The following is a 426,915-nucleotide window of genomic DNA, read 5'->3' on the forward strand; positions in this document are numbered from 1 at the left end:
TGAAAAATGAGTCAGGCGGGATTTTCCTTGGTGGTTATCAACCCCCCGCAGAACACAAAGCCCCATGCCTGATGCTGAGGGGAGGCCAGAGAGGAAGAAAACTCACAGTCCCTGCCCTAGTGGTTTATACTTGATGGGAGGATAGGGCTGTGGAAAAGATGGACCACTTCTTGGTCTCACTAGGACACTCTGTCAATGTTTTCCAGGGTTTATGTAATCACACGTTTGGAGCCTGGATTCATAACTTTGCAAAGCTGCCCTCCCCTGCAGGTAGGTGCTCCCCTGATAAGGGATGGGCACCTTGAGCCACAAGTAGACCTGTAAGTACCAGGCCATGCCGCCCAGATGGCACAACAAAAGACCAGACTGAGGCTCAGGTACATAGGCACTGAAGACTCTGGCGAAGTCCTTCCCCTCCTCAGCCACCCCGTGTACCCCAAGGGCCAGATGCTTAGCCTCCTTTAACAGCTTCAATAGGGACCCTCCCTGAGACATGTAATACCTCCTTGCAGGTTTTCAGTGGTTCCCTGTAGCCTACGAAGTCAAAGTCAAGGGCAGGGTATAACATGCAAAGCCCTCCCAACTCTGGCTTTTGCTGCCTCCCAGCCGAGTCCACTCCCACTCCCTGTCACCAGCCTTGCCAACATAACACCTGCCTAGAACTAGGAACTTGTTCCTATGCCCCTGCTCTCTCTCCCTCCTGTGCCTTGCACATGGTATGTCTTTCCTTCCTCTTCCCTGGGCAATTTCTGCAGCCCAGCTGCTCAGATGAGGTCTTCCCTGGGAAGCTGCATGGACCAGCTCCTCCCCTCCCCTGCTGGGGCAGGCGCCCCCTCTGTGCTGACCTCTGCCCTGATGCAGATCATACTCAGCTTTTCCAGCCGCTCATCTGTCTGTGCGCTTTACCAGTCTGCAAAGTCCTTGAGGATGGGGATTGTGTCTTATTTGCCTCTCATCTCCTGAGCACATGCACAGCCCCCGGAAAGCCCTCATTGTCATTATTTATTTTAAAAACTAATAAGCCATCTCCTTCAAGGATCAGTTTACATGCCACCCCTCCACGAAGCCAAACTTGAATCCCTGAGGGGCAATTAATTGCTTCTCCCTTGGGCTTCCATGACCCATGTTTAAATGGACAGAGGCCACTTCTGGCACTGTGCTGAACAGTCTTCCCACCTTGCCCGGCTCACTGGAGGGACGCACCGTGGCCCTCTTCACTTTGCATCCTTGAAGAGCTACTCACTGCTCTTGGAACTGAAAGTGTTGGCTGAGTTGAACCACTTTTATTCTACTAGCCTAATGACGGTAGAAGACAGTAAGACCCTGGAAATCAGAGCAGTTGTGCAGCAAACACAGAAAGACTCCGGAGTTTCATTTTTTGTTTCCAGTCCTTGAGGGAGGTGTCAGTGCTACTCCCAAGGCAGCCAGTCAGCAGCACACTTGGGGCTTCTGAATGCAAGGCCAGTACTAAGTGCTGGGAGCAACACAAATGGGATAAGACTCAGCCACTGCCCTTGCATTTGTGCTGAATGCTGATTCCAGGTCATGCAATTGTTACGCGTTTTGCCAAAAGTGCCTTTGAGATGAGATAATTCCTTGACCCTTGGACACATTTATAGATGGAAAATAGTCTTCAGTACCCAGAAAATGCCTCTTCTTCTATCTCTCGACTGTGGGTGGAAAGAACAGTTGCCACCTGTGTATGTCATTCTTCTAGCGAAGGGGGACTTTGGCTGAGAGGTGACTCCCAGCCATTAGGTGCTTCTTTTGTGCAGGGCCCTGTGCTAAGGGCTTTGCTGACAGTCATTCATGTAATTCTCACGTCAGCCCAGTGAGGGAGTGATAGTATCATCATCCCCGTCTCATAGCCAAAGAAACTGAGGCATGAAGACAAAGGGGTTTTCTGTCCAAGGCGTTACAAATAGTAAGAGGCAGGACCCAGCAGTGGGTTCCAGGGCTAAGCTGCCTCACTATGGCCTGAGGCGCTTGGCAGTTGAGGCCATAGGGCAGAGTTATGATTGTTTAGTTGGTGCCTAAACCAACCAAATGAGATCAAGACATCTTTGACTATCATATTAGGTTTGGAGAAAAAAAAATGACTGCTACTTCTCCTGACACCTGGTTTTGGACAAGATCTAAAATAGGACTGTCAAGGTATCTGTAGGTAACACTTGAAGGAGAGGGGCTGGGGGCCTGTGTCATAGCTCAGAGAAGGGAAGAGGAGTGAGGACACTTTGGCACATGTGTTCCATTTCCTGGGGTAGGGAGCAGACGGCACGTGAGCCAGGGGCTTTTTCCACTTCCCATTGTTCCGATTTTTTGAACTGCACACCGAGCCTCCCCCCCGGCACTTGCTGAGATGGGACGGTGAACAGGAGCACCAGTAGAGCTGCCGGGGCCGCACTGACTGGGACCCACGTGGGGTCACTTTGCCCAGAGTGCAGGGAGCTGACTCCAAGCCCCATGGTCACTTTTGGGCTATGCCTCGGATCCCCAGTTGACCAGCTGAAAGACTGGATGAAAGGACATACATGCTGAGAACCTCCACGTGCCAGGCACCACAACATTCACCTGGACTATCTCAGGCAGTTCTCACAAAACCATGTGATACAGGCAGTGTGATCCTCATTTCTGGATGAGGAAAATACAGTCCAGGAAGGTTAAGTGATCTGCTCAGCCACTCAGCTAGGATGTAATAGAGCCCAGATTTGAACCCACTGCCCCCAAGGGCAGTCGGTGCTCTTGATGGATGCAGAAATACCAGCATCAACTCAGCTCATAACTCAGTTTGGATCTCAATCAGCCAATGTGATGCATGTCTGATAATGCCATTCCATCTTGCTTCAGACCTCAGGCAACAGATGATGCTCTCCTTCCTCATCTGTTCCTCACATGCAGATTCGGGCCAAATCAACAGACAGTGAACTCCTACAAGAAGGAATAGACACCACTGTTAATTGTAATGTACATTTCTCCAAGGATTGCTAAACATCATTTAGTTGCATTACTTCATTTATACCTCACAACAACCCTATGAAGTCGGTATTAGTATTGCCATTTTACTGATGAGGAAACTGAGCACACAGTTGTGGCACAGCCTGGAACTATACTTGGGGAGTGTGAGCTCGGAGCCCACACTTCACTGCACACTCCCATTTGGGCCTTTCTCTTGTGGATGGATGGATGTCTACGTGCTGTGTACATGAGAACAGAGCCAGTTTATTGAATACCTCATTTCACTTTCACACGTGTCAGTTCATCTTGGAGAGCATCAACCTTGGAGGTGACACAGAGGAGCGTAACAGTGATTCTCATCTCTTGAGTTACAGAAAAAGTCAATTGCCCATCTCTTTTTAACCTAACAAACTTCCCATAAATTCCCATCCTCTATGAGAGAACTCTGTGCAAACATTGCCGCTTCAGAATCTAATAAGTAAGAATGCCTAAGGAGATCCACTCTGTGGCCCTTTACTGTTCTTATTTCCCCTCCTCTGCTTTCCTCTAACCAGCCTTGGAGCTCCTGAATGCAAGGGTCAGGGTAAGGCATCTTTGCCTTCTGCATGGACAGGCGGAGTTGTTTGGCGTCTAGCTCCCTGGCTGCTGTGCCTCTCATCCACCGTTGGAGCAGTATCAGTTGAGTTCCTTGAATCTTCTCCATGTCCTCTGTGTCCTTCAAAACCCCCTTTCCTATTTCCTGCTCTGGGCTTCCCTCCAGACCTTCTGCAGTTAAAACTGTTGGGGTGTCCTGGAGTCCTGAGCAGCAGGCGAGGGGCCACCGCCTCTCCAGCTGTGTGGACATGGCTGGCTCACAGGACGGCATGTAAGGGTCTCAGCTGGAAGTCACTAGGTCTCAGGGATAACAGGAAAAACCTCTCATTATTTCCAGTCTCCTACGTCTCATGCAAACAATCACATTCCATTTTAATGTTTCATGTAAAATGATTTCTGGTGTTGGAAATACTTGAGAAAAACACTTTTTAGGAAAGGCTAGGTTGTGAGTGAGTGAGCTCTGGAAGGCATGCCTTTGACATTGGTAAAGAAAAGGAAGGTAGAAACTGAAACTTATTTAGCTAGAACCTTTAGACTATGTGTTTGTTTTTATTCTTCTTTCTAGGTTTACTTAAACAAAAGAGAAGGCTTGGTACAAAGTAAAAACAATGAAAACAATGGTAGAGAGGGAAAAAGAAGAGTTTTATAAAACAGCAGGACCGTACCTAAGCCCTTTAATTTCACACTCCCCAGCATGACTGAACCTCACCCCACACCAAGACCTCCCTTCCCAATCTCCATCACAGGCCTCACAGTATCTCCTTCGCACACAGTGGCTGGATTAGGGCTCGGACCGAAGGCCAGGAATGAAATAAGATACTTTTATACTTATTGATCCTTTAAAAAAGAGTTCATTTTCATGAAACTTTAATTCACTTTTTTTTTCTTTTTTAGCTTTTTAGCCTAACTGCTACACATTTTCTCCCTGTTCTTTGTGAAATGCTAATCCAGCCCAGGGTTTTCGTTTTCCGGGTGTAACTTTTCAGAAATTGTATATCTGCATAGCAACCCCGCAAGGGCTGCCTATGTCACGGTATCACATGTCAGAAAGATGAAAAGGACTCCAAATCTAAGCTCTCCACAAACTTGGCCCTCCGATTCTGGGCCAGAGAGCTTCTTGGCCTTAATATAAATGGCAGGAGAGACATTTCAGGGCCAGAAAGGTGCAAACTTTTATCTTGTTGATGACAGAAAACGACGCATGACCTCAGCTTAGCTCGGTGGGGACGATCAAACCAGAAACAAAGGCCGTATTTTTCTCTGCTCTTGTCCCTGCTGTCAGCTTCCAAGTGCAACCTGAGCCTGGATTCCGAACCCAGTGTCCAGATTAGAGATTGTTGACTCAGATTTAGTGGTGAAACGTGAGCCGGACTCTGTTGATGGCAAGCCTTGAAGAAGCAAGTTTACTTAAGCCAAGAGAGAGATTGTATGTCAGACCAGAGCCTGGCTTTTCTTTATCACAAACTTCCTGATCTGCCTCTGTTTTAATAGTTTCCACCACCACCACTGAGAGCAAGAAAGAGAGTGAGACAGAGAGACATAGAGAAAGAGAGAGGAAGCACCCCTCTCAGTTCCGTCTCTTCAGTGTTATAAATCAGGAAATTAACAAGTGTGTAACTGGCCTTTGCCACAGTCAAAGACAATGAGCCTTTTGTGTTTCTAACTGGGGGCCGGCACTTAACATAATCAATGAAGAACTCTACTCAGAAAGGATGAAAAATGGAGGCTTGATCCGGCCATTTAAAGGATCTTTCCTAATACTCAGGCACATGGCTTTTATGAGACGCAAACACGGCTTAGAACCTTGCCTTTGGTCTGAAGGCGGGTCATTAAGAGAAATCATTACATCGCTTTCCCTGTCTCTGTCTCTCTCTCCGTTTTTCTTTGGCTCCCTCCTGGCTTTTCCTTGGCTTCTGATTCCATCCCTCTTTTAGATTCTCTGTGCCTTCAGTAATTTATGTGCAAGATATTTTCCCAACCTCCAAATGTTTTTCCATTTGGCAAACCATGTCCCGAAGCCTCCACACAATGTGACTGTAGAGTTCATTTATGCTAGAGAACATAAGCTTGGTTAATGGACAAGCCTAAGTGGCCAATGGCAGTGACCCTGTGGGCCTGGGCCGTCAAGGACTGATCCTCGGGGCTGCCCCAGGGGATGCAGTGGAGGTGGGTGTCGGGGAGGAGTGTCTTTTCCAGGTTGCCACAGATGCTTGGCTTCGACCCTCCTTGTCTCCAAAAGGGAAAGAATTCCTTCCAAGCCCCTTTCTCGTATAGTTTTTGGAAGCTTCAGGGCACCATATGGAGAATCATTTCATGATCCTCCTGATGGCTTTTACGTGAGCAGCTATAAATTGGATGGTTTCCTTCAGGTCTGATATCCTGCAGTACCTGCCATGGATTGTCAGGAAAGTCACTGAATATGTTAGTCCTGTGCCGTTCTTTGGGGGAAAGAAGGCCCAGACCCCCTCCTGGGAGGGACCACTATTACTTTGAGAAATGAAAACTAGAGAAGGGGGTAGGGTGGCACGTGGTGCAAAAGCCTGGAAGCTCAGGAGGGTCATGTGCCCCAGTGAATTTTTCATTCCAAAATCTTAGATTAGGACTAAGGCAGGAGTTGAGGCTGGTGCCTCTTCTCAAATGCCATGCTCATTGGCTTCTCCCTTGAGGCTCTTAATAAGCCTGGCTGGGCGGGGCCACTCTGTGAGATAAAGATGAGGTTAATGGGCTGGGTTTATGTCCAGGCGCTCACAGGGTATAACTAGACAGCATTTGGCTTCTGAAATATGAGCTCTATTCATTGAGTAACTGGCACTTTTTCTTTCTAAACAGTTGCAATGATATAATACAACTCTCTCCGTTTTACTTCTTTAAAAGGTGCCACATGAAGGGCTTTCTCAACTCTTGACCCAGGCATCTGTGGATTTAATAAGCAAATCAAAAGCAAAGAGCCATCCTCATAAGAAAAAGGCTTTAGGCGAGTTTTTTAAGGGGCCTTCTTTCGCTTAGATAACCATTTCCTTAACTGAATTCCTTTGACCCTATACATCTGAGCCAGGAGGGCAGAGGTTGGTTAGTGTATTCTACTGGGCCACACATTAATAAGGAATGGAGCCCTTCAACTGTTTCCCAAGCATCTCTGAAAAAAAAGTCACAAAAATCAGAGTACTGAAGACTGGTTGGCTCTGGGAACGCATTCACTCAGATGTATTTTTAGGCTTTTGTTTATCTGTCTTGATTGATAAAGTAATGATCAAAATGCGTTAGAAAATAATAGCCAACTGGTGAGAAATGGAACAGTTGGAGGCAGCGCGGCAATGGAGGAAAGCATCGCAGACTCCCCCAGACTTTCCAGAGAAACCCCGGGAAAATCCTCTTCTCTTCTCCTTTCTCTTCTTTGGGGAGCTGATCAGGGCTCTGGCTTGATAAAGCCCATCCCCCACCCCCCCACGTCGCAGAGTAACTCATTAACCCCCCCAGAAAGGCTGCCCGAGTCCTCGTTTCCCTCTCCTCACCTCTCCTCCATCCCTCTTCGCTCCGAAGGCTGCCGCAGGCCAACCAGAACCCCAGCAGATGTTTGTGTTTTATGAGCCAAACGGGAGCCTGAAGGATCAACCAAATACCAGCCCCTCTGAGAGGGGAACCAGGCCATCTAACACGAGGAACACAGAAGGCCGCCCGTCCAGCAGGGCTGGGGCTTCCAGGGAGCAGAAGGAGGGCTGAATAATTAGCTGGCACAGCCTCGTGTTGGCCCATCGCTCTGTCCTTCTGAAGAGCTCACAGAGGCCTTTAATGGGGGCTCAGAGAGGTTGGAGAGGCCCTCTGTGAGTCCACCTCCCTGGCTGGCAGTCCTGGCCAGGATGGCCTCCTCTCATGCCAGAGCACCATGTGGCACCCCGACCGTGGTTCCTGGCACAGGAACGAGCAGGAGGGTAAGGACGGCTACCGTGGAACCAACTTGGAAGTGCCGTGCTGCTCAACAGCCACCCCCACCTCCACACCGCTGTAGGGCCACGGAAGAATGAACAGTGTGGGTGTGCAGATGGAAGACCAAAGTTTCTCTCTCAGCCCCGCCACTTCCTGCCGTGCGCTGCTGGCCGCATTGGTCTTTAATGTCTCCAAGGCTTGATTTCTGTCTCAGTGACATGGAGATGATGAGACCTACTCTTGGGGTTGCTTCCAGGGTTAGATGATAGCAAGTGTGCTGGCTCTGGGCCTGTTTGCTCTGAGATCCATTTCTCAACTTTCCCTGCTCTGCTCCACATGGCAGGGCCCTCACCCTGGCTGTATTCAGCTAATGGGAGATGGGATTTCTCTCCCTCTCTCTCTCCCTCAGCCACCTTCCTCAGTTCCCTCTGGAAAGCCCTTAGGAGCTGCAGCTCCCATGAAGTCTTCCTATGTTTGTTCCTTCAGCCTCAGGGTTTTCTCACTGTCCCCTGCCCAGCTTCTCAGCTCTCCATCACTGTGGACCCCCTTCCCTTCCTTGCGCTCCCCTGGCTGCAAGGGCCTAAGGTGCTCTCTGTTTTCCTGGCTGGGCCTTGGCCGATAGAGTATGTGAACATGTAAACGTGTCGCACACCAAGACAGAGACAGAACCCCCGAAGACCCCAGTCCATAAAGCAGAAGGAAGGACGGTGCAGCTCACCTCGTGTTTCCCACCCTGAGCATCACAACCTGGAGCTTAACCGTAGGTCAGGTGATCTATCTGAAACCATTCCCCAAGGGGTTCTTCAGCTTGGGCCTTTAGACAAACAGAAAAATGGAATAGCAACTATGTATGTTTTTTTTTAATCATATATTAGTTTCATTAAAAATATGGATAAAAAATATGCAGTGGGCTTCTGGTATGCCTTCCATTTATTCTTTGCTTTAAAAAAAAAAGAGAGATGGGGGTTCTCACTTTGTCACCTAGGTTGGAGTGCAGTGGCATGATAATAGCTCACTGCAATCTCAAACTCCCGGGCTCAAGCGATTCTCCTGCTTCAGCCTCCTGAGTAGCTGGGACTACAGGCCTGTGCCACCATACCTGACTAATTTAGAAAAACCTTTTTTGGTTGGGCGCGGTGGCTCATGTCTGTAATCCCAGCACTTTGGGGAGGCTGAGGCAGGTAGATCAACCTGAGGCCAGGAGTTCGAGACCAGCTTGGCTAACATGGTGAAACCCCGTCTCTACTAAAAATACAAAAAATTAGCTGGGTGTGGTGGTATATGCCTGTAATCCCAGCTATTCAGGAGGCTGAAGCATGAGAATTGCTTGAGCCTGGGAGGCAGAGGTTGCAGTGAGCCAAGAGTGTGCCACTGCACTGCAGCCTGGGTGACAGAGCAAAACTCTGTCTCGAAAAAACAAAAAACACCATTTTTTTTTTTTAAGGAAAGGGTCTCAGGCTGCCCAGGCTGCACTCCTTGCTATGGAACTATAGGCAATGTCTCGTGTGTCTGGACTCTCCTTCTAGGTTCTGCTGACCTTGTCTGTGTCTCCTGTTATTCCTGTTCCATACCAAGTAGCATTTTCTTGGGTTTTTGTTTTTTTTTTTTGTACCTATTCCCTGTTTCAGTGCATGTACAGGAAGAGTTGTCTCATCAGGTGCCACTAAGGAAAACTTTCTCCATCAAGCTGCCTGCTGTGCACGTTGCCTGGGCTTTGCCTACCCCTGGTGCTGCATCTGCCTGTGTTCTGTCTTCTGGTTCTGCTGTGCTGTGGGGGAGGGGACGCTTGTACTCCTCTCCTTTTGGCAGGAAGAGTCACTTCCACATTGAGGTCAGAATTGAAAATGGATTTCCCCGTTGGGCAGAGGGATGGAGGCCTGCACTTCCTGTGTAGTGTAATTAATCGCTGCCCCTTCCCTGCCTGCAGCCGTCCAGGCTCAGGGCCGGCCCTGATTAACCATTTCCTGCCCAACGTTGTGAAGGCTACGAAAGACCTGTGTGAGCTTTCGCATCCTTCCTTCCTACAAGTTCGCTATTAATCTCTTGTAGGCCATCCCTCAGGTTAGGGAGCTCTCTGTGCTGGGCTCGTTTCTGCTGTGTGGGGAGAACTCAGTGCCCAAGAGGCTCCATGGAGCAGAAAAGCCTGAGTCCAGAGGAAGAGGGGCAGGAGCTGAGGAAGCGAGGACGGCAGGGCCCTGCTTACGGAGCAAATTTAGTCCATCTTTCTCACTCCCTTCCCATGCCCATGGCTATGTCATCTCAAATGGACAGGGCTCAAAAGAAGGCTTCTCTTCGCCCTTCTAGCTGCCTGATTTTCATGTCATCTGAAGGTACAGTGAGTAAAGAACATGACCTCAGAGATGACATTTGGAAGCCTTTAGGTTGGTTTGAATTCCTGCAACTTCGGAGCCGTCCCTTTCTCACATGTGCATAAGCCATGACATTTGAGAGCTGGAAAGGACAGGATTGTTCGTATTGTTCAATGCCCTCATTTTTGCACATGTGGGAAGTGAGGTATAGAGAAAGGCGGAGTGACTTGTCTAGTGGCAGTTAGCTCGTGAGTAGCAGGATCAAGATGGGAACCCGGGTCTTCATGAACTCTCCGAATGCTTCTTTCAGCAGTTACTTTGGAATTAGAACCGATTAAAGTGTTTGCTGCCTTGATGTGGGGTGTGAGTTGTGTTCCACAGACACAGAGCTCGGTGGATTAATGGTGTGCTGGAACGTGTTTAACTGTGGGCTCTCTGAGGGGAAAAAGCGTGATTATCCATAAGTACGTAAGTTTATTATACATTTTGCTGTTATGAAAGATGTGGAACATGCAATTTATAATAACGATAAAATATATAACACTCTTTGTTATAAATTCCATAGAACCAATAGATTCTCACAGCATGGTCTTGTTGATTTTTGTTGAATTCTTGTAACTACCTGGTTGCAATTGCTGAATGAGTGTAGTTCTGATATAAATGTTGAATGATATTTTCTTGTATGTTAATGTATTAGACAAAAGTGAAACCACGAAGACATAGGTTGAAACCTCACTCATTCATCAACGACATGAGTGACTTCTTTTCTAAATCAAATACTGGGAGAATATTTCCTCAAATTTTCATGTTATTCACAATGTAACAGCCACAGACACAGACGTGGCACTCTTTTGAGTTTAATCTTCATTATGAACATTCCCCATCACTTTAAGTCTAGACAAGCAACAAAACAATAAATCAAGACCTGATTCCCAGCACTTGCCAATTTACATCCATGGTGTAAATATTCTCACCATGACAGATTTCAAGCTAACACTGTGATGTCACAGAACTCAATTAGAAAGACATGTGTAGCCACACATTCTTATATAATTTTCTACTATGCAGATATAATAGATGTAAATAACCTCAAGAGAATAGATGATAATATAATGTAGTAAAATAATGGAAACGATATGTTCTTAGCATTTATTACCTTTTCTTTTAATATAACTTATTTAAGTGTGTATAATTTAACTTTTAATAATGTCTATACTTAACAGCTTCTCAGAAAATTTCTGAAAATTTAGAATCAGCTCTTGTGAGCTGATAGAAGCAACCTCCAGCGTGTCACTAGCAGAAGATCAATGGGATGGTGCTTAGCCTGGCTTTACTCTTCTCAGTGTATACCCAAGGCCACTAGACTGAGGAGGCCAGGACGATGGCTATTTGGGTAAGAAGGCATGGGCCGAACTCATGCTGAGGGATGGGGTAAATTTAAGAACAAGAATTAGATCCCATGTACTAGGTAACTAAAGATATTTCGGGGTGCAGTTTCCAAATACTATAGAAAATAGTTTTAAATATCAGACTGTCAAGAAAATGGAAAGGAAACAAGGGGAGAAGAAGAAAGAGAAATAAGAAGGAGAAAACCTGATTAAATAGTAAACGCTTTTTACTAAAAACATAATTTGCTGACACAGAACTTAGGCCTGCTTTTGCGGAAGCTGCCTGACCCATCGCTCCTGCAGCCTCCCACAGGCGCGCACTGTGGTGGACATGGGGCGGGGCCCCTTGGGTATTCCCTGTTTGAGGACCTGACCTCTTACTTCTTTGGAAGGAGAGGATGAGATTACCAGAGCTTTGGATCCATTTTTGGATCAAATGAAAACCGCAGGCTAATCCTTAATGCGTCCCTCTCCTCTTACAGATGCTGGCCTCACCCCAGGGGCGGGGCATCAGATGCCTCACAGTCCCAGCCCGAGGGGGAGGCCGAAAGTCACATGCTGCCCCTGAGGTCTGGGACGGCCTCTCCTTCCCCCTCAGCCGAACTCAGTGCCCTGGGGAACCCATTTTTCCTGACTCAGCTCCAGTACCACCTCCTTTGTGAAGCTGCCTAGTCTTTTTCTGTTGCTGTAACTGCATACCTGAGACTAGGTAATTTATAAAGCTAAAAAAAAAAATTATTTCTGACAGTTCTGGAGGCTGGGAAGTCCAAGGTCTAGGAGCACATTTGGTGAGGGCCTTCTTGCTGATGGGGCCTCTCTGCAGAGTCCTGAGGCGACCCAGGGCATCACATGGAGAGGGGCCTCATCAGAGAGAGCCAATTTGGCCTTTTGTAACAGACTGGCTCTTGCGATAACTGACCTACTCCTGTGATGACCATTAGTCCATTCATGAGGGCAGAGCGCTCACCACCCAATCAGCTCTCAAAGGCCACACCTCACAGTGCTGTTATATTGGGGCATGAATTTCAACATGAGTTTTGAGGAGACAAACATTGGAATGGTAGCAGAAGAGATGATGCCCCCAGGCAGTCACCCACTCTCTCCTCCTTTCCCTCACAGCATTTGTAAGTTACTGGACCTTTTTATTCACTTGTCTATCTTCTCAACAAGACTGTGGGCTCTTCAAGAGAAAAGACCTCTTGTCAGTGCCTGGTGCATAATAGGTCTCAATAGATCTTAGGCCCTGCATCACTTTAATGATTCTCAAATACGTGTGCATAAGAATTACTTGAAGAATGGGTTAAATTGCAGATCCCCAGACCTCAGATTAGTGATCTTATAATCTGCATCTTTTAATAAGACTGTGTGATTCTGAGGCATTCATGTTCACAAACCACACTTCGAGAAATACAAATTTGTTCAAACATTTTATAGGTGGGGAAACAGAGGGCTGGAGATTAATTAACAGAGGGCTGCTTTCAGACTCTTGACTACTCAATGTAATGGGAGATCCTGGTGCTTTCAGATAGAACTATCTTAAATTTTTATTAATCTAATTAAGCTCATCACAGTCACAGTGATGATCATTGTTTGGAATATTAACAATGCCTTGAACGAAAATCATTGAATACCACATTTTAAAATAATAACAAGGCTTAACATGGTGGCTCACACCTGTAATCCTAGCACTTTGGGAGGCTGAGGTGGGCAGATCCCTTGAGGTCAAGAGTTTAAGACCAAGCTGGACAACATGGTGAAACCCCATCTCTACAAAAAATACAAAAATTAGCTGGGCACGGTGTCTCACATCTGTAATCCTAGCTGTCGGGAGGCTAAGGTGGGAGGATCACTTGAGCCTGGGAGGCGGAGGTTGCAGTGAGCCGAGATTGTGCCACTGCACTCCAGCCTGGATGATAGAGCTGGGTCTTGTCTCAAAAATTTTTTTTAATTAAAAAAAAAAATAGTAACAAGACTCTCTACTATTTAGTTAGATCCCTTTTCTCAAAGCGTAGGCATGCAGACACGGGGCACCCTCTCCCTCTGCTGCCATTAGTGTCTCCTTAGAATTTGAATTGTTTTTCCACTGACAACAGAACAAGTCCCTAGGGTGATTTATGCCTCCAAGGTGTCATTTGCCTCAATGGCTGTCCCCAGAGGCTGTTTGCCACAAGCTCTATTTCCAGCAGGGTGTCCTCTGACCCCTCTGACACCCACACTTTATGGTGGCAGATATAGGGCCCCAAAGTAGAACAATGTTCAGGCATCTGGCTCATGCCCGCTTTTATGAGCAAAACCTTATTTCACCTGCCAGTCTTTTGGTGAGCATTGTGTGTGCTGGTTCCTGCCTTGGGCAGCAGGTGCCACCTAGAGGGCCCTGTGACTGCCACCGTGGCTTGGCAGGGGCTGGGCAGCCTGGGTCCTGAGGAAACTCAGCGGACATCCACTGAGGGTCACACAGGCCCCTAAGCAGCCCTGACACTAAGCCACCCTGAAGCCCTGGGCGTCCGAGGAGGGGGCTGTCGGGGAACCCGGGAAGAACAATAGGAGGTGGGCCTGGTTCCTAGCACTCAGCCACCTTGCTTGACGTAATTCTGAGAGGAAATGGGCAAGAACTCTGTTTGTCGGCCACAAGGTGTCAGCAGCGGGCTGGCCAGGGGATGGCTCTGCGAGCAGGCCCAGGAGGAGCCGCAGCACGCTGAGAGGGTGTTGCTGGTTGCTCTTTGAAGTTCCTAGTTTGCAGAGACTGCTTTTCTTATTAGTGGGGGCCTGATGATTACGATACCAAAAGACCCCTCTCTGCCTTGCCTGCGGACCAGCCACATGCCTCTCTCTGCTTTCAGTTGGGTAAAATTGCCGCCGCCGGACACCTCAACCAAGCCTGAACTGCAGCTTGAAGAGCTGGATGCAGGTGGAGATTTGGGGATAACACCACACAAAGCAATGATGTAGGAGGTGTATGAAGACGGAGTAGTTCAGGACACTCCTTTTTAAAAAATTGGATATGAGTTCTGGCTTGCCTGCGCGCTAGGTGTGAATTTGAAGTCTGGGTTTGCATCCCCATCTGTAAAATAGCATGTTTCCCATCTTTCAAACGACGATATCCACAGGCTTCTTATGTGGGTCAAATGAGATCAGGTAATTTGCAAACTATGAGGTACTATACACACGTGGGTGCGATTGTTGGGGCTTATCTTTTGGCCCAAGCTGTGTCCTAGAGCTTCCTTCTGACTAGAGGAACAGACACTGAAGCACAAACGGATGGCTGACTCTTCCGAGCGGGTCATGTGCAGTCTCCGTGTGAGCTGCCAGCCATCAAGTTCCGATCCAGCCTGATAGAGTCATCTTCCAACTAGATTCTTCCTGGATGCCTTTGCATGGCTCGTGTCCAACTGGAAAGCTGGCAGTGGATGCTCGCTCTTCCCTCTTCACTGAGCCCGCTTTTCCATACTGGAAGAAGATGAAACACACATTTCAGAATGTAAGTTTTTCCTGCCGGACACTATCCCCCCTGGAGTGATGGAGAAAAATATTAGATGAAGTCAGGGGATAACTGAGTAACATACTGATTTATAAACTCATGGAATCAAATGAAAGTGTTTTTTCCACTGGTGGGGTTATTTATTATGTCCTGGCTGGACAGATCCCAGAGAGGAAGAGGCTTTGGTCCCTGAGCAATAGAAGTAGCAGGAACCAATTTTCTCCATTGCTCTGCTTTAAAAAAAAAAAAAAATAGAACTCACCTGGCTTTGAAATTCATCCCACTCATCACCTTTGGAGTGAGTGGGGACTAAGGCACAGGCCCCATCATGCTGGGATGTTGGCAAAGAAGAGATGAGGCTGCTGCTACTGGTCATTGCTCTGTGGAGCTTTTCATGTGGCCTGTTTCTTGGTGGAAATAAACTACCTGGAAAGTATATTATGAAAAACTCTGATGGGATTTTGATTGTAATTTTACTGTTTATATTAATTTGTGGAAAAGTGTCATCTTTGTGATATAAAGTTTTTCCATCCATGAACATGGTGTATCTTTCCGTTTATTCGATTTCTTTTTTGTGTGTTTCAAAGAAACCTTTTAAGTTTCTGTGTAAAGGCTTTGGGCATCTTATGTTCAATTAATTTCTAGATAAATTATAAGCTTTTTCATGCTATTGTAATGGAATCTTTAAAAATACATTTTGTTATTGTTGCTGTTATGTAGGTAAATATTTGTGTGTGTGTGTGTGTGTGTGTGTGTGTGTGTGTTGATAGAAATTGACTGAAGCCTTATCAGTTCTAATGGTTTGTTTATTGTTTTGGATTTTCTGTGTAAACAATGATATTGAATAATGCACATTTCAGCTTTTCCTTTTTAATCCTGATATATTTTGTTTCTTTTTGTTTTGTTACACTGTCAGTTAGCATCTTGAGGTCATCCTACTTGTCCTGACTTCAAGGGAAATTTTTTGGCATAAATGTTTTATTTTTAAATAATTTTAAATTTATTTTAAGAACTTGCAAAGATAGTACATAGAGTTGCCATAGACCCCTCACCCAGTGTCCTCCATTGTTAACAATTATAGAACATGGTACCCATGTCAAAACTAAGAAACCAAAACTGATGTATCAATATTCACTAAACTCTAGAGTTTATTCAGATTTCACTAGTTCTTCCGCTAATGTTCCTTTTCTGCCCCAGGATCCCATCTAGGATATCCCATTCTGTTTAGTCATCATATCTTCTTAGTCTCCCCTGGTCTATGACAGTTTTTCCTTCTTTCTTTTTCATGACCTTGACACTTTTGAGGCATATTGGTTAGGTATTTTATGGAATGTTTCTCAATTTTGAGTTTGCCTGATGTTTTTCTCATGAATAGAATGTGTTTATGGTTTTTTGGGAATAATATCAGAGCAGTGTCCTTCTTATCATGTTGTATCCAAGAGTACATGCTGTCAACATGAAGCATCACTGGTGAAGTTAGCCTTAGTCACCCGACTAAGGCAATGTTTGCCAGAGTTTTCCATAGGAAAGTTACCTCCCCTATGCCCTTTCCATTCACAATTGCAACCCATCCTTAAGTGGGAGAAGGGGGAAAGGGGAGAGGGATTGTATTAGTCTGTTCTCACGCTGCTACGAAGAAATACCCAAGACTGGGTAATTTATAAAGAAAAGAGGTTTAATGGACTTGCAGTTCTGCATGACTGGGGAGGCCTCAGGAAACTTACAATCACATGGCAGAAGGCACCTTTTCACAGGGTGGCAGGATGGAGTGAGTGCTGAGCAAAGGGGGAAAAGCCCCTTATAAAACCATCAGATCTCGTGAGAACTCACTTACTCTCACAAGAACAGCATGGGGGTAATCACTCCCATGATTCAATTACCTCCACTGCATCCCTCCCGCTACACTTGGGGATTATGGAAACTTCAATTCAAAATGAGATTTGGGTGGGGACACGGCCAAACCATATCGGTGAGGATTAAGTTTCACCTCCTAGAGGATGGAGTATGTTCATATGCTGTATTATCTGGAATCCTTCTGTAAGAAAGACTTGTCTTTCCTATTTATCTGTCCATTTGCTTATTCAATCAGTTATTTATATCAGTATGGACTCATGTATTTTCTTATACTCTGGCTTATAGTATGTTATTTATTTTCTTGCTCAAATTCTTCCAGTTTGGGCATTGGAGCTCTTTCAGGTTGGCTCTGGTGTCCCTTTGACATGCCCCTATACTTTTATTTTTTGGCATCTTCTTACTTTCTGGCTATATAACAAGATCCGCACTCATTTTATATTTTCCCTGCCCTAGACCTAGAATCAGCCATTTCTCCAAGGAGCTCTGGTTCCTTTTATTGGAGAATGGAATTTGGAAACCAAGATCTCGGTGATTTGTGTGCTCCTTACAACTGGGATATCACTGTTTCTAGTCTTCTCAGCAGACAGAACTAAGAATATATGTATATATACTAGCTCATGTATGCACATACCTATAATTATGTCTGAATCTAGCCATTTGCATCTTTATTAATCTCAACATGAGCTCAACTGGATTACAATGTCTCCGATTGTAATCCAGTACAACATGGTTCATTCTAGACTTCCTCCTTTATTAACTGTAATTTTCCTCTCTAACAGGAAGAAACCTAGCTTCCACCATCTACCATCTGCTTACTTATAAAGACAGTAGTTTTAAGGTTCTGTCATTAAGTTTGATGAAGATTTTTGTTAGCTATCCTTACCAGGTTAAGGAGGTTTCCTTCTATTGCTATTTTGTTTTAAAAAATTAACCTTGAATTATTAAATCATATATTTTAGTCAGTCGTCTATTGAGATGATAATATAACATGTCAAAATGACAATATGAAATGTTAAATTATTTGTATCCCTGGGTCAAATCCAACTCGGTCATAGAACTCTTTTTTATTAGATTGAAGTACATGAATTTGCTGTCTTTTTGTACATCAAAAATTGGCAATCAAATACATTGCTGAATTCTGTTTGCTAGTGATTTGTTTAGGATTTTTGTGTATATGTTCATAAGAGATTAGCTTATTATTTTCCTGTCACTCACTGTTTTTCTGCCCCTGAAATTCAAGGGCTTGCTCTTCAGAAGCCAGGATATCTTTTAATTATCACTACGCAAGGTTATAAGCATGAAGGTCATTGCCTTTAGAAAGAAAGGAGATGAGTAAAAGAACAGAGAAACAAGGAGAGGGAGGGGTGACAGAGCTGGAGAGGAGGAGGAGTTTTGGCTAGTTCCAGATGAACTCCCACCCCCGCTCCGCCTACCATACAGCTGGAAGTAGCTCTGTCATCTTACTCTAGAGGCCCTCCCCTCACCTCACATGCAATCCACACACATCCTTAGAATGGGGCAGGAGGAGAAGACAAACTTCACTGGAGCTGCTTCTATACTGTTTTCCTAACAGACTTGTGGCAGAATAGAGCTCCTGTCGTATGTGCACTGGGTGGACTTTTGTTTTTGTTTGCCCAGCCTTCCTTTCTTCTCTCCTTAGATGACAGCACACTTTATTCCTTTAGAGAATTGCTCCTCCATGCCTGTGTCCTAGATTCTGATGAGGCCTCCTTCCCTGTACCCTGCCCCATCCCTCAGCTACAAAAATGGGCACATGGCCCAGGCTTGGCCAATTATTCCTTGGCTTTAATGACTGGTCCTCATGGTGGACAGGAGGCTCAAGTTGGTCCAATCAGAGTTCTTTCAAGACGGTGAATGCGCTCCCTTTCTTTCCTTGCAGATCCTGAGCTGGAGCAAGGTAAGTCTGGAACTGCCTACTGCCAGTTTTCCTTTCTTTGGTCCTACCCTCTGGAGGGAGTTATTTGAGGAAAGGCAGAATGAGATCAACACAAAGAGAGAAGCGGAGATGCAAACTGCAGGTATACTTTGAGTCTCCAGATCCACGCTATTCATTCCAATTAGATAAGCTATAAATAACTCCCCTTTTTTGCTTAAGCTACTTCGAGTTGGGCCACCTGACAGATTTGTATCTGCTGAATCAGGTCAGGACTGAGGGAGTTTGTGCTGCCTCTGTGTTCTCAGTTTACTAATCTCACCTACAGCGTGACACAGCTGTGGCTGTTGGTAGTGATGGCTCAAACCAGCTATCCTCATTCACTGGTGGGCAGGAAGCAGGTGGGACCCCTTAAAAGAGACCCCAGCCCAGTTAGTATAAAGAAACCTCAAGGTTCTGTACTATGATAGTGATGAACACCTCAACTGATGGAAAGTGACACTGTAAAATCAGCACACATGGGAGGGGGTATGTAGACGTTGGTGTCCTTTTATTTATTGCCTGGTGAGCTTAGAAAAGGATAATATCTTAAAGGGGGTTCTCCGTCAAAATAAGCCATTGTAGCTGAGAGTTATTTAATAAGGGAATAGGGAAGGGAGGTCTACTTTTCAGTAAGAGAGAGCCTTGTTTGCACATGATGTCCCTGTCCTTCTTCCCACCAGAAGGGCAGTCACGCTGGAGGACAGCTGGATTTAACGTCCAAGCGTACATGCTCTGTGCAGGAGAATGATGTGATCTAACAAAGGCTGGGGCATATGTCCAGTGAACAAAATGATGATTTCAATTTATTTTTTCTTGTGATGCGTAATAGCTTTAAAGACCATTTCTGCACAAGGTTAGCAGAAAAGTTGCGTGATTTCTCTAAGGCCAAAGAACAAAGGTTTTCTTTGTTTTTGTTTTTGTTGAGAGGGAGTCTGTCTCCATCGCCCAGGCTGGAGTGCAATGGCGTGATCTCGGCTCACTGCAACCTCTGCCTCCTGGGTTCAAGCGACTCTCCTGCTTCAGCCTCCCAAGTAGCTGGGATTATAGGTGTGCACCACCACTCTTAGCTAATTTTCCTATTTTTAGTAGAGACAGGGTTTCACCGTATTGGCCAGGCTGGTCTTGAACTCCTGACCTCAGGTGATCTACCCACCTTGGCCTCCCAAAGGCTGGGATTAAAGGCGTGAGCCACTGCACTCAGCCTTAAAGAACAAAGTTTTAAAGAAATATCTTAATTTTTCTGATAAAAAAAGTACAAGCAATTCTTTTAAAATTCAATAAAAATTAAGAAAGCAAAGATCATTTAAAATTCTATCACTCAGAGATAAGCACTATTTATATTTTGGTGTATTTCTCCCATATATATTTCTATCAAACGGCAAGATTAGAAGCTGACTCCAGACCAGAATTAGGGTCTTTTGATGCCTTTAAGGATATTTGTTTTTTATTTATTATGACATTTTAAAATATAATTATAGAAAATAATGTGATAAAAAGCCGTGGACCCAAAGCCCACATATAACAAAATTTAGCATTTACTCTGTTTACTTTGGATGACTTTTTGTTTTAAAAAACACAATACTGCAGATTGTTTGATCCCTCACGCCCACCCCATACTCTTCCCTGATCCCATTTTTCTTTCCTGGCGTTAACCATAATCCTGAAGTTGGGAGTATCTTTCTGTATTATGGTTCTCCAGAGAAAAAGAACTGATAGGACATATATATATTTGCAGAGGTGCAGAAAAAAAGGAGTAAAGCCCTTCTTCCTCTACTCTTTGTTCTATTCAGGCCCTTAATGGATTGGGTGGTGCCCACTCACACTGGGGAGGACCATCTGATTCAAGTGCTGATCTCATCTGGAAACACTGGCACAGACATACCCAGAAATCATGATTAATCTGGGCACCCCATGGCCCAGTCAGGTTGACATATAAAATTAACCATCACACTTTTTTACATGTGGTTTTGTTGTTGTTGTTTTTAGAGACAGGGTCTTACTCCGTTTTCCAGGTTGGAGCGCAGTCGTGCAATCATGGCTCACTGCAGCCTTGAACTCCTAGGCTCAAGCGATCCTCTTGCCTCATCCTCTCGAGGAGCTAGGACCACAGGTATGCGCCACCACATCCAGCTAATTTTTTAAAAGTTTTTTGTAGAGACAGGGTCTTGCTCTGTCACCCCAGCTGGTGTCAAGCTCCTAGTCTCTCTCATACATGTTTTTATATTTTTCTATGTATGTATGCATACTTAAACAATACAACGTATCATTTTTTGCCTTTAAAAAATTTTTAAACAAATTATATTAATATGTGTGTCTTCTTCTAAAACTTTCTTTTTTGTACTCACCTTTATATCTCTGACATTTATGCATGCGATACATCTATTATCATTTAGTTACTGTATACTACCATTGAATGAATATATCAGAGTTCATTTATCCATTCCTTTGTGAATAGACTTTTAGGTTGTTCTATGTTTTGCTATTTCGAACAATGTTACCATGGACATATTTGTCCTCACCTTGTGAACACCTGTGAGAATTTCTGGAGGCGGAATTTTGAGGTGGGAGTACAGGCGCATCTTCGACTTTTTATTAAATATTGCCACATTGTTTTCTAAAACATTTGTTATACTCTGCAATGAATTCAGGTTATGGCCACAAGATCTACACATTCTCCTTGGTTTTTGGCTGGAGCAGCTCTCACCACCACTTGTGCTATTGTTTTGGGGCCAGTTGGCCACTGCTGCCTCCACTGTTGCCATGAAACAGCAGCCTGCTTGTAAGCATAAAGTCACAGTGCTCATGGTAGAATATTTGTAAAGGTGGCTGCAATGACCCCTTTCATTGCCATGTGCATGCCGCATTACAGTATGCCTACTCTACTCCCATCAAGATGTGTATTTCCCTTCTCCTTGAATCTGGGCTGGCCTTGTAACTTCTTTGACCAACAGAATGTGTGGAAATGACCTTGTGTGACTTCTGAGTCTCAGCTTCAAGACATCTTGCAGCCTCTTGTCTCCTCATCTTGGAATGCAATGCTGCCATGTTAGAAAGCCTCCAAGAGGGTGAATCATCATATGAAGAGAAGCAACCATGAAGGATGACCCTATGATGAGATGGTGCCATCAGGAAGCACCAAGTGCCCAACATGTCACTGTGGCCATCTTGGACCATTCAACCCCAAGTAAGCCACTAGATGACTGCAGCCATGTAGGTAACCCCTGGAAAGATCAACAGAAGAACCACTAAGCTGAGCCCAGTCCATATTGCTCGCCTGTAGTATTATAAGCAAATAAAATGGTTGTTGTTTTCAGCCGTTGAGTTTTGGGAGTGGTTTGTTCCACAGCAATAGACAACTGATGCAATGCCTCTCCTCAATTCCTGTGCCATAGATCTCTTGCCTCTCATTTGCTGGCATGGGACTTTCCTTTTACTATGGAGATTCAAGATACTATGGGATCCATCTGGTATTCATACACACACAAATCCAGGAATGGCAACTAGCAAACTATGACCAGTTGGAGATGGGAATTAGAGGAAAATCCTTCTGTCTGCCTCTCCTGAGAGGTACTATTTGAGAGTGGGTAGTCCCATATGGTCTCTCTGAAGACATCCTGCAGGACTGAATCAGTTTCTCATTAAGCTGTGGCCAGCTTGGTAATGCACTTTATTTATTTTTTTTGAGACAGGGTCTCGCTCTGTCTCCTAGGCTGGAGTGCAGTGGTACAATCTTGACTCACTGCAACCTCTGCCTCCTGGGTTCAAGTGATTCTCATGCCTCAGCCTCCCAAGTAGCTGGGATTACAGGCGTGTGCCACCACACCCAGCTAATTTTTGTATTTTTAGTAGAAACGGGGTTTCTCCATGTTGGCCGGGCTGGTCTCAAACTCCTGGCCTCAAGTGATCTGCCCGCCTCAGCCTCCCAAAGTGCTGGGATTGCAGATGTGAGCCACCACACCCAACCAGTAATGCACTTTATATTTGCTAACTCTCTTTCTCTGTTTATCTTTTTTCTTCACTTCTGCTTTCCTAGAATTTCATTCCCCCCAAAAGCCTTAGCATATAGGATTTGCTCAGTCTCTGTTTTCTAGGGAACCTGGAAAAAGATAGTTTTAAGAGTGGCCTTAGAAAGCAGACCTTCAAGATGGGATTTGGAGTTGAATTGCCCACTAGTCTAAAGGTGGAGGGCCCCCATTGCTGGTGGCAAGTGGACTGGTAACAACCCCTGATGTGCGTTGGCATCACTATCACCAGGCTTTTGCCTGTAGTTAATTGTGATGAAGTACAAGTAGAAGATGAGGCATTCGGAGATGCCAATAGTTTCTAAATTGCTGTACATTAAAATCATGGGGAGAGCTTTAAAAAAAATCCCCTTGCCTAGGTTTCATCCCAAACTAATTAAATCAAAGTGTCTATGGGTGAAGGCCAGGTGACAGTAAGTACTTTTTAAAAAATCTCCAGGTGATTCTTATATGCAGCAAATTTGGGGACCACTGGACTATGTATTGACTATGGCTCTTGACTGGTGGAATGTGGTGATCCTAATTATAAGGATTGTAGTAGGTACAAGCTGCTTTTGATGACATTGGAATACTTGACAAAAAAATTCAAAACAGCTTATTGCTAACTTACAGCATTCTGGGAAAGCCAGAGAGCCTCTATGGGAGCCCCTAACTTCTGCATCTGTAGAACAAACTGCTGAAAATCAGGCCCAGGATCTGATAATAATAGTAGCAGAGCTGCAAAGCATACTGAATTTGCATGGTTGGGTCTCCTATGTCAAATTCACAGTTCTAAAGGTGAAAGAGTGGTACCCTGAGACTAGGGATAGGGACAGTATGTTGGAAATGCCTAAGAATCTCTAGCCACCAATCCTCCATAATTCTCCAAGCCAGCAGAAGCAGGCCTCTCTTATTTAATACAGGAAAACAGCTTCCCTTTGCTTGGAGATGATGTAAAGACTTCCTCTGAAGCCTCACAAGATGGTGTATGTACTCTTCAAGATCTGCCTCACCCACACTCCCAATCGCCGTTGCCTCTAGGCCATTAGCTAGGGTCAGTTCTCAGCATAGCCAAATGAGGAACTATAGTCCCTGCCTCAGGATGGAAGTGCTGCATGCCAAGGCATTGCAAGACCTGGTTAGTCTGTTGGCAGAAACAACAGAAGCACATGTGAAAGTGGATTTTGGGAGGATGGACAGAGGAAGGTGGACCATAAGGTTGGCTATAAAAGACTTCATTGACATGGGTCCCACATCTGTGCCTTAGGATTCGATATTCTAACAAGGATGTTGAGCCTAATAGTTTGCTTGAAATTTAGATACAATGGTAGTCTGCAGTAAAAGGTGGGCAAGTCCACTGCTACTGCACATGGCATATACAGGTATATCTGCCTGCTGAGAAGGTGTTTTATCCATGGCTTTCTTCAGGTGGCCAAAATAAAATCTCTGTCCATTTTTGTTCTTGGGGTCTCAGTAGCTTTTCAGAGGCTTATATCCTGAGTCTCTCAAAGAAGTAAAAGAGGTCCACCTAGACAGAGGAGTGGGCCTGTGAGAGTCCATTCTTGACTAAAGCAGAGGCCTGATCACATTTTTGTCTTCTGGATAGGTTTTCTGCAGATACCTAAGGCATGCATACATGCTGGAGGTGTTTTGGGAAACCAGCATTGGCATCAAGTTGGAAAAAGAATGGCAAAGGGACTTCTAACCATCTGACTGTCATCAGGATCCATGTAACTCCCTAGGTTTGACCCCCTTCCCCATCTGTGATCACCAGTTGCAGAGCTGAACATTATGCAGGTCATCAGTGAAGCTAATGGTCACTGATTTGGGAAGTGATCGACTCGTTTAAATAATCTAGTCTCCAGGTTTCTCTCTGGTCACTCTGCCAACTGCCTTTTAGATTGCTTGATAGCCAGGAGCTCCTCTGCCAGAAGGTAAGTAGGAGTGTCCAGCGGAGGTGAGGTTCAAAGCAGTCGGCCCACCTGCTCCCAAGAGGGCTGGTCAGGCAAAAGGTGAAGGAAGTGAAGATGGAGAATGTATCCTTTGCTTAACCTTGAGTTTCCTCCTCTGAAGTTTAGGTTTGCCTGTGCATTAATTTACCCCACCCTCCATGCTCATTCCTATAGATAATAACCATAACAGCACTATTATCAGCTAAACTTCATATGTACAGTGGTAGAGATGACTAGATGCTCACCAATCCCGTTTTTTTTTCTGCCTGCATACCCAGGAAGACAATTATATTTTTCAGCTTCCCTTGTAATTAGATTGGGTTCAGGTCAATGCAGGTAGAGTGATGTATGCAGTTTGCAGGCTTGGTATAGTTCCCTCTGAGCAATCCTTCTTTTCTCTCTTTTCCTCCCATGGCAACTGCCATGGTATCTTCTTCAAGGAGAACACTTGGACCCACATTGGGCTTTGGTATAAATGAAACACAAGTATTATGTTAAGCTGCTGATATTTTGGGTTGTTTGTTATGGTAGCTTGCTTTACTTATCATGACTAATACAAGTGATTATGCTATGACAGATATTAGACATGCATGAACTCATTAAATGCTTAGAACAATCCTATGAGATAGGCCTACTACTAGCACCCCTGTTCTACAAATGAGGATGCAAAGATGTGGAATAACTTGTCCAAAGACTCGCAGCTAGGAAATGACAGGGTCAGGCATCAAATTCTTGTAGTCTGGCTCCCAAATCCCCATGTTTGGCCTTCCTGCTGCATTCATTACTGGGAACTGACTACTGCAGGATCCTGTGGATGAGGCAGATCATAGCAAGAGGATTATAAAAGAAAAGTTATAAGAGCTACTAAAATATTATCTTTGTCCCAGTGACTCCAATTTCTTAAGACTGGGCTCAACTCTAAGCTGTGCACCCCATACACCTCACTACAGGAGTAAGGTAGTCTCAATGAAAGACATCTTGTCTTTCTTTCCTCTCCTTGTCCTATCCAGTCCCATGTGCAGTAGGCTGGAGGGTGGCCTAGCCTACTCTACTTCCTCTTAGATGTGTGAATCTGGGCAGCAGGTTAACTGAGTAACCAAGTGAGGACCAGTTCAGAAGGGAAAGCTGGCCTGAATCTTGATCCAGAAAGGGAAGCCTTGTGTGTGAATTTGTTTTCACACTGCTGATAAAGACATACCCGAGACAGGAAAATTTATAAAGGAAAGAGGTTTAATGGACTCACAGTTCCACATGGCTGGGGAGGCCTCACAATCATGATGGAAGGCAAGGAGGAGCAAGTCATGTCTTACATGGATGGTGGCAGGCAAAAAGACAGAGCTTGTGCAGGGGAACTCTTCTTTATAAAGCCATCAGATCTCGTGAGACTTATTCACTATCATGAGAACACCATGGGAAAGACCCACCCCCATGATTCAATTACCTACAACTGGGTCCCTCCCACAACACATGGGAATTGTGGGAGCTACAATTCAAGATGAGATTTGGGTAGGGACACAGCCAAACCATATCACCCTGCCTAGCCCTTTCCTGGTGACTTCTTTCACCTTTCCTGGGAACTTATCTAGTCTCTAATCACAGGATAGAGAGCATTCTGTTTGTCTCACTGGCCCAGACTCCTGGAACTGGTGAGTCCTCTGTGACACTGGGAGTTGGAGAAAGGAAGAAACGGTTGGGGGCTTATGTCTATTATCTTCTTCCATTCTCACTTATAAAAGCTACTACTGATTATTATGTTCATGTTTCAGATGAACAAGCTAAGGCTTAGAGAGGATGTCGCTTGCCCAAAGTCATGGGGCTTGGAAGAGAAAATAGAGTCTGAACACTGGTCTCCCTGGCTACAAAGTTCCTTCTCTCAGGATTCTCTTGGTAGGGCTTGTTTCTTAATGAAAGTGATCAGCTTTTTAGTGACCATTTGGAACCTCCTCACTCTTATAAATATATTCAATTTTCTGGAATACGAATGCCATCATTCACCATTATTTTCCTTCTACTTTGGCTGCCCTCCATACTTTTTTTTTGAGACGGAGGCTCGCTCTATCACCCAGGCTGGAGTGCAGTGGCGCAATCTCAGCTCACTGCAAGCTCCGCCTCCTGGGTTCACGCCATTCTCCTGCCTCAGCCTCCCTAGTAGCTGGGACTACAGGTGCCTGCCACCACGCCTGGCTAATTTTTTGTATTTTTAGTAGAGACAGGGTTTCACCGTGTTAGCCAGGATGGTCTCGATCTCCTGACCTCGTGATCCGCCCGCCTTGGCCTCCCAAAGTGCTGGGATTACAGCCGTGAGCCACTGAGCCCTGCCCATACTTTTTAATTGTTCAGGGACAAGTCAGTTCTTTGTGGGCTCTGAGGGCTGCCCTGTAAAATCAATTTACTTTCTATGGATAACAGTGAAAGTGAAAGGTAAAATTGGCCAAGTCTGGGCTACTAATAGCCCACCCATCTCAGGGAGTCTTAAGACCTTTTGTGGAGGTGATCAATAAGAAACAGATTTTTTGGGGTTTTGCACAGAGCTTGAAAGTTCTTCCTCTTGCTGGGGAATAAGAGGAAATGATAATATATTTATTCTGTGCCCTGCCAGTTTGAAACAAGGGCAGGAGTGTCCAGATAATTCTTTTTTTGTTTTTTTTTTTGAGATGGAGTCTCACTTTGTCACCCAGGCTGGAGTGCAGTGGTGCGGTCTCGGCTCACTGCAACCTCCACCTCACGGATTCAAGCGATTCTCCTGCCACAGCCTCCCAAGTAGCTGGGACTACAGGCACCTGCCATCACGCCCAGCTAATTTTTTAATTTTTAGTAGAGATGGGGTTTCACTATGTTGGCCAGGCTGGTCTCGAACTCTTGACCTCATGATCCGCCCACCTCAGCCTCCCAAAGTGCTGGGATTACAGGAGTGAGCCACTGCACCTGGCTGTGTCTAGGTAATTCTACACTCATCTTGCCTGTACTCTCTGGATAATAAAACAAGTTTAGCCGGTGATGATCATGATGACGATGACCATGATGATAATGATTCATCACCTGCAGGTGATATGAGATTATTGGGAGGACAGAACAACAGATCTGAAAGGGCCCCCAGAAACCACTGGCTTCCAAGACAATTTTTACAACAGTGGATTCCTTTCTTCAAACACAATCATACACTCCAACATATGAAGTAGATCAAAGTGGAGCAGTTCTAGATGAGAGGGAGCAGGAGGCTGAGGGCTGGTCTGTCCCCGCAACCCTCAGGGCCCCTCAGAACACAGTTTCAAAAGCCAGGCCTCATTCAATGCCTTTGTTTTACAGATGAGGAAACAGAGGCCCAGTTTGTGAAGTTACTCAGCAGAAACCTCCAAAAATGGGTGAGGGTGGGAGGCTGAGGTCTCACGTGGTTTCAGAACAGTCTTTCCCTCTGTTGGGTGCAATTCTTGAAGGCCATCGGGCCAGGTGTGCTTTCTCATTCAGTGGCTCTCAGCTGTGACAGCGCAGAAACACCTGAGAGCGTCTGGTAGGACTGTCACCTGCGAGTCAGGAGGAGCAGAGCCTGGAATTGCTCAGTCTGAGGTTGGAGGGGCCATGGTGGCCTCTTCTTTGAGGACCCAAACCCAGTGGAAATGGGGTTGGTCTTCCCACGATTCTCATCAACCACACTAAGGAGAATCGGGTCCTCTCAACGCCCAGCCTCTGTCCTCATGGAGGCACCCAGGCCTCCACACAGGAGCTCCTGCCAGCCCCTCGGGGATGTCTGAGCCATCCTCATGCACTCACCTTCCCCGTCAGGTGCCCACAGTGCAGGGTAATCGAGAAATCAGTCAGATGTTGTGCCTGAAGCACCCAGTGCCTGGCCTGGCTCCCAGGAGGATGCGGCCTTGGTCTTCCTTCTCTCATACTTTCAGCCAGAGTTGGAAAACCACTTTCCCAGGCCCTGAGTTTCCTAAGGCCCTGCCCAGGATTTTCCTGCAAGCTCTGATTGCACTCTGCTGGTCCAGTTAAAACCCCTAGCGGGGAGCTAGCTAATGTCACAAAAGCTGCTTTTTAGAGAGGACACCGCCCAGCTGCATAATCAAACATTAGAAGCCCAAATGAGAAATCACAGCTTGGAATGAGGTCCAGAGCCTTGACCAGCTTTTCAAGTCGTAAATCATATTCTTTCTCCAAAAAGGGCAGGTCATGAGGACCTCCAGGCACCTCAACATGAGCTGTTGCAAACAGCAATGGTAGTGTGAGCTACGGGGTAGAAAGCCAGTGCACAACCCATCGGGCTCAAAGCTCCCCACCCGCGGGAGAGATTCTTTGTCATCAAATGGGTTAATGGAACCCCGGAGCCCTTTGTCCCGGCCCTTCCCCGAAGCCCTGGCCTCCCCGCTAGCTTCTACACCAGCACGATGCAGACAAAGGCCCACTTGGGATTTTCAGAGCTTTTACTGGATGCCTCTTTAAAGTGTCTAATTTTAATGAAGAAATCTTTCATCTGCCATCCTGTTTCCAGGAGACAGGTTTGGAAGGAATTTTCACAAGTCACTAAGGCCCCTTGGAAATGTGTTTTTTGGTGGAAAACGTAAGGCTGTAAGACATGCACAGAGATGTTCTCACTGGGGGCGGGAGTGGAGGAGGCAAGAGGAGGAAATAAAACACCAAGAAAAAAACGCTTCAAGAGCCAAGTGGAGGAAGGATGCAGAGGTGCAACCGAAAGGGGAAAAGTGTTTGACTGGGAATATATAAAGAATAAGTCAGCCAGAAAACACAGAGTCTCTCCCTGGGGAAATTATATGCAGCTCTAAAAAATGCTACGGACTGGAGAATGCATGGGAGGGGTGGGGTGAGGGGAGAGAAAGGGCGGGAAGGAAAATGTCATCAACAACTGGAATGAGGTAGAGACAGTACATGCACACAGAAAACATGCCAGAAAAAAAAAAAGACAAAACCCTCAAGTTCCTCCCCTCTGCAGCTTTCTGAGCCAAAAAGAAAAAATAAAGGCAACAACTGCTGAACTGGAGAGACGATGGAGATGGAAGAGCAGGTCTGCAGGGTCACGCAGCTGCGAGTGCAGGGGATGTGCTCACACACAGCCCCGCCCCTCTGGAGGTGATGCCGTCTAGAAAGCCTCCCTTGCATACCCTCCTGGTTCCCAGAGGCCTTTGTCCAAGAACCTCCTCTCCTGTATTTTTCACCAAGGGAGCAGCTTCCCTTGCCCCTCCCCCCTCCCCGCCTCCACCGACAGCAAGGAGCTCCCACAGCACTTCCTGTCAGCTGCAAGACACTCTCACCATTATGCCACATGGGACAATGGTGCCATCTTGGTTGGGAGGTCAAGGCTGACGCCAATGAGTTCAGCACAACCTGAGACTTCTCGGAGGTTCCTGGGCCCCACGGGGAAAGGGATATGTGGATATGCATAAACTCACACAGAAGAAATTTGGCCACTGATGCTATGGAATTCAAACTCAAGCATGAGTCAAGGGGTGGAAAAGGGAGGGGTGAGAGAGTGGGGAGACAGAATTCATAGACTATTCCGTGCTGAAGTGGCAAGTGAGAGTCACAGGGGTTAATGGAGATGGTTTTGTTAACAGAGAAGGGCCCTCCCCCCATCACTAAATCACTGGACAAGGCTGATGAGCAGAGCCACCTGCGGTTGGCAGTACTTGAGTTAGGCTTTTACAAGCCTGTGAATTTACTCTTGGTGGCCATGACAGGGTGTCTTCTGCAGCTGATGATGAAAAAAGGTGTGTTTTCCTACCTCTTTAGGATACACAGTCCAAACCAGCACCAAATAATGGAGGAGTTTGGCAGGGGGGCAGGTTTACATGACTTTGAAATTTCTGAATAAAAATATCATCCTGAATTACACACAAAAGACATATTCCATGTGCTTCTGTTTACCCTGTTTCTGCTAACGAGATATTACTTATAAATGTAAAATGTTAAGGATGTTGTCTTCAGCCTGGAGAGAAAGAACGTGTAATTTGCAGCTTTTGCTCAGAGTGATAACCTTATTAAGTAACGGGATTCGCTGATTAACTGCTGCTAACAAAACATTGTTGCCAAACCTGATAGTCTGAAACCGGCAACAGAGCTACTGTCAGAACCACTTCTCCATCCCACCAACCCTGTGGGGATTTTACAGAGATATTTCTCATTTAAATAACCTTCACCTTTCAGTATTTTTTATTGCTTCCACTAATAGGCTAACAATAAGTTAGGAGCCACTCCTAGATGGATGTCGAATCAACCTTGGTGAAGAGTTCAAGGAGAAAAGCAATTCTACTTAAAAAATGATTTTTTAATGAAAGGGGTAATGGGAAACTGTGTGAGTTCATTGAGCACTAGAATGAATGGAAGTTCTTAGTCAGAGATCAGAAGGCAGGATCCGGCCATGCTCAACATATGTGATGGCACTTTAAATTTCTAGAATGGAGCAATATCTCTTTCACAGTGATTCACATAGTATGTGGGAAATTTTCTTTTCCCGTAACTTGCCTAAGAAAATCAACTCCATTCCGGTCTTAAGAAATACTTTACTACTTAGATAATCAGGAGAGAGACCCCTGAGGTAGATCATCTTGGTCTTAGCTATATATCTCCTGTAATTCCTCTCTTCCCCACAGAGCCCCAGTGAGTCCCACCAGCTCAGGACTCTCAAGGTCATGAGTCTAGTCATAAACGGCCTGTTCTGCAGCTAAGTCATAGACCCAGGGGCTATCAGAGCAGGCCAGGGTGGGGCTGCGGAACATGGACCTTGTCTAGTCCAACTCCCTGGGGTCTGGAAAGGTGAACTGACTTGCCCAAAGCCCTCATCTTGTCAGTGGGAAAGCCAGGATTAAATCTGGGCTTGTGGCTTCCGGTCCAGTCTGTCTTCTGGCTTGTGAGAAACAGGGAGTGAGGGGGGCAGTGCGCGTGCATAGGCACATTCCCATGTGCACACACCTGTACATCAGCTTTGAGCCTCATGCTGATCCCGTCTCTTCATGATGTCTAACCATCCACACGGCACGACTGTTTTCCCAAGGCAAGATGCTTCCCTCCTTCTTTTCTTTTTTTCTTTTTTTTTTTTTTTTTGAGATGGAGTCTTACTCTGTCCCACAGGCTGGAGTGCAGTGGCACGATCTCAGCTCACTGCAACCTATGCCTCCTGGGTTCAAGCAATTCTCCTGCCTCAGCCTCCCGAGTAGCTGGGACTACAGGTGTCTGCCACCGCACCCAGGTAATTTTTGTATCCTTAGTAGAAGACAGGGTTTCACCATGCTGGCCAGGATGGTCTCGATCTCTTGACCTCATGATCCACCCGCCTTGGCCTCCCAAAGTGCTGGGATCACAGGCGTGAACCACCGTGCCCAGCCGCTTCTCTCCTTCTTTTCTAGGCCTGAAAGTGTTCAGGTGTTCAGGTGGCCAAATCGGTGTTCAGATTTGACAGAAAAAATAACATTTATGTCAGGATTTCTTCCTTGCCTGGATCATTTATAGGTAGGATACTATTGTTTGTACAACTATAATGAGAAAAAACTAGTAAAAGAAGCTGGGTTTTGAGAGCTTGTGTCTAAATATTGGAGGAGAGCAGTCTCAGAGAAGGCACCCTTAAATCTGGGTGAGAGAGGGCACTTGTAGGTGTATTTTCTTGTGTTGGCTCAGAGACTTAGACTTCTTGGATGTATGAGAGAGGTCATTCAGTGTGGACCCGTGCTGGGGGAGAGAGGATGGATATGAGCTTGGAAATCGTTTTGTTCAAGGCGGGGCAAGTAGCAAGATTAAAATTTTTAGTCTGTTAAGTTGTAAGCAAACCAAGGGCAGATGATGAGAGAAGGCTTTGGAGGCCTGCACCCCAACACTCCCTAAGTCTGGCCTTCCTTGCTGGCCTCACCCAGCCATAGAGGACACTGATATGGGAGGATTACCTCCTTTAACCCCCTGAATTGCTTTCATTGAGAACCACGTTGCCTTTGCCAATGATCATTGCTAAGCATTAGGACAGGGTAGAGGCCTCTGGGTAGGAAATTGGCAGGTCAGGGTTGGGGTTGGATCAAAATCCAGAAGGAATCATGATCCTCAAACTAGAGCCACAACCAACCGACAGGAGTAGACTCCCCTGCAGTAGGACTCCAGATTCTGCAGACACTGTCTGAGGGCCTTTGACAAGCACTGTAATTTATTTTAATCCTCTCACTAACAGAGAAGGGAGGCCCTTTTGTCTCTGATTACTGACCAAGAAGGAGACTGTGTTAACCATTCTTGCATTGGTATAAAGAAATACCCAAGACTGGGTCATTTATGAAGAAAACAGGTCTAATTTGCTCACTGTTCTGCAGGCTGTACAAGAAGCATGGCGCTGACATCTGCTCAGCTTCTGGGGAGGCCTCAGGGAGCTTCTACTCTTGGCAGAAGATAAAGAGGGAGCTTGCACATCACACGGCAGGAGCAGGAGCAAGAGAGGGTGGGAGGTGCCACACACTTTTAAGCAATCAGATCTTGTGTGAACTCACTCATAGCTAAGGGGATGGTGCTAATCCATTCATGAAGGATCCACCCCCATGACCCAAACACTTCCCACCAGAGCCTACCTCCTACACTGGGGATTACATTTCAACATAAGATTTAGTGGGGACACAGTTCTAAACCATATCAGAGACCCTAGAGGAGAGACTGGCCCAAGATGACCCTGGGTGGACACTCCTCTGGGGACTCTGATCAAATCTCACATTTCTTCCCTGCACCAGACCGCCCCTTTGTGGTCATAGGAAGGTCAGGGGGACAGAGTAAGCTTCTTAGAGAACCCTGGCCTCCTGTAATAAGTCTCTCCAGGCCGAGTGCAGTGTCTCGCACCTGTAATCCCAGCACTCTGGGAAGCTGAGGAGGGCAGATTGCTGGAAACCAGGAGTTCAAGACCAGCTTGGGCAACATGGCGAAACCTTGTCTCTACAAAAAATACACAGCTTAGCCAGGCGTGGTGGTGTGCACCTATAGTCCTAGCTACTTGGGAGGCTGAGGCACAAGGATTCCTTGAGCCCAGGAGGTTGAAGCCACAGGGAGCTGTGTTTGCACCACTGCACTCCAGCCGGGGCGACAGAGTGAGTCCCTGTCTCAAAAAAAAAAAAAAAAAAAAAAAAAGTCTCTCCTGAGCCAGTGTGGGAGCTGAGCTGGCTGCCCTGAAGTGCAGCAGGTCTCCAGGTGACAGGGGCCTTCCAGGCAGCAGTGAATCAGCCCTTGTGGCTTCAGTAGTCTAAGGACCACCTTGAAAAGGCTTATCCTTGCTCTCTACCTGTGGGAACCAGTCCTAATGAAATAGTAATCAACATAGAAAAGTTGATCAGATAAAATATATACAGGCTCACATAAATTTTATTCTTTATTTAAAATACAGAAATACTTTTTACAGCATGAACAGAAAGTACTACATTGTGTTGAAATCTTAAGATTTAGAAATCTCACTGAATCATACACAGGCCCATGATGCACTGTACTAGAAAAAAAAGCTGTATCAAAAATGAAAACAAACAAACAAAAACCACCTCAAACTATTAAAATCATTAAGGCCAGTAGTGGTTGTTTAATTAAATTGTACATACCTGACTGTGGTGTACATACCAATCACTGTTTAAGAGAATACATTAAAAACAGAAAAATTGACCTCTAAATAATGAACTAATAGCCCTCCTGCAAAAGTTACAAACAATAACAGGCTTTGAAAGATTCAAAGCACATTTTGATGTAGTGTCTTATATATAATGGTCAATTTATGAAAACACTGTATATGATAAAAATAAGTACATCCAACTCACTCCTAAGTAACACGCTACACTTACAGCCTGCTTATGACAAATGAGAGATCTGTAAATATATGCAGTAAGAATACACGTGGGTTCATACTCAGATAATGTATCTGTATGCACAGTATGTGATGAAATTAAACTAGAGGATAAATAACTTTAATAAACTCTACATTTTGAGGCGCATGGGGAATAAAATTCATGTTGTTTCTAAGTTATAGACACAGCATATTTTTTTTCCTATCTCGGTACCTTAGTGTAATGCCAATTTGCATTTAACCTAGTTATCTTATGTTTGCATGCTTTGCAAACTAAATTACAGAACCAAATTGCCTATTACAATTTCCCATTATGTAACACAATTACATAGGAACACTTTGAGGTGAAAGGATTGTCCCAGTATTAGGAAACACTGATTTCAGCATGCTTGCAAAGAGCAAAGATTAAGGAGAGGCTGTTTCCTCAGGTAACAGGTTTTACCGCTGTCTCTCTCCAATGTAAATGCCACTCACCATTACAATGAGCTATATTCACTAATGTCTAGTCTGCAAAATTAGATCCACTGGTTTTGTTTTGTTTTGTAAAGAAGCTAGGACCTAAAATTACACCACTTCCTAAGCTGAAAGTTTCTGTCTCCCCGAGCACTTCCAAGTAAAAGATGGAGTTGAACTAATGTTCCAAGATTCCATTACGTTCATAAGAAATGAAAGCACAATGAATTTTCATACAATTAGAATATCTGCAGTACATACGCCGAGTCCTTCTTGCACACGTGCCTCAGCACAAGCAAATGATGTGCAAACTTTCACTAATGACCTTTCTCTTAAGTTTGCAAACCCAATCGAAATACACATGAACATGCACGCACACCCCCTCTAAAAATCCTTAATTAGAAGGGAGGAAATACTGTCTCAGTAGAGAAGAGGGAAGGTAGTCAACCCTGTTTTTATCTTCCCAGGATAAGGAGATGACCTATTTGCACCCTTGGTTTCTGGCTGTTTCATGCAGTGTGCGAGTAAAGTAAGACGTTTTACCAGGGAAAAGGTGCAGCTGCCGCTCTCCCAGATGCGGCGAGATCGGGAAGCCTCCCGAGTGGGTATATGGGGTACGGAAGTAGCATAAACAGGTGGAAACATGAGATTAACTAAGGCTGAGTTGAAAGAAAGATTCTGAAAATAAGCCCATCAACTTACAAAACCAAAGACATAACATTTCGGTCATCGTCATTCTACCTCACAAGCTTAGGGAACATGGATTTCACTAACTCATGGGCCCTCATTTGTTAGCAGGAGTCTTGTTGGATAATGACAGCCTAGCGTAGCTAGTAAAACACACCTTTTGGCCCCATGAAGGGAGAAGATTCATGGTGTTACAGTCATACTTCATTAACACAAAGTTTTCACTGTTAGTGAAAAAAAAATAGCAGCAAGACAATTATGATAAAATGATTTTATTCAATCAGTTTAGTTTTCTTGCATGTGAATAGAATGAAAAGCAAATTTATCCACAAATGTATTTAAAGTATAAAATTTTTATGTTAATGAAATTACTTCTAGGTATATACAGTAGAGAAATAATCTAATCAACAGATATCTGTAACATGGAAATATTTGCTCTATAAAGCAAATGATATTTCATATTTTCTTGAGGATAAAATGAGAGGAGTTCTTCTATTTAAATCCCCAAGTGATCAAAGATATAGCTAGAAGATGACAGAAAATTAAATATTATGGCTTAGAACACAATGAATAATAAAAGAAATCAAACTCCCTCAAAGTCTCTCACACTTGGACAGAAATACTTTCAGTTCCTGAGGAGGAAACATGTTTGACTTCTAGAAAGACCTCGAGGTGTGCAATTGTGCTGTAGAAAGGCCAGGAATGGAAACATTTTTTTTCCAGAGCTGTGCTGCCTTTCTCCTCCCTCTAAACCACATTTTCTTTTGGGAAATATGTCATCATCTTTCCCTACTCAGACACAAGCCACTTAATATTGCATACGTCTCAGTAGTCTTATAAATGTCCAAAAACAATACCTCACCCCAGAAATACTTCCGATGTAGTTCATTGTCCTTCATTTTTCATGCTGGCTGGACCCTCCTCACTTACACACAAGGCTCTGGCCCGGCTTTGGTCATGAGGCTGTACAGTCAGTGCTAACTGGGTCTGGACAACGTTCTGTGTTCTATAAAGAACTTTGGCATTATCTGAATTGCTGCTGGATTGCAGAGTGACTCCGTGCATGTTGCAGGACGGTGGGAGAAGCAGCTTGTGATTCTCAAGAGGTACATCGAATTGGCACCAGGTCACTTAACCTTCAGGGCTGAATGAAGAGGGACAGCTAGTGAGAAGGGCATTGTGCTTGATGAAGATTCAAGAGGCCTCTCGGTGGTACATCAGGGTGAGTCACAGGATGAAACATTCAGAAGGGCAGAGACTCTCATTCCCAACCTCAGGCATCGAGCTGAGAGGGCTAGACCTTGAGAAATAGAACAAGTGGAGATTGGACAGGAAGTGGGGCAGAGTCAAGGAATGCTGTGGGTGGGTGACAGCTGGGCAGAGGTCAGAACTGCTGGGCCTGGGAGGACAGAGTTGGCTTATTCTTATTTCTTTCTCTACCCCGTCTCCATCCCCAAGGCATTTGAGCTAGTGGAATGAAGAAAGACAGAAAAGAAAACAAACCAGCAAAAAAACATGGAGGCAGGAAGAAAGAATAGAATGAGAAGTAAAAAACGAGTGGGAAAGAATGGTCAAGTGGTGCTTACATGGCCTTGAGAAGTTCTGGGCTCATGAGGGAAGAGGATCAAAAAATATCTAGATGAGGTTGCAAAGGAGGAGAGGCAGGAGCCAGCAGCCATGAAACAAAAGAGATGAGCCAACAGCCCATAACCATTACGGCAGCACAGCCCCACTGGCCTTGGCCAAAGTAACTGAGCTGGAAATGCTTTCAAAGGTCATGTGGATGACTCCCCTCCTTTTCCAGATAAGGAGATGGAGGTATGGGGGGAGGTGACTTGGAGAGCTTGTTTCTTGCACACCGTACCATGCTCTGCCCCCCACAGAGCAATGTGGAACCCACGGGGGAGAAGGTTCTACTCTGGAGGGGAGCCGTCCAGATGTCCCCCAAGACCTCTTTTCCCCAACTCTAGGATTCTACGGTTCTACATGTGAGGGTGGTCTCTGTATATTTGCGAACACTCACAATATCCTCAGCTTACCGTGCCTAAGGATATAGCAGTAACATTACTTTAAAATGAATATGTTGAACGTTATACATCCAAATACTGTTGTCCTTCAAAGTAGTCCGTACATTGCAGCTCCTTATTCTAACACCTGCCTAATATATTTAAGTTAACCAGTGAATTGTGGCTGTTATTGTTCAAACTATTTGTACCAAGTAAGGAAACACGCAAGGAAAAGACAAACGAATGTGTGTGAAAACACATGATTTGAAACCTGAAACTGATTACCCATGTCATGCACCAGGCATGAGCCCAGTGGCTTTGGCTTTCTCCAAAAAGAAAAAAAATCCACCCTCAAGGGATGATGATGGGTTTCCAAGAACACTTTGAAAAGAATGTAGTTGAGGATGCTACATTTATGATAGAGGTAGCCTTCAGTCATACATCATTGCTGTAAAGCGACACCTAGTGAGGCGCTGTTATTTCACAATGAGCTGTTTGGAGAAGCAAGGCTTCGGGTGTATTCTAAAGTTGGAGCCAATGGAAGAGGTTGCTGTTGGCCTGTGCAAGCGCCTAGTGCATGGAACTGACTCTAAGGCTCAGACCACGTGGTCAAGCCCCAGAGCAGGGTAGGGTGGGAAGACAGCTGAGGTATAGGTGGTCTGTGTGGTATATGTAGACCCTTCAAATGGAAAGATGCTGCTGTCCCCACACTGTCTGGCATCACTGTTTAATCACCCGTGTCTCTACTATTCTCGTCCTGCCACTATCAATTCATGGCACAGCACTCTCGGCCGACCTGGGGGAGAACGTCATTCTTAAGCTCTACCTGCCATCGTTTCCTCTGCAGGAAAGCGAGCCCAGTGCTGAGCATGGGGAGAACCTCTGGGCTCTTTATGTAGGATTTGAAGAGCGCAGATCTGAGGCCTCACTTGCGAAAGCACCGTGAAGAAAGCAAATCCTCCTCTAACAGTGTGTTTTTGCCCAGAACTGCTTCTAAGTCGGGGGAATTTCATGAAGCCTGGGAGAGTCACAGTGAGCGTTCTCTCCAGCCCAGCATCTTGGTGAGGCCCATGTGTGATAAGACCACCGAAACCACAAAGGAATTTACCACGGGAAGTGTCCCAGCAGTTGCTTATTAGCATTAGAACAATTACACAAAGTCCATTGTTAGCAGACATGTTTTCATGATCCTTAACTGGTGGCAGTAAATAACAGCCATTCTCTTTCAAGCAAATGCTAGATTTCCAAAAATCCAGCTTCTAATTTTCTGTGCAGGGATCATCTTGGATTAGGACAACCATTGGAGTGGATGATACCCCAGAAGCTGAGGTGCCCAGCGCTCTACCTGCAGGAGCAGGGCGGAACACACAGAAGCTGCCTGCGGGTGGATGGGGGTGATGCAGCTGGGTTTGACATCACAGAATGGAAACAGGGAGGTTTGTTCCCCTGGATGTCTGACCGTCTGCTGGACCATCCCCAGGGTTCTTAGTGTGGTCCTCTCTTGCCACAGGGGAGGGATAGGGGCACATGGCAAGGCAACAGGAGAGCCTGGCAGGTGCTCAGTTCTTGGAGTGTTTATGACCAAAAAAAACCAAAAACAAAACTAAAAAAAATCAGCCCCATGGACAGGTTTGCAGCCCTCTCCTTAAAAAAAAAATTGCAGTTTTTAAAAAAATCACCTACTCCTTCACAATCCCATGTCTTGTTATCCGAGGTTTTAAAAAAAAGTGAGTCCAATCCCCTTCCCCTCTCTCCCCAGTGGAGAAGAGCTGAGAAGTGGCCCCTTCAGAGCAGAGGTCAGACAGTGCCTGCCAACCACTTACATATATGTAAACCTGGTTGTTTCTTTAGAATGAGAGCAGAATATTTCCATCTTTTGAGACCTTCTGACAATGACTACATTTGAGTCCCTGGTCACCTATGGGCATCTCCAATTATCTTCAGAGATTTGAGAAAATTCTCCTAAAACCATCTCAAAAATAATTTAAAAAGAATTTTAATTAAAAAAATAAGAAATATTCCATACGGCACATAGATACAAAAATAGGTTATTGCAGCGTGAAGGGTTGGGGCTGTTAGAATTGCTGCTTTCATTGTTTTCCTAAGAAACTTATGGTGTAGGCCTCCCTTTCTCACTGGTTTCTTCTGCAGTAAACCGGCCCTAGTCCCATATTCCTTCCCAATGTATTTAATATAGTTGGTAGCAGCCCTGCTGCAGGGAAATGGTGGGAGTCTGGTGTACTCTCTGGTAGGTGCTAAACGCCCGCAAGACAATTGTTCCCTTCCGTGGGCTCCCCGGCAATGTGTCTCCCGAGAGTCACCTGGAGCCCAGGCTTGGCACATACAATCATCCTCCTGAGGGGGCAGGCCTAGAGCCCCAGAACAGCCCTGGTCACCCAGCTGCCTCCAGGGCACACCCTAGTAGCCTAAGAGGGGACACTTAGTAGTAGCAACCAGACCACAGTGGGTTCTGCCTCCATATTGCAAACCAAGCAAAGGCAATGGCTCATATACTCCCAAGCACTCACTTCCTAAGGCTCTTCCAGCTACAGTGTCAGGAAACACACACACACACACACACACACACACACACACACACAGACAAGACCCACAGCTTTCACCTAAAGTCTTCGCACAGGGAATAATGTGATTCATGAAATATTTAAAAGGCCTTAGGCAATAGAATTGTCTCTTGATTTTTTCTTTCAAGTGTTTAACAGACAAGTGTAATTGGAAATGTTTGGAACATGAACACAGGCACACACACACACACTCTAATTTGGAATTATGCAAAACGATATCATTATTCACTACAACCTGAAGCAAAGCTACTGCAATGGAATAATAAGTACCACATCTGTACAAGTGAGAGGCCCCCAGGTCGGCTCTCATTTGGACAAGGGTGACCCACGTGGCCTAACCCTTTAAGGTCTGTTTAGAGGAAATGGCCTGGTGTGTTTTACATTTGTGAAGCTATTTAGCCTCCTGGTTTGACAAGATTTTTGAGAGGGGTGAAAATTAATTATAATTGCAGTATTGCTACAATAATTTAGTTGGCTAATTGCATTTCAGTGCAGAAACAGTCAAGGAAGATTTTCCTCCCCAGGTTATTCTCTGATGTGGCAGCATTTATTTTAAGAGTAATGAGATTTTTAAAAAGTCAAACCTTAAATATCATGGCTTCAGCAATCTGTCCTGCTTAAAGTTTAATGCAAAATGAGATAGCACCTCCGCGAGAGAAGTTCCACGTGAACATGGATCCAGTTTTCTCCAAGACTTGAAATGAGAACATATCTCTCGCCTGAAAACTACTCAAGGGATCTCTTTGACATTGTTTGGGGCTGATTTTTATTTGAGAGCACCAATGTTTGTGACTCTGTAGTGAAGGAGGCACTGATGAGGGTGGGTAGGAAGTTTTGAAAACTTGATACTGGAAGTCACTACATGAGGTATCTGTTGATGGAAGAGGTACCACAAGTATCGGAAGATTGAGAAAAAAAAGAGGAGTGAAAAACCTGGATTGTTGTGGGATTTTTCTGGATCTCATTGTTTTCACCCTGGCAGTTCTGAGTACATAACCTGCCCATGGCTGTTTTGAGGGAAATGTATCTAACTCTAAACCAGCAGTGAGCACTTACGATTAATAAATTCTTAAGAGACAGGCCCTATCACCTTAAAATCTTGAAGACTCTGCCCCAAGGCCTGATTCAAGGTACTTTTCTCAGGTGCTGAACCTGTCAGAGGCATTTGAACCAGAGCAACTCCATCTTGAATGGGAGCTGGGTAAAATGAGGCTGAGACCTACTGGGCTGCATTCCCAGATGGCTAAAGCATTCTGAGTCACAGGATGAGACAGGAGGTCAGCACAAGATATAGGTCATAAAGACCTTCTGATAAAACAGGTTGCAGTAAAGAAGTTGGCTAAAACCCACCAAAACCAAGATGGCAACGAGAGTGACCTCTGGTTGTCCTCGCTGCTATACTACCACCAGTGCCATGACGGTTTACAAATGCCATGGCAACATCAGGAAGTTACCCTATATGATCTAAAAGGGGGAGGCATGAATAATCCACCCCTTGTTTAGCATATCAAGAAATAAACATAAAAATGGGCAACCAGCAGCCCTCAGAGCTGCTTTGACTATGGGGTAGCCATTCTTTCCTTCCTTTACTTTCTTAATAAACTTGCTTTCACTTTACTTTATGGACTCACCCTGAATTCTTTCTTGCATGAGATCCAAGAGCCCTCTCTTGGGGTCTGGATCGGGACCCCCTTCCTGTAACAAAATCACCAGACATCAAGCTCTTCTACAATCTAATAACTCAAGCTCAATTCAGTGAGCAAGTTTAGTACATTCTCCTCCTCCCCTTCTCTGCCATGCTCTCAGTCCAGCCGCCATTTGTGTGTCTGAAAAGGAGGCTACGATGTGCTTTCTCAAGTACTGCACATGAAAGTGGGCCTAACGGCATGGCATGGACTATTTCTTATGGCCTTCATCTGGATTCTAACTATATAGAGGGTCACTCTGCAGATCTACCCAGGGCTGCCCTCAAGGTTATACAGGTCATGCTCTGTACAACGGCAGCTGATCAAGCGGTGAGGAGGTTGAGCCCCCACCCTGCTCCACTTGCCAGCTGAGACCCCTGCTCAGGTTGTATCCCAGAGAAAGGGGTGCCTTTTCTGATTCACCTTTGGGCGAAGGGAGGCCCTGAGTCATCCCTAACCCTCTCCCTCCCAGAAATTCCAAAATCTAATGTTCATCTCCTCATCTCCAACACTGTTGATGTCCTTTTAAGGAAGAGAATATGCACATGGCAAAGGCGAATTCATTTTGAAGATATGTTTTCTGCTCAGTGTGAAAGAAGAAGAAGAGAGGTGGAGGGAAACAGAGAAAAGAGAAGGATAAAACGAATGGTGGAGAAGTTGTGCCTCTGCCTAATAAATTGTGGATTCATTGTCCGTCTCTGGACACAGCTGCAAAGGAGCAGAAAATCAATTTTTTCTATTACTCCACTGTGAGGAAGGAAAACCTATTTGTAAATTGAATTAAACCCCATAATAGCATGTCTGTGTATTTGTTGAGGACTAGAAAAATTAGCCACAGATACAACTACATAACCCAGCAATGTAACTAGAAATCAACACTCTCCCATTTCAAAGCTTCGTTGAGACATTTTCTTTTCCTTTTTTAAAGAAACACCCATGGCTAAATGTCACTAAGATTCTTCGGCATGCCAACACTTCAACACCTCAATAAGGACTCTGGAAGGGAAGGAACTCCAAAGTCCCATCTGGGTAGAGCGTGCTTCCAAATTCTTGCCTTTGCTAGTTGAGTATCAGTCAGTCAGTCAATAATGATTGGATACGAACTAGACCCCTCTAGCTGATGGTTTCTTCCCAAGTCGCAATCTGTGGTGCTAACTGTGGAATAAATCCCCTGTTTCTGTGTGGGCTAGATCTTGTTCACAGACACCCTAACCCATCCACTCAGTACTGAACAATCCTGCTACTGCAGTCAGTGAGGGTCCTGAAATTTCATTAGCAGTCTGCCCTCTAGCGGAGAAACACAGTACTTCAGATTTTCTAGGAACAGAAAAGATTTTTTTTTTTTTCCTTTTTCTTTCACGGCGTAAAATAATTCAAGTTTTCCAGACAGTGCAAGGTGAGGCAGTCATCTTCAGAAGTCAGCTTCCAGAGCTGAGGCAAACAAGGCTCACATGGATAGGTCCCCAGGTCAGAGTTAGAGGCAGATGGTGCTGAGGGGGTTGTCCCTGCAGAGACCGCAGGGACAAAGGTCCTTCTTTCATCCTTTGAACCCTCCAGAACTCTCCTTGGGCATAAGCATTCAGTTCCCCACTCTCTCGTTATGCAAATAGGACCCACTTTAAGAGAAACCAGCATAACAGGGATGTTAAAAATCACAGGCTTTTGTAATTTTTTGGCAAATTATGAACACAGAGGAGCCTCTCGAAAAGGTCCATGTTAAATTCTTCAAAAGGCAAAGATTCACAAGTTTTATAAAAAGACCACGTCTCTGTGGCTGTTAATTTTAAGAGGAGAGTCTAGTTTGTGATGTTGGCGGGATATTGGTAAGGCAGAAGATAATCTTGGGATCTGTTGTTTTGGGTTTCGCTTCTGTCTTTTTAAAAAAGTCAGAACTTGGCTTGCTTCAGTTTGTCAATGTGGTAGCAGAGTTTCAGTGCAGGTCCCAGCTTCAGGCCCAGGTACTTCATGACCATGTCACTCTTCAGCAACAGCAGAGCGTTGCCATCAATCTCCTGGTGGGATAGGATCAGAAGAAAGATAAACCCAGAAGATGGTCAGAGTCATCGAACAGTGGCTAAGGTTAAGGTGTGGTCAAGGGGTGTGCTCAGGGCATATGGATTGATTTAGGCAGCATATTCTCTTGGTCCTGGGGCAAGGTCTTTTAAAATATTAAAGCAAACAAATACTGTGTTCTCCTCTCCCCATCATCTCCCTGGAGTCATTTGATACACGGGGTGTTTCATATTCCTGCCCTCCCCTCATAGAAGGAATCAAACACAACCTCATGTGTGTTCCCAATATCCCACTTAGGAAGTTTATCTCCTCATCCAAACTTGGCTAAAGGGGCAAAAACCGTCATCCATTAGAACCTGGAACTAGAGGGTCTTTCCATTCCAAACCTCCACCTATTGCCCTAATTTCTCATTTCTTAGTAGGCCCACCTACCTTTAGCTGATAACAAAGCAACTCATTCCACCTATGGAAGATTTCAGGTGTGTTTAGCCCTGTCTATTCCACTAGATGGAATACACTAAAGAATGCCCCTGCTTCATCTCAGGGTTCAGCACAAAGAACTACTAAGAGGATGAGCCAGTCCTTTGAGGTTTGGTCCCGGTGTTGCTGCCATTGGTCATTGAAAATGGTCACCCTCCAGAATGCATGTGGAGTTCATGAACCTAGCAAGGCTGGGCTTCCATGGTCACCTTTAGTGCCATTTTCAGGTCACTGGAGACAAAGGGTAGAAATTTCAGGTGCTCAAGCAGGGAGAAAAGACATAGTTACAGGATTCATATAATGGTGCCAGGGTCACCAGCTCTCTCATTCATCTGCCCAGCCAGCCAGTATTGATGGAGCACCCACTCTGTGTCACTCTCCATGTCTTTGGCAAAATGGCAGTGGGCAAGGCTTACTTGTGGGCCACTCCCAGGAGCCTCATTTTCTACTGTCTTTTATTTCCCTCACCTCCTGGACTCCCACTGTCTCCTCCCACCCTGGAAGACAGCCAGACTCCCCCTGCCCAAATCTGTCCAAGCATAACCCACTCTGTGGTTCTTGGTCTTAAGTCCCCATTGTTAGGTGAGGTCAACATATGCCTAATAAAAGGCAAGTGCTGAGTTAGATGAGAATCCTCCTAAGATTGGAGAGCATGATTTCTATGACAGAATCACCAAATAAAATAAGAAACAGGAAACAAAAATAATGGTCACTGTGGAAGGCGGAATAATGCTCCTTCCCCTCCATGCACGACGTCTGGATTCTAGTCCCCAAACCTGTGAATGTCAAGTTACACGGTGAAGGGGAATTAAGGTTGCAGATGGGATTAAGCTTGCTAATCAGCTGACTTTAAAGTAGGGAGATTATCCCGGATTATGGGGCCAGGTGGGTGGGGGGAGTGGCGGCTGTGTAATCACAAAGCTCCTTAAACGTGGAAGAGGACATCAGCAGTGAGAACCAGGGATGGCAGCCCGAGCAGCCGAACAGGCCTCAGCTTGATGTTACAGGCTTTAAAGATGATGGCAGGGGGACAGGAGCCAAGGACTGATGGTGGATCTAGAAGCCAGAAAAGACAACCAAGCGGATTCTCCCTAGAACCTCCAGAAGGAAAGGCAGCCTTGCTGGCTGAGCCCACTGAGACCCATGCCAGGCTCCTGATCCCCAGAGTGGTAAGACAGAGAATGTATATTGTGTGAGGCAACTACGTTGGTGGTAATCTGTTACAGCACAATATAAAATGAGTACAGTGCCATGCGCGGTGGCTCACACCTGTCATCCCAGCACTTTGGGATGAGACCAGCCTGGCCAACATGGTGAAACCCAGTCTCTACTAAAAATATAAAAATTAGCTGGGCGTGGTGGTGGGTGCCTGTAATCCCAGCTGCTCGGGTGGGCTGAGGCACAAGAATTGCTTGAACTGGGAAGGCAGAGGCTGCAGTGAGCCGAGATTGAGATCGCACTACTGCATTCCAGCCTGGGCGACAGAATGAGACTCCGTCTCAAACAAAAACAAACAAAAACAAAATGCATATAGTAAGCCTGGCAGGTAAATTATTGATTCTTATCTTTAAAAAAATTACCATCTCTATATTTTAGCATATCTCAAAATCATTATAATGCTATCTGCTCAGTGAAGGCTATCCGAGTCAGGAACCGTGCTGAACACCTTTTGTGCATTTTCTTATTTAATCCTCGAAGTGGTTTAGGAACAGGTGCTACTGCGGTTTGCCTGGCATGTCGTTGGTGTGCTGTGAATGTTTGTTGCATTCACAGACGGCTGGATGGGCAGGAAACAGGCACTCCTGACGAAGGCCAACATGAGAGAAGAGATAGGGCAAATATTCCTTTAAAAACAAATTAAGTGGTCACTCTGCTCTGAGGAGCCTGTGGTTGTACCTGTCCCTCTCATCTCTGGCTCCCTTGAGGGTGCCCCTAGGGCTTAGTTTAGAGCACCCCTCCACCACCTCCCCTGGCAGCATCCCGCAGCTCCCTGGACCTCACTCTCCTTCTGTGCCTGCTCCCTCAATCCCCCCCAAGGTCAAACCCACCACTCGCATACGTGCTTTCTGAAGAGCTCCACGTGAGGCCCCAGAGCCTGTGGGTCGGCGTCCTTCACAAACCACACCACGTCCTCCACAGTCCAGGCGGAGGGGTTCCTGCTCCGTGGCCGCCTGGCATCCTGCGCATCCTGAGAAGGGCTTGAGGCTGGATGGGGCACAGAGAGGGAGACCATGAGCCAGTGGGACAGGGCCTTGCACCTACCTGGTGCTGCCTGCCCCCACCTAGCCTGGAAGGGGGATCCTCAGTGCCCATGAGTCCAAGGACCTGGCCCAAGTGACCTCCTGTCATAGGGAAAGGCTGTGAGTGGCAGCTCTATCAGCAGCCCAGAGTGCAGAAGGCCACTCCTAGATATATTACCCTCCCCATGTATGCCAAAGCTCTCTGCTCTCCCAGGAGAGGAAGCACTAGACAGTGGATTCCCTTCAACAGGCTGGAATTCCCACCCTCGTTGGAGTTTTCAAGACTCTCCTGCTCAGTTCTTTCTCGGCAGGCCCAGGGCCTCCTGAGCCTGGGTACTTGGTGACCAGGGCAAGTGTGCTAAGATGAGTGCCCAAATGAGCCTCATCGCGTCAGTGAGGCCAGTGACTTGGGGTCCTTTCTGCCTCCATGGCCTTCACATTGAGAGGATAGAGGCATGGTAGAATTGAGGTGGCTTTTCGTTCTTCTCCACGGTATCTGCAGAATGCAAGTGTGCCTCAGCATCTTCAGAGCCATCCCTGGTCACACATGCAGAAAGAAGATGTCCCCTCACTCACTGCCCCAGGTACACATTGAGTCCTTGCACGGCCCTCTGGGGCTGTCAGAGCATTTGCCCGGGTCTCCCCCACTGCACTGTGAACTCCCTGACCGCAAAGGGCCTAACCTATATCTGGTCCATAGCTGCTTCCTGGGAAATGGTTGCATAGGGCATTTCCCATGCAGCAGGTGAAAAGGCTCAGGACAGTGAAGGAGGAAGACAGCAATGAGTTCAATGGCCGGCAATATTTAGGGTTGATTTTTTGTGTGTGTATGTCCCAAACTAATTCATCCTCTTTCCCTAGAGCCAGCTCCTCTTCCTATCTCCCCCATTTTAGGAACCTACCTCTTTGTCCTCCCCTTTTTGTGTTTCCCACATTTAATTATTCTGAAGCTCTTGGGAGAATGCCTCTGATGCTGATGCCCTTCCACCCCTGCTGCCCCAGCCCCAGAGCCTGCCACCTAACCCCCTGCCATGGGTTCCTAATGGGTATTTTTGGGCCATGTCCTTTTCTTCCTACTGCCTACAACTGCCACTGCCTCACATTCTCCCTAAGACCCATCTCCCAATGGGTCTCCCTTACCAACACACTGAGTCCTCATTCTACCTCAAGGTCAAGGGCTCTCTTGGTCTTAATAATATTTTTCCTTCTTAATGGAGGGGGAGAAGAGCTCTGGTGCCAGAGAGACCTAGGGACAGATCCTGGAGCTGCCCCTTGCTGGTGATTGGACCAGGATGTAGCTCATCATGTGTGAAATGGCAGTGCTTTCTACCTGGAGGGGCAGGTGTAAGGATGGAAATGGGATAGTGCCCTGCCCCGAGGCTGACCTATGTCAGGTGCTCCGCCAAGGGCGGGAGCCTCCCTACCTTCCCCACATCCCTGCTCTCCTGTGCACCACCTGTCTGTCTGGGTACACTTGTTGTGACCGACCGAATGTCTCCCCAGCTTCCTTCCTCTGCCTGTGGCTGGTGCTTTGACTTCAACCTAGAAGGCATTCACCCTCTCTCCTTCCCACTCATGTTCCACCTGATGCCTTCGTGAACAGAAATGTTCTGTGCTTCCTGCAGCCTGCATGTCACCTTCCTACCCCTTTATTTTATTGTATTTTATTTATTTATTTTTCGAGACAGAGTTTCACTCTTGTTGCGCAGGCTGGAGTGCAGTGGCCTGATTTCTGCTCACTACAACCTCCACCTTCCGGGTTCAAGTGATTCTCCTGCCTCAGCCTTCCAAGTATCTGAGATTACAGGCGCCCACCATCACGCCCAGCTAATTCCTGTATTTTAGTAGAGATGGGGTTTCACCATGTTGGTCAGGCTGGTTGGGAACTCCTGACCTCAGGTGATCCACCCATCTTGGCCTCCCAAAGTGCTGGGTTTACAGGTATGAGCCACAGCACCCGGCTTCCTACCCCTTTATTCCTACATCTTTATTTGTTCATCTATCTCTTAAGGTGCTTTCACATTCCACTTTGTAGTACAATTATTTATGAACTTCTCTATAACCTCTAGTTAGATTTTTATTTCCTAAGGATGAGAGCTAAGTTTGAGAGCTCTTCCTTGTCTCTCATCCAAGATATAATCACCAAGAGCTATAAAGAGGTTTTGGATAACAAAAGCTTCCTGACTTGGGCATTTAACAAGACACACTGTAGAATTCCCAGCCACAACTAGGTCCAAGATTCAGAATCAAGAAACGAAGTCAATCTGATATTGCTATTACAACCCAAATGCCTCCTGTGGTTGGATTTTTATTTGATAGGGCCTGGCATTGGGTGAGGGATGGAGACAATTTAGCTAGAAAAAGAAGAATGAGAACAGCATTGTATGTGAGGAGGTGAAGCGGACAAAAGCATGGCAAGAGCTGATTAATTAAAGAGTTTGTGTAGGGGCCAGACGCAGTGGCTCACACCTGTAATCCCAGCACTTTGGGAGGCAGAGGTGGGCGGATCATCTGAGGTCAGGAGTTCAAGACCAGCCCAGTCAATATGGTGAAACCCCGTCCCTACTAAAAATACAAAAATTAGCTGGGTGTGGCGGCACATGCCTGTAATCCCAGCTACTCGGGAGGCTGAGGCTCGAGAATCGCTTGAACCTGGGAGGTGGAGGTTGCATTGAGCCGAGATCATGCCTCCCACTCACTCTATAAAACACCTCGTTGAGCTGTTGCAAGAATTAAATGGCATAATGTTGTAAAGCATTAAACAGGATTACTCATTAGGTAGTTGCTGTTCTTCTTATTATGATGATGTCATTCCATAAATGGCCAGTAGATTTGTTTTCCTAAATCCCAGGGCCACCAGCTCACTCCCCTGTTCAGAAATGTCTGGTTTACAGTTACTACAGAGCAAAGTCCCATCTGCTTGAAATGGATCCCAAACCTCCCAGCATGGTTTCCCTGGTGTCCCTGCACAAACTCTTTTTTTTTTTTTGAGATGAAGTCCCGCTTTGTCACCCAGGCTGCAGTGCAGTGGCATGATCTTGTTCACAGCTCTGTCCTCAGATGTGAGAAGAGCCCCTGGCACACTGTGCCCAGGAAGTCTCTGCTGGCTAGGACCAACCAAAACCTGAGTCTTAACTGCCTGCTCTATAAAAACAAACATTGATTGAGCACCTTTTCTGTACCAGGTGCTAGGTGAAGCGTTTGGTGAAAAATACAAATGTGATCCTCTCATGACAGGGGTTATAATCATTGACTCCTCCATGGCTCAGAGTACATATACAGTCATGCACCGCCTAAGGACGGTGGTCCCATAAGATGATAATGATTCTAGTTCCTATCGCCTAGTGATTTGTGTTGCAATTTTCTCCAGTATTCAGTACAGTAACATGCTGTACAGGTTTGTAGCCTAAAAGCAATAGGCTGTACCACACCGCCTAGGTGTGTAGTAGACTATACCATCTAGGTTTGTGCAAGTACAACCTATGATTTTCACACAACATTGAAATGACCTAAGGATGCATTTCCCAGAATGTATCCCATTGAGTGATGCATGACTGTGTTTATAAATAGGACTTGATAAATGTGAGATGAATCAATATACTCTGCAGACACAGTCTCGGTAACTTATACAAAAGCCTGTGTGTGTAATCTTTACTTCTATTTTAAGGCTAGAAAAAAGACAAGGCTCTGAACAATGAAGCGGCTTTCCTACAGAAGAATTCTAGTTAGAAGTTGAGAAGCCTTCACTTTATTTCCCTTCTTTAGATCTCGGGGCACAGTGGCTTTCTGCTGTCTCTGTCTCCTTCCTCCTTTTAATGTGCCTGAGACGTGCATGCTGCTCCATTAGCACTGAGGAGAATACAGCATCACATTTCTGCGTCTGTCCTAAACACATAATGGTTTGGCTGAGAATTGGATTGACTTTGAGATCTTCCCTGCCTCTTCCTTGTGGGACCTGGAAGGGTCCCATAAGGTGGTTTGGCACGGGGCATTTTTCTGGGAATCTGTTAATGCACCCTGGAGCCATCTGAATGCCGATCCACACTTATTAAAGATGATTTCACTCCATTTAAAGACATCTGCACTCAACATGGGGACGAGGAATCACGGAAATCACATTGCCTTTGGATCCTGCCCCATCAGAACATTGGCGTTAATCAGGGTGAAAATAGATGCTCTGATTACAAAGGCTGGAAGTCTTTAGTGCCAAGAATAATTTTAGAGTGATCAGAGCAGAGGTCAAATCTAATTTCCTGCATTTGACAGGAAGGGGGGAAAACCCAGACCAATTAACAGCATCATTCACAGGAACCTAGAGTCCTTTGAGCTAGGTCAGGGAAACACTTTCCCTTCAACTACAGTGTTGAAGGGCTGAGCCAGGTGGCTGGTTTGTCTTTAAGGAGGAGGCTCTCAGGACGATTGCTGTGGAGGGAAAGAGATAACTGAGATGGCAAAGTGGGCTCTGTTCCTGGTACCTAGGGCTTGCTGTGGGCACTTTTCACTTTTCCAGGATGGAGCAGAGGCAGCAGGGGCCTGGCTCGGGCGTGTTTCTTAGGGGGCCTTTTAGTCATACAAGACAGAGGGCAGCAGGCAGCCTAAGTCACACCTCGGGAGCTGCTCCTGATCCAAAGCACATAGATTCGCTTTAGAAAGGAAGAAAAATGGAGCTTTCCAGTGGCAGGTTTGCAGAGCCTCACAGTGGTCTGTGCTCACAAAAATAATAAATACACTAGCCACTCCCTCTCCAGCTGCAGCGAAGGTGTCAGGAAGACAGATGGGTGGAGCCTGGTGCAGCTGCAGCAGGCAGATGTGATAGATCAACAGTAAGACATGATGGATGTGGAAAAGTCTTGCTCCTAAGCAGACAGAGCATGCCAAGAAGCACTGGCCAGACACCTTTGTGAGCAGGCAGAGTTCTCCAATGAGGACATCGTGCTTGGTCTTGTCATTCCCTGCCAGAGGCATGTGAAAAGTGAAACCTAGTTATGAATGGATTAAATATGCTTGTTTCTAAAGCTGAACTCACATTTACCAGAGCTAGGATGACTATGAGTCAGTGTTTCAAAGCAATCCTGATTCTCACAGCACAGGTACTTGCACACTCTCTGTGAATCTCCCTCTGCCTTACACATGCCCATGAGCACATCCATACGTACATAATTTCCTTTCACTCATTCATAATTCAGGAGAAACTCTTTAGCTAACAACAGAGTCATGTGGAGGAGCGGAATTAGCAGTGAGCTGGGAGTCAGAAACCCCTGCCACCCACCAGCCATGTGATCGACTCTCTGCTTCTCTGTTGTAAAATAAAAGGGCTTGATCTCTAAGCCCCTGCCAGCCCCTTATGACACTGTGTAACCCCTCCCACCTCAGGCTGTTCCCACTAAGGGAGTCACTTCCTCCCACAGCTGAAGGCTGCATCAGTGTGTCCACATGCAAAACACACCGAGTGCAGCCACAGCCAGGCTTCCCGTCCCTCCTGGGCTCTGATCATTCTCTACGGACCTCATTGTCTTCATCTATAAATTGTGAATATTATTTGCTGCTTCTTAAGAATATTTTAAGAATCAAGAGAATGTGTCTCAGGGCTGGAGCCTGACCATAAGAATCTTAAAGACAGGAAGGTCATTGTCTCCGACAGGGACCCCTGTGTCCTCAGGCTGCCTGTGAGCTGCCCAGGCCCTCTTGGTTTCTGGCACCTGGAACTGGGTTGGGAGGACCGGGGCTGGCAAGGGGAAGGGGAGGGAGATCTGTTCTCAGCATCTCCAAGTGACCTGCTCCCACTAGATGCATCCTTTCTAGATACAATGCCATATCAAATGTGTGACATGCCCAGATTAGCCCACGATTATGGCAAAATCACATGGCTTGAAACAGTGCTGTTTTTCATTATTTCTATCTGTTGCCCAGGCTGGAGTGCAGTGGGGTGATCTCGGCTCACTGCAACCTCCGCCTCCCAGGTTCAAGTGATTCTCCTGCCTCAGCCTCCCGAGTAGCTGGGATTATAGGCAAGCATCACTCACTCTATCCAGAGTTTTCAAGATGCCATGTGGTGAGAGAGATGAGAGGGAAGAGAGCCCACTCAATCCTTAGAGTTTAATCAGATTTTTCTTTTCAATTATTTGAGACCAGCTGGCCTGCCTGTGTGAGGAGAGAGCATGTCTCTAGAAACAAGGAGAGACCATGGGCTTGAAGTCAAGCTGAGCTGAGCGAGATTCCTTCTTGGCCACCAGAAGACACTGTGACCTCCTAGCAAGCACTGTTACCTCTGCTGGGAAGCCTCCAGCCATCCCTCCTCCCTACTGACCCTCCCTGGTTGTCTTTCCTCCTGCTTATTCCAGCCAGCTCCACTGCCCCTTCTCTGGGAAGCCTTTCCAGACTCCGAAGGGTAGGCTCAGCCACTCCCTCCCCATCTGATTCTCCCACAGCATCCACACTTCTCCCTGACAGCAATCATCACAATTGTAATGAAATTAGTGTAATAATTTGTTGACATTTGTCTCCCTGGAGTTGCAAACCCTCAGAGAACAGGGCCGGTGTCCATCTTGTTCACAGCTCTGTCCTCAGATGTGAGAAGAGCCCCTGGCACACTGTGCCCAGGAAGTCTCTGCTGGCTAGGACCAACCAAAACCTGAGTCTTAACTGCCTGCTCTATAAAACACCTCGTTGAGCTGTTGCAAGGATTAAATGGCATAATGTTGTAAAGCATTAAACAGGATTACTCATTAGGTAGTTGCTGTTCTTCTTATTATGATGATGTCATTCCATAAATGGCCAGTAGATTTGTTTTCCTAAATCCCAGGGCCACCAGCTCACTCCCCTGTTCAGAAATGTCTGGTTTACAGTTACTACAGAGCAAAGCCCCATCTGCTTGAAATGGATCCCAAACCTCCCAGCATGGTTTCCCTGGTGTCCCTGCACAAACCCTTTATTTTTTTTTTTTTTTGAGATGAAGTCCCGCTTTGTCATCCAGGCTGCAGTGCAGTGGCATGATCTCGGCTCAGTGCAACCTCCACCTCCCAGGTTCAAGCGATTCTCGAGCCTCAGCCTCCCGAGTAGCTGGGATTACAGGCATGTGCCGCCACACCCAGCTAATTTTTGTATTTTTAGTAGGGACGGGGTTTCACCATATTGACTGGGCTGGTCTTGAACTCCTGACCTCAGATGATCCGCCCACCTCTGCCTCTCAAAGTGCTGGGATTACAGGTGTGAGCCACTGCGTCTGGCCCCTACACAAACTCTTTAATTAATCAGCTCTTGCCATGCTTTTGTCCGCTTCACCTCCTCACATACAATGCTGTTCTCATTCTTCTTTTTCTAGCTAAATTGTCTCCATCCCTCACCCAATGCCAGGCCCTATCAAATAAAAATCCAACCACAGGAGGCATTTGGGTTGTAATAGCAATATCAGATTGACTTCGTTTCTTGATTCTGAATCTTGGACCTAGTTGTGGTTGGGAATTCTACAGTGTGTCTTGTTAAATGCCCAAGTCAGGAAGCTTTTGTTATCCAAAACCTCTTTATAGCTCTTGGTGATTATATCTTGGATGAGAGACAAGGAAGAGCTCTCAAACTTTCACCAGAGCATCAGCAGACACCAGGAAAATGTGCCCTGTGAACACATCCCCTTGGAGCCCACTGGCAGCGGAGACAGACGTGATATATCACAACTGCAGGAAGCTAAAGGTAAGTACCGCCAGAGAGAGAAGGCTGAGGAGTTTGTCAAGTCATCAATACCCACCCTTCTGCCTGCAGCCTCATGCAGTTTTCTGGCTTTTGTGGTTTTAAACCATTTTGATTAGTACCATGGGGAAAATGCCATTTCTAAGTCTCTTCCATGGTTTATGACTTGGGTCAAACTCCCTTAAAGAGGTATGGTTTTTTTGATGATAACTGCTTTTTACTTGGGATGGAACTTCAGAGCAATATTGAACAGTCATTTGGGTGGGAGGGTGGGGTGTGGGGGGACCCACAGCAGGCACTAGGCTGACAGCTAGGTGAGAAATGGGTGAGGACGCTGGCGGTTTCTCTCCCACTTTAACATCCTGCCACTCAAGTCAGCATGGTTTTTATCTCCATGGTTTCCAAACATTTTTAGTTGTGCAAATTTTGTTTAAGCAAAGCACATATAGAACCCCACTCTGCAAATGTGAAAAGGCCCTGCTTAAAGAGAGGGAGGGCACCTGGAGTCCTGTCTGCTCTTGTTCCATCTTCTCCATCTCTTAGAACCTTGAAAGCCATCAGGCATGATTTGAAAACCCCTGGGGTTGTTTTGAAAGACAGGCTTTGGAGCCCACTGAAGTCAGATCCTGGCTTAACACTTGATTTACCTTCTCTTGAACCTCTTTTTCTTTATCTTTAAATCAAATATACCAATACCTTTTTATAAATATTAAATCCTAAACATATAACTTATAATAAGTCGGAAACTGTCTGGCCCCCTTGAGTGTAGGTGTTCAATAAATAACAGTCTGATACAGGCCTCAAGCCCCCCTTTGCCAGGGCTGTGGGGGGTTCAAATATGAATAAGAGGCTTCACAAAGCTGAGGGTCTGTTCCTTTCTCTAGGATAGAGTAAGAACTATAGATGAGGAAACAAAGTGCCATGGGAGGAAAAAGGAGGGAGTGAGCATTTCTGATCAGACTTCCCATTGCCTACTCAGCGTTACTTTGCACTTCTTCCTCTGTAATAGCAGCCCTAACTTCCATCTGGAATCATGGTTGCTAGGAATGAAAACCACATTTCCCAGCATCCCTTGCAGCAAGTGGCCATGTGACTACATTTTGGTCAATGAAATGTAAGCAGAAACGGAAACCTCTTTCAGAGACACTGGTGCTATCCTTCCTTCCGTCTTCTCCCCACCCACTTCCTCTGTCTCACTGCTGAGAATGTGCATGGCTGACTGGCTGTTTCTGGTACCTGCGGTTTTATTTAGCACCCTGAGGAAGGCACTGGTTAAAAGGAATCTTTCGGCTGGGCGGGGTGGCTCACGCCTGTGGTCCCAGCACTTTGGGAGGCCGAGGCAGGCAGATCACGAGGTCAGGAGATCGAGACCATCCTGGCTAACACTGTGAAACCCCGTCTCTACTAAAAATACAAAAAAAAAAAAAAAAAAAAAAAAAAAAAAGCCAGGTGTGGTGGCAGGCACCTGTAGTCCCAGCTACTCAGGAGGCTGAGGCAGGAGAATGGCATGAACCCAAGAGGCAGAGCTTGCAGCCTGGGTGACAGAGCGAGACTCTGTCTCAAAAAAAAAAAAAAAAAGGAATCTTCGGAGAATTAAAGTGTTAACAGACCTACAAAGGATGAATAATTTCATTTTTCTTCAGTGTATCACAAAGGCTCAACAGTGAACTTCAACTGATACATCACATAGCAGCTTTTCTCCAAAGAGGTTAGGTGGCTTTGCGATTTTAAACATCCCACAGTCCCGTGGTGGGGGTCCTGCTGATTATGGACAACTGGATTTCAGGGTCTCAGGCAAAGTTCTCTCTAATATTTATTTTTATTTATTTATTTTTTGAGACAGAGTCTAGCTTTGTTGCCCAGGCTGGAGTGCAGTGGCGCAATCTCTGCTCACTGCAACCTCCACCTCCCGGGTTCAAGCGATTCTCTTGCCTCAGCCTCTCAAGTAGCTGGTATTACAGGCGTGCATCACGACACCCAGCTAATCTTTGTATTTTTAGTAGAGACGGGGTTTCACCATGTTGGTCAGGCTGGTCTCAAACTCCTGACCTCAAGTGATCCACCCGCCTTGGCCTCCCAAAGTGGTGGGATTGCAGGCATGAACCATCGTGCCTGGCTGGTTCTAATACTTCTAAGTTATTAAAAAGACAGCCAGGATTCAGGGTTCAGGTATTGATGTTCTTGGGATGAAAGGCAGCAGGCACAGGTGGACTCCGTGTCTCTGATCTCATCCCAGATCCTGACAGGCAGAAGGGCCTGAGCTAGGGGGCCTCTCCTGGGGTGCAACCAGGCTCCAGCAGAGAGGCTTTCTCAGAGCTGGAGGCTGAGGAAGGGTCTGGGCTGCCCCTCGGCCAGTCGTCTGGCAAGATTACTCAGACTGTCAGGGCCTGATTCCAGGATGATATGAGTTAGCTCTGTGTCCCCACCCAAATCTCACCTTGAATTGTAATAATCCCCATGTGTCAAGGATGGAGCCAGTTGGAGATAATTGAATCATGGGTTTGGTTCCCCCATTCTGTTCCTGTGGTAGCCAGTAAGTCTCACGACATCTGATGGTCTTATAAAGGGGAGTTCCCTTGCACAAGCCCTCTTACCTGTCACCATGTAAGACGTGCCTTTGCTTTCCCTTTGCCTTCTGCCATGATTGTGAGGCCTCCCCAGCCATGTGGAACTGTGAGTCCATTAAGCGTCTTTCCTTTACAAATTACCCAGTTTCGGGTATGTCTTTATTAGCAGAACAGACTCATACACAGGAGAACAAAGGGCCGGTATGGGGATGAAAGTGAAGGACAGGAGGACATCCTAGGGCTCAACTGGAAGGAGGTGTGAGGGGCTGGGGGACAGGAGCTATGCTGAAGCCCTCTGAAGAGCCCTGGATTCCCTGGCCCTGGGTCACCAGTTGGACTGAACAGGGCAGACTGTTGTTGAGTGAGTGATAGAAGTTCTCTCCAACCAAATCATGCCTCCCTCTTACTGCTGGAAATCCTGCATTTAAGACATAGGGCTGAGATTGCACCAACGTGAGTGGGAGAGAGAGTAAATATCTCCTTTTTAAAAAGTGGGACTCTGGGATTATGAGTCAATTCAATCAGCATGGTGTCCTGTGATCACCACCCTGAGAAAAGGGGAATGGGGCTGAGGAGAAGAGGATGAGAGAAAGACATTTAAACTCAAGAGGGACATAAGGATGAGTGTTTTGACAAGAAGACAAAGGGACACCGTGAGGGCACAGACATGATGCATGTTTATTGAACACCTACCACATGCCAGATATTAAGCTAACACTGGGGACAAACCTATGAAATCAAGGCTGCCCCTGGTTTACTTTACAGTGTTGGTTCGTGAAAGATCTTGTCCCTTTCTCTTGTTCTTAGGAATCAAATGGAACAATGTTGCTCTCCTTTGGAAAATAGGGCTCTGCTCACTTAATCTGCCTGGCTCATGGCCCTGTGTGACAGTGTTGGAAAGTGGCCTGCAGGGCATCTCTACATTTGGTAAGAGCTGCTGTGGAGGGAGAATCTGCGCTCTACCCCTCAGAACGCCTCTCCGGCAAGGGGCCCCTTCTCACCTCTCCATCCTTGGCCAGGGGAAGCTGGTCAGGGCCACGCTCATCTGGGTTGGATGAGGCTCTTGGAAGAGAATGTGTGGAGGGTCTTGAATCATACAAAATAGCTCACGTGTGCGGCTTGCTGGGGTCACTGGTGGAAGGATCCTAGGCTCAGGGGAGAAATGTGACTTGCCACAGAAGACAGAGCCTGCCCACTGAGGGGCTACAGGGTGGCAAGATGAAGACTCCCAGACTCCTTGGCCTGGGGCCTTCTTTCTTCAGCAGTTCTCAGCTGTGGAGCTGATGGGCTGTGATCTGTTAAGGGATGTGTTAAAAAGATCTATGCTGTAACTACTAACATTTATTGAGCTCTTGTTACCTCCTAGGTCTTGTACTAAATGCATGTATGAACTCATTTAATCCTCCCAACAATCCTATGAGGCAGGTGCTGCCATTATTATTATCACAATTTTATAGGTGAGGAAACTGAAGCACAGGTAAGTTAAGACTTGCAAAAGGTAGGCAGGAAGCAGCAGATCCAGCATCTCAGCCCAGGCTGTCTGGCTCTAGTCCCAGTGATTATCCACTATACTCTATGGCCTTTAGGCACTATCAAAATACTGAAGCTTGAAAATGATTTTTTAAAACATCAATCAGAAGGGCCTTCAAGCTATTACTATAATCCTTTAGCCCTTATAGCGCTTTTGTAGACTGCATTCCAACAAGCTTTCTTTAGTGGATGAGACAGAAGTGGCATTACAACCAGCATTGGGGGAATTTTGCCTAACTCTGCCTCTGCTCATGTATTTGTATCCTGAAGGTGACACTTCCTATGCAAGAGACAATTCTTTACCAAGGTCTGGTTCTCCTTTCTCCTGGGCAGAGCTAACCTACAGCTTCCAGAGTCCCTTATGGTTAAGTGTGGCAAAATGACCAGCTTTTGCCAATGAGATGTGAGTGGAAGTGATGAGCATCACTTTCAGATTGCAGGGAAGCACCTGTGTCTTCTCCACACCTTCTTTCCCTTTCTATTCCCTAATGCATGGGGCATGAAGGCTGTAGAGGGTGGCAGAGCCACAAAATAGATGGAGCCTATGTCCCTATATTGAGATGCATCCATGAATCAGGAACATTCACCTTTGGCTCTCGAACAAAAATTTCTATGGTATTTGAGCCTGTGTACATTTTGGAGTCTACGTATCCTGTGGCCTAGCCTGCCCTAATACACGATTTTCTTTGCTTATCAAAGGTTGAGTTTGGCTGTTTTTGAGAACCTCAAGATCCATGAAAGGACTTGTGGAAATTTCTGATCTCCCAGCAGTCCCACGTTTAAACAGCCACACTCCCCCTTCCCCAGATGCTGTGCTCCCCGCGCAAGGGCAAGGGATGTTAAGTCAGTGGGAAGCTGATGCATGCATTACATTACCACATCTGTTTCCTTCAAGAGAGGTCGTGTTTCTCTTGGGGCTGGAGGCTGGAGGCCTCAGCCCAGGTGCCGAGGGGCCACCAGAAGACATGGGGCTAGTGCGGGGACCACCAGCGGTGGCAGCAGGACCACCCCCAAGGTGGCTGTCTCCAGAGTTCTGCCTCTTGCAGTACAGCGAGGAGGAGGGGTGCAAGGAGCCCCTGTGGTTAAAGGTGGAGGCGGAGGTGTCCACGCTGTAGCGGTTCATGCCCACAGGGTTCACCAGGTACTCTTCGGTGGTGACTGTCTTGACTAAGCAATAAGGCAGTACAGAGAAGCAGATATCAGAGAGCAGTTCAGGAAGCTATCAGACCCTCCGTCTTGGCAAACCCTGCCCTGCCAACACAGTAGCCAGTATTTGTGAGCATGCAGAGAGGAGAAATGAACCTCACAACATAATTCCAAATAGCATACCTGTCAGCAGGCTGAGAGCTGCTTTGCCCACAGGAGCATATTGTAATAGGAATTAGGAGGTGTGCTCCTCGGTGCTTAGAGGAAAATTGATATTTTGGCCATTGATGACTTAATAAGCCCAAATCAGGCCAGGTGCAGTGGCTCCCGTCTGTAATCCCTGAACTTTGGGAGGCCAAGGCAGGTGGATCACCTGAGGTCTGGAGTTCAAGACCAGCCTGGCCAACATGATGAAACTCCATCTCTACTAAAAATACAAAAAATTAGCCGGATGTGGTGGCAGGCACCTGTAATCCCAGCTACTCAGGAGGCTGAGGCAGGAGAATCGCTTGAACCCGGGAGGCAGAGGTTGCAGAGCAAAACTCCATCTCAAAAAAAGAAAAAAAAAAAGAGTAAGATCAAAGACTTTCTTCTGCAGTGGCTCTGCCCTCACAGTCTCTGCTGGCTTCTCAGAATCTCCCTGTACTCCCTGCTCTTGCTCACCCACCAGCACAGCCCCCCTCACCTGGCTCAGGACTCCTGGGAGAGATCAAGCAAGAGTCACAATGTCCCAGAGTCAGGAGAGACAACTGTGGCCTGGGTGGTGGCCCAGGTGCCACAGTGCTTTCTCCCCACACCTTTAGTCCTGATACAAACACATGAGGGCAGCCATCCTCCGCCACGGCTAACAAGCAGGGATGCAAGTGCTGATCTGGATAGCCCCACAATCCTCCCCAAACCCTTCACAGGAGAGCTAAAGAGCCAAGCTAAAGTGCAGAGGGAGGAGAGGACTTAGAAAGTCTGCCAACCTCATCATCAGCGCCTCTTAAGTAAACCAGGACTTATCATACTTTTTTTTTTTTTTTTTGAGATGGAGTTTTAATCAATAAGTCTGTCACCCAGGCTGGAGTGCAGTGGTGCGATCTCGGCTCACTGCAACCTCCACCTCTCTGGTTGAAGCGATTCTCTTGCCTCAGACTCCCGAGTAGCTGGAAGCACCATACCCGGCTAATTTTTGTATTTTTAGTAGAGATGGGGTTTCACCATGTTGGCCAGGCTGGTCTCAAACTCCTGACCTCAAGTGATCCATCTGCCTCGGCCTCCCAAAGTGCTGGGATTACAGTCCTATACTTTTAAAGCTCAACATTGAGCCTGTTGAACTCCCTGTGAGCTACACCTGTGGCCGAATGGTGGGTTTTTTGTTTGTTTTATTATTTTTATGTGGAGTTTTTCTTTTGGGGGGTGGGGGAAGTCCAGAGAAATTACGGTGATAGAAAGAAGGAAACTATTCTAGTCCCTCCCACCAGGACAAGATCATGTCTACCTGTCCCCAGCAATAATTATCTGTATATTAGACACCATCAAAACAGATCTTGGTATGCCCAAAGAAAATGCAATCAGCAAAAATATGAAAAATAAAAACAAAACAAAACAACAACAACAACAAAAACCAATGGATCCTCCATGATTGGCAATGAAAAACAAATTTGAGGCCACAAGATCCAAATGTCTTCTCCATACATGGATTCTTCCACAATGTAGGAAGATTATTGAAGATTAAGACTTGATTTTATTAGGGAAGCTAGCAGATCTTCTCATAGTTGGGGATGGATGTGGAGCTTGACTAAAAATAAAAGTCTTTGAAGATGTGATACAGATAAGTAGTGGCTAGAGGTAAATTTACAGCTGTAAATACTTCTGTTAAAGGAAGAAAGATCTCAAATGAATAACCTAATCTTCTATCATAAGACACTGGAAAAAAAAGCAAAGAAGGAAATAATAAAGATTTGAGCAAAAATTAATTCAATAGAGAATTTTAAAAAACAATAGAAGAAATCAATAAAACCAAAAGCTTGTTCTTTGGAAAAAGAACCAACAAAATTGCAAGCCTTTAGCTACATTGACAAAAAAATAAACAAATAAAACGTAAAGAAGGAAAGAGAGATGATTCAAATTACTAGAATCAGAAATGAAAACCTGAAAGAGAGGAAATTACTACCAACCTTACAGAAATTGAAAAAGATTGAGAAATACAGATGCTTTTTGCTTACAATAGGGTTATATCCCAATAAATTTATCATAAGTTAAAAATATCATAAGTTGAAAATGCATTTAGCATACATACTCTACCACACATTATAGTTTAGCCTAGCTGACCTCAAACATGCTCAGAACACTTACATTAGCCTACAGTTGGACAAAATCATCTAACACAAAGCCAATTTTATGATAAAGTATTGAATATCTCATGTAATTTACTGAATACTTACTGAAAGTGAAAAACAGAATTGTTGTATAGATACTTGAAGCATGGTTTTCAGTGAATGTGTATCACTTTCACACCACCATAAAGTGAAAAAAATCATTGTCAAACCATCTTAAGTAGGGAACCATCTGTTCTATAAACAGTTGTATGCCAGTAAATTAGATAACTTAGATAAAATGAACAAACTACTAAAACTGACTTAAGAAGAAAAAGACAATCTGAGTAGACCTGTAAGAAGTAAAAAGATTGAATTAGTAATCAGAAAACTACCCACAAAGAAAGCCCAAGCCTGAATAACTTCACGGTTGAATTCTACCAAACATTTAAAGAAAAAATAATACTAATTCTTTACAAATTCTTCCAAAGAATAGAAGGGGGTGGAATACTTCCCAGCTTCTATGGCAAATACTTCTACGAAGCCAGGATTACCCTCATACCAAAACCAGACAGACACATCATAAGAAAACTATAGACCAATATCTGGTATTCATATGAATGCAGAAATCCTCAACAAAAAACCTGGCAAAACTGAACCCGGCAACATATAAAAAGATATATACACCATGACCAAGTAGGATTTATCCCAGGAATGCAAGCCTGATTTAACATTCCAAAATCAATTAATGTAATACACCATATGGATAGAATAATAAAACAGAGATCACACAATCACCTCAACAGATGCAGAAAAACATTTGACAAAATCCAATACCCTTTTATGATAAAATCACTCAACAAACTAGGGACAGAAGGGAATTTCCTCAATCTGACAAAGGGTATCTGCAAAGAACCAATAGGTAATATCATGGCTAATGGTCAAAGACTGGATGCTGTCCCCCAAGATCAGGAACAAAAAGAGACGGTCCATTCCAGCTACTTCTATTAACATTGTACTAGAGGTTCCAGCCAGTGCAATTAGGTTAAGGAAAAGAAAAGCCATCTGGATTAGGAAGGAAGAAGTACAACTATCTCTTATGTGTACGAAATCCTAAGGAATCTACTTAAAAGACTGTTGGAACTAGTAAGTAGTTCAGCAAGGTTGTAGGATACAAGATCAATGTGCAAAAATCAATTGTATTTCTACACATTTGCAATTAACAATTAGAAAATAAAATTGAGAATAATTCCATTTATAATAGTATGAAAAAGAATAAATAAAATAGGAATAACTTTAACAAAAGTTCAAACATACTCTGAAAACTACAAAACATTGTTGAAAGAAATTAAAGAAGATATAAATAAATGGAAAAAAAAATCTCATGTTCATAGATCAGAAGGCTTATTTTTAGGGTGGCAATTCCCCTCAAATTGATCTACAGATTCAGCACAATCCCTGTCAGAATCTTCACTGATTTATTTGTAGAAAATAACGAGCTAATTCCAGAACTCATATGGAATTGCAAGGGACACAGAATAGCCAAAGCCATCATGAAAACCAAAAACAAAGTAGAAGGCTCACACTTCCTGATTCCAAATTTAGTACAAAGCAACAATAATCAAGACAATGTGGGAGGTCATCATGTTAAATGAAATAAGCCAGGCACAGAAAGACAAATATCACATGTTCTCACCCATATGTGGGAGCTAAAAAAGTGGATCTCATGAAGATAGGGAGTAGATTGGTGGTTACCAGAGGCCAGGAAGGGCAGAGGTCAGTGAGGATGAGGAGAAGTTGATTAAAGTTACAAATATATGGTTTTATAGAAGAAATAAGACTTAGAGTTTGAGAAATCACTTGAGTGACTATAGTTTACAACAATCTATTAAACATTTGAAAATAGCTAGAAAAGAATAATTCAAATGGTTCTACAGTAAAGACAAATATTTAAGGCGATGGATATCCCAAGTACACTGATTTGATCTTTACAAATTATATGAATGTAACAAATTATCACATGTACCCTAAAACTACATACATCTCTTATGCGTTGATTTAAAAATTTTTTAAAAAAATAAATAAATAAAGCCAATGTCATTGGAGAGGGAAAAAAAGACAGTGTGGTTCTGGCATTTGAATAGGTATACAGATCAATGAAATATAATTCAGAATCCAGAAGTAAATCCATGTGTATATGTTCAGCTGATTTCCACAAGGGTGCCAAGACCATTCAATGGAAGAAAGGATAGTCTTTTCAACAAATGGTGCTGGGACAACTGGATATCCACATGTAAAAGACTAAAGGAAAGCCCTTACTCACACCATATACAAAAATTAACTCAAAATGAATAAAAAATGTAAATGTAAGAGCAAAAATTATAAAACTCTTAGAAAGAAACATATGGGGTAAATGTTTGTGACCTTGGATTTGGCAAAATATTCTTAGATTTGACACCAAAAGCACAAGCAATAAAATAATAAAATAAATTAGACTTCATCAAAATTAAAAACTTTTGCACGTTTGCACTGGGCACGGTGGCTCATGCCTGTAATCCCAGCACTCTGGGAGGCAGAGGTGGGTGGATCACATGAGGAGTTCGAGACCAGCTTGGCCAACACAGTGAAACCCCGTCTCTACTAAAAATACAAAAATAAACTGGGCATGGTGATGCGAGTCTGTAATCCCAGCTGCTTGGGAGGCTGAGGCATGAGAATTGCTTGAACCTGGGAGGCAGAGGTTGCAGTGAGCCGAGATGGCGCCACTGCACTCCAGCCTGAGCAACGGAGCAAGACCCAGTCTCAAAAAAAAAAAAAAAAAAGACACCATCAAGAAAGTGAAAGGACAACTCACAAATTGGGGGAAAATACCTGCAAATTATATATTTGATCAGGGACTTGTATATCTTGTAAAAGGGGCTAGACTTATACAACCAACCTGTGTAAGGGACTAGACTGTATTAAGAGTTATTCTAGCTGGGCTGGGCGCGGTGGCTCACGCCTGTAATCCCAGCACCTTGGGAGGCTGAGGCGGGTGGATCATGAGGTCAGGAGATCAAGACCATCCTGGCTAACACGGTGAAACCCCATCTCTACTAAAAATACAAAAAATTAGCCGGGCATGGTGGCAGGTGCCTGTAGTCCCAGCTACTCGGGAGGCTGAGGCAGGAGAATGGCGTGAACCCGGGAGGTGGAGCTTGCAGTGAGCTGAGATCGTGCCACTGCACTCCAGCCCGGGCAACAGACCGAGACTCCATCTCAAAAAAAAAAAAAAAAAAAAAAAGAATTATTCTAGCTCAATAAAAAGACAACCCGATTTTAAAATGGATAAAGGACTTGAATAAACATTTCTTTAAAAAGATATACAAATGGCCAGTAGGCACATCAAAGCTGATCCACATCATGAGTCGAATCAAATCAAAACCACAATGAGTCACCACTTCACACCCACTAGGAAGGTGATAATCAAAGAGTCAGATAACAAGTGTTGGTGATACCATAGAGAAATTAGAACCCCCACACCCTGCTGGTAGGAATAGAAAATGGTGCAGCCACTTTGGGAAACAGCCTGGTACTTCCTCAAATGCTTAAAGTAGAATTACCATAAGAACCAGCAATTATACTCCTAGGTATGTACTAAAAAGAAATGAAAACAAATGTCTACATAAAAATCTGTACATGAATGTTTACAGCAGCCCTATTCATAATAGCTAAAAAGTGGAAGAAACTCAAGTGGCTATCAACGAATGAATAAAATTTAAGAATCTGTTATATCCATACAACAAAATATTATTTGTCCATAAAAAGGAATGAAGTACTGATATCTGTTACAGTGTGAATGATCCTTGAAACATTATGCAAAGTAAAAGAATCCAGCCACAAGAGACCACATGTCAAATGATTCTTTTTATATAAAATGTCCAGGAAAGGCAAATCTATACAGACAAAAAGTAGATTCGTGGTTGCTTAGGGATTGGGGTTGGGGTGTGGGGTGGGTAATAGCTAAAGGGTATGTGGGAGGTTTCTTTGAGGTGATGAAAGTATTCTACAATTGACTGTGCTGATAGCTGCGCATATCTATATACTAAAAGTCACTGAATGGTACCTTAAATGGTGAATTGTATGATATATGAATTATATCTCAATAAAGTTTTTTTTTAAAAGGCGTTTGCAGAAGTTCAGTGCTTTTCAGATGAGGCTATGAACATATTCTCAAGAATTACGTGCAGTCAAGTGTAACAAACACGGCGTTGGCCACCAGGACACACATAACCTAAGCAGCCAAAGGGTCTGCATGCTCTGTGCCGAATGCTATGCAGCCAATGAAGTGCTGCGAGATGTCTTCAGGACCCTGGAACGCTACATCTTTGCCTTGATGGCCTCGCTGCATCTCTTCCCTCTGGGTCAGAAGCCTTCGGAAGGGAGATTCTAAAAAGGACCTGGCTATGGAGCTATATACTAGGCTGCTTTCTGAATGGAGTGAGGGAAAGGAAAACTCACGTGTATTGAACATCTACTATCTACTATCTACGATCTAAAGCCAGTAAGCAGTAAGGCTGCCATTACATTCCTTTTGTTGGAAAGTTCTCATAGTCTGGGATACCAATCCTTTTTGTGTCCCACATGTCAGGTGCTTTGGTATATGTGAGGAAGCTACATGCAGTATCTGGCATGATGCCTGGAATAGAGGAAGTGCTTGATAAATATTTATTGAGTAAACATTTGAGCCAATGTTAGCTGTAAGGCTGCCGTTACACAGAAGACTCATTAAAATTGATATTATAAAGAGCTTATATATAAATTCTTTAGGTAGATTTGTGATAAACAATGAAAAAAGATTTAACAAAAACAGTACACTGCTTATTGAACACTTTAAGTCTAAATTAAATATGCCTACATAGTTCTGATAGTCTAAGGTAGAGAATGCAGATAATTCACTGACTGGCACTATAGTTGGAAAATACAGACGCAGATGGCAGATCATTCCCTTATCGCAAAGTGTGGGAATGGGGAACAAGGGAACATGCACTGAATGGATTTCAAAACTGTTGACAGCGGCCAGGCACCGTGGCTCATGCCTGTAATCCCAGCACTTTGGGAGGCGAAGGTGGGCGGATCACCTGAGGTTGGGAGTTCAAGACCAGCCTGGCCAACATGGTGAAACCCGTCTCTACTAAAAATACAAAATTAGCCAAGCGTGGAGGCAGTCGCCTGTAATCCCAGCTACTCAGGAGGCTGAGGCAGGAGAATTGCTTGAACCCAGGAGGTGGAGGTTGCAGTGAGCTGAGGTTGCATCACTGCACTTCAGCCTGGGCAACAAGAGCAAAACTCTGTCTCAAAAATAAATAAATAATTATAAAGAAAGAAACTACTGATGCCCGTGGGTGAGATCAAAGGTAATAAAAGCTAACCTCTGGGCTGTGATCCAAATGAATTATCAGAAGGGAAAATAGGCTTCGGAGGGCATCAAGCAATACCTTCTACCCAGGCAAAGGATGTGCTGGTGGTTCCAAAGTCTGCCCAGGTGGACAACTGTCAAGACAAATCAACCAAGCCCCAGATGTGGCTCTGTAAAGTGGCTCCTGGGTGGCCGCGAGTGAACAGCACGTTCAGATGCACACACTGTGGTGGCTTCCAGAATTGATGAAATGGATCTGTTCAAACCCGATTGAAACTGCATTTTCCGCACTTTTCTATAGAGGGGTTCTGATACATCATAGCTAAGCGTAAAAGTGACAGATGCATGGATGGCCCTCATCATTCGGTGGCAGGAAGGAAAAGGACCTTCACAAGCACCCAGCCCAGCATTTCCCCAAATGTTAAATGCTTTCCACTGGCGGGACAGGGAACCACATGGGTATATTCATTTCCTAGGATTGCAGAAACTAACAAACCGGGTGGTTTAAAACGACAGAAATTTATTCTGCCATAGTTCTGGAGCCTACCAGTCTGAAATCAAGGTGTCCACAGGGCCAGGCTCCCTCTCAGGACTCTAGGGGAGAATCCCTCCTGGCCTCTTTCTAGCATCCCCTGGTGGCCAACAATCTTTGGAGTTCCTTGGCTGGAGACAGCGCTCCAATCTCTGCCTCCACTGTGGTGTTTTCTCTGTGTGTCACGATCTGTGTCCAAATTTCCTTCTTCTTCTAAGGACACCAGTCATGGGATTAGAGCCCTAATTCAGTATGACTTCCCTTTCACTTGATTACATCTGCAAAGATCCTATTTCCAAATAAGATCCCATTTCCAAAAAGGGTTCCAGATACCCGAGAATTTGAACATACACGATTCAGCCTACGACAACCAGTAAATGTTTTTTTATTGTCATGTATTTCAATGTACATCCACGACATATAATTAGCACATCAAACAAAATGATTTCACTGATACAGTATGATTGCTTAAGCTGACTAATGGCTAAGATTAAAAGACATGAGTTAATGTAAAGGAATATCTTGAGTAGACAGTTCTATAAGTGTTACTCAGACACAGTAGAAATTGTGAAGGTGGTAAATTAATATTTGGAATGCATTGAGCTAGCCCCAACCTATCTCTTCAGGCAGGGTGTTGTCTAGAAAAGAAACTATGGTAGATAACTGAGTCTTTTATTTGAAAGCTTCCCCAAAGAGATTTTACAATCTCCTTTAGAGTGAGGCCATTGTGCTATGAATCTCATTGCCTAAAAGTTCCTCCTTACATCTAGCCTCAATTCTTCTTGCTTCAGTTAAAACACATGACTGCTGGACATGTACCCTTTACACTATCCAACATGTTAGGTCACCTCAACATCCAACATGAGGCAGATGAATTCTAGGTATGCAGAACTACTAGGAGCTTAAGAATTTAATTGAACTGTGACATATGTTTCTTACCTAAATCCAATATTTAAAGTCAGTAAAAAGAAAGGACCAAGTCTGTATCTGGAGAGGGAACCCCCACTTTTCAAGCGCTTTTGTGGCTGACTGGTGAGCAAACACCAGATGGGGCCAGCCGACCTGTTGGAGGATCTAACTCCTGCACACAGAGTCCCGGCAGACCGTAGGGCTCACAGGCGAAGGCACTCATGGTCGAAATTTCCTCCTGTGTCCATACAAAATCGTTTTCCATCTGAAAGAAGCTGTCTTGTCACCCTGGCACTGCTCATCAACAAGAGGCTCCAACCCAGCCTGTGTGAGGCCATTTAATTGCAGTGGAGAATGCCAGCTTAACAAAGCAAGGTAAATGAGTGGCTTTTTACTCACTTCTGTAACCCTCTGCATCCAGCCAAGAGACTAATGTTGCCATTTAAGAATCATTAAATCTTTTCCTCCAGAAAAAAAGAATGATCTGCCTTTTGCACAGTCACGAGAGCATGCTTAAATAGAAAGGAAAACACACACGTGGCCCCATCAAAGAAATCTGCCACATTTTCAAGGTTTGGCGTCCTGGGAGCTTTCAGGACAGACTGATGGTCCTTTTTCACCATCGCTAAACCTGCTTGTGGACTATGGTTCCCTCCAGCCACTGTGTATAAAGCCTGCCTATTAGTGAGGCCAAAGAACACTCTAGAAGCATGTAAACCCACTCAAGCCTCAAGGCATACCTGTTTGCATATGAACCTGAACTGTGCCTAAGCCTTCCGGTTTAGGGATCAAAGCTTCAGGGTTCTGAGTCCAGAGTGTGTGGATTCCTCCCTTGCTCCCTGATCCTTGCTGAAGCCTGGGGTGGAGATAGGGTTAGGTAATGCCCCTGCATCCATGGCTTCCAGGACACCCAGGTGCAGCCCATTTCTGCTACAGTCCTGGAGGGTCAGGTGTGAGCCCCTGAAATGTAGAGAACCTCCAAAGAGAGAAGCAGAAAGAGGAAGAGGTGCAGGAGAAAGCCACGAGCCAGAGAGAGAAAGAGAAAGTCCCAAAACAGAGCGGCAGGGAGGGGAAAACGGACCTTATGTATAAAACTATAGATGCTCCTGACCAAGTGTCAGCTCTCCTCACTTAGGACACAAGGCTTAACTGCTTACAGCCCAGTGGGCTCGGACTATTGATTTTATTTTTAAAAACTAAACTGGCATTTTACCTGGATTCACTAACCAAATGAAGTCCTGAAACACAACAATTCCACTATGCAAAATTATTCTCACATAATACCTATTAAGGCAATAAGAACCACAACATCTAGTCTTAGACACTATTTGTCATCTCTAAACAGTTCTGCCTGTTTGTCTTTCTCTCTCTCTCTCACCCCCCACTTCCCGCATCAGTCTTCCCAGTTGAGGGAGCAGCTGCAGAGTGAGCCCTTTCCACAATCAGCACGACCACCTTCCTCCAGACTGGGAGCCCTGGCCTTGCTCAGGATTGATTGCCTGACCCCTTTGCCGGTCTGCCCAGCCCTGCCGACCCCCACACCCTGCCCAGGCAATGGTCAGTGTCCTGTGGCCTCCGTGTGTGAACAGTTTGGTTCGGCTTGCTGACAGAGATGGCAACATCAGAGATTCCTAGCCCTGAAACCCAGATTAGAAAAGGCAGGAGTGCAGTTCGCAGATTTGTAGAGCTGTGGAGCAGCTACCCCTCTTTGCTTAGCCAGGTGCCATCACCTAGATAGTACAGGAAAAGGAGACCTGCGAGGAGAGGGGCAGGAGGGAGAAGGCGCAGGAAGCAGTAGCAGGTGCTCGTGCCAGCTGCACCTCTTTTACTCAGAGCCCAGACACAGGTGCTTCGGTGCCTACCTTGGTGGTTGTGTCTCTGCCACCCGGCAGCCTCTCCCACTGTCCTCTGGGGGACCGCCGGTTTCCAGCACGTGCTTGGTGCTGTGGGATGCAGAGGGGCCTTCTGCTGTGAATCTCTAACGGACTTCCTGGTGACCAAAACCTGAAGGTTTCCTCCCCTGCATGCAGCCTTTCACTGAGGCTCCTGTGGAGGTTTGCAGATTTTCTTTTCTCAAACTCAGTCCCGCCCCTTGTTCTTGCAGATAAGGGAGTTTTCCCTTAGGGCCCTCTGTGGCCTCCTGGCCCAGCCTTTCTGGTTCAAAGGGCACAGGGCCATACTACCTATGAGGCTGAGCATTTCATTTGCTTCAATTAAATTTTCCATTAACTTGGTCTCTGGCCAGTATGGATTTTCTCTCTAAGGTTGTCTCTGCAGTTCAGATCACTCAGCCCTGAGAATCAACCTTATGACTCCCCTCTGGTCCATTTAAGTACATTTCTATTTTTTCTCCCCTAATGAGATGCACAGCAACCGACCATAATTTTAATGCCTGACACCTGAACTTCTTACATCCTCTCAGATGTTTCTGGTTTGCCTAAGACTTTGTTCTAAGCCTAGGGGTTGATTTCCTCCTTTGGAAATTTTGACCAAAGGCATTTTTGACCAAAGTCATCTGTTTGGGATAATGAATGGCCTTTCTGTGCTCTCGGGAGGAGAGCAGGTTCCATACCACCCTCCATATGATCTCGCAGCTTTGCCAAACCTCCACGCCAAGCTTATGAGAATTCCCGAGAGCTGGGGGAGGCGAAGTGGGTGGGACATCCTGTGGTCACGCTGTTTCCTCCACAGCCCCCACAATTTTTTGGTCTTTCATAGAACCTTGGGGAAATTAAAAGTGGTCCTTAATCAGGAAAATGCTGAAGTTCCTGGAATAGAGGACGCCTTGTAAGTTTCCTTTCTAAATGGACATCTCGACTTTGAGAGAGGTTCACAGCACTCCTAGCATTGCTCACTCTGGTGGAGCAAGTTGCTGTGCTGTGAGATGCTCTGCAAAGGGACCCATCTGGCAACAAACCAACAGCTCATTGGAAACTCAGTCCTGCTGACAACCATGTGAAAAAGCTGGAAAAGTGGGTCCTGCCCTAGTTGAGGTTTGAGATGCAGCCTTGTGAGAGATTCAGAACCAGAAGGCCTGTGGCTGCACCTGGTCCCCTGACCCACAGAAGCTGTGAGACCCTAAATGTTATTTTAAGCCCCTAAGTGTTGGGGGTAATTTATGACACAGCAAAAGATAACTATTGTGGACAGAAGAAAGGAAGCCGTTTCATTCCTCTTGATTCTGCATGTCCAGATTGGAAGTTGTCATTATTAACTCAGCAGTAGCTAGGATAGATCTGGTACAGAGTATCTGCCCACTTCTCTGCCAGGGAGTTTATGTTTGTTTGTTGTAGTTTTTTTCAGCAAAGGGTTTGTTGCTTATGAATGAAACACAGAAAGCACCACTATTAGGAGAGAGTTCATGAAGTTCATCTTAGAAGCCTACTGGTTTCCTAAGCTGCTTCAGCTCCTCTTGGCATGGTTTGCCATTCTAACCCTAGTTCTCAAGCATGGACAACAGATAATGGTGTGAGTAGCCTGCAGATAGCAGTACCTTAGGGTCCGCCACAGGGGCTCAGGGTTGTGGTCCAGGGGAATAACCAGAAGGGGTCTCTAATACAACCTGTGCAGGTCCTGGAGGCCTCGAATGGCTGCATCTCACATACCCTGTCCCTTTGTTTCCACCAGTCCTTGTGCTTCCACTGTTCTGAGGTATAATCAGAGAACTTGGTTTCCAACCCCTTGGATCTACTTAGATGCCTGGCCCATCTCCCGGACCTACTCTTCTGTCAGAGGCAGGAGCCTCTTTGGACAGGCTCATCAGAAACAGAACATCTTCTGCAGTGGACACAGACACAACTATTTGATAGAGAGGCTGGGAGACCCCCGGCCATCTGGCCAGCTCTAATGGCTCACGGAGAATCGAGGAGTGGGGGCGCCACATGAGGGACTGTTCGCCTCATGGAACACAGGAGATTTCCAGTAGATTTTGTTATTTGAGGAGTGGGCATAGGGTAGAGGTAGGGGTGTCTTTCAGAGGATTCCTGGGGTCAGCCTTCTAGGAAGAAGGAGTCCATTTGGCCTCTTTTTTTCAGGCTTTTTATCTCCTCCACACCCCCAAACAGTAGAAAGCCTGCAAGGGGTTTACCACCAGCATCATTCTACTCCTCAAGTCTCAGGTGCTGGCATCTTTAATCCACAAAATAAATTGTGATTTAGACAAGAAGAGTGTTCACTTCTTTTGTTTGTTTGTTTGAATACAGTTACTTTCTACCAAAATTTTATCAAAGGGGTCAACGTGACTCAATATTACTCTAGTTCATATTGAAGATACCTTGGGCGATTAAAACAACTTAATTGGAACATTCATTCATTGGTTAATAGTTATGGAGTAAATAACTTCCTCGGTATCTACAGGACATGAGAGAGAACCTGAGCCTTACAATGCAAAGGGATCCAATCAACTGCTGGACATAATAGAGAATCCATTTTAAATTCTACGAAATGCAGGCTTTTCTCTGGAGGCACCTTCTTTAAAAAAGAGATTACATTTTTCCCTTTTAGTTCAATATTTTAAAATATGTACAGATATCATAATTTAATGAAAGATATCACTGAAAATATAAAGCTTTTCCTAAATGAATTTACATAGGCACATGGGGAGAATTAGGATGAGGACTCCTACCCTGGAGAACACTCCCTATTCCATGGTGTAAGGGTTCTAGCTTGGCCTCTATGGCCCTAAGTGTCAGGAAAAATATGAAGGCTTTTGTATTTTCTACAAAACTGATGGACACTTTTTAGTTTCTTTTTGTTGTTGTTGTTGTTATTGTTGTGGTTTTTGAGAAGGAATCATGCTCTGTCACCTAGGCTGGAATGCAGTGGCACAATCTCAGCTCACAGCAACCTCCACCTCCTGGGTTCAAGAAATTCTCCTCCCTCAGCCTCCCGAGTAACTGTGATTACAGGCATCCACCACCACACCTGGCTAAGTTTTGTATTTTTAGTAGAGACACGGTTTCACCATGTTGGCCAGGCTGGTTTCAAACTCCTGGCCTCAAGCAGTCCACCCACCTCGGCCTCCCAAAGTGCTGGGATTACAGGCGTGAGCCACCGAGCTCAGCCTCTTTTTCAACCTTTTCATCAAAACCTTCTGCAAGGATTCTTAAGACCAGAGCTTGTCAATAGTTTATTCTCCTTCCAAATGACCTCCTTTCCAATGCTCAGCTTGAGAATGAGACAGCTCATTTGTCCATGTGGCCCTTGGCTGTGACAAACACAGCTCCACAATGTTCCAGTCATGTGGCCTGCACTGGGACACAAGCAGGTGCAAAGGCATCTGCAGGAACGCACCTCTCTTCATTCCTTTCCTTTCTTTCTGTTTTTGAGGGCGGGGGGATTCCAGTTCTGTTTTTTTTTCTTCAAGTTTTTTTTATTGTGGTAAAACACATATCACATAAAGTCATGGCCCGACACAGTGGCTCACTCCTGTAATCCCAGCACTTTGGGAGGCTGAGGCAGGTGAATTACTTGAGCTGAGGAGTTCGAGACCACCCTGACCAACATGGCAAAACTCCATCTCTATTAAAAATACAAAAATTAGCCAGGCATGGTGGCAGGCTCCTGTAATCCCAGCTACTTGGGAGGCTAAGGCAGGAGAATCACTTGAACCCTGGAGGTGGAGGTTGCTGTGAGCCGAGATCACGCCACTGCACTCCAGCCTAGATGATGGAGCAAGACCTTGTCTCAAAAAAAAAAAAAAAAATTATCATCTTTACCATTTCTAAGCATACAGCTCAGTGATATTAAATACATTCAAAATGTTGCATAACCATCATCAGCATCTATCTCCATAACTCGTCTTGTAAAACTGAAACTCTATACCCATTAATCAAGAACTCCCCCTTTATTTCTTTTCTTTTTCTACCCATCATTCCACATATTAATTCAAACACTAGATCAAACTCTGCCACTGTCTGGTGGAGTAGGCTACTTGTGTGGGTTTTGTAGAAATGAGGAAGTTCCCTGGCAGCTGGAATGATGGGCTGTGCCTGCCCCGTGGTTGTCATCCAGCCCCGATGTAGCCAGAACACAAGGACACGGGGAAAACATCCCGTGTGGGAAAGGCAGGAAACCCAGGAGGAGAAGAGAATTGATCTTCCTAGAGTGTAGTTTCCTCCTTGATTTTGCTAAATGAGGGCTGGGGTTTGTTCTGTTCTTTCACATCTTTGCTAGAAGCAACACAGGTGTACCACAAGCCCCTTGTGGACATCTATTGTGTGCAGTCAGCCCTCTGAGCTGAGAAACAGGGATGCACACCCCACGCAGCCAGTGCTGGATAACGGGCCTTACAGACAGCAGAAAAACTTGGAATAAGGAAAAACTTGGAGAGGAAAAGCAAAGGGCCGGGGATGAGAAGACCTGCTCTCGGTTTCCTCCCTGCTGCTATCTTGCTGTGTGTGTGGCTCTAAACAAGTGACCTGGGCCCTGTGCGCCTCGCTGCATTACCAACAGGGGAGCTCAGCACTATCTGCCAACTGACTAAATGGATGGGTCCATGTAATGAAACTCATGCCTCTTGATGAACTCTGTTCCCTTTTAAAAATAAATGATCTTTTGTAAAGATAGACATTCTCCATATATTCTCTGTAATGTTATTCTACTAGATAAATGTGTTGTTGGATAGGAAGCAGGTTTCATTTCTCAATGCTGAGTGTATAGGTTCAACCGTAATGGAACACTGTGAGTGACTATTACTGGGAGGGTGTTCTGGTGCCTGCTCAAAGACCACCAGCCAAGGAAGGAAACAGTAAGCCTCAAGAATAAATGTCCGTTCTCATCTTCCACCCCCTGCCATCTGTATATCAAAGAAGCTACTCAGCAAAAGTAAACAATCTGTCCCCATTATGCTAAACCTTCAAAAGGCAGGAAACCAGCAACTAAATTAGATCTTGCAGAATAGTTCAACTCTCACATTTGTGGTTTCCAAAGATCTCCTACTCTTGGTGAGCAGACAATTTGTTCTGTCGTGTTGCATAGAATTCAAGTCAGTAGGTATTTACTGCGTGTTTGCTGTGTTTCAGGCTCTGCTGGGGACCCCCAGGTCTATCTAGCAGGAAGAAGAGATCTGGATGCAGAGTCCTGCAATATAAAGCAGAATCAAATGCCATTGTGGACGTGGAAATAAGGATCTGGGGAGAACAGAGGGATACCTTCTTCGGATTGGGGAAGGTTTACAGGGCACCAGAGACCATGCTTCAGGTGCTTGCTGGCCATGGGGAGAAATTTGTTTGTTTGTCATCATTCTTTCCTATCTTTCACCCTCTTCCCCAGATATGCAAGCCTTGTCTTTCTCCCCTGGATTTATACAAGTGCCACCTCGATCCAACCACTCTGCCCTTCATGCCCTTCTCTTCCCTTCCAGCCCACAAAACACCTCCACTCAACACTGGATCATCTTCAGGGGCCACACTTATAGCAGAGAAGAACCATCTTAGCACAGACAGACTTCCTGTACTGAAAACTTGGAATAAGTTTCTCTGTGTGAGCAGGACTCTGCCAGCCCACCCACACTCTATCACTCAGGGTGTGGCCCCCGCCCTATCAGCTGCACCAATATCAGCAGCACCAGTATTACTTGGGCACCTGTTAAAAGGCAGACTGTCTTGTGGAATGATAGACAATGCAGGCTTGTAATGGTGAGCCGGGTGGGAGGGAAGAGGAGAATTACATAATGGGTACAATGTACATTATTTGGGTGATGGGTGTCCTAAAAGCCCTACCTTCAGCGCTGTGCAATCTATGCATGTAACAAAATTACATTTGTACCCCAAAAACTTGTACAAATAAAAAATTGAATTTAGCTTAATTAATTTTTTTTAAAAAAAGAAATGCAGGCTTTCAGGCCCCACCCCAGCTTTACTGAACCAAAATCTGAATTTTAGCAACATACTCAGGTGGTTTCTGCACATTAAAGTTTGAGAAGCACTGGCTAAAGCATATTTATACTTGGGTCTTTTTAAATTTTAACACTCAAAGGCAACAACAATTTTCCCCGTGGTCATCTCATGACTTCTGACAGAGCCACCAGTGTTATCAAATCCATCTTTCTGCCTCCATTCTCCTAAAACACCCAGGGAGCTGTGTTACTTCCCCAAACACAAACCACCTTCAGATGTCAGCTAATAGAATTGGAGGGAAATAACTAAGTTCCTGGTCTCAGGCCAAGAACTCTAACTTCCAGGCTGAATTCAGGCAGCAGGGAAGCCTGAAGGCTGATTTTCCCTAAGCACAGGAAAAATATCATTTGAATAGGGAGTTTATAACTTTGGGAGGCCGAAGCGGGCAGATCACCTGAGGTCAGGAGTTCAAGACCAGCCTGGGCAACATGTCAAAATCCCGTCTCTATAAAAATACAAAAATTAGCCAGGTGTGGTGGTGCACACCTGTAATCCCAGCTACTTGGGAGGCTGAGGCTGGAGAATTGCTCGAATCCAGGAGGTGGAGGTCGCAGTGAGCCGAGTTCGTACCACTGCACTCCAGCCTGGGCAACAGAGAGAGAGTCCATCTTGAAAAAAAAAGGATCGAGAGTTTATATTTCAAAAGTCTGAGGAAGAGATGTGGAAGAAGCCCTCCCTCTTCTTCAAGGGAAGAGGTCTTGCTTCTAATACAGCCACTTTGTCTTGGTGCCCATACCTTCACCTCTGGGAGGCCCTTGCTAATGCTTTGAAGGTAACCTGCCCTCCCGCTGTACAGGGCTGTTCTCTGCCACCTCCAGCCCGGAGCTGTCAGCCTGTAAGGGACCAGCGAGAACATCTTGCTCCTACTCCTCCAGGTGGCCAACATTCCCACTAATGACCCTAACAAGTCACACATATTTGTCACCAACAATGGGGAGATCATTATCACCTACCTTCCAAGCAGCCCCTTCAAATTCTGAGTGGCTTTGACATTTCAAAGCTCTTTACAATGTCAACTCCACCTGACTCCCAAGGGAACTATCTTCTGAGAGTTCCATCTGGTTATTTAACTGCTAAGTTCTCTACCTGGGAGAGTGTTCCTTAAATCTATGCTTCTCTAATGTGTCTTCAAAGCACCTGGGGATCTGTTGTTTGAAAGTTTGGCAGGGCCACTGAGATTTTTGGCTTTGGTGGGTGATAACAATGCCCCTGACCAGAGTTTGAGGGACAAGACCTTAGATTTAATTCAATCTACCTTTTACTTATTTAGTCTCAGTTCTGTTCTACAGGACCACAGAGAACAAAGCCACCTGACCTGCTGTCATATACTGGAACATAAAATCACATCTTTCCCAAATCTTCTCTTTTTTTCTACCAAAAACATCCCAGTTCTTTCCATAGTTCCTTAGCTGTCATGGCTTTGCATCTTCTTATCATGTGATTAACTGTCTTCTGGAAATGTTCCAGTGAGTGTTGACAAGCCCTTTAGGTGCATGGCACCAATCCTGGAACTCTTCAACTTGAACAGAACAACCCTGGGGCCAAGCAGAACCAGGCATTGTCCTGATGCAGATAAGCCCATGACCTTACAATCCTGTTCGGGAACAATGTGGTCCTATGGATGTATGGAGCCTCAAACAAAAAAAAACCTCCACCCTTCCCTCATACAAATGCATATGCCTTTCTTGTCACAATGGTGAGAAAATGGATGATAAACTAATTCATCCTCTAACATACTGGTAACTTGACATGTTATTTAAAGAAACTTTGACAAGGCGATCTTAAAGAGACAATGTCTTACTCTAAAGGCAAACTCCCTAATGGCGTCATTGTAGGGCTCATGACAGACTGGTGGGAAAGACATGTGGGGTGAGGGTACTGCTCAGAGCTTACCATGCCATCGCTGCTTCCTCCACTTTCCCCAAGGCTCCCTGACAAGCAAAATTCACAGCACTCAGCTCTGCTGAGAAATCAGTGCCACAAGGTTGGATAATTTAGAGCAATTTATTTTTTCAAAGTAGTTATGAGCTAGGAAAGGGCTCAAGAGAACAACTGGGGTCATTACTTCCAAACCTCCCAGCTGACTGGGAGGAAAACCAGCTTTCAGATGGGGACATCAGCTTTTAGGAAGGAAGGCTGTCATCCTCCTGGAATAAGATGTTAAAAGGAAACCATTTTAGGCTCAGTTTTAGCTGAGCTGCAAGACAACAGACACCATATACCACAATAAAGTGTGAGACCACCATGCGGGTCTTGTAAAAAGAGATGGTGGAAAGCCAGTTTTACACCAACAGATGACCACCCACATCCATCCTGCAAACGAGGTTGTAGAGGCGGAGAAACAGTTTAACTAGAAGAGAAATTTTGGAGAAAATGATCCAGTGCATGGCTTCAGTGTGAACACATGAATAGCTTGAGATCTGTCCTCTGGAGCTTGAGAGACAAGCTCTAAAAGATGGCCCTTGGCTGGCAGAACAAAGGAGAGGTGCCTGCAGGGATCAGCCAATACATCCAGAGTTTGTTTGGTCAGAGGATGTGCGAGTGTTTCTCAAGGACCAGATGTGGGCCATCAGAAGACATAGATCTGCAGCAGGATCATCTTAGATCCTTTCCACAGGGCAGTCTGGAGGTGCGAGAGGGCTTCAGCTGAATCTAGAGATTTACCCCCAGAGGCCTTGGACTGTGGAAAGAATTGTAAATGACCAGCTAGAGAAGAGTTGCATTTGTCCATGCCCATGCAAGTGCAGGTGAGAGATGGTAGGGTCACCAAAGAACACATGTAAAAGCCCACAGGATGAAGAATCAGCTTTAAACATCGGCTAGAAGCAGAGAGCATGATGCCAACTCACAGCAAGATTCATCACGTACAAATTCCCCTGCCTCTTGCGTCTCCTCCTTCCCCCATCCACTGTGAAGGGGATCAAGGTTAGCGAGCTATGGGAGGAGGCAATAACAAAAGGGGGAAGGTTGGGGGAGAAGCCAACCATGCCCTTCTTTATTGCTGCAGGCAACTGGCCTGAAGCAAGCCTGAGCTGGGTGTGGGGCAGTCATTATGTCTTTGAGTGAAACTGAAAGTTTCGAGGCCGACTTCAAGTTCCAAACTGGTGGCATAGAAGCAAGCTGGCTTCAGTCCCCACCACAGAAAATCAAAAACAAATGTACAGCACCGAGATTATAACCAGAAATATCCCAGAACTCAAATATGAAGAGGAGACAGTGCCTGGGGCCACAGAGAAATGAAAAAACTCTGAGCAGAGGGTAAGAGAATCTGACTTCCACGTTCAAGTCCCTCCCTCCATCTGCTTAGCACCAAGCATGCAGAAAAATGTCTCCCAATTCACTGTTTCTACACTAGAAAAAGTGAGATCAAGGTGTACAACCAGCTTTCACACCATCTTGGTTTCCATGGCAGGAGGCCTGTCCTTGCCTTAATCCATAGGAAGCATTGAGAGTGCCCGAAGGGAGAAATATCCCTGAGGACAGCCAGAGACAAAGCAGGGAGGTAGAACTACCATCCCCAGCCCTGGGAACTCTGCTTAGTTACTTGCCCAAGGGAGATTTCAAATCAGTGTGGCTGTTACGCAGTACCACACTGTAGGTTTGTCCCACAGATCCCCTGGGCACAAGCCCCTAGCCAGCCTTCCCACACTGCTGGGATATACCTTTTTGGGACCTTCTGCATTTGGAAAGGGCAATGCTTCAATCATTCACTAGAGCTAAGGCAAACCTGGGCTTAAGGTGCCATGTAGAGCCAAAAAACCAAAGACAGTGACCTAGCAGTAAAGAACCTATAAGCAAATATATCCAATAAAAGCCAAACAAGTCAGAGAAGACTGAAATAAATATTCTTTCAATGCAAAGACATAGACACATCCACAAGAAACAACGGCTGACAGGAAACCGTGATCTCCCTAAATGGGCAAGGCAAGGGACCAGAAACCGACCCTAATAAGATGGTAACACGTGAGCTCTCTGACCAAGAATTCAAAATAGTAGTTTTAAGGAAACTCACTGATTTCCAAGATAACACAGAAAAGCAATTCAGAAATATATCAGAGAAATTTAACAAAGAGATTGAAATAATTAAAAAAAATCAAACAGAAATATTCAAACTAAGAAATACATTTGCTGAACTAAAACAATTATTAGAGACTCTCAATAGTGAAGTAGATCAAGCAAAGGAAATAATTAGTGAGCTCGAAGATAGACTATTTGGAAATATAGTCAAAAGAGAAAAAAGGAAAAAGGATGAGAATTAATGAAGATCACTTACAGGATATAGAAAATTACCTCAAAAGACAAAATCTAAGAATTATTAGTGTTCAAGAAGGAGTCAAGCAAGAACAAGGGGTAGGGAGCTCATTCAAATAAATAATAACAGAAAACTTTCCAAAAGATGAGAAGGGTCAAATATGCATGTATAGGAAGGGCAGAGAACACCAAACAGATTTTAACAAACAAAACTACCCCAAGGCATATATTATAATCATCAAACTCTCAAAGTCCAAGGACAAAGAGAGAATCCTAAAAGCAGCAACAAAAAAGAAGCAAATGACATTTGAAGGAACCCCAATTCATCTGGCAACAGACTTCTCAGTGGAAACCATATAGGCCAGGAGGGAATGGAACAGCATTTTCAATGTACTGAAAGAAAAAAAATAACTGTTATCCAAGACTACTGTATCAAGCAGTTATCCTTCAAATATGAAGGGTAAATAAATTTTCTCCCAGACAAACAAAAGCAGAGAGAATTCACCACCATCACAGGCATCTTACAAGAAATGCTAAAGGCAGTTTTTCAATGTGAAAGAAAAAAAAAACACTGCGGGTACAAAGCCTGTTGGTACCATTACGTACACAGACAAACCCACAACACTCTAATACTGTAATTGCTGTGTATAATCCACTTATAACACTAGTATGAAGCCCAAAAGACAAAGCTATTAAAAGCAATAATAGCTAGAACAATCTCTTAAGAGATAGGTAATATCAAAACATATAAATAGAGGCAACTAAAAGTCCACTGTAGGGGGGATGGAGTTAAACTGCAGGATTGTTTTTTCATTTTTTCCTTGTTTCTATTCTTGTCTGTGTGATCTGAAATAAGTTGTAATTTCTTTAAAGTAACTTTTTATACCTGTAGCATTTTTTATAAGCCTCATGGCAACCACATGTAAAAACCTATAATAGATTCACTAAGAATAAAGTTCAATTATCACCCTGACCTGGACATATCAATTATTGACTAGAGAACATTTTGTAACCTGAAAGGAGCCAGAAAAGCCAATACTTGTTCTGAATTTCATCCGTAGTCAGGGAAGAACTAGTCCCGCAGGATACAATTAGAGGACAATGGGAGATACGGGTTATGCTGCTTTATGATGATGTCCCATGGGTCATTGTGTGTTCAATGTAACAATGAGGCAAGCATCTGAGAAGTGAAATCACATGATTCTGCTATTCTCATTGCAACACTCACTAGAAGATAAATAGTTTAAGAATATGTTTGTGAGTCAACTAGGGTTTACAGGTGAGGCCAGATTCATAGACTGTTGGAACCAGAAGAACGTGCTGTATCAGCAACTCCAACCTGTCATTTACCCATAGGAAATCTAGGCCCGGAGAGAGATGAGACTTCTCCAAGCTCACACATGCAGAGACATCAAGAAAAACATAAAAGTAAATAGCATCTGCTCACACCAACCATATTTAATTAGGTACCTTCCTTTGCAGAGGCCAAATTTCTTCCTGTTTCCCAGGACTCAGAGAGATAAAAGCAAAATTGTAGGAAAGATTTTGATAGTATCCAAGAAAAGCTATGCAGAGAATCTAAATTTATCCTTCCCTGCTGTCCTCTTGAATTGGAGACACAGCCTCTCTTATGATAAGTATCCTTTTGTTGAATGCGCTAAACCTGTCTGCGAGCACATACCTGCAGATGTATCTGTTTTTTATTATTTGTAGCAGTTACTCTACTTTCCTAAGCTCATGCATTTGACTTATCCAAGGCAGGGTCTCACACAGTGCTTGGAACAGAAGAGGGTTCACCAAATGTTTGCAGACTAACGTAATAACTGGATTCCAGTTGTACTGCCTGTGTGCTTTTCATATACCAACAACCCTGTGTTCAGAGAAAGAAAAAAAGCAACATTTCTACCCATCCTTGAGATTCACCTTCACCTCTTTGCAGATCTATAACTCAGGGCTGCTTAGCGGAGAAGGAGCACCTCCTGTTGACATCTAGCCCCTTGGGTAGACAACACTGTGTCATGTATGCCTGTGTGGCCTTGCTACCCTCCCCAAGGGCCACTTTTCCATCCTGAGCTACTCTGTGGCTAATGGTACAAAAAGGTGCTCAACCCCTAGGCCACTTTCCATCTTGTGATGAGAACGAAACACTAACCCTTGCTGGAAGACATATTTAATATATGGCCCCGTCAAATCCCTGCAATAATAGACACTTTGTTGCACCTTTAATTCACATGGGTAGGTGTCTGAGACTCCCAGGCAGGACCAACATCATCAGTTCTATAGCTCTAGTTTCTTTGGGATGAGTTCCTTAGTTTTGTAGTCCTGCTACTACTCAACAATGACAAATGCCCAGAGTTTCAATGAGAGGAGAGTGCAGAAACTTACTTGTTACATATGATGTGATGTGGTCTCATTGTCTAAATTCTAATAATATAGACCTAAAAGTTATAATGTCAGCTCTTAATAGCTGGAGGGACCACTTCCCTCTGCAGCCTGGGGTGGGGACTGTCCAGGCACCCCTTTGTTCCAGCCAGCTACAAATATTTCCCAGGCACCCAGACAGGCAGCCCATGGGGCTCCAGTGGCAGAACTGCCAGGAGCTACAATGGCTCCCTCCATAGTGGAAGGGCAGAGACACCTGGGACAGGGAGGTGTCCCTGCAGGTGGGGGAAGCAGGACAAGGCCTACCTGATTCCATCCTCCCTTCCTCTTTCTCCTGGACTTTCTCAGAGGCACTGCAGCCCCTGGGGAAGGGCTGGTGGCTGAAGAGGTCATCGCACAGGAGGCTTCGGCACAGCTTGGCGAGGAAGCGGAGGACATAGCCGATGCTGTTCACCACAGGCAGGCTCCGCAGGTGCTGTTTGCCATCAAAGGAAGCCGAGACTGGAAAACCAGAGAGATGTCAGCTTAGAGCCGGGCACTGGAGAAAACCGCAAGTCAATCGGCCGTGGTGAGGATTTTTCGTTTGTTCATTTTTGTTTTGTTGCTAAGCAGACTATATTTGGATTTCACCTGTTTGTTCACAATGTCCTGTTTCTGGTGGGGATCCCACCCAGGACACCACATTACATTTAGTTGTCACGTCTCCTTCGTCTCCTTGGTCTGTGACTGTTTCTCAGTCTTGCCTTGTTTTTCATCACTCTAATAGCTTTGAAGAGTACTGCTCAGGGTAAAATGTCCCTCCGTTTGGATTTGTCTTTTTTTCTCATGATTAGACTAGGGTTATGGGTTCTTTGGGACCACAGAGGTGAAGTACCCTTTCTATCACATCACATCAGGGGATAAAACTGGAGGAGTGCCGTGACCATGGAAAAAGGGATTTCTCTGACTCTGAAGGATCTTGAGTAACAAGACATGCCCTGAGATGGGGTTGAAGCCATGATGTTTCCCCACTGCCCTGCATGGTGGTAAGTGCTATGAAGAAGGAATGGAGCAGAGTAAGGAAGTACAGAGAGGCGGGGTGTGATGGCTCATGCCTGTAATCCCAGCATTTGGGAGGCAGGTGGATCACATGAGCTCAGGAGTTTGAGACCAGCCTGGGTAACATAGTGAGGCATTCATCTCTACAAAAAATTGTAAAAAATTAGCCAGGCTTGGCGGCAAGTTCCTGCAGTCCCAGCCACTTGTGGGGCTGAGGTCGGAAGATCGCTTGAGCCCGGAAGATCGAGGCTGCAGTGAGCCGTGATTGTGCCACTGCACTCTAGCCTAGGCGACAGAGTGAGATCCTGTCTCAAAATAAATAAATAAATAAATAAATAAATAAATAAAAGAATGGAGGGTGACAAGGGCTATATATTAGACAAGAAGTCAGAAAAGGATTCCTGGATAGAGTGGCATTTGAGTAGAACCTAAAGGACATCCATGAGGTCATCTCTGCTAGAACAGAGTGGGGAACAAGAGAGAAGTAACCAAGAAATTAAAGAGGTAGCCAGGGCCAGGTCACACAGGGCCTGTGGGATTTTGTAAGGACTTGGGCTTTTACTTGGAGTGACATGGGAGACATTGGAGGAGGGTTTAGGGCAGAGGAGGGGCATGATCTGACTTAGATTTTTAAAGAACCAGGGAGGTTGCTGTGGGTGGTGAAAGGTGGTTGGACTCCGGGTATATTTTGAAGTGGAGCGAAAGGATTCTGGATATATTTTGAAGTGGAGAAAAAAAAGCAAAAACCGGTGAGTTGGAAGTGGGAAGTGGGAGAAGGAGAAGAGTCAAGATGAGGATCAGAAATCCAGTCTTCTTACCCGGGCATGGAATCATCCTCTCCCTGAGCCCTGAGAGAGGCTTTTAGCTCACAGGCTCATAAAGACCCTAGGAGCCCAGCAGATGAAGGACAGACCCTGGCCACACCTGCTGTCTCCAGGCCTGAGTATGGCTGCTTCCTCTGCAGAGAGACATCCATGGCCTCCTCATGCAACCTGCCCCAGGCCTTACCTGACACCATCTCACCACCATAGCCCTGCTTGACCAGGGAGAAGACCAGCTTCTGCTGGTGGGCGCAGTCGATGCAGGCTTGGACGGCCTGCTGCAGCACCGCCGATGGCCGCTCGGGCCCAAAATGCTCCGGGAGCTGCTGCACCTTCTTCCTCTCCAGATAGGGCCCCGCATTGGCCTGCTTGTTGATGTAGAGGCAGACTGCGGAGACAGAGGTCACAAAGCCCTCGGCATCAGGCGCGCATCAGGCCAGCTGGCGGCCTCTGTGTACACGGGGGATGCCTCAGCCATGCCCCTTTGGCCCTGGCCTTGGGAAAGCTGGCAAGGGCAAAAGTGGGGTGGATTCTTCCCAACTTAAGAAGTAAAAGAGGCAAAAGAGTTAGACACCCCAAGTGCCAGGGCCTGACCTCGGGGGCTTTCTTGGTTGGAAACAGTTGGATAGGTGGGTCCACTCTGATCTACTGAAATCTGAATTAAAGACCATTATGGTGGCCCACATGGACCGTGTGTAAAAAGGTATTTCCATGCTGGGAAAATGTACATACAAAACTTCTTCTCCCTCCTCCAAAGGAGCTGTCAAGCTATAGACAGTTTTTGCCATTTCTTTGTTAACCGTCTACGAACAAAAAAATCAAGATGCCACTATCACTCCAGAGACTATATATTCAACAAAGCTCTACAGACAGTGCTATTTACAATCTCAGAGAAAATAAATATTCAACAACCCGCTTAGGTGAACCCAGTCAATGGTTTCCACACTTTTAAGGTAACAGACCCCATTGATAAAAAATTGGGGGGGCACCTGTCCCAAACCATGTTTATTTATTTATAGGTTATATACATTCTTAACTGTATTAATGTATTGGGTGAATTTTTTACAGGAAAGTATCTAATTTATATAATATAATATTATATAAATGTTATTTACATAATATTATATATATAAACATAAAAATGTTAGAATGTCTACAAAACTGGTTTTCATATATGATAGATTTCAGTAAATCAAGTGGAATCTTTATGAATTTTGCAATTAAAGAGAAAAAGAAATATAAATCCTTTTTTAGCAGGAAGATTTTGTACAGAGAAGACTGCCCAAAGGGTTAGTTATCATCAGTAAAATTAGCTCAGTTAGTTGGGTGAGGGATTCAGACCTAGTTTATACAAGTTCAACTTCATTCTATTCTATGACAATGAATAAATTCCAACCCCCAACTACCTATGCCACCTGTAATTTGGTAACAGTTGCTGAACTGGTCAGCCTGTCTTCAGACTATTTGCTTTAAGATTTTTCATTGTCTCAGACATCAAGCCAGATTCCTTAATAAATGAAGAGTGCCCTGGCCGACCTCTTGAGAAAAAAACTATCCAAAACTTGGAAATAAGACACAAAAGTTATTTCCTTCACTTTCAATGACATGGTACAGCATTGTCTAATAAGCATTGCATACATTGTAAAACATAGCCAAGAAATAGAAATTGTAAAAGGATGAGATAAGATGAATAGGAATAGTAGGTGTTATATTTTCTTCCATACATTAATGACCCCTCTTGTGTATCTGCCTTCTCACTCCCCATCATCCTCCCATAAGCATCTTACCTTAGAGGCCACTGGTGCAAAGGAGTGCTGAAGAGGGACTTTAAGAGGAGACCAGTGGCATTTTGGAAAGGCTAAGTAGTAACAGCAAAGGTGAAGAAATAGGTTTTTTTGTTTTTTTGTTTTTTTGAGCACCTGCTATAGTCTCAAGACAAGCATGTGGGTTTGGTGGTATTATTACTGATTTACTAATGAAGAAACTAAGGCTTAAAGAAGTTAGTAGACTGCTCAAAAACTGTAGCCAGTGATGCAAAGGAATTTGGATCAAGTCTTTTGGAAGACACTCTGGTAGAGTCCAGGTCTCATCCCAGGTGATAAGAAAAATCTAATAAGAGACCTTCATACAGGCACTATGCCATGCCCTACAAAGAAAGCTTGAACAAAATGAAGCAGTCCCTGCCTTCACAGAGCCTACATCCTGGTTGGGGAAGTAAGCCTATTCAGATCATCCCATGAGCTGATGTGAGACCATGTGAAACTGTGGCTGTGAGAAACACAGGGAGGGGCTAAGAGAGCCCATCTGGGGGACCCTGGCAGGAAAGTTCGTGAGGACCTTCTGGGGAGAAGTATGCTTGATCTGAGATATAAGGGAGGAACAGGGTGGCCCGAAGGGATGATCACTCCAGATGGAGGGAGACAATATGCTAAGACCCCATGACCAGTCCTGGGGACTGAGAGAAGAGCAGTGGGGTGACCCACAGGGTGGAGCCTGCAGGGCCTTGTCGGCCAGATTAACAAGTCTGGGCTTCATCTAAAAGCAATGGGAGGGACTGAAGGGATTTAAATGGGATGGGAGAGGGGCTGGGGTTGTGACATAGGATTCTCTGTGTGTGTGCGCGTGTGTGTGTGTGCATGTGCGTGTGTGTGAGAGAGAGATACCATCAGCTTGTCATTACTATTATGATGAAACTGTCAGTTGGTGGATGCCCCACCATAGACAGAGATTGGGATACCTGCTACCCTGACTGGGTTGGAGGGTAGTGGGTCAGACTGAGGGCGAATGGGATCCTTAGGAAATCTGGAAGAGCAAACACAGGAACAAGAGCACTGTTTAAGGTGAGCAGGCTTAGATCAGTGCAATGGATCAGCGCACCCCAGCTCCTAAAAGAAACATCTGGCCACCCTGTGCCCCGCTGTCATCCACCTCCCTCCAACCAAAGCAACCACCTAAACCCAAGCTGCACTGAAAACCAAGTTTTAAATAATCCAAGCTGTGGGACATATAAACTGGTGCTCTCAAAGACTCTGGTCATCCTGTCTGCTGCCTAGCTAGCACACTAAATCGCTCATTTGAGCCATCTCAGCAACAACTCTTTAATCCACAAAGTAACAATTAGATGGTAGCTGCCCTGTTCTCTACAGACCATCACAGCCTTGGAGTTCATTCTGCTGACCTACCTGTGAGAGCCTGTGGGGCCGCCAAGCTGGGGACCGTGGCTGCGTCCTGAGGGATGGAGCTGAGGTCGGGCTCTGGGGTACTCCGCGGAGGTGAGAGGGCTAAGGGAGTCATGAGAACCCGAGACTTGATCTGGAAGAGAGAGCCCATTTGGTCAATGAGAATCTGGCAATTCTCTCTACACTCTTCCAGATTCTGTCCTAGACGGCAGTTAACCATTGCTCTTCTATCATGCTTCCACACCTTTCCATCCTGCAGTTTCGGGGCCTGAGCTGCAGATTCAAGTTCATGCTCAGGATTCATATTTGGGGTCACACTCAGATCACCTCTCATTCCACCCTTTCAGAAGAGCCACCCAGGAAATGACAGTGTCAGGCAGTGAGTGCAGGAGCACACAGAGGTGTGAAGAGTTGGCATCCATGAACGCTTTGAGTGCAGAATGCAGGATAGGAGAGTTTCCAGCCTGCAGCCCATGTGTTCCCTAGAATCCTGTGGACAGGGCTTTCCCTGTATCCACCCAACCAGAGACCAACCCTTCACTGTCTCCCAAGCTCTCTGCTCACAAAAATCACTGGGTCCTGCCGGAAAAGAGAGCAGGAGCCATTCCTCCAAGAGGCTGACATACCACTGTGTTTATTTCCTGCAGCAGATTGACAAAACTAGGCTGGATGTGGACACAAGAGTGGGCAGCAGCCACTTTGATGATTTCACTTGAAACCACAAAGGAGGAGTTAAAATTTGCTCTTATGGAGTAAGGGGAAGATGAATAGTTGATGACTTGTTGATATCCATATTAACAAGTTACTCTTTATATCAAGACTAGTACAGAGACAAGCTTTTAATCTTAGCTCTCTACCCAAAAGTAATGAAGAAAGTCAGTCATGTCCCTGTCTTCACCTCTGACCTATATCTAGACCTCACTCTAGACCGATTAAGTCAGTCTCTGGAAGTGAGACTCACACATCCGGAGTTTTTAAAGATACTGAGATTCTAATACACAGTTAAGGCTGGGGACCCTTGCCCAACACCAAAGCTTTTCAATTTTTGCAATCAACCTTCTAGAGGGTCTTGTTAAAATGCAGATTCTGATTCAGGAGTTCTGGTCTGGGACAGGAGATTCTGCATTTCTATGAGCTCCCAGGTACCACTGATGCTGCTGGTCCATGGACCACACTTCGAGTAGCAAGGTTGTATGTCCTATTGTTAACATGTGTGCAGTCCTCATCTATATCTTCACTTTCGTCCTGGATTTTTAGGATAGAATACTAATAATAGTCATGGAGAAATAGTATTTGAACTGCTAGTTCCCCAGTCATTCTATATTCACTCATTTATTTGTTCAACAAATATATACCAAGAGCCTATTTCATGCCCAACACTCTTCCAGCTGCTACGGAAACAGCAGAAGCAAAGCATACAAAAATCTTTGGCCTCATGGAACTGATATTCTGTTGGGGGGAGACAGACAATAAACAGAATAAATGGGTAAATGATATAGTAGATTACATGTTAATAAAAGCTGATGATGAAAATAAGGAGGGAAGGGGCATGAGAAGTGCAATTGAGTTGTACTTTAGGCTGACATTTTTAAATAAGGAGGTTGAGGCATTTCTTGGGTGAAATTGTACCCAAGATTTGAAGGAGGTGAGGGAGCAAGTCATACAGTGTGTAGGGAAAGAATATTCCAGGCAATGTCGATATCAAGCCCCAAGGTTCTGAGGCAGGAGTATGCCTGGAGGGTTTGTGCAACTGTAGGGAGGCCAGAGTGAGACAGGAGAGGTAATAAAGCCAGGTTGGGCAGGGCTTTGCAGGACACTGTCAGGCTTTTAGCTATTACTCTTGAACTCTTTTGAGCAGAGAAACAATAGGATTTAAACTAACATTTTAACAATCTTTCTTTCTTTCTTTCTTTCTTTCTTTCTTTCTTTCTTTCTTTCTTTCTTTCTTTCTTTCTTTCTTTCTTTCTTTTTTGAGAGGGAGTTTCGCTCTTGTTGCCCAGGCTGGAGTGCAATGGCACCATCTCAGCTCACTGCAACCTCCGCCTCCCAGGTTCAAATGATTCTCCTGCCTCAGCCTCCCGAGTAGCTGGGATTACAGGTGCCCGCCACCACGCCTAGCTAATTTTTGTATTTTTAGTAGAGACAGGCTTTCACCATGTTGGCCAGGCTGATCTCAAACTCTTGACCTCATGATCTGCCTGCCCTGGCCCCCAAAGTGCTGGGATTACAGGCGTGAGCCACTGTGCCCGACCAACAGTCTTTCTGACTATGGTATTGAGAAAAGACTGAAAGAAGCAAAAGTGGGAGGACCACTAACCTACAGTAGCTGAGAGATGACAGTAGGGTGGATTGTGGTGATGATAGCAGTGGCGGTGATGAGAAGTAGACAGATCCTGGACATGTTTTGAAGGTGGAACCAACAAAATTTACCAACACATTGAATGTGGTATATGAGAGAAAGAAGGAAGTCAAAGATGACTTCAAGCATTGACACCAGGAGGGCTCTAGGTGGAGTAGTTTTTTTGTTGTTGTTGTTTATTTTGAAGGGAAGGAGGATAGAGTGGAGGGGGCTAGAGAAGATCAGGGGTGAGTTTTGGACATGTCGAGTTTAAGATACTTGCTAGACATCCAAGTGGAGATATTACTAGGCAGTTGCATCTAGTAGAGTATATGGTTCTGGGGGAGAGCCTATATGAAGATGTACATTTGGGAATCATGAATATAGAGTTGGTATGTCAGACCATAATAATGGAAGATATCATCAGAGAAGTGAATGTAGATGGAGAAGAGAAGGATCCAAACACTGAGCCCTGCAAGATTCCAACACGAAGAGCCTGGAGAAATGAGAAAGGAGCAAGCAAAAGAAATCAGGTAAGAGCACCCAATGGGGTAGAAAGAAAACTGGGAGAGGGTGGGAGTGTGGGAGTGAATGGAAAGGTTCTTTCAAGGAGGAGATAGTGGTTAACCATGCTAAGTGCTCTGATTAGACAAGTAAGACTAGGAGTGGCCATTAGATTTAGCAGTTTATCAACAAGAAAGGTGGTGGCACAGTGGGTTGAATTGGGATAAGAATAAATCTTTGCCCTCGTGGAACTGACATTCTAATGGCCAGCGGGGGTGGGGAGACAATAAATGAATAAATAAGTATATGATATAGTATGTTAGAAGGTGATAAGAGCCAATGGTGAAAATAAAGAAGCAAAGGGCATGGGAAATGCAATTGAGGAGTTATACTTTGAGTTGAGATTTTAAAATAGGGTAGCTCCTGATTGGAAAAATGGAAAGAGAGGCATTAGGATCAGTAAGTAAAGTCAACTCCTCTTTCAAGGAGTTTTGTCAAAAAAGGGAGCAGAGAACTAGCCATAGCAAAGGAACAAAGTGGGATTAAAATATTTTTTTGCCCCACAATGCGATACCACCTTTCTGGTAGCTGTTAAGATAGATACTATTAAAAAATACAAAACAAAAAATAACAAAATGAAAACCCCCCAGAAAATAGTAAATGTTGGCAAGGATGTGGAGAAACTGGAACCCTTGAGCACTATTGGTGGAAATGTAAAATAGTGCTGCCACTATGGAAAAGAGTATGGCAGTTTTTAAAAAAAATTAGAAATAAAATTACCATATGACCCAGCAATTCCATTTCTGAGTATGTAGCCCCCAAAATTGAAAATAGAGTCTCCAAGAGATATTTCACATCCACGTTCACGGCAACACTATTTACAATAGCCAAAAGTCAAATGCATAGAGACAGGAAGTAGAATGGTAGTTGCCAGGAACTGGGGGAAGGTGGGAATGGGGAGTTATTGCTTAGTGGGTAGAGAGTTTGAATTTCGCAAGATGAAAATGTTCTGGAGATTGGTTGCATGACAATGTGAATATACTTAACACTATTGAGTTTTATGGCAAACTCAATAACGGTAAATTTTAGAAATAATGGTAAATTTTGTGTGTTTTTTAGCAAAATTTAAAAAATTAATTTTAAGGATTCTTTGTTTTTTGTTTTTGAGATGGGAGAAAAAATAGTGTTTTAATGCTGATTAAAATAATCCAGTAGAGAGAGAAAAATTGATTGTACAGAAGAGTGTGTGGAGAACTGCTCACATGAAAGGGCTTTGAGTAGGTGAGAGGGTAGGAGATTTAGTGCATGAGGGAGGCCGTGGCCTAAGAGGACGCACATACTTTCCATCTATTGCAACAGGAAGGAAGACAGAATACAAAGGTTTGAATGCTGGGGTGGGTGGATGTGGAGGTGGGAGCTTGCAGAAGGTCTCTTCCCATGGCTTCCAATTTCCCCAAGATATGGAAGCTGAGTGGGAGGACAGAGGAGGTGGGTGTGGTCATGAACTGGGAGAGTAGGAGGCCTGGGGAATGGAGCACGGCTGCTGAGCAGCACTGAGGGGGCACTGGGATGTGCAGAAATGAATGTGAAATGAGATCAGTCAACAGCAAGCACATTGGCTGCACAGTGCTAAATGGGTGCTGAATTTGAGGCTCTCAAGGGAACCTCTATATTAATCAGAAACTATAATTAACAATAGAGATTTCGTCTTATTCTGAGTGTCACATTTCAAAATTAAAGGACATATCCTGTAGGAATACACTGCTAAATATTATAAACATAATTTAAAAGAAACCTCAGTCATGGGAATGGGAGATCATAAACCTGTTTTGACTCAGTGACTCTGACTTTGGTGTGACTTCCTCATCTGCCAAGTGTCATGAGGGTGGCGGCTGCCATGCCTATTTATGGAGGCCATGCACCAAGGGTCCCCTAACTGCCTTTCTAGGAATGATATCCCACTTTCCATGTCTTGTGATGGAGAGGCTGGTGGTGACAGAGTCCCTGAGGACTTCAGGCAGTGACTTCTGGGATAACCCTGGCTAAATCCTCCTTCACAAGCTTAAAGCCCTTAACTGCCAACACAGAGATAATAATGCTCACTGGGGAAAAATGGAATTGGCAAATTATTTTTTCCTCTTGTCTTTAAGCAAATCACACAAAGATACTTGTGATTCTTCCCTAGAAAAATGACGATGATGATGATGACTAAAACGTAAATATCCAGACACTGTTTACTGTTCATATAGACCTCCTAATGACTTTAACATCTAATGTTTCCTCACCATTTTAATATTTATTAGAGGTCAGGTGTATTGGCTCACACCTGTAATCCCAGCACTTTGGGAGGCCAAGACGGCAGGATTGCTTGAGCTCTGGAGACCAGGCTGGACAACATAGTGATATCTCTTTTGTACTAAAAATTTTAAAAATTAGCCAGGCGTGGTGGCATATGCCTGTTGTTCCAGCTACTCAGGAGGCTGAGGCAGGAGGATTGCTTGAACCCAGGAGATCGAGGCTGCAGTGACCTATGATCACACCACTACACTCCAGCCTGGGCAACAGAGACAGACCCTGTCTCAAAAAAAAAAAAAATTACTAGAGAGGAATCTGTTCACTGAACCCACCTCAAATGAAGTAATGGAATTATAATTGGCTGTTACTTCTGTCCATTTCTGCCCAACTGAAATTACAGGGATTAGATTAAATTGCCTGATTGCAAGGAAACCTCCTGTATTTATCCAGTCTCTAAAACAACTGCTAGAACTTTTGAATGAAAGAAAAAGTCACGAGCAACTATGGGTAGTATATGGCTTTTTAAAAATATCCTTCGCTAGATAAAAAATCACGAGTAGAAATACCCTTTTGACTTAGCATTCAGAAATTTCAATCTCATTGCTTAATATAAAGAATAAAAAGTAGCCTAGTGTAGAAAAGGGAGTCACCCATGATTTTGGAAAAGTCCTAAAAAAGAAGAGCACGGATATGAGCCCACTGGCTAGAAGCTTTGCTCTAGTGTGATGCAGGGCCCAGTCCATCAGCACAAACCTCTCTCCAGTGGAATGGGGGGGTTCTCTGCCTGTCGCAACCTATCCAAGCTGTTCTCTGGCAGGGCATTTGTCTTTGTTGTTGCCTTAGGTTTCTAAAAAAAAAAAAAAAGCTGTCTATTTTGTTTTTTAAATGGACAAAATAAAACACAGTTCTGATATAGTGGTTTCTAACACCATTCTTCAATGTAAGGAAAAAAAACTCCTTGCAGACATGGCTGATTTTAGGATTAGGGTAGGGATTACACACTGGGAGCCTAGAGCATCTTGTAATGCCAGAAAGTAAGACAACACTAAGGAAACAAAACACACACAATGGTGGGGACTGGTTACAGGGACACAGGTGCCAACTGAAAGAGCTCCCAGTGGCCAAATTCGGACCAAGAGGAACAACAAATAAATAATGTAGTAATGGATTATAACTCAAAGTATGAAATAAATATTCATGAATCCACACTGACATAAATAGGTGGTTGACTCAGTAAATAAAAGGGAAAGAACAAACAACTCTCCCATGCATAAAAATTTCAAATAATTTATGTAGACACCCCTCCCTCAAGTAGGTGAAGTGCAATTCCCTACTCCTTACGGATGGGCTGTGCACAGTGAGTACTTCCAAAGAGTACAGTAAGGAAATGAAGGGGAAATATAACTTTACAATGGAGAAACCTGATAAATAAGACTTCAACCATAGGATCAAGGTCAACATCATCAGTGATAAGTCATGTCACTAGCATGTACTCTCACCATATGATGAAAATGCCACGTCACCTCTGGGATCTTCTTCCCCAAGCCCCCTAACCCTAGTCTAATCATGAGAAAAACATTAGACAAACTGAAATTGCAGAACACTTTACAAAATACCCAACCAGTACTCCTCAAAACTGCCAAAGTCATCACAAAAGGAAATTCTGAGCAACTTTCCCAGCCCAGAGGAGCTTAAGGAAACATGACAACTAAATGTTATGTAGTATCTTGGATGGGATCCTGGAATAGAATAGAATAGGGAAAAGCTAATTAAATCGGAATAAAATATTGACTTTATTTAATAATGAAGTATTATGATGGGTTCACTAGTTGAGACAAACATACCACAGTAATATGAGATGTTAAAAATGGGGGGAAATCAGGTGCGGGGTACGTGAGAATTCTCTGTTTTATCTCTGCAATACTTCTGTAAACTGAAAACTATTCTAAAATAGTGTTTGTTTTCAAAATATTAAAAACAGGATGTGGCAGAATAAACTGGGTAAATGGAGAGGAGGAGAGAAGAGAGGCCTCTTCCTGGCAGCACAGAACTGGAAGCAGCTTGCTGTGCAGGACGCCATGCTCTGACATACAGGAGCTAATCCTGGGCCTTCAAAGCCAACATCCCTGCCCAAATGCTAGTGCAGTTGCCACCTTTACCTGAGATTCAAAACCTCAACCCAGCAGGTGTGGCGACCCCTCATCCAAGGCAAGGTCTGTGCTTTGCCTCATTAGAGAATACTGCTGGGACAAAGCGGTAGGGCAAAGTGTCCCTACCAGCTGGAGTCTCCACCAGGGGGGCTGGGGAATCTGGAATCAGCTCATCTTTCTTTTCCATTTATAGAACCAAAATATGGGCCTGGGGAATTTCTGGCTCCAGCTGTCATTTAGGGGAGGACCTTGTCTAAGACATTTGCTAGAACATCACTGGAAAGAATTGGGAGGGGATTTGGGGGGAAACGGAGATGTGCGGTCAAGAGCACACTAAAGGGGAGAGGATCGGTTGATATAAAACTCAAGGATTTTTCTAGAAACATCTGGCTTTGGCAGTAACAGAAATGCCAACTAAACATTGTTTGACAGACTGGTAGCAAGAGGTGGATAATCTGAGGATGGAGAGTGTGGCTGGGGAAGGATGAGGATGTATAGAGGCTGCTGGCACATCCGCAGAGGGTAAGCCAACAAAGCAAGATTTTAAAATGTGTTTAGGGCAGCAGTGGGCACATGCAAAGGAATACCAGCTTTGGATCTGGATTGAATGTCCAGCGTGGCCACTCGCTGATTCTGAAGCTTAGTACTTAGGCCCTCAGAGCCTGCCTTTCCTCATCTGTAAAGATAATAGCCCTCACACAGGGATGTAGTTAGAATTAAATGCAGAAGTTTAGCATAATGCAAAGTGAGAACTCAATAAAAGTTAATTGTCATTATTGGTGTTAGTATTATTATTGTTACTTTTAGAAATTCCAAAAATGCAAATAAGTCCCAAGTTTCTTGTTCATGAAGTGATGGCAGGAGGAGGAAACTGCCCATCTTTCCTGGAACCCATCTACATTTTCCATGCTTATCTCTTGGGATCACATCTTCAGAAATCTCTGCAAATCGACCCTTTTTCCTCACACCTCGCAGATGATCCCCTCTGTGAAACATGCTTCCAATCCATCTTGAAATGGTTCCTAAGTGTTGCTTATGTAATACCTATCCTTTCCAAGTGGCATCATTTAAGCCAAATCTAAAAAGGAAAAAAAATCATTCATTCAATCAGACAGACATTTATTCAACAAAAACTTCTTGAGCACCTACTATGTGCCAGGAACTGTTCTAGGTGCTGAAGATTCAGCTGTGAATGGGGAAGATAAACTTCTTGTTCTCAATGCAAGCAACTAGGTGACCAGGGTAGGCCTATAAAGGGGTAACATTGAAGTCAGGATGTGAGTGGCTAGAGGTAGCCTGTTGTGACTGGAGAAAGCTTTCCAGGCAGACAGAACAGCTTGTGCAAACATTCTAAAGCTTGGCTTCTTCAAGAAACCAGAGTGGTTGGAACTGTGGGCAAGAGTCAGAATGGTGCAAGAAGAGGTCAAGTTAGGTGGTTAGGTTGAGATAATGGCAGTTTTCTAACTTAGCGTTATGCATTGAATTGTGTCTCTCTAAAAAGACATAGGTTCAAGTTCTAATCCCCTGTACCTGCAAATATTGGCTTTATTTAGACATAGGGTCTTTGCAGAGGTAATTAAGTTAAAATGAGTGCATACTGCATTAGGGTTGGTCTTAACCCAATGACTGGTGTGCTTATAAGATGAAAAAAACTTGATACAGGCACAGACACCTGTTTAGAGAGAATGCTATGTGACGACAGAGGCAGAGATTGGAGTAATGTGTTGATAGCCAAGAAACAGCCGGCAACCACCAGAAGCTAGGAAGAGGCAAGAAAGGACCCTCCCCTGGAGTCTTCAGAAAGAGAGCATGGCCCTGCTGACACCCTGATTTCAGTCTTCTAGCCTCCAGAAAGGATGTTTTAGCCACCCAGTTGGTAGTTCTTTGTTACAGCAGCCCTAAGGAAACAAATACAGTCAGGATAACAAGCTTGGATTTTATTCTATGAGTGATGGAAATAATTACAGGATTTTAAGCGGGGAAACACACAAGCTAGTTTTCATTTTATAAAAATAAATATGGTGCTAGGCCCAGTGGCTCACATCAGAATCTCTGAGTGCTGTTATCCCAGCACTTTAGGAGACTGAAGCAAGAGGGTCACTTGAGCTCATGAGTTCAAGACCTGTCTGGACAAAATGGCAAAACTCCATCTCTACAAAAAATACAAAAAAAAAAAAAAAAAAAAAACCTGAAACAAAACAAAACAAAAAAAAACTGGCTGGGTGTGGTGGCATGCACCTTAGTCCCAGCTACTTAGGAGGCTGAGGTAGGAAGACGGCTTGAGCCTGGGAGGCGGAGGTTGCAGTAAGCCGAGATTGCGCCACTGCACTCCAATCTGGGAGACAGAGCCAGACCCTGTCTCAAAATACATACATACATACATACATACATACATACATAAGGCTGCTGTTAGGCAGAATGGATGGGGAAGTGGAGGCAAAGTGCAGAAAAGAACACTACTAAGGAGGTATCACGTGGTCTAGCTGAGAGACACTGGTGGCTAAACTAGGGTGGAAGTAGGGAGGTGGAAAGAATTGATTGGATTCAGGGTGTACTTTGAGATGGAACTGAAGTGACGGGTGAGAGAAAGCACAAAATCTAGGACAATATCTACATCTATTCACAAAATCTTTGCTTTAATAGTACATTTTTATTATGTTAGTTATAAAACACTAGCATGTATTTACTTACTGCTGATTTGGTTAACTAACTAGACTTATTATTGGGCAATAATACTGGCTTTGTCTCTAAGTTTCAAAACATTCCTTCTGTAATACTAAAGTAATAAACCTTCAGAATGAGACAGCAAAAGTTCTGTGCAGAACTTTGGGAGAGGGCATGAAGAAAAGGAAATAATCCATATTTCCTCATCGGGGAAATGGACATAATTTCAGTCAACTACGCATTGCCACTGCACTGCAGGGCAGTGGCAAGAATACAGGTCTTAGAGATAACAAATGACACGCTAGTCCTGGTTCTACTGCCAACTCGCACGGGACTCTGAGCAACTCACTCAGCTCCTCTAAGCTTCATCTTCCAAAGCCTTTAAATGGGTTACAGTTGTTGGTTTCTAAGCTCTTCCCAACTCATAATGTTGTGTGTGTAACTTTCATTAGATTATTTTTGAACACATTAAAGAATTTGAGTCAAAACCAGTGTTAGCACCATATTTGGAATGTTAATTAGAAGAAATGTAGCATTCTAAATTATTTGAAGTCCTGTTTCTGGTAAGATGGAAAACTGGTTATTAGGATCAGTCAATTGAAACTACTACAAATAATGAATAAATGCAAAAATGATTAAAAGTATGGAGGAATTGACATATATAAAGAATAACCAGGCCAACATATAGGTGTAATCTGGGCCATGGGCATTGCTATGAAGCCCAGGGCTTACCCTAAGAGCTACAATAAAGGCACTCCAGCTGTAGACTTGTCCCATCTTCTCCCACCCCTACCTGGCTACAAGAAAAGTTGCCTTGACACTGAGGGAGGGGATTTGCAGAATCTCTGAGAAGATATTACCAGAAGCCGGACCTCACATATATTTGCATCCCAAATTCACAGAACTTGGGTGATCAAGAAAACCTCAGGCTATGAATTTAATTAAAAAATTACTCAATATGACAGTGTCTCAGGTGACTGGAAAGGCAAAAGAAAACACATCATCTCTGGAGAAAGGTTTCAAAGAAGTCTCAAAAATAATTTTTCAAGGTTGATGAATAACAGTCCAAAATACTCAAGCACACAAGGAAGCAAATAACTAAAGAAAGAATAAGCAATAAAAACACACAGCAATGAAGCCCCCCAAATATTAAGATATTTCAATTATCGAACTTAGATTATAAAAACAACTATGATACTATGTATAAAGATATAAAGGACAAGCTTGAAAATATATCTGGGGAACAAAAAATGATTTAAAAAACACAGTAAATTTGAAAAAGAAGCAAATTGAATTTTTATAAGTGGGAAACACAGTAACTAAAATTAAGAAGTAAATGGATAGACTTAACAGCATTGTAAACATAGCTAAATAGAAAATTAATGAGCTCGAAGATATGTCAGAAGAAATTACCCAGAAAGCAGCACAGAAACCAATAGATTAAAACTATGGAAAAGAGGTTAAAAGAAATGGAGAATATGAGAAGTTTGAAACATAAGAGTTTCAGAAGAAAAGAATATGGAGAATGGAAAGGAGATTATATTTGAAGAGATAATAGCAGAGAATTTTCCAGAACTGATGAAAGATTTCAACTTACAGATTCAGGAAGCTCAGCAAATCCTAAATAGGATGAATAAAATATAAATCCACACGTCAACACAATGAAGTGAAATTATAAAACGCCAAAGACATAGAGAAAAATCTTAAAATTAAAAATACAGATTACTTTCCAAGAAACACCCTAATAAGCTAGAAAAGTAGTTGAATTCTCTGCAACAATGAACCCCAGAATATAAATATAATATCTTTGGTTTTTTTTTTTTTAGACAGAGTCTTGCTCTGTCACCCGTGCTGGAGTGCAATGGCGCAATCTCGGCTTACTGCAACCACTGCTTCCTGGGTTCAAGTGATTCTCCTGCCTCAGCCTCCCAAGTAGCTTGGATTACAGGCAGGCGCTACCATGCCAAGCGAATTTTCATATTTTTAGTAGAAATGGGGTTGCATCATGTTGGCCAGGCTGGTCTCAAACTCCTGACCTCAAGTGATCTGCCCGCCTTGGCCTCCCAAAGTGCTAGGATTACAGGCATGAGCCACTATACCCGGCAAAATATAATATCGTCTATGTGCTTCAAGGGAATAACTGACAATCTAGACTTCTACACCCAGAAAAAAAAGTCTTTTTTTTTTTCAAAAGTGAAGGTAAAATAAAGATACTTCTAAACAACAAAAACTGAGAGTTTATCACTACAGGGCCTATATTAGAGGAGCTTCTTTTCATTTTACTTCAGGCAAAATGACAAGGAACCCAGGTGGAAGGTCTGATATACAAAAATGAAGAATTTTTTAGAGGTGGTAAATAATCAGGTGAATTTAAATGAAAATGACTGTATCAAACAATAATAATGATGACTGGAGGGGCTAAAAAAGAAAAAATTAAAATGCATGGCAACAATAATATATAAGTGTGGGGGACAGAATATAAATGGAATTAAAGTGTACTAAAGTCCTTGTATTATTTAGGAAGAAGCAAAAGTATGGTTAACTTTAGACAACTCTAATAAGTAAGCATGCTGTAATTTTTAGAGTAGCCATTAATACAACAGAAAACAGAACGCTTGACTTCCAATGAATGGGAAAGAAAAAATTAAATAATAAAAAATAACTCAAAAGGAAGGCAGAAAAGACAGGTAAAAGGAATATATAGAATACAAAAAATCAGTATAGATTTAAGCCCAAATTTATTAGTAATTTTTAAAAATACGATTGGACTAAACACCTAATTAAAAGACAAAGATTGTCATATTAGATGTTATGGGTTGAAATGTGTCCCTCAAACACATATTGAAATCTCAACTCTCAGTACCTGTGAATGTGACCTTATTTGAAAATACAGTCTTTGCAGATGGTTGAGTTAAGATGAGGTCATAAGTCTGGGTCTTAATCCAATGTGGCTGGTATCCTTATACAAAATGGAAATATGGACGGAGAGGCAGACACACACAGATGGAAGATGATGGGAAGACATGGGGAGTAAGCTGTCTACAAGCCAAGGAAAGCCTGACACTATCAGAAGCTGGGAGAGAGACATGGAACAGATTCTTCCTTACAGGCTCAGAAAGAACCAACACTACCTACACCTTGATCATGAACTTGTGGCTTCCAAAACTCTGAGACAATAAATTTCTGTTGTTTGTTATCTAGTTTGTTGTGTTTTGTTATATCAGCCCTAGAAAATAAATGCACTCTTTTTTTTTTTTTTTTTTTTTTTTTGTTCAAGGTCTCACTCTGTCACTCAAGCTATAGTGCAGTGACACAATCATGACTTACTTCAGCTTTGAGTTCCTGGGCTCAAGCAATCCTTCCACCTCAGTCTCCCAAGTAGCTAGGACTACAGGTGTGCACCATCACAGTTGGCTAATTCATTTATTTTTTGTAGAAGCAGGGTAGTGCTATGTTGCCCAGGCTGGTCTCGAACTCTTAGGCTCAGGTGATCCTGCTGCCTAGCCTCCCAAAGTGCTGGAATTACAAGCATGAGCCACAATGCCCAGCCTAGATTTTTGTTTTTTTAATTATGTTCTCCTTCCTTTTCTTCCTTTCTGTTATGGACTGAATGTTTGTGTACCCTCCAAAATTCATACACTGAAGTACTAACACCCAATGTGAAGGTAGTTGGAGGTGGAGCCTTTGGGAGGTACTTAGGTTTACATGAGGTCATGACGGTATGCCCCATGAAGAGATTCATGTTCTTGTTTTTTTTTTTTTTGTATGTTTTTGAGACAGAGCCTCGCTCTGTCATCCAGGTTGGAGTGCAGTGGCACCATCCCGGCTCACTGCAACCTCCATCTCCCAGGTTCAAGCGATTCTCCTGCCTCAGCCTCCCAAGTAGCTGGGATTATGGGCACCCGCCACCACACCCAGCTAATTTTTGTGTTTTTAGTAGAGACAGGGTTTCACCACATTGGCTAGGCTAGTCTCAAACTCCTGACCTCAAGTGATCTGCCTGCCTCTGCCTCCCAAAATGCCGGGGCTACAGGTGTGAGCCACTGCGCCTGGCCGGGATTAGTGTTCTTAAAAGAAGAGGAAGAGAGGCCAGAGCTTGCTCGCTGTCTCCACCATGTGAGGACACAGTAAGAAGGCAGCCATTGCCAAGACAGCCCTCACAGAACTGAATCCTGCTGCACCTTGATCTTGGACTTTAAATCCTCCAGAACGATGACAAAATTAATTTCCATATTGAAGCCACCCAGGCTATGGTATTTTGGTATGGCAGCCCGAGCTAAGACACCTCCCCACCTCTATTTAAGGAAGACTAGCTTTGTCCATGTCCCTGCCCATAGTTTTCCTTGTGGACACATTTCTCCTTGGAATTCACATTCTTTCTTCATACAAAACTCCCTTGGGGTTCTGAGGAGATGCTCCAGGGGAACAAAGTTAGAAGACATTGAATAACTCACCATGTTTAACCACAGACTTTAGTCTAAAAACTTGCCTGCTGGAAATGCAAATTGGTTCCAATAACAAGAAGCTTGTGGCCAGTGATCTAATTCCATTCCTAGGAGTCAGCCTGTAACTGGGTCTACTCGTACATTTTTCCTTCTGCACTTGGGGGAGATGTTAAACACCCAAGAGATGGAAGGGCTGGTACCTTTTGGCCTTGAGGCCTGCTTTGGTCAAATCTGGGATTCTAATTAAATAATCATTGCACTAACACTTTCTTAGGAAAGTAAAATTACCCAAATAAAATAGATTGCCTTCATCACAGTGAAAGCAGAAGGGGATGCTTGGAGGTGGGAGTGGAATGGCCCACCCTTTCTTGTGCCTTTCAGAGATGCAAATGATGTGGGACAGGATTCGGATCCTATGGGTTCAGATGCTGGTCTGTATCCAGAGAGGGGCTGAGACTGGTGATGAGGTGGGGAGGGCTCCTGCTCTGCCTGAGGTGGGAAGGAATGGTTTCATTTCCTCCTCACCGAAGGAACCCAAGAGAGGAGACAATGAAGCCAGTATTCCATGGGTACCAGGAGAGAGAAGGAAGAAAAAGAAAAACAAAAAAGTTCTATCTGATATGGTTTCACTGTGTCCCCACCCAAATCTCATCTTGAATTGTAGCTCCCATAATTCCCACGTGTTGTGGGAGGGACCCGGTGGGAGGTAACTGAATCATGGGGGTAATTTCCCCCATACTGTTCTTGTGGTAGTGAATAAGTCTCACCAGATCTGATGGTTTTACAACGGGAAACCCCTTTCGCTTGACTCTCGTTCTCTCTTATCTGCCACCATATAAGACATACTTTTCGCTTTCCACCATGACTGTGAGGCCTCCCTGGCCATGTGGAACTGTGAGTCCATTAAACCTCTTTTTCTTTATAAATTACCCAGTTTCAGGTATCTCTTTATCAGCAGGGTGAAAACAGACTAATACACTATCCTTAAATAAAGTAGGATTCAGAAAAACATCTATCCATGACAGTCATTTAACAGAAGCTGTCCACTATGGCCTGCAACACCAACAATCTTTAGCAGAAACCATACATGTCAAGAACTGCTTGGTGTGATTGGGTGTCTTACAGAAACTGGTGAGGGGGTCAAGTTCTGTGCATCAGTGGCAATGGGATCAAAACTGTCAGCCCAGCTGATGAGAATGGGGACATGGACCATCCGGGTACAGGCATCCTGAGCTCAGCAGAACTCTGATCCCCCAGGGGCTGGAGCCGGCTTGTACTAGTCCATGAGAGAGGATTGTTACATCTTCAGGAGTATTGCAAGTGGATTGTTAAACACAGCCCTTATTAAAAATTATGAGGCAGAGGTTGCAGTGAGCTGAGATTGCGCCATTGCACTCCAGCCTGGGCAACAGAGTGAGACTCTGTGTCAAAAAAATTTTAAAAATAAAAATTACAGTATATACACTTACAAGTTAATAAAGTTTGTAGGGAGTCTCTGAACCTACTCTGGCTCAGGAGGCTGCCCCATTCACAAGTCGTTTTTTACTTAGTGAAACCAAACAAACAAACAAATAAATAAAAAGTTTATTAAAAACAAAAGTAATAAATACTGACAACTCATCACTTGCTAATTTTACGACTCCATCTGTATTTCCAAGGGTTTGCTGCTGTACATCTTTTCCCAAATCCATATTCAGGGATGTGAATTCATTGGTGGCTCAATATTGGCCATGAAGGGAATATTTACACCTTAGAATCTGGGAAATGCTGTGAATTAGAGCTGTGTTGATTTATAGATTTTAAAAAATGATGGAGAAAATACTAAAAATGCAGATTAAACTTAAAAGCATGTCATGTCTATAGCTGTTACAATGTGAATAGCACAAAATACTTAAATTCTTTTTTGTCTTCAAAAACTATTATCCAATCCAGGCATGGTGGCACATGCCTGTAGTCCCAGCTGTTTGGGAGGCTGAGGCAGAAGGACTGCTTGAGGCCAAGAGGTCAAGGTTGGCCGGGTGCAGTCCTCACACCTGTAATCCTAGCACTTTGGGAGGCCCAGGTGGGCGGATCACCTGAGGTCAGGAGTTCAAGACCAGGCTGGTCAACATGGTGAAATCCCGTCTCTACTAAAAATACAAAAATTAGCCGGGCGTGGTGGTGCACACCTGTAATCCCAGCTACTCAGGAGGCTGAGGCAGAAGAATTGCTTGAACCTGGGAGGCGGAGGTTGCAGTGAGCCGAAATTGCGCCACTACAGTCCAGCCTGGGCAATAATGTGAGACTCCGTCTCAAAAAAAAAAAAAAAAAGGGTTCAAGGCTGCAGTGAGCTATGATCTCGCTCCTGAATAACCACTGCACTCCAGCCTGGGCAACATAGTATAATAAAACCCTGTCCAGATAAAAAACAAAACTATTATCGAATTTAGCAAGGAAGTCATTCTCAGTCTTGACAAACAAGGAAAGCTCTGACATAAGACCTCATTGTTTACGCTCATTTTACTCTTTAACATGAGTGAAAATAACAACTAACATTCATGTCAGAGCTATGCTCAGAATGCCAGCTGTAAAACATTTACCAGCCTACCACTGCCTCAGATCCACCTCTGAGCCTCACCCCTGACCCCTGTTCCAGCCCTGGGTGCATGGGCACTGGGGGGTAGGCAACAGAAGACTCAGGGGATACAGTCCCTACCCTAGGTGCTGCTCAATGTTCAACCCGAGGAAATGGCCCCTGCCTTGTGACTGTGTCATAATTTCCCCCACAGACCACAGGTAGCAATCCATACCTACCATCAGCAAGAGAGGGACCCTGGAAAGAGACACAGGAAGGGTATTAGGTAGCCACTCTTCCCATCTGTACTATTAAGCTATTTTTTTTTTTTTTTTTTTTGAGACAGAATCTCGCCCTGTCACTAGGCTGGAGCGCAGTGGCATGATCTCGGCTCACTGCAACCTCCGACTCCCTGGTTCAAGCAATTCTCCTGCCTCAGCCTCTCCTGACATGAATAGCTGGGATTACTGACACGCGCCACCATGCCCAGCTAGTTTTTGTATTTTTAGTACAGACGGGGTTTCACCATGTTGTCCAGGGTGGTCTCGATCTCCTGACCTCGTGATCCATCCACCTCGGCCTCCCAAAGTGCTGGGATTACAGACTTGAGCCACCACACCCGGCCTATTAAGCTATCTTTAATGTCTGTAATACAACTCCAAGCAATACAACATCTGGACTGCCACAGAACCCGTGATGCCAATTCAACAGTTCTAATGAAAACACATTTAGAAAGAGGCTTTAAACAAATGTTGAGACAAACAAACGAAAACCCTTTCTACTTAAGTTTGAATACTCAAGTTTCTACTTAAGTTCTCTTGCTTGAGATTTTTGTGAACTTGACTCTCTTGTTACACAGGGCAAAGAACACCTATTTTTTCAGAAAAAGAAAAAGGAAGAGAGAACAAAACAATCCAACGTACTGAAGGATTACAAAACATTGCATTTACCCATATTAATTAGAAAATTACTTCAGCAAGCGAATTTTCCAGTTAACAGAAGCCTGTCCTTTAGGTACTCAACAGAAGCTGCTAGCTGTTCCCAAATATCCATTCTCCTTTCTCCCTTTAATAGTGGACTTCCTAAATTTTAGCTGATCACTCGGTAACCAGCACTGCGTTTCCTAGCTTCCCTTGTAGCTACGGGTGGCTGAGTGACTAACTGCTGGCCTGAGGAATGCAAATTGTAATGGATGTGTGACTTCGAGAATTGAGCCCTTCAAGGAGACAGGCGTGCCCTCTGCTAGCTCTGTGTTCCCATTCTGTTGTCTAAAACAGTGGGACAGTGGGACCTGGAGCAGCCACGTCAGACCAGGAGGTAGAAACTGTGTGTTAACAATGGCAGAACTGGCTGGGCCCGGTGGCTCATGCCTGTAACCCCAGCGCTTTGGGAGGCTGAGGCGAGAGGATCTCTCGAGCTCAGGCATTCAAGACCAGCCTGGGGAACTCGGTGAGACTTCATCTGTACAAAAAAAAAAAAAAAAAAGTAAAAAAGTAGCCAGGCATGGTGACGTGCATCTGTATTCCCCACAACTCAATTGCTTGACCTGGGAAGTCAAGGCTACAGTGAGCTGTGAGGGTGCCACTGCACTCCAGCCTAGGTGACAAGCAACAATACAGGAACAGCCTGGGTCCCCACCCCATGGAGCCATCATACCAGCCTTCCCACACTTTAACATGAGAAAGAAATTAGCTTCTTTCTTCTTTAAAGTCACTGTTATTTAGCCCTTGTTACAGCAGCTGAATTTGTATCCCGAATGACACAATTACCAACATTTTAAGTCATTTTAACTATTTTGTTTTTAACATTTCAAGGATGATAGCCTTTCTAGAACATGCCACACCTTTCTTAACTCATTAAACAGAGCAGACAGAACATCGTTTTCTCTTTTTTGACTTGAGAAGCATAATTGCTATTCTGAACAATAATACAAGGCGATGGCTGAGGAGCGGAGGGCTGCTGCCTCCTGTGGGCTTGGTTCATTCATGCCTAAGTCCTGCAGTTTTTCTACACTTCTTTCCTCTCACTCTCAAACTATCAAGGATCAAATAAGAAATACACACAAAATGCTTCCACCCGGAGCCTCAAACGTAAAAGTATTCAATAAATATTTTGTATGATTATGATTGCTATTAGTATTATTATTACCTTTTATTGGGGACAAACAACTACTTTTCAAAACCCAGAACTTGTTTCTTCTGCTTAAATAAAAATCCCAACCAGGAAGACACAGAAGATTGAAATCCCACTATTAGAGGCATTATAACCAGCTGGCTCAACAGAATGGAAACTAGGATTTGTTCTCACTGCAGCCCCCTCTGTTTCTTTAAAAATACCTTGGTGGTCTTTTTGGTCATGAAATGTAAGGAAAATCTACCTATTGATCTTGGGGAGTCTCTGAACTAAGGACCTCAACCAATAGCAGATGTTTCAAATGGAGAGGTAAATGCTCTGTTTGATCATGAACAAGGCTATCTTCATGGTAGTCAGAGTGTGGCTCTTCATAGAACATACGACGTTCAGAGGTTTTGCTTTCTTTGACCAGGGCAAGAAGGGGGCAGTAGCACCATAAAATGTGATACTCTTCCAGCTGTGAGTCTGCCCCAGTCATGTGGCTGCGAGCCTGGGGCCAAGAGGGAGATGGCCAGATGGGCCCTGGGAGGGGGCCTGACCTATGAACTCTAGAGCATTGACACCTGACCGCCAGTGTAACCCTCCCTTATCTGCCTGCAATTCACTCATGTTATCCTCAGGAAGCAGTTAAGTGTCACAGCCTGTGTTACATGTTCTTGAGTCTTGAAGGCAGGTCTTGGACCAGAGAGAGTTCCCACATATGCACAGAGGTGATTGACAGAGCAGCTGGGGAAGCATCAGGCAAGAAGTGACAAATGTCAACCAGCATAGACTTGTTATACAGTCAACACAATGAGGCGTCCTCAGAATCTCCTGGAGAAGAGCCTGCCAAAGGCTCAGAAACATATGATTTTATTACGATGCTATTATTAACATCAATATATCATTATAATAATGTTATTATTGATATAATAAAATTATGTTATATCTTATTTTATAAGATTGACATTACTGTATTATTTCTCTCTTGTTAGTATATTATCATCTCACTACAAAAGTTATTATTCTCCAGTGTCCAGCTGTGTATGGAGTCTTCTCCCCAAAAATACCTTCCCCTCCAAATCTAAGGCTACTAACCAGCTATAATTGAGCTTGCAAGAAACATGTTAACAAAAAATGTAAACAAATTCTGATGGAAGGCCTGGAAGCATTTTCTTAGCAATGAAATACAAGATCTTTAAAAGTTAGACCAAGTAATATCTTACTTTGCTTGGTCAGGGTTTTTTTTAACAATTTCTGGCTCCCCAGCTGTGTCCCAGAGAGTTAAAATCATCAAATTAGTTGACATTTGGCAAATGGAGTGAAACTGTACAATTTCTGAGCTGGCTTCTTCACAATTAAAGTCCTGTCATTAATGGTAAAATGGGGTGTCCAGGTCTAGGAAATTGTCAAAATAAAACTGGGGAGATTAATAGGTTGCCAACTTTATTTTGCCAACTAAGAACATTTTTAAAAATTACTAAATCCTATTAACATACAACATTTAATAAAACAAAACATTTTACCACCAAGATAGTAGGAAGCAGATATTTCAGAATAAAGGATCATCCTTTAAGGGGAATCATTTGAACTTCATGAAGACTTTCAAATGGCTCTTGTTTTTCTTATGTCACCACGGATGGGTGGGAACTTCACACAGAATGGCACCCGGTTTGGAACTATTATTCTAGAACATTACGCCCATAGCTTGGGAAGCTTTCTGGGAGTTGTTGGCCTAAAATAATTTCCATACATTTTCCTAAATATATGGGAAGTAGATTCAAGGAAGAGGAGTGGCCTACTTCCCATAAGAGAAACTCTATGAGGAAATGGGAAAAGACTGCCTGCTTTGGGCAGAGCTCTGTATTATCAGCCAACCAACCCAAAGATTTCTTCCTGACCTGAGTTGTCTCTGAGTGTCATGAGTGCTGAAAACTACCCTTTTGAGGAGACAGGAAAATTGTGAAATCAGGTTCCTTTCATGGAATGAATTTTCCATTCTTCCTGGCCCCAGGAATGCTGAGTCTGTTGGTAATTTTCATTCTTGGGTCACAGCCTCCAGGAGAGTAGGAGAAAGGCCAAATAGGAGACAGAAGTCTTCAGTATGTTTCTTCGAATCCTGGATTTGCTCGATGCATCTATAAACAGAAAGGCTGCCCTGCTCCAGCCCTCCAGATGCAATTCCCAGAAGCCAACAACTGCACAGTAGTGAGTGGGTAAGACTGGCCCTACGCCAGCTTAAGAGAGAGTTCTAAAGCTGGCATGCACATGAAAGAAAGGAGATTCTTGTTGTTAGAAGAACAACCAGTGAGAGAAGACTTTACCTCATGAGATAGCTGAGTAAAAGCTTCTTTTACTAAAACCAATGACCCCACAATAACTTTGAGGAGCCTTCCTCCCACCTACTGATTTTATTTTCCAGCATTTGGAAGAACTATGGAGAACCAAAGGGATAAAGATTGAATTCATTACCAACTCTTCCAGAAGCTCTTTCTACTGACCTGAAATAATTTCCATATATTTTCCTAAATATATGGGAGTTAATTGCCAATTTGCATTCTGGTTTCAGTATTCAGGTCTCAAGATGGAAACATAAGCCTTTATTTCACGAAAAATAGATAAAGGAAAACTCCTGAAGCTCATTTTCTAATGCCCGAAAGGTTTGTGAAGAACAAGTGTAACATTTTTTTCCTCTCTAATAGCCTATTCAAAAACAACTAAGAGAAGCAGCCCTCCCTTGAGTTTGAGTTGGTTTATGATTGTGGTTACATCAGAGGATTTATTCTCCACCCCAGCCTCTCCAAATCACTGCTAATTCTTATAAGGGTCACAGGAATGTAATTTTGCCTGATATGCCTCCTTGTAGCCAAACTCGACATCAGCACCTTTTAGAAGTGGGAAACTAGGAATTAACACGCTGAATTTTCATTATGACTCTCTGTGTTGAGGTTCTGTTTGGGAAGACTTTCCCATGTCCTTTGACACTGGCCTGCTCACATTATTAATTTAAATGTCTCAGGAACATCATCTGCTCCTGCTAAAATAAATGACAAATGAGTTCTGGAAAGTGGCTTCAAGATTTACCCTAGTAGGAACAGTCAGGGGAAAGCTCAGTGTCTGAAACACTAATTTAGATGCAAGGTTTAATAATGTGTGTTTAGCGATGACCCTAAAATCTACTCACTCACAACTTTCCCCATCTGGTGTAATTTGCTTTCTCCACTTGGAAAAATGCACACGACAGCATGCATTATGGCCATGTTGTAACAGTGAGACCTCATCCGTCACATACTTCACCGAGGGAGGCTTATTTCTCATCCTGTCTCTACCAAGCTCCCAACCTCTAGTGGCATTTTGCAGTGCAGGTCTGACCAAGTACCCGTGCCCCAGCCCAATACCACTTTGGAGAAGGAGATGATGGAGCCGTACCTTGTACCCGGGTTTCCGCCCTCTTTTCTTTGGGATCTTCACTGCTGGTAAAGAGCCAGCTGAAGCAGAATAAAGGTTATGAACTGCCATCTTCATAGGCGTGGAGTGAAGTGAGGGTCGGCCTCGCTTTCTCCCCGGGATCCTTTGAGACTGCATTTCTGCTGGTGCCAGTCTTACAGAATGAGGTGACAAATCGCTCACAGGCAGAAGAGGTGCTAAGAATTAGTCCAGACACAAAGCAAAACAAAAACAGAAGGGTTTGTTTGGTTTGCAAGGCAAACATGATCCTGTCTGGTGATTTTGGCGATACCTACCACTTATTGGAGGGGAAGACCAAATATGAAGGAGCTAGGTACCACTAGATGCATTTACGATGCTGTTGGGCCTCTGGGGGAGTTAACTGGTGTAATTTCAAGGATGTTGAATTTCCATGGGGCAAGTGAAGTAGGGAAGATACTGGCTAGGCAAAGAAAACAATAGTTTCCCAGCTCCAAACACAGCTGATAATGTCACCAGCAACAAAATGACTTTGTCTGTGTCTCAGTTTCCTCAGTTAGTTCAACTTTGAACTGTTGTAACAATAATATTAAATAAACAAAGCCACTCTCTCATGTTCACTCCTATCTCTTTGCTTGAGTTATAAATTGTCATGACCTCTTTTTCTCTTGAAAGAAATTTAAGAAATTTAAATTGATCAAATCAATTGTATGAAAGTTGATGATGTCCTTGTATCAAAATGTGGACAGAGATTTACATACAGGTATGTTCATTTTAACATGATTTGTTCATTTTCACATGATTTAGAATTGCAAAATTAAAATGCGTGCAACCCAAATAATAAGCAATAGGAGAATACTTAATATCTGCAGAATAAAACAATCAACTAGTTAAAAGCCTTTAATGACACTTTTTGAACAACATGATGTTGAATAAAAAAAGCATCGCACATTAAAATGACCTCAACTATGCAAAAAATTTGTATGGTCAAAAAGTGGAAGCAGACATGCTAAAATGCCACCAAGGCAAAGATGGCAGGACTATGGGTAATTGTTCAGCATGTACAATCCTTTGTACAGATACCACACACACTACAATAATCTTAGCATGGCACTAAAAATATGAATAATAAGGCCGGGCACACCAGGCACACTGACTCATGCCTGTAATCCCAGCACTTTGGGAAGCTGAGGCTGCTGGATCACTTGAGCCTAGGAGTTCGAGACTAGCCTGGACAACATAGCGAAACCCCATCTCTACTAAGAATACAAAAATTAGCCAGGCTTGGCTGCCCATGCCTGTAATCCCAGCTACTCGGGAGGCTGAGGCAGGAGAATTGCTTGAACCAGGGAGGCAGAGGTTGCAGTGAGCTGAGATCGCACCACTACATACAAGCCTGGGTGACAGAGCAAGACTGTCTCAAAAAAAAAAAAAAAAAAAAAAAGAATAAGCTTCTCAGGTAGAATTGCCTAAACCTTGAAGCAAGAGGTAGTTGATCAAACTTGACTCAAAGAACATAGTGGTATCATGAGTTCAGGGGTCAGACTTCCTGGAATGTTCAGGAATGTGATGAGTGAGGCAGAACTTTAGACTTTGATTCAGGGGTGATAAAATTCATTTTTAAGGATTAGTGGTACCTTACAGTGGAAATGAGAGGCTTTTGCCCAAAAGCTTGTAGAAGAAGTTGGGGAAGACGATGGGCACAGTCCCTACACCCTGGCCTGGGCCTTGTCTACAAGGACAAGATTGCTCTGCTCAGGACAGAAAATATAAAATAGTGGAAGTTCTTAAAAACATGATAGGAAATATTGGGTATCCTTTATAGATTTAAGGTCACTTTGTTAATTTTCTGAATATGAGCAGTATTCTATCAATAATCTTGATTGTTCTTGGAAATACCATATGTAGTAAATAGAATTTTAAAGTATAAATTTATTTTTTGAATGCACTGTTAAACAGAAAACAATGCATTGTTAGACAGACAAGGTGTTCTGGATACGAATTTTTTTTCTGTTCTTGTGAGTTTAAGAAAAATACTCGGTCTCATTGATTCTAAGAAGCATATTTTTCATATATTAACATCTCTGAAATCAGGGTGCACCCTACAGTGTGTCAGAATTCCATAGGGAGCATTTTTTTTTCTATCTTAGTAGTACATAAAATAATGACAGGTGATATAACTAAAGGTATCTTAAAGTCAATCAGTTAGGATGAGGGACTATAAGCTCATTAACATGTGAACAAAAAAATCATCCTACTTCTAGACTTAGTGCCAATAAATATCCAAAATATTTGTTTTCCAAAAAGAGGCTACTAAAAACATTGAAGAACCACCAAATTTATTTAATAAGATTTTCGCTATGTGAAAGTTGGTCCGAGTCTAATTTTGAACTATTCTCATCAAGTTTCTGCTTCTTCCTTATTATTTTTATAGACTTTAAACTCAGGAATTATTTTTTTCCTAGTTTGGGACATGCTTCTCTGCTTTACTACTTTGTCTTTACTGAGGAGTAAAGACAACCTATCCAGTAACATCAAGATCCGAAGTCAACAAGAGAAAACCCATGATCAGGCTGGGTGCGGTGGCTCACACCTGTAATCCCAGCACACTGGGAGGCTGAGGCGGGCAGATCACCTGAGGTCAGGAGTTCCAGACCAGCCTGGCCAACATGGGGAAACCCCGTCTCTACTAAAAACACAAAAAATTAGCTGGGCATGGTGGCAGGCGCCTATAATTCCAACTACTAGGGAGGCTGAGGCAGGTTGCAGTGAGCTAAGATCGCGCCACTGCACTCCAACCTGGGTGTGACAGAGTGAGACTCCATCTAAAAAAAAAAAAAGAAAGAAAGAAAGAAAAGAACAACAAATCAGCACTCACATGAAAACATCTACAAGCATTTAGGCAAGATAAACAGGTCATTTACAGTGGAAAGAATAAACAGGCCAGTTCACTTCAGCACCATCAGCCAGAAGATAATGGAGTCACCATGGTGGCATTTTTTTCCTGTTATTTATAGTTGTTGACACACTTGCACCCACCACAGGGCCTTTGCTTTTGCAGTTCCCTTTGCCTGGAATGCTCTTTCTTCCCCCTCTAGTCCATGCCTCTCCTTCCTCAGTTAACTCAAGGAAGCTTTCTCTGACCCCGCTAGGGTTTCCTGAGCTTAGAGTTCCTCAACTGAGACACAAACCCACTGCATGTGCAGTATCCACCATGGAGCTTGAACAAGGGAAGCCCATGAGAACATGAAGTTGTGTGACTTGCTGTATCTCTGACCTAGGAGCTATCTGTCTTCTGCCAGCATCTGTGACGCCAGGGCCGGTTAATTTGTTTGCTGTCAGAGAGGGTAAAATCTCAGACCCTTCACAGTTCTTCATATAGATTTCATAAGAAGTAGAAAGATTCCAATGAAGGAAATAATGTTTCTTAAAATTTTGCTAATGTCCTTAAATAAGATTTGAATAAATAAGATTATTTTATTTTGGGACAGATGGGTATTTTTAAAATATAATTTTAATTAAATGCAATCACATTAAAAATCCAAACTGACTTTAGAAAAAGAAGGGCAAAACAAAGTCTAGTGAGGAAGATTTGCCCTCCTAGTTATTAAAATGTGCTATAAATCTCCAATCATGGCAGCAGTATGGTATAGGAGTAGCAATTGGGTCAATGGAAAAGTTAGTCCAGAAATTAAATGAATATTAAATTTCCATTCAAAAAATTTAGGAACATTTCACATCAAGACACGAAAGTGCAACAAATGATTTATGGACAACTGGCGTTTAGAAATAAATAAAATTTTACCTATATTTTAAAAAAATATTTTTAGAAATTCCCAACACTTAAATATACATAAAAAAAGAAACATTAAAAAGTCCTAAAGACAATATAAGTCAACATTTGTATGTTCTCGGAATGGGGATGAGCTTTCTAAGTACTGGATATTAGAAAACTTGGGAAGCAGAACCAGAAAGATTGATAGACATGACCACGTAAAACTCAAACACTTTCATAAAGCAAATGTAAAATCATAAAAAAGATTGAAAATAAAGCTAAGGAAACTATTTGCCACATATGGGAACAACAAAAGGTTAATACAAAGAACTGCAAATTATAAAAATACTAGGTTGGTGCAGAAGTAGTCACGGTTTTTACCATTGAAACTAATAGCAAAAACCGCAATTACTTTTGCACCCACCCAATAAAAGTGAAACTCACTCACCCAATACACACAGTAGAAAATGAGCAAAGGATACAAAAAGACAAGCAGGAAAGAAGGAAGGAAGGAAAGAGGTGAATTATTACAAGAAAAGATTCTGCACTTTATTGCCAACTCCCCCAAAAAGTAAATTAAGGTATCATTTGTCAATTGCCAGATTGATAAATGTGAAAAACCCTGACAATACTCATGTTGGTGAGGGGCTGATGCAATGGGCACTCTCATTGATTGTTGGCAAGGGTACAAATTGGCTAGCCTTTCTGGAGGACAATTTGAAAAGCACGTAAAAATTTACACAGCCACACCTCCTAATCCAACTTTATCACTCCTGAGGATTTATCCTAAAAAAAGAATCTGACAAGAGCACAAAGATATATGGCCAAGGATATTCTTTGCAGCATTCTTTGTAATAGTGAAATACTGAAAGCAATCAAAATGTCCCTCAAAACAACAGTGGTTTAGCACATTATTTCACATTCATAAAATGAAATATTTGTATGTATATATGTACATATACATGCATATGTGAAGATTGCAAAATAGCATATATACCTTGATTCTCTACATATATTTTATGTATATAGATAAAGATAAATCTGCACATGTTTAAGCATAAAAAGGTCTGGGGAAAGTAATCATCAAAAGGCTGATGACAATTGTGTCTGGGCAGGAAAATACTAAAAGATGCTCTTCCTTTCCTCTTTGTACACTTTTGCATTGTCTGAATTTGTTTTGTTTTGTTTTGTTTGAGATGGAGTCTTGCTGTGTTGCCAGGCTGGAGTGCAGTGGCACAATCTCGGCTCGCTGCAACCTCCGCTTCCCGGGTTCAAGCAATTCTCCTGCCTCAGCCTCCCAAGTAGCTGGGATTACAGGTGCTGGCCATCACGCCTGGCTAATTTTTGTATTTTTAGTAGAGACGGGGTTTCACCATGTTTGCATGATTGGTCTTGAACTCCTGACCTCATGATCTGCCCACCTCGGCCTCCCAAAGTGCTGGGATTACAGGCATGAGCTGCCACGCCCAGCCACATTGTCAGAATTTTTAAAATCAGAATTAGAAAAATAGGATAAAGAGAAAAATAAGCAATGAATGGATGATTCTTATTTTCTGAAAGTTTCTACTGAAAATTTTTGCTTCCTGGAATGGCCTTCTGTTTTCTTGTTTTCTAACAGTTTTTGTTCTTGAGCCACAGAACTTCAGTGGCTACTATGTTAACGTTGCAAACAAAAGTAACAAAAAGGCAAAAAGGTCTTTATCAATCAGCAAAAATATCAGAAAAAGTTGTTCCAGAGCTAAGAAGCACATCTATAAACAGATGATGGACAGGAGTGTTTCACCAGACCCCAGAAAGTAGCAGCTTGCCACCATCACCCTCCTTGCCACCACCTCCCCGTCCTTGACACCACCTCCCCACAGGTGGCAGCTGGGCCACTGCTCTTTTCCCAGATTCCCCCATCTCCAAAGACCTTCAAAGACCTCAAATGCTGTCCAAAGATATTCTACCCATAGACACATAATTTAACACATCCAAATATATAAATCAGGCCGGGTACAGTGGCTCACACCTGTCATCCCAGCACTTTCGGAGGCTGAGGCAGGTGGATCACTTGAGGTCAGGAGTTCGAGACCAGCCTGGCCAACACGGTGAAACTCCCATCTCTAATAAAAATACAAAAATTAGCCAGGCATGATAGCATATGCCTGTAGTCCCAGCTATTCGGGAGTTGAAGCACAAGAATCACTTGAATCCGGGAGATCACGCCACTGCACTTCAGCCTGGACAACAGAGTGAGCGAGACTCTATCTCAAAAAAAAAAAAAAAAAAAAAAAAAAATATATATATATATATATATATATATATATATATATATATATAACTTGAGAATGCCCAGGATCCTAGAGGGATATATGAAACCTCTGAATTTTTCTGCTTTCAATTGTGGACTTCAGTGCAGTGAATACTATCTCAGTTCAGGTCAGATTTGAAAGCCATCTTGAAGCACAGTGCTTTAGTAGTCATTAAAAGAGTCTGTCCCTAAAACAGCCTAGTCATCAACTTTCTAAGTCTCCAAGTTATAACCTTTAAACAGTTGTCAAATCGTGGCCTGGAATATTAAATCAAGTGATTTTCCGCTGGCTTCCTAAGTCTCCCTCTTCTTATCAAGCCAAGACTTGGCTAGAAATACTACAACGGAAAGCAAGAGTAACTAAGATCTGTTCTATTAATTTGGAATGACATTTTACATGTTAGCTTTGCAAATCTAACACATATCAACCAAGGTCCTGGCGAATCATGCTTCATCAAGATAAAGATCAAGAAATAACCAAATCCAAAGCATACTCCAATCCCATGGAGCCACTGGGTCATACAAGAGTTAGTCTGAGACATGTATTCATGTATTTACTCATTCATTTACTAATTTGTCCAACAGATTTCTGTTGAATAGACAGTGAGGCTCAAACACTATGCTTAGGTACTCTGATGTCAAATAAAAATAAGACACATCCCGGCCGGGCGCGGTGGCTCACGCCTGTAATCCCAGCGCTTTGGGAGGCCGAGGCGGGCGGATCACGAGGTCAGGAGATCAAGACCATCCTGGCTAACACCGTGAAACCCCGTCTCTACTAAAAATACAAAACATTAGCCGGGCGTGGTGGCGGGCGCCTGTAGTCCCAGCTACTCCGGAGGCTGAGGCAGGAGAATGGCGGGAACCCGGGAGGCGGAGCTTGCAGTGAGACAAGATCGCGCCACTGCACTCCAGCCTGGGCAACAGAGGGAGACTCCATCTCAAAATAAATAAATAAATAAATAAATAAGACACATCCCCTCAGATAGTCATTGTCTACAGAGAAGCAAACAAGCAAAGAGGCAATAATAACATGCAAGACAGGTGGTCTAACAGGTTTTGTATGAAATGCTATGAGAACACCAAGGAGGAGGGAGATCAATTCTTTTAGTAAGGTTGGGAAGGGTAGGAGCAGGTGATATCAGAGCTAGGATTTTCCCGGGCAGAGCAGAGCAAGATAGAGGCACAGGGCTGGTGATGATGCAGGGATGTTTGGTGGTGCATGGAGAAGGGGTAAGCCAGCCCAACTGGAAGCAGGATCAAGGCTTCTGTTGTTTCTGTAAGTGAACGGAGGTAGCTTTAAGGATGCCTAGCCTCTGCTGGACTCTAAGTTGTTTCCTTCTATTAACTGCATGGAGTGTGTTCCTGACCTTGGGGTAATGTTCTAACTCACTGTCATTTCGAAAACACAACCCTATCTTCTCTTGTTCTGGGACGCCATGTTGCCCTCACTGTGAGCCAATGTCTCCAGTGTCATTCTTCTGCCAGCAGTTTCATCCTAATGCTCGTGTGTCTGCAAGCTGCTTAGGGCTGTCTGTGAGGTGGTTCCCAAGGATCAAAATGCACTTTGGCATCTGTCTGAAATTCCACCATTTCCAAGGTGGCTCAAACTCTCCTGCTTTGGAGGCCTTTCCTCGTCCACACACTGGTCTCTCAACTCCTTTACCACCCATTGTGTGCACTTCCAGTTTCATCAAGCACTGATTACATGATGGCTTATACAGTTTTCCCTTTGTTTTGAACACATAAATGATATCTGTACATCCATGGAGGCCAGGGGCCGTGTTTCACATGTCACTCTGCTCCTTACAGCCCCTGGTACAGTATTGCACCCACAGAGCACGCCTGGCACCGGTGACAACCTGTTCACTGTGGAGTCTAGACATCTTACTGAGGCTGATGGCCCACAGCTGGAGTCGGAGGTGCCTTTGTATTTTAAATCTTTGGATAGAAATACATCAATATAATAGAATGCCTTTGATAGAACGAAACCTTCATACCGTTAAAAGAATAGGGCCACCAATATAATCTGTTAAAGTGAAAAAAAATAAATTCCCTTACACACATTTTTTTCCAATTCTGATACTAAAATTTGACCAACAGAAGCTAAAGCCAAGACTCACATGTACTCATTCTTAGCGTCAAATTTTTCCCTTGGATACTATTCTCCACCATAAATAAATCCAGGAGGCTGAGTGTGGTGACTCATGCCTGTATTCCCAGCAATTTGGGAGGTCAAGGCAGACGAATCACTTGAGCCCAGGAGTTTGAGACCAGCTAGGCAACATGGTGAGACCCTGTCTCTACAAAAAATACAAAAATTAGCCTAGCGTGGTGGCACACATCTGTGGTCCCAGCGACTTGGGAGGCTAAGGTGGGAGGATTGCCTGAGCCCGGGAAGTTGAGGCTGCTGTGAGCCAAGATCTCGTCACTGCACTCCAGCCTAGGCGACAGAGTGAGGCCCAGTCTCCAATAATAATAATAATAATAAAACTTAAAAAAAAAAAACCAGGACTCGTCAGAGATGACTGATTTCATATCTTGGGGATAGAGAAGAGTCGGCATTAGCTTGTAACATATTATTATTACCAGAACAAAGATAATTTTGAGAATATCATCGGTGCTAAGAGGACAAAGAAGCAACTTGTAACAATTTATGAATCAATAATAATAGTAACCATAGCAATGTAGTCAATTGACATAAATTGTTTGTGATAAGCAATGGTTTTTTTTTTATATTCAAAAGACTTAAATAAGGCGCACCAGACTATGGTTGTAGTTGTTTTAACACAAAAGAAGGGTGAATAGAATAAAAGTGATTTAGGCGATTTTAGTAAGTATAGGAGAGCTTACGTATAGGTATTTTGTTCTGTTGAGTACTGATATGCACAGTCTAAACAGAGAAAGTTAGAGTTTAAGGCCAGCTGGACAACATGGTGAGACCCTGTCTCTACAAAAAATACAAAAATTAGCAACAAAAATTAGAAACAAACCCAGTTTCTGAATACAAAGAAACTGAAAGTAAACCAGCTTGTCCTGAAAAAAATAGGAATTGACCCAGGAACAAAAAGACTGGCTAGTCAATCTCAGTCGTCCCACATGATAAGCAGGCCAAAAGAGGTTCCCCAAGCCGGGCGTAGTGGTTCACGCCTGTAATCCCAGCACTTTGGGAGGCCGAGGCGGGTGGATTGCTTGAGCTCAGGAGCTCAAGACCAGCCTGAGCAATAGGGCATAACACCATCTCTACCGAAAATACAAAAATTAGCCTAGTATGGTGGTGTGTGCCTGCGCTCCCAGCTATTCAGGAGGCTGAAGTGGGAGGATTGCTGGAGCCTGGAAAGTTGACACTGCCGTAGCTGTGATTGTGCTGCTGCTGTAAGCCGTTATTGTGCCACTGCACTCCAGCCTGGGCAACAGAGTATGACCCTGTCTCAAAAAAAAAAAAAAAGAAAGAAAGGAAAAAAGAGGTTCAACAGAACGTTCAAGGGTGATAAATCCACCAAATATCTTTACAGGAGTTGCAAGGTGCAAACTTGTTTCTTCAGCCAGTAGTAGATGAAGCTTCTAGATGTGTCTCATAAGTATATGGAGACCAAGGCTCATGCTCCTCCTTCTCCAGATGTAGAACTCTCAACTCTGTTGTTGGATGGGGGTACAAGGAGCTCCTCAGGTCCTAGTAATGGGCCCTCGCTGTGAGGGAAGACTCTGAAAGCCTGTCAAATCCATTCCACCATTGGCTAAACCTGTAAAAGCTATCACTATTTTCAAATGCTAGAACCTTCCCTGCCCCCAAGAGGGGTACAACAGCCAGGGTGACAGAAAGCCAAGATTCATATATTTAAGGACAAGGAGGAAAGATAAATGAAGTAAGAACAGAGAATATGCACAGTGAAGCGGGAAAAACACCCATTCCAGCCTGCAGGATTCGGAAACGCTTTAGAACATTTTGAAGCATGAGCAATAGGCATGCCGCAGAGGTAGGAAAAGTTTTCCTGGCCTGGCTCAGCTGTACCCTAAATCTACGTATTCTCTGGGGCCCACCAGTCTCCTCAGTTGGCACAGGAAGAGGAGGAAAGACTGCTTCTAACTCCAGTCCTGCCATCAGGCCTGCTTGTTGGGGCTGCTCCTTAGAAGGTGAGCTCAAGGGAGCATGAGAAGGGAGGGATCCGGTCCCGGGGGGCTGAGTGTGCCCCCTCCCTGTCTCAGATGTCCATCCCTTCTTTTTAAATCAAGTCCCACATTAACAGGCCTTACCCGGCACTGTGGAGATTGCACGTGGGGCCCTGGGCTGTTTCCCTCAGCTGCATTTCTTACTCTTCTCCTGCTCTTCTCTGCACCAAAGCAGGTGTTGTTCCCCTAGTTCCTGTGACTGTCAGCTGCTGGATAAGTTTGCCTGATGGCAGGTGCTGGTCTGAGTTTGCCTGATGGCAGGTGCTGGTCTGAGTTTGCCTGATGGCAGGTGCTGGTCTGAGTTTGCCTGATGGCAGGTGCTGGTCTGAGTTTGCCTGATGGGAGGTGCTGGTCTGAGTTAGCCAGATGGCAGGTGCTGGTCTGAGTTTGCCTGATGGGAGGTGCTGGTCTGAGTTTGCCTGATGGCAGGTGCTGGTCTGAGTTTGCCTGATGGGAGGTGCTGGTCTGAGTTTGCCTGATGGCAGGTGCTGGTCTGAGTTTGCCTGATGGGAGGTGCTGCTCTGAGTTTGCCTGATGGCAGGTGCTGGTCTGAGTTTGCCTGATGGGAGGTGCTGGTCTGAGTTTGCCTGATGGCAGGTGCTGGTCTGAGTTTGCCTGATGGGAGGAGCTGGTCTGAGTTTGCCTGATGGGAGGTGCTGGTCTGAGTTTGCCTGATGGCAGGTGCTGGTCTGAGTTTGCCTGATGGCAGGTGCTGGTCTGAGTTTGCCTGATGGGAGGTGCTGGTCTGAGTTTGCCTGATGGCAGGTGCTGGTCTGAGTTTGCCTGATGGGAGGTGCTGGTCTGAGTTTGCCTGATGGCAGGTGCTGGTCTGAGTTTGCCTGATGGGAGGTGCTGGTCTGAGTTTGCCTGATGGCAGGTGCTGGTCTGAGTTTGCCTGATGGGAGGTGCTGGTCTGAGTTTGCCTGATGGCAGGTGCTGGTCTGAGTTTGCCTGATGGGAGGAGCTGGTCTGAGTTTGCCTGATGGGAGGTGCTGGTCTGAGTTTGCCTGATGGCAGGTGCTGGTCTGAGTTTGCCTGATGGCAGGTGCTGGTCTGAGTTTGCCTGATGGCAGGTGCTGGTCTGAGTTTGCCTGATGGGAGGTGCTGGTCTGAGTTTGCCTGATGGCAGGTGCTGGTCTGAGTTTGCCTGATGGGAGGAGCTGGTCTGAGTTTGCCTGATGGGAGGTGCTGGTCTGAGTTTGCCTGATGGCAGGTGCTGGTCTGAGTTTGCCTGATGGCAGGTGCTGGTCTGAGTTTGCCTGATGGCAGGTGCTGGTCTGAGTTTACCTGATGGCAGGTGCTGGTCTGAGTTTGCCTGATGGCAGGTGCTGGTCTGAGTTTGCCTGATGGGAGGTGCTGGTCTGAGTTTGGAGGTAGAGGTTGGGATGGGTGAAGCCCATCTTTGGTGAAATTCCCATCTCTGGTGAAATCCCCATCTTTGCTTGGCTAGGTCCCTACTAGAAACTGCTCCTGGTCCATGGCTCCAGCTCCCTCTGAACAGGCCCAAACAGTGCCAAGCTCTGCTGGGCGACCTGGTCCTCGTTTCTGTCCTGCCACCTCCTGCCCCTGCCCCTCAAGCTTAGGGGTGGTTGCAGCTGCAGGGACAGTGGCTGAGTGCCCAGTCTCTTGTTTTGGCTCATCACTGTGCGACCATTTCCTGCATTAAATACTCAATGCCTTAAATACTAAAGAGATTTCCTACTTAGACCCCAACAGACAGACATGAAAAGGACAGCATCTGCCTGCCCTTGAGACCAGTTCGTGACCGGGCAGAATGGGAAAACTTGTAAGAAAGGGAAATTCCTATCTTTCCTATTATTTTAAAGCATGGAGTCTGTCTCTCTGTGGCCACACCTGGAGATACACCTGCAGGCAAAACCCGTAAGTCAAGAGAAGGGACCCAGAGGATGGGGAAGATGCAATGTTCTCTGCCACTGATGTGGTCAGCAGAATCATGGATAAAAGAAATGAGAGAGAATGACTTTTAAGATAAATGTGGAAATTTACACAGTGGCATGTATAGCATGCTATCATACAGTGGGTAAAGAAGATGCATGTAAGCATTTCACATCTATACATGCATGTATGCTTATGGATGCATAAGATACCACTGGAAGCATTTTTACAATAGTAGCAATTGTCTCTTGCTGGGGTGGGGAGAGGAAATGAGGTTCTAAGGACTGGAGAGAGAGGAACGGTTTTTTTCTCTGCATACTCTTTTTTACCATTTGAATGTTGTATATTTTTAAAAAATAAAAACAATCCAATAAAGTCAATCTAAATGAGTGAGTGGCTCTGATATCCTCAGCTTTTGATCAGCCAGGGCCAGCTGCCCTAGTGCGTGGGAGGTGAAATGAGTCAGGTACTCTGGACCCTGAAAAGACTCCAAATCACAAGCCCATATGTGGGGGCTGCACTCATCACGGCCCGTGGTGTGTGCATTTGCCCTGACTGGGATCCTAATCACCCCAGTGGTTTGGCTGAGCAGACCAGCAACCATTTCAGTGGGTGTTTATGGCACATGAGGCATAGTACCAGGTGCTAGTGGACATGACCCTGGACTTAGGGGGCTGGACTTTAGTGCTGGCTCTACTCCTAGCTAGCTGAGACAGAGACAAGTCACTTCACCATTCTGGGCCTCGGCCCCATACTGTACAGGTTCAGATCTCTCAACTCCCTGTTAAACAAAGCTGACAGACACGCCTGGTTTATTTATTTTCTTTATTTTATTTTCTAATTTTCTTATTTGTATCTTCCCGGTCCAGAGTTGTATTTGGGTCAAGGAGTGCATTCTTCTTCTATGAGTAGGACTTTAAACAAACGCTTTAAGGGCTCAGTTTCTCACTTAGACAGCAAAAGCAAGAAGAGGACCAACTCCCTGTGTCCCTTGTCCTAGAGGACAACACAAAACCTGCAGGAACAAGGTGACTGCGATCCGAGTGCTGTTGCGCCCCACTGCTGAGGAGCTGATCTCAGGCTGCAGCGAATCAGTTTCGTAGCCTGCAGCTGTGCCCTTAGACAGGGTGAGGCAGAAAGCCTCCCATCTCCTAAGCACCCAGAAGGCAGTGAGAAACATCTAGTGACAGCCTCCTGGGTGGATAGAGGGGTGAGTGGCCAATGGCCTTGTAGTAGCACCTCCCAAGCCTCCCACACTCTCATGCTCAGAGAGGATCACAGGTCACTCTTCCAGGACTGAGATCAGCCGTGGTCCAGCCTTGCCTATGTGGCCCATGTGGAGATGTGCAAGGTCACCGGGGTGCTGTGGTGGAGCCTGTCCTCTGCACTCCCCTCCTGACTTTGAGAAGTTAAATAGCTAGTAAGGGAGAGGAGACATCTGTACATGATATGGCAGGAGGACAGTTCTGAAGCAACTAGTATCTCACGGATAATGACCTAAGAGCCCAGGATGCTCAGAAAAAAAGAGAGGTCCTACGAGGCTGAGGTTTTCCAGGGCCACAAAACAGCCAAGGGAGGGGCAGAGCCTGGCGCATACCCTGCCTGACAGCTCCTCCGCACCTCACCCTCACTAGCTCCTTGCAGCCTAGTACTCCAAGGGGGCCTTGGGGTGCTCCCATTTTGCTACCAACCCTAGAGGACATCTAGGACAGCTAGGCTGAAGGCTCCCCTGTGTGCAGCCCTGCAGTCCCACTTTCCCTACTCCTAGCTCATTCCAGAAGGCTTTCATTATTATTTCCAAGTCTAAGAAAGTCTTCTGGAATAATGAAACTGACCTGCTTCTAATCTGAATCAAAGCTACAATGAGAACTCAAGTGAGTTGGATCGCAGCAGGTCTCAGAAGCTTCTAATCTGGGGCCCCCACTCATGGTTTTGTCTAAGGTTGGAGTCAAAGAAGAGGCATTACTTGTTCTTTGCTCAGCAAGAGGGAGCTTATCCTCTCTCCCACCAGTGTCAGTTTCTGCCTGAAATGTGAGTGGTTTCCCCTGGCTAGATGAAAAGGAGCCACCTACAAAAATTTGTGTTTCTCAAGGAAGTGGCTTTCCAGAGGCTCCTCCCCCACAGTCTTGCCTGAAAATTGCTACTTGGACAGAATCTTTCTATTCTACATCCTTTCTTGTGGCTGTAATTGACCCATTTCTATCACAGCACCTACAACATGTTATTCTGTTTATTGGCATCCCTGTCTCTCTGTTCTAATATGCTTGAGCTCCTTGGAGAAGGCTCTGTGTCTTCTTCCATCTATCCCCACCTGGTTCAGTGTCTGGCACATCTTAAGGATTGACAAATATTTATTAAATAAATGATGTATGAACAAATGAATGGACGATCAGTGTCCCAGCCCTCTTCCAGGACTCCTCCTATTCCTTAGCACTGAGGCAGCAGAGTCCAGCCCAGGGTACTTGTCTTTTGTTTTTAGTAGTGGCCACCAGGCTCAGAAATTTACCTGCAGAGGACTCAGCAACCACTTTCCAACAACAAGGCCACTGCAATAAGACGCAGAGCATCCCATGCTGCCAAGATGGCTCTTCGCCTACTTCATCTCTTTTAATTTTCACAATGGTTTTGAGATAAGCATTACTGTCCTCGGATTTCCAGATGAGGAGCTAAGGCCCAGAGAGGCTACATGAGATCACCCATTAGTGGGCAGAGGGTAGATTCCACCCCAGAGCTCTCTGCATAACTCCCTACAGCTGTCTCCCTGTGTCGGCCCTGGACAGAATTCAGAGAGCTGGCAACAGAGCTGGCTGGGGGACAGGAGAGAAATCTGATCCTTCAGGCCACATCTCCATGTCTCTATAGGATATAAAGAAATGGGACTGATACAACATGAAAGCTTGGATGGTATAAAGTAACCCAGTCAACTCTCTGGGCATGAAATAACCGGGTGAATAGAACAACATAATTATTTATTGCCTACAGAGCTGATCCGAATTTTTTTTTGAAGATTGCTAAAGAGTGGTTGCAGGCAGCAGTAAGACAGCAATTGCTGCGAGACACTTGTCTCTGCTAAGGAGGCAGCAGCTGCGACTGTCACTCAGCCTCGGCACTCACATCCCACAGTGTAAGGAAAGACACCTTAGAATGCAGCTACACACACACATATATATATATTTTTGCAAACCACTATTTCCTGTTTTGTTCTCTATTTATACTTTACATTTAGTTTTGAGAAAGCGCTGGTGGTTTGGTGTTTGGGTTGTTTCTAGTTCAATCTTTATCTATAAAGCAAATTCTCTTTTCAAGATGATTTTTTGTAATATAAACCAACAGTATAGCTAGATTCCTTTCACATACTTTGCTAATAAAAATTCTTACAACTTCAACAATAAAGCAACAAGATTCAAATAACACAAATCACAACTCTCCAAGTCGGCACCTTGCCAAGTAGGAATCCATTCACCAGTCTTGCGGGGGTGGGGTTGTGAATTCTTCAAGGAATTCCAACAGACATTTTCACACAGATTTTCAGGCATATAGATGCTCATCCTGAAGTACAGAAATGTGTAACTATGATACCTTCATATGATACTCTTTGGAAAACACTGAAGTATCTAAAACACTTTGTTACTGCTATGTAATGACACATAGCAACCCAATGTTTGCCCTCCAAGAACTGTCTAAGAAAGATACCACCTCGGACCCAGGGAACAATCAGCAGAAAATAAACATGAAAACAGCACCAGGACCAATGCCTTCACCTCTTGTGCAGGTCAAGGAAAGATGCATTTAGAGGTAAAAGGCAAGAGCAAGTGCACAGTTATCGTGAAATTGATTTTGTTTCTCCACATTTGGTAGCTGAAAGCTTTGCTTCCCCAATAGACAAGGACCATGTTTCTGCAAGGACCAGGAAAGCTGGCTTTGCATTGCAGTGGGCAGTAAGCAGAATAGCAGAGTGACTCTTGGGTATCAGTGTCCTGCCCTGTCAAACGGAGACTTCAGTACTTGCCAGAGCCATGTCACCAGGCTGCCATAAGGATCCCATGAGAAAATGACCATGAGATCCTGTCATAATTGGTAAACCCTGTGTGATACAAATTACTATTCTTCCTGGGTAATTATTTTCTTTTGTTCTCTTTGTAGAGAACAGAGAGTCAATAGAAACTCTATTTCCAACCATCTTGTTTGCAGTGTCCCTAAAGGCAACATAAAGACAGATCATTTCTTTTTATTTGCCAAGCAAAAGAAATACACCCATCCAGACAATGCGACATTCCTCATCTTTTTCTACAGAGCATCACGTTAGTCTTGTCTCCCATCTAGATGATGCCCATCTCATGGGGGTGAAGCTGCTACCAACACCCTGGTATTAGGGAGGGTTTTAGAGCTCTCTAGAAAGCTGTGAGCCAGGGAGGAAGGCTAGGGTACTGGTGGTGCCTGACACTGTCGCCATCATTGTATGTACAGTCACTACACACCGGTTTATTCTCCCCTCTTATTTCACAAAGAAAAAGCCCAGGGTCTTCAAATACTAGGAAAGTAAAATGTCACCAGGTCTGAGAACAGAATGGGTGAAAGAGTGGGGGCTGGAGCAAGGAGCATAGGAAAACTCTCCCCCAGTGTGTGTTTCCCTGACTTACAGGAAAGAAGACAAAATGCAGCCTAATTTGCTTCTGGTCACCAAGTATCACAAAGGCTTCTCAGCTGTCCTGATAGGCACAGTCCCAGCGTTGCTCCACCAGGGACACTGTGGGCAGGTCACTACTTCTCTGGCCCATGTCCCTCAGTGGCCACTCTTACACAGCCTGTTGGTTCCGCAGGCTTCACAAGTACTGCAAGACCAAGGTCAAAAGCGAATTCTTAACCCTCAAAGGGAAGTACTGGCCAGAAGTGGACTATTCTCTTTCTCTCCTCAATCATCCCTTCAATCATTTGACAATATTTTCTGGGGACCTAGAGTGGCCAGACACTAAGCAGAGCACAGGGACGTGAAGATGAACCCAGAAAGATCCCTTCCTTGGATGTTTGTGGGTAGACGGGAGGGAAGCGGAGCACCTCTGGTCATCACATCTCCTCTGAGTCCCAGCCCATCCTGCCTCCCCACTGCCCCGCATAAACACAGGTCCCTTTCCAGGCGGGTTCCTCTGGCATGTTGTGGTGTGCAGACAGCGCACGGCTGAATTCCCTATGTCCTGCGTCGTTGACACACAGCTTCTCCATCGCAGTCTCCCAGAATCGAGGAGCCTAGGATACATGGGCAGGTCACACAGGAAGAAACAGCCACCACACACACTTAGTCCAGACAAAGACAGTGGCCAATAATCACAAACACAGAATCTCTGGAGACCAGGCCTGCCGGCCCACAGCAAAACCACCAGATTCATCTCTGAGTCGTCCCTGAACAAGTCCTCCTTCCCTCAGAGCACCACACCTGTGGAAGGGAGGATTCCCAGCCTTGGTGGCCTCTCCCCTCACACTCATGTCCCCCGGGCTGTGGGCACTGATCCTGACACACACCACTGCACACAGGGCCCAGCTCACAGGACCAGCAAAGCAACAAATAGTGGGTGAATAAATGAATTAATAAAACGTACATACATGCATATATTATTTTATTAAATTCTCACTACAAGACTTTAAGGCAAATATTATTACGTACTCCCACCGTATAGATGGAGAGTCTGTCAAATCTATACAGATGACAGCTCAGGAAGGCTCCAGATCTTGTGAAAAGTGGCACAAGTCCAGTCTAGTCCAGCCTTTCAGCACTGGCACCTGGTCAACGAGAGGTTAGCTGCTGAGAGATCCAAGAAGTTTCATCTCCCAGCGCTTCTGTTTCTAGCTGGAGGTGGGTGGGAGATGTTGCATTTTACCAGCTGACTTCTCAAGATCAAAAAGCCAGGAAGCTTTGCAATCACCCTGAGACAAGTCAACAGTAGTATTACCATGGACAATATCTTGCCTGGTGAAAATCTATGTGACCTCTTGGGGCTTTGCATACAGTGAATCCTCCGCCAATATGGTTTGATTGACTCATAGAAAGAAAGGGGGAGAGAGAGCAATACAATGATACAATTGAGGACTTCCACTTCTTAGTTGCAAAAAGAAAGGTCAGAAAAGGAAAAATAACAACACTTTTTTCCTGCTTTCTCTCCCTCGGGGGTTAGCCAGCAAACAGGGGCTTACCGGATTATTTTCTAGGTCTTCTCCCCTTCGCAAAGGTCTCCTGGGGCCATGCAACAGCCGTTAAGTCAATTCTTAATTAGCTTTCACAGTTTACCTTTTGAAAATCCATATCTGTATGAATATTTATTGGACGCTTACTAAATGCAAGGCATTTGTCCCAGGCCCTGAAGATACAAAGGGATGTCAAACAAGCGTGCAAACAGAAAGGCACACACAGCATCAGGAATGGCCAGACGAGGACAACCATCCACACCTACTGCAGGAACCAACAAGTCCCACAAAGGTCAAAGCACCAAACAGGCCAGGCATGGTGGCTCATGTCTGTAATCCCAGCACTTTGGAAGGCTAAGGCGGACGGATCACGGGAGGTCAGGAGTTCGAGACCAGACTGGCCAACATGGTGAAACCCTGTATCTACTAAAAATACAAAAATTAGCCAGACATGGTGGTGCATGCCTGTAGTCCCAGCTACTCAGGAGGCTGAGGCAGGAGAATTGCTTGAACCCAGGAGGCGGAGGTTGCAGTGAGTGGACATTGCACCATTGCACTCCAGCCTGGTCAGCAGAGCAAGACTCCGTCTAAAAAAAAAAAAAAAAGCACTGAACAAGCCCAGGGTCACTAAAAATAGAGGCAACAGGGATGTGTCATTAGGCTAATTCTTAATTTCCAGAGCAAGAAGAACAGGGATGGAATTAGCCTACTGCTTAAAGTATACTGGAGGTTAGCAAGTGACAGGGAGACTCCCAAAATGCCTCAGGACTATTTAGTTTCAGTTTAGGACAGAAAAGAGAAGGGTCTCAAACTGGAGATGGCAGACGCATGCTAAGAAATTGGTCTGCAGGAGGGGTAGAGATAGTGACGGCAGCTCATCACTTTAATGAGCCCAAATCTCTCTCAGTGCAGACAAAACTCAGCCTCAAGTGCAGCAGGAGTTTACAGATAGAGTCTCAGAGTGGCCACTGGAAAATGTCTGAGAAACCTAGGAAAGAAGGGAAGTACTGGAAGAGCAGAGAAGGGCATATTTTATCCCAATTTCCAAAAGAGGTTGGATTTGGGATGTGAATAATCAGAGAACTGATTATTAAACAAGCTAGTAACACTTATTAAAGAATGTGGTAATTACTGATATTGGAACATTGTCTCCCTAAGAGCAAATTACTGTACTTTAAAGTTTAAGGCTTCAGGCTGGGCACAGTGGCTCATGCCTGTAATCCCAGCACTTTGTGAAGCCAAGGCAGAAAGATCACTTGAGCCCTGGAGTTCGGGACCAGCCTGGGCAACATGGCAAAACCCCATCTCTACTTAAAATATAAAAATTAGCTGAGCGTGGTGGCTCGTGCCTGTAATCCCAGTCCCAGCTACTCAGGAGGCTGAGGCAGGAGGATCTTTTGAGCCCCAGGAGGTAGGGGATGCAGTAAGACATTGATCTAACCACTGCGCTCCAGCCTGGGTGACAGAGTGAGACCCCGTCTCAAAAACAGGCAAACAAAAACAAATAAAGTTTAAGGCTTCACCTAACTAGATTTACTTTGGGGGAAGGGGAGGGGAACAAATAGGTGGGAAATCAGAGGACTGCTATAATCATGGGCCATCTTGATTGCAAAGTATTTGATAAAATTTCCCGAGATTATTTCATGGATCAGATAGGAACACGTGAGCAGAAGGATAACACTGTTGGGTAGAATCGTAACTAATGAGACACCACCCAGGATCCTGGTTGCATGATTGATGACAGCACCAACCTGCAGATGATCTCCAGTGGCATGCCACAGGTCTCTAGTTTTAGTTCTATTCTACCCAATAACATGAATGAAGATTTGGAAGGCAGGCCTATCATCAGATAAGCAAACAACATAAGTTTGAGAGGGATGGCTAATGTTACAGATTTCAGGATTGCAATTCAGAAAATTTTAGTTAGGTAGACCAAATCAATCAGACGAAAACTTTATAAGGTAAAAGGGGGCCGGGCGTTGTGGTTCACGCCTGTAATCCCAGCACTTTAGGAGGCCGAGGCAGGCGGATCACCAGGTCAGCAGTTTGAGACCAGCCTGGCCAACATGGTGAAACCCCATCTCTACTAAAAATACAAAAAAATTAGCTGGGTATGCTGGTGCATGCCTGTAGTCCCAGCTATTCGGGAAGCTGAGGCAGGAGAATCGCTACAATCTGGGAGGCAGAGGTTGCAGTGAGCTGAGATCCCACCACTGCGCTCCAGCCTGGTGACAGGGAGAGACTCTGTCTCAAAAAAAAAAAAAGATAAAAAGGATAAAATATCACCCCCAAATGTACCAAAGAGACTTGACAGGAAAGCCTTGCTATTTGAAAAAGATTTGAGAATATTGCTAATGACAAACCTCACTTAGATTTTGGTGTGGGCCATTTTATCAAAAAGCTAATGGGAATATAGATTGTATAGGATCCAGATCAAGGGAAACAATAACAAATTATCTACAATATCTGGAGTTTTCCACTTGCTTCTGGGGGTAAGAACTAAGACAAATATTGAATCCAAAAGGAGGAAGGAGAAAGGCATATAAAACTTTCATCTGGGGAACAGTCTAAATAACTGAAGGGAGTTAGCTTGGACAGAGACGGCTGATTCCATGTGGCAGCACAAGGTGGAGGCACAATGTGGTCGGCAGCCCCCAGAAATGACCCCCAATGATCCCCATCTCCTGTGTAGCCCTCTCTCCCCCTGTATGAAGGGTGAGGGTATCCAGCTATGAAATTATTAATTCAGAGGATGATTACTCAGAATTCTTGCTAAGACCCGGTCTAACTTAAAAACAGGAAAGCAGTAATTAATGTTCTTTGTTACCTCAGCAGCAACAAGAGCTAAATGAGATACCAGGTATCACAGCCAGTGGGTATTTATTCTACAGACAGGAAGCCCCTGCATGCACATGAGACACAGAACCAATAACTGGGAAGCGTACAGGACAAACAAATGCTTAAAACAAGCTGAACACCTGCAGAACAGGACCTGTTGGTTCATTCTCACTGTTCTAGAAGTGTGTATTTCTCAGTGTGAATCCAGTGGAATCCTGTTCTTTCTGCTTTCATTCTTTCTGTCGCTTCTTTATAAGGTGAGAGTTGCTCTTTTCTTCCTGAGGCAGATCCTAAACTCTAAGAAGCCCAATTTGGTAAGGATATTACAGCCTATTGAAATAACAAGGGAGCCGGGCACATTGGCTCACGCCTGTAATCCCAGCATTTGAGAGGCTGAGGTGAGTGGATCGCTTGAGCCCTGGAGTTTAAGACCAGCCTGGGCAACATGGTGAAACCCCATCTGTACCAAAAATACAAAATAGCTGGGTATAGTGGCATGCACCTGTGGTACCAGCTACTCAGGAGGCTGAGGTGGAAGGATTGCTTGAGCCTGGGAGGTTTCAGTGAGCCAAGATCACACCACTGCACTCCAGCCTGGGCGACAGAGTGTGAGACCCTGTCTCAAAACAAAACTAAACTAAACTAAAAAAACAAGCAAACAAAAAGAAGAAGAAGGCCAGTATAGAAAAAGAAAAATATCTTCTTCATCCCAACCATCAATCTCTCTTATTATGGTCTTATCATCAGTCTCTTGTGATATTTCATAACAAGTTTTCAAAAAGTATCTTTGCTATGGACCCAAGGGGCAGAGGTAGTCAATTAAGATGAAACCAAAAGATGTGATCACAGCAGAGTGACTGTTACAAAGAAGGTGCTCAATAGATGCTTATTGAATTGGTTTGCACTGGATTGGATTGAATTAAACAGATTAAAATGGAAATGCTCAGGATGAGACATTTAATAAACTTTCATCTAATTGAACTGGGCTGGCCAAATAAATCATGATAAATTCATATCCTGGAATATAATTTCCTCCTTTAGAAACAATCATTCCCTGGTCCCAAAGCAGCCTGGAGGGGCACATTCGGGCTTCTCTATGTACTAACAAGGAAATGTCTTCAGAATGTATTAGTCTGGTGGAAAACACTAATAAGAAGTAGCCAGTGATTATGTACAGTTATTTCACTTGTATGTTATCCAAACTGTATACAAGAAAGAACATATTATATGTATACGTATGTATATGTGTGTGTGTCTATATATATATATGCACATATATATATAATTTTTAGAGCACGTTTTGTTCAGTTTATTGATTCAAATCTACCTGAGTGTGCGAGGCAGATGGTTGAATACTTACTTCGATAACCTAGCTGAGTAGCATATGTGTTAGTTTCCTAACACTATCATAATGACCACAAACTTGGTGGCTTGGAACAACAAAATTTATTTTCTAACAGGCCAGAAGTCTGAAATCAAGGTGCCAGCAGGATTGATTCCTTCTTGGGGCACTGAGGGAGGATCTGAGAATCTGTTTCCTGTCCCTTTCCTAGCCTCTGGTATTTGGCCAGCAACTACATCACTCCAGTCCCTTCCTCCATGGCCTCATGACCTTATTCTCTCTCTATGTGTCTCTGTATCACCACATGGCCTTCTTATAATGACACTAGTCATTGGATTTACAGCCCACCTTAATTTATGACCTCATCTTAACCAATTATGTCAGCAAAGGTTCCATTTCCAAATAAGTTCACCTTCTGAGTTTCTAGGTGGACATGAATGTTGGGAGGGACACTATTCAACCCTGTACAAATAGTATACATCAACCTTTCAATTGGGGAAAATGCTGCCTTTTATCTTATTAGGTATAGTGGTGTGTTAATTAACTCATAAATTTAAAGCAGTCTTTTGCTGTCATTTAAAAGCATTTTTCTTGCTATATCCTTGGGGAAGATGAAGAAAATCTAATAGCCCTTCTTGTAATATTGCCATTTTTTTTAACCTCCCTGCTAATTTGTGCAACTAAAGTTTTCCCTGTAAATTTAGATTTTTTCCAATTTAAAATATTTTTCTTAATTGCAGTATAATTTACCTACAGTCAATTTCATAGGTCTTAAAAGTACAGTTTGAGTTTTGAGTTTTGACAAATGTATACACCAACGTAACTCATTCCCTAATCAAAATATAGAACATTTTCATCACCTTAGAAATATTCTTTTTTTTTCTTTGAGATGGAGTCTTGCCCTGTCTCCCAGGCTTGAGTGCAATGGCGTGATCTCAGCTCACTGCAACCTCCACTTCCCGGGTTCAAGTGATTCTCCTGCCTCAGCCTCCCAAGTAGCTGGGGTTACAGGCGCGCACCACCACACCTGGCTAATTTTTTTTATCTTTAGTAGAGATGGTGTTTCACCATGTGGGCCAGGCTGGTCTCAAACTGCTCACCTCATGATCCACCTGCCTTGGCCTCCCAAAGTGCTGGGATTACAGGCTGGAGCCACCGCGCCCAGCCAGAAAGGTTCTTTATGCCTCTTCTCTGTCAGTCCTACTCTTCCAACGGCAGATACTATTCTATCACCATAGATTAGTTTTGTCCATTCTTAAGTTTTACATAAATAGAATCATATAATGTATACCCTTTTGCATCTGGCTTTGTTAGCTCATAATTATATTTGTAAGTATACCAGCAGTTCATTTCTTTTTATTGCTGAATAGTAGACCATTTTATGTGAATATGCCACAATTTGTTAATTCATTCACCTGTTGATGGACTTCCTATTGTTTCCAGTTTTAAGCTATTTTGAAAAATATCTGCCAGAAACATTTCTCTACAAGTCTTTTGTGGACATATGTTTTTATTTTCCTGGATAATTACCTGGGAGTGGAATTGTTGGTTCGTAGGGTAGGTTATGTTTAACTTTATAAAGAACTGCCAATTTTCCAATGGTTATACCATTTTCACTCCCAGCAATGTAAGAGAGGGCCAGTTGCTCCATATCCTGACCGAAATTGGAGCTGTCAGTCTTTCATTTTAGCAATTCTAGTGGGTGGAATTTAATTTGCAATTCCTGTATTATTAGAGATGCTGAGCCCGTTTTTATGTGTATATTGGCTATTTACATATCTTCTGTTTGAAATGGCTGTTCAAGTCTTTTGCCCAAATTTTATGGGGTTGTTTGCCTCTTACATTATTGAGCTGTAGGAGTTCTTTATATATTCTAGAGACAAGTCCCATGACAAATATAAGTACTGAAAACCTCTCTCCCAGTCTGTGGCTTATCTATTCACTCTCTAAATACAGTCTTTTAATAAGCAAAAGTTTTAAATGTTTGAAGTTCAAGATAGCAACCTTTTGTTTTATGATTAGTGGTTTCTCTGCCCTTTCTAAGAAATGTTTCCCACCCCAAGATCATGAAGATATTGTCTTGTGTTTTCTTCTAATTTTTTGTTGTTGTACTTATCACATTACAAGTTATCACATTATTTTGTTGTTGTACTTATCACATTATCACACAATAATTCATGGTAATTATTGTGTATGATGTGAGATAAGGCTGAGGGTTCACTCTTTCCGCATATGGATATAGAGTCATCCCAACATCATTTGTTTGAAAGACATTTCTGTCCTCATTGAATTCCTTTGGCACCTTTGTCAAAATAAATGAACCTCATGAATCTATTTCTGAACGCTTGATTCTGTTTTATTGATGTTTTTGTTTATACTTATGCCAATTCCAAACTCTCTTGGTTACTATAACTTTATAGTAAGTCTTGAAATCATGTAGTATAAATTCTCCAACTTTATTTTCCTTTTTCAAGATTGTTTTGTAATTTGCATTTGAATTTCCATATAAGTGCAAAAAACCTGCTGGCATTTTCATTAGGAATGCATTGAATTCATTTTGGAAAGAATTGAAAATTTAACAATATTGAGTCTTACAATCCATACATATGGTATATCTCTCCATTTACTTAAGACTTCTTGAGTTTGTCTTAGAAATATATGTGCAGGTTTTGGTGTAGACGTCTTGCACATTTTGTTAAATTAATCACTAAGTCTATTTGGGTTTTTGATGTTATTGTGAGTAGTACTTTTACTTCATTTTCCAGTTAATTGTTGCTTTTACACGGAAATACAATTGATTTTTGTACAATGACTTTGTATACGACTAGTAAACTACTTCTAAGTGACCATATATAGTAAGGCTTTTTGTACATTCCTTTAGATTTACTATATACATAATCATATCGTTTGTGAATTAAAAATCATACTTCTTTGCAATCATTTTGCCTTTTAATTTTTTAAATTTCTTTTCTTGCCTTGTTACAGTGGTTGGAAATCCAGGATAATGCTGCATATAAGTGGTGAGAAAGGACATCCATGCTTGTTCCTGATTTTAGCTTAAATTTTAAAAATATTTAAAGTATGATGTTATCTTTAGGTATTCATAGATGCTCTTTATCAAATTGAGAAACTTTCTTCTATTCTTAGTATCCTAAGAGGTTTTTTTAATCGTGAACAGACATTAAATTTTGCAAATGCATTGTCTACATCTATTGAGATGATCATATAATTTCTATCATTTATTCTGTTATGCAGAATTACACTGATGGATTTAGAATGCTAAACAAGCTTGCATTCCTGAAGTAAACTCCAGTAGACTATGACATACTATCCATTTTATGAGTTGATGAATTTTATTTGTTAATAATTTCTTAAGGATTTTTGCATATACATGCATGAAGGATATTGGTTTACAATTTTCTTTTCTTATAGTATCCTTGTCAAGTTTGATGACAGGATTATGGTGGCCTCAAAGCAATAACAAAGAAATCAGAAGTGTTTCCTCTGTCTCTGTTTTCTCAAAGAGCATATATAAGATATATTATTTCTCCCTCAAGTATTTGATAGAATTCATACAGAAGTCATCTGAGTCTGAAAGTCTTTTTATGGAAAAGTTTTTAATTATAAATTCATTTTTTTAATATAGAAGGCTTTTCTGGTTTTCTATTTCATCTTATGTCAGATTTGGTCAGTTGTGTTTTTCAAAAAATTTGTTGTGAATTTATTAACATAAATTGTTCATAATACTTCCTTGTTATTATGTTAATATTCTTAGTGATGTAGAGATGCCTCCTCTTTCATTCCTCTGCTGGTAATCTGCATTTTTCTTTCTTTTTCTTGATCAATCTTGCTTGGGGTTATCAATCTTATTTATTGATCTGTTCAAAGAACTTTTGATTTGCCAATATTTCTCTATTGTCTGATTTTTAGTCTATTGATTTTTGTTCTTAATTTGATTGCTTCCTTTTTTTTACTTTGGACTTAATTTACTCCTCTTTCTCTAGCTTCTTAAGGTAGAAGCCTAAATAATTGCTTGTAGACCTTTTCCTTTTCTAATGTGAATATTTAAAACCACAAATTCCCCTCTACTCGTCCCTTTAGTCACATCCAACACATTTTAGTATGCTGAGCTTTCTTTTCTGTTTTCATCAGTTCGAAATATTTTCTAATTTTCCTGGTGATTTCTTCCTTAACCCAAGGGTTATTTGGTAGTATGTTTTAATTTCTACATATTTGGGGTTTTCCTGACGTTTCTGCTATTGACTTCTAAAACACTCTGTATGATCTCAGTCCTTTGAAATGTATTGAGACTTGTTTTATGGCCCAGCTTATTGTCTATGTTGGTGAATGTTCCATGTGCATTTGAAAAGAAGGTGTATTCTGTAGTTCTATAGTGTTCTATAAATACCTATTAGTTAAGTTAGTTGATAGTGCTTTTCAAATCCTCTATACCCTTGTAAGTATTTCAGTTGTTCTGTCAGTTACTAAAACTGCAGTGTTAAAATCTGCAACCATAATTGTGAAATTGCCTATTTGTCCCTTTATTTCTGTATGTTTTTGCTACATGTATTTTGAAGCTCTGTTATTATAGTACAAATACATTAAGAGTTTCATATCTTCTTGATGATTTGACTCTTTTATTATTATGAGTGTCCCTCTTTATTTCTGATAAAACTGCTTGTCTTTAAGTCTACTTTGTATGATATTGCTATAGTCACTCCCTCTTTCTTATGATGAATGTTTGCACAGTATCTTTTATTGATCTCTTACTTGTAAACTACCTGCAATTTTATATAAAAAGTCTGTCTCTTGTAGCCAACATAGTTGGATCTTGTTTTTGTTATTCAGTCTGATAATCTCTGCCTTTTAATATGTGTTTGCTCCATTTATATTTTATGTAATTATTGATAGACAATAGACTTGAGTTTAAGTCTACCATCTTTCTATTTGTTTAGTTTTGTCCTTTTTTCTCTTTTCCTGCCTTCTTTTGAATTAGTTTTTTTATAATTTCTTTTCATCTCTGCTTTTTGCCTGTAAATCATTGCTTTCTTTCTTGGCTCAATTTCACTTATACTTTGTTCTTCAGTGGCTAATCTGTTGCTAACCCCATCCAGTGATTTTTATGTCTTATATTGTATTTTTCAGTTCTAGAATTTCAATTTCTACTTGTTTTTATCTTTAGAGTTTCCATTTCTTTTCTAAAATATCCATCTCTTTTCCTTAAATTATTTAACATATTTAAAATAGTTGTTTTAAAGCCCATTATCTGATGATTGCAATATCTAGGTCCACTGTGGATATGTTCCTTTTTTTTTTTTTCTAGTATTGAATCCACAGTGGGAATGTGGTTTTTTGTTTTGTTTTGTTGTTTTGAGATGGGGGGGTCTGAATTTGTTCCCCATGCTGGTCTTGAACTCCTGGGTTCAAGCCATCCTCCCCCCTCAGCCTCCCGAGTAGTTGGAATAGACTATAGGCACACACCACTGCCCTCAGCATGGATATGCTCCTATTGTCTATATTTTTCTTGACCATGGGTAACATTTTCCGCCTTCTTTACATGTCTAATTAAACAAAAATTAAACTCCAAAAATTGTGTTAACAGTGGATAATGTAACATACTAATTTTTTTGCTTGGTTTTATTTATTTCCCAGAATCGCAAGCCCTTTTCTCTATCTAGGGGCTATTCAAATTTGCCTACAATTGAGTTGAACTAGTGCTGAGCTGCAGCTTTATTTAGATTGAGTTTACCTGTTGTTTGCCCAATACCCAACCAGTCTCATCTATTTTTTGTTTACCTTTGAATTCAACTCCTGCAGGAGTCCCAGGATGCAAAAACCAGAAGAATGTTGGAAAAGATGTGATTTTTATCTACCTATTAGCCTTTCCTTCACTGGTCCTTTCTCAGCAAAATTCAGAAAGGGGGAGGTTTGGGGTATTTTAAAAATGAATTTGTGTTTTTTGTGTATGTGTTTTGTGCCACTTAAGAATTTATTGCTTTTCAGCAACAAATCCATCTTTCTTTCCCCCTCTCTGTTATACTGGGGCCCAATTCTACAGACATTACTTCTTTGCCAGTTGGCTTAATGTTAGGTCCTGTCAATAGAGGGCATTGGAGACACATTGCAAGTCTGGAAGAGGAAAAAAGGACTTTTTCTTCTTCCAGTGTTGTATTTTTCTACTTGGTGGCAAGTAGATCAATAAGCAAGGGTCCTGGCAGTGTTAAACAGAGGAGGACAGTTATTTGATTTGGGAGCAAGTGCTCCCCAATATCAGTCAACTTGCCCTGTCCATTGACAAGAGTCCGAATCTTAACCTTGCAGGGGCTCCCCTCTTCCAAGTTTCTGCGTTCCTTCATCATTTACTTTTCTTTGAACTTTCAGAGTAGTTACTGATCTCTGCATTTACTACTTTAAGAGTTTTTTATATTAAAACTTCCCTATTCCAATTGCCAATGTGGTTTATGTCTTCTGACTGAACCAGAGGGTCCTTCAGATTCCAGTCCCTTCTAGTAGCACATGCTGTTATGTAAAGCCCAACCGATTTCTCCTTGTAAATTCTCTGTCTATGGTAAGCCCACTCTTCCATTGCAGACCCAGGTCACACTCTCACTGTTCTCCAGACAGCACTATCTTTATACACACGATTCCCAACTCCTGTAATCCCTTCCCCACCTCCCTTTTCTGGCTAGGTACATACGAAGTCATCCTCCCAGATGGCTCAGAGGGCGTCTCCTTGGCGAGACTCCAGTCCTCCACCCACCTATGCCTGCCTACCTGCCCCCCACCCCAGGTATGGAACCTATAACTCTGCTAATCCTACAATGAGCTCATTTCTCTCCAGAATAGAGTCCATCGAGATTTTTTTGTGTCCATTACTTTTCACTAGTCTCATAGAAAAGTATGGTTTTAATTTCTCCAGGTTTTTCCCAAGTCCAAATGTCTTTCACATCCTTCTACATCCTAACTGGAAGCAGAAGCTTCTAGGTATTCTTACATATGCAAAGTTCCTGGAAGGATATGTTGCTGACAGGGCGTATGACTGAGAAATGTGGAATGGGGGTTAGCACATGGAGGGTGGAGACAGAAATTCTGACTTTTGACTACAGTCTTCATTATTCATTTCTTTTTTTTTTTCCTGAGACCGAGCCTTGCTCTGTCACCCACGCTGGATCTCGGCTCACCACAACCTCCGCCTCCCAGGTTCAAGTGATTCTCCCGCCTCAGCCTCCCGAGTAGCTGGGATTACAGACACCCGCTACCACACCTGGCTAATTTTTTTTTTTTTGTATTTTTAGTAGAGACAGGGTTTCACCATGTTAGCCAGGATGGTCTCGATCTCCTAGCCTCATGATCTGCCCGCCTCTGTCTCCCAAAGTGCTGGGATTACAGGCGTGAGCCACTGCACCCGGCCTATTCATTTCTTTACTCAACAAATATTTCTCAAGTGCCTCCTACGTGCCAGTGTTCTGAGCACTGAGGATACAGTACGAGCAACAACAAAAAGTCACTGTTCTCACGGAACTTATATTCGTGAGAGACAGACAATAAACAACCAAATGATATGCAGCAAGTCAGGTGATGATAAATATTACAAGAATAAATTAGATTAAGGGGGATAGAGCATGATGGCAGTGAGCATGTTATTTGACATTGATGGTCCAGTCTCACTAAGGTATGTTTGAGCAGAGACTTCAAGGAACTTAAAGCTATGGGCATATGGGAGTGAAAAACATTCCAGGCAGAGAAAACAGCAAGTGCAAAAGTCCTGTGGTGGACAGTTCAAAGACAGTCAGGAGCCCAGGGTATTGGGTGCAGAGTGACAGAGGGAAGGCGGGGTAGGAAATGGTGTGGGAGAGAGGTGGGGGCAGAGCATAGAGTGTCTTTCAGGCCACTTAAGAGCATTGGCTCGAGGGAGGGAGGGAGGAAGGAAGGAAGGAAGGAAGGAAGGAAGGAAGGAAGGAAGGAAGGAAGGAAGGAAAGAAAATTGGAAAGGCTCCTCCTCTCCCTCTCCCTCCTCTCCCTCTCCCTCCCCCTCCTCTCCCTCTCCCTCCTCTCCCTCTCCCTCTCCCCCTCCCTCTCCCTCTCCCCACGGTCTCCCTCTCCCTCTCTTTCCACGGTCTCCCCCTGATGCCGAGCCAAAGCTGGACTGTACTGCTGCCATCTCGGCTCACTGCAACCTCCCTGCCTGATTCTCCTGCCTCAGCCTGCCGAGTGCCTGCGATTGCAGTCGCGCGCCGCCACGCCTGACTGGTTTTCGTATTTTTTTGGTGGAGACGGGTTTTCGCTGTGTTGGCCGGGCTGGTCTCCAGCTCCTAACCGCGAGTGATCCGCCAGCCTCGGCCTCCCGAGGTGCCGGGATGGCAGACGGAGTCGCGTTCACTCAGTGCTCAATGGTGCCCAGGCTGGAGTGCAGTGGCGTGATCTCGGCTCGCTACAACTTCCACCTCCCAGCTGCCTGCCTTGGCCCAGCAAAGTGCCGAGATTGCGCCTTTGCCCGGCCGCCACCCCATCTGGGAAGTGAGGAGCGTCTCTGCCTGGCCGCCCATCGTCTGAGATGTGGGGAGCGCCTCTGCCCGGCCGCCCTGTCTGAGAAGTGAGGAGACCCTCTGCCTGGCAACCGCCCCATCTGTGAAGTGAGGAGCCCCTCCGCCCGGCAGCCACTTTGTCTGGGAAGTGAGGAGCGTCTCCGCCCGGCAGCCACCCCGTCTGGGAGGGAGGTGGGGGTCAGCCCCTCGCCCGGCCAGCCGCCCCATCCGGGAGGGAGGTGGGGGGGTCAGCCCCCCGCCCGGCCAGCCGCCCGGTCCGGGAGGTGAGGGGCGCCTCTGCCCGGCCGCCCCTACTGGGAAGTGAGGAGCCCCTCTGCCCGGCCACCACCCCGTCTGGGAGGTGTACTCAACAGCTCATTGAGAACGGGCCATGATGACAATGGCGGTTTTGTGGAATAGAAACGGGGGAAAGGTGGGGAAAAGATTGAGAAATCGGATGGTTGCCATGTCTGTGTAGAAAGAGGTAGACATGGGAGACTTTTCATTTTGTTCTGTACTAAGAAAAATTCTTCTGCCTTGGGATCCTGTTGATCTGTGACCTTACCCCCAACCCTGTGCTCTCTGAAACATGTGCTGTGTCCACTCAGGGTTGAATGGATTAAGGGTGGTGCAAGATGTGCTTTGTCAAACAGATGCTTGAAGGCAGCATGCTGGTTAAGAGTCATCACCACTCCCTAATCTCAAGTACCCAGGGACACAAACACTGCGGAAGGCCGCAGGGTCCTCTGCCTAGGAAAACCAGAGACCTTTGTTCACTTGTTTATCTGCTGACCCTCCCTCCACTATTGTCCTGTGACCCTGCCAAATCCCCCTCTGCGAGAAACACCCAAGAATGATCAATAACAAAAAAAAAAAGAAAAAGAAAAAAAAAAAAAAAGAGCATTGGCTCTTTTTCTGAGCAAGATGTGGAGTCACTGGGCATTTCTGAGCTGAGCAGAAATGTGATCTGACTCATTTAAAAAGGCTCACTCTGGCTGCTAGTTGGAGAGCACAGCTTTGTGAATTCTGTACTAATTTGCTAATTTACATTTTAAACATGAAACGTGTGTGTGTGTGCACAACTTGTACAACTCAAAAATATAATTAAAGAAAAAGGTCTGCTACAAAATAAGCCCTGGCAGGATGCCCATAGTTACTGGAGGCCAGGCCCCAAGGCCAGGCCCCCTTGGGAAGGCAAGATGGGATCCAGGTCTCCATTCTCAATTTTAATTTCAGCCTTTCAGATGCAGGGTGCCCAAAGGAGAGTCTGGAGGGGCCAGGAGAGAATGTGGGCCAGAATCAAATTGCAATATGTTGCAATTTGCATTCCAAGTATATCTAATTTTCAGAATCAAAACACAATATTTTATACCTATGTGTATATATGTACAGACACACACACCTATTTAATTTTTAAATATGGCTTAGCTCTCCAAACATCTTCTCCTAGCAGCAGAGAATATTATCCAGTTGTCCCTTTTTAAAAATCTCTGGAAAGGATAAAGTGTGGCAGCCAGAGCTGGGCTCACACCTGTAAACCCAGCACAACTGGGAAGCCAAGGCGGAAGGATTGCTTGAGCCTAGGAGTTTGAGACCAGCCTGGGCAACATAGTGAGACTCTACAAAAATTAAAAAATTAGCCAGGCGTGATGGTGTGCCCCTGTGGTCCCAGCTGCTTGGGAGGCTGAGGCAGGAGGATCTCTCGAGGCCTGGAGCTCAAGGCTGCAATGAGCTGTGTTCGCACCACTGTACTCCAGCTTGAGCAACAGAGTGAGACCCTGTCTCAAAACTAAACAAATAAAGTGGCAGCCAGACCCCAAATGAGGGCTTTACACAGTCAGTCAACTCAGCTCATCCTCACAATAAGCCTGTGCTGGAGGCATTCCTACCTATTTTGCAGGTGAGGAAAAAATGGCTATAGGAAGCAAAAAGAGGGATCAGTAGGCTTGAGGCAGGAAGTGAGTACTGGAGAGTTAGGGGTGTGGAGCAGGCATGGGGTGGCTGTCAAGGGTGGTGCCATCAAAACCATATGGCCCCCAAATCTGAAATGTTCTCTATTTGGCCCTTTATAGAAAATGTTTGCTAACCCCTCTACTACACCATCAGCTCCATGAAGGCTAGGATCACACCCTACTTATCTTTTATTCTAAGACAGTGCCTAAAATACAGGGATAACAAAGTCTAAATGAATAAATGAGAAAACATCAGATATCATCTTTTTTAGTGGCATGCTTATTCTCACTAATTGTGAGGAGGACTGAGATTGTGGCCTTTTGAAAGCATCACGTCCTTCCATTTTCATACCCCCATTTAAATGAAAGTGAAGGATGGCAGCCACTGCTGAAATACTTAATACACCTGAAATCCTGACACTGGCCTGATTTTATGGGCCCTGGTGTTTCTGTTACATGAAAGCTGTCAAACTACACTTGAAAAACCCAATTACACCCAGACTCAGCCAAAGCCACATTTTCAACTTGACTCTGTGTTTTTAGAACTATAAATTTTCCAACTTAGCTCAGCGAAGAGTGACGTAAAGTTGTACATATGTGGTGAGCTGTTTTATAGGCCCTCAGATCTAAGAGCACAAAGCAGCTGTAATACTGGCAATGAGGCCTGATGAGAAACCAGCCTGGTTCTGAAATACAATATTCCTAATTATAATAAGAACAATGACATTGAAATTTGACAGACATTACCTCTGAAGAGAGCCAGGATGGACTGGGGAGTCACAGAGCCTGGGAGCCAAGGGATTGTCATGGAGGCCACGGTTATGAGTTCTTAAGCCATATATTCCCATCAAGCTCAGAGAAGTGGCTAAGGAGACACCACTTCTCTTCCCTTGTTTCCTCATTGAATAAGATAGGATTTACCACGGGGCCAGGTGATGCCACAGAGGCACCTGTGCCAACTGCCTTCTACTTTTCCCACACAACAAAGGTCCAGAAAGCTTCCAACTTAAGAGTCCCTTCTCAACTCAAGGACAATCAAAACAGAGATTTCCCCCCCCCCAATAAACAATGAGCAAGGGCTCAGCCTGACAATCCATATTGTATTCAGAATGTTCAGCACATGCTCATCTGCTCCTCATAGCAACCTGTACAGGCTTCCTGGAGGAGGTGATCCTTGAAGGGCAGGAAGCCCACTTCTGGCCCTTTGGACATTCATCTGACTTTGTGTCTCTGCACATCGGGGTGAATTGTTCCATGTGCCCTGCCTATCCTCGATGCTTAATAATTATGTGTCGGGCTCACTAATTAACAAATATAAGTAACGCCACCAACCGGTTTCTACTTCTCCACTGACATGTTGAGATCTATCAGCCACTACCCAGAGCATAGTGGGGATTCTGCTCCTTAATGCTGGCCTCTGGTGGGCCCACTACTCTGCACCGGGCCTTCCAGGACTTAGCATTGGGCCTCCAAAGCCGGCACTGGACCATCACAGAAGTGGCTGGCTTTGAGTATTTAGTCCCCAACCCAACCTTGCATTGGGCCCCTTACCTCCAAATAATCCCGCCATCTCCCACTGGAGCTCCCACCCCAGCCCCAGGACTCATGGTGAAAGAGGTGAGGATGGAGGTTTAGTGTGGATGGACATGGCCATTCCCAAAGCTGCATCACTGACCCAAGGGCAGCTGCCATCTGTTTCTCTAGATTCTTGGCTGTTTGCCCACATGGTGCCTGCAGCTGGGCAGAGCTTCAGGCCCCACCCCATGAGAATGAACCGCCTGCCCGCTGGCAGAGTTGGCTCCCTCCACCCTGGGCTCAGGTGCTCCTGTGCATGAAATAGCTGGCAGCACCAGGGTAGGGAGAGGAGGGAAATTTAAATGAGTCTTAAGGGACTGGAAAAATAATTTGATGAAATGTTCCTAAGCTTTTTTTTTTTTTTTTTGGCTTAATACCCATAAATTGCAGGGGCCATGTGTGCTAACAGCTTTTGATTTATGATGCCTTTATTGTTGCATTGTATTTAAGCCAGATGATGAAAAGGTAGCAAGAGTAAAAAGACCCTTTTACAAAATGCTTTGGGATCCATCATGGGGTCAAGCCATTTCTGTCAATCTTTGCCACCACTTTGTTAAAGCAAGGGCTCTGGGCACTGACAGCTGAGTAGCTAATTGCTGTTGGACGCCAGCCCACCAGGCATCTTCCTCCTCTCCTTAGAAATTTTGCACTCCCTCCCCCAGGTCCCTTCCTCTAGCAAGACCTTTTAATGGCCGCTGAGGGCCAGGAGGGAAGCTCGCCATGGGTAAACTTTGAGGGGCCAGGTCTTATCCAGCTGCCACAGCACAGAGTTATTCCCAGGACCTCTAATTAAAATGCCTACAGTCCAACCAATATGCTCCTGTTTCATTGCTCAGGGGTTACAAAGCTCCCAGCAAATGCTGAACACAAATTAACAAAACGCTGGGTCAGCCTTTCTGGTCCCATTACAATGTTATTGTCATATTTATTAGCACAATTCCCTGTAGGACACTGGTAGAAATATCTAAAAAGTGAGTTAGGCACTCTCCTTGACTATATGGGGAAAATGCCTGCCATTTCCCCGCAGAGCACATAAACTTTGTTTGCAATTTGTGCTCACAGCAACTCCCAGCCGAAGACAATCCATTCCTGTTCTTGTACGGAAAGGGGGCTATGTTCTCTCAAACTGTAATTATCTTCTATTCACGCTACTGTAAAATGACTAGGTTGTTGCCACTGCTTTTATTTCAAAGAACAGTTCTATTATCCGTTTACAAAATTTAACAACCTACAGCACTTCCATGAATTAATTACAGTCTGAGGGGAGCATAAACACAAACTTCACTGATCACGTTGTTCTAAATCACATTAGCCTAATTGCTTGATATTAGGAATTGAGTTGACTTTTGCACATCTCGCCCAATTACTCCCCACCCTTTGTGTCTGTCTGACTGCCTGCTTCTGCACTCCTCTGCAGGGGATGGGATGTATTTTCCCCAGAGTCAGAGGAAAGCCAAAGGGGGAAAAAACCTCTTTGGAATGTTTCACAAGGAAGGAAAGATATGTTACTATGACAACTTGTTCTTGGCAACCACAATGACATACACCCCAAAACCTTCCGTCTTCCTCCTTGCCCATCAGAAAGATATTATCAAATCATGCAGCAAGAGAAGGTGAAGGTTCTAAACACTATATATAAAGATGGCACCAAGGCAGTCTGTGTGGGGAGCCAGGGTCCCAGGAGTCAAGTGAAGAGTGCTGGTTTGTTTTTTGTTTTTGTTTTTGTTTTTGTTTTTTCCTGGAGAGATGGGGGTCTCACCATATTGCCCAGGCTGGTCTCAAACTCCTGGCCTCAAGTGATCCTCCCACCGCGGCCTCCCAGAGTGCTGGGATTACAAGCATGAACCACCATGCCCAGCCTAGAGTGCTGTCTTGAAGGACATACAGAACTTCATCACATGCAGAAGTGAGAAAAGAGAACTCCAGGACATGGGAAGAGAAAATGGGAAAAACACAGAGGCTTTGAGAATGTTCAGGGAAGGGCAAAAGGCTCATGTGGCCTTTTTCATTTCTATTTTTGCATATGTTTTATAATGTGCATAATGCATTAATGTAGTATGTATATAATCTATCAATATACATATGTTGGGGATGTGTACTCAAGAATATTTTAATAATTAAGTAATTATAAATAACATATATGTGTATTGGGATGATTTAACAGAGAACACAGGCAAAACATTTGGCAACCATCAGTGTGAGCAATGGAATCTATCTGAGATTATTAAGCACTAGAGTGAGTACATCAGTGCTATGGTTTGAATGATAGTGTCCCCTCCAAAATTCATGTTGAAATGTAACTCACAATGCAACAGTATTTACAGGCGTGGCTTCTGGGAGATGATTAGTCATGAGAGCAGATCCCTTAGTGTCCTTATCAAAGGGCTTGAGGGTGAAGGGAGCACTCTCTTGCCCTTCCATCCCTTCTGCCATGTAAGGACACTGCATTTGTCCCCTCTAGAGGATGCAGCAACAAGGCACTGTCTTGTAAGCAGACAGCAGCGCTTTCAGCCACCAGTCCTGCTGGCACCTTGGTCTAGGACTTCCCAGCCTTCAGAACCTTGAGAAATCAATTTCTATTGTTTCTAAATTACCCAGTCTGATGTATTTTGTCATAGCAACACAAATGGAGTAAGACTATCAGAACTGCATCTTATAAAGATAAACTTGGTGCAACGTATGAAGCGGGTTAAAGGGAGGAGAAAATATAGGCAGAGAAGCAGGGCAGGAGGCCATCATGGTGGTCCCTGTGAAGGGTGCTAATGAGAGTCTGAGGAAGGGCCACCAAGGGGTAGATGGAGAAAGGGAGAATGCAGAAAACTTTTTTGAAAGTAACATCCATCAGGACCTGTTTCCCAATTGGAAGGCATGGGGTAAGGAGAGTTTGGGATTCTAAAACTGTTATCTTGGATAGCTGGGGAAGCAGTGATACCTTCAATGAAGACAGAATAAAGGAGAAGGGGAAGATATGGGGAAGGGAGCAATGATGAGTCCAGTTTTGGAAACGTTGAGTTCAGGATGCCTGTGGAACAGGTAGGTGGAGATGTCCATTAAAACAGTTGAAATTCAAAACCAGAACGCAGGTAGCCTAGTCGAGGAAGCCCTCAAGTGCCTAACCCCTCACATAATTATGCACCTCTCTCTCTCTCTCTACCGACATCTGTAATCCCAGCACTTTGGGAGACGGAGGTGGGAGGATTGCCTATTTTTCTTGATTGCATTTTGTGTTTCCTGGTGTTCTCTACATTCATCGATCCCTCTGAAAAACCTGTGGGCGTCTCTCTGTGCCAGGCACTGTGCTCATGTGGTCAGGGGAGAGGGCAGTTAGCAAACAGAGAGAGGCTGGCTGCTCGTGAGCAGATAGAGAAGAGCCCTGGTGCTGGCCACTGTGAGCATCAGCCTCTGTCCTGGAGGCTCACACAATCTTGGGAGCTGTGAAGAAGAGGAGTCTGTGGCTATTAGGTAAGAAGTCCAACTCCAAGGGTGCCCAGGCTCGCTCTTCTCACTCTGGCCCTCCCCACACTGCCTGCCATACTGGGTAGGGCCCAGAATCACCTGGAAATCTTCAGTCAAGGGGCATCAAGTGACATGTGGATAGAGAATGCCACCAGCAAAGCCCCAGGAAAATCACTGGTCCTAGGCAGGTTTGTTTGCTGGTGCCTCCTCTCATCGCTTGGGATATACTTTGTGAAGTTGCACCACTGTGGGCAGGAAAAAGGCAGAGAGGGGCGTTGAGTGGGAGCCAGAAAGGAAGAGATAGGTGGAGATTCCAGTTCTTCTTTAAAAGGGATCTGGAGACATCAGATCATCTCCTCTGCCCTGGGGTAGAGTTGAAACCTTCCTGAAGTCCCTTGGCTATCTGGAGTGAGTACAGCAGGAATGTGAGTGGCCTAAAATTTAAAGAAACTGTAGATGTTTGGTAAGTAATAATAGGCCATTATGAAACATATTTACCATTGATCGCTTATAGGGAAATAGATTAAACTGTCAGATGAAATCTTAAAATAAACACTGTTATAAATTGAATTGTTCCCCCCAACCCCAAAAATCATATATTGAAGTCGTAACTCCCAATGTGAAATGTAATTGGAGATAGGCTATTTTATCTTTTTATAGAGATGGGGGTCTCACTATGTTTCCCAGGCTGGTCTACTCCAGGGCTCAAGCAATCATCCCACCTCATCCTCCCGAAGTGCTGGGATTACACATGTGAACCCCCACTCCCTGCCTGGAGATAGAGCTTTTAAAGAGATACTTAAGCCTAAATGAGGTATTATAATAAGGATGGGGCCCTAATCCAATAGGGCTGGTGTCTTTATAAGTAAGAGACATCAGGAGTGGAAGCATAACAAGGAAAGGCCACATAAGGACAGTGAGAAGGCAGCCACGTGCAAGGCAAGGAGAGAGGGCTCAGAGAAACAAGAGCCACTGGCACCTTGATCTTAGACTTCTAGCTTTCAGAACTGTTAGAAAATAAATTTCTTCTGTGTAAGCCACCCAGTCTGCAGGATTTTGTTATGGCAGCCCTAGCAAACTGATACAGCACTATAAAAACATTTTCTTCTCTTACACAGGAGCCAGATCACCACTGTTTCCATCCTATTAATATACAGGCAAAATAAATACAACTTGTTTTTGTGAACTTGCCTGTTTTCTTGATTGCATTTTGTGGTTCCTGGTGTATTTTATATTACTTTCTGAATCAGCCTACCCCTACTCCTCTCTCCAGCCCTACCACATCTTGTATTTATAAGCAGTGGGTGCTTCCATCCCTGTCTCAGACAGCTGAAGACAGAGTGAGAGCAATAACAGGTATACTGATTTGCAGCACTTTGTGTAAGCTGAGGGCTGCCCCAAATGCCCCCATCAAAAGGCATCAGCCTAAATGGGAAAAAATGTGTCTTCTTCAATCCCCCTGAAGTTCCCCTCAATGATTTTCTGTTCTGCAATGACATTTCCAGTCAAAGAGGCCAAAGAGATAAAACTGCTGACCTAAAGACTTTTTCTTCTGCTCCTGGGGGCAGTCTGGGCACAAATTCACAGAGTGCGCAGTGGGGAAGTGAAATTGATGGTGCCAAACAGCATCATCTAAACAAGCAGAACCCAGAGGGGGACATGAAAACGTCCAGCTTCCTTTATGGCTGTGAGACATGGACCAGTCGTGGCGTCTATGATGTCATATTTTAACCATCCCATCTGAACTGTTGAGCAGTTTCATCTGTGTCACCACTGAGCCAGACTTAACACTAAATAGTGAGAGGGTTTCCAACAACCTTGACTTCCAGGGCAGACGTTCTCTCACTAGAGGACCAAGTTGGTGTGACATGTGATCCTGTGTGGGAGCCAGCAGGGAGGCTTAACTGCAGATCTATGGGCAGCCGAGGCACTGACAATAAACACAGTCACCAGTGGTGGATTGCCGGGAAACTCCCTCTCCCATGAGGGCAGCTGGAATTCTGAAGCCCGGCTCAAACATTCCCAGAATTAGTCACCACCAGGGACAGTCTCTAAAAGGTGCTCTGAAAATGAAAGATAACCTTCCCAGGAGACATTATGGAAGACAGTCAGAGGATCACAGTCCCCACAGATGAACTGAACAATACCACCAGGGTTTCAGCTCCAAACCCTCCATACCAGAGAGCCCTAGCTCAAAGCAGTGCTTACCAAGCTTCAGACCTGGGGTGCCACCTTTGTGATATTTGCCATGTCCGATACCTCCTCTGATGTTTAATTTTATGTTTCAACTAGATTGGGCCGTGGGTGCCCAGTTATTTGGTTAAACATTATTCTAAGTGTTTCTGTGAGGGTGTTTTTGGAAGAGATTAATATTTGAACTGGTGGACTGAGTAAAGCAGATGGCAACCCACACGTGGGGGGACTTCACCCAATCCATCGAAGGCCTGAAAAGAACAAAAAGGCTGACCCTCCGTGGGGTAAGAGGGACCTCCCCCTGCCTGACTCCCTTCCAGCAGGGACATTTTCTTTTCTGCCTTTAGACTCAAACTAAAACATGAGCTCTTCTTGGGTCTCATGTCTGCTGGCTTTTGAACTGAATTATACCATAGACTCCCCTGCATCTCCAGCTTCCAATCACAGATCTCGGGACTTCTCGGCCTCCATAATCATTTGACCAACTCCTTATAGTAGAGCTCTTTACACACAGACACATACACACACACACACACACACACACACACACACACATACCCTATTGGTTCTGTTTCTCTGGAGAACCCTAACTAGTACACCTCCTGCATTCCTAATATTTACTAAATCTTTAAATGGTCTATTTAAATAAATACATTTTAATGAAACTTTATGTCACATTTATAAATTCAAATCATGTTTATTGTTAAAAATATAAATATAGGCTGGGCATGGTGGCTCATGCTTATAGTCCCAGCACTTTGGAAGGTGGAGGCAGGAGGATGGCTTGAGTTCAGGAGTTCGAGACCAGCCTGGCAACATGATGAAACCCCGTCTCTACCAAAAATACAAAAAATTAGCTCAGGGTGGTGGTGGGCATCTGTAATTCCAGTTACTTGGGAAGCTGAGGTGGGAGGATGGCTTGAGCCTGGGAGGCAGAGGCTGCAGTGAGCTGAGATCGTGCTACTACACTCCAGCCTGGGTGACAGAGTGAGACGCCATCTCAAAAAAATTATATATATATATATATATATATATATATATATATATATATATATATATATATAAAACTGTAAAATTAAATACATATTAAAATAACAGTGTCCGCTGAAAACACGCTTCAGATGGTGTGACTGGATACATTTTGAAGCTGGAGGTGGGGAATGGTTTACAGAATGGTCATGGAACAAAACTTCTCTCTCTCATTTCAATCTCTACCAAATGGAGGTCAACTATATTTTATAGCGAATCTTTGGCTACTTTTTCGGGAGGAAGATCGTTCTTCCTTAGGCATCAAAAATAAGGCACAATACAACAGAAAGAATGCCATGACTACATGCTGCGGTTATCAGTCGCTGCTTTAAAAACAAGTTCAAACTTGGTAGCTTCTCATAGCTCACCATTTTGTGAGTCAGGAATTCAGAGAGGCTTGCCTGGGCAGTTTGTCTGTGGTCAGTGTGGCAGCAGCTAGGGTGGCTGGGACTTGGTGGTCCACATCCAGGATGGGTTCTTCACCCATGTGTCTGATCTCTCCATGTCTCCTGCCTCTTTCTCTCTGTGTCTCTTCCTACGGAGCCTCTCCATGTGCCTTTGGCTTCTCACTGCATGGCAGCCTCAGGGCAGTGGTGCCCAGGGCAGTCCCGTGGTGACTCAGGGTTCCAAGAGCTAGCATCCAAAGACCCAGTAGAGCTGCAAGGCTCCATATATCCATCCTGGAAGGTCACTTCCACCAATCCTAAGAGCCAAGCAACACATGCCAGTCAAGGAGAGGGGAGTTAGACCCCACATCTCCATGGAAGGAATGTCAAAGAATTTGTAGCCATCTTTATTCCCTTACCTCGTTCTTACGTATTGAACAAGGAGAAAGTCCTCAGAATGGGGTTTCAACATCATGGATAAAAAAGTTAACCGTGGAGCCACTTAATTCAAGTGGCAGGTCAGACTGGAAAAAAGGTGTGAGTTTTAGAGTCAGACACACCTGAATTTGAGACCCAGTTATACCACTTAACAGGTGATCTTGGTACAGTTGTTTAAGCTCACTGAATCTCTGCCTTTTGGCCTGTGACATGGAATGGTGATGTTTCTGGGCTGCTGTGTGGATACCCACAATGTCTGCAACATCACAGTCCCTCAGTAGTGTTAATCATTTTAAGCCAACCTACAGAAGAGTGAGGATTTTACAAACATGTTTTTTTGTTTGTTTGTTTGTTTTTAAGACAGGATCTTACTCTGTCACCCAGGCTGGAGTGCAGTGGCACAATCTTGGCCCACTGCAACCTTCACCTCCCAGGTTCAAGAGATTCTCATGCCTCAGCCTCCCAAGTAGCTGGGATTACAGGTGTGTGCCACCACACTCGGCTAATTTTTGTATTTTTAGTAGAGACGGGGTTTCGCCACATTGGCCAGGCTGGTCTCGAGCTCTTGGCCTCAAGTGATCCACCGCCTTCGGCCTCCCAAAGTGCTGGGATTACGAGCGTGAGCCACCGTGCCAGGCCGTACAAAGGTGCTTTCTAAAATACCATATATGTGATAAAAACCTATGCATAATCTGAAGGAGACTGACACATGATAGAAAGGGTCTTCTCATTTAGCTTAAAACTACAGTTTTCAGAAGAAATTCACTAGCAAGCATCTTCCTAGAATGTTAAGGGCACCCCAAAGTTCCTACCATGATCTTTGAGAGGGCTCTGCATAGTGATCATGTAGGAAACTGGCAAAACAGAACCATCTTTTTTCTAAGCCTTAATTAATCAGAGTGTTCGGGGAGGCAGGAGAAGGTAAAATGACTGGCAGCTCTGATCCACAGGTGCTCAACAGTGATGGTAACAGCTTCTGCAGAGGGGCATTTTGGAAATGTGTCAGTGATGGTTGTATCTGATACAATGCTGGGGGCAGAGTGGGCATTCCTGCCACTTAGAGGGCAGAGACCAGGGATGCTGGGTGTCCCTCAGTGGATGGAGCAGTCCCACACAATGAAAGCATTGTCTTGCCATATAGAAATACCCGGCTTTTCTGAACCTGGGACTAACTTATTTTACAAAAAAGCAATATGTATTTCTGCTCAGCTGTAATAGACACTTTACACTTTATTTTCCAGGAATGCCATTAGTGCATAAATCAAAGGAAGACTGTTTATTTTCTTCAGAATTCCAAGAGTTGTGTATCATTTTGGAAAATCACACCACCCGCAGCAGCTCATGTTATCTGAGTCACCAATCCCACTCCTCTGACTTCAACTGCATTGGAGGGGTGGCCCAACCTGAGCTTCTTGGGGCAGGTGTCAGCCCCTGATCACTTCTTTCTGTTGCCCAGAGGCGGGTGCCTGCGTTGGAAGTAATCAGCAAATACTTTGTCTCATTCTTCTTTATATTTCAGTTATGACATTATATTAATTTTTCTTAAAAATTATGGGTGTGAGTGAGTCATATTATCCAGGAATTTCACCTCAGAATTGTAAACCAGGTGCTTGAATATATTTGCAATAAAAATGGGGGTTGGGTCTGACAGGCCTAAAAGCTTACTGCTTTAAAAGAAATTTTCTATGGATCAAAAATGCCTTTCGAAGTGGAAACACCAGGGAATCATTTCCTTTCTGGAACCTGCCGGACCTGCAGCAGCCCTGCCAGGCAGAGCAGGAGAGGCTGGCGCTACAGCATGAAAGAGCTCTTTCTCTTCAGCCCTCACAGGTGAAAAGACACGGACGCCCCGGCCACTGCTCAAACCAAAGGAGGAAAGACTCACAGACTCCTAGGGCCATGTGGCCCTCAATAAGTTAGTTATGTATAATATAAGCCTCAGTTTCCCCATTTGTATGTTGGCAGTAAAAGTAGCCCCTCCTGTATTGACTTCCTGTGTGGATCAAACACGATAAGTAAGATAAACCATGTTTCATGCTTCCCTCCACATCCCTGAGCACATAATGCTCAATTGATGCAAATGTGTATTATCATCCATACAGCATTTATGGTTTACAAAGCCCTTTTCCACATACTGTTTCCTTTGAACCATTCAGCAGTGGGGACTGACAGGAAGAACATCTCCAGGGAGGAGAGGAGGCTCGGGGATGCCATGATACTTGCCCTAGGTCACACTGGTGGCCATGAAAATGGCTTTTCTGAACTGGAATCCGTGCGGTTCCATTTAGATGGATTCTGTGCAGCTCTGAAGACACAAGTAGGCTCTCAGAGGAGGAAGAAGCTACTGGAGAAGAAAGGTAGGAAACTGCTAACAACTGGAGCTTGCTAACAATGGAAGGATAGAGTCCTGTGCTGTCTGCCTCCTTCCAAGACGTTAGCAGGGAATTTGGGCCTTGACCTGGGAGAGAGGCCTTGAAACCCATTCAGTCTAAGAATCCAGGCTTCACTTCGAGATCACTTCTCAGAGTACAGGTTTTTGCTTTTAACTCTTTCCTTGAATGTTAGATGTTTTTCCTTCAAACATATTGTTTCAGTTGTCATTTTAACTTTTCCACAGATGAGTGAGCTAGCTGGAAAATGGTCTGGGACTTCAGTGGCACCATGGTTTCAGCATAAATTCTCCTTACTCTGTTTTAAATCTGCACTCTCAGGGATGAGAAAGAAAACCCCTGAAACTGATGTTCGATTCACAAAGTACACACACAGAACACAGGAAATCTCTGCCAAAGCGTGGCCTGGGTTTTCTTAACTTTGTCCTGGAAGTTCCGTAACCTGTGTTATCTGCTGTTAAAAATTTACAGGGACCAGCTGGGTCTTTGGTCCAATGGAATTTTTTTTTTCTTCAGGCATGGAAATGTCAAATATAGTCATAAAAACAATGACCTAGCCTGTACCCAGAAATATGATTTCTAAACAATTATACTTCCAGTTAATCTCACACTACCGTGGTCCCAAGCCAATGAATAAGAACTCAATTTCTCAGCATTTGACCTGAACAGAGATTTGGGCTGCTTCCAGGGAAATGCATATTAGACAAACCTTTCTGAATGTACCTTTTTCTAGGCCAGGTGCAATGGCTCACGCCTTAATCCCAGCACTTTGGGAGGCCAAGGTGGGCAGATCACCTAACGTCAGGAGCTTGAGACCAGCCTGGGCAACATGGTGAAACCCTGTCTCTACTAAAAATACAAAAATTATCTAGGTGTGGTGGCAGGTGCCTGTAATCCCAGCTTCTTGGGAATCTACTTGAGGCAGGAAAATCTCTTGAACCTGGGAGGCAGAGGCTGCCGTGAGCTGAGATCGCACCACTGTACTCCAGCCTGGGCAACAGAGGAAGACTTCATCTCAAAAAAAAAAAAAAAGAAAAAAAAAAATCACTGAATGTACTTTTTTCTTATTCTACTATCAGATCACTTTTAGTTAATTTATTCTTCTTTACTGGGTTCATGCCAAATGACTTCTAACTAAAAGAGAGGGCCCTAGAAAGAAAGAACCAATCCTCTATACCATCATATCATTGGCCCCCACACATTCTCACACATATCACCTCCCAAATCGAGTACTAACTTCACATCCCTGGAGAGAGCTTATACTCACCTGGTCTCATTAAAGCAACACACGGTTGTACAGTTTCTCACTGTGGGACCAATTAACCATTTCCACATCAGGCACCAACACAACCCCACCATGCTGTTTGCCCTCTTTATTTATGTTAAGTCTCTAGTACTAATTATGTTAAGACACTCAAAACAAGAGCTATATTTTCACACCGTGGATGGTGATTTCGAGCATTAGAACCAGCTTCTTCCCCCCACTGTTTCTATGCTTTGTAATTTGCATACCCAAATTTAAAGCTATCTACAGCTTTCCACTTGAAGTTTTTTTGCAAATGAGGTCTTAAAAGTGATATAGTCGAATATGCTCGGGCACCTTTGGCATCTGAAAGGGAAAATTCCCAATAAAAGGGGCAGTGCGCAGATGGCTGCTGGGTTGACTCCTAAGTCTCAAGGCAAACTCCCCCAGCACAGGCCACAGTGGCAACAGCATGAACCAAATCTTGCTTGAATCCAACAAATGACCACAGATTCCTCACGACTGAAAAAATAACAGAAATCTATTCCCCCAGTGGAATTCATTACTGATCAATAAACCCAATGCATTGTGCAACATTTGTGATTATTCTCTTTGGAATCAACAGCATGTCTTAATAGCTAATTGTTTGATAAAGCCTTGACATCACCAAAATTTCCCAATAATGAGGGCACTAAATCCTAAAGAACTGTGAAGGAAAGAGGTCAGCCTCTTCTTTGGAAGGCCACAAAGAATGAGAATGATTCTTACAGTCCTATAATCACTCAGAAATGGTTAGGCCCAAAGGAATTAAGTTACATGACCTCCAAATCCTGTCTCCAAAACCAAAAGCATGAATGCCCTGGAATAGGCTTTCGCCTTGTGTTTTTCTCTTCGGTTCTTCCTTTCCTCATTCACCAAGGCAGACTGCTTGTCAAAACAGGATTAAAATCCTGAGGCCAGCCCCTGGCCGACTTGAAGTCTGCATCTAAGGCAGGGCCTTAGACATGGCAGCTCCAAGTGTTTCATGGGCCTGGTGAGAGGGGCAGGCCCTGGCTCTAGACACCAGGGAAAAACATACTCCTTAGTGTTCAACCCTGGTTTTCTCATCAGAGCAATGATGTCCCAGGATGACCTGTGGACAAAAGAGGACGGGAGAAGAGAAAATATTTTCTTCAGTTCAAAAGAAAAGGCCCCTATGGTCTATGAGCTGACAGCTGTATGGTACTCATAGCTATTACTGAATCCTTTCTGAACTGCACCGGGGGTACAAGAGGGAGAGTGAAGGTCTAGTGCTCGGTTGGAAGGGAGAAGGAACAGGCTCCCTTCTCTTTGTTTTATCCTACTGCCTCTTTGCTCCATACCACTTTCCCCTGGCTGGATTTAGACCCAGCCAAGTTGAGTATTCATCTTTATGGGAGCCTGCACATGTCTTTAGGATTACTTTCAGGCCATATGTTTCTGTTTTGAAACAATGAGGGCTTCTCTATAATGATCAGCACAGGGAGAGGAAAAGGGCAAGGGCTTTGGTTACCAAATATTCAGCTCCCCAAAGTTGAGTCACCATCGCGGGGCTAAGCAGACAACATCACCACCTTTCAAAGCACAGTGTTGACACTATTTTTTCCTGGCATACTAATTTTCTCATAACAGCCTGCTCCACTCCTCTGCTTCTGTCTTGCATGTTTTCTGGAGAAAGTAAGACCTCCTCAGCCCAGCCAATTTCTCAAAAGGCTAAGACAGCCTGGCTGCAGGAATGTGCAATCATTCTTGAAAATCAGCAATGGTGGGTTGCATTTATCTGATCAAAAAATGCAACTGCCAAAAAAAAAAAAAAAAAAAGCACATCTGCCTCCCCACAAATGAAAATTTAGGTAGCATGTGTCTAAGTTAGTGGCAGAGTAAGAGGAGTTTATATGGTTTCTTATCACTGGACTAAAACACAACTAGTAAAACTGGTATAGTAATAGTCACCCCGGGAAATATGCAATGTGGATATCAAAATCTACTCCCATTACTTCAGAGTGTCAAATGGACTGAGTGGAATGACTTTTCAGCTTAATGCAAAGTGAGAACTGCCACTGGGTAATAAATTCCTTTCTGTCCTAAAATAGTAGCCCAAGAAATAATCATCCCAAGAAGTAAGAGGTGTTTTATCTCCTCCGCGGCAGCAAAGGGCTTCTCCTGATTGCTAAGTGCTGATTTATTCCAGAATGCACAATTGCAGCTTGCTGCTGGTCTCCACCCCATCCGCCTGAAGGCAGGGATGTTCTTGTCTGTGTCAGAACTGCCTGCTTAACCCAGCAGGAAGCCTTGTCACCGGTATTCAGCCCTGGCCACGTCTCTTGGCTGAGAGAAGCAGGAGCCCAGCAATGCTAACATTTGAAAGATCCAGAGGGAAGAGAGGAGGCTGACTTTTGAAGGGATGATCTGCATCCATCACCACTTGCCCTCCAGATGCTATACCCAAATAGCAGTGTCCCTCCTGAGGCTGTCCCTGAATGCCACCCACCAGTGACCAGCCGCACTGGGAGGGGTGTGTGTTTGTGTGTGCGTGTGCGTATGCATGTCTGAGAAGGGCTGTTGTGGGGCAGGCTGCTCTGCAATGCTGAATGCTCCTGTCTGTGCCTCTTCAGACATTAATATATGCAGATCAGAGGAAGCTAAATTCCAAGCCTCTGTAAGCATGTCCAAAATGGCCCTCTTGCCCAAAGCACTTCTTCAAGTCTCAAACTAAAGATCAGCATTTGACAAACCACGGGTGAGAGTTTGCAAAAACATGAAGGAGTGAGCCCTTGCCAGAATTGAAACCAAGACGAGTGCAACAATGAAAAACGCTTAGAACCCACGGGCTGGCAGCCAGGGCGTTCGGACTTGGTATGGGCGTATCAACAAATGCAGGGTTCCCCACAGCGATTTACAGCAGAGACTCTAGTAGAGATTTACAGCAGACTGGAGCACTGCGCTCTTGCAAATGCAGAAGTTTGGGGTGGGGAAAGGTAGAAAAGAAAAAAAAGAAGAAGAAGGAGAAAGTGACATATTCAAATGCGATTCAAACATTCCAAGCTGCTCTTTTGACCTCAGAAATTTTACCACGATTTGGGTGATCCTAATGGTCTGTGGACCACGTTGGAAAATGTCACAATAGATGTTTGAATTAAAATCCAGTAGGTTTGCCAAAAGACCAATTGTTAAAAATTGGCAGCATTCCAGAGAACTTACTAGGCTGTGTACTGCCCCGGGGCTGAGAGAACTGCTAATTCCAGAGAAAGTTAATTATCACCTTATTGATAAAAGGGTAATTTTTAAAGCTTGTGGTGTGGCTTTTGTGACTCATTAATTAAAATTTAGAGTAATTTACTAGATACCCTGGTGGCTTCTGTTATATGATATCTGTACCAAGCCGTTTAATGTCTCTCCCAGGGGCTGATTTAATCCCCCTCTTCTCTCCTCACCTGTCTGCTTTTGAAGGCAATGAAAACATTAAAAAATGTGTAAATCTAAAACTAGCCTTTTGAGAGATGGCAGAATTAAGAAATAAGATGTCTAGGGAGGCATTGTTTAAAAGTTCCTTCTTAGAAACATCAGATGTGCCCACCAAAAGAAAGAAGCTTGTGTGATCACACCAAAGGCAACTGCTTTCACAAACTTCATCCACAAAATGTTAGACAAGATTTTACGCTCCATGATAATCAGATTAAAAGAGGGTCTTTTCTCATCTCCTTTCCCTTCTTTCCCATTCCATCCCCACATAAAATCTGAGGGCTCAGGGGAAGAATGACACTGGAGATGCTTGGTATCCTAAGGCTCCCAGCCCAATGAGGGGTAGTGTCACCTGCCACGCTCTTCAGGACTTGTGGAGTGGGATGGGCACATCCCGGCTCCCTGGCATCTACCCATGTGATATTGAGGTTTCCGAGGGCAGGGACTTGGGGAGGAAAATTGTCCTGCAGATCCCTAACAGGGCCCCTGTGAGGGCTTTCAAGCTCCAGCCACCACCTCTGCCTGGACCAAAAGTTCTTTAAGGTGCGTGTCATAAAGGATGTGTGGACACATGTGTGATGTGTCCTCAGGCCACACAAAATTGTAAACAGACCTACGAAGCACTCTAACATTTAAGCCCCCAGACTCCCAGAAAGGTTATTCCTCTCCGAGCATTCCTTGTTATGATTTCAGGGAACTTCAGTTATGTTTCCTTAAAAGTATTGAAGTATTTGAGATCCAAAATTGAGATTAAAAATACATAAACAGCAGAGATGATTTTCTCATCATTTCAAATTTTAAAAATTAAAAAAGTCTATCTTTGTACTTTGGGGTAGTGCTTGAATTTTTTAATAGGAAAGTGTTACTGAGTATTTTTTTAAAGTCAATATTGTTTTGAACTCTCATTATAAAAGTTCTTGCAGCAAGTGACAGTATTTGGGTCTGGCTTGTTTTCTGTGGGCTGAGCTGCTTAGCTTACCTGCTGCTTGCTAGAGGAGACAGCCTTTCACCCTCACCCCCAGGAGTCAAGAACCAGAAAGTGAAACTGCTTCTGCTGATTTCCCTCGCCTCGAAAACACACCACCAAAAGCAAAGAAATGATGAAAAGCAACTTACTCGTTTCGCTTATTGTTTTCTTGTCTTTCTATTACCGTTCATTTACTCTTTTCTTTTTTTCTTTTCTTTTTTTTTTTTTGCAGCAAAATAAAAGTAATTTTGGGGACACAGGGAAGAAATGTAAACATGTTATACATGAAAGAACTGGATTTTTGTGGGCTTTGCACTTTTGTTATAATTCCACAAATGAAGCAAACTGATGAATTTACCAAAATATTTCAGAGCTCATCTACGTACACAATTTAAAGAGCTAAAGAAAACACATTCATATTTTTTAAAAATTCTGTCAAAAAGCCTGTTTAAAAGTTATAGTTTGTGAAGCCACCAATTTCCCTAAAACTGAAGATTCTACATTAACCTTTTGAGTTTAGACGATCACGCAGTACCGATTTTCTAGGTAATCTTCACCCAGCTGCTGTTGCTCAAACAGCCCCTCATTTTATCAGACTAGTTCTACCAAGCAACACAAAAAATGCTCCACACAAATATTATACCCCCCAGATAGTTTAACACACTAAGAATTCCTTTGTAGTTATTTTTATGCTTTCACTCCAGATATTCTATTTTGCTTTAAAAAAAAAAAAGTGGAGAAAAAAAGCAGCTATATCCCTCATTCTTCAAAAATGGTTCCTCTGGTTGAAAAGAAAGAAAAACAGCATATAACAAATACCCTGATTCTGAAGTGCCTGGATTACTTTCTCAAGTACTGTAGTGTCTGAGATCAGTAAAAAACCACTTTCTCAGAAAGCCACTGATTGTCTAACCCTCATGAGTACCGTCATGGAATCTAGAGACAACACGAGGAGACACCTCTCGTTCACGATCACAGATAGTGGAAAGAACTTTGACTCAAGCACCTCAACTCAGCAAAACAGCTCAGCAGCCTGCACCCTGGCCTCATCCACCGCTCCTGTCCAGCCAGCAATCAACCTGGAGAGGACCCCTCATGCTTTGGGAGGAGCACGTGGAAGCTGGTTCAAGTCACAGTGCTCCACCTGGGAAGGAGGTGATTTTGAGCTTGGGAAAACTGCCGCTAATACTCCATAGTCACCAGTTTTTTTCCCAAAAAACGAATTAAAACCAGAAACTAGCAGTAAATATTATTCTTATTTATGCCTCATAAATTAGGAAAAACCAGCACAAAGACATGTGAAATATTCTACCTGGGATATTTGAAATAAAATTAAATGGGAAAAAAAACACTTTTACATGTTCATAACATACCAATTTTAATAACCAAATTTTAGGTAAATATTTTTATCCCAAGACATAGTACAATTTTTTTAAAATTAAAAAGCAAAACAAAGCAAAATTATCGTGAAGGGAAAAAATAACTAACCGGTTACTTGAGTTCACATTTGGAAAAAAATAACTTTCTAGGTATTTAAATGCAGAGTTAAAGAGTAATGAACATGTATATAGCCCAAATTTATAAACTATATAATTCAATGTTACATTTTCCCCTCTGAGATCTGGTTAATAAATTAAATGCTGTACTTTGCATATGAGGAACTAAAGTTTACCTACTGGACTCAGTGGTTTTAGTGCAGGACACTCTTGTGCGTTGCCATAGAGGTAGGCATGCAACCCAGAAAAAACTGAAACAGGTAACCTGTCATGCTGACAGTTACAAGAGAAAGATCCCGTGTCAACGGCACGCCTCCAATTGTGCATCTCCCTTACCTACAGCTTGTTCACCAGAGCCCTGAGCAGGTTGTTTACCAGGTCGGGAGTGTTGACTCAGAAGACAGATGACTTTCAGCACATGCAAACCGAGTATTGCAAAAGCTATCTTCCACCCGTGTTAGTAGCTCACAGTTAGTCTCCAGCAGCCCTGCGCTCCAGCTGCAAACATCTCATTAGACTAATGCATTCAGCACAGGCAGAAAACTCGATTTACCATAGCTACAGCAATGAATTTCCATTACGATGACAGCTTCAACCACATCATGTCCGGAAAACCAGCCAACCACTGGCTTTTAAAGAACACACACATTTTACATGCAGAAAACGAGGCCTCTGTGTGTGTGTGTGTGTGTGTGTGTGTGTGTGTGTGTGTGTGTGTGTGTGTGTGTTTTGTGTTTCCTTCCTCTTAGCAGCCTAAGAGAAATGTGCAGTGTAGCTTTTTGTCGACATGAGCTGCAAGGTAATGACACTTCTGCTTCTTTGGTAGTTACATCCTTGTAATAACCTGAATTATGTCACAATGGTTAGAATGGGTGTTTCCAACATTTCAGTTTTCATTACCCCTCCTCTGTTGCCATAGAAACCAGACTGTAACATCGTCTCTTTGTCCCAATCCTGCAGCAGTGTGGGCCAACACCAGGCTTATAAGACACTGGTGATCTGACAGAGTGAATGTTTGACTTTGGACAAATAAAACAAAAAGAAATATTACAATAGCATCATTGTTCAGGAGACCCTGTGTGATTCCCAGAGCAGTGTGCCTATCCAGGTGTGTGCACACACCATGGTTGTACATATTAAATCAGCGGCTGCCCACAACATATGTGTACAGTTCATTAAAGCCGGCCCTGACTTTGGCTCCAGGCCTGTATGTGTGTGTGTGTAAGCATCTCTACCCACCTCAACGTGGTGGGACCTGCACAGGATAGAAACAGGGCAAGAGTGACTATTCATTCCCATGCCCCATTGCATTTTCTGCAGCAAATCAATATATATCGGCGAAGGGATCTTTTCTTTTCCTTTCTTTTTGTAAAGTGGAGCAGGGCTCCCCATTGCCCATTTCATCCACTCTGGGATATTGGCATATTCACAGGTATTTCCTACAAGATGAAACATCCATTCTACAAACATGTGGCTTACTCCTAGGGATGAGCAGCAAACAAATTTAGCCGGGACTAAATATCAACCAGGGCTAACGAAGGCTTAGGCCACAACCTGGCCAGTTACTGAGAGTGAAAAAAACTGCAATGGACAACTTGAGGTTTCTCTAAATATATGTGTAGAGTCACATTAGAAGTACATAAGAAATCTCTCCTCTGAAATTTATTATGAAAATATAAAAAATTGTTTTAAGTCAAAGCCTTGTAATTAATTGAGCAAGAAGAAATTCACTACTTTAGTTCATTTAATCATCAAATTTTGTTGTTTTGTATGGGAAAAGGCAGGTTTGGTAGTTTGCATTTTCATTTCATATAAGTTGATTTCACTAAAGAAGGAGGAAGAGGAGAAGAAAAGAAAATAAGATGGATGGGCCAGGTGCAGTGGCTCATGCCTGTAATCCCAGCACTTTGGGAGGCCAAGGCGGGTGGATCACGAGGTCAGGAGATCGAGACCATCCTGTGAATGGTGAAACCCCGTCTCTACTAAAAATACAAAAAATTAGCTGGGCGTGGTGGCGGGCGCCTGTAGTCCCAGCTACTTGGGAGGCTGAGGAGGGAGAATGGCGTGAACCCGGGAGGCGGAGCTCACAGTGAGCCGATACCGTGCCACTGCACTCCAGCCTGGGTGACAGAGCGAGACTCCATCTCAAAAAAAAAAAAAAAAAAAAGAAAATAAGATGGATGGGCTAGGTGTGGTGGCTCATGCCTGTAATCCCAGCATTTTGGGACTCCTGGACTTGAGGTTAGGAGTTCGAGACCAGACTGGCCAACATGGTGAAACCCCATCTCTACTAAAAATACAAAAATTAGCCAGGCTTGGTGGCGCTTGCCTGTAATCCCAGCTACTCGGGAGGCTGAGGCAGGAGAATCGCTTGAACCTGGGAGGGAGAGGTTGCAGTGAGCTGAGATCACGCCATTGCACTCCAGCTTGGGTGACAAGAGTGAAATTCCATCTCAAAAAAAAAGAAAAAAGAAAGAAAAAGAAAAGAAGAAAAGAAAAGAAAAGAAAGAAAAGAAAAAGAAGAAAAGAAAAGGAAAGAAAAGGAAAGAAGATGGATGATTTAAGTTTGGACAGCATCTCTGTCCCAGCGACAGCGGTTATTATACTCACACCCGTGGCCTCACACATGCCACACTACACTGAGCTTAAAGCACCTGGAATGGGCTGAGACATTAGACCAATTTTCACTCTAAAATGTTTCTTAGGATTAAAAAAAATAACATTTCTTAAGTAATCAGAAATAATCTCCAAGTCCTGTAAAAGAAGTAAAAGGGTTGGCAGAATCTACCCATAAGAAAGGAGTTGCTGGTTTTCCTACCCAGCTCTGTGAGGGTTTCTCACTCTGATCCTCAGGCCCAACCTCCTTGCCTCCTCCCAGATGGGCTACTGTTGTCCTTGTCCTCAAGGTGGGTGCATGTGGGAAGCACCCATTGTCATCTAACAGGTCAACTTGGTAATAAAGCCTAAAATTGAAATCAACAAAAGCTGGATTGCTTGGGCGCGGTGGCTCACGCCTGTAATCCCAGCACTTTGGGAGGCTGAGGTGGGCAGATCACAAGGTCAGGAGATCGAGACCATCCTGGCTAACACGGTGAAACCCCGTCTCTACTAAAAATACAAAAAATTAGCTGGGAGTGGTGGCAGGCGCCTGTAGTCCCAGCTACTTGGGAGGCTGAGGCAGGAGAATGGTGTGAACCCGGGAGGCGGAGCTTGCAGTGAGCCGAGATCACGCCACTGCACTACAGCCTGGGCGACAGAGCGAGACTCCGTCTCAAAAAATATATATATTTTTTATATATATGTATATATTTAAGTAAACAATATTTATTTACTTAAATATGTTATTCAAAATATTTGATATTTAATAAATTATTCATTAAATTATGTAATTTAATAAATTTAATAAATATGTAAATATATTTATTTAAATATATCTTTATATTTTTATTTAAATATATTTACATTTTTATTTAAATATATATTTACATTTTTATTTAAATATATATTTGTTTTTTACTTAAATGTATATTTTTATTTAAATATATCTTTATATTTTTTACTTAAATTTTTTTATTTAAATATATCTGTATATACACACATTTATTAAAATATATATATTTAAACTTACTGGGATTTCTTTCTTCATGCAACCAGGAACATAGCTTTTAATAACTTAAATCAATATTTTAAAAAATCCTAAATGTTTTTAATTCCAAGAAAAATTTAAGTTAAACATGTAAGAAAAAAGAAATTTGATGGGATGACTGGTATTAGCTGAGGGACCTGCTAAGAAGAAAAGTGACCGCTCTGAGCTAGCATCTCTCTAAGTCTTGTACATCCCTGTCCCATGAAAAGGGTGCTTAGGTTGTGCCACGTTGTTAATTTTCTTTGCACTGTGGTTACATTTCTGTCTCAGACCACAAGCAGCATGTTCCACTCTCTCCACACGAGTGCTACTGGGCTGGTGGTTAGCAGGAGGCAACCAGAGGGAGCAAGTTAATTTGGGGGCGTCCCAAATGCAAATCTACTTAGAGTAGCCTCCATTTGAAGAGTAATCCTTCTGTCAGCTGCTGGTAAAGACACCGTTCACATTGAAAATGGCCTTTGTCCTAAAGAGTTGTGTTTTCCAACACAAGCATCCGATCGAGAGGATTCTGTCTTGGACTGGCAGTCAGTGCTACCGCCGAAACAACCTTTGTTATAACAGTGATAGCTAACATTTACTGAAGAATTATGTGTGAAGCCCTTCCCATTTTGTATCCCATTTATGACAATCCTATGAAGTAGGTATTATGATACCATTCCCATCTTACAGATAAGGAAACTGAGACTTAGGGATGTTAAATAACTTGCCCAAGGACACACAGCTTAGAAGTGGTAGACACAGGTCTGACCCAGGCAGTCTGTGCCCAAAGATACTCTAATTAATCATTCCACCTCATGGATCCTGGCACTGCCACTTGTTCCAGCCCTACCACTAACCCAATGACATGGGTGAAATCATTGACTTTCTATAACACGGGACAAGGAAATAAGGGACTAGATCATCTTTGTGGTCACTTATGGCTCTGACATTTCACAAGCCTAAGAACTGCTTTATCTCTAACTCAAAACATCGGTCTGCTGAAACAGGATGACGCTTTGGGTTGGAGGAGTGCTTAGTTGTGATTATGGATATGGCCATAATTACAAAGGGGCAAAAAGTGTCCTTTCTCTCATTAGGATAAGACCTAGTAAACTAGAGCTTTGGATATCAATTTGGAGCAAAGGTAGGGAGGAGAGAGCATGGAGAAAGAACACGAAGAAAAGCTAAGATTCCATTTCTGTAGTAAGGAAGGGAGAACAGCCTCCCACACTCCAGAGGCCCCACAGCTTCCCTTCCACATCATTCAACACAAGTTTGAGAACCTTAGGGGCTATGGAAAGCATAAGGCTTATGATTACCATTTTGCAGCAAATAGTTAACCTAATTAGTCAGACTACACAAGAGTGGGTGCCAGATCTCTTGACTCCCCAGTCTGTCGCTTCTTCAACCCAAAGGCCTGCCTTTCATGGGGCCAGATCTTAGCTTCAACTACTCAAGCAGGGATCTTTTAAAGTTAAAGACAAAACCGTTCTGTGTAGTGAAGATAAACAAAAAACAACCTAAATCACAGAATACACAAAGCACCCCAAAAAGGTTGTCATAGAAGAACACGGAATGAAACTTTTAAAATGTTCTTAATAAATGTTTGCGAAAATATTGCAATTTACAAAATAATATCCAGGATCAAATTTTATTTTGAAAAAAAACTAATGATTTACAAAATATAAGACATGTTACTAGTAATGATTCTTCCCAGCACTTTGGGAGGCTGCACTGAGAGAATCGCTTGAGTCCAGGAGTTCAAGACCAGCCCGGGCAACATGGGAGACCTTGTCTCTACAAAAAATTAGAAAGAAAAAAATTAACCAGGCATGGTGGTGCGTGCCTGTAGTCCCAGCCACTCGGTAGGCTGAGGTGGGAGGAATGCTTGAGCAGTGGGGAGGGCGAGGCTGCAGTGAGCTGCGATGGTGCCACTGCACTCCAGTTTGTGTGACAGAGCAAGATCCTGCCTCAAAAAAAAAAAGAAAAGAAAAAATAGTAATGATTCCTTGGTGATAGAATTTTTATCTTAATATTTTTCCTTTATATGTTCTGCCCAAGAACACCCATTTCTTTTGTGATAATCAAAATTGGTGTGAATTCTCATAAGTGGGAGTTGAACAATAAGAACACACAGACACAGGGGGAACATCACACACCAGGGCCTGTCGAGGGGTGGGGAGCAAGAGAAGGGAGAACATTAGGACAAATACCTAATGCGTGCGGGGCTTAAAACCTAGATGACAGGTTGATAGGTGCAGCAAACCACCATGGCACATGTATACCTATGTAACAAACCTGCACGTTCTGCACATGTATCCCAGAGCTTAAAGTAAAATAAATAAACAAACAAATAAATAAATAAATATTGGTTCTATTAAAAAAACTGGTATGAATTAATTGATTGATTAGTAACAGAATTTTTCCTCGTCACATTGGCAAACATATTTGATAATGGCTCTCATAAATGTTAAGTCTCAAATTTCATCATTAAAATAAAACTAAAAGCTTTGTCAGCCCAGTGGCTATAGGTTACATTCAGCCCCTGCCTTAGCCAGTGCCCTGAGTCCAAAGCCTGCTCCCACATCCTCCATGATGGGCTTCACTATCACGAATATTTCTGGAGCCCATGTGGGGTGCTTAGTGCAGCCAATACAAAAATTAGGGACATATTCCCTATCCTTCCCCACCCAAGGGCCTCTGAAGTCAGCAGGGTCCTCTCAGAGCTGATAATACTCTGTCTTGTTTTTAGTCAAGCCATGTGCTAAAGACATAGGAAGTTGGTGATTGAATCAAGTAAAAAACACTCTCATCCAAGGAAAAACGACTCACTCAAATTCTCTTGGGCCCAAAACATGGCTCCTCTCAGACAGGGCCTTCTCTCTTTGTGGCTCTGGGCCTGTGACCCTGGCTGATACTCAAGGACTGACTGAGTGGAAACATTTTTCTCAAGGTCTGGCAGTTTTGGTGGAAGCACAGCCCAGAGACCCTTATCCCAGGGGCAGCGTCTGGTAAGGGGTTGGATGGGTGAGGGCAGGTGACTGACAGCTGGAAGAACTGAGAGGGACAACATCAGGGACTTTTCTTTGGTCACTAGGCTGTTAATTCCAAGATGGCAGGGAATAGGTCTTCTCCACTATAACCCCAGTATGTAGTGCAGAGCCTAGGCCGTAGTAGGAAATTAACAAATAATTATTACTGAATGAATGAAAGAAACTAGAAGTTAAAGTGGGAGATCTCATCTTAATCTATGTTAGTACAGGCTTTTAGAACTGATTCCTTTCTCCCACAGAAGTGATTGGTGTCAGATGTCTGTTATCAGAAAAAAAAATCATTCATTAAAATTCAAAGGAAGACTTCCCTTTACTTTTTGTTCCTTTATTCTATTAAAATGTCATCTCTTTGTGATCGCTTCTGCTTTGAGTTGTATTTCTTTGTAACAAATGAGCTTTAATTCAAATGGGTGATCTCCAAGCACTAGGTTTCTCTTTCCCACCTACAATATTTCCCCCAAGTTAGATAGGAGAAACAAACCCAGTGTACCCTCAGTACTCTGCCTGGAGTACTGAGAAGCTTCTAGAATTAGCAAATGTGAGTCTCAGTCAAACCTCTATGTGTGCGCCAAAGAGCCAGAATAACAGACTTCAAATAAAGTAATGAATACCTGCAATTTCAGCTGAAAACAGTTACTGTTTCTGGGCTCAATTTCTATGAAAGTGGTGTAACGGGGAAAAGGAAGAGATGAGGGGAGGGGGACACAGAGGCCCGTCAAAGAGAGACTCTACATTTTTTAAAGTTCATGTAGAAGATAGTTTTGGGGGATTGCCTGCAGTTTCTAGAATAAAGATGTTGATCACCTGAGGTTCCATCTCCCTTTATTTGAGGGAAGATCTCCAAGATGGGTTTCTTAGTAACAAAAAAGCAAGAATACAACCATTGCCTTTAGAACAAAACTTGAATCTGAATAGAGATGATGCAGTCTGAAATTTTCATTCTCAAAAAAAAAAAAAAAAAAAAAACCCAGCTCGTTGGTGAATAAAAAGCAACTGATTGATCAGTTCATCTTAAGGACAGCCAACTTCAGTGTGGACCATATCTATGATAAACCCACATGAGCTACAAGTGAACCTAGAGACTGGGACTGGAGAATAGAGGAGGAAAGAAGAGGGAAGTAAGTTTGCAAGTAACAGTAAAAACAGCTCAAACTGGCTTTAAAAATGAAGGGTGCAGTGAGTGGCTCATGCCTGTGGTCCCAGCACTGTGGGAGGCCAAAGCGGGCAGATTACTTGCAGTCAGGAGTTCGAGACCATCCTGGTCAAAGTGGCAAAACCCATCTCTACTAAAAATAGAAAAATTAGTCCAGGCGAGGTGGCTCACGTCTCTAATCCCAGCATTTTGGGAGGCCGAAGTGGGAGGATCACAAGGTCAGGAGATCGAGACCATCCTGGCTAACACGGTGAAACCCGTCTCTACTAAAAAATACACACACACACACAAAATTAGCTGGGCATGGTGGCGCATGCCTGTAGTCCTAGCTACTCGGGAGGCTGAGGCAGGAGAATGGCGTGAACCCGGGAGGTGGAGCTTGCAGTGAGCCGAGATCGAGCCACTGCACTCCAGCCTGGGCAACAGAGGGAGACTCTGTCTCAAAAAAAAAAAAAGAAAGAAAGAAAAATTAGCCCGGGGTGGTGGTGCATGCCGGTAGTCCCAGCTACTCGGGAGGCTGAGGCACGAGAATCGTTTGAACAAGGGAGGCAGAGGTTGCAGTGAGCAGAGATCATGCCACTGCACTCCTGCCTGGGCTACAGAGAAAGACTCTGTCTCAAACAATAAAAATAAAAATAAAGGGCATTCATTAGCAGGGAGTCCAATGAGCTTAGGCAAGGGTGACCCAACAGTTGGTCAATAATGTCACCAAAGATCTGGTCTGAATCATCTTACGCCTGGCTTCCCTCATGGTCACAGTTCTGTTGCCAGCTGCTTCCAGGCCACATGCTTCCCCCTTTCCCACCCAGCACAAGGGAGAGCCTCTCCAGGTAACTTCCACAGAGGAGCAAGGAAGCTTCTTTCCTAGAACTTCTGGCTAACATCCCTCCATCTCCTTGGCTGGAATTGGGCCACATCCCATTCCTGAACCAAAGACTGCCACCCGGATATGCTGACTGGCTTAATTTCACCTTTGAAACTGGTGGGGACCCTCTGCTTTCCGCCAGGCACTGGAGCTGCCTGGGGAGAAATGTACACCTGAATGACAATTGCAGGGCTCTTACTAAGCAAAAGGGAAGAGGAATTGGTGCTAAAGGCCAAAATCAGCAAGAAGCAACTGACTAGTAGAAGGTGGGGCAGAGGAGACCAGGAAGAAGAGAGGCCGTAGGGAGCGGTAGAGGATAGGGTGCTGCGCGCCGCACATGTGACCTCCTGCCCTCTCAGATACCAATCTTCAGGAAGAGCCACAGAAATTAGGAAATGCTTGCTGTGGTTGAATTTCTTGCAGAAACTCATGAAGAGACTGAGTTTTGCATCCTGGGTTGATGCAGGTGAAACCACATTAGCATATGACAAGCCAGGGGCCAGGACCAAAAAGATTATGAAAGTGAGTCTAGGGAAGGAGGCCACTATGCGGGGAGGACTTAATGGCTGGACTTAACTGGGTTGCGAATATTGGGATATAAGAGGCAGAAAGCTGGCTATCTGACAAAGGGGCTGCAGCCCTGTAAGTTGGTCATATAGTTAGCTGAATTCCATTCTTTCTTACAAGGGGAGTGACCTTCTAGAAAGGAAGGCTTGACTGGATATTGACATTCTCAAGATGCGTTGTTTAAGATTGAATAACTTAGTCTTTAAAAGAAGTGCTGTGTACTACTCAGACCACCTTATCTGGCTCTAAGTCCGCGCTGTGTGTGTTGTTGGGTAGGGGTTAAGAGCCGGGCCTTACCTGAATCAGGAAATTGGTAGGAGGGTCCGTTCTCTCCGCTTGAACCCTGTGGAGGCTGCAGGCAAGCACTGGGGACCTAGCCATGGGGTAGCTGGAGGAGCTGGTGAGTGGGTTCTGCAAGGCTGAGGAGCTCAGGAGACACCTGAAGAGTGTCTGGACTGCTTCCTTTCAGCAGTAACAGGACGTGGCAACACCATCTGGGAATGGATCCTTGGACTGACCTACCAGTGACCAAAACCAGCAAAGACCCCTTTGGACTAAGTATGAAACCCAGAGAGTTTGGAGGACTCTCCGGAGAGGAAGTCCAGGCTTCCCCCAGTTTGTGAGAAAGGGCCCAGCTCAGAGTTATATTAATATGATATTCATACTAAAAGGAATGTGAATAGCAAAACCTAAAAATTAGAAAAAAATTTTTTACAAGAAATGTACAAGTTGGATGGCAAGCTCACTGGCTCAGTGCAGGGATTCTGGCTTGACCATGTCCATGACCTCGGTCCAGAAGCTCAACCCCGTTGTGCTTCAGCTCCTTATGCCTGAAACAGGGATGCTAAGACTGGTGTGTGGGTTAAATGAGTTAGGCTGAATATGATGTAAAGTTGTTGGAATAGTGCCTGGCACATATATGAGGTGTCATAATAAGGAAAAGGGAATTTAAGTGGCATAAATACACTGTGACAAATGGAAGGAAACGGGAATAAAAGCAACAAAATTGTAGAAGCTGCAAAGTGGATGAGCAAGAGGTAACTGACCTGGCAGACCGAAGAAACTGGGCCTTTTTTCAAGTGGGGGTTCCCAGAAAGCACACAGTTCACCCCATAGAACCCAGAAAGTCTCTTAAACTGGAAGTCCCAGGAATCCCCAAAAGCAGAAGTTGGGAGGACTAAAAACAAGACTGGATCTCCTCCCCAACCCTGTGCTGCTGGTGACAGCCCCTTAACCCTGACGGAGTGAAGGTTTACTCTGATCTCAAGGACATAGGCACAGCTGAGGGGAGAGGTGCTATACCGAAAACAGAATTCAGAGAAAGTTCACCTCCTCAGCAGAGATCCACAGCCCCTGGCTCTCTCACTGCCAGACTGTTTGCAGCGAGGCAAATACACCCAGATGAGACCTCGGAAAACTCTGGGAAACTGACCAGCCCACAAGAAAAGACTTACACACACTGAAGTGGGGTTCAGATGGGGCAGGCCAGCAAGATGTCCTTCCAGTGAAGGCCACCAGTGACAATACGCATTCTAGAGTCCTCACTAAGTGTGAGCCTCTGGTATGAAAGACAGAGACCAAAACCAACAAACAGGAAGAAAAAGAATTTGGAGCCAGGCACAGTGGCTCACACCTGTAATCCCAGCACTTTGGGAGGCTGAGGCAGGCAGATCTCTTGAGCCCAGGAGTTCAAGACCAGCCTAGGCAACATGGTGAAATCTGTCTCTAGAAAATATACAAAAATTAGCCAGACATGGCAGCAGGCACCTGTAGTCCCAGCTACTCAGGAGGCTGAGGTGGGCAGATCGCCAGGAGGTCAAGGCTGCAGTGAGCTGTGAATATGCCACTGCACTCCAGCCTGGGAGACAAAGAGAGACCCTGTCTGAAAAAAAAAAAAGGAATTTGGAAAAAGGCAAATTTCAGGGAGGAAAAAAATTATTTAATTATTACTAATATCTTAAAAGACAAAATATAATATATTGCATCAATAACATAAGAATAGATTGCTGTATAAAAAGGGCATTAGGCTGGGCTCAGTGGCTCGCGGCCTGTAATCTCAGCACTTTGGGAGGCCGAGGCGGGTGGATTACTTGAGTCCAGGAGTTCAAGACCAGCTTGGATAACATAGTGAAACCCTGTCTCTACTAAAAGTACAAAAATTAGCTGGGAGTGGTGGCATGTGCCTGTAGTCCCAGCTATTCAGCAGGCTGAGATGGGAGGATTGTTTGCACCTGGGAGGTGGAGGTTGCAGTGAGCCAAGATCGTGCCACTCCACTCCAGCCCTGGTGACAGAGCGAGACCCTGTCTCAAAAATAAATAAATAAATAATTTAAAAATGAAATGAAAAAAATAAAAAGGACATTAAAAGATAAAAGAGAATCCTTGGAATTAAAAATACAACAGTAAGCTGGGTACAGTGACTCACGCTTATAATCCCAGCACTTCGGGAGGCCAAAAGAGGAGGACTACTTGAGCCCAGGAGTTCGAGACCAGCCTGGGAAGCATAGCGAGACCTTGTCTCTACTAAAAATCAAAAAAATTATCTGGGCATGGTGGCATGCACCTGTAGTTTCAGCTACTTGCTGGGGAGGGGCGGGCAAGGTGGGGTGCACTGAGATGGGATGATCACTTGAGCCAGGAAGTCGAGGCTGCAGTGAGCTGGGACTGCACCGCTGCACTCCAGCCTGGGTAAGAGGGCAAGACCCCATCTCAAAAAAAAAAAAAAAAAAAAGAGAGAGCAGAAATAAAACAAATTATTAGAAGGATAGAAGAACAGAAGATAGTGTCAAGGAAAAAACTAAAAGAAGGAAAATAGAAAAACTTCAAGGATCAATACAGGAGATGTATGTATGGCAGGTCAGGACCTACTAAGGTGTCCACAGAAGTGAGATTTATGTCCTGCCTGAACTTCATCCTCCTACAAGTCTATTTCAGCCAGTTTGTGGTTGTATTTCGATGTCTCCTCAAGGGAACAGGGCTGGAGCATCCTGCTCTGCCATTTTACTAACATGAATAATCTAAAGTACATTTTGATGGCAGCAATTTTTGCTCCTGTTTTTTTTTTCCTTTTGTGAAAACTGTTAATGTTCCCATGCTTTAAGATGTATTTTAGAAGAACAGAATAAATTTCTTAAAACAAATTCATACATCCTGTTAAGAAACCAGGCTGTTTCGAAAAAGAGTTCTATTGAGTTCTCATTTGAAAATACTTAAATAGGGGAAGCACTCCGAAGACATACAGAGGGGCTCAGGAGCCAGCACAGGGATGAGTCCTTGGGTCAGAGGGGAACTAAGTCTCTTTACTCTCAGAGCTCTCTGTCTCTCCCACCCAGAGGCCACATAATTCACAACTTAGCTAATAAAACTAAACCTTAGGTGCCATGCCATTCAGACCTCAAGTCCAATGTCCAGATACTAAATCTCTCACCACAAGGCCTGGGGTCTTTCCAACCCAGAGCTTACCAACTCCATGGGGCATCCTCACTGACTCTGGGCTTCCCAAGCAACACCCTGGTCACAGCATACAGAATTGTTCACCGCCTGGTTCAGTGATGAGGGTGGCTCTCCCACTAATAATTTTTTATTTTCCAGGCAGCTGTGGTGACACCTCAAACAGGTAATGCATCTCTTAATTAATATTTGAATACAACCAATTCATATAAACCAAAACATAATTCATATTGTATTACATAAGCTCCCATTTCTCAAAAAAAAAGAAAAATCAGGACCACATATTCCAGGGCTCACTTAGAATCTGCCTACATTTAGCCATTTCCTTGTGTACATGTCTTGTTAAATCCTATACATTTGGGAAGTTGCCTGGGATATAAATGCCACAGTCATCCCCGCCGATGTCACATACTCCTCCTTTCTCAGCTGGGATATGATCTAAGGCCACAAAGTTTTAGAGTACTACATTTCTCAAAGCCATCATTCTTATGATCCATTTCCAATCTCTCATGTGGCCTTTGTCCCTGCATACATTAGGAATTGTATATCCATACTGTTCCAGAGCTTATCCTGAGTTCCTGACTCTCAGTCTTGTTCTCCCCACCACCACCATCTCTCTGGTAGACATCACATGGCACATATATCCAGTAGGTAGAATTCGGAGCAGGCCACCACTCTACCCATTACCAAGTCTACCTTGTAGGATCTGCATTGAGAGGCAATGGTATGGAACCATTAGGAACCATCATGGTGTTCCAAGAACATCTTCCACCTCCTCCTGGGTTTATGAAATGTGTGTATCTTGAACAAGGGAGTAGCCTTACAAGGGTGCATGTCTTGGTGTGTTTGGGGGATTGGGAAGCCAGTCATGAGTTTTAAGTGCTCAGATTCTAGGCATTATGGTCCCTGACCCCAGATGCATGAAAGTTAGTAGGCCGAATGCACTTCCAATCACTTCACCTTCACCTCGAGTTCAGGGTTTTGGTTGTCCCCAACACCCATAATGGCAGGTGCCTTTCCTGACATTTCCTCTTCATTTATGATATTTATGAGGTTTTCCACTGGAGACAGGTCACCCAACAGCCTAACTGGTGGCCTGTGGCTCTTGCCTGGTTTAACACCAGACACCATGATATCCCATCCCTCAGGGATTCTGGAGTGCAGGGTCTTTTTCCAACTCTGTGGAAAGCTATTTTCCCTAAGGATTTGTTGAGTATAGATCAACTGTCAGTGGTCCTGACTGCCCTAGGAGTGCCATAACCCTGCCTACTGGTTCTGATTAAATTACCCCTCCAGTTGCAACTGACCCTCCACATAGGACAAGCTATTTGGCTTACATTGTATTCCAATTGGTATCATAGCCCAGTGTGTCCCAGAATAACCTCACCATTATTATGATTTTCTTTTTTTTTTTTTTTTTTTTGAGATGGAGTTTTGCTCTGTCGCCCAGGTTGGAGTGCAGTGGCACAATCTCAGCTCACTGCAATCTCTGCTTCCCAGGTTCAAGCAATTCTCCTGCCTCAGCCTCCTGAGTACTTGGGATTACAGGCAAGTGCCACCATGCCCAGCTAATTTTTGTATTTTTAGTAGAGATGGGGTTTCACCATGTTGGCCAGGCTGGTCTTGAACTCTTGACCTCAGGTGATCCACCCACCTTGGCCTCCCAAAGTTCTGGGATTACAGGTGTGAGCCACCACACCCAGCCAACCTTACTATTATTAAGAGGATAGTAGGGGCTTCCTTAAGTTTCTCTTCACAGGTAACAGGGCAGGGCTCACCACACCTGGTCAGGGCTGTGGCTCTCCAGAGCCCCAGAGTAACCACTAACCCTCCCTTTCTCCCCAGGCAGAAAACACCAGGGATTGCAAAGGAAACCAGATGCCGAGCTCTGGATGGGGCTTTCGTGAAGCTAAAGCACAGGAACTTGAGCCGCATTGACAGGCGCGTTGTCAGGCCAGACTTCCGGCCTCCCCCATTGTCCCCGAAGGCTTGATTCAGGAGTGTCTGAAATGGACAAATAAATCTAAATCATCACCCTCATAGGGCAGTCAGTAGAAGTGACTCATTCTAGAGTAACGGTGAGAGGAATTCCAGAATGACATTGATATTCCACGATATGCAATGGACCTAGAGAGTTGCCCATCCTTGAGGTATCTCCCCAGATGGAAAAATCAAACAAAGAGGTAAGGGAGTGCTTGAAAGTAACAAGAGTTACATCTCCGGGGGACGGTTTGGGGATAAATTTGTGATAGATGCTTAGAAAACCAAACAACAAGAAATAGAGACACATGCAAATATTAATAATTGCATATGAAAAAATAATCACTAAAGATTGATTTCACTAAAAATTATTATGTAACTTTATTGGGAGGATGAAGGGAAGAAGGGTAGAATGAGGCATTCAAGAGTTAAGCCCTCTTAACTCTTCCAAAGTAGAAAGTTAACAAACTATGTCCACAACAAAAAATCGTCCAGAAATAACAGTATATGCTGGTTAGCTGAAATTTAGAGGCAAAGCCAGGTGCAGTGGCTCATGCCTGTAATCTCAGTACTTTGGGAGGCCAAGGCAGGAGGATCGCTTGAGGCCAGCAGTTCAAGACCAGCCTGGGCAACATGGTGAAACCCTACAAAAATACAAAAATGAGCCGGGCATGGTGAAATATGCCTGTAGTCTCACCTATTCGGGAGGTTGAAGAAGGAGAATCACCTGAGCCCTGGAAGACTGAGGCAGCAGTGAGCCATGATCGTACCACTGCACTCCAGCCTGGGTGACAAAGACAGACCCTGTCAAAAGAAAAGAAAAGAGAGAGTGAGAGGAAAGAAAGAAAGAGAGAGAGAAAAAGAAAGAAAGAAAGAAAGAAAGAAGGAAAGAAAGAAAGAAAGAAAGAAAGAAAGAAAGAAAGAAAGAGGAAGAAGAGAGGGAGGGAGGAAAAAGAAAAGAATAGGAAAGAAAAGAAAAGAAATTTACAGGCAAATATCAGAAGAACCAACTAAAAACATGGTTGCCATTAGAAAGTAGGGTTGGAGGAACAGAACAACTATTTCTGATGAAAATCTTATAGAATGATTTGCCTTTTTAATCTCCTTATTGATAAAGCTAGACACATACACAACTGATTTTTAAGGATTAAATTAAAATTTTTAAGCATCCTCATTAAAAAATGTGGAAGACACAAAAAAGTAGAAAAAGAGAAAACCATTGGTTCTCTACCCCTGAGAATGAGAGAGCTCACAAGTACTATAAATATGACTTCAAAAATATTCTTCTTTATAGAGATGGGGTCTTCCTATGCTGCCCAGGCTTGTCTCAAATTCCTGGGCTCAAGTAATCCTTCTGCCTCAGCCTCCCAAAGTGTTGGGATTACAGGTTTGAGCCATCACACCCATCCAATATGACTTTTTAAATATCTAAGTTGTAATTTTTAAAATATATAATAAAATTTAATCACAAATTAAAATAAAAATTATAAACACAATTTTAAAAATGTAAACCGAATTTGACTGCTTTTTACTCATAATAAAAATTTGTTATTATATATGCTTTATGAAAATCCTTAATCATGGCTCTGTAGTTGGATATTATAATTTTTTTCTTGGAGTGTTTCTATTGTAAACAGAAATCCAAGGAAAAGTACGGTGCCTAAAACAGTGGCTGCAACATGGTGGGAACTCAATAAATGTTTGTGAAATGGTAAACGAGTGAATGAGAAATCCTAATTCACTAAACACTTGTGAGCATCTAATATCCTACCTTCAGGGCTCAAGTTCATTGAATGCATAGACTGTGCCATATTAATGATTGGGTTCTGGTCTGGGGTAAATGATGTGACCCACCAGGTGCCTGGCACACACCTATCACAGACAGGGATTCCATAATAAATATGACACTTTTTGAGCTATCAAACATATTAAATCTCACAGATTCCTGAGTAGATTGTCCTTCTAACCTATGATAGCTGAAACAGGGAATCTTCATTCACTTATTCAACAAGTATGCAATGAATGCCTTCTGAGTGCCAGGCACTGTTCTAGGCTTAGTGTATGAAACACACCCAAATCTCTAGCCTCACGGAGCTTAATTTCTACTGTAGGGAGAGATAATAAACAGGACAAATAAGTAAAATATGTATATGTTACATAGTGATAACTGCTACAGAGAAAAATTAAGTAGCGAACAGGGACAGGGAATGTCAGAAATGTGATGAGGGGGAGAGGAGTTGCAATTCAAATTAGTCACCAAAGTCCCATGGAGGTGAAGGTGCATTCAGACCTGAAGGCAGCAAGGGAGGAGCCATCTGAACCCATGCTGCTCTGAGGCAATGGAGAGTGGGACGGGGGTAAGGTGGTATCCACCTGCTCTGTGACCCCTCATCTACCATGCATAGCAGAGCAAGCTACTCAACCTTTCTCTGGGGCCCTCAGAGTGGGAGTAACGTTAACTCCTAGAATATATAATAGTACATGAAGATTCTAGAGACTGAATTTTTTTTGCTCTCCTCTATGATTTTTGTGATGATATCAGAGAAACATCTCTCCCCACCTACCTGCTCAATCCCCAAACACCATCTCCCTCCTGTCAACCATCATATTGCATCATACAATATAAAATGAAGGGTCATTGGTATTGACCAACAGCAGTAACTTATAAACTGCTAAAAAAAAAAAAAAATGAGCTAACTGGGAGAGGTGGGATGCACCTGTAATTCTGGCTGCTCAGGAGGCTGAGGTGGGAGGATGGCTTGAGGCCAGGAGTTCAAGACCAGCCTGGCCAACACTGGAAGACCTCATTTCTAAATAAATAAATAAAGTGGAGTTGTAGTCATCACCTTTCTAATAGGTTAACATTCTTCCCCTTTTTATTCTAAAGTGGTTTCAAGTTGTAAATCGGCCAAGTACCACTTATCCAGAGGTTCCACATGCCAGACACTGTGCCAGCACGGGGGAAATAGCTTCTTCCGTCATGCACTGCCTGCTCACAGATAGAAGCAAAAACACTCCTTTACAGCTGAGCTATGAAGCCAGACTGCCTGGACTCAAATCCAGGCAGTAATCTGGCAGATTACTTAACCTCTGCATGCTTTCGTTCCCACGTCTGTAAAATGGGGATCAAAATAGATTGACTGTATGAACTATATGGACAAATATATGCAAAGTGCTTAGAACAGGACCTGGTGTATCATAAGCACTCAATAAATGTCAGCTTTAAAAATGACATAAATAGAAGATAGTATTTTTTAAAACATTTACTACATCTAGTTTCACAGAGATCCTGGTTAGGAGAGGGCCCACACCTCCAAGTCTGACCTGTGTAATTGGATAAAATCCTCCTCCTCTACACACCACTATTTGCATTCACTGATTTTTGTAGAGACTTAGGACTCTCATGGGAAGTGGTAGGAAGGTTTTTCTTGTTTTAATATTATTGATGTAGGCCTTTTATTATTTCCTTCCTTCAGCTTGCTTTGGGTTTAATTGCTTTTCTTTCTCTAGTTTCTTATGGTAGGAGCTTAGTTTATTGATTGGAGACATTTCTTCTTTTCTAATATAAGCATTTAATGCCATAAATTTTCCTCTAAAGCACTGCCTCAGTTGCAATTCACAAATTAGATATAATTTGTTTTTATTTTGTTCACAGTATTTTTTTCATTTGTCTTGAGGCTTTCCTTTTGGCCCATGGATTATATGGAAGTGTGTTGTTTAATTTCCAAATATTTGGGAATTTTCCAAATATCTTACTTACTGATTTCTAGCTTAATTCCATTATGCGCCAAGCACATACTTTGTGAAATTTCCAGTTTTTAAAGTGTTTTAAGATTTTCTTTATGGTTCAAAATATGTTTGACCTTGTTGAAAAGTCTATGTAGAAGATAAAAAATTATGTATTCTGTTGCTGAGTAGAGTATTGTATAAATGTCAATTAGGTCAAGTTGGTTGATGTTATCCAGAGTGCAGTGGCGCGATCTTGGCTCACTACAACCTCCACCTACCAGGTTCAAGCCATTCTCCTGCCTCAGCTTCCCAAGTAGCTGGGATTATAGGTGTGTACCACCACGCCCAGCTAATTTTTCTATTTTGAGATGGGGTTTTGCCATGCTGGCCTAGGCAGGTCTCAAACTCCTGATCTCAAGTGATCTGCCCAGGTCGGCCTCCCAAAGTCCTGGGATTACAGGCATGAGCCACTGCACCCGGCCTGGTCTTTTGTGATTTTCTGTCTACTCTTTCTTTCAACCATTGAGAGAAGAATGTTGGAATTTCCATCTGTAAATGTGAATTTGTCTTTCTCTTTTCTGTTCTAGCAGTTTTTGCTTCATGTTTTTTTAAGCACTGATGTTAGGTATGTACACACTTGTTATGTCTTCTTGGAGAGTTGACCGTTTTCTTATTATGTAACATTACTATTCCTGATAATATTTCTTATTCTGAAGTGTACTTTGTCAGATATTAATATTATAAGCTGCTCAGGCTTTCTTGTGGTTAATGCTTACATGGTGTTTATTTTTCATTCTTCTACTTATAATAAATATATATTTTTATATTTCATGTGAGACAATATCAAATCGCCTAATATGCATGCAATCAAAATACCAAAAGGAGAAGAGAGATTGAGAAGAAATATTGGGAGAACGAATGGCCAAGATTTCTTCCAAAATTCATGACAGATACCAAACCACAGATCTAAGAAGCTCAGAAACATCAAGCGAAACACAAAAACAAACAAACGATTGATCAAAAATGTCACACCTAGGTATATCATTTTCAAACTGCTGAAAATAGAAGACAGGAAATCCCAAAGACAGCCAGGGAAAAAAGGCATATTATATTTTTTGGGAAAGGCAGGAGACTCCCAAAGAGTGATCAGAAACATTGTTCCACTGCCCCTTTAAAGGTCACCAACCTGAAATTTAAAAACAAATCTAGAATTGGCTTCACCAAACTTAGAGCAACCTATTTTGCACCAATCTGAAAACTTTCAGTAAAGTACCCTTTGACCACCAGGAATTCCAAAGCACAGGGAAGTGGCTTATTCAAAATCACCCAGGAAAACAACTCCCACACACACACAAGTACACTTCCGTCACCCACCCACATCTTCATCAACCTGCCTGCTCTGCCCACTGGCCCTGCCGGTAACATTTGTGCTGTCATCGCCCACAGGCCCTGCAGAGTTGGGATTGTAGAAGAGCACTGCCCCCAGAGACACATTCAACTTTGCGGGAGAAGGAGATTGAACATGTTTCCAGGCAGGGATAACCCACCCAAACTTCCAGAAACCAGTTAGAGGGTGTAGGCAGGGACTTTGCCACACACTGGTGTTCACAGAATTAGGGAGACCCTAATAAAGAGATGGGAAGGTTGGCCAGTGCTGCTGGCAATGTACTGTTAGCCAGCTTTGGGAAAATGCACTGTGCTTTCTCCACCACTGAGAGGAAGAGAGAGAGAGAGAGAGAGAGAAGCAAAACAAAGCAAAAACAATGGGGAAATGTTTTTAAAGTTTAAAGGCAAAGAGAAAAATAATGATGGCAGATTGGGTGGGAGAAATCATCAAGGATACAGTATGAAAAGACAGAACAAAATGAGTATGTGCTTGCAAAAGAAAAGCTAGATGCTAGACAGAGGAGAATTTAAAAATAAAATGTAAACCATGCAACAAAGCTATTAAATGATGGGAAACAGACATGAATTTGTGTAAGGAAGAGAAAGGGAGACGATGAGTCTGACAGCAAGAAAACTCGATGGGATATTTGTTGTGGAGGGAGAGTGCCAAGGACGGAAGGCAGAAAAAAGGGCGCTGGTCCTCAAGTACAGAAGTAGAATGGTCTTCTATCACAATCTCTTTTTACCTTAAATGTATTAAGAAAAAATTACTAATGAGCTCACAATGTATCAAGAAGTCAATGATTCAAATCATCTGCCACTGGGCACAGTGACTTATGCCTGTAATCCCAACACGCTGGAAGGCCGAGGCTGGAGGATCACTTGAGGCCAGGAGTTGGAGATCAGCCTAGGCAACAGAATGAGATCCTGTCTCTACATAATATTTTTAAAATTTGCTGAACGTGGTAGCACAGGCCTGTAGTCCCAGCTACTTGGGAGGCTGAGGCAGGAGGATCACTTGAGGCCAAGAGTTCGAGGTCACAGTGAGCCTATAGTCCCAGTGGGGAAGGGGTACAGCTTTCCCTCACTGCAGTCAATTCTCCACCTCATTTGTCCTCATATCAAATTCTGTACCTCTAACACTCATTATATATTTTAGGGAGACTAAGAAATCATATCCCTGGCTGGGCATGGTGGCTCACACCTGTAATCCCAACACTTTGGGAGGCCAAGCTGAGAGGATTGCTTGAGGCCAGGAGCTGGAGACCAGCCTAGGCAATATAGTAAGACTACGACTCAACAACAACAACAAAATGTTTAATTTTAAATATGTATATTAAAAAAAAAAAAAAAAAAGGCCTGGCATGGTGGCTCACACCTGTAACCCCAGCATTTTGGGAGGCTGAGGCAGGCAGATCATTTGAGGTCAGGAGTTCAAGACCAGCCTGGCTAACATGGTGAAACCCCATCTCTATTAAAAGTACAAAAAATTAGCCGGGCATGTGGCACACGCCTATAATCCCAGCTACTTGGGAAGCTGAGGCAGGAGAATCGCTTGAACCCAGGAGGCAGAGGTTGCAATGAGCCAAGAATGCACCACTGCACTCCAGCCCGGGCGACAGAGCTAGAAAACAAAAAAAAAATCTCATCCCCAACATAGTAACACAAAGGAGTTCACATCAGCAAAAAGGATCATCTGAAATTAGGCTTAGAGGTCAAACAGTCTGTCCTAATGCAGTGGGACCCAGAGGCCCCGACCACCAGTTAACATCACTGGAGCCTAGAGACGCTCCGGGGCCCGGCACTAGGAGGAGATGGCATCTACTGTTAGCTTGTTTTCACCTTGGCCTTAGCAGCTACTGGAAAGGTGACGGTTCTCCGGAAATTACAGAATGATTGCCTGGATTCTTTTTTCTTTTCAAACGAATGGAGGAAAAGGGATTTTCTCACTTGCTTGAGAGATTTCCTGTTACTAATTAGAACATTACAATCTTAAGAGGATGATAGGTGACCCAAGTCTGAATTTGAAACTCTTCAGGGACAACGCTCCTTCAGAAAGGAATGGGCAAGGGTGTTCTTTGGAATCCTCAGATTTCAATTGTGTATGACAGAACACAGGGTTACATTAGGGTTTTATGAGCAAGAGGATACAGTGTGGAGACACAGGGCTTTATGAGACCCAAATTACTATGAACATTTACTACACGTGGTATTACATTTTTACCTCGTATCTTCCAGATGCTGGGCCCTTGTTTCTTTCCTCGACAAATGCCTGGCTCCCCATTGAACTCAGGTGCCACACGTGTTGGGCAAATCTGTGGGGAATGTTCCAGTGAAGGTCCTGTCCCCACCTGCAGTGACAGGAGACAAGTGGGCCTCTGATGTGGGGAGAGAAGGGCGCTCCCTGAGTGAGCCTCCTGCCAGCAGCCCGGAGCCGGCCTCAGACTCCACTCTCCCAGGAGGCCAGCACTCCCCAAGTTCTAGGACCTTCCTGGCCAAAGCCTTAGCCTAGCAGCCTGTCCACTGAGGAACTGACTGGATCCTGAAAAAGGTCCTTGTCAAGCACCAATGAACTCCTCCTCCATTCATCAGGGTTTCCTTGGTGTTAAGGGTTGAACTGTATCCACCCCAAAAAATATATGTTGGAATCCTAACACCTAGCACTTCAGAAAGTGACCTGATTTGGAAATAGGGTCTTTACAGAGGTAAACAAGTTAAAGGGAGATCATTAGGTGGGCTCCGATCCAGTGTGACTGGTGTCCTCATAAAAAGGACCAACTTGTCACAGAGATGGGCACGCATAGAGGGAAGAGGAAGTGCAAAGACACAGGGAGACGAGAACCATCCCAGAGCCAAGAAGAGTCTGGAACAGATCCTTCCCTCACCAGCCTCAGACCGAGCCAACCCTGCTGACACCTTGAGTGTGGACTTCTGCCTCCAGAACAGTGAGACAATCAAGCTCTGTTGTCCAAGCCCCCTTGATTGTGGCATTTGTTACATCAGCCCTAGCAGATGAATACACTTGGCCTCCTCTCCTCTGAGACCCAGGCAGGTCAGGGCCAAGGGGGAGCTCATCTGCATCTGAGCCACCCATCTTTGGAGTGAGGGCAATGAACTCAAGCAGGGCCAGGCAGTGTTATTAGGAATATTATAGGTGGCTGGGTTCCTTAGGATGGATTGAGACCCTTGGTCCAAAATCTAAATGTAATAGAAACATATTACATGTTTGTTGTGTGTGTGCATGTGTGTGTGTCCCATAGGATAGTGGGTGTGAAATGGTTACCCAGGAGTTAAGGTCCCCAGGAGGGTCTTGTCTTGAACAAGGTCTTGTTCAGGGTGGTGTACAGGTGGTACCTGTATCATGACGTCCCTATGTCTACCCCACAGAATCATTCCTATTCAGTGTGGACCCCCGTCAAAAAGTAAATCCCTGCCAAAAATAGCAAAATATACATTTGCCCATAAAGAGAAATTAATATAAATATATTCAGCTCCTCTGAAGAAAATTTTCTATAGACATGAAGGGCAGCAGCTTTAGCTACGTGCCATGACTTAAATGATCAGTCACTTCTTTTAAAAATCTGTTAAGAAAGCTAACTTTTTAAAAAAGTTGTGGGGTAGGGGGCAGGCATGGTGGCTCATGCCTGTAATTCCAGCACTTTGGGAGGCCCTGGTAGGAAGATTGCTTGAGCCCAGGAGTTCAAGACCAGCCTGGGCAACATAGTGAGACTCTGTCTCTAGAAAAAAAAATTAAAATTAGCTGGGCATGGTAATGCACACCTGTGGTCCCAGCTACTCCGGAGGCTGAAGTGGAAGGATTGCTTAAGCTGGGGAGGTAGAGGCTGCAGTGAGCTGTGTTGGTGCCACTGCACTCCAGCCTGGGTGACAGAGTGAGACCCTGTCTAAAAAAAATAAAAATAAAAAAAGTCACAGACAAGGTTGTACTTGATCTTACCTGAAACAAAACAGAGAGAAGTAGGATTTTTAAAAAGCTAGCTGGGTTTTTATAAATGGAATTATATAGATAGATTTTCAAAAGACCAAATAGAAATAAGTATCTTGCATAGTGAGGGCTTCCCACATGTTTTTATTTCTCCTCAAGCTTCCCCCTCCCTCCCTGCACCTAAATCCGTTCCCGGCTAGAGTTGCTAGAAGAAAAATACAGGACACCTAGTCAAATTTGCATTTCAAGAAAAACAAGGAAAGCTTTTTCAAAGTGTAAGTACATCCCAAATACTTCATGGGACATGTTTATACTAAAAATTCATTTGTTGTTTATCTGAAATGCAAATTTAACTGGGCATCTTTTTTGGGGTGTGCTGGATCTGGAGACCCTCTTTCTGCCAGAACGCACGGGCTGTGTGAGGGGCGTCCTACTGAGGGTCGGGCTTGATGGCCCGGGTCGGTTATATCTGTCCCCCGGCTAGGAGAGGCTCTGAGGCAATAACTGCAGCTGTTCCCCTCCCCCAGGACGGGGGTCGGGGGTCGGGCCTTGGGGAGCCCCCTTAGGAGGCAAGGCGCTAGAAACTAGAGAAGCGACAGGGACCCTTTTTTTGCGTCTGAGTCCAAGGAGAAACAGCTGGGTCTAAGGGAGACGGTCGGGACTCTGGGTCTGACTCAACGAATGCCGGAGGCCACCCTGAGCTCCAGAGTGGTGGAGTCCGGGACGTGGCTGCGAGGGGTCTGTGGGAGCCGGGGGCACGGCAGCGTCGCTCCAGCCCCACTGGCCGGCCCGGGACTCCAAGAAGAGGCAGCGGATCTCCCAGTCCCTGACCAGCCTGGCCGGGCCCCGGTCGGCCACCTCGCGCCCCCTGGTGGCCACAGAGGGAGAAGCCGCCCGCTCATTTCTCCTGCTGCCGCTGGAATCCGGACTCCGGGGGCTGAGCGCCTGGACCGGAAGGAGGAAGGGAACACGGCAGAGTCCTCGGGGGAGCTAGGGCTTCGTGGGGCAGGAAGAAGACAGTGGCCGTTTCCACCGAAGACACCACGTGCAGTGTCTTCACAGGCAAAGCAATCCCAGCTGTGAATCCCACGGAGCACCTACCTGCTCACCAAATTCTGGTGGCAGAACGAAGCCTCCGGTTGACGTCCCCAGGGGAGATCCCCCGTCGCTCCTGAGAACACCTTTGCCGACTCCCCTCTGCAGGCATTAGGCCATTGGGGAACTGAATGCTTTCCTGGCCCCACCAGTTAGCCACCTTGTGTGATACGGAAATCTCATCTTTTCAAATATAAGACTTGTCAAGCTGTAGGAAAAATACATGTGAACATCCTCCTCACTCAGCAGTAACATCCTCAGGCTCTTGCAGCTAACCCAAAATGAAAAGATCGAGGTCTGAAGACTTGGTTTACATTATTCACACAATGATTTCATCCTCTTTCCCCTTCCCTCAAGGCTGTGGGAATGTTCTCTAAGAGGTGGAAGAATCCAGACTCAGGTGTTCTGAGTGAAAATCAAGGGCAAGGGTTGTGCTTACGCCCCACGCGGCTCTTCCCCCACCCCGCCCGTCCCCCAGCAAGTTAAGGGCAGAGTGGTCAGAGCCAACGCTGTATTCAAGATGGCTAATTTTATTGGTCAGTTTGGCCAGACCAAGGTACCCAGATACTTGGTCAAACATTGATCTGGATGTTGCTGTGAATGTATTTTTCAGATAAGAATAACATTTAAGGTGGGGCCGAGGCAGGAGGATTACTTGAGTCCAGGAATTCAAGACCAGCCTGGGCAACATATGAGACTGTCTCCACAAAAAATTTTAAAAATTAGCCAGGCATGGTGGCTCCACCTGTGGTTCCAAACTATTAACTGCTTGAGCCCGGGAGGTCGAGGCTGCAGTGAGCCGAGATTACACCACTGCCAGCCTGGGCGACAGAGTGAAACCCAATCTTCAAAGAGAGAGAGAAAGAGACATTTAAACCAGTAGATTGGGTAAATTACCCTCCATAATGTGGGTGGGTCTCACCCAATCAGTTAAAGGTCCTTTCCTTTTAAGAAAGGAGAAAGCTCGACCTTCCTGAGGAAGAGGGAATTCCGCCTCCAGGAGGCCTTTGGTTTTGAGACTGCAGCATCAGTTCTTCCCTGGGTCTCCAGCTTGCTGATCTACCCTTGAGATTTAGGACTCAATCTCCACAATCACATGAGCCAGTGCCTTAAAAAATCAATCAATCTGTCTCTACTGATAGAAAGATCTATTATCTATCTATAGAGAGAGGGACATCTATATGTCTATATGGATAGATTATCCATCTAGAGAAATAGAGGGAGATTTATTAATAGGAGATATATATACATCCGTGTGTGTGTGTTTATCTGTCAATCTCCTGTCGGTTCGATTTATCTGGAGAGCCCTGACTGAAGGTCCTTAGGGCCTTGGCATCAGCTCAGCCCAGGACCATTCCCCTCACCCACTCCAGAGCATGGCTCTAGCAATCCCTATCTCCTGCCTTATCACCTTCCCTTTCCAGTGGGTGATTTCCTTCTGCAGAAAACAACTGTTGTTTCTCTCATTCTTGAAAATCTTGACCCCACTTCTCTTCCAGCTACTACTAGTTTTTGTTTTGTTTTTTGTCCTGTCTGCAACAAAATTCCTCTAAAAAGTCTGTACTTTCTCCAAGTTCTCTCCTCCAATTCTCTGTCATTTTATTGTGAAATATAGCACACACAGAGAAAAAGGGCAAAACCAGAAACATACAGTTTGATGATTTCTCCAAAACCCTTACAACCGCCAACCAGATCAAGAAATAGCACATTGGCAAGAGTTCAGAAGCCTTCCTCATGCCCCCTCCCAGTGTCCACCCCATCTGCCCCTAAGGGTAAACACCATCCTGACCTTCATGATAATCAGTTCCTTGATTTATTTTTTTTGTACCATCTAGGCATGCATCCCCAAACGCTGTACTTCATTGTTACCCATTTTTTGATCTTCAGATAATGAAATAACACAAGGAGTCATCTGTAAAATTTACCCATGTCAACATGTATAACTGCATTTCATTTGTTTTTGTTAAATTGTAGAATCTTTTTGTTGTTGTTGTTGCTGTTGTTGTTGTTTTGTTTTGAGACGGAGTCTCGCTCTGTCACCCAGGCTGGAGTGCAATGGCACGATCTTGGCTCACTGCAACCTCCGCCTCCCGGGTTCAAGCGATTTTTCCTGCCTCAGCCTCCCGAGTAGCTGGGACTACAGGCCCCCGCCACCAGGCCCGGCTAATTTTTGTATTTTTAGTAGAGATGGGGTTTCACCATGTTGGCCAGGCTGGTCTCGAACTCCTGACTTTGTGATCCACCCCCCACCCCCACCCCACCCCCTTGGCTTCCCAAAGTGCTGGGATTACAGGCATCAGCCACCATGCCCGGCCAGTACTTTGTGGAATCTTAATGCATTATTTATCCACTGCTGCATAATGTATTACCCCAAAACATAGCAGCTTTAGACTAACGTTTATTATTTCACATACGTTCTGAAAGTCAGGAATCTGAGAGTGGCTTAGCTGGGTGCTCTGGCCCAGGGTCCTCTCATGCAGTTGCAGCAAAGCTGCTGCCTGAGGCTGTCGTCTCTGAAGACTTAACTGGGGCTAAAGGAGCCTCTTCCAAACTCACTCCCAAGCCTGTTGACAGACTTGGGTTCCTCACTACTTGGGCCTCTCCATAGGGCTGCTCATGACATAGATTCCCCAGAGCAAATAAGCCAAGAGACAGAGTGTGAGTGACAGAGCTCCCAAGATGGAAGCTGTAATGTCACGTTGCCTGTCACGTGGCACAGCATCACTGCTGCCCACAAGCCACTGGTCACGTAGGAGAACCCTGGCCCACATGGGAGGGAACCACATGAAGATGTGAGCACCAGGAGGCAGGAATCATCTGAAAGGCTGCCTACCACAACCCTTGGATAAACACAGAAAAATGTACCCATTCTTTTAGTGGTAAACATTTAGGCTGTTTCTAGTTTAGGGCTATTGTGATAGAGCTTCTGTGAACATTCTTGTTCATGTCTATTGGTGCATACGTGCACGCATTTCTTTCGGGTAAATATCTAGAAGTGTAACTAACGGCAAACTGTTTTACAAAGTGATCCACAAATGTACACACCCTCCAGGAATATATGAGATTTCCAGTTGTTACATGTTCTCAATTCCACTTGATATGGTCCATCCCTTTAACTTCAGCCATTCTGGTGAGCTTGAATTAATAGCTCATCGTGGCTTCAATTTGCGTGTCCCTGATGGATAAAGAGCTTGAACAGCTTTTCATGTATTTCTTGGCCATTAGGATATGCTGTCTTGGGACATGCAGTAGACGTGGAGCTAGGGCGTTCAAGTCTTCCTTCCAGCAAGGACTTGCAGCCCAGCTGTGGGGAGTGTGGTTTGCAGACGGTCACCAGCTCCTTCAGGTTCTGCCCGAACAGCAGAGAACCACCTTGTCCAAGGTCATGCTCTTCCTGAGTATGACTGAGTGTTGAATGAGCAAGGGAAGGCCAAAGCACAGCCGTTCAGCCTGAATGGGGCGGATTGATAAGCAATTCCACTCCCAAGCCCCACCAGGTTGGCCCAAGCTGTGCTAGGCTACATCGCAGTTCAACTCCTTTCTCTGCTCCATCCTGCTTCTTCCCTCTTTGTTCACAATAAACATCTTGATTCCTAATAAACATCTTGCACCGCAAACTCCTTTCCAGGGTCTGCTTCTGAAGAAATCCATCTGCGGTGTGAAGTGCCTTTTTGAAAAAAAGGCCTATTGCCCGTCTTCCTGTGGGGTTGTCTAGTTTTTTTCTTACCAATTTGCTGCTTTTTGTTTAGTGTGGATACAAGTCCTTTGTCAATTACATGTGTGGCAAATATCTTCTCTCACTATGTGTCTTGCCTTGTTAATTTCTTTATTGTGTCTTTGAAGAACAAAAGGTCTTCATTTAGATGTAATTCAATTTATCAATTTATTTCTTTTCTATATACGTTCTTTGTATCCTGTTTAAGAAATATTTTCCTATCCTAAGGTTATGAATGTATTCTCCTATATTATATTCTAAAAGCTTTTATTGTTTTGCCTTTCAGATTTACATTTATACACCACCTGGAATTAATTGTTTCATAAGGCGTGAGGCTGGGACCATGTAACATTTTTTTCCCAATTGGATATGCTATTGCCCCAGCACTATATTTCGAAAATGCCTTCTTTCCCCATGGTGCTGTAATGCCAACTCGTCCCGTACATCAAGTGTGAGTCTGCCCACATATGTGGGTCTGTTTCTGGATTTCCATTCTATATCATTGGCCTATCTGTTTTTGTCCCAATACCACACAGTCCAATACCCATTGGTTTTTTTCCCCAATTTTTAAAAGTGTGGTAAAATACACACAACATAAAATTCACCATCTTAACTGGGTTTAAGAGTACAGTTCAGGCCTGGCGCGGTGGCTCACGCCTGTAATCCCAGCACTTTGGGAGGCCGAGGCGGGCAGATCACTTGACGTCAGGAGTTCAAGACCAGCCTGGCCAACATGATGAAACCCCATCTCTACTAAAAATACAAGAATTAGCCAAGTATGGTGGTGCGTGCCTGTAATCCCAGCTACTTGGGAGGCTGAGGCAGGAGAATCACTTGAACTTGGGAGGCAGAGGTTGCAGTGAGCCGAGATTGCACCATTGCACTCCAGCCTGGACAACAAGAGCAAAACTCGGTCTCAAAATTAAATAAATAAATAAATAAGTACAGTTCAGTGGTATTAAATACATTCATAACGTGCAATCATCACCACATCCACTTCCAGAACTCTTTTCATCTTGTGAAACTGAAACTCTACACCAGTTAAACACTAACGCCCCATTCCTCCTCCCATCCCAGCAACCACCATTCTGTTTTCTCTCTATGAATTTGACTACTCTGAGTACCTCATGTAAGTGGGATCATACAGTATTTGTCTCTTTGTGACTGGTGTATTCACTTAACATAATGTTTAGCATAATGTCCTCAAGGTTCATCTGTGTTTTAGCATGTATCATAATTTCTTTCCTTTTTAAGGATGAATAATATTGCATTGTATATCTATATCACGTTTTGTTTTATTTATTCATCTATCGATGGACACTTAGGTTGCTCCGCATTTTAGCTATTGTAAATAATGCTGATATAAACAGGTATACACATATCTCTTTGAGACCCTGCTTTTAGTTCTTTTGGGTATATACTCAGAAGTAGAGTTGCTGGACCATATATCCTACGGTACCTCTAATTTTAATTTTTTGAGGAACCACCATACTACTTTCTAAAGCAGGCACACCATTTTACATTTCCAGTAATATTTCACAAAAGTTCCAGTTTTTCCACATTGTCATGAATACCTGTTATTTTCTGGGTTTTTTTTTTTTTTTTGGTAGTAGCCATCGTATTGGGTGTGAGATGTTATCTCATTGTGATTTTGATTTGTATTTCCATAATTATTAGTGATGTTGAGCATCTTTTCATTTGCTTATTGGTCATTTGTATATCTTCTTTGGAGAAATTTCTATTCGAGTCCTTTACCCATTTTTTAATCAGGTGGGTTTGTTGTTGTTGTTATTGTGTTGAGTTTTAGGAGTTCACTAAATATTCTGGATAGTAATCTTTTATCAGATAAGTGATTTGCAAATATTTTCACCCATTCTATGGGTTGCCTTTTTATTCTGTTGATAGTGTCTTTTAATGCACAAATTTTTTTAATTTTCATGAAGTCCAGTCTATTTTTTATTTTATTGCTCATGCTTTTTATGTTGTATCCAAGAAATAATTGTCAAATCCAATGTCATAAAACTTTTGCCCTATGTTTTCTTCTAAGAGTGTTATAGTTTTAGGTCTTTCATTCAGGTCTTTGATACTTTTGAGTTAATTTCTGTATGTGGTCTGAGGTAATGGTCTACCTTCATTCTTTTGCATGCAAATATCCAGTTTTGCCAGCACCATTTGTTAAAAAGACTGTCATTCTCCGTTGAATGATCTAGGCACCCTTGTGAAAAAAATATTTTACCATATATGTAAGGTGTATTTCTGGGCTCTCTATTCTATTCCATCAGTCTATATGTCTGTCTTTATACCGGCACCACACTGTTTTTTTTTTGTTGGTTTTTTTTTTTTCACTTTCTTTTTTTTTTTTAATTTATTTTTTTATTATTATACTTTAAGTTTTAGCGTACATGTGCACATTGTGCAGGTTAGTTACATACGTATACATGTGCCATGCTGGTGTGCTGCACCCACTAACTCGTCATCTAGCATTAGGTATATATCCCAATGCTATCCCTCCCCCCTCCCCCCACCCCACAACAGTCCCCAGAGTGTGATATTCCCCTTCCTGTGTCCATGTGATCTCATTGTTCAATTCCCACCTATGAGTGAGAATATGCGGTGTTTGGTTTTTTGTTCTTGCGATAGTTTACTGAGAATGATGGTTTCCAATTTCATCCATGTCCCTACAAAGGACATGAACTCATCATTTTTTATGGCTGCATAGTATTCCATGGTGTATATGTGCCACATTTTCTTAATCCAGTCTATCATTGTTGGACATTTGGGTTGGTTCCAAGTCTTTGCTATTGTGAATAATGCTGCAATAAACATACGTGTGCATGTGTCTTTATACCAGCATGATTTATAATCCTTTGGGTATATACCCAGTAATGGGATGGCTGGGTCAAATGGTATTTCCAGTTCTAGATCCCTGAGGAATCGCCACGCTGACTTCCACAATGGTTGAACTAGTTTACAGTCCCACCAACAGTGTAAAAGTGTTCCTATTTCTCCACATCCTCTCCAGCACCTGTTGTTTCCTGACTTTTTAATGATTGCCATTCTAACTGGTGTGAGATGGTATCTCATTGTGGTTTTGATTTGCATTTCTCTGATGGCCAGTGATGGTGAGCATTTTTTCATGTGTTTTTTGGCTGCATAAATATCTTCTGTTGAGAAGTGTCTGTTCATGTCCTTCACCCACTCTTTGATGGGGTTGTTTGTTTTTTTCTTGTAAATTTGTTTGAGTTCATTGTAGATTCTGGATATTAGCCCTTTGTCAGATGAGTAGGTTGCAAAAATTTTCTCCCATTTTGTAGGTTGCCTGTTCACTCTGATGGTAGTTTCTTTTGCTGTGCAGAAGCTCTTTAGTTTAATTAGATCCCATTTGTCAATTTTGGCTTTTGTTGCCATTGCTTTTGGTGTTTTAGACATGAAGTCCTTGCCCATGCCTATGTCCTGAATGGTAATGCCTAGATTTTCTTCTAGGGTTTTTATGGTTTTAGGTCTAACGTTTAAGTCTTTAATCCATCTTGAATTGATTTTTGTATAAGTTGTAAGGTAGGGATCCAGTTTCAGCTTTCTACATATGGCTAGCCAGTTTTCCCAGCACCATTTATGAAATAGGGAATCCTTTCCCCATTTCTTGTTTTTGTCAGGTTTCTCAAAGATCAGATAGTTGTAGATATGTGGCGTTATTTCTGAGGGCTCTGTTCTGTTCCATTGATCTATATCTCTGTTTTGGTACCAGTACCATGCTGTTTTGGTTACTGTAGCCTTGTAGTATAGTTTGAAGTCAGGTAGTGTGATGCCTCCAGCTTTGTTCTTTTGGTTTAGGATTGACTTGGCGATGCGGGCTCTTTTTTGGTTCCATATGAACTTTAAAGTAGTTTTTTCCAATTCTGTGAAGAAAGGCATTGGTAGCTTGATGGGGATGGCATTGAATCTGTAAATTACCTTGGGCAGTATGGCCATTTTCACGATATTGATTCTTCCTACCCATGAGCATGGAATGTTCTTCCATTTGTTTGTATCCTCTTTTATTTCCTTGAGCAGTGGTTTGTAGTTCTCCTTGAAGAGGTCCTTCACATCCCTTGTAAGTTGGATTCCTAGGTATTTTATTCTCTTTGAAGCAATTGTGAATGGGAGTTCACTCATGATTTGGCTCTCTGTTTCTCTGTTGTTGGTGTATAGGAATGCTTGTGATTTTTGTACATTGATTTTGTATCCTGAGACTTTGCTGAAGTTGCTTATCAGCTTAAGGAGATTTTGGGCTGAGAAAATGGGGTTTTCTAGATATACAATCATGTCATCTGCAAACAGGGACAATTTGACTTCCTCTTTTCCTAATTGAATACCCTTTATTTCCTTCTCCTGCCTAATTGCCCTGGCCAGAACTTCCAACACTATGTTGAATAGAAGTGGTGAGAGAGGGCATCCCTGTCTTGTGCCAGTTTTCAAAGGGAATGCTTCCAGTTTTTGCCCATTCAGTATGATATTGGCTGTGGGTTTGTCATAGATAGCTCTTATTATTTTGAAATATGTCCCATCAATACCTAATTTATTGAGAGTTTTTAGCATGAACGGTTGTTGAATTTTGTCAAAGGCCTTTCCTGCATCTATTGAGATAATCATGTGGTTTTTGTCTTTGGCTCTGTTTATATGCTGGATTACATTTATTGATTTGCGTATATTGAACCAGCCTTGCATCCCAGGGATGAAGCCCACTTGATCATGGTGGATAAGCTTTTTGATGTGCTGCTGGATTCGGTTTGCCAGTATTTTATTGAGGATTTTTGCATCAATGTTCATCAAGGATATTGGTCTAAAATTCTCTTCTTTGGTTGTGTCTCTGCCCGGCTTTGGTATCAGAATGATGCTGGCCTCATAAAATGAGTTAGGGAGGATTCCCTCTTTTTCTATTGATTGGAATAGTTTCAGAAGGAATGGTACCAGTTCCTCCTTGTACCTCTGGTAGAATTCGGCTGTGAATCCATCTGGTTCTGGACTCTTTTTGGTTGGTAAGCTATTGATTATTGCCACAATTTCAGATCCTGTTATTGGTCTATTCAGAGATTCAACTTCTTCCTGGTTTAGTCTTAGGAGAGTGTATGTGTCAAGGAATTTATCCATTTCTTCTAGATTTTCTAGTTTATTTGCGTAGAGGTGTTTGTAGTATTCTCTGATGGTAGTTTGTATTTCTGTGGGATCGGTGGTGATATCCCCTTTATCATTTTTTATTGCGTCCGTTTGATTCTTCTCTCTTTTTTTCTTTATTAGTCTTGCTAGCGGTCTATCAATTTTGTTGATCCTTTCAGAAAACCAGCTCCTGGATTCATTAATTTTTTGAAGTGTTTTTTGTGTCTCTATTTCCTTCAGTTCTGCTCTGATTTTAGTTATTTCTTGCCTTCTGCTAGCTTTTGAATGTGTTTGCTCTTGCTTTTCTAATTCTTTTAATTGTGATGTTAGGGTGTCAATTTTGGATCTTTCCTGCTTTCTCTTGTGGGCATTTAGTGGTATAAATTTCCCTCTACACACTGCTTTGAATGCGTCCCAGAGATTCTGGTATGTTGTGTCTTTGTTCTCGTTGGTTTCAAAGAACATCTTTATTTCTGCCTTCATTTCGTTATGTACCCAGTAGTCATTCAGGAGCAGGTTGTTCAGTTTCCATGTAGTTGAGCGGTTTTGAGTGAGATTCTTAATCCTGAGTTCTAGTTTGATCGCACTGTGGTCTGAGAGATAGTTTGTTATAATTTCTGTTCTTTTACATTTGCTGAGGAGAGCTTTACTTCCAACTATGTGGTCAATTTTGGAATAGGTGTGGTGTGGTGCTGAAAAAAATGTATATTCTGTTGATTTGGGGTGGAGAGTTCTGTAGATGTCTATTAGGTCCACTTGGTGCAGAGCTGAGTTCAATTCCTGGGTATCCTTGTTGACTTTCTGTCTCGTTGATCTGTCTAATGTTGACAGTGGGGTGTTAAAGTCTCCCATTATTAATGTGTGGGAGTCTAAGTCTCTTTGTAGGTCACTCAGGACTTGCTTTATGAATCTGGGTGCTCCTGTATTGGGTGCATATATATTTAGGATAGTTAGCTCTTCTTTTTGAATTGATCCCTTTACCATTATGTAATGACCTTCTTTGTCTCTTTTGATCTTTGTTGGTTTAAAGTCTGTTTTATCAGAGACTAGGATTGCAACCCCTGCCTTTTTTTGTTTTCCATTTGCTTGGTAGATCTTCCTCCATCCTTTTATTTTGAGCCTATGTGTGTCTCTGCACGTGAGATGGGTTTCCTGAATACAGCACACTGATGGGTCTTGACTCTTTATCCAATTTGCCAGTCTGTGTCTTTTAATTGGAGCATTTAGTCCATTTACATTTAAAGTTAATAGTGTTATGTGTGAATTTGATCCTGTCATTATGATGTTAGCTGGTTATTTTGCTCGTTAGTTGATGCAGTTTCTTCCTAGTCTCGATTGTCTTTACATTTGGGCATGATTTTGCAGCGGCTGGTACCAGTTGTTCCTTTCCATTTTAGCGCTTCCTTCAGGAGCTCTTTTAGGGCAGGCCTGGTGGTGACAAAATCTCTCAGCATTTGCTTGTCTGTAAAGGATTTTATTTCTCCTTCACTTTTGAAGCTTAGTTTGGCTGGATATGAAATTCTGGGTTGAAAATTCTTTTCTTTAAGAATGTTGAATATTGGCCCCCACTCTCTTCTGGCTTGTAGGGTTTCTGCCGAGAGATCCGCTGTTAGTCTGATGGGCTTCCCTTTGTGGGTAACCCGACCTTTCTCTCTGGCTGCCCTTAACATTTTTTCCTTCATTTCAACTTTGGTGAATCTGACAATTATGTGTCTTGGAGTTGCTCTTCTCGAGGAGTATCTTTGTGGCGTTCTGTGTATTTCCTGAATCTGAACGTTGGCCTGCCTTGCTAGATTGGGGAAATTCTCCTGGATAATATCCTGCAGAGTGTTTTCCAACTTGGTTCCATTCTCCCCATCACTTTCAGGTACACCAATCAGACGTAGATTTGGTCTTTTCACATAGTCCCATATTTCTTGGAGGCTTTGCTCGTTTCTTTTTATTCTTTTTTCTCTAAACTTTCCTTCTCGCTTCATTTCATTCATTTCATCGTCCACTGCTGATACCCTTTCTTCCAGTTGATCACATCGGCTCCTGAGGTTTCTGCATTCTTCACATAGTTCTCGAGCCTTGGTTTTCAGCTCCATCAGCTCCTTTAAGCACTTCTCTGTATTGGTTATTCTAGTTATACATTCTTCTAAATTTTTTTCAAAGTTTTCAACTTCTTTGCCTTTGGTTTGAATGTCCTCCCGTAGCTCAGAGTAATTTGATCGTCTGAAGCCTTCTTCTCTCAGCTCGTCAAAGTCATTCTCCGTCCAGCTTTGTTCCGTTGCTGGTGAGGAGCTGCGTTCCTTTGGAGGAGGAGAGGCGCTCTGATTTTTAGAGTTTCCAGTTTTTCTGTTCTGTTTTTTCCCCATCTTTGTGGTTTTATCTACTTTTGGTCTTTGATGATGGTGATGTACAGATGGGTTTTTGGTGTGGATGTCCTTTCTGTTTGTTAGTTTTCCTTCTAACAGACAGGACCCTCAGCTGCAGGTCTGTTGGAGTACCCTGCAGTGTGAGGTGTCAGTGTGCCCCTGCTGGAGAGTGCCTCCCAGTTAGGCTGCTCGGGGGTCAGGGGTCAGGGACCCACTTGAGAAGGCAGTCTGCCCGTTCTCAGATCTCCAGCTGCGTACTGGGAGAACCACTGCTCTCTTCAAAGCTGTCAGACAGGGACATTTAAGTCTGCAGAAGTTACTGCTGTCTTTTTGTTTGTCTGTGCCCTGCCCCCAGAGGTGGAGCCTACAGAGGCATGCAGGCCTCCTTGAGCTGTGGTGGGCTCCACCCAGTTCGAGCTTCCCGGCTGCTTTGTTTACCTAAGCAGGCCTGGGCAATGGTGGGCGCCCCTCCCCGTGCCTGGCTGCCGCCTTGCTGTTTGATCTCAGACTGCTGTGCTAGCAATCAGCGAGACTCCGTGGGGTAGGACCCTCCGAGCCTGGTGGGGGATATAATCTCGTGGTGCGCCGTTTTTTAAGCCGGTCGGAAAAGCGCAGTATTCGGGTGGGAGTGACCCGATTTTCCCGATTTTCCAGGTGCTGTCCGTCACCCCTTTCTTTGATTAGGAAAGGGAACTCCCTGACCCCTTGCGCTTCCCGAGTGAGGCAATGCCTCGCCCTGCTTTGGCTCGTGCACGGTGCGCGCACCCACTGACCTGTGCCCACTGTCTGGCACTCCCTAGTGAGATGAACCCGGTACCTCAGATGGAAATGCAGAAATCACCCGTCTTCTGCGTCACTCAGGCTGGGAGCTGTAGACCGGAGCTGTTCCTATTCGGCCATCTTGGCCCACTCTGTTTTTATTATGTAGCTTTGTATTTCGTTTTGAAATCAGGAACGTGAATCCCCCAGCTTTGTTCTTCATTTTCAAGATTGTTTTGGCTGTTCAGGGTTCCTTGAAATTCCATATGAATTTTAAGATGATTTTTTCTACTCCTACAAAAAGGTTACTAGATTTTGATAGGGATTGCATTGAATATGTAGATTACTTTTGATAGTATTGACATCTTAATAATTTTGTCTTTCAACCCAATTTTTTTCAGCAATGTTTTGTAGATTTCATTGTATAAGTATTTCACCTCTTTGATTGATTCCTAAGTATTTTATTCTTTTTTTATTATTATTATTTTTTTTTTTAGATAGGGTCTTGCTCTATTGCCCAGGCTGGAGTGCAGTGGCACAATCTTGGCTCACTGCAACCTCCATCTCCTGCGTTCAAGCAATTCTCCTGCCTCAGTCCCCCAAGTAGCTGGCATTACAGGTGCCCACGACCACATCCGGCTAATTTTTGTATTTTTAATAGAGATGGGGTTTCACCATATTGGCCAGGCTGGTCTCAAGCTCCTGACCTCAAGTGATCCACCCACCATTCTTTTTGATGTTACTGTAAATATAATCACGTTAGTCCATTTCCATGCTGCTAGTAAAGACATACCTGAGACTGGGTAATTTTTACAGAAAAAGAGGTTTAATTTTGAGGAAAAAGAGGTTTAATGGACTCACAGTTCCACGTGGCTGGGGAGGCCTCACAATCATGGTGGAAGGTGAAAGGCACATCTTACATGGCAGCAGGCAAGAGAGAATGAGAGCCAAGAGAAAGAGGAAATCTCTTATAAAACCATCAGATCTCATGAGACTTACTCACTATCACAAGAACAGGATAGGGGAAACTGCCCCCATGATTCAATTATCTTCCACTGGGTCCTTCCTACAACACGTGGGAATTATGGGAGCTACAATTCAAGATGAGATTTGGGTGGGGACACAGCCAAACCATATCAATAATTTTTGTAATTTCCTTTTCAGATTTTCATTGTTAATGTATAGAAATGCAACTGAATTTTTATGTGTTGACTTTGTATCCTGCTACTTTGCTGAATCATGTATTGGGTCTAACAGTTTTTTCTTTTTGTGTGTGGAATCATTAGGTTTTTCTGCACATAAGGTGATAACATCTGTGAACAGAGATAATTTACTTCTCTCTTTCCAACTTGGATGCCATTTCTTTCTTTTTCTCACCTAATTGCTCTGGCTAGAATTTCCAGTACTATGTTGAATAGAAATGGTGAAAGTGGGCATCCTTGCCTTGTTCCTGACCTTAGAGAAAAAGCTCTCAGTCTTTCACCATTGACCATTATGTTCACTTTGTATTTTTTATATATTGGTTTTATTAATTCTCATTCTCTTTTAATCCCACTTAGATGGGCCAAATAAAAAGGCCTAAGAATATTAACTTCAGGTTGATTTTTCTGCAATCAGCAGGAATCTAGTCATGCTGGAGTGGGTCTGTGGTCTCACAGCAAAAATGCTGTCTGTAAATGGTCCTCTAGGTTTAGAGAAATCAGAGAAAGACCATCAGTTCTTTCACCAATATCCCTGAATTTTGCTGTGGTTTATATGCTAATTTGAGCACAAGTGTTCACCTGTACCACAGGCTCCTCCCCCACCCTGCCCCAGCTCTGTATCATCCTTAATTGCTCAGCAGCAGAGATATGCTGGCTCTCAGGGGTCAGGGATTTCAGCTTCAGAGGTGTTGGATGACTTGCACACAGTAGGCTGGAGAAATTATCATGATGCCAACTGGGTCACTAGGCTAGGTTGCCTTGCCCAGGCAGAAAGCCACAGGTTATACCCCAGACACTGGGCAATGATCCAGTTGCTCTTTGAAGCAGAAACTTTGCCTGTTCTTAGGATAAGAGCACTTCCCAGCAAATTTCTGTCTCCAGAGGTGACATCCAAGAAGTAACTGTAATGAAGTCCTTGTCCATCAACTCTTCCACCATGGGTGCACATGTGAATAAATAGTAGACTATTTAGACTGAATGGGAAAGGCTTATTGGCAGCAATAGGAGGAATCTAACCTTCAAATATTCATTCTGCTAGCTCAGAATGCCTGCTCAAATTTCAATTCAATAAATATATGCCATCCAGCGAGTTAGACTTCAGCAACTTTCAGAGTTCCCACACTGGTGGGAAACAGAAGCAAATGCAAAAAATTCAGGCAGGCTGTAAGCACTGTCCTGGAAAATTCCAAAGTGTTTTCATCTTATTGTGTGTTGCTATATTGCTGGGATGCATTTTAGTAACTGGAAGGCAGCAGAAAAGATTTGCAAGAAGAAATTTTAGAGTGCTCGAAGTTAAACCTAATAGTCATTTCTAGAAATCCATTCTTCACAGAACGGATGTCTTCATTTTCCCTCAGCTTCCGCCCTCAGTCCTGACGTAAAAAGTAATATTTAAATACAATCAAAGAAATTCTCCAAGAAACACATATTTGGCCCAGTGAGAAGCCTGCTAAGGTTTAGAATTAGAACCTCAAATAGATCCTTTAGAATCCCCACTCAGTAGAAAAAAGAGGGTGAATAGATGCAAGGAAGACAGACTGGGCAGTCTATGCCACCATCTTGGCCTCGTAAGGTCAAAGATTGGACACCCAGGGGATCAAGCCCTGCTCTACCTCTAGGTAATCACATTCAAGGCTGGGGAAGAATGTATTGCTTCTGTCAAGGCAGTTACCTAGAACTGTAACACTTTGAATCACTTTTCTTCAGCAAGCATAAGCTGCACCACTTTAGATTGGGATGGATCTTAAAGGTCCCTTTGCGCGCGCGCGCGTGTGTGTGTGTGTGTGTTAAAGACAGAGTCTAGCTCTGTTGTCCAGGCTGCAGTGCAGTGGTGCAAACACAGCTCATGGGAGCCTCGACCTCCTGGGCTCAAGTGATCCTCCCACCTCAGCCTCCCAAAGTGCTGGAACTATAGGTGCATGCCACCATGCCTGGTCCCCCTTCACCCTTTTGGCTAAGATGAAGTCACCTAACCTGGAAGCCCACATATCTTGGCACAATGGGATCTCATTTCAACACAGCATGGGGGTTCTGAGATAGAGGGAGGGATCTGACTCAAGTATAACCATGGGCCCATTCTCCAAGAACATTAGTGGCTGTGGTGGGCTATGATAGAGCAGGTGGTCACACTAGACCTGATCTGGCCAGCTTCCACTTTAATAAGGGCTGCGTGTGTGTGTGTGTGTGTGTGTGTGTGTGTGTGTGTGTGTGTGTGTGTGTGTTGGTTTCCTTCCTGACCTTCCAAAATGGAAAGATGGAGAATGAGGGTTGTGGAACAGGGTGCAGCACGCTGCAGGGGAAGATCCAAGACCCCAGGGTCCCAGCTCCAGTTCACCAGCAGTGCCAAGTCACTCCTCGTCTCTGGTTCTTTGTTTCTCTATCCCCCCTTCGTATCAATGTCTGACCCTCTGTGGGCACAACAGGGAATGCAATTTGCTCCAAATCAGAGCTGTAGCATGGGTGCCCCATAAATACAAGTATGCAGCACTTACATACATGCTTTCATTCCTTTCCCATGATAATGTTGCCCATGGAGGCAGTAGTCTACCCCATGTAGTCGACCTCCATGGGTAGCATACTCAAGACTAAAGTCAGGGGTTTTGTTTCTATCCCTACGTTCCAGCTCTGCTTCTATTAGGCTGTGGAGGGGATTAGGGAGGAGGGACTTGGTTCAATCAGATGCAAATGCAAGGAAAACTTTAGAAATCATACTGAGTGACATAGAGAAAGGCTTGTTTTTTGTTTTTTTTTTAAGATTTCTCACTCTAAAAAGAACTCCTTTTAACACACTGAAACATTCAAAATTCTACTCAAAACCCAGTTTTAGTATTATCGAACATAAACTGTGTCTACAGTGTGCTATTCCTGAAGTGTCACTCCTGACATTTAGTGCGATACCCTGTCATTAAGTCAGCAGACTTGAAAGATGTGGGGGTTTTCAGTGTATAAAGAAATAATGCTGAGGATCATAACACTACAGTTTCATCCCCCATTCTCAAAAGCACTTTGCTGCTAATCACATTAATCTTTATAATTTCCATGATAATAGACCCAGATCAGTGTTTTGTGAGTAGGGATGGGTAGGTGGGGCAAGATTTTATTGGGATCGTGGGAAAAAGAGTGACTACTGAGTTCTGAACCAGGAGCTGGCTGCAGGAAGAGCAGTGACTCTAAGATACTTGAAAGGGGGTGCCTTGCCATCTTTCAACTTGAGCCACCTCTCCTGGCTCTCTCCCTGTTTAATAGATGCTGTCAGGTCAAGAAGAGGAACAGTAAGCTTTGGGAGGAACTTGGAAAGTGACATAGAGCCTAGCCAATGACTGGAGTCCCAAGAACCTGGCAGAGAATTGGGAAATAAAAAAGCTGCAGAAACGTTGGATGTGATTATAAAGCACACAGACTAATTGGACAAAGATACAGAAGCAGGCTAATGCATATGAATGAGGGAGTTTACCACGATCCCACGAACACTACTGAATGACGATGTCTGCTTGGGAATCGTCAGACCTGGTTGGAAGATAAGGATTTTTTAAGTCTCTCATTGAATTTTTGTCACGTGCCTTACTTTTTTAATCAAAATACCCATCAATGAATTGGATCCCCCCTACTGTGTATCATTTCTAAATGAACTTTTGTAGTTTAAAACACATCTCCCCCCAAAGGACAACTACCTACCAGGAAGACTGTTCAAAATAGTATTTCAAAGATTCCTCAGTTATTTCAACCAAAGGTCTAAGGCCTCCCTAAGTTTGGGCAGCATATTGGAAAAAGAACACTAAAGAAATGGCAACTATTCTACAAGGAACCAGACTTCCTTGGAGGAAAATGTTCAGTTTGTCCAGAAAGGAAGGGTATGGGTTTTGTATTTTGTGGGGAGGGGTGGAAGGTTTGGGGAAGGAGTGCAGAAAGCGATAATCAAAATCTCTTATGGTTACCATGTAGAATAGGTATAGTGTTCCTTCTTGTAGATACCCTGTTTTGCACTGTCACAATGGACTGGATTCAACTTAGAAAATTCTGGATATTTTTTAGTTGGTGCACGGGTAAGTAAATTATCTTCAGTTGCAACATAAAACTATCTTTGACAATAAAACTATCTTTGACAATAAAACATTTCCAAGGAGTTTAAATGTATATTATTCTCAAGGAAACTGCCTAAGTGGTCCTAGTTTTCACAAAATAGACCTCATTCCCTTTGAAAATCAGTGTTCTATAATATCTCTTTGTAAATACAGGTCCTATATGTATTGAATTCCAGCTGTTGAGAGACAGTTTTCCATGAGTCTCTCATGTCTCTGCACACCTGTGATCAAAGGCACACAGGCTTTTGTTCTAGACTATCTTTTCAAGGGTGTCTGTATGGCAAACAGCCTTGGAAGGCAGTGTCTCCCTCCCAGAAAGAGGGTGAGTTTGTTTGCTGTCCAGGATAAGATCAAGACAGGGTTGCTTGCAGGCTTGACAGGGTTAGGTCTCCCAAGCTTGGAGTTCCTCAGCTGTGATATGAACAGCATCTGCCTGGCCACTCCACATCGCCTCCGTGGGAACTTGGAAGACAACAGGAACAGATGGGGAACATGAAGCTCATGCCACCTGCTGTGCCTGTGTCTTTGGAGTCTTCTGTGTTTTGTCGGCATCCATGACACTGGCAGGTTAACTTGTTAGCTTGCATGTAAAAACTCTGGACTCTTAATAGTTGACACCTATCAGGCAAACAGGTTAGATTTTGTAGAGTTAAGGAATTACCATGTCCTATTTGATTGTCCACCTCTCTCAAGCAAACAAATGCAATTTGGAATTCCAGCACAATGAATACATATGGATTGTCTTTTGGAGTTGGTTGCAAAGGGACTTAATGTTTCTAGACAGTAAATTTAATGGGTTAAAGGACACACAGCCAGGTGCGGTGGTTCATGCCTATAGTGCCAATACTTTGGGTGGCCAAGGGTTGAAGTTAGGAGTTCGAGGCCAGCCTGGGCAACATAGCAAGACCCCTGTCTCTAAATAAATAAATACAATGAGCCAGGTTAGTGCCCGTGGTCCCAGCTACTTCGGAGGGGGCTGACATAGGAGAATCACTTGATCCCAGGAGTTGAGGCTGCAGTGAGCTATGATTGCACCACTGTACTCCAGCCTGAGCGATAGAGCACGACCCTGCCTCTAAAAAAATAATAAATAAATAACAAAGGACACATGTAAAGAAGAAAAAGGTTAGGGGGAAACATAAAAGATCAAAAGAGAGGGAGGAAATCCCAGAAGGTGCAGATACAAATAAATTACAAAGCATTTCTTTAATCGTGGCTTTTAGTCTGAAACGAAACACACCATTCTTTGTTAAAGAAAATTACAGCCCTATCGCCCTCTACTGGAACGAGGCTGGAAAATACAGAGAAATAGCTTGAAGTTAACTCTTAATGGAATCTGTTCACACTGAAGTCCATTGCTGCTATTATCCAGATGTTAAAGTGTAAACCTCAGGTGTTTCGGGTAAGGTATGAGGGCTACAGCTCCCTTTGTGTACCCAGGCTGATAGGTTAACGCTAAACAACCTCGTGCTGAACAGAGTGGCCAGTCCTTCCCACACTCACCTTCCATTTGCAGCAGTCACTGATTGCCAGGACCAGCAACAGGCTGTGATTTGCTCAAAGTCCCAGCAAGTCGTCCCCAGCACTGCTGCTCCATACCTGCACCACCTGCACTCCACAGACAACCGTTGTGCAGAACCCTCCCCTTGCCTATCAATCCCACCTCCAGACCTACTCAGCTCTATCTCATAAAAGTCTCACTTTGCTCTTGGCAGCTACAGTAGGGCTGCACACAGTGAATGCCAACCCACCAACTCCAGAGTATATCACTCTGTGATCTCAGGTGGTGAGTGTCAAATGTCACCCTATCAATACCACAAAGCAGTGGTGCCCAAATGTTTTGATCATGGACCCAAATCAGAAAAAAAAAAATTAATGCACCAATAAATGTTTATTTATAAATAATAGAAGTGTACAATTGTACAATATATTATGTACATTATAAAACACACAAAAATAGAAATTTAAAAGGATGAGATTAAATACAAATAATCATCTTAATACTTCCTCAATGGATTGATCATCTCCACGCCCCTGGGATGTATACACCCCCACCTGAAACAATAGCCCTAAAGTATGTCAATGATTGTTATTTGGGTTTTCAGCTCAGGTTACAGAAATATGTACAAGATCGCATCTTTTTAAGTTTTGCAAAATAGCCCTAGCATCAAGTTTAAATGGATGAGAATGCTTGGTGCTAACTTCTTGAGACATATTTGGACTAATCACTACACAGCTGGCAAAATGTTATGGTTCACCAACAGTTATTTCACTTTAAGGCAGTCTAAATAGAGGATTTCATGGAGTTAAATCAGACCGTTTGTGGGAAAATTGTTTCTTAAAAAAAAAAAAACATTTTAAAGGAAAGGATGATGATTTGTTGTTTTTGTTTTTTTTCCAAAAAAACCCAACAGGCTGGGCGCAGTGGCTCATGCCTGTAATGCCAGCACTTTGGGAGGCTGAGGAGGGCTGATCACTTGAGGCCAGGAGTTCGAGACCAGGCTGGACAACGTGGCAAAATCCCATCTCTACTAAAAATTAAAAAATTAGCTGGGTGTGGTGGCATGCACCTGCAGTCCCAGCTACTCAGGAGGCTGAGGCAGAAGAATCGCTTGAAGCTGGGAGGCGGAGGTTGCAGTGAGCTGAGATCGTGCCACTGCACTCCTCCAGCCTGGAGGACAGAGCGAGACTCCGTCTTAAGAAGAAAAAGAGAAAGAGAGAAAAAAAGGCCAGCAAAATAAACAGCTAGCCCCTAAAGAAATAATTCTTCTGCCTACAGTAGATAGACTAAAAAAAAAAAAAGGCATTCCAAATAATAGCCAAGGCAAATGGATTTAAATGGATTGCCACTCATCTACCTGCTCTAACACCAGCGAGTGAGTTCTTAACACTATTTTTTTCATTTTGATAGCTCCAGTATCCAGTCACAGAGCCTGGCACATAGAAACTCAGTAAATATGTGATGAATGACAACCTCTCAAAAATTATGTAAGGTGCTGAATTACATTTGAAATAAGAATTGTGACTACAGAACACTCTAGTATATGGTTTGGATTGGCTGAAGCAAACTGAACAAAACTTGTGGTCAAAAATAACATGCCTAGAGAGCCTCATTATATCTCTCCCTCCCTGTTTCCACATCAGTTGTTTGACATCCACGCCCCCTGCTTCCACCAGAGCCTGAGCTTCCCCATACACAGTGGGACAGTACAGCTGGACAGGCCTGTCCTTTTCCAGCCCTCAGTGAAAGCTGGGAGAAGCAGAGCAGAAGGTATTGTTCTACACAGAGAACTTCACTCAATGTGCTCCCTAACTTAAAAAAAAAATTATGAAAAATGTTTAAAAAATTCAAAAAGGACATGAACATCTAACTCTGAGATTGAGATATTAACACCTCAGGGCCTCAATCAAATATTATAATGCTAAAATACACAACTGCTACACTTTGAATTGTGGTAAGTCTCCTCATGAACAGCTGTATTTTAATAGGTACTTTACCAATTAGAGAAAAATATCACATAATTTAACTGTTTCAATTTCACTTCCTATACACTGTATGATCTATAGGCTCATCAATTGTTGACAAAATGTCAGTTTCTTTATAGGAAGAAAATTGAAACTTTGCTCAAGTTTCCATTAGATTAAATGCAAACTAGGATAGTTTGTTATTCTCATTCCAGAGGAAAAACGAAGGGATGTGGAGTTTAGCGACTTGCTGGAGAGAGAAGAACTATCAACTGAAGGCTCAGTTCTTTCACTACTGCCATATGGAAAGAGGTTACCTAAAGCACTCACTAGAGGAAATTTTATTTTACTTAGTTGGGAAGTACATACACATCACACAAAGAGAAAAGGAAAACAAACTGGTGGAATTTTCTGGTGATGGTAGTTTTTTTTTTTTTTTTTTTTTTAAGCACTGTGGTGTTACTAGGTTATCATCCTCTCCAGAATCTTAAAACCAGAGAAGCCAGCTGTGTGAATGAACTTATAAAGCCTCTTTAAGGCAAAGTAGCCACTAGAAAAAAAAAAACAACTTTTCTTGAAATCTTTCAAGAAAACTAGGAAATATGCATTCTACACATTGTTCTGTCTTGTCTGCTCAGTTTCCTTGCCTTCGTGCCACACCTGTTTTCTCTAATCCCTCCTTTCACTTGACACCAGCTGGCTTACCCCCTGCCACCACACTTAGGTAATCAGTAGCTGCCTCAAGACACTGGTGCTTCACAGCAGAACCTGATTTGAAAATTAAACCCACCCTCCTACTTGTACAATGAAGTAAATGAAAAAAATCCTCAGTGACACTGCCTCCTGCCTGCCAAGAAAGGCTCTCACTAAACTGGTGATTGAGGTTATAGAGAAAGAAACTGCTTTCACCCTTTTATAGGAAATATTACATCTTAAATTTAGAACCAAAAAAACCATTCATGGTTTTGCTAATTTTCACATTTTATTTCCAACTATTGCAGTAACAAGATGCCGGTAGTATTCTGCACTGAAAGTGGCAACCTTTTAAAGTAAACAAGGTTGCAAATTTTAGTATTCCAACAATATTTTGACCTATGGAGATTTTGATAGGAAAGAATTATTACAATCAGTTTTATAATACTACAGACTTATGTTTCCTCCATATCTAGGAATAAAAATATCCACCCTCCCTCAATGATTCATCATGTACACATCTCTACTCTTTACAAGCACTATCCTTCCAGTTGTACTATGAGGGGAAATCCCTCTCACTCCTGGGTTTTTCTACAGTATACAGAAATAGCAGTCACTTTAGCAGTAATGTACAATACTATTCAATCTTTAGTTGAAAAATAAAGAAGTGGATTGCCCTATTTATGTCCTGATAGTAAAAAGACACACACCATTGAAACATAAAACGAGTCAACAAACTTCTATTTTTATTGACAGGAGTCCAAAATGAATACAAAAAAAGCTTCCTTTGCATGTTATACTTACTTTCCTTAAAAAGCTCCTGATAGAGTCAAGTAGACTGAAAACTAAGGATGTAGTTCAGCTTTTAGAGTGAACCTTTTTTAAAAAAGGTTTAATAACATAAGCCACCAGTATCAGAAAACATACAGTCCCACTATCACTTTTAGAGCTAGAACTTATCAAAAGAATTAGATCCTGCATTGATCTGCTAAGATAGAGGTTTAGAAATGGTTTAAGCCATTAAAAGCCATTTTTATAATCTGTCTGATAACTCTGGGCAATTAAGAAAAGGAAAATTCCAAAACGTAGCCCTCTATATCATGTGGAATGTGAGAGAATGCCAACTTATGACCAAGATAAGTAAAAATAAAAGTTTAAATCTATGAGTGGAGCTGTTGTATCACTGCAAAATGTCAACAACAGAGCTTATCAAGAGATTATCAACTTGAGCGATGTTACTTAAACTTGAGCGATGTTACTTAAAACATATTTGTGGTGTTTGCTAAAACTAAAGCTGAACAAAGAAAAGTCGCTCATTTACAGACTGTGTTTCCTGCATCTTTACTTTTACTGGGACCATAGACTGATCAGATAATACATAGCCCACACTTCTGGACAGTTATAATAACAAAGGATTTATTATCATTTGCAGATGAAATAAATGTACCATCCCCTACTTGAAAGGTTTCAATAAGCCTTAACATTTTTCAGGTTGTACCAAGGCACCGCCACTGCCTAGTTATATTATGCACCCATTTCAAGAGTAAAAAAACTACACCTCCCTCAACATCAGTTCTGTACTGTTTCTGGTTTATGATACACTTCCAAAACAGCAAAAAATTGCAAATATGTGCAAACACTGTGGTCCATTCAGAGTACTGCTTAGTCATCATCTTCTTCTTCCTCCTCTTCTTCCTCAAAGCTATCTTCAAAGCCCTCACTGTCCTCCTGGTCTTCATCCCCCTCTATTGCTGTATCCCACTGTGGGTGATTTTCTGGCACAGGCTTAGCCTCATGAACTTCCAACTAGAAAGAAGAATTAAATGTAGACATCAGAAATTTGGGGAGAAATAATGGAAGAAATCTTGGTAAACAAAAGGTTTTCTTTGACCACAGCAATTACAAAGAAATAGTTTTTTATGGACACAATTCTAAATTCAACTCATTCATTTAGAACAGACACTTCATCCCAGAAATAAAACAAGTAAATTTAACAATATGTAAATGTAGTTAAATTTCTAATACAGTTTGATATTTTGATTCTGTATGTTATACTATTTATGAATGTATTTCTATGGCATAAAATAATTGTGATTCTTGAGCAAGAACACTGAGTCATATCTTAACAGAAGCCTTCTGCTTTAAGGAAGAAAAACCCGAGACATTTTGCAGTCTCTAGACTTGTGATGTAAAATTCTACAGTTAATAAAAGAAATATGGAACCCTCATGGAACAAAAAAGAGGTTCGCATTTACTGGCTACTTTTACCCTTTATAATGCAATAATACTTTTAGCACCATCTCTCTAATACAATAGGACACCTTTTATAAAAAGCTCAAGTGAATTGGTAAACAAAGATCAGAGTGTGCTGCAAATGATACTTACAGAAGTGTATGCTCTAAGATGACAAAAATAAATTAGTTTCAGAAATTAATATACACTCCAAATAGAATCTGTGGTTTAAAAAAAAAAAGTGCCTTTCTAAAGAAAAAAGAACCCATTTGCTGAGGCCTTATAAAGTTACAGCACATTAAAATGCATCCCTAAAGTAATTTATATTCAATGTTCTAAACTGTTACACTCCTTAAAAACCTAAAACCTTAAGTTTATTATTGAAAGAGTAGTCCATCAAGTATATCATATATAAAGCATGAGATGACTTCTTTTTCCTTCCATAACTCTACATTTCAAAACTAGAAATGTTTTCCTAGTATATTAAACATTTATACAGAAAACTCTTATTTATTGAAGAGTCACTATTCTTACCTTCAATGGTTTAATCTGATCCAAACCCATATAGGAGTCTGATCTCAGAAACACAGTATACTGATAATTTCCAGGCTTGCCTGGTGCAGGAAACTTCAGCTCTACCTAGAAGATAAAATCAGCACTTAAAAATCTGTATTATGGGGAGGAAACAGCTCACTCCCTAAAATTCCTAGACCACAGTATTTAACAGCCAGGTTTTTTCTGCAGATGATACAGAAAGTCCTAATAAATGTTACTAAAGTCCTTATAAACAATAATAAAAAAAAGCGAAATGTATGTTACATATTATAAATACCTCCCAAAGAGGAAATCAAATTATGCAGAACTGATGAGGTTAATTTGTCTCTCCACAATTCAAGAAAGCAGTACTTAAAGCAACCAAATTCTATGCTATCATCTTGAAGAAATTAAGCAGGTATAAAAGCATAAGTAAATGAAATGTTGGAATAAAACAACAGACTTCACTAGATAGGAGATACTTCCTGCCAAATTTTCTTATTTCTAGAATAAACGCCCAATGCCAAAGGTCAAGAAGATATTTTATTTATCATCAAATCATAAACTTCAAATACAAATAGTAACAAACTCTTAAAAAGTTTCTATTCCACTTGGACAAAAGAACAATTTTTTAAAAATGACATTTGTATTCTCTGGTGATCTGCTCTAGTGATCTGCTCCAATCTCCAAAATCCAGATTTTACAGTCAAGATTAAATATTAAAATATGCCAGTTTTAAAAAAACTAGAAAAAATCATGAAGGAATCTTTTTTTCTTAAATTAATCTCAGTTTGGCCTAACTATAACACAAACCTAGAAACTATTAAAAAAAAATTCTTTAAATCATACTACAAAAAATAAGTAAGAAAATGGATAAACAAATAGGTATTTATATTTCTATCTGGTAGAAACAACCAGAATAGTACAACAAACTGGGGAGAAATACTTGCAACACATATCACAAAGGGCTGATTTCTTAACATTAAAAAAAGATCCCAAAACAACTTTTTAAGACTCAACAAAAGTGAACAATGGTCACAAACAGACACATTAAAAAGACAACTCAAACACACTGAAGGTTAAGTTTCACTCTTCAGAGAAATAAAAACTACACTGAATAGAATGAGCAGAGTAAAAATTGATTCAGAAAAGAATCATCAACATATGTTTAAAACGATTGGGTAAAACACTGTTGGAGAATAGGACATTCACACAGGGCCTAAATATCACCCCACAGATTAGAGGGGGAGAAAAATACCTTTACAATAGAGAAAAACCATAACTAAATGAGCAACCTTAATTAATATCACCAACATAGGGCAAAGTCATATACTGTACTTCTGACCTAAGAACTACATCACCAACATAGTTTGCTTGCCAAAAACACAAAGATGAATAATGAGTAACCAACGAGACAAATTCGTATTAAATGATATTCTACAAAACACCTTGCCTGGATTCTTGAAAAATGTCAGCGGCATGCAAAGATTAAAAAAGAACAAGGAAGCCGGGCACGGTGGCTCACGCCTGTAATCCCAGCACTTTGGGAGGCCAAGGCGGGCGGATCACAAGGTCAGGAGATTGAGACCATCATGGCTAACACAGTGAAACCCCGTCTCTACTAAAAAAATATAAAAAATTAGCTGGGTGCAGTGGCGGGCGTCTGTAATCCCAGCTACTCAGGAGGCTGAGGCAGGAGAATGGCGTGAACCCGGGAGGCGGAGCTTGCAGTGAGCCGAGATCATGCCACTGCACTCCAGCCTGGGCGACACAGTGAGACTCTGTCTCAAAAAAAAAAAAAAAAAAAAGAACAAGAACAAGAAAGTATTCAACACTAAAGAGGCATGACAACCAAATACAATGTAAAAATCTCTTTTTTTCTTTCTTTCGAGACATGTCACTCTGTTGCCCAGGCTGAAGTACAGGGGCATGATCATGGCTCATTGCAGCTTCAACCTCATGGGCTCAAGTGATCCTCCTGCCTCAGCCTCCTGAGTTAGGCTGGGACTACAGGCACAAGTCACCACACCCAGCTACAATGTGTGATCCTTGATTAGATCCTGAGTTTAAAAATAAAACCAAAAACTGTAACAGACATTAGTGGAATCGTTGAGGAAATCTGAATACAGACTGCGTATTAGATAATTATGCCACATCAATGTTAAATTTCCTGAGTATAATCATTGTAGTAGGCCTATGGAGAAGGTCCTGGATTTTGTTTTTGTTTTTGTTTTTTTTAAGAGACAGGGTCTCACCACGTTGCCCAGACTGCTGCTGAATTCCTGGGCTCAACTGATCTGCCCGCCTTGGCCTCCCAAAATGCTGGAATTACAGGTGTAAGCCACTGCACCCAGCCCAAGGCCCTGGTTCTTAAGGGATACATGTCAAGTAGTTAGGGGTGTCATGTCATGATGTCTACAAGTACCTCAAATGGTTCAGGGGAAAATACACACGCGTGCATGTTTTGTACATACATATACAGTGAAAGATAAAACAAGTAACAGCTAAATGTAAACAACTGGTGAATACGGGTGGGGATCTAGGGAGGTTTCATGATACCATGCTTGTTAACTTTTCAATAGGTTTTAAAACTTAAAAGATCAGAGAGGCCAGGCACAGTGGCTCATGCCTGTAATCCCGGCACTTTGGGAGGCCAAAGCAGGCGGATCTCTTGAGCTCAGGAGTTTGAGACCAGCCTAGGCAACATGGGTAAACCCTGTCTCTACAAAAAATACAAAAATTAGCCGGGCGTGGCTAATTTTTACGGGGTGCACGTATGTAGTCCCAGCTATTTGGGAGGCTGAGGTGGGAGAGCCCGGGAGGCGGAGGTTGCAGTGAGCCGATATTGTACCACTGCACTCCAGCCTGGGTGACACAGCCAGACCCTGTCTCAAAAAAAAGATCAGAGGAAAAAATAACATGAAGATCTAAGATGCTATTTTTCACCTTTCCAACTAGCAATGATATTCAAAATGTCTGACATGCTGAGAGGTATTAGGCATATTTAGACATTCATTCTTTCTATAGAGAAATAAATATCTAGCAATATAGACCAAAATTACAAACATACAGAGCCTCCAGCCCATCAATTCGACCTCTATAAATTTATTATTAACCTATTTCATGCATTTACCACTTGATTATAAAGGGTTAAAAAATATGTACTAAAAATCAACATCATAGGGCTATCTTGAAAAGCTTTTGTCCACCAAGTACAGGCAGACAGAACCTTCTTCCTAGAAAAAAAACACACACACAAAAAAAACATGAAAAACAACAACAAAAATGCAGTTCCCAAGGGTAAATATGTTCATCACAATGCTGCTTTACTGATGTCATTAACAGTGAATACCACGTAATCAAAAATTCCACTCAAGAAATCCACATCATCAGTTCTTAGATTTTTCAAGACAAAAGATCTAATACTCAACACTAATCCAATAAGAACAAAAATTCTATCACTAAATTCTGGAGAGGAGGAGGAAAGGTGTATGTTCTTAGACACTAACAGTGAAAACTCCCAAAACAAGCTGAGAACAAATTTTTAAAACATTGACTAAGTTGCCTACCTTTAACAATTATTTATAAATTTCCAATGAGCTCACCCCAAAATAGAGAACAGTTACAAAATGCAGGCAACGAATAGAATACAATATGCTAAATATGATAAACTTTTTAAAAAAAAGATATATGAAGCAGCATGATGGTGACAGCTGTGCCTTGTTAAACACTGAAATCATGTTGCTTGATAGTTACCTCCTCTGTATCTTTCAGCGTACACACATGATATGGCATGGATATTAATGTCTGCTCCTTCCTATCTGCAATGTAAAGCCACCACCATTCTTGTTTTTCCTGGAAACAAAAAAAAAAAAAAAAAAAGAAGAGGGGTATAAATAATCAGAAAGAACTAGAAAGAATATAATTTTGGCCTCTCTTATCTTAGAGATCCTCTGCACTGACAAACTGCTTGGTACAAAATAGGTATTCAAATGAATATTTACTGAAAGAATAAGCTGTTCTTAACATTTGTAGATCCATTGCCTAAAAGCATTTTGTATGCAATTTTGGGGATTTCAATAGCTCCTTAAAACCTATTGATTGGCCTTCATATTAAAAACCCTGACTAACCTTAAGTAACAAGCATTATTCTAAATATATACAACTATTACAATAGCATGTAGCAAATAATCTTAGTACTCTTACCTAGTAATAAGCAAAAGCCACAAAGTTGGAGTGGAAGGAACATATATATATGTGTGTGTATATATATATATATACACATATATACATATACATATATGTGTGTGTGTATATATATATTTTAGAAGGCCAAGAAGTCTGAAAGCACGAAACCTCCGTGCATTCAGCAACAACTGCTCTATTACAGCACACCTCAGTTCACTATTTAGTCACCTGCTTATTAACACCTGTTTTAAGAGTTGGGTAGGGAAGTATCTTTCTAAAACAGTTTAAAGAAAAATGTTTTACAGCTTAAAACAAAATAAACTCTAGGATGTTCTAAATATTTATTTAACCAAAATAGTACTAGACTATTCTAAACTCTCAATTGTCCGAAATGGTTAAAAAATCATCTTACTGAAAGTTTCTTTGAGAAAACGTGGGTTTTTTTGGTTTTGTTTTTTGTTGAGACAGGGTCTCACTCTGTCACCCAGGCTGGAGTGCAGTGGCACCATCTCAGCTCACCTCACTGCAACCTCTGCCTCTGGGGCTCAAGTGATCCTCCCACCTCAGCTTCCCAAGTAGCTGAGACTACAGGCATGCACCACGTCTGGCTAATTTTTGCATTTTTTGTAGAAACAAGATTTCATTTATGTTGCCCTGGCTGGTCTTGAACTCCTGGGCTCAAGCGATCCTCCCATTTAGGCCTCCCAAAGTGCTAGGATTACAGGCATGAGTCACCACGCCTGGCCCATATTTATGTTTTTAAACTAAAATTGCTGCTAAAATTTTAACTATAAAAATAGATTAAAATTTGGTTTATCTTTCAAACGCTACTAAGCACAACTAAAAACTCTTCTGTTTAAATACCTTCGGAGATAAAGCACTGCAACATTAAAAAGTCTAATAAATAAATGACAAGTACACGGTGACATGAGTGGCACTTAACAAGAAAATTAAATTCTGCTTAAACCGAGGGTTAGGACTACCACTGTAGGCATATTTGTATACATAACATATGTGTGTAAATACATAACAGCCTCAAAGTGGAATAACACCTCTGTTGCGGCCACTCAAATCTGCCCTTGCAGCATGAAAAAAATAAGTGTGGCTGTGTTCTAATAAAACTTTATTTACAATAAAGCCTCATTTACAAAAACAGGAAGGCAGCCAGATCTGGCCTGCAGACTGCAGTTTGACAATATCTGTTTTAAAGACACAGAAACCTGGGTTATTTCACTTCCCTAAAATCTCATTTTCTTCTCAACAATCAGTGCCTACTTCTGGCCATGTTGTAAAGATGATCTGAGAGAATACAAATAAAAATATATGTTACAAAGCCTAGCACATGCAGTATAATAGGTGGCAGTTATGATTATTAGTGACATGAGGTACAATATCACCTCTTTTTTAAGTCATTTTGACATTTGTCAGAAACATCATTACAACAAGTAGGGAATGTAAGCAGCACAGGATTATGTTAAAGATTATGCACTTCTTTACCTCCCCACTTAGAGAATGCCTTTCCCTCCAACCTCTCAGCCTATTTAATTACAATGAGATTCACTCAAGAATATTTATTAGGGCCAGCCATGGTGGCTCACACCTGTAATCCCAGCACTTTGGGAGGCCAAGGCGGGTGGATCACTTGAAGTCGGGAGTTTAAGACCAGCCTGACCAACATGGAGAAACCCTGTCTCTACTAAAAATACAACATCAGCTGGGTGTGTTGGCACATGCCTGCAATCCCAGCTACTCGAGAGGCTGAGGTGGGAGAATCACTTGCACCCAGGAGGTGGAGGTTGCAGTGAGCCAAGATTGCGCCACTGCAGTCCAGCCTGGGCAACAAGAGCAAAATTCCAGCTCAAAAAAAAAAAAGAATATTTATTAAGAAGCCAGTGAATATCAATCAACAGCACTACACCTGTGCCTAGTGATGCACATGTTAAAAGTGAAACAGATTTCTATGAGTTACCTGTATTTTAGACAAAATTGTTTTTCTTTTGTGAGATTCCTAACCATTCTTAACGCATTAAATACAATAGACGAATTTCACTAACATGTAAGTCAAATATTACTAAGTGGGTAGTTTGGTAGTTAGGTTACTTAGGTAAGAAACACGGAAATGTAGACAGGTAGAGAGGTTAGAAAGATCCTAAATAAATTTTGTTTGTTCATTTGTTTTGTTTTGTTTGAGACAGTCTCACTCTGTCACCAAGGCTGGAATGCAATGGCACAATCTTGGCTCACTGCAACCTCCGCCTCCCAGGTTCAAGCAATTCTCCTGCCTCAGCCTCCCAAGTAGCTGGGATTATAGGCACCCGCCACCACGCCCGGCTAATGTTTTTATTTTTGAGACAGAGTTTCACTCTTGTTGCCCAGGCTGGAGTGCAATGGCACAATCTCAGCTTACCGCAACCTCCGCCTCCTGGGTTCAAGCAATTCTCCTGCCTCAGCCTCCTGAGTGGTGGGATTACAGGCATGTGACACCATGCCCAGCCAATTTTGTATTTTTAGTAGAGACGGGGTTTTGCCATGTTGGCCAGGCTGGTCTCAAACTCCTGACCTCAGGTGATCCACCCACCTCGTCCCCACAAAGTGCTGGGATTACAGGCATGAGCCACTGCACTCGGCCCTAAATACATTTTATCTGATAAATAATGATCTGAAATGTTTACCATGCAGATGCAGATTAAATTTGAAAAAGGCATTTTGCTGATAAAATGATTTTTATCTTTTTTTTTTTTTTTTTTGAGACAGGGTCTCACTGTGTCATCCAAGCTGGAGTTCAGTGGCACAATCACAGTTCAATGCAGCCTCAATCTCCTGGGCTCAAGTGATCCTCCAACCTCAGCTTCCCAAGTAGCCTAGGACCACAGGCATGAGCCACAGCACTTGGCCACTAATAAAATGTTCTGAGGGAGTGAATGAATGTTTCTCTTATTAACTAAGCATGGTCTAAAATGAAACTGTCTGTTACATGGGTACACACTAGGCAGCTTTGAGCACCCCATGGCACTTTTTATACCAATCAATGAATGGAATTTACTTGCTTCATTTCAGGATGCTTGGTGTTGGCAGGCTACCTCTGCAATGGGCACAATGCCCCTAACAGATGGACTAAAGCTCAGGACATGCCAGAAGATCAGCACGTGCATTAAGATGGAATCCTGGGCAGACTTCTCTCCAAGTCAAAACAACAGTCTGTGCAGAGCCACTCATTTATTACTAAGAGAGCCAAATTATTTACGAATTTGCCTTAAGCAGTCCCCAGAAACTCTAGATTGACATCCTCGAGCAGAAAGCAGATTTATACATGAAATCACCTGCCAAACACAAGTGGTGAGCAGAAGGTTCTGTGGCAAAGCTGTGAGGCAGTCTGTGGAACAGTTTCCCGAACTGGGGGAACCAGTTCTTGACCTCTACTCCAGACAGAATCATACTCTAATGCAAAATGTCAAGGGAATCCCAAGGTAATTTGAAAGATGAACAACACAGGCTATCAAGGAGATCGAAAGTTGAGCAGGCTGCAATTACAAAGTAAACAAGGACAAGGCAACAAATAGCACTATAATGACCTGTCCTGAGCCCGGGGCTCAGTTATGATCAAGCTCTTATGGAACTTTATTTATTAGAGCCAAGAACACAGTTGGTCCCACAGCCATGGGCTCACACATTTCCATGGACTGGGACAACAATGACCAGGGTCAGAGCAATTCTAATGGTTCCATGTCGCCAGCAGGATCCTCAGAGAGAAAATTTAAGAATTTTTTCATCCGATTTAAAACTTGGCAGAGGTGAGAGATTCATAATAGTTAAGTATTCAAAGGCAAAATATGCATTTGTCTGATGAAGACTGCCTAATCTGCTAATGAGAAATCACCATTACACATAACACTCAGTAATCAGGGCACAGAAAAGACAGAAGCAAAGAAAACCACAGAAATACTTAAGAAGCTAACAATCTCTTTTATAAGCAACACGTTCACTAAGTATAATACCTATTGTAATATTCCCTTTTAAAAATATGGCCTCTCAGGATAGACCACATTTAGCACATATGAACTAATACACACGACAGAGGGCTAAAAGTCAACTGACAAATCCCTGAGGAGAAAGTGAATGGAATAAGGAACACAGTAGCCTGTATATAACTCACCTCAGGAAAGTAAAGGCTATACACAGGATGTGTTATTTTTGATTTGGTTTCCAATAGAGCTCTCTCTTTTCGCTGTATGCTTTGTTGTAATTCTTGCCACTCCTAGTAAACAAAAAAATTAAAATATTTAAAATCTAGTATGTGTTTTATCACTTTAAGGATTTCCAGGTATTATTCCTGACAATGCTAATTAACTACTTAGGATTAGAACAAGTTCAGTCTCACAAATCTGATCATCTCCCTGCTCATCCTTACAATGCCTTTTTAAATATATTAAATCTAACCACTGTAGTATCAACTACATAGCCGTTCATTATCTGACCCTAGCCTGCCTCTCTTTGGTCTCCTGTCACTGCCTCCCTCCTTGTGCTTTTTATTCTAGTCATTTCAAACTACCTACACTTCTCTGAACTTACCAAACTATTTCACTCCTCCTAAACCCTGTTTGGACTTTGATTTCTCCCTTTCTCTGCCTACTCATTATTATTTAGGACCAACTAAAGCCCAAAGTATGAACTCCTGAGTAAAGCCTCCCATAAATTTCCTTCTACCTCAGGACTGAACTGATCACTCCCTCCTTATGTACCTTGCATAAGATGTGTGTAATTTCATATGTACTATAGTATTTATTTACAAATCTGCCTGCCCCACTAGCCTACATTATCATTCAAGACCTGAAGCTGTTTCACATTTGGCTTTGTATTATCTTTAATCTTAGACAGCCTTGGGATGTGACAGGTAATAAATAATGATTTGTTGATTTAATGAATGTATTTTTGGTCATATGAAGAAATTAGTCTGTCAAAACCCTAAGAGTCACTGCTACTTACCCTAATATACTTAGGAATATGTCAATTCTTTCTCAAAGTCAGGCCAGGGATATAATGTATTTGACAGATTTTAGTTTCCTGGCAATCAATTTAATTCTCCAAGTACAAAAACAGCCAAGGCCCTGCAAATGCTAACAATAGACATCTTTGTTTTCTACCATTCCCAAGGACAAGTGTGTTATTAACCCCTTATACTTTTATCCTTTGCCCTTTACCTCTTCCTCTTTTTTTGGCCTCTCCTTTTGCCTCTGAGGCTATTCAGGCAATCCCTTTTTATCTCCCAAACTACAGTGTTACTTTTAGATCAATGGCCACTCAAAAAGAACAACGCTAACAAACCTAAAAGAAATGGCCGAGCAGTTTATTTGCAGTGAGCCTCTAAGGACCCCATTCTTCTCTATAATTCTCCCATAAATTATGTGCAACTTAATGCCATGAGATTTTTCTCCTATACGCTATACTTTTACACCATATTAATAAATTCTGTAAAGACTTCCCCTGTCCTTAATATATCTTATATACACCCATGAAACAAGGTGGTATTCTATAAATGTTAGCTTTTCCCTTAACCAACCTCTTGACATCAGGGTCCACAGTACTGTTTCTCTACAGTAAACATGAACTGGAGCTTGTGACACAGCCTTCCAAGTAAGCACTATGCATTTCACAAACACCTTTCCTTACTCATATTCCCAGAGATATCCCCAACACTGAAAATCCCCTTATGAGACCAACTGACCTAACCTCAAACCCAGGTCCTACTCTACCTAACAATTTAATATTTAAGAAAACGAGGATTTCCAATCCTTGTTAGAAATCATTTTTCTGTATAACCTTGACTACCATTCCTTAAAAACGTTCTTCAAAGTAATAAAATTATAAAATATACAGATATTATTTAAAGAAAGCAAGCGAGCAAGCAAACAAATGAACAACAACAACAAAACCCAAAGCTATCATCAGAGATATAATTCCAATTATTTAAATTATTTAAACCTATAAGGCTTACTGCTTCATCATCTTTGTTTTGTTTTTCATCTTGCTCTCTATCAGAGTCTCTGTCACTACCATCATCTTTCTCACTTTGGGAATCTCTATTGGTTTCTTCTTCTTCAGAATCACTGCCCTTATCTGAAACTTCTTCTTCATCTTCCTTTACTGCAGCTTCCTAAAAGGGAAAGGCAAACACAAAGATTCTGCATATCTCAATGAGAACATATCAATCTGAATCCCTGAAGTTAACTTATTGTCAATTTAACTAAACTGACTCGATGACAATTTCACTATTCATATACAATTTTTTAAAATTATAAACATTCCTACTTATAAAGATGTGGGAGTCAGACTAAAGAGTTTAATATCTGGCTAGTCTGTCTATTGTTAGTTATTTTATTCATTCTTCATAATTTGTCAAATAAAAGTATTTCTATTTGCAAAGCCCAATAACACAAAGGCTAAGATGGTTCTGCTTTCAAAAACATCAATCATATTTTATTTAAGGAAACAGGTAGTTTATAGAAAAGTATAATTTTGGGGCCAGTCACAGCGACTCATGCATGTAATCTTAGCACTTTGGAAGGCAGAGGCAGGAAGACTGCTTGAGGCCAGGAGTTCAAACCAGCATGGGCAACACAGCAAGACCTGATCCCTTAAAAAAAAAAAATTATATATATATATATATCACTAGGCATGGTGGTACACGTCTGTAGTCCCAGCTAGTTGGGAGGTTGAGGTGGGAGAATCATTTGAGCCCAGGAGTTTAAGGCTGCAGTAAGGCATGACCATGCCACAGCACTTCAGTCTGGGTGACAGAGCAAGACCCTATCTCAAAAAAAAAAAGAAATAAAGAAAAGTACTCCTTTGGAAGTACAGAATCACTTTCTTTAACTAACAAGGTATGATGCAGTAAGTAAAGGCAATATCTTCAGCAAAATACTAGCTCACTTTAAGAATCAAGAACAGCAAATTAAATGCAAAGAAAGCAGAAACAGGCGGGACGCAGTGGCTCATGCTATAATCCCAGCACTCTGGGAGGCCGAGGCAGGTGGATAATTTAAGGTCAGGAGTTTGAGACCAGCCTGACCAACATGGTGAAACCCCGTCCCTACTAAAAATACAAAAAACAAACAAACAAACAAAAAAATAGCTGGGCATGGTGGCACATGCCTGTAATCTCAGCTACTCGGGAGGCTCAGGCAGGAGAATCGCTTGAACTTGGTAGGCGGAGGTTGCAGTGAGCCACTGCCTGGGTAACAGAGCATGACTCTGTCTCAAAAAAAAAAAAAAAAAGAGCAGAGAGAGATACAGAAAAAGAAACTTAAAACTAAAAGTTGGTTCTTTGAAAAGGCTAATAAAATTGATTAAACCCCTAGGCAAGAATGATCAAGAAAAAAAAAGAATAAAAATTACCAATATTAGGAACAAGAGGCGTAACTATATCCAACAGACATTAAAAGAAAATTATGAATAATGTTACGCCAACAAATTTAATAATTAAGAGGAAATAGACAAACTCCTTGAAAAACATAATTTGCTAAAATCAATAAGAAAAATGCAGAATATATATTAAAGAAATAAACTCTGCGAATAACTCCCTTTAAAAACTCCAGGCCCAGATGGTTTCCCTGGAGAATTCTTCCAGAGACTAAAAAAACAAATCAAAGCTTACACAAACTCTTCTGAGCAAAAAAGGGAATACTTCCTAGCTTGATTAATAATGCCAGCATAAATCTGATACAAAACCTGACAAGGATATTACAAAAAAGGAGAATGACAAACCAATATTTGCTCTTAAAAATAGATGTGAGAATCCAAAGAAAATACTGTAAAATCCAGATAAATATAAAAAGGAATACTAAGCTATGACCAAATGATATTTGTTCCAGGAATGCAGGGATGGTTTCAAATTTTTTAAATCCATCAATCTAATTCAACAGAAAGGAAAAAAGTGGAAAAAAAAAAAAACCTTTAATGAAATTCACTATCTGCTAGTGATAAAAATTGTCAGCAAACTGGAAATAAAAGGAAACATTTCCTTAACCGGACAAAGAATAGCTACAAAAAACTTACACCTAACATCACATTTAGTGGTAAAATAATGTTTGCTTTCTTCCTAAGACCAAAAATAAGACAAGGTTCCTACTATCATCACTCTGAATCAGTATTACACTGACAGTTCTAGCCAGCACAGTGAGGCAGAAAGGAAGAAAGAAAGAAAGGGTATAAAGATTAAAAAGAAAAAAGTAAAACTGTCTTTATTCACAGATGGCAACACTGCATATGTAGAAAATCTTTATTAAAATGTCTACAAATGGTTAGAATTATTGCCAATAAGACTCTTTGATACAAGGTCAATATTTAGAAGCAACTATTTCTATACACCAGCAACAAACACCAAATAAAAATTTTAATGACATTTACAGTAATACCAGAAAGGATCAAATACATAGGAGTAAATCTAACGAAAGATGTGCCATACCTCTGCCACTGGAAATTACAAAACACTGCTGAGAAAAATTAGGGAAGATCCAAATTAATGAAGATAAACCACAATCATGAATAACAAGACTCAGTATTGTTAACATGTCAATTCTCCCCATAATGAACCATGGATTCAATGCAATACCAATGTAAATTTCAGCAGCTTTTTGGGGGGAAAATTGTTAAGCTTATTCTAAAAATTGGCAGGAAATGTAAAGGAATTAAAACAGTTAAGAAAATTTTGATCAGTAAAATAAAGAGTTGGAGCACTTACACTACCATATCTTAAGACTTAACATAAAGCTACAACAATTAAAACTGTATGGCACTGGCATAAGAATAGACAAATAATCAATAGAATGAACTAGAGTCCATAAACAGACCTACAGTATCATCTGTTGTTTTTTTTTAAAATTATACTTAAAGTTCTGGGGTACATGTGCAGAACATGCAGGTTTGTTACATAGGTATACACATGCCATGGTGGTTTGCTGCACCCATCAACCCATCATCTACATTAGGTATTTCTACTAATGCAATCCCTCCCCTAGCCCACCACCACCCGACATGCCCCGGTGTGTGATGTTCCCCTCCCTGTGTCCATGTGTTCTCATTGTTCAACTCCCACTTATGAGTGAGAACATGGCGGTGTTTGGATTTCTGTTCTTGTGTTAGTTTGCTGAGAATGATGGTTTCCAACGTCATCCATGTCCCTGCAAAGGACATGAACTCATCCTTTTTTATGGCTGCATAGTATTCCATGGTGTATATGTGCCACATTTTCTTTATCCAGTCTATCATTGATGGGCACTTGGGTTGGTTCCAAGTCTTTGTTATTGTGAACAGTGCCGCAATAAACATACATCTGTATGTGTCTTTATAGTAAAATGATTTATAATCCTTTGGGTATATACCCAGTAATGGGATTGCTGGGTCAAGTATTCCTAGTTCTAGATCCTTGAGGAATCGCCACACTGACTTCCACAAGGGTTGAACTAGTTTACAGTCCCACCAACAGTGTAAAAGTGTTTCTATTTCTCCACATCCTCTCCACCATCTGTTGTTTCCTGACTTTTTAATGACTGCTGTTCTAACTGGCGTGAGATGGTATCTCATTGTGGTTTTGATTTGCATTTCTCTAATGACCAGTGATGATGAGCTTTTCTTCATATGTTTGTTGGCTGCATAAATGTCTTCTTTTGAAAAGTGCCTGTTCATATACTTTGCCCACTTTTTGATGGAATTGTTTGTTTTTTTCCTGTAAATCTGTTTATGTTCTTTGTAGATTCTGGCTATCAGCCCTGTGTCAGATGGATAGATTATAAAAACTTTCTCCCATTCTGTGGGTTGCCTGTTCACTCTGATGATAGTTTTTTGTTTTTTTGGGTTTTTTTTTTTTTTTTTGCTGTGCAGAAGCTCTTTAGTTCAATCAGATCCCATCTGTCTATTTTGGCTTTTGTTGCCATTGCTTTTAGTGTTTTAGTCAAGAAGTCTTTGCCCATGCCTATGTCCTGAGTGGTATTGCCTAGGTTTTCTTCTAGGGTTTTTATGGTTTTAAGTCTTAAGTCTTTAGTCCACCTTGAGTTAATTTTTGTATAAGGTGTAGTTAGAATGGCAATCATTCAAAAGTCAGGAAACAACAGCTGCTGGAGAGGATGTGGAGAAACAGGAACACTTTTACACTGTTGGTGGGACTGTAAACTAGTTCAACCATTGTGGAAGTCAGTGTGGCAATTCCTCAGGGATCTAGAACTGGAAATACCATTTGACCCAGCCATCCCATTACTGGGTATATACCCAAAGGACTATAAATCATGCTGCTATAAAGACACATGCACACGTATGTTTATTGCCGCATTATTCACAATAGCAAAGACTTGGAACCAACCCAAATGTCCAACAATGATAGACTGGATTAAGAAAATGTGGCACATATACACCATGGAATACTATGCAGCCATAAAAAATGATGAGTTCATGTCCTTTGTAGGGACATGGATGAAATTGGAAATCATCATTCTCAGTAAACTATTGCAAGAACAAAAAACCAAACACCGCATATTCTCACTCATAGGTGGGAATTGAACAATGAGATCACATGGACACAGGAAGGGGAATATCACACTCTGGGGACTGTTGTGGGGTGGGGGAAGGGGGGAGGGATAGCATTGGGAAATATACCTAATGCTAGATGACGAGTTAGTGGGTGCAGCGCACCAGCATGGCACACGTATACATATGTAACTAACCCGCACAATGTGCACATGTACCCTAAAACTTAAAGTATAACTAAAAAAAAAATTTTTTTGTATAAGATGTAAGGAAGGAATCCAGTTCCTGCTTTCTGCATATGGCTAGCCAGTTTTCCCAATACCATTTATTAAATAGGGAATCCTTTCCCCATTGCTTGTTTTTAACAGGTTTGTCAAAGATCAGATGGTTGTAGATGTGTGGCATTATTTCTGAGGGCTCTGCTCTGTTCCATTGGTCTATATATCTGTTTTGGTACGAGTACCATGCTGTTTTGGTTACTGTAGCCTTGTAGCACAGTTTGAAGTCAGGTAGCGTGATGCCTCCAGCTTTGTTCTTTTTGCTTAAGATTGTCTTGGCTATGCGGGCTCTTTTTTGGTTCCATATGAAATTTAAAGTAGTTTTTTCCAATTCTGTGAAGAAAGTCAATGGTAGCTTGATTGGGATAGCATTGAATCTATAAATTACTTTGGGGAGTGTGGCCATTTTGACAATACTGATTCTTCCTATCCATGAGCATGTAATGTTTTCCATTTGTTTGTGTCCTCTCTCATTTCCTTGAGCAGTGGTTTGTAGTTCTCCTTGAAGAGGTCCTTCACATCCCTTTTAAGTTGTATTCCTGGGTGTTTTATTCTCTTTGCAGCAATTGTGAATGGGAATTCACTCATGATTTGGCTCTCTGTTTGTATGTTATTGGTGTATAGGAATGCTTGTGATTTTTGCACATTGATTTTGTATCCTAAGACTTAGCTGAAGTTGCTTATCAGCTTAATGAGATTTTGGGCTGAGACGATGGGGTTTTCTAAATATATAATCATGTCATCTGCAAACAAAGACAATGTGACTTCTTCTTTTCCTAACTGAACACTCTTTATTTCTTTCTCTTGCCTGACTGCCCTGGCCAGAACTTCCAATACTATGTTGAATAGGAGTGGTGAGAGAGGGCATCCTTGTCTTGTGCTGGTTTTCAAAGAGAAGGCTTCCAGTTTTTGCCCATTCAGTATGATACTGGCTGTGGGTTTGTCATAAATAGCTCTTATTTTGAGGTACGTTCCATCAATGCCTAGTTTATTGAGAGTTTTTAGCATGAAGGGCTGCTGAATTTTGTTGAAGGCCTTTTCTGCATCTATTGAGATAATCATGTGGTTTTTGTCATTGGTTCTGTTTATGTGATGGATTACATTTATTGATTTGCATATGTTGAACCAGCCTTGCATCCCAGGGATGAAGCCAACTTGATCGTGGTGGATAAACTTTCTGATGTGCTGCTGGATTCAGTTTGCCAGTATTTTATTGAGGATTTTTGCATCAATGTTCATCAGGGATATTCGCCTGAAATTTTCTTTTTTTGTTGTGTCTCTGCCAGGTTTTGGTATCAGGATGATGCTGGCCTCATAAAATGAGTTAGGGAGGATTCCCTCTTTTTCTGTTGTTTGGAATAGTTTCAGAAGGAATGGTACCAGCTCCTCTTTGTAGCTCTGGTAGAATTTGGCCGTGAAACCATCTGGTCCTGGACTTTTTTTTGGTTGGTAGGGTATTAATTGCTGCCTCAATTTCAGAGCTTGTTATTGATCTAGTCAGGGATTCGACTTCTTAATGATTTAGTCCTGGGAGGGTGTATGTGTTCAGGAATTTATCCATTTCTTCTAGATTTTCTAGTTTATTTATGTAGAGGTGTTTATAGCATTCTCTGATGGTAGTTTGTATTTCTGTGGGATCAGTGGTGACATCCCCTTTATCTTTTTTTATTGCATCTATTTGATTCTTCTCTCTTTTATTCTTTATTAGTCTGGCTAGTGATCTATTTTGTTATCTTTTCAAAAAACTAGCTCCTTGGATTCATTGATTTTTTTTTAAGTGTTTTTTGTGTCTCTATCTCCTTCAGTTCTGCTCTTAGTTATTTCTTGTCTTCTGCTAGCTTTTGAATTTGTTTGCTCTTGCTTCTCTAGTTCTTTTGTGATGTTAGGGTGTCGATTTTAGATCTTTCCTGCTTTCTCTTGTAGGCATTTAGTGATATAAATTTCCCTCTACACACTGCTTCAAATGTGTCCCGGAGATTCTGGTACGTTATGTCTTTGTTCTCATTGGTTTCAAAGAACATCTTTATTTCTGCCTTCATTTCGTTATTTACCCAGTAGTCATTCAGGAGCAGGTTGTTCAGTTTCCATGTAGTTGTGCAGTTCTGAGCGAGTTTCCTAATCCTGAGTTCTAGTTTGATTGCACTGTGGTCTGAGAGACAGTCTGTTATAATTTCTGTTCTTTCACATTTGCTGAGGAGTGTTTTACTTCCAATTATGCTGTCAATTTTGGAATAAGTGCAATGTGGTGCTGAGAAGAATGTGTATTCTGTCGATTTGGGCTGGAGAGTTCTGTAGATGTCTATTAGGTCCGCTTGGTCCAGAGCTGAGTTCAAGTCCTGGATATCCTTGTTAATTTTCTGTCTAATATTGACAGTGGGGTGTTAAAGTCTCCCACTATTATTGTGTGGGAGTCTAAGCCTCTTTGTAGATCTCTAAGAACTTGCTTTATGAATCTGGGTACTCCTGTATTGGGTGCATATATATTTAGGATAATTAGCTCTTCTTGTTGCATTGATCCCTTTACCATTATGTAATGCCCTTCATTGTCTCTTTTGATCTTTGTTGGTTTAAAGTCTGTTTTATCAGAGACTAGGATTATAAACCCTGCTTTTTTTTGCTTTCCATTTGCTTGGTAAATATTCCTCCATCTCTTTATTTTAAACCTATGTGTGTCTTTTCACGTGAGATGGGTCTCCTGAATACAGTATACGGATGGGTCTTGACTCTTTATCCAATTTGGCAGTCTGTGTCTTTTAATTGGGGCATTTAGCCCATTTACATTTAAGGTTAATACTGTTATGTGTGAATTTGATCCTGCCATTATGATGCTATCTCGTTATTCTGCCCCTTAGTTTATGCAGTTTCTTCACAGCATTGACAGTCTTTACAATTTGGTATGTTTTTGCAGTGGCTGGTACTGGTTGTTCCTTTCCATGTTTAGTGCTTCCTTCAGGAGCTCTCAAAGGGCAGGCCTGGTGGTGACAAAATCCCTCCGCATTTCCTTGTCTGTAAAGGACTTTATTTCTCCTTTGCTTATGAAGCCTAGTTTGGCTGGATATTAAATTCTGGGTTGAAAATTCTTTTCTTTAAGAATGTTGAATATCAGGCCCCACTCTCTTCTGGCTTGTAAGGTTTCTGCCAAGAGATCTGCTGTTAGTCTGATGGGCTTCCCTTTGTGGGTAACCCGATCTTTCTCTCTGGCTCCCTTTAACATTTTTTCCTTCATTTCAGCCTTGGTGAATCTGACGGTTATGTGTCTCAGGGTTGCTCTTCTCGAGGAATATCTTTGTGGTGTTCTCTGTATTTCCTGAATTTGAATGTTGACCTTGCTAGGTTGGGGAAGTTCTCCTGGATAATGTCCTGAAGAGTATTTTCCAATTTGGTTCCATTCTCCCCGTCACTTTCAGGTATACCAATCAAACATAGATTTGGTCTTTTCACATAGTCCCACACTTCTTGCAGGCTTTGTTCGTTACTTTTCACTCTTTTTTCTCTAATCTTGTTTTCTCGCTTTATTTCATTGAGTTGATCTTCAATCTCTGATATCCTTTCTTCTGCTTGATCAATATGGCTATTGATACTTGTGTATGCTTCACGAAGTTCTCGTGCTGTGTTTTCCAGCTCCATCAGGTCATTTATGTTCTTCTCTAAACTGGTTATTCTAGTTAGCAATTCGTCTTTTTCAAGGTTCTTAGCTTCCTTGCATTGGGTTAGAACATGCTCCTTTAGCTTGGAGGAGTTTGTTATTACCCACCTTCTGAAACCTGCTTCTGTCAGTTCGTCACATTCATTCTCCATCCAGTTTTGTTCCCTTGCTGGTGAGGAGCTGTGATCCTTTGGAGAAGAGGCATTCTGGTTTTTGGAATTTTCAGCCTTTTTGGGCTGATTTCTCCCCATCTGCGTGGATTTATCTACCTTTGGTCTTTGAAGTCAGTGACCTTCGGATGGGGTCTCTGAGTGGACGTCCTTTTTGTTGGTGTTGATACTATTCCTTTCTATTTGTTAGTTTTCCTTCTAACAGGCCCCTCTGCTGCAGGTCTGCTGGAGTTTGCTGGAGGTCTGCTCCAGACCCTCTTTGCCTGGGTATCACCAGCGGAGGCTGCAGACCAGCAAAGATTGCTGCCTGTTCCTTCCTCTGGAAGCTTCGTCCCAGAGGGGCACTCGCCAGATGCCAGCCAGAGCTCTCCTGTATGAGCTGTCTCTTGTGGGAGATGTCTCCCAGTCAGGATTCATGGGAGTCAGGGACCCACTTGAGGAGGCAGTCTGTCCCTTATCAGAGCTCGAATGCTGTGCTGGTAGATCTGCTGCTGTCTTCAGAGCTGCCAGGTAGGGATGTTTAAGTCTGCTGAAGCTGTGCCCACAACTTCCCCTTCCCCCAGGTGCTCTGTCCCAGGGAGGTGGGGTTTTATCTATAATTCCCTGACTGGGGCTGCTGCCTTTTTTTCAGAGATGCCCTGCCCAGAGAGGAGGCAGTCTGGCCGCAGTAGCCTTGCTGAGCTCAGCATCATCTATTTTACAACAAAGTGCCATTACAATTTACTGAGGAAAGAATGACCTTTTCAATGAATGGTGATGGTATAAGTGGTTCGTATCCCCTACCTTGCACCATTAATGAAAAGTTAATTCAAGATAGGTTTATCAACTACGGTAATAATGTTTCCAGAAGAAAACAGAAAAATACCTCTATGACTTTGGAACAGTCAGGATGTCTTAATTTTTAAGACACAGAAGCATTAGCCATCGATGAAAGATGACCTCACTGACGAAAAAAAGAGACTAATGAAATTGACCTCATTAAAATAATAAACATTAGAAGCTACCAATAAGAGTAAAAATGTAAGGACTCTTATCCAGAATATATACAGAATTCCTACAATTTCAGTAACAAGACAAACAACCCAATAGAAAAAGAAGTTATCCAAATGGCCAGCAAGCATATGAAACGGTGTTCAACATCATTAGCCATTAGGTAAATGCAAACAAAAACCACATAAAGAGATATCACTACAGATCTGCCAAATAGCTAAAAGACTGGTAAAACCAAGTGTTGGTGAGTACGTAGAACAAGACTCTCACACGTAGGTAAGAGCATAAAATGGTACAACTTTGGAAAACAGGCTCTTTTAACGAGTTAAGCATGCACCTACTTTATAATCTAGCAATTCCACTGCTAGGTGGAAAATGACTGCCCACAAAATGCCATGTATAAGAATAAGCATAGCACCCTTTATTCATATTAGGTTAAGAACTACAAACAATCCAAACGTCGAACCACCACAAAACAGGTAAATGTGGTATATTCATACAATGAAATACTATACACACACACACACACACACACACACACACACACACACACACACACACAGAATGAACTACTGCTACAAACAATACAGAGGGATTATCATGAACATAATGCTGAATGAAAGGAGCCATACATAAAATATGACACTTATATGACCTTTAGGAATAGGCAAAACTAATCTATGGCGATTATAGACAGAATAGTGGGAGGTAGAGGGATGGGGAGATGGATGAAGGGCTCACTGACTGAGAAGAGCACAAGGGAGCTTTCTAGGGTATCACGGGTGCATAAATTATGTAAAACTTTTGAAGCTGTACACGTAAGACTTGAACATTTTAGTTTGTATATTTTAGCTTAATAATGATAATAACGATAATAATAAACTTACATTCCCAACGACTCCATTTGCCTGCTTTTGTTTCTGTTGCTTTGACTGTGGTAATAGCACAGGTGTAGGTTTTTTTTTTAAAGGTTTCTTTTTTTTTGATTTAGCAGTTTTCTTGGGTCCTTTACTCTTCTGTTGCCATCCTCCTTTTGTCCTGTTCTTGTTAGTTTCACCCTGCTGTGAATCATAACACGTCACACTCTTAAGTTATAGCAACAGATTCAATTGAAGGTTGTAGTAATTTTTAGGTGGAAATAGCTAAACTGAATTACTCTCCCAGAGCAATATAAGTCAATTGGAAAAGTAAATAAAATATTTCTTTCACTAGGAAAAATAGGTTCGGAAACCCAAGTTTTTACCCCATCTTCTGCTGGCTGTTCCTCTGCAGCACAGATGGACTGCTCCTTTTCAAATACTTCCTGGGGGGCGGCAAGAAGAGAAATACAAAATCTGTCAACCTATATTTATCTTTCAGACAAACAAAGCAATCTTTCAAACTGCATTTTTATTAAGTATTTTTAACTGGCTACAATTGACAAAGAAGGAGACGTTTAGCAATTACTAGCTGATGAATGTGTGCCTATGCAGGTAGATACCTTCTAAAGTATCTCACATCTGTCTTGAACAAGTTTTGAAAAGTACAGTCTACTCAAGTTTACAAACACAGTAAGGATACATACAGTAAAAATATTTGTTTAAAATTTCACTTTTATTCTTAGCAAGCAAACGTTGAGTATTTTAATGTTATGAGAATATATACTATTTTCTGCATTAAAACCTTGACAATATGTCAGTGTGATGTGCGAAATAACAACAACAAAAAAACCCTTGAGACTAGTATTAGTTTATTCACTATTGTCAGTGATACTGCTTATTGGACCTGAGACCTGAGACTAAGAACTGAATCATCACAGGTGGAGCATGGTGGCTCATGCCTATAATCTCAGCACCCTGGGAGGCCAAGGCAGGAGGATTGCTTGACCCCAAGAGTTTGAGACTAACATGGGCAACAGAGCGAGACCCCATATCTATAAAAAAAAAACACCATGAAAATCTACATATCCTAAAGCTATATCCACCAACCATACAATCCATTTAGAATCAGTACAGAACCAGTAAATTTAGGATTTAAGTCCCAGTAAGCATCTATACTAGAAGATGACATGCAGGCTGTGTTTAATAAACTCCCTAGAATTATTAAAGCTAACAAGTAAAAAGTTATAATTTTTAGGCTCTATACAATAAAAACAGCCTAATTCAGGAGTCAACTCTGAACAGTCCACACCACTTGCCTTTTTTTTTTTTTTAAAGACAGTGGTCTTGTTATGTTGCCCAGGCTGGTCTTGAACTCCTGAGCTCAAAGGATCCTCCCACCTCAACCTCCCAAGTAGCTGTGCCACTGTGCCTGCCCTGCCACCTGCTTTTTAAAACAAAGCTTTACTGGAACATGACCACACCCATCTGTAAGTTCAGCAGTTGCTACAAACACTGTATGACTTATAAAACCTAAAATATTTACTATCTGGATGTTTAAAGAAAAAGGTTGCCACTCCCTAGTCTAATTATATCATAACTTCCTCCTTTCACTTATTAGCTGGGTTCTGATACTTGATTACTCCAAGGTACAGTTCATACAAGAATGGGAAGATAAAAACAATTCTTTTCTTTACTCCAGGGCAGTTCCATTCCATTCTTTTTTCTACCAATTACTCCAGAAATGTCAATAGTTCAAGACCAAATTTTTGCTCATTTTTCAGGCTGGGAAGTCCAAAGGATATGGGTAGTCTAGATTTGGATTCTAAACCCAATTTCAGCATTGGTTTCAGTTCCTCTTCTCCCAGGAGGCAGCTCTCTCACCTAGAGTCCATGACAAATGCTTCCTTATCACTTGCTATAATAAAAACAACATCTTTGATTCAATATATCCTACTACAAAACATGATTTTCAGGCCAGGCTTGGTGGCTCACACCTGTAATCCCAGCACTTTAGGAGGCTGAAATGGTAGGATCACTTGAGGTCAGGAGTTCAAGACCAACCTGGCCAACACAGTGAGACCTCCATCTCTCTAAGAAAAAAATATATATATGTTTTTCCTACCAGCAATTTTAGGCATGGGATATAAATGTGGCATGTATTTCTTGCAGATGCTCAAAAACCTCAGAGAAAGAAGCTAAAATCTACCACTAGTTGAATAAATTGAGTCAAAATACTACAGTCTCTACCAGTTGACTCAGGAGAAAATATAAATAATAGAAACTGAAAGCCAGGCATGGTGGCTCATGCCTGTAATCCCAGCACTTTGTGAGGCCAAGGCAGGAAGATCCTTTGAACCCAGGAGTTTGAGATCAGCTGGGCAGCCTACAGAGACCCGCACCTCTATTAAAAAAAAAAAAAAAAAAATTAGGCCAGGCATGGTGGCTCATGCCTGTAATCCCAGCACTTTGGGAGGCTGAGGGGTACATATCACTTGAGGACAGGCATTCGAGACCAGCCTGGGCAACATGGAGAAACCCCATTTCTACTAAAAATACAAAAAATTGGCTGGACATGGTGGTGCACACCTGTGGTCCCAGCTACTCAGGAGGCTGAGGTGGGAGAATCATTTGAGCCTAGGAGGCGGACGTTGCAGTGAGCCGAGACTGCACCACTGCACTCAAGCCTAGGTAACACAGTGAGACCGTGTCTCAACAAAAAATAAAATAGGCTGGGCGCAGTTGCTCATGCCTGCAACCCCAGCACGTTGGGAGACCAAGGTGGGTGGATCACTTGAGGTCAGGATTTCAGGACCAGCCTGGCCAACACGGTGAAACCCCATCTCTACTAAAAATACAAAAATTAGCCGGGCGTGGTGGCACATGCCTGTAATGCCAGCTACTAGAGAGAGACTGAGGCAGAAGAATCACTTGAACCTGGGAGGCAGAGGTTGCAGTGAGCCAAGATTGCACCACTGCATTCCAGCCTGGGTGACAGAGCTAGCTAGACTCCATCTCAAAAAAAAGATGAAGGAAATATATGCAAAATGATTGGACTGGATTTAACAAAAAAGCATGAGACAAGTACCAATCTACATTTAAGTGCATATATGTACGTATGCACTATAAAGATCCAGATGGTAAATATGAGCATGGAGAAAGACAGAAGACGACACACAACAAGATTATGCACTCTGATCATTTGAGGCTGACAAGGGGTTTTCCTAAAGAAAATGAGAGAGACGGGCTGAGTGCGGTAGCTCACGCCTGTAATCCCAGAACTTTGGGAGGCCGAGGCAGGTGGATCACCTGAGTTGAGGAGTTCAAGACCAGCCTGGTCAACATGGTGAAACCCCATCTCTACTAAAAACACAAAAATTAGCCAGGTGTGGTGGCGTGTGCCTGTAATCCCAGCTACTCGGGAGGCTGAGGCAGGAGAATCACTTGAACCCAGGAGATGGGAGGTTGCAGTGAGCCAAGATCACGCCATTGCACTCCAGTCTGGGAAACAAGGGTGAAACTCCGTCAAAAAAGAAAAAAAAAAGAAGGAAGGGAGGGAAGGAGAGAAGAAGGGAAGGAGGGAGGGAGGGAAGGAAGGAAGGAAATGGGAGAGAGAAGGGATCCATGACAAAAACATCATTTAGCTCTACAGGTATACATACATTAGGCTACATACAGGGATGAGCCTCAAAACGAATCATCTCGAAGTGGTGGGATTTTAGGTAGTTTTAATTTGTTCCTATACTTTTCTGCATTGTTTAAATTTTTTCCAGACAACATAAATGTTTCACATTATCAGGAAAAAAAATGTTATTTTTATTGTAATTCTTAGATTTTGAAATGAAAAATAAAAGTCAATTCTCTATAGAACTGACTAAAAAGGAATAGGTGATGAAATTCTCATCAGTAACAACTTCTGTATAGCACTTCACAGCTCAAGAACTATATCCACATTACTTTGTTATGATTATGTTTTATAGAGAATTAAACTATCACACAAAGGATTATTTTCCAGGTTTTTTTAGTGTATGTGAAAACTGTCTCATGAAAATTAATTTAAAATTTCAAAAGAGTTAACAGAATTTGCAAAATTAGATCTTGGTATTACAACAGTTTTGACTTTGACAATGAGGGAAATAAATATAAAAGCCTTGACACACAACTCTTAAAGCATAAAAATACAGATAGACTACTTACAGCCATTGTTTGCCTTGTCAACTTAACCAACACTGTAACTAAGGATCCTACTGTGATGTTGTTGCTATCTTCATCATCTAACACTGTTAAGATGGAAGAAAAAAAACAGCAAAAAATAAAAATCAAGTTCTATGTTAATGCAAACAGCAAAACTTAGCTTACCCAAATTAGTTTGGCACTTTAGTATTTCAAGCATATTATATTTTAAATTTGTTAAAAAAATAACTGATTGACTACTCTGTATAAGGCTCTCCAGTAGATGCTTTTAACAATTAATTCATTTAATCCTTAAAATAGCTCTACAAAGTATTTCCACTTTCAGAAACTAAGGTTTAGCCAGGCTTGGTGGCTCATGCCTGTAATCCCATCACTTTGGGAGGCCAAGGTAGGCGGATGGCATGAGCTCAGGAATTCGAGACCAGCAGGGCAACATGACAAAACCCTGTCTCTATAAAAAATACAAAAATTAGCCAGGCGTGATGGTGCCCGCCTGTAGTCTCAGCTAGTCGGGAGGCTGAGGTGGAGGATAGCTTGAACCTGGGAGCCGGAGGTTGCAGTGAGCCCAGATCGTACCACTGCACTTCAGGGCAAGAGTGAGACCCCATCTCAAAAAAAAAAAAAAAGAAACTGAGGTTCAGAAATAAAGTAAAATACCCAAACCCACACAACACCTGCATTCGCACACTAAGCTTCAAACCCAGGTTTCTGAAAACACAGTATAATGTGAGACCTACCATAACACAGTTCTCTCACAGTGACATAAAAATAGGGTTCTGTCACCCTATTAAACTGTGCAAACCTTACATTCACAAGATTTTACCTGTATGATCAATGTCTGTCTGAAAAAAATAATGAAAGCTAGTATTCCTAACCACACTAAAGAGACTTATTTTTTTAAAGGCAAGAACAAATATATCCTCTTTACACTAAAAAGCACTTTTGAAAAAGTATTTTTTCAATAAATGGTACTAAATACGTGTTTTTGCAATTATTTAATTTTTAAAACCATATTTCCCACACATATCCCCAAAAACTCTACTATAAAGTTAATAAAACAAAATAAATAAAAATAAAATAACTCAAATATACCTTCCATTCAAATGTGATCATTAATTCATTTTTTCTACAGATTTTATATGTAAGATAGTTCTTCTTACATGTTTTTACCTACAGTTTTAAGTTTGTTATGTTTACTTTTCATACTGGTCTGGCATTTACTAACATACCATCAGTTGAAAAGAATGGCCTCCAATAATCTGCAATTGCTATCTCCATTACCCGCTACAAGGTGCAGCAGCTGGGTATCAACAAAGGGTATGGTATCCCTTCTTCACCCTGGAAGTCTCCATTATCAAAAATCAAATCTGGGCCACATATTCATCTACATTTTTCATTTTGCACAGCTGTATGTGCACAAGCAGGTCATGTGAAATAACTACATGAATGCTGACCTGCTGTTTGGTGCTTTAAAGTGAAGAAAAGGACTACAGGAGATTCTATTACAGATTCTAGCAAGGTAGGGAAGGAGATCCACCATCTCCAGCATTATTATCATGCAGATGCCCCTTTCCTGCTTCTATATTTCTTCTACTCCTCCTTCACCAACTATAGCACTATTATTACATAATTAGGCAGCACTGTAAAAATATAAATAAACTGTCTATCCAAGATGCTATGGAGTGGATCCATGGTAATATTTGTCAGTGAGGCCGAACACTCTTAAATTTCTACTTTCTATAAGAAAATCTCTTCTAATATTCATTTTTCTAAGAAGCATGTACTTTTGGCCAGGCATGGTGGCTCACGCCTATAATCCCAGCACTCTGGGAGGCTGAGGTGGGTGAATCACCTGAGGCTGGGAGTTCGAGACCAGCCTGGCCAACATGGTGAAACTCCGTCTCTACTAAAAATACAAAAATTAGCTGGGCATGGTGGTGGCACACGCCTGTAATCCCAGCTACTTGGGAGGGCTGAGGCAGGAGAATCACTTGAACCTAGAGTTGGAGGTTGCAGTAAGCCCAGATAGTGCCACTGCACTTCAGCCTGGGCAACAGAGCAAGACTGTCTCAAAAAAAAAAAGAAAAGAAAAGAAAAGAAAAGGGTATACTTTTAACAGTTCTTAATATCACAAAGTATCTCTAAGTCCCAAAATTTTTATTTGGACAGTTTTATTAAATCAGCACAGTCCTAAATACAGCTTTTAAATTAGTATTTTTAAAGTCTGAAAACTCATGGCCCCACAAGGCAACCCCAACTCCTCACCAAAGCAAACCAAGTTTTCACAACACATATGCTACACTCCAGCCAAACTGAAACCAGATTGCACTGTTTGCCTTCCTTTCCCAATTAGAATTCCTATTAGAATACAAGCTCAATAAGCAGAGGGTATGTCTTACCACTGCTTCCCTAGCACCTAGAGGAGTGCACAGCATTCAATATTTGCTGTATAAATAAATGGTACAATGTCTGTGTCATTCACGTTAACACTTAGCATATGTTATCTTGGTGTGTGTGTGTTTTTTTTTTAATTTTATAAAGACAGGGTCTCACTATGTTGCCCAGGCTGGTCTCGAACTCCTGGGTTCAAGTGATCCCCCTGCCTTGGCCTCCCAAAGTGTTGGGATTAAAGGCATGACACCACTGGGCCCAGCCCTTATCTTATTTTTAAGCCTATTGCTTCAACTAGACAATAAGCTCTCTTTAAAGACACAAACCAGGCACGGTGGCTCACACCTATAATCACAGCACTGCGGGAGGCCAAGGCAGGTGGAGCAGTTGAGCCCAGAAGCTCGTGACCAGCCTGGGCAACATGGTGAAACGCTGTCTCTACTAAAATTACAAAAAATAAAATTAGCCAGGTATGGTAGTGTGCACCTGTAGTCCCAGCTACTCAGGAGGCTGAGGTAGAAGGATTGCTTGAGCCCGGGAGGCAGAGGACGCAGTGAGCCAAAATCGCACCACTGCACTCCAGCCTGGACGACAGAGTGAGACCCTGTCTCAAAAATTATTTATAAATAAATAAAATAAAGACAGAAACCATTATTAATATATCCCTGTATTCTTGGTAACTAAAAGAATGTTCTCATAATAGTAACTTAGCAAATGTTAAAGCTCAGACCACCACCACAATGAAAGAATGGAGCAGATAGTCTCTAATTCTCTCAGTATTCTAAGACCATTCAGATATTGAAATAGAAACACAGAGCAATTATATAGGTAGAAAAATAGCCTTTATTTTTTTCCCTCAAAGAAAATATAGAGGTAGGGCAAGAAAAACACATGAAATGTGGCATAAAACACAGTAATTTTCAACATTTAATTAACATAAATAAGTTGGGTTTTAAAAATTTAATTTTAGAACTAGGCAGCTATTTCTTTCATACTAATAATATACTTCAAATATCTCATTCTTTTATTATGCCTGGAAGTCTTCATCATTCTTTGGAAAGTTAAGAAATTGCTAAAAGTTGAACTACAGAACAGAGTGTTCAGACTTCATCCCATTATGAGGATAATAAAAGTAGGACTCTATCAGTGTTCTCAAACTATTAGGTATAAATCATTTTCCAACATAGTAAATCTGACAGGTAAACTACAGTTCTGCAAAGTCTAATAACAAGTTATGTTATTAAGTACAGTGTTTTGAGAATCCTGAGTCAAATAAATGAGAACCAATCTATCAAAAGGGAAGCAATGCTCAACAGAGAAACCTCCCACTTACCCTGTGATTTTATATCCATGGTCACATATGGAAAACTCCCAAGGACAGCCATAACCTCTTCATATTTTTCATCTTCAAGGAAGTGCAGTAGAGTGTGACGATCTGATTCTTTTAAACTCACCAAATCCTGGATAGTTTTAATTTTATACTGAATAAAAAAAAAAAAGAAAATACATAATTCCCTAACTCACAAAGCTTTTCATAAAAAGAAAATTACTCACATGTTAACCACAACAAAATCCAGCAACTTTTAGAAAAGTGTTGATTAATGTGCATTTCAAAGTACAAAATAACGATATGGCATTTCATGACCTTTTTCTCCAAGAAAATTTAAATTAAGAATTTTTAAATTATAAAGTTAATACAGGCTTATTTTTTTAAATTAGAAAAAACAAAGTTGGAGGGAAAAAATAAGAATCTTGACTCAACCAAGAACTTTGTCAATTGATGTCCTCAGTTTATTTTCAATTTTAATAACAAAAACCTTTAATTAGCAATTAATAGGTTTACTATTAACAAACCTTTAATAATAAACGTTTACTTTTACCTAATAAAAGTAAAAATAAACCTCAATAAAGACGCACCTTCAAAGTTTTACTATGCAATATTCTCATTTTTGTTATTCTTAAAATATAGCTATTACTACAGTAATATCCATCTTGGCAAAATGGTTACTTAGGAGCGTGTTCTTTAATTTTCCAGGTGTTTGGTGCTAGTTATTTTTCACTTTCAAAGACACAGATTAGATCATGAGGCATGTAAAATCTCTGCTTTTAGATTCTGAAGTTTTTAATTATGACTTAACATACAATCAAATTTATAAGGGGAACATGAGTACTTAAAAGGACAGAGAACTCTGATACTAATTTCCAACATGCATTTATTAATTCTACATTAATATACTATCAAATCCAATGTCTATTCTCTGCTAGTTTTATCTATCATATACAAAATAATGTTTAAAATCTCCTACTAGAATTGTAACTTCAGTTTCTTATATTTCCTCAAGTTTTTCATTTACACAAATTTTTGTTATATCTTAAGATTCATTATCATGTTTATACTATAGATTATATATTCTAAATAAGAACTGTCTTTATTTGATTTATTAAATGTTTTTGTTGTTCATGCTTAACCAGTAAACAATTGCCCAACCTTAAGCCAAGAATAAAATGACTGTAAAGTAGACAGTACATTTATTTTTGGTAACATAATATAAGGAACTAACTGTTGACTTTTTAAATGCAACAACCCCCAAAATAATAAAACTACTTACAGTAGTAAAATACTATAAAACACAGCTACCTAGTCAAGAAAATGTTAACAGAACCACCTGAGAGAAAGTTTTAGAGTATTTAAGACATTCTAAATCTAAAAAATGCATAGTAACCATTTCCAGAAAACTTTTATTCATGTTACCTTTAAGTGACAGGACAAACTGCTGAAAACTGACTTTAAAGTAGCAAAGAATTACCTTCTTATGATTAGAAACCCGTCTAAGATTGTCCTCTTCAATATGAGGGAGCTGCAGAAGGGGAGACTTAAATTGCTGAAGTCCCTGAACGGCCATCTGAGAAAGCTTCATGCAGTTTTCTAGGGATGCCAAAGTTGGAGCACGAAACTCCCTTTCTTAGAAAGAACAGGAAAAAAAGAAACAGGGCTGGACTTTTTACATGTTCAGGAGTATACAATTCATCACAAAAACAAAATTCACACTAAATCCATAACACCTCAAATTTGAGGATCATAGTAAGATTTTCCTTTAAAAGTTACCAGAGAAGACACTAAAAATATACAAACTCGATCTAATGAACATTTTCCAGCAACAACCATTGATTTAAAAGAAAAATTATTTGCCTCACCTCAAATAATAGTAAATTATCAGACATTATCAGTATCACCAACATATGACACCATGACAAGAACCAACATCACCCGTAACAACAAACCATAACCACTATCCTTTTTTAAGGGCATTCCTTTCCATTACTGACCAGAAATTCCCTCATTCTTTTCCTTCCATACCAAAAAAAAAAAAATGGCTAGGTGCCTGTAGGCATGTGGCTCATGACTGTAATCCCAGGGCTTTGGGAAGCTGAAGTGGGAGGATTGCTTAAAGCCAGGAGTTGGAAACCAGACCAGTCTGGGCGACAAAGTGAGATCCCACCTCTACACAAAATGTAAAGTTAGCTCCGTGCTGTGGTATGCACCTGTAGTTCCAGCTACTCGGAGAGCTAAGGTAGAAGGACTGCTTGAGCCCAGGAGTTTGAGGCTGCAGTGAGCTATGATTACCCTACTGGACTCCAGCCCTGGTAGATGCTGTCTATAATTAATTAATAAAAATTACATGACATATGAATCACTTTTATATCAGTTAAAGATTTCAAATTCACTGTTAGAAAAAATGACCTAACTCAAAAATTATTCAAAGAAAGAGAAATTTTAAATCTTTGCAAACAATTGAACAATAAAATAATTAAATTATCATGCCTGTAATCACAGCACTTTGGGAGGCTGAGGCAGGTGGATCACAAGGTCAGGAGTTTGAGACCAGCCTGACCAACCTGATGAAACCCCGTCTCTACTAAAAATACAAAAATTAGCCGGGCGTGGTGGCATGCGCCTGTAATGCCAGCTACTCAGGAGGCTGAGGCAGGAGAATCACTTGACCCTGGGAGGCGGAGGTTGCAGTGAGCCAAGATCGCGCCACTGCACTCCAGCCTAGGCGACAGAGTGAGACTCTGTCTCCAAAAAAAAAAAAAACAAGAATTAAAATCAAAAACACAGTGACCAGGGCTTTGGGAGGCTGAGGCAGGTGGATCACGAGGTCAGGAGATGGAGACCATCCTGGCCAACATGGTAAAACCCTGTCTCTACCAAAAATACAAAAATTAGCCAGGTGTGGTGGTACGCGCCTGTAATCCCAGCTGCTCAGGAGGCTGAGGCAGGAGAATCGCTTGAACCCAGGAGGCAGAGGTTGCAGAGAGCCAAGATTTTGTCACTGCACTCCAGCCTGGGCGACAAAGCAAGACTCCATCTCAAAAAAAAAAAAGAACAAAAAAAACCCAGTGAGCTGTGATATAGACTTTAAATAATAGAAAATATAGGAAAGAAATATGAAAAGACATGAGTAAAATTGAAGAAGCTCACTGAACTGGCCGACAGAAGTCTGAGTACCCATAAATCCTAAAATATGAAGTACAATCTGCATATGCTTGCAAGAAAAAGTATAACATAATTAACTATATTTCCTCCTCACCTTCACGGTTCCGGGCCATTACTATTAGTTGGCAGATTACATTAACCATTTCTTGAAGTAGGGCAGGACACTTTTTTAGCATGAATTGCTGATCTGCAAAACAATAAAAAACCTGAAACAGATCATTTTAATTTTACAGTTAAAGCATCTTTATCACTGTGGCCCAAAACTAATATTAAAGTTATGCCACAAATATTTCACATGATCTCAGAATTTTACAGATTGAATGGAAGAGTTTCTCCTCAGTATCACTATGTCAAAAATCAGCCATAAAACCCTAGCTCAGATTAGACGTTTCAAAGACAAATTTTTAATATCATAATGTTAGGCTTAATAAACCAACTCCCAGCTGGGCATGGTGGCTCACGCCTATAATCCCAGCACTTTGGGAGGCTGAGGCAGGCAGATCAACTAAATATGTCAAAATAAATATGTCAGCTAAATACAGGGGGAGAGATAAGAGACGTAGAAGAGAAGAAGAGGGCAACTTACAGAAAGAGAAAGACTCTTTCATTTATACTGCATATAATAGTTAACTATTAAGACCACATTAACCTATGGATTTGGTACTCAACAATGATTTGTTTCCTGCTTCTTACAGGTAAGTAAAAATGGAGATGCTTATGTATCTGTACAGAACATTAGCAACAGAATTACTAGTTAATTGAGTATTTCAAAGCAACTCCAATGATATTGCCTAAATAGTGCTCCTTCATTCCACCATAAGCATCCTGTCCTATCACCAATTACTAAGCGTCACATGGCCTTGTTTTCGGAAGCATTTAACTGCATTACTGCCTTAAAGGAGGTGGGGGATGGTAGGATATCATTCAAAAAGAACATTTATTTCCTAGAGGTAGTAACTGTCTTTTAAAACTTTAACTGAAATAATGTCGGTGAAAAAGAGATAATTAATGACATCCCTGGAAACACTGTTGCCTCCATCAACTACTTTTCTTTTAAGCAGAATACATGGCTTCAAGTACTTATGAAGCTTTAAATAACTATAAAACAGACATTATTGGTAACCACTGTCGGAGGAAGCTTGTAGATGGGGAGGTGAGAGGTGTTGGTTGTTGTGAAATCCATTTTGCTCCCTCCAAAAACTTACAAAGTCCTTTAAAAAAATTATTAGGAACTTTTGTATGATCTGCAATTAACTAAACATTTCTTATACAGAGCATTCTCTCACCTTGAAACACTAAATTTTAACACTTGCCAAAACGTCTGACTTACTTAGATCTTCAAACCATTTGTGAAGTAATTATGTAGCATATACATTTCTTTTTTAAAAAGTCCTTGAGCAATTATTTGGCCAAAAAAGAACAGCAACAAAACACACCGCACCACCATGCTATGGTTTGGGTCTGTGTCCCCACCCAAATCTCATGTTGAATGGTAATCCCCAATGCTGGAGGTGGGGCCTGGTGGAAGGTGATTGGATCAGGGGGGTGGAGTTCTCCCTTTGGTGCTGTTCTCGAGATACACTTCTCACAAGACCTGGTTGTTTAAAAACGTGTGGCATCTCCCCCATCTCTCTCTTCCTCCTGCTCTGGCCATGTGAAGACACTTGCTCTGCCTTTGCCTGCTCTGGCTTTGCCTTCTGCCATGAATAAAAGTTTCCTGAGGCCTCCCCAGCCATGCTTCCTGTACAGCCATCAGAACAATGAGCCAATTAAACCTCTTTTGTTTATATATTACCCAGCCTCAGGTATTTCTTTAGAGCAATGCGAGAACAAACTAATACACACCATTAAGTCTAATTAATTCTGCTGCTTTCATCCCACTAAACCTCTGTAGATACCGGAATCACAAATACCTTCTTCAAGGGTCTCAGGAATTTTCATTCTAGCAAGATGAGACAGTAAAAGAACTCTGGCCTTCAGGCTATATGGGCAGGTAAGTGGAGGCTCATTCTTCTTTAAATTAATGCTGCCAATTTCTCTGATTAGCTAGAATAAATAAAATAATTATTCAAAAACACGCTTTTTTTAAAAAAAGTATTCACTTTAATACTTAACTGCTCATCGGGGGATTTGGGAAATTAGCCTAACCTGTGGTATTAGAATATTATCCGTTGGTCTGCTTGTGGCATCTTTATTATACTGAGGATCAAATTCAGAAGCTCCAGCCAAAACCATGATAAGACCTAACAAAACAAAAGAAATATGAAGGTAAATAAATATGCTCATTCATTAATTCCCCCTCCTGAGATACTTAATTCACTTGAAAGTGAAGCACTTTTCTAAACATGCACAATGCTAAAAATTATCTGAACTCCACTGACAAGTATTTATTTCTTCCATAAAAAAAGTAACATCTCGCTTTTTAAAATGTACACAGTATCAACCACCACAAGTGAACAGAAGTATAGATCAAATAAAGCACACCAAAGCAACTGGAGGCATTAAAATCACTGAAAGTTCCACAGAAACTTTCTATAGAACATCAGTATTCTGTGTGGTATTAATAATTCACGTGAAAAAAGGGGGCCCTATGATTAAATAAAGCTGAAAATAATGTAAACAAGAGTTAAAGGTTTCTTTACTACATGACTTCTCAAGGCCTTTTGTAAACCTAATATGCATTATAATTTTCCAAAAAAATTTTATTATGGAACCCAAGAGGATTTTGTGGAAATACACATGATTAAAACCCTCAGGCCAGTGGTGGCTCACGCCTGTAATCCCAGCACTTTGGGAGGCTAAGGCAGGCAAATCACAAGATCAGGAATTTGAGACCAGCCAGTTTGAGACCAAGCTGGCCAAAATGGTGAAACCCCATCTCTACTAAAAATACAAAAATTAGCCAGGCATAGTGGTGCACGCCTGTAATCCCAGCTACTCGGGAGGCTGAGGCAGGAGAATTGCTTGCACCCAGGAGGCAGACGTTGTGGTGAGCTGAGATTGTGCCATTGTACTCTAGCCTGGGAGATGAGAGAAACTTTGCCTCAGAGAAAAAAAAATCCATGTAATGTACTCACAAAAGGCAGGATAGTATAGAAGTTAAGTGCACAGACCTTGGTATTTTGTCACTTCCTAGCTAAATGACCTAGGACAATATTCTTCATATCTGTGTATCTCAGCTTCTTCATATGTGCCTGACACACAGCAAGCACAGTACTTGTGTGAGCTATTACTATTACTACCCTCAAATGTTTACTTAATAACAACTGTTCCTAAAACAGCTAAAATAACCTAGAATGTGTAAAGAAATCCACCAGCTAAACAATGCTTCTCTGACAAAGCTGTGTAAGGATACCACCCTCAGAAAAGAAACAGAAATCAAAATGATTGAGGCAAAAAGCACACTTAAAATTATAAACATGAAACATTTTCATAAGGGAGTAAGTTTCTGTATTAACATTTCAATCCAGCTTTAGGAAGAGTAATATTTTCGATAAGGCAAAGTAGTATTAACTCATTCAGAAATGTAAAATCTGTTCACACACAGTCATATATGACCATGAGAAGTCTCTCTCATTACTAAGAAAATTAGTAAAATTGCCAAATCCAAAATGCAGAAAAGTCCATTTTGGTCCCGGAGACACAATTCAAAACTTACATTCTTTTATTTTATTTTTTTTTAAAGAGGGATGGAGGAGCAGCTATGATTTTTGCAGAGCCATCATTCTGAAAGGTAACACTCTATCTCCCAAGGATAAACTGCAAAGTTTGCTTTATATAATCAAAGAAAGTGAAAATAGTATTTTTTTTCTTAAATTTTTAAATAAGAACTGGGAATGAAATACTCTAGCACTAGTTTTCTTTCAACACACCTAAGACTTTTTATTTTTACTACAATTAATACACTATAACATAATGGTTTAAGGCTCAAGAACCAGACTGCCTGGGTTCAATCCTGGATATCACTTACTGTGTATCCTTGAGAGTGTTACTTTTCGGTGCCTCAGTTTCCTCATCTATAAGATGTACTGTAAAACAGCACTCACTTACGAGAACACAGCAAAAATTAAATGAGTCAAGACACATACAGTAACTAGCAGTGTCTGGCATACAACAAATAATAAATGTTAGCTAGAATTACAAAATTTGCACGCATAAGGATTATGGTAAAATTTCTGATGAAATATATGAGTAAATGTGAATAATGAAAATATAAATTAAGAAATGTGACAAAGGGTGCTGGCATTTTTCTCTAGCTTTAATTATATAAATTAACTATTTATAAAACTGTACAATAGAATCTCAACAGTATAGAGTTAAGGAATATATATCAACCCCACATAAGTCACAAAACAATGTGATTAATAGCAAAGTTACTTAAAGTTTACTTACGTTTCATATCCATATTTCGGGTTTTATAAACAAAGTATGTATAAATCTGTGTTGTGCGTATTAGAATCTGGTCTCCACTATAGCGTATTGAGCGATACCACCAAGAGCCCTAAAACACAAAAAAAATTAAACAAGAAAGAAAGTATAAAAACTACGATAGGCTGGGCGAGATGGCTCATTCCTGTAATCCCAGCACTTTGGGAGGCTGAGGTGAGAGGACTGCTTGAGCCCAGGAGTTTGAGACCAGCCTGGGCAACATAGTGAGACCCTGTCTCTACAAAAGAAAAAGAAAAATGCAAACATTAGCTGGGCATGGTGGCACATGCCTCTAGTCCCAGCTGCTCAGGAAGCTGAGGTGGGAAGATTGCTAGAGTCCAGGAGGTCAGGGCTGCAGTAGCCATGATCATACTACTGCACTCCATCCTAGGTGACAGAGGGAGACTCTGTCTCAAAAAAAAAAAAAAAGCAAAACAAAACCCTGATAAATGTTAAGTTTGAGGCAGAATATGTTTATGGTCAAATCTTCTAAATATTCATAAAACAATAAAAATACCTGAGTCTTACAACAAGGACCTCTTTCTTGCATATTTCAAGTGATTTCTTTAGCAAATATTTATACTGTCTGAAGCCTAAACACCAACCTAAGTCACTGCATATATATAATCAAAACATTTACCATTTTGGATAGAAATACCTTAAAGACCAAAAAGGGATAAAACTACCCACTGCTATAAGCACCAAGCTGGTTCTTGACACACAGCATGTCTTCAATAAATACTTGATAAACAAATGTAGGCATAATTTTACAAGTTGACATGACACTTTCATTCATATTACTTAATATGATTGGATTCTTGCAACAATCCTTTGAAGAAAGCAAAACAAACAACTTAATTATTAGACTCACTATGTGACTAAAAGGAACTCCAGGATCAGAAAGGACACAAGTCACAAAAGTAACAAATGGTGAATATCAAATTGTATGGTATCTCCGTATTATAGTATTATACAGCTGTTTTAAAAAATGAGGCTTTTCTATATGTTGCATCCCCATTATATTAAGCAAAAAAACAGAATAATGCACACATACAGTAAAATCTCATTAAAGGTTTTTTTTAAAATGAATGTGTGTACATAAATTCATAGAAAAAGATTTTAAAGAAAAAACACCCAACTTCCCAATGATTCCTAAATAAATGAAGTTGAGGGTGGTAGTGCGGGAAGACTTTCATTTGAAACTTTAAATATATCTGTGTCAGCCAGGCATGGTGGTTCACACCTGTAAGCCTAGTACTTTGAGAGGCCGAGGCAGGATAATCGTTTGAGCCCAGGAGTTTAAGACCAGCCTGGGCAACGTGGCAAGACCCCATCTCTACAAAAAAATTTAAAAATTAGCAGGGCATGGTGGTACACACTTGTGGTCTTAGCTACTTGGGAGGCTGAGGTGGGAGGATTTGCTTGAACCCAGGAGGTAGAGGCTGCAGAGAGCCATGTTTGCACCACCTTACTATACAGCAAGACCTTGTCTCAAAAATAAATAAATAACAAAAATAAAATTAAAATGGACAGTTTCCCTGTATTTAAAACATATATATACATATATGCATGTCATACATATATACATATATGCATGTCATACATATACACGTGTCATACACATGTATGTCATACACACACGTGTCATACATATATGCACGTGTCATGCATATATACACATGTCATACATTTATACACATCTGTCATGCATATGTACACATATACATATGTCATACATATATACATACACACATATGTATACATATGTATATATGTATCTGTGTTAACTCAGTTGTAACTTTTGTGATTTTTGTTTTTTTCTTTGAGACAGAGTCTCGCTCTGTCACCCAGGCTGGAGTGTAGTGGCACAATCTCGGCTCATTGCAACCTCTGCCTCCTGGGTTCAAACCAGCATGTCTGACTAATTTTGTATTTTTAGTAAAGACAGGGTTTCACCATGTTGGTCTCAAACTCCTGCCCTAAATTGATCTGCCCACCTCAGCCTCCCAATGTGCTGGGATTACAGGAGTGAGCCACCATGCCCGGTCAGTTGTGGGTAATTTTTGAATTGGGAGGATATACACATCATGCTCAAGTAATGTCACATTTAGAAGACCATTAAAAGTATAGTTATATAATTTTTTTTTCAGTTGGGGTCTCACTCTGTGGCCCAGGCTGGAGTGCAGAGGTGGGGTCATGGCTCACCGCAACCTCAAACACCTAGGCTCAAGCGATCCTCCCACCTCACCTTCAGTGGCAAGACTCTTAAATTCAAGGATCAATGGGTTATATTCTAACATACATTTAAAATGTTATAGGGAGACTCCAAAACATGTCAATCTCCTTTCCAAAAAAAACATTAACTTAAAAAGCTAAAACTTACCACAACAACTGGAAGGATAACCATAAATGCCAATCCATATACAAGTAAAACCTAAAATTGAAGAGAAAAAGAATTATGGCCTTCGTCAGGTAAATTAAAACAACATCCATGAATTTATTTTGAGGCTTACAATGGGGGAGCCACTATTAAAAGGATTCCTCATGTATTATCTTGTTTAATCCTTATTCTCAAACTCCAAGAGGAAGGTACCATTATTACCCTCCTTTTGTAGGTAGAAAACCTGCAGTACACATGGGTTACATAACTTGTCCTAGGACACAGCTAGCAAATTGCACAGCCAGGATTTGAACCCAAGTAGTTCAGCTCTAGAGCCTATGTTCATATCCACTATAATAAATTACCTTTTAATTTTTTATTTACTGACACAATACAGATTAACACCAGCAAAACAGTTTTGTAAATTACATTTCTCTTCCAGTCAGGCAGGTATTTATATATCCACAACCTCTCAGTAGTTAGTGCTCTGGGAACAAATGAGATAAGAAGCCCCTGGCCAAAGGTTCCTTTAGCTAAATATCAAGGAGTCACTTCATAATGCTGACTAGCAATTTTTACCTACTGATTTTTCTCCTATTACTTGATCCTAAATCTGGTAGTAACTTATTCCTTCTCGACTATTCCTACTAACCAGAAGCATGACAAACAAGCTTATGCAGCAACTGTATACCCCCTCAAGGTAACCAATTTTAATCTGCCAGATAATAACTTAATAGCCATTTTCAAAACAAATTACAGACTATGTGGATTTTGTTTTTATTGCCTCAAAGACAGCCTTTAGACAATTATTTTCAAGAAAGTTGAAGTAGGAATGTATCCCTGAGTAAGATAATTCTTGACATTTTAGGGTTGCAGTGATTGAAGTCTGATATCCTACCTCCTCCTGAAATACCATATGGAATATATACAATTCAATTTATTGTAAATTAAAATTAGGCATAGTGCTCATGCTTGTAATCCCAACATGGTGGGAGGCTGAGGCAGGCAGATAACTTGAGGTCAGGAGTTTGAGAGTTCGAGACCAGCCTGGCCAGCATGGCAAAACCCCATCTCTACTAAAAATGCAAAAATTAGCCAGGCATGGTGGTGGGTACCTGTAATCCCAGCTACTCAGCGGGGGCTGAGGCAGGAGAATCGCTTGAACCCAGGAGGCAGAGGTTGCAGTGAGCCGAGATCACGCCACTGCTCTCCTGCCTGGGCAATAGAGCAAGACTCTGTCTCAAATGAATGAATGAATGAATGGCACACCAGTATTTTCTTTGTAATAGTTCTTCTTGTATTACCAAGACAGATTGTACATAACAAAAATTTTGTCTAATACATCATAATGTATCTTATTTAAATGCACTCACCAGAATTGAGTTTTTCTGGTCAACTATCCAAGCTGGCAGGGCAATTCCAAAGCTTGTGGCTGAAATAGAAAAAATATCAGTTTCTGAAGAATCTCTACTTTCAGTTTTAATAAATACATTAAATATATTTGGGATCTATAATATATCCCAGAACTCTCCCCCACAACACAAAAACAAACTTTGAGAAAGATTATCTTATTAGTAGGCCCCCATTACACAAAAGTTCAGGGATATAGTTTATATCTGAAACTTCAAATTTTTCAAGGAAAAAGAAACCCTGTAAGTACAAATTCCTTCTCTCAAGAAAATATAAATTATTTTATATGTCCTGAGTTTACATAAACACTATGAACACATGAGAAAATGTGAAGTCTGTAAAGAAAAATAAGATTTTTTCCTCCAAATTTTTATCAACTAGTAATTGGAAATGATAGTGATTATTCTTCTCTATGGATCAACTTAAATTATATCTTTCAAACTAGTCTTTAGAAAGAAAAATAAAGCAAAAATTAATGAGAGCTCAATTTATCTATGTTAAACTCCATGTGAGTATAAGTTTAGTAAGAAAATAATATTATTCCTTTAATCTGGTTAACATTTTTATAATATATACCATATCGCCAATATTTTAAAATCATCATTTACCACACCTTGAGGCCCATCTGGATTTCCAAATTCTTCCCAATTTTTCCGGGACTCTTCATCCGTTAAACTAGCATCAAAAGAACAAAGTTGCAAAATTAGAAAGCCACATCTGAAAAACAAGTACTCATATAGACAAACTCCATTAGCCAACCAACTCATTTCTTAGAAGATACTGATTCCATGAATCAAGAAAAGTTTCTCTGAAATCAGGAGAAAGGGAAAGGGAGGAGCAAGAAATGCGCATTAACAGAAAATGCTAACTATTGCGTCTTGATACTAATTCCTGGTTGGCCCATGGTTCTCAAGCTTAACCAGTTCTCATGTTCAACCAGATGGTTCTCAGTTCAACCAGATCAAACTTTAAAGGCAACTACATTTTCTAAGAAGGCAGGGAGAATTGTAGGCGATTTTTTTCCCCTTATACTCTCATATATTTTCCAAAATTTCTTCAATGAGCATGTTTATACATTAGTAATGATAAATACACATTTTTTAAAAACATAAATTTAATTCATAATGGTAGCTTCCCCACAAAACAATAGCACCACATTCTGAAAGAAACAGATGACCACCACATGTAAAACTCCATTGCTGTGGGTAAGGTAATTTGCACTGTGCTAAGATCACAATTTTCTCCTAAGCCAATTGCCAGAAGAACCAGGAAAATTTCTCCTGAACAGCAGCTTCCTAACCCAGGGAATGTGAAAGTTAAAGAGTAATTTTTAGATACCTAAAATGTAACCCCTGACTTTGACAATGGCTCAAGGTACAGAGTCAAGAATAACTTTATTCCAGTTCCCAGTGAAGATGTTAAAAAGCATTAAAATGAATTCCCAATTCCTTACAAAAATATACAATGTAGTTAAGGAATATAAGGCAGAAACCACCCCACCAACACACACGCTCAAAAATGACCAATAACATAATAAGGAAGACATTCTTGGAGACCAACTGGTAAAAGATCTTCCATATGGTCAAATCTAATTTTAACCGTACTTCTACTTCTCAAAACTTAAGAGGCAATGTAGTTTCTATTTAACAAAACTCCAATCTGAGATAGGCAATGCAGAAATACCTTTATAAAATAGCAAAAAGGACATTCATTAGTTTTCGATGACTTGAAAATATTTTTAAATTTATCAATTTAGTCATTTATGCAAACAGGTGCCTTGATGTCTTTAATCCTTATTTAATTGTAACTCCACTTACACTATTTGATGAAAGGCCACAGAAAAATACAGGAGCCAATAAAAAGCATTACTAGACAGGTTGCAAGATAATAAGGAATAGTGCTAAGATTTTCTTTTCAAAATTGAGGGATGTTTCTCAAAAATTTTGTCCTAGATCCCCTGTACAACTGTCCACCCAACTCAGAGTTTTAGCTTGTTTCTTTCACTATTGTCTTCTAATTGGATCCTTCTGCCCAAAATAACCATCTCTGTCCCCTTCTGCCTTTGTGATTATGCAAAACAAACTGCTCTGTCCTCTATACAATACTCCCAGATTTTGCCAAATAAAGCATAGCTCACATCAGAGACACTCTGATTTTGCAACCTACACAGACCTACGAGTTACGATTACATTAACTCACTCATTAAACTGACTTCTACAACTGCTGTGTGATGGGAACCATGTTGAACATTCAATCTAATAAAATAAGTCAGCAACTTAAAGTCAGTTTAAGAAGCAAATGAATTTTTGTTACTTAGCATTTCAGTATAATACCACTTCTAAGAGTTAAAGTACTTAAAAGCTGCGTAATTTTAGTATAATTCACATTTAACAAGCTTAAACAAGATCAATGATGCTAACAGAATTTTTGAAAATTCAGTGAGTGTAGTTTCCTAAACATGATTATATCCCTTAATTTTTTGGGGGTAACAGAGGACGATTATAGATTCTCTTATGAATCTAAGGAAATCTATGACCCCTTTGCCCTGGGAAAAATGCACATTACAAAGACACATAAATTTTGTATACAATTTCAGGGACTCCAGATCATAAATCTTGATCTAGAGAATGCTTTCACTAAACTGTAAACAAGTGACCATGAGTTGGCTATGCACAGTTATTATAAGTTACATGCTCATCTGTAAAAACCATATGCTTTTATAAAAATTAACATATCTTTAAGGTGACAACAACGCTGCCCACTTGCTATACAATAGCTTTAAAGACAGGTTTTACATCTGAGAGCAAAATCTCAATTCTATCTAGATAATGAACCAGAGAATTCAATGGTATAACTCCTAAAGGAAAGAGTGAAAATCTGATTAAAAAAAAAATGAAATGACCCAGCTGGTTTATTATAATAGGCAACTAAGGAGAGAAAAATGATCTCAAATAACCTAAGCAAGTTCTAAAAAACTTTGCACATCAAAGCCTATATAACTGCATTCCAAGGCTGCTAGAGTTATTCATGAGATAGGAACTTCAACTCAAGCACTTAGAACTTATAGTTGGTAAAATATATACCTTTATCTAATATAGTTATATTTATGCAAGTTACATAATCTCAAAGTTCTAGGTCCCACGATCACTTCACTTTTTCATTGGTCTTACAGAACGTCAACTATTTAAGACATTTTATACATAAAATATTCTACAGTTTAACCACATAACTGAGTTAAAACTAAACACCTTATATTATTCTTGTGCATTTTTCAGAATAGTGACCACACATCATAGTCAGATTTCCAGAAATCTGAGAACAAAATTATAAACTTGAAAATGTTAAAATACCTAAAGACTGGGGGGATAGGGTGGGGGGATTTCACCAAAGCACTAAAATAAAAACTACTAATTAAATAGTCTTGGCTACCTGACTTCCTCTGGAAATGTCTTTTTAAATTACCTGAAGACAGCAATCAAGGCATACCAATACTTGTGAAAAGAGAGTAAATGCTTGAAGGAGACACTAACTGAAAGACAGTAACCTCAAGGACAACTGCTACGCAGAAAATGTAGTACACACTTCAAAAGTCCTAATGGCACTGCTTTATTACAGAATCATATAGTAATTCACATAGATAAACAGCAAGCCACAAAACAAGGGGAGAGAAGAGACATAGTCAATATCCTCTACTAAGTACAAAAATAAGTAAGGTGATATCTCCCAAACTTCTGTCATTTACATGCCACTTTCACAATTTGCTATTATAACTTAGTATGCTATTGCAAGCAAACTTCTTATTGCACTTTGCAGATAATCGTGTTTTTCTGCCATTTGTGTTAACCCTGCATCAAGCAATTCTATCAGTGCCATTTTTCCAACAGCATGTGCTCACTTCATGTCCCTCTCTCACATTTTGGTAAGTCTCACAATATATCTAATGTTTTCACTATTATTTTATCTGTTATAGTGATATGTGATCTTTGACATTTCTATTATCATTGCGGGGCTGGCACACAAACTGCACCTGCAGAAGAAAAAGAACTTAATACATATGTGTTTCAAATGCTCCACTCACTGGCCATTCCCCCATCTCTCTCCCACTCCTCATGCCTCCCTATTCCCTGAGACACACAAGATTCAAATTGGGCAAATTACTAACCCTAAAATGGCCTCTGTTGGGAGCAAGCCCCCACAAAATCTGGCCATAAACTGGCCCCAAGACTGGCCATAAACGAAATCTCTGCAGCACTGTAACATGTTCATAATGGCCCTAACACACGCGCTGGAAGGTTGTGGGTTTACCGGAATGAGGGCAAGAACACCTGGCCCACCCAGAGCAGAAAACTGCTTAAAGGCATTCTTAAGCCACAAACAACAGCATGAGCGATTTGTACCTTAAGGACATGCTCCTGCTGCAGTTAACTAGCCCAACCTATTCCTTTAATTCGGCCCATCCCTTCATTTCCCATAAGGGATACTTTTAGTTAATTTAGTATCTATAGAAACAATGCTAATGACTGGTTTGCTGTTAATAGATATGTGGGTAAATCTCTGTTTGGGGTGCTCAGCTCTGAAGGCTGTGAGACCCCTAATTTCCCACTTCACACCTCTCTATTTCTGTATGTGTGTCTTTAATTCCTCTAGGGCCGCTGGGTTAGGGTCTCCCTGACCGAGCTGGTCTCGGCGGGCCTCTAAATGTTTAAACGAAAAAAGACTCACACGTCTCTCACTCTGAATCAAAAGCTAGAAATGACTAAGCTTAGTGAAGAAGGCATGTCAAAAGCCAAAACAAGCCAAAAGCTAGGCCTCTTGTGCCAGACAGTCAAGTTGTGAATTCAGAGCAACAGCGCTTAAAGGAACTTAAAAGTGAACACACAAATAATAAGAAAGTGAAACAGCCTTGTTGCTGATTTGAAGAATGTTTCAGTGGTCTCGACAGAAGATCAAACTACCCACAATGTTCCCTTAAACCAAAGCCTAATCCAAAGCAAGGCCCTAACGAAGGCTGAGAGAGGTGAGGGAGCTGCAGAAGCTAGCAGATGTTGGTCCACAAGATTTTCCAAAAGAAACCATCTCTACAACAGAAGTGCAAGGTGAAGTAGCAAGTGCTGATTTGGAAGCTGCAGCAAGTTATCCAGAAGATCTAGCTAAGATCACAATGAAGGTGGCTAAACAACAAATTTTCAATGTAGACAAAATAGCCTTATACTGGAAAAATATGCCATTTAGGACTTTCACTGCTGGAGAGAAATAAATGCCTGACTTCAAAGCTTCAAAAGACAGGCTGACTTTCTTGGTAGGGGCTAACGTTGCTGGCGACTTTAACTTGAAGCCAATGCTGGTGTGCCATTCCAAAAGTCCTAGAGCTCTTAAGATCTATGCTAAATCTATTCTGCCATGCTCTATAAATAGAACAACAAATCCTTGATGACAGCATGTGTTGACAGCATGGATTACTGAATATTTTAGGCCCACTGTTGAGACCTGCTCAAAAAAAAAAAAATGATTCCTTTCAAAAGATTACTGCTCATTGACAACGCACGTGGTCACTCAAGAACTCTGATGGAGCTGTACAAACAGATTAATGTTTTCACACCTGCTAACACAACATTCATTCTGCAGCACACAGATCAAAAAGTAATTTTGACTTTTAAGTCTTATTATTTAAGAAATAGTAAGACTTGCACTGAGCAATTTCAGAGGCCGAGGTGGGCAGATCACCTGAGGTCAGGAGTTCAAGACTAGCCTGACCAACATAAAACCCTGTCTCTACTAAAAATACAATAATTTGCCAGGCATGGTGGTGCATGCCTGTAGTCCGAGCTACTCGGGAGGCTGAGGAAGAAGAATTGCTTGAATCCAGGAGGCAAAGGTAGCAGTAAGCCAAGATCGCAGCAATGCACTCCAGCCTGGGCAACAGAGTGAGACTCCATCTCAAAAAAAAAAAAACAAAAAACAAAAAGAAGACATACACTTTGTAAAGCTATAGCTGCTACAGACACAGTGATACCTCTGATGGATCTGGGTAAAGTAAATTGAAAACCTTCTGGAAAGGATTCACTATTCTAAATGCCATTAAGAACATTTGTGATTCACAGGAAGAGGCCAAAATGTCAACATCAAGAGGAGTTTGGTAGAAGCTGATTTCCTTTTTTTTTTTTTTTTTTTTTTTTGAGACAGAGTCTCACTCTGTCGCCCAGGCTGGAGTGCAATGGCACAATCTTGGCCCACCCCAACCTCCGCCTCCCAGGTTCAAGTGAGTCTCCTGCCTCAGCCTCTCAAGTAGCTGGGATTACAGGCATGCCCCACCACACCCGGCTAAGTTTGAATTTTTAGTAGAGATAGAGTTTTCTCCATGTTGGTCAGGCTGGTCTCAAACTCCTCACCTCAGGTGATCCACCTGCCTCGGCCTCCCAAAGTGCTGGGATTACAGGCATGAGCTACCGCGCCTGGCCAGAAGTTGATTTCAACCTTCATGGATGACTTGGAGCAGTTCAAGACTTCAGTAGAGAAAGTCACTACAGATGTGCTAGAAATAGCAGGAGAACTAAACAAGTGGAACCTGAAGATGTGACTGAATTGCTGCAATCTCATGATCGAACTTGAACAGATGAGTTGCTTCTTATAGTTGAGCAAAGTAGCTTCTTAAGATGGTATCTATTCCTGATGAAGATGCTGTGAACATTGTTGAAATCACAATAAAGGATTTAAAATATTACGTAAACTTAGTTGATAAAGCAGTGGCAGAATGTGAGAGGATTGACTCCAATTTTGAAAGAAGTTCTGGCTGAGCACGGTGGTTCACACCTGTAATCCCAGCACTTTGGGAGGCCAAGGCAGGCGTATCACAAGGTCAGGAAATCAAGACCATCCTGGCTAACGTGGTGAAACCCCATCTCTACTAAAAATATTAAAAATTAGCCGGGCATGTTGGCGGGTGCCTGTAGTCCCAGCTACTCGGGAGGCTGAGGCAGGAGAATGGCGTGAACCCGGGAGGCGGAAGTTGCAGTGAGCCAAGATCGCGCCACTCCACTCCAGCCTGGGCGACAGAGCAAGACTCCATCTCAAAAAAAAAAAAGAAAAAGAAAACAAAGAAGTTCTGTCCATAAAATACTATCAAATAGCATCACATGCTAGAGAAATCTTTCATGAAAAGAATTTAAATGATGTAGTCAATTTAATTGTCGTCTTATTTTAAGAAATTGTCACAGCCAGCCCAACCTTCAGTAACCACTATCCTGATCAGTCAACAGCCATCAACATCAAGGCAAGACCCTCCACCAGCAAAAAGAATGTAATTTGTCAAAGGCTCAGATTACTAGCATTTTTTAGCCATACAGTATTTTTAAATTAAGGTATGTACATTGTTTTTTAAGACATAAGGCTGGCTGGGCACAGTGGCTCACTCCTGTAATCCCAGCACTTTGGGAGGCCGAGGCGGGAGGATCACGACGTCAGGAAATCGAGACCATCCTGGCTAACATGGTAAAACCCCATCTCTGCTAAAAATACAAAAAAACATTAGCCGGGCGTGGTGGCAGGCACCTGTAGTCCCAGCTATTCGGGAGACTGAGGCAGGAGAATGGCATGAACCTGGGAGGCAAAGCTTGCAGTGAGCCGAGATAGCGCCACTGCAGTCCAGCCTGGGCGAAAGAGCGAGACTCCGTCTCAAAAAAAAAAAAAAAAAAAAAAAAAGACATAAGGCTACTGCACGCTTAATAGACTATGGTGTAGTATAAACAACTTTTATATGCAGTAGGAAACAAAAAAATTTGTGACTCACTTTATTGCAATATTTGCTTTATTGCAGGAGACTGGAACTGAACCTATAGTATCTCCAAAGTATGCTTGTATTTATTTACACGTTTAAATTGAGTTCACAAAATTATACATCACTGAGTCCTCAAAAGACAGACAATCTCATATTTCACTCTTTCATTCAATGTAAGAGCTATGTGGGGATGTACTTATGAAGAGTCCTGAAGAATCTAGTTAAGTTTTATCTCTTGGAAGATTAATACGCAAGAGATCACTGCATCTAATGTTACACACTCTATTCTGCTTCCCAAAAGGGTGCACAAATGTTCCTCAAACTTTATAAATACACAGACATATGTGTGTGCATATAACGCATATGTGAATATATGTATCTCATAATAACAATGCACCTTACCTAAGGCATAAGACCAACAAGGAAAATTATTTGGAAGTTCTGAAAAGATTTGTGAAGACAGTTTCTGAGCAGTGAAAAAGGAGACCTTAAAAATCCACATCTCAACAAGTACAGTTGTTATTAACTAAGAATAATCTTGTGTGACGAAATTCTAAAAAGAAAAAGACACCAAAAATGAAGTACTTAAAAGTCCAAATTAAACTTGTCTTTAAATAGTTTAAATGAGATAAGCTACACATTGCCAAAACAAGAGAAACAGATCAAGCCTAAAAAAAAAAAATCTAGAAATGGTAAGATCTAAGTATACCCTCCTCTAATCAAAATGCTAATAAAATAGCTCAATTAACTTATCATTCACCACTTAATTTAATCAAGTTTACATGGCAAAAATTACAGTTTAATTAAATTAAATTACCACGTTAGTGCTGCTGTGTAGCCCCTAAATGATAGACTCAACATGAAGTAAGCACTTGGAAAAAGTGTATGACAACTATTTTAATATTTTATTAAAACAGAAAACTATCCTTTTTTTTTTTTTCTTTAGAGATGGAGTATTACTGTCATCGAAGTTGGGCTGCAGTGGCATGGTCACGGCTCACTGCAGCCTTGACCTCCCAGGCTCAAACAACGCTCCCACCTCAGCCTCCCAAGTAGCTAGGACTACAGGCACACACCACCACACAGGGTTAATTCTTTTATTTTTTGTAGAGATGGGGTCTTGGTATGTTGCCAGGGATGGTCTCAAACTCCTGGGCTCAAGCGATCCTCCTGCCTCAGCCTCCCAAAGTACTGGGATTACAGGCATGAACCACTGCACCTGGCTTATCTGTACCATTCTTAAAAATTTGTAATGGATCCTGATACTTACGCAGCATAAGCTTTTGCTATCCTCATGAACATAACCTCATCACCTCCTTTATCTGGATGATATTTAAGTGACAGCAAACGATATTGTTTTTTAATTTCTGCTACTGTGGCTCCCTGGGGAAAAACAAAAAAAAAAAACAAGCTTTCTGTTAGCAAAAATAAGCACAATTCTGTAAAGAAATAATCAATCCTATTTTGAACTTAAAATATGAACTACTCAGTATTTTGAGAAAGACAAAATCCATTTTTCATCCTATATATTTTTCCCATAAATTTCATCCCATATATTAAATAAAAACACTTATATTGTCCAATATATGTATTTTATTGAGCACCTACTATGTGCCACATAGTAAACTAAGCACTGATAATTTGAAAGTGAAAACAGATGACAAATTTACATAAAATAATACTGACATTTAAATATCAAAAAATAGGCCAGGCACAGCCTGTAATCCCAGCACTTTGGAAGCCAAGGTGGGCGGATCACCTGAGGTCAGGAGTTCAAGACCAGCTTGGCCAACATATAGTGAAACCCCAACTCTACTAAAAAATACAAAAATTAGCTCGTGTGGTGATGCACACCTGTAGTCCCAGCTACTTGGGAAGGTGAAGCAGGAGAATCACTTGAACTCAGGAGGTAGAGGCTGCAGTGAGCTGAGACTACGCCACTGCACTCCAGCCTAGCTGACAGAGTGAGACTTCGTCTCTCAAAAAATGAAGATAAAAATAAATAAATATCAAAAAATAATCACAATAAATTAAATCTGGCTCAAAGAATCCTCAAATCAAAGGTTAACTTTCTAAGGAATAATCTGAGGAATACCTGGTTTCAGCTGCTTGTCTATCAAGTTGACCTTAATGGTTTCTTAGTCTCGATTTCTATTAATAATTTTTTCACTGTTTTTTATTGCCCTTCTAATCTTAAAATCTCTCTTAATGACTATGATCAATGCAATAAGAAAAAAATCACATGATATGTAAACTTTTCTTCTACAAAACAGAAAACTAGATGATACACACCCTCCTTAGTTTGTATTATATGAATGTCTGGATCAAGCCATCTACTGAGCAAAGACTCAAAGTAAAAGTAAGTGCCATGGGGGAGAAAATAGAAAGAGCACTAGATTGAGCTTGGCTACTAAGTAAGAAGCTTGGAACCCCAGACAAGACACAAATTATCCAGGCCTCATTTTCTTTAAAAAAAAAAAAATTAATAAATAGGGAATACATACATATATATTCAGGGCAACTTGAATATATGCTCCCAGGTTTAAAAAATTATATATTTTTATAAAAGGCTAGATGATCTCTATCATTAATTTCAGTTCTAACATTCTACTGATAAACACAAAAGATTTTTTTTTTGAGACAGTCTTGCTCTGTCGCCCAGGCTGGAGTGCAGTGGTGCAATCACAGCTCGCTGCAGCCTTGACTTCCCAAGTGGCTGGAACCACAGGGGTGTGTCACCACGTTCAGCTAATTGTGTTAGTTTTTTGTACAGATGAGGGTTTCCCTATGTTGCCCAGGCTGGTCTCAAACTCTTGGCCTCAAGCAATCCTCCTACCTCAGCCTCCCAAAGTACTGATATTATAGGCACGAGCCACTGCGGCTGGCCAAAAGACTAGTTTTCTATTTAGAACCCATTAATCAGGTTTAATCAAAAAATCACCTAAGGGGCACACTCAAGGTTAACCTAAATTTCCATGACAATGACATTAATGATACTAGTTTCACTTTAGTTTTAAGAGACAGGGTCTCACTCTGCTGCCCAGGCTAGAGTGCAATGGTGCGGATCATGGCTCACTCATCTCAACCTTCTTGGCTCAAACTATCCTCTCACTTTGGCCTCCCAAGTAGCTAGGACTATAGGTGTGTTGCTATCACACCCAGGTAATTTTTTTTTTTTTTTTTTGATACAGCCTGGGTGTCACTATGTTGCCCAAACTCCTGACCTCAAGCGATCCTCCCACCTTAGCTTCCCAAAGTGCTAGGATTACAGGTGTAAGCCACCGTTCCTGGCTGATATTAGTTCTTTCTAAGACCCCCAACCTAGATTTTACATTGCTTAAGTGTCAATGAATACAAGGTCATAAGATTTTTATCATTCAACTAACACAAATTATCCTCCCAGTTTTAACTTTGCATTAACCAATATTACAGATCTCTCTTAAAAATATGCCTTTAGGCTGGGCACGGTGGCTCACGCCTGTAATCCCAGCACTTTGGGAGGCCAAGGCGGGTGGATCATGAGGTCAGGAGATTGAGACCATCCTGGCTAACATGGTGAAACCCCATCTCTACTAAAAATACAAAAAATTAGCCAGGCGTGATGGCAGGTGCCTGTAGTCCCAGCTACTTGGGAGGCTGAGGCAGGAGAATGGCATGAACCCAGGAGGCAGAGTTTGCAGTGAGCCGACGTCGTGCCACTGCACTCCAGCCTGGGCAACAGAGCAAAACTCCGTCTCAAAAAAAAAAAAAGCCTTTAAAAAATGTTAACCGGCCGGGCGCGGTGGCTCACGCCTGTAATCCTAGCACTTTGGGAGGCCGAGGTGGGCAGATCACAAGGTCAGGAGATCGAGACCATCCTGGCTAACATGGTGAAACCCCGTTTCTACTAAAAATACAAAAAATTAGACAGGCGTGATGGCGGGCGCCTACCTGGGAGGCTGAGGTAGGAGAATGGCGTGAACCCAGGAGGCGGAGCTTGCAGTGAGCCGAGATCACACCACTACACTCCAGCCTGGGCTACAGAGTGAGACTCTGTAAAAAAAAATGTTAACCTCTCCTCTCATCTTCAAATATTCTTATATTTTAGCAATTGAAAACCAATTATTAATAACATAACAATCAACAGTTATAGCTTAAATTATAATAACAGAGGATTAGACATCTTATTTTAATAAACAAACTGACCAAAGTCTGATTTCTATAGGAATAGACAATTTCTTTTAGAATGAGGACCTATAGCATTTTCATGGGACCATTAAACTAATATGCATTATATAAAAATACTACTTACAGGATCCAAATTTAATACTTCATAAGGATTGTATTCTTGGTATTCTCGGTCTGTTTTGGAAACTTTATATGCAAGGAATAAGAACAATGCCCATCCTGCAAGCAGAACTATTTTCCTGTTTAGGAAAAAGGTAAGTGAATCATAAACAAATACATCTGCATAGAGTCTAAAGACATTATGGCAAGGTCAAGGCAAAAACTCTACAGTAGTACCATATCACTATGCTACTGACTCAAATTCTACAATCACTGGGTTACAAACTCCTGTTACAGCAACGACAGTGTCTTTTTTACCTCTGCATTCTTTATAATCTAGTACAGTGTCTACTATTCATAGATTTTCTCAGTTACTATTTGCACAATTTTAAATACAGAAGTGAATTCAACTTATTAACTTACTGGACGCATTAAATTAGATCAAAATAAATAAATACTAAGTAAACCATTTAATGTAAAAAAGAATTGCTCTGACCCAGCAATTACACTTTTATTAAGATAAACTAGGAAAAACAATTGGTCAATTGTGCAAAAATAAATACATAGCCTTGTTTATAGTAGTAAAACTTTGGAAACAACCTAAATTACGGCTCACAGGAACTGATTAAATAAACTATTTACAAAGAAATAATTAAATAAACCATGATACAGCCACACAATGCAACATTTTGTAGCCAATAAATAGTTATAGAAGGATGTTCATAATCGGTTAAAATAAAGGTATAAAAGAACATATCATTTGAAAATAAACTAATTTCTGCTCCCTCCAATGTGTTCTAGTGAGTAAAATTATGTAAAAGATTAACATTACCAGCACTGGAGAGGTTAAAGAAAAAGAGAAACTCTCATACACTATACACTCTAAAGTAATATCTGGCAGTAAGGTATTAAAAGCCCTAAAGAAATACATACCGTTTTTCTATCAAACCATTTCACTTCAAATAATTTGGAAAGAATAAGTCTAAAATGGCGGTCACAGATGTAAATAAGAGAAAGTATTTCACTGTAGAGATGTATCATTAGTTCATTTGTACATTTGATTAACTTTTTTTTTTAGACGGAGTCTCGCTCTGTTGCCCAGGCTGGAGTGCAATGGCACGATCTTGGCTCACAGCAACTTCAGCCTCCTGAGTAGCTGAAACTACAAGCACATGCCACCACACCCGGCTAATTTTTGTATTTTTAGTAGAGATGGGGTTTCACCATGTTGGCCAGGCTGGTCTCAAACTCCTGACCTCAAGTGATCCGCTCGCCTCAGCCTCCCAAAGTGCTGGAATTACAGGGGTGAGCGACTGCGCCCAGCCTCTACAGTGAAATACTTTCTGGCTACTAAAAATATTTGCTGTGGATGACTATCTATCTTATATTGTTAAATTTACAAAACAGCTTTCAAAACTCTATGTATATAAAAGTTTTATTATAAATAAGTGCATAAAGTAATTATCTTAATAATAACTAGCTTTAGGTGATGAATGACTTTTATTTCTTATACTGAATGACTTTTATTTCTTATACCCTTTGTATGACAATTTGTTACACTGAGCAAGAACTGTTAGACAAAGACATCAAATGAATCTTAAGAGGCCAAATTAAACAAAATTGGAATGATTTGTTTTTAAATCATGATCATGGCTCACTGCAGCCTCGACCTCCCAGGCTCAAGCAATCCTCCCACCTCAGCCTCCCAAAGCACTGGAATTAAGGCATGAGCCACCGCGGCCAGCCTACAACAGCAAACTTTTTTTTAACACTTTTTAAACCCAAAATTTGGTAATAGCCTCAATATGCTAAAAACAAAACAAAACAAAAATTGAAAATATGCTTTATTCCCACAAGAATTAACTCCCCTTTTGTTTTCCCAACTCATCCAAAAGGCTAACAAACAAAGCTCACAAAACAAAGATAAAATGAAATTGGAAACCAAAAAAGCAAGATTTAAAACCAAGCAAGGCAAAAGGAACAAAACACCTAGGATATGCTAAACCGTATGTTTTACATGGAGCATCCAGTTCTCCAAGCCAAGGAATGAGAAGAGGAAAGGAGAAGCTCATAACAGAATCCAAAGGCTGATGAAAATTACCACAACCAATAAAGCCATGCTCTACAGTTTCCTGAGAGCCAAAGCAAAGATAGAAACATAACGGATCACATCATGCTCTGTGCTCAATTTTTTTAAAAAACCTGTTTGGTTCCTCTGAAAAGATAAGCATTTTCCCCATACTTGGCTTCAGTAATTAACTTCAAGTGTCATCTTTTTTTCTGGGTGGGGAATGGAGTCTTACTCTGTCACCCAGGCTGGAGTGCAGTGGCACAATCTCGGCTCACTGCAACCTCCACCTCCTGGGCTCAAGCAATTCTCCTGCCTCAGCCTCCGGAGTAGCTGGGACCACAGGCACGCACCACCATGCCTGGCTAATTTTTTGTATTTTTTTAGTAGAGACAGGGTTTCACTATGTTGGCCAGGCTGGTCTCCAACTCCTGACCTCAGGGGATCCGCCCACCTCGGCCTCCCAAAGTGCTCGGATTACAGGCATGAGCCACCACGCCCAGCCTGAAGGGTCATCTTTAGAAGCAACTTCCAAAAATTACATGCCTTAGTTTCGCACATGTGTCAGAAAAGAAGCATTACCCAATTGTTTAACTTTGAAAGAATGCTTCAAGATTAAGTAGTAAAAGTTTTAATGGTTTATGACCTTATCTAAATTGTTACCAGTATATATTTAATTCTTCCTTACCTAAACTCCCTTAATCTGTACTTTAATTAAATCACTTTATTAATCACTAAAAAAGCTTCATAAAAGTTTTTTTCCTTGAAAACAGGTTCAGATACCCACAAAGTGTTGAACAAAGCCAGATAAGAGACTGGGAGGCCAAAAATACATGCGTCCCTTGGTATCCTCAGGGGACTGATTCCAGGACCCCCACAGATACTAAAATCCATGGATGCTCAAGTCCGCAGTATAAAATGATGTAGTATTTGCATATAACCTATATACATCCTCCCATGCACATTAGATCATCTCTAAATTACTGATATTACCTAATATAATACACACTGTGGAAACAGTTATTACACTGTATTTTCATTTATACTTTTAATTGTTGTATTGTTATTTTTATTGCTTTTTTCCCCCAAATATTTTCGATTCACAGTTGGGTGAATCTTCCCACTTGGAACCCGCAGATATGGGGGGGAGGGGCGGATTGTTTTCTGTCTTGCTGCTTTAGGAAAATTTAATTCAAAATGAGAACCAACAGTAAAGAATAAACAGTGAAGAGAAAATTACTCTTTTCAAGACTAACTTTGCCTTTAGTTTCACATCATTAAAGAACTCTTAACACCAAAGCTAGAATTTCCCTCCTCCTACAAAGAAACTAAACTGGGTGGCTCATGCAAGGTGGCTCACGCCTGTGATCCTACCACTTTTGGAGGCCGAGGCAGGCAGACCACTTGAGCCCAAGAGTTCGAGACCAGCCTGGGGAACATGGTGAAACCCCATCCCTATAAAAAATACAAAAAAAAAAGTTAACCAGGTGTAGTGGCATGCACCTGTACTCCCACCTACTCAGGAGGCTGAGGTGGGAGGATGCCTGAGCCCAAGGAGGCTGAGGCTGCAGTGAGCCAAGATAGTGCCACTGCACTCCAGCCTGGGCAACAGAGCAAGACTCTGTCTCAAAAAAAAAAAAAAGAAAAGAAAAATAAACTAAATTAGGTAAAGTAAAACCTTACAAAGAAAAACTAAACGCCCTGAAATTATGCTGAAAAAAAACTATCATTTAAACCAAGATTTCTAAATAACTGTTTCTACTCTCACTAATTTCTTTTGCTACATCTTCTCTTCCAATCTACTGGATAAATGTAGGTAATTCACAAGACATAGTAGTCCAATAATGGTAACTCTCTCACCTCCTGTCAGTTTCATCTATTACCTCTAAACTGATGACGCAGGATAAATGTCCAAAGCCTTGTGTTTAACCAGTACACCCCATAGCCTCACAGGATTAAACTGGTCTGCTGTAACTAAACATGTTAATGGCCTGTTTAAAATAAAGGGTGATTAGGTCCCTGATCCAACACTTCTAACTACATGACTTTGGTCAAGTTATGTCATCATTCTTAGCCTTTGTTTCCTCATCTGAGAAAATGCAAAACCATCTACTTTGAAGTTAATACAGAATTAAATTAGATAACATATAAAGCCCTAGCACAGATTCTAGCATACAGTATGTGCTCAATAAACTTTAATTATCACCATGAAATGCTAACTTGTTCATGTCACCTCTCCACTTCTGAAATCTTTTAAAGATTCCCCCATAGTCTTTAAGATAAAATTCAAATCTTGGCACAAGGTGCACAAGGTCCCTCAAGATATGACTTATCTCTTTCTACCCCCGACCTCCAGCAACAGTATACTCCCCTTCCTTTGAACTTCTAAACCAATCTGTTCAGACTGTTCCCACATTTTCTCCTATCTTACCCTTACTATAGATTACAATTTCTTTACAGACACAATGACTTATTCATCATTACACGTATATGTTGTATGACCTAGCAAAGAGTAAGCATTAAGTAGGTTTTTTTCTTGAAATCCATTACTTACTTTACTGTAGGAATAATATTTGGCTGGGGTTTTAATAACCGTAAACGATACCACATACACCTTCCATATACTTTTCTGATATTCTTTAATCGAATTTGCTCTGTCAAGAAAGAAAAATAAGATGAATTAAAAACCATTTTTCACAAGTGAAGGTAAAACCAGCTAACTGGTTAACTAACCTTCATTACCACGCTAATAGTTTAATGGAACATGAAATTACTGCCTATTCAAATAGCCTTTAAAAAACTTACAAGATAGGTTAAATTGTCTGCCATTTAGAACAAACAACCTATCTAGAAAATTTCATTCAACTACCAAGTGACCATTTTGGAAATGAGACTTAATGAAAACACAAAAACTGACTTGCACCCAAAATATTTAGTCAGATATAATCAGTAATTTCTGGGAAATTCTCTCCCTCTTTCCCCTCTGCTATAGAAGGAACAAGAAGTATAAAATAGTTAAAACATGGTTTATTAAGGAAGCTAAGCAGAAATAATACTCTTCAAACACAAAAATAAATGCCTATCAAAATGTCTTCTAATCAACAAAGTTTAGATCTCATCTATTTAAGATATAAAACTAGTAAGATTTAGAGCTGTAACATAAAATCAACTTGCAGTTAAAACAAAGGTAGAGTGCTTGCTTCAGCAGCACATACACTAAAACCGGAGCAGGACATACGCTAAAACCGGAGCAATACAGAGAAGATTAGCATGGCCCTCACCCAAAGATGACACGCAAATTTGCAAAGTATTCTTTTTTTTTTTTTTTTTTTTTTTTGTAGAAACTGGGTCTTGCTATGTTGCCAAGGCTGGTCTCAAACTCCTGGCCTCAAGCACTCCTCCTGCCTCAGAGCACCCCCGTCCCCAAAAAAAGCACCATTTAAAATTTTTATTTTAAAAAAAAAAGGGGGCCGGGCGCGGTGGCTCACGCCTGTAATCCCGGCACTTTGGGAGGCTGAGGCGGGCAGATCACCTGAGGTCAGGAGTTCGAGACCAGCCTCAACATGGAGAAACCCTGTCTCTACCAAAAATACAAAATTAGCCAGGCGTGGTGGTGCATGCCTGTAATCCCAGCTACTTGGGAGGCTGAGGCAGGAGAACTGCTTGAACCTGGGAGGTGGAGGTTGCAGTGAGCCGAGATCATGCCATTGCACTCCAGCCTAGGCAACAAGAGTGAAACTCTGTCTCAAACAAACAAAAAAAAAAAGTAGAGTAAAATTCAGTATCATAAATTCTAATTATTTTGTGTTAAGCTGGAAAAGTCTCCTAAACCCGTAAAACTTAGGTTTATGGGGTCAGGCACCGTGGCTCACCTCTATAATCCCAGTACTTTGGGAGGCTGAGGCAGGCAGATCACCTGAGGTCAGAAGTTAAAGACCAACCTGGCCAACATGGCAAAACCCCATCTCTACTAAAAATACAAAAATTAGCCAGGCATGGTGGTGCACACCTGTAGTCCCAGCTACTCAGGAGGCTGAGGCACAAGAATCACTTGAACCCAGGAGGCAGAGGTTGCAGTGAGCTGAGATCCCTCCAGCCTGGGCAACAGAATAAAACTCCATCTCAAAGCAAACAAACAAAAAGAACTTAAGTTTACATAAGAGTTGTGACAAAAGCTATTATTTTAAGGCTGGGTGCAGTGGCTCACACCTGTAATCCCAGCACTTTGGGAGGCTGAGGCAGGCGGATCACGAGGTCAGGAATTCGAGACCAGCCAGTTCAAGACCAGCCTGGCCAACATGGTGAAACTCCATCTCTACTAAAAATACAAAATTAGCCAGGTGTGGTGGCGCGTGCCTGTAATCCCAGTTACTCAGGAGGCTGAGGCAGGAGAATCAGTTGAACCTGGGAGGCGAAGGTCGCAGTGAGCCAAGATCACGCCATTGCACTCCAGCCTGGGAAACAAGAATGAAACTCCATCTCAACAACAACAAAAAAAGCTATTATTTTAATCCTCATGAAAAACTTGCAGCTCAATTAAAAAGAAATTAAGCCCAAGCAAAAATAGTATGTATTGTTTTACTAAATTCACCCCAAGCACTTGGACTGAAAGACTCTCCCAAGTTTAAAAAAAAAAAAAAATGTATTGGGAGGCCGAGGCAGGCAGATCATGAGGTCAGGAGATAGAGACCATCCTAGCTAACACAGTGAAACCCTCTCTCTACTAAAAAGACAAATAATTAGCCAGGCGTGGTGGCACGTGCCTGTAGTCCCAGCTACTCGGGAGGCTGAGGCAGCAGAATCACTTGAATCCGGGAGGCAGGTTGCAGTGAGCCGAGATCACGCCACTGCACTCCAGCCTGGGTGACAGAGCAAGACTCCGTCTCAACAAAAAAAAAAAAAATCAAGTTTTGAAACAAAAATCTGCCTTTTTAAGAAGATGGCACCAAAAACAAAGGAGGAAGCCCTTGCCCACCCCAAAGCCAAAGTCAAAGCAAAGGCTTTGAAAGAACAAGAAGGCAGTGCTGAAAGGCATCCACAACCACACAAAATAAGACTTGCCACCCACCTTCCAGTGGCCTAAGACAACGCAGCTCCAAAGGCAGTTCAAATGTCCTAGGAAGAACACCCCCACAAAAAACAAGCTTTATCATTATGCCATTATCAAGTTCCCCTTGACCACTAAGTCAGCCATGAAGAAGACACAACCACATTTGTGTTTACTATGGATGTCAAGGCCAACCAGATCAAACAGGCTGTGAAGAAGCTCTATGACACTGGCATGGCCAAGGTAAACATACTCATCAGGTCTGATGGAGAGAAGAAGGTGTATGTTCAACTGGCTCGTAACTTAACGATGTTTTGAATGCTGCCAACACAATTGAGATGATCTAAAATGAGTCCAGCTGGCTAATTATAATTTTTTTTTACCATATTAAAAAAAAATCTACAAAACTGCAGTTCTTAAATGAGGTAACAGGTAAGTAAAAGGACTTGGCATATAGAAGGTTCCAAAACCACCAGGTAAGAAGTCCAACTACCTTGTTACCACCATGCTTAGATGAAGTCATCCACATGGGAGGACTACCCAGCAAGAAGTACCGAAACCAAGTATCAGGAAGAGGGAGAGATCCATGTAGGGGAGAGTATGGTAGCAGAAAAGGAGACTGATAATATGCAGAGGAACTGACTGAATAAGTTAATATATTAAAGATACCTGGAGTCAGTTTTCCACTGTCAAGAAAAAGGAGTGAAAAAATAGAAAACAAGAATGAACCCTGTACTGTTGGACTGGAATTAAAAATATCACTACGAATGAATGTCTTTTAATAAAGAAATACAAATGCAGTTCTAAATACATATATACATACTCCCTAGCTCTATCTACTAAGTGGGCCTAGGAGCAGAAAAATCCTAGTAGCAATGAGCACATCTAGCATGCAGATCTTGGCTTCTAAATACCATTCTCCACTAACAGGAACCAGGAATCCAAGTATCCTCCCACAAAATACTAATTACAAAGGGGAAACGAATGACTTTGCAGTGGGGTAGGCTGAATAACTGTCCCCCAAGATGTCCACATCTTAATACCTGGAACCAGTAAATATACTATCTCGAATGACAAAAGGGACTTTACAGATATGACTAAGTTAAGGATCTTGAAATAGGAAGATTATCATAGAAGGACCATAATCACAGGGGTACTTTTAACAGGGAGGCAGAAGGGTCAAAGACAGATGGTAATGTGACAACGGAAGCAGATGCTGGACTAATGCCCTTTTTAAAGATGAAGGAAGGGCCACAAGCTAAAAAAATACAGGCTATCTACAGAAGCTGGAAAAGGCAAGAAAACAGATTCTACCCTAGAGCCTCCAGAAGGAAGTAGCCCTGCCAACATCATGACTTTGGCCCAAAGAAACTGATTTTGGACTTCTGGCCTCCAGAATTATTAAGAGAACAAATTTGTGCTGTTTTAAACCAATGAGTTTGTAGTAATTTGTTACAGCAGCAACAGGAAACAAATATAAAACACCTAAACAGACACCACCTCAATCAAGTGATCGGTGAGCATCGCCAGAAAAAAAGACAACCTAAAATCATATGCCACCTGACAGCATACAAGAACACAGAATCAGTTTTGTGAAATTCCTGCCCAAGATACACAACCTGACTCTAATAATGAGAAAACACTGTACAACCCAAATTCAAATCCATTTTACTAAATAACTGGTCTCTAATCTTTAAAGCAGAGGGAAAAGTGAATAACTACTTCAGACTAAAGGAGACTAAAGAAACACCTGCCTCTGCCTCTGCCCCTGCCCCTGCCCCTGCCCCTGCCCCTGCCTCTCCCTCTCCCCACGGCCCACGGTCTCCCTCTCCCTCTCTTTCCACGGTCTCCCTCTGATGTCTAGCCGAAGCTGGACTGTACTGCTGCCATCTTGGCTCACTGCAACCTCCCTGCCTGATTCTCCTGCCTCAGCCTGCCGAGTGCCTGCGATTGCAGGCGCGCGCCGCCACGCCTGACTGGTTTTCGTACTTTTTTGGTGGAGACGGGGTTTCGCTGTGTTGGCCGGGCTGGTCTCCAGCTCCTAACCGCGAGTGATCCGCCAGCCTCGGCCTCCCGAGGTGCCGGGTTTGCAGACGGAGTCTGGTTCACTCAGTGCTCAATGGTGCCCAGGCTGGAGTGCAGTGGCGTGATCTTGGCTCGCTACAACCTCCACCTCCCAGCCGCCTGCCTTGGCCTCCCAAAGTGCCGAGATTGCAGCCTCTGCCCCGCCGCCACCCCGTCTGGGAAGTGAGGAGCGTCTCTGCCTGGCCACCCATCGTCTGGGACGTGAGGAGCCCCTCTGCCTGGCTGCCCAGTCTGGAAAGTGAGGAGCGCCTCTTCCCAGCCGCCATCCCGTCTAGGAAGTGAGGAGCGTCTCTGCCCGGCCGCCATCCCATCTAGGAAGTGAGGAGCGCCTCTTCCCGGCCGTCATCCCATCTAGGAAGTGAGGAGCGTCTCTGCCCGGCCGCCCATCGCCTGAGATGTGGGAAGCGTCTGTGCCCCGCGGCCCCGTCTGGGATGTGAGAGTGCCCGGCCGCGACCCCGTCTGGGAGGTGAGGAGCGTCTCTGCCCGGCCGCTCCATCTGAGAAGTGAGGAGCCCCTCCGCCCGGCAGCCGCCCCGTCTGAGAAGTGAGGAGCCCCTACGCCTGGCAGCCACCCCGTCTGGGAAGTGAGGAGCGTCTCCGCCCGGCAGCCACCCCGTCCGGGAGGGAGGTGGGGGTCAGCCCCCCGCCAGGCCAGCCACCCCGTCCAGGAGGGAGGTGGGGGGGTCAGCCCCCTGCCCGGCCAGCCGCCCCGTCCGGCAGGGAGGTGGGGGGGGTCAGCCCCCCGCCCGGCCAGCCACCCCGTCCGGGAGGTGAGGGGCGCCTCTGCCCAGCCGCCCCTACTGGGAAGTGAGGAGCCCCTCTGCCTGGCCAGCTGCCCCGTCTGGGAGGGAGGTGGGGGGGTCAGCCCCCCGCCCAGCCAGCTGCCCCGTCCGGGAGGGAGGTGGGGGTCAGCCCCCCGCCAGGCCAGCCACCCCGTCCAGGAGGGAGGTGGGGGGGTCAGCCCCCTGCCCGGCCAGCCGCCCCGTCCGGCAGGGAGGTGGGGGGGTCAGCCCCCCGCCCGGCCAGCCACCCCGTCCGGGAGGTGAGGGGCGCCTCTGCCCAGCCGCCCCTACTGGGAAGTGAGGAGCCCCTCTGCCTGGCCAGCTGCCCCGTCCGGGAGGGAGGTGGGGGGGTCAGCCCCCCGCCCAGCCAGCTGCCCCGTCCGGGAGGGAGGTGGGGGGGTCAGCCCCCCGCCCGGCCAGCCGCCCGTCTGGGAGATGAGGGGCGCCTCTGCCCGGCCGCCCCTACTGGGAAGTGAGGAGCCCCTCTGCCCGGCCACCACCCCGTCTGGGAGGTGTGCCCAACAGCTCACTGAGAACGGGCCGGGATGACAATGGCGGTTTTGTGGAATAGAAAGGGGGGAAAGGTGGGGAAAAGATTGGGAAATCGGATGGTTGCCGTGTCTGTGTAGAAAGAAGTAGACATGGGAGACTTTTCATTTTGTTCTGTACTAAGAAAAATTCTTCTGCCTTGGGATCCTGTTGATCGGTGACCTTACCCCCAACCCTGTGCTCTCTGAAACATGTGCTGTGTCCACTCAGGGTTAAATGGATTAAGGGTGGTGCAAGATGTGCTTTGTTAAACAGATGCTTGAAGGCAGCATGCTCGTTAAGAGTCATCACACTCCCTAATCTCAAGTACCCAGGGACACAAACACTGCGGAAGGCCGCAGGGTCCTCTGCCTAGGAAAACCAGAGACCTTTGTTCACTTGTTTATCTGCTGACCTTCCCTCCACTATTGTCCTATGACCCTGCCAACTCCCCCTCTGCGAGAAACACCCAAGAATGATCAATTAAAAAAAATAAAATAAAATAAAATAAAATAAAGAAACACATCAATTAAATGTTATGTGATTCTAAATTGGATATTTTGCTATAAAGAACATCACTGAGAAAGTGACAAAACCCAAATGGAGTCAGACGATGAGATGGCGGTAATGTTAATTTTCTGATTTTCATGGTTTAGAGAACACTTTTGAAAATACCACTAGTGATTTTTAAATATGTATTTTATTAAATTAAGCCTCTACAGTATCCCACTTTCAAGTATAAAATCAAGGAAACATTTGATGAGGTTTTATAAGAACAATGCTGAAGTCTCTTTATGAAGCAGGCAGTTTGATCTATTCAAAGGTATGATGTTCTACTGTTCCTGGCCAAGAGAAAGTACATATGGTTTTCAGCCCCTTATTCTTGGGGGCCACACAATGTGTGCATGGACCTTGTATGCCCCACTCTTCCAACCTAAAAATTAAATCTTAACCTTTTAGGAGACTATTTCAATCAATCAGTAAGTACCACAGGCCACAGTTTACACATTAACATAGTAGCAGTTAGATTTCCAGCAAAACTAAATATTCGTGGTACACATTCAAAATCTCTGTATGAATGACCTCAAGTCAAAGTAACTATTATGAGTCAAGTTCTTCCAGACAGTTTTTTAATAAGACACTTAACAGAATAAAATGAAGTTCACTTATAAACTTCTTGCTTATTGAATTACTATTTTCATGGGCACTAAAAATTATGTTAGGAGTATCCTTAACTTGTATTTTTTTAAAGAAATTATCCACATTTATAGAAACAGGAAATCCTAAGATCATAAAACAATATAAATAATGTGTCATAATTGCTGTCAGCAGCCGAACTTTATATAGTAAAGCTGCAGGGATAATCTAGATTTGGGTTATGGCTGTGCTTCATAAACCACATAGTGCCTTTGCTAAAACAGTCACTCTGTCCATGCTGCATGATCTGCCAGTCAGTAGTATTACTGAGTGAACTCTTAGCACCATAATCATAGAACCCAAAGAGGTGAAGGAACGTTAGCCAGATCTAAAGTCTTCAAACCTGTTTGCCTGCTTACCACATAGTATCCAACAGTTTTTCAACCCTTGTCTCCTTCCCTCCTTCCTCCCTCTACTAGACCTCAGTGTCAATTGTTGCCATCACTATGTCCATGTGTGCCCAATGTTTAGCTCCCACTTATAAGTCAGAACATGCAGTATTTGGTTTTCTGTTTCTGCATTAATTCACTTAGAATAATACCCTCCAGCTGCATTTATGTGCTATAAAGGACATTTCATTCTTTTTAATGGCTGTGTAGTATTCTACAGTGTATATGTACCACATTTTTTTTTTTTTTTTGAGACAGAGTTTTGCTCTTGTTGCCCAGGCTGGAGTGCAATGGCGCAATCTCAGCTCATTGCAACCTCCACCTCCCGGGTTCAAGTGATTCTCCTGCCTCAGCCTCTCAAGTAGCTGGGATTACGGGCATGCGCCACCACACCCGGCTAGCTAATTTTGAATTTTTAGTAGAGATAGGGTTTCTCCATGTTGGTCAGGCTGGTCTCGAACTCCTGACCTCAGGTGATCCACCTGCCTCGGCCTCCCAAAGTGCTGGGATTACAGGCATGAGCCACCACGCCCGGCCACTACATTTTCTTTATCCAGTCCGCTATTGATAGACACCTGGGTTGGTACCATGTCTTTGCTATTGTGAGCAGTGCTGCAATGAACATGGGTGCACGTCTTTTTGGCAGAACAATTTATTTTCTTTTAGATATATACTCAGTAATGGGATTGTTGGGTCAAATCACAATTCTCAGTTCTTTGAGAAATCTGCAAACTGCTTTCCACAGTGGCTGAACTAGTTTACATTCCCACCAGCAGCGTATAAGTGTTTCCTTTTCCCTGTAACCTCCCTAGCATCTGTTTTTTGACTTTTTTATAATAGCCATTCTGACTGGTATGAGATGATCTCTCACTGTGGTTTTGATTTGCATTTATCTGATTAGTGATGTTGAGCATTTTTCATGTTTCTTGGCCACTTAAAAAAAAAATTTCTTCTTTTAAGAAATGTTCATGACTTTTGCCCACTTAATGGGGATATTTTTTGCTTGTTGAGTTGTTTAAGTTCCCTATACATTCTGGATTAGACCTTTGTTGGATGCATAATTTGTAAATATTTTCTCTTATTCTGTAGGTTGTCTGTTTACTCTGTTGATAGTTTCTTTTGCTGTGCAGAATCTTTTAGTTTAATTAGATCCATTTGTCAATTCTTGCTTTTGCTGCAACTGTAAAGCTGATATTTTAAAATAATTCCATCTCTTTTAAATGCATCCAAAGAAAGCTAAAAACCACAGCAATTTCATACCCATCATCATCCATTTACAAAAATTTATGAAAAGTCCTTCATTCTACTTCTCCCACATAATATTATCCTAATTTAATATATTTCATCCTGGTGAGTTAATTTTTTTTTTTTTTTTTTGAGACAGGGTCTTGCTCTGTCACCAGGCTAGATAGACTACAGTGGTGCCATCACGGTTCACTGCATCCTCAACCTTCCAGGCTCAAGGGATCCTCTCACCTCAGCCTCTGGAGTAGCTGGGACTACAGGAAGATGCCACTATGCCTGACTAATTTTTTTTCATAGAGACAAGGAGGTCTATGTTGCCCAGGCTGGTTTCAAACTCCTGGGCTCAAGCAATCCTCCCTCCGCAGCCTCCCAAAGTGCTAGGATTACAGTTGTGAGACACCACATCTGGCCCCAGTAAGTCACTTCTTTTTTCTTTTTTTTTTTTTTTAGACGGAGTCTCACTCTGTCACCCAGGCTGGAGTGCAATGGCGTGATCTCAGCTCACTGCAACCTCCAACTCCCAGGTTCAAGCAATGCCTCAGCCTCCCGAGTAGCTGGGATTACAGGCATGCACCACCACACCCAGCTAATTTTGTATTTTTAGTAGAGATGGGGTTTCCGCCATGTTGGCCAGACTGGTCTCAAACTCCTGACCTCAAGTTCCACCCACCTTGGCCTCCCAAAGTGCTGGGATTACAGGCATGAGCCACCGCCCACGCCCAGCTAGTCCTAGTAAATCCTTTCTTATAATACCGAAATATGCTTCTTAAAATTATTTTTTTAATTCCCTGTGACTATAAAGTTTTTCCCAATTTTTTTGTTTTGAAAATATTCAAGTCATCATAAAAGTTGAAAGAATATTACAATGGCCGGGCACAGTAGCTCATGCCTTTAATCTCAGCACTTTAGGAGGCTGAGGCAGGAGGATCACTTGAGCTCAGGGGTGCAAGTCTAGCCTGGGCAACACAGGGAGACCTTGTCCCTACAGAAACTTTAAAAATTACCTGGGAGTGGTGGTACACACCTACAGTCCCAGGTATTCAGGAGGCTGAGGCAGGAGGATCACCGGAGCCCAGCAGTTCGAGGCTGTAGTGAGCCATGATCACATCACTGCAGTTCAGCCTGGCAATGGCATGAGACGGTGTCTCAAAGAAAAAAAAACAACTAAAACTTATTTTTGAAAACAAAAAGTACACTTCTGCCAGTATGGCTCAATCTTTTCCAAAACAGCTTTACCTAAAGCTGCAGATTAGCTTATTCGATGTATAGAAAACATATACCATGTAACCTAATTGGCAAAGGCAGTTTTCATTATTAAACTAACCAACCAAATTGAACTATCAAAAAAAGGCTCATGCCTGTAATCCCAGCACTTTGGGAGGCCGAGGCAGACGGATCGCGTGAGGTCAGGAGTTCAAGACCAGCCTGGCCAACATGGCAAAACCCCATCTCTACTAAAAATACAAAAATTAGACAGGTGTGGGTGGTGAGCACCTGTTACTGGGGATGCTGAAGCAGGAGAACCCTAGGAGGCAGAGGCTGCAGTGAGCCAAGATCACGCCACTGCACTCCAGCCCGGGTGAAAGTACGAGATTGTCTCAAAAACTAAAAAATAGTTAAAAATAAAAATAATTTAAAAAAAAAAATTTTTAAAAACAATCTTTCCTTTAACCGTGGTTTGTTTGCCAGAATGTTTCAGAATATAAAAGGCATGAAAATAACTTGGAAGTGAAAAATTGGGAAATACTGCTCTAGACGACCAAAAATAAAAGTCATCCAGTAATCTTAATCATTATGCTCTTAACTTGAATCTGAATAGTTAGCCATATGTCTCATTCCCAAGGCCAGTTCAGAACTATTTGGATTTGGAATATAGGCTTCATAAGATTACATATTGTTCACCATCACCACCACCCAGGATACACAATCACAGATTACCTAAATCAGAAGGGTTACAGAAACGTGGGTCCTACTTACACCTATCCACTACACATACTCTGGCAATGGAGGAGGGAACCTAGAAGGCAACTGAAAATGTTCTTGAACTAAAAAAAAAAACAAACACTGGATCACAGCAGAACCACCCCTCTACCACCAAAGTTCACAATTCTCAGGAATGCCTGAACAATCTAAGTGCAAACCAATACAAACCAAGTAGTTCAAATAAATCAAGAGCTTTGTCTTCCTTAAGCAGGTACTTGACAGCAGCATACAATTATATCATATATTATCTCTTTTTCTTTTCCTTTTATGGTACTGAAATAAGTACTACAGAGCAGGGCTTTTCAACATCAGCACTACTGACATTTTGGACTATACAATTCTTATAATTCAATGTTTCTGTGCATTTTAGGATGTTTAGCAGCATCGTGATCTCTACCCACTAGATGCCAGGAACAGCTCCCCAGTGGAGACCAAAAAAAATCTTCAGAAATTCACAAATGTCCTCTGGGACACAAAATTGCCCCTGATTTAAAGTGCGCGCACACATACACATACACAGGCACACACACACAGCTACAGACGGTACATGAAAAGCAAGTTAAACGATATGACCTACATATCAGGAACACAGGGAAAAGAAAGATAGGAAAAGTTGGCAGAATAAATGGATGAAAACGCAACAATTGTCTTTTCCCATTCCCTTAAAAGTATTCTTAAAAAAAAAAAAAAAGACTCGCTGCAGTATCTTTGAGTACTTACCTGGGACGCGGGGAGGGAAGAAGGGAGAGGAGGACCTGGGAAGCTTCATTATTAATTTACTAACCACCCTGTTAGCTCTGTCCTCCTATTTTTCTTTTAGTCTTAATCTTATAGTGATAATCCATAGCCTAAGTAAAAGGTTAACCAAAAACAGGTAAAACAAAGAGAAAGTGGAAGAGAAACTCAAGTACTAGGAAAGTAAATAAATGCTAGCTAAGAAGGAAAGGCAACTTAACATACAAGGATGTATGTCCCACCAGAACTTTAAACACCACATACCCCAAAGTAGTAACAATTCATTGAGCTGAAAGGGCCTCTGGAGATAAGTGCAGAGTGTGTCTTGCTCAAGATCGCAATGCTAGCCAGAGATTGTTTTAATAAGATTTTGGGTGTTAATACAAATTCATAAAGAAAATTTGAGCCTGGGCAACATAGCAAGACCTCATCACTACAAAAAAAATTAAAAATTAGCCGGGTGTGGTGGCACACACACCCATAGTCCAGCTACCCACACACACCCATAGTCCAGCTACATAGTCCTACTACTTAGAAGCTTCCTCAAGAAGGCAGAGGAATCAGCTCCTTGAGCCCAGGAGATCCAGGCTGCAATGAGCCATGACTGTGCCACTATCCACAGCCTTGGGAAACAGAGTGAGACCGTGTCTCAAAAAAAAAAAAGGAAGAAGGAAAAAGAAAGAAAATTTGGCATACAGTGGAAGAAAAAAATCCACCAATCCAACACCCAGATAGTAATCATTAATACCATTGTAGTATCCTTTTTAGTTCTATTTAGGAAAATATCTGGAAAAGCAAAGGAGACAGGAGAGTTGGCGAGGTTGAACGTACACCCTCAGAAGAGAAACAGCTCTGTGAAGAAGGAAGCTCCAGCAACTGACTTCCCAAGGAATGAGCTTCACTCAATTAGAGGGCTGCCCTGCTGCTTCAATCAGGGCCTGTAAGGGCCCTTTTGCAGTGTTGACGATACCTGGTGCTTATCTCCACTGCAGCAGCTGCCCAAGTGAGCTTCTCAAAGAGAAAAACGGGACACATAAAAGCCCACTTAAGGATAGCATTTCTATGATGTATCAGTGTACAAATTGAAAGAGACAAAAATAAAAAGCTGAAGTTTGTGTTAAGGTCGCATTAGCAGTAATTTTTAATTTTTAAAATTTCTAAACATTTCCCCGTGTTTAGATCATTATAAACATCACTTAATGACTACTAATAACCAAATGAATAAAGGTACCACAATATACCTACCATTCTATAATTAGATATATAAAATGTTTCTAATTTCTTGGTATTGTGGATCTCTTTGGTCCTGTAAGTATTCAGAACACTCTATCCTTAGAACACAGCCCCAGAAGTATAATTACTAGGTTTAAGAGCTTTAACACTTTTACAACTCCTTTCTAAAAAAGCCAGGACTATACATCCTTTTCAGCAGTTTCCCCGTTGGCACCACCATTCTTCAGCAGCCAGTATTAAAGCCGATTTGATTCCTCTGTACTGAAGTTCAAGGGCAGAGACTGTATCTTACCCACAGTGTTCACCCCTCCTCTTTCCAGTTCCCTGGAATAGAGGAGGCACTATATAAATATTTCTTGAGAATGATGAACTCCTTTATTTAACAAATATTTGGTGAATATCCACTACGTACCCGGACTTTTCTGGACACTGAGGATATAGAAAAAAAACAAAACAAAAAACCCTGCTCTCAAAGACCATAGCAATAAACAAAGTAAATTATATAGTACAGTTAACCCTTGAACAACGTTGGGGTTAGGGGCCCTGTCCCCACCCCCTGTGCAGTCACAAATCTGCATATAACTTTTGGCTCCCCCAAAACTTAACTACTAATAGCCTACCGTTGACTGGAAGCCTTATGGATAACATACACAGTTGATTAACACATATTTTGTGTATGTATTATATACTGCATGCTTACAATAAAGCTAGAAAAAAGACAATGTTAAGAAAATCATAAGGAAGAGAAAATATATTTACAGTACTGTTATTAATACCTTAAGTTTATGTCACCTGTTTACAAGTTGCAGACCTCAATCTACAGTATATATCAAGCAATTCAACTTTTTCTGGTATTATCATGACTTTTTTCTTCTTCGGAGCACTTAGAGCATCACTAGTGGCACTCTGTATGAGTCCCATGGTGTTGCAAGGTTTATGGTATCACACTGAATACAAAGAAAAATACAAGAGAACCTCAAGAGATCACTTTCTATGGTGATATGGAATTTACTGAAGAGACAAACTGCTCACGCAGAGATGATTAGCGTCACACGATGTTTTAAGCAGACACTTGCAACACCTGAGCTCACTGCAATAGCAAAGAAGATGGCTATAAAATTATTACAGTAGTATACACTAGTTAACTTTACACAGTTATGATTTAATACTACATTTCTCTCAACTGCAAATGGCTCCATGTCCTGTCTATAGTGTTTGTGTGAATAAGTTTTGATAAATTTTACCTTTTACAATAGATATGTGTTTCTTTTATGGTAGCAAATGATAAAGCTGACTAGTATCTACATACATTTTATGCATTTATAACATACCTTTTTCTTAATTTCTTTTTGATATTTCTAGGCTACAGTTCTTCTGCAAAACATTTTCAAACTGTTACAAGTCTCCAAAAAGTTTTCCAATATATTTACTGAAAAAAATCCACGTATAAGTGGACCTACATAGTTCAAACCCATGTTGTTGAAGGGTTCTTTTGAGAGAAAATTAGTAAGGTAGGGGTAAGAAACACTACAATTTAAAATAGGAAGCTCAGGGAAGATGGCATCTGAGCAAAGACAACAGAGATGAGGGAAGAGGTAATGTGACTATCTAGAGGAAAAGTATTCCAGGCAAAGGGAGCAGCAACCAGTAAAAGACTGAAAGAGTGTGTTTCACTGTGTTCAAAAGTGCAGTGAAGCACGTATGGCTGGAATGGAAACAGCAAAGTGATCAAAGAGACCACGAAGGACTTTACAGGATACTCGCTAAGACTTGAGCTTCTAGTCAGATTGAGACAGATCCCTGAAGAGTTCTGAGCAGAACTGTATGAGCTGACTTCTGTTATAAAGGATCCTTGCTAATATTCTGAGAAAAGACTACACTCAGCCAGGGTAGAAACAGACTAGTTAGGAAGCTAATGATAATCTAGGCAATAAACCAGGACAGTGGTGTTGGTGGAGTGATGAGAAATGGTCGGACACGATGTATTTCAAAGGTAGAGCCAAAAGAACATACTAGTAGTCTGAAAGTGGAGTATGAGAAAGAGATGAATCAAGAGTAACTTCTAATCCAGTCCACCAGAGCTTAAAGGTAAAAATGTAAATAAAAAATAAAGAATGACTCCCAAGACTTCTTTCCTGAACAGCTGAAAAGACAGTTGTGATTAATTGAGATAAAGGTTATGGGTCAAGAAGGTTGGAGGGGAGGGGAAGAAAGTAATCCTGTCAATTTTGTGCATATTCATAGAAAGATCTCTATTAGATATCCAAGTGGAAATGTGGGTTAAGCACTTATACACACAAGTCTGGAGTCTGAGGAAAGAAGTTCAGACTGGGCTAGGTGCAGCGGCTCATGCCTGTAATCCCAGCACTTTGGGAGGCCGAGGTGGGCACATCACTTGAGGTCAGGAGTTCAAGACTAGCCTGGCCAACATGGTGAAACCCGTCTGTACTAAAAATACAAAAATTAGCTGCAGGTGGTGGTGTATGCCTGTAATCCCAAGTACTCAGGAGGCTGAGGCAGGAGAATCACTTAAACCCGGGAAGTGGCGGTTGCAGTGAGCCGCGATCACACCACTGCATTCCAACCTAGATCAGAGTAAAACTCTTGTCTCCAAAATAAAAATAAAAATAAAAATAAAGAAGTCTAGCCTGGAAATAGAAATTTTGGAGTCTGTGCATTAGTCTAATCCTAAGCCTGTCACCCCACCTGGGTTACAAATTCTACCAAAATAAGACTATGTTTATACTGCATTCATCATTGTATCATCTGCTGTACCTGTACGGTCAAACAGTGAACGCTTAATCAGTAACTACTAAAACTAAACAAAAATCTAGGCCGGGCGCGGTGGCTCACGCCTGTAATCCCAGCACTTTGGGAGGCCGAGGCGGGCGGATCACGAGGTCAGGAGATCGAGACCATCCCGGCTAAAACGGTGAAACCCCGTCTCTACTAAAAATACAAAAAATTAGCCGGGCGTAGTGGCGGGCGCCTGTAGTCCCAGCTACTTGGGAGGCTGAGGCAGGAGAATGGCGTGAACCCGGGAGGCGGAGCTTGCAGTGAGCCTAGAACCCGCCACTGCACTCCAGCCTGGGCAACAGAGCGAGACTCCGTCTCAAAAAAAAAAAAAAAAAATCTAAAGCAAAAAAAGAGTTGGAATCTACACGAGAAAACTCCTACTGACATAAACAGAATTCCAAAATGTAAAGAATATCTTTCTTTTCTTTTTTTTTTTTTTGTTTTGAGACAGAGTCTCACTCTGTCGCCCAGGCTGGAGTGCAATGGTGCGATCTTGGCTCACTGCAACCTCCACCTCCCGGGTTCAATCAATTCTCCTGCCTCAGCCTCCCGAGCAGCTGGGACTAAAGGTGCACACCACTACGCCCAGCTAATTTTTGTATTTTTAGTAGAGAGGGGGCTCACTATGTTGGCCAGGATGGTCTCGATCTCTTGACCTCGTGATCCACCCCCCTCGGCCTCCCAAAGTGCTGGGATTACAGGCGTGAGCCACCGAGCCCAGCCGAGAACATCTTTTTAAAAGAATGAACAGCATCGCCTTTCAAAGAAACAATGTGATGGTGAAATAGTGTAACAACATTTGTCATCAATAAAGTCTGGTAATAATAGGAAAACATTTTTAAAAGGAAGTCTAAGCAATTTATGAATACATTTGTAATCACCTTCTTTATGTCTGAATAAAAAGTATGATTAAGGGAACAGGCATCTAAGAAAAGAAAATAAGCCTATCTTTATCAGGTCCTCCCAAGATCAAGCAGATATGCAACAAGATGTTTAAATAAAAGCAATTTTACATAATGCAGGCGGTTTTTTTCCTGTATTTTGTTTGTTTGTTTATTTATTTATTTATTTTTTGAGACGGAGTCTTACTCTGTCGCCCAGGCTGGAGTGCAGTGGTGCGATCTCAGCTCACTGTAACCTCTGCCTCCCAGGTTCAAGCCATTCTCCTGCCTCAGCCTCCCGAGTAGCTGGGACTACAAGCGTGTACCACCATGCCCAGCTAATTTTTGTATTTTTAGTAAAGACGGGGTTTCACCATATTGGCCAGGCTGGTCTCGAACTCCCGACCTCATGATCCGCCTACCGTGGCCTCCCAAAGTGCTGGGATTACAGGCATAAGCCACCGCACCTGACCTATTTTTTATTTTTTTAGACAAGAGTCTCACTCTGTCGCCCGGGCCAGAGTGCAGTGGCACAATCTCTGCTCACTGCATCCTCCACCTCCCGGGTCCAAGCAATTCTCCTGCCTCAGCCTCTCGAGTAGCTGGGATTACAGGTATTTTTAGTAGAGACGGAGTTTCACCATGTTGGCCAGGCTGGTCTCAAACTCTTTACCTCAAACAATCTGCCCGCCTTCAGCCTCCCAAAGTGCTGGGATTACAGGTGTGAGCCACCACACCCGGCCAACATAATGCAGTTATTAATCTAATGTTTGTCACCACATTTATAAAACCTTCATGTTGTCCTGTAATTCCTACTGCCAAGTTCCCAACTGCTTTCCTCTGTATAGGACTTAAGTGTGTATATGCTGCATGTCTGATACACCCCTCTGTCAGGATAGAACAAAGAAGGAATAACTTTTTAAAACAATTTAAAGTTTTATCAGATCGCTAATATTCCTTCAAGAGCTAAAGCCTGAGAAAACTGTAAGCTCTACACATTGGGAGGCTGAGGCGGGCGGATCATCTGAGGTCAGGAGTTCAAGACCAGCCTGGCCAACATGGAAAAACCCCGTCTCTACTAAAAATACAAAAATTAGCCAGGCGTGGTGGTGGGCTCCTGTAATCTCAGCTACTCAGGAGGCTGAGGCAGGAGAATCACTTGAACCCAGGAGGCAGAGGTTGCAGTGAGTTGAGATCATGCCACTGCACTCCAGCCTGGGCAACAGGGCAAGACTCTGTCTCAAACCAAACATCAACCATAAGCTCTAAATATGAACATTAAGACATATCCCTTTGAATACAAAGCTGATACAAGCTAGTTTTTTCTAATGTTAAAAAACACAGCCTTGGTGACCTGGTGAAACCCTATCTCTACAAAAATTATAAAAACTAGCTGGGTATGATGGCGCACCTGTAGTCCCAGCTACTTGGAGGCTGTGGTGGGAGGATCACTTGAGCCTGGGAGGCAGAGGTTGCAGTGAGCCAAGATTGTGCTACTGCACTCCAGCCTGGGTGACAGAGTGAGACCCTGTCTCAAAAACAAAACAAAACAAAAAACAAAAACACTCACTATCGGACAAGAAGTTATTGTCAAAAAAAAGAACAAAAAAACCAAACCACTCAACAGGAGACTGAGATAACCCATCCTACTGTAATTACAACTCTATAGGGAGTGACGGTGTGCACGTGCAGTTCTAGCTACTCGGGAGGCTGAGGCAGAAGGATGGCTCAGCCCAGGAGATTGAGGTTGCAGTGGAGCAGTGATGGTGCCACTGCACTCCAACCTGGGTAACAACATGAGATCCAGTCTCAAAAAAAAATTCATCCCCATTCTTTTCCCTGCACTTAAATCCCCAAACTGATCATTGGGCCAATCACCAAAAGCTTTCAAGAGGACAAGAAATAAGTAATCCTAGAAATGAGTGAAAATTCAAAATCTGCACTCCACTCTCATTCTCTCCTCAGTACTTATATTCAATAAACAGTCCAAGCTTTCTTAGAATTCTCTTTCTAATCTGACCACCTGTCACTGGAAAGAGCCTCTGAAATGGACACCCCCTCCATCTAGTTTCCCACCCAGCCATCACCAACCTCCCCCTCCACCCACCAAACCATTCTCCACACAATATTCCACAAAAGCCAAACTGACCATGTTTTATTACCATACTTTAAAACCTCCATTGTTTACCAAATAACTTACAGGATAAAGTATAACCCTCTTAAAATACCTGAGTTGGTCGTAAGTGCCAATCACATTCAAATCTTTACCATTTACTAAACACCTCCATGCTTTTGCATATACTTTCCCCTATATATGGAATGCCCTTCTCCCACTTACCTTTTAAGACCTATCTCGTGTCACCTCCTCTGCATGAAACACTTCCCCAAATCCCAAAATATAATTATTTACTCCTTCCTATGTGCTCCCAAAGCACCTTCCACTAGCCATTTTAACACATATCGTAATGTGTTATATTTACTTAATTACAGGAGGCAGCAGAGAGTAGTGGCTAACAAGAGATGCTCTGGCATAAGACAGAGTTGAGTCCAACAAACAGTCTTCCACCTGGTAGCTGTATGACTTTAGGAAAGTTGGTAACCTCCTCTAGGACGCAGTTTTCTCATGAATAAAATGAGATAATACATGAATCTAGCTCAAAGTGCTACCGTGAGTGCATTCCGCACTACCCACCTTCAGGCTAGCTAGCACTCACTCACTGAACAGCAACAGAGCTGAGTCTAGATGTAACTCTGGAGTCTACTGAAGGCTTGCAACTTTCCGGGAAAGGCTTGGAGGGTAAATTACGAAGGCTGTTGGTCAATTTTAGTTCCTTGGTTTGTACCTCCATGTTGGGGCTCAGTGATACCCAAAATATGGCATTTTGACATGCTGAATGAAGAAGCCTCAAGGTCTCTCTGACTTTCCTCCCTGCCCTCCTGATGCCCCCCACCATATCCCAAAGCCTTCATCTGCCTAAGATCCAGACCCACCAAAACGAACAACTGCTTTTCTTCTCCTCCTGTAGGACCAAGAAGGTAACCACACCTAAACAGACCCTTCACAAGATAATGTACAAGTTAATCTCTGTTCTCTGATCCATTGTCCCTAGCAATCCTATCAACAGAATTCCTCTTCTCCCCCTTCCCATAACCTGTTTCACCAGGATGGTATATAAGCTTCTGAACTACATTGGGATGTGGGGAATCACTCTGTGGTTCGCCCCATGTTCACATTAAATACATGTGTATGTCTTTCCTCCAATTAATCCACCTTGTCTGAGTTGATTTTTCAGCCAATCTTCAGAGGGCAAAAGGGAAGTTTCCCTTGGCCCCTACATCCACACTTTGTTTTCTAAACAATAAACTAATGCATTTAAAAGAATTATTAGTTTATGCTTTGGGGCACACAATGTATAAAGATGTAATTAGGGGAAATCAAATACTGAAAGAGGTGGGAAAGGAGCTATAAAGGAGCAGAGTTTTTATATGTCAAAGTTAAACTGGTATAAATTGAAATTACAATATTTAGGATGTTTAATGTAATCCCCATGGTAACCACACAAAAAGTAACTACAGAATATACTCAAAAGAAAATGAGATGTGAGCAGTGGCTCACACATGTAATCCCAGCACTTTGAGAGTCCGAGACATAGATCACTTGGGCCCAGGAGTTTGAGACAAGCTTGAGCAACATGGCAAAACCCAGTCTCTATTTAAAAATAAAATAAAATAAAAATTAGAAAATGCAAAGAAATGTAAACATTTCACTACAAAAAAAATCAGCTAAACAAAAAAATAGTAATGCAGGAAATAAGGAACAAAAGGATATATGCCTATAGAAAACAAATAGCAAAATGACAGAGGTCCTTCTTTTTACTTTTTGTGTGTGACAGGGTCTCCTTCTGTCATCCAGGTTGGAGTGCAGTGACATGATCATAGCTCACTGCAGCCTCGATCTCCTGGGCTCAAGTGATCCTCCTGCTTCAGCCTCCTGAGTAGCTAGGACTAAAGGTGCGTGCCACCATGCCTGGCTAATATTTTTTTGTTTGTTTGTTTGTAGGAACACGGTCTCATTATGTTGCCCAGGCTGGTTCAAACTCCTGGACTCAAGTGTTCCTCCCACCTCAGCTTCCCAAAGTGCTGGGATTACAGGAATGAAACACTGCACCTGGCCCTCCTTCCTTAACAGTAATTACTTTAAATGTAAATGGTTAAATGTTCCAATCAAAAGACTGGCAGAATGGATTAAAAGCACCTGATCCAACTACGTCCATCTACAAGAGACTCACTTTATATCCAAAGACACAAACAGATTGAAGGTGAAAGGATGGAAAAAATATTCCATGGAAACAGTAACCAAAAGATAGCAGGGTGGTGACTATAAGACAAAATAGACTTTAAAACAAAAAAGATTACAAGAGATAAAAGACATTACATATTAGTAAGAGGTTCAATACAGCAAGAAGATATAACATTTATAAACATTTACGTATCTAATGATCATCAAAATGTACAATGCAAAAACCAACAGAACTGAAGAGAGAAACAGACAGTGCTACAATAATAGTTTCAGACTTCAATACACCCTCCATCCCCAAAAATGGATAGAACAACCAAAAAGAAGATAAGGAAATAGAGGACTTAACACAAACCAACTAGATCTAACAGACATATACAACGCTCACTACCCTACAGCAGCAGCACATACATTGTTCAGAAGTGCCATGGGACGTTTTGCAGGATAGACTATATGTTAAGCCACAAGATATTTTATTTTGAAAGACAGATATCATACAAAGTATCTTCTCTGACCGTAACAGATGAGTATGACCAATAAAGATGAGTATACTGAGATACACAGAAGTTAAATCAGTAACCAATACAGATGAGTATACTGAAACACACGGAAGTTAAATAACTTGCCTAAAATTACAGTAGGCTGCAGAGCCACATTTCAAAACCAGGCATTTTGAAAAAGTAAGGTTAAGTAAGTTTTGAAAAGGGAAGATCAAGCCCCAAAAGTAAGATCAAGGAGTCAACAAAAACTTTTTTTAAATGATACATTTTATCTCAATTCAAAAGGAATTCTTTCCATAACCTACGGAAAGAATAAAAGCATGCTTTTGATTATTCGAAATTCTAATAATTACAAGCAATCAGTTATTTTCTCTTGTCAGATAATACTCTTGTCAAATATATCAATGAAAGCCTAATGATATAAAATGTTTAAAGTGATAACTCTTCTATTGTAAATCAAAAAAGCAGTAAACAAAATTATGCACTTACAAATAATGGTTGGATTGAAATTCCACATAAACATTAAGAACACTTCTCATTTTAAAAGCACTAGGAAAGACAAACATTAACAATTACAAGAAAGCACAAAGTGGGCAGTACACACAAAAGGTCACAGCACAGTATTGTTGGCAATACCAAAGATGGGTAGTGTTAAGGTAATTATGTGCAATTATTTCAAAATGTTAAGGATATCCAAATTACATAAGGCTCCAATCATAGCACAATGGTAAATACTCTGGAAGCCATTAATAGACAACTATGATAAACTGATTGTAAACTTGTATCATTAAAGTTGTTTGACAAAAATATCTGGCTTTTAACTCCCAGAACTTTACGTTACTGTTCTGTAAGTGCTTCTTAGCTATGTAAAACAAAAAGGCTAACACATTAGTTTTTTGGATTTTGTTGTTGTTGTTAGCAAAGAGCACATAGCAAAACAAATATACTACCTCCCAAAATGGCAACTACAGCAAAAGACCATTACTAAGGAAGCTCTCCTCCAAGCAGCACTTCTCAAACATAGCTACAATTTAGAATCATATAGGGATATTTAAAAAATACCAGTACATAACACCCACTCCAGACCAAATAAATCAGAGTATCTGGGGATGGGTACAAGTGTTTTAAAAAGTTCCCGAAGTGGGCCGGGCGCGGTGGCTCAAGCCTGTAATCCCAGCACTTTGGGAGGCTGAGGCAGGCGGATCATGAGGTCAGGAGATCAAGACCATCCTGGCTAACCCCGTCTCTACTAAAAATACAAAAAATTAGCCAGGCGTGGTGGTGGGCGCCTGTGGTCCCAGATACTCGGGAGGCTGAGGCAGGAGAATGGGGTGAACCCAGGAGGCAGACCTTGCAGTGAGCTGAGACCGCGCCACTCCACTCCAGCTTGGGTGACAGAGCGAGACTCCATCTCAAAAAAAAAAAAAAAAAGTTCCCGAAGTGATTCTAATGTGTAGCCAGGGTTAAGAATCACTATGCCAAGGAAATCTAAGCCCTCCGTGTTATCATTGCATACAGAGCTTTTGTCCTTAATTGTCTGAAGAAATATTCATTTTATTCAGCCAATTTGCAAACCAAGAGAGTAAAACAAATAACTACTAAAAGGGGTATTAATTATAAGTACGCTTAGCTAAACATGTTAAGCAGAAATCAAGGCAAAAGTATTCCATTAATAATGTTTTAGATAACAGGTACGTTCAATTAACATGTCAAATATGCCAATAAACGAACTATTTCCATTTTTCAAACCGCAGACTTTACAAGCTGTGAAATGGTGCTATGCTTTCTGGTGTATTCAAGAGCCCACTAATTCCAAAACAGCCATGCTGAAACGACTGTCAACCTTAAAAATTGAAAGTCCCAAATGTGTTGCAGAAAACACACAAAAAAAAACCTCAATAAAGATTAGTTAAACTGGGCCGGGCACAGTGGCTCACAGCTGTAATCCCAGCACTTTGGGAGGCCGAGGTGGGCAGATCCCTTGAGGTCAGGAGTTGGAAACCAGCCTGGCCAACATGGTGAAACTCTGTCTCTACTAAAAATACAAAAATTAGCCGGGCGTAGTGGCAGGCACCTGTAATACCAGCTACTTGGGAGGCCGAGGTGGGAGAACTGCTTGAATCTGGGAGGTGGAGGTTGCAGTGAGCCAAGATCTTGCTATTGCACTGGAGCCTGGGCAACAGAGCGAGACTTCATGCCAAAACAAACAAAAAAAAAATTACTTAAACTGAACTTTAAGGTTGTGTAACTGCCAGAGCAAACCTTTTCATGCTTTCATGCACATGCTATCTCTGAAAATACTGTCAGAAGTCTGAAATTCAAACGCATGCCTACATTTTTGTATTTGGCTACTTAACTGTTTCACAGGAAAACTAAATAAACTAAGCCTCAAAAACAAGTATTAAAATATGCTGCTGTGGCCAGGGAACAGTGGCTCACGCCTGTAATCCCAGGACTTTGGGACGCCGAGGCAGGTGGATCAATTGAGGTCAGAAGTTCGAGACCAGCCTGGCCAACATGGTGAAACCCCATCTCTACTAAAAATACAAAAATAAGCCAGGCATGGTGGCTCGCGCCAGTTTTCCTAGCTACTCAGGAGGCTGAGGCACGAGAATCGTTTGAACACGGGAAGCAGAGGTTGCAGTGAGCCGAGATCACGCCACTGCACTTCAGCCTGGGTGACAGAGCAAGGCTCCATCTCAAAAAATAAAAATACTTATATATGCTGTTGTGTTTCCCCAAAACTGTACTACGGGGGTCCTCATCTTTTACTTAAAATCCTTAAGAACAAATGTGCTTCAGAATTTTTCAGATTTGCCCCGTCCGGGAAGGAGGTGGGGGGGTCAGCCCCCCGCCCGGCCAGCCGCCCCGTCCGGGAGGTGAGGGGCACCTCTGCCCGGCCGCCCCTACTGGGAAGTGAGGAGCCCCTCTGCCCGGCCAGCCGCCCCGTCCGGGAGGGAGGTGGGGGGTCAGCCCCCCGCCCGGCCAGCCGCCCCGTCCGGGAGGGAGGTGGGGGGGTCAGCCCCCCGCCCGGCCAGCCGCCCCGTCCGGGAGGTGAGGGGCGCCTCTGCCCGGCCGCCCCTACTGGCAAGTGAGGAGCCCCTCTGCCCGGCCAGCCGCCCCGTCCGGGAGGGAGGTGGGGGGTCAGCCCCCTGCCCGGCCAGCCGCCCTGTCCGGGAGGGAGGTGGGGGGTTCAGCCCCCCGCCCGGCCAGCCGCCCCGTCCGGGAGGGAGGTGGGGGTGTGAGCCCCCCGCCCGGCCAGCCGCCCCGTCCGGGAGGGAGGTGGGGGGGTCAGCCCCCCGCCCGGCCAGCCGCCCGGTCCGGGAGGTGAGGGGCGCCTCTCCTCAGCCGCCCCTACTGGGACGTGAGGAGCCCCTCTGCCCGGCCACCACCCCGTCTGGGAGGTGTACCCAACAGCTCATTGAGAACGGGCCATGATGACAATGGCGGTTTTGTGGAATAGAAAGAGGGGAAAGGCAGGGAAAGGATTGGGAAATCGGATGGTTGCCATGTCTGTGTAGAAAGAGGTAGACACGGGAGACTTTTCATTTTGTTCTGTACTAGGAAAAATTCTTCTGCCTTGGGATCCTGTTGATCGGTGACCCTACCCCCAACCCTGTGCTCTCTGAAACATGTGCTGTGTCCACTCAGGGTTAAATGGATTAAGGGCGGTGCAAGATGTGCTTTGTTAAACAGATGCTTGAAGGCAGCATGCTCGTTAAGAGTCATCACCACTCCCTAATCTCAAGTACCCAGGGACACAAACACTGCGGAAGGCCGCAGGGTCCTCTGCCTAGGAAAACCAGAGACCTCTGTTCACTTGTTTATCTGCTGACCCTCCCTCCACTATTGTCCTATGACCCTGCCAAATCCCCCTCTGTGAGAAACACCCAAGAATGATCAATTAAAAAAAAAAAAAAAATCAAAAAAAAAAAAAAAGAATTTTTCAGATTTTAGAAAAGTAACACAGCGTTTACACTCAAACAGACCCTATGGGGTCTAAAGTGCACCAATAACCAAACAAATTAATATTCCAAGACAGAACATAACTATTTATTAAGTGAGATAAAGATTATTCAGTAGCCTCCTGTCAGTACAAGTCGGCAAATTATTTTGCAGCAAACTTCTGAAAAAAGTTCCTTATTCAGAGCTTTGAATGAGGCAGTAATTCAAGATTTCTCTTTCATATTCAAGATACTGCAACTGGGCTGCAGAAAAAAAGTCACTATGATGAAAACATCCTTTTACTACAACTGTAATTCCACAGAAACAACTCAAGTTATTAGGGTAAATCCAAGAAAAAAGTCCAAGTGGTGCCCAACAATTTTCATAATGATTAGAATAGCATTTAAGTATTCACCTTAATTTTCATAACACAATTTTGAGCAAGAGCAAACAAATACATCAAAATATGCATATGGACTAAGGCAAGCCTGAAGCAGAGAGCCGGATGTAAAACGGGCAAACTGACACCCATAATAGTTCACCTAACTTTCTATCTAGCAGTATGGAAACCACACAGGGCTCTGAAGCTAAGCGACCAATGTTCTAATCCCAGTTCAACCATACAGGAAAATTACTTACATGCTCTACCCTCAGTTTCTTTACCTGTAAATGGAGATAATAATAGAACCTACCTCACTGCATTGCTGGAGTGTGGTGGCACGATCTCGGCTCATTGCAACCTCCAGCTCCCGGGTTCAAGCAATTCTCCCTGCCTCAGCCTCCCGGGTAGCTGGAATTACAGGCGTCCGCCACCACTCCCAGCTAACTTTTTGTATTTTTGTAGAGACGGGGTTTCACCATGTTGGCCAGGCTGGTCTTGAACTCCTGACTTTAGGTGATCCGCCCGCCTGGGCCTCCCAAAGTGAGCCACGGCAGGCGTGAGCCACCATGCCCGGCCAACCTCACTGCATTTTTAAGAAGATTAAATAAAGTAAAAGTTGAAGTCCATGATTTACAAATAGTATTAATTCCCTCCACCTAAACTACCACCACTTTTTCAAAGACACTTACATGCTGAAGGGGGTCAAGTATGACTTGTTGGCAGGGCGTGGTGGCTCATGCCTGTAGTCCCAGCACTTTGGGAGCCCGAGGAGGGCAGATCACTTGGTGTCAGGAGTTGGAGACCAGCCTGGTCAACATGGTGAAACCCCATCTTTACTAAAAACACGAAAATAAGCCAAGCCTGGTGGTGCACGCCTGTAATCCCAGCTACTGGGGAAGCTGTGGCAGAACTGCTTGAACCCAGCAGGTGGAGGCTGCAATGAGTCAAGATCAAGCCACTGCACTCCATCCTGGGCAACAGAGTGAGACTCTGTCTCTAAATAAATAAATAAATAAATAAATAAATAAATAGTATGATTCTTCTATGAAATCAGGTGAATTTTATAATACGAAACTCACCATGAAAATATGACTTTCAAATTTCAAAAATCCATCCTGACACAGTGGCTCAAGTCTGTAAGGCCAGCTACTCGGGGGGCTGAAGCGGGAGGATGACTTGAAGCAAGTTCAAGACCAGCCTGGGTAAATGAGACTCTCCCCGCTTTAAAAAGAAAAAAAGAACAACTTTAAAAATCCAATGTAGATTAAAAAATGATGGCTAATTTCTGAAATCAGGGCAGTTTCTCAAAACACTTTTTTTTATACCTTTGTTCTGCCTGATCAAAACACATTCTGGCCAAACCCACCGACTACTCTCCCAATACCTTTTTGTTTTCTACACTACCAATTGCACACATAATGGCTGTTAGGTGAAAATAAACTACTGAAAAGTGTACCCTTTTAACTTGAAATACAACAACCACAAGAATGGCCTAGGTTTGCAGATAAGAAAAGCCATTACAGCATTAAGACTTCACTTATACACAATCACTGCCCAAAGAACCTACCCAATTTTTTTTCCTTTTTCAACATCGAGGAAGAACCTACACAATTTAAATGCACTTAGGAAATAAGGCACAACAGTCCAAGATCCAAATTTCATAAACTACCCATTGAGTAAAAAAAGTATTAAGACTAGTAACTTTGGACAGATTTTTGCATCTAATGGATTTTTAAACTTATTGTCAAACGTACAAAATGATGCAATCCTTTGTTACTATTTATCCTAAATTTATTTTAGTTCTATTCCAAGTCAAGAATGTTAGTTTCCTGCAGATCACATGGGGCGGGGGGGAAAAAGAATGTTACAGGACACTGAATCCATCTGAAAGTATAACAAGTTCTGAGCTGATTCAAGGCTTCACTGTTAACAACTTCTCCAAGTAGAGTATATAACCTGGACAACCTAGACCTCCAGCACACCCAATTGAAGAGAAGATATTTAAGCAAGTTAGCACAGCTCTTGTGCAATAGAAAGCTTTCCCTAAGTTGTTAATACTCAAAACCCACTCCTTACTGTTAACACTACCATAAATAACCCATTAGGCCCTCGCAGTTACATCAGCTTTAAGAATACCATCTGCCATATGTCCTAGTAGAGTGCAACAAATGGATGCAAACATTACCCAAACATCAAGTGAAATATGAAAAGAATCTGTTATTCTGTGCTTTAATTCGATGTTGTTTAATGTGAAAAGACTTAGAACCAAAAGTAAATCGACCCACTACCTCAAAATTCCCTACAAGATTAATTAAACGAGACTTAATCCTTCATACTTGCACTTTTTCCGTCACAAACAGGAAACTCCGAAGAAAAGGAAATAGAAAAAAGCCTATTTTTGCTAAGAGGAATAACGGCATTGCTTCCAACCCCCACAGTGAGTGAACAAATGAAAAAGCAACGGGAGGAAGTGACGGGGGTAGGCGGTGGAAAGCTCAATTGGAGTCCTAAGCATGCCACCCGGCTCAGAGATGCCCTAAAACATCTGTTAAGAGCAGCTGCAACAGGGAAACCGGAGTCGGGGGATGAGGGCCGCGAACTGGACGGACTGAGAGTTGTGCCCGCACGTTCAGTCTCTTCTTGGCCAACTCTTTGCTCACCTCCCAAGTCCCCATCCCGCTTCCTCCATAAAGAAAAATCCCCAATAAAAGCAAAGGCAGAGAAGACAAAGAGGCAGGAGGAGGCTGCAAGGAGCGTCCACAACAATGGAGAAGATGGAGCGAGCGAAACTCCTGAGGACAATGAAGGGAGGTGGAGAAGCGCCGAGGGAAACGCTGCTGACCCGGGCCCCGCCAGTGGCGGACGCTGGACACAGGCCGGGCCGCACCGTCCCTGTCATCCCGGACGCCGCGGGCTGGGGCCGGGCAAGCGGGCGCCGCAGGGCCTGGGGGCGCTGGCGGGGCCTGCGCGGGTTCGCGGGCAAAGGCCGGCGGGACTCACCGGCATTCTGATCTCGGGGCCAGAGGTAGTATGTCGCCGGGATCACGATGAGCCCCACGAAGGAGGTGAGGAAGTAGAAGAAGGTGTTCCCACTGTCATCGTACTGGAACTGCTGCCCGGCCATGGCACCCCCTCCTCCGCCTCGCTCTTCTCACCGCCGCCGCCACGACCACGCTCTGCACTCCCGCTCCCAACGCCCCGGCCCGAGTGGCGTAGCTTGGACACTGCCGCCGCCGCCTCTCCTCCCCGCCCCCACGCCACTCTCACGGACACGCCGCCGCCACCTCTGCCGCTGCCGCCGCCGTCGCCAGCTCTCGCGAGAGGAGATAGTTCCCGCCCCGCTCAGTTTTCCCTCCCCCTGCGTGTCCCCAGCGAGCTCGCTAAGGGAGACGTGGCGAGCGCAACGGTGGAACTCGGCGAGGTCTCGCCCTTAGCCCCGCCCTAACGTCAAAGCCCTCCCCCAACCCCTCCCCTAGGGTCCCGCCCCTAACCGCTCCGCCTTCCTCCACCGCTCAGTTTCCCAGCGCACCACGCCGGATTCCGGGCGTCGGCGTACAGGATCCCAGAGAAGGCTTCCCGCCGGAGCAGCGGTCGCGGGCGGTTCACCTGGCTGCGCAGGGGTCCCAGATATTCAGAGAAGAGCTGAGGCTCAGCCTGTCCTGCCCTCTGGATTAATTGCCCTGGTTGATCACGTTTCCTTGGGTTCTGGATCTGCTCCTCCAGCCCCCATATTTTGGAAACAAGTGTCATTTAGAATAGGGGGTGGGAGGCCGGGCACAGTGGCTCACGCCTGTAATCCCAGCACTTTGAGAGGCCGAGGCGGACGGATCATGAGATCAGGAGTTCGAGACCAGCCTGACCAACATGGTGAAACCCACTCTCTACTAAAAATACAAAAATTAGCCGGACGTGGTGGCGCGCGCCTCCATCTCAAAAAAAAAAAAAATTGGGGGATGGGGAGGTGTGGGTTGCGGGAGGTGTGGGTTGCAGTTGTGTTTTCAAAGCAATGTTTACTATCTGGCCGGGCGCAGTGGCTCATGCCTGTAATCCCAGTACTTTGGGAGACCGGGTGGATCATGAGGTCAGGAGTTCCAGACCAGCCTAACCAACATGGTGAAACCGCGTCTCTACTAAAAATACAAAAACTAGCCGGCTGTGGTGGCACGCGCCTGTAATCCCAGCTACTCAGGAGGCTGAGGCAGGAGAATCGCTTGAACCCGGGAGGCGGAGGTTGCAGTGAGACCGGATCGCTCTCCACTGGGCGACAGATTTGAATCTACGCTGTGCCCATCTTGCAGATGAAGATTTCCCCAAGCCGTTACAGATGGTTCCCTACCCATTCCAGAGCTGCTAATTATAACCACCAGCTTCAGGCGGTAGGCTGAGACCTTTATTGTTTTGTGTCATTTAGTCATCAGTAAACCCCATGGAATAAAGCAAAGTATGTCTGCTCTACAAATGAGAAAATTGAGGCCCAGAGAGACTGCCCAAGGTCCCTCACAGTAAAAGAATGTCTGAGGATTCAAACCCATATCATTTTGATGCCACAAAGCCAGTGTGCCCTTGACCCTCCATCGCCCAGGACCTTAAAATTTCCTGACAGTGACTGGCATTCTCCCTGCGGGTTGTGAACAGGAAACTGCATTTCAGGGATGGACGGTGGCGGGAGCAGTCGCTCTCGGGAGCCTCTCCTTCCCCTGGCTGTGGGACCCTAGAGGCTGGTGTCCGCTGAGCTGGAAACTGGACTTCTGCCCAGATCTTTGAACGACCCCACGGTCCAGCGGCAGCTGTGGCTGGGGTCTATCCCAGAGTCCATTGCCCCTCTCTGGGTTAAAAGGATAGCCCACCTGGTTGCAGAGATTGAAAGGACTAATTGTGAAAATGCTTTTCAAAGGAGAAAGTGTAATATGCAAATACCAAATATTACACTATATTTCAAGGACTCATTTTAATACTTTATACTCTGTTAACTAAATGCATTATAATATTCCTTCCATTGTTGGAGGAAAAATCTGGTTGCTCATTGTCTTTCATTTCATGTCTTCAAAACTAGTATCTTAATCAGTAATGCTTTCCTTCATAATAGATTGTGTTCATATGTATTCTCTCTTCCCTTCAAATTTCCTATCTACTCACTTTGAAAGGAAATTTCTGAAATTCATTTCTATGCATTTCCCTCCTCACTTTTTTTCTGCACAAAGTTCAAAACTATATTATAGGTGAAAAAATAAAACCAAGAAATGAAGGGAAGGTTGAACTATGAAATCAACATAGCATTGTGATCTCCCAACGCTGATATACCCAGAGTGAACAATTTGCCTTGCTACAGAAAATTAGTCACAGACTTGTTGCAGCTGAAGTGAGCAGGATCATGAAGTTCCTTTTGTTTGTTGAATATGTTATTAAGTCTTCCTCGGTTTTAATAATGTTGAACTGTTTTTTTATTACTCCTATTATGTTTTGCTGGGCATTTGTTTAAAGATAATACATCAGTTTTGTAACCTTGTAGCAATATAAGTTATTGATGATAAATACTCCCCTTCTTTCTTTCTGCAGGAATAATATTTTCACTGCAGCTTTGGGGTCATGCCTAAAAGTGGCTTGAACCAAATTGAAATAGCAATTTGAAAAAACCCCAGATCAATCTAAAATGTTATTTTTTTAACCAAAGCATGTTCAAGATTTGAAAATGTATCCTCTATTTTCAAAAGTATACATATAATTTATCCTAGAACTTAATATTACTGAACATAGATAACCTCAGACCACCCAAATATTCTCCAAAGCAAATCTTAATCATACCTTTAATTAATTTAATCGCAATTTCTGATTCACTTTTTTTTTTTTTTTTGAGACAGGGTCTCATTCTGTTGCCCAGGCTGCAGTGCAGTGGTGCATTCTTGGCTCACTGCAGCCTCTGCCTCCAGGTTCAAGTGATTCTCATGCCTCAGCCTCCCGAGTAGCTGGGACTACAGGCGTGCACCACCACACCCGGCTAAGTTTTGCATTTTTAGTAGAGACAGGGTTTCACCAAGTTGGCCAGGCTGGTCTCGAACTCCTGACCTCAGGTGATCCGCCCACCTCAGCCTCCCAAAGTGCTGGGATTACAGGCATTAGCCACCATGCCCAGCAGATATTTTTAACCTAATAAAATTGTTTCAAGAAATTATTTTAGTGAGATATTTAATAAAAGTAAATTAATATGGCTGGGTGCCATGGATCACATTGAAGACCAACCTGGCCAACATGGTGAAACCCTATCTCTACTAAAAATACAAAAATTAGCCGGGCATGGTGGTGGTGCCTGTAAGCCTAGCTACTCGGGAGGCTGAGGCAGGAGAATCACTTGAACCCAGGAGGCAGAGGTTGCAATGAGCCGAGATCATGCCACTGCACTCTAGCCTGGCCAACAGAGCAAGACTCCATCTCAAAAAAAAGAAAAATATGGAAGAAGCAAAGCTACAGACAAAACTTGTCTTTAGTCTAACAGCATATATTAAAAGGCATTTAGGCCTGTAATCCCAGGACTTTGGGAAGCCAAGGCAGGCAGATCACTTGAGGCCAGGAGTAAAAGACCAGCCTGACCAACATGGTGAAACCCGGTCTCTACTAAAAATACAAAAATTAGCTGGGTGTGGTGGCAGGCGCCTGTAATCCCAGCTACTCAGAAGGCTGAGACAGGAGAATCACTTGAACCCAGGAGGTGAAGGTTGCAGTGAGCTAAGATCGTGCCATTGCACTCCAGCCTGGGTGACACAGCAAGACCATGTCTCAAAAAAAAAAAAAAAAAAAAAGGCATTGGGCATTTTAGTATTTATGTCTGTAATTGAATATTTTAATCAATTTTGTTTTAATTGCTAGATAGACATTTTCCCTGTAGAAAGCCTGACTATTTTGGGGTTCCTTTTCATACTTTGCTTTTTCCTTAGAGTGAATCTTTCCTTCTTTGTAAGTCATCCTTTTTTTTTTAGACAGAGTATCCCTCTGTAGCCCAGGCTGGAGTGCAGTGGCGCAATCTTGGCTCACTGCAACCTCGCCTCCCCGGTTCAAGCAATTCTTCTGCCTCGGCCTCCCAAGTAGCTGGGACTACAAGCATGCACCACCACACGTGGCTAATTTTTTTTTTTTTTTTTTTTGAGACGGAGTTTTGCTCTTGTTGCCCAGGCTGGAGTGCAATGGCACGATCTTGGCTCACTGCAACCTCCACCTCCCGGGTTCAAGCAATTCTCCTGCCTCAGCCTCCCAAGTTGCTGGGATTACAGGTGCCTGCTACCACGCCCAGCTAGTTTTTTGTATTTTTAGCAGAGAAAGGGTTTCACCATGCTGGCCAGGCTGGTCTCGAACTCCTGACCTCAAGTGATCCATCCGCCTCAGCCTCCCAAAGTGCTTGGATTACAGGCACGAGCCATCACTCCTAGCCAGTTATCCTTATACTACATTTTTGACTTAAATTTATACATACCAAAGTATATTTCTGTAGCCATAATCAACATTATTTAATTATCTACTTGTGGAGTTAGCTGCAAAGAAACTGGAAGGAACCAAATTATGATTAAATAAGGGCACACAGTTACTTCCAGTCTTCTTCCCTTTCCCCCATGCTACAGTAGAACATAACCTTTACTGCCAAAGCCTAGAAAATTATCTTTAATGTTAAACCCGAGTTTTAATGTTATCTTTAATGTTATACCAGAGATTTTTTTCATTAAGAGGCTAAATCTCTTCTGATACAAAGTAACCAATCCTGCTTATGACAACAGTAACATCAACAAAGTAATGTTTGTACAACACTTATGATTTACAAAAATCTTCCAAAACATTATTCCAATTGAAATTTCAAATCATGACCCTATGTTGGAACTTTGACTAGGTAAAAGGTATTAAATCATTGCAATCCTTTTATTTCCTGACCCACTAAGGCCCTTCAGACCCAACAAAACCACAATCTCCTATCTGGAGAGAATGTAAAGAGAGGTATGAGTTGGAAAAACAGCAAAACTAGTTTAAGGTCAACCATGAAAACAATCCTAAAAGAGGAATTGAGGGCTGTGGTTTTCCTTTGGTATTGGAAGCAGGTTTGTATTTTGACTTCTTTCTTTTTATGAGTATGTTGGACTTGTTAATTTTGTGGGGTTTTTGTTTGTTTTGTTTGTTGTTTGTTGTGGGGTTTTTTGGTAGAGTGCCTCGCTGTGTTGCCCACGCTGGTCTTGAATTCTTGTACTCAAGCCATCCTCCTGCCTTGGCCTCCCAATTTGCTGGGATTGCAGGCACAAGCACTGTACCCAACCTATTGTTCTTTTTCTATCCCTGCTTTTGTGATTATAAAGCTGAGAATTTTTTGCACTAAAGCCAGTTGTCAGAGATACATCAACAAACTCAGGTCATTCCTTTATGAATTAATTGTATACATTACCAGTTGCTATAGTTTGAATGTGTCCCCTCCAAAATTCAGGTGTTGAAACTTAATTGCCAATGTCATAGTATTCAAAGGTGGGGCCTTTAAGAGATGATTAGGCCATGAGGCTCCTCCCTCATAAATGGGATTAAGGTCCTTATAAAAGAAACTTCATGAAGTGTTAGTGTTTGAGTGTCTTGCCCTTCTCCTCCTGCCATGAAGATACAGCAGTCCTCCCTTCTGGAAGATGCAGCAACAAGGCACCATCTTGAAAACAGAGTCCATGCCCATCACTAGACACTGAACCTGCCAGTGCCTTGGTCTTGGACTTCCCAGCCTCCAGAACTGTGAGAAATACATTTTGGTTCTTTATAAATTATTCGGTGTCCAGTATTTTGGTATAGCAGCACAGACAGACTAAGACGCCTACATATGTAAAGTGCTTTAATGAAAAAATAATGATTGACACTACACGTTATGCCATAAAATAGCACTTACTGAAATTTCCCACCCAGATCAAAATATAACTTGGGAGATTGGTCATAAATAAATAGAAGAATTCACTCTGGGAAATTTCAAAGGTATATATTTGAGTAAGAAGAAAGAAAACTCTCAGGATTAAAACAAGCTTCAGGGAAGATATCAATTATCTTGTGTCAATCATTTTGTTGAAAAACAAATACTGTGGGTCTTAAAGCTTATAAAATTAGAAGTCTCTGGCCCGGTGCGATGGCTCAGGCCTGTAATCCCAGCACTTTGGGAGGCCGAGGCGGGTGGATCACGAGGTCAGGAGATCGAGACCATCCTGGCTAACACGGTGAAACCCCTTCTCTACTAAAAATACAAAAAAAATTAGCCGGGCGTGGTGGCGGGCACCTATAGTCACAGCTACTCAGGAGGCCGAGGCAGGAGAATGGTGTGAACCTGGAACGCAGAACTTGCAGTGAGCTGAGATAGCACCACCGCAGTCTGGCCTGCACCAAAGCACGAGACTCCGTCTCAAAAAAAAAAAAAAAAAAAAAAAAAAGCCACTTCATAGTCAGAGCAGTGGCATGAGCAGTGGCATGGACTGCTTGACTGACTATACTTATGGTTATTTCTTGATTATATGCTAAACAAAGTGTGGCTTATTCAGAGTTTTTTGGGATTGGGGTGGGGAGTTCCTAGAACTGAAGGTTCCTCCCCTTTTTAGACCATATAGAGTAACGTCCTGACATTGCCATTTCATTTGTAAATGGTCATGGCACAGGTGGGAGTGTCTTAGCATGCTAATGTATTATAATTAGCATATAATGAGTAGTGAGGACAACCGTAGGTCACTTTCATTGCCATCTTGGTTTTGTTGGGTTTGGCAGGCTTCTTTACCGCTCCTGTTTTATTATAGGGGTCTTTATCACCTGTATCTTGTCGACCTATCGCATCCCATGACTAAGAATGCCTCATCTCCTAGGAATGCAGCCCAGCAGGTCTCAGCCTCATTTTACTCAGCCCCTGTTCAAGATGGAGTCGCTTTGGTTTGAATGCCTCTGACATATTGATACGTTTCTATTTGACTAAAGCTCAGTCAAGAGAATCAAACCCTTAGCTTATAATTTTAGTATGTGATAAGTGGAAGAATTTTCAGAGTAGTTTCTGACTCAGTACATTTCAAACAACGTTTCTCCTCCACAGCCTACATACTTCAGGTGCCAGGCCCCATGGGATATATTCATAATGTGAATCAAGATGTATCACACTTTCATGTTGAGACAGCCAGGTGGGAGGGGGTACCTGGCAAAACTCCAACCAGCCTGCGCTGGGAATGTGCACTGGGGTGGAGCTACAGAAGCCTGGCCCCTCCTCTTCCTGTGTGGAATCTGGGATTCTAACGGGAGGTGGGAAACGCACCAGCAGGGACTCTGGCTTTGTGGAGGATCCCTGTTCCCCCCTTTTTTTCCTTTCAACCAATAAAACCCTGCTTTACTCACCCTTCAAACGGCCTGCAAGCCTAAACTTCTGTGGCTGTGGGACAAGTACCCTGTCTTTAGCTTAAGGAAAAGTCCTGCAACAATGTTACAAAGCTAGTTCAGTTTGCCTTATGGGGAAAGGAGCATTCCTGGAAATGGCAACAACTATAAGTGAAAGTAACTGTAAACAACTTAAAGATAGCCCGGTAACTCCACAGGAATGTGTAGCTGGAGTCAGGATAGCATTCTCAGCTCTGAAGTCTAACACAAGATTAGCATAGACTTGGCCGGGTGCGGGGGCTCATGCCTGTAATCCCAACACTTTGGGAGGCCGAAGTGGGTGGATCACGAGGTCAGGGGTTCGAGAACAGCCTGGCTAATATGGTGAAACCCTGTCTCTATTAAAAATACAAAAATTAGCCGGGCGTGGTGGCGCACACCTGTAATGCCATCTACTCGGAGGGCTGAGGCAGGAGAATTGTTTGAACCCGGGAGGCAGAGGTTGCAGTGAGCCGAGATCACGCCACTGCATTCCAGCCTGGGTGACAGAGCATGAGTCCATCTAGAAAAAAAAGATTAGCACAGACTCATCAGAGTATCTGCCCTAAAGCTGTCTGATAACTAGCCAAGAAGTTTCAGCATCAACGAGCACTTCTAGTCCACCAAAAGCATATTGGTAACATTAATGTGTGAGCACATCCCTGCCAACACTGACAAATCAGATAGGGGGAGGGAAACTTTGAACTACAGATTGACTTGTTTCAGCCCTCATTTTAATTTCTGATTCACCGGACAAGCTGGCAAAAGACCATAGTGTTAAATAAATGAATAAACTTGCCCTACAGGTTAAGTTGTTGTCTTGCGTTCATGGCTAGTGAGACAATGGGCAGAACTATATGCCTACAACCTTTATGGCAACCAGTCCAGGGAGCCAACCCACAGCCTCCACAACAACTGGCCTAGAACATTAGGATGTGGTCAATGACTACCAGCTTCCCAATTTTTTGCCCCACTTCCAAATCAGGATCAACCAGCCAAACACACATAAACTAATCACATAGGATGCCTTGCTTCTAGTTAGCCTGCCTCCAATTTCCCCATGCCAACAACCTGCAATCTAAGCATACCTGAAACCTTCCCTTTTTTCCATTCCAAAGCTTCCCCACTCCCCTGCCTGGCTCTGAGTCTCTGCCAAACACAAGGAACAGTGGCAGAATCCCTTGCTATAGCAAGCTCTGAATAAACAGCATCTGTTTGTTCTCATTGAGGTGGTCTTGCTTTATTTCTAGGTAGATAAATGCTAAACGAATTGCTCTTAACAGTTGTTAAGTATAGTATTACACACATATTAGTAGTTTTGCATAGATATCTTAATGTCCTGCCAAGTACCTGCATCTCCTGTCACTAAATCCCAGACGCTCAGGGGAAAAAAGGAGACAACAACCAACCAACCAAAGCTCACTGCTTGAATCTGAGTCAGGACCACAGCAGTAAAGAGCCTTATTGATTGATTGATTGGGACAGAGTCTTGCTCTATTGCCCAGGCTGGAGTGCAGTGGCATAATCTCGGCTCACTGCAACCTCCACCTCCTGGGTTCAAGCGATTCTCCTGCCTCAGCCTCCCGAGTAGCTGAGACTACAGGTGCCCACCACCCCACCCAGCTAATTTATGTTTTGTTTGTTTGTTTTTTGAGATGGAGTCTCGCTCTGTTGCCCAGGCAGGAGCGCAGTGGCGCAATCTTGGCTCACTGCAATCTCCACCTCCCGGTTCAAGCAATTCTCCTGCCTCAACCTCCCAAGTAGCTGGGATTACAGGCGTGCACTACCATGCCCAGCTAATTTTTGTATTTTTAGTAAAGACAGGGTTGGCCAGGCTGATCTCGAACGCCTGACCTCAAGTGATCCACCCACCTTGGCCTCCCAAAGTGCTGGGATTACGGGCATGAGCCACTGTGCCCAGTCTCAAACTTATTTTTGACCATTATTCATAATAAATATATTTTACATTATGGCTCAGTGTGTTACTGAAAAAAATATCATGTGCAAACCACTGTGATTTTTTCTTATTCCATAAATTTATTTATATAAAATATAAATAAATGATACATATTAACATATAAAATGCTTTATTAAATAAATAAGCAACTACAATCCAGAAATTTTCTGCAGGTGCATTGGGGAACTTGGTCATAAAATTTAGCTAAGATCACCTTAGCGTGTTCTTGAACATTCTTTGTATTATCAGGTGGAAAGCTTTTCATTTAAGAAACTCCTCTGGGGCAGTAGTTCTCAGATTTAGCAGCCTGACAATCACCTGAAAGGCTTGTTAAAACACAAATTGTTAGGCCCCAAGCCAGAGTTTCTGATTCAGGCCCTCAGGGTCAAGTTTTTTTTTGTTTTTTTTTAATCAGTGTTGACCAGGTTGGCCTCGAACGTGTAGCCTCGCCTCCCCGAGTGCCAGGGCAACCGGCCTGAGCCACGGCGGCTCCCAAGTTTCATATTTCTACCAAGTTCCCAGGTGATACTCCTGCTCCTGGTCTGGAAACCACACTGCTCTAGGGAATCATTTCTGTGAATCAAATAATCCTTTGCACAGTGAATAATCACTTCCTAACTTATTTGTTGGTCATATGTCAAGTTCACCGAAACAAAGTATATTGCACTGGCTGGATATGTGTGAATGTAATTTTTTTGAATGTACATGAGGTCAAAAGTGAGGACTTCAAGGAGGCAGCCTGCTTCCTGGTTCCTTCCTCCAAGCTATTCTGGTGCTCCTTTTCAGAACTATTTAATCATTCATTCATTCATTTATTTAAATATTGAGACTATGTGCCAAGAGCCATGCTAAGTTCTAGAATACAGTCAGCCTGAGCATTTGAAAAGAAAACATTGCCCTTAAGAAAGCTGTAGAATCATGCTGAGACCATTTTTGTCCTTTTAAAACCATTTAGTTTTTGGTAGTGAGGATCAGGTGCTCTTCCAGAGACAGGAAGATGACAAAAGCAGGCAACTGCTGGCGAGTTTTCAGGCTACTAATCCACTGGTCTTTGAAAACGGTATTTCCCAAGCCTCCCTGTGAGAAGGAGCAGAGCACCTGGGTGGTTGATAAATGACAGCTGTCAGGCCGTTGGTAATCCTGATGCACCGAGCTGGGTATGAGGCCTGGTAGTTATGGTTTTAGCAAGTACTTCAGATAAGTCTTACCAAAAGAGTGTGGGAAACACTGTTTTAAATTATCTTCGGCCAGGCCCAGTGGCTCATGCCTGTAATCCTAGCACTTTGGGAGGCCAAGGCGGGTGGATCACCTGAGGTCAGGAGTTTGAGACCAGCCTGGCCAACATAATGAAACCCCCGTCTATACTAAAAATATGAAAAATTAGCCAGGCATGGTGGTGGATGCCTGTAATCCCAGCTACTTAGGAGGCTGAGGCAGGAGAATCACTTGAACCTGGAAGGTGGAGGTTGCAGTGAGCCAAGATCGCACCACTGCACTCCAGCCTGGGCAACAAGAGTGAAACTCCATCTCAAAATAAATAAGAAAATAAAATAAAATAATCTTCAAATACAACATAGCCCCCAGAATTGTATTAACTAAAATGAGAAAGTATTCACAATAGTTCAGTGCTCCTCAAACTTTGCTGCATGTAAGAATCATTTAGGGAACTTAAAAACATTTCCAATGCCTAGTCCTATTCCCTATAGCAATTAAATCAAAATCTCCCCCAGGTGATTCCAACTGGCAGCCAAATTTTAGAACCAGCCCATAAAAGTTAAGCCTCTCTTCATGTTGAAGCACCTTTCACAGTCTCTTCCCATTGAAACGGCCTCCATTACCATGACAACCTACATCCTGCTTAAGTGCTGGGGGGCTTGTGCTGGGGAGGTGGGGATCTTGAGCGTTCTTGATCTATTGAGGCCAGCAGCCTAGCCTCTTTTGAAAGTTCTGTAAGGGATCAGGAACTGCCCCAGAGTTTGGTGGCTTCTGGGACTCTGCTTAAAGCTGTAGGCACTGTAGACCAGTGCCTCTCAAACTTTAATGTGTATATGAATCCCTTGGGGATCTTAGTAGAATGAAGATTCTGTTTCAGGCCTGGCGTAGATTTTTTGCATTTCCAAGAAGCTGCAGTTGATGCTTATGCTGCTGGACCATAAACTACATTTTAAGTAGCAAAGCTATGGATCCTCCCTGAAAGCCAGTGTCAATAGATAAAAGCAGCAACAGCATGTAGCAGTGGCAAATATGCTAAGATAAAAGGGAATGGTGACTGTTTTGTAGGCAGGATGCTATAAAGCCAATTGGGCCAGGCACGGTGGCTCATGCCTGTAATCCCAGCACTTTGGGAGGCCGAGGCGGGTGGGTCACCTGAGGTCAGGAGTTCGAGACCAGCCCGGCCAACATGGCGAAACCCCATCTCTACTAAAAATACAAAAATTAGCGGGGCATGGTGGGTCGCCTGTAATCCCAGCTACTCAGGAGGCTGAGACAGGAGAATCACTTGAACCCGGGAGGCGGAGGTTTCAGGGAGTCAAGATCGCACCATTGCACTCCAGCCTGGGCGACAAGAGTGAAACTGTCTCAAAAGAAAAGAAAAGAGCATAAAAAACAATATTTGAGGAAACTAAAGTGGAAAGAACAGTAGACCAAACTGATGAGATAGATTTGAGATAGTCATAGTTACACTAAAGAGTGTGTAAAACAATACTGAAAGATATGGTAGAAGGGTAGATAAAGAAAAGCAGAGTAGCAGAGAAGAGCCTGGGCTTCCAAATCAGATTAAATTCAAAACCTGGCTCTACTGCTTACTGCCTATGTGACTTAAGCAGATGACTTAATTTATCTGTAAAATGGGAATAACTTTCCTACTAGTTTTGTACCTTTGCAAATGGGTTAACATGAAAGGTGCCCAGCCCAGGCTTGGTAACAGTATGTCCTCAATAAATGATTGCTACCATGATATAAATATATAAATGAAGCCCAGGTGTCTAGGGCTTCACCAATTGTATGTTCATTCATTCAATCTTGATGGCTTGCTTTCCTCCCTTCCTTCTTTCTTTCCTTCCTTCTATCCTTCCTTCCTTCTTTCCTTCTATCCTTCCTTCCTTCCTTCCTTCCAGACAGGGTCTCACTCTCTGGCCAGGCTAGAGTGCAGTAGCACGATCATGGCTCACTGCAGCCTTGACCTGCTGGCCTCAGGCGATCTTCCTGTTTCAGCCTCCCAGGTAGCTGGGACCACAGCCACATGCCACTACGCCTGGCTAATTTTTTGTGGAGTTGGAGTTTCACCATGTTGTCCAGGCTTATCTCGAACTCTTGGGCTTAAGCAACCTGCCCACCTCGGTCTCCCAAAGTGCTGGGATTACAGGAGTGGGTCACTGTGCCTGACCCTAGGTAGCTTTCTAACCCTGCTTGGCAGGCTGCAGAAAATCCAACTTTATGCAGAAGTTGTGCAAATAACCTGGGGAGCTCTCTTGCGTTCCCGTATTGGACTTTCTCATTGCTCTCTGCAGGCTCAGACCACAACAGAACCCAGAGAGGCATTACCCTTGCCATCACCACCAAGGTTGCCAATGCCTGAATACTGGAGCCTTTGCATCTTAATAGTTGAAATCCATGTCATTGCTCTTGCAAAATGAACGTACCTGAGTATTACCTACGTTATTTGTCTAGAATTTGGTGACGGCAGTAGCGTATATTCTCTGAAACTGGGGTGGAAGTAGTGATGTCAGGAGAGACGTCCACAGAAAGGAATCTTGAGCATCAACAGGTCTCAGAACCTTCACCTCACACACACAGGCATTTTCTCCCCAGAGTACACAAATGGAGTGGACGTTCCTGTGTAGACATCCATTCTATCCAGAGCGGCTCACTAACCACTCTCTGATGGTAAAGTCTTGTTGCTGATAACATGAACATTTGCTGAGGACTTATATCAGCTATCCTCAACTATCCCTATGAAGTAGGAACTATAACTGCATCGATTTTCCACATGAGAGAAAGAAGGTTTAGAAAGACCAAGAAATAGGCCCAGGGTCACGCATATAGTAAGCAGTAGAGGTGGGTTTTGAATAAAGTCATTCTGACTCCAGGACAAACATGTTCATTTTTTTAAAATTTCTATTTATTTTTTTTTGAGATTTTTTTATATTATTTATTTTATTTATTTATTTAATTTAATTTTTATTTATTTATGTTTTTGAGTCTCACTCTGTTGCCCAGTCTGGAGTGCAGTGGCACGACCTCGGCTCACTGCAATCTCTGCCTCCCAGGCTCAAACGATTCTCGTGTCTCAGCCTCCTGAGTAGCTGGGATTACAGGCACCCAGCTTGTTGAACTCCTGGGCTCAAGGGATCCTCCCACCTTGACCTCCCAAAGTGCTGGGATTACAGGGGTGAGCCACTTGTCTAATTTTTTTTTTTTTTCTGAGATGGAGACTCACTCTGTCGCCCAGGCTGGAGCGCAGTGGCGCGATCTCGGCTCACTGCAAGCTCCGCCTCCCGGGTTCACGCCATTCTCCTGCCTCAGCCTCCCCAGCAGCTGGGACTACAGGTGCCCGCCACCACACCCAGCTAATTTTTTGAATTTTTAGTAGAGATGGGGTTTCACCATGTTAGCCAGGATGGTCTCGATCTCCTGACCTCGTGATCTGCCCGCCTCGGCCTCCCAAAGTGCTGGGATTACAGGCATGAGCCACCACGCCCGGCCTAATTTTTGTATTTTTAGTAGAGATGGGGTTTCACCACGTTAGCCAGGCTGCTCTCAAACTCCTGACCTCAAGTGATCCTCCTACCTTGGCCTCCCAAAGTGTTGGGATTACAGGCGTGAGCCGCCTCTCCCAGCTGCATGTTCAGCTTTGTGTCCACTCACTATTCTATTCCCTGCACCAGATTCCTCATACTGACCATTTCATTCTCCAAACATCTAGCTTCCACTTGGGGCCCCTAGTCAATCAGATATGTCTGTATATGTCTTAATCCTAATCGTGGACAGTGTTCAAGTATTTTATTCAGAGGGCTCCTTAATTCTGTTGCAAATCAGTGAATGCAAATAGCTACAAGGTAAAGGGGGTTACCAGCCTCCACTCTCCAGGAATATCTGAGTCTCAGTCTGATCTTCAAAGCCCTTTACAAAGTTGCTCCATCATTATCATCTTAATCCCATAACTGGGTGACTTTGATAGGCTGGAACTAAGTTTTCTGGATTTTATAGGCAAATTCTATGACTATATCATTCATATAATAGAAGGGGGTAAGGAGGACCAAAAAGGAAGAAAAAACTGAATTTCAGGTTCATTTGCTCAGGCTCTCAGTTCCTGCAGAACATGAGTTACAACAGTAGTGATGAGGGCAGCCCAGGGTGCTTCAGATGCAGTGTAACCAGCTCAAGTCCTGCTGCTCGCCGCTCAGAGGTCAAAAGCACAAGAAGCGAGGTGTGGTGAAAGGAAAGCAACTTTATTCAAATGCTAGAAGTTGGGGAATAGCCAGGCTCATGCCTTTAAAAGACCATTCCCAACTTTAGGCTAGGGAGAGGGACTTAAAAAGGGGAACTTGGAATGGGAAGTATGCAGGAGTGGTGCTGAGTTCAAGGTCTGTGTCTCTTGTTTCCCTGGTGACTGTCAGGGTGATCTGATGTCATCTGAACGATGGCCGGGTTGTAGACTAACAGCCTTGAGGTAATCTCTGGCATTTTGCAGCTGGGCCTCCATGTCTGGTTTATGTCAAGATTAGACCCTGGAACTTCTAAGTAAGCACATAATTAGATCCAAGTACAATTAGATAAATGTGCATGGTGTAAGGGAGTGTATGGTAAGAAAGGGAGAGACGCGGTGTTTCAAATAAAGTACATTTCAAGGCTACGTCCTAATACTAAGGAGGAAAAAAGGGTTTCTGCAGTAGGCTTCAAGGTTACATCTTGAGACTGGAGAGAAAAGAGAAAAAGGGGGGAAAAAGTTTTGAAATGCATTTTGAAGCTGAGCTATTCAGTTCCCATAGGGTCCCATCTCCAATAGATGAACCTAAGAAATAAGTGAGCAAGAGAACTGTGGGGCTGTCATTTATATGGTGTTACAGCTGCTGTGACCCATCCCTCACCTGCAGGTATCAGATGAAGGGTCCTAAATTGGAATCAGGCAGAGAGAGAATAAGAGAAAGAGAAGGGATTGAAGTACACCCAAAAATCCTTTATATATTAACAGGCATGTGAATCTTTAAGATGCAGTACAGGATGTGAGGTTTACCAAATTATTTGACCACTGCCTCCCTTTTTTTTTTTTTTTTTAACAGAATAAGCAAAACAAGAGTTTTTTTTTAATTATTATTTTTTTCTTTATTTTTTTTTCCCCTTTGGTAGAGTCAGGGTCTCACTATGTTGCCCAGGTTGGTCTTGAACTCCTGAGCTCAAGGGATCCTCCCACCTTGACCTCCCAAAGTGCTGGGATTACAGGGGTCAGCCAACATGCCTAGTCAACAAGGGTTTAGTGTTTTGCAAAAACACACTTGGGAAATGCTGGTCTAGTAGATTTTTGGAACACACATGCCACCAATGGATGACTTTATCAAGAGTAGAGAAACCAGTTTGTCAGGTAAGAAGGGGAAGGAAAGACAGGGAGGAACGAAGGTGCTCAGCGGAAGGGAAGGAACAGGAATGACAGCTGGAGAAAGTGGCATGGGAGGAGGATACTGAGGAAGAACTGATTGCTAGGGGTGTTTCGTTTTGCTTTGTTTTTGAGACAGGGTCTCGTTCTGTGGTCCAGGCTGGAGTGCAGTGGTGTGATCACAGCCCACTGAAGCCTCAACTTCCTGGGCTCAGGTGATTCTCCCTCCTCAGCCTCCCAAGTAGCTGGGACCACAGGCCCACACCACCAGGCACGACTAATTTTGTTGTTGTTGTTGTTATTTTCTGTAGTGATGGGGTTTCGCCATGCTTCCCAGTCTTGTCTCAAACTCCTGGGCTCAAGCTATTTGCCCACCTCAGCCTCCCAAAGTGCTGGGATTATGGGCATGAGGCACTGTGCCCAGCCTGGTTTATTTTCTTTTAAAATATGTGTGGTCTTGCCATGTTTCTAGAACACACTCTCAGCCCATCTGTTTTCCATCTCTTACAGGATGCTTCTAGCTGCTCTCCTGGGTGGAACATCACAGAAATCATCCCCCTGCCCCACTCTGGGGCTTGGGGCCCTCCTGGTCTGCCAAGAGGTTCCCAAGCTGATTGCCAAGGGGCCATCTTATTCTTAGATACAATCTTATCTCCAATCCCTATGGAAGGTTTAAGTAGTAATTTACTCAAAGATTTAGGAAAGAAGTCCAGAACCAAGCTTCACTGGGGATGGGAGTTGGGGTGGGTGCGGTTTAAAGTAAATATCCTCAGACCCCTACCCAGCCACTTTGCTCCCAGTCACCAATCACAAACCAAATCCCCACCACGGGGTTTTCCGAACTCTTACAGTCTCACAGCCTTTGATGTTGGCCCTCAATGGCCTGTGAGGGACCAAGCTCTGGTCACATGGATGGAGAGAAGAATCAATGATACCATTTGTTACTACCGGGTCTTACATTTGGGGATGTTGCTAGTTTCCGCCGATCTAGAGCATCCAAAGTCAAGCACATTTAATCACCTTAAGGAGTAATTTTCTTTTCTCTTTCTTTTTCTTTTCCTTTTTTTCTCTTCAAGACAAGGTCTCACTCTGTTGCCCAGGCTGGAGTGCAGTGGTGTGATCGTGGCTCACTGTCGCCTCCACCTCCTAGGCTCAAGTGATCCTCCTACCTCAACCTCCCAAGTAGTTGGAACCACAGGCAGGTGCCACCATGTCTGGCCAATCTTTTTCTTTTTTGTAGACATGGGGTCTCACTATGTTGCCCAGGCTGGTTTCAAACTCCTGGGCACAAGCAATCCTCCTGTCTCAGCCTCCCAAAATGCTGGGATTACAGGCATGACCCACAACACCTGGCCAAGAGTGATTTTCAAACCCTGTCTGGTCACCTTAGGAAATCCATATTTACCTAGTAACTGCACCGTGACTATCTTGACAGCTAATGATCCAGTCTCATTCTGTCAGAAAAAGAAATGCCTCTTCCTTACATTAAGAGGAATGGGAAACCTGGACAGCACCTCCCTAATTCCTGGAGTGTGTATGTGAGGGGCGTCAGTGTCAGTGAGAGTTATGGAATGGGGAGAAGATGGAAGGAGAAGGAAGGAGCCTGTGGAGTGCGTGGAATTGAAGATACAGAAAGAGGGATATTTTGAAGATTTATTTATGAACCCTAAACTGTTTTTTTTGTTTTGTTGTTGTTGTTGTTGCTGCTGCTGTTGTTTTCACAGAGACTTGCTCTGTCGTCCAGGCTGGAGTGCAGTGGGGTGGTCTCCGCTCACTGCAACCTCTGTCTCCTGGGTTCAAGCGATTCTTCTGCCTCAGCCTCCTCAGTAGCTGGGACTACAGGTGTGTGCCACCATGCCTGGCTAATTTTCTTTTGTATTTTTAGTAGAGACAGAGTTTCGCCACATTGGCCAGATTGGTCTCAAACTCCTGATCTCAGACGATCCTCCTGCCTTGGCCTCCCAAAGTGCTGGGATTACAGGCATGAGCCACCGTGCCTGGCCCCTAAACTGTTTTTAATTCCTATGATTAATGTGGTTATAAATAAGCTTGGCAAGAAAAATACTTAGTATAATTTATCATCTCAAGAGATAAAAGTATAAAAGTACAAAACTTTAAAATAATGCTCCTTAAAAACATAAGCTCTAATTCTGAATATGCCATTAACTAACTTTGTGACCTTGGACAAGTCACATCACTTTGCACTTTACAATTGAGTGTGTTTGTTTTATCATCTACAAAATGATATAATATTACACACTTTATCCCCTTTACAGGGATACTATGAAGGTCAAATCAGATTACATTAAAATAGTGATAATTACTTACATTTGCATAGTACTTTATCATCCACAAAACATTTCTGCATATATTATTGCATTTGCATGAAAGAGCTTTGAAAAGTTATAGTGTTATAAAAGGACAGTGCCTCTGTTTGAATACCAGCTCCATCTTTCTCTCCTTCAAATTGCTAATCAGTAAGATGAGGCTAGTAGTAGCATCTGCCTCATAGGTTGTTGAGAGGATTACATAATATGCTGCATAGGCAGCTGTGGACTCAGGGCCTGCATAAATAAATATTCAGACCGGGCACAGTGGCTCACACCTGCAATCCCAGTACTTTCGGAGGCTGAAGTGGGAGGACTGCTTGAGCCCAGGAGTTTGAGACCAGTCTGGGCAATAGAGTGAGACCTTGTTTCTACAAAAAGATTTTAAAAATTAGCCAAGCATGGTGACGCATGCCTATAGTCCCAGCTACTCAGGAGGCTGAGATGGGAGGGATCGCTTGAGCCCAGGAGGTCAAGGCCACAGTGAGCAGTGACTGCACTACTATACTCCAGCATGAATGACAGAGTGAGACCATGTCTCAAAAAAAAAAGGAAGAAAGAAATATTCAACAAAATCCACTTTGTTGAATATTTATGTTAATACTCAATGTTAAAAAATGCAAATGTCACCTCCTAAAGGCCTTTCAGGCCTCTTCATCTAAAACAGTGCCCTCCTTCTGCCATCACTTTCCAGTTCCTTGCCCTGGTTTATTTTTCTGAGTAACACTTTATGATATAAAGTAACTACTTTATATCATATTTGCTTAAAATCTCCATGAAGACAGAGATTTTGTCTGTCTTGTTTACCTCTCTATTCAGGATAGTAGATACTCAATAAATATTTATTGATTGAATGAAGTTAGTTATCATAATTGCTATTGTTATTATTACCTAATGTCCCTTCCTCACTTTGCCTTCGACTGTCTTGTATCATCGAGGGCATTAGAAATATTCTCTCTGGCCGGTGCAGTGGCTCATGGCTGTAATCCCAGCACTTTGGGAGGCCGAGGTAGGTGGATTGCTTGAGCCCAGGGGTTTGAGATCAGCCTGGGCAACATGGCAAAACCCCATCTGTACCAAAAATATAAAAATTAGCCAGTCTCATAACCTGGTCTCAAAATAAACAGAAAAAAATGTTTAAAGAAATATTCTCTCCAAGTTTTCAAGAACTACTTAAATCAAGCAATTACCAGGTTGTTGCTGTCTTCCCAGGAATTTTTATTTTCTAGTATGGAGGACCACCAGCAGATGGCAATCAAGGAATACAAAAATCTGAGTTTATCCTATTTAGGAAGATTTTGGTAAATAGATTTAAGAATCATAAGATGAGCTGGGCACGGTGGCTCACACCAAAGTAATCCCAGCACTTTGGGAGGCTAAAGCAGGAGGATTGCTTGAAGCCAGGAGTTTGAGACCAGCCTGGGCAATATAGCAAGACCTCATCTCTATAACAACAACAATTTTTTTTTTTTTTTTTTTTTGCAGGGGTGAGGAATCTCACTCTGTGGCCCAGGCTGAAGTGCAGTGGCTCAATCTCAGCTCACTGCAACCTCCACCTCCCAAGTAGCTGGGATTACAGGCGCCACCCACCATCACACCCAGTTAGGTCTTTTGTTTTTTCGTTTTTTGTATTTTTAGTAGAGATGGGGTTTCCCATGTTTGCCAGGCTGGCCTTGAACTCCTGACCTCAGGTGATCTCCCCGCCTCGGCCTCCCAAAGTGCTGGGATTATAGGCGTGAGCCACCACACCTGGCCTCCATTTTTTTTTTTTTTTTTTTTTTTAGGAATCATAAGATGATAAATTTAAGGTAAGCAGACCACTGTATTCTACCTCTTGAATATCGGCTCTTCTCAGAGCCAGTTTCTCATGCCCCAAACACATCTTCTACCAGTGACTAGAATTAATGTCTAACCTCAAAAAAGTCACCGAAACAAATTATAAGATCCTTTAGGTAATCTAGCGGAAACTTAGGCCTGGTGTGGTGGCTCACACCTGTAATTCTAGCACTTTGGGAAGCCAAGGTGGGAGGATTCCTGGAGCCCAGAAGTTCAAGAACAGCCTGAACAACGAAGCAAGACCCCATCTGTAATTTTAAAAAATTAAAACAACAAAAACAAAGACAAATGGAAACTTTAGTTATTCTATGTAAAAATGAATTAGTAGAATTTGTTTTTATTTAGGTATTATATTTCCTTTTGATTTCCTGCTTACATCTTGAGCCAAGGTACATTTTCTTTGGTATGTAAAAAAATGAACATTTGTGTAAATGCTTTTCCAATGGTAGAAAACTTATAGTTCTGGCAGAATAGAGCTGCAAAATTATCAGAGGGAAGGAATTTGCTGATAACATTCCAGTACATGTACATGGGGATGGGGAAAGGGAGTTCACAGCAATTTTACAACTTTAAGAAAAACGAATTTTACAACTGGTTTTACAAAAATAGGAATTTCTTTTCTTTTTTTTTTTTTTGAGACAGAGTTTCGCTTTTGTTGCCCAGGCTGGAGTGCAATGGCACGATCTTGGCTCACCACAACCTCCGCCTCCTGGGTTCAAGCAATTCTCCTGCCTCAACCTCCCAAGTAGCTGGGATTACAGGCATGTGCCACCACGCCAGGCTAATATTTTTTTTTTTTTTTTTTTGAGACGGAGTCTCGCTCTTTCGCCCAGGCCGGACTGCAGTGGCGCTATCTTCGCTCACTGCAACCTCTACCTCCCAGGTTCACGCCATTCTCCTGCCTCAGCCTCCCGAGTAGCTGGGACTACAGGCGCCCGCCACCGCGCCCGGCTAATTTTTTGTATTTTTAGTAGAGATGGGGTTTCACCGTGTTAGCCAGGATGGTCTCGATCTCCTGACCTCGTGATCCGCCTGCCTCGGCCTCCCAAAGTGCTGGGATTACAGGTATGAGCCGCCGCCCCTGGCCCTTTTCTCTTTTTTTGCACTTTGCTTCTGAAGACGTGTTAGAGAGTAGGTGTTCAATTAAATCAAACACTCTCAATAGGGTAATAGAAGACTTTGTCCTTGTTGACGAATACTGGTATCTATGCTTTCCATTTGCTAAAATTGCTCTGAGTTTCCAGGGAGAGTTGCAGTGTGGTCAAGCCTACAGAATGCTAATACTGCTAATTTTTCTGTTAGGTTGAAACAAAGAGAATTTCAGTTTATAGTTTACAGCTCAAATATATTTGATGGCATAACAAAACCCCTTGAAATATGGCTGGTACTTCATTGTAGAAGATGATTAACCTGTCTTGTTTCATTTTGTTTTGTTTGACGATACCTTTACCAGAAAAAAGCCTCATAAAACACTTTAAAAAACAAACAAACATTGTACCTGGAGAGTGTGGGGAATGTCCAGTATTTAAGAGAAGTTATGAACAATAAATAATATTTTTGGACTTCTGCTATGTATTAGGCAATATTATCTTAAGACAGACAAATTATTTAGCCCATATATATAGATTAGGCAATTAAGGAGCAGTGAGATTCATAGTTTGCCAAGGTTACATGAGCTGAGATTGGAACCAGGCCTATTTGGGTAAATGTAAGCACTTCCCTGCACTATAATTAATTGTTGATCTTATTCTAACAAATGGTGTTAAACACTTGGAACTTCCTAGTTAATGCAGAAATTTAACCAAATCACCTGGGAAACTGTTAAAAATTTAGAGTCCCAGACCATATCCCTAGAGATACTAATTCAGAAAATCTGGTGTGGGGCCTAGGAATCTGAGGTGTGTTTTTGTTTATTTGTTTATTTTTATTTATTTATTTTTTTGAGACAAGAGTCTCACTTTGTTTCCCAGGCTGGAGTGCAGTGGGGCAATCCTGGCTCACTGCAACCTCCGTCTTCCGGGTTTAAGCGATTCTCCTGCCTCAGCCTCCTGAGTAGCGGGGATTATAGGCATGCAGCACTATGCCCAATTTTTATATTTTTAGTAGAGACAGGGCTTCACTGTTTGTTGGCTGGGCTTGTCTCAAACTCCTGACCTCAAGCTATCTGCTCGTGTCGGCCTCCCAAAGTGCTGGGATTACAGGCATGAGCCACCGTGCCTGGCCAGGAATCTGAGTTTTTAACAAGCTCTCCAGTGATTGTGCTGCAGGCACTCTTCTGACCTCAAACACTTTGAGAAAGCACAGGCCCAACCCTGTGGACCTTAAAGAACAAAGAATTCTTTGAGAACCTGATGAAAGCTCTAGACCATTTTCTAGATAAATGCACATTTCACATCCCCAAATTTTACCTACAACTTAAGAGGGTTCACAGACACTCTGGACCTATGGATGCTTGGTCTCTTTCCTGTCCCAGTTGAAACTGGCCTGATAAGGAACCTCTTCCACCTCTCCACCGAGAGAGGTCACTCTTCAGCCTCAAACAGCCTCCCTGTTTTTTCTTTTTTTCTTTCTTCTTAACTACAAAGGGAAGAGTTTTCCAGGAAAATGAAGTGACTGTTGTTTGAAAAGGAGCTTCATCTTATAAATAGAGCAGCCTCTGCTGCTGTGCTTCCAAAAGTTAAGCTGAAACAGGATAATAGTGTTATCTGCAATCAGGATGAAGGCCAATCTGGATAAAGGTGTTGGGATTAAAACCAACAGCAGGGACCAAAGATTAATAAGGGCACAACCAGAAGAAAGAATCATTAAATTTATTTTCTCAAGAAGCCCTTTCTCTAATGTCTTTTCAGACTCTAGGTTTTCTCTTAGGTCTTTTATTTTATTTTATTTATTTTTTTGAGACGGTGTCTCCTCTGTCGCCCAGGCTGGAGTGCAGTGGCACAATCTCGGCTCACTGCAACCTCCACCTCGCGGGTTCAAGTGATTCTCCTGCCTCAGCCTCCCGAGTAGCTGGTACTACAGGCTCATGCCATCACCCCCAGCTAATTTTTTTTATTTTTGTAGAGATGGGGTCTCACTATGTTGCCCAGGCTGGTTTTAAACTCCTGGGCTCAGGCTCTCCTCCCACTTCAGCCTCCCAAAGTGCTGGAATTACAGATGTGAGCCACTCACCTGGCGAGGTTTCCATTTTTAAGCTAATCTTTGCATCTTTAAATAACTCAAGACTGATGCAGCCCATCTTTTAAAACATAGCTAATATTGATAGAGTCCTCAAAAGTTTGCTTGTGATATGTTCTGGATTCTGTAACATCGAAAAGGTGTAAGGAGAACATATAAACCAGGAGCTGTAAACCAGGGGCTCCAGACACAGATCCAGAGAAGTTGATAGATAGATAGATAGAAGTTAAGGAAGAAGTGTTGTTTCTGCAAGCACCCTGGTATTGTTCATAAATTTCGTGTGTTTATGTACTTTTGGGGGGAGAGATTCAATGGCTTTCATCAAATGCTTAAGGGAATCTTCAACTAAAATTTTAAAAGTAATCACTTATAAAAGAGTCTTATCTCACAAGGACTAGACAAGCAAACAGGCAGCAAAGCTTGTGGCACAGGCATAGTGACCACTGACTTAAAGTGGCCTATGCACCGTTGTCAAAACACCTGTCACGATTTTGGTTTATATTTGGGACATTCTGCCAGAAGGACCACTTGTTCAGAAACACGTCCTCCCTGGCTGGGTGCAGTGGTTCACGACTATAATCCCAGCACTTTGGGAGGCAGAGGCAGGAGGATTGCTTGAGCTCACGAGTTGAGACCAGCCTGGACAACATAGTGAAACCTCATCTCTACTAAAAAAAAAAAAAAAAAAGAAAGAAAGAAGCATGTCTTCCCTGATGTAGGAAGAGAAGCATGTTTTTTAGAGCCAGAAAAACCTGTTGAATGACAAGGACAGATGATACAAATTCTCCTGGACTCCTAATGCGATTTAAAATCAGGAATGATAATTTCTAATTCATCAGATTGCTGGGAGGTATCAGTGAAATGCCGCATGTAAAGCTCCTCGCACAGTGTCTGGCATAGGTGAGCACTCAGGAGTGTTATTGTCCCTCTTCCTCACCACCACACTAAGATTCTCCATGATGGGAATGCTGAGAACAAGCAATCTGCTGCTAGGATGGGGCTGCACCTGGTCAGACCGACCCGAAATCTGGTCTAGGAAACCTGAGGGAAAACAGATTTGTTTGGAAATTCCTATTTTCAGGTCTCTCACCGGAAGTCACAAGTGATGAAAATACATCATTCTTGTCCTTGAAGTTGTTGGACCCTAAGAGGGCAGATGGTACAAACAGTAAGTTAGCAGCGGCCACAGGGCACAGGACACTCACAGCACATGAATAAGCAGAAATACTCTACGCGCTTGATTAATAACAGGTTGTGATAGACAGGACAAAACCACATGGAGTTGACTTAGGAGGTATTCATGAAGGAAATGATTATTGAGCGATATTTTTAAGGTGGGGGAAGGGATATCATTTAGGAGAAAGAAAGAAAGAGGGGAGAAAGCTGAAAAGGTAGGAGAGAGTGCCATTGGGGCAGGCTTAGGAGCAGATTTGCAGGGCAGCAGGGAAGCCATGCTTGAGGGCCTGTGAAAAGATGACAGCAGTTAGGTGTGGGGGAAGGGAGGTAGCTAATTGGTAGAGACCCTTGAAGCCTGTGATTAGGAGTTTTAATTTAATTCAAGAGGCAATTGGAGCTATTGCAGGCTGCTAAGAAGGGGAGTGATATGATCAAAATGATGCTTGAGGACAACGGTTCTTGCTGTTCTGGCTGCTGTGAGCAGAGTGGATTAGATGAAGGAGATCCTCAGGCTGGGGGTGCTGATCTGAGGCTGTTTCACAAACCAGGTGTGAGGGGACGTGGCCTAGAACAGGATTCTGGGGATGGGGTAGAAGGAGCAGAGCTCGAATATGTTATGTGGGATAAACATTCATTCATTCTTAGAACCGGGCACTGGGTTGGACACTGGATATCGTGGGGCACAGAGGCTAAGATCAGGGGAGACAATTAAGCTTTGTTAATATTGTAGGATTGAAGTTCTGTGACCATTAAATCAGAGAAATGTGGGAGCACATAGCAGGAGCAGCACCTCACTGAGTCATGGGGAGGGACACGGGGGTCAGGGAAGTCTTCCTTGAGAAAGTGGTGTTTAAACTGGGCACTTAAAAAAGAATCAGGAGCGAGGGTAGTGGCTCACTCCTGTAATCCCAGCACTTGGGGAGGTCGAGGTGGATAGATCATTTGAGGTCAGGAGTTTGAGACCAGCCGGACCAACATAGTGAAACCCCACCTCTACTAAAAATACAAAAATTAGCTGGGCATAGTGGCACGCACCTATAGTCCCAGCTACTTGGTAGGCTGACGCAGGAGAATCACTTGAACCCGGGAGGTGGAAGTTGCAGTGAGCTAAGATTGCATCACTGCACTCCAGCCTGGGCAACAGAGTGAGACTGTCTCAAAAAACAAAAAACAAAAAACAACAAAAAAAAAAACAGAATCAGGCTGGGCTCGGTGGCTCATGCCTGTAATCCCAGCACTTTGGGAGGCTGAGGTGGGTAGATCATTAGAGATCAGGAGTTCGAGATCAGCTTGGCCAACGTGGTGAAACCCCATCTCTACTAAAAATACAAAATTAGCTGGGCATGGTGGCGGGCGCCTGTAATCCCAGCTACTCGGGAGGCTGAGGCAGGAGAATTGCTTGAACCCAGGAGGTGGAGGTTGCAGTGAGCCGAGATTGTGCCACTGCACTCCAGCCTGGGCAATAGAGTGAGACTCCATCTCAAAAAAAAAAAAAAAAAAAAAAAAAAAAAAAGAATCAGATCTCAACTGAGTAAGAAGTCATTGGGGAAATGTTACAGGCAGGGAGCCTCAAGATAAAAAGGCAGGGGTAGCCACAAGGGAAGGGAAGAATGACTCCAGGAGAGGCTCAAGGGGGCAAGCAAAGGGGGAGCAGACCGAGAAAGGCCTTTATTTTGCAATATGGGTTGTGGACTTTATCCTAAGGGCCGTGAAGGGCCATAAAAGATGAACGATTCATGTTTCATTTTAACAAAATCCCTCCAGCTATGTTGTGGAGGAAATGTATTGCCGGAGGTTAGGATGGGAATCTACCTGGGAGACATGTTGTCATAGTTTAGGGGAGAGGTGATTGGGAAACTGAGATAGATACATGTGATGGATTCAAGAGATATTTAGGATATAGAACTTAGGGGATGAGAAAAAGATTGAGAGAAGAGAAGGAAGGCAAGAGTATAAGAACAGATGTCATCAGCCCAGGGAGGGAAGAGGTATTGTTTAGGGTCACACAGCCAGCCTGTGGAAGTATCAGTATTAAAATCCAAGTCTCTAGTATTTAAAACAATAACAACTATATATATATATATACACACACGTATATATGTATACTTGTATATATGTGTATATATATATTAGGCTAGGCATGCTCATGCCTGTAATGCCAGCACTTTGGGAAGCTGAGGCAGGAGGATCACTTGAGCCCAGGAGTTAGAGATTAGACTGGGCAACATAAGGAGACCTTGTCTCTACAAGAAAACAAAAAAATTAGCCGGGCGTGGTGGCATACACCTGTATAGTCCCAGAACTCGGGCGGCTGAGATGGGAGGATGGGTTGAGTCTGGGAGGTTGAGGCTTCAGTGAGCCATGATTACACACTGCACTTCAGCCTGGGCAACAGAGTGAGAACTGTCTTAAAAACAAAAACAAAAAACATGATCTTTCCTTTCCTTTCTTATCATGCTCATGTTTTCCTTTCCATACTTGAAAATATTTTTAAAATTTATAATAGCTATTTTAAGTTCCTTGTCTACTTAATCCATTATCTCTGTCACTTATGGATCTGTTTCTATTGGTTAGTGTTTCTCCTGGGTGTTAGTTCTATTTTTCTGCTTCTTTGCATGCCTGCTAATTTGTATTGGTTGCCAGACATTGTGAATTTTATTTTGTTGGATGCCAGATTTTGCAGTCTCAGTCTCTCTCTCTCTCTTTTTCCAACATGTCAAAAAGAACCTTTACTACTTTTATAATAGCCTCTTAACGCTTTCTTGCCAGATGCTTTTGGACAACATGCTTTCTGGGCACGTTGCTTTTGAAACTTCTGAGCTTTCAGAGGAGGCACTGCCTCTAGCCTGTGGCTTTCTGGGCAGGAACCTTCTGGGCTGGAGCCTTCTTGCCTGCAAGAAGTCATCTTTTTTGCTGGAACTATAGCAGCAGGTACTTTTGGGGGAGAAGGTTTCAAGAGACCTGCCTTTTGAAGCTTCATGTTCTTTTTTTTTTTTTTTTTTTTTTTTTTGAGACAGGGTTTCACTCTGTCACCCAGGCTGGAGTGCAGTGGCACAATCTCGGCTCACTGCAACCTCCGTCTCTCGGGTTCAAGCAATTCTCCTGCCTCAGCCTCCTGAGTAGCTGGGACTACAGGTGCATGCCACCAAACCCAGCTAATTTTTATATTTTCAGCAGAGATGGAGTTTTGCCATGTTGGCCAGGCTGGTCTCGAACTCCTGATCTCAAGTGATCCACCTACCTCGGCCTCCCAAAGTGCTGGGATTATGGGTGTGCGCCACCGATCCTGGCCTTTTTTGAAGCTTCTTAATGTCATTCTTGATTATTCTGTTCCTCATTTTCTTTGCCTTTGTGACTCTCCTGTATATTATGAGCAGAGTCCTGTGCTCCCCCATGCCACGTGGACAGCGCCTGGGGAGAGTGACCTCCCAGGATATCCACACTGGAAGGTTTTGTCGTGTTCTTAAAGAGTTTTGGACTTGCAGGATTCTCGCCAACCAGGATCATGCTCAGGTTTGTTGCCTGAGGCCACCCACTCTTCCACCTCCTGCCGCACTTTCTGCTTGATCTGCTGGGCTAGTTTCCTTCCAGAAATGACAACAGCTTCATTTTGAACTGCCGCGAGGTGGAAGGGAGCAGCTATGTGCAGGCTGCAGCAGCCAGGCAGCCAACACGGACATGAGGGAAGTCGCAGCCATAGCCCGCGCCGGTGACCACGACGGGCCAGGTCACACTTTAATCAACAGCAATCACCAGAAAATTCAGTTATGAACTCAGTAGAATTCAGCACTTGCCAAAAATTCTTCAGACATATGTTGTTTAAGAGTTACCATGTAAGGACTAATTAGCCATTATTCTTTTCAGTTCTCTACTTTCCATTTCTATTTCCTGTCAGTGCAGTAGAAAGTCATGGTGGCCGATGTAGGACTGTCTATGGGCAAATTAGAAAAAAGTGTCCCTCGGGCCAGGCACAGTGGCTCATGCCTATAATCCCAGGACTTGGAGATGCTGAGGCAGGAGAATCACTTGAGCTCCGGAGTTCAAGACCGGCCTGGGAAACTTAATGAGACCCCTTTTCAATTTAAAAAGAAAGAAAGAAGTGTCCCCTCCTTAAGACATCTTTTTGTATCTATTGGAAAACTGTCATAAACATCTGATTTTATTAAAACAAGAAACGTTGGCTAGGCACAGTAGCTCACACCTGTAATCCCAGCACTTTGGGAGGCCAAGGTGGGTGGATCACCTGAGGTCAGGAGTTCGAGACCAGCCTGGCCAACATGGCAAAACCTCGTCTCTACCAAAAAAAAATTAAAAATTAGCCGGGCATGGTGGCGCATACCCGTAACCCCAGCTACTTGGGAAGCTGAGAATCACTTGAACCCAGGAGGCGGAGGTTGCTGTAAGCAGAGATCATGCCACTGCACTCCAGCCTGGACAACAGAGCAAGACCCTGTCTCAGAAAAAAAAAAAGAAAAGAAAAAGAAAAAAAGAACAAGAAACATTATTGCCATCTACCAGACTTTTTATTTTTTTGAGACAGAGTTTTGCTCTTGTTGCCCAAGCTGGAGTATAATGGCTCAATCTCAGCTCACTGCAACCTGTACCCCCGGGGTTCAATTTATTCTCTTGCCTCAGCCTCCCGAGTTGCTGGGATTACAGGCATGCACCATCATGCTCGACTAATTTTGTATTTTTAGTAAAGACAGGGTTTCACCATGTTGGCTGGGCTGGTCTCAAACTCGTGACCTCAGGTGATCCGCCCACCTCAGCCTCCCAAAGTGCTGGGATTACAGGCGTGAGCCACTTCACGTGGCCTACCAGACATTTTTCATGATAAATATTCAAATCTACAATGTAAATAGCATCCCTCAGATTTACATAGGTGCCCTGGGTCAATGAAACCACCAATAATAAGAAAAGTAAAATATAGACATAGATTATTAAATTGTAAAAAAATTAAGGTGAACTCATCATATATAAAGGAAATATCTTCCCAGCTCTGTCATTGAAAGTGACCCCCCTGTGGCACTCCTCTTACCTTCCCACCAACATTTTTATGCACTCCTAACACCCAGATTTTGTTCTCTAAAAGTATTCTCCATTAAACAGAACCAAGGTGTCTTCCATAAAAGAACTCTACACCTGTTTGGTATATCCTATTATTTGCAGGAAACAAATGTTACTGGAAAGGGGTCTGGATCCAGACTCCAAGAGAGGGTTCTTGGATCTTGCGAAAGAAAGTATTTGGGGTGAGTCCATACAATCAAGTGAAAGCAAGTTTATTAAGAAAGTTAAGGAATAAAAGAATGGCTACTCCATAGGCACAGCAGCCCTGAGGGTTGCAGGTTGCCCATTTTTATGGTTATTTCTTGATGATATGCTAAACAAGGGGTGGATTATTCATGCCTCCCGTTTTTAGACCACATAGGGTAACTTCCTGACGTTGCCATGTCATTTGTAAACTTTCATCGTGCTGGTGGGACTGTCTTTAAACATGCTAATGCATTATAATTAGCATATAATGAGCAGCAAGAACAACCAGAGGTCACTGTCATTGCCATCTTGGTTTTGGTGGGTTTTAGCGGGCTTCTTTATTGCAACCTATTTTATCAGTAAGATCTTTCTGATCTTATCTTGTGCTGACCTCCTATCTCATCTTATGACTTAGAATGCCTAACTGTCTGGGAATGCGGCGCAGTAGGCCTCAGCCTTATTCTACCCAGCCCCTGTTCAAGATGGAGTTGCTCTGATTCAAATATCTCTGACACAAGGATGTCAAAGGCAATACTGAAAGGAAAGGAAGCCAACCAAAAGGGCTCCCATTGGCCAGCCTGTGATAATGTGAGCATTAGAAAATAACAATATCAATTTTAGATATCTTTAGTAGTAGTAATAGTAGTAGTAAGTAATAATATGACAGTTATTTTGAACTAGCTGAACCTGGATAGCAATGAGTTTATAACCATAATCAAAGGAGAAACACTCTTTTAAATAGCAACAGATAGTTGTAATAAATAAAAAGGGTGAATATTGAGGACTAAACTTTGACTTTTTTCTTTTCTTGCCCAAATTCCTACCTAAGGGGCCTGAGGAGTCACATCCTACAAACCATAAAGTCTCATCAGAGGGGCTTTATTTAACCCTATATAACGTGGCTCACTTTCCAACTTGACTCTGGCATAACATCGCATAACAAATAAGGAAGAAAATCAAAATATTTTCACTCCAAATATATTTCCTTGCCGTATCTTGAAACTGCCCTGCAAAGTCATCTCTTGTCGGGGGAAATCCCCTTTCTGTAGAGAATTCCCTTTCCCTTTTTCCAGGAGAGAATCAACAAATATTTACAATCTCTTCTCTCTGAATACTGCTACCTGGAAGCCTCATCTCCATAATAAGAACCTTGGTCTCTACAACCCCTTGTCTTAACCTAGGCATTTCCTTTCTTTTGATCCCAGGTCCTTAGATAAACTCTTTAACCAATTGCCAATCAGCAAATTTTTAAATCTATGGCCTGGAAGCTCACCTGACCCAGCTGTTTTGAGTTGTCCCACCTTTCTGGACCCAACTGAACCAACGTAAATGCTCAAAAATGTATAAAACCAACCACCTTGGGCACATGTTCTCAGGATCTCCTGAGGGCCGTGTCATGGACCATGATCACTCATATTTGGCTTGGAATAAATCTCTTCAAATATATTACGGAGTTTTACTCTTTTCATCAACAATATGATAAAATAGATTTCATTTTTATTGATTTTGGTAAAAGTTATAGTATGGATATTAGTTGTTGTTGTTGTTGTTTTGAACTACGTAAGTAGAAAACAGTAAATATGGCCAGGTCCTATGGTTTACACCTGTAATCCCAGCACTTTGGGAAACTGAGGTGGGAGCATTGCTTGAGTCCAGGAGTTTGAGACCAGCCTGGGCAACATAGTGAGACCCTGTTTCTACCAAAAATTTTAAAAATTATCTGGGTGTGGTGACACATGCCTGTAGTCCCAGCTACCTGGGAGGCTGAGTTGGGAAGATTGCTTAGGCCTGGGAGGTTAAGGCTGCAGTGAGCTGTGATTACACCACTGCACTCCAGCCTGGGCAACAGAGCGAGACCCTGTCTCAGAAAAAATAAAAAGAAAAGAAAAGAGTAAATATAGACAGTAATGAGTCAAATTATCCCTAAAGAATTAGGTGTTCAGCCAGAAAAGCAAAATCCCTACCAGTCCAGGGGCAGCTCAGATAGAAGCAGGTCAAAGGCTCTCTGGGAGCTGGTCAGCACTGGGAGTCCTTGGCAGTTGCCAGTGAAAAAGAGGAGCCAATTCTGTGCTCCAAGGCAACACATTACCCAAATTCCTCAAGGAAGAAGATCGTTAGTGATACAGGAGCTAGAAATAAATTATTTATGCAGATAGATAGTGAGGGCAAAAGAGTCCTTAGTAAGGGTTCCCTTTTAAGAAAAAGTAGCCCAAGGAATTATTATTTTTTTCTAACAAAGAGCAGACCGAAAAATCAAGCTGCAAATGTAGATAAGCAAGCTGGAAGTTTGCACAGGGGAACACCGGCAGCTGTGCCAATAGAAAGGTGTTACCTGGGGGCCAGGCATATCCAACATGGAGGCTCCATCTTCCCTTTTTTGTTACCATGTGTACAGTACAGGAATGGACATCGTGGCATCGGCCAGGCAGATAACCCATCTGCATAATAAAAGATTAGGGTGGGGGTGGCCATCTTTTCATGCTATATGCAAATGGCACACCTAGCCCTAACCAGTTTTTCACACCTATGCAAATGGTACACTACCTGGTCCAAACAATCTTTTGCACCATATGTAAGTCAGACACTGCCTCCTCAAGCTCATCTATAAAACGCCCTGCATTTCACTGCAGATCTAGCAACCCATTTCTCTGGGACCCCTCTCTGCTGCAAAGAGCTCTTCTCTTTCTTTCATCTATTAAACTTCCACTCTTAACCTCACTCCTTATCTGTCCATGTCCTTGATTTCCTCGGTGTGAGACAACGAACCTTGGGTATCACCCCAGATGACAAGGCCACTTCATTAGTAGACCTTCCTAATTATGAGCTATGGATGGAGCAAATGTAAGTTTCCAAGATATTGAAAGACCCAGAACAATGGGTGAGGTACAACCAGCCTTGCATGCAAAACTTAAAGAATATATCAGACACCAAATTTCAAAAGATTAAAATCTACTTGAAAGTCAGGAACTTAAGAGTCCTGTGATTAAATAAAGGAGACCAAATTATAAAGAGGGACCCCACCTAATAACCTTCACATGGTGCTGGGAGAAAAGCTGAGTGTTGGGAGCAAAGCTGAGGTAGGGCTTGCATGTCTGCTAGACTTGCTGGCTCCTTGCTTCTAGCACTCCCATTATCTCAAGTAGCCATATGTTTCTCATTCACTTGATACACCGTTTCCTTTCAACCCCCACATCCTCACCAACTCTTTCTTTGTTTGATCACCAATAAATAGCGTGGGCTCCCAGAGCTAGGGGCCTTTGCAGCCTCCACACTCGCGATGGCCCCCCCGTCCCACTTTCTCTCTCTGTCTTTTTCTCATTCCTTTGACTCCGCCACACTTCGTCGCCCCCACAACCTGGTATTGGGTCTGATCACCCCAACAACATGGCCTGATGTAGATCTCTTTGAACTAGACAATTAAGTCCCAGATCCCAACCAATAATCAGTCAACAACCCCAATTCTGACCTTGGTTGTTCTGAGATTGAAGAGCGAATTCATGAATTGTATAAGTATAATCAAAGACAACCAAAAATTTTTACTTTTTCTCTCAAAAGCTAAATGTAGTGTAGTGCCCCTGTAGTCTAAGTTAGAGAAGAATACTAACTGCCTGTTTTTCCTTCTGTGCTCAGTGAGCCTTGCCTGTACTTGCTAGTTTCACATTCCTTGAGGCTCAGCGAGTTCCTGCTTCAGCTTCCTAGCCCAGCTGCAAAGTTACAAGGTTGATACAGAAACATGGTTTCCCAAGGATGTGGAACATGTAGTATAGATAAATGTAAAAGACTGATCAACTGCCTTAATTCTCGCTTCTGTAAGTACACTTCCTGCATCACGTAGCTCCTGACCACTGACTGCTTAAAAGGTGGCTGCTTTCTTTGTCCGGGGCTCAGACTTTACTGGATGCTAGTCCTACTGAGCCAGGTGATCACCTTTTAATAAAGACCTTTCCTGAACTCACGCTGTTCGGTGTCTCCCATCTTTGATTGTCCCGCAACAAGATCTTTTTGTTTTGCTTTTTCTTCTTTATTCCTTTTAGTGCTGGTAAAATCATTATTTTTTTTGAGATGGAGTTTCACTTTTGTCACCCAGGCTGGAGTGCAATGGTGTGATCTCGGCTCACTGCAACCTCTTCCTCCTAGGTTCAAGCGATTCTCCTGCCTCAGCCTCCTGAGTAGCTGGAATTACAGGCAGCCAACACCACGCCCAGCTAATTTTTATATTTTTAGTAGATACGGGGTTTCACCATGTTGGTCAGGCTGGTCTGGAACTCCTGATCTCAAGTGATCCACCCGCCTCGGCCTCCCAAAGTACTGGGATTACAGGCATGAGCCACCACGCCCAGTCAGTGCTGGTAAAATTAGTGCAACCCTGAGAAGTGTGAATAGAATATTCACCATATGCTACATATAGTAATATTTCTACAACCTCACTGTCATAGCTCAGGTTCCCCGGGAGACAACCTCTGAGATTCTGAGATTGTATGCAGGAGATTTATTGGGAAGTGCTCTTGGGGTTCACCATCTATGATGGGTGGTAAGGAAAGCAGGATTCGGTGGTGGGGGAAGGTAAACTGCAATGCAATCACTACAAAAGTCTCAGCCAACCTTGCAGATTGCTGTGAATCTGGGGTGGCCCTTCAGAGATGTCTCAACTTGCTGCCAAGGGGCCAGGCCTTTGTTCTCTCTTATGGACAAGTCATTGAATGTAACATTCCCCCACCCCCACCCACCAGGAGGCATAATCTTGGAGCTTTCATTGGCAGAGAGACCCTGCTCTGGGAGGGGCTCAGTTATGAGCTGTTTGGCCCCTGAGGGAATGAGTGCCTTAGTCCTGCAGAAGGATCTAAATGGCACACCACAGCATTCACTATATACACGCAAAAATGTAAGTCTCGGGAGATATAAAAATTAGATTAGATAAGCATAAAGAGCCAAGTGCCTGTAGTCCCAGCTACTCAAGAGGCTGAGGCTGGAGGACTCCCTGAGGCCAGGAGGTTGAGTCTGCAGTGTGTTATAATCAAGCCTGTGAACAGCCACTGTACTCCAGCCTCGGCAACATAGTGAAACCTCATCTGTAAAAACAAATATAAAAAAAAAGCATAAAGAAAACCTTTAAATCCTCACCGCTAGCCTTTTCTAATCAGTTTTAGTATAAATATGCAGTTTTGTAATTATTGTGAGATTTTGTGTGTGTTGTCTGCTCTTTAAAGTGTTTAAAGAGCATTTGAGAGACTCCGATTGAACTTGGGATTTTCATTAAATGATTAGAAGAGTTTAGTTAAATAAATTTTGGTAAATGTTTAAATGTTTAGGGAAATTTAACTTATTTAAACCTATTAAGTTTGGGTTGGTTCCTCTTATAAGTAGTTTGAATACTTACGAGTGTTAATTGTTTAAGGAGACGTTAATTTAACAAATTCATAAAATTAATAAATTTGGCATGGAACAAAGCCCAAAGAGTAGTGAGCATTACTCTCCATACACAAAAGCCTCTCAGACATTAAATAAGCTATCAATATATTCCAGGATGGCAGGGTTTTTTTTTTTGTTGTTTGATTTTTTTTTTTTTTTTTTTTTTTTTTTTGAGACAGAGTCTCACTCTGTTGCCCAGGCTGGAGTGCAGTGGTGCTATCTCTGCTCAATGCAAGCTCCACCTCCCGCGTTCACGCCATTCTCCTGCCTCAGCCTTCTGAGTAGCTGGGACTATAGGCACTCACCACCATGCCCGGCTCATTTTTTGTATTTTTAGTAGAGACGGTGTTAGCCAGGATGGTCTCGATCTCCTGACCTCGTGATCCGCCCGCCTCGGCCTCCCAAAGTACTGGGATTACTGGTGTGAGCCCCCTCGCCCGGCCGATGGCAGGGGTTTTATCTTTTCATCATATACGCCAATTTCAATCATTGGTGGTGGATGCTATGTTGAGATCTATGACGTCTGGGCTCAGTGGGAAATTCTGTCGTGATTGACTAGTCATGTCTGCCACAGGTGTGACAGCTCAGAGGATCAGCATATATGCAATATATTTATCAACATTGGGTCATTAGATAATCAGAAAAAAAGGTATTCAAACTATATTATCAGAAAAGAACGTATCCAAACTATATTATCTTTACTCCCCCTGGAAAGTCTTCACTGAATTTAAAATGGAATATCATTACCTAGGCTTTTATGTAGGGGTGATATCAGGAATATCCATCTAAATAATGTTTCTCTATATTTTCGGAACTGAGACTGAGAACACTGTAATCTTAACCAGTGTCCCTACATAAGGTTTCTTGTAGTAAATTTCTCCTAGAATTCAGTTGCAGAAAAAGTGTTTTCACTGGGTGCAGTGGCTCAAGCCTATAATCCAGCATTTTGGAAGGCTGAGGCAGGCAGATTACTTGAGGTCAGCAGTTCAAGATCAGCCTGGCCAACATGGTGAAAGCCCACCTCTACTAAAAATACAAAATTAGGCCGGGCGTGGTGATGCACACTCGTAGTCCCAGCTACTCGGGAGGCTGAGGCAAGAGAATCACTTGAACCCGAGACGTGGAGGTTGCAGTGAGCCGAGAATGCACCACTGCTTTCCAGCCTGGTGACAGAGCGAGACCTTGTCTCAAAAAAAAAAAAAATACAAAATACAAAATTAGCCGGGCATGGTGGTGCACCTGTAATTCCAGCTACTTGGGAGGCTGAGGCAGGAGAATTTCTTGAACCCCAGAGGTGGAGATTGCAGTGAGCTGGGATCATGCCACTGCACTCCAGCCTGGGTGACAGAGTAGGACTCTGTCTCAAAAAAAAAAAAAAAAGTGTTTTCATTGGATGAAAGAGTATGACCCTTTTATTGGGCAACAAAATAACAGTGAATTATACTGTCAAATTGCAATCCTCCCTTCCCTCCCCACCACTACTTTTTGTTTTTCACTCCGGCAGTAAAAATCTGCATTGCTTACTAATACTTTGGTGTGAGTATATTCTTCAGGGAGCTCAAAGGGACTCTGATATCTGCATTGAGGTAGAACGCATAGGACACACACTGAGACAACACAGGAATAGAATGGTGAGGGGGGTCAGCTGAAGTCAGAGTTAAATATTTCAAATGCACTGTCTGAGTCCATTCATTTCATAACTGAATGTTTAAGGATTACAGAGACTACTAGGCATGGGTACAAGAAGATGAGTAATGGCTGAGCACAGTGCCTCATATCTATAATCATAGCACTTTGGGAGGCCGAGGTTTCTTTCTGTGGAAGAATTCCTTGAGCTCAGGAGTTCAAGACCAGCACTGGGCAACATAGGGAGATCCTCGTCTCTACTGAAAATACGAAAATTTGCCAGGCTTCACAGTGCCACCTGTGGTCCCAGCTACTCGGGAGGCTGAGGTGGGAGGATTGCTTGAGCCCAGAAAGGTGGAGGCTGCAGTGAGCCAAGATAATCCCATTGCACTTCAGCCTGGGCGACAGGAGTGAGTCCCTGTCTAAAAAAAGAAAAAAAGAGAAAAAAAAATTTGTGTTTTGGAAATACTGTAGAATCCTAGTTTCCATTTATTGGATGGATTGGATTGGGAGTCAAGCTTTCAGGCAGGGACTATTGTTTCTGGAAAATATGGTTGAATAAAAAAAGGAAGTGTGAAACAACCTGTACAGTGTGATCTTATTTCAATACCACATTTTGCTGTGTATGTGTATATGTATATATATACACATATATCTCATACATATACATAAAGATCTTGAAAATGTATATATCAATATCAATCTAATAACAGAGTTTATCTCCTAAGGAAGGGGAAGAGAGGAGGTGTAGAGTGGACCAAAGAACTTGCCTTTGGCCAGGCTCAGTGGCTCATGCCTGTAATCCCAGCACTTTGGGAGGCCAAGGTGGGCGGATGGCTTGAGCTCAGGAGTTTGAGACCAGGCTAGGCAACGTGGTTCGAACCCTGTCTCTACAAAAAAAAAATACAAAAATTAGCCAGGCTTGATGGCACACACCTGTAGTCCCAGCTAGATTGCTTGAACCCAGGAGGTTGAGGCTGCAGTGTGCTGAGATGGAGCCACTGCCCTCCAGCCTGAGTGACAACGTAAGGCCCTGTTTTAAAAGAAAAAAGAAAAGAAAAGAAAGAAAGAGAAAGAAAGAAACTTAGCCTTTGTTCTGCAGACTTAATTTTGTAAGCAGAATTGAGATCTACATCCAGTTACCCGTTGTGAGTGATGAAGTGACTTGGGACCTATTCGAACATAACATATTCTTCCAGGGAAAGTCTCATGGGTTCAGCCGTTCAGCGACTATTCACTGGGCCCTGGACACTGCTGGGGCGATGGGAGGTTCCTGCCCCTGTGGAGTTTACAGTCCAGTTGTGGAGGAGAGAGACACACGTGAGACACTAATCTGACGATGCTAACAATGTGTGCCAGGCAGTGTATAACACATATGTTCTGGAGACAGGGGGATCTCTAAAAGTTTGAGTTGGATGAAAAAGCCTTCTCAGAGAGGCAGGGATTGAACTGGCCCCTAGAGGAAGAGCTTTCCAGGCTAGGACTTCACGTGAGCAAATGCACAGATGTTGCATTGTGTTGACTATTGAATATGGTGCATTTAAAGTACAGTCATGGCTGAGGGTTCAGAAGTGGGAAGTGACTTTGGAAAGGTGGTTGGGCCATCTCTCAAGATGAGGGCAGAAGGCAAGGCTGAGGCTCCTAAATGACAGTTATAACTAAACTTATATGTTGAGTAGACATTACACATGACCTATTGGAAAGAAACTATTAAGTGATGTACTATAAAGTCATTTTAATTTGCCCACAGAGGCATGAGTTGGATTTAAGGAAGCAAATCCTTTTAAAATGGACACTTTAGAGTCTATTCCTCTTGTATCAAATTGCTGTTGGGAAATGAAGAAATTTGGGGACATGATGGAAATGCTCTAGTTTTTTGTTTTTTGTTTTTTTTTTAGACAGGGTCTCGGTCTGTCACCCAGGCTAAAGTGCAGTGGTTTGATCAAGGATTACAGCAGCCTCGGCTTCCTGTGCCCAAGCAATCCTCCCACCTCAGCCTCCCAGGTAGCTGGGACCACAGGCACATGCCACCACACCCAGCTATTTAAAAAACATTTTTTTTTTTTTGTAGAGACAAGGTCTCATATGTGGCCCAGTGCTGGTCTCAAACTCCTGGGCTCAAGCAATTCTCCCATCTCGGCCTCCCAAAGTGCTGGGATTATAGGCATTACGGGCGTGAGCCACCATGCTCAGCTTTATTTTTGTTTTTGTTTTTTTTTAAGTGGAGACAGGGTCTCACTATGCTGCCGAATCTGCTCTCAACCTCCCAGGCTCAAGCAATCCTCCCACCTAAGTGTCCTGAGTAGCTGGGGCTACAGGAGTGTACCACCATGCCCAACTAATTTTTAAATATTTTTGTGGAGACAGTGTCTCCCTATATTGTTCAGGCTGGTCTCGAGCTCCTATGCTTGAGTGATCCTCCCACCTCAGCCTCCCAACGTGCTGGGATTGCAATTGTGAGCCACTGCACTTGGCCTACTCTGTGTCTTGATTGTCGTGGTGTTTTTACAGATGCAAACATTTGTTAAAATCCTCTGCATTGCACACTTAAAATGGGTGTGTTCTCTCGTGAGCAAATTATACAATACAAAATAACAGAGTGAATCTGAAAAATAAAAAATAACTGCCCTGGACTTCCTTTCCTTAGGCTGAGCAATACCATTTTAGAAATAGTTTAGGAATTTCAGTGAGTAAACAGGAAAAGAAAGATTCGGAGTTACTAAAGAGACTGGAAACAAAAATTTCCAATTAACTGTATGATTATTAACCAGCCAGCATGGGTTTACATAATAATTCCAGAGGTTTTTATGACTTTCATTTTTCTTTTGCCTTTAAACATTTTCTTCAATAAGCCAATCATGAGAATGTTCTGTAGGTGGTGGGAGGCATGAATGGCCGGGTGCAATTACTTCCCTAGACATTGGAATAAGACACACACACACTTAAACTGGCATTGTAGCTGTTTTTTGGTTTGGTTTTGTTTTGAGACAGAGTCTCGCTCTGTCACTGAGGCTGGAGTGCAGTGGCATGATCTCAGCTCGCTGCAACCTCCACCTCCTAGGTTCAAGTGATTCTCTTGCCTCAGCCTCCCAAGTAGCTGGGATTACAGGCATGCGCCACCACGCCCAGCTAATTTTTGTATTTTTAGTAGAGATGGGGTTTCAACATGTTGGCCAGGCTGCTCTTGAAATCCTGACCTAAAGTGATCTGCCTGCCTCGGCCTCCCAAAGTGCTGGGATTACAAGTGTGAGCCACCACACCCTGCCTAAACTGGCATTGTAGAACTTCTCTTTTTCACTCTACATTGTACCGTTTGCTGTGTTATTTAAGAATATGCAATTCTGCTACAGAAGAAGGAAAAACACCTAGGATGGGTGAAATGCATTGTCGTAGTCAGCTTGGGCTGCTATAACAAAACACCACAGACTTGAGTGGCTTCAACAGCAGGCGTTTCTCACACCTCTGGATTCTGGGAAATCCAGGATCAAGCTGCTGGCAGGTTCAGTTTCTGGTGAGGGCCCTCTTCCTGGTTTGCAGATGGCTGCCTTCTTGCTGTGCCCTCACACGGTAGAGAAAAAGAGCTGTTGTCTCTCTTCTTTTTATAAGGACACTAAGTCTATCACAGGGGCCTCACCCTCACGATCTCATCTAAACCTGATTACCTCGCAAACACCCTGCCTCTAAATACCATCACATTGGGGGTTAGAGCTTCAACATATGAAGGACATCAACATTCAGTTGGGGGAGACACCAACATTCAGCTCATAATACTCATAAGAAATGTTAAGCATAGATAAAAACAAACTTAAGCAGCTTGTGAGAAATAAAATTCATAAGATATGTTAAGTATAGGTGGTGATCAAGCAAATGGCTTATGAAACAATTCATAAAATGTGTTAAATACAGGTAGTAAGTAATATGTTTAAAAGGTCAGAACAAAAGTCTTAAAGACAAAAAGGGGCCAGGTGCAGTGGCTCACGCCTGTAATCCCAGCACTTTGGGAGGCCGAGGCAGATGGATCACCTGAGGTAAGGAGTTCAAGACCAGACTGGCCCACATGGTGAAACCTTGTCTCTACAAAAAATACAAAAATTAGCCGGGCATGGTGGCAGGCACCCGTAATTCCAGTTACTCGGGAGCCTGAGGCACGAGAATTGCTTGAACCTGTAAGGCAGAGGTTGCAGTGAGCCGAGATCGCACCACTGCCCTCCAGCCTGGGTGACAGAGAGAGACTCTGGAAAAAAAAAAAAAGAGGGATGGAAAGTCTATGGGTTATGCTGCCTCTAGGCTGACACTTACATCATCCCTAAATCAGCCACCTTTCAGTAATCTCAGTATCATCTCCTAGGGCCCTACATATGCTTTGCCCCAGAAATGCATATAAAACCTGTAAGTGTTCAGCAGGCTAACTGGCAAGCTATAGCTCTGGCAGGCTTACTTGCTGTGGATCTTTCTAATAGAGTAAGCATAGGGGAGGGAGGGCATCCAGGCACTTTCTGCTGACCCCTCCCCAATTTCAACTCTGCTCCTTCCAACCACACCATTGGCAGAGAAAGGTCATCTTCCCTCAGACCTGCTTGCTCCCTCTCCTAAGAGTGTTAACCTATTCCATCTACATCCTCCTTGCTTTCTGTTGTGTGTTTTAAGTAGGTTCAATCATCTCCACTTTGAGCAATATACATTTCATCTGTGAACCCTTCTGTTCCCTGACCTCTGAGAACTCTTTCCTGATAGTGAAATTGGAGGCTGCCTTTCCCCACAATACAGCCTGATTTGGGGGATAGCCAAAGCAGCCTTCAATCTATTTGATGTTTTTATTGTTTTTGGTTTGTTTGTTTGTTTTTTGTTAGTTTTAGGCAGTGTCTTGCCCTGTTGCCCAGGATAGAATGCAGTGGCATGACCTCAGCTCACTACAGCCTTGACCTCCCAGGCTCAAATGATCCTCCCACTTTAGGCTCCCAAAGTGCTGGGATTACAGGCATGAGCTACTTCATCCAGCCCATTTGATGTTTTCAAATGCATATGAGGTGCAAGTAAAGTTATATTCCTGACTTTCCAAACCAAGTAAGTGTTAGTTTTCATTCAAGCCCCTTTGTCACATCCCATGCCAGGCAGCATGAGTTCTTATGATGTGAGCAGGGGATAAACCAAAATTTTGTCAGGGGTGGGATAGGATTTAGAGGGAGAGGCACATCCCTCCTTGATTCCTATCCATTCATTGATTCAGTAAACACTTAACAAACCCCACCTTTTTCCTAATTGTGGTCGGGTTAGAGTGTTAAATAAGGTCAAATCCCACCCTCAGGAGGCAAGCTTTCTCAAGGAGGCCCCAGATGCATGGCCCTTACACAAACAGGAGAATGAAGTGCAAGAGAGGCATTATAAAGGGCCATGGGAAAGAGAGGTGTATGTGGATGCATGTGCTCTGGGGTGTGTGTGTGTGTGTGTGTGTGTGTGTGTGTGTGTGTGTAACAAAAAGCAGACCTCACAGAGGAAGTGTCATTTTAGAAGTCTTGAAGGAGGAGGCCGGGCATGATGGCTCATGCCTGTAATCCCAGCACTTTGGGAGGCTGAGACAGGTGGATACCCTGAGGTAAGGAGTTCAAAACCAGCCTGACCAACATGGTGAAACCCCACCTCCTCTAAAAATACAAAATTAGCCCGGCATGGTGGTGCATGCCTGTAATCTCAGCTACTCAGGAGGCTGAGGCATGAGAATCACTTGAGCCCGGGAGGCGGAGGTTGCAGTGAGCTGAGATCACGCCGTTGCATTCCAGTCTGGGCAACAAGAGTGGAACTCCATCTCAAAAAACAAAAAAAAGTCTTGAAGTAGGAATAGGAGTTTTCCTGAGGGACAAAAAACCACACTTTGGTCATTCAGAAGGAGGGATGATTATAAGCAAAGACCCAGGCACATGGAAGAATATGAGTGTGAGCTGGGAGCAGTGGCACATGCCTGTAGTCTCAGCTATTCAGGAGGCTGAGGCAGGAAGATGGCTTGAGTCTAGGAGTTCAAGGCTGCAGTGAGCCATGATCTTGACACAGCACTCCAGGCTGGGTAACAGAGCAAGACCCTGTCTCTTAAATAAATAAATAAAAGAGGCTGGGCGCGGTGGCTCACACCTGTAATCCCAGCACTTTGGGAGGCCGAGGTGGGCGGATCACAAGGTCAGGAGATCGAGACCATCCTGGCTAACACGGTGAAACCCCGTCTCTACTAAAAATACAAAAATTAGCCGGGCGTGGTGGCGGGCGCCTGTAGTCCCAGCTACTTGGGAGGCTGAGGCAGGAGAATGGCGTGAACCCGGGAGGCGGAGCTTGCAGTGAGCCGAGATTGCACCACTGCACTCCAGCCTGGGAGACAGAGCAAGACTCCATCTCAAAAAAATTAAAAAATAATTAAATAAATAAAAGAATCTGAGTGTGGACCATGGAGGAGCTAGGTATGAATGGAGCATGGGTGTAGAAAGGGAGGGGCAGGTGACCACACTGGAAAGGTGAGCCAAATTGAGTCCTAGGATGAAAAGCCCATAGGACTCATATTAAGCTGTCCTTCTTGTTGCTCAAAATCAATAAATAATATTTTAAAACTTGCAGTCACTCTCATCACTCTCGATTAATCCTTCCCCTTACATCCATTCCGATAGCAAGTTCTGTTTGCTCTACCTTCAAACAATATCCTGCAAGACCCGCCTTAATCCAGGTGATGGTCCCCTCTCCACTGAGTTGCTACAATAGCCTCTGAACAGCTCACCTCACTTCTGTCGTTACCTGCCCCTCCCCAGCAGTCAACTCAACCCAACCCAGTAGCCTGGGTGATTTTTTTTTTTTTTTGAGACAGGGTCTTGCTGGGTCTCCCAGGCTGGAGTGCAGTGGTGTGATCTTATCTCACTGCAATCTCCACCTCCTGGGTTCAAGCGATTCTTGTGCCTCAGCAGCTGGGACTACAGGTGCACACTACCAAGCCTGGCTAATTTTTGTATTTTTAGTAGAGACAGGGTTTCACCATGTTGGCCAGGCTGGATTTGAACTCCTGACTTCAGGTGATCCACCCGCCTCGGCCTCCCAAAGTGCTGGGATAACAGGCATGAGCCACTGCACCCGGCCTCGTCACCATATTTATGTCTCAGAAAGATCCCTCTCAAGGAGGCTGAGCTGAAGCAGGGGACAAGAGGTGATAAAGGCCCTGCCACAGAGAAAGGCTAGATTCCAGAGACATTTACAAACCAACAGAGATCAAAGGTGTTTTACAGACTGACTACTGAGATTAGAGTTAGTAATAAAGAGTACATTCACTTTAACCCAGCACATATTTGCTGCATATTTGCTAAGGGCAAGGGATCATGGGAAAAAGGGATAAAAGGACAGACCATGTCCCAAGCGGGGTGTTAGGTCAGGTGAGTAGGGAGCTGGAGAGAAGTTTGGTGCATGTGCTGGGAGAATGGGGGGCAGAAAACGCTCAATTTCCAACATGGGGGAAATTCAACAAGACGCCATAGGCTAGGGCGTATCTAAGTTAGGTACTGGAAGAATTTCAAAGGCAAAGACTGGAAAGAACAGTGTGTGGCAGGACAGATTTTGAATTTCAACCTCTCTACCATCTCTCGCAGAACTTTCAATGGAGTTGCTAGTGATTTGAGAAATAATTATTTCCATACCCCATAAAACAAAATAAAATTTTAAAAAGAGGACAAGGTACACAGAAAAGCAGCAAGGAAGAATTAGGATCATTCACCACCAGAATAATTTGGTCCAGAACAAGTGAACCATGTCAATAAGATTTTAAGAAAACACAGCAAAATCACTTCCTTGTTCAGATGCGTCACAAAGGGAAGAACAACAAAAATCCTCCAAGTGAATAACTCTGCTGACTCCCGGACTTTGACCTGGGAGAACAATTTTCTGCCAGGGTGATATTGTTTTATAGCAAGTTGAGATCCTTGGTAAGCAGGATTCCTACATAAAAGCTGACAGTCATACCGGCTTGAGGAACTTGCCTACATTTTTAATAAAACTGTCAGATTAAGCCATGCCTGGCTGCAGTCTATTATTAATACACATTCTTAACTGTCAATTAGTTAACTGGCTAGTAAAAGGAACCTGGCTTACAAGATTGTTGCTAATGAATATAATGCTTTGTTCTCCAGCAAAACATATGCTTAGGTTGTGTAATTAGAAGAAGGGCCCCCTCCCTCCTTCCCCATAGGGAGATCATGTGCAGCTGAATAAAGGCGCTTATTATACCTGTGAGGGGTCAAAGTCTGTGGATCTGTGGCTTATGGTATTATGACAGATTACAAAATCACTCTATTATGCTAGTCAATCTGTTTGCAAGCACCTAGTAGGGAGCTAGCTGGGCACTAGACGCTCCAAAACAAGATTCCCATTGGTTTTCTTCCTAAGGTCTCATGACGGGTCAGCTGTTGTTGACATCACCCCGCTGCTCACATGTCAGTCAGAGCCTTTCTGTCTGACTTCTGCCTCTGTCACTGCCAAGCTGTCCTCTGCGAGTCAGCCCTTGCCTCGGGCCACAACCATCTCCCAAGAACAGCTCAGATGAATTTGAAATCCACAGGCTTTTGTGCTAGTGAAAAGGAAACGGAAGCGGGACACTTAAACCCTGTATGTCTTTTGTTTCTGACTCTCCTTACCTCCTGTCCTTCCCCTCTCCCCCTCTTTTTCTCTTCGACTGTTTCCCTGGTTTCTCATCCCTCTCCTTCCCACTATGGTCATATGCCTTCTTTGAAAACATATTTATTTTATTTTATTTATTTATTTTGAGATGGAGTCTCGCTCTGTCACCCAGGCTGGAGTGCAGTGGCACGATCTCAGCCCACTGCAACCTCCGCCTCCCGGATTCAAGCAATTCCTCTGCCTCAGCCTCCTGAGTAGCTGGGATTACAGGCACCCACCACCAAATCTAGCCAATTTTTGTATTTTTAGTAGAGACGGGGTTTCACCATGTTGGCAAGGCTGGTCTCGAACTCCTGACCTCAAGTGATCCACCTGCCTCGGCCTCCCAAAGTGCCAGGATTACAGGCGTGAACCACTGCGCCCAGCCTAAAACATATTTAGAGGAGAGCACAGCTAATAGACCTGTCTCCTCCAAAAGCCTTTGTTTTGAAGTCAATGGTCACATGCACCTACAAAACCATTTCAAATTCAAGAGGTCGAAAGATATTTGCCTAATACTCCAAAAAAGTGGCTTTACGGAACCTTAATTTTATTACCTCAGCAGACAAATAATTATTTTCCAAAGTTTTTCTACCTTAACTCTTCTACATTTCCGGCAGTCTTCTGCCATTGGCTGGATTGTCTGTGTGGGAAGGGACAGGGACAGGGGGTGATAGTCTACATTCCTGCCACCCCCAGCCTCCCTACCTAGTTTCTGCAACTGACTAAACAGCCCAGAGTTTACAAAGCGGAAATTCACTGGGGAATGTGACATGTCAAATCATAATGTTTATAAGACTTAATGAGTAGGAATAAAACCACAATTTTCCAAGTAGTGATATCTGGAAGAAAAATCATGGAAACCATATCCACAGGGGCTTCAAGCAGAGCTGCTTCCCTGAGGCAGAGGAAGAGTCTGGCGCCACGGGAAAACCAATGTTCACTGCTGCCCATGTATTGTGGAGTCACATCGCTTGGAAGACACAGCCACTTTTCTTTTTTTTTCCCAGTGGAAAATAACTTTTATTGAGACCACACCAGCTGCGAAATCTGTTCCTGGCATTAAGCTCCTTCTTCCTTTGCAATTCCGTCTTTCTTGAGTGGTCCCATGAATGCTTTCTTCTGCTCCATGGTCTGGAAGCAGCCATGGCCAAACTTGGAGGTGGTGTCAATGAACTTAAGGTCAATCTTCTCCAGAGCCTGCCGTTTCATCTGCACCAGCAAGGACTCGTGGAGGGTGAGCACCCGCTTCTTGGTTCCCACCACACAGCCTTTCAGCATGACAAGGTCATTGGTCACTTCACCATAGTGGACAAAGCCACCCAGAGGATTGGTGCTCTTGTCAGACAGGTCAGAGTCAGTGGAGGCATTGTTCTTGATCAGCTTGCCATCCTTGATAAGGTAGCCCTGGCCAATCTTATAGATCTTCTTGTTGATCTCAGTGCGGTGACGGTAGCCTTTCTCCCCAGCACGTGCCACAGAGAAGGCCACACGAGCAGGATGCCATGCCCCAATACAGGCCACCTTGCACAGGCCTCGGTGGGTCTTGCAGGGCAGCTTCTTGGTGTGCCAACGACTGGTGACCCCTTTGTAGCCTTTGCCCTTGGTCACCCCAATGACGTCGATCATCTCATCCTGCCCAAACACTTGGTTCACATTTACCTGCTGCTCGAGCCTCTCGCAGACCCAGTCCAGCTTCTCAGCCACGGTGCCTCCGTTCACCTGGATCTCCATCAGGTGGGCCTTCTTCTGGCGCAGAGGAAGCAGGCGCATCTGGGTGTGGGCAATGACGCGGATGACGTGGCAGTATTTCTTCATGCTGCTGAAGTCCTTCTCCAGCTGCTTCTTGACATCCTCATCCTGCCATTTCTTGCAGTACTTCGTAAAGGCCTTCTTTTTAGATTTATGCCAGTTCTTATAGAAACGCCTCTTGCATTCATTACTGATGTGCTCAGCGAAGACAGTCTTGAAGGTCCGGAGGCCTCAAGGGGTTTCCACATAGCCCACAATGCCCACAACCACCATGGGTGGCGTCTCCACAATGGTCACAGCCTCCACCACCTGCTTCTTGTTCACCTTGGATGCTGGGCTGTCGACTTCCCTCATGATGTGGGTCATGCCAGCTTTGTATCCCAGGAAGGCTGTGAGGTGGACCGGCTTGGACGGATCATCCTTAGGGAAGCTCTTCACCTTCCCACGATGCCTGCTGCTGCGCTTCTGAGGCAGGAAGCCGAGGGACCCATGTCTGGGAGCAGAAAACTTTCTGTGAGACATCACGCAGTCAAATCCCGCCGGTAGAGCACAGCCACTTTTCATCAATGATTTTTTTTTTTTTTTTTGAGATGGAGTCTCACTCTGTAGCCCAGGCTGGAGTGCAGTGGTGCAATCTCGGTTCACTGCAAGCTTTGCCTCCCAGGTTCACGCCATTCTCCTGCCTCAGCCTCCCGAGTAGCTGGGACTACAGGCGCCCGCCACTGCCAGGATGGTCTTGATCTCCTGACTTCGTGATCCGCCCACCTTGGCCTCCCAAAGTGCTGGGATTACAGGTGTGAGCCACCGCACCTGGCCACATCAATGAATATTTTGTAGGTGACCATTAAGGACTGAAAATATCTATGGTAAGGCAAGAGATGACAGAAACCTGGACAGACCTGGAGGAGAAATGGTGTCACCCAAAAGGGCTCTGTAGTTATAAACGAGGAAGCAGCAGCTGAGTTCATCAAGGGTCTGTGTCAGTCACATCTGTATTTAATGGTTTAGTGTTATTTTTTCCCATATATATTAGTCCATTCTCACACTGCTGTTGTCAGAGGTGTTCTAACCAGAGCGACTCTATCTTGAGTGAGGGCCAGGAAAATGAAGCTGGGACTTGCTGTGCTGCATTCCCAGAAAGGTATTCCTAGCCTCTAGATGTTTACAGTTAATGAAACAGATTGATAATGTTTACTAAACAGAACCAGACTTGGGAATGTTCTAATATCCCGATATCTGGAGAACAAAGACATTCCTAATTTTGTTTTAAAGATAATATTCTTTTTTTTTTTTTTTGAGAGGGAGTTTTTTTGTTGTTGTTGTTGTTTTGTTTATTTTTTTTTGAGACAGAGTCTTGCTCTGTCGCCCAGGCTGGAGTGCAGTGGTGCGATCTTGGCTCACTGCAAGCTCCGCTTCCCGGGTTCACGCCTTTCTCCTGCCTCAGCTTCCCGAGTAGCTGGTACTACAGGCGCCCGCCACCATGTCTGGCTAATGTTTTTGTATATTTTTTTAGTAGAGATTGGGTTTCACCGTGTTAGCCAGGATTGTCTCCATCTCCTCGTGAGCTGCCTTGGCCTCCCAAAGTGCTAGGATTATAGGCATGAAAAAGATAACATTCTTGCAAAGTACAGTAATTAAGAAAATTAATCCTTTATCACAAACTCTTGTAGCAGAGCACATCTCCCCATGATCTTTTTTCTTGGTGGTGGTGGTGGTTGTTGTTTTGAGACAGGATCTTGCTCTGTTGCTCAGGGTGGAGTGCTGTATTGTGATCTCAGCTCACTGCAACCTCTGCACAAGAATCAGGGAATTCTTGTGCCTCAGACACCCAAGTAGCTGGGACTACAGGCTCATGCCACCACGCCTGGCTAATTTTTGTATTTTTAGTAGAGACGGGGTTTTGCCATGTTGGCCAGGCTGGTCTTGAATTCCTGACCTCGAGTGATCTACCTGCCTTGGCCTCCCAAAGTGCTGGGGTTACAGGTGTGAGCCACCGCCTGGTGCATGATCTTTTTAAATTTTATACACACACACACACACACACACACACACACACACACACACACACGCAAAAGCATTGTACGTGGATGCATTCCTCCTCCTATTTATAGGAATGCCCTACTCTGTCTGTGGAGTAGCTGTTCTTTCACCACTTTACTTTCCTAATAAACTTGCTTTTGCTGTGCAATGCGGACTCACCCTAAATTCTTTCTTGCGTGAGATCCAAGAACCCTCTCTTGGGGTCTGGATTGGGACCCCTTTCCTGTAACACTATTAAGAAATACCCAAGACTGGGTAATTCATATTAAAAAAAAAAAAAGAGGTTTAACTGACTCACAGTTCAGTATGGCTTGGGTGGTCTCAGGAAACTTACAATCATGGCAGAAGGCACCTCTTTACAGGGCGGCAGGAGAGAGAATGAGTCCGAGTGAAGGGGGATGCCCCTTATGAAACCATGAGATCTCCTGAGAACTCACTCACTTCACAAGAACAGCAAGGGGAAAACTGCCCCCCATGATTCAATTATCTCCACCTGGTCCTACCCGTGACATGTAGGGATTATTACAATTCAAGATGAAATTTGGGTTGGGACACATAGCCAAACCATATCATTCTGCCCTGGCCCCTTTCAAATCTCATGTCCTAACATTTCAAAACACAATCATGCCCTTCCAACAGTTCCCCAAATTCTTAACACATTCTAGCATTAACCCAAAAGTCCAAGTCCAAAGTCTCATCTCAGACAAGACAAGTCCCTTCTGCCTATGAGCCTGTAAAATCAAAAGTTTGTTACTTCCTTGATATAATGGGGGTATTGGCATTGGCTAAATACACCCATTTCAAATGGGAGAAATTGGCCAAAACAAAGGGGCTACAGGCCCCATGCAAGTCCAAAATCCAATAGGGCAGTCATTAAACATTAAAGTTAGAAAATAATCACCTTTGACTCCATGTCTCACATCCAGGTCATGCTGATGCAAGAGGTGGGCTCCCATGGCCTTGGGTATCTCTGCATCTCTGGCTTTGCAGGGTACATCCCCTCTCCCAGCTGCTTTCATGGCTGGTGTTGAGTGTCTGCAGCTTTTCCAGGCACACAGTTGTTGTTGGATCTACCATTCAGCGGTCTGGAGGATGGTGGCCCTCTTTACACAGCTCAACTAGGCAGTGCCCCAGTGGGGACTCTGTGGGGGCTCCAACCCCCATTTCCCTTCCACACTGGCCTAGCAGACGTTCTCCACGAGGGCTCTGCCCCTGCAGCAATATCCAGGCATTTCCATACATCCTCTGAAATCTAGGCAGAGGTTCTCTAACTTCAATTCTTGACTTCTGTGTACCTGCAGGCCCAACACCACATGTAAGCCACCAAGGCTTGGGGCTTGCACCCTCTGAAGAAATGGCCCAAGTTATACCTTGGCCCCTTTTAGCCACAGCTGCAGCTGAGGCATCTAGGGCACAGGGCACCATGTTCTGAGGCTGCATAGAGCAGGGGGGCCTAGGCCTGGCCCATGAAACCATTTTTCCCTCCTAGGCCTCTGGACCTGTGATGGGAGGGGCTGCTGTTAAGGTCTCTGACATGCCCTGGAGACATTTTTCCCATTGTTTTGGTGATTAGTATTTGGCTTCTCGTTACTTATATAAATTTCTGTAGCCAGTTTGAATTTCTTCCCAGAAAATGGATTTTTCTTTGCTTTTTTTTTTTTTTTTTGAGATGGAGTCTCACTCTGATGCCCAGGCTGGAGTGCCGTGGCGTGATCTCAGCTCACTGCAAGCTCTGCCTCCTGGGTTCATGACATTCTCCTGCCTCAGCCTCCCGAGTAGCTGGGACTACAGATGCCCACCACCATGCCTGGGTAATTTTTTGTATTTTCAGTAGAAACAGGGTTTCACCATGTTAGCCAGGATGGTCTCGATCTCCTGATCTCCTGATCCATCTGCCTTGGCCTCCCAAAGTGCTGGGATTACAGGCGTGAGCCACCGCACCCAGTGGATTTTTCTTTTCTATTGCATCATCAGGCTGAAAATTTTCCAAACTTTTTGCACTGCTTCATTTTGGATGGTTTGCTGCTTAGAAATTTCTTCCACCAGATACCCTAAATCATCTCTCTCAAGTTCAAAGTTCCACAGATCTCTAGGGGCAGGGGCAAAATTCCACCAGTCTCTTTGCTAAAGCATAGCAAAAGTCACCTTTATGCCAGTTCCCAACAAGTTTCTCATCACCATCTGAGACCACCTCAGCCTGGACTTCATTGTCCATATCACTATCAGCACTTTGGTCAAAACCATTAAACAAGTCTCTAGGAAGTTTGAAACTTTCCCACATTTTCCTGTTTTCTTCCGAGCCATCCAAACTTTTCCAACCTCTGCCTGTTACTCAGTTCCAAAGTTGCTTCCATATTTTAGGTACCCTTAAGGCAGCACCCCACTCCTGGTACCAATTTACTGTATTAGTCCATTCTCATGCTGCTATGAAGAAATACCTGAGACTGGGTAATTTATAAAGAAAGGAGGTTTCATTGACTCAGTTTCACATGGCTGGGGAAGTCTCAGGAATCTTACAATTAGGAAGGTACCTCTTCCCAGAGCAGCAGGAGAGAGAATGAGTCCAAGTCAAGGGGGAAGCCTCTTATGAAACTATCAGATTCCATGAGAACTCACTATCATGAGAACAGCATGGGGGATACTGCCCCCGTGATTGAATTATCTCCACCTGGTCCTCACCTTGACACATGGGGATTATTACAATTTAAGGTGAGATTTGGGTCAGGACACAGAGCCAAACCATATCACTATGTCTTCTCTGTATTCTTATAGCTCCTACAACTTTATATAATGGTCCTATCAACACAATGTGCCATGGGATGTTCTGTTGTAAAGAAGCCTGCATGCATCTACACAGTTTTTACCTGATGTGTATAAGATGTTCTCTGACTAGAGTAGAGAAGGGAAGTTGGGAAGAGATCCATTGTAGGTGAAGAACTGAGGAAGTGGGACCTGAGATGTTTGAAACAAGAGCCTGTGGTGTCATGCAAAGAACATGGTCTCAGTCATTAGAAACACCTGGATATGACTCATGGCTTACACTTACCAGTTGTGTGAGCTTGGACAAGTTTCTAAGCTTTTCTGAGTCTCTGTTTCATCATATGTAAAAGTGAGTATAACATAATCAGAAATACTTTGAGAGAAAACCAATATAAAAAATGCCCATAGCAGGAGCTCAGCAATGGGTAGTTTTTATCACTACCATTATTCATTTTGAAACACTGGACACTTTAGTGGTACCCAAAGTGTCCTAGCTTTTAATGCTGAAGGATTCAGCAACCATTTCAACATCATATGGTGCAGAACAACACTGCTGTTACTGCTTCATGTGCTAATAAAAAGCCTGTGTTCCAGGCAATTTGCAAAAAGTAAAGCACCTCATGTCTTCCCTTACTAGATTATGGGATTCTATTTTTTATTTTTTATTTTTATTTTTTTGAGAGTCTCGCTCTGCCCAGGCTAGAGTGTAGTGGTGTGATCTCAGCTCACTGAAACTTTCGCCTCCTGGGTTCAAGCACTTCTCCTGCCTCAGCCTCCTGAGTAGCTTGGATTACAGGCACCCACCACCACACCTGGCTAATTTTTGTATTTTTAGTAGAGACGGGTTTTCACTATGTTGGCCAGGCTGGTTTCCAACTCCTGACCTCAGGTGATCCGCCTGCCTCAGCCTCCCAAAGTGCTGGGATTACGGGTATGAGCCACCGCGCCCAGCCCTAAATTATGAGATTCTTTTTTTTTTTTTTTTATTTGAGGCAGAGTTTTGCGCTTGTTGCCCAGGCTGGAGTGCAATGGCACAATCTTGGCTCACCACAACCTCCACCTCCTGGGTTCAAGGGATTCTCCTACCTCAGCCTCCCAAGTAGCTGGGATTACAGGCATGCACCACCAGGCCCAGCTAATTTTTTGTATTTTTAGTAGAGACAGAGTTTCTCCATGTTGGTCAGGCTGGTCTCGAACTCCCGACCTCAGGTGATCCACCCACCTCGGCCTCCCAAAGTGCTGGGATTACAGGCGTGAACCACCACACCTGGCCATGAGATTCTTAAAGAAAAGAATGGTGACTTATTCATCTCATCAACTTCAGGACTTAGCATCAATAGGCACATCACAGTTCCCAATACTGTATGGGCATTCTCATTGAAGAATTTAGAGTGATGTGTGAAACAACCCTAATGACATGCCACCTTTGTTTTTTTAGTTTTTAATTTAATTTTTATTTTATTATTATTATTATTTTGAGACCATGTTGCCGAGGCTGGAGTGCAGAAGCTCAAGAGATCCTCCCACCTCAGAATCCCAAGTAGCTGGGACTACAGGTGTGCACCACCATGCCTGACTAATTTTTTTTTTTTTTTTGTAGAGACAGGGGTCCCTCTATGTTGCCCAGGCTGGTCTTGAACTCCTGGGCTCAAGCAATCCTCCTGCCTCAGCCTCCTAAAGTGCTAGAATTACAGACATGAGCCACTGCACCCAGCCGATGTGCCACCTTTCAAGATGATGAGAAACACTATAAGGAACTGTCAGAGTGCAGCCCCAGTTTAGGAAGAATTGCTATTAGAACCAATTGCCTTGGGATGATTGAGTCTATATGTGTCTTACTGCCCACACTGATGTTCTTGGGAGCTTCATTCCTGGCAGACAATTCCGAATCCAGTCAACATCATAATTGTACAACCCATTGCTATTTGAACAACATCCACAAACCTCGAGCTTGTTTTATTTTATTTTTATTCTTATTTTTGTGTAGAGACAGGGTCATTATGTTGCCCAGGTTGGTCTTGAATTCCTGGCCTTAAGTGATCCTCCTGCCTTGGTCTCTCAAAGTGCTGGGATTACAGGTGTGAGCCACCACACCCAGTCTTTGTTCATTCATATATTCAACAAGTATTTATCAAGCATCTCCAACATGTCAGGTGCTATCTGAGATGCTGGGAATACGTATGGTGAACCAGACAAGCAAATGCTTATGGAGCTTCAACATCACTAAGCATCAGGGAAATGCATACCAAAACCACAGTGAGATATCATCCTACCCAGCTAGACTGGCTGTTGTTTATTTATTTATTTTTTAGACTAGGTTATGAGACTGGCTAATTTTTGTATTTTTGGTAGAGACGGGGTTTCACCGTGTTGCCCAGGCTGGTCTGGGCTCAAGAAATCCACCTGCCTTGGCCTCCCAAAGTGCTGGGATTACAGGCATAAGCCAATGTGCCAGGCCTAGACTGGCTATTGTTAGAAAGATAAAAAACAAACAAAAAACCAGATTCTGGCAAGGATGCAGAGAAAAGAAAACTCCCATACACTGTTGGTGGGAACAAAAATTAGTATAGCCAAGGGGCTAAGGGGAAGGTGGGGATGGTTATTGGGTACAAAAAAAATTAGAAAGAACGAATAAGACCTACTGTTTGATAGTACAACAGGGTGACTATGGTCAATAATAACTTTTTTTTTTTTGAGACAGGGTCTAACTCTCTTGCCCAGGCTGAAGTGGAGTAGCATGATCTTGGCTCACTGCAACCTCTGCCTCCAGGACTCAGGTGATCCTCTCACCTCAGCCTCCTGAGTAGCTGGGACTACAGGTGTGCGCCACTACACCTCGCTAATTTTTTGTATTTTTTTTTTTTTTAGTAGAGATGGGGTTTCACCATTTTGCACGGGCTGGTCTTGGACTTGTGGGCTCAGGTGATCCTCTCACCTCAGCCTCCTGAGTAGCTGGGACTACAGGTGTGCGCCACTACACCTCGCTAATTTTTTGAATTTTTTTTTTTTTTTTTTTTAGTAGAGATGGGGTTTCACCATTTTGCACGGGCTGGTCTTGGACTTGTGGGCTCAGGTGATCCACCCACCTCAGCCTCCCACAGTGCTGGGATTACAGGTGTGAGCCACTGCGCCTCGCCTAATAATAACTTAAAAGTACATTTTAAAAAACTTAAATAGTGTCATTGGATTGTTTATAACTCAAAGGATAAATGCTTGAGGGGATGGAGACCCCATTCTCCATGATGTGCTTATTTCCCGTTGCATGCCTGTATCAAAACATGTCATGTACTCCATAAATATATGCACCTACTATGTACCAACAAAAATAAAATTTAAAAAAATTATAAAAAAAGATAATTAGTGCAGCCATTATGGAAAACAATATGAAGATTTCTCAAAAAACTAAAACTAGAACTACAATATGATCCAACAATCCCACTGCTGGGTATCTACCCAAAGAAAAGGAAATTAGTATATCCAAGGGATGCTTGCACACTCATGTTAATTACAGCACTATTCACAATAGCCGAGATATAGAATCAACCTAAATGTCCACCAATGGATGAATGGATAAAATGTGGTATATATACACAATGGAGTACTCTTCAGCCATAACAAAGAATGATGTTCCCTGGAGTTCATTATGTTAAGTGAAATAGCCAGTCACATAAAGACATATACCACATGTTCTCACTCATATTTGGAAGCTAAAAAAGTTGATCTCATGGTGGCAGAGAATGTATGGTGGTTATTAGAGACTGGAAGGATGTGTGGGTGGGTCAGGGGGATGAAGAGAGGTTGGTTAATGGGTACAAACATACCGGTATAAGTAGGAATACTTTCTTAAATGTTCAATAGCAGAATAGGGTGACTATAGTTAGCAACAACATATTGTATATTTTAAGATAGCTGTAAGAGAGACTTGAAATATTCCTGACACATAGAAATGATAAATGCTTTAGGCAATGGATAAATACTCTGACTTGATCATTACACATTCTATGTACGTAACAAAATATCACATGTACTTCATACATATGTACAAATATTATGCATCAATAAAAAAATAAACTCAATGATTTCAGGTCATGGTAGGTGCTATAAGGGAGACAAATAGGTTGATGAGCTGGAGACTGAGTGGATAAAGGTGGAGCCTCCTGCAGATAGAGTGCCTCAGAAAGCTTCCACTGGAGGAGAAGGAGGCAGTCAGAGAGAGAAGGGAAAGGTCCAGGCCTTGAAGCAGTGAACAGTGGGCGGAATGCAAGGAACAGAGTGGAAGACAGCTGGCTGGAGCGTGGAGTGAGGGGAGAGCATTAAGACACGAGCCTGGGAGAAGCAGGCAGTGTCAGTTCACAAGGGCCAAGCAGGCTAAACAAAGTGAAAGGTTCAGGCTGACCACAAGATTCTCAGGGTTCTCTCACAAAATGTTCGGTGGTTACTTTCTGTGTGTGCACACTCTGTTTCTTCTGCAGGGTACCAAAAGGGCAACCTGGACCATGACAAATGTAAACCTGTTCTTCATCCAAGTGATGAAAAATTACTCATCAACTGCACAAGTAAAAAAAAAATTCGTTGCTCTCAAATTATACTATAAGCTATTACTTTTAAGTCAGTTTTTGTCTATCCTAATGAACAAGGCCCTGTGTTTTCAACCTATTCTTAAGGACTGAATGGGAAGCATGCCTCCCTGGGAACAGTTTTTCAAGAGTAATCTCTTTGATATTTGTATTAGTCTGTTTTCATGCTGCTGATAAAGACATACCCAAACTGGGAAGAAAAAGAGGTTTATGGACTTACAATTCCACATGGCCAGGGAGGCCTTAGAATCATGGCAAGAGGTGAAAGGCACTTCTTACATGGTGGCGGCAAGAGAAAAATGAGGAAGAAGCAAAAGCAGAAACCCCTGATAAACCCATCAGATCTCGTGAGACTTATTCACTATCACAAGAATAACATGGGAAAGACCAGCCCCCATGATTCAATTACCTCCCTGCGGGTCCCTCCCACAACACATGGGAATTCTGGGAAATACAATTCAAGTTGAGATTTGGTGGGGACACAGCCAAACCATATCATTCCACCCCTGGCCCCTCCAAATTTCATGTCCTCACATTTCAAAACCAACCATGCCTTCCCAATAGTCCCCAAAGTCTTAACTAATTTCAGCATTAATCCAAAAGTCCACAGTCCAAAGTCTTATCTGAGACAAGGCAAGTCCCTTCTGTCTATGAGTCTGTAAAATCAAAAGCGAGCTAGTTACTTTCTAGATACAATGGAGGTACAGGTATTGGGTAAATATACCCATTCCAAATGAGAGAAATTGGCCAAAACAAGGAGGTTACAGGGCTTGTGTAAGTCCAAAATACAGCGGGGCAGTCAAATTTTAAAGCTCCAAAATGATCTCCTTTGACTCCAGGTCTCATATCCAGGTGATGCTGATGTAAGAGGTGGGTTATCATGGTCTTGGGCATCCCCACCCCAGTGGTTTTGCAGGGTACAGGCCCCCTCCTGGCTGCTTTCATGGGGTGGTGTTGAGTGTCTGCACCTTTTCCAGGTGCATGGTGCAAGCTGTTGGTGGATCTACCATTCTGGGATCTGGAGGACAGTGGCCCTCTTCTCACAGCTCCACTAGGCAGCACCCCACTAGGGACTCTGTGTGGAAACTCCAACCCCACATTTCCCTTTCACACTGCCCTAGCAGAGGTTTTCCATGAGGGCCCCCTGCAGCAAACTTTTGCTTCTATCTTCTTCTGAAATCCATACATCTTCTGAAATCTAGGCAGAGGTCCCCAAACCTCAATTCTTGACTTCTGTGCACAGCAGGCTCAACACCATGTGGAAGCTACCAAGGTTTGGGGCTTCTACCCTCTGAAGCCACAGCCTGAGCTATATGTTGGCCCCTTTCAGCCACAGCTGGAGTGGCTGGGACACAGGGCACCAACTCCCTAGGCTCCACACAGCATGGGGACCCTGGTCCCGGCCCACAAAACCGCTTTTTCCTCCTGTGCCTCTGGGCCTGTGATGAGAGGGGCTGCCATGAAGGTCTCTAACATGAGCTGGAGACATTTTCCCTACGGTCTTGGGGATTAAAATTAGGCTCCTTGCTACTGATGCAAATTTCTGCAGCCAGTTTGAATTTCTCCCCAGAAAATGGGTTTTTATTTTCTATCACATAGTCAGGCCGCACATTTTCTGAACCTTTATGCTCTATTTCCCTTTTAAAACTGAGTGCCTTTAACAGTACCCAAGTCACTTCTTGAGTGCTTTGCTGCTTAGAAATTTCTTCCACCAGATATCATAAATCATCTCTCTCAGGTTCAAAGTTCCACAAATCTCTAGGACAGGGGCAAAATGCTACCAGTCTCTCTGTTAAAACACAACAAGAGTCACCTTTGCTCCAGTTCCCAACAAGTTCCTCATCTCCATCTGAGACCACTTTAGCCTGGATTTTATTGTCCATATCGCTATCAGCATTTTGGGCAAAGCCACTCAACAAGTCTCTAGGAAGTTCCAAACATTCCCACATTTTCCTGTCTTCTTCTGAGCCCTTCAAACTGTTCCAATTTCTGCCTGTTACCCAGTTCCAAAGTTGCTTCCACATTTTCGGGTATCTTTTCATCAATGCCCCACTCCTGGTACAATTTACTATATTAGTCTGCTCTCATGCTGCTAAGACATACCCAAGACTGGGAAGAAAAAGAGGCTTCACTAGACTTACAATACCACGTGGCTGGGGAGGCCTCAGAATCATGGCAGGAGGCGAAAGGCACTTTTTACATGGCGGCGGCAAGATAAAAATAAGGAAGAAGCAAAAGCAGAAACACCTGATACACCCATCAGATCTAATGAGACTTATTCACTGTCACAAGAATAGCACAGGAAAGACCAGCCCCCATGATTCAATTACCTCCCCCTGGGTCCCTCCCATAATACGTGGGAATTCTGGGAAATAACAATTCAAGTTGAGATTTGGTGGGGACACAGCCAAATTGTATCAATATTTTTGTCTCAACTTTTTTATGGTACACCACAGTAAAGAGACACTTGGATGGATACCTTTCAAACACCTGAGAATGCAGAAGGAAAGTAATTAACCAAATCCATAAAAAGAAAGTAAAGAAATGAGCAAGGCATGCAGAAAAGTTCTAAGCCTCCCGAATTCATCCAGAGCTGAGGGTCCCTATTGCTCCATGGAGCTGATTAGGATGTTATCAGATCTTTGTACCTGAGAAATACTGGGCCACTGACTAGCTAACTGGAGGAACCAATCAGAAATCTAATGATTAAACTCATATTAAAAGCATTTTTATTTCCTACTTTAATTGGGATTTCTTTTTTATTCTATCTTACATGAGTTTTGCTCTTTAACTCAAGAAACATATTCTGAAAGCAAAAATGCATGTGTGATACTGCTATTATTTTTTTCCAACAAAAGAAAAAAAAATTCAGCCAGCCACAGTGGCTCACGCCTGTAATCCCAGAACTTTGGGAGCCCAAGGCGGGTAGATGGCTTAAGCTCAGGAGTTCAAGACCAGCCTGGGCAACATAGCAAAACCCCATATCTATAAAAAATACAAAACAAAATTAGCCAGGCGTGGTGGCATATGCCTGCGGCCCCAGCTACTCGGGAGGCTGAGGTGGGAGGATGTCTTTAGCCTGGGAGGTGGAGGTTGTAGTGAGCTGAGATCATGCCACTGCATTCCAGCCTGGGCGACAGAGTGAGAACTTGTCTCAAAAAAAAAAAAAAAAAAAAAAGAAAAAGAAAAAGAAAATTTTTTCTTCAGTGCCTGGAGTTTTCTTTCATTTTACTGTTATTTTAGAGAAGCAAGGCAGTGTGACATAGTAGAAAGAATTGAGGGCCATGAGTCAAAAGACTTGGTTTCTAGGTGTCATGCGAAATCATTTCATCTCTTTGAGGCTTGGTTTCCCCCAGGAGCTATTAAGCCATATACAGAAGAGTTCCTTCGGTCTCTTCTAGCTTTAAGAGTCTGTGATTCTAGAAATCAAGGAGCTGATTCTGAGAGAGGATAAAGGAAACACAGGCCAGGTGCAGTGGCTCAAACCTGTAATCCCAGCACTTTGGGAGGCTGAGACGGGCGGATCCCTTGAGCTCAGGAGTCGGAGACTAGCCAGCACAACATAGTGAGACCCGGTCTCATTGCTGTTTTAACATTTTTTTAATTAAAAAAAAAAGAAATATAATGAAAGATGAGGGAGGCAAGAAGAGACAGAATCTAAGAAAAACAAAGAAAGCTTTGAAGAACAAGGATCCTCAATATTGTACTGTAAAGTCAACCTGCTCCCTGTTAACTTCCTTGGAAAAGTGGAATCAACTTTTTGAGCTTTTTATCTTTTCTTCTGTGTCCTGGCTGGTGAAGTTCAAATAAGCACTAAATTGGAGAAAGGCAAGGAGCTGGAGGAATAAGGATAAGAAATGGAAGGACGGATCATTTAGACACTGCAACGCCAGCCCCAAAGTCTTCTAGATATGAAGGTGACAATTTGGCCCTAAAGTTCAAAAAGGTTAAAAAGGATTTTTTTGTGTGTGTCTGCCTGGGCTGCTCCCAATAACCTTAATTCAAAAGGATCCCCATTGTTTAATTCATCCAGAATCTTCTCTTAAACCTTTTGCAGTGTGCATCAGCTGGGATTTCAACAACAGATGGTTGCCCTGAAGGTACTTTGATAGGTGAAGTTTGGAAAAGTTTCTTGGTCCTAAACGAAGTCTAATCTTTTACCGTCTAAACCGATTTGGATTCATTTCAGGCCAGCTTATTCTTAGAAATATATTTACAGAGGCTGGGAGCAGTGGCTCACGCCTGTAATCCCAGCACTTTGGGAGGCTGACGCCGGTGGACCACTTGAGCTCAGGAGTCTGAGACCAGCCTGGGCAACATAGTGAGACCCCATCTCCACAAAAAATTTAAAAACTAGCTGGGTGTGGTGGTGTGCACCTGTGGTCCCAGCTACTTGGGAGGCTGAGGAAGGAGGATCACTTGAGGCTGCAGTGAGCCATAATCATGCCAGCCTGGGCAACAGGGGAAGACCTTGTCTCAAAAAAAAAAAAAAAAAAAAGAGAGATGTATATTGAAGGAAAAACTAACAAGAAGGGGTGATAGACAGCATAAGGCATGTAGGAGAAAGGGCATGTTTCAGTTTGAGCAACTGGATGGGTATTGCTACCTGTTTAGTGAGATGGAAAATCAGGAATTTGGTTTTAGACATGTGATGTTATGAGCTGTAACTCCTAAACTAACCTATAACTCCTCCTGGGGAATATGTGCATTTTTAAGAAGAAAGCTCTCAAGGATCAAAAAAGGTGAAACTAGAGTGGTGGATTGGCAGGCAGTTGGGTTGTCATTTTTAAATCAGGGATTCAAAAATGGGCTTGGAGAACTGCCTATGGAGAAGGCTACCAGGGCATAATGACCACATCGTTATAGAGATGGGCACAGACTCTGGAAGAAAGCCTGAGACATTTCTTCCTCTACCTCCTCCAGTCTACATTCCCCACCTGCCTTTTTCCCTAAGATTTGTTCCGGTGCTACGAACCTGAGGTTTAGTGGAAAATTTCCCCTCAGTTGCTCCTGACTATACTTTGATCCGAAAGGCTGGGTGAGATCTGCCTCACCCTGCAATCCCTCCCAGAGCAGCCCTCACCCCTAGTTCCCAAGCTCGCCGCCCTTGAGGGAGGAAATAGCTGATGCTTCCAAAAAGCTGCCAGACTCTGTCCCTGGGAAAGGAGCCCAATTCATCTGAAAATCAGTGACAGGAAGAAGAAGAAGCTGGAATTGCTGGAATTGAATATTCACACAGAGCAAGAAAGAGAAAGAGGCAGGAGCCAGGTTTCCTGAGCTCTGATTCTTAGAAGCCTTGCTCTTCTCCAAAGTTATCCAAGGCCAGCTGTTTCTCCCAAACAAGAGGAGCCCCTTGAAAAAACAACAGTCCTTAGACCAAAAGAATTTATACCCAAAAATGTTCCTCATAACAAATTCTTGTCTCTTTCCATCTAAATACCTACCACTCGCTTGGCATTTGAAATGTTTCAAGTTACACCAGCTTGAAAAAGCTTCTTATTGATCTCCACTTATTATACTGAAGTTAGACTATGAAGCCATCAAGAAAACTTGGTTTATATTATCTACAAAATCAGTTAATCTAGAGGAAATCCTCATGCTTTTATAAAAGCAACTTTGCTTTTCATGTAAAATTATAATTATTTATTAAAATGGCAAAAGAAACAATAACCACTCCATTAAAAAGGATATGCAAGTCTGGGCATGGTGGCTCACGCCTGCAATTCCAGCACTTTGGGAGGTCAAGGCAGGTGGATCGTTTGAGTCTAGGAGTTCAAGACCAGCCTGAGTGGCATGGTGAAACCCCGTCTCTACAAGAAAACACAAAAATTAGCTGGGCATGGTGGAAGGCACCTGTAATCCCAGCTACTCAGGAGGCTGAGGCATGAGAATCGCTTGAACCTGGGAGGTGAAGGTTGCAGTGAGCGGAGATCGCACCACTGCACTCTTGCCTGGGCAAAACAGTGAGAGTTCATCTCAAAAAAAAAAAAAAAGGATATGCATTTTAAAGTTTTATATAAAATGTAATTGCCTATGTACAATTAAGTTCCATTCTCACTGATTGTTACTGAGTAATCCCTGGTTTCTCACCCAGGATCTGCCTTCGTCCTGTTCTGGGCCCAAGACCCCACCATTGGTATTACTGGTATGGCATTAGATCTCAACCTCTGCAAGGTCAGGTCTGCTTCCGTCAGAGTCTCTGCTGCAGCCCCAGTGCCTGGCACATGGCCTGCCTTGTCTTAGGGGACCAGTGATATTTCTTCAAGAATGAATGAGTGGACACAATCCAGCACCAGGACTTCAGGATAAACTGAATCTGGTTGGATTATTTCTGGAGAGGCTGAAAGGAGATAGAATTTAAGGGATAAATATGAATCAAAACAGAAGAGCTAACACCAGAGGAGTATTGAATATGCTGTGATTCTGTTTTCTCCTGTGAGAGACTTTTGTGAGGACAATGTAAGAGATAAGGGGAAAGTTTGGGCAGAAAAGGTCAGGAACTTGGGGTATCAACAGGGAAGTGAAAGGTTTCCTAGGCTCGAAACAAAGCGTGGGAGCTCGGTGTCGCTCTTGCTGGTGCTGGCTTTGTGACATTTGACAGGTCATTGGCTTCCAGATGAGATTTGATCTCCATGAAACCTTTCTAGAAATCAGACTCCTTCCAGGATGGCTTAAACATTTCAAAACAAGTTGACAACATACATCTTTATAATGCGTTACACTGAAGTTAAGGAAACTTCAGTTCAAGGCCACATTCCTCAAAGCATGTTTTTAATTTTTCCTTAATATCTTAATAGAGTTTTGTGGAAGAAAAAAAGGGTGGGCAAAACCAATGTTAACCTGATTTCTTTATTGTAATTATCAGAGCCTTTTTTATATATAATATTAAAAATATATATTTTTAGATGGAGCCTTGCTTTGTCGCCAGGCTGGAGTGCAATGGCGCCATCTCAGTTCACTGCAACCTCCACCTCCCGGGTTCAAGCGATTCTCCTGCCTCAGCCTCCTGAGAAGCTGGGACTACAGGCGTGCCACCACACCCAGCTAATTTTTTTATTTTTAGTAGAGATGGGGTTTCGCCATGTTGGCCAGGATGGTCTCAATCTCTTGACCTCGTGATCCGCCTGCCTCAGCCTCCCAAAGTGCTGGGATTACAGGCGTGAGCCACTATGCCCGGCCTAATGTTAATGTACATATATACATTATGAATCGCAAAGATAATATGCCTGTGTGTGTGTCTTTGTGTGTGTGTGTATGTGTGATCTCTTAAGACTAGAATTCTGCAGAGTCTTTTTTTGGGAAATACTGACTTATTGAGTAATTCTACCTTCCTCTTATATACTTTTTTGCTGCAGAAAGTGTCAACACCTTTCTCTTCAGTGTCAACACCCATAAAAAAAGTGTCAACACCTTTCTCTTAAGTGTCAGCACCCATAAGTGTCAACACCTTTCTCTTCAGAGGTCTTCATTTTCTTTGTGTATGGCATGGCAAAAGCCAAAATGAAAGTTTAAAGACCCAATATATCTAGATATATATACGTATACAGATAGATAGATAGATTTTTAAATTTTTATTTATTTATTTATTTATTTATTTATTTATTTTTTATTTGTTTGTTTGTTTTGGAGACAGGGTCTTGCTCTGTCACCTAGGCTGGAGTGCAGTGGTATGATCATGGCTCACTGCAGCCTCAATCTCCTGGGCTCAAGCCATCCTCCCACCTTCGCCTCCCAAGTAGCTGAGATTACAGGTGCATGCCACCATGCCTGGCTGATTTTTGTATTTTTTGTAGAGATGGGGTTTCGCTATGTTGCCCAGGCTGGCCTTGAACTCCTGAGCTCAAGCAATCCACCTGCCTCAGCCTCTCAAAGTTCTGGGATTACAGGCGTAAGCCACCATGCCTGGCCAAATATGTATTTTTAAATAAGAAGGAAGTAAGTTTTTCTTACAAAGTAGGTTTTGTCTTTTTGCCTGTTGAAGCCAGGACTTTTATTATTCCTTTTTTTATGTGTAAAATAGTCCCTCAGTGACCATCACAAACAGAAAAATATAACAAAACTGCTTTCCAAAAGACCATGAAGTTAGAAAAACAATTTTACGAAAATATAACTTTAAAAAATACACTTAAATAAAACTACCACAAAACAGAGAAATAATGTGATTTTACTACCATATATTTGAAAAGTAGAATGACTCATTATTTTAATATTTCCTAAGAGTATTGTTTTATAATTTGCCCAAGGATTTGATTTGATTTTCTACTGGCCCCAAAGGTGGAAATATCTGCTTATGAAAGCCTTGATTTGGGCTGTGTAGGCTGCCAGAGTTTTTTTCAGACTTTTTTTCATTAAAACGAGATTGCACTGTAGGTCAGCAGCATCACCCATGCTTCCTAGACGCTTATATGATCAGAATTTACTTTTTCCTTTTCCTTGCAATAAGACATTTTTTTCATACTTAATGAGTGCAACATATTCCCTGAGAGGAATCCACAAATGTTGAAATTTCTTCCTCCTTAGGAAAAGACAGTAGATTGTCAGTTTATTTACCCTTTGTTTCACTCAAAATATTTTCTTACAAATTCCCTGCAGGCTTTCTCTCTTCCTTCCTTTCTATGGAGATTTGTGAAAAATGTGACACACACACAACTGATACCAGTGGCATGGGCCTTGGCCCATCATCGTTTGTCTTTTAAGAGGTGTCCTAAAAAAAAAAATTTACAAAAATTAGCTAGGTGTGGTGGTGACGCCGGTAATCCCAGCTACTTGGGAGGCCGAGGCAGGAGAATCTCATGAACCTGGAAGGCAGAGGTTGCAGTGAGCCAAGATTGTGCCACGACACTCCTGCCTGGGCGACAAAGGGAGAATCCATCTCAAGAAAAAAAAAAAGAAAACAGGTGTCTACAAGAGTTTGAAACTAAATTTTTTATTCCTATTGGTATAATATTTATAGATTCTTTTTTTTTGAGTGAGGGTTTCTGTCATCCAGGCTAGAGTGCAGTGGCATGATCTTGGCTCAGTGCAGCCTTGACCTCCTGGGCTCAAGATCCTCCCACCTCAGCCTCCTGAGTAGCTGGAATTACAGGAGCGTGCCACCATGCCTGGCTAATTTTTTATATAGACAGGGTTTTGCCATGTTTCCCAGGCTGGTCTTGAACTCCTAGTCTCAGTGATCCTCCCACCTCAGCCTCCCAAAGTGCTGGGATTACAGGCGTGAGCCACTGTGCCCAGCCTTATTTATGGATTTTCAAAAAATAAACCACCTGCCATCATCCTCAGCAAACTAACACAGGAAGAGAAAACCAAACACCACATGTACTCACTTAAAAGTGGGAGCTGAACAATAACACATGGACACAGGGAGGGGAACATCACACAGTGAGGCCTGTCGGGGGGTGGGACATGGGGAGGGGGAGTATAAGGAAAAATAGCTAAAGGATGCTGGGCTTAATACCTGGGTGATGGGTTGACCGGTGCAGCAAGCCACCATGGCATACATTTCCCTATGTAACAAAACCTGCACATCCTGCACATGTACCCTGGAAATAAAAATAAAAATAAAAAATAAAAATAAAAAAAGAAAAGAAAAATGTCTAATAAATGTAAGACATTTTCAACTTCACTTGTAGTCAAAGGAATGCAAGTTAATAAGTTATCACTTATCTAAGAAAGAAAAGGAAAATAATTTAAAAAATAAAAATAAAAACAACCACACTAGGCCCAAGTAGGCCCAAGTAAGAAATACATCTTGGTCAGGCGCGGTGGCTCATGCCTGTAATCCCAGCACTTTGGGAGGCTGAAGCGGGTGGATTTCCTGAGGTCAGGAGCTCGAGACCACCCTAGCCAAAATGGCGAAACCCCGTCTCTACTAAAAATACAAAAATTAGCCAGGCGTGGAGGCGGGCGCCTGTAATCCCAGCTACTCAGGAAGCTGAGGCAGGAGAATTGTTTGAACCCGGGAGGCAGAGGTTGCAGTGAGCCGAGATTGCGCCACTGCACTCCAGCCTGGGTGACAGAGCAAGACTGTGTCTCAAAAAACAAACAAACAAACAAAGAACAAAACAAAACAAACAAAAAAATGAAATACATCTTAGTAATTGAAGCAACTCTTATTTGACTATCATCTGCTCACTTTTATACTCTGACAGGTGCTTCTCCTCCCTGTAGCATGAAGGAATACAGCAATAAGGGCTGAGGCTGTCCTGGAGGATAGCTAGAGAGGTGACACGGAGGAAAGGCGCACAGTGAGACTCCAAGACGAGCTGCCCATGCAGTGCTGAAGATTCTGGGCTGCCCTCTCAAAGCACAGTAAGAAAGTGGGTGGTCCTGAGCTCTGAGAGCTGCCCCCACTCCACTAGGGGTTTTTCCTCAAGAGAGATTCTTCAGAGAATCATTTTCTTTTTCTTTTTTTTAGAGACAGAGTCGCACTCTATGGCCAAGGCTGCAGTGCAGTGGTGCAATCATAGCTCACTGAAGCGTCAAACTCCTGGGCTCAACTGATCCTCTCACCTCAGCCTCCTGAGTAGTTGGCATATGTCACCATGCCTGCTAGTTTTGTTTGTTTGTTTGTTTGTTTAGACAGAGTCTGGCTCTGTCACTCCAGTTGGAGTGCAGTGGCATGAACTTGGCTCACTGCAACCTCCGCCTCCTGGGTTCAAGTGATTCTCCTGCCTCAGCCTCCTGAGTAGCTGGGATTACAGGTGTGCAGCACCATGCCTGGCTAATTTTTGTATTTTTAGTAGAGACAGCATTTCACCATGGCCAGGTTGGCCTTGAACGCCTGACCTCAAGTGATCCACCTGCCTCGGCCTCCCAAAGTGCAGGGATTACAGGCATGAGCCACTGCATGGTTCCATTTGCTGTACAAGTTAGAGCAGTGGCTGAATTACAGAGCTGTTGTGTAGCTCTGAGACAACTGCGCAGGTTATAATTTCTCTACTTGCCTCCTGGATTCATTTTTCATCCTTCCTTGCCCTGCTCTGTGCCCAAGGAGACTGAACCAACCCCTTCAGATCAGAGGGCAAGAGGAGAGAGGGGTCAGGCTTTATTATCTATGCCTTTGCTTAGGAGCTGTGTCTGTTGGTAGCTGTCATGCTCCGCACCTATCACTCCCATCAGGTGGCCCATGTCACCAGGCTCTAATACCACTTTTCTCTCCCCTTGCTCCTTCAGTCCTAAGGGAAATGATGGCTTCCTGGAGCCAGACTTTGGGTGCCTCATGCCACAGGGCATGGATTTAGCTAGTAGCCATGGCAGTTGCCTGACAAGACCATTCTGTTGCCTTGTGGCAACCTCCATAAATCACAGGACTGGATTTATGTGATATTTAAAATCTTACAGATTTAATTAAAGATTTTCGAGTAGATGAGCACAGAAGATCAGATATGTAGTCTAAGAATATTAACCTGGTAGAGTATTAAATATATGGGAAAGGGAGAGAATGGAGATGACACCAGTGAGCAGATACTGCCATGGTCCCTGTCAGTGGTGATGACAGGTGAGATACACAAGGTCAATGGGAAGGCTCCAGATAGACATCTACTCCAAAGGAACCAAAAACCAATTGTCTTCGGGGGACACAGTGGAAGGATGTTTCAAGTAGGAATCTGCCAATGTTGTCTTTTCTGAATTTCCTTTTGTGAGGAACTGCTCTTCTGCTACTCTACATGATTTTGATGAGCCTGCCAATTGCAGGACTCTGTCCCTCTGACCACAGTGGGGTGTGTGTGTGGTAGTGGTAGGTGCAACCAAGAATAGTATCTCAAACCCAGCCCATGATAGTGCCTCATTCTCTTGGGCAGTGTGATTGATATATTGGTGGCCATGTGCCTCAATCTAGGCCAATCAATGCCTTTTTTGGTGACTTTTCCATTTGGAGCTGAAGGAGAAGGGGCCTTACTTTCAGAAATATGTGAATGGGGATGCTGCAGCCTCTTTTTTTTCCCCACAACAAGAACAAAGACAACATAGACAAGTGGGTGGAGAGTGAAGATGGTGACTTCCTTCAAGTTCTTGAGTCTGGTCAAACTAGAAGCGAGATCAATTTCTGGACTTCCCAGTTATGTGATCCAGTAAATCTCCTTTTATGCTTAAGCTAGTTTGAGTTTTGAGTTGGGTTTCTGTCACTTGTAATCAAAACAAGTCTGAACTTTAAAAAAAAAAAAAAAAAGCGGGGGCTGGGCACAGTGGGTCACACCTGTAACCTCAGCACTTTGGGAGGCTGAGGCAGGCGGATCACCTGAGGTCAGGAGTTTGAGACCAGCTTGGCCAACATGGAGAAACCCCGTCTCTACTAAAAATACAAAAAGTAGCCGGGCATGGTGGCATATGCCTGTAATCCCAGCTACTTGGGAGGTTGAGCCGGAAGAATTGCTTGAGCCTGGGAGGCAGAGGTTGCAGTGAGCCAAGATTGTGCCACTGCACTCCAGCCTGGGTGACAGAGCAAAACTCCATCTAAAAAAGAAAAAGTAACATGCTCTTCCTATTAGAAACAGGCTTAAGAAACTTCCATGAGTCCACAGTAAATTCAATGGAATGAATGTTTAAGCAGATACGATCTAAGGAAGTTTTATTAGCAAACTATTGATAAATCAAAGGTGTTTCGGAGAATTTTGGGGAAACTAGTTTTGCTCATTTTCATTCTTTATTTTCCTTCTTATGCTAGTAGTTTCTGCTTTTGAAATTCTAAGAGGAAAAGAAACAGTAAGTGTAGCCAGCCAAGGGAAAAGGAATAGACTGAGAAGCAGTAGAGGAAGCCTGGGAACAGAGTGATGGAGAAGGGAATTATGAGAAACGCCATGGCATATGAGACAGCTCCAGCCTGGGAGTCAGGACCTGCGTACAGTCCTGGCTCTGCCACAAATGTGCCATCTGCTTGCATAAGCTAGTGTGACTAAGTTGTAATTCCTACACTTGAGAAATAAGGAGACCTGGAATAAAAGATGATTAATATTCCCTTTCAACCGTCTATTATTCCAGTGTATCCCTATTTTTAGCAGGAACATGAAGGAAGCAAAGGATTAGGGATCATCACTATTGGATTCATAGCTGTGAAGACAGTTTCCCAGAAGAGTTCCCAGGAGGTCTGGCTTGGAGGGCAGCTGCTCCAGTGCCCCCAGACCCAAGCTCAGATCAAACCACAGGCATCTGAGGCTCTGGCTTTATCCTGGAAGGGTTAAGACGTGGTCAATGAGAGAGGGAACCAAGGAAGGTCTCCTTGTTTTGCTAAATAGTTAATGTAATCCCCTAGGCAGAGAAGGTAAAACCAACCTAATTTCCTCCTTCCCTCCTCACCCTTTTCCCACCCAATGAAGGAGTCCTGACTCAACCTAAACCCCACCCACAGCAGCATACCTGGAACCCATCCAACCTAGCAAGTGCAGCCTGCCTAGTGGCGACCTGAGCAAACCAATTTCACACCGGAAAATTCAATAGCCTGCTATTATCACAGCCAGGAAGGCAGGGAAGGAGAAGCTTCATCCTCAAGGCAATTTAAGCAGGAGGAGAGAAGAGTATGGGGAGGAGTGGTGAATAAACACACAGGAAAAGGAAGTTCTGCAGAAGTTTGCTTCTGCTCCAAAGTTGGGTTTGAAGGGTAGTGTATAAGAAGAAATGGGTTTTCTTCTAGCTCTTTCAAACTTTCTGCCATTTCTGCCAAAATACCACCAAAGAGTTTCTCAGTTCTCAGATTCCTGAGAAACAAGACCTGCCACACAGTAGGTTCTTGGTAAATAATAATTTAATTTTAAATTATTAATTTAAACATTAATTTAAAGTTAAATTAAAGGCCGGGCACAGTGGCTCATGCCTGTAATCCCAGCACTTTGGGAGGCCAAGGCAGATGGATCACGAGGTCAGGAGATCAAGACCATCCCGACCAACACAGTGAAACCCCGTCTCTACTAAAAATACAAAAAAAATTAGCCAGGCGTGGTGGCGGGCGCCTGTAGTCCCAGCTACACAGGAGGCTGAGGCAGGAGAATCGTGTGAACCTGGGAGGTGGAGCTTGCAGTGAGCCGAGATCGCGCCACTGCACTGCAGCCTGTGACAGAGCGTGACAGAGCGTGACAGAGGGTGACAGAGCGAGACTCTGTCTCAAAAAAAATTAAAGTTAAATTAAAATAAATTACTAATTATTAAGCACCTCGCTCTGTCACCCAAGCTGGAGTGCAGTGGTGTGATCATAACTCATTGCAATCTCAAATTCCTGGGCTCAAGTGATCCTCCCATCTCAGCCTCCAGAGTAGCTGGGACTCCAGATGTGCACCACCACACCTGGCTATTTTTTTGTTTGTTTGTTTTTTGGTAGAGGTAGGGTCTTGCTCTGTTGCCTAGGCTGGTCTCTAATTTCTGGGCTCAAGTGATCCTTCCACCTCCCAAAGTGCTAGGATTGTAGGCATAAGGCCCAGCGATAAATATTTACTGAGTGGATAACTGAACAAATGGATGGACACATCTGTGGGTCATCATATTGACTCTCTTTGTGGTGCCAGATGTGATGAGCCACAGGAGTAAAATATACTCCATGAAAGAGAAGGGAGGATCACGAGAGGGGTTCAAGCACACTCAGCTGAAGCTGCTTCCCCACTCTGGACTATCCAGGCAGAATCTTAATATTGGTCACAGTGCACAGAGGGTATTTCCCTCAGTCAAGGAGCTTCCTATGGGCCCTTCCTATAGGCCCAGGACCACGCAGTTATTTATTAGTCCCTGACTTATAAGAGCTTGCAGTCTAAGTGAAGAGACAGTGTTACCTCGGAGGAAATAATGACATGATTTGCATAAATCAATAAATAATTGGCCTTAAGTAATGTAGGAAGATGTATAATTATAATGAGTTCAAAGAAAAGAGAGATGAGTGGGGCTGGAACAGTCCAGAAAGCACCATTGAAGAAGTGGGATTTGACTTTGATGCAGAGAACAGGCAAATGCTCATTCACGTGGGGGAATGTGGGTTAATTTTCTGAATCCTGATCCCACCTGGGGCATCACAGTGCTATTTTCCAGATGCATGCCCAAGTCCCCTTTCAATTTTCCATCCCTGGTCTGCATGGCAGGCGAGATTTCCATCACCATTAGAGCAGATGGGGCTTCACAAAGAGCAGTGCAATTTGAGTGCTGATGAGGCCAACAGGTTTGATTCAGAAGGTTGTTATTGCTGCCAGGCTGTAACTTAGACATATAAATTTGCTGCTTCAAATGTTCCATCAGGAGAATCAGCTGGGGAGCACTAATCCTAAGTGAAACCGTCTTGATTACAATGGAAGAAACGACAACAGCATATCGTTTAACTGCTGAACCCTTACAATGAAACACAAAGCGGCATTAAAGTTCTCTGCCTGTAATGCCATGGTTTAAGCAGTTAATCTTATTTTAGCTGAATGGCATGTTCATTACAGCAAATAAGTAGGTAATGTGTGGGATTACTGAAGAGGGAAGATAAATTAAACCAGTTATGGGCATCATGTTGATTTTTTTTAACTGTCTGATTTAACTTGGTATTTTTCAACAGCCAGATCTAATAAACACTCATTTAGCAGAGATTAAGGAGATGGGACTCTTGCCCAGAAAAGGTATTATATATGACTTGAGATGCTAGTTTTAAGGGCAGTAATTCATGATACTCAGCACTGGCTCCAGCCTGGAATCTTCAGTGCTTTAACACGAGGGGTTCATGAGTGGCAAAGCAGTGCTTCTCACTTTCCACTAAATAGTTATGTTTCTACCATTTATACTTTTTATGGGCAGCTGAAGGACTTTTCTTCAAGGTCTCAAACATTCTTTTCTGTAGACCTGCTACAAAGACACCTTCTAACATCATACAGTGTAGTTCAGGAATGTATTTTATCTTTTCTCAAACAACTGCTACTCTAACTTCAAAAACCATTCATTGAACTATGGGTACAAAGGACAAAGGAGATAGAGTCCTTGAATTGGAAGAGATTACAATGTAGTCTGGAGAGGAGGAATAACAATCACACACAATAAAGAACAATAAAGAAGCTGGTAACAGCATGAGCGGGTACATAAACAAGTGCCAAATTACATAGCCAATTTGTGCAGTGTAGCCCATAAGGAAACAGATGGACAAGTACTTACTGAGCAGCATGAAATACTCCAGGTTGGGTATTGTGCTGTAGGCTTTTTGTATACTTAATTTGTGCAAATTTTTTTTTTTGAGGCAAGTATTATGAACTCCCATTTCACAGGTGTAGAAACCAAGGCTCAGAGAACCAAATCGCTTACCCAAGTAGGGGGAAAGCCCCAGGTCTGATTTCAAAGTCCTTGCCTTTTCCTTTATGGCAAATTGTTTCTTTAAGAAATATGAAGAGTCAGGAGCAGAAGAAAATCATGTAAGATGTCATGGAAGAAGTGGAATTGGATCTGAGTCTGAATGTACCCTTCAACCCAACTTCAAAGCAGCAAATACCTTGATGCAATCTGTTTGACAGTCAATTCTGCTTCCAGGAATTAAGCCTAAATAATTAAGAAAATGTCCCTTTAGAAAGTTTGTATCCATTTGCACTCACACCATATATTATATAAATTCATTGTTCTCATGCCAATACCAGACATTATCATTCCTTTTCAATATCTGCCAGTCCATTAGATGGAATATAGTATCACCATGTAGCTATAATTTGTGTTTCTTTAGTGGGTAGATATGAACACCTATTCATATCTTTGCTGCCTAACTTTGTTTTAGAATTCTCTGTACCTTTTCCTTTGCTGATTTTTTTTGAGACAAGGTCTCGCTCTGTCTCCTAGGCTGGAGTGCAGTGGCATGATCTTGGCTCATTTCAGCCTTGACCTCTTGGGCTCAAGCAATCCTCCCACCTTAGCCTCCCAAGTAGTTAGGACTAGAGGCACACGCTACCATGCCCAGCTAATTTATTTTTTTATTTATTTTTTGTAGAGATGGGGTTTTACCAGGTTACCCAGGCTGGTTTTGAACTCCTGAACTCAAGCAATCCTCCCGCCTCAGCCTCCCAAATGCTGGGATTACAGGCATGAGCCACCATGCCCTACTTTATTTTTCTATATTTATTTACCTCTAAATAATTTTATTTTAAATTTAATTTTATAAATTAAAATTCATTTTCATTATTGCATTTAGAACACTTTACACATTAAGATCTTTGAATTGTCATATATGCTGCATATTACTTCTAGTTGATTTTTTTTAACACAAACAAATCTGAGTCATTTTCTTTATAATTTCTGCAGTAGCATCCTGGAAATACAGTTACAGCAAGAGGTAACCTTCAGAGTAGACAGCTGTCTCGAAATAGTAGCTCAGGTGAAGGGATAGCCAGGGCAGACTTGTACAACTTCTAAGTATCTGCAAGGACAATCCCAGTTGTGCAGACTCAGGGCTCCAATGAGATTCATAGTTGTTAAAAGGACAAGTAACTCCTGATGGCTATACAACTAAAGGTCGCCTCAGTTACACTGATCTCTTAGTAACTTAAATTCCTAGGATAATCTCTAATTTGTTCAAAGTGTACTATTCTTTTGGCATACTGTTAAGTCCACAAATACTATATGTGACATTTTGTCTTCAGATTGATGCAGGATTTTTCTTGGCCCCTTCACTGGACTCCCAACCGGAGGGAACACTTGCTCGGCCCACCACATTCAACCCCTTGTGGGTGGGAGCCTGTGAGCGAGTGAGTGCAGGATCCAGCCGGCCGCTCCGGGCACCAGCAGAAGCAAGCTCCATGTGGGGCCCATGGCCAAACCAGCCATGAGCAAGTGAGTGTGGGATCTCGCCAGCTGTTCTAGTCACTGGCAGGAGCAGGCTCCATGTGGGGCTCATGGCCAGATCAGGAGTGAGCGAGTGAGTGCAGGATCTGGCTGGCCACTTTGGGCACTGGCGGGAGCAAGCTCTGTGCAGGGCCCATGGCATCACCGAGATGAGGGTGCCCATGACCCCAAAACCCCAGGGGGAGTGTTACAGTGCTCTCTTAGCGCTGCCATCTGCAGATGGCTATGTGTTAACAGCTCAGCTGGCCCCTTGTCTCATCACGTGGGGTGGCTGCCCTCTAACAGCAAGGGCAAAGGGCCGGTGTGATAGCCTTTTTGGGTCCCCACACTCAGTGGGTCCTGAGCTCTTGTCCATCCAGCATCCAAGAAGAATGAAGTTGTGTGGACACTTGAAGGATGGTGAGGGTAGAGAACTTAATTGAGCAGTGGAAATGGCTCTTAGCCTAGAGGGGAGCTGGAGAGGGGATGGGAAAAGCAGATAGTCTTCCCCAAAATCTGGCCATCTCTTCCCCAAAGTCCAGCCATCTCTCCTTTCTACTGACTGAGTCTGGGATCTTTATAGGCACAGGATGGGGGTGGGTGGAGTGTGGTGGGCCACACGTAGTTTTGGAAAAGACAACACTGGATTGGTAAAAAGACATTATTCAGAAAGAACCAATCAAGAGAGAGTGAGCAAACAGGAATAGAAGTTCTCACTTTGGGCTGCAGGTTTCAGGCTTTTAGGCTTGAAGATGGGGTTTCACCAGGGACCCATCCCTGTTTGCCTAGGCGTTTGGCTGCCTCCTGCCACTCTCAATATTTTTGTTTTGTTTTCGCTCTCAATATTTTTTAGTGAGTTTTTTAGTTCATTTTTGTGCTATGTTCATCAGGTTTGATATCAAGATGATGCTGACTTTGTAAAATTAATTGGGACTTCCTTCCCTTCCTCCCTCCCTCCCTCTTCCCTCCCTCCCTTCTTTCCCTCTTCTATTTAATCTACTTACTGATATTTGAGTTTAATATATCATGTTACTATTTGTCCTGTCCTGTGTTCCTGTTTCCCTCTTTTCTTGATTTCTGTTATATTGATATTTCCCCCTTCCTCCATTGGTTTGATAGTTACACCCTCTTTTACTTTCTTTTAGCAGTTACCTTGAAGGTTTCAACATTAATCCTAATCTCCAATGTTACTTGAATTTTTATCTTATTCCCAAATAATGCAACAACCCTAAAACATTTTAACTCCAAGAATATTGTGATGATTAATTTTATGTGTCAATTTGACTGGGCCACAGGGTGCCCAGACATTTGATCAAACATTATTCTGGGTGTGTTTGTGAGGGTATTTCTGAATGAGCTTAGCATTAGAATCAGTAGACTGAATAAAGCAGATTGTCCTCCCCAATGTTGGTGGACCTCATCGAATTAATTGAATACCTGAATAAAATAAAAAGGCTGATAAGATGAAACTTTTCCTGCCTGACTTCTGAGCTGGGGCATTAGTCTCCTGCCCTCATATTGGAACCACATCGACAGCTTTCCCAGGGCTGCAGCTTGCCAAATGCACATCTTGGGATGTCTCAGGTGCCATAATCACATAAGCCAATTTCTTACAGTATGTATGTATGTCATAGGAGACATTTATATGCTAAATATATATAATATATGTTATAGGAGACATATAATACATAGAGAATACATAATATATAGATCATATAACATGTAGATTATGTTTCATATAGAATGTTATATATGTAGATTATGTATTTCCTATGACATATATTAAACATAAAACATATATATAAAATATCTATCTCCTATGACATACATATTAATTATTAAATAGTGGCTTATGGCCAGGCATGGTGGGTCACGCCTGTAATCCCAGCACTTTGGGAGGCTGAGGCAGGCAGATTACCTGAGGTCAGGAGTTCAAGACCAGCCTGGCCAACATGGTGAAACCCCATCTCTACTAAAAATACAAAAGTTAGCTGGGCATGGTGGCATGTGCCTGTAATCCCAGCTACTTGGGAGGCTGAGGCAGGAGAATTGCTTGAACCTGGGAGATGGAGGTTGCAGTGAGCCGAGATTGCGCCACTGCACTCCAGCCTGGGCGATAGAGTGAGACTCTGTCTCAAAAAATAAAATTAAATTAAAAGTGGCTTATATATTATCATATATAATATGGCTTATATACCATATAGCTCTCTCTCCTCTTGGTTCTGTTTTTCCTGGAGAACCCTAATACAAATCACCTCTTGACTTTTATGTCACTTGTGCATTTTATTCTCTCTCTCTGTATGTGTGTGTGTGTGTGTCTATATATATATATGTTAACTCCACATCACATCATTGTATACAGCCAGTATTTATTTAGATTTATCCATATAGTTACCCTCTACACTAATTTCCTGTTCTTGCCCCTGTGAGTTTCCAACTGGGTTTATTTATTTATTTATTTATTTTTCTGAGACAGAGTCTCGCTCTGTCTCCCAGGCTGGAGTGCAATGGCTCGATCTCCGCTCACTGCAAGCTCCACCTCCCGGGTTTGCACCATTCTCCTGCCTCAGCCTCCCGAGTAGCTGGGAACCACAGGCGCCCGCCACCACGCCTGGCTCATTTTTTGTATTTTTAGCAGAGACGGGGTTTCACCGTTAGTCAGGATGGTCTCGATCTCCTGACCTCATGATCCGCCCGCCTCGGCCTCCCAAAGTGCTGGGATTACAGGCGTGAGCCACCGCGCCCAGCCCCAGCTGGGTTTATTTTACTTCCACCTGAAGATGTCTTTAGCATTTTTTTAATGCAGTCCTACTTGTGATAAATTCTTTTTGTCCTGAAATGCCTTTATTTCCCTTTTAATTTTGAAGACCATTTTTGCTAGGCATGCAATTCTAGACAATTGGTTACCCTCTTTTTTTTTTTTTTCAAGCGGACTCTCGCTCTGTCACCCAGGCTGGAGTGCAGTGGTGCAATCTCAGCCCACTGCAACATTTGCCTTCTGGGTTCAAGCAATTCTCCTGCCTCAGCCTCCTGAGTAGCTGGGATTACAGGCATGCACTACCACACCCGACTAATTTTTGTATTGTTAGTAGAGATGGGGTTTCGCCATGTTGGCCAGGCTGGTCTCGAACTCCTGATCTCAAGTGATCCACCTGCCTTGGCCTCCCAAAGTGCTGGGATTATAGGCATGAGCCACCACACCTGACCAATCAATTACCTTCTTTCAGCACTTTGAAAATATTCCATTTGTCTTCTGGGTTTCATTATTTCTCTGGAGAATCCAGCAGTAAGTCTAGTGGTTGCTCTTTTGATGGTGATGTCTTTTTTTCTCTAGCTATTTTATAAGATTTTATCTTTGGTTATCAATTACTATGAATGTGCCTGGGTTTTTTGTGTATTTTAAATTCTGCTTGGGTTTTTTAATCTGTGACAATGCTTTTCACCAGTTTTGAAAGTCCTCAGCTATTATCTTTTCAAAAGTTGCTTCTAGGCTGGGCACAGTGGCTCATGCCTGTAATCCCAGCACTTTGGGAGACAGAGGCAGGTGGATCACCTGAGGTCAGGAGTTCAAGATCAGCCTGGCCAACATGATGAAACCCCGTCTCTACTAAAAATACAAAAATTAGCCAGGCGTGGTGGTAGATGCCTGTAATCCCAGCTGCTCGGGAGGCTGAGGCAGGAGAATCTCTTGAACCTAGGAGGCAGAGGTTGCAGTGAGGTGAGATCACGCTATTGCACTCCAGCCTGGGCCACAGAGCAAGACTCTGTCTCAAAAAAAAAAAAAAAAAAAAGTTGCTTCTCTCACATTTTCTCTGTTCTCTGCTTTTCAGGGACTCTAAATACATTTATATTAAATCTTCTCATTGTATCCCCTATATCTCTTATCCCCCTTGTCTGTACTTATGACCTTTTTTCACTCCATGTTTCCTTCTGGAAATGTTCTTCTAATGTATTCTTAATTATGTCTTCAACTATATCTTATTTGCTATAAAACCTTTCCATTTAGTTCTCAATTTCAGCTGCTATTTGTTTTTGTTTGAGATTTTGTTCTTTTTACGGTTTCCATAATTATTAATCTTGTTTCTTGTTTTAGCTCTTCAAACCTATTAAACACATTTCAGAGCAATTTTCTGTCAAGTAAAACTTGACAACAAAAAAAGCAATCAATAAGTTCCAGTTCCACTTATGATAGAGAAAGCCAAGAAGCGTTGCTTTCACAAACTACTTTGCCTTGCGCAGAGTACAGGATGAAAGATAGCAGCAAATTAAAAAAAAAAAAAAAAAGAGAAGAAAACCGAAATTTTAACAAATGCTTAAAGACTAAGTGTGGGCTAGTGTGATAGCTTAGAATTCCTGGGAGCCACAGATACAAGGAGAGTTTAGCCCAAATTACTGGCTCTTTTTCATAGCCTCCACTGGGTATTCGTAAGAAAAACTGGGGACAGAGCAGGAGAACTGAAAGAGACTCCTTTTGGTGACACAGGCATGCAGGTGACAACCAGCTACCACTGTGAGAGAGACATGAAACCCAGGTCCTTCTCTTACATAAAGAAAAAGCCATCTGCCACCAGGGGAGTGATACAAAACCTCCTATCCCCTGGTGTCAGCCAACAAAGTTGGCTGTAGGCAGGGAGGAGTTGAAGCAAAAACCATCTGCCGTTGGACGGGGCAAGGAAACTCACACTTGTGACCATGATCCTGCACTGATACAAAGCAGAGGTTTGCCGCCAATGAGAGAGGGACAGGAAACTCACTCTCACCTAAGACCCCACAATTACAAAACAAGGTCTGAGTGCCACGGAGAAAGGGGACCCAGCCCTGAAGCTCACACCCCCATGGCTTGCATGAGACTGAGGCTGGAGGAGGAGAACCGCCTCTTGCCCCAACCATAAAGCCTTGCACAAAGTAGTAAGCAATAGCTTTCTACAGCTGAGGAGGGGCAGGAGCAGAGAGAAAGAGATATCATCGGTGGTACAAGTGTGCAGAGTCTGCTAAAAGCTGAGGGTGGAGCAGGAACACTGAGAAAAACTCTGGCACTCTAGGCCACACACTAAGCCCACAGCAGCAGCAGTCCACCACTGAAGAATTTGAAATCTGTGATATACTGAAAGTAACTATAGCAGCAACAAACTCAAACCCAAATCAACTATTTATTAGAGTTATTTGCCTCTCCCCCAACACTAATGGCCTAATAGAAAGACAGCTGTGCCCATTTCCAGATATAAATACTATTTACCTCAGTTTCTACTGTTCTTTAACATGCAACATCTGACATTTAATCAACAATTATAAGACATTTTAAAAAGTAAGACTTTGGGAGGCCGAGGCGGCAGATCACAAGGTCAGGAGATCGAGACCATCCTGGCTAACATGGTGAAACCCCGTCTCTACTAAAAATACAAAAAATTAGCTGGGCGTGGTGGCGGGCACCTGTAGTCCCAGCTACTCGGGAGGCTGAGGCAGGAAAATGGCGTGAACCTGGGAGGCGGAGCTTGCAGTGAGCCGAGATCGTGCCACTGCACTCCAGCCTGGGTGACAGAGCGAGACTCCGTCTCAAAAAAAATAAAAAGTAAGAAAAAAAAGATCCATTATCAAGAGATAAAAGTAGTCAACAGAACCAGATCCAGAGATGACCCAGATATTGATATTATCAGATAGAAACTTTAAAACAACTATGATTAAAATGCTAAAGGACCTAGTGGAATGGATGGACACCATGTATAAATAGATTGGGAATTTCAGCAGAGAGATGGAAACTGTAAAAAAAAGAGTTAAATAAAAATGATAGAAATAAAAATATGATATTAAGAGATAAAGAATCTCTTCAACAGGCTTATTGGTGGACTAAACACAGCACAAGAGAGAATCAGTAAGCCTGAAATAGGTTAACAGAAATAATCCAAATTGAAACACAAAGAAAAATAGAGTGTATAAAAGAAAACAGCACATCCAACAGAGCCATGAGACACTATCAAATGGCCTAACATAAATCTAATTGCAGTCTCAGAGGAATATTTGATCATATAATAGTTGAGGATTCTCTAAAATTAATAAAAAAACAACAAACAGATCCAAGAGGTTTGGAGAATCTCAAGCAAAAGAAATACAAAGAAAAACACACCCAGAGGCTGGGCACGGTGGTTCACGCTTGCAATCCCAGCACTTTGGGAGGCCAAGGCGAGAGGATTGTTTGATCACAGTTGTTCCAGACCAGCCTGGCAACATGGGGAAACCTCATCTCTACTAAAAAAAAAAAAAAAAAAAAAAAAGAAGAAGAAAAGAAACGAAAAGAAAAAAAGCTGGGTATGGTGGCACATGCATGTAATGATAGGTACTTAGGAGGCTAAGGTGGGAGGATTGCTTGAGCCCAGGAGGCAGAGGTTGCAGAGAGCTGAGGTCACACCACTGCACTCCAGCCTGGGCAACAGAGTCGACCCTGTATCAAAAAAAAAAAGGCACATCATAGTTTAACTGCTGAAAATTAAAAAAAAACGATATCTAGAAGGCAGCAAGAAAAAAAAATTACATATAGATGAACAAAATTTAGAATTACAGCAGAACTCTCAACAGAAACTTTGCAAGCCAGGAGGCAATGGAGTAATTTCTTTAAAGTATTAGAAAACTTAGACTTTACCACAATCCTATCAGGTAACTTGAAATCTTGGTGTTGGTGAAGCTAATCAGGGCTAGAATTGAGAAGAAAGATGGTGGTACTGTGGGAACAACAGTAAATGACAGGGCTTAGATGCAAGGTGCTGGGGTGCACCTGAGAGCCAGAATGACATGGGTATGCCTCTTGAAATCAGACCATCAATAAGCAAGGTCCCCAAACCCAAAATGTGTTTTTCAGAGCCAGACCACATCAGACTACATTCTCTAAATCACTTTCGGCACAGTGGAGTTGGTTACAAGCAAAATTGCATAACTGCAGTGCCCAGCTAAGCACCTATTCCCCAGTGTCTCAAAGACATAGAATGAATGGTACAGATTGTGACAAGAGCCAAACTACAAAGGATAGTTCCTATGATTTCATCTATTGTGATATCAGGAGACAGGAAGAAGGTGAACAGATAATCTGCTGATGCAGAGGTCACAGACCCAGGAGGAACTGAAGCAGCTAAACACCCATGTGCTCCTATTTGAGATATTGGGTTGAAGCAAGGGGTAAGTCCTGAATGGATGGTGGGCCAAATGTGCCAAGTAGTGCAAGGTCAAGCAGAACTTCAATCCTTTCCATAATCTCCATCATTTCCCAAAAGCTTAAAAATATACAATCTAATTTTACAATTTCTTTTTATTTATTTATTTATTTTTTTGAGACGGAGTCTCGCTCTGTGGCCCAGGCTGGAGTGCAGTGGTGCGATCTCAGCTCACGGCAAGCTCCGCCTCCCGGGTTCACACCATTCTCCTGCCTCAGCCTCCCAAGTAGCTGGGACTCCAGGAGCCCACCACCACGCCCGGCTAATTTTTTGTATTTTTTAGTAGAGACAGGGTTTCACCGTGTTAGCCAGGATGGTCTTGATCTCCTGACCTTGTGATCCGCCCGCCTCGGCCTCCCAAATTGCTGGGATTACAGGCATGAGCCACCGCGCCCAGCCTAATTTTACAATTTCTATGCATGCACTCTTCAAGACAAGTGACCCCCAACTTCCCTTTTCCGTGTAGACTGCTACCTCTAGTTCCCTCATATACATTCAGGAATCACAGGACGAAACCACGATTGGGGGAGTGGAAATTTGATCTAGAGATTCTACTTGCTTACTCCTCCTTCTTTATGCTATCCTTATGCTAGTTGTTTGCCTGCACCACAGTAAGAGAAAAGCAGCAAGAGGGAACATGAGCATGGGGTGGGGAGGGAGGTGGGTGGGTGTTGGATTTTGACTGCTCAGAGTCCCTGGGTTATACAAGTAAACATTGTGCCTTATTTAATGGAGGACAGCCAAGATATAAAGAGGGTTTCAAAAAGCCAAGGCCAAGCAAGCCCTTGGTATCTCAGCTTCTATTACATTACTGGTAATAGCACTACAAATCAATGTAGAAAATGAGGTACTAGTAGGAGAGAGAGGAAAAGGAAGAAATAGCTGATCACCTCTGGAAAGAGGGATGGCTGCAAGGATTTCTGCTGTGGGCCCCTGCCTCTAAAGATACCCAATACAGTGACAGTAGCCTTCTCCTACCTTCTTTTTACTTTTTGCTGGAATGCAGTGGTGCGATCTCGGCTCATTGCAAACTCTGCCTCCTGCAATTCTCCTGCCTCAGCCTCCCGAGTAGCTGGGATTACAGGCACGCACCACCACGCCTGGCTAATTTTTAGTAGAGAAGGGGTTTCACCATGTTGGCCAAGCTGGTCTCAAATGATCCACCAGCCTCAGCCTCCCAGTGTTGGGATTACAGGCGTGACCTACCGTACCCAGCCCTTCTCCTACCTTCATGTGATCACTCTTCTGTTTCAGAAGTCAAAACAGGACAAGCAACTAATAATTTTCAATTCTGCCTATCTATACTCTAGTTATATACAATTATCTGAGAAATTACAATTGAATTATTTTCCACTTCCAATGCTATTGGGCAAATCTTTCAGACATGATCCTGAGCATTTGAGACAATGGAGGAATTATCACAATTTCTAGCTAAAATGAACCTATCATTCCTTTTACTTTTTAATTTTAAAAATATGAGATGGGGGTCTCACTTTGTTGCCCACGCTGATCTTGAACTCCTGGCCTCAAGCAATCACCCTGCCTCAGCCTCCCAAAGTGTTGGGATTACAGGCAGGAGTCACTGCACCCAGCATCATTCATTTTAAAGCTCTGAAATCTTTTGATTGCATTGGGGTACTGAGATGGATTTTTTTTTTTTTTTTTTGAGACAGGGTCTTGTTCTGTCACTCAGGCTGGAGTACAGTGGCACAATCTTGGCTCACTGCAACCTCTGCCTCCTAGACTCAAGCGATCCTCCCACCTCAGCCTCCTGAGTAGCTGGGACTACAGGTACACACCATGATGCTCAGCTAGTTTTTTAATTTCTTGTAGAGACAAGGTCTCACTATATTGCCCAGGCTGGTGTCAAACTCACGGGCTCAAGTGATCCTCCCGCTTCAGCCTCCCAAAGTGCTGGGATTACAGGTACCAGTCACCACACCCAGCAGATTTTAAAAAATACCTGTTTATCACAAGAAAAACATATTTAAAAAATCATCATTGCAAAGCTCCACACTGTAAGAAGCATGGATCAGTCAAATTATCTTTTAAAAGCCCTCTTTAATTCCAAGGAGATAAAGAAAGTTATTTGTCATTAAACATGTTACATGTATGACTAATATTTATTATAGCTAATATAATAGTTTAGAACAAGGAAATTTAGTAGAGTTGTAACATTTTGGTGCTACATGTATAATTCAGCATAAGCCAAAGCCTTTTTAAAATAACCAATACTATCATTTTATGAAATCTTTACAAGATAAGCACAGTAGTACAATATTTAAGCATCTCAAGTCTCCATTTAAGAGTTGACTATCAAAGAATGACTGTTATAAATAAAGAGCTCTATGATGTTCCACTTATTTAGTCTTAATAAGGTAGGGAAATAAGTGACATACTTTTTAGAAGAATCCATGCAGTGGACAGAAAGTCAGATTAGGTAGTCCCTAGGGATCCATCCAGCTCTGGGAATCTATCATCAGATGGCCTCTAAGGTTTCTTCTAGCTCAGAAAATAGAGGTACTTGGAACATAATTTTTTAAATTTTAAATGGTTATATAGGTTAATAGTATTTTTTGCTTTTCAAAATTCATTGCTGGTGATGTCTATTACTTATTTGATGTCATGTCTTTGGCCAGGAATGCAATCCTAATTAGCATTGTTCCAGGAAAACATTTCATTTTATAGGGAGCATATCCCAGAAACATTAGAAAATACTAGTCCCAATATAAGTAACATTTACCAACTAGACTCTGGGCTACACTTTAAAATATCTGATGTTCAGCCAGGTGTGGTGCTTATGCTTGTAATCCCAGCACTTTGGGAGGCTAAGGCAGGAGGATCTCTTGAACTCAGGAGTTCAAGACCAGCTTGGGCAACATAGTGAGACACTGTCTCTACAAAAAAAAAAAAAAAAAAAATTAATTATAAAAAAAAAAGAAAAAATATATCTGATGTTATTTCTATCTCTCAAGTTCAACAATAAATAATCCAAAGTACATTTTTATTTGCAGCAAAATTTAAGACAGACAGTACTTTCTTTTTTCTTTTTTTTTTTTTTTTTTTGAGACAAGGTCTGGCTCTGTCGCCCAGGTTGGAATGCAGTGGTACAATCTTGGCTCATTGCAACCTCCACCTCCCGGGCTCAAGACATCCTCCCATCTCAGCCTCCCAAGTAGCTAGGACTACAGGCACTTACCACCATACCCAGCTAATTTTTGTATTTTTTGCAGAGACAGTGTTTCACTATGTTGTCCAGGCTGGTCTCGAACTCATAAGCTCCAGCGATCTGCTTCAGCCTCCCAAAGTGCTGCAAATACAGGTATGAGACACTGTGTCCAGCTGATGGTACTCATAAAAGTAGGCATCTAAACTCAATACCTGAAAAACAAATGTGATGTTAAATTACATCTGAAATTTTAAAAATGTATTTAAAAATCCAAATAAAGCTTACAATTTCCTTATTTCCTTTATTTTAATGTGTCAAAAAAACACTTAAAGATATTCTTGTAAATACATATAAGCTGTGTGTCAACATTCAGTACTATGCAAATCATTTTTCAATATGACAAAATGAAAAACTTACACACTTTAGGGTAGCGCTTAATACTTATCTTTGAAATCTATTGCTGATGCTAGGTCTAAAGAGCAATGACTCAACCAGAAAAAATAGTAAAGGCTGCCTTTTCCTTTTTAAAGTGCTTATTAGCTTTATATCCAAAAACAATGGTTTTTACAAATACATAATACTGAAAGGTGCTCAAAAAGTCACCACTTACAGAATTGAACATGTCATTTTCTAACTCTGCACATGTAAACTTGTTTTATCTGCATTAATGAAGATTGCTTCAAATGGCTCTCAATCATATGCTTCAAATCAAGACAGTGCTAAGTTCCAGCAGCATAAACAGTGACAGCAGAACAAACCCCAGCACATTTTCAGTGGATCACAGCAGATCAGAGAAAGTGTAACAGCTTTTGAGTATGTTATACATCCAAGAGCCTTATATTTCACTCCACATAAACAGTAAACATAAAAGAAAAAAGAAACACTTTGTCTCCCTATAGAGCATTTTATAGTATAGGAAGGGATTCAAATTCTCTTTTTAACAAAATTCTTGTTTCTATATAGAGGAGATTTTATATTCTTAATGTTTACAACAAAGCCTATTTCCACCAAAAAAGCAAGAAGAAATTAATAAATGAAATCCTGAACTCTAAAAACCTAAGAAATAAAACTGTGAACAATTCTGAAACGGAGTGTTTTTTCTAAAGGCTAATACAAACATACCAAAATAGAATTTCTGAGCACGAACTATGTGATTTCATTTCAATCGTATCACTTTCATCTGATTGAAATAATTTAGAAACAATAAGGATGATCTTAATCTCACTATTTTCTGCATGAGACTATCGTTCCGATTCATCCCCTCAATACACACCACTGTCCAACAGTCTTACAGTGAGCATCCTCTCAGGTCCCTTTCTGCTCGCTGAACCTTAAGCTGGTTTTACCCCTCCTGTCTCTCTTCTCCAAAATCCTCTATATATCTTAAGAAGAAAATATTCCTTTAAAAAATGACAATTTAAATACAGTGTGATAATGCTACATTTGATTTAAAGTAGTAATAAATTATAAATTGCCAAATAACTTAATGTAATTCACGATGCAAATCCTTGGTATAAAAATAATCCATATTGCCCTGAATATAATAAAGCAATCCAGTGATTTTTAAATTACTTATGAAATAAAGGCAAAAATAAGATGTAAAATACTATTTATAAAAGTCAAGTAAGAAACCAGTTACCATAAATCTTTTTACAAAGATAAATGTAATGTGGCTTACTACTTTTAAAAATTGTCAGGGAGGTTTGCAATCAGTGGTTTCAAAAATGACTCTAGGGAAACTAGAGACTGAATTATATATTATTGTGATGTACAACATATTAACTATATATATAACAATAATACTGCAATGGGGGGTAATTAAGCTACTTCCTAACAAGTACATTTCTTTTTCAAAGTCTTTACTGTAACTGATTAATTTTTAAATGTTAGTTTTCAAAAACTTTTCTACTTGAGATATTTATGTTAGTAAGAAGATACCAGAAGTCTAGAATAGTAATCAAATGCCTATAAAATAAAATAATGATTGTTCTTGCATGTTCTGTTATTGTGACAAATACACATTAAAATAGATAACATTGCTATGCCTGGAAATTAAAAATATCCAAATCTGTTAGAAAGAAGTGGAAAAGGAAAGAAAAATCGAAAATTCTTATTTAAAAATGGATCTGAAGTCCTTGTATTTCTTAAGAGCTTGACTTGTCAAATCACAGTTTATCTTCTTTCTGAAACCAAGTTGTGTCTTCCACCATTCATTCACGTGATATGTCAATTCTCCATTTTGTAGGTCTCAGTTTGAATTTTCCTGAATATTTGCAAAACTGGTACTGGACTTGAGACGTTTGGCTAGATAAATCAAAAGAATTATATTTTAATTTAAATTTAATTATCAAACATGATTATTTACTATTTTTATGTAATCTATAGTATTTATCTATTAATTCTATGTTTGAATCCTAACAGTTCCAGCCTTATAAGAATTAAAACCTAATTAAAACTTTTTTCTACCAACCTTAAAAACACATAACTTTGTTAGAAATTGCACATGACTTTGTTAGAAGCAGTACAAATAAAACAACATCATTTATATCTTCTTGAACATCACAATCTTAAATATGTAATGTACGTGAAATAAATGTACTTAGACAATGAAAGTGCTATAAGGTAGAATAACAAAATTATACATCTAAAAGTCTAAGTTAGAAATCCAAATCTGAATTTCTCTTAAAAGAATTCAGTGAAAACTTCCCCAACCTGATAAAGAGCATGTACAAAGATTCTATAGCAATCATTATGCTTAACTGTGAAAGACTGAATGATTTTTCCCCCTAAGATCTGGAATAAGACGAAAATACCTGGTCTTGCTTGACATCATGCCACTAATTTATCACCAGCGCAACAAGGCAAGAGAAAGAAAAGGAAAGCTATACATATTGGAAAGAAAGAAAGAAAACTGCTTCTATTTTCAGATGAAAAAAAAATCAGTGAAAGAACTCTGTAATGGGAAAAAAAAAAAACAAAAACATTTTAATGACCCTCAAAGAAAAGTGAGTTGTATATTATTATGGAACTCTGTATTGTAAAAAAAAAATTTTAATGATCCTCAAAGAAAAGTGAGTTTTATGTTATATAAACACACAAACACATATGGCTGCTAACAAAATACGTTACCATCAATTCTGATTTGATGCTAATGGGACTGAGTCATTAGGGTTAATAAAACAAATCATGGCTATTTGGCTTGGTAATATGTTTTGTACTTATAGTTAAACATGAATGTTTCTCATGTTCTAGAAATGAAAAACAATCATGCCCATAGTGAGAGTATTTTATACTGAGTAACTAAGAGTCTCCCTACTTCAGAGCTTCACAAAACTTGGGTAGGGGTTATGATTTAGAAGCTCTGCAATGGGACCCTAGTACCTGTACTTTTTTAAAGCTCTGCAGATAATTCTGATGTGTAGCCAAGGATGAGAACCAGTGTTTCTGGTTTCTTTTTTTATTTTATTTTATTTATTTTTTTTGAGACGGACTCTCGGCTTTGTCACCCAGGCTGGAGTGCAATGGCTCGAACTTGGCTCACTGCAAGCTCCGCCTCCTGGGTTCACACCATTCTCCTGCCTCAGCCTCCCAAGTAGCTGGGACTACAGGTGCCCACCACCACGCCCAGCTAATTTTTTTTTTTTTTTTTTTTTTTTGGTATTTTTAGTAGAGACAGGATTTCACCGTGTTAGCCAGGACGGTCTTGATCTCCTGACCTCATGATCCGTCTGCCCCGGCCTCCCAAAGTGCTGGGATTACAGGCGTGAGCCACCGTGCCTGGCCTACCAATGTCTCTGGTTTCTTTTTTTTCTTTTTTTTTTTTGAGACGGAGTCTCACTCTGTCGCCCAGGCTGGAGTGCAGTGGCGCGATCTCAGCTCACTGCAACCTCTGCCTCCTGGGTTCAAGCGATTTTCCTGCCTCAGCCTCCCGAGTAGCTGGGACTACAGGCGTCTGCCACCACGCCCGGCTAATTTTTTTTTTGTATTTTTAGTAGAGATGGGGTTTCACCGTGTTAGCCAGGATGGTCTCAATCTCCTGACCTCATGATCCACCTGCCTCGGCCTCCCAAAGTGCTGGGATTACAGGCGTGAGCCACCGCGCCCGGCCTGTCTCTGGTTTCTATCAACTGTAAGTGGAAAATCACAACATGACTTCCTGGACGAGTGTACTGCTTCAGCTTAAAATAAAGGGAAAACTTAAACTAAAAACATTGGCCTAAACTAAAATCTACTTCTTAAGCCTTCAGTAGATTTGGGAGGCAAACCAAATCAATAGTTTGGGTTTTTGAGAATTACTTTGTTAAAAACTACTAGAAGTGATCTAGCTTCTGACAAAATTCAAATGACTTAATAAACTGGACAAGTTAAATACGAATGAGTACATACACCTACATCTTCCTTGCCTTTATATTCCCTACCTGATAAATCCCCACATCCTTTAAAATTCTAGCCCAGGGATCATCTAACGGTGAATTTCAACACCTCTAATGCAGTTAGCTCCTCCCTTCAGGCAGGGAAGACAAACAAATAAAGTAGAGAATAAATGAAAAAGATGATTTAAATAACCAATTATTTAATTTAAATTAGTTTAAGTGATTAAGTGCCATTAAAGAAAGACGGCACAGAAGAACAAATGGAGAGGTGTATTCTTAGACTGGGGAGTCATAAAAGGTCTCTTTGAGCAAGTAACTTTAGAGCTAAGACCTGGCTTGCAAGAAGCCAGGTAAGTAAAGAGGGAAGGGCCTTGGAAAAGGGGCAGTGTGAATGAGCTTGGTAGTGGAGAAGAACAGAAAGGAACCAGACTGTCCACAGCACCATGAGCAATGAGGAGAATGGATGTGACGAGTTTAGAAAGGTGGCTATGGGCCAGGTCATGTACAGCTTGGAGAGCAGACCCTGGAAAGTAAGTTTGGATTTATTCTAGGTACAATGGGAACACATTAAGCATTCCAAGTTAGTAGAGAAACATGGTGAATTTGTGTTTAAAAAATTATTCTAGCCACTATGTGGCGTATGGATTTTAGTAGATCAAGAAATGGAAGGAGGGATACCAGTTAAGGGGCTCTTGCGTTAGTACAGATAAGAGATGAAGATGGTTTGGGCTAGGGTTTACCAGTGGAGGGAGAGAGACGGACTAAGCAGAACTGGCAGCATACTTGCTAATGAATTAAAAGGGGATGAGAGGGGAATGTGGGAATGGAAAAATAAAAGAAAGAAAATAATTAAGAAATGACTACAAGGTTTGTGGCTTCCATAGCAAATAGTGACACTGGTAGTGACTTTTACTTTGACAGCAAACAAAAAATCCTGATCAGAAGCAGTAAATACTTTCCATAAAGTTAAATAGATTAGCAAGGCAAATAAGATGCTAAACTTTAAAAGTATACCAAGCTCTGAAAAATAGTTTCTCAATGGTGAGGTGCCCACAATATTTTGCTATTATTCTAAGTAAGTGCTTTAAGGACCTGAGCTACTGCATATTTACAGAATGCTGGCAGCCTTCAAAAAACCTTTAATAAATACACCCATGACAAAGACTCTCCCCTCTAGTAGCTAGCATTTTAAGGTGACAAAACATTACAAATTCAGTTCAAACTGATCTACAGGTAACCTTTTTTTAAAAAAATTAGATATATTAGAAGTGAAGTTAGATGAAGTAGTGATCGAAATTTATAGGGAAAAGAATTTTTATATCAGACATTCCTAGACTACAAATAGTATTTGAGAGAAAAGAAAATTAACCTTTTCCCCTAAACAGTTCTCTTTTTTAAAAACTAAAATTATTAAGGCATAAGCCTGTACTTTCATTCTGATAATAAACAAGAAAGCCACGTGACTTAGAAGCCACTCTTCCTTAGCTGGATGGGATCTCTAGTTAGTGCTTCTTTTGCTCTGGCCTATTTCATAGGGAGAAAGAAAGGGAATTAATATGTATTGAGCATATACTATTATATCAAGTAATCTCCTTGGAACTACGATTCCAATTTGTTCACAAACAAACTGTCTGTTATGTCAGCTATAGTTTCTTCCTGCCTGCCACACTTAGGTGGTTCTACCATGACTCCGATGGGTCTAAGAGCTGTCTGTATCTCCCTGCTATTGCCATGTTAGGAGTGCAAAGCCTCTGTTGTTATTCTTCTGTTGTTGCCAACCTTATTCCAGGGGTAATCTAGCTTTCTCAATTTAATCATCTGAAAGACACTGTGTTTTAACTTTTTTTTTTTTTTTTTTTTTTGAGACAGTCTCACTCTGTCTCCCAGGCTGGCGTGCAGTGGTGCGATCTCGGTTCACTGCAACCTCCGCCTCCCAAGTTCAAATGATTCTCCTGCCTCAGCCTCCCGAGTAGCTGGAACTACAGGCATGCGCCATCATGCCCGGCTAATTTTTTGCATTTTTAGTAGAGATGGGGTTTCACCGTGTTAGCCAGGATGGTCTCGATCTCCTGACCTCGTGATCCGCCCACCTCATCCTCCCAAAGTGCTGGGATTACAGGCATGAGCCACTGCACCTAGCCCTGTTTTAACTTTTTATTGTCCACACTTATAAAATTTTCACAGATCTCTTTCACTAGTAAGCATGATTGTAAAACTTAAAGCAGAGAGTCCTTTTAGGCTAATCTACTTTGAGTTCTCAGAGTAGCTATCATTTCTAAAACAGGCCTAAATTTTTAAAATACAGGCTTTTATCTATAAAATAAATAATTGTAAAAAACTTACGCAGAATGAGTTTGCGTTTCTTTTGCTCTGAGTGAAGAAAGCTACTAAGGTAGAAGACAACAGGTAGAAAGAGAATGAACACAGAAACAGCAATTACAGGCACTGTGTCACTGCAAGGGACTGAACAGTTGAAAGTTCGACTCCATAGTTTTCGAGTGATGTTCATCTGGAACAAGAGCAAACAATATCTTTCTATTTTATATTTAACTTGTCTTCAATTTCTTATAATTATTTTGCTAATAACTAAACAGGAATCTAGAATTTAGACTCAATACATACCTCTAAAAACCTACTGATAGTTGAGGACAACTTCTTCTGCCAGGAAAAAAACCTGGTTCAAAATACAGTCATTGTAGAAATTTATATCCATACAGAAATTTCATATTCTAAGTCCATAATACTGACCAAAGTATTCTAGAATGTCAACCATTTGTACATTCAAACAAAGAACTTATATGAAGAGGAATATAGTTAGGCCCTGTTTTATTCATTTACAAAATATTTATTATTTATTGAGAGCCTACTAGAAACCAGGTACTGTTTTAGGCAATAGGAATGGAGCAGTAAAAACAAACAAAAAGCCACACTGTACATTTCATTTTAAGTACTTTTTACCATCTCGAATATTATTGGTTCTTATAGTTCCCTCTGAGCTGCTGTGATAATTCACACATTCTCAATTCTTAAGCTCATTAATTCTGACCTCAAGTTCTCTACTTTGAGCCAATAATTTCTCAGTTTCCTCTAATGCCCCAAAACTCCAGCATCATAGTGCCTAAAAAGGCATGATTGCCATCTAGTGGCACCCTATGTAAAGGCAGGCTATAAAATGGAGAAAAAAAAATTTTTTTTGACCATTCAATTAATACATGTTTATTAAGCCCATTATATGCTAGACTGTCCTAAATACTGTCCTAAATACTGAATAGTGAACAAAAAAAGCCTAAGTCCTTGTCCTCATGTGGCTTATATTTTAGTGAGGAAGACAGACTAAAAATAAATAAATAAATATTTTCAGATGGTAATAGATATAAGAAAATAAAACAATGGAATAGGAAGTGATTGAGGAATGGCTTCTGAAACATGTAGTGAAATCCAGAAACGTCTTTTTTTTTTTTTTTTTTTTTTTGAGACGGAGTCTCGCTCTGTCGCCCAGGCTGGAGTGCACTGGCACGATCTCAGCTCACTGCAACCTCTCCCTCCCGGTTTCAAGCGATTCTCCTGCCTCAGCCTCCTGAATAGCTGGGATAACAGGCGTGTGCCACTACACCCGGCTAATTTTTCTATTTTTAGTAGAGACGGGGTTTCACCATGTTGGTCAGGCTGGTCTTGAACTCCTGACTTCGTGATCTGCCCGCCTCAGCCTCCCAAAGTACTGGGATTACAGGTGTAGTCACCGTGCCCAGCTCAGAAACTTCTTAAATTAGCAACAAGTGCACAAGAAACTGAAATATAAACATATAACAATACCTACACCTCTGCAAATGGCACATATTTTCAAATTTAAAAAGATTAAAATGTACCAAAGCATCAACTCACTTATGAAGTACCTAATTAATTTCTGTTTTATTTTTATCCTAACCATGAGACTACTAAGGAAATATCCATTTTGGTTTAACAGACCAGGATATTCTAAAACTTTACTACTTTATAACTAGTTATTTTTGGTTGAGGACAGAATATGCAGATTCCACCCTATCACCAAAAATAATAATCATACTGAAGGTACATTCAATAACACTCTAAAATATGTATCACATCAGAAGCAAAGTACTTACTGCATCTTCCACATCAATGCATAAATGTGTTCCAGGTTCAGCCTTATTCTCAAGTTCATTCATTTTTTGCATTTCACTGTACAGACTACTCAGAGTTTTGTATGCTTCACGGCAGTTTTTGCATACTTCTGAATAATTTTTTGTCTGTAAAAGACTATGTGCATTCCCCTAAAATGACAAAGGCACATGTAATATATACAATAAACATTATATACAATATCTCTTTAATGTAAGCTATTTACGCTTCTAGAAGACGGGAAACAATATGGTGTGTTAAAGTGCTAAGCTGTGATGTTGAGTAGGTTACTAAATCACTCTGAGTCTCAGTTTTATCATCTATAAAATAAAACGACCTCTACCTGTATTATAAGTCCGAAGGATTAGAGACCCGGTATGTGAAGCAGATGGCAAACTGTTTGGAACTTTCTAGGTGCCTCTAAATTTTCAAAACTGCTGCATTAGCTAATGTTAACTGAGGATAACAATAATTCATATGCCAAATGACTAGTAACTAAATACAAAATTTCCTAAATTATCTCATCATCACAAACCCTCACTTATCTATCCTACTCTCACTGAATAAATAAAATAGGTTCCTGCCTATGCTGACTTGAACACCATAGTTTATCTTACTGAGACAGAACTTTTTAAATGGAAAGGGAAAAGGCACCAAAACTGCATCCCCACTCAACTCTCTTATCACAAGGCTCATAATCCAGGCCTTTCTAGTCAACAAAAAGGGCCAAATACCAAAGAATTGTATAACCTAAAATGAGGATAGTGGAGGTACATAAAATATTATGCTACTAAATCTCAATATTTTGTACTTCTAGACTGACACTTGTCTTTTCAAGAATAAGTTTGCTAAACAGTCAGTTCACACCTTTGCTTTCTATGCCCTTTATTCTTTACTTTGTAGTATGAAGAAAGAATATTAACTGAACATTGGGATGAAAGAGAAAAGAGAAAAATCAAAGTAATTACACTGATGTTGGCCCAACAATGTTACCCTCACCATCTGCTTGACAGAAAAACTAAGTCTCTCCTTAGTCTGCTACAAGAAATAGCCCATTGCTTGTTTTTCACAGAACAATTGTGCACTTAGTTAAAAATTGAGCACAGGGCTGGGCGCGATGGTTCACACCTGTAAACCCAGCACTTTGGGAGGCCGAGGTGGGCGGATCACAAGGTCAGGAGATCGAGACCATCCTGGCTAACACGGTGAAACCCCATCTCTACTAAAAATACAAAACTTAGCCGGGCGTGGTGGCGGGCACCTGTAGTCCCAGCTACTTGGGAGGCTGAGGCAGGAGAATGGCGTGAACCCGGGAGGCGGAGCTTGCAGTGAGCCGAGATCGCGCCACTGCACTCTAGCCCGGGTGACAGAGCGAGACTCCGTCTCAAAAAAAAAAAAAAAAATTGAGCACATAATCCATTTAACTAAAATTGTGCACATAATCTAGATGGGGAGTAATTTAACCTTTTTTTTTTTTTTTTTTTTTGAGACACGGTCTTGCTATTTTGCCCAGGCTAATTTCTAACTCCTGGGCTCAAATGATCCTCCCACCTCAACCTTCCAAAGTGCTGGGATTACAGGCAGGTGCCACCATACCTGGCCACAATTTTTATTCAAATTTAAAATGCACATATCTTTTAATAATGTGAAAGTTGCAGACATTAGGATGAAATCACCTTTTGACAGACCAAGACAAAATAGAGACAAAAAGAGTCCTTGTTTCCAAAGACTTTCTAAAAACCCCACAAGAAATCCTTTCACGCCCTTCATTGCAACTCCTGCTTTCACATGGTTTATCACTGCCATTCTTTAGGACTGCAGTAATTCAGATAAGATGCACTCAAAAGAACACTTGCCCAGTAATGGCATCGCCACCAATGAACTGACAACTTGGCTTTGAGCCTCAGGAACCAATGAACTCAGTTTCCAAGCAGCTTGTGTGAACCTCTCCCTTTTTGCTAATAAAAGCTTCCCTTTACCCTTCCCTCACTGGATGTACTGGTGGTTTGCCAGTGCATTCCAAATTACCATACTTCTTTCTTATTCCCTAATAAACTCATCATATTTGGAGATAATTTTCTCTAGTGTCTTTTTCTTAGGCTGCCAATATAGTAATTCTACTTCTAGAAATCTACCAAACTCATACAAGTACTCTAAGTTAAATGAAAAGAAGACTGTTTATGGTGTACAATTTAAAACTTATTATTTCCAGAATTTTCCATTTAATATTTTTGGACTGCAGTTGGCCACAGGTAACTGAAACTGTGGAAAGTGAAGCCATATATAAAAGGGATGACTTTATAGAAAAATTGCTATTTGAGTGTTACAACACACATCAGTCCACTAAAGGCTCTGAAGTCCTGTAGTAAAGCATTTCCCAACCTTAATGGAATACTAAACCCTTTCTGATAGGACATCTATTAACATGCTGCAGAACAAATTCTGAGAAATGTTCACCTAATTTTTTTTATTTTATTTTTTTGAGACAGAGTCTCTCTGCAACGCCCAGGCTGGAGTGCAATGGCACGATCTCAACTCACTGCAACCTCTACTTCACTACAGGCGTGCACCACCAAGCCTGGCTAAGTTTTGTATTTTTAGTAGAGACAGGGTTTCACCATATTGGCCAGGTTGATCTCGAACTCCTGACCTCAAGTGACCTGCCTGCCTTGGCCTCCCAAGGTGCTGGGATTATAGGCATGAGATACTGCACCTGGCCCAATTTTTATTATTCTCAAGGAAATTCATAATTCAGTGTTACCACATTTATTACAGAAGAAATCATACATGCTTATACCCTAAGCATGTGTACATCTACTATGGGGATTACTTACTTGTTATGTAAGTTTCAAAACTACATTTTAACCAGAGTTCCAACCTCGTCCTTCACCACGACCGGGCAAGTTCCAATACCAAAATTCAAGAGTCAGAGATAGAGATGGCAATAATCTACAAGGTTAAGATTCTTAAAGCTACCTTTTATTATCATAATTCAATACTCAAAGTTATCTTACTAAACAGTGCTTTTTAAGGTAGGTAAAACATACTTAAGCAAATTTCAGGCAAAGAATAAACTTCCTATAGACAGAATCATACTACACTGCAAAATACCTACGTAAGTCAGATTGAAAACCATTGTGTTTTAATTAAACAATCACACACCTCAATCAATGTTTTCACAATCATTATCTCACCAGATTCTCATTACAAAATACTTTAAGATAGGCAGGATAGATATTATCTCCATTTTACAATGAGAGAACTGAGGTTTTCATGATTTGTAAGTAGAAGAACTTACTTAAGAGCAGAAATCCAGGTCCACTAACTCCTTTACATCATGAATTTAGATAAATATCAATAATTAGTGCTCTAAAAACTTGGAACTGCACATTATTCCTTTGTACAAGGCAGCATTTTAATTTTAAATATTATATATAAAATACCTGAAGGTTATGTTCAAAGCAGGTCAGGGTGTGATTAAATAGATTAAGGAAATATACTGTGCTGTTTGATAATTCTTCACTGTTGTTTGTTAAACAATCTGTCAAAAAAATTCAAAAAGTATATTAATATAACTCAAGGAACAATTCTATGTTGTCATTTATATCTTAAGCTATCAGCTTCGTTTCACACTACAGTAATTCTTTATTCAAACAAGCATGAATTTTCCAAATATATGAAGCTTACTCCTTTTATTTTCCAAAAGTTAAAAAAGTCATAACCATTTTCATGAACATGTTAAAATAATCACATACTCTCTTTTCATAAAAATATACCAAATAAAATTCAAATGGACTTTTGATGGCACAAGGTCATAATCACGGAATATCAGCTATCAAATGCTGCCTTAACAGTGCTATTTAGGCATAAGACTGTTTACCCTGCATTAATTTTACCGAAACTCATATGCCTTATCATTTTTTGTGTCAAATTTCATAGTTCTCTGCATCTTCCAACTTCACTAATGAGTCATTTATTGTACCTAATGGGGTAACTTTTAAAATTCGCTCTTTCTAATCCATCACGAGTTGGGAGCCCAGAGAAACAAACTGGTGAGAATTTTGCCTAAAATACTGACGTGGGGGCTTCAAGTAAAGTCTAGAAACAAAATTGTTTTACATTTTTAAAAATCCTACATAAATGGTATTTCTCTGCAACTGGCTATTCTTGCTTAGAGTTAGCTCAAGTTCACTCATCCCTTTTATTTTCTATGTATGTGTATATCACAATTTATGTATCCATTTTCCCTTCTTCAGGGAATAATCTATTCTTCTTTTTTTTTTTAAGAAACGGGGTCTTGCTCGGTTGCCCAGGCTGGAGTGCAGTGGCACAATTTGCCAGCTCATTGCAGACTTGAACTCCTGGGCGCAAGTGATGTTCCCACCTCAACCTTCCAAAGTGCTGGGATTACTTAAAGGCATGAGCCACTGCGCTCAGCCAGGGAACCTAGTCTTTATCCTCAGGTAAACCTTTGTCTTTACCTCTCCTTGTGTTCTCAGCCTGCTATCTCCAATCGAGGTTCAACTGCCTGGTTCCAGATCTTGGAACTTGTGGTCAGTCGTTTCCATCTGACTCTCCTAGAATCCTTGCCCTCTTTATCTTCCACATATTCACAGCCATTTTCATCCCTGGACAGTCCCCATCTACTTTCTGTACTCTCAGTCTGGTTACAGAATACTACTACAGAAATTCTAAAATGATAATGAAGGGACTCAATTCAAATTCATGTGTTCTGATCTCGGGGCAACAAAATGATCCTTGTAGATGCCCTCCTAATTGCTCTGCAAGGGATGTTCCACATATTTTCTCATCTCTAGTCCCAGCCCTACTCTTGTTCCCCTTAATTTCAACAGATGGCTTTGTATTATGCCCACCTTATTTAGAAATTCAGGGCCATCAGATAGGATCTCTCTCAACTGGAAGTGGAAAGACAACATGCAAAGCTATTGCAATTACCCAGGAGAAAGGCAGCAAGGCAAGTAGAATTTGTGGAGAAAAGAGAGACGGACTAGGTAGACACTAGGATATGACACACTAAGGGACATCCATGTACTCTGACAGACAACAATTACTACAACGAAAGTTAACACTTACTAAATACTTGCTATGTTCTAAGAACTATGCTTACACTGCACTTTAAACACATTTGCCCATTTAATTCTTGCAGTGATTCCATGAGGGAAAAATTATCATTATCTCCATTTTATAAATAAGGAACAGAGATAGGTTTAGATAAATTAAGGAAGTTGCCCAAGGACATAAAACTGGTAAGTAAAAAGCTAGACTCTGTACTCAGTCTGATTCTTGAGCCTGCACTCTCAAACACTGCAAAATAAACATATTTATATCTACATTCTAAACCATTAAAAGTTCAAGACTCGGAATCTACAAATACATGCCACTGCCTACTCCCTCCACTACCCATAGATATCTTACACCATACAGGGATTCAGGCAGTCCCCACCAACTGATCAGAGTTAGCAACTGAGATGAAACCTAAACCTGGTAGACAGGGGCAGACAGCACAGTAAAGCTCCTTTGTGCAAATCAGAAAAAGATATTCCCTCTGGGTAGATAAATTACAAAAGGTCATTCCTGCCTCCAGAAGCTAAGCTGGAATTCAGCCCCATTCACCTCCTTGTACAGCCCCCTTGTGCAGGGCTCCTTCTGCACCCATTGTACACAGGATCCTCTTGGTAAACCTATTTCAGGAGTTGTCCCCTCTCTGAACTCACATACTCTACATTCTCTGAAGCTTTATCTTCTCCAGAACATGAATCTCATTCTAACTTCTCACCCTTATTTAAAAAATCTGAGGGATCACTACAAATTAGGAAACTAAGCCACAGAAATAGGTGATATGCTGATGATCATACCACAAGTTAATAAGCCATTGATATAAAAATAGGCCAGCATGGTGGTTCACACCTGTAATCCCAGCATTTTGGGAGGCAGGTGGATTGCCTGAGTCCAGGAGTTCGAGACCAGCCTGGGCAACATGGTGAAAACCTGTCTCTACAAATAATACAAAATTAGCCAGGCATGGTGGCGTGCATCTGTGGTCCCAGCGGCTTGGGAGGCTGAGAGGGGAGAATTGCTTCAGCTTGGGGAGGTCGAGGCTGCAATAAGCTGTGATTGCGCCACTGCATTCCAACCTGCATGAAAGAGTAAGAACTTGTCTCATTGCCCCTCTTAATGCTAGTTTAATATCATCATGAAGTAGCCCGCAATCCTTTTAGGGATGAGGCAGAGTTGATATAAATAAAAACAAACAATTACATAGTTTTTGTACATGTTTACAAAAACAATTATATAGTTTTTGTAGTTGATGTGTTGCAGGGAAGTTAAGGGAACACAATTTCATTCACAACAGTTGTACATCTGTGTTATAATGAGCTATGTCGTGACAACTGACATAACAATATAGGGATAAAAGGGGTCCACATACTGCCAGCAAAAGTAGTATAAAGTGCATTATCATGAGAGAGCAATAGCAAATTTCTTCTATGCAAGATACCTAATTAAAACAAATAATTTCTTTTGCAAAAGCAATTTATAAAGAAAGCTTCTCTGAAGAACAAAAGAACTTAATTTCTTTTATTAATAATTACATTAATGCATTACCATCAAAACTTTTTCAATGATCATTAGATGGTGGTAACATAAAGCATAAAGCAGTTCATTTATATAATGGGGTTAAAAAGTCTTCATTATTAAAAAGCCATGACTTTCTGAATCGAAATAACAGATCTCTAGTAAATTCCTTTTTTATCTTTTTGCAGGAATTGGGAGCTTAAGATTATAAACAGTGAGAAGCTGTATGTTTTAGAAATTGGTGAGTTAAAGAATATTAATAATAATAAAGCTTCCTTTAAGCACTAAGTGAAGTGGTCATTATGAATTTCCTTCATCTTAGATAATCAATGGAGCCTCATCAAGGGCAGATTAGCAGAGTGGCTTTCTCAGAGAAGGCTCAGGCATCAGCTTAAGAGTCAATCTTTTTTTTTTTTTTTTTTTTTCTGAGACAGAAGAATCTCACTGTCACCCAGGCTGGAGTGCACTGGCATAATCTCAGCTCATTGCAGCCTCCAATGTGCCTGGCCTCAAGAGGCATTCTTAAAGGTATTAAGGATTCAAGTTAAGACCTCACAGAGAAACCTACTAAATTATCATAACAGGAATTATGCATCTTTAAATAAAGCATTTGGCATCTCTTAGGAATTTTACAAAGATCTTTGCTGTTTTTCAAAACTAGTTTTATAGAAAATAGCAGAGATAATCACCAATTTAGGGTAAGCTTCAGAAAATAAAAATAAACTACGGCAACTTTGTACCTAAATGACCTAATTAAGTTTAACAAATATGAAAACTAAGATACTTTAAATTATAAGATACAAATAATATGATTATAACGCTTAGTACATTTCCCTCTGGATAAAATATGGGAAAGAAAGGTTTTGGGCCGGGCGCAGTGGCTCACGCCTGTAATCCCAGCACTTTGGGAGGCCGAGGCAGGTGGATCACGAGGTCAGGAGATCGAGACCACGGTGAAACCCCGTCTCAACTAAAAATACAAAAAAAGTTAGCCGGGCGTGGTGGTGGGCACCTGTAGTCCCAGCTACTCAGGAGGCTGAGGCAGGAGAATGGCGTGAACCTGGGAGGCGGAGCTTGCAGTGAACTGAGATCGCACCACTGCACTCCGGCCTGGGTGACAGAGCAAGACTCCGTCTTAAAAAAAAAAAAATGTTTTGGTTAATTGACCTTCTGGTTAATCATTAAGTACTATTGTTGTTGCTTTTTAAAGCATCAAGACATACATTGTATGTGTTAACTGAAAGTTAGTTTTCCTCTGATGAATCAGAATATACATCGGGATTACACAGTGGTTCAACAGCATCATTATGCTCATTAATTATCACCCAGATCACCTGTATCACTGAAGATATAGGTTGCTCATAAAGAAAGAGTTTTCAGTGTGTAAGAACAAATATCTGAACTGATAATTTTGAGGCCTATCTCATTATAATAATGCTTCATACTGGATACTGCTTACCAAAGAACCAAAACACTAAAGCAGTCATGAACTCATCAAATCTGGTCATTCTGCTGATTATTTAACTGCTGTATGCACAAGATAAGCAAGAAGGGTCTCAATAACAAGGCTATCCCTATGTCAACAATACACACCTTTAAAATTCTGAGAAACCTTTAATATACTCTCTTTACTTTTTGGCAGTCATTCTCCATCAGAAACAGCTAGTTTCCATGTTATTTGTAGTATGAGTAGAAAAAGTTGCACTCTTAACACTTCTTTTGACCTTCCATCAATTTCCAATAACCAGATTCCTACCAAGACTAATACCATTTGAAGACACAGGAATTCTGAGAAGAAAAGGGATGGGAGTAGTACATGGATGGCATTCTCTCCTCTCTTGGATTCCTAGCCTTCCTTTCATGAATAATAACTGCAGAGACTAGATGCCACCCCTATTTCAAGCTAAATTAAGCAGAACAGAAAGATAGTTTTGGGCAGTATACTCATTTTAATAATATTCTTTCTAGTAATATTTTACCTTTCATGTTTTTACATTTTTTTCTGTTATTTAATAATATTATTTTACAAAAATTCTAATAGCCCCTGTTATGGTCTGAATGTGTCTCCCAAAATTGATATGTTGAAACTTGATGGCCAATACAATAATATCAAGAAGTGAGGCCTTTAGGAAGTGACTAGGTCATGAGGGTTCCTTCTTCACAAATGGGATTTACTCTTCCACTTTTCTGCCACATAAATGGGATGATGAATGATGATAATTTTTAATGCGTAATTCTGGAAAATGAAATAGCTAATCTCTCTAACCACATCTAACATACAAATACTCATCACAGATTTGAACATTCTGTTAAATTTTTTAAATTTCTATATATTTTTGAATACATATTAAATGTATATGGCATAAAATCCAAAGGGTACAAATGCAAATACGGTGAAAACTAAATCTTCCTTTCTTTCCTGCCCACACAGCTATCCAACTGCCCTCCCTCAAAATACATATGTATTTTTAGAACACAAAATATCATACTTCTCTGTACCTCGCTTCTTTTACCTGAGACCATATGTCTGGGCCAAATTAATTTTAATTGGGAAGAGTCTTTTAAGTAAGTCATATCTAATTGCTTAGCATTTTATTTGGTCCTCAGAAGTTCAATGTAAGGAATATTTTCAAGATAGGATGCCTCACAGAAGAACAAAATACCCTAAGAATTTATTCTAAAGCATTTTATACCTGCCATACTGAGTATGCGGTAAAACGTTTTCTTTTCAACTAACTGGGGAAAAAAGGTCTGTACTTCGAATTAGTGAAATCTTTTTTACAAAACACCTTTTAAGCCAGGCACAGTGGCTCACACTTTCAATCTCAGCACTTTGGGAGGCCAAGGAAGGAGGATTGCTTGAGTCTAGGAATCCGAGACCAGCCTGGGCAACATGACAAAACAGCATCTCTATTAAAAACACAAAAATTGGCCAGGCATCCTCGTGCTGCCTGTAGCCCCAGCTGCTTGGGAGGCTGAGGCTGGAGGATCACTTGAGCCCTCAAGAGGTGGAGGCTACAGTGAGCTGAGATTGTGCCACTGTATTCCAGCCTGGGCAACAGAGCAAGACTCTGTCTCAAAAATCAAACAAACAAAAACACTTTTTAAAGAAAAAAAATGCCCTGCCTCTTCTAAGTATATAAATTTAGTCACATCTGTCAAAAGAAGTGAACCCCTGGCTCATCTGAAGGTAGTGAGTTATCTCAATTAATTGTTCACAGTTGGTTACAGATCGAACTCCTTGTTCTACTCTTTCCCCTCTTCTCACTGCTGCACTTGACTAGTCTTAAAATAAAATTAAAAAATAAAGAAGTGAATCCCAGTATATATCCACTTATTCCAATTAACTGATTTTAAATTATTTATAATTAACATATTTTTCTATGTTAATGGATTTTTCTAAAAAGCTTAAGAATACTTAAAAACAGGTCTACATATGTTAAGCAAATGCTCTTCAATCATATTTATACTAGAAAATTTTACTCTGAAAAGTAAAGGATATGCTAAAAAAAAAAGTTGTGTTAGTCAAGCTTCGGAAACAAAATTTTAAAAGTCAGTATTCAATATACCATAGTATACTGACAAGGGAAAAAAACTGGCTGGGGCTTCTTATCCCATTTTAGTTTTTCTTCATATGAACTAAACAAAAAGACAAGTCTTGATAAAAGCTAAGCTACTTAATGACTTATAGGTACACAAATTTTTAATCTATCCTTCTATTTCCAAGGCCCCTCCCTACTTCACATTTTCTTTCCTTCTTGCCTAAACTATAGCAGTAAACTTCTTACTGGTCTCTCTCTCTTCCAATGAGGTTCCATGAAAAAAGGATCTTTGTAGTTTTTTTTTTTTTTTAAAGGCTTAGAAAGTGCTAGGTTAAATGATGTTTAAAAAACCTTTTTCTTTAAGACAGGGTCTTGCTCTGTTGCCTAGGCTGGAGTGCAGTGGCACAGTCATAGCTCAATGTGGCCTCCAACTCCTGGGCTCAAGCACTCCTCTTACCTCAGCCTCCCAGGCAGCTGGGACTATAGGCATTTGCCACCATGCCCAGCTAATTTTTTTCTTTTCTTTTCTTTTCTTTGTAGAGACTCTGTCTCTACAAAAAATGTTGCCCAGGCTGGTCTTGAACTCCTGGGCTCAAGCAATACTACCATCTTGTCCTCCTGAAGTGCTGGGATTACAGGTGTGAGCCTCCCCACTGAGCCAAAAAAAAACCCTTTTAAAAAAATCTCAATGCATTTAATATTCCAGGTGCATTGTAAATCCCAAAGATACTACAACATACAGTAGTCAACTCTTATCTTCAAGGGATATATTCCAAGACTCCCAATGGATGCTTGAAACCAAGTATAGTACCAAACCTTCTATATACTACGTTTTTTTCTATTTCTATGTTTTTTTTTCTAGTATAGTACCAAACCTTCTATATACTATGGTTTTTTCTGTTTTCTATATCATACCCATGATAAAGTTTAATTTATAAATTAGGCACAGTAAGAGATTAAAAACAAAAACTAATAATTATGTTACTATTATTAAAGAATTAGTAAGTAAACTAAGGGTTACCTGAACACAAGTAGTGCCATACCATGACAGTTGACCTTATAACCAAGATGCTCCTGAGTGCCTCACAGGAGGGGCAGCATCTACAGTATAGATATGCTGCACAAATGGATGATTCGCAGCCCAAGTAGATGAAGCAGGATGGCATGGGATTTCATTATGCTACTCAGAATCATACACAATTTAAGATTATAAATGGTTTACTTCTGAAATTTTCCATTTAATATTTTTGGACTGCAGTTGACTGCAGTAACTGAAACTACAGCAAGTGAAACCATGGCTAATAGAATACTATATAATCATAATAGGAGAATACTATATAAGCTTTTCTTTTCTTTTTTTTTTTTTTTTTGTTATTGTTGTTGTAGATAGGGTCTCGTTCTGTTGCCCAGAGCGGGGAGCAGTGGCACAACCATGATTCATTGCAGCCTTGACCTCCCATCTCAGCCTCCCAAGTTGCTGGGACTACAGGCACATGCCACCAAGTCCAGTTAATTTTTTATTTTTTGTTGAGACAAAGTTTTGCCATGTTGCCTAAGCTGGTCTTGAACTCCTAGGCTCAAACAATTCTCCCACCTTGGCCTCCCAAAGTGCTGGGATTACAGGTGTGAGCCACCATGCCTGGTCTATAACCCCTTCTTAATAATATGCTGATATTCTAAGCAGTATAAAAAATGTTGGCCCAAATAGTATACTACTCTGTCAGTCAAGGTCCTACTTTCCCTTGCTAACTTTACCTCCCACTATGCTTCCTGGAACATCTGTTGCCCTTTTATACCTCTGTGACTACCTGCAATGTCCTTCTCTCATTTCTACTTTTTTTTTTTTTTAAGACAGGGTCTTGCTCTGTTGCCCAGGCTGGAATGCAGTGGCACAATCATATCTCACTGCATCCTTGAATTCCTGGGCTGAAGGGATCCTCCTGCCTTAGCCTCCCAAGTGGCTAGGACTACAGTCACACACCACCATGTCCATCTAATTTAAAAAATATATATTTTTGTAGAGATGGGGGTCTCACTATGTTCCCCAGGCTGGTCTCAAACTCCTGGGCTCAAGCAATTCTGCCTTGGCTTCCCAAAGTGCTGGGATTACAGGCGTGAGCCGCCTCACTGGCGTCATCTCTACTTATTGAAATCATGTCCAATAGTACAGGCCTAGGTTCAAAAGGTAGCTCCTCCAGGAAGTCATTTCAAATTCTCCCCAGTAAGATTTATTTTCTTCTTCCTCCAAGGACTCTATAACTTTATTAAAGCATTTATGTGTCTGTCCTAGGCTGTATTTGTAAATATATCTTTCTCACTCATTAAATTATAAGACTTGAAAAATAAGAACTGCCTAGCACATAGTTGGTATTCAAAACATCATCTGAATTGGAAGTGATTTTAATTTTTCCAAAGAATATCTAAAAATAGATCTTATTTTATTACACAATTACACACAAACCTGCAAAGAAGGTAGAACAGATGTCATCATCCCACCCCGCCGCCTGCCACACACCACTTGACAGATTACTGTAAACATCATAATTATTATTATACTAAACAGTTAACATTTCTTGAACACTAAATACGTGTCAGGCATTGAGCTAAGTGCTTTACACAATTTATTTCATTTCATTCTCAAGGCGACTATATAAGATAGGTTCTATCATTACCACCAATTTACAGATGAAGAAACTGAACTTCCAAGAGGCAAAGTTTTTCTCCCATATCTGACAGCTAGTAGGTTAGGGCTAGTAAGTGGCAGAGCTTAGAATCAAACCCAAGTCTATCTAAATCCAAAGCTCATAGTAACTGCTACACTTTTCTGCCTTTCGCTATTTGCTCAGTTGCCATTAATAAACCATGGTGTCCATGACAGTTTATTTAAACTTAGCAATAAAAAGTATTATCCAGCTTCAAAGATCCCAAAATTCACTAAAATAAAATCTGACATCTGTACTACTGAACCATAACTGCAACATGAAAATGAAAGAATTACTTACTTGCACAATTTGCCTCCTGCCATGTGGTATTAAAAAATTCTGAGAGAATCACAACTATTTGCATTCTATCTGCCATTAAGAGACTTCTGGCACAACTCTGACTCTCTGAAGTATTCTGTAACAAAAAGAAGACAGAAAAATACAATCTGAGTATTTTCAGACTTTGCAAACAACTTGAGGCAAAAACCTTACAAAAATAACATTTATTATAAGCTTTTTAACATTTTGTTTGATATGATCAGATGTTAACATTAATAAAAACAATGATAATAAAGTAATTAGCAGCTAACATTTATTGGTACTAGGTTCACTTGCAAAGGAAGAAAATCTTTGTTATCTAAATAGTTTGTACCCAGATGGAAAAATATGCTTTTGTAGATCATTTTAATAATGAAAGAAACTCATGCTATGCAAATAATAAATCCAAGTTCCCAAATCATTTGATCCTTATCTATTTCCTTTCCTTCGTGCCCCAAGCAAGGAACTAAGTCCTGCTGACCCTTAATTCTTTCAAAGTTATTTAACTCCTACTATTTACTAGGCACTATAAAAATCCTGAAGTTCTGAGGATATAAAAAGTATAAAAGAATGCCATCAATTCTGGGGCTTTGAGAACCTCTCGCAGTTACACAGACAAGGAGTTATACAGTGTGATGAATAATAAAAGAGTGGTAACTCCTGGGAAACAAATGGTCAGTCATGTGGGAGAAGAAATGGAAAAAAGGAGAAAAGAGGGAGAAAAGGAAGAATTTCTGCTTTAAAATATAAAATCCAAGCGATTCTCATGCCACAGCCTCCCAGGTAGCTGGGACTACAGGCACATGCCACCACACCCAGCTAATTTTTGTGTTTGTAGTAGAGACGGGGTTTCACTATGTTGGCCAGGCTGATCTTGAACTCCTGAACTCAAATGATCCATCCACCTCGGCCTCCCAAAGTGCTGGGATTATAGGCATGAGCCACTGCACCTGGCCATGAACAGAACATTTTAAAACTCTTTTTTAGAATTACCTTCTGAGCAATACCAGCCATAGAAGAAAATTTTCTATTATCACTTTTTTTTTTTTTTTTTTGAGATGGAGTCTCACTCTATCGCCCAGGCTGGAGTGCAGTGACGCAATCTCAGCTCACTGCAACATCTGCCTCCTGGGTTCAAGCGATCCTCCTGCCTTAGCCGCCCGAGCAGCTGGGACTACAGGCACATGCCACCATGCTTGGCTAATTTTTATTTTTAGTACAGACGGGGTTTCACCATGTTGGCCTGACTGGTCTCGAACTCCTGACCTCAGACGATCCACCTGCCTCGGCCTCCCAAAGTGCTGGGATTACAGGCATGAGCCACCATGCCTGGCCTATTATCACTTCTTAAGTAGAAGTAATAATATTGTATTAATACAAGCCTGGGTCACTAGCTAGTGACCTTGGGCAGCTGACCCAACCTCGCTAAGGTTCAGTTTCAAAATCAGGGGTCCTACAGTTACTGTATTAAATGAAATAGCATACATTAATCACTCAGCACACTGTCTGGCACACAGTGACTGATATATGCTATTTCACCTAGCTACCATGCTGCCAACCTGAAGTGCTCTAAGTAGGTTTAGTTGGATAAGTGTCATTAGTTGGTTAAGTTGAATCTTCATAAGTGGGTGACTGGCTATTTTAAAAATCAATACAGTAGAGCCTGTATGAGTGTTCAATGTGTGGAACAGTTCGGTTCAGGAAGATATCAATGTAGTTTTGAGAAATTAGGAAAGAGTTCATGAAGGAAGCAGGATATGAACTAAGCCCTATATTGAGGAAGAGAAGAGGATTCGAAAATAGAAGAATTAAATGATCATGGGGTGAAAGTGATAATGATTATGTGGTATTCGGAGAGTATTCAGTAGTCTATGAAAGTAGGGCTATTAAAGGGCTAAGTTAGAACAAGGTTATGAGAGGCCGTGAGGGTCATGAGAGTTAGCCAGTGAGAAATTCTTTAAGATTTATGAGGAGGGTGTCATGAAAAGCAGTTTGAGGAATACATCTTTAGGCCGTGATATGTAGGGTGAGGAGGCAGGGAGACTCATTACACTACTTCCATAGATCAGGTATAATGAAAGGATGATGGCAACAGTGAGGACAGAAAGGAAATGATTAATAATCCAAACGATGATGAGGTACTTACTACTTACCAGTTCCAAATGTTCCAACTTCCTTATTTAATCCTCATAACAACTCTATGAAATAGGTAGTGTTAGCTGGGTAGAGGGTAAACTATCAGAGGTGACTGAGAAGGAAGAATTGGAGAGATAAAGAAAAATAAGGAGAGCATGATGTCCTGTAAATCAAGGAAAAGGGAAGGGGTGGTTATTTGTGTCAAATCCTGCTGAGAGAACTGGAGGTACATCTGTCAACACTGGCAGTATTGGTGACACTAACAAGAATGAATTTGATGGAGTCCTTGAGTGTGAAAGTGAGATCAGAGTGGGTTGAACAGGGAATGGAAGATGAGGACATGGGAAGAGTGAACCTAGACAACTGCTGAAGAGTTTGGCCTTGATGGGGAGATAAGAAAGAGAGGTCACTAAAGAGCAATGTGGGACCCATGCGTCATTACCCTGATGCATGGTTTCTTAAAGCATGATATCCACCTATATATGTTTAGGTTTCTCTTCTGGACAGATGTCCCTTTAAAATGGAAACTGTCACATCTTTGTATTCCCAACACCTCGCCAAGTGACCAAAAAATCAATGGTCCTTGCTTATACTTAGAACTCTTAATACTCAAATCTATCCTAACTACTTAGCAGAACCCTAACCATCTTGAAGCCAGCCATTTCCTTTGATCATGCCTGCACCCAGGAAGTCAGGAGCTGCTGGCAAAAAATTAACAACACAGATTAATTCCAAAGTAAATCCATAATCCCAAACCGTACTCCTCACTTTTCTGTCTGCTCATTCTCTCCTTTTTACAACCGCTATTTCAAATCCTCTCCACTCTCCCAGAAACTCTGATCTCTCTCCCACTCTTTACTCTCAAAAGAAGATCTAGCCTCCTGGATAACAGAAGCCTTCGAGCTGAAACTCTAACCTGCCTACCCCTACATGCAACCTCTCCTTCTACCCTCCCATTAAGGTGGGGAAGGCACCTGTCCTTTTCAAGGCCCATCTCTCTGAGGATGCCCTAGATCCCATCTATCCTGCCTTTTCTGGAAACTGACCTTGTCTGCTTCCCACTCCCTCCTACAGAATCTTCACTTTCTCTAAAGGACCCTTACTATCAACATTTAAACATGTCCAGCTCTCTCCCATCTTGGACAAGGAAGAAGGGAAGGCAGGACAGAGGAATGGAGGGACAGGGGAATGGAAAGAAATGATAGAAAGTCAGCCTGGCACCGTGGCTCACGCCTGTATCCCAATACTTTGGGAGGCCGAGGCAGGCAGATCACCTAAGGTCAGGAGTTCGAGACCAGTCCAGCCAACCTGGTGAAACCCCATCTCTACTAAAAGTATAAAATTAGCTGGGTGTGGTGGTGCACACCCATAGTCCCAGCTACTCAGGAGGCTGAGGCTGGAGAATCGCTTGAACCTGGGATGGTGGAGGTTGCAGTGAGCCGAGATTGTGCCATGCACTCCAGCTTGGTTGACAGAGCGAGCCTCTGTCTAAAAAAAAAAAAAAAAAAAAAAATAGAGAAAGAGAAATGAAAGAAAGTCTCTGAGTCCCACATTGCTCTTTAGTGACTTCTCTTTCTTATCTCCCCATCAAGGCCAAACTCTTCAGCAGTTGTCTAGGTTCACTCTTCCCATGTCCTCATCTTCCAATCCCTGTTCAACCCACTCTGATCTCACTTTCGTACCCAAGGACTCCATCAAATTCACTCTTGTTAGTGTCACCAATACTGCCAGTGTTGACAGATATATCTCCAATTCTCTCAGCAGGATTTGACACAAATAACCACCCCTTCCCTTTTCCTTGATTTACAGGGCATCATGCTCTCCTCATTCTTCTTTATCTCTCCAATTCTTCCTTCTCAGTCACCTTTGAGAGTTTACCCTCTATTTAATCTTAAACTCTTAGTGTTCCTACTCATTCTTCAGGTATGTTCACCCATGTCATAATTTCAAATGCCATTTTTATGCCGACACTCCCAAAGGTGTTATCTCTAGTCCAGTCCTCTAGATGTGTATATTCAACCACATAGGCAATCAATATATCCACTTAGAAAGCTCATAAACACCTCAAAATCAACACGTTCAAAACTGAGTTAATGATCTTCGCCCACTAAACAGACTCCTCCCTCCAGCTCAGTAAATGACAACCCTATTCATTAAGCTGCTCTTATTAAAACCCTGGAAATCATCACTACCTTTTCCTTACTCCCCACATTCAATTAACCTCCAAGCCTGTAATTTCTGCCTCCTAAGTATCTCTGAAATCCACCCATTTCTCCACATCATGATGGCCCCCACATAGCCTAGACACCACTGTCTCTCACACCACTGCAACAGTCTCCTAATTCATCTCCCCACATATCTTCTTCCCCTACCCTCCCCAGCCCCTACCCTCTCCATTTTCTGTCACATAGCCAGCATAGCCTTTTAAAGTACAAATCTGATTATGTCATTCCACAGAATTAAACCTTTCACTAACGTCATACTGCTTTAAAATCAAAGTCTAAAATCCTTAACATACCCTACAAGGCCCACATGACCTGGCACCTGTGTACTTCCTTAGGCTCAGACCACGGGTTTCCTTCTTGCTCACTGTGCTGTGTTCTAGACCTCAGATACACCACAAACTCCTTCCCATCTCAGTCTTCATGCCTGCTATTTCTTTACATGTATACCTTCCCTCCCCTGCCTGTGTTCTCTCAAATTGTAGGTGTCTGCTTTAATCACTGACCATTCTACCTACCCCCCAGTCATACTCAAGATCAGCACTCTTGTCATATGCATTGGTAGCATCTGGGTTTTTTAATCAGCAACACTTATCACACATGAATTAAATAATTATTTGTATAATGAGATGCTTAATGTCTGTCTTCAGACTACAAGCTCTGCTCATTCATGCTATATCCCTAGTAGCTACCACAACCTGTACATAATAGGTACTCAATAATTTTTTTGAATGAATGCAGAAGAAATATTACATTTTCTGATCTCTAATGAAAGACACAGATTATTACACTATGTTCTGGCTTTCTCCCTATAGTCCTCAGAATTCATTATTTAATAATCTACAGTAAAAGTATATTGAATACTCACCAAATACATAACCCAAATGACTAGCACTTCACAAAGATACACAGATACATAGATAGATAGAGATAGATAGGTAGATGGATGGATCTATAGATCTAAATTTTAAACACTATCTAAATTTTAAACAAACCAAGTAGAATAGGACAGAGCCTACCAATTCAGAATCTGAGGGGGCAAAAGCATCCTCAGGACCATTCCGATAATGCTGAATCACAATGAAACTATGTCCCTATCAGTTTAAACTAAAAGGAGAAAGTATGACTCTAAGGAAGAGGGAATCCCTCAGTTCTATCATTCAGGTTTCAGAAATCACTGTATTTTTCACCTTGAGATAATGAAACTATATGCGATCCCTCTCCCAGAAATTCTAAAAGGAAGTGACAAGAACCTAGGATTCTTATCAGGGAATTCTATTATAGTTAAACTAATTATATTGCTGTACCACATAAATAGCTTACTAGTTTCTGGCTTTGATTCTTTTTTTCTCCTTATTATACTCCTCTCCTCTCTCAATCAATCCATGTCCATTCACACTAAAGAAGGGTAGAAAGAATGCCTTGAGATTCAGCTTGTAGGTTTCCCCTGATGAACCAGCCTTGCTCTGTTCCGTCATTTTTTTTTTCTTTTTTTGAGATGGAGTCTTGCTCTGTCACCCAGGCTGGAGTGCAGTGGTGCAAACTTGGTTCACTGAAACCTCAGCCTCCCAGGCTCAAGTGATTCTCCCACCTCAGCCTCCTGAGTAGCTGGGATTACAGGCACATGCCACTACTCCTGGCTAATTTTTTATATTTTTAGTAGAGACGGGGTTTTGCCATGTTGGCTAGGCTGGTCTCAAACTCCTGGCCTCAAGCGATCCACCTGCCTCGGCTTCCCAAAGTGCTGGGATTACAGGCATGAGCCACTGCATCTGGCTCTGTTCCCTCCTTTAACTTGGCATTCCTTTCACTCTTTTGTTCTAAATTGCTATGGTACAATTTATAACACTCACTGATATTTTCCTATTTCCCCATATAAGGTATTTTATTTCCCCTAACTATACTGATAGTTTGAGGCCTGAATCTTACCCTTCTTTTCCTTCTTATCCTTTTACCAGCCCAATATTCAAGAATAGTAGGTGCTTGCTAAAAACTGATTTCAATAAAAGACTGAGTCTGAGTCAAACAAAATACATTACACTGGATAGGCTGGGCGTGGTGGCTCACGCCTGTAATCCCAGCACTCTGGGAGGCCGAGCCGGGTGGACCACCTGAGGTCAGGAGTTTGAGACCAGCCTGGCCAACATAGTGAAACCCTGTCTCTACTAAAAATACAAAAATTAGCCAGGCGTGGTGGTGGGCGCCTGTAATCCCAGCTACTTGGGAGGCTGAGGCAGGAGAATCGCTTGAACCTGGGAGGCGAAGGTTGCAGTGAGCCGAGATCCCGCCATTGCACTCCAGCCTGGGTAACAAGAGGGAAACTCCGTCTCAAAAAAAAAAAAAAAGGGCTGGGTGTGGTGGCTCACACCTGTAATCCCAGCACTTTGGGAGGTCGAGGTGTGCAGATCACGAGGTCAGGAGATTGAGACCATCCTGGCTAACACGGTGAAACCCCGTCTTTACTAAAAATATAAAAAATCAGCCGGGCGTGGTGGCGGGCGCCTGTAGTCCCAGCTGCTTGGGAGGCTAAGGCAGGAGAATGGCATGAACCTGGGAGGTGGAGCTTGCAGTGAGCTGAGATTATGCCACTGCACTCCAGCCTGGGCAACAGAGCAAGACTCTGTCTCAAAAAAAAAAGAAAAAGAAAAGAAAATATACTACACTGGATAAATAAACCTCCCCAAGAGACAACTAATTCCTTCAAGTTCACTCATGACACATTTTTCCATAGGTTTTTGTTTTGTTTTGTTTTGGTTTTTTTTTGCAACGGAGTCTTACTCTGTCCCCCAGGTTGGAGAGTGGTGGCACTATCTTGGCTCACTGCAACCTCCACCTCCCGGGTTCAAGCAATTCTCCTGCCTCAGCCTCCTGAGTAGCTGCGCACCACCACACCCGGCTAATTTTTTTTTTTTTTTTTTTTTTTTGTATTTTTAGTAGAGGCAGGGTTTCACCATGTTGGCCAGGCTGGTCTCGAACTCCTGGCCTCAGGTGATCTGCCTGCCTTGGCCTCCCAAAGTGCTGGGATTACAGACACGAGCCACCACACCTGGCCTCATAAGTTCATTATTATACATGATGGTTCAACTCCCAAACCAGTCCATATAGCCTTTTAAATCTATAAAGTACCTCAGAACTGTAGATGTCACACTTTTGAGCTAATGAATCATATCCAGCTCTACTGGGGAAATAAGGCGAGCCGAGACCAAGGCCTAGGATGAGTTGGAGAGAAAATACAAAAAAAGTTTCCCTGCCTCTTTTCACCTGTTTATCCACTTCCTTTCACATCAGGGTGAGTTGAGCTGGGTACCCAGGTTGCTGGTAGAATCTGAGGGAAAGGAAGGGGGTTTCTACAACTCCCCCACTGGGAAGCCTCCTTTGGGTAGTGGGGAATTCATATGGAAATTCACATGCAGATTGGGTGATGCCCATAATACTGCACCCTAGAGTTTGAGGTGCTATTTTTAGCCTCTCTTTAATTCCACAGTACCTACACACATGAGAAAAGCATTTGCTGCCTTCAAAGACCCAAACTTTGCATCATGATCCCTGGCCATTCTGCCCACAATAGCCCTTGTTCTTTAGAGTAAATGGAACCCTAAAACAACTCATCTTAACCACTCAACACTGAATATGATGCTATATCGTATCCTGCTGTAGTTGACAGGGACATGTCTTGGGTACTTTATTTTAAAGTGATAGTAAGATATATATTCCTTGCTATACCCAATGGAAGTGTGCCTGGAAAATACCGCATGTAAGCCTGAATTTATTTACCTCGAAAATATGTCCTTGGCCAGGTGTGGTGGCTCACACCTGTAATCCCAAATCTTTGGGAGGCTGAGGTGGGTGGATTACTTGAGGCCAGGAGTTCGAGAACAGCCTGGTCAACATGGTGAAACCTGTCTCTACTAAAAATACAATAATTAGTTAGGTGTGGCAGTGCACATCTGTAGTTCCAGCTACTCAGGAAGCTGAGGCAGGAGAATCACTTGAACCCAGGAGGCGGAGATTGCAGTGAGCCGAGATGACACCACTGAACTCCATCCAGCCTGGGCAACAGAGCAAGACCTTGTCTCAGAAAAAAAAGAAAAAAGAAAAAAAAAAAAACATGCTCTTTACAGAGAGATTGACCACAGAATTTATTTAATGCAAATAAATTCCCCAGTTATGTAAAATGACAGATTTTTATTTTATTTTTATTTATTTATTTATTGTGAGATGGAGTCTCACTCTGTTGCCCAGGAAGGAGTGCAGTAGTGCAATCTTGGCTCACCCCAACCTTGGCCTTCCAGGCTCAAGTGATTCTTCTGCCTCAGCTTCCCGAGTAGCTGGAACTACAGACGTGTACCGCAATTCTTCTGCCTCAGCTTCCAGAGCAGCTGGGACTACAGGCACGTGCCACCACGCCCGGATAATTTTTGTATTTTTAGTAGAGACGGGGGTTTCACCATGTTGGCCACGCTAGTCTCCAACTCCTGACCTCAGGTGATCCCCCTGCCTCAGCCTCCCAAAGTGCTGGGATTACAGGCATGAGCCACCGCACACAGCCATGACAGATTTATTTTAAATAACAGGCTGACTTAAAGCAGGATCCAACTAGGTACAAATTTATATTTAGTGCAACTATAAACAAGTTTAGACAAGTTTAAATTTATGGAATAATTCCAACCACATTTTCATGAGACTACTTGCTGTCCCCGTAATACAAGAGGAACTTTCTCATTCTCCAATCCCAATGTTATTCCTCATGTTTTTCCTTTACCAAGCATATCCGGCCCACACCTCGTGACTCCCACCAACCCTGACACTCTAATCTTTTCCTAGTCTAAACTTTATAAAGTACTTAGGAGCAGGAATTGTCTGTTTTTCTTTTTAAAATTAAGTGCCTCACAGCAGCTACCACACACCTAGAGAACCCTTAAGGTATGAAGAATGAAGAGCAGTCTTACAATTTCTTAAAAATTTACCTCCCATTTACTTAGAGGTATTACTATGTGTTGTTTTCTAAAACCTCCTTTTATCCCCATTTTACAGATTAGTAAACAGGCACAGAGAATGTAAGTAACTTGCCCATAGTATACCGCTAATAAGCAGAGTGGAACTGGAGTCCTGGCCGCTAGCTAGCTCCAGACTGTTCACATCACTAAGATGAAGTCACAGGCAATATCTCTTTTAATTCTTCCAACAGCCGCATTAGGCAGATGTTCTTTCCACTTTATAGAGGAGGAAACTAAGGTTCTGAGAAGATAATTAATCCAAGGTTACATAGTTAGAAGTTGGTGGACATGAACATTTCTGGCTACAAAGCTCAAATTTCTAACCACTACCAGTGTCTCCACCCCACTTGTTTCAGAAAAGGATCCTTCCTGGCAACTCCAGGTGAAGATGAGAAGAAGCCGTGGTGGAGTGGGTGGAGGAAGAGCAAGAGGGTTGGGGAATCAGGACCCCCAAGAAAACCAATCACACCTATATGAACCAAAGATGTCCAACAGCATTCTTGGAAGCAAAAACCCAAATCCCAAGCCCCATAATGCCACCCCCTTTTTCTGATGACCCAACTCTACAGACTCAGTCCAACCCCTTTTTCTTACTGTTGGGGAAACTGAGGCCCCCAGCGCTGACCATCATTACACCCTCCTCCTTTCCCAACTCTCCTGAGCCACAGTCCCGGACGTGGTCCTGTACCCACCCCCGCGGCTCGGCTGATGTTGTCCATCTTGCTGACGACCTGTTGGAAGAGGGGGTAGCAGGTCTGACAGAGGCGCACGGGCCGGGCGCTGCGCACCAGACACCCTGTCAGCTCTGCGCTGCTGTTGGCGAAGTCCAGCAGGAGCTCCCGGCACTCAGGATCCAGATCCGGCAGGTCCGGGGGCAGCGACAGAGGCCCCAGCCCTCCACCCTGCAGGAGGGACAGGGACAAGTCCTCCACCTCCAGCAACTGCTGCTCCGACAGGAGGTCGTGGAAGACCCTGTGCGGACTGCTGCCGAAGGGGAGCGCGCCCAGGGCCAGCCCCGACCACAGCAGCAGCCCCAGCGGCAGCCACGGCGGCAACGAACACCTCCGCTGCGCGGCTGTCGGGCCCGGCTCCATCACCGGGCTCACACACCCCAGGGAGCCCACCGCCGCCTCTCCGCCCCCAGCCGGCACCGCGGACAGCCGCCGCTTCCGGTTTCCGCGAGCGCAGGCCGAGAGCCGGGTCACGAGGAGGGCGCGTCACGGCCCCGCCCCCTGCGCGCGGCGCCCCGCCCCATTGGCTGCCGGCTGCCTCCGGGCCGCAGGCCTTCGCGCGTGCGGGAGGGCGCCTACCCTGCGGCCGCGCGCTCTCCAGCCGGCGTTAGGCGCGGGGCGGGGCGGAGTGGTGCATTGGGGTATCCGTAGCCGAGGCTCGCCAGCCGGTGACCACGAGCACCCACCGCTTTGGACAATTGCATCTCGGGGGTCCTGACCCTTGAACGCCCAACCCTCTGGGAGTTCCGGGCGTCCTACAAGTTTCTTACCTCGCTGGACCGACGACGGCCTCCGCTGTGGAAATGGCCGTCGGCTGCGTTCGCAGAGAAACCCCGCTGGCCTGTGCCTCGGCAGATTTTCTGCATGGTGTTCCTTAGCGTAGTTTTTTCCTCATCCCATTTGGAGAGAGTAATAATGCCCGTTGGTTATTATAGGTGGTGGAGACTAGCGGTTTCCAAGCTTTTTGTTTTTGTTTTTAAAAAAACTCTCAACTGTCTGCCTCAGCGTTGTCAGAACTCTGTGAGATGAGGGAAATATTCTACATCTGCGTTATTAAGGCAGCCACTGGCCACATGTGTGGTGTTGAGCCGGCTGAGGAACTGAATTTTTAATTTAATTTAGGGCCGGCGCGGTGGCTCACGCCTGTAATCCCAGCACTTTGGGAGGCCGAGGCAGGCAGATCGCTTGAAGCCAGGAGTTGGAGACCAGCCTCGCCAACATGGCGAAACCCCGTATCTACTAAAAATACAAAAATTAGCCGCTGGGCGTGGTGGCGCAAGCCTGTAGTCCTAGGTTGAGCGGGGAGGATGGCTTGAGCCAGGAGGTCGAGGCTGCAGTGAGCCGAGATCGCGCCACTGTACCCCAGCCTGCACGACAAAGTGAGACTCCATCTCAAAAGTAAAAAGTATTTAACTTAAATGTAAGTAGCCACATCTGTGTAGTGGCAACTGTACTTGACGTAAGTCTGGTCCTACAGTGGCCAACAAGCAGGTTTGCTTGGAACTGAAGGGGTACCAGGGACGCAGCGCGTTCAGTGCTAAAGCCCAGGAAATCCTGGACAAACTGCTCAACTTGAAACTCCTATCCAGTTTCTGACATGCCCGAGGCAATAGCAGGGGACACTCTAAAAAGCGTCCTGATACCGTTGCCAGTCTGTAAAAAGAATTTAAGCTCATAACCTGGAAAACAGTTTTCTGACAAGTATCTGACCAACCAGGTTGGTAGAAAATTATTTCCGGGCTTTGTGTCATCCTGCTTTTCAGGGTTGTAATTTTTGCCTTGTAAATTGCAGAGCTGTTGCACTAAAGTCTACTTAGCTTAGGGTCCTAATTTATGTTTCTGAGGGTTCTTCAAAAACTTTTTTGTTGTTGTTGTGTATTTTGTTTGGTTTGGTTTTGAGACATAGTCTCGCTAGACTGCCCAGGATGGCCTCGAACTCCTAGGTTCAAGGGATCCTCCTGCCTCGGCCTGCCAAACAATTGGACTACAGGCACAGGCTGCTGTGCCCAGCCTGGGGGTTCTTATAGTTACTTTTTACCCCGTCTGTTTGGTTATTGTTTTATGTTCCTAAATTTGCTTGGGATAGCTAAATTTTGTTTCATTTTTGTTACTAAGAAACTGAATAGTAGGAAATTTGATTTGTGTAACAATAAACGTATTTCCAAAAGAGAAAATAAGTTGTCTTAAGTTTTGCAAAAGTCATCATGTAACTCTTAGGTCTTTCTATGTATTAGAATTATCTTTCTTTTAAATTCTTTCAAGCACCATCCTGTGTTGCAGGTGGATGTGTAAATTGTTAACTTCTATGGAAATCAATGTGCAGAACCAACAACCTTGCAAATGCACAAGCTCTTTGATGCAGCAAGTTCACAACCTTGTCATAGACACTTATTCATTACAATATTGTTTGTAGTGGTAAAAGGATGGCTTCAAAAAGCATGTTAAGGGGCCGGGCACGGTGACTCATGCCTGTAATCCCAGCACTTTGGGAGGCCGAGGCGGGCGGATCACCTGAAGTCAGGAGTTCGACACCAGCCTGGCCAACATGGTGAAACCCCGTCTCTACTAAAAATACAAAAATTAGCCGGGCATGGTGATGCATGCCTATAATCCCAGCTACTCAGGAGACTGAGGCAGGAGAATCTCTTGAACCTGGGAGGCAGAGGTTGCAGTAAGCCAGGATCACACCACTGTGCTCCTGCTCAAAAAAAAAAAAAAAAACTTAAGGAAATTACAGACACTTTCCCTCTTCCTTTCCTTTCCATTCCCGGAACAATTCAATCTTAAAGGTCAAGTAGAGCAAGATAGGCATCGGTGCTTGGTAGGAATGGGGTGTCAGAGGCCCAGAGAGAGGTGTCAGAGCATAGGTAAGCTGAAGAGGACAGTGGTGTGAGGGAGGGTGGCAGCATCAGCCTGATGCAGAGTATTGGGTTCTCAGTGGATAAGAAGGGTCTCCATGCAGAGGATTGGGCAGCAGTGACTGGGAGGTTGCTTACATTCAGAAGGATTGATGGAATCAGTAAATATATTAAGAATAATTGGAGTTCAGTTTCAGACTGTCAGAGAAGAAAGTTACAAATATGAAAAGAGAGAAATGAACTCTAATGTTGGATTAAAATTAGAAATAGTGCAAATTCATAGCTTAAAATACATAGTCATCCCTTGATACCAGCAGGGGAATGGTTTCAGGACCCCCCACAGATGCCAAAATCTTCAGATCCTCAAGTCCCTTACATAAAACACCATAGTATTTGCATATAACCTAACACATTTCCTTCCGTATACTCTTTTTCTTTTTTCTTACATGCTATTAAAGCATCCTCTTTATACTTTTAAATCATATCTAGATTACTTATAGTACCTAATACAATATACATGCTATGTAAATAGTGGTTATACTATGTTGGGTTTTTAATTTATATTATTTTTTATTGTTACTTTTTTTCTACTAGGAGATACTACTTTTTTAAAAATTATGGTAAAATATACATAACATAAAAGTTACCATTTTTAATGTACTTTCAGTGGCATGTTACTTTTTATTGTGGTTTTATTTTTCTCTTTTTTTGTAGAGATGGGATCTTCCTGTGTTGCCCAGACTGGTCTCAGACACCTGGGCTCCAGTGATCCTCCCACTTCAGCCTCCCAAAGTCCTGGGATTAGCAGTATGAGCCGCTGTACCCAGCCCTCAAATATTTTAGACCTGCAGTTGGTCGAATCCCAAGATGCAGAACCCATGCATACAGAGGGCCAACTATATATAGTATAGAAATAAATACAGATGTAAATTTATGTGTATACATTTTATATGTGTATGTACATATATGAATATATGGTATATGTATACATATATATGTACTTGTGTGGGTGTACTTCCTCTGGCTTTGTCCACTTAGAACACTTAGTAGCAAAGGTACCCCAGTGATAATGAGCATGCATAATGCCCAGATCTTGGATTTGAAGTATCATTCTCCACTAAAAGGAACCAAGGATCCTTGGAGAAATGGCTGATTCAGAAAAAGCACAAATTGAGACTGGATCATCTTGTGCCAGAAAGTAAGGAAGTGCTCAAAGAATAATGTTGGAAACATGTGAAGGGCATACAGAAACAGCTTGAATGGACTCCCGCTGGTCAAATCTGAGTCACTCTCAGCATTGAAATAATGATGGTTAACAAACTATAACCCATTACATAAAACCACAAGCTCATAGTGATCAATTTAAATAATAGATTGATAAGGACTAATACATTTACATATTTTCATAGATTCTCCCCACCAAATACTTATTAATTACAAATGGGGAAAAAGGAGTAAATTTACAGTGGAAAACCTTGTCCAGTCCTATGTTAATCAAATGATCAACATGAACATCATCATAATGGAACATATACAAGTTGTGTGCATCTGATAGGCTGCAATTAGAAGAATACAGTGTCAGTTCTGTTATATTCCTGCCAAAGATGCATAATCTGATTCTAATCATGAGGGAAGTGTCAGACAAATCAAATTAAAGTTCATTATATAAAATATCTCGACTATAATCTTCAAAAGTGTTACAGCTACAAAAGTCAAGGAAAGATTGAGGAACTGCACCTGACAGGACATTACTGGGACAACTAGCAAAATTTGAATAGGGTCTGAGAATTAGATGGTAGTTATGTACATTGCTGATGAGATTAATGATTATGAGAGAAGATTATATTCATCATGATACAATAGCCCCATAGTGTAAGAATAAGGAAAGGTCTTGTCTTGAATGTAAACCTGATTTAAAAAAAAAAAAAGTAATGCTATTGCCTAAATTCAGATCCTTTGCATCTCTTGTCTACGATATTGTAACAGCAAAAACTAGCAATCAAAGGGAAACGTCTGGAAAACCAGAAAAGAAGATGAGAAATTGACCTACGATGCTACCTCACATTCCTCATGTAAATTCAAAATGTTAATCAAGACTCTGTGAGACTTTCAAAAAAAATGTTTTCATGAGAAATTGTTAAGAAAAATTACCTCGAATTTGGAAATAAAGTAAAAAACAATCAGCATACTGGGGCATATTTTCTTATTCTTTCTTTGTCTTTTTCATATGGATTAATTAAAAAACCTTGTCTTTGAGCTCTGAAGTTCTTTCTTCTGCTTGTCAATTCTATTGCTGAGACTTTCCAGAACATTTTGCATTTCTACAATTTTTGCATCCATTGTTTCCTGAAGTTTTGATTGTTTTGTATTTATGCTATTTCACTGACGATTTCTCCCCTCATTTCTTGTATCATTTTTTATTTCCTTAAATTGGACTTTGCTTTTCTCTGGTGCCTCCTTGATTTTAGCTTAATAACTGACCTTCTGATTTCTTTTTCAGGTAAATCAGGGATTTCTTCTTGGTTTGGATCCATTGCTGGTGAGCTAGTGTGATTTTTTTGTGGGTGTTAAAGAACCTTGTTTTATCATATTACCAGAATTGTTTTTCTGGTTCCTTCTCAGTTAGGTAGGCTGTGTCAGAGGGAAGGTCTAGGGCTCAAGGCTGCTGTTCAAATTCTTTTGTCCCATGGGGTGTTCCCTTGATGAAGTACTCTCTCCCTTTTCCTAGGGATGTGGCTTCCTGAGAGCTGAGCTGTTGTGATTGTTATTTCTCTTCTGGATCTAGCCACCCAGCAGGTCTACCAAGCTCTGGGCTGGTACTGGGGATTGTCTGCACCGGGTTCTGTGATGTGAACAGTCTGCAGGTGTCTCAGCCATGGATATCAGCACCTGCTCTGGAGGAGGTGGCAGGGGGGTGAAATGGACTCTGTGAGGGTCCTTAGTTTTGGTTGTTTAATGCACTATTTTTGTGCTGATTGGCCTCCTGCCAGGAGGTGGCACTTTGAAGAGAGCATCAGCTGTGGTAGTATAGGGAGGATCAGCTGGTGGGCAGAGCCCTAGAACTCAGGAGAGTATATGCCCTTTGTCTTCAGCCACCAGGGTGGGTAGGGAAGGAGACCATCAGGTTGGGTCAGGGTTAGGCCTGTCTAAGCTCAGGCTCTCCTTGGGTGGGTCTTGCTGCGGCTTCTGTGGGGAATGGGGATGTGGTTCCCAGGTCAATGGAGTTATGTTCCCAGTAGGATTAAGGCTGCCTCTGCTGTGTCATGCAGTTAGTCAAGGAAGTGGGAGAAAGCTGGCAGTCACAGGCCTTACCCACCTCCCAAGCAACCCAAAAGGCTGGTCTCACTCCCACTGTGCACCCCCCCAACAGCACCAAGTGAATTTCCAGGCAGTGGGAGAGCAGGGCTGAGAGCTTGCCCCAGGCTACCAGCCTCCCACTGTGAAAGCCAGCTGGGTTTTTGTTCCTTTCAGCCTGTGAAGTCTGCATTCCAGATTCATGACCTCCACCGGGTTCTGGCCAGGAGACTTCACATTCAGTTGGAATTGTTACAAAGTTCAGCTAGAGGTTTCCTTCTCCCTGTGGTCTTTTCTCTGGCAGCCCTCCTCAAGGACCCCTGTGAGACAAGGCAGAAATGGGTACCCAGGGGACCCAGAGAGCCCACAGGGCTTTTCCTGCTGCTTCCTTTACCCCTGTATTTTGCTCTGCTCTCTAAATTGACTCAGCTCCAGGTAAGGTCAGAATATTCTCCTGTGATCCAGACCTTCAGGTTCCCCAGTGAGGGTATGTGTTCAGGGGTGGACAGTTCTCTTTTCCCACTACCACAGCTTGGGCATTCACAGTATTTGGGTTGTCTCCAGTGTCCTACAGGAGTCATCCGCTTTCTTCAGAGAGTCTGTGGGTTTTCTCAGCTTTCCTGGTTTATTCCTGCAGTAGTTCTGGAGCAAAAGGTTACAGTGCGAGTCTCCACATACTGCTCTGTCTGTCTGCGTGGTAGTTGCAATCTAGTCCCGCCTCCCGTCCACCATGATCCTCTATGCTGTCCAGCAACCTAATTCTAACATTACTTTTTCAGTGCCTATACCTGGTTTGAGAGACATTGAGTTAATATTAATGAGTTAATAAACATTCGACACATTTTCATTCTATATTTGTATGAGTCACATTTTTAACTTTTTGAAAATTATACTTTGACAATTTTTCCCATTAAAACGTGGAATAGTGGGGAAGCAAGAATTTAGGCCAAGAAGGTAGTCGAAGATGACCAGAAAAGGCCCAGGAACCAAGGCCAATAAAACAGTCTCCCTATTGATACTCTTTCTCTCTCATGGATGGTTTATTCTAACTACAGCAGACAAAGTGATCCTTTCAAAACCTAAGTTGGGTTATGTCAGTTTTTTTGTTTTGACCCCACCAGTGGCTACAGATATCACCCAAAGTTAAAGCAAAGCTCTTGTTATGCCCTAGAAGAATCTGGGATCTGCTGCTTTTATCAGCATTCTCTTTTCCCCAACCTGCTTTATTTTTTTTCCATAGCACTTAGCACCATACGGAATCCTATACACTTGTTTATTTCTGTCTCCCCGCACTGGAATTTAAGTTCCTTGAGAGCAAAGACTGTGTTGTCCACTGCTCTCTCAGTGCTTAGAACAATGGCATGAAATAGATGCTCAATAAATATTTATTGAAATATGATTTCCTTTAGAGAGGGGTAGAATATAAGCAGTTTGAGGCTCGAAAAGAAGGTATGAAATAATTATTCTGGAAAAAATAAACTTACGAAAAAATAAATGTATTAGGTATATGTAATACCATTGCCAGGCAATATTGAATGCCTATTTGAGATCCGTGGGCACAGTTTTAAGGTATAATCAATAGACCTAATTAAGTGTTCTCGTCAGCAATGTTTAGTTGTTCAGGTGACAGTGTAGAGCAGCATAATGGTTGGGCTTAAAATTGTTGGGACATTGCCTAGGCCAGTATGATGAAAGGAGAGTGCACCATATCACCTTACACATCCCACCTGACCCAGTTTCCAATGCCTTCCCACCTTCCCAAACCGTTCCACTGGGTCCTTTGTAACTCATGATCTATCATCTGTAATCTCTTTTCTTCAATATCTTCTCTAAACCGTCCCTTTACCCTCTTTGATGGAACAAAAGCTGACTATCTCTTGATGACCTCACTTTTGCTATGCTTCATGGCCTCTATAGATTTTGTGGAGCTTCCTCAGGAGCAGCCCCTAGTTTGAGGGTAAGAGGAGCTCAGTGAGCATTCCAGTCCCCAAGCAGAGCAGCCCACCTTGACCTGCTTTCATGATTGGAATTCCACAGAAGATTATTTTCAAGTTTCCCCTAGGGGAAAAAATAGTTTGGAAACCACTGTTTTGTTACATTTTGCAGTGGGCTAATGTCTGCTGTGTGTCTCCAGTCCCCATTTCCTAGGTTATCCTGATCCTGTTCCATCACTGTGCATTGGTATATGAGGAGAGAGAGCTTAGCCTTTCAGCACATAGGTCTCTGGATCTGAAGGAGCCACATTTGAACCTGTTGTAGAAACTATCCCACACACTACCCAAAGATTCTAGACTTTGAACTTTATACTATGACGTGATTGGAGTTTTGGGTTGTCTCCCTTGGAAGAGGTTTATTACCACAGTAAAACCTAGTCACCCAAATACACCTTTGCTGGTTTCTGAGGTTATCCTGATTCCAGACTTTGAGATTCTAGACTGAGCTTTATACTATGACATGGTCAGACTTTTGGGTTGTCTCCCTTGGAAGAGGTTTATTACCACCACAGCAAAACCTAGTCATCCAAATATATAGTTCTTTGCTGATTTCCTCTCTGCTATTTTCTCTGGTTCACTCTTTTGGAACGTTTTTTTATTTGGATGTTAAATCTTTTTTCTTTTTTTTGGAGACAGGGTCTCATTCTGTTGCCCAGGCTGGAGTGCAGTGGCAAAATCATAGCTCACAGTAGCCATGAACTCCTGAGCTTAAGGGATCCTCGGCCGTCTAAGTAGCTGGAACTACGGACACATGCCACCATGCCCAGCTAAAATTTTTGTGTTTATTTTTTGTAGAGATGGGGTCTGACTGTGTTGCCCAGGCCAGTCTCGAATTCCTGGCCTCAAGCAATCCTCCTACCTCTGCCTTCCAAAGCTCTGGAATTATAGGTGTGAGCCACCAGGCCCAGCCAGATGTTAAACCTTATAGTGGAGATTGCTCAACTTCCTCCAACATCCATTCTCTCCTTCCTTTTAATGATACAACTCCTGAGATTTAGCTGAACATGGCAGGACTACATGCTCCAACCTCCCTTGCAGCTAAGTGTGAACTGAAGTGCGTATATCTTACTAGTCATATCTTTAAGTCATGAATTGTATCCGCCCTCTTCCTGTTAGGAAATGTTTTTTGTTTTGTTTTGTTTTTGAGATACAGTCTTGCTCTGTCACCCAGGCTGGAGTGTAGTGGTGCAATCTCAGCTCACTACAACCTCTGACCCCTGGGTTCAAGCAATTCTTCTGCCTCAGCCTCCCGAGTAGCTGGGATTATAGGCGCGTACCACTGTTCCTGGCTAATTTTTATATTTTCAGTAGAGACAGGGTTTGGCCATGTTTGCCAAACTGGTCTCAAACTCCTGACCTCAGGTGATCCACCCGCCTCAGCCTCCCAAAGTGCTGGGATTACAGGTGTGAGCCACTGCGCCTGGACAGAAAATGTTAATAACTGAAACATCAGGCCTGGGTACAGAGATGGATATGGATGCAACATGTTTAGCATGACGGAGCCAGCTGGTCATAAAGCAGAGTCATCTACCTACTCTAGGCCACAGAGGAATGAACTTCTGTCCTATTAATGCCACTATATTTTGGAGTCTCTGTTACAGCAACTTAAGCTGATCCTAATGCAGTCCTCCTAGATGGTTACTTAAATTTTCTCAACTTCTAATGTTCTCCTATTTTTTCATCTCTTTGTATATTTTTATTGTACTTCCTAGAAATTTCATTAACTTTGTTCTTCAATGCTTCTACTGAGTTTTTTCATTTCTGCTATACTTTTAATTCCCAAAATTTCTTTTTTTTTTTTTTTTTTTGAGACGGAGTCTCGCTCTGTTGCCCAGGCTGGAGTGCAGTGACACGATCTTGGCTCACTGCAAACTCTGCCTCCCAGGTTCAAGTGATTCTCCTGCCTCAGCTTCCTGAGTACCTGGGATTACAGGCACACACCACCATGCCCAGCTAATTTTTGTATTTTTAATAGAGACAGGGTTTTGCCATGTTGGTCAGGCTGGCCTCAAACTCCTGACCTCAGGTGATCCGCCCTCCTTGGCCTCCCAAAATGCTAGGATTATGTAGATGTTACGTCCTTTTAAAGTTTTTTTCTTCCTCCTAGCCCGTTTCCTCCAAGTTACTTTTATTTATTTATTTTATTTTATTTTTTGAAATAGAGTCTCGATCTGTCACCCAGGCTGGAGTGCAGAGGCACGATCTTGGCTCACTGAAACCTCCACCTCCCGGGTTCAAGCAATTTTCCTGTCTCAGCCTCCCAAATAGCTGGTACTACAGGCGGCCGCCACCACACCCAGCTAATTTTTGTATTTTTAGTAGAGACAGGGTTTCATCATATTGGTCAGGTTGGTCTCGAACTCCTGACCTCAGGTGATCCGCCCACCTCAGCCTCCCAAAGTGCTGGGATTACGGACGTGAGCCACCACAGCCGGCCAAGTTACTTTTATTCCTGTTTGTTTTTATCTATACTTTTAAGTGTCTAGTGAACCTTGGCTTTCTGCTTACATTTAAGAGAGAGGCACTACAAAGCTGAATGGAAACTCTGTGTTCATGGATAGTTCTTTTAGACTATGAGTTTCAGTATAGGCCAATGGTTCTCAATGGGGACAGTTTTGCTCCCCACCCTTGTGGTATATTTAGCAATGTGTGGAAACATTTTTGGTTGTCAAAACTGGGAGAAGGGTATGCTACTAGCATCTAATGAATAGAGACAAAGAACACTGCAAAACATCTTAAAATGCACAGGATGGTCACCCAAAACAAAGCATTGAAAACATCAGTATTTTAAATCGTTTCTCTTGGGCAGATTATCCTCTTCACAGAAGATTCTGCCAGCATGCTACCTTGCTGCCAGTAATCCCTGATCCTGGCAGTGGAAAAAAGCTGGCAACTCAACTTCAGTGAATGAACTTTTACTTAATCTCCCTGTTTTAGCAAAATGTCCCTGCCCTCAAATATGCTTATGTCTCTTGGTCCAGACTCCCCTTGCTTCACTTTCTCCAGATATCAGGAATTTAGTGGTATTCTGCTGGAGTTGGGATGGGACATAGAATAGTAGGGAGGGTATTGTAAATAGCCTTTCAATCATCTTGTTTTGGTTCTTCTTTTATCTACATTTTCAGAGGTACCTGATGTCTTTCCACTTCTTGGGCTCTTTGAGGGTTCTATAATATAATTCAGTTGCCTTTTTTTCCTACTACAGGCATACAAATTAGCTTTTCTGCTTAGGTTTTGCTAAGTCAGTTTTTATTAGTCCACCTGCTTTCCCGCTTCCAATATATTTTTGAAGAGATGGGGTCTTGCTATGTTGCCCAGGCTGAACTTAAACTCCTGTGCTCGGCCAGGCGCAGTGGCTCACGCCTGTAATCCCAGCACTTTGGGAGGCCAAGGCAGGCGGATCACGAAGTCAGGAGATCGAGACCATCCTGGCTAACATGGTGAAACCCTATCTCTACTAAAAAATACAAAAAATTAGCCAGGCATGGTGGCAAGCGTCTGTAGTCCCAGCTAATCAGGAGGCTGAGGCAGGAGAATGGTGTGAACCTGGGAGGCGGAGCTTGCAGTGAGCCGAGATCGCGCCACTGCACTCCAGCCTGGGTGACAGAGCGAGACTCCATCTCAAACAAACAAACAAACAAACAAAAAACTCCTGTGCTCACGTGATCCTCCTGCCTCAGCCTCCCAAGTAGCTGGGACTACAGGTATGCATCACCATCCCAAGAACCAATATTTTTACTTTTTCTTTTCTCCTGTTCTCTATGTTCTTATGTGTCTTTTTAAAAATTATTTTACAAATCTTGTGGGATTTCAGGAAGGAACAGATCTAATCATGTGTTCAACTTGCTGTCTTAAGTGGCAGTCTTTTCTGTGTTTTACCTTGCTCTTTATTAAAGTCAGCATGTATATCTTATGTCACCTCCAGCCATGAGATGATCTTATGGAGAATGTGGACTGAGTCCTATTTATATTTGTATACTTAGAAGCACTTAGCCTGATGTCTTGTACAGAGAAGGTACCCAAAACATTTGTTACATTGAATTTGTGTAATACAAATGCACATCTGCTTTAAGTGCTTTTCAGATTGATACATCAATGGAAACATATTTTTATTTTTGTAATTCTTTAATGGGCAAAACAATGCTGTAAGTAAATGCCCATAAGCTTTGCATGCCTGAGCAGAATGACCTGAACACATGGGACATGTAAATCATGTTGTTCATTCATGATACTTTGCAAAAGTCTAATCTACTCACTCCAGTGGCCAATCTCATTTCCAGAACTCTCATCTGAAGATAGATTTTTTTTCACCTGAAGATAATCTTATAGCTTCGGCATTAGGAGATATTTTTAAAACAATGAAGTTGAATCACATTTACTTGACAGACTCTCTGGTGGTAAATGTATGTTTCTAATAGATGAGTGGTATTAGAACTTTGAGTTTGTATCAACATAATTTTAATAAATATTTGTTCAATTTACAAATGAAAATATACATTAAAAATATGTGTGCTTCAGTAGATATATATTATCAGTGACCAAAGTCTGATCACCGAACCCATTTCCTAATATAACAGAAACTCTCTTGTTAATTAGATGCCTAATATGTGGTACTATTTCTTGGAAAGCCAGCATTCATAAGTAGAAATGAGAATGGCGCCACTCACTATTACTCCTGGTGACCCACTAGCAAAATTTTTGCTTCCTGTTCTAATGACTTTATGCCCTGCTGGGCTAGAGGTCTACAGTCCCAAAAGGAGGAGTGCATCCACTAGGAGATACAAGAATGACGGAATTGGAATTTAAGATTGCCACCTGGCCACTTTGGGCTCCCTCTAAATCAATGGTTAAAGAAGAGAGTTACTGTGCTGGCTAGGGTGATTGATCCTAACTACCAAGGGGAAATTGGACTACCACTCCACAATGGAAGTAAGGAAGAGTATGTCTGAAATACAGGAGATCCCTTAGGGTATGTCTTAGTATTATTATGCCCTATTATTAAGATTGATGGAAAACTATAACAAGCTAATCTAGGCAGGATTGTGAATGGCCCAGGCCTTTCAGGAATGGAGGTTTGGATTGCCCTACAGGTAAAGGATCACCACCAGCTGAGATGCTTGCTGAGATCAAAGATAATACAGAATGGGCGGTAGAAGGTAGTTATAAATACGAGCTATGACCATGTGACCAGTTATAGAAATTAGGAATATAATTATTATGAGTATTTCTCCATATTTTGTTATGAATATGTATATATATATACATATACACATATATATATACACATACACACACACACACACACACACACACCCCAAATATCTTTATTTTCTTCTCTCTTTTATTCTCTTATAAGATATATTGACTTTAGGCTGGGCGCAGTGGCTCATGCCTGTAATCCCAGCACTTTGTGAGGCTGAGGTGGGTGGATCACCTGAGGTCAGGAGGTCAAGACCAGCCTGACCAACATGGCAAAACCCCATCTCTACTAAAAATACAAAAAAATTAGCCAGGTGTTGTGGTGTGTGCCTGTAATCCCAGCTACTCCAGAGGCTGAGACATGAGAATCGCTTGAACCCAGGAGGCAGAGGTTGCAGTGAGTGAGCCGAGATCGTGCCATTGCACTCCAGCCTGGGCAACAAGAGCGAAACTCCATCTCAAAAAAAAAAAAAAAAAGATATATTGACTTCATATTATCATAGTATAATATAATATGTAAGTATTGTTAATTTTATATCATAATATTTGTTATAAAATATCAAGGAGAAGAGTTAAACATCACTCAAGGACTTTATCTCCTTTTCTGGAATAGAGGTTAGTGCATGTTCAGTTGTATGAAGATAGTTGTGTCATACTAGGTATAATTATGATCTTGTTATTGTCTTTATTTGGAGATACATATAGATGCCAGGTTAACAAGGAATGGATTTATGATGGTTAATTTATTTGATCAAATGTCATTCTGGGTGCATCTGTGAGAGCATTTGTGGATGAAATTAACATTTGAATTGGTAGACTGAGTAAAGCAGATTGCCTTTCCTAGTGTGGGTGGGCTTCATTCATTCAGTCCATTGAAGACCTGAAGAGAATAAAAATGCTGAATAAGAGGGAACTCCTCCTTCCTGACTGTTGAGCTCGTACATCAGTTTTTTCTGCCTTAGGACTCAAACTGAAACATTGACTCTTTTTGAATC

General features: G+C 42.6%; 3 protein-coding genes, 2 long non-coding RNA genes and 4 pseudogenes across 19 annotated transcripts, besides 26 other annotated features; 3 read left to right on the plus strand and 6 right to left on the minus strand.

The window, feature by feature from the left end:
* Window positions 6,793-7,293: an enhancer, noted in NCBI's record as "H3K4me1 hESC enhancer chr6:107989710-107990210 (GRCh37/hg19 assembly coordinates)". NCBI's record gives its function as "activates a minimal SCP1, AML or CMV promoter by ChIP-STARR-seq in primed H9 embryonic stem cells {active_cell/tissue: H9 hESC(primed)}" and the evidence as "EXISTENCE:reporter gene assay evidence [ECO:0000049][PMID:30033119]".
* Window positions 7,294-7,794: an enhancer, noted in NCBI's record as "H3K4me1 hESC enhancer chr6:107990211-107990711 (GRCh37/hg19 assembly coordinates)". NCBI's record gives its function as "activates a minimal SCP1, AML or CMV promoter by ChIP-STARR-seq in primed H9 embryonic stem cells {active_cell/tissue: H9 hESC(primed)}" and the evidence as "EXISTENCE:reporter gene assay evidence [ECO:0000049][PMID:30033119]".
* Window positions 9,158-9,217: an enhancer, noted in NCBI's record as "active region_24906". NCBI's record gives its function as "activates an Ori minimal core promoter by ATAC-STARR-seq in GM12878 lymphoblastoid cells {active_cell/tissue: GM12878}" and the evidence as "EXISTENCE:reporter gene assay evidence [ECO:0000049][PMID:35858748]".
* Window positions 11,616-12,115: an enhancer, noted in NCBI's record as "H3K4me1 hESC enhancer chr6:107994533-107995032 (GRCh37/hg19 assembly coordinates)". NCBI's record gives its function as "activates a minimal SCP1, AML or CMV promoter by ChIP-STARR-seq in primed H9 embryonic stem cells {active_cell/tissue: H9 hESC(primed)}" and the evidence as "EXISTENCE:reporter gene assay evidence [ECO:0000049][PMID:30033119]".
* Window positions 13,013-13,594: an enhancer, noted in NCBI's record as "H3K27ac-H3K4me1 hESC enhancer chr6:107995930-107996511 (GRCh37/hg19 assembly coordinates)". NCBI's record gives its function as "activates a minimal SCP1, AML or CMV promoter by ChIP-STARR-seq in primed H9 embryonic stem cells {active_cell/tissue: H9 hESC(primed)}" and the evidence as "EXISTENCE:reporter gene assay evidence [ECO:0000049][PMID:30033119]".
* On the plus strand, window positions 13,158-21,751 carry LOC124901367 (uncharacterized). Its single transcript, XR_007059694.1, has 2 exons — window positions 13,158-14,648; window positions 18,403-21,751. It is a non-coding gene; the product is annotated as an uncharacterized LOC124901367 (long non-coding RNA).
* Window positions 13,595-14,175: an enhancer, noted in NCBI's record as "H3K27ac-H3K4me1 hESC enhancer chr6:107996512-107997092 (GRCh37/hg19 assembly coordinates)". NCBI's record gives its function as "activates a minimal SCP1, AML or CMV promoter by ChIP-STARR-seq in primed H9 embryonic stem cells {active_cell/tissue: H9 hESC(primed)}" and the evidence as "EXISTENCE:reporter gene assay evidence [ECO:0000049][PMID:30033119]".
* Window positions 13,709-13,908: an enhancer, noted in NCBI's record as "active region_24907". NCBI's record gives its function as "activates an Ori minimal core promoter by ATAC-STARR-seq in GM12878 lymphoblastoid cells {active_cell/tissue: GM12878}" and the evidence as "EXISTENCE:reporter gene assay evidence [ECO:0000049][PMID:35858748]".
* An 18,689-nt stretch (window positions 21,752-40,440) lies between the features above and the next one.
* On the minus strand, window positions 40,441-184,325 carry SCML4 (Scm polycomb group protein like 4). Of its 11 annotated transcripts, none has more exons than XM_047418598.1 (10): window positions 184,109-184,325; window positions 110,459-110,673; window positions 93,858-93,951; window positions 87,971-88,100; window positions 87,526-87,590; window positions 84,976-85,176; window positions 83,236-83,430; window positions 58,990-59,280; window positions 46,153-46,298; window positions 40,441-43,612 (listed from the first exon to the last, which is right to left on the minus strand). In XM_047418598.1, the coding sequence occupies exons 2-10, from the start codon at window positions 110,612-110,614 to the stop codon at window positions 43,487-43,489; spliced, it is 1,404 nt and encodes a 467-aa protein (XP_047274554.1). In that variant the 5' UTR covers window positions 110,615-110,673; window positions 184,109-184,325; the 3' UTR covers window positions 40,441-43,486. The 11 variants fall into 11 exon arrangements, with proteins under 11 accessions (XP_047274554.1, XP_047274552.1, XP_047274551.1 ...); XM_047418596.1 differs by lacking the exon at window positions 184,109-184,325 and adding an exon at window positions 162,452-162,600; XM_047418595.1 differs by lacking the exon at window positions 184,109-184,325 and adding an exon at window positions 162,413-162,600.
* Window positions 51,687-51,796: a silencer, noted in NCBI's record as "silent region_17442". NCBI's record gives its function as "represses an Ori minimal core promoter by ATAC-STARR-seq in GM12878 lymphoblastoid cells {active_cell/tissue: GM12878}" and the evidence as "EXISTENCE:reporter gene assay evidence [ECO:0000049][PMID:35858748]".
* Window positions 55,063-55,212: a silencer, noted in NCBI's record as "silent region_17443". NCBI's record gives its function as "represses an Ori minimal core promoter by ATAC-STARR-seq in GM12878 lymphoblastoid cells {active_cell/tissue: GM12878}" and the evidence as "EXISTENCE:reporter gene assay evidence [ECO:0000049][PMID:35858748]".
* Window positions 160,683-160,752: an enhancer, noted in NCBI's record as "active region_24908". NCBI's record gives its function as "activates an Ori minimal core promoter by ATAC-STARR-seq in GM12878 lymphoblastoid cells {active_cell/tissue: GM12878}" and the evidence as "EXISTENCE:reporter gene assay evidence [ECO:0000049][PMID:35858748]".
* Window positions 186,472-186,766: a silencer, noted in NCBI's record as "tiled region #13974; HepG2 Repressive non-DNase unmatched - State 4:PromP, and K562 Repressive non-DNase unmatched - State 4:PromP". NCBI's record gives its function as "represses a minimal TATA promoter and a strong SV40 promoter by Sharpr-MPRA in HepG2 and K562 cells {active_cell/tissue: HepG2 | K562}" and the evidence as "EXISTENCE:reporter gene assay evidence [ECO:0000049][PMID:27701403]".
* Window positions 186,538-186,637: a silencer, noted in NCBI's record as "silent region_17444". NCBI's record gives its function as "represses an Ori minimal core promoter by ATAC-STARR-seq in GM12878 lymphoblastoid cells {active_cell/tissue: GM12878}" and the evidence as "EXISTENCE:reporter gene assay evidence [ECO:0000049][PMID:35858748]".
* Window positions 198,202-198,771: an enhancer, noted in NCBI's record as "H3K27ac-H3K4me1 hESC enhancer chr6:108181119-108181688 (GRCh37/hg19 assembly coordinates)". NCBI's record gives its function as "activates a minimal SCP1, AML or CMV promoter by ChIP-STARR-seq in naive H9 embryonic stem cells {active_cell/tissue: H9 hESC(naive)}" and the evidence as "EXISTENCE:reporter gene assay evidence [ECO:0000049][PMID:30033119]".
* Window positions 198,772-199,341: an enhancer, noted in NCBI's record as "H3K27ac-H3K4me1 hESC enhancer chr6:108181689-108182258 (GRCh37/hg19 assembly coordinates)". NCBI's record gives its function as "activates a minimal SCP1, AML or CMV promoter by ChIP-STARR-seq in primed H9 embryonic stem cells {active_cell/tissue: H9 hESC(primed)}" and the evidence as "EXISTENCE:reporter gene assay evidence [ECO:0000049][PMID:30033119]".
* Window positions 206,043-296,495, minus strand: SEC63 (SEC63 protein translocation regulator). Of its 3 annotated transcripts, none has more exons than NM_007214.5 (21): window positions 296,173-296,495; window positions 267,702-267,801; window positions 263,105-263,219; window positions 260,084-260,196; window positions 251,653-251,714; window positions 251,003-251,061; window positions 249,633-249,683; window positions 247,214-247,322; window positions 244,970-245,064; window positions 244,735-244,867; window positions 242,916-243,008; window positions 241,131-241,285; window positions 239,657-239,804; window positions 235,936-236,018; window positions 232,125-232,184; window positions 231,769-231,942; window positions 221,275-221,433; window positions 219,436-219,537; window positions 214,851-214,949; window positions 211,095-211,199; window positions 206,043-210,134 (listed from the first exon to the last, which is right to left on the minus strand). In NM_007214.5, the coding sequence occupies exons 1-21, from the start codon at window positions 296,294-296,296 to the stop codon at window positions 209,991-209,993; spliced, it is 2,283 nt and encodes a 760-aa protein (NP_009145.1). In that variant the 5' UTR covers window positions 296,297-296,495; the 3' UTR covers window positions 206,043-209,990. The 3 variants fall into 3 exon arrangements, with proteins under 3 accessions (NP_009145.1, XP_047274086.1, XP_047274087.1); XM_047418130.1 differs by lacking the exon at window positions 296,173-296,495 and adding an exon at window positions 294,252-295,550; XM_047418131.1 differs by lacking the exon at window positions 267,702-267,801.
* Window positions 216,218-216,418: a silencer, noted in NCBI's record as "peak6008 fragment used in MPRA reporter construct". NCBI's record gives its function as "represses an SCP1 promoter by STARR-seq MPRAs in K562 erythroleukemia cells {active_cell/tissue: K562}" and the evidence as "EXISTENCE:reporter gene assay evidence [ECO:0000049][PMID:32103011]".
* RNU6-437P (RNA, U6 small nuclear 437, pseudogene) lies at window positions 268,375-268,469 on the plus strand (annotated as a pseudogene).
* On the plus strand, window positions 270,087-270,541 carry RPL23AP50 (ribosomal protein L23a pseudogene 50; annotated as a pseudogene).
* Window positions 291,332-291,626: a silencer, noted in NCBI's record as "tiled region #2315; K562 Repressive non-DNase unmatched - State 7:EnhWF". NCBI's record gives its function as "represses a minimal TATA promoter and a strong SV40 promoter by Sharpr-MPRA in K562 cells {active_cell/tissue: K562}" and the evidence as "EXISTENCE:reporter gene assay evidence [ECO:0000049][PMID:27701403]".
* Window positions 295,934-296,535: an enhancer, noted in NCBI's record as "H3K27ac hESC enhancer chr6:108278851-108279452 (GRCh37/hg19 assembly coordinates)". NCBI's record gives its function as "activates a minimal SCP1, AML or CMV promoter by ChIP-STARR-seq in primed H9 embryonic stem cells {active_cell/tissue: H9 hESC(primed)}" and the evidence as "EXISTENCE:reporter gene assay evidence [ECO:0000049][PMID:30033119]".
* Window positions 295,934-296,697: a biological region, named in NCBI's record as "H3K27ac hESC enhancer GRCh37_chr6:108278851-108279452".
* Window positions 296,158-296,697: a silencer, noted in NCBI's record as "silent region_17445". NCBI's record gives its function as "represses an Ori minimal core promoter by ATAC-STARR-seq in GM12878 lymphoblastoid cells {active_cell/tissue: GM12878}" and the evidence as "EXISTENCE:reporter gene assay evidence [ECO:0000049][PMID:35858748]".
* Window positions 297,138-297,738: an enhancer, noted in NCBI's record as "H3K4me1 hESC enhancer chr6:108280055-108280655 (GRCh37/hg19 assembly coordinates)". NCBI's record gives its function as "activates a minimal SCP1, AML or CMV promoter by ChIP-STARR-seq in naive H9 embryonic stem cells {active_cell/tissue: H9 hESC(naive)}" and the evidence as "EXISTENCE:reporter gene assay evidence [ECO:0000049][PMID:30033119]".
* Window positions 324,098-324,318, minus strand: MTHFD2P3 (methylenetetrahydrofolate dehydrogenase (NADP+ dependent) 2, methenyltetrahydrofolate cyclohydrolase pseudogene 3; annotated as a pseudogene).
* Window positions 326,677-327,383: an enhancer, noted in NCBI's record as "NANOG-H3K27ac hESC enhancer chr6:108309594-108310300 (GRCh37/hg19 assembly coordinates)". NCBI's record gives its function as "activates a minimal SCP1, AML or CMV promoter by ChIP-STARR-seq in primed H9 embryonic stem cells {active_cell/tissue: H9 hESC(primed)}" and the evidence as "EXISTENCE:reporter gene assay evidence [ECO:0000049][PMID:30033119]".
* Window positions 341,195-341,704: an enhancer, noted in NCBI's record as "NANOG hESC enhancer chr6:108324112-108324621 (GRCh37/hg19 assembly coordinates)". NCBI's record gives its function as "activates a minimal SCP1, AML or CMV promoter by ChIP-STARR-seq in naive and primed H9 embryonic stem cells {active_cell/tissue: H9 hESC(naive and primed)}" and the evidence as "EXISTENCE:reporter gene assay evidence [ECO:0000049][PMID:30033119]".
* Window positions 342,589-343,881, minus strand: RPL3P7 (ribosomal protein L3 pseudogene 7; annotated as a pseudogene).
* LOC105377929 (uncharacterized) lies at window positions 367,518-378,758 on the minus strand. Its single transcript, XR_942843.2, has 2 exons — window positions 378,633-378,758; window positions 367,518-369,186 (listed from the first exon to the last, which is right to left on the minus strand). It is a non-coding gene; the product is annotated as an uncharacterized LOC105377929 (long non-coding RNA).
* Window positions 370,048-370,549: an enhancer, noted in NCBI's record as "H3K4me1 hESC enhancer chr6:108352965-108353466 (GRCh37/hg19 assembly coordinates)". NCBI's record gives its function as "activates a minimal SCP1, AML or CMV promoter by ChIP-STARR-seq in naive H9 embryonic stem cells {active_cell/tissue: H9 hESC(naive)}" and the evidence as "EXISTENCE:reporter gene assay evidence [ECO:0000049][PMID:30033119]".
* Window positions 370,550-371,049: an enhancer, noted in NCBI's record as "H3K4me1 hESC enhancer chr6:108353467-108353966 (GRCh37/hg19 assembly coordinates)". NCBI's record gives its function as "activates a minimal SCP1, AML or CMV promoter by ChIP-STARR-seq in naive H9 embryonic stem cells {active_cell/tissue: H9 hESC(naive)}" and the evidence as "EXISTENCE:reporter gene assay evidence [ECO:0000049][PMID:30033119]".
* Window positions 379,696-413,028, minus strand: OSTM1 (osteoclastogenesis associated transmembrane protein 1). 3 transcript variants are annotated; one of them, XM_047418679.1, is made up of 7 exons: window positions 412,537-413,028; window positions 402,472-402,586; window positions 392,777-392,874; window positions 389,318-389,485; window positions 387,819-387,854; window positions 387,540-387,705; window positions 380,854-383,127 (listed from the first exon to the last, which is right to left on the minus strand). In XM_047418679.1, exons 1-7 carry the CDS (start codon window positions 412,936-412,938, stop codon window positions 383,072-383,074), a joined length of 1,041 nt encoding a protein of 346 aa, XP_047274635.1. In that variant the 5' UTR covers window positions 412,939-413,028; the 3' UTR covers window positions 380,854-383,071. The 3 variants fall into 3 exon arrangements, with proteins under 3 accessions (NP_054747.2, XP_047274635.1, XP_047274636.1); NM_014028.4 differs by lacking the exon at window positions 387,819-387,854 and having other exon boundaries at window positions 379,696-383,127; XM_047418680.1 differs by lacking the exon at window positions 380,854-383,127 and having other exon boundaries at window positions 387,560-387,705; window positions 387,819-387,870.
* Window positions 412,799-413,238: a silencer, noted in NCBI's record as "silent region_17446". NCBI's record gives its function as "represses an Ori minimal core promoter by ATAC-STARR-seq in GM12878 lymphoblastoid cells {active_cell/tissue: GM12878}" and the evidence as "EXISTENCE:reporter gene assay evidence [ECO:0000049][PMID:35858748]".
* Window positions 418,114-418,783: an enhancer, noted in NCBI's record as "H3K27ac hESC enhancer chr6:108401031-108401700 (GRCh37/hg19 assembly coordinates)". NCBI's record gives its function as "activates a minimal SCP1, AML or CMV promoter by ChIP-STARR-seq in primed H9 embryonic stem cells {active_cell/tissue: H9 hESC(primed)}" and the evidence as "EXISTENCE:reporter gene assay evidence [ECO:0000049][PMID:30033119]".

The sequence above is a fragment of the Homo sapiens genome, chromosome 6 (assembly GCF_000001405.40).
Source record: "Homo sapiens chromosome 6, GRCh38.p14 Primary Assembly".
Lineage (NCBI taxonomy): Eukaryota > Metazoa > Chordata > Mammalia > Primates > Hominidae > Homo > Homo sapiens.

What these genes read in the sequence shown, in the direction of transcription:
- SCML4 (XM_047418598.1), bottom strand. Translation starts at nt 110,614, where the DNA reads ATGCAGTCTCAAAGGATCCCGGGGAGAAAGCGAGGCCGACCCTCACTT. An exon ending in GGCCCCACAGGCTCTCACAG is followed by an intron (nt 87,591 to 87,970) that starts GTAGGTCAGCAG and finishes TTGCTCTTCCAG; the next exon opens with ATTTCCTAAGGATCCCATTC. An exon ending in TCTTGAAGGAAACAGATGTG is followed by an intron (nt 46,299 to 58,989) that starts GTAATGTAATGC and finishes TGCCCCATCCAG; the next exon opens with CCTCAAGCCCTTCTCAGGAT.
- OSTM1 (XM_047418679.1), bottom strand. Translation starts at nt 412,938, where the DNA reads ATGGAGCCGGGCCCGACAGCCGCGCAGCGGAGGTGTTCGTTGCCGCCG. An exon ending in GCATTGATGTGGAAGATGCA is followed by an intron (nt 387,855 to 389,317) that starts GTAAGTACTTTG and finishes TTTTCCTGGCAG; the next exon opens with AAGAAGTTGTCCTCAACTAT. An exon ending in GAAACGCAAACTCATTCTGC is followed by an intron (nt 383,128 to 387,539) that starts GTAAGTTTTTTA and finishes TGATTTATCTAG; the next exon opens with CCAAACGTCTCAAGTCCAGT.
- SEC63 (NM_007214.5), bottom strand. Translation starts at nt 296,296, where the DNA reads ATGGCCGGGCAGCAGTTCCAGTACGATGACAGTGGGAACACCTTCTTC. An exon ending in AAGTATTAAATTTGGATCCT is followed by an intron (nt 260,197 to 263,104) that starts GTAAGTAGTATT and finishes GTTTTTCCCCAG; the next exon opens with GGAGCCACAGTAGCAGAAAT. An exon ending in TGACAAGGCAAACAATGGCT is followed by an intron (nt 232,185 to 235,935) that starts GTAAGTAGTCTA and finishes GCCGCCCCCCAG; the next exon opens with GAAGTATTTGAAAAGGAGCA.